The sequence below is a fragment of the Ranitomeya variabilis genome, chromosome 1 (assembly GCF_051348905.1).
Source record: "Ranitomeya variabilis isolate aRanVar5 chromosome 1, aRanVar5.hap1, whole genome shotgun sequence".
NCBI classification, from domain to species: domain Eukaryota; kingdom Metazoa; phylum Chordata; class Amphibia; order Anura; family Dendrobatidae; genus Ranitomeya; species Ranitomeya variabilis.
The window spans coordinates 375,160,156-375,736,871 of record NC_135232.1 but is presented as its reverse complement, the minus strand read 5'-3'; the positions used below and the strand labels follow the sequence as shown (position 1 = coordinate 375,736,871).

General features: G+C 43.9%; 1 protein-coding gene, 1 long non-coding RNA gene and 1 pseudogene across 3 annotated transcripts; 2 read left to right on the top strand and 1 right to left on the bottom strand.

Moving 5' to 3' along the window:
* Positions 1 to 292,456: 292,456 nt before the first annotated feature.
* Positions 292,457 to 570,352, top strand: VPS13A (vacuolar protein sorting 13 homolog A). Of its 2 annotated transcripts, none has more exons than XM_077249012.1 (72): positions 292,457 to 292,638; positions 323,769 to 323,812; positions 324,076 to 324,118; positions 326,729 to 326,824; positions 328,062 to 328,163; positions 330,422 to 330,531; positions 335,437 to 335,496; positions 338,051 to 338,110; positions 339,136 to 339,216; positions 343,338 to 343,395; positions 347,754 to 347,881; positions 349,365 to 349,471; positions 364,595 to 364,766; positions 370,829 to 370,891; positions 371,803 to 371,935; positions 380,046 to 380,140; positions 396,546 to 396,688; positions 397,299 to 397,500; positions 401,075 to 401,189; positions 402,441 to 402,577; positions 405,507 to 405,639; positions 405,742 to 405,859; positions 419,523 to 419,661; positions 420,087 to 420,171; positions 421,397 to 421,578; positions 421,696 to 421,852; positions 421,941 to 422,020; positions 422,443 to 422,502; positions 423,037 to 423,211; positions 427,625 to 427,741; positions 430,419 to 430,522; positions 430,659 to 430,826; positions 430,916 to 431,223; positions 431,360 to 431,507; positions 434,585 to 434,729; positions 451,375 to 451,505; positions 451,601 to 451,767; positions 456,461 to 456,684; positions 456,767 to 456,999; positions 459,927 to 460,019; positions 460,914 to 461,276; positions 462,101 to 462,202; positions 463,624 to 463,782; positions 465,259 to 465,520; positions 467,033 to 467,193; positions 468,244 to 468,347; positions 469,268 to 469,547; positions 471,283 to 471,678; positions 477,073 to 477,177; positions 477,262 to 477,408; positions 480,332 to 480,460; positions 480,564 to 480,697; positions 482,602 to 482,731; positions 483,088 to 483,320; positions 485,794 to 485,941; positions 487,791 to 487,937; positions 489,460 to 489,541; positions 494,840 to 494,909; positions 495,562 to 495,670; positions 495,978 to 496,091; positions 496,425 to 496,570; positions 512,168 to 512,249; positions 512,903 to 513,016; positions 513,456 to 513,531; positions 517,673 to 517,836; positions 524,347 to 524,392; positions 524,495 to 524,618; positions 526,239 to 526,353; positions 554,793 to 554,878; positions 557,622 to 557,745; positions 558,483 to 558,557; positions 568,787 to 570,352. In XM_077249012.1, the coding sequence occupies exons 1-72, from the start codon at positions 292,539 to 292,541 to the stop codon at positions 568,838 to 568,840; spliced, it is 9,597 nt and encodes a 3,198-aa protein (XP_077105127.1). In that variant the 5' UTR covers positions 292,457 to 292,538; the 3' UTR covers positions 568,841 to 570,352. The 2 variants fall into 2 exon arrangements, with proteins under 2 accessions (XP_077105127.1, XP_077105128.1); XM_077249013.1 differs by having other exon boundaries at positions 557,622 to 557,712; positions 568,787 to 568,988.
* On the top strand, positions 330,571 to 332,264 carry LOC143794032 (protein SEC13 homolog pseudogene; annotated as a pseudogene).
* On the bottom strand, positions 528,150 to 530,980 carry LOC143760224 (uncharacterized). The gene is made up of 2 exons (XR_013212249.1): positions 528,835 to 530,980; positions 528,150 to 528,535 (listed from the first exon to the last, which is right to left on the bottom strand). It is a non-coding gene; the product is annotated as an uncharacterized LOC143760224 (long non-coding RNA).
* Positions 570,353 to 576,716: the final 6,364 nt, after the last annotated feature.

Here is a 576,716-nt window from a genome sequence, read left to right as displayed (position 1 = left end):
TCCCAGAGCCATAACTTTTTCGTTTTTCGATCAATATGGCCATGTGAGGGCTTGATTTTTTGCGGGACGAGTTGTACTTTTGAAAAACACCATTGGTTTTAACATATCTTGTACTGGAAAATGGGAAAAAAATTCCAAGTACGGTGAAATTGCAATAAAAGTGCAATCCCACAGTGGTTTTTTGTTTGTCTTTTTTACTAGGTACACCAATTGCTAAAACTGACCTGCCGTTATGATTCTCCAGGTCATTACGAGTTCATAGACACCAAACATGTATAGGTTGTTTTTTCTCTAAGTGGTGAAAAAAATACCAAACCTTGTTTAACAAAAAAATGCGCCATTTTCCGATACTCGTAGTTTCTCCATTTTTCATAATCTCAAGTTGGGTGCGAGCTTATTTTTTGTGTGCCAAGCTGATGTTTTTAAAGATACTATTTTGGAGCAGATACGATCTTTTGATAGCCCCTTACCGCATTTAAAAAAAGTAATTCTTGCGTTTTGACTTTTTTCTCGCTACGCCATTTAGCAATCAGGTTAATCCTTTTTTAATTGATAGATCGGGTGATTCTAAATGCGTCGATACCAAATATGTGTAGGTTTGATTTTTTATTACTGTTTTATTTTGAATGGGGCGAAAGGGGGGTGGATTTGAACTTTTATATATATATATATATATATATATATATATATATATATATATATATATATATATGTATATATATATATATATATATATATATATTTTAAAAAAAAAACATTTTTAACTTTTGCCATGCTTTAATAGTCTCCATGGGAGACTAGAAGCTGCCATAACCCAATCGGCTCTGCTACATAGAGGCGATGATCAGATCGTCTGTATGTAGCAGAATTACTCACTTGCTATTAGCAACGACCACCCGGGGCGATCATAGAAATCAGGCAGTAACAACCATAGAGGGCTCCAAGAGACCTCTGATTGTCATGCCAACCCATCAGTGACCTGCGATCACGTGACGGGGGTCACTGATGGGTGGATTTCCGTCGCGATTGCCGGAAGTGCATGTTAAGTGCCACTGTCAGCGTTTGACAGTGGCATTTAACGGGATAATAGTGGATTGCGATTCCACCCGCCACTATTGCGGGCACATGTCAGCTGTTCAAAATTGTGTGTCAGCTGTGTGACTTAAATATGAGTATCGGAGCAAAGTGTCTGAATACTTCTGACCATGTGATATTTCAATTTTTCTTTTTTAATATATTTGCAAAAATTATTACATTTCTGTTTTTTTCAGTCACGATGGGGTGCAGAGGGTACATTAACCCCTTTCTGACCTCGGACGGGATAGTACGTCCGAGGACAGATCCCCCGCTTTGATGCAGGGCTCCGGCGGTGAGCCCGCATCAAAGCCAGGACATGTCAGCTGTTTTGAACAGCTGACATGTGCTCGCAATAGCGGCGGGTGGAATCATGATTCACCCACCGCTATTAACTAGTTAAATGCTGCTGTCAAACGCTGACAGCGGCATTTAACCGGCGCTTCCGGCCGGGCGGCCGGAAATGAGCGCATCGCTGACCCTCGTCACATGATCGGGGGTCTACTGGACTAGAAACAAGGCGCACAGCTATATATGTATAACATAAATAAGGAGGGTGCAAACGGCACCTCTACTAGAGCCTCGGAACAAGATACGTGATGGTAAGTCTAGGTTCATTACCAACTACAATGACAACTGGTCACAGATTCGAGGTATTCTTCAAAAACATTGGGATATTCTAGCCACCGATTTACATACGTCTCCAGTGGTGGGAGATCGACCCCTGCTTACAGCCAGGAGGGCCCCAAATTTTCGAGACTTGTTGACAAATAGTCACTATCAAAGACAGACGACTAAATTACATCGGGGTGTAGTACTGCATGGTTCTTTTGCCTGCGGTGATTGCAACGTCTGCCCTCATATGACTCCAACTAAGGATTTTTTCATTAGCCCCAAGGATGGTAGTAAGCATAAACTACGTTCTTATATTAACTGCAAAACATCTTATGTCATCTATGCTTTGATTTGCCCTTGTCAACATATTTATGTGGGCCAGACCTCTCAAGAGCTACGCCGTAGGACTCAAAAACATTTTTCCACTATAAATTTGGCGGCTATAGATTCCGCCAAAGGGAAAATGCTAACTCCAGTTGCTGCACACTATCTAGCTCATCATGATGGCCGGGTGTTGAATACCAAGGTTATAGGTCTGGAAAGGCTTAAATTATCAAATAGGGGGGGAGCCTATAAACGGTCCCTCTTACAAAAAGAGGCTCGTTGGATTTTTAACTTGGGCTCTATTGCTCCCGCAGGATTAAACGAAGAACTGCTCTTTACCGGATTTCTGGGCTAATATACCATCGGACGTGATTAGATATGGAGGATGTCTGCCATGTATTTTCTCAATATTCGGATTTGTCCCTTGGAGAATATGTATGGACTGTCCTATGTGGACTTTACGTCTGGATTTATACTCCTAAGCTCATAAGGATCTTGAAGTGCCCGACTAGAAGGTTCCTCCAGTGACCTGTGTATATTTGATATACGATCTTAGGAGATGGTTCCTCGAGCGACTCGTACTTCTTGCCATATGGTTTTAGTGGATTTTTGTTTTGTTGAACTGTTTTTGGTTTAGTTGAGATTCTCCATATGGCTATGTGCAAGCCTATTATGGCTTTTTATATAGGGTACTATAGATCTTTGGATTCTTAGGTCTTATTATCATATAGATCCTAGGACTGGCTCATTAGGTAGTTGGATAAAACAATTGGGTTCTGGAACATTGTTAGCCTTTAGTACTGGCTCATTAGGCAGGTGGATAGGTCTCTATTCCATGCTGGGCTATATATATATATATTTGTATAGGCCCTGAGCCTGTTCTTACTTCTTTTTTCCTATGAGCTATTATGTCTCATCGCACATACTTGTACTTATTTATGGATACTATAACAACATTCTTCTTTATACTAATATGTATGTTTTTTATACTATGAGATAATAAAGTTGGCTTCAATCACTCTGGACTTATGCTCAATGTATTCACTTCGTTTGCTGTACAGATGTGGCTGCTTGTGTTGAACTCTCCGGAGAGTGTTTGTTGTATGGTTGAATACATATGACACACTTATATATATAAAAAATAATAACACAATAAAATATCCCTATTTCCCCTCATTTTGGGGTTTCTTTGGGTTTTTGCGTGTTCCCTTTATATATGGGTCTTTGTTGTCCTCGAATTTCGATTGGGGACTATCTCATTCTTACACATCAGCCTCTTATACATTTATAACTGGCCCTTTCCTTACAGCTTTGCGGTTTCTATGGTGCCGGCATGAGCGTCTGTGTGGCTGGCTATTATTCTCCACGCAGGCGCCTGCCCACACTCTCCATACGGGAGGTATAGTTTTGGACGCCGCTGGTTGCCATGGTGCCGATTTTAGCATCTGTGCGACCGGTCTTTTTATTACTGCGCAGGCGCCTCTTTTCCTGTGCTCCGTATGGTAGGTGGAGCTTGCGGCACCACTGATTTCTATAGCACCAGTCTTACTGGCTGTGCGGCCGTTTATTAAATGTTTATGTAAGCGCCTCTGCTTCTTCTCTCCTGATGGGAGGCGGGGCTCCACGAGAGGTGCGGCCTCTTGTCTTATTGGTCCCTGCTACATCACATGTCTGTGCTACTCTCCTGCTCCTTCCGGTTGGCAGTGCTACACACACCGGTATGTCGTTTTACCTCCATGTTATGTGTATATAAGCTCTGTACTTGTGCCTCTTACACATTCCCTGAGGAAGCCCGGTTCGCCGGGCGATACGCGTGGGATATCTCTTCACACCAGGTTGTATGCACGTGGCAATCTCATTATGAGCTACCATTAGTGCTATTTATAGGGTTCACTGCCCCCCCCTTGTCCTGTGTATTCCAGGACCTTGGTCTCGTATCTGGCTCAAGTTACGTATTTGTGGGAATTTGTTTATTTACTTCCCTGCTTGATCCTATTAGCGGTCTTTACTTTGTCATGGCCGCATGGGATATTATCTTATGAGCCAGTTAGGTTAGAAAGTGGGGGTTACCTTATTCTTATACATGATTCAACCTGCTGTGGTTTGTGTTGTATTTTAAGTATGTTTTATTTATTGTTTGGTGTGTTTTAAGTGTACTAATAAAGTATTTATATATATATATATTATTTTTTTCTTGTATTATTATTATCTGGATGGTGTGCATATCATGCAGTGATGCTTTTTCTATATTTATTTACATGATCGGGGGTCAGCGATGCTTCTGTATAGTAACCATAGAGGTCCTTGAGACCTCTATGGTTACTGATCCCAGATAGCTGTGAGCGCCACCCTGTGGTCGGCGCTCATAGCACACCTGCAATTCTGCTGCATAGCAGCGATCTGAAGATCGCTGCTATGTAGCAGAGCCGATCGCGTTGGGCCTGCTTCTAGCCTCCCATGGAGGCTATTGAAGCATGGCAAAAGTAAAAAAAAAAAGTTAAAAAAAAATGTAAAAAAAAGTAAAAAAAATATAAAAGTTTAAATCACCCCCCTTTCGCCCCATTCAAAATAAATCAATAAAAAAAAAAAATCAAACCTACACATATTTGGTATGGAATCGCCCGATCTATCAATAAAAAAAGCATTAACCTGATCGCTAAACAGCGTAGCGATAAAAAAATTCAAAACGCCAGAATTACGTTTTTTGGTCGCCGCGACATTGCATTAAAATGCAATAACGGGCGATCAAAAGAACGTATCTGCACCAAAATGCTATCATTAAAAACGCCAGCTCAGCAAGCAAAAAATAAGCCCTTAACCGACCCCAGATCACGAAAAATGGAGACGCTACGGGTATTGAAAAATGGTGCAATTGTTTTTTTGTTTTTTTTAGCAAAGTTTGCAATTTTTTTTCACCACTTAGATAAAAAATAACCTAGTCATGTTAGGTGTCTATGAACTCGTAGTGACCTGGAGAATCATAATGGCATTAGCATTTAGTGAACCTAGCAAAAAAGCCAAACAAAAAAACAAGTGTGGGATTGCACTTTTTTTTGCAATTTCACCGCACTTGGAATTTTTTTCCCATTTTCTAGTACACGACATGGTAAAACCAACAATGTCGTTCAAAAGTACAACTTGTTTTGCAAAAAATAAGCCCTCACATGAATATATTGACGGAAAAATAAAAAAGTTGTGGCACTGGGAAGGAGGGGAGCGAAAGGGGTTAATGAAGAAAAAAACTTTTTTGAATTTACCAAATGGCTGCAATAAAATAAAGAGTGAAACATTTAAAGGGGTCTGAACACTTTCTGTACCCACTATAGGTGTTAGCACTCATCCGATATGGAGGAAGACGCCGAGACGCAGCTGTGCCTGGTGCGGGCTTGATTACTGCGCATGCGTGGTGAGTGCCCAAGCCATCCCTGACGCTGCATAGGGAGTTCGTAGCGGCGCAGCGGGTCTGGTGGAAATCCCCCCATGACATCAGTGACCGGCATGTGTCATCGCCGAGCACCATTGGCAGCATCAATGACCATTGCGCTCGCGGCACATGCGTCCATCCCAGACTCCATTTTATATGAAGGGCAAAGGCGTATAGGTAAATACAAATATATAGAAAGTAAAGCAGCCTCTATAAGATAGTATAGTGATTTGAGAACTTGGTGATATTTAGAAAATGAATGCCCACGTGGTTCATGGAAAATATATTAAAGAAATGCATATGTAAATCCATTAACGTGACAAGTGCATACTGAATCATGATGAAAGGACATTAAACTGCAATTAATGTGTGGGGACTAATCCAGGCAGGGTCTATTCATTAATTTTAAAACAGCACATACATGCATACAATAATTAAACCATATTCAAAGATAAGAACTTTTTTTTAAAGTGACAGTGACATAAACTAGGGTGATGGATGCCAAGAAAGTGTGAATGTCAGAACAATATATAATGCAGCATTGTATATAGAGCAGATAAAAAAGAGCTCTATATACCTAAAAATACATAAGGTCCACAGACCCGTGCCCAATATTGATATGGATAAACAAATCAATTATATATAAATAGAGGGGGAGGGGGAGGAGGGGAAAGAAAAAGAAGGGAAAAAGAAGATTGTTTGGATGTGGAATAGTGGAAAAAAACAAAAAAAACTATATCGTAAATAATGGTACCATAGACCCTGTATCATATGAGGGTATCATATCATATACATATACAGCCAGATATAGACCCAATAGTGTATCAGCTAGTGATACTTAGTGCCCAATGTTAAAAATGATGTCCACAGCATGAAAGGTAGGACATAGTCCAAATAAAATAATGTGTCCATCTCAGATTCTTAGGCTACGGTCATCAGTATTTGGTCAGTATTTCACATCAGTATTTGTAAGCCAAAACCAGGAGTGGGTCAAAATACAGACTTGGTGGCATGTTTCTATTATAGCTTTCCCCTCTGTTTGTTCCACTCCTGGTTTTGGCTTACAAACACTGATGTAAAATACTGACCAAATGCTGATAGCGTGACCGTAGCCTTAGGAAGAGAAATTTCCATAATATATAATGTCCTTATCCCATAGGGGTACAGGAGGGAGGAGGCTCCATAGTGAGAATCTTGAAGATCATCCAAAAGATAAGATGGGCTATACTAAACATGAAAATAATGAGTACAAGAAAGAAAACAACACACAGTTATAATCAAAGTCAAGAGTCAACACGAACCGCAACAAGTCCAACACCAGGCCACAAGCATCAGTTTGGATGTTGCTTGACTGGAGGAAACATTTTACAGCCTCCAGACCATCATGATGGTGAATACATGTATACAGAGATTCAACGTCTGAAGGACAAGAAACATGTCATGTTCGAGATGCAGGCATCAAGACGGCATCAAGGTTTGCACTTGTGGTTTTAAGTAATAGTTACTATATTAACATATTGGATCGCATAGCCCTCCAATGCCAGAGACATTCGGACGCCCCGGAGGATTAGTAGCATCGTTATGGACCTTGGGGAGGAGGTAAAAGGTGGGAACAACAGGAAATCTGACAACCAATCCATCAAAGATTTTCTTACTAATTACTCCAGTTTCTATGGGCTATTTAATTGCTAGAGGTCATTAGGGGGCAACTAGAGTCCTATAGGCTCCAGGGCCAAATTTGGACCTAACCTCCCAACCAGCATGATGTTCATATACGCGGGCCACAGTGGCACTGATAGAGTCTGCATTAGCCACACATAAAAAAAATACAAATACAATATATAAATCTTACAGAAGAAATTGTCAATAAAATAATTTTCTTTAGTATTACTTTTAACCCCTTAAAGGGCCACTGTCACCCCCCTCCAGCCTTTATAAACTAAAAGAACCACCTTGTGCAGCAGTAATGCTGCATTCTAACAAGGTGGCTCTTTTAGTTTTTGCTTCTGTTATTCCCTCAATAAAGCGTTTTATAATTCCCCAAATACCTATCTTTGTACCTGGAGGCAGGTCTGAAGCCTCCTCTGTGAAGCGCCCAACTGCCGTCACTCATCTCTTCTGGGGCGATGGTCGCCGCCCCCTGCGCGCTGTTCTTCTTAAATCCGGCGCCTGCGCTGTGCGTGCCTGCCTGGGGCAGGCGCAGTGTTCATTGGCCGTCCTAGCGCTGATGCCGGGTTCCGTTCTGCGCCTGTGCGGGCAGTGCGGCCACCCTGTTGCTGAATCCCCGCCCCGAACTGTGTTATGCATTATGCACAGTGCAGGGCGGGGATTCCTGGGCAGATTCCTGCATAGACCGACGCTGGAAGGCGGGGAACCTGGGGGAGCGTCTGACAAGCGCAGTGCGCATGCCCAGGAATCCCAGCCCCGCACTATGCATAATGCATAACACAGTGCGGGGCGGGGATTCAGCAACAGGGTGGCCGCACTGCCCGCACAGGCGCAGAACGGAACCCGGCATCAGCGCTAGGACGGCCAATGAACACTGCGCCTGCCCCAGGCAGGCACGCACAGCACAGGCGCCGGATTTAAGAAGAACAGCGCGCAGGGAGCGGCGACTATCGCCCCAGAAGAGATGAGTGACAGCAGTTGGGCGCTTCACAGAGGAGGCTTTAGACCTGCCTCCAGGTACAAAGATAGGTATTTGGGGAAAATTATAAAACGCTTTATTGAGGGAATAACAGAAGCAAAAACTAAAAGAGCCACCTTGTTAGACTGCAGCATTACTGCTGCACAAGGTGGCTCTTTTAGTTTATAACGGCTGGAGGGGGTGACAGTGTCCCTTTAATCCCATATGAAGTACTATCCCGTCAAGGTGACCTGGGACTTAACTCCCAGTGACGTGATAGTACGTCATATGCGATTGGCTGCGCTCACAGGGGGAGCGCGGCCGATCGCGGCCGGGTGTCAGCTGACTATCGCAGCTGACATCCGGCACTATGTGCCAGGAGCGGTCACGGACTGCCCCCGGCACATTAACCCCCGCACACTGCGATCAGTGATCATGATCGCAGTGTACCGGCGGTACAGGGAAGCATCGCGCAGGGAGGGGGCTCCCTGAGTGCTTCCCTGAGACGATCGGTACTCACCTTGTACCGAGCGTCTCCTCCCTGCAGTCCTGCAGGGAGTACTTCCGGGTCCACAGCAGGCGCTGGTAAGCCTGCACGGCTGTATGTCAGATCGCTGATCTGACAGAGTGCTGTGCAAACTGTCAGATCAGCAATCTGTGATGTCCCCCCCTGGGACAAAGTAAAAAAGTAAAAAAAAAAAATTTCCACATGTGTAAAAAAAAAATAAATTCCTAAATAAAGAAAAAAAATAAAAAATTATTCCCATAAATACATTTCTTTATCTAAAAAAAAACAATAAAAGTACACATATTTAGTATCGCCGCGTCCGTAATGACCCAACCTATAAAACTGTCCCACTAGTTAACCCCTTCAGTGAACACCGTAAGAAAAAAAACCAAAACGAGCCAAAAAACAACGCTTTATTAGCATACCACCGAACAAAAAGTGGAATAACACGCGATCAAAAAGACGGATATAAATAATCATGGTACCGCTGAAAACGTCATCTTGTCCCGCAAAAAAACGAGCTGCGATACAGCATCATAAGCAAAAAAATAAAAAAGTTATAGTCCTCAGAATAAAGCGATGCCAAAATAATTATTTTTTCTATAAAATAGCTTCTATCGTATAAAAGCGCCAAAACATAAAAAAATTATATAAATGAGATATCGCTGTAATCGTACTGACCCGAAGAATAAAACTGCTTTATCAATTTTACCAAACGTGGAATGGTATAAACGCCTCCCCCAAAAGAAATTCATGAATAGCTGGTTTTTGGTCTTTCTTCCTCACAAAAATCGGAATACAAAGTGATCAAAAACTGTCACGTGTCTGAAAATATTACCAATAAAAACGTCAACTCGTCCTGCAAAAAACAAGACCTCGCATGACTCTGTGGACCAAAATATGGAAAAATTATAAGTCTCAAAATGTGGAGACGCAAAAACTTTTTTGCTATAAAAAGCGTCTTTTAGTGTGTGACAGCTGCCAATCATAAAAATCCGATATAAAAAACGCTATAAAAGTAAATCAAACCCCCCTTCATCACCCCCTTAGTTAGGGAAAAATAATAAAATTAAAAAAATGTATTTATTTCCATTTTCCCATTAGGGCTAGGGTTAGGGTTAGGGTTAGGACTAGGGTTAGGGCTAGGGTTAGGGCTAGGGTTAGGGTTAGGGCTAGGGTTAGGGCTAGGGTTAGGGTTAGGGCTAGGGCTAGGGTTAGGGCTAGGGTTAGGGCTAGGGTTAGGGCTAGGGTTAGGGCTAGGGTTAGGGCTAGGGTTAGGGCTAGGGTTAGGGCTAGGTTTGGGGCTAGGGTTGGAGCTAAAGTTAGGGTTAGGGTTGGGGGCTAAAGTTAGGGTTAGGGTTGGGGCTAAAGTTAGGGTTAGGGTTTGGATTACATTTACGGTTGGGATTAGGGTTGGGATTAGAGTTAGGGGTGTGTCAGGGTTAGGGGTGTGGTTAGGGTTACTGTTGGGATTAGGGTTAGGGGTGTGTTTGGATTAGGGTTTCAGGTAGAATTGGGGAGTTTCCACTGTTCAGGCACATCAGGGACTCTCCAAACGCGACATGTCATCCGATCTCAATACCAGCCAATTCTGCGTTGAAAAAGTAAAACAGTGCTCCTTCCCTTCCGAGCTCTCCCGTGTGCCCAAACAGGGATTTACCCCAACATATGGGGTATCAGCGTACTCGGGAAAAATTGGACAACAACTTTTGGGGTCGAAGTTTTCTTGTTATCCTTGGGAAAATAAAAATTGGGGGGGCTAAAAATCATTTTTGTGGGAAAAAAAAAGGATTTTTTATTTTCACGGCTCTGCGTTGTAAACTGTAGTGAAACACTTGGGGGCTCAAAGTTCTCACAACACATCTAGATAAGTTCCTTGGGAGGTCTAGTTTCCAATATGGGGTCACTTGTGGGGGGTTTGTACTGTTTGGGTACATCAGGGGCTCTGCAAATGCAACGTGACGCCTGCAGACCAATCCATCTAAGTCTGCATTCCAAATGGCGCTCCTTCCCTTCCGAGCTCTGCCATGCACCCAAACAGTGGTTCCCCCCCACATATGGGGTATCAGCGTACTCAGGACAAATTGGACATCAACTTTTAGGGTCCAATTTATCCTGTTACCCTTGTGAAAATACAAAACTGGGGGCTAAAAAATCAATTTTGTGAAAAAAAAAAGAATTTTTATTTTCACGGCTCTGCGTTATAAACTGTAGTGAAACACTTGGGGGTTCAAAGCTCTCAAAACACTTCTAGATAAGTTTCTTAGGGGGTCTACTTTCCAAAATGGTGTCACTTGTGGGGGTTTTAATGTTTAGGAACATCAGGGGCTCTCCAAACGCGACATGGTGTCCCATCTCAATTCCAGTCAATTTTGCACTGAAAAGTCAAATGGCGCTCCTTCCCTTCCAAGCTCTGCCATGCGCCCAAACAAAGGTTTACACCCACATATGGGGTATCAGCGTACTCAGGACAAATTACACAACAATTTTTGGGGTCCAATTTCTTCTCTTACCCTTGGGAAAATAAAAAATTGGGGGCAAAAAGATCATTTTTGTGAAAAAATATGATTTTTCATTTTTACGGCTCTGCATTATAAACTTTTGTGAAGTACTTGTTGGGTCAAAGTGCTCACCACACATCTAGATAAGTTCCTTAAGGGGTCTACTTTCCAAAATTGTGTCACTTGTGGGGGGTTTCAATGTTTAGGCACATCAGGGGCTCTCCAAACGCAACATGGCGTCCTGTTATGATCTGGTGGCCTAAGAGCAGCATGAGACGTACTCTGGAGAAGGTGGTACCTGTACTGACCGCAGACCCTGAACTTAACACCGCAACTAGAAGTAGCCGTGGAATGTACCTTTCACTCCCTAGACATCTCGACACAGCCGGAGGACTAATTACCCCTAGAGATGGAAGTGGGAAAACTATCTTGCCTCAGAGAAAATCCCCAAAGGATAGACAGAACCCCACAAATATTGACTGGGAGGAGAGGGAAAAGACATACACAGACTGAAATCAGAATTTAGCAAAGGAGGCCACTACTAGCTAAATAGAAAGGATAGGACAGAGTACTATGCGGTCAGTATTAAAACACTAGAAAATATCCACCACAGAAAATATAAAATCTCCACATCTAACTAAAGATATGGAGGGTATATCTGCATCTCCAGAGATACCAGCTTGGCTAAACAAATCCTTCTACAGACCAAGCTGGACTAGACAAAAACATGGAAAAGAACTGAACAATAAGGCCCACAGCATGTGGACAGCAAAAAATCAAGGCCAGAACTTATCTTGGTTGAAATGAACAGCAAAGCAGAAGAGACCAGGCAGGGATGTGAATCCTCCAGGAACAATGGACAACTGGCACTGACTAAAGGGTGAAGCAAGGCTAAATAGCCCAGTCAGAATTACAAAAAGTGAACACACCTGATAAATGCTGCGATCCAGAGACAGCAGCACTACCACTTATAACCACCGGAGGGAGCCCAAGAGCAGAATTCACAACAGCGTCCCATCTCAATTCCAGTCAATTTTACATTGAAAAGTCAAATGGAGCTCCTTCCCTTCCGAGCTCTGCGATGCACCCAAACAATGGTTTGCACCCACATATGGGGTATCAGCGTACTCAGGACAAATTGCACAACAATTTTTGGGGTCCAATTTCTTCTCTTACCCTTGCAAAAATAAAAAATTGGGGGCAAAAAGATCATTTTTGTGAAAAAATATGATTTTTTATTTTTATGGCTCTGCATTATAAACTTCTGTGAAGCACTTGGTGGTTCAAAGTGCTCACCACACATCTAGATAATTTCCTTAGGGGGTCTACTTTCCAAAATGGTGTCACTTGTGGGGGGTTTCTGTTGTGAATTCCGTTCTGGAGCTCCCTCCTCTGGTTGCTAATGGTATTTTTGTGAGTTCTGCCCTTGGGCTCCCTCTGGTGGTTTCGAGTGGAACTGCTGCTCCTTTAGGTAGCTGTGGCAGCTGCCTTCACTAATCTCCTTGCCTGGGTTTGTTATTTAAACCTGCTCTGGGCTTTAGTTCATGCCAGCTGTCAATGTTCTTGGTTGGATTTGGTTCTCTCCTTGGATTTCTCATATGGCCTGTCCTTGTCAGCAAAAGATAAGTTTTTGCTAGTTTTTGTTTGTCCATTTGCTTGGACTCTATTGCTCTGCAAATATGTCTCTTTTTGTCCAGCTTGTCACTATGTCATATTCAGGCTAGCTGGAAGCTCTGGGAAAGCAGATTTGCCCCTCCACACCGTGAGTTGGTGTGGAGTTCATTTTTGTAAACTCTGCGTGGATTTTGTAGTTTTTAATACTGACCGCACAGTATCCTTTTCTCTCTGTCTATCAAGTTTAGTATTGGCCTCCTTTGCTGAAATCTGATTTCATTTCTATGTACGTCATTTCCCTCTTCATTCACAGTCAATATTTGTGGGGGGCTGTCTTTCCTTTTGGGGTTTTCTCTGAGGCAAGATAGCTTTCTATTTCCTTCTTTAGGGGTAGTTAGTTCTTAGGCTGTGAAGAGGTGTCTAGGGAGAGTCAGGAACATCCCACGGCTATTACTAGTGTTGTTGTTAGGATTAGGGACTGCGGTCAGTAGAGATACCACCTTCTCAGAGCTCGTCCCATGTTGCGTTTTAGCCACCAGGTCATATCAGTGTGGCCTCTTAACCACCAGGTCGCAACAGTACAGCTGGCCCACAATGTGTTAAATCATCTCAAAAGAGGGAAAAGAAAGTTCTGAGTCATTTTTTTTTCCTTTGTAGCTTGTTTTGTCTTTTTTTTTCCTCTTAATCTCTGGGTGGTTCAGGATTTTGGTGCTGATATGGAGGTTCAGGGTCTGTCCTTGCGCGTGGATAAACTCGCTGCAAGGGTACAGAGTATCCAAGATTATGTTGTCCAGACTCCGGTATTAGAGCCTAGAATTCCTATTCCTGATTTGTTTTCTGGGGATAGATCTAAATTTTTGAACTTTAAAAATAATTGCAGATTGTTTTTTGCTCTGAGACCCCGTTCCTCTGGTGACCTGATTCAGCAGGTGAAGATTGTTATTTCTTTGCTGCGTGGCGACCCGCAGGACTGGGCATTCTCCCTTGAGCCAGGAAATCCTGCATTGCTTAATATTGACGCATTTTTTCAAGCGCTCGGACTGCTGTATGACGAGCCTAATTCTGTGGATCAGGCAGAAAAACTTTGCTGGCTCTGTGTCAGGGTCAGGAAGCAGCAGAAGTATACTGCCAGAAGTTTAGAAAGTGGTCTGTGCTCACAAAATGGAATGAGTATGCCCTGGCAGCGATTTTCAGAAAGGGTCTTTCTGAAGCCCTTAAAGATGTTATGGTGGGGTTTCCTACGCCTGCTGGTCTGAATGAGTCAATGTCTTTGGCCATTCAGATTGATCGGCGCAAGGTGGTACACCATATGGCGGTGTCCTCTGAGCAGAGTCCTGAGCCTATGCAATGTGATAGGATTTTGACTAGAGCAGAAAGGCAGAAATTCAGACGTCAGAATGGCCTGTTTTTTTACTGTGGTGATTCTGCTCATGCTATTTCTGATTGCCCTAAGCGTACTAAGAGGGTCCCTAGGTCTGTTACCATTAGTACTGTACAGCCTAAATTTCTCTTGTCTGTTACCCTGATTTCCTCATTGTCGTCCTTTTCTGTTATGGCATTTGTGGATTCTGGCGCTGCCCTGAACTTAATGGACTTAGAATTTGCCAAGCGCTGTGGTTTTTCCTTGGAGCCTTTGCAGAGACCTATTCCCTTAAGGGGGATTGATGCTACGCCATTGGCCAAGAATAAACCTCAGTACTGGACACAGTTAACCATGTACATGGCTCCAGCACATCAGGAAAACATTAGCTTTTTGGTGTTGCATAATTTGCATGATGTTGTTGTGCTGGGTTTTCCATGGTTACAGGTACATAATCCAGTGCTGGATTGGAGATCTATGTCTGTACCTGGTTGGGGTTGTCAGGGGATACATAGTGATATTCCTTTGATGTCCATTTCCTCGTCCCCTTCTTCTGAAATTCCTGAGTTTTTGTCGGATTTCCAGGATATATTTGATGAGCCCAAGTCCAGTTCCCTGCCTCCTCATAGGGACTGCGATTGTGCCATTAATTTGATTCCTGGCTGTAAGTTCCCTAAGGGCCGACTTTTCAATCTGTCTGTGCCAGAGCATGCCGCTATGTGGAGTTATGTAAAGGAGTCCTTGGAGAAGGGGCATATTCGCCCGTCTTCGTCACCATTGGGAGCGGGATTTTTTTTTGTTGCCAAGAAGGATGGCTCCTTGAGACCCTGTATAGATTATCGCCTTCTCAATAAGATCACTGTCAAATTTCAGAACCCTTTACCTTTACTTTCTGATTTGTTTGCTCGGATTAAGGGTGCCAGTTGGTTTACTAAAATCGACCTTCGAGGGGCGTATAATCTCGTGCGTATTAAACAAGGTGATGAATGGAAAACAGCATTTAATACGCCGAAGGCCATTTTGAATATCTGGTGATGCCATTCGGGCTCTCTAATGCTCCATCGGTATTTCAGTCCTTTATGCATGATATCTTCCGGAATTTTCTGGATAAATTCATGATTGTGTATTTGGATGATATTTTGGTTTTCTCCGATGATTGGGAGTCTCATGTGAAGCAGGTTAGGATGGTATTTCAGGTCCTTCGTGCTAATGCGTTGTTTGTTAAGGGGTCTAAGTGCCTCTTTGGAGTTCAGAAGGTTTATTTTTTGGGTTTCATTTTTTCTCCCTCGGCTATTGAAATGGACCCTGTTAAAGTCCAGGCCATTCATGATTGGACTCAACCTACATCTGTAAAGAGCCTTCAGAAATTTTTGGGCTTTGCCAATTTTAATCGCCGCTTTATTGCTAATTTTTCTAGTGTGGTGAAGCCTCTGACCGATTTGACGAGGAAGGGCGCTGATCTGATGAATTGGTCCTCTGCGGCTGTTGAGGCCTTTCAGGAGCTTAAACGTCGTTTTACTTCTGCCTCTGTGTTGCGTCAGCCAGATGTTTCTCTCCCTTTTCAGGTTGAGGTTGATGCTTCTGAGATTGGGGCAGGGGCCATTTTGTCTCAGAGAAATTCAGATGGCTCTTTGATGAAACCATGTGCTTTCTTCTCCAGAAAGTTTTCGCCTGCTGAGCGTAATTATGATGTCGGCAATCGGGAGTTGTTGGCTATGAAGTGGGCATTTGAGGAGTGGCGACATTGGCTTGAGGGAGCCAAGCATCGCGTGGTGGTCTTGACTGATCATAAGAATCTGATTTACCTCGAGTCTGCTAAGCGGTTGAATCCTAGACAAGCTCGGTGGTCTCTGTTTTTCTCACGTTTTGATTTTGTGGTCTCGTATATTCCGGGATCTAAGAATGTGAAGGCTGATGCCCTTTCTAGGAGTTTTTTGCCTGATTCTCCGGGAGTTCTTGAGCCGGCTGGGATCCTTAAGGAGGGGATGATTCTTTCTGCCATCTCCCCTGATTTGCGGCGGGTACTTCAGGAGTTTCAGGCTGATAAACCTGACCGCTGTCCTATGGGGAAACTGTTTGTTCCTGATAGATGGACTAGCAGGGTAATTTCTGAGGTTCATTGTTCGGTGTTGGCTGGTCACCCTGGGATTTTCGGTACCAGAGATTTGGTGGCTAGGTCCTTTTGGTGGCCTTCCTTGTCGCGGGATGTGCGTTCGTTTGTGCAGTCCTGTGGGACCTGTGCTCGGGCTAAGCCTTGCTGTTCCCGTGCCAGTGGGTTGCTTTTGCCTTTGCCTATTCCTGAGAGGCCCTGGACGCATATTTCCATGGATTTTATTTCTGATCTTCCTGTTTCTCAGAAGATGTCTGTCATCTAGGTGGTTTGTGACCGGTTTTCCAAGATGGTCCATTTGGTACCGTTGCCTAAGTTGCCTTCCTCCTCTGATTTGGTTCCATTATTTTTTCAGCATGTGGTTTGTTTGCATGGTATTCCGGAGAATATTGTGTCTGACAGAGGTTCCCAGTTCGTTTCTAGGTTTTGGCGGTCCTTTTGTGCTAGAATGGGCATTGATTTGTCTTTTTCTTCAGCATTCCATCCTCAGACAAATGGCCAAACGGAGCGAACCAATCAGACCTTGGAAACCTATTTGAGATGCTTCGTGTCTGCTGATCAGGATGATTGGGTGACCTTTTTGCCGTTGGCCGAGTTTGCCCTTAATAATCGGGCTAGTTCGGCTACCTTGGTTTCGCCTTTCTTTTGTAATTATGGTTTTCATCCTCGTTTTTCTTCGGGGCAGCTTGAGCCTTCTGACTGTCCTGGTGTGGATTCTGTGGTGGACAGGTTGCAGCAAATTTGGACTCATGTGGTGGACAATTTGACGTTGTCTCAGGAAAAGGCTCAACGTTTTGCTAACCGTCGTCGGTGTGTTGGGGATTTGGTCTGGTTGTCTTCTCGTCATGTTCCTATGAAGGTTTCTTCCCCTAAGTTCAAGCCTCGCTTTATTGGGCCTTATAAGGTTTCTGAAATTATCAATCCGGTGTCTTTTCGTTTGGCCCTTCCAGCTTCCTTTTCCATTCATAATGTGTTCCATAGATCCTTGTTGCGGAGATATGTGGTACCTATGGTTCCCTCCGTTGATCCTCCTGCTCCGGTGTTGGTTGAGGGGGAATTGGAATATGTGGTGGAGAAGATTTTGGATTCTAGTTTTTCGAGGCGGAAGCTTCAGTATCTGGTCAAGTGGAAGGGTTATGGCCAGGAGGATAATTCTTGGGTTGTTGCCTCCGATGTTCATGCTGCCGATTTGGTTCGTGCTTTCCATTTGGCTCGTCCTGATCGGCCTGGGAGCTCTTGTGAGGGTTCGGTGACCCCTCCTCAAGGGGGGGGGTACTGTTGTGAATTCCGTTCTGGAGCTCCCTCCTGTGGTTGCTAATGGTATTTTTGTGAGTTCTGCCCTTGGGCTCCCTCTGGTGGTTTCGAGTGGAACTGCTGCTCCTTTAGGTAGCTGTGGCAGCTGCCTTCACTAATCGCCTTGCCTGGGTTTGTTATTTAAACCTGCTCTGGGCTTTAGTTCATGCCAGCTGTCAATGTTCTTGGTTGGATTTGGTTCTCTCCTTGGATTTCTCATATGGCCTGTCCTTGTCAGCAAAAGATAAGTTTTTGCTAGTTTTTGTTTGTCCATTTGCTTGGACTCTATTGCTCTGCAAATATGTCTCTTTTTGTCCAGCTTGTCACTATGTCATATTCAGGCTAGCTGGAAGCTCTGGGAAAGCAGATTTGCCCCTCCACACCGTGAGTCGGTGTGGAGTTCATTTTTGTAAACTCTGCGTGGATTTTGTAGTTTTTAATACTGACCGCACAGTATCCTTTTCTCTCTGTCTATCAAGTTTAGTATTGGCCTCCTTTGCTGAAATCTGATTTCATTTCTGTGTACGTCATTTCCCTCTTCATTCACAGTCAATATTTGTGGGGGGCTGTCTTTCCTTTTGGGGTTTTCTCTGAGGCAAGATAGCTTTCTATTTCCTTCTTTAGGGGTAGTTAGTTCTTAGGCTGTGAAGAGGTGTCTAGGGAGAGTCAGGAACATCCCACGGCTATTACTAGTGTTGTTAGGATTAGGGACTGCGGTCAGTAGAGATACCACCTTCTCAGAGCTCGTCCCATGTTGCGTTTTAGCCACCAGGTCATATCAGTGTGGCCTCTTAACCACCAGGTCATAACAGGTTTCAATGTTTAGGCACTTCAGGGGCTCTCCAAACGCAACATGGCGTGCCATCTCAATTCCAGTCAATTTTGCATTGAAAAGTAAAATGGCGCTCCTTTCCTTCCGAGCTCTGCCATGCGCCCATACAGTGGTTTACCCCCACATATGGGGTATCAGGGTACTCAGGACAAATTGTACAACAACTTTTGGGGTCCATTTTCTCCTGTTAACCTTGGTAAAATAAAACAAATTGGAGCTGAAATAAATTTTGTGTGAAAAAAAGTTAAATGTTCATTTTTATTTAAACATTCCAAAAATTCCTGTGAAACACCTGAAGGGTTAATAAACTTCTTGAATGTGGTTTTGAGCACCTTGAGGGGTGCAGTTTTTAGAATGGTGTCACACTTGGGTATTTTCTATCATATAGACCCCTCAAAATGACTTCAAATGAGATGTGATCCCTAAAAAAAATGGTGTTGTAAAAATGAGAAATTGGTGGTCAACTTTTAACCCTTATAACTCCCTATCAAAAAAAAATTTTGGTTCCAAAGTTGTGCTGATGTAAAGTAGACATGTGGGAAATGTTACTTATTAAGTATTTTGCATGACATATCTCTGTGATTTAAGGGCATAAAAATTCAAAGTTGGAAAATTGCGAAATTTTCAAAATTTTCGCCAAATTTCCATTTTTTTCACAAATAAACGCAAGTTATATCGAATAAATTTAACCACTATCATGAAGTACAATATGTCACGAGAAAACTTTGTCAGAATCGCCAAGATCCGTTGAAGCGTTCCAGAGTTATAACCTCATAAAGAGACAGTGGTCAGAATTGTAAAAATTGGCCCGGTCATTAACGTGCAAACCACCCTCGGGGCTTAAGGGGTTAAATGATAGTAATATAATTACCGATTAACAAATATTATCTCTATACTGTTACTGAACAAAATACACTGTACCAAGACCAAAATACAATTACCACATACAAGAGACAAATACTGCCACAACATGACCATATACAGGTGCTTCTCACAAAATAAGAATATCATCAAAAAGTAAATTTATTTCAGTTCTTCAATACAAAAAGTGATAGAGTAAATAGAGTCATTACAAGAGGTGTCTTACCTGGGCCAAGGAGAAAAAGAACTGGACTGTTGCTCAGTGGTCCAAGGTATTGTTTTCAAATGAAAGTAAATTTAGTAATTCATTTGGAAATCAATGTACCAGAGTCTGGAGGAAGAGTGGAGAGGCACACAATCCAAGCTGCTTGAGGTCTAGTGTGAAGTTTAAACAATCAGTGATGGTTTGGGGAGCCATGTCATTTGCTGCTGTACGCCAACTGTGTTTTATCAAGACCAAAGACAGCACAGCCATCTACCAGGAAATTTTAGAGCACTTCACGCTTCCCTCTTCTGTCCAGCTTTTTGGAGATGGAAATTTCATTCTCCAGCAGGACTTGGCACCTGTCCACTCTGCCAAAAGTACCAATACCTGGTTTAAAAACAACAGTGTCCCTATGCTCGAATGGCCAGCAAACTCACCTACCTTAACCCCATGTGGAGTATTGTCAAGATGAAGATGAGAGACACCAGACCCAACAATGCAGGCGAGCTGAAGGTTGCTATCAAAGCAACCTGGGCTTCCATAACACCTCAGCAGTGCCACAGGCTGATCGCCCCCATGCCACTCTGCATTGATGCAGTAATTGATGCAAAAAGAGCCAAGATCAAGTATTGAGTACATTTACTGAACATACATTTCAGTAGGCCAACATTTTGGATCTTAAAATCAATTTCAAGCTGATGTTATAAAGTATTCTAATTTACTTATGGGTTTTCATTTGCTGTAAGCCATAATCATCAACATTAACAGAAATAAACACTTGAAATAGATCACTCTGTTTGTAATAACTCTGTATAATATATGACTTTCACTTTTTGCATTGAAGAACTTACAGTTATATGAAAAAGTTTGGGCTCCCCTATTAATCTTAAGCTTAATGTTTTATAAAAATTGGGTTTTTTGCAACAGCTATTTCAGTTTCATATATCTAATAACTGTTGGACACAGTAATGTTTATGCCTTGAAATGAGGTTTATTGTACTAACAGAAAATGTGCAATCTGCATTCAAACAAAATTTGACAGGTGCATAAGTATGGGCACCCTTATAATTTTCTTGTTTTAAATACTCCTACATACTTTTTACTGAATTACTAAAGCACTTTTTTTGGTTTTGTAACCTCATTGAGCTTTGAACTTCATAGCCAGGTGTATGCAATCATGAGAAAAGCTACTTAAAGTGGCCACTTGCAAGTTGTTCTCCTGTTTGAATTTCCACTGAAGAGTGGCATCATGGGCTCCTCAAAACAACTGTCAAATGATCTGAAAACAAAGATTATTCAACATGGTTGTTCAGGGGAAGGATACAAAAATCTGTCTCAGAGATTTACCCTGTCAATTTCCACTGTGAGGAACATAGTAAGGAAATGGAAGAACACAGGTACAGTTCTTGTTAATGCCAGAAGTGGCAGGCCAAGAAAAACGTCAGAAAGGCAGAGAAGAAGAATGGTGAGATCAGTCAAGGACAATCCTCAGACCACCTCCAGAGAGCTGCAGCATCAACTTGCTGCAGATGGTGTCACTGTGCATCGGTCAACTATACAACGCACTTTGCACAAGGAGAAGCTGTATGGGAGAGTGATGCGAAAGAAGCCGTTTCTGCCAGCACGCCACAAACAGAGTAGGCTGAGGTATGCAAAAGCACATTTGGAGCAGCCAATTTCTTTTTGGAAGAAGGTCCTGTGGACTGATGAAACCAAGATTGAGTTGTTTGGTCATACAAAAACGCGTTATGCATGGCAGCCAAAAAACACATCATTCCAAGAAAAACACTTGCTACCCACAGTAAAATTTGGTGGAGGTTCCATCATGCTTTGGGGCTGTGTGGCCAATGCCGGCACCGGGAATCTTGTTAAAGTTGAGGGACGCATGGATTCCTCTCAGTATCAGCAGATTCTTGACAATAATGTTCATGAATCAGTGACAAAGTTGAAGTTACGCAAGGGATGGATCTTTCAGCAAGACAATGATCCAAAACACCGATCCAAATCTACTCAAGCATTCATGCAGAGGAACAATTACACTGTTCTGGAATGGCCATCACAGTCCCCAGACCTGAATATCATTGAACATCTGTGGGATCATTTGAAGAGGGCTGTCCATGCTCGGCGACTATCAAACTTAACTGAACTGGAATTGTTTTGTAAAGAGGAATGGTCAAAAATACCTTCATCCAGGATCCAGGAACTCATTAAAAGCTACAGGAAGCGACTAGAGGCTGTTATTTTTGCAAAAGGAGGATCTACTAAATATTAATGTCACTTTTCTGGTGAGGTGCCCATACTTATGCACCTGTCAAATTTTGTTTGAATGCAGATTGCACATTTTCTGTTAGTACAATAAACCTCTTTTCAAGGCAGAAACATTACTGTGTCCAACAGTTATTAAATATATGAAACTGAAATAGCTGTTGCAAAAAAAAACAATTTTTATAAAACATTAAGCTTAAGATTAATAGGGGTGCCCAAACTTTTTCATATAAGTGTAAATAAATTAACTTTTTGATGATATTGTAATTTTGTGAGAAGCACATTAATAATGTCCTCATATGCGGTCATAATGCAGTAACATTGCCCCCTATGTGGTGCCCATACATTGATAATGTACTCCTTTGTGGCCCCCATAATTTAATAATGCCCCCCTTTGTGGCTCCTCAAAAATTAATGTCTCCCTATGAGTCATACATATATTAAAAATGTTCCCTTGTGTGGACGCCATAAATAAATTATGTCTCCCTAAGTGGCCTCATATGACCCAGCCTATTTTGACCTTAATGACCTGGCCGTTTTTTGCAATTCTGACCAGTGTCCCTTTATGAGGTAATAACTCGGGAACGCTTCAACGGATCCTAACGGTTCTGAGATTATTTTTTCGTGACATATTGGGCTTCATGTTAGTGGTAAATTTAGGTCAATAATTTTTGCGTTTATTTGTGAAAAAATGGAAATTTGGTAAAAATTTTGAAAATTTCTCAAGTTTCAAATTTTGAATTTTTATTCTGTTAAACCAGAGAGTTATGTGACACAAAATAGTTAATAAATAACATTACCCACATGTCTACTTTACATCAGCACAATTTTGGAAACAAAATTTTTTTTGCTAGGAAGTTATAAGGGTTAAAATTTGACCAGCGATTTCTCATTTTTACAACAAAATTTACAAAACCATTTTTTTTAGGGACCACCTCACATTTGAAGTCAGTTTGAGGGGTCTGTATGGCTGAAAATACCCAAAAGTGACACCATTCTAAAAACTGCACCCCTCAAGGTACTCAAAACCACATTCAAGAAGTTTATTAACCCTTCAGGTGCTTCACAGCAGCAGAAGCAACATGGAAGTAAAAAATGAACATTTAACTTTTTAGTCACAAAAATGATGTTTTAGCAACAATTTTTTTATTTTACCAAAGGTAAAAAGAGAAACTGGACCACAAAAGTTATTCTACAATTTGTCCTGAGTACGCGGATACCTCATATGTGGGGGGAACCACTGTCTGTGTGCACGACAGGGGTCTGAAGGGAAGGAGCGCCATTTGACTTTTTCAATGAAAAATTGGCTCCAATCTTTAGTGGACACCATGTCGCATTTGGAGAGCCCCTGTGTGCCTAAACATTGGAGCTTCCCCACAAGTGACCCCATTTTGGAAACTAGACCCCCCAAGGAGCTTATCTAGATGCATAGTGAGCACTTTGAACCCCAAGGTGCTTCACAAATTGATCCGAAAAAATGAAAAAGTACTTTTTTTTCACAAAAAATTTAATTTAGCCTCAATTTGTTCATTTCCACATGGGCAACAGGATAAAATGGATCCTAAAATTTATTAGACAATTTCTCCTGAGTACACTGATACCTCACATGTGGGGGTAAACCACTGTTTGGGCACGCGGCAGGGCTCGGAAGGGAAGGAGCGCCATTTGACTTTTTGAATGAAAAATTAGCTCCAATCGTTAGCGGACACCATGTCGCATTTGGAGTGCCCCTGTGTGCCTAAACATTGGAGCTCCCCCACATGTCACCCCATTTTGGAAACTAGACCCCCCAAGGAACTTATCTAGATGTGTGGTGAGCACGGTCAACCCCCAAGTGCTTCACAGAAGTTTACAACGCAGAGCCATGAAAATAAAAAATCATTTTTCTTTCCTCAAAAAAGATGTTTTAGCAAGCAATTTTTTATTTTCTCAAGGGTAACAGGAGAAATTGGACCCCAATATTTGTTGCCCAGCATGTTGTGAGTACGCTGATACCCCATATGTGGGGGTAAACCACTGTTTGGGCACACGTCAGGGCTCGGAAGGGAAGTAGTGACATTTGAAATGCAGACTTTGATGGAATGGTCTGCGGGCGTCACGTTGCATTTGCAGAGCTCCTGATGTGCCTAAACAGTAGAAACCCCCCACAAGTGACCCCATTTTGGAAACTAGACCCCCCAAGGAACTTATCTAGATGTGTGGTGAGCACTTTCAACCCCCAAATGCTTCACAGAAGTTTACAACGCAGAGCCATGAAAATAAAAAATCATTTTTCTTTCCTCAAAAAAGATGTTTTAGCAAGCAATTTTTTATTTTCTCAAGGGTAACAGGAGAAATTGGACCCCAATATTTGTTGCCCAGTTTGTTGTGAGTACGCTGATACCCCATATGTGGGGGTAAACCACTGTTTAGGCACACGTCGGGGCTCGGAAGGGAAGTAGTGACATTTGAAATGCAGACTTTGATGGAATGGTCTGCGGGCGTCACGTTGCATTTGCAGAGCCCCTGATGTGCTTAAACAGTAGAAACCCCCCACAAGTGACCCCATTTTGGAAACTAGACCCCCCAAGGAACTTATCTAGATATGTGGTGAGCACTTTCAACCCCCAAGTGCTTCACAGAAGTTTATAACACAGAGCCGTGAAAATAAAAAATAATTGTTCTCTCCTTAAAAATTATGTTTTAGCAAGTAATTTTTTATTTTCACAAGGGTAACAGGAGAAATTGGACCCCAATATTTGTTGCCCAGTTTGTCCTGAGTACGCTCGTACCCCATATGTGGGGGTAAACCACTGTTTGGGCGCACGTCGGGGCTTGGAAGGGAGGGAGCACCATTTGACTTTTTGAACGCAAGATTGGCTGGAATCAATGGTGGCGCCATGTTGCGTTTGGAGACCCCTGATGTGCCTAAACAGTGGAAACCCCTCAATTCTAACTTCAACACTAACTCCAACACACCCCTAACCCTAATCCCAACTGTAGCCATAACCCTAATCACAACCCTAACCCCAACACACCCCTAACCACAACCCTAACCCCAACACACCCGAAACCCTAATCCCAACCCTAACCCTAATCCTAACCCTAATCCCAACCCTAACCCTAATCCCAACCCTAACCACAACTGTAACTCCAACACACCCCTAACCCTATCCGTAACCCTAACCTCAAGCCTAATCTTAACCCTATTTCCAACCCTAGCCCTAATTCCAACCCTAACTCTAATTCCAACCCTAACCCTAAGGCTATGTGCCCACGTTGCGGATTCGTGTGAGATTTTTCCGCACGATTTTTGAAAAATCCGCAGGTAAAAGGCACTGCGTTTTACCTGCGGATTTACAGTGTTTTTTTTGTGCGGATTTCACCTGCAGATTCCTATTGAGGAACAGGTGTAAAACGCTGCGGAATCCGCACAAAATTGACATGCTGCGGAAAGTACAACGCAGCGTTTCCGCACGGTATTTTCCACACCATGGGCACAGCGGATTTGGTTTTCCATAGGTGTACATGGTACTGTAATCCTGATGGAAAACTGCTACAAATTCGCAGCGGCCAATCCGCTGCAGATCCGCGGCCAAATCCGCACCGTGTGCTCATGCCCTAACCCTATCCCTACCCCTAACCCTAACCCTACCCCTAACCCTACCCCTAACCCTACCCCTACCCCTAACCCTAACCCTACCTCTAACCCTAGTTCTAACCCTAGTGGAAAAAAAATATATATATATTTTCTTTTTTTTATTATTGTCCCTACCTATGGGGGTGATAAAGGGGGGGGTCATTTACTATTTTTTTTATTTTGATCACTGTGGTAGGTTATATCACAGTGATCAAAATATACCTGGAACGAATCTGCCAGCCAGCAGATTCGGCGGGCGCACTGCGCATGCACCCGCCATTTTGGAAGATGGCGGCGCCTATGTAGAAGACGGACGGACACCGGGAGGCCCGGTAAGTATGAGGGAGGGAGATCTGAGCATGGGGGGTGGATCGGAGGACGTGGGGGTGGCATCGGAGCACGGGGGGAGCGGGCAGGAGGACGGGGGAGCAGACAGGATGACGGAGGGGAGCGGAGCACCGGACGGAGGACCGGGGAGGAGATCGGTGGTGGTGGGGGGGTACATAAGTGTTCCCAGCCATGGCCGATGATATTGCAGCATCGGCCATGGCTGGATTGTAATATTTCATCAGTTTTTTAGGTGAAATATTACAAATCGCTCTGATTGGCAGTTTCACTTTCAACAGCCAATCAGAGCGATCGTAGCCATGGGAAGGGTGAAGCCACCCCCCCTGGGCTGAAGTACCACTCCCCCTGTCCCTGCAGATCGGGTGAAATTGGAGTTAACCCTTTCACTCGATCTGCAGGGACGCGATCTTTCCATGACGCCACATAGGCGTCACAGGTCAGATTGGCACCGACTTTCATGACGCCTACGTGGCGTCAAAGGTCAGGAAGGGGTTAATAATGTCCCCCATGTAGTAATAATGTCCCCGAGGAGGCCCCATATAACAATAATGTTCCCCTATGTGACCCTTATGTGGCAACAATGTCCTATACGGCCTCTATACAGTAATAATTTCCTCTTAAGTTGACTCCATATATGAATTATGTTCTTAGGTGTTCCCAATATAGTAATAATATAATCTCCAACCTGTTCCGCTGCCATGCTGCGATTATCGGAATTGTGAATTTAGCAGCAAACAGGACTGAAGAAGGCAAGAATATCATGATAACTGTCATTTGCAAATTATCCAGTCACATAAATTGGCTGCAAAATGATAACATTTTACCAAGGGAAACGAGTGGACTTCTTGTTTTATTCCCTTTTCAGATGGTTTAGGCCATCTCACCCAGGGCCGGTTTTAGGTAAAGTGGGGCCCTAGGCAAAATTTTAAAATGGGGCCCCAAATGCTGACATACTGTACATCACACAGAAGCATTTCTGTTGTATTTACATGCGCTGAGTTCAGGCCGCTAAACGAGTGTTATCAACAATATTGAAGTCGTTCGCTTGTTTCCCAGGCCTCTTTACACCAACTGAGAAAGAATGGGAACAGAACAATCACTATTAGATCAATCTGTCCCCATACAGTATCATGTTATCAGCAGCATATCTACAGTTTACACCGGTGATGTGCTGCTGTGATCAATGATTTTCGTTCCTGCATAAGCAATCCAATAACTCTATGAATATGCAGCATTTTGCTTGTTTAGTATAATACACCCCATAGTCCTCCACATAGTATAATGTGCACCGCAGTCCTCCATGTTGTAAAATACACACCCCATAGTCCTCCATATAAAGACCGAAAAGACGGAGTATAAGCATCCAATGAATCATAGTAATAATTGGAAAAAGTATTTTATTATATTACAACCAAATTACACCATAAAATACTCATATGGCACTTACAGAGAGGAAATATGGAGGAGACATGTAGGTATGCTGGGTTATGCAGGGGAAACAAGATACATCCAGAGCAAAAAACACGTGGGAAGTAGAATAAATAACAAAAGACTATCATAACAATCCCATGCTACAAATAGAGCCAGTGGACATGCATAGGTATATAGGTACAATACCCCATAGATACTCCTACTCAGGTAGTAAATCCCAGGTGCTTACCCATGTCCAAACAGATGGTTCCCCCGGCTCACCCAGCAGCCCCCTGACGCGTGTTTCGTGGTCTAGCTTTCTCAAAAGGGGTTAATTACTAACCAATCTCATGTGCTTTAAATAGTGCTCATACCGGAAGTATAGTTGACTGTCGGCGCACATGTCCCCGGGACCAAGGCACCACCTCCCTCTCAGCCATCACAGCCGTGCGCGCATGAGGCGGAATTCCGCCGATTGACGTCAATGTGACATGCGCACACGGCTATTACTGATAACCGCCGGGGAGCCGGAAACCTAATAGTTCAAGGAGCGCGTGCGCGCTGTCAGCGGCCATCTTATCGAAAACCAAGGGCGCCGCCATTGGATCTAAGGTGGTAAATAATAGCGTTCATTCAGTGCCCCCAGAGGACTGTGCAAATAAGCAAGAAACATACTGAAACTTAGCAATAAGTGCAATATGACTGGGCCAGTACAAAGCAAGCCACTAAATAATATATAAATATGAATATATATCATATACATAAAAGTGCATAATATATAATGCAGATCAAAAAGTGCAAAGTGCATATAGTGACAATAAAGTGATGAAGTGCAAGATATATTCAAAATCTCAATACATAAGATAAATAGTACACATGTGCAATAATAGAAAATCTTTAAACGGGGACATCATAAAACATCATCAGGACGAGATATCCTCTATGTCTGTGGGAGTAACTGGATGAACACTAATAGTCCAAGACAACCAAAACGATTTCCATGAGACAGAGCCCAACAGTACAACTAACGGACTGTACATACTAAAAAGCAGAGACAAGCAGTAATTAATAACAATACTAAAAAAAAAATAGGGAAGACTCTATGGGGGAGGAGAGAAAGACCAAAAACAAGATTTTAATAATACCACACACATAGAAAATAAGTGTGTAGGTAAATATATCCAATTAGAAATTAAAAATTAGTATTATTATAATAGAGGACGAAGAAGTGGTGGAAAAATACATATTATATCCCAAAGCCATTCTGCCCACACGGGCAAGGAATAAAACATGCCATCTCACAGAAAGGGGACGAAACTCAATTTTTTGTTAAGTCCCATGGGAGCCACGGTATCAAGGGTGACAATCCACCTGCACTCACATTGTGCCAATAGTTGATTCACTCCCCATAGTCCACCATATAGTATAATACACTCCCTATAGTCCTCCATATAGTATAATACACTCCCCATAGTCCTCCATCTATATATATAATTGTCTAAGGGTTATTCTGTCTGTCTGTCTGTCCTGGAAATCCCGCGTCTCTGATTGGTCGAGGCCGCCAGGCGACGGGCGACGGGCACAGCATGGCGACGATGATGTCATAAAGGTTGCCTCGACCAATCAGCGACGGGCACAGTCTGCCACGAATTCGCCTCGACCAATCAGCGACGGGCACAGAATCGACGTAGATGTCATAATGGTTGCCATGGCGACGATGATGTCATAAAGGTTGCCTCGACCAATCAGCGACGGGCACAGTCTGCCGCGAATTCTGGAATCATCATTGTCCATATACTACGGGGACATGCATATTCTAGAATACCCGATGCGTTAGAATCGGGCCACAATCTAGTATAGTATAATGCACTCCCTATAGTCCTGCATATAGTATAATACACTCCATATAGTCCTTCATATATTAAAATACACTCCTCAGTCCTCCATATAGTATTATACACTACCCATAGACCTCCATATAGTATAATACACTCCTCATAGTTATCCATATATTAAAATACACTCCTTAGTCCTCCATATAGTATAATGCACTCCTCATAGTCCTCCCTATATTAAAATACACTGCTCAGTCCTTGAAATAGAATAATGCACTCCTCAGTCCTCCATATAGTATAAAACACTCCTCAGTCCTCCATATAGTATAATACACTCCTCAGTCCTCCATATAGTATAATACACTCCTCAGTTCTCCATATAGTATAATACACTCTTCAGTTCTCCATATAGTATGATACACTCCTCATAGACCTCCATACAGTCATATGAAAAAGTTTAGGCACCCCTATTAATCTTAAGCTTAATGTTTTATAAAAATTATTTTTTTTGCAACAGCTATTTCAGTTTCATATATCTAAAAACTGTTGGACACAGTAATGTTTCTGCCTTGAAATGAGGTTTATTGTACTAACAGAAAATGTGCAATCTGCATTCAAACAAAATTTGACAGGTGCATAAGAATGGGCACCCTTATCATTTTCTTGTTTTAAATACTCCTACCTACTTTTTACTGACTTACTAAAACACTTTTTTTGGTTTTGTAACCTCATTGAGCTTTGAACTTCATAGCCAGGTGTATGCAATCATGAGAAAAGCTACTTAAAGTGGCCACTTGCAAGGTGTTCTCCTGTTTGAATCTCCTCTGAAGAGTGGCATCATGGGCTCCTCAAAACAACTGTAAAATGATCTGAAAACAAAGTTCAACATAGTTGTTCAGGGGAAGGATACAAAAGCTGTCTCAGAGATTTATCCTGTCAATTTCCACTATGAGGAACTTATCAAACTTAACTAAACTGGAATTGTTCTGTAAAGAGGAATGGTCAAAAATACCTTCATCCAGGATCCAGGAACTCATTAAAAGCTACAGGAAGCGACTAGAGGCTGTTATTTTTGCAAAAGGAGGATCTACTAAATATTAATGTCACTTTTGTTGAAGTTGAAGTTACGCAAGGGATGGATCTTTCAGCAAGACAATGATCCAAAACACCGATCCAAATCTACTCAAGCATTCATGCAGAGGAACAATTACACTGTTCTGGAATGGCCATCACAGTCCCCAGACCTGAATATCATTGAACATCTGTGGGATCATTTGAAGAGGGCTGTCCATGCTCGGCGACTATCAAACTTAACTGAACTGGAATTGTTTTGTAAAGAGGAATGGTCAAAAATACCTTCATCCAGGATCCAGGAACTCATTAAAAGCTACAGGAAGCGACTAGAGGCTGTTATTTTTGCAAAAGGAGGATCTACTAAATATTAATGTCACTTTTCTGGTGAGGTGCCCATACTTATGCACCTGTCAAATTTTGTTTGAATGCAGATTGCACATTTTCTGTTAGTACAATAAACCTCATTTCAAGGCAGAAATATTACTGTATCCAACAGTTATTAGATATATGAAACTGAAATAGCTGTTGCAAAAAAAACAATTTTTATAAAACATTAAGCTTAAGATTAATAGGGGTGCCCAAACTTTTTCATATAACTGTATATTAAAATACACTGCTTAGTCCTCCATAAAGCATAATACACTCATCATAGTGCTCCATACAGTATAATACACTACTCATACTCCTCCATATATTAAAATACACTCCTCAGTCTTCCATACAGTATAATACACTCCTCATAGTGCTCCATATATTAAATACACTCAGTCCTCCATATAGTATAATGCACTCATCAGTCCTCCATATAGTATAATACACTCCTCAGTCTTCCATATAGCATAATACACTCCTCAGTCCTCCATATAGTATAATACACTCCCCAGTTCTCCATATAGTATAATACACTCCTCATAGTCCTCCATATAGTAAAATATACTGCTTAGTCCTCCATATAGTATAATGCACTCCTCATAGTGCGCCATATAGTATAATACACTCCTCATAGTCCTCCATATATTAAAATACACTCCTCCGTCCCCCATACAGTATAATACACTCATAGTGCTCCATATAGTATAATGCACCGCCGTAGTAATCCATGTAGAACTATTCACTTCCCATAAGATAATGCACCCTATAGTTCTTCATATAGTATAATGTATTCCCCATAGTCCTCGATACAGTATAATGCAGCCCACATATAGTATAATGCTGCCACCCCACAGAGTATAATGCAGCCACCCCACAGAATATAATGTAGCCCCCTGAGTATAATGCAGCCCTGCCATACAATATAATGTAACCCCCATAGAATATAATGCAGCCCCCTCATATAGTATAATGCAGCCCCTCCATAGAATATATGGTAGCCCCCTCATAGAGTATAATGCAGCCCCCCACAGAATACAATGTAGCCCCTCATAGAATATAATAAATTTAATACATAGAATACATTTAATACATAGAATATAATGCAGCCCCATAGAATATAATACAGCCCACCTCCCCATAGAATATAATGTAGCCCCATAAGAGTATGATGCAATCCTCCCTCATAGAATATAATACAGCCCCCCATAGAATGTAATGTAGCCCCCCAGCGAATATAATACAGACCACCTCCCCATAGAATATAATGTAGCTCCATCAAAGAGTATGATGCAGTCTTCCCTTATAAAATCTAATATAGCCCCCCATAGAATATAATGTAACCCCCCATAGAATATAATACAGCCCACCTTCCCATAAAATATAATGTAGCCCCAACAAATAGTAAGATGCAATCCTCCCTCATAGAATATAATACAACCCCCCATAGAATATAATGTAGCCTCCAGAAAATATGATACAGCCCCCCATAGAATATAATGTAGGCCCCCAGAGAATATAATTCAGCCAACCTCCCAATAGAAAATAGTGTAGCCCCATCAAAGAGTATGATGCAATCCTCCCCCATAGAATATAATACAGCCCCCCATAGAATATAATACAGCCCTCATAGAATTTAATGTAGGCCCCATAGAATATAATACAGCCCCTCATAGGATATAATAAAGCCCTCCCCCATAGAATATAATACAGCCCTCCCCATAGAATATAATACAGCCCCCCACAGACTATAATACAGCCCCCCATAGAATCTAATACAGCTCTCCCCCATAGAATCTAATACAGCCCTCCCCATAGAATATAATACAGACCCCCCCATAGAATCTAATACAGCCCCCCATAGAATATAATGTAACCCCCCATAGAATATAATACAGCCCCCCCCACAGAATATAATACAGCCCCCCATAGAATCTAATACAGCCCTCCCCCATAGAATCTAATACAGCCCTCCCCCATAGAATCTAATACAGCCATCCCCCTTTGAATATAATACTGCCCCCCATAGAATCTAATACAGCCCGCCCCCATAGAATCTAATACAGTCCCCCATAGAATCTAATACAGACCCCCATAGAATCTAATACAGCCCTCCCCCATAGAATATAATGTAGCCCCCACCCCTGAGAATGGCCCCACAGTCTGGTAATCAGTCATTGATATATTAAAAAAAACACACAATCCTCACCTCTCTGCATATCCTGCGCTGTTCCCGGTGCTCTCGGCTTGGCTCCAGTCTCAGCGGCTGCAGTCTGCCCGGCACACAGCAGGTATGCGATGAAGTGATGTCATTGCGCACCCGCAGTGTCAGAGGCAGAGGGGAATGACGCTCTCTCCTCCATCATTGCCGGTATAGTTCAATGCGGCGGCGGTGGCGGGGGCGAGTCGGCACTGATGGCAGGTGACTGGCTGGGGGCCCCTGGGGCAGCGGGGGCCATAGGCAGCTGCCTGGTCTGCCTGCCGCTAACGCCGGCCCTTATCTCACCCCATAAATGTAAGGAGGCTCTGACATTATAGGAGTCAGTTTCCCTAATATGTACCAGTATGCTCTGAGTATAAGACTCCCCATAGGCACTGGAGTTAGTTGGGTAGATGCTTGCTATTTTAGAACCACCATTTTTTTGGGAACTGGAGACCCTAGAGATTCATCATTAAATGCAAGTAACGTAAATAGAATTTTGCAAAACCTTTTTGGCAGCAAATTTTGCACTAAGAAGCACACGTGGAGTCTGCAGAGTCTGTAAGCACAAGGGTACGTATAGCAGTTGTTGTCATACTGGAGCTTACGCAGGCCCGTAGAGGTCTGTTTGAACCATATTAGAAGAAATATACTATTAAAGACCTAAACTAGTTGAGAGCACGAGCTTTAAGTTACGCAACATACAGTGAAAATTGTATTTTACAAAGGGAACATTTTCTTTTAGTTTATTTATCATCAGGTAAGATGAACTATAAAACATTGCCTTCAAACCCCATATCTTAATTTTCAGTTCATTATTTTAATTTGGCTGAATAAACATTCAGGCTGTACGTACGGGACTTACCTTATACCACTGTTTGTATGTGTTTACCCGCAGTATGATATATAATGAATATAACTTGTCATGTAAACTAATAAGAGTAAAATAGCACTAAACTGGGTTATTTGTATCATTTAAAGTTGTGTCATGCAAGATCTTAGTACTGATGACAAAGGAGATTTTAATTTTAGATGAAGAAAGTTCTAAGTAAATATGTGGTAAGCTGCAGGAATCACCAAAGAAGAGATCAGCTACCTACTCCCTTGGCAGACCTCTTGGCTGTCAGCCATGATAGATGACATAGTGTGAATGTGGCTGACTCAAGAAGAACCAATTAAAACTTACAAAAATCTTAGATTAACATATTTATAATTATCCAGTCATCACTGTTTTATGCATGTGTACTCTTAAGAAATTTGTAAGGGTCTCGTATTGTTCTTTCAGTATATCACATAGATTCAAAATCAAATAAAGAATGGAGTGGTTTGAAGGCCAAACTAAAATCTAGATTCCTCAAACTTCAAATTTTTGACCTTTTATTTGCATTATTCTGTTGAAAGAGGTTACTGCTGTTAGGAAATATTGTTGCTAGGGAAAGACATTGACAGCTTGGGGCCCATGTGCAAGAAATGTGGCTGGGCCCCCTTCCTTTTATGGCGACAAAGCTACAGATATACAGCTCTGGCGAAAATTAGGAGACCACTGCAAAATTTTCAGTTTGTTTGATTTTTCTCTTTATAGGTTTACTAGATGATGGCCCGATTCTAACGCATCGGATATTCTAGAATATTTATGTATGTATGTACTTCGCGCTGTGAGTGAGGGTTAAATTCCGCGCCAATATCGCTGATTGGTCGCGCCCGGCTGGCCGATCAGCGAAGCGTGGTTCAAATCTGGCGCCAATTCGCGGCCGGACTGCGCCTGTCGCTGTTTGATCGCGGCCGGCCAGGCACGACCAATGACCGAAGTGGTGTTTAAATACGGCACCAATATCGCTGATTGATCGCGGCCGGCCGTGAGCTACCAATTACTGAAGCGGTGTTTAAATCCCGTGCCAATATCGCTGATTGGTCTCGGCCGGCCACGTCCAATCAGGGAAGCGTGGTTTAAATCCTGCGTCAATTCGCGGCTGGACTGCGTCTGTCGCTGATTGGTTGCAGGATGTCGGGGGTTCGGGGTGCAGGATATAGTACAGCCACGTAGTATATAACACAGCCACGTAGTATATAGCACAGCTACGTAGTATGTAGTATATAGCACAGCCACGTAGTATATAGCACAGCCCGTAGTATATAGCACAGCCCGTAGTATATAGCACAGCCCATAGTATATAGCACAGCCACGTAGTATATAGCAGCCACATAGTATATAGCAGCCACGTAGTATATAGCAGCCACGTAGTATATAGCAGCCACATAGTATACAGCAGCCACATAGTATATAGCACAGCCACATAGTATATAGCACAGCCACGTAGTATATAATGCAGCCCACATACTATATAACACAGACAGCCATGTAGTATATAGCAGGGCCACATAGTATATAGCAGAGCCATGTAGTATATAGCACAACCACGTAGTATATAGCACAGCCACGTAGTATTTAGGACAGCCATGTAGTAAATAGCAGCCACATAGTATGTAGCAGCCACATAGTATATAGCACAGCCATGTGGTATATAGCACAGCCACGTAGTATATAGCACAGTCACATAGTATATAACACAGCCCACGTACTATATAACACAGGCAGCCACATAGTATATAGCAGAGCCACGTAGTATATAGCACAGCCATGTAGTATATAGCGCAGCCACATAGTAATATAGCACAGCCTCGTAGTATATAGCACAGTCACGTAGTAAATAGCAGCCATATAGTATGTAGCAGCCACATAGTATATAGCACAGCCACATGGTATATAGCACAGCCACGTAGTATATAACACAGCCCACGCAGTAAATAACACAGCCCACACAGTATATAACACTGCCCACGTAGTATATATCAGTCACACAGTATATAACATAGCCCACGTAGTATACAGCAGTGTGGGCACCATATCTCTGTTAAAAAAAAAGAATTAAAATAAAAAATAGTTATATACTCACCCTTCGGCGTCCACCGATGCATGTGAGCAGTGAGGCTGCCGCCAGCTTCCGTTCCCAGTGATGCATTGCGAAATTACGCAGATGACTTAGCGGTCTAGCGAGACCGCTAAGTCATCTGGGTAATTTTGCAATGCATCTCTGGGAACGGAAGCTGGCGGCAGCTTCGCCGCTCGCGCGCATCGGTGGACACCGGAGGGTGAGAATAGCACCATTTTTTATTTTTTTCATTATTTTTAACATTATATCTTTTTACTATTGATGCTGCATAGGCATGCTGCTAAAACGCTATGTGGGCAGCGGGCGCTGACTGGTGGGGAGTATGGAGGGGGCACTGACTGCAGGGGAGTAGGGAGCGGCCATTTCGCGGCCGGACTGTGCCCGTCGCTGATTGGTCGCGGCCCTTAGACGATTATATATATATATATATAGATTTTGGAGTAAAATGTAAATTGTTCTTTTATTCTATAAACTACTGACAACATGTCTCTGAAGTTCCAAGCAATACATTTTGTATTTATTTTCTGAAAATGAGAAATGGTCAAAATAACAAAAAAATGCATTGCTTGCAGACCTCAGATTATGCAAAAAAAACAAAACAAGTTCATAATGATTCAGAAAGAACAATACTATTGTTTTAACTCAGGAAAAGTTCAGAAATCAATATTTTGTGAAATAACTATGATTTTTAATCACAGCTTTCAAGTGTCTTGGTATGCTTTCCCCCAGTCTTTCACACTGCTTTTGGTTGACCTTATGCCACTCCTGGTACCAAAATTTAAGCAGTTCTTCTTTGTTTGATGGCTTGTGACTATCCATCTTCCTCTTGATTACGTTCAAGAGGTTTTCAATGGGGTTCAGGTCTGGAGATTGGGCTGGCCATGACAGGGATTTGATGTGGTGGTCCTTCATCCACACCTTGATTGAACTAGCTGTGTGGCATGGCGCATTGTCCTGCTGGAAAAAACAGTCCTCAGAGTTGGAGAACATTGACTGAGGCCAGTCTCACACGTCCAGATAATTCCGGTACCGGAAAAATCGGAGTTATCCGTGTCTGTGTGTCCGTGAGCTCACGTGGCACATCAGTGTGGCACACGTGCGGCAGCCGTGTGCCGCCCGTGTGCCGACTGGGTACCACACGGACCGTGCAGGAGACAGCGCTAGAGATAAGCGCTGTCCCCTGCTTCTGGTGCTGAAGCCGGAATTCATTCCTTCTTCCCAGAAGCGTTCGCTGGAGAGAAAGAATGAAAAATCATTGTTTTTTTATTTTTTGTGTGTTTAAAATAAAGATCCTTGTCACCACCCCCCTCCTACCCCCTGTGCGCCCGCCCGCTGGAAATAAAATACTCACACGGCTCCCTCGATGCTTCCTCTCAGCGCCGCAGCTTCTTCCTGAATGAGCGGTCACGTGGTACCGCTCATTACAGTGATGAATATGCGGCTCCACCCCTATGGGAGGTGGAGCCAGCATATTCATCACTGTAATAAGCGGCACCACGTGACCGCTCATACAGGACAAGCTGTGACGCTGAGAGGAAGCATCGAGTGAGCCGGGTGAGTATTTTATTTCCAGAGGGCGGGCGCACAGGGGGTGGGAGGGGGGTGGTAACAAGGATCTTTATTTTAAACACAAAAAAAATAAAAAAACAATTACTTTTCATTCCTTCTCTCCAGCGGACGCTGCTGGAGAGAAGAAATGAATGGCAGCTTCAGCACCACGCTAGGGGGACAGCGCTTACTGTAGCGCTGTCTCCTGCATGGCACACGGATGGCACACGGACAGCATCCATGTGTGGTACGTGTTTTTCACGGACCCATTGACTTTAATGGGTCCGTGTGATCCGTGCGCTCCCACGAACATTGACATGTCTCCATGTTTTGCACACGGACACACGGTCCACAAAAAATCAATGACATCTGCAGAGACACATTGATTTTAATGTGTCCACATGTGTCAGTGTCTCCGGTACGTGAGAAAAGTGACACCACACGTACCGGAGCCACTGACGTGTGAAACCGGCCTGAGGAGAAGGAATCAACTGTTTTTCCAGGATAACCTTGTATGCGGCTTGATTCATGAGTCCTTCGCAAAGATTAACCTGCCCAATTCCAGCCTTGCTAAAGCATCCCCAGATCATCACCGATCCTGGACCAAATTTCACAGTGGGTGCAAGACACTGTGGCGTTTACGCCTCTCCAGGTCTCCGTCTAACCATTAGATGACCAGGTGTTGGGCAAAGCTGAAAATTAGATTTATCAGAGAAGATTATCTTACTCCAGTCCTCTATGGTCCAATCCTTATGGTCTTGGGCAAACTGCAGCCTGGCTCTCCTTTGCTTTTCATTGATGAAAGGCTTTTTTCTAGCTTTACATGACTTGAGTCCTGCCTCTAGGAGCCTGTTTCAAAATGTTCTTGCTGTGCACTTCACCCCAGCTGCTATTTGCCATTCCTTTTGTAGGTCACTTGATGTCATCTTGCAGTTGCTGAATGACATTCAAATAAGATGGCGGTCATCCCAGTCAGTGGAGAGTCGTTTTCACGCTCTGCCGGTCTGTAGCTTTGCAGTCCCCAATGTCTGCATCTTGACCTTGTTGTAATGGACTGCCATCTGTAGTGCTCGCATCCAGACTGGCGAGTATTGTGGCCCCACTGTGCCACAAACCAGACTACCATGGAGGGGTGTGACTAAGCAGCTACCTTGGTCTTCTAGTGGTGAGGTCAGGCTTGTGCGGCAGGTAGCTGCCAGGTACCACTCCAGGGCTGTGTCTGGCAGTAGCAGCTGATCCCACAGGGGAACAGAAAACTAATGATAGGTGCGGGCAAGTACTGACAGGCACCACTAGTAGTCTGGCAGGCACGGCTGGCACTCTGGCACTCTGGCAGGCAGGCGGGCACGGCTGGCACTCTGGAAGGCGGGCATGGATAGCACTCTGGCAGGCAGGCAGGCACGGCTGGCCCGGCTCAGACTGGAGGAACCAGAACCGTTTCGAGTAGGACAGGAACAATGGAAGGTACGAGTGAGATAGGGGAACGGATAGGAACCACTTCAGACTGGTGGGAATGGATCAGGTAGGAACCAGTTCAGACTAGAGGGATAAAGGAACAGGTAGGAAACAGTTCAGACTGGAGGGATCAGGAACAGGTAGGAACCAGCTCAGACTAGAGGGACAAAGACCCGCAGAGTGCGGAACAGAAGTAGAGCAGCAGAGTGTGGAACGAGAGCAGAGCCGCAGAGTGTGGAACATGAGCAGAGCAGAGTCGCAGAGTGCAGAACGGGAGCAGAGCAGCATGGTGCGGAACAGGAGCAGAGCAGAGCTGCAGGGTGTGGAACAGAAGCAGAGCAGAGCCACAGGGTATGGAACAGGAGCAGAGCAGAGCCACAGGGTGCGGAACAGGAGCAGAGCAGAGCCGCAGGTTGCGAAACGGGAGCAGAGCAGAGCCACAGGATGCGGGATGAGAGCAGAGCAGAGCCGCAGGATGCGGGACGGGTGCTGAGCAGAACCGCAAGCTGCAAATCAGGAGTAGAACAGAAGGAGTGGACACAAGGATACACACAGCTGAGTAGAAAAGGCAACAGACAAGGATACAAACAGGGACAGGTATAGGGCGAAGTTCGGACAAGGACAGGAACAAGTTCAGGACAAAGGATTCAGGCCCGGGTATACAGCCCCCAGGGTGGTGGAAGTAAGGCACATAGAATACAGGTACAGGCCTGGGTATGCAGCCCCCAGGAAGGCGGAAACGAGACACAAAGAACACAGATACGGGCCTGGGTATACAGCCTCCAGGGTGGAAGAAACAGGACAGGACATGGCAACTCAGTAGCAGAAAACAGACTGAGAGAGTTTGTTTCTCAGGCTTCTACCTATTGGTGGAGATGCCTTAACCCCTTAACGACCGCCGATACGCCTTTTAACGGCGGCCACTAAGGGTACTTAATCCACAGCGCCGTTAATTAACAGCGCTGTGGAAAAAGTGAATAGCGCCCCCCAGAGTCGGATTTTCTCTGGGGTCTCGGTTGCCGAGGGTAGCCGAGACCCCAGAGAACATGATTCGGGGGGTTTTTACCGACCCCCGAGTTGCGATCGCCGGTAATTAACCGTTTACCGGCGGTCGCAACAAAAAAAAAAAACGCGATTTGCCGTTTAATTTCTCTGTCCTCCGATGTGATCGCACATCGGAGGACAGAGAAATGTGGTCCCCGATGGCCCCCAATAGCCCCCCGATACTTACCTACCTCCCCCGGTGCTCCTCGTGTCTCCCCATGGGCGCCGCCATCTTTTTTCCAGGAAAAAATGGCGGGCGCACGCGCAGTGCGCCCGCTGCCCGGCACCCGGAAGATCTTGGGGGTCTCGGCTGCCGGGGGTAGCCAAGACCCCAAAGAACATGATCGGGGTCGGTTTGCACCGACCCCTGCTTTGCGATCGCTGGTAATTAACAGTTTACCGGCGACCGCAAAAAAAAAAAAAAAAAAAAAAGCGATCAGTTATTTCTCTGTCCTCTGATGTGATCGCACATCAGAGGACAGAGAAATAGGGGGATTCGGGGACCCTAACATACTCACCTGGTGTCCCCGGGTCCTCTTCTGTCTTCTCCTGCCAGCCGGCTTTTTCATCATGGCGGGCGCATGCGCAGTGCGCCCGCCATCTGCTGCCATCTGCCGGCCGGCAGGAGAAGACAAGTTGGGGCTAAAATTAGGGTTAGGGTTAGGGTTAGAGTTAGAGTTAGGGTTAGGGTTAGGGTTAGGGTTAGAGTTAGGGTTAGGGTTAGGGTTAGGGTTAGAGTTAGGGTTAGGGTTAGAGTTAGGGTTAGGGTTGTGGCTAAATTTAGGGTTAGGGTTATGGCTAGGGTTAGGGTTAGGCTACTTTCACACTAGCGTTTTTTGGCTTCCGTCGCAATGCGTCGTTGGAGAAAAAACGCATCCTGCAAAAGTGCTTGCAGGATGCGTTTTTTCTCCATTGGCTTGCATTAGCGACGCATTGCGACGGATTGCCACATGTCGCTGCCCAGTCTATGTCCTGGGGAGGAGGGGGCAGAATTACGGCCACGCATGCGCGGAAATGGCGGACGCGACGTACAAAAAAAAGGTTACATTGAACTTTTTTTGTGACGACGGGGGCTAAAGTTATGGTTAGGGTTGGGGCTAAAGTTAGGGTTGGGGCTAAAGTTAGGGTTAGAGTTGGGATTAGGGTTAGGGTTTGGATTAGGGTTGGGATTAGGTTACGTTTGGGATTAGGGTTACATTTGGGATTAGGGTTGGGATTAGGGTTAGGGTTGGGATTAGGGTTAGGGGTGTGTTGGATTTAGGGTTTTGATTAGGGTTATGGTTAGGGTTGAGATTAGGGCTGTTTTGGGGTTAGGGTTGTGATTATCGTTAGGGTTGTGATTAGGATTATGGATCGGGTTGAGATTAGGGTTAGGGGTGTGTTGGGGTTAGGGTTGGAGTTAGAATTGGGGGGTTTCCACTGTTTAGGTACATCAGGGGGTCTCCAAACACGACAGCCAATTTTGCGCTAAAAAAGTCAAATGGTACTCCCTCCCTTCTGAGCTCTGCCGTGCGCCCAAACAGTGGTTTACCCCCACATATGGGGCATCAGCGTACTCGGGATAAATTGGACAACAACATTTGGGGTCCAATTTCTCCTGTTATCCTTGTGAAAATAAAAACTTGGGGGCTAAAAATCTTTTTTGTTGGAAAAAAAAATATTTTTTATTTTCACTACTCTGCATTATAAACGTCTGTGAAGCACTTGAGCTTTCAAAGTTCTCACCACATATCTAGATAAGTTCCTTAGGGGGTCTAGTTTCCAAAATTTGGTCACTTGTGGGGGTTTCTACTGTTTAGGTACATTAGGGGTCTGCAAACGCAACATAACGCCTGCAGACAATTCTATCAAAGTCTGCATTCCAAAATGGCGCTCCTTCCCTTCCGAGCTCTGCCGTGCGCCCAAACAGTGGTTTACCCCCACATATGGGGTACCAGCATACTCAGGACAAATTGGACAACAACGTTTGGGGTCCAATTTCTCTTGTTACCCTTGTGAAAATAAAAATTTGGGGGCTAAAAAAATCTTTTTTGTGGGAAAAAAAATATTTTTTATTTTCACTACTCTGCATTATAAACTTCTGTGAAGCACTTGGGCATTCAAAGTTCTCACCACATATCTAGATAAGTTCCTTGGGGGGTCTATTTTCCAAAATGGGGTCAGATGTTGGGGGTTTCTACTGTTTAGGTACATTAGGGGTCTGCAAACGCAACATAACGCCCGCAGACAATTCTATCAAAGTCTGCATTCCAAAATGGCGCTCCTTCCCTTCCAAGCTCTGCCGTGCGCCCAAACAGTGGTTTACCCCCACATATGGGGTACCAGCATACTCAGGACAAATTGGACAACAACTTTTGGGGTCCAATTTCTCTTGTTACCCTTGTGAAAATAAAAACTTGGGGGCTAAAAAATCTTTATTGTTAAAAAATATATATTTTTTATTTTCACGACTCTGCATTATAAACTTCTGTGATGCACTTGGGCATTCAAAGTTCTCACTACACATCTAGATAAGTTCCATGGGGGGTCTAGTTTCCAAAATGGGGTCACTTTTGGGGGGTTTCTACTGTTTAGGCACATCAGGGGCTCTCCAAACGCGACATGGCGTCCGATCTCAATTCCAGTCAATTTTGCATTGAAAAGTCAAATGGCGCTCCTTTGCTTCCGAGCTCAGCCATGCGCCCAAACAGTGGTTTACCCCCACATATGGGGTGTCGGCGTACTCAAGACAAATTGTACAACAGCTTCTGGGGTCCATTTTCTCCTGTTACCCTTGGTAAAATAAAAATTTGGAGGCAAAAAGATCATTTTTGTAGAAAAAATGTGATTTTTTTATTTTCACGGCTCTACGTTATAAACTTCTGTGAAGCACCTGGGGGTTTAAAGTGCTCACCACACATCTAGATAAGTTCCTTAAGGGGTCTAGTTTCCAAAATGGTGTCATATGTGGGGGGTCTCTACTGTTTAGGCACATCAGCGGCTCTCCAAACGTGACATGGCGTCCGATCTCAATTCCAGCCAATTCTACATTGAAAAAGTAAAACGACACTCCTTCTCTTCCAAGCTCTGCGGTGCGCCCAAACAGTGGTTTACCCCCATATATGGGGTATCGACATACTCAGGAGAAATTGCACAACAACATTTGTGGTCTAATTTCTCCTGTTACCCTTGTGAAAATAAAAATTTGGGGGCAAAAAGATCATTTTTGTAGAAAAAATGAGATTTTTTATTTTCACGGCTCTACGTTATAAACTTCTGTGAAGCACTTGGGGGTTCAAAGTGCTCACCACACATCTAGATAAGTTCCTTAAGGGGTCTAGTTTCCAAAATGGTGTCACTTGTGGGGGGTTTCCACTGTTTAGGCACATCAGGGACTCTCCAAACGCGACATGGCATCCGATCTCAATTCCAGCCAATTCTGCATTGAAAAAGTCAAACGGTGCTCCTTCACTTCCAAGCTCTGCGGTGCGCCCAAACAGTGGTTTACCTCCACATATGGGGTATCGACGTACTCAGGAGAAATTGCACAACAACTTTTGTGGTCTAATTTCTCCTGTTACCCTTGTGAAAATAAGAATTTGTGGGCGAAAAAATCATTTTTGTGAAAACAAATGCGATTTTTTATTTTCACGGCTCTACGTTATAAACTTCTGTGAAGCACTTGGGGGTTCAAAGTGCTCACCACACATCTAGATAAGTTCCTTGGGGGGTCTAGTTTCCAAAATGGTGTCATTTGTGGGGGGTTTCCACTGTTTAGGCACATTAGGGGCTCTCCAAACGCGACATGACGTCCGATCTCAATTCCAGCCAATTCTGCATTGAAACAGTCAAACGGTGCTCCTTCACTTCCAAGCTCTGCGGTGTGCCCAAACAGTGGTTTACCTCCACATATGGGGTATCGGCGTACTCAGGAAAAATTGCACAACAAAATTTGTGGTTAAATTTCTGTTTTTACACTTGTGAAAATTAAAAAAAATGGTTCTGAAGTAAAATGTTTGCAAAAAAAAGTTAAATGTTCATTTTTTTCTTCCACATTGTTTTAGTTCCTGTGAAGTACGTAAAGGGTTAATAAACTTCTTGAATGTGGTTTTGAGCAGCTTGAGGGGTGCAGTTTTTAGAATGGTGTCACACTTGGTTATTTTCTATCATATAGACCCCTCAAAATCACTTCAAAGGTGATGTGGTCCCTAAAAAAAACATGGTGTTGTAAAAATGAGAAATTGCTGGTCAACTTTTAACCCTTATAACTCCCTAACAAAAAAAAAAAATGTTTCCAAAATTGTGCTGATGTAAAGTAGACATGTGAGAAATGTTATTTATTAACTATTTTTTGTGACATATCTCTCTGATTTAAGGGCATAAAAATACAAAGTTTGAAAATTGCAAAATTTTAAAAATTTTCGCCATATTTCCATTTTTTTCATAAATAATCGCAAGTAATATCGAAGAAATGTTACCACTAACTTGAAGTACAACATGTCACGAAAAAACAATCTCAGAATCAGCGGGATCCGATAAAGCGTTCCAGAGTTATAACCTCATAAAGTGACACTGGTCAGAATTGTAAAAATTGGCTCGGTCATTAAGTACCAAATTGGCTCTGTCACTAAGGGGTTAAGTACCCGGTACCTCTTGGCAATAGGCTGGGGACACATTAGGAATGTGCACACTGTCTCTTTGACAGGTTGTAGAGGAAGTGACAAAAATGGAAGTTGTGATTGCGAACATTGTGAAGATCTATGTGGATTTTACTTTTGAGGCGAATTGTTTGGAAGTGATCATTCTTGAAAAGGAGCGAGAAAGACAGCGCATCATGCGTCTGCACAGGTGTCGTTTTTGGATCCACCCAATCACTGCACCGAGAATGACACGTGGGGTGTATTCTACGTTATATATAGAGTTGAGAGGAAACTCCGAGAAGTTTTCTAACTATGTTCAGATGAAAGCAGAAAACTTTGGGGGCTGGCTAATTGGATCCTAAATAAATAGGAGCATGCTTAGTTAAAAAAAATGGAATCTGTTGCCGGATTCTGTCATTTGACGCAACCGGCACCCATAGGCTTCCATTCGAGCAAATGACGGATGGCGACAGAAAAAATAAACTTTTTTTAATTTACCAAATGGCTGCAATGAAACAAAGAGTGAAAAATTTGAATACCTTCTGTACCCACTGTATATCTTGCCAACAAAGGATATATAACAAAATATTGAGATGAACTTTTGTAATGACCTGAGTAGGTTAGAAATCCCTCCTCTAACACCAAATACTTATTTTCCACCATAATTTGCTAAATAAATCTTGCCAAATAGACAAGGTAATTTTCTGGATTTGTTTTCTCATTTTGACTCTCATAGTTGTGGTCTACCTATGATGTCAATTACAGGCCTCTCTCGTCTTTTTAAGTGGGAGAACTTGCACAATTGGTGGCTGACTAAATACTTTTTTGCCCCACTGTATATGACTAGAGATGATGGTACATAATAAGGGATGGTGCTATATATAATAAAAGAGGAAACTATGTTACTAAGGACGGCGCTGTACATAATATGTGAGCACACTATATACTAAGGGACTGTGCTATACATAATAAGGCTGCATTCCTGTAACCGCATGCAGTGTCCGTGTGCTGCTTTTACAGATGCCTCCAGCATGTCCTATTCCGATCCTCAAAATTGGATTAGATCAGGACATTTTCTGACTCTCACGAATCTCATTCTCAGACCCGTGATTTTCACAAATGTGTGAATGGACCTATAACACTCTACAAGTCCATGTGCCGTCCGATAAAAAAAAAAATCTGGAAGCACATGGACATTTCACACAAATGTGAGAATGTAGAATAAAGGATTTTACAGATAACATTATCACTCCAAGTCATACAGTGCAGATACAGGATAATATTTACATCCAGTGACCACTGACATCTTATATTAGAGCTGTTTGCTGCTGTTTCTTCTCCATCTAGTCAGACGTTCATGTCGATATCTCCCAGCCATGACTCATCTTAGTAACATAGTTATTAAGGTTGAAGGAAAACTTTAAGTCCATCTAGTTCAACCCATAGCCTAACCTAACATGCCCTAACATGTTGATCCAGAGGAAGGCAAAAAACCCATGTGGCAAAGAGTAAGCTCCACATTGGGGAAAAAAATTCCTTCCCGACTCCGCATACGGCAATCAGACTAGTTCCCTGGATCAACACCCTATCAAGGAATCTAGTATCTTGACACGATGATCGTCGCAGCCCTAAAAATAACAAATATATACCATATATACACTCACCGGCCACTTTATTAGGTACACCATGCTAGTAACGGGTTGGACCCCCTTTTGCCTTCAGAACTGCCTCAATTCTTCGTGGCATAGATTCAACAAGGTGCTGGAAGCATTCCTCAGAGATTTTATTCCATATTGACATGATGGCATCACACAGTTGCCGCAGATTTGTCGGCTGCACATCCCAAAGATGCTCCATACAAGGCAGGATGGATCCATGCTTTCATGTTGTTTACGCCAAATTCTGACCCTACCATCCGAATGTCGCAGCAGAAATCGAGACTCATCAGACCAAGCAACGTTTTTCCAATCTTCTACTGTCCAATTTCGATGAGCTTGTACAAATTGTAGCCTCAGTTTCCTGTTCTTAGCTGAAAGGAGTGGTACCCGGTGTGGTCTTCTGCTGCTGTAGCCCATCTGCCTCAAAGTTCGACGCACTGTGCGTTCAGAGATGCTCTTAGGCCTACCTTGGTTGTAACGGGTGGCGATTTGAGTCACTGTTGCCTTTCTATCAGCTCGAACCAGTCTGCCCATTCTCCTCTGACCTCTGGCATCAACAAGGCATTTCCGCCCACAGAACTGCCGCTCACTGGATTTTTTTTCTTTTTCGGACCATTCTCTGTAAACCCTAGAGATCGTTGTGCGTGAAAATCCCAGTAGATCAGCAGTTTCTGAAATACTCAGACCAGCCCTTCTGGCACCAACAACCATGCCACGTTCAAAGGCACTCAAATCACCTTTCTTCCCCATACTGATGCTCGGTTTGAACTGCAGGAGATTGTCTTGACCATGTCTACATGCCTAAATGCACTGAGTTGCCGCCATGTGATTGGCTGATTAGAAATTAAGTGTTAACAAGAAGTTGGACAGGTGTACCTAATAAAGTGGCCGGTGAGTATATATATATATATATATATATATATATATATATATATACCATATATATACCATATATACTGGTGTATAAGCAGAGTTTTTCAGCACTTTTTTTTTGCTAAAAATGCCACCCTCTACTTATACACGAGTCATTGTCCCAGAAAGATGGCTGGGGAGGGGGAGCGGCAGAGCAGCGTGTCACAGAGGCTAAAGTCTGTGCCCGCTGCTAAAGAGAAATGAATATTCACTACACTGGCAGTGAATATTAATTTATCTTATAGAACACACAGTTGCAGCCGCAGCCGCCAGCTTCCAGCACACATCATACTTACCTTCCCTGCTCACTCTCGCTGCATCTCGTTCCGGTGCCAGCAGCTCTTCCATCCGAGCAATCACGTGGCCCCGCTCATTAAGGTAATGAGTATTCACCTCTCTCCACTCACATAGGTGTGGAGTGAATATTCATTACCTTAATGAGCAGGACCATGTGATTGCTCGGCCAGAAGAGCTGCTGGTGCCGGAACAAGATGCAGCGAGGGCAAGCAGGGAAGCTAAGCAGGATGTGTTTTGTTTTTTTTATAGGAACCATACATACAACGATTAGGTTGGGGAGCCATGCATACCAGAATAGGGGATAAGGAGCCATGCATGCAAGGACGGGGATGGGGTACCATGCATACAAGGACAGGATGGGGAGCCATGCATACAAGGATTTGGATGGGGAGCCGTGCATACAAGGACAGGGATGGGGAGCCATGCATATCAAACATTGCAGCATTGCAGCACTGGAGTCGTGGGTTCAAACCCCACCAAGGACAACATCTGCAAGGAGTTTGTAGGGTCTCCCCATGTTTGCGTGGGTTTCCCCTGGGTACTCTGGTTTCCTCCCACATTCCAAAGACATACTGATAGGGAATTTAGATTGTGAGCCCCATCGGAGATAGCGATGATAATGTGTGCAAAAACTGTAAAGCGCTGCAGAATATGTTGGCGCTACTTAAATAAAGAGATTATTATTATTGTCATTGCACAACCCAAAAAAACACTGAGACCTCACTCACGTCAGCACCTGTCTAGCACTCTTCATCAACGTCTGCATTCCAAAACTAGGAGTGGAACCCATAAAGAGAGCACCTGCTCTCTATCCTGGAGACACTCTTGGCCTGGCACTCAAACATAAATGAAAACCTGACCAAAAACATTGATCCAATCACTGAAACCCACATTGATTGGCAAAAGGAGAAGCTTTTGTACAGGTAGCAAGGCCTTTTGTGCCTCAGTCCTTAAAAGGTTTAAGCAGCACAGAATTTTGAACCTAAAAATTACTTTGTACTAAAAGTTAAACACTCACTTTCAAGATCACAATTCTACTGTTTAGCAGTTTGAGTACCTGGGACGGAGTTGAAATAATGACAAAGAGAGTGTGTCTATTAAAAAGTGGATACCTGTAATGTTACCATAAGGTTTGCAGATCACATAAATACTATGACATATCATTTCTCATATATCAAACCAATTAAATGTGGACCTGAGTCTTGAAGTTATTCAGCTGATAGAATTTACACACCTAAAACCACAATCAATGTAACTAGGGCCTGGTCACATATCAAACATATCATCAATAAAATTGACCAAAGTCCAAATGGAAAACAAAATATAATATTTATTAAAACATATATAACAATGTAAAAACATGCAAAAATGAGTCAGCAAGCAGTGAGGCCAAAGGTGGATCTGGACATCTTTTTTATTTACCCCACAGTTCCACAAAATATATCACATATCATATGTGAAGCATATAGTGACATCCAGCTGAATAATAAAATGAGCAAAGAGCTATAATAGTAATAAGTAATGTCACAGTGTTAATGATCAAGTATAAAACTAAACCACAAGGGAACCTATGCCTAAAAAAAGCAGAAAAGACAAGTATTTATACCTGTGGAGGAGACAGCCAGAGACCAACCACTCCCGAGGCACGTTTCGCAATGAATGCTTCGACCGGGGTTCATAGTAGAATTTATAGGAATTAGTGACGGGCGAGCACTAAAATGCTCGGGTGCTCATTGCTCGGGTCGAGCAAATTGGAATACTCTGGTACTCGACCCGGGCAAGGAGCCCAATGTAAGTCTATGGGAAACCCGAGCATTTTTGCCGTGATCCCCTCGGGGGTCCTTTTAGGGTCTAAAAACATCTGAAATCGATGGGAACAGTGCTCAAATGACACAGGAACATCATGGGGAAGACCTCTGGAAGCATTTCTGACTCCAAGGTCACAGCTTTGACCAATGTTGTCAGAGTGTGACGCCACTTTTACAGGCGCACACTAAAACATACAAAAACAAAAACAAAATGGATTTTCCTGGGAAATATGTTAAGGATCATCCTTTCCAGGGTAATAACTTGTATGTAAGGAAAAATAAAGAACACCAAAAAATGTACCTCCACCACTTGTTCACACGTAGCGTTTTTGATGTGTTTTTCAAATTTAGCATTGCTTTCAACCAATATAAAAGCATTCACTGGGAAATGTCATTGTAACATGTAACAACCCTAGCTGGCCATGTGGTGTGTGACACATCATCAGACACATCTTGCTTCACTTATGAATGAGGGACTCTTAAAGTCACAAATCTTATTTTTATAGGGGCATCAGGCGGCATTAATATTCTTAGAGGGCCATTATTAAACAGTGGGTCTCCTATACTGTTATTGCCTATGCAGTGAGTGGCTGGGCTGCCAAAAATTAGGATGCACCCCAATACCCCTTTCACGAGATGTACAGGAGGGCATCCTGAAAAAATATTCCCTTTATAAGAAAGTGGGTCTCCCATAGTGTTTGTCTATGCATTGAATGCAAGGCCTGTCTGCCCCAAAGTTACATGCACCCCCAATAACTCTTCGAACAGACGTCCTAGATGGCCACATCAAATCAAAGTTCCCATTATTTTTCATTTGGTTCTGCCATACTGTTTGCTTGTGCATTAAATGCAAGGCCTGCTCTGCCCAAAAGTTACACGCACCCCAATAACCCTTGGAACAAACCTCCTGGATGGCCACATGAAACCAAAGTTTTCATTATTTTTCATTTGGCACTGCCAAACTGTTAGCCTACGCATTAAATGCAAGGCCTGACTTGCCCCAAAGTTAAACGCACCCCAATAATCATTGGAACAGACGTCCTGGATGGCCATATAAAACCAAAGTTCCCATTATTATGAATTTGGTACTCCCATACTGTTTTCTTCTGCATTGAATGCAAGGCCTGCCCTTCACCAAAGTAACACCCCAAGAAGCCTTTGAACCCACGTACTGGATGGCCACATGAAACCAAAGTTCTCATTTTTTACATTTGGTACTGCCATACTGTTAGCCTATTTATTGAATGCAAAGCCTGCCCTGCACCAAAGTAATATGCGCTCCAATAAGCCTTTGAACCCACGTACTGGATCGCCATATGAAACCAAAGTTCCCATTTTTTTCATTTGGTACTGCCATACTGTTAGCCTATGCATTGCAAGCAAGGCCTGCCCTGCACCAAAGGTACACACACCCAAACAACCCATTGAACAGACATCCTGGATGGCCACATGAAACCAAAGTTCCCATTATTAGGAAGCTGGTACTTCCATACTGTTTGACTATGTAGTGAATTGCAGTGTTAAGCCTGAAGAACCTGGAGTGGAGAATTGCAGTGTTGAGGCTAAAGAACACCTGGAGTGGAGAATTGCAGTGTTGAGGCTAACGAACATCTAGCAGTGGAGAATTGTTGTGTTGAGGCTAAAGAACACCAGTCAGTGGAGAATTGCAGTGTTGAGGCTGAAGAAATTGAAGTGTGAAGTGGAGAATTGCATTGCTGAAGCAGCTGACCAATCCCTACAGTTCCCATTATTAGGAACTGGGTCACCCAAACTTTTTGGCTATGCAGTGAATGCAAGGACTGCCCTGCCCCAAAGTTACACGCACCCCAATAATCCTTGGAATAGTCGTCCTGGATGACCACATGAAACCAAGTTCACATTATTCATTTGGTACTGCCATACTGTTTGTTTATGCATTGAATGCAAGGCCTGCCCTGCACGAAATTCACACGCTCCCCAATAAGTCTTTGAACCCACATACTGGATGGCCACAGGAACACCAAGTTCACATTATTCATTTGGTACTACCATTCTGTTTGGTTATGCATTGATTGCAAGGCCTGCCCTGCACCAAATTCACACGCTCTCCAATAAGCCTTTGAACCCACGTACTGGATGGCCACATGAAAACCAAGTTCACATTATTCATTTGTTACTCCCATACGGTTTGCTTATGCATTGAATGCAAGGCCTGCCATGCCCCAAAGTTGCACGCACCCCAATAAGCCTTTGAACCTATGCACTGGATGGCCACAGGAAAACCAAGTTCACATTATTAATTTGGTACTGCCATACTGTTTGCTTCTGCATTTAATGCAAGGCCTGCCCTGCACCAAAGTAACACGCACGTCAATAAACCTTTGAACTGACATCCTGGATGGCTACGTGAAACCAAAGTTCCCATTATTATTAATTTTGTACTTCCATACAGTTTGCCCATGAAGTGAATGTAAGGCCTGCTCCGAATTTAGATGTGCAGCACCCCAGAGTCCTGGTTGTTGCAGTACTGTGGCTCCGCCACTATGGGGAGCTATGGTACGTCTGATTGCACTAAAGGAGTTTCTCTGACCAGGTAACACCTCACTACACTTCACACTCCGGCCACCAGGGGGGGTGGTCCTATCTAGTAGGCCACTCCTCACACTATGGTAAAACTGGGGGTTGGACAGGAAGACAGGGAGAAGTAGCTGGGAAGAGCTAGTGAGAGGACCTGTCAGGGATGGGATCCTGGCAGACTCCTCAGAACAGAACTAACCAGTGCACAACGGGAATACAGTAAAGAAGTATTGGGACCAGAAGGAGTCGTGCTGTTAGACCGAGGCAACATCCTTCTGAGGCGCAAACAGTCGGTGGCCGGAACGCCGAGCAAGTAAGAGACTTTAAGTACACTGCAAACCACGGCCGGACAGCTAATTACAGGTTGGCTGTCTCACTTAACACCTAAGCAGACAACGGAGGCAGTTGTGGGAGAGGGGCGACTCTAGGGTCCCGGAAGAACTCCATGCCTACCCCGTCATACGGGTGCGTCCTACCATATCATCTGGGGGACGGAGAGAACGAACATCAGAGACAGACAGAAACAGTTGTGAGGACTATCCCGGGAGCTCAGCAGGGAAGAACTACAACATCCAGCGCTAGAAGGTAGACACTGATTCCCACCTGTAAAGAGAACTCCTGATGTGCCTTTGGACCGGCCGGTCTCTGACAACCCAGTTAACAGCGCTCTGGACTGAGGTCTCCAAAACCTTCAGTAAAGAGGTAAAGAGACTGCAACCTGGTGTCTTCGTTATTTACCGCGACTTGCACCCCACAACTGCACCATCATCATCACTTATTGCACCGGACGTCCCCCACTGACAGACAGGGCCACGGACCGGGTCTAGCCACCGTGACAACCCCAGGACTGAGACCCAGAGGCCCGGCTCCGGGTACCCCTCGGCCCTGCGGCGGTGTGGGGGCGCTCCAACTTGGCGTCACGAACAGGATCTACTTAAGCCTGAAGAATCAGGTCATGTGTGCTTTGGAACTGTGATTTATTGCGCTTGAACTGTACTTTATTGAAAAGACTGTGTACTGCCATTTACCGCCAAAAATTCGCCATTGCCGCGCACGGAGGGAGGAGCCTTAGCTACGTGGGCGGAATCAGCCAAAAGAAGCGCGGAACGGAAAGCGCGGTAAGGCGCCAATCCCGGAAGAGGAACTCCGACCTCCAGCAGGTTAGTGGGAGGAAGGGACAGCCATGTCTGAGTCGGGAGGAGAGGAGGTGGCGGTCGCAGCCGCGGACGCAGGGGCAGCTCCGGTCCCCGCAGCGGACGGAGCCGCGGCCCTAATACCACCACCGGTAGCCGCAGAACCCGCTGTTCCTCCCAGCCAGCCGGACGCTGCCGCTAACACAAAAGCCATAATGCCCTTCTCTATGCCGTACCTGCCCGGAGCGGCCTGGCTTCCGCGATACTCTGGGGAGTCGCATACGTTCACTGACTTTAAAGAGGGGCTCTGCAGCCTGCTCGAGTTCTATCCCCTAACCGAGCCTCAGAAGGTCCATATGATAACCGGCCAACTCTTTGGGGCGGCTCTGAGAGAATTGAAATCCTGGCCCGCTGAGGATAAAGAAACTGCACAACAGATTTTTGCCAAGCTTAAAGCCACCTTTGATACTCGCACTGCTACAGAAATTAAACTGACTTTTTATGGATGCAAACAAAGGCCACAGGATAGCTTACGGGACTATGCCCTTAATCTCCAGGAAGCGATGCGGGCCATTAAGCAGAGTGACCCCGGCAGCATGCAGGATGAGGATAAAATCCTGAAGGAGCGGTTCATTGAGGGGCTCCTGTGCAGTCACCAGCGGGGCCAATTGCACTTCCTGGCCATGCAAAATCCAGACTTGACTTTTGCGCAGTTTAAAGATAAAGCTATCCAGGCATTGCAGGAGCGACAGCCCAGCCGCGCAATACCACCCAGGCGCCCCGCTCTCACATACCACCAGGAGGTGGCATCGGATACCCCAGTTGCCGCGGAGGCCGACGCCCAGAGCTTCGAGGACGACTCCCCTGCAGGACTCCGTCTTCAGATGCAGGAGCTGACCAAGAGCGTTGCTGCCCTAGCCCGGACGGTGCAGTCCCTACAGGAGGCCCCCAAAGAAAAGATCCAGCTAGCCTCCGGACCCGAGGATGTTTCCTGGACGCGACAGAAGAGGACCCCACCGACCAGAGGCCGGGACAGCGATCGCTTCCATCAGGACGGACGACCCATCTGCCACCGATGTCACCAGGTGGGCCATCTTGCAAGGTACTGTCCTTTAAACGAGCAACCCCTGGGGCAAAGGGCCAACCCCCAGGAGTAGGACGGTCAGGCCCGCAGCATTGGAGAACCAAGTATATTGGAGGACGACCAGTTCTCCCTGTAGTGATTGATGGAATCCCCTTGAATGCTTTGCTGGACACCGGTTCTCAGGTGACGACTATACCTTACGTGCTCTACAAACGGTATTGGGAGGACGCTGATATTACTCGTGGCCCTGACGATGATTTCACCATAATCGCCAGTAATGGTCAGCCGTTGCCACAAGTGGGGTATAAGGAGGTCACCATCAAAGTGGGGCGGGTGGAATTGAAAGCCCAAGGGATTGTGATTGTAGATATTGATCGTCGAGAATGTAATCCCATGATGACTCTTGGTACTAATGTTATAGAAAATTGTCTTGCAGAAGTGATTGTTTTGTTGCAACAGGTGGCAGAAACCGCTGGCCACAGTGAGCAACGTGCCCTGCAGAAGGAAATCAGAGCTCTGATGCAGAGACAGCAGGTAGAGCTGACTGGTGGTGAGATTGGTCGTGTCACTGTGAGTGATTCAAACCCCATCGCGATACCCCCCAAGAGTGAAATGTTAATATGGTGTCGAGCAGCCATAGGCCTCAGGGGTAAGGACTACCAGGCCTTGGTAGAACCCGTATATTCAGACAATAGGCCTACTGTTCTGACAGCCCGGGGGGTGGTCGACGTCCGTCAGGGGAGAGTGCCCGTACGTGTCCTCAATTGTGGGGAGGAAGAGGTCCACCTAACCAAGTATACCACGCTCGCCAAACTGTTCACTGTCAATAATAGTGTAATACAGACACCTGAACCCTTGGTCCCGTCAAACGTGGCGGAGAACAAAGCTTCTGCAGAGCACTCGAAAGACTGGTGTCGGGAATTGCATGTGGGCACTGACTCTACCCCATCTCATCAAATACAGGGGGCTTACAGGGTGGTACACGAGTACGAGCAAGTATTCAGCAAACACCCCTCGGATTTTGGGCAGGTGAAAGGGATCCAACATCACATCCCCACGGGAGATCACCGACCCATAAAAGAGAGATATCGCCCTGTACCCCCAGCTCATTACCAGTGTGCCAAGGACATGTTGCGGGAAATGAAGGAGGCTGGGGTGGTGAGAGACAGCTGCAGCCCCTGGGCAGCTCCGTTAGTCCTTGTTAAAAAGAAAGATGGTACAATGAGGATGTGTGTTGATTACAGGCAGTTGAATCGCATTACACATAAGGACGCATACCCACTGCCCAGGATAGAGGAGTCTCTGGCTGCCTTAAAATCTGCTAACTACTTCTCTACCTTAGATCTCACCAGTGGGTACTGGCAGGTTCCTGTAGCGGAGGCGGACAAAGAGAAGACGGCCTTCACGACGCCAATGGGTCTCTGTGAGTTCAACTACATGCCCTTCGGATTGTGCAATGCTCCCGGAACGTTCCAGAGGATGATGGAGTGCTGCCTGGGACACCTGAACTTTGAAACCGTGCTGCTATATCTGGATGACGTCATAGTCTTCTCTAAAACCTACGAAGACCATCTGAAGCACCTGGCCGAGGTGTTTGAAGCCTTGTCCAACTTCGGCCTAAAAGTGAAACCGTCCAAGTGTCATCTGCTGAAACCTAAAGTGCAGTACCTGGGCCATGTGGTGAGCGCTGAAGGAGTGGCCCCAGACCCCGACAAGGTCACAGTGATCAAGGACTGGCCAAAGCCCAGTGACCTCCACGAAGTCCGGCAGTTCCTCGGGCTGGTAGGCTATTACCGGAGGTTCATTAAAGACTTCACCAAGAAGGCCGCACCCTTGCAAAACCTGTTGGTGGGCCAACCAAAGAAGACCAAGGGGAAGAACACCCCCTTTGACTGGAACGGGGAGCTGGAGGAATCCTTCACCTGCTTGAAGTCGGCGCTGACGGGAGAAGAGGTACTGGCTTACCCCGAATACGACCAACCGTTTGTGCTGTACACAGATGCCAGTAATGTGGGACTAGGAGCCGTGCTGTCTCAAGTCCAGAAAGGCAAAGAAAGAGTGATCGCTTACGCCAGCAGGAAACTCCATCCCACGGAAAGGAACCCTGACAACTACAGTTCCTTCAAACTGGAATTCCTTGCCCTTGTCTGGGCAGTGACAGAGAGGTTTAAGCACTACCTGGCCTCAGCGAAATTCACCGTCTTCACGGACAACAATCCGCTAACGCATCTGGATACTGCCAAACTCGGGGCTTTGGAACAGCGGTGGATGGCCCGGCTGTCCAACTATGATTTCACCATCAAATATCGGGCAGGACACCAGAATGCCAATGCCGATGCTCTGTCCCGAATGCCCAATTTACCAGAAGTGGGAGAAGACCCGGAGGCACTTGAAGAGGTGGAGCTGCCTGCCTTCCATCGCCCCAAAGCCACTCAGAACTCTCACCATGTGAAGAACAGGCACAAGAACCAACCGGATGCCACGCTGAATCCCCTGCCCCACCACGGATGGGCAGAAACCCAGGATAGTGACCCCGCGGTCCGTCAGGTGAAGGAGCTCTTGACGCAGGCTGGGTTACACCCTGGCCCAGATGATCCACAAGAAACCCAACAGCTGTGGAAGGGGAGAAGCAAGCTGTTTATCCATGATGGCAAGCTGTGCAGGAGGAGCATCGACCCACGTACTCATGAATTGGTGTGGCAGATAGTGGTGCCAAGGCGAGATGCGCCCATGGTTCTGGGAGCCTACCATGATGGAGCCGGACACTTCGGATGGAGGAAGCTGGAGAAGCTACTCCGAGGGAGGTTCTATTGGATTGGCATGAAGAGAACCATTGAGAAGTGGTGTCGGGAGTGTGGTCCATGTAGTCTGCGCAGAAAGGACCGTGACAGTCAACGGGCTCCCCTGCGGCCTATCATCACCAAACGGCCGCTTGAACTGGTCGCGCTGGATCATGTGAAGCTGACACCTAGCCGGTCGGGCTATATCTACGCCCTTACCATCGTGGACCACTACTCCAGGTTTTTGGTGGTTGTGCCTGTTAAAGATCTAACGGCCAGGACTGCCGCCAGGGCCTTCCAGCAGCACTTTTGTAGGCCCCATGGCTACCCAGAGAAGGTACTGACCGACCAGGGACCTGCCTTTGAAGCAGAAGTGTTTCAGGAATTCTGCCAACTGTACGGGTGTAAGAAGATCAGAACCACACCATACCACCCTCAAACCAACGGGATGTGCGAGAAGATGAACCAGGTGGTGATCAATTTATTGAAGACCCTACCTGTGGAGGAACGGAGCCTGTGGCCGATAAAGTTACCTGACTTGGTGGATATGTACAACCACATCCCAGTGAGCTCAACCAACTGTACTCCAGCGTACCTGATGCGAGGAAGATCTAGTCGGTTACCCGTTGATCTAGACATGGGGGTCCTAGTACCCGAAGATACCTCGCCGGGGGCAGATTGGGATACAGAGAGGCAGCGAAGATACCGCGAAGTACAGGAGTGTGTAGAGAGAAGTCTCGCCCAGGCTAGGCAGAAACAAGAAAGGGACTACAACCAACACGCTCCTGCGATCCCCTTGTCACCTGGTGAGCAAGTACTTAAACGAAAGAGGAGATTACACAAACTCGATGACCAATGGGAAGCGGAACAGTATACCATCCTACCGTCTGACTTCGACAACACGAAGGTCTGTCTCATCAGCAAGGACCGAGGGGAGACCTCAACAGCGGTATCCAGGGATCACTGTCATGATTCCCCAATGGCATGGCAACATTAGAAGCACCAAATAACAGACTAGCTCTCGGGTGATGGAACCTCAAGCTGACCGTGACCTAAATCTACCACACAACTAACAGTAGCCAGGGAGCATTCTTACGGCTGCCTAAATGCCACGCGCCAGCCGGAGAACTAACTACGCCTGGAAGAGGAAGGAACAGACCTGGCTTACCTCTAGTGAAATTCCCCAAAGATGATAGTAGCCCCCACATATATTAACGGTGAGTTCAGAGGAAAAGACATACACAGTATGAAGGTAGATTTAGCAAAGCGAGGTCCACTTACTAGATAGAGGAAGGATACAAAAGAGGACTTCACGGTCAGCTGAAAAACCCTTTCAAAAACCCATCTTGAGATTACTTTAAGACTCCTGTGTCAACTCATGACACAGGAGTGGCAATTTCAGTCCACAAGAGCTTCCAGTAACAGGGAATGACAAAACTGTAAACTGGACAAAAAAATACAAAACAAAAAGCACAAGAGTCCACTTAGCTGATCAGCAGACTAGTAGCAGGAACATGCAACTGAATGACTCAGGTTACAATGATGACCGGCAAGGAAGTGACTGGAGAGCAAGGCTAAATAGGGAACTCCCAAAACTGATGGAAACAGGTGAGCTGAGGGAGAAAAGCACACACAAGCCTCCAGTACCACCAGCCACCACCAGGGGAGCCCAAAAAGCGGATCACAACAGTACCCCCCCTTAAGGAGGGGGCACCGAACCCTCACAAGAACCGCCAGGGCGACCTGGATGAGCCCTATGAAAGGCACGAACCAAATCCGAGGCATGAACATCAGAGGCAGTTACCCAAGAATTATCTTCCTGACCATAGCCCTTCCACTTAACCAGATACTGGAGTCTCCGCCTGGAAATACGGGAGTCCAAGATCTTCTCTATAACGTACTCCAATTCACCCTCAACCAGCACAGGAGCAGGAGGCTCAGCAGAAGGAACCACCGGCACCTCGTATCTCCGCAACAACGACCGATGGAACACATCATGGATAGCGAAAGATGCCGGAAGGTCCAAACGAAAGGAAACAGGGTTAATAATCTCCAAAATCCTATAGGGACCGATGAACCTAGGCTTAAATTTAGGAGAAGAAACCCTCATTGGGACAAAACGGGAAGACAACCACACCAAGTCCCCAACACGAAGGCGAGGACCAACCCGACGCTGGCGGTTAGCAAACCGCTGAGTCCTCTCCTGGGACAAATTCAAATTGTCCACCACTTGTCCCCAAATCCGATTCAACCGATCCACCACAGCATCTACTCCAGGACAATCCGAAGATTCCACCTGACCAGAAGAAAAACGGGGATGAAACCCCGAATTGCAAAAGAAAGGGGAAACCAAAGTGGCAGAACTAGCCCGATTATTAAGAGCAAACTCCGCCAACGGCAAAAAGGCAACCCAATCATCCTGATCCGCAGACACAAAACACCTCAAATACGTCTCCAAAGTTTGATTAGTTCGCTCCGTCTGGCTATTAGTCTGAGGATGGAAGGCAGACGAAAAAGACAAATCAATGCCCAACCTGGCACAGAATGCCCGCCAAAATCTAGAAACGAACTGGGTACCCCTATCAGAAACGATATTTTCAGGAATACCATACAAGCGAACCACATTTTGAAAAAACAAAGGAACCAACTCAGACGAGGAAGGCAACTTCGGTAATGGCACCAAATGAACCATCTTAGAAAAACGGTCACACACCACCCAGATAACAGACATCCTCTGAGAGACAGGAAGATCAGAAATAAAGTCCATAGAGATGTGCGTCCAAGGCCTCTTCGGAATAGGCAAGGGCAACAACAACCCACTAGCCCTAGAACAACAAGGCTTGGCCCGAGCACACACATCACAAGACTGCACAAAAACACGCACATCTTGAGACAGAGATGGCCACCAGAAGGATCTAGCCACCAAATCCCTGGTACCAAAAATTCCAGGATGACCCGCCAGCGTAGAAGAATGAACCTCCGAGATGACTCTACTGGTCCAATCATCAGGAACAAACAGTCTACCAGGTGGACAGCGATCAGGTCTATCCGCCTGAAACTCTTGCAAAGCACGTCGCAGATCTGGGGAAATAGCGGATAATATCACCCCATTCTTAAGGATACCTGTAGGTTCCGAATCACCAGGGGAATCAGGCTCAAAACTCCTAGAAAGGGCATCCGCCTTCACATTCTTAGAACCTGGTAGATATGAGACCACAAAATTAAACCGAGAGAAAAACAACGACCAGCGCGCCTGTCTAGGGTTCAGGCGCCTGGCAGACTCAAGGTAAATCAGATTCTTGTGATCAGTCAAAACCACCACCTGATGTCTAGCACCCTCAAGCCAATGACGCCACTCCTCAAATGCCCACTTCATGGCCAAAAGCTCCCGATTACCGACATCATAATTTCTTTCGGCGGCAGAAAATTTTCGAGAAAAGAACGCACAAGGTCTCATCACTGAGCAATCGGAACTTTTCTGCGACAAAACCGCCCCCGCTCCGATCTCGGAAGCATCGACCTCAACCTGAAAGGGGAGAGAGACATCGGGCTGGCGCAACACAGGGGCAGACGAAAAGCGGCACTTAAGTTCCCGAAAGGCCTCCACAGCGGCAGAGGACCAATTGGCAACATCAGCACCCTTCTTAGTCAAATCCGTAAGAGGCTTAGCAACACCAGAAAAACCAGTTATAAATCGACGATAAAAATTAGCAAAGCCCAAGAATTTCTGAAGACCCTTTAGAGAAGTAGGCTGCGTCCAGTCACAAATAGCCCGAACCTTGACAGGGTCCATCTCAACAGAAGAAGGGGAAAAAATGTACCCCAAAAAAGAAATCTTTTGAACCCCAAAAACACACTTAGAACCCTTTACACACAGAGAATTCTCCCGCAAGACCTGAAAAACCCTCCTGACCTGCTGAACATGAGACTCCCAGTCCTCAGAAAAAATCAAAATATCGTCCAAATACACAATCATAAATTTATCCAGATATTCACGGAAAATATCATGCATAAAGGACTGAAAAACTGAAGGTGCATTAGAAAGGCCGAAAGGCATCACCAAATACTCAAAGTGGCCCTCAGGCGTATTAAATGCGGTTTTCCACTCATCCCCTTGCTTAATTCGCACCAAATTATACGCCCCCCGGAGATCAATCTTGGAGAACCACTTAGCCCCCCTTATACGAGCAAACAAATCAGTAAGCAGCGGCAACGGATACTGATATTTGACTGTAATTTTATTCAGGAGTCGATAATCAATACAAGGCCTCAGCGAGCCATCCTTTTTAGAGACAAAGAAAAACCCAGCTCCTAAAGGTGACGAAGAAAGACGAATATGTCCCTTTTCCAGGGACTCCTTAACATACTCTCGCATGGCAGCATGCTCAGGTACAGATAGGTTAAACAAACGACCCTTTGGAAATTTGCTGCCTGGAATCAGATCTATGGCGCAATCACACTCTCTGTGGGGAGGGAGAGAACCAATTTTAGGCTCCTCAAAAATATCCCCAAAATCCGACAAAAAAGCCGGAATCTCAGAGGGAATAGATGACGAGATAGAAACCAAAGGTATGTCCCCATGAGCCCCCCGACATCCCCAGCTTAACACAGACATAGTTTTCCAGTCCAGTACTGGGTTATGAGATTGTAACCATGGTAATCCAAGCACTAAAACATCATGTAGATTATGCAACACGAGGAAGCGAATCACCTCCTGATGGTCTGGAGTCATACGCATAGTCACTTGCGTCCAGAACTGTGGTCTATTACAAGCCAGAGGTGTAGAATCTATACCCTTTAGAGGTATAGGAACTTCCAGAGGCTCCAAATCAAACCCACAGCGCCTGGCGAAGGACCAATCCATGAGACTCAGAGCGGCGCCAGAGTCCACATAGGCATCCACGGTAATAACTGATAATGAACAAATCAGTTACAGACAGAAGAAATTTAGACTGTAAAGTGTCAATAGAAACAGACTTGTCAACCTTCCTAGTACGTTTAGAGCATGCTGATATAACATGCGCGGAATCACCACAGTAGAAGCACAAGCCATTTTTGCGCCTATAATTCTGCCGCTCGCTTCTTGACAGAATTCTGTCACATTGCATTTTCTCTGGCATCCCTTCAGAAGATACCGCCAAATGGTGCACGGGTTTGCGCTCCCGCAAAAGCCGATCAATCTGAATCGCCATTGTCATGGACTCATTCAGACCTGTGGGCGTAGGAAACCCCACCATGACATCCTTAACGGCATCAGAAAGGCCCTCTCTGAAATTTGCCGCTAGGGCACACTCATTCCACTGAGTAAGCACAGACCATTTACGAAATTTTTGGCAGTATATCTCAGCTTCATCTTGCCCTTGAGACAGGGCTATTAAAGCTTTTTCAGCTTGAATCTCCAAATTAGGTTCCTCATACAGCAACCCTAAAGCCAGAAAAAACGCATCCACATTGAGCAACGCAGGATCCCCTGGTGTCAATGAAAATGCCCAATTTTGAGGGTCACCTCGCAGCAAAGAAATCACAATCTTAACCTGCTGAACAGGATCTCCAGAGGAGTGAGGTCTGAGAGAAAGGAATAATTTACAATTACATTTGAAATTCAGAAACCGAGATCTATCTCCGGAAAATACCTCTGGTGTAGGAATCTTAGGTTCAGAAATAGGAGTACGTATAACATAATCTTGTAAATCCTGAACCTTCGTAGCAAGATTATTAAAACCTGCAGCCAAACTCTGAGGGTCCATCCTTAAACCGGAGAGATCAGAGCCATTCAAGGGTTAGAAGGAGAGGGAGACAAAGACTGCAATTAGAGCTGAAATGCAACTGATTCAACTATAAAGCAAGCACCAAGGAAAAAGAAAATAAAAATTTGCAGACTTCTTTTTCTCTCCTTTCTTCTGCCAACAGTTTTAACAGCGGCCGGTCATACTGTCATGATTCCCCAATGGCATGGGAACATCAGAAGCACCAAATAACAGACTAGCTCTCGGGTGATGGAACCTCAAGCTGACCGTGACCTAAATCTACCACACAACTAACAGTAGCCAGGGAGCATTCCTACGGCTGCCTAAATGCCACGCGCCAGCCGGAGAACTAACTACGCCTGGAAGAGGAAGGAACAGACCTGGCTTACCTCTAGTGAAATTCCCCAAAGATGATAGTAGCCCCCACATATATTAACGGTGAGTTCAGAGGAAAAGACATACACAGTATGAAGGTAGATTTAGCAAAGCGAGGTCCACTTACTAGATAGAGGAAGGATACAAAAGAGGACTTCACGGTCAGCTGAAAAACCCTTTCAAAAACCCATCCTGAGATTACTTTAAGACTCCTGTGTCAACTCATGACACAGGAGTGGCAATTTCAGTCCACAAGAGCTTCCAGTAACAGGGAATGACAAAACTGTAAACTGGACAAAAAAATACAAAACAAAAAGGACAAGAGTCCACTTAGCTGATCAGCAGACTAGTAGCAGGAACATGCAACTGAATGACTCAGGTTACAATGATGACCGGCAAGGAAGTGACTGGAGAGCAAGGCTAAATAGGGAACTCCCAAAACTGATGGAAACAGGTGAGCTGAGGGAGAAAAGCACACACAAGCCTCCAGTACCACCAGCCACCACCAGGGGAGCCCAAAAAGCGGATCACAACAGATCACCTTAAGGTCTGCCCCGATAAGTTGAAAGAGAGAGAGACGGCCCCAGAGATCTCCCCGCCGGTAGAAAAGGAGAAGATGTTCCATACCGTCCTTGGTGACTTTCCCCAGCCCTGGACTCAGATAAATCAAGCCCTCGTGGTGCCTGTTCTAATGTTTCAACAGCCAGACCCACCAGAAGCAATTGTGGTACCAGATCATCCGGTCCCGCTACCTCAACAAGCCTTACCTGAAGATGCCATGCCAACCGTTGAACCGACAAATCCTCCCTCTGCTATCGGTGAATCTGCTGTACCCACTGTTGATAGCAGAAGCTCTGAGAGCCCTAACCTGCCAGTGCTACCCCGACTCACTAGAAGTGTAGCTAGAAGACAGTGCACTATACCAGCGGTAGCAAGCATAGCGGGCCCTGTTAGGCCAATAGCAACCCCTGCGCTGCGAAGGTCCACACGCAGCACTCAAAACCAAACTCCCCTCCGCTACAAACCTTGGAGGTATAAATAAGGGCTGCTCTTTAGTTAAGAATGTTTTTGTGTGTATTTTTGTTACAGGTTTTAAATGGACGGTGAATTGCTCAAAAACTTTCATAAGGGGGACCCCTTTGTTTACCCGGGGTCCCCGCTGTTTCAACCACTGAACTGAGAGTCATAAACTGTGCATGACCTAACTTTTGCAACGTTCAAGAATCCTCACCTCCCGTAAAGGAAAGCATTGTTATGTTCAATTGTTATGCTATTTCAAAAATTTGTGTGTTTTCTGTTAACATGTATTATTGTTCTTGTTTTCCCAGTCCCGGAGTACTGGATTTAACCGGGGGGGAGTGCAGCACCCCAGAGTCCTGGTTGTTGCAGTACTGTGGCTCCGCCACTATGGGGAGCTATGGTACGTCTGATTGCACTAAAGGAGTTTCTCTGACCAGGTAACACCTCACTACACTTCACACTCCGGCCACCAGGGGGGGTGGTCCTATCTAGTAGGCCACTCCTCACACTATGGTAAAACTGGGGGTTGGACAGGAAGACAGGGAGAAGTAGCTGGGAAGAGCTAGTGAGAGGACCTGTCAGGGATGGGATCCTGGCAGACTCCTCAGAACAGAACTAACCAGTGCACAACGGGAATACAGTAAAGAAGTATTGGGACCAGAAGGAGTCGTGCTGTTAGACCGAGGCAACATCCTTCTGAGGCGCAAACAGTCGGTGGCCGGAACGCCGAGCAAGTAAGAGACTTTAAGTACACTGCAAACCACGGCCGGACAGCTAATTACAGGTTGGCTGTCTCACTTAACACCTAAGCAGACAACGGAGGCAGTTGTGGGAGAGGGGCGACTCTAGGGTCCCGGAAGAACTCCATGCCTACCCCGTCATACGGGTGCGTCCTACCATATCATCTGGGGGACGGAGAGAACGAACATCAGAGACAGACAGAAACAGTTGTGAGGACTATCCCGGGAGCTCAGCAGGGAAGAACTACAACATCCAGCGCTAGAAGGTAGACACTGATTCCCACCTGTAAAGAGAACTCCTGATGTGCCTTTGGACCGGCCGGTCTCTGACAACCCAGTTAACAGCGCTCTGGACTGAGGTCTCCAAAACCTTCAGTAAAGAGGTAAAGAGACTGCAACCTGGTGTCTTCGTTATTTACCACGACTTGCACCCCACAACTGCACCATCATCATCACTTATTGCACCGGACGTCCCCCACTGACAGACAGGGCCACGGACCGGGTCTAGCCACCGTGACAACCCCAGGACTGAGACCCAGAGGCCCGGCTCCGGGTACCCCTCGGCCCTGCGGCGGTGTGGGGGCGCTCCAGATGCACCACAATAACCTAACACAGATGTCCTGAATGGCCACATGAAACCAAACCTCCATTTTTTACATTTGGTACTGCCATACTGTTAGCCTATGCATTGAATGCAAGGCCTGCCCTGCCACAAAGTTACATGCACCTCAATAACCCTTGGAAGAGACGTAGGAGTGGGCCTCCTGAAAACAATGTTCCCATTATTAGGAAGTGGGTCTTTCATAGTATGTGCCTATGCAGTGAATGCAAGGGCTGCAAAAAAATAGGAGGCACTCCAATGCCTCTTGAAAGAGATGTGGAGGATGGCCTCATAAAAAATGTTACCATTATAAAGGAGTGGGTCTCCTAAACTTGTAATGCCCATACACAAAGTATATGGGCTGACAAACCTTTCCCCCTGGGGGGCACTCATCAGTTTTTGTTTTAACGTTTTTTTTACGGGCATCATAAACACCCTTTCAAAAAACTAGAGTGGATGTAGCATCACGGAACACGTTCACCCTGGTGTTCTAGTGGTGGTGTCTGAAGAGATGTGGAGGATGTCATCCTATTAATCTTTTCCCAATTTAAAGGAGCAGATCTCCTATACTTGGAATGCCCATATACTAAGTGTATGGACTGACAAACATTTACCCCTGGGAGGTGCACATCAGCTTTTTTTAAAAAAAAAAAAATTTTATGGGCAACATAAACACCCTTGCCAAAAACTAGAGTGGCTGTTGCATCACTGAATACATTCACTCTGGTGTTCTAGTGGTGGTGTCTGAAGAGATGTGGAAGATGTCCTCCTATGAATCTTTTCCCAATTTAAAGGAGCGGGTCTCCTGTACTTTGAATGCCCATACACAAAGTGAATGGGCTGACAAACATTTCCCCCTAGGGGTACACATCAGCTTTGTTTTTAGATTTTTTTACAGGCATCATAAACACCCTTGCCAAAAACTAGAGTGTCTGTGGCATCACGGAATACATTCACCGTGGTGTTCTAGTGATGGTGTCTGAAGAGATGTGGAGGATGTCCTCCTATGAATCTTTTCCTAATTTAAAGGAGTGGGTCACCTATACTTGGAATGCCCATACACTAAGTGTATGGGCTGACAAACATTTTCCCTTGGGGGGTACATATTTTTTTAAAATTTCACCCTGGTGTTCTGGTGGTGGTGGATGATGAGGATGAGGAGAAGGAGGAGGATAACACCAAATAGTCAAAATCAGGAAGCGTATACCCATGTGTGGGTGTGAAGAGGTGCATAGGAATACACCTCCCAAAAAAGACACTGTATTGGAGGTTATGTTTTGCTGTTATCATTCGATGGTGTAGAGAAGTCATGCCCAATACAGCCCTTGTTCATTTTTATAAGAGTCAGCCTGTCAGAATTTGCAGTTGACAGTTATAATTCCCCCAGCGGCACTAAAAACCGGCTCTGACAAAACGCTAGCGACAGGGCAGGCCAAGACTTCCAAGGCGTAGAGAGCCAGTTCATGTCATGTGTCCAGCTTGGATACCCAATAATTAAAAGGCACAGAGGACTCACGGAGGACGTTGGTACGGTCAGCAAGGTACTCCCTCAGCATCTTCCCAAACATTGCACTCCATGTGACAGCACCCCGCACTTCTGGGACTGAGAGTCTGAGAAAACTCTTCCAGAACTTTGCCAGTGTTCCCCTGCCTCTGCTGGATTGGAGTTGTGTCTCTCTCACCTGCACTCCTTGGTTGTCCAAAGAACTGTAATGTCTGCCACCAGCGTTTTCAGATGGGATTTTTTTTAATAATTCTGCAACAAGGACCCTCTGGTACTGCACCATTTTAGTACACCTGTCTGCCTCTGGAAGAAGAGATTGAAAGTTCTCCATGTAGCGTGGGTCTAGAAGTGTCCAACCAATAATGAGTGTCACCAAAAATTTTGATAATGCAAGGGTCACCGGGGAAGGCAGTGCAACATAAAGTCAGCCATGCGTGCCAGACTCCTAACAGGCAAGACTTCCCTGTCCTCACCAACAGGACAACTGACCATGCTGTCCTCCTCCTCCCTGTCCTCAGGCCATCCAAGCTGAATAGACGGTATGAAAGTTGTGCTTGTAGTACCGTCTTTAGTGCATGAAAGTAGCTCCTGTTCTTCCTTCTCCTCCTCGTCCCCATTATCTACCAATCCACGTTGGGACAACATGAGGCGGCTGTAGGTTCAGCGGTGTCAGCAACAAATCTGACTGCTCTTTCAAAGCTGTCCACAACTCTTCAGCATTGTGCGGTTTGTCACCTAAGCATATTAGCTGCAGCATAGCCTGTTGCCGCTTGGCAGAGGCAGTGCTGCAGTGCTTCCAGCTTGTGACTGACGTGCTCATTTCGGAGATGGAGGCTGAAGAGGAGGAGGATGTGCAGGAGCTGTAGACTGTGGGGGCAACCCTAATTGACGTAGGGCCCACAATCCTCGGCATCAGGAGGATGTGTTCCATCCCAAGGTCCGACTGGGTCCCGGCTTCCACTATGTTAACCCAATGTGCCATCAGTGAGATGTACTGTCTGTGCCCACAAGCACTTGTCCACATGTCCATTGTTAGATGGACTTTCCCAGTAACATCATTGTTGAGGTCATGGGTAATGTTGTGGGACACATGCTAATGTAATGCCGGTACGGCACACCGGGAAAAATAGTGGCGACTGGGGACCGAGTACCTTGGGATGGCCACCAACATCAGGTTGTGGAAAGCTTCCGTCTCCATGAGCCTAAAAGGCAACATTTCGAACGCAAGCAGACGTGAAATGTTGGAATTTAGTACTGTGACCTGTGGGGCGTTGGCTGCGTATTTCTGCTTGCATTCCAATGACTGGGGTATGGACAAATGAAGGCGTGGATGTGCTTGATGATGGTGCTAGTTGACTGTAGGCAATGACAGGTGCAGGGCAGAAGGCACCTTGGCATGCTCCATGGACAGGGGATTGGTTGCATGCACAACAGTGAAAGAAGCAGTGGTGTCACCCAAGAACACTGTTCCTGGAGCCTGGGGTTCAGCCCACAAAGTCGGATGCTTTGCTGTCATGTGCCTGATCATGCTGGTGGTGGGCCAGGCTGGTAGTTTTGCTACCTCTGCTGATGCTGGCTTGGCAGGTGGTGCAAATGGCCTGTTTGAGGTTATCGGCAGAGTCTTTAAAAACAGCCAGACTTGGGAAAACCTAACATCTTTAAAAACAGCCAGACTTGGGAAAACCTAACAGTTGGACTGGCAACTTCCTTCATGTTGGTGTTATGGGGAACGGTTGCCCGCCTTCTGTCTGCAGCCACCATACTGCTTTTTCCTGCCTGTTGGGTTCGTACATCTCCTTTCCCATGTGTGCTGCTGTCCTCGCTCTGCATGTCCTGCTGCCAGATTGGGTCAGTTACTATATCATCCACCACCTCATCTTCCACATCCGCACCCTGGTCCTCCTTCTGACTTTCTGGCAATTGTGTCTCATCATTGTCCACCTGTTGTGACACTTTCCCACCGTCGCCTTCGTGTGACATTGGTTGCTCAAATATTTGGGCATCGCTACATACGACCTCATCTTTCCCCACTTCAAGTGGACCGGGAGAGAAGCCCGAATCTATGAATGGAAAAGTGAACAGTTCTTCGGAGTGTCCAAGTGTGGGATCAGTTGTCTACGGGCACTCGGCATGGTGGGAGGAAGGAGGATCAGGATGAGTAATATGCATTCCGACTCACGGCTACTCATACTTGACCGTGTGGAAGACGTGGTGGTGGTGGTGGCAAAGTGACTTGAAGAGTTATCCGCTATTCAACCAACAACCTTTTGACACTGCTCTGGGTTCAATAGTGGTGTGCTGCGGTCCCCTAGTAATTGGGACAGGAAGGTCGAGCAACAAGATGTGGGTGTTTGTTGTGGCCCAATTTCAGCTTGCCCATGGCCTCGGCCTTTGCATGCACCATCGGCATCACGTCCACTTCCCCGTCCCTTGCCATGCGCCTTGTCTATTTTAAATTTTAAACGACATTATTTTCTACGTTCACTACAAATGGCTGAATTTGGAGCAAACTTATATGTGATCAGTGAGAGTAAAAACCACAGTTTAAAATATCTGGACTGTAGGTAACAATTCTTTTTTTTCTTTACCAAACTGTTGTTAATAACTAGGGTAAGACACAGCAAAACAGTTCAATGGAGCCCTCAAATGCCACAATTTTTTAGACCACAGATAGAAGAGGCCTTTGACGGAGATACCACACTGTTCAATATGTGGCCTGTATTTTTTTAACAGAAAAATACTGTATAGAACTATGGTAACACACAGCCAGAAAAGGTGAATGTAGGCCTGAAATGCCCAAATTTGTAGACCACATATAGATCAGGCATCTGACAGAGATACCACACTGTTCAATATGTGGCCTGTATTTTTGTTTTTTTTACAGAAAATTACTGCATAGAACTAGGGTAACACACCGCAAAAAAGGTGAATGTAGGCCTGAAATGCCCAAATTTGTAGCCCTCAGATAGATCAGGCGTCTGACAGAGGTATCACACTGTTCAGTATGTGGCCTGTATTTTTTTTTTTTTGCCAACAAAATTGTGTCAATAAGTAGGCTATGACACAACAAAAATATTCTATGGAGGCCTGAAATGGTACAATTTTTAGCTCAATGATATGATGTGGTGGACAAAACACAGTATTAAATATCTGAACTGTAGGTAAATATTTTTTTGGCAGCAAAATGGTGTAAAAAAATTGTATAAGACACTCCAAAAAATACTACAGTACCACAAAAAATGCCAGAATTTTCTAAGATGTGATGGCTGGGACGGGCAAGCCCGTTTAAATAGCTGGATTTTCACACTGTAATATGAAAAGGATCTGGCTGTAGTCTGTAGTGTCAACAAGCAAATGTAGAAAAAAAGGGTCTCTGGATTGCTTTGGAATAAAATAATCAGGATAAAGATGCAAAAAAAATTATTCCTAGCCACTGATAACTGGGGTTAGGTATATACGGTCAATATATGTAATAGGCAGCAGCAGCAGACAGTAATGGAATGGACCTTCTTGATGTATGCAATGATATCTATACACCCACATACAGTGCCTGAATGCCTTGCACTGATATGTATAGAGCCACATACACTCCCATGCCTGCCTAGCACTGCAATCTATATACTCCGTAATTAGTTCTTAGAAGGACTATTGGTTTAACTGGATTTGTGTAAAATATGATGGTATACCCACACTAACTGAAAACCCCCCAAATATGACCCTATCTTGGCAGCACCTCTCCCTACACTGTCTGAATCAGGAGCTGAATGCGACGAGTAGGACAGCGCCAGGTTTCTTATAGACCTGATGATGCTGTGCAGCCAGCCAATCACTGTAATGCCACAACCAAGATGGCTACGTATTACAGTGTGTGGCAGATAATCCCTGCAGGTTGATTAGCTCTCTAAAGAGCGCCAAACATGCAAGGCAGTGCCCCGAGCTCCCACTGAGCAAACCCGGAAATGCTCGGTGCTCGCCGAGTACCACGAGTACAGTGATGCTTGGGCGAGTAACAAGTGTTACCGAGTATGCTCGCTCATCACTAATAGGAAGAAATAGAATTTCCAAAATAACAGGGATGAAATTTAAGTACCTTGCTATAACAAGCAAATGTTGGACTAAAGGAAGCTGCAGAGGAAACGAGAGTGAATTGACAGAAAGAAAACGATTGGTAGTTGTTTCTGGTAGATCTAAAAATAATATCTGGTAATATTTTCCACTTTAAATTTTCAAATTACATTTAAACAAGGTTGTAAAATACAATATGAAATTTAAGCAACTGTCAGGAGTCCACTTGGACTGAAATCTTTTTTAAGGAGGCAGTAGTTTCTTTTTGTTGATAGTAGCTCTTCTATCTGAATAGAGTACTGGAGTTGAAGGCTTCACAGTCACCAGAAACAATTTACCAGTCTTGCAATTAAATGTTAAATAAATCATCTGAACTTTATGTAATCTAATCTTCATGTAGATTAGTAAATATGTAGACTGCCAATTTGAAATTATACTAGAACTCTGGTCATATGAAGGTGGAGAAGTCGGTGTAACCCCTTTCTGAAGAGAAAGCAGTGTGAGACCCATCAGGGCAGAAAATCATCTCACCCATGCAGGGCCGGTTTTAGACAAAGTGGGTCCCTGGGCAAACGTTTAACATATTGCACCTTCACAGAAAAACATTTTGGTTGTATGTAATGTACATGCACTGAGTTCAGACCATTTAATGAGCTAGGAGGGATGGGGGAAAGCTGACCCTGAACTAAGACTAGGCTGAAACCCTACGATGGAATGGGTGACCCATTCCTTGCGAATAGACCCACTGACGATCCTAGTCTAAACTCAGCGAAGACCTATAGATAAGGGGAAGGAGGTCCCTAAAAGATCTAAGGACTGGGTACAAAAAACAGGTTACCTCCTAATAGGAAACACAGAGATGGCTGCAGAACCAAACTGAAAACAGAAACAAAAGATAGCAGAACCAGAGATCCCAGAACTGCAAAATATCAAACACAGAAAGCTGTCTAAGCACCTAGCCAGAACTCTAGCGGATTAACACTGTTGTCCAGCAAGGAATGGGAGGCAGATGCTTGGTAATAAAGGGTGATACAATCACCTGACCAAGAGAACCCAGCACCAGGGGAAAAAGACCAGCAGCCAGAAAACCACAAGATGGCGGATGGTCAAAACAAAACAGATTCTAACAGTACCTCCCCTTTAACGAGGATCCTCTGGATCCTCTTGCCCGAGCCTGATTCGGAAATCTCCTGTGAAAAGCCTTAATCAGCCTTGAGGTCGAGACGTCCTCAGATTTCACCCAGGAATTATTCTCGGGACCGAAACCCTTCCAGGACACGAGATACTGCAAACTTCCTCTATGCCACCTGGAATCTAAAATGCATGAAATCTCAAACTTACCGTCCTCATCAACTGGAGGAGCAGTCGGCATAGGCTTCTTATCTGGTGTGTCAACTTTCTTCAGTAAAGATACATGAAAAATTGAATTAATTCTCCAGGACGAGGGGATGTCTAATCTCACCGCTGTCGAGTTGACCACCTGAACCACTTAGAAGGGTCCTACAAACTTAGGCCCCAGTTTTTTCGAAGGGATCTTCAAACGCAGATTCCTAGAGGACAACCAGACCATGTCTCCAACTGCAAACAATGCCTCCCTTCTCTTCTTGTCAAAATATTTGTTTTACCTCCTATTTGCCTCTTTCAGATTATGGCGTACCTTGATCCAAATCCTGTCGAAATTTCCAGAAAAACTCTCCTCCTCAGGCACCGCTGCCCCAATCTTAGAAAATGGACCGAAAGATGGATGCCTCCCTGAACAGCAAAAAAAAGGAGAACACGCAGCCGAAGAAGACGTATGATTATTAAGGGCAAACTCAGCTAGTGGAAGATATTCTGACCTCATCTCCTGATTGTCTGCTACAAAACATCTCAAAAACTGTGCGACGTCCTGGTTCTTCCCTTCGGTCTGTCCATTGGACTCCAGATGATAACCTGACGAAAATGATAAATGAACCTTTAATCTGTCACAAAAAGCATGCCAAAAGCGAGCCACAAACTGTGGTCCTCTATCGGAAACAATATCCGTGGGAACCCCATGGAGCCTGACAATCTCTTTCACAAATGCCTTAGCTAGAGTCTTGGCACAGGGTAATTTATTGAACGGGACAGATGACACATCTTACTAAACCGGTCCACAACAACCCAGATGACAGAAAAACCCTCAGAGACCGGCAGATCGGTGATAAAATCTATAGCAAGATGTGACCATGGTGAACTAGGAACCTCCAAAGGGCACAGCAACCCTGCAGCCGGGGCATGTGAGGCCTTTGACCTAGCGCACACAGTACACTGGCGCACCCACTTGATGATTTCTCTTTGCCACCCTGGCCACCAGAAACTTCGACCGATCGACTTTCTAGTTTCGGAAATTCCTGGATGACCCGCCAACCGAGACTCATGACATTCAGCAAACAAAGCTCTCCGCAAGGCTCTAGGCACAAATAATTTACCATATGGAGTGTTAGATGGTGCAGCATTCTGGGCCTCTAGGATGCTACTCTCCAACTCAGAAGCCAATGCTGCCACCACCACCCCTCTCTGCAAAATACATTCCTCCTTCTCAGTATTAACTGCTGGAGAGAAACTACGAGACAAAGCATCAGCTTTAACATTCTTTGTCCCAGGGATATATGTGAGGGAAAAATTAAACCGGGCAAAAAACAGTGCCCACCTAGCTTGAGAGGCATTCAAACGTTTAGCAGCATCCAGATATATCAGATTCTTATGATCAGTAAAAACCTGTATCGGATGTCTAGCCTCCTCCAAAAAATGTTGCCAATGCTCAAATGCGAGTTTAATAGCCAGCAACTCTCTGTTCTCAACATCATACTTGAGCTCAGTCTCCGAAAAATGTTTAGAAAAGAAAGCACAGGGATGCACCCCATCCTCTCCCTCCTGGGATAGAACTGCCCCCACCCCTACTGAAGGGGCATCAACCTCTACCAGAAATGGCTTGGTCTCATCCATCTGGATCAAAACAGGAGCAGAGCTAAACCTCTCCTTGAGATGCTCAAAAGCCTTAACAGCCTCAGAGGATCATTGGACAGTATTAGAACCCTTCTTGGTGAGATCAGTTATAGGTTTAGCTATCACAGAAAAATTCTTTATGAATTTTCTGTAATAATTGGCAAACCCCAAAAATCTCTGAACCGACTTCAAACATTCAGGCCTAGGCCACTCCAGCACTGCCTGAACCTTCACCGGGTGCATCTCAAACCCATCACTGGAGACAACCGCAAACTCGCACGTCTCCAATTTAGCAAAGAGTGAGATTTCACTCAAAATCTGTAAAACTTTGCGGACTCTCTGCCAATGCGACTCCAGATCAGGTGAATATATCAAAACATCGTCCAAATAAACAATAACACTCTTACCGAACAACAACCTCAGAAAGTCATTAATGAAATTTTGAAAAAACGCAGGCATATTAGTAAGGCCAAAAGGCATCACAAGACACTCAAAATGACCTTTCGGGGTATTAAAGGCTGTCTTCCATTCATCAGGAATGGGACATTCGTGGGACACGACTGAACGCCGGAAAGGTATGGGATATTGTTGCTTTTTTCTTTTTTTTCTTTTACAGATCGAGGGTCTTCAGGTTGATTAAGAGTATAATAAAGATTTTACAACCTCATGTGTGTATTTAGTTCATTAAAATATTTTATTCATAATGTGTGTGTGTGTATTATTAATCCTTTACTACTATTGGATTAATAATGGATAGGTGTCTTATTGACATCTCTCCATTATTAACCAGGCTTAATGTCACCTTACATTAGCAAGGTGACATTATCCCTTTATTACCCCATATCCCACTGCTACTCAGGAGTGGGAAGAGAGTGGCTAAGTGCCAGAATAGGCGCATCTTACAGATGCGCCTTTTCTGGGGTGGCTGGGGGCAGATGTTTTTAGCCAGGGGGGGCCAATATCCATGGTCCCTCTCTAGGCTATTAATATCTGCCCTCAGTAACTGGCTTTCCCACTCTGGCAGAGAAAATTGCGCGGTATCCCATGCCAGTTTTTTCTGTGAATTAACCCTTTATGTTAATGGCCAGAGCTCCCAAATTTTCCACACACACTCTACTAACAATATTAGTGAGGAATATGTAAAAAAAATAACAGATATGAAATGGTTTACTGTATGTAAAAAACAAAAGCCGGCAATTGAATTACCGGTTTTTAAGCTATCTAGCGCTGTATGAAATATAAATACAGTATATATATTGTAGCGTGGCTAAAGGTTGGATAGTCGACGGGAGGTATGTATCACAGAGAAGGCTTGTCGCTGTGATGTAACTCGGAGTGTTTTCTGTAATGCACATAAAGCAATAAGGAAGTGTTTAAGTATATTTGGGTCCGGGTTATGGGTAGCTATGAGAGATGGGAGGGTCTGGCTACCCATATACCTCACCCCTGGGTAAGGGGCATAACCATGCCTATCTATGTTTGTTTCAGGACCTGTGGTGATGTCAGAACCACATGTCTAATCATGTGATGGGTTCCTGGGTGTAGTTTCAGGCTACATAATGGAGCTGTGTTTGGCTTATGGCAGTGAGTGTTTGGGAATCTGTGAGTGTGGACAGAGATCCCTGTGTCCAGGCGGGACACTACAGACAGGAGTCTGTGTGTGTGGAGGAGAAAGCCTCCACAGCGTGTTAAGGCTCCAGGACTGGGCCTGCGTGCTGGACATTGCACAGCTTGTGTGCCGTCAGGCCTGAGAAGAGCAGAGCTCTTCTATGGACTTTTATGCTATGTCGGCCTGATATACAGACTGTTTTCCTTTTTGTTGCTGCCTTGCTGGTTTATGGAGTGAATAAACCTACATGAACGCTGAAGAGAATGTGCTTCCTGTTTCCTCCTATGCACCTGAGCGAGTGAATCCCTACAATTGGTGGAGAATGCGGGCAAAGATCCGAAGAGCACATGTTGCAGCGCTGGCTGGTCTGAGCCAGAAGAGTGGATGGTCTTGAAAACCGTGAGTAAATACTGACCGGGGTCAGTGAGAATTGTTATTGGTGGGATACCTTCGAGGAGAAGAGGGTCCCAGGAACCTGTGCGGCAATGACGGGTAACGGTCTTGAAAACTGTGTGTAAATACTGACCGGGGTCAGTGAGAAAACTGTTGTGTCTGGGCACCTCTGAGGCCGAGGGGTGTCCAGGAACCCGTGAAGTTGCCAACGGATGACGGTCTGAAAACCGTGTACTGTACTGACCGGGGTCAGTGAAAAACTGTGTTTGGGCTGTGTGTAAAGCCGGGTGCGTAACAGACCGGAGTCTGTGGTGTTCTGACCGGGGTCAGTGAGAGGCTGAGTTTTTTTTTTTTTCCTGAGAGTCAGCTTGCTGTGGCTCGGTGAGGTCACGAAGTTTGCTGTGGCTCGGTGGGGTCACGAAGGTGACAAGCGGCTTGCTGTGGATCGGCGGGTCCACGAAGGTGACAAGCGGCTTGCTGTGGATCGGCGGGTCCACGAAGGTGGCAAGCGGCTTGCTGTGGATCGGCGAGTCCACGAAGTCTGCGGTTGAGCTGTGCAGCGCGGTTGCAGCAAAGAGAGAAAAGAGAAAAAAAAAACATTGCTGGTTTAGTGTGCAGACTCTTAAAGGGCCAGAGTCACATTGGTGTGCTGGGCGAACTGGGGCCTGAGAGTACTGTGGGAAGTCCACGGTGTGTACCCCAGAGTGGGGTGGTGTCCCTAAAAGAGGGTGGAGTCCCAAAAACGGAGCAGTGCCCAAATAATTATGGTTGGCCAAAAAGGGGCTGCGTCTCAAAAGGGGGTAGTTGCCCAAAAGGGGATGGAGTCCCTAAAAGGGGTGGTGGCCCTAAAGGAGAAAATGGTCCACAAGGGTGTGGTAACCCAAAAGGGGGTGGAGTCCAAAAAAGGGGCGGCGGCGAATGCGCTGATAAACTGTTGCCGGGTTCAGTGTTCGAACAGCGCATGTTCAGAATGTTGTACTGACTTTTCATCTGACAAGATGACACAGAGCTGTTCTGTAGAAGTCAATGGAGTGTGCGTAACTGGATCTCTGGACTCAGGGAGCCTGGTGACGCTGATGAGCGCCACACTCCCTGTCTATTTGATTCCCGGAAGGAAGATGGAAGTCCACTGCGTTCATGGGGTCACTAGGGATTATCCGGTGTCCAGGGTAATCATTGAGACGCCCACTATTATTGCCAGCCATGATGTACCTGTAGTCTCAGATTTGCCATTCCCTGTTGTAATAGGCCAGGACTTTGCAAGGTTTTGGGACTTGTGGGAGGAAAGGGGAGTGTCTGATTGCTCAGAACGGACTCAAAATGACCCTAAGGGAGCCCCACCACAACAGGCGGCTGTAGTGATTCCGAGTGGTGTGATGTGTGAAAAGGAGATAGCGACACCTAAGGTCAATAATCCAGAGTTCCGGGTGACTGGAAGAAAGTGTGGATTTGACACTTGTGTAAATGGGGAATTGCTGTTCCAGGATGACAGAGTGAGAGGGGGTGACTCCTATCCAGACTGTGACTTGAGCGCAAAGGGAAAAGTGTGCAGTAAGGAGGAGCCGAGTAAAAATCACAGATCTTCCTCTCGTCGCGGGGGACGGAAAAAGGCGGGACAGGTTACACCCTCAGAGAAGAAAGATGATGAGGAAGAGACAGGGTCAGGTGCAGATAATGTTATTGTCCTTGATGAGGAGGTCGCTTTATCTCTGACAAACCCTGGCACTGAGGTAGTTAGTGACGGGCTGGAGTTAGAACAGATCTGTAGTAGGCCCACGTCTGCAATACCCGGAAAGAGTGAAGTCGCTCAGTATGAAGGCTCCAGAGTACCTGATGCTGAAGAGATGGAGAACTCTGAAGTTACCAAGAGCCCAGGAGAGACCATGGAGGTGGATGCAGAAACAGGTGGAACTCTGAAGAGGCAGAGTGTGGCTGGGCAAGAGACCCTGTCTGAAAGTTTAATTAACGAACTGGTGGTGCGACATGTGCTAGCCAAAAGAGAGCAGGACCATGAGATAGAGCTGCTTAAAGTGACAGTCGAGCAAGAAAGGGTCCTGAGACTGGCGATTGAGCACAGAGTGGATGAGCTGGAGAAGGAAGTCTCTGAGCTCAGAGGTCACCTATCAGCGTGTCAAACCATGAATAGGGCCATATTGAAAGATGTAGGCGTGCTCAGAATGGCTCAAGAAAAGCATCAGCAGGAGCTTCTCCAGAGAGAGGAGGAACATCGCTGCCGGGCAGAGGAGTTGCCAATCCCCATCTTGGCGAAGGCTAAAGCAGAAGACAAGACTGAGGAAGAGTTTGTGCTAAAAGCGGAACAAGACAGTCACCCGGTCATGACAGACATCTTGGTGGAAAGGTCAGAGGCAAAAAGGGAGCCGTCTGTCTATGAAGAGAGTGAGACCCCGCTCTTCAAGACCATGATTGATGTACCCGAAGAGGTGCAAGAAGCCTGTACCGGTGAAAGTGTGCATGAGGCCTTCAGAAAAGCAGTGGAAGCATGTAGTGTGCACTGGGCACCAGAGACTAAACAGTTGGTGATACTGTTGACTATGGAAGTTACAGTGAAGCGAGTGGCTATCCTGAGGGATATGCACCTACACTGCCTCCGTACAAAACAGAGGATCATTTTGAAGAATGATGAAGCCGTTCGACGTTTGGAGCGTGAAAGGAAAGCTCTTAGTCGGCTGGGCTTAGTGGAAGACAGTCCAAGTACCCAAAGTTCTGGTGGCGAAAGTCATTGGGAAACTTGGGAGAGTGATGCAGGAGATGGTGGATAAATCCGGTCTTAAGAGACTGAGGATACCAGCTGATGAAGAGGTCCAGGCCATGGGTGAAGATGGGATGGTTCTGTTCCTGGTTGTCGGATCCAGAGAGAGTCTTAGGAATATCCGCATGCTCCTGGAATATCGCATGGCATACCTAAGGGAGGTAGAACAGCTGAGACTTGAGAGACTGCAAGTTAATAAACAGCTGCCAGAGAGGCGAAGAGGTGCTCTAAAGCCTGGAAGTCCTCAAGCTGAAGTTAACAGAGGATATAGACGTAAAGAGAAGAGCTGCTCTCCGAAGAAAGACAATAGGAGAGATCAACGACTGAGAGAGAACCGAAGGTGGTCAGATGGAAGAGCTAGAAATAGTGACTCCTCAGTTAGCTCAGGGCTCAGTGACTTAAGCGGGAGATCCTGTAGCGGACGAGATGACAAGGGGTCATCGTTATCAATGGATGTGACGGAAAGGGATGACGAATACCGACGAAAGGGTTCAATAACAGGCCCTGACTTAGACAGACGGTGTGGCTGTCAGGGACGACTGAGAGGGGTCTCTAGTCGGTTTAGGACAAGTGCCAAGCCCCACGGCTTTAGGCAGAGGGGGGAGGTATGTAGCGTGGCTCAAGGTTGGATAGTCGACGGGAGGTATGTATCACAGAGAAGGCTTGTCGCTGTGATGTAACCCGGAGTGTTTTCTGTAATGCACATAAAGCAATAAGGAAGTGTTTAAGTATATTTGGGTCTGGGTTATGGGTAGCTATGAGAGATGGGAGGGTCTGGCTACCCATATACCTCACCCCTGGGTAAGGGGCATAACCATGCCTATCTATGTTTGTTTCAGGACCTGTGGTGATGTCAGAACCACATGTCTAATCATGTGATGGGTTCCTGGGTGTGGTTTCAGGCTACATAATGGAGCTGTGTTTGGCTTATGGCAGTGAGTGTTTGGGAATCTGTGAGTGTGGACAGAGATCCCTGTGTCCAGGCGGGACACTACAGACAGGAGTCTGTGTGTGTGGAGGAGAAAGCCTCCACAGTGTGTTAAGGCTCCAGGACTGGGCCTGCGTGCTGGACATTGTACAGCTTGTGTGCCGTCAGGCCTGAGAAGAGCAGAGCTCTTCTATGGACTTTTATGCTATGTCGGCCTGATATACAGACTGTTTTCCTTTTTGTTGCTGCCTTGCTGGTTTATGGAGTGAATAAACCTACATGAACACTGAAGAGAATGTGCCTCCTGTTTCCTCCTATGCACCTCAGCGAGTGAATCCCTACAATATATATATATATATGTGTCTCACTGACATATATATATAGACTGTATACATATTTTCACGAATATTTGAGCCCATGGATCCATTATATGTCCATTTTGCAAGGTTGCGAGAAAAAAACGCATTAAGGATGTCATATGGATTACATTCAGAGGATGACATGCGTAAAATACGCAGCCACACCCTGCCTACGGATGACATACGGATCACTGTTTAGGGAACATTTCTGTGTATTACGCCTGTAAAAAACGGACCATATTTCCCTACGCTGAGTGTGACCCCGACCTAATAGGAAACACAGAGATGGCTGCAGAAACAAACTGAAAACAGAAACAAAAGATAGCAGAACCAGAGATCCCAGAACTGCAAAATATCAAACACAGAAAGCTATATAAGCACCTAGCCAGAACTTTAGCGGATTAACCCTGTTGTCCAGCAAGGAATGGGAGGCAGGTGCTGGGTAATAAAGGGTGATACAATCACCTGACCAAGACAACCCAGCACCAGGTGAAAAAGACCAGCAGCCAGAAAACCACAAGATGGCGGATGGTCAAAACAAAACAGATTCTAACATGATCACAATCGACAATATTGAAGTTGTTGACGCTTGTTTCCCGGAATTTTTACAATCTTTGCTGAGGAAGAATGATGGGGACAGGACAATCACTATTAGATCAATTTGTCCCCATACAGTATCAATTATCAGCAGCATATCTGTAGTTTTCATCGTGCGATGTGCTACTGAGAACAATGATTACTGTTCCAGCATGAACAATCCAACAATCACTCGATGAATAGGCAGCATTTTGTATAGTTAAATGTGCCCCATAGTCTTCATATAGTATAATACACTCACCATAGACCTCCATATAGTGTAATACACTCCCCGTAGACCTCCATATAGTATAATACATTCCCCATGGTCCTCTATATAGTATAATGCACACCCCATAGTCCTCCATATAGTATAATGCACTCCTCATAGTCCTCCATATAGTACATAGTGTATAATGCATTCCCCATAGTCCTTGATAGAGTCTAATACACCCCCATAGAGTATAATGCAGCCTCAAATAGCCCCATAGAGTTCAATACAGCCTCCATATGGTATAATGCAGTCCTCTATAGTATAATGCAGCCCCACATAGAATAATGCAGCCCCACAGAGTATAATACAGCCCCATAGAATTTAATGCAACCCCATATAGTATAATGCAATTCCATAGAGTATAATGCAGCCCCCATAGAGTATAATGCAGCCCCCATAGAGTATAATGCAGCCCCCATAGAGTACAATGCAGCCCCCATATGGTATAATGCAGCCCCATATATTATAATGAAGCCTCAAATATCATAATGCACACCCCATATTACTCCAGTATTATGGCCACCACGTACTCACTGAAATAAAAAAAATAAATACATACTCACCTCTCCTTGTTCCCCCCTTGTTCTCTGCAGCACATCTACTAAGCAAATCCACTGCTTGGCACAGCACGGCGTGCAATGAAGATACGTCATCACGCCCACTGCGTCAGAAGGAGAAGGAACATCACTTGATGCTCGCACATCCATCATTGATTTCAACTGTTTCGGCATCTATGATCGAATGCGCAATGTGGGGGACGGCGGAGCCTGTGCTGGCACTGGGCCTCCCTGACTCAAGAGCATAATAGTGGCTGCGTGGTGTGCCGCTATTAGCAGCACGCCACTGGCTGGGGGCCTCTGGGGCAGTGGGGTCTCTAGGCAAATGCCTAGCTTGCTTGCCTTTAATGTAGGCCCTGTACACATGGATAAATGGATCCCTGTTGCTCGGACAATCCTGTGGTATTGAATGGTTCCTCTGTGAAGAAACTAAAAAATCCAGAAAATATTCTTCTTTATTTATAACTGCAGACGTGTTTCTGACTAATGTCAATATTCATTGCATACATGTTACTAACTGGTTTCCTAAGCTATATATAGCATGCGTTCTGGGTCAATCACATATAACACTTCCATTGTGTAATTGGGAATGCTGTTGAACCCCTAAGTATACAAACTTATTTAAATGTATCTGCAACTTATAAATTATTTAAAATATATATATATATATATATATATATATATATATATATATATATATATATATGCTTTGCCAATAACAAGTCTTTCGACTTCCAAATAGATATAATCCTGTCTTTATACACTTGATAATTATTCATAATGCTGGATTATATCTTGCCTCATGTTCATACCTAGTGGTACTCACATTTTCAATACATATTACCACCAGGATTCTCTATTTATTAATTTGTGATGTCTTCCTCGGACTGATCTGAATACTCTCTTTATAATAATTATTTTATTATTGGTCGATAAAATGTTTGGAAGCTGTAGAGCTTTGAAATCTTAATTTATTATTTGCATCCAAGACATGCCTTGTCGTTCTAATTTTTAACGGTCCTATAGTGCAACCCACACATTGCAGGTTGCAAATCTTACATGAAATAAGATATATTACAAACACAGTAATTCAATTTATATACGTTTTAACACTGTATTCTTTGTTTGTAGCTACTGAATTAAATTTATTTGATTTTGTCACATAATTGCAACATGTGCATGTTTTATGACCTCATTTATAAAAACATGTGGTGCAAAACCATATTGAACTGCTAGTTTCTTGTATCAAAAACAATGTTGCGGAAAGTATATTTCTTGGTGTGGGAGACATTGTCAATGGGTAGATTTATATTTACAACCGTTGGCTAGAAATCTACTAAGTTTCATCAGAGATAAAGATGTAATTTCATCTCTGGATAGTCAAAAATGGCATTCTAATTAAACTTGGATTCCATGTGATGTTGTTTCCTTGTATCCATCTATTCCACCCTGATATGGGATGGTTCCATGGAGAAAGTGGTTAATTTTATGTAATTTATTAATTCTAATGATATTACCGTATTTTTCGGACTATAAGACGCACCGGACTATAAGGCGCACCCAGGTTTTAGAGGTGGAAAATAGGGAAAAAAATATTTGAAGCAAAAAAATGTGGTAAAATATTTAATAACATACTATTATATGTGGTGTTATTATATATAATAGTATGTTATTATGTTGGAAGCTGCGGGACCAGTGTGGTGTCTGTGAAGTACTATATGAAGATGCTGGAGGGTGAGTATAAGAATGGGGGCACAGGGCTTATATTGAAAGCACCACTCCAGCACTGCAAAATAACACTGGAGTGCTGCTTTAAAATCCCATGGGAGAACTATAACTCCCAGCATGTCCTGCAGATCCTATGACATGCTGGGAGTTATAGTTCACTAAAGGAGTGGCAGAGTGCTTTATTGTGTTTTGGAAAGACTAACCTCTTAATTGTGGCAGCCAGCCAGCCAGCCACTGGGGTGAGGTAAAAGCATCCCATGACTGCACACACAGAGCCCTCCCTCTTGTTGCCTTTCCACAGCACAGGTAATGGAAGCCAGCAGATTCTAGTGTTGGAGTCTGAAGGACCTGTGATGATGTCAAGAAGAGGGAGGGCTCTGTGCTGCCATGTGATGCTCCAACCCGCCCACTTCTGACATCATCACAGGTCCTCCTTGTGCACACTGCACAGCACTCAGCTCCAGCCCAGGAAGGTACGCAGCGATCTCCTCTCCCCCGGAGCCTGCTGCTGCTGCCTCCTCCTCCCCCGGACACACGGATCTCCCCAGCTGCTGCAGGAATCAGCACAGAGAAAACCATGTGTGTCCCTGCTTAAGTGCAGTAATCATTTGCTGCTCCCAGCTCACCGCTCAGCTGATAGGTGGGCGGGGAGTAGCTAATGAATATTCACTGCACTTAATCATCGGGACCACATGATTTCCCCAGGGCTGATTCCCGGCAGTGGGGACATTTTTCTGCCTCCTGAAGTGGGATAACAGTGCGATCCCACTCGCTGCTACCCCCTCCCCACATGCTACATCCCTACCATAAGACGCACCCACACTTTCCTCCCAAATTTGGAGGAAAAAAAGTGTGTCTTATGGTAAGAAAAATACGGTAACTTAAAATTTACATACAATGTACATAATAAAAAATAGATTTTATTGGATATTACATTGATTGGTCATACCATTAAAAGTATTCAAATTCTACCATATACCAAAAAAAAACAACACAAATGCAATATTATTAGCAATGTTCTGTCATCCAGCACATGTAGTACTAGAGATTTTACACGCAGCAAGCCGTGCGTCACCAGGGTTCATCAGCTATGAACTCCGGTGACCTTTCTCACAGGAGCTCAGCGCTACACACTGCAGGAGAGTGATTACACTCCTGTCTCAGTGTGAGCAGGCTGACGTGGATAGTGGTCGCATCACTGATTTGACCACTATCCAAATCATCCACATCTTCGTGAGACAGATATTGATTATCTTCTCGTCGGACAGGTGGGGAATATGGTTCTTTATTATTTTATAACTGTGCTTTTCAATTTTTATTTCAAATAAAGGCATCAGAGCATTTATTTCAATTAAATGACTTTATTCTGGCTGTGTTTTTTGTACAATCTAACTACAGGATTCGTTATGGGGATGTCTTATAGACGCCTCTCCATTACTAACCCCGGGGCTCAGCGGCCATAAGACAGCTGACATCAACTCCAAACCTATTACCCCACTTGCCAGCGCACCAGGGCAAGTGGGAAGAGCTGTGCTAAGAGTCAGAATTGGTACATATAATAGATGCGCCTTTCCTGGGGCAACTGCGGGCTGCTACTTTTAGGCTGGAGGGCCAATATCCATAGCCCCTTACCAGTCTGAGGATACTCGCCCCCTTCTGTCTCTTTAGCTTGGATAGTTGTCAAAAATGGTGGGGACCCCATGCCATTTTTAAAATTATTTATTTAAATTTTAAAAAATGACGTAGGTCTCCTCTATTCTTGATAACCATTCATGATAAAGCTGACAGTTGAGGGTTGAAGAAGGCAGCTGTCAGTTCTGCCTGCACTGGTTATCAAAAATAGAAGCGACCCCATGTCATTTAAATTTTTTTTATTTATTTATAGCACTGGCGCCGGCAGATGAATACTCCTATCAGTGGCGCCTTCTATCGCTGTTATCAGTGACAGCAGGCATATGCTTATGAGACTAGTGTGCTCTCATCAGCCGATGCCGGTAACCTTTTTACCACCAGTCATAGCTTCTGGCTGATGCTGTCATCTGACAGTGTGGGAAACGCAGTTCTCTGACCGGCGGTAACTAACTTACCGTGGATCAGAGCCGCTGATGATTCTCGATCCGTCACACAGATGACAATGTTCAGGGTGCCAAACTCGAACAGTAACATGGACTTCCTGGAGAAGTCCGTGTTCGGGGTCCATGCATGGACACTAGGTGTTCGGAACAGACCCCGAACTTCACTGTTAGGGTTCGCCCATCTCTAGTTACAAGATGAAACTGATCATGATTATTTGGAGGGTATTAGTTTTAGTATAGTGTAGTATAGTCTAGAATTTTCAGAAATTAAGAAAAATCAATAAAAGAAATATACCTATGTTACTGCAGGAGAAGTTAATACAATTCTAAAAGCACCAGTTAATTTTATATCTAAAAAAAGCTTCCTCCATACTAGGAAATACAGTATACTTCCCGCAAATAAATGTAGCTCAATAGCTACAAAGAATACAATATTAAAACATATATCAATTGCAATACTGCATTTGTAATATACCTTATTTCATGTACGCTTTGCAACCTGCAATATGCAAGTTGCACTACAGGACCGCTAAAAATTAGATCGAGAAGGCATGTCTTGGATGCAAATAATAAATTAAGATTTCAAAGCTCTACAGCTTCAAAACATTTTATAGACCATCATAATGGAAATACAGTAAATGCAAAAACCTCAGTGACATATTTTATCTCATAAGGTAGGGCTATACAAAGCCCATCCAAAAGAACAAGAACAAATACCCACTCCAAAAGATATATAAATAAAGGAGAAAAAGGAGCACTCAGGTATAAACCAAGAAATTGTATTAATAATGCAACATTTGTATGCATATATAAACAGTATACCCATCAAAAATGAAACAATAGCAGGATAGAGACAGAGACGCCAGGGGATCCATCATTGCAACTGCCCATGTAAACATTAGGAAATTTAAGTAAAGTGCCAGTGCAATACTATCATATAGATAATAAGAATGCCCCTCAAGTAACATATAAAGTGAAGTTAGTGAGCAAGAAAATCATAAGGAGGGCTAAACCTACCAAAGGCAGAGCAAGGAGGCACCCTGGCCCAGGTGTGGAAAGACCCCGTCGTGCATTTTGCGTATCAAATGCACCGCTTTATCAAGGGGAGTGTAAGTATGAAGCATATAGGACCTTTTATGGCCATGTGATAGGACATGTGATATCCGACTGGCCAATGATGGTGGTTATCGCGGTGCATGCGTACCACCCAACTCCGGCTCCGGAAAATACGCCGGAGCGTCAAGCATTACTGCACACGCGTGGGTAGAGCAAGGATCCCCAGGCGTGCGAGGAAGGCCCAGAGACGCGCCGATGCATGCCGTAGACCAGGAGCGCCGGGCGCATGCGCACTCCCACAACATCACCAACGAACTAATGAAGTGCAGTAAAAAGTATCCCACCTAACTAAATATATCTTAGGATGATCGCCTGATGACCCCAATATAGAAATTGACCAGAAAATAATGGCAATATCAGGAACACAGTACAATATAATATAAACATATTGAAAGTCCCAGTACTAATTTACATCAAACAATTGAGACATAAAACGGCAATCACATGGTATAGGTATCAAAGATATTTGTAAATGTGTCCAAGAGCCAGCGTAGTAGACAAGGCTGACAAGGTGGTCATTTAGAAGGCGAATCAATCAATCAGAAATAGGTTGAAGATGGGGGAGCCGAAGGTCCTGCAGTAATATTAGGACAAACAATAACAAAAAATTACACACAAATAAGAACAGATAAAAATGAGAATTAAAATACACACACCGAAAAGGGGAGTATAGAGGAAATAACAAACAACATGTGCCTTATAATTATTGGGTATCCAAGCTGGACACATGGCATGAACTGGCTTTCTACGCCTTGGAGGTCCTGGCCTGCCCTGGCACTAGAGTTTTTTCAGAGCATATTTTTAGTGCCGCCGGTGGAATTGTAACTGATAAGCGCATCCACCTGTCAACTAAAAATGCTGACAGGCTGACTCATAAAAATGAACAAGGGCTGAAGTGAACAAGGGACATACTTCTCAACACCACTGAATGATAGCAGCATAACATAAACTCAATTTGTTGGCAGCCATTGCTTTACTGCATAGGCAAACACTATGGGAGACCCATTTCCTAATAATGGGAACATTTTTTTCATGAGGCTCTCCTCTACATCTCTTCCAAGGGGCATTGGGGTAGGTCCAAATTTTTGTCAGCCCTTGCATTCACTGCATAGGCAAACAGTATGGGAGACCCGCTTCCTTATAATGGGAACATTGTTTTCAGGAGGCCTTATTGTATGTCTCTTCAAAGGGGTATTAGGGTGCGTTCAAATTTTGGGCAGCCTGCCACTCACTGCATACACAATAACAGTATAGGAGACCCACTGTTTAATAATGGGAACAGCAAAGCATAGCCTGCAAATGGCTCTCTAAGAATAGTGAGGGCGGAGTGCTGGCCCTTTAAGTAAAGGCCGCCCTATAAAAATAAGCTTTGGGACTTTCAAAGTCCCTCCTTCATAAATGAAACAGGATGTGTCTGATGATGTGTCACACACCATATTGCTAGATAAGGTTGACAAATGTTAAAATGACATTTCCCAGTGAAGGTATTTGTCTTGGTTGAAAGTAATGCTAAACTTCAAAAATGCATCAAAAACGCTACGTGTGAACATAGCCCAAGGTGTGGAGGAGCATTTTTGCTTTTGGTTATTTATTTTGCCTTATATATATTACCCTGGAAAGGATGTTCCTTAATATATTTCCCAGGAAAATCCATTTTGGTTTTGTTTTTGTACATTTTACTGTGAGTCTGTAATAGTGGTGTAAGACACTGACAACATTGTTCACAGCAGTGACCTGAGAGTCAGAAATGCTTCCAGAGGTCTTCCCCAAGCTGTTCCCTTGTCATTTGAGCACTGCTCCCATTGATTTCTGCAATTTCTAGTCCCTCTGCAGACCGCCAAGGGGGCCACCGGAAAAATGCTTGAGTTTCCCAAAGACTTACATTGGGCTCGTTTCTCGGGTTGAGCACCCGAGCATTCCAATTTGCTCGACCCGAGAAACGAGCACCAGAGCATTTTAGTGCTCGCCCATCACTATTCCTCACCAATCAGGTATTAACAGTTCCCATCAAACACCAGATCACATTCATAACCAGCAGCTTTTGTTCTGGCCAAAAAAAAATTTAAGCTGCCACCACGACACGGTAGACTCTTTTGGCTGGGTCCTACTCTACTCTAACCTATTAAATATAAATATATTTTTCTTTTTCTTTAAGGGAATTAGTCACATACATTTTTTTAAAATGACCATTAATACCACATACAAGGGACAGATACCGGCACACCATAACCAGACCACATTTTACCACCATAGAGTGACCTATAATACCACATACAAGGGACAAATACCATCACATCATGACCAGACCACATATTACCACCACATAGTGACCAAATAATACCACATACAAGGAACAAATACCACCACACCATGACTAGATCACAAATTACCACCACATAGTGACTGAATACTACAATACTGATCATTAATTAAAAAAAAAATACTAAGTGACATTATACACAGGAACTCTGTATTTACTGTCAGTGTAAAGATAATACAGTGATCACCAGTTCTTCATCTCTGCTTTTCTTTTTCATGCAGCGCAGACTGCCATCACTTATTCCAGTCAGGACTCGTCTCTGCATAAAATAACACATAGTTACCTAGAGCACAGCTTCCAGAGCACATTCCCCACTTTTTCCCTTTCTTCTACACTACATATCTGAATACAGATATGCACCCACCATTAATATATAATTAGTTATTATGCAACCCACCATTCCAGATATAAATTAAAATGCACCACTGTGCCACAACTAACTATACAAAGCCACTTTCCCCACCTAATAAATATATAAATTAATTAGCACTTGTACTCTTTCCCTCAATTCATTACCAGTCACCGCATACTCAACGCCCTAACTATATACCTCCCGCTCCCTCAATTCCCCTTCTGCCCCAATTCATTGTCATGTCTTCTCTCACTCCCACCCTCTATTCATTATGAACAGCTCTCCCCCACATTCAATATATCATTTACTCCCCACCCTCAAAATTCATTATTTGCTCTCCCCAGAACATCATTTGCTCTCCCCACCCTCAATTCAATTGCTGTACCCCGTCCCTCACTCTCAATTAATCAATTGCAGTCTCCCATCCCCCTCCCCCACTTCATCATTTGCAGTCCCCTTTAACCCCCACTTCAAAATGTGCAGTCCCCACCGCCACCCCCCACTTCATCATGAATGAATGAAGTCTCCTTTAACCCCCCACTTCATGTGCAGTCCCCTTTTACCACACCAATTCATCATGTGCAGTCCCCTTTATCTCCACCACTTCATCATGGACAGTCCCTTTTAACCCCCCAACTTCATCATGTGCAGTCCCCTTTAACCCCCCACTTCATCATGTGCAGTCCCCTTTAACCCCACTTCATCATGTTCAGTCCCTTTTAACCCCCCACTTCATGTGCAGTCCCCACTCTCACCCCCCAGTTCATCATGTGCAGTCCCCTGAAACACCCCACTTCATCATGTACAGTCCCTTTAACCACCCAACTTCATCATGTGCAGTCCCCATTAACCCCCCACTTCATCATGTGCAGTCCCCTTTAACCCCCCACTTCATCATGTTCAGTCCCTTTTAACCCCCCACTTCATGTGCAGTCCCCACCCTCACCCCCCACTTCATCATGTGCAGTCCCCTGAAACATCCCACTTCATTATGTACAGTCCCTTTAACCACCCAACTTCATCATGTGCAGTCCCCATTAACCCCCCACTTCATCATGTCCAGTCCCCTTTAACCCCCGCTTCATCATGTGCAGTCCCCTTTAACCCCCCACTTCATCATGTCCAGTCCCCTTTAACCCCACACTTCATCATGTACAGTCCCCTTTTACCTCTCACTTCATCATGTTCAGTCCCTTTTAACCCCCCACTTCATGTGCAGTCCCCACCCTCACCCCCCACTTTATCATGTGCAGTCCCCTGAAACACCACACTTCATCATGTACAGTCCCTTTAACCACCCAACTTCATCATGTGCAGTCCCCATTAACCCCCCACTTCATCATGTCCAGTCCCCTTTAACCCCCCACTTCATCATGTGCAGTCCTCACTCCCACGTTTAGCCCCTTTAACCCCACATTTCATAATTTGAAGTTCCTCCTCCTCCACTCACCCATTTAATTGATTTTATATAGAAAAAAATGTTTTGTATACTTACCTCACAGACATTCCTCAGCAGCGCAGCTCTGCTTCCAGCGTCCAGTACGTCGGCGTGTACGCGATGATGTCATCACATACGCACCACCGCTGTCACCTGACAGGAAGTACACAGAAGACAGAGGGAGGGAGCTGGAGCTGCACAGCTGTCAAGGTTAGACAACCGTGCACAGCTCCGAGAAAGCTCCCGTGAGCTGAAGCGCATAAGCAGGGCCCCGAACCTGTGGGCCCCTCTGTCTACTGCTGCTCACCAGGCCCCATACAGCAGTAAGAGCAGTAATACCCTGATGGCGACCCTGTCTGCCTCTTGCTCCGGCAGAAGTCTCTCCCGTTCAGCCATATGCTAAAAAACTGTCAAGAAGGCTTCCACATTATCCCCCGGGGTCATTTTCAGCATAACTCGCTTTACCGTTTTCCGGGAGTATGCATCACCTTCCGGAGATGAGGAGCAGACCACCGGTCTTATTCAAACCGCCTCCGAGAGGAGCTTCATTTGTTGGGCCTCCTGTTGCTGCTGCTCCTGTTGAAGCTGCTGTATCAACAGCTTATTCGTTTGTTGTTGTGCTAGCTGTGCCTGCTGACTAGCCAGCTGGTGTTGTTACTGCGCCTGCACGAGATGTTTCAACAGCTCCTCCATGTTGTCGGATGTCTCACGCTGGATGGCGGATTTCACCAAGGACATGTTATCATGTGAGGGGTTCACTCACTCCACTGCTTCACAAGGTAGTCACAGGAACAGTTCTGGTAGTAATTCACCTGCTGTTTTATTGTAGACAGCGTAAACCTTTGCAGGGTTCAGAAAAAAATAAGCAGAGCCTTTCTGGCATAATGGTAAAACAAAGATAAAGTCTATCAGAGTCCTTGTCCTGCAGGCTTCACTGCAGGTACCGCACACAGCGCCCTTAGCTCTTATGGGAGCCACGTGGGAGTTCTACTTCTCTCCCAATACACCACCCCCACTGAACCACAGGTCCAGGTATATATCACAAGTACTGGTCACGAGATCAAGACCTCACTGCAGGTCCTCAAACACCTGCAGGTCCTGCAAGTGTGAGCAGGTTGTGAGATGCAGTGACGGACAGGAGGCAGAGCAAGGGTTAACAACTTTATTTAAGATGGGAATACTCCACGCAGGGAGGTAATGGGTTAAACAGGGGAATAAACAGTACAGTTTGTAAAGGATTTTCAGGGATAAAGAGCAACAGATAGAGAAACGGCAGTTCTGTTGAATTCTGACTAGAAAGTCAGTGGCTCCTCTATGAAGTCAATAGAGCCGACAATGGCAGGCACGGTGTCTTTTCCAGTGGTATCCTGTAAACAACAATGCCTTGTCTTCTGGTGGCAGCGGTTGGTCTCTGGTACCTTCCGCTGAGCACCTAGTCCATATACTGCAGTGGCTGTCAAGGGTATGAGCCACCATCCTGTATGAGCCCAACGTGACTCTGCAAATATACACTGTGTGCAAGGGTCTGTCCCATTCCCGGTCACTCTTATGTGGAACGTGCGCTGTACTCACGGTCATGAAGCACACGACACCTTGATCTCTATCAGCTACTGGGCGCACTGTACTTTTCTTTCTATGCTGTGCGCTGCCTGTTCCCGCCAATACTGAAGTGCTGACAACCACTGAGGCGCTGCTTCTGGAATGCCCGCCAGGGCCGTGAGGTACTCGGTACTGGGTCCAGTCGTTACATATCATCTGCTCATTTGGGAAAAGCAAGCCAGCTAGCAATCAGAGCGACCCTCAAGTTTTCCTCTTACTTATTTTCCATATGCTCGTCTTAATATGACACAGGTCTTATCTTCAAGTATTGCCTGGTTAGAATCATCACTATCATCACTGTCATCCACCACTACTGCTTATCGTAGTCTGAATACACCTCCTCTTTATCAGTCACACCACCATATATCTATATCTGATTGTGTATTGATCAGACATACACTCCCAATCATCCACTTGTGTGCCAACTAAACTCTCACCAGGACAAGTTGCTGTTGTAGTCACTTCCGTACCATCTGGTAGAGTTGGCTCCCTTTCAAGAAATGATGATGTGCGTTCAGTCTTGCTGGAAGAAATCCAGATGACATTATTTTTCACAGAAAGCGGTGTCCACTCTGTCCTCCCATGTGCAGTAGAATGTGGTCCATTCTCTTGCCTTGTATCTGAGCTCCAAAGTAAAAAGGAGCAGCAACTGGAGCAGTGACACGTGGAGCAGTGACAATACATGAACTTCTCGGCCCACTGAGTGAATGTTTTGAGCGGCAGCAATGCACCAACACAACTAGTTTATTGCACTCTGAATACATCTACAGGTAAGGGTGTAGCCTCCCTTACTTTGAGCTGGACATTACATTTAAATATCTTCCCATTTGCTGTGTGTCCATGTTCTGGACAAGTTCCTGCTGAGCCCTTATTCACACAGAAGTCGCAATGACGCATGATAAGGTTTTAATATTAGAGGCTAGGACCATCACGACTTTGGGTAAACTTTGATGCTGGAGGAATGGCTTTTACACTTTTTTTAATCAAAAACAATGTTTACTTAGTACATAATGTTATTATAGTGCTTTGGAACAAAGCACTATACTGTTATTCCATCGTGGTAAACTTCTTCTTATTATAGTGCTTTGGAACAAAGCACTATACTGTTATTCCACCGTGGTAAACTTCTTATTATAGTGCTTTGGAACAAAGCACTATACTGTTATTCCACCGTGGTAAACTTCTTATTATAGTGCTTTGGAACAAAGCACTATACTGTTATTCCACCGTGGTAAACTTCTTATTCTTATTATTATTATTCAGTCCGCACGTAATGCGGCCCGAACCGCTAAACTCACAGACTCCAGTGAGGTGTAATTTCGAAGCCAGCGTTCCTGAGAGGTGTGCTAAGTATTTTTCGTGTCGATCGGATTTGTAGTTTTGGCGCAATTTGCGTTTGAAAAAAGTGTCTCAATGCGTTTCAATAGGGAAATTTTCCAATACGTTTATAATGGGCCTGATTTCTGAGGCAATTTCTAAAAATAACTGCCACCTGGCTGATTAGCTCATTGATATGCGCAGTGAGACCCAGTTACTATGCCAACGCCTATAAACTCTACATCAGCCCACCAGGTCACAAGTTTTGTCAGATAATGTCCGCTCTTAAAGTGACAGTAGAGCACAATTCCAAAACACTATCTGTAGTCTTATAATTATTGCCCCGCTCACCAAATCGGACCCAGCCCACCAAATCGGACCAGAGTGCCCCCTCTTGCCAAATCGGACCCAGAGTGGCGCCGCCCGCCAAATCGGACCCAGAGTGGCGCCGCCCGCCAAATCGGACCGAGTGGCGCCGCCCGCCAAATCGGACCCAGAGTGGCGCCGCCCGCCAAATCGGACCCAGAGTGGCGCCGCCCGCCAAGTCGGACCTAGAGTGGCGCCGCCTGCCAAATCGGACCCAGAGTGGCGCCGCCCGCCAAATCGGACCCAGAGTGGCGCCGCCCGCCAAATCGGACCCAGAGTGGCGCCGCCCGCCAAATCGGACCCAGAGTGGCGCCGCCCACCAAATCGGACCCAGAGTGGCGCCGGCCGCCAAATCGGACCCAGAGTGGCGCCGCCCGCCAAATCGGACCCAGAGTGACCTGGCCCACCAAATCGGACCCAGAGTGACCCGGCCCACCAAATCGGACCCAGAGTGACCCGGCCCACCAAATCGGACCCAGAGTGACCCGGCCCACCAAATCGGACCCAGAGTGACCCGGCCCACCAAATCGGACCCAGAGTGACCCGGCCCACCAAATCGGACCCAGAGTGACCCGGGCCACCAAATCGGACCCAGAGTGACCCGGGCCACCAAATCGGACCCAGAGTGACCCGGGCCACCAAAATCGGACCCAGAGTGACCCGGCCCACCAAATCGGACCCAGAGTGACCCGGCCCACCAAATCGGACCCAGAGTGACCCGGGCCACCAAATCGGACCCAGAGTGACCCGGGCCACCAAATCGGACCCAGAGTGACCCGGGCCACCAAATCGGACCCAGAGTGACCCGGGCCACCAAATCGGACCCAGAGTGACCCGGGCCACCAAATTGGACCCAGAGTGACCCGGGCCACCAAATCGGACCCAGAGTGACCCGGGCCACCAAATCGGACCCAGAGTGACCCGGGCCACCAAATCGGACCCAGAGTGACCCGGGCCACCAAATCGGACCCATAGTGACCCGGGCCACCAAATCGGACCCAGAGTGACCCGGGCCACCAAGTCGGACCCAGAGTGACCCGGCCCACCAACTCGGACCCAGAGTGACCCGGCCCACCAACTCGGACCCAGAGTGACCCGGCCCACCAAATCGGACCCAGAGTGACCCGGCCCACCAAATCGGACCCAGAGTGACCCGGCCCACCAAATCGGACCCAGAGTGACCCGGCCCACCAAATCGGACCCAGAGTGACCCGGCCCACCAAATCGGACCCAGAGTGACCCGGCCCACCAAATCGGACCCAGAGTGACCCGGCCCACCAAATCGGACCCAGAGTGGCCTCAACCCTGAGGGGCTACAACTACCAAACCAGCGCCTGAGGGGCACCCAAGTGTGAAAGTCTTGCAGGGGCAGCCCGGGCACCATTCCAAAGCACTATCTGTAGTTCCTTCAGGAAATACCCATCTAGTTCTTATTATTATTATTCAGTCCGCACGTAATGCGGCCCGAACCGCTCAACTCTCAGACTCCAGTGAGGTGTCATTTCGAAGCCAGCGTTCCTGAGAGGTGTGCTAAGTATTTTTCGTGTCGATCGGATTTGTAGTTTTGGCGCAATTTGCGTTTGAAAAAAGTGTCTCAATGCGTTTCAATAGGGAAATTTTCCAATACGTTTATAATGGGCCTGATTTCTGAGGCAATTTCTAAAAATAACTGCCACCTGGCTGATTAGCTCATTGATATGCGCAGTCAGATCCAGTTACTATGCCAACGCCTACGAGCCCACTAGAAAACAGGTTTTGTCAGTCAGATAATATCAGCTCCTCTCTGTTATCAGCCATTCCCCTGTCCTGCTGTCAGTCTATTTCTCTCTGTTATCAGCCATTCCCCGTACTGCTGTCAGTCTATTTCTCTCTATCAGCCATTCCCGTCCTGCTGTCAGTCTATTCTCTCTGTTATCAGCCATTCCCCGTCCTGCTGCCAGTCTATTTCTCTCTGTTATCAGCCATTCCCTTATCCTGCTGTCAGTCAGAGTGACCCGTCCCACCAAATTCGACCCAGAGTGACCCGGCCCACCAAATCGGACCCAGAGTGACCCGGGCCACCAAATTCGACCCAGAGTGACCCGGCCCACCAAATCGGACCCAGAGTGACCCGACCCACCAAATCGGACCCGGAGTGGCGCCGCCCGCCAAATCGGACCCAGAGTGGCGCCGCCCGCCAAATCGGACAAGGAGTGGCGCCGCCCGCCAAATCGGACAAGGAGTGGCGCCGCCCGCCAAATAGGACCCGGAGTGGCGCCGCCCGCCAAATCGGACCCAGAGTGGCGCCGCCCACCAAATCGGACCCAGAGTGGCGCCGCCCGCCAAATCGGACCCAGAGTGGCGCCGCCCACCAAATCGGACCCAGAGTGGCGCCGCCCGCCAAATCGGACCCAGAGTGGCGCCGCCCGCCAAATCGGACCCAGTGTGGCGGCGCCCGCCAAATCGGACCCAGAGTGGCGCCGCCCGCCAAATCGGACCCAGAGTGGCGCCGCCCCCCAAATCGGACCCAGAGTGGCGACGCCCGCCAAATCGGACCCAGAGTGGCGCCGCCCGCCAAATCGGACCCAGAGTGGCGCCGCCCGCCAAATCAGACCCAGAGTGGCGCCGCCCGTCAAATCGGACCCGGAGTGGCGCCACCCGCCAAATCGGACCCGGAGTGGCGCCGCCCGCCAAATCGGACCCGGAGTGGCGCCGCCCCCCAAATCGGACCCGGAGTGGCGCCGCCTGCCAAATCGGACCCAGAGTGACGCCGCTCGCCAAATCGGACCCAGAGTGGCTACAACTACCAAAACAGTGCCTGAGGGGCACCCAAGTGTGAAAGTCTTGCTGGGGCAACCCGGGCACCATTCCAAAGCACTATCTGTAGTTCCTTCAGGAAATACCCATCTAGTTCTTCTTATTATTCAGTCCGCACGTAATGCGGCCCGAACCGCTAAACTCACAGACTCCAGTGAGGTGTCATTTCGAAGCCAGCGTTCCTGAGAGGTGTGCTAAGTATTTTTCGTGTCGATCGGATTTGTAGTTTTGGCGCAATTTGCGTTTGAAAAAAGTGTCTCAATGCATTTAAATAGGGAAATTTTCCAATACGTTTATAATGGGCCTGATTTCTGAGGCAATTTCTAAAAATAACTGCCACCTGGCTGATTACCTCATTGATATGCGCAGTGAGACCCAGTTACTATGCCAACGCCTATAAACTCTACATCAGCCCACCAGGTCACAAGTTTTGTCATAATATCAGCTCTTAACCCCTTAAGCCCCGAGGGTGGTTTGCACGTTAATGACCGGGCCAATTTTTACAATTCTGACCACTGTCCCTTTATGAGGTTATAACTCTGGAACGCTTCAACGGATCTTGGCGATTCTGACATTGTTTTCTTGTGACATATTGTACTTCATGTTAGTGGTAAAATTTCTTCGATATAACTTGCGTTTATTTGTGAAAAAAACGAATATTTGGCGAAAATTTTGAAAATTTCGCAATTTTCCAACTTTGAATTTTTATGCCCTTAAATCACAGACATATGTCACACAAAATGCTTAATAAATAACATTTCCCACATGTCTACTTTACATCAGCACAATTTTGGAACCAAATTTTTTTTTTGTGACGGAGTTATGAGGGTTAAAAGTTGACCAGCAATTTCTCATTTTTACAACACCATTTTTTTTTAGGGACCACATCTCATTTGAAGTCATTTTGACGGGTCTATATGATAGAAAATACCCAAGTGTGACACCATTCTAAAAACTGCACCCCTCAAGGTACTCAAAACCACTTTCAAGAAGTTTATTAACCCTTCAGGTGTTTCACAGGAATTTTTGGAATGTTTAAATAAAAATGAACATTTAACTTTTTTTCACACAAAATTTATTTCAGCTCCAATTTGTTTTATTTTACCAAGGGTAACAGGAGAAAATAGACCCCAAAAGTTGTTGTACAATTTGTCCTGAGTACGCTGATACCCCATATGTGGGTGTAAACCATTGTTTGGGTGCAGGGCAGAGCTCGGAAGGGAAGGAGCGCCATTTGACTTTTCAATGCAAAATTGACTGGAATTGAGATGGGACGCCATGTTGCATTTAGAGAGCCCTTGATGTGCCTAAACATTGAAACCCCTAACAAGTGACACCATTTTGGAAAGTAGACCCCCTAAGGAACTTATCTAGATGTGTGGTGAGCACTTTGACCCAACAAGTGCTTTACAGAAGTTTATAATGCAGAGCCGTAAAAATAAAAAATCATATTTTTTCACAAAAATGATCTTTTCACCCCCAATTTTTTATTTTCCCAAGGGTAAGAGAAGAAATTGGACCCCAAAAATTGTTGTGCAGTTTGTCCTGAGTACACTGATACCCCATATGTGGGTGTAAACCATTGTTTGGGCGCAGGGCAGAGCTCAGAAGGGAAGGAGCGCCATTTGACTTTTCAATGCAAAATTGACTGGAATTGAGATGGGACGCCATGTTGCGTTTGGAGAGCCCCTAATGTGCCTAAACATTGAAACCCCCCACGAGTGACACCATTTTGGAAAGTAGACCCCTTAAGGAACTTATCTAGATGTGTGTTGAGCACTTTGACCCAACAAGTGCTTCACAGAAGTTTATAATGCAGAGCCGTAAAAATAAAAAATCATATTTTTTCACAAAAATGATCTTTTCACCCCCAATTTTTTATTTTCCCAAGGGTAAGAGAAGAAATTGGACCCCAAAAATTGTTGTGCAGTTTGTCCTGAGTACACTGATACCCCATATGTGGGTGTAAACCATTGTTTGGGCGCAGGGCAGAGCTCAGAAGGGAAGGAGCGCCATTTGACTTTTCAATGCAAAATTGACTGGAATTGAGATGGGACGCCATGTTGCGTTTGGAGAGCCCCTAATGTGCCTAAACATTGAAACCCCCCACGAGTGACACCATTTTGGAAAGTAGACCCCTTAAGGAACTTATCTAGATGTGTGTTGAGCACTTTGACCCAACAAGTGCTTCACAGAAGTTTATAATGCAGAGCCGTAAAAATAAAAAATCATATTTTTTCACAAAAATGATCTTTTCACCCCCATTTTTTTATTTCCCCAAGGGTAAGAGAAGAAATTAGACCACAAAAGTTGTTGTGCAATTTGTCCTGAGTACGACGATACCCCATATGTGGGGGTAAACCACTGTTTGGGTGCATAGCAGAGCTCGGAAGGGAAGGAGCGCTATTTGAATTTTCAATGCAAAATTGACTGGAATTAAGATGGGATGCCATGTTGCATTTGGAGAGCCCCTGATGTGCCTAAACATTAAAAAACCCCACAAGTGACACCATTTTGGAAAGTAGACCCCCTAAGGAACTTATCTAGATGTGTTTTGAGAGCTTTGAACCCCCAAGTGTTTCACTACAGTTTATAACGCAGAGCCGTGAAAATAAAAATTATTTTTTTTTTTCACAAAAATGATTTTTTAGCCCCCAGTTTTGTATTTTCACAAGGGTATCAGGATAAATTGGACCCCAAAAGTTTTTGTCCAATTTGTCTGGAGTACGCTGATACCCCATTTGTGGGGAGGGACTACTGTTTGGGCGCATGACAGAGCTCGGAAGGGAAGGAGCACCATTTGGAATGCAGACTTAAATGGATTGGTCTGCAGGCGTCACGTTGCATTTGCAGAGCCCCTGATGTACCCAAACAGTACAAACCCCCCACAAGTGACCCCATATTGGAAACTAGACCCCCCAAGGAACTTATCTAGATGTGTTGTGAGAACTTTGAACCCCCAAGTGTTTCACTACAGTTTATAACGCAGAGCCGTGAAAATAAAACATATTTTTTTTCCCACAAAAATGATTTTTAGCCCCCCAAATTTTTATTTTCCCAAGGATAACAAGAGAACTTGGACCCCAGAAGTTGTTGTTCAATTTGTCCCTAGTACGCTGATACCCCATATGTTGGGGTAAACCCCTTTTTGGACGCACGGGAGAGCTCGGAAGGGAAGGAGCACTGTTTTACTTTTTCAACGCAGAATTGGCTGGAATTGAGATTGGACGCCATGTCGCGTTTGGAGAGCCCCTGATGTGCCTGAACAGTGGAAACTCCCCAATTCTACCTGAAACCCTACCCCTAACCTCACCCCTAACCGTTTACTGAACATTTTCTGACAGTCATAAGTGCCACGTATATAAGTGCCACGTATATAAGTGCCACGTATATAAGTGCCACGTATATAAGTGCCACGTATATAAGTGCCACGTATTTAAGAGCCACGTATTTAAGAGCCACGTATTTAAGAGCCACGTATTTCAGTGCCACGTATTTCAGTGCCACGTATTTCAGTGCCACGATATTTCAGTGCCACGATATTTCAGTGCCACGTATTTCAGTGCCACGTATTTCAGTGCCACGTATTTCAGGCACTGAAAAATACGTGGCACGTAAATACTTCAGTGCCACGATATTTCAGTGCCACGTATTTCAGTGCCACGTATTTCAGGCACTGGTAAATACGTGGCACGTAAATACGTGGCACTTAAATACGTGGCACTTAAATACGTGGCACTTAAATACGTGGCACTTAAATACGTGGCACTTAAATACGTGGCACTTAAATACGTGGCACTTAAATACGTGGCACTTAAATACGTGGCACTTATATACGTGGCCACTGAAATATTGTGGCACTTATATACGTATATAAACGTATATTTCAGTGCCACGTATTTCAGTGCCACGTATTTCAGGTTGGGGTAGGGTTAGGGGTAGGGTTAGGGTTTTTTGTTTTTTTCTTGTTTTCTTGTGTTTTTCTATAAAAACGCATGCGTTTTACCGCGTTTACATGCATTTTTTCACACATGCGGTTTTTTTAAAAAACGCATGCAGATAAAAACGCAAGTGTGAAACCAGACTAAAAGACGCTTTTTATAGCAAAAAAGTTTTTGCGTCTCCACATTTTGAGACCTATAATTTTTCCACATTTTGGTCCACAGAGTCATGTGAGGTCTTGTTTTTTGCGGGACGAGTTGACGTTTTTATTGGTAACATTTTCGGACACGTGACCATTTTTTATCACTTTTTATTCCGATTTTTGTGAGGCAGAATAACCAAAAACCAGCTATTCATGAATTTCTTTTGGGGGAGGCGTTTATACCGTTCTGCGCTTGGTAAAATTGATAAAGCAGTTTTATTCGTCGGGTCAGTACGATTACAGCGATACCTCATTTATATCATTTTTTTATGTTTTGACGCTTTTATACGATAAAAACTATTTTATAGAAAAAATAATTATTTTGGCATCGCTTTATTCTGAGGACTATAACTTTTTTATTTTTTTGCTGATGATGCTGTATGGCGGCTCGTTTTTTGCGGGACAAGATGACGTTTTCAGCGGTAACATGGTTATTTATATCCGTCTTTTTGATCGCGTGTTATTCCACTTTTTGTCCGGCGGTATGGTAATAAAGCGTTGTTTTTTGCCTCGTTTTTTTTTTTTTTTCTCTTACGGTGTTTACTGAAGGGGTTAACTAGTGGGCCAGTTTTATAGGTTGGGTCGTTACGGACGCGGCGATACTAAATATGTGTACTTTTATTGTTTTTGTTTGTTTTTTTTAGATAAAGAAATGTATTTATGGGAATAATATTTTTTTTTTTATTATTATTTATTTAGGAATTTTTTTTTTTTTTTTTTTACACATGTGGAAATTTTTTTTTTTACTTTTTTACTTTGTCCCAGGGGGGGACATCACAGATCGCAGATCTGATAGTGTGCACAGCACTCTATCAGATCCGTGATCATACTTTCATCGGAGCTGGCTGCAGCTTTCATCTGCAGCCTGCTCCGACCCGGAAGTGCTCCCTGCAGGACCCGGATACAGCCCCTCGGCCATTTTGGATCCGGGGCCTGCAGGGAGAAGACGTTCGGTACGAGGTGAGTACATCACCTTGTACCGATCGTCTCAGGGAAGCACGCAGGGAGCCCCCTCCCTGCGCGATGCTTCCCTGTACCGCCGGTACACCGCGATCATGTTTGATCGCGGTGTGCCGGGGGTTAATGTGCCGGGGGCGGTCCGTGACCGCTCCTGGCACATAGTGCCGGATGTCAGCTGCGATATGCAGCCGACACCCGGCCGCGATCGGCCGCGCTCCCCCCGTGAGCGCGGCCGATCGCGTATGACGTACTATCCCGTCACCGGGAATTAAGTCCCAGGTCACCTTGACGGGATAGTACGTCATACGGGATTAAGGGGTTAAAGTGACAGTACAGCACAATTACAAAGCACTATCTGTAGTCTTATCATTATTGCCCCGCTCACCAAATCGGACCCAGCCCACCAAATCGGACCCAGAGTGGCGCCGCCCGCCAAATCGGACCCGGAGTGGCGCCGCCTGCCAAATCGGACCCGGAGTGGCGCCGCCCGCCAAATCGGACCCAGAGTGGCGCCGCCCGCCAAATCGGACCCGGAATGGCGCCGCCCGCCAAATCGGACCCAGAGTGGCGCCGCCCGCCAAATCGGACCCGGAGTGGCGCCGCCCGCCAAATCGGACCCAGAGTGGCGCCGCCCACCAAATCGGACCCGGAGTGGCGCCGCCCGCCAAACCGGACCCAGAGTGGCACCGCCCGCCAAATCGGACCCAGTGTGGCGCCGCCCGCCAAATCGGACCCAGAGTGGCGCCGCCCGCCAAATCGGACCCAGAGTGGCGCCGCCCGCCAAATCGGACTCGGAGTGGCGCCGCCCGCCAAATCGGACCCAGAGTGGCGCCACCCGCCAAATCGGACCCGGAGTGGCGCCGCCCACCAAATCGGACCCGGAGTGGCACCGCCCGCTAAATCGGACCCGGAGTGGCGCCGCCCGCCAAATCGGACCCGGAGTGGCACCGCCCACCAAATCGGACCCGGAGTGGCGCCGCCCGCCAGAGTGGCGCCGCCCGCCAAATCGGACCCGGAGTGGCGCCGCCCGCCAAATCGGACCCGGAGTGGCGCCGCCCGCCAAATCGGACCCAGAGTGACCCGGGCCACCAACTCGGACCCAGAGTGACCCGGGCCACCAAATCGGACCCAGAGTGACCCGGGCCACCAAATCGGACCCAGAGTGACCCGGGCCACCAAATCGGACCCAGAGTGACCCGGCCCACCAAATCAGACCCAGAGTGACCCGGCCCACCAAATCAGACCCAGAGTGACCCGGCCCACGAAATCGGACCCAGAGTGACCCGGGCCACCAAATCGGACCCAGTGTGACCCGGCCCACCAAATCGGACCCAGAGTGACCCGGGCCACCAAATCGGACCCAGAGTGGCGCCGCCCGCCAAATCGGACCCAGAGTGCCGCCGCCCGCCAAATCAGACCCAGAGTGGCGCCGCCCGCCAAATCGGACCCAGAGTGGCGCCGCCCGCAAAATCGGACCCAGAGTGGCGCCGCCCGCCAAATCGGACCCAGAGTGGCGCCGCCCGCCAAATCGGACCCAGAGTGGCGCCACCCGCCAAATCGGACCCAGAGTGGCGCCGCCCGCCAAATCGGACCCAGAGTGGAGCCGCCCACCAAATCGGACCCAGAGTGCCGCCGCCCGCCAAATCGGACCCAGAGTGGCGCCGCCCGCCAAATCGGACCCAGAGTGGCGCCGCCCGCCAAATCGGACCCAGAGTGGCGCCGCCCGCCAAATCGGACCCAGAGTGGCGCCGCCCGCCAAATCGGACCCAGAGTGGCCTCAACCCTGAGGGGCTACAACTACCAAACCAGCGCCTGAGGGGCACCCAAGTGTGAAAGTCTTGCAGTGGCAGCCCGGGCACCATTCCAAAGCACTATCTATAGTTCATTCAGGAAATACCCATCTATTTCTCTCTGTTATCAGCCATTCCCCCATCCTGCTGTCAGTCTTTTTCTCTGTTATCAGCCATTCCCCTGTCCTGCTGTCAGTCTATTTCTCTCTGTTATCAGCCATTCCCCTGTCGTGCTGTCAGTCTATTCTCTCTGTTATCAGCCATTCCCTTGTCCTGCTGTCAGTCTATTCTCTGTTATCAGCCATTCCCTTATCCTGCTGTCAGTCAGAGTGACCCGGGCCACCAAATCGGACCCAGAGTGACCCGGGCCACCAAATCGGACCCAGAGTGACCCGGGCCACCAAATCGGACCCAGAGAGACCCGGGCCACCAAATCGGACCCAGAGAGACCCGGGCCACCAAATCGGACCCAGAGTGACCCGGGCCACTAAATCGGACCCAGAGTGACCCGGGCCACTAAATCGGACCCACAGTGACCCGGCCCACCAAATCGGACCCAGAGTGACCCGGGCCACCAAATCGGACCCAGAGTGACCCGGGCCACCAAATCGGACCCAGAGTGACCCGGGCCACCAAATCGGACCCAGAGTGACCCGGGCCACCAAATCGGACCCAGAGTGACCCGGGCCACCAAATCGGACCCAGAGTGACCCGGGCCACCAAATCGGACCCAGAGTGACCCGGGCCACCAAATCGGACCCAGAGTGACCCGGGCCACCAAATCGGACCCAGAGTGACCCGGGCCACCAAATCGGACCCAGAGTGACCCGGCCCACCAAATCGGACCCAGAGTGACCCGGGTCATCAAATCGGACCCAGAGTGACCCGGGCCACCAAATCGGACCCAGAGTGACCCGGGCCACCAAATCGGACCCAGAGTGACCCGGGCCACCAAATCGGACCCAGAGTGACCCGGGCCACCAAATCGGACCCAGAGTGACCCGGGCCACCAAATCGGACCCAGAGTGACCCGGGCCACCAAATTGGACCCAGAGTGACCCGGCCCACCAAATCGGACCCAGAGTGACCCGGCCCACCAAATCGGACCCAGAGTGACCCGGGTCATCAAATCGGACCCAGAGTGACCCGGGCCACCAAATCGGACCCAGAGTGACCCGGGCCACCAAATCGGACCCAGAGTGACCCGGGCCACCAAATCGGACCCAGAGTGACCCGGGCCACCAAATCGGACCCAGAGTGACCCGGGCCACCAAATCGGACCCAGAGTGACCCGGGCCACCAAATCGGACCCAGAGTGACCCGGGCCACCAAATCGGACCCAGAGTGACCCGGGCCACCAAATCGGACCCAGAGTGACCCGGGCCACCAAATCGGACCCAGAGTGACCCGGGCCACCAAATCGGACCCAGAGTGACCCGGCCCACCAAATCGGACCCAGAGTGACCCGGCCCACCAAATCGGACCCAGAGTGACCCGGGCCACCAAATCGGACCCAGAGTGACCCGGGCCACCAAATCGGACCCAGAGTGACCCGGGCCACCAAATCGGACCCAGGGGGACCCGGGCCACCAAATCGGACTCAGGGGGACCCGGCCCACCAAATCGGACCCAGAGTGACCCGGGCCACCAAATCGGACCCAGAGTGACCCGGGCCACCAAATCGGACCCAGAGTGACCCGGGCCACCAAATCGGACCCAGAGTGACCCGGGCCACCAAATCGGACCCAGAGTGACCCGGGCCACCAAATCGGACCCAGAGTGACCCGGGCCACCAAATCGGACCCAGAGTGACCCGGGCCACCACATCGGACCCAGAGTGACCCGGGCCACCACATCGGACCCAGAGTGACCCGGGCCACCACATCGGACCCAGAGTGACCCAGGCCACCACATCGGACCCAGAGTGACCCGGGCCACCAAATCGGACTCAGTGACCCGGGCCACCAAATCGGACCCAGAGTGACCCGGGCCACCAAATCGGACCCAGAGTGACCCGGGCCACCAAATCGGACCCAGAGTGACCCGGGCCACCAAATCGGACCCAGAGTGACCCGGGCCACCAAATCGGACCCAGAGTGACCCGGGCCACCAAATCGGACCCAGAGTGACCCGGGCCACCAAATCGGACCCAGAGTGACCCGGGCCACCAAATCGGACCCAGAGTGACCCGGGCCACCAAATCGGACCCAGAGTGACCCGGGCCACCAAATCGGACCCAGAGTGACCCGGGCCACCAAATCGGACTCAGAGTGACCCGGGCCACCAAATCGGACCCAGAGTGACCCGGGCCACCAAATCGGACCCAGAGTGACCCGGGCCACCAAATCGGACCCAGAGTGACCCGGGCCACCAAATCGGACCCAGAGTGCCCCGGGCCACCAAATCGGACCCAGAGTGCCCCGGGCCACCAAATCGGACCCAGAGTGCCCCGGGCCACCAAATTGGACCCAGAGTGGCCCCGCCCACCAAATCCTCAACTACCAAACCAGCGTCTGAGGGGCACCCAAGTGTGAAAGTCTTGCAGGGGCAGCCCGGGCACCATTCCAAAGCACTATCTGTAGTTCCTTCAGGAAATACCCATCTAGTTCTTATTATTATTCAGTCCGCACGTAATGCGGCCCGAACCACTTCACTCACAGACTCCAGTGAGGTGTCATTTCGAAGCCAGCGTCCCCAAGAGGTGTGCTAAGTATTTTTCGTGTCGATCGGATTTGTAGTTTTGGCGCAATTTGCGTTTGAAAATGTTTTTTCCCCTCATTGTAATGCATTTCAATAGGGAAATTTTCCCATAGGTTATAATGGCCGGGTTTCTGAGGCAATTTGAAATGTACCTGCCACTTGCCACCTGGCTGATTAGCTCATTGATATGCGCAGTCAGGCCCAGTTACTATGCCAATGCCTGCGAACTGTATATGACCACGCCAGCACAGTTTTGCCAGATAATATCAGCTCTTAAAGTGATAGCACAGCACAATTTCAAAGCACTATCTGTAGTCTTATTATAATTACAGTACACAGCGCAGAGCCCCGCAGTATACAGCGCAGAGCCCCGCAGTATACAGCGCAGAGCCGCGCAGTATACAGCGCAGAGCCGCGCAGTATACAGCACGGAGCCGCGCAGCATACACTGCGGAGCCGCGCAGCATACAGCGCGGAGCCGCGCAGCATACAGCGCAGAGCCGCGCATTATACAGCGCAGAGCCATGCAGCATACAGCGCGGAGCCGCGCAGCATACAGCGCAGAGCCGCGCAGTATACAGCGCAGAGCCCCGCAGTATACAGCGCAGAGCCACGCAGTATACAGCGCAGAGCCGCGCATTATACAGCGCGGAGCCACGCAGCATACAGCGCGGAGCCGTGCAGCATACAGCGCAGAGCCCCGCAGCATACAGCGCAGAGCCCCACAGTATACAGCGCAGAGCCGCGCAGCATACAGCGCAGAGCCACGCAGTATACAGCGCAGAGCCGCGCATTATACAGCGCAGAGCCGAGCAGCATACAGCGCAGAGCCGCGCAGCATACAGCGCAGAGCCGCGCAGCATACAGCGCAGAGCCCCGCAGCATACAGCGCAGAGCCGCGCATTATACAGCGCAGAGCCCCGCAGTATACAGCGCAGAGCCCCGCAGTATACAGCGCAGAGCCCCGCAGTATACAGCGCAGAGCCCCGCAGTATACAGCGCAGAGCCCCGCAGTATACAGCGCCCACCAAATCGGCCCCTGAGGGGCCCCACCCACCAAATCGGACCCAGAGTGGCTACAACTACCAAACCAGCGCCTGAGGGGCACCCAAGTGTGAAAGTCTTGCTGGGGCAACCCGGGCACCATTCCAAAGCACTATCTGTAGTTCCTTCAGGAAATACCCATCTATTTCTCTCTGTTATCAGCCATTCCACGTACTGCTGTCAGTCTATTTCTCTCTGTTATCAGCCATTCCCCTGTCCTGCTGTCAGTCTATTCTCTCTGTTATCAGCCATTCCCCGTCCTGCTGTCAGTCTATTCTCTCTGTTATCAGCCATTCCCCTGTCCTGCTGTCAGTCTATTCTCTCTGTTATCAGCCATTCCCCGTCCTGCTGTCAGTCTATTTCTCTCTGTTATCAGCCATTCCCTGTACTGCTGTCAGCCTATTTCTCTCTGTTATCAGCCATTCCCCTGTCCTGCTGTCAGTCTATTTCTCTCTGTTATCAGCCATTCCACGTACTGCTGTCAGTCTATTTCTCTCTGTTATCAGCCATTCCCCTGTCCTGCTGTCAGTCTATTCTCTCTGTTATCAGCCATTCCCCGTCCTGCTGTCAGTCTATTCTCTCTGTTATCAGCCATTCCCCTGTCCTGCTGTCAGTCTATTCTCTCTGTTATCAGCCATTCCCCGTCCTGCTGTCAGTCTATTTCTCTCTGTTATCAGCCATTCCCTGTACTGCTGTCAGCCTATTTCTCTCTGTTATCAGCCATTCCCCTGTCCTGCTGTCAGTCTATTTCTCTCTGTTATCAGCCATTCCCTGTACTGCTGTCAGCCTATTTCTCTCTGTTATCAGCCATTCCCCGTCCTGCTGTCAGTCTATTCTCTCTGTTATCAGCCATTCCCCTGTCCTGCTGTCAGTCTATTCTCTCTGTTATCAGCCATTCCCCGTCCTGCTGTCAGTCTATTTCTCTCTGTTATCAGCCATTCCCCGTACTGCTGTCAGTCTATTTTTCTCTGTTATCAGCCATTCCCCTGTCCTGCTGTCAGTATATTCTTTCTGTTATCAGCCATTCCCCGTCCTGCTGTCAGTCTATTTCTCTCTGTTATCAGCAATTCCCCTGTCCTGCTGTCAGTCTATTCTCTCTGTTATCAGCCATTCCCTTGTCCTGCTGTCAGTCTATTCTCTGTTATCAGCCATTCCCTTATCCTGCTGTCAGTCAGAGTGACCCGGCCCACCAAATCGGACCCAGAGTGACCCGGCCCACCAAATCGGACCCAGAGTGACCCGGCCCACCAAATCGGACCCAGAGTGACTTGGCCCACCAAATCGGACCCAGAGTGACTTGGCCCACCAAATCGGACCCAGAGTGACCCGGGCCACCAAATCGGACCCAGAGTGACCCGGGCCACCAAATCGGACCCAGAGTGACCCGGGCCACCAAATCGGACCCAGAGTGACCCGGGCCACCAAATCGGACCCAGAGTGACCCGGCCCACCAAATCAAACCCAGAGTGACCCGGGCCACCAAATCGGACCCAGAGTGACCCGGTCCACCAAATCGGACCCAGAGTGACCAGGGCCACCAAATCGGACCCAGAGTGACCCGGGCCACCAAATCGGACCCAGAGTGACCCGGGCCACCAAATCGGACCCAGAGTGACCCGGGCCACCAAATCGGACCCAGAGTGACCCGGGCCACCAAATCGGACCCAGAGTGACCCGGGCCACCAAATCGGACCCAGAGTGACCCGGGCAACCAAATCGGACCCAGAGTGACCCGGGCAACCAAATCGGACCCAGAGTGACCCGGCCCACCAAATCGGACCAAGAGTGACCCGGCCCACCAAATCGGACCCAGAGTGACCCGGCCCACCAAATCGGACCCAGAGTGACCCGGGCCACCAAATCGGACCCAGAGTGACCCGGGCACCAAATCGGACCCAGAGTGACCCGGGCCACCAAATCGGACCCAGAGTGACCCGGCCCACCAAATCGGACCCAGAGTGACCCGGGCCACCAAATCGGACCCAGAGTGACCCGGGCCACCAAATCGGACCCAGAATGACCCGGGCCACCAAATCGGACCCAGAGTGACCCGGGCCACCAAATCAAACCCAGAGTGACCCGGGCCACCAAATCAAACCCAGAGTGACCCGGGCCACCAAATCGGACCCAGAGTGACCCGGGCCACCAAATCGGACCCAGAGTGACCCGGGCCACCAAATCGGACCCAGAGTGACCCGGGCCACCAAATCGGACCCAGAGTGACCCGGGCCACCAAATCGGACCCAGAGTGACCCGGGCCACCAAATCGGACCCAGAGTGACCCGGGCCACCAAATCGGACCCAGAGTGACCCGGGCCACCAAATCGGACCCAGAGTGACCCGGGCCACCAAATCGGGCCCAGAGTGACCCGGGCCACCAAATCGGACCCAGAGTGGCCCGGGCCACCAAATCGGACCCAGAGTGGCCCGGCCCACCAAATCGGACCCAGAGTGACCCGGCCCGCCAAATCGGACCCAGAGTGACCCAGCCCGCCAAATCGGACCCAGAGTGACCCGGCCCACCAAATCGGACCCAGAGTGACCCGGGCCGCCAAATCGGACCCAGAGTGACCCGGGCCGCCAAATCGGACCCAGAGTGACCCGGGCCGCCAAATCGGACCCAGAGTGGCGCCGCCAGCCAAATCGGACCCAGAGTGGCGCCACCCACCAAATCGGACCCAGAGTGGCGCCGCCCGCCAAATCGGACCCAGAGTGGCGCCGCCCACCAAATCGGACCCAGAGTGGCACCACCCGCCAAATCGGACCCAGAGTGGTGCCGCCCGCCAAATCGGACCCAGAGTGGCGCCGCCCGCCAAATCGGTCCCAGAGTGACCCCGCCCACCAAATTGGTTCCAGAGTGACCCCGCCCACCAAATCGGACCCAGAGTGGCCTCACCCCTTTAGGGGCTACAACTACCAAGCCAGCGCCTGAGGGGCACCCAAGTGTGAAAGTCTTGCAGGGGCAGCCCGGGCACCATTCCAAAGCACTATCTGTAGTTCCTTCAGGAAATACCCATCTAGTTTATATGTACTATTGCTTTTACTTATTTACCTTCTGTAGGGCATATGTTTATTTGGTTTCTGTTCTAGGTCTTGTCTGTTTAATGGCAAATATGAACATGCTCCTATTTTGCATGCTTACTAACTTATACTCCTGTTATTTTTTTTTTCTATTTAAAGTCAATTGTACTGAATGTGCTCAGTGCAGCCGTTGGCTTTGTCACACCCAAGCGGACCAGGTTAACCTCAGAAAACTTGGAATACCTTATATTAGTCAAAATGAATCAGACATGGATCAGTGCCAACTTTCATTTACCTACAACTAATGGCAATGATTAGATCAGTCATATCATCTGCTTGCCTGCCATTCGTCGTCTTCTACACTGATATGCTGTTGCCAGTGCTGATGGCCCACTCCATGCCAGGCATATATTCTCTGTCCATTATGTCATAATTTAGAGAAAAAAATAAGTGGTGCTCCTTGTGTAACAGGTAAGGGAGAGTTGGAGTATTGGTCGCTCACTTCATTAGGTTGTGTGCGGCACAACTACATAAGGCGTGATGCATATTCCAATTGTGTCTGCTGCTCTGGTTGCTGTACTCACACCAAATAGAGAGAGGACATAACAAGTGAAGGAAAAAGGAGTGCGGTGGATCCCGCACGTTACCGCTAACAGAGGTAATTTTCCAGGCGGTATAAAAAAACTTCCACTATATTGTAATGCTTCTCGGAGTAGAACCTACTCCTTCCTCAGGCATAACCTCAGGTCCACTCCTCTCTCTTTCATCAAGCAATAATGTACTGCTACTGTTGGGCTGCCATTGCTGACCCTACATTGCCAGAGAACTCCTTGCCTGCCCCATCAAATTCATACCGTGTGCCTTCTGCCACTGTTATTGCCACTGTACAGTAAAGTCAGTCCCTATTCTCCAGGCTGCCCTTTTTGTTTTATAGTAATTCACTGAAGTGCCATTTCTTGCCCTACACTGCTATACATCTCCTTTCCTGCTCCATCCTATTGTATACTGTGCAGGCTTTGCTGCTGTCATTGCTGCTGGATGCCCTCTCAAATCTCCTGTGCTTGTCCAGTATGTTATATAGCTGCTGCTGAGAAGTGTTTATTCTTCAGTGTACACAATCATGAAACTGCTCAAAAATAGGGATAATTGTTTTCTAGGGCTTGTTGACAAGCCATTACTTCATCACTTTGTAAACAACTAACCTGTTACTGTTCCCTTAATAAAGGGATATTTTTTGGACAGTTTCATAAAAATCTTTTGCAACTGTTTATAGTTTTTTTCTTTAAGAATCCTAGGCTAGTTCCGACTCCAGCTGCAGGGGCATCAGCAACCATTATTGAACTTTTACAGGAGTTGCGCCTTCACAACTCGCTCAGGTGAGCAAATTACTTGGATCTATTATATCTTTTTACAAAGGTATCAACCTATGGTCTGGTGCATTCTATTCCCCTACAGTTTTATCTACCTTTGCAATTGTTTAGTCAGAGAATAGCAATCATGTTGTGGATCCCAAACAAGAGATACTTTTTTTCAATCCTAATTTAGAATCCATTATTTATTCAATATCAAAACAGCATTTCCATTTCTGCTCCCTATTTAAAGGAATAATTTTTAAATGGCTTGTGAAAAAGCTATCACTTCTTCATTTAGAAAAGAACAAAGCTCTCGATACTTCCTAAACAGGGTTAATTTGTATACTGCCCCTTGTGATTAAGCCATGGTTTCGTCTATTTGCACTGCTTGTGTATAAACACCAGTAAGGCAGGCATTTCCCCCAAACATTGATAATTTGGGGGCCATTTTTACAATGTAAGAAGCCTAAAAGTTTGTTAGTCAATTGTGCTGTTAGTTACCACTCCTTTTTCCCTAGCCAGATATGATGAGCACACTTGAGCATTTCTAAAGTTGTGTTTGTATTAAAGAGTTTGAAAGGGGTTTAATACACTTTGTGAAAAACATACCCGCTAAAAAACACATCTCTATGAGACTTGAGAGTGTTATATATGTATTTTCCGGTCTATTGGTGGTTTTGCAGTGATGCCATTCACAGTGAATTAATTCGTTGCTAATCTAATTTAAAAAAAAAAATTGTCAAACTTGAAATGAAAAAGATTCTATCATCTCTAGCAAGCATACATCTAAAGTAAACCTAAATATTAAGATCTATATAGATTATTTTCTTTTTCTCTCTTAAACCAATACCGAAGCACTTTAAAGTTCACCATCATTGTGATGCTACACTTTTGAAAATGAGAGGCATTGATCGAATATTGATTCTCATGCTTGAGGGTAATATTACAAAACGCTTATCTCAACGTGAATGCATATGTATTTAAACTTTAGACATAGTATCCTATGGGGTTAAATGAAGTATGCAGTTTTTCTTTAATGCATCATTTCTCTAGTAACACAGGTCTACAAAAAATATTTTTTGTAATCATTGCGATTGCCTTTGCACTTTTCTGAAACATTTGTCCTGATTTCAAAAATATATATAGTTTTTCTGTAGCAAGTATAGTTTCCATGGAGCAGCATCATTATTATAAGGTATAAGAAATATACTGTACTGGCGACATTAAGAAAACAGTAATCTACATATCAGAAAAAAATGCTTCACCTTACAAAACAGTTTTTATTGAACCAAAATAATTTCACTTGCAAAATAGAAACCAAAATATGAGCAGAAATTAAAAGTGCTTGACATTAGACTGTCGTTGATACGATTTTTCAGGGTTGTCCTTATATAACATCCAACAGTAATCTGCTATCACGGAGTCATTCCAAAAACCCTGGTAGCGTTGTTCCATTACTTTAACATCCTGGTGAAACCACTCACCTTTTTCATCGCTTACATCCCCAAGATTTTGAGGGAAGAAATCTAAATGTGAATGCAAAAAGTGCATTTTCAGAGACATGAGACATCCAAAACACCGGTATGCAGTTAGCAGTTCCTCAACACCTTCAACATATTCTGGAGATTTTTTTTTTCCTAAGAAGTTTTCATAGATCCACTTGAAGCTTTTACAAGATCTCAATTCCTTATCATTTAGAGTTCGTTCAAACACATCATCTCTCATAAGTAGTGTTGAGCATTCCGATACCGCAAGTATCGGGTATCGGCCGATATTTGCTGTATCGGAATTCCGATACCGAGATCCGATACTTTTGTGGTATCGGGTATCGGTATCGAAACAACATTAATGTGTAAAATAAAGAATTAAAATAAAAAATATTGCTATACTCACCTCTCCGACGCAGCCTGCACCTTACCGAGGGAACCGGCAGCGTTGTTTGCTTAAAATTCGCGCTTTAACTTCCTTACGTGAAGTCCCGGCTTGTGATTGGTCGCGCGCCGCCCATGTGGCCGCGACGCAACCAATCACAGCAAGCCGTGACGTAATTTCAGGTCCTTCAGGATTTTAAAATTACGTTCCGGCGTTGTGATTGGTTGCGTCACGGTCACATAGGCGACGCAACCAATCACAAGCCGTGACGTAATTTTAAAATGCGCGCGTCTCCTGCCTCCCGTGACGTCACGGCTTGTGATTGGTCGCGTCGCCCATGTGACCGCGACGCAACCAATCACAACGCCGGAACGTAATTTTAAAATCCTGAAGGACCTAAAATTACGTCACGGCTTGCTGTGATTGGTCGCGTCGCGGTCACATGGGCGGCGCGCGACCAATCACAAGCCGGGACTTCAAGTAAGGAAGTTAAAGCGCGAATTTTAAGCAAACAACGCTGCCGGTTCCCTCGCTGAAGTCCAGGCTGCGTCGGAGAGGTGAGTATAGCAATATTTTTTATTTTAATTCTTTATTTTACACATTAATATGGTTCCCAGGGCCTGAAGGAGAGTTTCCTCTCCTTCAGACCCTGGGAACCATCAGGAATACCGTCCGATACATGAGTCCCATTGACTTGTATTGGTATCGGGTATCGGTATCGGATTAGATCCGATACTTTGCCGGTATCGGCCGATACTTTCCGATACCGATACTTTCAAGTATCGGACGGTATCGCTCAACACTACTCATAAGCTCTCTGATCTGAGGACCAATAAATACCCCTTCCTTCAGCTGGTGAAATCCTGGAGAATTTCTGTCAAATGTACTGGAACCCTTGTGAATTTGTCTTGCCATGGCTTTCACAAAGTTTTTAATCATTCTCAACTTTATATGTAGTGAGGGAAGAAAGATTTTTGTTGTAGCAACTAAAGGATTATGCTGAACATTGTCCCTACCTAGAGCATAGATGTTTCTCTGTCCCCAATCATGATGAACATATTGCTCTACTGTATTTCTACTGTCCCATAAACATAAGAAGCAACTATATTTTGTGAAACCTCCTTGCATTCCCATTAGCAGACCAATCACTTTCATATCTCCACAGATATTCTATAGATGATGCTTATATTGTATAGCATCCAAAACAACTGACATATTTTCATAACTTTCCTTTAGATGACATGAGTGAGCATTAGGGATTGATGGTTTCATATTTCCATTGTGAAGCAACACTGCTTTCAAACTTCTCTGTGATGAGTCAATAAACAATCACCAATCTGCAGCAAAATACTCTTGATTCAGTTCTTCAAAGAGGCCATTCACATTGTTACAGTACACCATTGGTCCATTAACTGTGAAAAATTGTGTTAAAGTGGTACTTCTGTTTTGGTAATAACATACTATGACATCATCATGAAGAAGATTCTTCTGTTTCAACCTAGCTGCAAGAAGTTCAGTTTTATCTTTTGATAATGAAAAGTCCCTGATGAGATCATTTAATTCCTGTTGAGTAAAGCATTCTGGCTGCTCCATCAGGTACAAACTCATCTTGACTTGAAGTCTCCATGTCTTCAACAGTAACTTCAGCTCCATAGTCTTCATATTCTACTTCATTTTCATCCAATCCAGACAACGGTGGTACAGGAATTGGCAAGGTACTATCGTGTGGAAATGGCCTAATCACAGATTCAAGTTGAGGATAATTAATCTTATGTTTGTTCTTTGTAGAAAAGTCCTTCAGTTTCACAAAACAAAAGTAGCAGTCATCACTATGATTTTTGGGCTCTCTCCAAATCATGTGAACAGCAAATGGCATAGCCACTTTCCTCATATTCAGTCACGAAGACGATTTCAACAGCTTGGACACTTAACCCCTTCACCCCCGAGGGTGGTTTGCACCAGTGGCGTAACTACAAAGTTATGGGCCCCGGTGCGAACTTCCAAATGGGGCCCCCCCCCGCCATAAAATTCAATGTAACCCCCATAGAATACAATGCAGCCCCCCTCATAGTATAATGCAGCCCCTCCATACAGGGGCAGTGAGAAAGACACGAGCAAATGGTGACTAGGGGGCAGGGGAGAGGGCACAAGTGGGCAAGGAAGACAGGCACAAGGGGACACATGGGGGCTAGGAGGCAGGGGAGAAGGTTACAAGGGGACTAGTGGGCAAGGGAGACTGACACAAGGGGACAATGGAGACTGACACAAGGGGCACATGGGGACAAGTGGGCAAGGGAGACTGACACAAAGGGCACATGGGGACTAGTGGACAAGGGAGACTGGCACACGGGGACAAGGGACAAGCACAAGGGGACAAGGGAGACAGGCACAAGGGGACACACAGGGACTAGTGGGCAAGAGACTGACACAAGGGATACAAGCACAAGGGGACACACAGGGACAAGTGGGAAAGGGAGACTGACACACAGGGACTAGTGGGCGAAGGAGACTGACACAAGCACAAGGGGACAAAGGAGACTGACACAAGCACAAGGGGACATAGGAGACAGGCACATGGGGACACACAGGGACTAATGGGCAAGGGAGACTGGCACATGGGGACACAAGCATAAGGGAGACAGGCTCAAGGGGACACACGGCCTCCTGACCTGCCAGAGCCGCTTGCAGCTGTGACCGTGGTAGTTACGCCGCTGCCTCACACACACACACACACTACAGATATCACACACACACACACACACACACACACACACACACACATCATACTACAGATATCACACACACACACACATCAGTTATCACACACACACTACAGATATCACACATACACACATACTACAGATATCACACACACACTACAGATATCACACACACACACACATCATATTACAGATATCACACACATACTACAGTTATCACACACACACTACAGATATCAAACACACACTACAGATATCACACACACACACACAGACATACTACAGATATCACACACATACTACAGTTATCACACACATACTACAGATATCACACACACACATACTACAGATATCACACACACACACACACACACACACCAGAGATACCAGCTCATATACACAACTCACAATCTCCTCTCTGGTACAGGGGTGGCTGATGTAAACCGGCTGCAGCTCCTCAGCTTCTCCTGACTAAAGCGGCTCTGTCCCGCACCTCCCCCCTGCTCTCGCCTTCTGTCCCGGGGTTATTTTGGCTTTCTCTTAAATACGATCTCATTCAGAGGTACATGAGATGTATGAGGGGGAAAAAACAGATTGAGAAGCTGTCTCATCGTGATGACTGGAGCTGCTTCCTGTCTCTCACGTGCCCCGGCTGCCCCCTTCCCCTAGATACGCCTCGGACTGTTGCTGTGCAGGAGGAATCCCCTGCACTGCAATATGGTGTTGGGTGCCAGCACAGCCCGCACAGTGGTCTATCCAGCACAGCCCGCACAGTGGTCTATCCAGCACAGCCCGCACAGTGGTCTATCCAGCACAGCCCGCACAGTGGTCTATCCAGCACAGCCCGCACAGTGGTCTATCCAGCACAGCCCGCACAGTGGTCTATCCAGCACAGCCCGCACAGTGGTCTATCCAGCACAGCCCGCACAGTGGTCTATCCAGCACAGCCCGCACAGTGGTCTATCCAGCACAGCCCGCATCTCTCGCCCCCCCCGAGAATGCCCCCACAGTCCAGTAAAAAAACAAAAAAACACTCTCCTTACCTTTCCTCTTGCCAGCGTTGCTTCCTGCTCCGATCTCAGGCTCGGCTGCAGTCTGCCCGGGACACAGCAGGTGCGCGATGATATGACGTCATCGCGCACCTGCAGTGTCAGAGGCAGAGCGGGGAATGATGGGAGAGGGAGCGTCTGTAGACGCTCTCTCCTCCGTCATTGCATTTAACTGTACCGGCGTCATAGACGCCGGTATAGTTGAATGCGACGGCGGGGGGGGTGAGTCGGTGGTGGGGGGAGGCGGATCGAGCAGCCCATGACTGGCACCGGCTCTTCTGGCATTTGCCAGAAGTGCCCGATGGCCAGTCCGGCCCTGCTCTGACCTGCCGGCCCCGGGCCCCTGACCTGCCGGGCCCGGTCGCAGTGGCGACCGCTGCAACCGCGGTAGTTACGCCCCTGTCCATACTGTACAATGGCCACACATAGTGCTCTATACTGTACAATGGCCACACATGATGCTCCATACTGTACAATTGGCCACACATGATGCTCCATACTGTACAATTGGCCACACATGATATTGCCTACAGTATAATGGCCACACATAGTTACTCCTACACACGCGGCTGAGCTCCGTACACATTGCACATGCGGCTCCCCTCCGTACACCTCGTACACACCCGGCTCCGCTCCGTACACCTTGCACACACGGCTCCGCTCCGTATACCTCGTACACACACGGCTCCGATCCGTACACCTCGTACACACACGGCTACGCTCCGTACACCTCGTACACACACGGCTCCGCTCCGTATACCTCATACACACGGCTCCGCTCCGTACACCTCGTACACACACGGCTCCGCTCCGTACACCTCGTACACACACGGCTCCGCTCCGTACACCTCGTACACACACGGCTCCGCTCCGTACACCTTGCACACACGGCTCCGCTCCGTATACCTCGTACACACATGGCTCCGCTCCGTACACCTAGTACACACACGGCTCCGCTCCGTATACCTCGTACACACATGGCTCCGCTCCGTACACCTCGTAAACACACGGCTCCGCTCCGTACACCTTGCGCACACGGCTCCGCTCCGTATACCTCGTACACACATGGCTCCGCTCCGTACACCTCGTACACACACGGCTCCGCTCCGTACACCTTGCACACACGGCTCCGCTCCGTACACCTTGCACACACGGCTCCGCTCCGTATACCTCGTACACACATGGCTCCGCTCCGCACACCTTGCACACACGGCTCCGCTCCGTATACCTCGTACACACATGGCTCCGCTCCGTACACCTTGCACCGTACTCCGTGTACGGAGCGGAGCCGTGTGTATGAGGTATACGGAGCGGAGCCGTGTGTGCAAGGTGTACGGAGCGGAGCCGTGTGTGTACGAGGTGTACGGAGCATAGCCGTGTGTGTACGAGGTGTACGGAGCGTAGCCGTGTGTGTACGAGGTGTACGGAGCGTAGCCGTGTGTGTACGAGGTGTACGGAGCGTAGCCGTGTGTGTACGAGGTGTACGGAGCGTAGCCGTGTGTGTACGAGGTGTACGGAGCGTAGCCGTGTGTGTACGAGGTGTACGGAGCGTAGCCGTGTGTGTACGAGGTGTACGGAGCGTAGCCGTGTGTGTACGAGGTGTACGGATCGGAGCCATGTGTGTACGAGGTATACGGAGCGGAGCCGTGTGTGCAAGGTGTACGGAGCGGAGCCGGGTGTGTACGAGGTGTACGGAGGGGAGCCGCATGTGCAATGTGTACGGAGCTCAGCCGCGTGTGTAGGAGTAACTATGTGTGGCCATTATACTGTAGGCAATATCATGTGTGGCCAATTGTACAGTATGGAGCATCATGTGTGGCCATTGTACAGTATAGAGCACTATGTGTGGCCATTGTACAGTATGGACAGGGGCGTAACTACCGCGGTTGCAGCGGTCGCCACTGCGACCAGGCCCGGCAGGTCAGGGGCCCGGGGCCGGCAGGTCAGAGCAGGGCCGGACTGGCCATCGGGCACTTCTGGCAAATGCCAGAAGAGCCGGTGCCAGTCATGGGCTGCTCGATCCGCCTCCCCCCGCCACCAACTCACCCCCCCCGCCGTCGCATTCAACTATACCGGCGTCTATGATCTCCGTACACCTCGTACACACACGGCTCCGCTCCGTACACCTTGCACACACGGCTCCGCTCCGTATACCTCGTACACACATGGCTCCACTCCGTACACCTCGTACACACACTGCTCCGCTCCGTACACCTCGTACACACACGGCTCCGCTCCGTACACCTCGTACACACACGGCTCCGCTCCGTACACCTTGCACACATGGCTCCGCTCCGTATACCTCGTACACACATGGCTCCGCTCCGTACACCTCGTACACACGGCTCCGCTCCGTACACCTTGCACACACGGCTCCGCTCCGTATACCTCGTACACACATGGCTCCGCTCCGTACACCTCGTACACACACGGCTCCGCTCCGTACACCTTGCACACACGGCTCCGCTCCGTATACCTCGTACACACAGGGCTCCGCTTCGTACACCTCGTACACACCCGGCTCCGCTTCGTACACCTCATACACACCCGGCTCTCCCTTGTACACCTCATACACACCCAGCTCCGCCTTGTACACCTCATACACACACGGCTCCGCTCCGTACACCTCATACACACCCAGCTCCGCCTTGTACACCTCATACACACACGGCTCCGCTCCGTACACCTCGTACACACCTGGCTCCGCCTTGTACACCTCATACACACACGGCTCCGCTCCGTACACCTCATACACACCCAGCTCCGCCTTGTACACCTCATACACACACGGCTCCGCTCCGTACACCTCATACACACCCAGCTCTGCCTTGTACACCTCATACACACCCAGCTCTGCCTTGTACACCTCATACACACCCGGCTCCACCTTGTACACCTCATACACACACGGCTCCGCTCCGTACACCTCATACACACCCGGCTCCGCCTTGTACACCTCATACACACACTGCTCCGCTCTGTACACCTCATACACCCACGGCTCCGCTCCGTACACCTCATACACACACTGCTCCGCTCTGTACACCTCATACACACACTGCTCCGCTCTGTACACCTCATACACCCACGGCTCCGCTCTGTACACCTCATACACACACGGCTCCGCTCCGTACACCTCATACACACACAGCTCCGCTCCGTACACCTCACACACCCGGCTCCGCCTTGTACACCTCATACACACACGGCTCCGCTCCGTACACCTCATACACACACAGCTCCGCTCCGTACACCTCATATACACACGGCTCCGCTCTGTACACCTCATACACACACTGCTCTGCTACATCCACACAAACCCCTCCTGACCTCACACAAAAGCTTACCCTCCTCCAGCATGATGACAACCAGCACTGCACTACTGTCCTGCACTACACGGAAGCCCTTGATCATGTGACTCCGACTCCTCCCCTCCTGTGACCTCATCCTAGGTCCTGTGCGCACAGAGCAGCTGCAGCCATAGTTGTGGTGTGCGGCTCTCTGCGGTGGAGGGGCTCTGCTGCCGTGACAAGTGCAGTCCCACCCGTGATCGCGCATGCACTGAGAGAGTGCACGCGCACCAGGGCCTGTAAAGAAGGTTTATAAAGGGCCGGCGGCCCATTTTGTAGCTCAGAGTTCTTAGGGGCCCCTAAGCACTGCGGGCCCCGTCGCAATTGCGACCCCTGCGACCGCGGTAGTTACGCCCCTGGTTTGCACGTTAATGACCGGGCCAATTTTTACAATTCTGACCACTGTCCCTTTATGAGGTTATAACTCTGGAACGCTTCAACGGATCTTGGCGATTCTGACATTGTTTTCTCGTGACATATTGTACTTCATGATAGTGGTAAAATTTCTTCGATATAACTTGCGTTTATTTGTGAAAAAAACGAATATTTGGCGAAAATTTTGAAAATTTCGCAATTTTCCAACTTTGAATTTTTATGCCCTTAAATCACAGACATATGTCACGCAAAATACTTAATAAGTAACATTTCCCACATGTCTACTTTACATCAGCACAATTTTGGAACCAAAATTTTTTTTTGGTGACGGAGTTATAAGGGTTAAAATTTGACCAGCAATTTCTCATTTTTACAACACCATTTTTTTTTAGGGACCACATCTCATTTGAAGTCATTTTGAGGGGTCTATATGATAGAAAATACCCAAGTGTGACACCATTCGAAAAACTGCACCCCTCAAGGTACTCAAAACCACTTTCAAGAAGTTTATTAACCCTTCAGGTGTTTCACAGGAATTTTTGGAATGTTTAAATAAAAATAAACATTTAACTTTTTTTCACACAAAATTTGTTTCAGCTCCAATTTGTTTTATTTTACCAAGGGTAACAGGAGAAAATAGACCCCAAAATTTGTTGAACAATTCGTCCTGAGTACGCTGATACCCCATATGTGGGTGTAAACCATTGTTTGGGCGCAGGGCAGAGCTCGGAAGGAAAGGAGCGCCATTTGACTTTTCAATGCAAAATTGACTGGAATTGAGATGGGACGCCATGTTGCATTTGGAGAGCCCCTGATGTGCCTAAACATTGAAACCCCCCACAAGTGACACCATTTTGGAAAGTAGACCCCCTAAGGATCTTATCTAGATGTGTGTTGAGCACTTTGACCCAACAAGTGCTTCACAGAAGTTTATAATGCAGAGCCGTAAAAATAAAAATCATATTTTTTCACAAAAATGATCTTTTCGCCCCCATTTTTTTATTTCCCCAAGGGTAAGAGAAGAAATTAGACCACAAAAGTTGTTGTGCAATTTGTCCTGAGTACGACGATACCCCATATGTGGGGGTAAACCACTGTTTGGGCGCATAGCAGAGCTCGGAAGGGAAGGAGCGCTATTTTACTTTTCAATGCAAAATTGACTGGAATTAAGATGGGATGCCATGTTGCGTTTGGAGAGCCCCTGATGTGCCTAAACATTAAAAAACCCCACAAGTGACACCATTTTGGAAAGTAGACCCCCTAAGGAACTTATCTAGATGTGTGGTGAGCACTTTGACCCAACAAGTGCTTCACAGAAGTTTATAATGCAGAGCCGTAAAAATAAAAAATCATATTTTTTCACAAAAATGATCTTTTCGCCCCCAATTTTTTATTTTCCCAAGGGTAAGAGAAGAAATTGGACCCCAAAAATTGTTGTGCAATTTGTCCTGAGTACGCTGATACCCCATATGTGGGTGTAAACCATTGTTTGGGCGCAGGGCAGAGCTCGGAAGGGAAGGAGCGCCATTTGACTTTTCAATGCAAAATTGACTGGAATTGAGATGGGACGCCATGTTGCGTTTGGAGAGCCCCTGATGTGCCTAAACATTGAAACCCCCCACAAGTGACACCATTTTGGAAAGTAGACCCCTTAAGGAACTTATCTAGATGTGTGTTGAGCACTTTGACCCAACAAGTGCTTCACAGAAGTTTATAATGCAGAGCCGTAAAAATAAAAATCATATTTTTTCACAAAAATGATCTTTTCGCCCCCATTTTTTAATTTCCCCAAGGGTAAGAGAAGAAATTAGACCACAAAAGTTGTTGTGCAATTTGTCCTGAGTACGACGATACCCCATATGTGGGGGTAAACCACTGTTTGGGCGCATAGCAGAGCTCGGAAGGGAAGGAGCGCTATTTTACTTTTCAATGCAAAATTGACTGGAATTAAGATGGGATGCCATGTTGCGTTTGGAGAGCCCCTGATGTGCCTAAACATTAAAAACCCCCACAAGTGACACCATTTTGGAAAGTAGACCCCCTAAGGAACTTATCTAGATGTGTTTTGATAGCTTTGAACCCCCAAGTATTTCACTACAGTTTATAACGCAGAGCCGTGAAAATAAAAATTCTTTTTTTTCACAAAAATGATTTTTAGCCCCCAGTTTTGTATTTTCACAAGGGTATCAGGATAAATTGGACCCCAATCTTTGTTGTCCAATTTGTCCTGAGTACGCTAATACCCCATATGTGGGGGGGAACCACTGTTTGGGCGCATGACAGAGCTCGGAAGGGAAGGAGCGCCATTTGGAATGCAGACTTAAATGGATTGGTCTGCAGGCGTCACGTTGCATTTGCAGAGCCCCTGATGTACCCAAACAGTACAAACCCCCCACAAGTGACCCCATATTGGAAACTAGACCCCCCAAGGAACTTATCTAGATGTGTTGTGAGAACTTTGAACCCCCAAGTGTTTCACTACAGTTTATAACGCAGAGCCGTGAAAATAAAAATTCCTTTTTTTTTCACAAAAATGATTTTTTAGCCCCCAGTTTTGTATTTTCACAAGGGTATCAGGATAAATTGGGCTCCAAAAGTTGTTGTCCAATTTGTCCTGAGTACGTTGATACCCCATATGTGGGGGGGAACCACTGTTTGGGTGCATGACAGAGCTCGGAAGGGAAGGAGCGTCATTTGGAATGCAGACTTAAATGGATTGGTCTGCAGGCGTCACGTTGCATTTGCAGAGCCCCTGATGTACCCAAACAGTACAAACCCCCCACAAGTGACCCCATATCGGAAACTAGACCCCCCAAGGAACTTATCTAGATGTGTTGTGAGAACTTTGAACCCCCAAGTGTTTCACTACAGTTTACAACGCAGAGCCGTGAAAATAAAAAATCTTTTTTTTCCCACAAAACTTATTTTTTGGCCCCCAGTTTTGTATTTTCCCAAGGGTAGCAGGAGAAATTGGACCCCAAAAGATGATGTCCAATTTGTCCTGAGTACGCTGATACCCCATATGTTGGGGTAAACCCCTGTTTGGGCACACGGGAGAGCTCTGAAGGGAAGGAGCACTGTTTTCCTTTTTCAACGCAGAATTGGCTGGAATTCAGATCGGATGCCATGTCCCGTTTGGAGAGCCCCTGATGTGCCTAAACAGTGGAAACCCCCCCAATTATAACTGAAACCCTAATCCAAACACATCCCTAACCCTAATCCCAACGGTAACCCTAACCACTCCTCTAACCCAGACACACCCAACCCTATTCCCAACCGTAAATGTAATCCAAACCCTAACCCTATCTTTAGCCCCAACCCTAACTGTAGCTCCAACCCTAGCCCCAACCCTAACCCTAACCCTAGCCCTAACCCTAGCAATAGCCCTAGCCTTATCACTAGCCCTAACACTAGCCGTAACACTAGCCCTAACCCTAACCCTAGCCCTAACCCTATCCCCAACCCTAGCCCTAACCCTAGCCCTAACCCTAGCCCCAACCCTAGCCCTAACCCTAGTCCTAACCCTTGCCCTAACCCTAACCCTAGCCCTAACTCTAGTCCTAACTCTAGCCCTAACCCTAGCCCCAACCCTAGCCCTAGCCCTAACCCTATCCCTAACCCTTGCCCTAACCCTAACCCTAGCCCTAACTCTAGTCCTAACTCTAGCCCTAACCCTAACCCTAACCCTAATGGGAAAATGGAAATAAATACATTTTTTAATTTTTTTATTTTTCCCTAACTAAGGGGGTGATGAAGGGGGGTTTGATTTACTTTTATAGCGGGTTATTTAGCGGATTTTTATGATTGGCAGCTGTCACACACTGAAAGACGCTTTTCATTGCAAAAAATATTTTTTGCGTTACCACATTTTGAGAGCTGTAATTTTTCCATATTTGAGTCCACAGAGTTATGTGAGATCTTGTTTTTTGCGGGACGCGTTGATGTTTTTATTGGTAACATTTTCGGACACGTGACATTTTTTGATCGCTTTTTATTCCGATTTTTGTGAGGCAGAGTGATCAAAAACCAGCTATTCATGAATTTCTTTTGGGGGAGGCGTTTATACCGTTCCGCGTTTGGTAAAATTGATAAAGCAGTTTTATTCGTCGGGTCAGTACGATTACAGCGATATCTCATTTATATCATTTTTTTATGTTTTGGCGCTTTTATACGATAAAAACTATTTTATAGAAAAAATAATTATTTTGGTATCGCTTTATTCTCAGGACTATAACTTTTTTATTTTTTTGCTGATGATGCTGTATGGCGGCTCGTTTTTTGCGGGACAAGATGACGTTTTCAGCGGTACCATGGTTATTTATATCAGTCTTTTTGATCGCGTGTTATTCCACTTTTTGTTCGGCGGTATGGTAATAAAGCGTTGTTTTTTGCCTCGTTTTTTTTTTTTTTTTCTTACGGTGTTTACTGAAGGGGTTAACTAGTGGGGCAGTTTTATAGGTTGGGTCGTTACGGACGCGGCGATACTAAATATGTGTACTTTTATTGTTTTTTTTATTTTATTTAGCTAAAGAAATGTATTTATGGGAATCATTTTTTTTTTTTTCTTTATTTAGGATATTTTTTTTATTTATTTTTTTACACACATGTGGGGAATTTTTTTTTACATTTTTACTTTGTCCCAGGGGGGGACATCACAGATCATTGATCTGGCAGTGTGCACAGCACTCTGCCAGATCTGCGATCTGCTGTGCAGGGCTGCAGGCTTACCAAGTGTCTGCTCTGAGCAGACACTCGGTAAGCCACCTCCCTCCCTGCAGGACCCGGATGCCGCGGCCATCTTGGATCCGGGACCTGCGGCGAGGAGGGAGGTAGGAGACCCTCAGAGCAACGCGATCACATCGCGTTGCTCCGGGGGTCTCAGGGAAGCCCGCAGGGAGCCCCCTCCCTGCGCGATGCTTCCCTATACCGCCGGTACACCGCGATCATGTTTGATCGCGGTGTGCCGGGGGTTAATGTGCCGGGGGCGGTCCGTGACCGCTCCTGGCACATAGTGCCGGATGTCAGCTGCGATATGCAGCTGACACCCGGCCGCGATCGGCCGCGCTCCCCCCGTGAGCGCGGCCGATCGGCTATGACGTACTATCCCGTCGAGGGTCAGATAGGCCCAGGTCACCTCGACGGGATAGTACGTCTAAGGTCACAGAGGGGTTAAGGTACATCTGGTACATTGGTACATCTTTTTAATATCATGAGTGATTGAAGGTACTTGGCCTTTTGGTGTAAAAGAACCACACAGATAATATAGTCTGTTCGGATGATTGATACACTGTCGGGGAATTTTTCTCCTTTAAATCAGATCAAACAGTAGAGTAAGTTCAGTTCAATCATGGTGACAAACTAAAAAGAAAATGTGATGAGCCGACCGACTATATGTAGATATTTCCCCAGAGATGACAGAGACAGCTTGTATTTAGACCTGATTTTACTGGAGGTAATCTGGTAGATATCTATAAACAGTTGTGAGGTAAACGGGTCAGCCTGTTCCTTACAGATGAACATCTGCAGACAGGCAGTTTCTCACTGTGATATTGGCTGCTTTCAGGTTCTCTCTCTGTGGAGACCGTCACTCAGTTACACCCCAGTGTCTGAGCTGTTTTCTTCCCTCTGAGGCAACTTGCCCTCCCAGAAATGCAGTTAAAATCCTCTCACAATGGCGGCTGTCTGCTACTTTCTCTTCTATCTCCCTGTAGCAGGGCTCAGATCCCTGTAGAGGCCTGTCTCCTGTGAGAGTCTCACATACCAGTCCTTGCTGCCATCACCATCCTTTTCTGACTGACTCAAATCTTACCGCCAAATAACAGTTAGCTCCTCCCCATAACATGTGACTTTCCAAAAAGCAGTCATTGGTTGACTGCACTGTCAATACTCCTTCCCATAAAACTCACTGATGTTGTCCCTGTAAGAAAATTCACAATTAAATAAGACAAGCAAAGAAATGAGAATAACACAGGAAAAACAACATACATTGAAAATGCAGAAATAATGTAATAACAAAAATACTTCTATCCCAGAAACTTTATGTGATAAGAGTTAAACTAAGCATATTTTTTTGAATCAGCACATCAAACTCCATAAAACAGACATATTACCTTTGCTGATGATTTTTTTGTGTTGACCAGTGCAATGTAATAAGAAAATTGCTCTCTTGACCTCCTGCTTTTAACTAATTTTTTAGTTTATAGGATCAATTTTATGAGTACTTGTTCTTGGACATGAGCTTTTGTACTTACTTGTTCTACATTCTAAAATATGTCTTATTGTTTTTCGGTTCTTTGAATAATTGAGTCTTTTGATTGAACCAAAGCATATATGAGTTGACTTATGCCTATTATTCTGCTATTGTATAAGATGAATTTCTTCTGTTATCAAAAACTTAAAAAACCTGCAGATTTAATACCATGCATGCATCTTATTGGCATGTAATGTATGCATTTATGTTATATACACATTATATTTATTAATTCAACACTTTCACTTACATAATAATAATAATTTTATTTATATAGCGCCAAAATATTCCGCAGCGCTTTACAAATTACATCACTTTTACAACACTTTCGTAACACTTACAATAAAAAAGTTAGAACAAATATCTAAAAGTTTAAGTCACCCTCTTTTTCTACATTCTAAATTTAAAACATGCATTTTTGGTATTGCCAAATCCATAAAGGTTCAAGCAGGGTGGCTCATTGATTAGCACTGTTGTTTTGCAGTACTGGGGTTCTGCGTTCAAATCCAACCAAGGGCAACATCTACATGGCGTTTGTATGTTTTCTACAAGTTTGCATGGGTTTCTTCCGGGTATTACAGTTTCATCTCACAGAATGGTGCTTACCCACCCCAACACGTTTTTCACTGTTTCTTCCTTGAGGATGTGTTTTAAGCTCACTTCCTGTCCCTTATGTACTCAGCCATACAATAAGTGTATAAAACACCTACATGATTATAAGGATGTACATATAATGCACTAATGTATAGAATTGTGCAAGGCTCAAAATCAATAACAAATTATTCATTGGATAATATAATTAAAAGAATAAGAATAGACAAGCAAAAGTCAGACATATAAAATCCTAAATGTCTGAATACTACAAATCAATAGTTATATTATGTGCAATCACAATATTGAGGACAGATACTCAAAAGGCACGAGCCAAAATAACATGTACTGTTTGAGTTAAGGCCCTTTAAGGTACATACAGAAAAACGGGGAAACAGTGATATCACATGAAAGTTCACATAATGATAATAATACACAGTGACATGAAGTATTCTTTACCTTTAAATGCATCCGATGTGCGTTTCTCATCAAGCTTTATCTGGGGGTAATTTTTTACCACACAATGAACGGCATAAAAGCAAAATGCCAAAAAACAGAATTGGCAGAATTGAATTTATTTCACTATTTTACCTCACTTGGAATTACTTTTTCCATTCTTTAGTATATTATATAGTAAAATGAATGATGTCCTTCAAAACTACAACTTGTCTTGTGCAAAACTAGTCCTCATATGGCCATTTCAAAGGAAATGAAAGTTATGACTCTTCAAAGAAAGGGAGGGAAAAAAATCTAGGTCTTGAAAGGGTTAATTGGTGTGCTCACTTGCAATACCCCTCTTTAGATGGTTTTTCTGTTAGAAAAATATATGAAAGAATTATGCTAGCTCTGAGAAGCAGCTCTCAGGACAAAAGTTAAAATGCTCAAAAAACATACTAAAGATATTCATGACCCTTAGTGTATATGTTTTATTATTGTTTGAGCAATTATGTCTCATATTTAACCCCTTAGTGACAGAGCCAATTTGCAGCTTAATGACCGGGCCAATTTTTACAATTGTGACCACTGTCATTTTATGTGGTTATAACTCTGGAACGCTTCAACGGATCCCACTTTTTTTGTGACATACTGTACTTCATTTTAGTGGTAAAATTTCTTCGATATGACTTGCGTTCATTTTTGAAAAAAATGAAAATATGGCAAAAGTTTAGAAAATTTCGCAATTTTCAAACTTTGAGTTTTTATGCCCTTAAATCAGAGAGTGGTGTCAAACAAAATATTTAATAAGTAACATTTCCCACATGTCTACTTTACATCATCACAATCTTGTGAACAATATTTTTTTTTTAGGATGTTATAAGTGTTAAAAGTTGACCAGCGATTTCTCATTTTTCCAACAAAATTTACAAAACCATTTTTTTTAAGGACCACCTCGTATTTGAAGTGACTTTGGGTATTCAATATAACAGAAAATACCCAAAAGTGACACGATTATAAAAACTGCACCCCTGAAGGTACACACTACTACCTGAATACGGAGTAGAAAGACGAAACAGCAAAATATTATATTAAAATAATTGTAATTTTATTGAGACAATAATTAAAAACACGTAAAAAGTTATATGAACCACACAAGACAGAGCACACAAATACGGACTCCTGAAAAGTCAATGTATATATACCAAACCAGGTATGTATAGGAAATTAGTACCTTGGAAAAACATACTTCTGGACTGCTAAATATAATTAGCTGTATTGCCGATAATATATATGATACTAAATTATATGTGCAAAAAACTGCTACATAAAGTGCCAGTACTAAATATCTAATACAAATATATACAAAATTGTGCAAAAATTGCTACATAAAGTGCCAATAAATAAATATAAAGATCTAAAGTGTACTAGTGCAATTTGTATATATATGTAATTTAATTAGTAAATAATTATGGAATGCTGGATATTCTATGCAAGTACCTAATGTACACAGTGTGCCATGATAAAATTATAAGTCTAGCATAAAGTGCTGAGTGTATAATGCATCTTGCATAAGGTGCTGAGTATCCAATATAAAGATCTGGTATACACGTGTGTCACTGCGAAATAGCCGCACTATGATCGTTAATCTAAAGTGCTAAGTGCTTAGTGCAAATATATGGCACACAAATGTGCTACTACAAAGTTATGTCAGCAAAAAATCCAGTTTGTTCCATAAAGTAATGTAGAAAAACCTGTAATCATACCTGGCAATGAATGCGGTCCTAAGTGAAGTGCGTGCTCTCACCCCGACAGCGCCGTTTCGCTAATGCTTCCTCTATGGGGGCGTGGCTAATACATGGAAAAGGATGGGTCTAAATACCGGAGGTGAATGGAACATATGAATCTCATTGGTGGGCAGAAGTGGGCGCTTCCATGGTAATGCAAGTCTAAGCCGGGCTGAAAGGAAATGACTTCCGGTCTCCGCGCTGGAACGCATGCTGGAATGCATAACAGCTCCTCTGCGCAGGATCGGAAGTCCAGGCTGACTTATACAGTGGAAGCGCACCTCCCTTCAATGAGGGCGACGGAACTAAACTCTGCTACGTCTGAGACAAAGAGGAGGGGGAGACGAAATGTACATACACTAAGTGAATACAAATGTGGAAAATATAATAGGTAGTGAAATAAGTTACTTGCAGTGTTAGGAGATAATAAATAATAAAATTACTCATACTAAACGGAACTGTGACTATTTTGTGAAATATAATAAATATATTTAAATGATGTGCACTACTTATTATACAAATACAATATACCCATAATGTAATACTAATGTAATAAATAATGACACAATGGTGAATAAATTAAATATAAATATGAATAATACATAAATAAATAATAAATAATTGATAAATAATTAAAAGTGCAAATGTGTAATATGAAAAATAAAATACATAAAAAATAATAAAAAATAAAAATAAATGATAATAGTGAATAATGACAACTAAAAAAATATAATAAAAATATGTATATATGTGATAAAATAGTAAATAATAATTACTTAATGATATGTTTTGGATATAAATAGCTACAGTAATAATAATGATAATAATTTGACTCTTAAATACATACATATATAACGTACATACGTCACAGAGCTGCATTTAAATACAAACAGTAAGACAATAACAATTCTTCAAAATGATGGGGTTCCGTTTCCTCTTTTAAGGGAGCTGCCTGATTGAAGTTAGGATACCTTCACATGGGCCCACATAAATATCTCCGAATAGACACTATCAAATACAAATAAACTGAATCAAAAAACAGAACAAAAAACAAAGGAAATTTTTTTTTTTATAAATATAAAACCATGTAAAAACACAATAAAAACAGGATACCTAATTGTTTCGGAATGTGTACTAAGATTATAAAAACCCTAACAAATACCTACATATCTCTATATGTCTACCTCTGTATATACCATACATATTTAATTATACAAATGTGAAAAAAGGACATGATACTACAGGAATGCACTAAAACCGAGGTTTTCATTCAGGCCTTGGGGAGTTAGTGTGCCTAGTCTATATATCCAACGACTCTCTAGTTGGGCTAGGGATTTTCCCAAATCTCCACCTCTTATCCCCAATACAATTTGGTCAATAGCCTTTATTTTTAGACCTCTAGGGTTACTATTATGGAAGATCTTGAAATGTCTTGGCAAAGTTTTCAAGGTTTTTAGGTCATCATTAGTACTTGACTTTTCAATATCTAACACGTGTTCACGTGTGCGGATTTTTAATTCTCTTGTGGTAAGGCCTATATAGACCTTACCGCAGGGACATTCCGCATGGTAAATTACGCCCTTAGATGAACAATTAAGAGTTTTGCGAATCTCGTATTTTCTAGTCCCATTAAAATTGGAAAAGGATTTGCTTTTTATTAAATTACCACAAGCTTTACAACTACCGCACGGAAAGAAACCTTTAATAGAGGATACTGGTTTGACTGGCTGTGAAAAATGGCTACGAACCAATAGATCCTTCAAATTATTTGACCGTCTCGCCACCATAGAAGGTTGGTCAGGTATAATTGTTTTTAAAATGGGATCCGTTTTTAACACATTCCAATGCCTTCTTAAAATGGAAGAAACCTCATTCCATTGTTTGTTATAATCCATTATCATTCTTATTGGTTGCTTCTTCCCCATATCTCTTGTGTTTGGGGCATATAACAATTCCTCACGTGATTTTGAGAGGGCCCTCGAATAGCCTCTCTTAATTTGCCTTTTGCTATATCCCCTCTCTTCAAAGCGTCGGGAAAGATCACATGCTTGATCAAAAAATGCTTTTTCCTCTGTACAAATTTTGCGAATCCTCAAAAATTGTCCAATGGGTATTCCATTTATAGTGGAATTATGGTGGGCTGAGGACGCATGTAAGAGGGAGTTTGTAGACGTTGGTTTACGAAATACGTCAGTTACAATGGTACCATTTGCAAGGGTTGAAATTTTTAAGTCAAGGAAATCTAAGTCACGACCCATTTTGTAAGTTAGTTTTATATTTAAGTTGTTACAATTCAGTTTTTGCATGAAGGAAGCAAGTTGCTCTGAAGTTCCTTCCCAAATAAACCAAATGTCATCAATGAAGCGGATCCAGCCTTGCACATATTCAATGCCATCTGGGGGGTTATTGATAAAAATTTCTCGTTCCCAGGATCCCAAAAAAAGATTAGCATATGAGGGGGCACACGTAGCCCCCATTGCTGTACCTTGTTTTTGTAAAAACATTTTTTGGTCAAAAGTAAAAACATTGTGTTCTAGGACGAAACGCAATAAATCCAGAATTGTCTGGGCTAAGGGTTTATCCAAACCACTTTCTTCCAAAAACAAAGAGACAGCCCTCAGACCATCATTATGTCTGATTGAAGAATATAAAGATTCCACATCAGCAGTGACCATAGTGGAACCATCTTCCAGTTGTATATGATTGATGCGTCTGAGAGCTGCCGATGTGTCTTGTATGAATGAAGGGAGTGTACCAACAATGGGTTTTAGATAGTAATCGATGATTTTACCGATGATTTCACACAGACCTCCATTACCTGATACAATCGGCCGCCCAGGTGGATTTTGGGGATTTTTATGCAACTTAGGCAATAAATAAAACGTGGGAAGACGAGGATGTAATTTTTTGATATAATCAACCACTCTTTTGGGTATAATGGAATCATCATGTGCCCTTTCCAGGATATGGATCAAATCATCCTGGAAACGAGACATAGGATTATGAGTAAGTTGACAATATTCATGAGAATTACCCAGAATCTTATAGGCTTGATCTCTATACATGTTATTAGGCCATAAGACAAGATTACCGCCTTTGTCGGCCGGTTTTATTACGATATCCGACAAGTTACGAAGTTCAGTAATAGCATGTCTTTCCTCATTATTCAAATTGGATATCCATTTGGGACTATCAGGCAGTGTTTCTATGTCCTTTATTACCAATTTCGTGAAGACTTCAACCGATGCACTCGTATTTAAGGAAGGAAAAGTTTTGGATTTTTGTATTAGGTGGTTAGGAAACCTACCTCCAATACTTGCTAAATTTTCTTCCTCCAGACTCTCCAAATCACGTAAAGTCTCTTTTTCTAACTCTGACAAAGACACATTCTCTCCCTCCGTTTTATGATGTAATTTCTGTAGAATTAATTTCCTCGCGAACAGATGTATATCTTTCACGGCTTTAAATTTATCTAGATAAGAGGAGGGAGAGAAAGTTAGACCTTTTTCTAAGACCTCAATTTGAGGACCCGTTAATGGATATTGGGAAAGATTAACTACCTTCATTCTGTCCGATTTTTTATTGTTGAATGTTTTCTTATTAAAGATATCAGGGTATCTTTTGCTATAATTCGTACCCATTCTCGTTTGTGATGAACCCTCCCTAGGTCCTTCAGTGTCGCTGCAAGATATGCTGCTTTCAGAACAGGAGGAGGTTTCATTTCTTGACCTTGTAGGGGGATGACGATACTGATTGGATTTTTGTTTCGGTAGTTGCCATTTAAATATCAAGTCTGAATCATAGTCTTTTGTGTCTCTCAAATATTTTTTGTGTTTAATCTGACTAATGTCCGACTCCCATTTATCAATGTCCTTTTCGATCATTTTTATACAATTGTCAAATAATTCGGTGGTTAAATTTTGTTTAAGAGTCTTCTGCAGATCTTCAATTTCTTTATCAATAGTAATTAGAGAGGCCGCATTTTTTTTCAATAATAATTTTAATAAACTCCAAAGAGCATGTTGTTGCGGCTAATTTCCATCTCTCTATCAACTCTGTATCACCTAAGTCAAAAGAAGGAAATGTCTGAGTTCAGACATTTCCTTCTTTTGACTTAGGTGATACAGAGTTGATAGAGAGATGGAAATTAGCCGCAACAACATGCTCTTTGGAGTTTATTAAAATTATTATTGAAAAAAAAGCGGCCTCTCTAATTACTATTGATAAAGAAATTGAAGATCTGCAGAAGACTCTTAAACAAAATTTAACCACCGAATTATTTGACAATTGTATAAAAATGATCGAAAAGGACATTGATAAATGGGAGTCGGACATTAGTCAGATTAAACACAAAAAATATTTGAGAGACACAAAAGACTATGATTCAGACTTGATATTTAAATGGCAACTACCGAAACAAAAATCCAATCAGTATCGTCATCCCCCTACAAGGTCAAGAAATGAAACCTCCTCCTGTTCTGAAAGCAGCATATCTTGCAGCGACACTGAAGGACCTAGGGAGGGTTCATCACAAACGAGAATGGGTACGAATTATAGCAAAAGATACCCTGATATCTTTAATAAGAAAACATTCAACAATAAAAAATCGGACAGAATGAAGGTAGTTAATCTTTCCCAATATCCATTAACGGGTCCTCAAATTGAGGTCTTAGAAAAAGGTCTAACTTTCTCTCCCTCCTCTTATCTAGATAAATTTAAAGCCGTGAAAGATATACATCTGTTCGCGAGGAAATTAATTCTACAGAAATTACATCATAAAACGGAGGGAGAGAATGTGTCTTTGTCAGAGTTAGAAAAAGAGACTTTACGTGATTTGGAGAGTCTGGAGGAAGAAAATTTAGCAAGTATTGGAGGTAGGTTTCCTAACCACCTAATACAAAAATCCAAAACTTTTCCTTCCTTAAATACGAGTGCATCGGTTGAAGTCTTCACGAAATTGGTAATAAAGGACATAGAAACACTGCCTGATAGTCCCAAATGGATATCCAATTTGAATAATGAGGAAAGACATGCTATTACTGAACTTCGTAACTTGTCGGATATCGTAATAAAACCGGCCGACAAAGGCGGTAATCTTGTCTTATGGCCTAATAACATGTATAGAGATCAAGCCTATAAGATTCTGGGTAATTCTCATGAATATTGTCAACTTACTCATAATCCTATGTCTCGTTTCCAGGATGATTTGATCCATATCCTGGAAAGGGCACATGATGATTCCATTATACCCAAAAGAGTGGTTGATTATATCAAAAAATTACATCCTCGTCTTCCCACGTTTTATTTATTGCCTAAGTTGCATAAAAATCCCCAAAATCCACCTGGGCGGCCGATTGTATCAGGTAATGGAGGTCTGTGTGAAATCATCGGTAAAATCATCGATTACTATCTAAAACCCATTGTTGGTACACTCCCTTCATTCATACAAGACACATCGGCAGCTCTCAGACGCATCAATCATATACAACTGGAAGATGGTTCCACTATGGTCACTGCTGATGTGGAATCTTTATATTCTTCAATCAGACATAATGATGGTCTGAGGGCTGTCTCTTTGTTTTTGGAAGAAAGTGGTTTGGATAAACCCTTAGCCCAGACAATTCTGGATTTATTGCGTTTCGTCCTAGAACACAATGTTTTTACTTTTGACCAAAAAATGTTTTTACAAAAACAAGGTACAGCAATGGGGGCTACGTGTGCCCCCTCATATGCTAATCTTTTTTTGGGATCCTGGGAACGAGAAATTTTTATCAATAACCCCCCAGATGGCATTGAATATGTGCAAGGCTGGATCCGCTTCATTGATGACATTTGGTTTATTTGGGAAGGAACTTCAGAGCAACTTGCTTCCTTCATGCAAAAACTGAATTGTAACAACTTAAATATAAAACTAACTTACAAAATGGGTCGTGACTTAGATTTCCTTGACTTAAAAATTTCAACCCTTGCAAATGGTACCATTGTAACTGACGTATTTCGTAAACCAAAGTCTACAAACTCCCTCTTACATGCGTCCTCAGCCCACCATAATTCCACTATAAATGGAATACCCATTGGACAATTTTTGAGGATTCGCAAAATTTGTACAGAGGAAAAAGCATTTTTTGATCAAGCATGTGATCTTTCCCGACGCTTTGAAGAGAGGGGATATAGCAAAAGGCAAATTAAGAGAGGCTATTCGAGGGCCCTCTCAAAATCACGTGAGGAATTGTTATATGCCCCAAACACAAGAGATATGGGGAAGAAGCAACCAATAAGAATGATAATGGATTATAACAAACAATGGAATGAGGTTTCTTCCATTTTAAGAAGGCATTGGAATGTGTTAAAAACGGATCCCATTTTAAAAACAATTATACCTGACCAACCTTCTATGGTGGCGAGACGGTCAAATAATTTGAAGGATCTATTGGTTCGTAGCCATTTTTCACAGCCAGTCAAACCAGTATCCTCTATTAAAGGTTTCTTTCCGTGCGGTAGTTGTAAAGCTTGTGGTAATTTAATAAAAAGCAAATCCTTTTCCAATTTTAATGGGACTAGAAAATACGAGATTCGCAAAACTCTTAATTGTTCATCTAAGGGCGTAATTTACCATGCGGAATGTCCCTGCGGTAAGGTCTATATAGGCCTTACCACAAGAGAATTAAAAATCCGCACACGTGAACACGTGTTAGATATTGAAAAGTCAAGTACTAATGATGACCTAAAAACCTTGAAAACTTTGCCAAGACATTTCAAGATCTTCCATAATAGTAACCCTAGAGGTCTAAAAATAAAGGCTATTGACCAAATTGTATTGGGGATAAGAGGTGGAGATTTGGGAAAATCCCTAGCCCAACTAGAGAGTCGTTGGATATATAGACTAGGCACACTAACTCCCCAAGGCCTGAATGAAAACCTCGGTTTTAGTGCATTCCTGTAGTATCATGTCCTTTTTTCACATTTGTATAATTAAATATGTATGGTATATACAGAGGTAGACATATAGAGATATGTAGGTATTTGTTAGGGTTTTTATAATCTTAGTACACATTCCGAAACAATTAGGTATCCTGTTTTTATTGTGTTTTTACATGGTTTTATATTTATAAAAAAAAAAATTTCCTTTGTTTTTTGTTCTGTTTTTTGATTCAGTTTATTTGTATTTGATAGTGTCTATTCGGAGATATTTATGTGGGCCCATGTGAAGGTATCCTAACTTCAATCAGGCAGCTCCCTTAAAAGAGGAAACGGAACCCCATCATTTTGAAGAATTGTTATTGTCTTACTGTTTGTATTTAAATGCAGCTCTGTGACGTATGTACGTTATATATGTATGTATTTAAGAGTCAAATTATTATCATTATTATTACTGTAGCTATTTATATCCAAAACATATCATTAAGTAATTATTATTTACTATTTTATCACATATATACATATTTTTATTATATTTTTTTAGTTGTCATTATTCACTATTATCATTTATTTTTATTTTTTATTATTTTTTATGTATTTTATTTTTCATATTACACATTTGCACTTTTAATTATTTATCAATTATTTATTATTTATTTATGTATTATTCATATTTATATTTAATTTATTCACCATTGTGTCATTATTTATTACATTAGTATTACATTATGGGTATATTGTATTTGTATAATAAGTAGTGCACATCATTTAAATATATTTATTATATTTCACAAAATAGTCACAGTTCCGTTTAGTATGAGTAATTTTATTATTTATTATCTCCTAACACTGCAAGTAACTTATTTCACTACCTATTATATTTTCCACATTTGTATTCACTTAGTGTATGTACATTTCGTCTCCCCCTCCTCTTTGTCTCAGACGTAGCAGAGTTTAGTTCCGTCGCCCTCATTGAAGGGAGGTGCGCTTCCACTGTATAAGTCAGCCTGGACTTCCGATCCTGCGCAGAGGAGCTGTTATGCATTCCAGCATGCGTTCCAGCGCGGAGACCGGAAGTCATTTCCTTTCAGCCCGGCTTAGACTTGCATTACCATGGAAGCGCCCACTTCTGCCCACCAATGAGATTCATATGTTCCATTCACCTCCGGTATTTAGACCCATCCTTTTCCATGTATTAGCCACGCCCCCATAGAGGAAGCATTAGCGAAACGGCGCTGTCGGGGTGAGAGCACGCACTTCACTTAGGACCGCATTCATTGCCAGGTATGATTACAGGTTTTTCTACATTACTTTATGGAACAAACTGGATTTTTTGCTGACATAACTTTGTAGTAGCACATTTGTGTGCCATATATTTGCACTAAGCACTTAGCACTTTAGATTAACGATCATAGTGCGGCTATTTCGCAGTGACACACGTGTATACCAGATCTTTATATTGGATACTCAGCACCTTATGCAAGATGCATTATACACTCAGCACTTTATGCTAGACTTATAATTTTATCATGGCACACTGTGTACATTAGGTACTTGCATAGAATATCCAGCATTCCATAATTATTTACTAATTAAATTACATATATATACAAATTGCACTAGTACCCTTTAGATCTTTATATTTATTTATTGGCACTTTATGTAGCAATTTTTGCACAATTTTGTATATATTTGTATTAGATATTTAGTACTGGCACTTTATGTAGCAGTTTTTTGCACATATAATTTAGTATCATATATATTATCGGCAATACAGCTAATTATATTTAGCAGTCCAGAAGTATGTTTTTCCAAGGTACTAATTTCCTATACATACCTGGTTTGGTATATATACATTGACTTTTCAGGAGTCCGTATTTGTGTGCTCTGTCTTGTGTGGTTCATATAACTTTTTACGTGATTTTAATTATTGTCTCAATAAAATTACAATTATTTTAATATAATATTTTGCTGTTTCGTCTTTCTACTCCGTATTCAGGTAGTAGTGTGTATTTATTACAGTTTTTGACGTGTTGCAAAGAAAATTTTTCTTCTAAGACTGTGTTTAATACCCCTGAAGGTACGCAAAACCACATTCAAGAAGTTTATTAACCCTTTAGGTGCTTCACGAGAACTAAAGCAATATGGAAGGAAAAAATCAACATTTTACTTTTTTCATCAAAAATTTACTTTGGAACTATTTTTTTTTATTTTCACAAGAGTATCAGGAGAAAATGGACCACAAAATTTGTTGTACAATTTCTTCTGAGTACACCAATACCGTATATGTGGGGGGAAGCCACTGTTTGGGTGCATGCAGGGCTCAGAAGGGAGGGCGCACCATTTGACTTTTTGAACGCAAAATTGGCTGGAATCAATGATGGCGCCATGCCACGTTAGGAGACCTCTGATGTACCTAAACAGTGAAAAACCCCCAATTCAAACTCCAACCCTAACCTCAACACACCCCTAACAATAAACCCAGCCATAACCCTAACCCCAACACACCCCTAACCCTAATCCCAACCCTAACCATAACCCTAACCACAAACCTAACCCTAACACACCCCCAACCCTAATCCCAATCCTAACCCTAGCCCTAACCCTAAACTTAGTGCTAACGCTAACCCTAACCGTAGCCCTAACCCTAGCCCTAACTTTAGCCCAACTCACTTTAGCCCAACTCTAACCCTAATGGAAAATGGAAATACATTTTTTTAATTTAATTATTTTTCCCTATCTAAGGGGGTAATAAAAGGGGTTTTTATTTACTTCTTTTAGACACTATCACAGTGATCAAAATGAACCAATAGGAACATTTTCCTATTGTTGCCGGGTGCGATCACATCAGAGGAGAGAGAAATTAAATGGAAAATCTGACTTTTTTTGCAGTCACAGTTATACCATTAATAACGGCGATCGCAACACGGGGATTGGTAAAAACAGACCAGAATCATGTTCTCTGTGGTCTCAGCTACCCCTGGTAGCCGAGACCCCAGAGAAATTCCAACTCTGGGGGGTGCTGTACACTTTTTCCACAGCGCTGTTAATTAACGGCGCTGTGGTTTAAGTACCCTTAATTGCCACCGTGAAAAGGCATATCAGTGGCCGCTAAGGGGTTAAAAGGTGTCAACTCTGACTATTAAAGCGAACCTCTCAGCAGTTTTGGCCAATATAACATACGGCCACTGCTTTTCAGGGCTTATCTATAGCATTCTATAATGCTGTAGATAAGCCCCAGTCTGACCTGAAAGATAAGAAAAATAAGTTTTATTATACTCACCTGCGGGGCGGTCCGGTCTGATGGGTGTCACAGGTCCACGATCGGCACTTCCCATCTTCTTGTGATGCCGCCCATCTGTTGCTTCATTGCTCCCCGGCATCGCGCTCCTGCGCAGGTGTACTTATCTGCTCTGTTGAGGGCAGAGTAAACTACTGCAGTTCACAGGCGCTGGGCCTCTCTAACCTTCTCCAGCACCCCCGGGTGAGTATAATACAACTTATTTTCCTTATCTTGCAGGATGGATTATAGTACTGCATTATAGAATGCTGTATATAAGCCCTGAAAGGCAGTGGCCGTACCTTATATCGGCCTAAACAGCTGACAGGTTCCCTTTAATGGGAAAAATTGGATATCAAACAATAGTGTTAATAGTAATCTTTATTTTATTATAGCGCTAACATATTCCGCAGCGCTTTACAGTTTTGCACACATTATCATCGCTGTCCCCATTGAGGCTCACAATCTAAATTCCCTATCAGTATGTCTTTGGAATGTGGGAGGAAACCGGAGAACCCAGAGGAAACCCACGCAAACACGGAGAGAACATACAAACTGCTTGCAGATCTTGTCCTTGGTGGGATTTGAACCCAGGACTGGCTATCCACTGAGCCACCGTGCTGCCCGTGTTGGTGACCTGATCTGTGAAATTGTTCAGTGGTATTGAAGGCTGAATTGTAAACACTCAAAAAATGCTAGGTGAGCAGAAGACAATTTCTGAAATGTTACACTTGTATTCTCACAATTCTAGGGAGTGAATTTAACCCCTTCAAGACCTTGGACTTTTTCGTTTTTGAGTTTCTGTTTTTCTCTCCCCTTCTTCCTAGAGCCGTAATTTTTCTATTTTTCAATCAATATGGCCATGTTAGGACTTGTTTTTTGCAGGACAAGTTGTACTTTTGAACGACATCATTGATTTTACCATATCGTGTACTTACAAATGAGAAAAAAAATTCCAAGTGCGGTGAAATTGCAAAAAAAGTGCAATTCCACAACCTTTTTTAGATTTTTTTTTACCACGTTCACCAAATGCTAAAACTGACCTGCCATTATGATTCTCCAGGTTATTACGACTTCACAGACACCAAACATGTCTAGGTTCTTTTTTATTTAAGTGGTGAAAAAAAATCCAAAATTTGTTAAAAAAAAAAAAAAAAAAAAAAAAAAAAAGGCGCCTTTTTCCGAGACCCGTAATGTCTCCATTTTTCATGATTTTGGGTTGAGTGAGGGCTTATTTTTTGTGTGCTGAGCTGAAGGTTTTATTGATACCATTTTGGTGCAAAATAGATATGATCTTTTGATCGCCTGTTATTGCATTTTAATACAATGTCGCGGCAACCAAAAAAAGTAATTCTGGTGTTTTTACTTTTTTCTCTCCACGCCATTTAGCGATCATGTTAATCCTTTTTTTATTGATAGATCGGGCAATTCTGAATGTGGCGATACCAAATATGTGTATGTTTGATTTTTTTTATTGTTTTATTTTGAAAGGGGGTGATTTAAACTTTTTTTATATATATTTTTAAAAACATTTTTTTTTTACTTTTGTTCAAAACAGCTGACATGTGCAGGAAAAGATGTGGGCTCACCGCCGGAGCCCACATCAAAGGGGGAGACAAGACATGTGCAGTACTAGTACGACGCAGGTCACGAAGGGGTTAAAACCCAAGGCGATAACTCATCTTCTAATCTCACTTATTGTTTGGCATCGATTGATCTGAACCAGTCGACCATTCTCATAAAAAACAAAGTCTGATGGTGGTGTTGTACGACAAATAAATTTGTTAATCCATTATTAAGAAGGTGTAAGAAAATTTGAGGAACCCGAGTTGAAATAATAGGGAACAAGTATACAAACTCAGACTATTTAGTCATCTTGATAGTATTTATAGACCAAAGCAACATAGATGTATTAGGTTATAGTCAAATGAATTATTAAAAGGGGTCATCCAGGACTATTTTATTTTTGTCTTATGAGCCTAAGAAATTACAGGTAGGTAGTTGATACCTACCTTCCTGTTCTACCAATGCTGATCTCTGCCGGCTCAGAGCGGTCACAGACCACTTCTGCTGGCGGTTCTATGGCGTCTAGCAATGTCACATTGACAGATGAGCTACTTCTCTGTTGTGAACTGTGTTTCTGGGCTCCCTCTGGTGGTCACTAATGGTATTGTGTTAGGTATGTCTTGTTGCAGGCCTGAGCTCCAGCTGTGTCGTTAAGCAGCGGGTGTTTCCTATTTGAGTCTCCTCTGGACTCAGTCTCTTGCCTGGCATCGTTGTATTCAGACCTATTTGGTCTCCTCCGGATTCCTTTCAGTCTGCCTCATGCAAGAAAAGCTAAGTCTGCTTTGTACAATTTGGATCGTTTGCATTATTCAGTGTTTTTGTCCAGCTTACTTTACATTTGATTTTTGACTCGCTGGAAGCTCTAGGGGGCTGATATTCTCCCTCCACACCGTCAGTCGGTGTGGGGGTTCTTGAATGTTCAGCGTGGATGTTTTGTAGGGTTTTCTGCTAACCGCATAGTCCACTATCTATTTTCTGCTATCTAGACTATTGGGCCTCACTTTGCTGAATCTAGTTCATCTCTACGTTTGTGTTTTCCTCTTGCCTCACCGTTATTATTTGTTGGGGGCTTTCTATATCTTTGGGGTTCAATTTCTCTGGAGGCAAGCGAGGTCTTATTTTTTCCCTTTAGGGGTAGTCAGTTCTCCGGCTGGCTCGAGACGTCTAGAACCAACGTAGGCACGTTCACCGGCTACTTTTAGTTGTTTGTGTCAGGATCAGGTATGCGGTTAGCCCAGTTTTCCACCTCCCTAGAGCAGTATTTATATGTTTTCTATCTTGCCGGAATATCAGAGATCCTCTGCCATTGGGATCATAACAGAATGCCAGGCCAAAAAGAAAATGTTTAATGCATCGCAGAAGCGGGATTAAAAAGAAGTTCTGAGTTTTGGTTTTTTTTGCTGCAGTTTTCCTAGCTTCTTCCATCCCCTTTTTCTCTGAGTGGCTGAAACTCTGCTGCAGATATGAATGTCCAGACTCTGACTTCTAGTGTGGATTAGCTTGCTGCTAGGGTGCAAAGCATTCAGGATTTTGTTATCCATAGCCCTATGTCTGAACCAAAAATACCTATTCCTGAGCCGTTTTTTGGAGATAGATCTAAATTCCTGAATTTTAGGAATAATTGTAAATTGTTTCTGTCTCTGAAGCCTCGTTCCTCTGGTGATTCCACTCAGCAAGTTAAGATTGTTATTTCCTTCTTGCGCGGCGACCCTCAGGATTGGGCCTTCTCTCTGGCGCCAGGAGATCCTGCATTGGTGAATGTTGATGCGTTTTTTCTGGCACTTGGTTTGCTTTATGAGGAGCCTAATCTTGAAAATCAGGCTGAAAAAATGTTGCTGGTTATCTCTCAGGGTCAGGACGAAGCTGAGGTATATTGCCAAAAATTTCGGAAATGGTCCGTGCTTACTCAATGGAATGAGTGTGCACTGGCCGCAAATTTCAGAAATGGTCTTTCTGAAGCCATTAAAGATGTGATGGTGGGGTTTCCTATCCCTACAGGTCTAAATGATTCAATGGCTCTAGCCATTCAAATTGATCGACGTTTGCGGGAGCGCAAATCTGATAATCCTTTGGCGGTGCTGTCTGAACGGTCACCTGATTCTATGCAATGTGACAGAATTCTGACCAGAGCCGAGCGACAAAATCATAGACGTCAAAATGGGTTGTGTTTCTACTGTGGTGATTCAACACATGTTATCTCAGCATGCTCTAAACGTTTAAAGAAAAGAGTTAATCCTGTCGCCATTGGTACTTTTCAGCCTAAGTTTATTTTGTCTGTGACTTTAATTTGTTCATTATCTTCTTACTCAGTTATGGCTTTTGTGGATTCTGGTGCTGCTTTAAGTCTGATGGATTTGTCGTTTGCCAAGCGCTGCGGTTTTATCCTGGAGCCTTTGGAAAATCCTATTCCTCTTAGAGGAATTGATTCTACGCCATTGGCAGAGAATAAACCTCAGTATTGGACGCAGGTGACCATGTGCATGACTCCTGTACATCAGGAGGTGATTCGTTTTTTGGTACTGCATAAAATGCATGATGTTGTCGTTTTGGGTCTGCCATGGTTACAGGCCCATAATCCAGTTTTAGATTGGAAAGCTATGACTGTGTCTAGTTGGGGGTGTCAGGGGATTCATGGCGATTCTCCATTGGTGTCTATTGCTTCTTCTACTCCTTCTGAGATCCCTGAGTTTTTGTCAGACTTTCAGGATGTATTTAATGAGGCCAGGTCCAGTGTCCTTCCTCCTCATAGGGACTGTGATTGTGCTATAGATTTGATTCCTGGTAGTAAGTTTCCTAAGGGACGACTCTTTAATTTATCTGTGCCAGAGCATGCCGCGATGCGGAGTTATATAAAGGAGTCTTTGGAGAAGGGACATATTCGCCCATCCTCGTCCCCTCTTGGTGCAGGATTCTTTTTTGTGGGCAAGAAAGACGGGTCTTTGAGACCTTGTATTGATTATCGTCTTCTGAATAAGATCACTGTTAAATTTCAGTATCCTTTGCCATTGTTGTCTGATTTGTTTGCTCGGATTAAGGGATCCAGTTGGTTCACCAAGATAGATCTTCGTGGTGCGTATAACCTTGTGCGCATAAAGCAGGGAGATGAATGGAAAACGGCATTTAATACGCCTGAGGGTCATTTTGAGTACCTGGTGATGCCTTTCGGATTATCTAATGCTCCTTCTGTGTTTCAGTCCTTCATGCATGACATCTTCCGGAAATATCTGGATAAATTTATGATTATTTATCTGGATGATATTTTGGTTTTTTCTGATGATTGGGAGTCCCATGTGAACCAGGTCAGGATGGTGTTTCAGGTTTTGCGGGAGAATGCTCTATTTGTGAAGGGCTCAAAATGTATCTTTGGGGTACAGAAGGTTTCTTTTTTGGGTTTTATTTTTTCCCCTTCTACTGTGGAGATGGACCCAGTTAAGGTCCGTGCCATTCATGACTGGACTCAACCCACGTCTGTTAAGAGCCTGCAGAAGTTCTTGGGCTTTGCTAATTTTTACCGTCGTTTTATCGCTAATTTCTCCAGCGTGGTTAAACCTTTGACGGATATGACCAAGAAGGGTTCTGATGTTGCGAATTGGTCTCCTGCGGCCGTGGAGGCCTTTCGGGAGCTGAAGCGTCGGTTTACTTCAGCGCCAGTCTTGTGCCAGCCGGATGTCTCTCTTCCCTTCCAGGTTGAAGTTGATGCTTCTGAAATTGGTGCAGGGGCTGTTTTGTCGCAAAAAAGTTCTGATGGCTCCGTGATGAAGCCATGCGCCTTCTTTTCAAGGAAATTTTCGCCTGCTGAGCGGAACTACGATGTTGGTAATCGGGAGTTGTTGGCCATGAAGTGGGCATTTGAGGAGTGGCGACATTGGCTCGAGGGAGCTAGACATCGTGTGGTGGTCTTGACTGATCATAAAAATCTGATTTACCTCGAGTCTGCCAAGCGCCTGAATCCTAGACAGGCCCGTTGGTCGTTGTTTTTCTCCCGTTTTGACTTTGTGGTCTCGTACCTGCCTGGTTCAAAGAACGTGAAGGCTGATGCACTTTCTAGGAGTTTTGTGCCTGATTCTCCGGGAGTCTCTGAGCCGGCTGGTATTCTCAGAGAGGGAGTAATTTTGTCTGCCATTTCCCCAGATTTGCGACGAGGGCTGCAAAAATTTCAGGCTGATAGGCCTGATCGTTGTCCACCAGAGAGATTGTTTGTCCCTGATGGATGGACCAACAGAGTTATTTCTGAGGTTCATTCTTCGGTGTTGGCGGGACATCCTGGGATTTTCGGTACCAGAGATTTGGTGGCCAGGTCCTTTTGGTGGCCTTCCTTGTCGTGGGATGTGCGTTCTTTTGTGCAGTCCTGTGGGATTTGTGCTCGGGCTAAGCCTTGCTGTTCTCGTGCCAGCGGGTTGCTTTTGCCCTTGCCTATCCCAAAGAGGCCTTGGACGCACATTTCCATGGATTTCATTTCGGATCTTCCGGTGTCTCGGAAGATGTCTGTCATCTGGGTGGTGTGCGATTGTTTTTTTAAAATGGTCCATTTGGTGCCCTTGCCTAAGTTGCCTTCCTCCTCTGATTTGGTTCCTTTGTTCTTTCAGAATGTGGTTCGTTTGCATGGCATCCCTGAGAATATTGTATCTGACAGAGGATCCCAGTTTGTGTCCAGATTCTGGCGATCCTTTTGTGCTAAGATGGGTATTGATTTGTCTTTTTCGTCGGCTTTTCATCCTCAGACTAATGGCCAGACCGAGCGAACTAATCAGACGTTAGAGACTTATTTGAGATGTTTTGTTTCTGCTGATCAGGACGACTGGGTTACCTTTTTGCCACTGGCCGAGTTTGCCCTTAATAATCGGGCTAGTTCTGCCACCTTGGTTTCACCCTTTTTCTGCAACTCTGGTTTTCATCCTCGTTTCTCCTCGGGTCAGGTTGAGCCTTCTGACTGTCCTGGGGTTGATTCTGTGGTGGGTAGGTTGCAGCGGATTTGGAACCATGTGGTGGACAATTTGAAATTGTCACAAGACAAGGCCCAGCGGTTTGCCAACCGCCGCCGCGGTGTGGGTCCCCGTCTTCGTGTTGGGGATTTGGTTTGGTTGTCTTCTCGGCATGTTCCTTTGAAAGTCTCCTCTCCTAAGTTCAAGCCTCGCTTTATCGGTCCTTATAAGATTTTGGAAATCCTTAACCCGGTGTCTTTTCGCTTGGATCTTCCAGCGTCTTTTGCTATTCATAATGTGTTCCATAGGTCCTTTGTTATGACCCCAATGGCGAGGGTCTCAGAGGAACGTGGAAGTCTGCAGAATACAAAAATCCAGCTCATAGGGCAGTGGTAACTGGGTTGACCATATATCTACTCCTAACGCCAACACTAGAAGTAGCCGGGGATCATTCCTACGTTGATTCTAGATGACACGCGCCAGCCGGAGAATCTAGCTACCCCTAGTAGAGGAAAACAAAGACCTTTCTTGCCTCCAGAGAAGGGGACCCCAAAGCTGGATAGAAGCCCCCCACAAATAATGACGGTGAGGTAAGAGGAAATGACAAACACAGAAATGAATCAGGTTTAGCACAGAGAGGCCCGCTTACTGATAGCAGAATAAAGAAAGGTAACTTATATGGTCAACAAAAACCCTATCAAAATCCACACTGGAAATTCAAGAACCCCCGAACCGTCTAACGGTCCGGGGGGAGAACACCAGCCCCCTAGAGCTTCCAGCAAAGGTCAGGATATAGATTTGGAACAAGCTGGACAAAAATACAAAACCAAAACAAATAGCAAAAAGCAAAAGGCAGACTTAGCTGATATAACTGGAACCAGGATCAGTAGACAAGAGCACAGCAGACTAGCTCTGATAACTACGTTGCCAGGCATTGAACTGAAGGTCCAGGGAGCTTATATAGCAACACCCCTAACTAACGACCCAGGTGCGGATAAAAGGAATGACAGAAAAACCAGAGTCAAAAAACTAGTAACCACTAGAGGGAGCAAAAAGCAAATTCACAACAGTACCCCCCCCTTAGTGAGGGGTCACCGAACCCTCACCACGACCACCAGGGCGATCAGGATGAGCGGCATGAAAGGCACGAACTAAATCGGCCGCATGAACATCAGAGGCGACCACCCAGGAATTATCCTCCTGACCATAGCCCTTCCACTTGACCAGGTACTGAAGCCTCCGCCTGGAGAGGCGAGAATCCAAGATCTTCTCCACCACGTACTCCAACTCGCCCTCAACCAACACCGGAGCAGGAGGCTCAGCAGAAGGAACTACAGGCACAATGTACCGCCGCAACAAGGACCTATGAAATACACTGTGAATGGCAAACGACACAGGAAGATCCAGACGAAAAGATACAGGATTAAGGATTTCCAATATCTTGTAAGGCCCAATAAAACGAGGTTTAAATTTGGGAGAGGAGACCTTCATAGGAACAAAGCGGGAAGAAAGCCATACCAAATCCCCAACACGTAGTCGGGGACCCACACCGCGGCGGCGGTTGGCAAAGCGCTGAGCCTTCTCCTGTGACAACTTCAAGTTGTCCACCACATGATTCCAGATCTGCTGCAACCTATCCACCACAGAATCCACCCCAGGACAGTCAGAAGGCTCCACATGACCCGAAGAAAAGCGAGGATGGAAACCAGAGTTGCAGAAAAAAGGCGAAACCAAGGTGGCGGAACTAGCCCGATTATTAAGGGCAAACTCAGCCAACGGCAAGAATGTCACCCAATCGTCCTGATCAGCAGAGACAAAACACCTCAAATAAGCCTCCAAAGTCTGATTGGTTCGCTCCGTCAGTCCATTAGTCTGAGGATGGAAAGCAGACGAAAACGACAAATCAATGCCCATCCTACTACAAAAGGATCGCCAGAACCTGGAAACGAACTGGGATCCTCTGTCTGACACAATATTCTCAGGGATGCCGTGCAAACGAACCACGTTCTGGAAAAACACAGGAACCAGATCGGAAGAGGAAGGCAGCTTAGGCAAAGGAACCAAATGGACCATCTTGGAGAAGCGATCACATATCACCCAGATAACGGACATGCCCTGAGATAGCGGAAGATCAGAAATGAAATCCATGGAGATATGTGTCCAAGGTCTCTTCGGGACAGGCAAGGGCAAGAGCAAACCGCTGGCACGAGAACAGCAAGGCTTAGCTCGAGCACAAGTCCCACAGGACTGCACAAATGACCGCACATCCCTTGACAAGGAAGGCCACCAAAAGGACCTGGCCACCAGATCTCTGGTGCCAAAAATTCCCGGGTGACCTGCCAACACCGAGGAATGAACCTCGGAAATGACTCTGCTGGTCCACTTATCCGGGACAAACAGTCTGTCAGGTGGACAAGACTCAGGCCTATCAGCCTGAAATCTCTGCAACACACGTCGCAGATCCGGAGAAATAGCTGACAAGATAACTCCATCTTTAAGAATACCAACAGGATCAGCGACTCCAGGAGCATCAGGCACAAAGCTCCTAGAAAGAGCATCGGCCTTCACATTCTTTGAACCTGGTAAATACGAGACAACAAAATCAAAACGGGAGAAAAACAATGACCAGCGGGCCTGTCTCGGATTAAGGCGTTTAGCAGACTCGAGATACATCAGATTTTTGTGATCAGTCAAGACCACCACACGATGCTTAGCACCCTCGAGCCAATGACGCCACTCCTCAAATGCCCATTTCATGGCCAACAACTCCCGATTGCCCACATCATAATTTCGCTCGGCAGGCGAAAACTTCCTAGAGAAAAAGGCACAAGGTTTCATAACAGAGCAACCAGGGCCTCTCTGCGACAACACGGCCCCTGCCCCAATCTCCGAAGCATCCACCTCAACCTGAAAGGGAAGTGAGATGTCAGGCTGGCACAAAACAGGCGCCGAAGTAAACCGGCGTTTCAACTCCTGGAAAGCCTCCACGGCAGCAGGAGCCCAGTTAGCTACATCGGAGCCCTTCTTGGTCATATCCGTCAAAGGTTTCACAATGCTAGAAAAATTAGCAATAAAACGACGGTAGAAGTTAGCGAAGCCCAAGAACTTCTGAAGACTCTTAACTGACGAGGGCTGAGTCCAATCAAGAATAGCTCGGACCTTGACTGGGTCCATCTCCACAGCAGAAGGGGAAAAAATGAACCCCAAAAAGGGAACCTTCTGTACACCAAAGAGACACTTTGAGCCCTTGACAAACAAAGAATTTTCACGCAAAATTTTAAAGACCAACCTGACCTGCTCCACATGCGAATCCCAATTATCAGAAAAAACCAAAATATCATCCAGATAAACAATCAAAAATTTATCCAGATACTTCCGGAAAATGTCATGCATAAAGGACTGAAAAACTGAAGGCGCATTGGAGAGCCCAAAAGGCATCACCAAGTACTCAAAATGACCTTCGGGCGTATTGAATGCGGTTTTCCATTCATCACCTTGCTTAATGCGCACAAGGTTGTACGCACCACGAAGGTCTATCTTGGTGAACCACTTGGCACCCTTAATCCGGGCAAACAAGTCAGACAACAGCGGTAAAGGATACTGAAATTTGACAGTGATCTTATTTAAAAGCCGATAATCAATACAAGGTCTCAAAGATCCGTCCTTTTTTGCCACAAAAAAGAATCCCGCACCAAGAGGGGAAGAAGACGGACGAATATGTCCTTTCTCCAGAGACTCCTTGATATATGAACGCATAGCGGTATGTTCAGGTACCGACAGATTAAACAGTCTTCCCTTAGGAAACTTACTGCCTGGGATCAAATCTATAGCACAGTCACAGTCCCTATGAGGAGGCAGTGCACTGGACTCAGACTCACTGAAGACATCCTGATAATCAGACAAATACTCCGGAACTTCCGAAGGCGTAGAAGAAGCAATAGACACAGGCAGGGAATCCCCATGAATACCACGACAGCCCCAACTTGAGACTGACATAGCCTTCCAGTCCAGGACTGGATTATGGGTCTGTAACCATGGCAGCCCTAAAACAACCAAATCATGCATTTTATGTAAAACCAGGAAACGTATCACCTCGCGGTGTTCAGGAGTCATGCACATGGTAACCTGTGTCCAATACTGCGGTTTATTTGCTGCCAATGGTGTAGCATCAATACCCCTAAGAGGAATAGGATTTTCTAATGGTTCAAGAGTAAAACCACAGCGCTTAGCAAATGAGAGATCCATGAGACTCAGGGCAGCACCTGAATCTACAAACGCCATGACAGGATAAGATGACAGTGAGCAAATCAAAGTTACAGACAGAATAAATTTAGGTTGCAAATTACCAACGGTGACAGGACTAACAACCTTAGCTATACGTTTAGAGCATGCTGAGATAACATGTGTAGAATCACCACAGTAGTAGCACAAGCCATTCCGGCGTCTATGAATTTTCCGCTCATTTCTAGTCAGGATTCTATCACATTGCATTAAATCAGGTGTCTGTTCAGACAACACCATGAGGGAATTTGCGGTTTTGCGCTCCCGCAACCGCCGGTCAATTTGAATCGCCAGTGCCATAGTATCATTCAGACCTGTGGGAATGGGAAAACCCACCATAACATTCTTAATGGCTTCAGAAAGGCCATTTCTAAAATTAGCGGCCAGTGCACACTCGTTCCAATGTGTCAGCACGGACCATTTCCGAAATTTTTGGCAATACACTTCAGCCTCGTCCTGCCCCTGAGACATAGCCAGCAAGGCCTTTTCTGCCTGAATCTCAAGATTGGGTTCCTCATAAAGTAAACCGAGCGCCAGAAAAAACGCATCAAGATCAGCCAATGCCGGATCTCCTGGCGCCAGCGAAAAAGCCCAATCCTGAGGGTCGCCCCGTAAGAACGAAATAACAATTTTTACTTGCTGAGCAGAATCTCCAGATGAACAGGGTCTCAGGGACAAAAATAATTTACAATTATTCACGAAATTCCTAAACTTAAACCTGTCTCCGGAAAACAGTTCAGGAATCGGTATTTTAGGTTCTGACCTAGGATTTCTGATAACATAGTCTTGTATGCCCTGCACACGAGTAGCCAGCTGGTCCACACTTGTAATCAAGGTCTGGACATTCATGTCTGCAGCAAGCATAGCCACTCTGAGGTAAAGGGGAAGAAGAAAAAAAAAAAAAAAAAAAACTCAGAATCTTCTTTCTTATAATCCCTCTTCTGCAATGCATTAAACATTTAATACTGGCCTGGCAAACTGTTATGACCCCAATGGCGAGGGTCTCAGAGGAACGTGGAAGTCTGCAGAATACAAAAATCCAGCTCATAGGGCAGTGGTAACTGGGTTGACCATATATCTACTCCTAACGCCAACACTAGAAGTAGCCGGGGATCATTCCTACGTTGATTCTAGATGACACGCGCCAGCCGGAGAATCTAGCTACCCCTAGTAGAGGAAAACAAAGACCTTTCTTGCCTCCAGAGAAGGGGACCCCAAAGCTGGATAGAAGCCCCCCACAAATAATGACGGTGAGGTAAGAGGAAATGACAAACACAGAAATGAATCAGGTTTAGCACAGAGAGGCCCGCTTACTGATAGCAGAATAAAGAAAGGTAACTTATATGGTCAACAAAAACCCTATCAAAATCCACACTGGAAATTCAAGAACCCCCGAACCGTCTAACGGTCCGGGGGGAGAACACCAGCCCCCTAGAGCTTCCAGCAAAGGTCAGGATATAGATTTGGAACAAGCTGGACAAAAATACAAAACCAAAACAAATAGCAAAAAGCAAAAGGCAGACTTAGCTGATATAACTGGAACCAGGATCAGTAGACAAGAGCACAGCAGACTAGCTCTGATAACTACGTTGCCAGGCATTGAACTGAAGGTCCAGGGAGCTTATATAGCAACACCCCTAACTAACGACCCAGGTGCGGATAAAAGGAATGACAGAAAAACCAGAGTCAAAAAACTAGTAACCACTAGAGGGAGCAAAAAGCAAATTCACAACAGTCCTTGTTGCGGCGGTACGTGGTGCCTATGGTTCCTGCTGTTGAGCCTCCTGCCCCGGTTTTGGTTGAGGGCGAGTTGGAGTACGTGGTGGAGAAGATTTTGGATTCTCGTATCTCTAGACGGAAACTCCAGTATTTAGTTAAGTGGAAAGGCTATGGTCAGGAGGATAATTCCTGGGTTGTCGCCTCTGATGTTCATGCGGCTGATTTGGTTCATGCCTTTCACGCTGCTCATCCTGATCGCCCTGGGGGTCTTGGTGAGGGTTCGGTGACCCCTCCTCAAGGGGGGGGTACTGTTGTGAACTGTGTTTCTGGGCTCCCTCTGGTGGTCACTAACGGTATTGTGTTAGGTATGTCTTGTTGCAGGCCTGAGCTCCAGCTGTGTCGTTAAGCAGCGGGTGTTTCCTATTTGAGTCTCCTCTGGACTCAGTCTCTTGCCTGGCATCGTTGTATCCAGACCTATTTGGTCTCCTCCGGATTCCTTTCAGTCTGCCTCATGCAAGAAAAGCTAAGTCTGCTTTGTACAATTTGGATCGTTTGCATTATTCAGTGTTTTTGTCCAGCTTACTTTACATTTGATTTTTGACTCGCTGGAAGTTCTAGGGGGCTGATATTCTCCCTCCACACCGTCAGTCGGTGTGGGGGTTCTTGAATGTTCAGCGTGGAGGTTTTGTAGGGTTTTCTGCTAACCGCATAGTCCACTATCTATTTTCTGCTATCTAGACTATTGGGCCTCACTTTGCTGAATCTAGTTCATCTCTACGTTTGTGTTTTCCTCTTGCCTCACCGTTATTATTTGTTGGGGGCTTTCTATATCTTTGGGGTTCAATTTCTCTGGAGGCAAGCGAGGTCTTATTTTTCCCTTTAGGGGTAGTCAGTTCTCCGGCTGGCTCGAGAAGTCTAGAACCAACGCAGGCACGTTCACCGGCTACTTTTAGTTGTTTGTGTCAGGATCAGGTATGCGGTTAGCCTAGTTTTCCACCTCCCTAGAGCAGTATTTATATGTTTTCTATCTTGCCGGAATATCAGAGATCCTCTGCCATTGGGATCATAACACTTCTCTTCCTCTCTGCACTGTTAATTGGGTGTGACTGCTGATGTCATGCTGATTGACCTTCAGGTCCTTGTCGCATAACAATGGAGAACCAGCGGTCAATCAGCATGACGTTGGCAGACATACTCTATCAATAAAGCAGCCCAGAAGAAGAAGAGCTGCTCTGTTGACATGAAGCAGCAGAATTGCCAGCAAGAGTGGTCTGTGATCACACTGCTCTAGACCTGGGCAGAACTTACAGGTAGTTAGTAACTACCTGCTTGTTAGCTGCCCAAAAACTAAAAGTGTCTGATAAAAACATTTTAAAGAATAACTGCAGTTTTATTTTTTATATCTCAAAATCAATAGTACACATGAAAATGAGAACCTTTGTAAAGTATCAGAGAAATATTTTTTTCTCTACCAGAACTGATAATTCATATTCAAAATTCTCAGTTCTGAGGTATAATCCATATTCAGAGAAGATAGTCTTTCCCATTACTGAGATACAAGATGGCAGCTGCTACTGATAAGATTCAATGTAGATGGGAGGGGAAGGACGAGCTAGAGGCAAAGCTCCTCCTTTCTTCTTTCCCACTTCACTCTTCCTTGAATTTAATTAGTAGTAACTTTCATCACCTATCTCAATAATGTAAAAATGTCTTCATTGAATACAGATCAGAATTTTGAGAATGAATAATCAGTCCTGTCAGAGAAAGAAAAGTAGATTTCTTTGATAAGATATTGTTTAAAGTTTCTTATTTTCATGTGTATTATTGAATTATGAAATAAATATTAAAATGGTGGTTACTCTTTAAGTGCTCATTGAATAGCAAGAGTTTTTCATATACTATATATTCTACAATATATCTTGTTTTTTCAACAAAAAGAAATACAATCAAGGTGAAAATTAAGGATGCTCACATCTTTTTTATAGTATATATAAAATTGGTATGGTAGGAGGTATACATTGTTATTACTTTCATTAAAATATGCTGATATATCATATTTTTTGCTAATAAAAGGTTAAGAAGATGAGGTACAATCCGTAAGAAATTTTTAAAACTTGGACTTCCCAACAATCCTATCTGTTTAAAGTGTTTCAGCACATAAAGCAACTTATAAGTGATGTGAAGCCTGGGAAATCAGAACAAATTTAGAATGATTTGATATTGTGAGAAAAACAGACTAATTGCATCAGACAATGAGTGATTTGTTGGAACTCCAGAGATTATTTCTCCTCATTAGCATATACTTGGCATGTGCTGGGCTGCCTACTATCAGTTCTCGATGCTCTTACTGTTGAAGTGTTCATCATCAAAACCATGAATTCATAAAGAGTCTATGACTCCTGGGACTTAAACATTCTCCCCAACCAAGAGAACTGCCCCCCGGGATATCACATTCTAAGTAAGAGAGGCTACAATATGATAAATGAACTGTTTAATGCCTGTCTCATTGTTGTTTCTTAAAATTATTAATTGGCTTTATTTTTGTAACATCCTCGGTGAAATTAGAGGGAGAGACAAGTAAATCAAAAGTCAAAAACCTCTTCATTTTTTCTAACAACGTCCCGCAATCCCTAAAAACAGATTGTTTATATATTTACATATTACGGTACTTTAACTATATATGTGAAATAATTTCTCATTCAAAAATGCAATGTTTTCGGATTTTTATACAATAGAAAAAAATGTTGGAAAGAAAACCAACTATAATTGTATATTATTTAGCTGTCAACAGCATTACAGATTGTACAGGTGCACATGTTCGGCCTCCAAATCATTCAATATCAATTGGACTGCTGGGAATAGCTGAGTAAAGCGCCCAGTTTTATATGGCAGTCTCATGCAATATAAAGGGAACAAATCTTTAATGTATTGTAAGTTAAAAGCTGGAATAAATTATAGTTCATAGCAGGAGTATATTTGGTTTTCTGGTGCATGGCTTATGCCTCTTAGTAAATGTGTTGAAGTTGATTCCAGCATACTCTGGGTAAAGACAATTGTGAAATGCTGGTCTTTTTTTTTTTTATTCCAATAAATTTTTATTAAGATTTCAAAATTCCATACAAACAGCCACCTGCCAACATGCCTGGCGGAACCACATAACTAACATAACAAACAGAGGATATCTGTGCAATATATCAAAACACTGTGATCTTAGCTTTTCCATCAAGTAATCATGTATTGTATATTAACTTTTGAATATTAAGCAGTAAACACAATGCATTGGACAAGGAGTCAATATGAACTGTTACTCCATAACTACATCCAAACTAAACATGTGCATGGTCACATAGGAGCTGGAGATTCCACCATTACTTTTCTAATTCATGTCCTGTCTCAATGAAGTGGGGTGGACATAGGACTGTCTTACCAGGGATCCCATATGTGGGATATTCTATTCTTAGCTGCTAAGGACTGAGCCAAAGATAATTCATGTTGACAATTTACGTTAATTCCGTCAACCACTTCTCTAATAGTAGGTACATTCTGATCTTTCCATTTAGCTGCGAGAGTTAATCTAGCCACAATTAAAATGTGAGTTAGGGAACCGCTAAGGTCAAAAGGAACCTTATCTGTTCCAATGTGAAGTAATATAAAGCTGTGGTCCAATAATATCTGCATCATGAGAACCTAAATTAAGGTCGGCTACACCCCTCAAAATTTAGTGACTATGAGACAAAACCACCACAGATGACCCAATGTACCTTTCTCCCCCCATCCTTTGCAACTTAGTGAGGACTGATTAGGAATAAAATGAGCTAGTTTCGCTGGCCACTGGTACCATCGTAGGTGTATCTTTTTCAAGTGTTCAAGATGGTTTATACACGAAGATACACGTTGTACCTCTCCCAAGCCCACCTTCCAATCATCTGGTTCCAGGGATATGCCTAATTCCAATTCCCAGTGCTTCACATAGGGTAGTTTATCAACTAAATCTATCTCATTCAGAGCTTTGTATAAAATTGAAACCCCTTTAGAATTAGATTTCGGTCGTAGAATATAACTATTAGCCCAGTGTTCTATGTGGAGAGTGAAAAATACAGATTGTGGGGAGGTCTGGATGAGGTGTCGAAGTTGTAGGTATTGGTAAAAATAACACCAAATCCCTGGAAATTTTGCTGTCAATCGATCAAAGGGGATGAGGAAGAAATTGTCCATTAAGTCTTGTACATTTTTTACTCCCGCCTCCATTTTTGAAGATTAAGAAAGGGAATGTGAGATTCACATGGGCTCTTAGTGAGATGTCCATTGGGGAATTTTTATCAATTTTGGGGCCAGTGTTCTCCAATATTTTAAGGTAACCTCCATTGTCAGGAGGCATGGAGTATAGGAGCTCTGTTTAATTGTCTCAGTTTTCAATATCAATCTGGTTGAGCCTCCTTTAGCAAAGAAAGATTGTATTTGAAACCATTTGTTGGGGTTGTCGACTAGCCACAAACTCCGGATCCCCCCTATAATGGCTGCTCTATGATATATGCTAATATATCCAGAACTCCCATTCCCCCAAATCATAAGGATAGTACATTGTTTTACTGGCCACTCTTGGCTTCTTAGTAGCCCATGTGAATTGGTTGGTCGTCCTCTGAAGGGAAGATATATATCTCAGGGGGATCTTAATCGGGATGCATCTAAAGCAATAAAAAAAATTTGGAAGCAACATCATCTTAAAAGTATTAATTCTGGCTATCTATGACACAAATACAAATTGAAGATTCTCTAGGTCCTTCTTTATGGACTTCAATAATTTGGAGATATTACTGTGTAGCAGACTTTTGGAGGGGATGAACATAATACCCAAGTATGGGATTCCATCTTCCACCCACTCAAAAGGGTATTGATGCTTCAGGTGGTCTTTCACATCAGGGGAAACTAAAATAGGGAGAACCAAAGATTTAGCGGTGTTAAGTTTGTAATAAGATACTTTGGCAAACTCCTCCAATGCGTATAGAATATTTTGAAAAGATGATCCTTCATTTGTACATAATATAATAATATCATCTGCATATAGGCCAATTGTATGTTCCACCAACCCCACCTTAATACCTGAGATGCCACAGGAAGTTCTTATCCTTTCAGCCAATGGCTCCATACACAGAGCAAGAATAATGGGAGATAGAGGACACCCCTGACGGGTACCACTAGATATTTGAAATGGATCTGATAGGAACCCTGAGGATAACACTCTTGCATTGGAGTTAGAGTACATGGCTACCATACCCGAAAAGATGGGACCTATCAGTCCAAATTTACGTAATACACTTCTTAGGTAACCCCAGTGCACCCTATCAAAAGCTTTTTCAGCATCAAGTGACAAGTGCTCAGCAACTTTAATCAGATTAATCATTCTACGTGTCCCATCCTTTGCCTCGTGTCCCGCCACAAACCCAGCTTGGTCAGGGGAGATAAGAGAAGGGATAATGTGGTACAGTCTCATTGCTAATATTTTTGAAAATATCTTCACGTCACAATTCAAAAGTGAAATAGACCTGAATTACCTGGGCATGTAGGCGATTTAGCTGGTTTCGGTAATGTAGTAATCGTAGCCTCCAGATTTGAAGTGGACACAGATTCTTTTACCTGCCAATGCTTATAAAGTCGCAAAAGAAATGGGGATAATATTTGTTGGAAATGGCGATAATATTCATTTGGCAACCCGTCTGGTCCAGGGGCTTTATTACTCTTCATGAATTTAATAGCAGTCCTAATCTCCTCCCCAGTGAAGGGAGCGTTAAGACAGTTTACCTGGTCTTGGGATACTTCGGGTAAATTAATATTTTGTAAATATTGATCAATCTCTGACTGAGATGGTTGAGGAATTTGAGGGTCTTCATGTAGATTATAAAGTTGGGTATAGTATTGGGCGAATAGGCCTGCTATCTCCGTGGGGTTCCGAACATAATTTCCATGAGGGTCTACAAGGTGATCAATTCTGGTTCGCATTTCACATTTTTGAACTCTGCGTGCCAGTAGGGCTCCACCTCTATCCCCAGTTCCATAAAATCTCATTTTAATTTTTTTAAGATTATATGCATAAATAGAAAGGAGATGTTCTCATAATTTAAATCTAAGCTTACACATAGCCTCTGAGTTATCAAAAGAAGGGTTGGATTTATTAATTAGTTCTAATTAATGGAGTTGCATCATTATCTTATTTCTGCTCCTCTCTCTTTTTTAAGACTCCTGTTGAATGCATATTCCTCTAATGACCGCCTTATGTGCTGACCATAAGGTCTCATCTGAAACCTCCCCCACATCATTAGTGTTAAAGTAATGTGAAAGTTCTGATGACACTTTCTCCATCCCATGCTTGTCAAGGAGAAGAGAGGTATTTAATCGCCACCTAGAGTATGGGTTTGTTTGGTGTTGCAGGGCGAGTATCAAGGTGACTGGGGCGTGATCCGACCAGAAAATTTATCCAATTTTTGCTGAGATGCATCTGCCTAAGGCCTTACTATCGACTAGAAAATAATCCAGTCTACTACAGTAGGTCTGATGTTGAAAGGAATAAAAAGTAAAGTCCCTTTCGGTGGCGTGAGAATATCTCCAGTAATCATGTAAATGGAACTCGCTACTCAAAGGTTTTAATTCTTTCCGGAAATAGTTCTTTTTATTAGAACAATCTAGGAGTCTAGCCACAAGAATAATGAAATCTCCACAAATAATTTGCTCTCCCTGAGATAATTCGGTTACCTTCAGAAATACTTTGCGCAGAAAAAGAATCTGTGCATTATTTGGAGCATACAGTATACTGCAACAATAGTATGTAAAACACTAAGGCGGAACAATAGAAGGTCACCAACATATTATTTAAACCCAAATAGGGTATGGTCAGTATAGAAAAACTGGGACCAAAAGTAGGAACATATAGGACCACTGCCTTAAATTAATCAAAGACCGTATGCGGGTCTTTTCCTGGGGCTGTGGGAGAGGGACCTCCCCCTGTCAGATGAACAGGGATCGATTAATCGTGTTCCTTTGTGGACACGATATATCGATGATATCTTCTTCATCTGGCAGGGCACATCCGTCGACCTTACGCATTTTATGTCTCTCCTGAACGGCAACGACCTGAATATCCATCTTACTTTTGTATCAGATCCGGATTTGATTGACTTCTTGGACGTCACGATAAAGAGAGACAGTGGGGGTATTCTTAATACGGATATATTCCGCAAAAAAACGGCTACTAATACCTTGTTGCACGCTACCTCTGGACACCCAAAACACATGGTTAAATCGATTCCTGTAGGGCAGTTCCTCCGTCTGAGACGCATTTGCTCAGATATGGGTGATTTTGAAAAACGAGCTGAGGAACTTCGCCTTAGATTTAGGGATCGTGGATATAGTGGGAGGTCCATCAAGAGAGCTTATTTACGTGCAAAACATACATCTAGGGATAGTCTTATGTATGGTCCCCCGAGACGTCCAATTATGGGCGCCTATGAAAAAACAAGATTCATTACCACCTTCAGTTCGCAATCTGATCGGATACGCTATGCGCTGGAAAAGGCATGGCCTATCCTAAAGGTGGATCCGATCATTGGGAAATTTCTCCCAACCAGACCCATATTAACATTTAGACGGGCTAAGAATCTCCGTGACTGTTTGGTCCGGAGTCACCATGTGAGTCAGCGTCCCCCAACTTTTTTGGAGAGATTTGCCCCTGGACCTGGATGTCGTCCGTGTGGCCGCTGTGTCACCTGTCCCAACGTGGACACCTGTGATACTTTCACGGACTCAAGGGGTGTCAGAACATACTCAATTAGATCACATATTTCGTGTAATACACGATATGTGATCTATTATGCCACCTGTCCGTGTGGACTTATTTATGTAGGCCTGACTACCCGTTTATTTAAAGTCCGTGTGAGGGAACATGTGTTGGGGATACAGGCGGCCAGTGGCCACGTGGACTCCTCCTTGTTAAAAACGTTACCTAGGCATTTCAAGGAGCTCCACGGGTGCGATTCATCCCTTTTGAGGGTTAGGGGAATTGATACCCTAAAAATTAATATCAGGGGTGGGCAACTATCTAAGAGACTTGCGAAATTGGAGACGCAATGGATATGGCGCCTCCAGACCATTCATCCGGAGGGCCTAAATGAAAATATTTCATTTGCCCCATTCTTGTAGTCCGCCGGCCTTTGTGCATTTTCCCGTGTACGTCTCCGCATGCATCTTTGATTTTAAGTGTTTTTAATGGGTTTTCTTTTTTACATTTTTCTAGCATTAATAGCTGCGGCACATGAGGGATGTTTGCTGATCCATTTGGGTGAAGGAGCTTCTATTTATTGGAAGATATGTGAAGACTGGAGTAACGTTGGCCAGATTGGCTGAAGATATATGTTGGGACTTTTATATATATCCACTTGGATTACATTATATATAATATCAGCATTATTACCTTTTTCTTGGTTCCTCTATATATTTATTGGCATAATAGATTGACAGCATATATATATACCATGTAGTTGTGCCATTTCTTCCATATATGTATTTTTAGCAATTTCCTTCTTGTGCTGATCTATATGGACACAATCTGGTGGAGTGTATTTTGTGCTACCTCTTATGGTGGTATTCTTTGTATGTTTTAATCTTTTTTGGTTATTTTGTTTCTTTGTGTTTTTGCATCGGTGTAGATAATTTCAATAGTGGGCTCTGCTGAGTGTGTACTCATTTCCCCTGATCTATGGGGCTGTTATACTAAAAAATTATATATATATATCCTGTTGCGACTTTATACATACGCTCGTTATTATAACTATAGTTCATAAGGTTACTTGTTAGTATTTTCCTTCACTATATTTATGTTTTCTATATGTTTACTATGGCCCCATATGGATATAGCTATTCTTCTTTATAAAACGTTCATAGGGACGTTTTGCGCATGTCTGATCCTGGTAATATGGCAGCGGCATTGAATGAGGGTATTTACTGCAGCTTCAGGACTACAGATAGGCGCAGGCGCAGATGTAGTGTGTCCACACAGCCATCCGTAGTTGATGTCTGTTCTGCGCATGTCAGGTTATGTGTATGTGGCCGCAGTGATAGATAGCTATCTATCCTTAACTGTCCGTTCGGCGCGATCAGCGCTATGCGGACGCAGTATGACCACATGGCTGCTCACTCGCCCTGTTCCCGATCACATGGCGCTGTCTCCTGTGTGACGCATGGGGCCCCATGTGTTCCATTAGGAGCGGCGTTCAGGTGTTCTGGGTGCAGGGTGATTGGACGCTGTGTGGTGATTGGCTAGCCCACTGCTCACACATCCACCAGTGTGTGCTGTCTTATACTATTTATTGAACCCAGCGCTATGCTTATGCACCCCTTGAGAAAGGCGATAGCCGAAACGCGCGTCGGGGGATACAGGGGTGTAGTGCCATCCACGCCGTGACTTGTTTCCACATTACCTGGTATGTATAATATCTATATTTAGTATGAAATGTGCTTGTTAGCTAATTTCATGGACCTGTGTGTCCAATGCAGGCTTGTTTGAATCTGATGCACTGTCACTTTAACCTTCTGCTATACCAGCTTTGGTCATAATGTGGACACATATATATTACAGGCACATATCCCCTGCTCTTGTAGGTGCGTGCTGAGTACAGAACGGGGACCATTTCCCTCTGTTCATTTTAAACTTGTAATAATTGTTAATAAAGTTTGTTTACATATTTATTTGGACTTTATGCTGCTTCTCTTTCCTTTGGTCTTTGAACAATAGTATGTGCCTGACCGTTAAGAGAGCACACTAAAATCAGGAATCGACCCGCTGGGTCTTTATAAGAATTTATACACTGAAACTCCAGCGTATTTTTAATTAATATACATACCCTTGCTTTCTTGCCAGGGTTATTTGCAAAGAATGTGTGTGGAAATTGGGGATGACTAATCCTATTATTATCGGACTCAAGCAAATTAATCTCCTGCAAACACACATCAGCCTGTGATTTCCACACCTCCCTCCATATCATGGACCTTTTTCCTGGGGAGTTCAGTCCTTTAACATTGATTGATAGTATTTGGATGCTCATGGTGGAACAAGTAATCGCCTAGGACTTCCCATGTGCCTCCAAGTACAATCCAACAGTGTAATCAATATGTCTGAACACTCTTCCATCATAGTATTACTTTGAGAGCACAGATGCATCAATAAATGTAAACAAGTCAGGGCTTCAAAATCGCACATTACCAGAACAAGCAAAAAGAAGAAAACAACTGAAAAAATGTAAAAGTAGTTAGAGCTAGAAAAAAAGAAAAAACAAAAAAGAAATAAAAAGGTTGCAAAAAAAACAGAATGCAAGCTGTTAAGTCAAGGATCAGCAGATAAAGTTACTACAAGGGCACTGTTTCCACTAGCCCCACAATGGGCCTCAGAGACATGGACCTGCTCCAAACCTCCAGATCATGGGTTAGACCACTCCTGGGTTAATTTTTTCCCCTGATTGATTTTCCTAGGAGATAAAGGAATCTTCCACTCAGGCAGTCTTTCTTCCGCTTGTTTGGGAGAGTGACATACCACCAGTCAACCTTCATAGGAGACCAACAACTTCACTGGCGAATAACCCCATCTGTATCGGATATTGTTGTCTCTGAGAGACTTACAAAAGAGGGCATATTCCCTCCTCTTAGCCAACGTTGCTGCAGAAAGGTCTGTAAAAACCTGGAGGTTTTGCAAAGACTCTGGCAGGCTTGGGTTCTTCCTTAACCTCTGCAGAAATGTTTCTTTAGTGGTGAAAAAATGCAGTCTGGCTAATGTGTCTCTAGTGAGATCAGGATTTATATGCCATGGTTTAGGGGTTCTATGAACTCTATCCACCATCAGATCTCTAGGGGTTAAATCAGGGAGAACTGCTTGCAGAAATGATTGCAGGAAAGCATTTAGGGTGTTATCAGCAATCCCCTCTGGGATGCCTCTTATGTGAACATTATTCCTTCTAGATCTGTCCTCTAGATCATATACTTTGTCACTAAGCTGGGCTAATTCTTCTTTCAGAGATTCTCTCATCAATCAGGGCATTATATGATGTGGAAATTCTGCCATGTTATTTTCTTATGGGAAGTGAATTCTCCCAGGCTGGAGATCGCTCCTTTCATCTCCCCCCAGCATGGATTTCAAGTCCTCTTTTAATGAGGCTCTTAAGGAAGAAAGGAGACTCTCCATATCTCCTTTTGTGAGAGGCATATTATGCTCCTGCGCCCCTGTGTCCACTGCACCTTCCCCCATGCCATGTGAGGAGTGAGAGGATCCAGAGGGAGAGGCAGGCACCAATTTACCTGAACTCACAGCAGGCTTCCCTCTGGAAAAAAAGTCCTCCAATCTTGGTGGGGATCCACATTTCTGGGTTCTACCCCTGGTCATCATATGCCCGGAGCCTTCAGATACCAACAGCCTGTGTTATGGAGGTAAGGATTCTGGCTGGAAGCTGCTGTGTGCCGGTGTTAGGGCCACAATCTCAGGAGCCCTGGAGTTATGGGACTGCTGCCATCTGCTTGCAGGTCACGCCCCCAGTAAAATGCTGGTCTTACGTTGGGTTCACAGAGCAATTAAATCGAACAGTGTAGAAGAAAGATCAGGATACACATAACTGTAAGTGAAATGGTCCGGAGTCCGGAATAAGACTCCCGTTAAATAGAGAAGTAGAGTGGCAGAGAGAGCCACCTTACTTGGTGTTGGGGCGGTGCCGATGGTCCGATCATATGATGTGAATTACGTGAAGATGACGTTGGAGTCCCAGTGATGTAGTGCGAACAGTGACGGAAAGAACCGAATGTGAAAGTAGAAGTCAGTAGTAAACGTTGAATATGAGGAGGGTAAGATAAGTAAAAAACAAAAGAGGGTAATGAAAGGCATAAGTCCTAAAAGAAAATAAAAAAAATACAGAAAAAATAAGGAAAAAACAAGAAAAAGGAAACAAAAAGGTGGAAAAACACATAAAAATAGAACAACCAAGGTAAAAAGTAAAGCATGAAAAAAGGAAGAAAGAAACCAAAAGCCAGCCATAGCTACTTGAGATTAGTTGCTGTCCACCTTCAGTAGGCATATACGGGCAAAAATGAGGCATGACAGAGAACACCGTGACTCCAACTGCATCATTATGGTCAATGGCCCATCAGCACATACTCCCAGATTCCATTTTGTTGGGGGTTCAAAACTAAGCCCGTTCGGGACCACAGAATGTGGGAAAAAATGCTATGTGTACCCAGACTTAGGCTACATTCACACATTCAGTTTTCGCCGTCAGGCTCAATCCGGCTAATTTAAAAAAAAACGGATCCGGCAAATGTTGCCGGCGGATCCATTTTTTTTCCCATAGACTAGTGCCGGATTGGGCAGTATGACCTTGCGTTTCGTCCGGTTTTCGCTGGATCCGGCAAACCTGCCGTTTCCGGTTTCTGGAAAAAACATCCATAGCAACGTTTTTTGTCTCCGGCAAAAAAGCCGGAAACGCTGGATCCGGCACTTCCGGCTGTTTGCTAGAATGGAAGCCTATGGAAGCCGGAAGGTGCCGGATCCAGAAAATGACGGATTAAGGTGCTGGATTCCGTTTTTTTAAACTGAGCATGCTCCCAAGTTTTTTTTATCCAATTATCTGGATATGCTAGTCAGATCCATCAAAAAAACGGATCCGTCGCATCAGTTTTTCACAATCTGCGCCGGATCCGTTTTTTCCAACATTCGCCGGATTGTGCCTGATGCAAAAAACCTGATGTGTGAAAGTAGCCTTAGTAAAGTCCCCCTTTTGTTTTCTCCATATTGGTGCCAAATCTGTGTAAACACGCACCTACTACCTCTGCCTTGTCACTAGGGGGCACAGAACTGATACTGACAATAACATATTTCAGTTTAACTTTTGAATAGCTGAAATTTGTTGCTCCTCTTCCAGTTCCACTATGTTTTGCTGCAGAGAGATGATTATCAATGCAATTAACTTACTGCTGGGAGACATGGGCAGGGCTCCTTCATATTTAAACTCCCAGTAGTCTCTAGCTACCAGTTATATGTTACATTTACGATTGGTTCACTCCTTCTTGTCTGCTCTGACTCGGCTAGTTCCCATCCTTAACCTTGGCTTGTGTTTTAGCTAAAACCTAAGATAAAAACAAAATTAATAAATACCCTGCACTAATTAAAGGGAATCTGTCACCTAATTTTTCACATATAAGATGTGACCACTGGAAAAAGAAGTTAGATTAAACTCACCTGGGGGGGCGGTCTGGTGCAGTCCGGTCCGATGGGCATCGCAGGTCCGGGTCGGGCACCTCCCATCTTCATGCAATGACGTCCTCTTCCTTGCTTCCTGTCGTGGCTCCTTGTCATGATCTGCATAGTTTGTGGGATTAGGTACAGTAGTTCAGAGGTTAATCTGGACGGCCTCACTATGGGATTCTGGGAGGCTTCTTATAGCCTCATTGTTTGCTCATTCCTAGTCGCTTATACTCTGACTGTTGGCCGAGTGTGTGTGACCCTGTTGTGCCTGTGCTTTGTGCCTGTGCTACTTTAAGCTTGTCTGGTTCTGATCTGGTTCTGTCCCCGTTTAGAGTTCTGCCTGTCCCTCTTGTACTGCGCTGCTATCTCTGTGTATGACTCCTTGCCTACGTTCTGACTATTCTCTGCTCGCCCCTTCTGTACCGCGATGCCCTCTCCGTGTATGACCTTCGTTTGTATGACTTGAGTTCCCCTCTCCTTTACTTCAGGGGGCCTGTAGAATCCAGCACTCATCTCCAGCAGGACGACGCTAAGCCCAGCCCCCTGTGGTCACATGATTGTAGGTCCTTCTGTTTTCTGCTATCTTCAGCATGCTGCTCAGGTCCCGTCTGCCTGAGCTTTCCCCGTGGTATCTGACCACAGGCTCTCCCGCAGTGTGGGTAAGTCACCCTGCTCAGCTGTGGCAGCGCACCGGTGCTGACAGGATCCTGATACTCCTGCACAGGCATACTGATCTGCTCTGTTGAGGGCAGAGCAAAGTACTGCAGTGTGCAGGCATTGGGAAAGGTCAGAGAGGCCCGGCGCCTGCGCACTGCAGTACTTTACGCTGCCCTCAACAGGGCAGATAAAGTACACCTGGGCAGGAGCCGCGACAGGAAGCAAGGAAGAGGATGTCATTTGTTGTGGATTCTGTTTGCGGGCTCCCTCTGGTGGTTACTGCTGGTACTGGGTGACTTTGGTGGGTTGCGGCCTTTGGTTTCCATCTGTCCATCAGAGGCTGGGTGTTTCCTATTTTACCTGGCCTTTCTGTCATTTCCCTTGCCGGCTATCAATGTGTTCAGATGTGCTCTGTTTGGTTCCTGCCTACCTGCTCCCAGATCTTTCAGGATAAGCTAAGTGCTGATTTTCAGTTGTTTGGGTTTTTTTTGTCCAGCTTGCTTAGAATGTCTCTTTGTTAGCTGGTTGCTCTAGTGGACTGAGGTTCTCCCCATGTGCCATGAGTTGGCACATGGGTTCTTGTAATCTCAGGATGGTTTTTTTGATTAGGGTTTTTTGCTGACCGCTCAGTCCCCTTTTGTGTCATTCTGCTTTCTAGTTTTCAGCGGGCCTCTATTTGCTAAAGCTATATACATCATCTCTATGTGTGTGCCTTCCTCTCATTTCACCGTCAATACATGTGGGGGGCATCTATACCTTTGGGGTTAATTCCTCTGGAGGCAAGTGAGGTCTTTGTTTTCTCTGCAGTACTAGTTAGCTCTTAGGCTGGTGCGTGGCGTCTAGAACCAACGTAGGCACGCTCCCTGGCTATCTCTAGTTGCGTTTGTCAGGCGTAGGGCAGCGGTCAGCCCAGGTTCCATCACCCTAGAGCTCGTCCGATATTTATTATTTCTTTGCTTATCCTGTGCTATCCCTAGCCATTGGGGATTCATGACAATATAGCCGGCCCACAAAGTGTTAATTGTTTGGGCTGAAGCAGGAGAAAAAGAAGTGTTCAAGGAAAATTTTTTTTTTTTTTTTTTTCTTCAGAGTTTTGCTGCCTAGCCCTTAATTGCTGTCTAGCTGCTTCTTACCTCCTCTTAACCCTTGAATGGCTCTGATCTTAGCTGTTTATCATGGATGTCCAGAGTTTGGCTTCCAGCCTGAGTAATCTCGCGGCAAAGGTTCAAAACATACAGGATTTCGTTGTTCACACTCCCATGTCTGAACCTAGAATTCCTATTCCAGAGTTTTTTTCTGGAGATAGATCTACCTTCCTGAATTTCAGGAACAATTGTAAATTGTTTCTCTCTTTGAAATCTCGCTCCTCTGGAGACCCTGCTCAACAGGTCAAGATTGTTATATCGTTCCTACGGGGCGACCCTCAGAATTGGGCATTTGCATTGGCACCAGGGGATCCTGCATTGCTCAGTGTGGATGCGTTTTTTCTGGCATTGGGATTGCTCTATGAGGAACCTAACCTAGAGATTCAGGCTGAAAAGGCTTTATTAGCCCTCTCTCAGGGGCATGATGAAGCGGAAATATATTGTCAGAAATTTCGGAAATGGTCGGTGCTTACTCAGTGGAATGAGTGCGCCCTGGCTGCAAACTTCAGAAATGGTCTTTCTGAGGCCATTAAGGATATTATGGTGGGGTTCCCTGCGCCTACAGGTCTGAATGAGTCTATGGCTATGGCCATTCAGATTGATCGGCGTTTACGGGAGCGCAAACCCGTGCACCAGTTGGCGGTGTCTTCTGAACAGGCACCTGAGACTATGCAATGTGATAGAATTCAGTCCAGAAGTGAACGGCAAAATTATAGGCGGAATAATGGTTTGTGTTTTTATTGTGGTGATTCAGCTCATGTTATATCAGCATGCTCTAAACGCACAAAAAAGCTTGATAAATCTTTTGCCATTGATACTCTGCAGTCTAAGTTCATTTTGTCTGTGACTCTGATTTTTTCACTGTCTTCCATTTCCGTCGATGCCTATGTGGATTCAGGCGCTGCCCTGAGTCTTATGGATTGGTCATTTGCTAAACGCTGCGGTTTTAGTCTAGAGCCTCTGGAAGTTCCTATTCCTCTGAAGGGAATTGATTCTACACCATTGGCTATGAATAAACCGCAGTATTGGACACAAGTGACCATGCGCATGACTCCTGTTCATCAGGAGGTGATTCGCTTCCTTCTACTGTATAATTTACATGATGTACTAGTGCTTGGTCTGCCATGGTTACAAACTCATAATCCTGTCCTGGACTGGAAAACAATGTCTGTGCTAAGCTGGGGATGTCAGGGGGTTCATGATGATGCACCTCCGATTTCTATCGCTTCATCTACTCCTTCGGAGATCCCTGCGTTTTTGTCAGATTATAGGGATGTTTTTGAGGAGCCTAAGCTCAATTCGCTCCCTCCTCATAGAGAGTGTGACTGTGCTATAGAATTGATTCCTGGCAGTAAGTTCCCAAAGGGTCGTTTATTTAATCTGTCACTGCCAGAGCATACTGCTATGCGGAATTATATTAAGGAGTCCTTGGAAAAGGGACATATTCGTCCATCTTCGTCCCCTCTGGGAGCAGGTTTTTTTTTCGTGGCAAAAAAAGATGGTTCCCTGAGACCTTGTATAGATTATCGCCTTCTGAATAAGATTACAGTCAAATACCAGTATCCATTGCCATTATTTACTGATTTGTTTGCTCGCATTAAGGGGGCTAGGTGGTTCACTAAAATAGATCTTCGTGGTGCGTATAATCTGGTGCGGATAAAACAGGGTGATGAGTGGAAAACCGCATTTAATACGCCTGAGGGCCATTTTGAGTATTTGGTAATGCCTTTTGGACTCTCCAATGCTCCGTCAGTCTTTCAGTCCTTTATGCACAATATTTTCCGTGAATATCTGGATAAGTTTATGATTGTGTATTTGGATGATATTTTGGTGTTTTCTGATGACTGGGAGTCTCATGTTCTACAGGTCAGGAAGGTGTTTCAGGTTTTGCGGGCCAATTCTCTGTTTGTGAAGGGCTCAAAGTGTCTCTTCGGAGTCCAGAAGATTTCTTTTTTGGGGTACATTTTTTCTCCTTCTACTATTGAGATGGATCCCGTTAAGGTTCAGGCTATTTGTGACTGGACACAACCTACATCTGTTAAGAGCCTTCAGAAGTTCTTGGGGTTTGCTAATTTTTATCGTCGGTTCATTGCTAATTTTTCCAGTATTGTTAAACCTTTGACTGATTTGACTAAAAAGGGTGCTGATGTTGCTGATTGGTCTCCTGCGGCCGTGGAGGCCTTTCGGGAACTTAAGCGCCGGTTTTCTTCTGCTCCTGTGTTGTGTCAACCAGATGTTTCACTTCCTTTTCAGGTGGAGGTTGATGCTTCCGAGATTGGAGCGGGGGCGGTTTTGTCACAGAGAAGTTCTAATGGCTCGGTGATGAAGCCATGTGCTTTCTTCTCTAGAAAATTCTCGCCCGCCGAGCGCAATTATGATGTGGGTGATCGGGAGCTTTTGGCCATGAAGTGGGCATTTGAGGAGTGGCGTCATTGGCTTGAGGGTGCTAAACATCGCGTGGTGGTCTTGACTGATCACAAGAATCTCATTTACCTTGAGTCTGCCAGGCGTTTGAATCCTAGACAGGCTCGTTGGTCGTTATTTTTTTCTCGTTTCAATTTCGTGGTTTCATACCTGCCAGGTTCAAAGAATGTGAAGGCAGATGCTCTTTCCAGGAGTTTTGTGCCTGACTCTCCTGGAGACACTGGGCCTGCTGGTATCCTTAGGGATGGGGTAATATTGTACGCCGTATCCCCAGACTTGCGACGCGCATTGCAGGAGTTTCAGGTGGATAAACCGGATCGATGTCCACCAGAAAGACTATTTGTTCCGGATGATTGGACCAGTAGAGTCATCTCCGAGGTCCATTCTTCTGTGTTGGCTGGTCATCCTGGAATATTTGGTACAAGAGACTTGGTGGCCAGGTCTTTTTGGTGGCCTTCCTTGTCTAGGGATGTGCGTACCTTTGTGCAGTCTTGTGAAGTGTGTGCTCGAGCTAAGCCTTGCTGTTCACGGGCTAGTGGGTTGTTGTTATCCTTGCCCATCCCGAAGAGGCCTTGGACGCACATTTCCATGGATTTTATTTCTGATCTCCCGGTTTCACAGAAAATGTCCGTTATCTGGGTTGTGTGTGACCGCTTTTCTAAGATGGTTCATTTGGTGCCCTTGCCTAAGTTGCCCTCCTCCTCTGAGTTGGTTCCTTTGTTTTTTCAGAACGTGGTTCGTTTGCATGGGATTCCGGAGAATATCGTTTCTGACAGGGGATCCCAGTTTGTGTCTAGATTTTGGCGGACATTTTGTGCCAAGATGGGCATTGATTTGTCTTTCTCGTCTGCATTCCATCCTCAGACGAATGGCCAGACGGAGCGAACTAATCAGACCTTGGAAACTTATTTGAGGTGTTTTGTTTCTGCTGATCAGGATGACTGGGTTGCTTTTTTTGCCACTGGCCGAATTTGCTCTTAATAATCGGGCTAGTTCGGCCACGTTGGTCTCTCCTTTTTTTTTGTAATTCGGGGTTTCATCCTCGTTTTTCCTCTGGTCAGGTGGAGTCTTCGGATTGTCCTGGAGTGGACGTGGTGGTGGACAGGCTACATCACATTTGGAATCAGGTGGTGGACAATTTGAAGTTATCTCAGGAGAAGACTCAGCAGTTTGCTAATCGCCGTCGCCGCGTGGGTCCCCGACTTGTTGGGGACTTGGTGTGGTTGTCTTCTCGTTTTGTCCCTATGAAGGTCTCTTCTCCTAAGTTCAAGCCTCGGTTCATCGGTCCTTATAGGATCTCGGAGATTCTTAACCCTGTATCTTTCCGTTTGGATCTCCCAGCATCGTTCGCTATTCATAATGTGTTCCATCGGTCGTTGTTGCGGAGGTATGAGGTGCCTGTTGTTCCTTCGGTCGAGCCTCCTGCTCCGGTGCTGGTGGAGGAAGAATTGGAGTATGTTGTTGAAAAGATCTTGGATTCTCGTCTTTCCAGACGCAAACTCCAGTATTTGGTTAAGTGGAAGGGTTATGGTCAGGAGGACAATTCCTGGGTGGTCGCCTCCGATGTTCATGCGACTGATTTGGTCCGCGCCTTCCATAGAGCTCACCCTGATCGCCCTGGGGGTTCTCGTGAGGGTTCGGTGACCCCTCCTCAAGGGGGGGGTACTGTTGTGGATTCTGTTTGCGGGCTCCCTCTGGTGGTTACTGCTGGTACTGGGTGACTTTGGTGGGTTGCGGCCTTTGGTTTCCATCTGTCCATCAGAGGCTGGGTGTTTCCTATTTTACCTGGCCTTTCTGTCATTTCCCTTGCCGGCTATCAATGTGTTCAGATGTGCTCTGTTTGGTTCCTGCCTACCTGCTCCCAGATCTTTCAGGATAAGCTAAGTGCTGATTTTCAGTTGTTTGGGTTTTTTTTGTCCAGCTTGCTTAGAATGTCTCTTTGTTAGCTGGTTGCTCTAGTGGACTGAGGTTCTCCCCATGTGCCATGAGTTGGCACATGGGTTCTTGTAATCTCAGGATGTTTTTTTTGATTAGGGTTTTTTGCTGACCGCTCAGTCCCCTTTTGTGTCATTCTGCTTTCTAGTTTTCAGCGGGCCTCTATTTGCTAAAGCTATATACATCATCTCTATGTGTGTGCCTTCCTCTCATTTCACCGTCAATACATGTGGGGGGCATCTATACCTTTGGGGTTAATTCCTCTGGAGGCAAGTGAGGTCTTTGTTTTCTCTGCAGTACTAGTTAGCTCTTAGGCTGGTGCGTGGCGTCTAGAACCAACGTAGGCACGCTCCCTGGCTATCTCTAGTTGCGTTTGTCAGGCGTAGGGCAGCGGTCAGCCCAGGTTCCATCACCCTAGAGCTCGTCCGATATTTATTATTTCTTTGCTTATCCTGTGCTATCCCTAGCCATTGGGGATTCATGACAGTCATTGCATGAAGATGGGAGGCGCGGGACCCGGACCTGCGACCCCCATCGGACCCGGACCGCACCGGTCCGCCCCTGGGTGAGTATAATCTTACTTGTTTTTCTTATCTTTCAGGTTACATCAGGGGCTTATCTACAGCATTACAGAATGCTGTAGATAAGCCCCTAATGGCGGTGGCCGCATCTTATATGTGATAAATTAGGTGACAGATTCCCTTTAAATAAATAGCAATGGTACATGAAAATATTATAGGGTAGTTAACATAATGTTGACCAAAAAACAGTAAAAGCCATCCCACCATAGTCAAGGTGACTCTATTCGAGACGGTCCTAACCTCTAGGATTAAAACCTTACCATATGTCACATGATGCAAATGTGAATAAAGAGACCCCAACTAATGGACACCCAGCCATGGGGAGCTATATAAACTTAATGTCCAGCTCAAAGAAAAGGAAGGCCACGTCCTTATTTGCACAGAGTGCAAAATCCTGATACAAAAACCTAAACAGATAAACTGGAATGTAAGTTGGTGTGCATGCAGTGTGTAGGCGAATGTTCACAGGTCACTAAACAGACAAAACCTAGGATAAAAACAAAATGAGCAAATACCCTGCAGCAAATAAATAAATAGCAATAGTGCATGAAAATAACATAAGGTACTTAGTTAACATATTTTGATCAAAAAATCGTAAAAGCCATCCCACAGCGCCAAGGAAACCCTATTTGGGATGGCCCTAACTTTTAGTATTAAAACAGTACCATATGACAAATGACGTAAATGTGACTAAATAGCATTATTGCTATTTACTTAGTTACTGCAGGGTATTTTCTCATATTGCTTATGCGCTGCTGTGCATCCATATCAACTTATATTTCAGTTCATATCTTTATGTTTTTGTGTTTTAGATATCCAAATGCTCCTCAATTTTATTCCTGACCTTGACCTCTTGGTTCTGACACGGCATTCAGACTATTCTTTACCAGTCTGCTCCACAGACCAGCAGTAACTCTGTGGACACAACCTTGGGGGATCAGATTCCAATATAGGGTTTAAAGAGTGAGGGCTAGAGTTCCTTGGAGATTTGCTAGGAAGAGTAGCTTGCACAAAGCTTAAGAGCTCCCAGTCTTTCACTGACAGTGCTCCATTATAAATATAACTTTACAGGGTTTCATGATTTCTGGTGAATCTGGTAATGTAGCTTACAACTTGAAACAAAGTTAGATATTAATTTTTAAAAGAAAATATTATATACAAATTTATAGGTTTTATAGGTATTTTTGTCACTTAATGTTTTCACTTTTCTTTATATCACAGATATTTTTCAGATTTTCAGGAATTTCTGCCATAGAGTGCAGACAGATCCTATTAATGTCAACCTATGACATGTTTATATGATATTTTTTGTTGATGGACCTTCTCTTTAACAACTTTTAATAAAGGAGAAATAGAGTTATGGTTTTAGTTGTGATTGCAATATAAACACAGCTCTAGCACGACTCTCTTCTAGAACACGGTCTGGATACAAATCCAAAGACAATAACTGATTATGTATTTTGCTGACCACATATTTCTGTGAATTTCCTCCAGGTACTTCATTTTTCTACTACTTTCCAAAACAGACTGGCTAATTGGATTAATATGAAATAGGCCATTACTCACATGTCCGAGCTCCACTTGTCTCTTATGCTATAGCCACCTTCCTTTACAGTAGTCAAACTTCATTGACATCTTCACCAAAGGCCATTTAAGGACAGCTGAGGCAGAGACCAGGTACTTGGGTATTAAGTAGCATTGTCCACAGTTGCCTCAAGTTTTCTTCTACTTCACTTGGCCCAGTTCCAGTATGTTATTTATCATTTCCTCTGCTACTACAAATTTTCATGCTGCAATCAGTTTTATTTCAGTTCAGCTCAGTTCGGCTTACTAGGGGTTGTTCACGTCTAAGGCCTCTTTCACACTTCCGTCGGTACCGGGCCGTCGCAAACCGTCTGCCCGACGTACCGACGGACGTTGTACTAAATTCTGCACAACGTGGGCAGCGGATGCAGTTTTAAGACGGATGGCAAATGATGGATTGTGACGGATGGCAAAAAACGGAAGTGTGAAAGAGGCCTGTGACAAAACACTCCGGGATCGCTTTTGCTGGGGTCAAAGGTCACATGGTTTGTGCATTGAACTCTGAGGCGACAGCAGGTTTCCAAGTTAACTGACCTTAAGTCAGGTTTATTAAAGTGAAAGCAAATATAAAACAAAACATAAACATAAATCCTTGCCTGTCCGGCACTAACTAAACAAGCACGTTCCTAACTAACAACTGGGGGGCTTCTCCCACCCAGCTAACATTACACAGTGCATGAGCACAGCTCCCACTCACGTTTGTCTCACACAGACAGGCATTCTGTGTGCCCCAGGCTGACACCTGAAACCTCCAGCTGGTCAGCCTTTATTCCTGCACTTATTAACCCCTCGGTATCCTGATGATACTGAGCGGCCTAATTCACATAGGACAAATACCTGGGCGAGATATACCTGCCCCCGACTACCAGACCGACATGACTCTTACATATCCTCCCCCCCTGCTCAGACCACTCAGGTCGAGCAAGAATACTCTCCAAACAGTGTACTCGGGACAGGGCATCAGCGTTCCCCATCTGCACCCCGGGGCGGTGCTCCACCGTGAAAGAGTAAGCCTGCAGGGCAAGGAACCACCGGGTTACCCGACTATTACGGTCCTTGTGGAGATGCATCCACTTGAGAGGGGCATGGTCCGTGACCAGCCTAAACTTCCTACCTGCCAGGTAATATTTGAGGGAGTCGAGAGCCCATTTGATGGCTAGGCACTCTTTTTCAATCACGGCATACCTCTGCTCATGTACATTCAGTTTCCGACTGAGGTAGAGGACCGGGTGTTCGACTCCGTCCCTTACCTGGGAAAGTACAGCTCCGACACCAGTATCAGAAGCATCAGTTTGCACCACAAACTCGCTGCTGAAATCAGGAGTCACTAGTACGGGCTGAGAGCACAAAGCCCGTTTCAGACTGTGGAAGGCCTCTTCAGCCGCTGAGGACCATTTTACCATGACGGAATCCCTTCCTTTGGTAAGATCCGTCAAGGGGGTAGCCATGGCTGCAAAGTTGGGTATGAACCGGCGATAATAGCCGGCAATGCCCAGGAAAGCTTGAACTTGTTTCTTGTTCACTGGTTGCGGCCAGCCCTGAATTGCCTGTATTTTGTCGATCTGGGGTTTAACCACTCCTCTGCCAATCATGTAGCCCAAGTATCGGGCTTCTTCAAGGCCGATGTGACGTCCTTGGGATTCGCCGTTAAGCCTGCGTCTCTCAGGTCATCAATCACCGCCTGTACCTTCCGGAGGTGAGCTTCCCAGTCCACGCTGTAAATTATGATGTCGTCTAGGTAGGCAGAAGCGTACTGCCTGTGGGGCCTCAAGACTCGATCCATCAATCTCTGGAACGTTGCTGGGGCTCCGTGAAGTCCAAACGGCATGTAGATATACTGGAACAGCCCTTCCGGTGTAGCAAATGCCGTCTTCTCTCTGGCCGCCTCGGCCAGAGGGATCTGCCAGTACCCCTTTGTTAGGTCCAGGGTCGTAATGTATCAGGCTTTACCCAGCCGATCAATCAACTCATCGACCCGGGGCATAGGGTAGGCATCAAATTTAGAGACCGCATTCAGTTTCCTAAAGTCATTGCAAAACCGTATAGAGCCATCCGGCTTAGGTATCAACACAATTGGACTGGACCAGGCGCTGTGCGACTCTTCAATGACTCCTAAGTCCAACATTGCCTTCACCTCCCGGGAGACGGCTTCACAGCGTGCTTCCGGAATCCGGTATGGCTTCACATGAACTGTGACACCAGGCTCTGTGACAATCTCATGTTTCACTAGCCTAGTCTGGCCAGGTTTTTCCGAGAAAAACTGTTGGTTCTGTAACAAAAACTGCTTAGCCTCAGATTTTTGTCGTTCAGAGAGAGTCTCGGCATCTGCACCTCCGGCACGGTAGGTGAGCAAACCGGACGGGGCAGATCCGCTGTTAGAGCAGCGCAGTCTTTCCAGGGTTTTATCAGATTCACATGATAAATCTGTTCTGGTTTTCTCTTACCGGGCTGGTGCACTTTATAGTTCACTTCTCCAACTCGTTCCATGACCTCAAAGGGGCCCTGCCATTTCGCCAGAAATTTACTATCCACCGTAGGGATTAGGATCAACACCCTATCCCCGGGTGCAAACGTACGGACCTTGGCGCCTCTATCATAACTTAGCCTCTGGGCTCCCTGGGCCTGTAACATATGTTCCCTAACAACGGGCATGACAGCAGCAATACGGTCCTGCATTTGCATTACATGGTCTATCACCGTTTTAAAGGGAGTGACTTGACCTTCCCAGGTTTCTTTTGCGACGTCCAACAGTCCACGGGGACGACGGGCGTATAATAGCTCGAAAGGCGAGAACCCTGTGGAAGACTGGGGAACTTCCCTAATGGCAAACAGCAAATAGGGTAACAAGTAATCCCAGTTCTTCCCATCTTTGTCTATCGCCTTCCGGAGCATCTGTTTTAAGGTTTTATTGAACCGCTCAACCAACCCATCTGTTTGAGGGTGATAGACAGACGTACGCAACTGGTCTATTTGTAAAAGCCTGCAGAGCTCCTTCATCACCCTTGACATAAAGGGAGTCCCCTGGTCGGTGAGTATCTGTTTTGGAATTCCCACCCGACTAAACACTTGTACCAACTCTTTGGCGATCGTTTTGGTAGCAGTGTTACGCAAAGGGATGGCTTCTGGGTAACGAGTGGCATAGTCCATGATGACGAGGATATGTTGGTGCCCACGTGCGGACCGGGGAAGGGGCCCAACCAGATCCATCCCAATTCTCTCAAAAGGGACCCCAATGATAGGGAGGGGTACCAAAGGGCTACAGAACCGAGTTTTAGGCGCAGAGACTTGGCACTCTGGACAGGACTCACAATAATTACGCACATCATTATGTATTCCGGGCCACACAAAACAATGCGATATCCTTTCTGTGGTTTTCTGTACCCCCAGATGTCCCCCCATTATATGTCCGTGGGCCAGGTCTAGTACCTTCCGCCGATAAGGTTTGGGTACCACTAACTGTTGCACAATATCTTCCCCTTTTTTCTCTACCTGGTAGAGTAAATCATTTTCAAGAACCATGTACGGGTACGCTAGCCTAGTGTCAGGTTCTACGGGTACCCCATCTATCATTTTTACATTTTTCCTAGCCTGAGTCAGGGTAGGATCTCTCATTTGCTCGCTGTGGAAGTCATCCAACTGGACTCCCAAATCGGGTAGGCAGGGTGCTGTATGGCTGTCTGCCTCCGCCTCTCGCTGAGTTTCCTCAGTTTCCTCAGTTTCCCCCGCCATAACCTAGAAGGGGAACTGAAGGTTAGATTCAATAACCTCCCCAGCAACATCTTCCTGTGGGGTCCCGTCTAGGAACTCAGGACCTCCAGATGGCATGGGGGAAGGTTCACAGCTACCGTGAAGGAGCAACTGATTCTCCCATAACTGCCAGAAATGGGGAAAATCCCTACCCAGGATTATATCATGTAACAATGCGGGAACGAGTCCCACTTTGTGTTGCACAGACCCATAGGGAGTGGAAATCGGTATGACCGCTGTTAGGTACGAGCAGGTGTCACCATGCACACACGTTACAGAGAATTTGTCAGACGAACCAGACGGAAGTGCCACCAGACTAGCTTTCACCAGAGTCACCACACTTCCAGAGTCTAGTAACGCCACAACACTTTTCCCATCAACAGATAATTCACACAGGTGTTTTGCTATATCATTTTGGCCCGCATTCACATTCACTAGCCGTGTAACCAAAGACATGCGTTTCTTAGAGTCTATAACATCGCACTGCATAGGTTCAGTGGTAACAGGACAGTTCGCAGAAACATGGCCCTTCTCACGGCAACGGAAACACCTAACAGGCCCCCTACTGAGACCACCGTCCCATACTCTCGGTCTCGGGGTGCGAGCAGTCCCGGGTTCCTCCCCCACAGTTTTTTGCGATTTTCCTTCACCCGTAGTCGCTGGAACAGTCTTACCGGTTCCACGAGGAGAAGGCACAGACCGGGTGCTAGCGGTTTCGTCGGGAAGTCCTTCTGCCACGGAATAACGCTCGACCAACTCCACAAGTTGATCCGCTGTCGTGGGATTTCCTTGGCTTACCCACCTTTTCAGCGCTGGAGGTAGCACTCTCAGGTACTTGTCCAGGACAACCCGCTGGATTATTTCTGGGGTTGTCAGTACCTCGGGTTGCAGCCATTTCTTTGTCAAGTAGATCAGGTCGAAAATCTGACACCGCGGCGGTTTATCAGGCTGGTATGTCCACTGGTGTACCCTCTGCGCACGGACAGCCGTCGTTACACCCAGCCGGGCCAGGATCTCAACTTTCAGCTTCTCAAAGTCCTGAGCGACTTCCGGGTCAACCTCAGGCATGCTCACCAAGCGTTGTGCCACCTGTTGGAGAAGCTGGCGGTCTGCAACCGTCATGTCCAATAACTCCTTCAGCTGTGCGGCCATCAAGCGATTAGCTTCATGCTGTGCGGCAGTGGCCTGCTGCTGTACGGCAGTGGACTGTACTAGGGCTTTCACCACGTCTTCCATACTGTCGCCTGTGCCACGCGATGCCCGCGTTCTCCACCACAATGTGACAAAACACTCCGGGATCGCCTTTGCTGGGGTCAAAGGTCACGTGGTTTGTGCATTGAACTCTGAGGCGACAGCAGGTTTCCAAGTTAACTGACCTTAAGTCAGGTTTATTAAAGTGAAAGCAAATATAAAACAAAACATAAACATAAATCCTTGCCTGTCCGGCACTAACTAAACAAGCTCGTTCCTAACTAACAACTGGGGGGCTTCTCCCACCCAGCTAACATTACACAGTGCATGAGCACAGCTCCCACTCACGTTTGTCTCACACAGACAGGCATTCTGTGTGCCCCAGGCTGACACCTGAAACCTCCAGCTGGTCAGCCTTTATTCCTGCACTTATTAACCCCTCAATATCCTGATGATACTGAGCGGCCTAATTCACATAGGACAAATACCTGGGCGAGATATACCTGCCCCCGACTACCAGACCGACATGACTCTTACAGGCCTAACACTCTGCAAGCAAGTTACCAACTTATCTATCCTATCCTATCTTATCTATCCTGTTTAAGTATAACCACTGCAATTAAATGAGTCTCCAGTTTACTTATATTTCATTTATATCCTGTGCCTAACAATTTCTTTGCTACAAGTCCCAGTTTGCATTGATTACTGCTATTAACCATTGCTTTTCTGCAAGATACTACACTGCATATATCTTTCTGTTTTCCTGTTCACGTGTGTAGCCACACACCTGGCTCACATTAATTTGGTGGTCTCTGCTCTGCATGTTTGTCTGACTTCCTGCATACCCTGCTGTCCTGGACCTATCTGACCTATATGTCATTCATCAAAGCAGCTGCACTATCACCTCCGGTCTGTGCTGCTCATCCAGACCTATGACTTAGAGAATCCACCTGACTAGAACCTTTAACAGAGGCCAGTCAATATTTATAGCAACATTCTGTAAAATATAGTTATCCTGACTTTTAGTCCCATCATGCAGCAGGAAGCAAAATAACCACTTTTCTAAGAATACATTGGAAACCATAGAACTTTTCTTAAATCATTCAACTGACATGACGATAGCTGAAGTTTCACTCTCTATTGGTTATTTAGAGTCATTCAGACTCAGTAATGAGTAATGTATGCAGGCAGTGGTTCTTCATATTCTTATGAAAACAACTATACCAGCAGTAGCTTCAATATTTGCAATTTTTGTATTGGATGGTGTTCATAATTTCCCCGACAATGAGTTATGTATATTTGTATCATATAAAAACTGAATCTCACTGTTGTGATGTTAAAGCTGTTAGATAGCAGATTACCGTATTTTCCGCTTTGTAAGACGCACTTTATTTCCCCCAAATTTGGGGGGGAAATGGGGGTGCGTCTTACAAAGCAGATATACCGCTTACCGTTACAGGCGGGGATGAGGGGGTGTCCGCTGCCGCCCGCTGCTGCTGCCACCCACCACCACTGCTGCTGCCGCCCGCCACCGCTGCCGCCCGCCACCGCTGCTGCTGCCGCCCGCCACTGCTGTCGCCCGCCACCGCGGTTGTCCGCTGCTACTCCGGTGCTGCGGGGGCTCTGGCGACATTTTGTGAAAGACCAGAGCCCCCCGGCAGTTCGTCCATGCGTTCCTTCCTGTATGACTGACTCCGGGAAAATGGCCGCCGAAATCTCGGGAGATGAGATTTCAGCGCTGAGATCTCATCTCTCGAGATTCCGGCGGCCATTTTCCCGGAGTCAGTCATACAGGAATACATGGACGAACTGCCAGGGGGCTCTGGCCTTTCACAATATGTCGGCAGAGCCCCCGCAGCACCAGAAACAGCCCTGCAGCCCCGAAGCCCCCCTGCAGCACAGGAGCCCCCCCGCAGACCGCCTCATCCCAGCCTGCAGCACAGGAGCCCCCCCGCAGACCGCCTCATCCCAGCCTGCAGCACAGGAGCCCCCCCGCAGACCGCCTCATCCCAGCCTGCAGCACAGGAGCCCCCCTGCAGACCCCCTCATCCCAGCCTGCTGCATAGGAGCCCCCCTGCAGACCTCCTCATCCCAGCCTGCAGCAATGATCCACTCCTGCCTCCAGCAACGACCCTGGGACCCTGATCCACCGCAGCCACAACCCCTGGTAAGTAATAAGACGCATGGATTATAAGACGCCCCACCAATTTATTAAAAAAAGTTTTTTCCTATTTTTCTCCTCAAAATTTGGGGTGCGTCTTATAATCCGGAGCGTCTTACAAAGCGAAAAATACGGTATATCTTTGGAATCACTGGTATTTTGCATGTCAGTCTTAATGAACGTAACTATAAAGGTATGCCACTTAATGAATTATGTCCATCTTACAACTGGCATGTGCCTCCACCAGAAATGTTACAACCACCAGGGGCTGGTTTAATTTTGATTAACTAGATGGGTGGGTCTTGCCCCTGCTTCACCCATTTTCAAGAATCTGTCCAGGACTGATCTAAAACACCAAAAGTTGCCATATTTTTGTTAAACAACAAGTTGCTCAAAATCATTTTGACGTGGCACTTGAAGGTATTTTCTGCCAGAATTAATTTTTTAACAATGTGAGAATGTTTACTGTCATTTCTGAATGCTAATATTGCTATTCAAAGTAAAATGATTATTGATCCCTATACACATCAGATTAAAGTCAGAAAACTTGCCAGCAATCTGATGTGTATGGCGGTCTCCAAACTCTCCCCTGACAGATGTTCAAGGAGTAAAGGATCTGGCATTTTAACTCTCTACAAGCAACTACAGTCCCTTGAGGAAGCCAACGTGAAAAGCGTGTTGGGGCTGCTAGCGGTATACCACATGCAGGGGAACACTGGGTAAGAGTGCATTTATGTGTATCTGTAGCAATGCAGTTTTATATTTGGGCTATCTGATCTTGAAGTCATTGGGAGCATAGATGGATCATCCATATGGCCTTTTATGTGTTACTGAATTCTGTTATGCATTGATGTGTAGAACTCTATAGGTACTTGCACTCTCTAAATTTACATATTTGAATCATATACTCTCCATGCCTTAATACTATATGTGATACATATGCTTTTTTTATCTGAGTCCCTGCTTTATTCGACTTTGCCTTGGTACATGTACATTACCGTATATATAATTATATGACTTGCTGGATTCAATAAAGTTTAGGAATTTTATTCTTGGACTATGCGCTCTGTGTTTTTCAGTAGCTATTCCAGTTTAACTCCCTAGTAAATTTATTTTCAGGAGAGAAAAACAGTGTCCAGAAATTGCAATGATTTTTCCCATCTGTTCATCAAGAACAATGGACCAAGCCAAATGCCCATGTGTATGGGTGAGCCTGGATAGATAGGGTTTGACAAACAACTGTCTCTTAAGTATGGCACTGTTAGGCTATGTGCACACGGTGCGGAATTGCTGCGGATCCACAGCGGATTTTTCCTGCAGATCCGCACTGTGATGTACAGTACAATGTTAATCAATGGGGTAAAAAAAATAGCTGTACAGATGGTGCGGAAAAATCAGTGCGGAATTGCCGCGGATTTCAAAGAAGTTCATGTCACTTCTTTTGTGCAGATCTGCAGCGTTTCTGCACCCCTCCATGATAAAAATCCGCAGTGGCAAAAACCGCAAAAAATCCGCACAAAATCCGCATCAATTCCGCATAAAAACCGCACAAAATCCGCATAAAAACCACGGCAAATCCGCGGCTGCAGATTCTGCCAGGAGATGCGGATTTTGTGCAGAAAATTCTGCACGTCTTTTCTTACGTGTGCACATAGCCTAAAGCTCTGAGTTGTAAGCCCTCATTAGAGGAAAACCAGGATTTCCAGTGTTAATGACAACAATAATAGCACAGTATACAGTATGTGGTACCGAGCCTACAGAACGCCTGTCAGAACTCTGATGTCAATAGGGTACATTGGTAATCATTGGGATCCTTAGATCAATAGCTTAGAAAGGAAAATAGTGTAACCAAACACTAAGTAAACTAATGATAAAATAGCAATTTAATAGGAAAATATCTATTAGCTTTGATATGGACCATTCATTTTGGGAATACTGTATAATGTTTAAGTTGTTTATATTTATGTTGTACTTAAACTGTCATAAAAAGCATGCTAAGAGTCTAATAGTAACTACCCTAATGCTTAAAAATTACTAGATTTATCCTTGACACTGAAACTGAATGCATTTTTTTCTATTAATTATCATCATTGTATTGTTGCATTATTCATAAGTAATAAAGGGACCGAAGAAAGTATTAACTTTCATGTGCACAAGCATTTCACCAATATTTCAAGCACAAATCACAAAGAAACAAGAAAATGATAGTTTAGTCTTGGCTCCATCTATTTTCATGTCTTTTGAGAATCTGCTCTGTTCTTGAGATGATATGCACAGGAGAGAGAGCTATAAGATATTTCCTTAATTAAATATGATGAATTTCTATGACATAATTGTAATGCTCTTTGGCAATTAGGCTTACTAACAATGACATGCCATGGGAGAAGAGTAGCAATTAGTTAATCATAGAAATCTCTAAATATCCACACTTGAGCTTAATCACTATTCACAATAGTTCAATAATATGCAGTTTGTCAATTACAGTCTTGAGTTTTATTAAGTGTAAATTATACATGCAACCACTTGAATTATAAAAAAATAAAATGTACTTCATGAACGCAAACAAAAAACAAAGCAGATTTGGAATATAAATATTATGCTGTAAGAAGACAAAAAAAGATTTGTCTATCTAATGGATTAATTAAAATAATATCCAAAAGAACAAGACAAAGGAGCAACCAAATACAAGATATATAGTTTATTTGATAATTACAAAAAATTACATCTAAGTATGGGAAGGTCTGCTAAAACAGCTAATATCAGGAATGATCCACATCAGGATTAAAATAGGTTCCTGATAAAAGAGGCAACGTAACCCCCAAAACTGGGTACTGTGCTCTCCCAAAAGGAATGGAAGTATACGTATAATTTGGGGATACATATAACAGTGAATGGAAAGACTAGCAATAGCAAGTCTAAAACCTGAGATGGCATGGAATATATAAATTAATAATAGCTCGCTACATGTGTGTGCAAGGAGACACAACACAGCACTGGTAGTGCAAAAAACAATAAAGGACTAACAATTACAATTTAGAGCTACAAGTGTGTACTACAGGTGAGCACAATACAGTAGAAAAGAACTGGATTAAGTCCCAAATGGTTACAAGTACAGCAATTAAAGCTCATTATGGCACATAAGAATAAGATCATGAATAACTGATACTTTAAGACATAATTTGCCAATAAAGATAGTATGTAGGGAGAGACACGGGAAGGGGGCACACAGACTACTCCTACAACCTATTACGCTGCCTCTGCTGATGTCATGTCGACAGAATGGAGGCTTCAATTCCACCCTGCTCTGTCAATGAGGCGTGACTACCGACGTTATGCTGATTGACAGTCAGCTCCCCACTAAGGCTTCTTTCACACTTCCGTTTTTACAACCTGCACAGGATCCGTCAAAATGTTGAAATGACGGATCCTGTGCAGATTGCAAAAAACGGGTGCACTAGGCTCGTTTTTCTGATGGACTTGTCGAGACTGTGTGCACCTGTTGTGTATGCATACATAACACAACACAGGTTAAAAATAATAATAAAAAAAAAAAATCGCAATATTCTTACCTTCCGGCATCCCGCGCAGTGTTACTGATGCTCGCGATGATCTCGGCAGCTGGCATTCCCAGAAATGCCTTACGTGCAATGAGCTCTGATGACATCGCAGTCTCGCGAGACGGCGACATCATCGGGTCATTTTGCAATGCATTGCTGGGAACGCTAGCTGCCGGGAGCATGGTGAGCATCGGTAACGCTGCACGGGATGCCGGAAGGTAAGAATATTGCGATTTTTTTATTTTTTTAAATTATTTTTAACAATTTATCTTGTTACTATTGATGCTGCATACAGTAGGCAGCATCAATAGTAAAAAGAGAGAGAGAATTTCCCTGATGGGAAATTCTTCCACGCATGCTCAGTTTGAAAAGACGGCATCCATTGCTGGATTCCTGATTTTCAGTCAGCGACGGATCCTGCGCCTATAGGCTTCCATTATAGACAACGATCGGCAGTGCAGGACCCATCGCTGAGCGATTTTCCGACGTGCAGAAAAAACGTTCCTCTGAACGTTTTCTCCGCCCGACGGACAGCAATTTTCCGACGGATCCAGTGCACTATTGATGAAACGGAAGGCCATCCGTCACAATCCGTCGCTAATACAAGTCTATGGGAAAAAACAGGATCCATCAGAAAAATTTGCTGCATCCTGTTTTTTCAAAAATCAACGGATTTCGACGGGAGCTCAAAGACAGAAGTGTGAAAGAAGCCTTACATTGTAGAAGGATCATCTTTATTTTCATTTGCACAAGAAAAGACTAGAAGCAATGGGATGAAACTGAATGGGAGGAGACACAGAGTAGATATTAGAAAAAACTTTTTGACAGTTAGGGTGATCAATGAGCAGAACAGGCTGCCACGAGAGGTGGTGAGTTCTCCTTCCATGGAAGTCTTCAAACAGAGGCTGGACAGACATCTGTCTGGGATGGTTTAGTGAATCCTACTTTGAGCAGGGGGTTGGACCAGATGACCCAGGAGGTCCCTTCCAACTCTACCATTCTATGATTCTATAATTCTATGCTCCTCAGAACAATGACATTCTATTCGCATAGTATGATCATAGACGTAAAGCTTTCCAAACAAGCTATTGATGTGAATACTTTTCTGCCCAATGATGACAGAAGTATTCTAGGAGTGATACCTTTATTGGCTAACCAGAAAATAAAATGTTTGCAAGCTTTCAGAGCACAGAGGCTCCTTCTTCAGGCAAGATTGTAATCGGCCTGAAGAAGGAGCCACTGTGCTCTGAAAGCTTTCAAACATTTTATTTTCTGGTTAGCCAATAAAGGTATCACTCCTAGAATACTTCTGTCATCATTGGGCAGAAAAGTATTCACATCGATTTTTCTGGCTAACACGGTACCACAATACAATTTGTTATTGTACATCAAACAAGCTATGACAACCGATCAGCTTGCACCATATTTTTGCTTACTTTCAATAATAATAATAATAATAACTTATAATTACACCTTTAATAAATTTGATGTGATGTACAAATATTCATAGCCACTCTACTGGGGAACAAAATTATTTAAAACCCACAATAAATATGGCACATGCCATCTGTGCCAGAATATTGGCAAATTTTTGATAGTTAATCTGTCCCATTGACATTTTTTTTCTATTAGATATAACCAACCTAGTAGGTATAATATATAAAAATGCATCCATATATTTACTAATAAATACTAATATTGCTTGACAATGAAATAAATAGGGCACATTTCGTCTATGTTTTCCTTCCTTTTATGCATTAGTAGGCATCTGTGGTTATAATGCAAATAGAGTCAGGAACTTTAACCACGATTAGCAAAATATTGAGACTTTTTTCCTAGTGACACAATTTGGAGCATCGGAAAATTTAAGCATGAACACACAATGTCATACAAGCAATACATTCTCAATATTAAAGCCAAACATCAGATTACCTTTGCTTCCTGACAAATATGAGCGTGATAATGAATAAACTATAAGGTCAAGAGCGGATCAGTCTCTGTTTTTGAACTTTGAGCACATAATAGTCATTGCATTTGTACTTGACAAGTGAATGGAGATGGAATTGAATATAACATATTAATCATAATTAGAACGGTTGTGACAGGTCTATGGTGAAGAACCTAATGACCAGGAAGAATGTGTGTTCATAATTAACTATTTAATTCATTAATTCTTTTATTAAAAGGGTCTCCACCCGATAAGCATACAATAAAGATAGCATAAAATTATATTTGTATTCACTGTATTTTATCAATTTTCTCCTGATTCAGATATAATTTAGGAAATCATTAAAACCTATAATTACTTGGATATATTCATATAGTAATTCCCTTAGCAATTCAGTGGCTGTTGTAAGGTGTTCGTATGCATATAAATTTATCATACCCACTAACCCAACTAATTTTTACTCATTTGCCATCGCCCTCAGAAAAAAAAAGAACTGATTAAATATCACATGCTGTAAAGTTTTATTGAAGTCAAACTAGGGCAAATTGTGGATGGTGACTACAAGCATGCTGCTTATCAGAATGTACCAATTTGCTAATTAATTAATGTTCTAAGAGGACTAATCTTGCAATGCATGAGCACTACAATTTGTGTCACAAAAAAATTACATTTTAAATGTCTGAATATGACGGAAATGAAATGTCATGGTTTATTTAGTAGTTATTAAAAAGCAAAATAAATTCTACATAAAAAACAGGCATTACTGAATTGTTAGCTCTTGTCCAACTAGAGGTGTACTATCCATGACTATCCATGATTATCTTGTCATATTCTGATTGCATGGGTGACCAATTGATCGCAATCGTTGCACTTAAAGGGAACCTGTCACAATGTAAAACGCTATTGACCTACAGATATGGGGTTAATGTGCAGGTTAGTAGCATTCTGAACCTGCCTTGCTCCCACACTTAGAGCTCCTCTGCCAGGAGGAAATGAACTTTATTCCTCCCAACAGTGTTTGGGTTTCGGATAAGGAGTGGCGCCACCGTGAGTTCAGTCACTGCTCTGTGTATAGGGAGCAGCAGCTGTAACCATGTCTCCTCATTTTTTCACGTGTCAGGTTCCCTTTAAGGTACAAACAGAAATTATTGTTCTTCCAGCATATCTTCTGTGAAAGTGATCTGAAAATAAATTACTATGAGTGGCACCTGATTATCATCTAAGAAGTTACTTTCTGCCTCCATTTTTAATGGATGGCACAGATGTGCAGTAATATTACTTTGGTTGCCAATGGTAGTGTTAATATATGGATGTCACTGTCCTAGGGGCACTTTGATGGACTTAACGAGGCTTTGGAACTCGTATAAATAAGTGAATACATTTTACCTCTGTTTACAGTTGCTGGTACAATCGGTGATGCAACTTCCGTTGTCGATCGTTGTCTGCTGGTAATCTTTCTGGGGGAATCATTTGGATAACATTTGCAGCCCTCAGGTGGGTCTTTAAGTTGAATTCACCTGGCCCTATTGTATGCGGTAAATAATATCAAGCTAGTTGGTTGCAATGGGAGACCAAGATGGGGAGTGAATTGGCAATGCAACTGTTGAGTCACTTGGTGTCGTCAATCTGTGTGGAATTATCCCTTGTGTGATCCATCGAACATCCATCACAGCAGACAAAGATCAAAAGAGTGCATGATTCCCATGAATACATATTGGTAGGAAGTTTCTATGTACACCCAGTGAGATACGGCGGATTCTCACACCTGGAGGATGTTTATTACTTCCAACTTGCGAATACTGTACCGCATTTTTTATATATCAAAATCTATTGTGACCGAATTTAGAAATACTGTTGGTCGGTAATGAAACAATACAACATCTTAGATCTCACAAATATAACGTTCAAAAAATATTTTAGAAGACCCTGAAATAAAATAATAACTAAAAAATGTGTATATTGTTTATATTTAAATTTGTGATGTAGGGTCTATGGTAGCGACTGGATTCCCAGTAAAAGAAACCGCCCCCACAATTAATGGTTTCGGGTAGAAATAGTCCAATAGAGACACACTGTGTTCGCTACCTGATGAAGGCCCATAAGGCTGAAACACATTGTGTTTTTAATGATTTTATTATATTTTAAAAGATTTTTTTACTTTTGCTGACATTGCAGGAATAAATAAAATATTTCAATTTATCCATTGGAGATGTTATACTCTTGGCCACATAGCCCCCTGAACACTTCATTGAGATCAATATCTTTATATGGAAGTACCTCTGAAACCCACATCCATATCCTATTTTCACATGGAGGATTTTCTGGTAGAGGAAAGCTACCTCTAGTGTTGTGCCTCATTGCACAACCTATTCAGGTAAGCAATTGATTCACTCACCTCCATACTATATATCTCATTCACTACGCTTAGAGAGCGCCCCCACCCCACCCCCGCCTAATTTTGTCTTTCCCAGGTTTTTTTATTTCTTTGCAAATTAGTAGTTTAGCTTATATTTAAACTGCTTTGCCGGATTATTAGCATGATGGACACCAGTTGCACCTGAAAGAACCCATTGACCTACTGTGTAGCGAGATCTGTGGGTGGTATGAGGAGTCCGTCGTTTTAACAGGAAAAATAGTGCTGCATGCAAAAAGCATAGGATTGCCATTCTTATAACAATGCATGTACAATGGTTAAGACGTGTAATAGGAACTAAGGAATTAGTAAAAATTGTACACATACACATCTTTTGACAGGGTATATAAAAATCTTTCCTTCAAGAAATTATTGGAATTTAACTAGTCAGAAACAAAAAGCACATTTTAAGCAATTCTTAAGCAAATTACTCAAAAATAAAAATAATGTGGAAAATTATTCATGATGACCAGTGAAAGAGGTAGAATAGTGGAACCACGCCAAGCACTGTTAACCAGCATTGCAATAGGCACCAGGAAAGTGTTAGCCTCTCTTTTCCGTCTTGATGGAATTTCAACACTAAACACATTGGCTCTCATTTACAAAACTAGTGCAGACTGAAATCTATGCCAGTCTTGACGAATCGGCCCCAATATGACTACATTTATATTTTATATACCTCCAAATCAATTTGAGATGACCATTTAAAATTGCTTGAAAAAGTGGTCTTTTAGGGGGATTGACTTCTCATAGAAGATGGCTATTATGCATCTAGTTGTGGTAAGAGTGTGGTCTTCTTAACCCCTTTGTGACCATATAACAAATATTCACAAGGGATGTATGGAATAGGCTCAGGTACTATGGTTGCATCATACCCAGCAGGTGCTGGCTGTGTTATACAGTTGGCATTTACTTATAATAGAAGTGACTGGAGCTAGCTCAGATAGCTGCCTTTTAACCATTTAGATGCTATTGTGAATCAGTGATAGCGGTATTTAAATGCTGGTTAGGAGTACAATGGCTCCCTTTGCCCTAACTCCCGGCAATGTGATCAAGGAGTGCTGATGAGATGGCTTGGAAGCTGGGGACCAAATGAAGGCACCATTCAGTGCCAGGTCTGTCCTCCTTTGAAGCCCAGCCTGCCAAGTACACTGTAGTATTTCAGTATATAGTATAAGCGATCAAATGATCATAGCTTAGGGTCCACTGGGGGACTAAGGAATAAAGCATAAATAAAAAAATGTTTTTTAAAAAAATAATAAAAAGCAATACAAACAAACACCATTCAATGCAAAAAAAAACAGGCACTCGCGCAGGCCTATAAAAAATTTAAAAAAAAGCTGCAGGTCTCATAAGATGGTAGCACAAACCAAATTTTTTTGGGGGGACAATGTTTTACATATGACTATGCCGACAGAAAAAAAAATAAAGTGATATTTGGAAGACGGTGAGGAAAAAGCAAAGAGTAGAAGCAGAAAATCTCAGACAAGATGGTTTAAGAAAGAGGTGGTCTTTTGGAGAAATTTCATTCTATAGCAATTAACTGAAAACTCTACTTTTATCGGCAAAACTATTTCTCATATATTTATTAGAATACATTTTATTTTTTACCAGGAGAAAATCAGCAAAGGATAAATATTCAAGAAAATAAAAGATTATACTATTTTTTACTCATTGCTGAATTTCTGTCTCCAATATTAGTTCTGCCTAATTAAATGAACAGTAAATTGCCTACATAGTAATAGCTTACATTATTTACAAGCATTTAACCCTTTAACGACCACCGAAACACCTTTTAACGGCGGCAGTTAAGGGTATTTATTCCTCAGCACCAAGAGGGGTAGCCGAGACCCTGGAAAACATGATTTGGGTTGGTTTTTACCGTTCCCAGTCTCGTGATCACCGTTAATCACGGAATAATGGCGATCGCAATTTGATTTGCAAAATGATTTCCCATTAATTTCTCTCTCCTCTGATATGATCTAGCATAACAGAGGAGAGAGAAATGGGGTCCCCCGAGCACCTCCCGGGGTACCTCAGGTGTCAATGGACCCTCCGGCTCTTTCCCCGGCCCTCGGCATCTTCTCCTTAGAAGAAAATGGGCGCATGCTCAGTTCGCCCTCCGAACATGTATTTCTATGCAGCCACACACCCTGGTCCTGAGTGCCGGCGGCAGTGCTGGGTATTGATGTGAGAGACTCGCGCGAGTTTCTCAGAATCAGTGGAATCCATTGAAGCGTTCAGGAGCTTTAACCTTATAAAGTGACAGTGGTCAAAATTGTTAAATTGGTTTGGTCATTAAGGACAAAAATGGCTCTGTCACTAAGGGCTTAAAATGTCATTTTTATTTTTCTCTCCTTCTTTCCCTTTACTTTTCAGTATGAGATTAGTTGGTGAATAAAAACTGTGGCATAAATAGGTTACCAAACTATCCTGGTGCAGAAAGTACTTTGCTGGTTTTACTTCTTTTATGGTATAGATCTCCACTCTCACAGTACCTATAAGAACTCTCCATGTTGAACAAAGCTTTGGCTATGCCAGCAGTTCAGGAGGAAAACATAGTCACTGCATACCTGACTTATGTTCACCAAATTAGCGGGATGGTGTCTGCTCAATGAGACTTATAATTTTAGCTTTTTTCTCACTTTAAAGCCTTTAGCTCAAATGTAGCTAAGAATATCGAATTTATTGAAGTCTCAGGTATTTATTCTAATTGGAGGTCACAAAAAGCGATGTTAAGATAATAAATCTAGCTCATAAGCATATTCTTCTTGTAACCCAGCAGGAGCCCTCTTGGGATCATTTGTCTCTAGTTCATTATCTTGTCTGCATTATTCAGCAGCCCAGTTCATGCTCAATAGGCTTCAAATAGCTGGTAACAGCTGCTGTATATTCCCATTTTAGAGAAGCAGCATTTTATTCTTTCTTTGGAAAAAAAATAACTTTTAAAATGGTCCAATGATTGTTAGATGCTTAATATCCAGGTTCTGACAAAGCAATCTAGGGCTACACAACATGAACTGATCAAAGAACAATGTTGCTTAAATGTTTTAACTTTTACTTTGCAAAGTGACATGACAAGATCTAGCCTCATGTACCAGAATTCTCTTCAAGTGCACAGTGTTATATCACCATATAGGCCAGTGGTGCACAACATTTTTTAGTCCAAGGGCCAAATTGCCACACTGAACCAGTTCCAAGGACCGCAATTTTTTTTAAAAGGGGCAGTTATATGAATAGTACATCACCAGACCCATAAGCAGTACATTAATACATCAGCAGAACCAAATTTTGAATATTTGAGAAGGATTTGGAGAGTTTTTGCTCAGTTTCTGCTGCAAAAAAATCATTGTTAATACACACTATCTTAAACTGAGTTTTTTGAAACAGTAACTCATCATATCCTTCTATTAATCTCAATTTTCAAGGTTTCACACTTTTTAAGTTGTAACATAGCCAGGAAACATGTTATGGATTGCTACATGTGAACAAGAACAGAACCACTGTTAGCTCATGAGTACAGCACCAAAACCACCATCAGTACATGAATGCAGTGCCAGAACCACTGTCAATACATGAATGCAGCATCAGAAGCACCATCAGTACATAAATGGAGCACCAGAAACAGTCAGTACATGATTGCAGCACCAGAACCACAATAAGCACATGAATGCAGCGCCAGAAAAACAATAGTTAATACATGATTACAGGGAAATAAACACCATCAGTTCATGAATGTAGCACCAGAAACACCAGCAGTCCATGAATGCAGCGCAAAGCTTAGTAGAGTGATCAATTGTAATGTCAGGTCAGGCCCATGTACATTTGTATTGCATGAACCTACAATACCCAGTATGTCCTTAACAATGTTAAGGAGATTCTGGAAGTTGTTGTTACCAGCCATCAGGCTGTGGACCATGCAGGAAACACAGCACTGATGAGACTTAGTCAGTATCACAAAATTTTTTTACATCCGGTACTTTATAAGTGACATCCTCTCTGATTGAATTCATTACTTTCCCATCCCTTTTGTCTCCATGTAGCACAGACGCATGATGAGGTTTCATGCCCAGAGCTTCTATCTCCAGACTTGTCTGTTATGATCTGGTGGCCTAAGAGCAGCATGAGACGTACTCTGGAGAAGGTGGTACCTGTACTGACCGCAGACCCTGAACTTAACACCGCAACTAGAAGTAGCCGTGGAATGTACCTAGCGCTCCCTAGACATCTCGACACAGCCGGAGGACTAATTACCCCTAGAGATAGAAAAGGGAAAACTATCTTGCCTCAGAGAAAATCCCCAAAGGATAGACAGCCCCCCACAAATATTGACTGTGAGAGGAGAGGGAAAAAAACATACACAGACTGAAATGAGAATTTAGCAAAGGAGGCCACTTCTAGCTAAATAGAAAGGATAGGACAGAGTACTATGCGGTCAGTATTAAAACACTAGAAAATATCCACCACAGAAAATACAAAATCTCCACAGCTAACTAAAGATATGGAGGGTATATCTGCATCTCCAGAGATACCAGCTTGGCTAAACAAATCCTTATACAGACCAAGCTGGACAAGACAAAAACATGGAAAAGAACTGAACAATAAGGCCACAGCATGTGGACAGCAAAAATCAAGGCCAGAGCTTATCTTTGTTGAAATGAACTGCAAAGCAGAAGAGACCAGGCAGGGATTTGAATCCTCCCGGAACAATGGACAACTGGCACTGACTAAAGGGTGAAGCAAGACTAAATAGCCCAGTCAAAATTGCAAAAAGTGAACACACCTGATAAATGTTGTGATTCAGAGACAGCAGCGCTACCACTTACAACCACCGGAGGGAGCCCAAGAGCAGAATTCACAACACTTGTCATTTTGTCTTCAGCAGCACATCCTATCATGGTACCCTTAAAAATGAAAGCATCATTATACTGTTCCATAAATAAAAATATCTCCCATGCTCTGTGCCTGAATAATTTCACCTCACTGTACTTCCTGCACAAAACACTCCCCCACAAACACTGCTGTGGAGACATGGGGGTTCACCGGGTGCCGTGGTCCGCTAGTCAAAACCACATGGACCATGGATTGTCCCATCGAACGCCTGCTCCCCTTTTACCATGGGCATAACACTACTCAGACAACACAAAGTGAGGGTAAAACAGTGTGGCAATACGTTATTGAACCACAAAATAGGCAAATAATACAGAGAACAGTCCCAGCTAAACACCCAAGATGGTGCAAAATTACAGAGTCTCACCCTTCTGCTGACTCGCCTGGATAAGAGCAGCTGTGACTTCAGAGCTTCCAGGGTTGGCTACCCCACGTGTGGCACGCACAGAGAGGAGGTAAAAACAAGCTTTGGAAGCTAACAGTCTATTGAGGCACAAGGCCAGGTGAATGTCACATCTTGGCTTCTCTGAACATCTCCATGGAGCTAGGTGACTGGTAGGACCTATTCCTGGCTTTCGCAAACATATCCATGGGGTTCAGGTGACCGGTGGGTCCAAATCCTGACTACCTCAAACATTTCCATGGTTCAGTGATGGTCAAGCGAGCAGATCTGTATTCTTCCATCTGGGGCCATGGTGTCCTAAGCAGACATCCTGTAGAATGTTAAATGTCCCTAGAGATGGAGCCATGATGTCTTGGCTGCTGTCTTGTAAAGATTCTCTGGTTCTTTGGATCTCTGGGCTGTCTGGATGTCTGGAGTTATATATTGTTACAGAGGCACATATCCTCTTTTTATAGTTCACAACTGTTGTCCTTCAAGCCAGCATCCACAGATCAAGAGGAAGATGTGATGGGGTTCACTCACATTGGCTTACAAGAACAAAAGTCTGTGTTTTCTTGACCAACCAGAAAGAAGCACAAATTCAAAAGTCAACATATAGATAACAGTCTATTCCTCCTGGATTGTTGAAAATAGACTTCTGGTTAATTATCCCTTTTGCGACCTTTGCCGTAATAGTACTGCTCTGTGGGAGGTGCATTTATGACCAGAGCAGTACTAGTATTGCGCCGTTACCAACGCAGCATCACACTGAGCACCATGGTGATTTCTTGTGGGTGTCAGCTGCATGTGACAGCTGACTTCCCGCAGCAACGCCCATTATCGGTGCTAGCACCTATCGTGGGCATTTAACCCATTTGATGCCACTGTCAGTAGTTACAGCGCCATAGAGAAGCATCGTGCAGGGAGCCCCCTCTGATGGTTGTTCTCCATGGAGACCCCCAACACCAAGATGGCTACGGTGTCCTTCTGGGTCCTGCAGGGAGGTGGCTTGTGAGCACCTGCTGAGAGCAGGCGCTGGCATGCCTCCTTCCCTGCCTGTCAGATCGCAGATGTGATACTCTGCAGTGTAGTGATGTCCCATACTGGGACAATATAAAAAAAAGTTTAAAAAAAATATTATAAAGTGTAAAAATATTTTAAAAAAAATCCCTGAATAAAAAAAAAATAATAATTTTTTTAATCAATAAATACATTTACTTATGTAAATAAAAAAAAACAATCAAAGTACTTATATTTGGTATCGCCGTGTGTCATGTCGGACGCTCTTCAGACCAGGTCGTTCGACAGACAGTGGTAATTCCGCATTTTGGGCTCATTGGCGTCGGCTAGATTTTATCTAGCTGTTCCGGGGTTAATTTACCTGATCCTCGGATTGGAAGCTGGGCCATGCCCATTGCCTTTAAATAGTTCTCCTGATCATTGGGCATCGCCGATTATAGCTTCTGTCTTGTGCGTTGTTATCTCGGTCTGGAGTGGAGAGCTGGTTGTTGGAGATTCGTTGCTGGTGGTGTATTTTCCTTTGTCTTATTTACTCCTTCCTATATTTGTATTTATTTTGCCCTGCACATTTATAGTGTATTCCTGAGTGACTGCGGCGTGGTGTATATTTTCCTTTATCCTTGTCTGTGCTAACTGTGGGTATTGGAGTATTACCTCTTCACTGGGTGGTGGGCGGAGGTTTCAGCCTAGGGTTGAAACAGGAGACAGGGCGAGGGTCGAGGCCTGGACATGCACACCATCAGTGTAAACTCCAGGTAGAGGGTCAGTCAGGATTTCCCTAGTCTGAGGGAAATTGCAGGGGCCCGGGTTATTAGCTCTCGCTCACCTAGTCTCCCCGTGACACCGTGTCCGTTACTATCCGCTCTATAAAACTGTCCCACTAGTTAACCCTTTCAGGGAATACCGTAAACAAAATAAATAAAAAACAAGGCAAAAAACAATGCTTTGTCACCATACCACCGAACAAAAAGTGCAATAAAATGCGATCAAAAAGACAGATGTAAATAAAAATGGTACCTCTGAAAACATCATCTTGATCCACAAAAAAACAAGCTGCCATACAGCTCCATCAGCAGAAATATAAAAAAGTTATAGCTCTCAGACTAAAGCGATGTAAAAATAATTATTTTTCTCTATAAAATAGCTTTTCTTGTATAAGAGCGCCAAAACATAAAAAAGATATAAAAGATGTATGGCTGTATTCGTACTGACCTAAAGAATAAAGGGGCCTTACCAATTTTACCACACGCGGAACGGTTTAAAAAACAAAAAGAACAACAACTCCTGAATTCTTGGTTTTTGTTCATTCTGTCTTCAAAAAATCGGAATAGAAAGTGATCAAAAAATGTCATGTGCCCGAAAATGATACCAAGAGAAACGTCAGCTTATCACGCAAAAAACAAGCCCTGATATGACTCTGCTGGCTGAAATATGAAAAAATTATAGCTCTCAAAATATGGTGATGCAAAAATTAGTTTTCGCAATAAAAAGTGTGTGACAGCAGCCAATCATAGAAACCCGATAGAAATCTGGTATCGCACTGACATGAAGAATAAAGTCGCCTAATCACTTATACTGCACGAGGAACGGCATAAAAATAAATAAAACCAATTCTTCACATGCTGGTGATTTTTTCCTCCCAAAGATCGCAGTAAGGCTCGGCGCACATTTATCCTATGTCCTGCACAAAGCACTTGCATCGGAGTGCCCGTGTAAATCTCTGAAATACGTGATTCAGACAGAACCTCTGGCTGAAGATTCCTTATAATGAGGCAGATGGAGTCACTGTGGACACCATCTGACCTGTGATCCGGTGTTGTCCATCTTTTTAGGTTTGCATAAAAGTGCCGCTCTAAGGGCCCCTTTCCACTTGCGAGAGACAAAACGGTCCAATTAATGGACCGAAAAAACGGAGGACAATCATGCGAGTGTCATGCGAGTGTCATGCGATTTTTTATCGCAACATCCGTATGACATCCGTATGACATCCGTATTGCTGTCCGATTTTTACGCACCAGTGTCCTTTGAAAAGCCGGCAAATCAGTGCTGTGTACAGTAAAATCACACTGACAGGTTAGAATAGAATAGATATATACACATAGAATGTGTATATATACATATATATATATACTAGCTATTGAACCCGTTCTACGCCCGGGTGGCGAGCATTTATATTGGAATATGGTCTCCATCCTGGTATGTGCTGCTCCTATCCTGTCATATGCTGCTCCATCCTGCGCCCCCATCCTGTCATGTGCTGCTCCACCGTGTCATGTGCTGCTCCATCCTGCGCCCCCATCCTGTCATGTGCTGCTCCACCGTGTCATGTGCTGCTCCATCCTGCATCCCCATCCTGTCATGTGCTGCTCCACCGTGTCATGTGCTGCTCCATCCTGCGCCCCCATCCTGTCATGTGCTGCTCCACCGTGTCATGTGCTGCTCCATCCTCATCCCCATCCTGTCATGTGCTCCCATCCTGCGCCCCCATCCTATCACGTGCTGCTCCATCCTGCGCCCCCATCAGTGCGGGCGGCTGTGCTGAGTGCGGGCGGCTGTGCTGAGTGCGGGCGGCTGTATGTGGCTGTGCTGAGTGCGGGCGGCTGTATGTGACGTGGCTGTGCTGGGTGCGGGCGGCTGTGCTGGGTGCGGCAGCTGTGGACGGCTGTGCTGGGTGCGGTGGCTGTGCTGGGTGCAGCGGCTGTGCGTGGCTGTAGGCGGCTGTGCGTGGCTGTGGGAGGCTGTGCTGGGTGCGGCGGCTGTGCGTGGCTGTGGGCGGCTGTGCTGGGTGCGGCGGCTGTGCTGGGTGCGGTGGCTGTGCTGGGTGCGGCGGCTGTCCGTGGCTGTAGGCGGCTGTGCGTGGCTGTGCTGGGTGCGGAGGCTGTGCATGGCTGTGGCGGCTGTGCGTGGCTGTGCTGGGTGCGGCGGCTGTGCTGGGTGCGGCGGATGTGCTGGGTGCGGCGGCTGTGCTGGGTGCGGCGGCTGTGGGTGGCTGTGCTGGGTGCAGCGGTTGTGCGTGGCTGTGGGCGGCTGTGCTGGGTGCGGCGGCTGTGGGCGGCTGTGCGTGGCTGTGCTGGGTGCGGCGGCTGTGCGTGGCTGTGGGCGGCTGTGCGTGGCTGTGGGCGGCTGTGCTGGGTGCGGCGGCTGTGCTGGGTGCGGCGGCTGTCCGTGGCTGTGGGCGGCTGTGCGTGGCTGTGGGAGGCTGTGCGTGGCTGTAGGCGGCTGTGAGTGGCTGTGGCGGCTGTGCATGGCTGTGCTGGGTGCGGCGGATGTGCTGGGTGCGGCGGCTGTGCTGGGTGCGGCGGCTGTGGGTGGCTGTGCTGGGTGCGGCGGCTGTGCGTGGCTGTGGGCTGTGCGTGGCTGTGGGCAGCTGTGCTGGGTGCGGCGGCTGTGGTCGGCTGTGCTGGGTGCGGCGGCTGTGCGTGGCTATGGGTGGCTGTACGTGGCTGTGGGCGGCTGTGCTGGGTGCGGCGGCTGTGCGTGGCTGTGGTCGGCTGTGCTGGGTGCGGCTGTGCGTGGCTGTGGGCAGCTGTGTGTGGCTGTGGGCGGCTGTGCTGGGTGCGGCGGCTGTGGTCGGCTGTGCTGGGTGCGGCGGCTGTGCGTGGCTGTGGGCGGCTGTGCTGGGTGCGGCGGCTGTGCGTGGCTGTGGTCGGCTGTGCTGGGTGCGGCGGCTGTGCGTGGCTATGGGTGGCTGTGCGTGGCTGTGGGCAGCTGTGCTGGGTGCGGCGGCTGTGCGTGGCTGTGGGCGCCTGTGCATGGCTGTTGGCGTTGCTGTGGGCGGCTGTGCGTGGCTGTGCTGGGCGCGGCGGCTGTGCTGGGTGCGGCCATTTTCTTGGTCCTGCTCCCGAAGTCGGCGCCTGCGCAGTCCGCGCTTTCCGGCGCCATTTTCTTGAAGACACTGCAATGTGTCTTCAAGAAAATGGCGCCGGAAAGCGCGGACTGCGCAGGCGCCGATTCCGGGAGCAGGGGGACAGTCACGGCCCGGAAGCGCGTCGGTGGAACGGGTCAGGTAAGTATACTCACCCTCCGCCTCCTGGCTCGTCCCTGCTTGTCCGGTGGAGATCGCGGTGTGCGTTCAGCGCTTACGCATACCGCGATCTCCTGGGAGCGTCGCTCTGTGCGGTCCAGACTGCGCCGGCGCTTGCGCTTGCGCAGTCTATAGAGGCTTCGGACAGAGTGACGCTCCCAGCGTTATATTATAGATGTCAGTGAGGCACCTATATATGTATATTTATATTTAACTAGATGGTGGCCCGATGCAAATGCATCGGGTATTGTAGAGTATGCATGTCCACGTAGTATATTGCCCATTTACGTAGTATATTGCCCTGCCACGTAGTGTATTGCCCAGCTACATAGTATACAGCACAGCGACGTAGGATATTGCGCAGCTACGTAGTGTATTGCACAGAGCCACATAGTATATTGCACAGCTTTGTAGTATATTGCCCAGCCTTGTAGTATACAGCAGAGCCACGTAGGATATTGCCCAGTGACGTAGTATATTACCGAGGCACGTATGTCACAAGTCCAAAAAATAAAAAATAAACATACTCACCTAACGATCCGAGGGCCCCTTGTAGTGTATCATACTCACCATTCTTGTCGCTGCTCCTCTGCGTCCCGCCTCTCCTCTTCCTGGGATCCTGTGCAGATGGTAGTGCTCGGCTTCAGGAAAATGGCCGCGGGATGCCGCGCGTGCGCAGATCGAGATCGCGGCGGCCATTTTCCTGAAGCCGAGTTCCATTGCAAGTGCCAGGGCTGGTGGGAGCAGGACCTATGAAGACGTCGCGGTCACATGACCGTGACGTCACGGCAGGTCCTTGCCGCACACCAGCCCTGGGACGGGACCTCACCGCAAGCTGACGCTTGTAATGGAGCGGTCCGGGGAGCGTGGCGAGGAGCGAGAAAGGCAGCGGCGGGTAAGCATAGCAGGTTTTTTTTTTATTATTATTTTTAATATGCATATTTTTACTATTGATGCTGAATAGGCAGCATCAATAGTAAATAGTTGGGGGACACACAGGGTTAATAGCAGCGGTAACGGAGCCCATTACACCGCGGGCCGTTACCGCTGCCATTAACCCTGTGTGAGGGAGATTACGGAGCGGGCGCCGGGCAGTGAGTGCAGGGAAGTAGGGGAGGGACTAATTGGACTGTGGCCGTCGCTGATTCGTCGCGGCAGCCATGACAGGCAGCTGCCGAGACCAATCAGCGAACGAATAACGGTGACAGAAGGACAGAAAGACGGAAGTACCCCTTAGACAATTATATATATAGATGCAGCGCTAGATAGCATAAAAGCCGCTAATTCAATTGCCGGCTTTTGCTCTCTCCTTCACAAACCCGACAGGATATGAGACATGGTTTACATACAGTAAACCATCTCATATCCCTTTTATTACATATTCCTCTTCACTAATGTAAGAAATGTCTGTGTGTCAAATTTGGGGGCTCTAGCTATTAAATGAAAGGGTTAAATCGCGGAAAAAATTGGCGTGGGCTCCCGCGCAATTTTCTCCGCCAGAGTGGTAAAGCCAGTGACTGAGAGCAGATATTAAAAGCCTAGAGAGGGTCCATGGTTATTGGCCCCCCCTGGCTACAAACATCTGCCCCCAGCCACCCCAGAAAAGGCACATCTGGAAGATGCGCCTATTCTGGCACTTGGCCACTCTCTTCCCACTCCCGTGTAGTGGTGGGATATGGGGTAATGAAGGATTAATGTCACCTTGTTATTGTAAGGTGACATTAAGCCAGATTAATAATGGAGAGGCGTCAATTATGACACCTATCCATTATTAATCCAATAGTACGAAATGGTTAATAAAACACACATTATTACAAAGTATTTTAATGAAATAAAGACACAGGGTGTTGTAATATTTTATTATACTGGTAATCCACCTGAAGATCCTCATTCTGTAACAAAGGAAAAATAAAAAATCCACAATATCTCATACCTTCCGATGATCAGTCACGTCCCACGAAGTAAATCCATCTGAAGGGGTTAAATCATTTTACAGCCAGGCGCTGTGCTAATGCAGTGCTCGTGGCTGTAAAACTCCGGGGAATGAATGGAGTGCAGGGGAATGTCCTGTAGTTACCTTGAGCCGCGGTGATGCGCCCCCTGCTGGATTTTTTTTTCAGCCGAGCGATTTTTTTCTCAGTCCAATTTCGGCTGAGAAAAAAATCGCAAATGAAAAGACACCTATTGAATAACATTGGTCCGAGTTCAATATGATTTTTTATCGGATTGCACTCGTCCGTTTTCCTCGCAAGTGGAAAGGGGCCCTGAAAAGAGGGACACCACGGAAAGAAGGCCAGACAGAGTCTAGAGTAACTCTGCTGCCTCACTATAGTGAATGGATTCATTGAGGGTTTCTTCTGAATAATGTCACTCAGAAATTGGAAACTGCAAAGTAAGTGACCAGCGTAGAGTGGCGGATAAATGTGATCCCTAATGTTATGTAAAATGTTCCCAATAAATGCTTACACTCAATACACAAAAAATGCAAGTCCCCACTCAGATCTGTCATCTGTTAACGGAAATATAGGGAACTTCCACATTACTGGTAGCACAAAGGCTCTGGAAAAGCGAAATGGCTTCTCACCCGCCAAAGGAAATTCAGCAAATTCTCAGCTCCCAAATCCAAATGATCCCCTCCCTTCTGAGGCCCAGTGTGCCTAAACCACATATAGCGCCCACATGATTGGCATTTCTGTGGTGAATAGAGCCCATCTACTTTACAGGTGCATGTCTCCAGAAGCATGAGCTGGGCATAATGTACTGGTGATTGCAACGGCAGTTTGCAATTTTCACTCAGCAACATCAACTGCTGCCTGTTTCTGGAAAACACAAATGGAGTTAAAATGGTCACTACACCTGTAGATAAATTCCCAAAGGGTTATAATGTCCAAAATGGGGTCACTTATGGGGGGTTCTGCTGTTCTGGCACCTCAGGTGCTCTGTCAATGTAACATGGCACCCTCAAACCAGTGCTGCAAAATCTGCACTGTAATATGGTGCTACTTCCCTTCTGAGCTTTGCACTGTGCCTCAAAAGTAGTTTTTGGCCACATATGGGGTATCGGTGAACTCAGGAGAAATTCAACAACAAACTTTGGGGCCCATTTTCTCCTTTTGCCCTTGTGAAAATGCAAAATATGGAGCTACAAAATATTCATTTGGGAAAAATGTGATTTTTTTTTTATTTTCATGGCTCTATGCTATAAACTTCTGTGAAGCACTTGTGGTTTCAAGGTTCTCAATACACATCTAGATAAGTTCCATAAGGGGCCTAGTTTCCAAAATGGTGTCAGTTGTGGGGGTTTCCACTGTTTAGGCACTTCAGGGGCTCTTCAAACGCGACATGGTGTCCGCTAATTATTCCATCAAATTTTGCATTCCAAAGGTTAAATGGCGCTCCTTCCCTTCCAAGCCCTGTTGTGCGCCCAAACAGTAGTATTTCCCCACATATGGGGTATTCCCGTACTCAGAAGAAATTGCACAACAAATTGTATGGTGCAATTTCTCCTTTTACCCTTATGTAAATGCCAAATTTGGAGCTAGAAATGTTTATTTGGGAAAAAATTGATTTTTTTTATTTCCACGGCTCTACATTATAAACTTCTGTGAAGAACCTGTGGGTTCAAGGTGTTCAATACACATCTAGAGAAGTTCCCTAAGGGGTCTAGTTTCCAAAATGGTGTCACCTGTTGAGGGTTTCCACTGTTTAGACACGTCAGGGGCTCTCAAAATGAGACATGGCAACCGTTAATTATTCCAGCATATTTTACATTCAAGAAGTCGAATGGTGCTCCTTCCCTTCCGAGCCGTGCCGCGTGCCCAAACAGTAGATTTTCCCCACATATGGGGTATCGACATGCTCAGGAGAACTTACACAACAAAATGCATGGTCCATTTTCTCCTGTTACCCTTGCGAAAGTAGAAATATTAGGTCTAAAGAAAATTTCTGTTAAAGAAAAGTAAATGTTTAATTGTTCCTTCCACATTCCAAAAATTCCAGTGAAGGACCTGAAGGGTTAATAAACTTCTTTAATGTGGTTTTGTAGTTTAATGTATAAATATATGAGGGGACAATACAGAGACCTTTCTAATGACCTTTTTACTCGCAGACCTGAGACAGGGACAAGGGGGCATCCTCTACGTCTGGAGGAAAGGTTTAACCCCTTTACCCCCAAGGGTGGTTTGCACGTTAATGACCAGGCCACTTTTGGAACCAAAATTTTTTTTTGTTAGGGAGTTATAAGGGTTAAAAGTTGACCAGCAATTTCTCATTTTTATAACACCATTTTTTTTTTAGGGACCAAATCTCATTTGAAGTCATTTTGAGGGGTCTATATGATAGAAAATAACCAAGTGTGACACCATTCTAAAAACTGCACCCCTCAAGGTGCTCAAAACCACATTCAAGAAGTTTATCAACCCTTCAGGTGTTTCACAGGAATTTTTGGAATGTTTAAATAAAAATGAACATTTAACTTTTTTCACAAAAAATTTACTTCAGCTCCAATTTGTTTTATTTTACCAAGGGTAACAGCAAAACATGGACCCCAAAAGTAGTTGTACAATTTGTCCTGAGTACGCTGATACCCCATATGTGGGGGTATACCACTGTTTGGGCGCATGGCAGAGCTCGGAAGAGAAGGAGCGCCATTTGACTTTTCAATGCAAAATTGACTGGAATTGAGATGGGACGCCATGTTGCATTTGGAGAGCCCCTGATGTGCCTAAACATTGAAACCCCCCCACAAGTGACACCATTTTGGAAAGTAGACCCCCTAAGGAACTTATCTAGATGTGTGATGAGCACTTTGACCCATTAAGTGATTTACAGAAGTTTATAATGCAGAGCCGTAAAAATAAAAAATCATATTTTTTCACAAAAATGATCTTTTCGCCCCCAATTTTTTATTTTCACAAGGGTAAGAGAAGAAATTGGACCCCAAAAGTTGTTGTCCAATTTGTCCTGAGTACGCTGATACCCCATATGTGGGGGTAAACCACTGTTTGGGCGCATGGGAGAGCTCGGAAGGGAAGGAGCACCGTTTGACTTTTCAATGCAAAATTGACAGGAATTGAGATGGGACGCCATGTTGCGTTTGGAGAGCCACTGATGTGCCTAAACATTGAAACCCCCACAAGTGACACCAGTTTGGAAAGTAGACCCCCTAAGGAACTTATCTAGATGTGTGGTGAGCACTTTGACCCATTAAGTGATTTACAGAAGTTTATAATGCAGAGCCGTAAAAATAAAAAATCATATTTTTTCACAAAAATGATCTTTTCGCCCCCAATTTTTTATTTTCCCAAGGGTAAGAGAAGAAATTGGACCCCAAAAGTTGTTTTACAATTTGTCCTGAATACGCTGATACCCCATATGTTGGGGTAAACCCCTGTTTGGGCGCACGGGAGAGCTAGGAAGGGAAGGAGCACTGTTTTACTTTTTCAGTGCAGAATTGGCTGGAATTGAGATCGGGCGCCATGTCGCGTTTGGAGAGCCCCTGATGTGCCTAAACAGTGGAAACCAATTATAACTGAAACCCTAATCCAAACACATCCCTAACCCTAATCCCAATGGTAACCCTAACCACACCCCTAACCCTGACACACCCCTAACCCTAATCCCAACCCTATTCCCAACCATAAATGTAATCCAAACCCTAACCCTAACTTTAGCCCCAACCCTAACCTTAACTTTAGCCCTAACCCTTACTGTATCCTTAACCCTAGCCTTAACCCTAGCCCCAACCCTAACCCTAGCCCTAACCCTAGCCGTAACCCTAGCCCTAACCCTAACCCTAGCCCTAACCCTAACCCTAGTCCTAACCCTAGCCCTAACCCTAACCCTACCCCTAATGGGAAAATGGAAATAAATACATTTTTAAAATTTTACATTTTTCCCTAACTAAGGGGGTGATGAAGGGGGGTTTGATTTACTTTTATAGCGGGTTTTTTAGCGGATTTTTATGATTGGCAGCCGTCACACACTGAAAATATTTTTTGCGTTACCACATTTTGAGAGCTATAATTTTTCAATATTTTGGTCCACAGAGTCATGTGAGGTCTTGTTTTTTGCGGTACGAGTTGACGTTTTTATTGGCAACATTTTCGGGCATGTGACATTTTTGATCGCTTTTTATTCCGATTTTTGTGAGGCAGAATGACCAAAAACCAGCTATTCGTGAATTTCTTTTGGGGGAGGCGTTTATACCGTTCCACGTTTTGTAAAATGGATAGAGCAGTTTTATTCTTCGGGTCAGTACGATTACAGCAATACCTCATTTATATCACTTTTTTATGTTTTGGCGCTTTTATACGATAAAAACTATTTTCTATAAAAAAATAATTATTTTTTCATCGCTTTATTCTGAGGACTATAACTTTTTTATTTTTTCTTTCATGTATGGCGGCTCGTTTTTTGCGAGACAAGATGACGTTTTCAGCGGTACCATGGTTATTTATATCCGTCTTTTTGATCGCGTGTTATTCCACTTTTTGTTTGGCAGTATGATAATAAAGAGTTGTTTTTTGCCTCGGGTTTTTTTTATTTTTACGGTGTTCACTGAAGGGGTTAACTAGTGGGACAGTTTTATAGTTCGGGTCCTTACGGACGCGGCGATACTAAATATGTGTACTTTTATTGTTTTTTTTTTAATTTAGATAAAGAAATGTATTTATAGGAACAGTATATATATATATATATATATATATATATATATATATATATATATATATATATATATATATAGATTTTTTTTTACACATGTGAATATTTTTTTTTTACACTATAACATTGCCCCGGGGGGGCATCATGTTATAGCGTAAGATCGCTGATCTGACACTTTGCTGTGCACTGTGTCAGATCAGCGATCTGATGTGCACAGTGTTGTGAAATTGGATTCTGGGCTCCCCCGGTGGCCACTTGTGGAATTGTACTTGTGTGCATCATCCCCTCTGTTCACCTGCTCCTATCAGGATGTGGGAGTCGCTATATAACCTTGCTCCTCTGTCAGTTTCATGCCGGTCAACAATGTAATCAGAAGCCTTCTGTGCATGTTCCTGCTACTAGACAACTCCTAGCTAAGTTGGACTTTTGTCCTTGTGTGTTTTTGCATTTTGTTCCTGTTCACAGCTGCTGTTTCGTTACTGTGTCTGGAAAGCTCTTGTGAGCGGAAATTGCCACTCTGGTGTTATGAGTTAATGCTAGAGTCTTAAAGTAATTTCTGGATGGTGTTTTGATAGGGTTTTCTGCTGACCATGAAAGTGCCCTTTCTGTCTTCATGCTATCTAGTAAGCGGACCTCGATTTTGCTAAACCTATTTTCATACTACGTTTGTCATTTCATCTAAAATCACCGCCAATATATGTGGGGGCCTCTGTCTGCCTTTTGGGAAAATTTCTCTAGAGGTGAGCCAGGACTGTCTTTTCCTCTGCTAGGATTAGGTAGTTCTCCGGCTGGCGCTGGGCATCTAGGGATAAAAAACGTAGGCATGCTACCCGGCCACTTCTAGTTGTGCGGCAGGTTTAGTTCATGGTCAGTATAGTTTCCATCTTCCAAGAGCTAGTTCTCATATATGCTGGGCTATGTTCTCTCGCCATTGAGAATCATGACAGTTTGACCGGCCCAAAAAAGGGTTAAATTACTGGCTGAGAAAGGAGAGATAAAAGAAGTCTGCTACAATTTTATTTTTTTTTTCCCTCTAGTTCTGAGTGTGCTCTTAATTGAATCACTTGCTAGTTTGCCTATGCTGCAGCCTTCCTCTCTTTCTCTCCTTCTAATCCTTGAATGGCTCTGTGTTCACCTGTTTCAAATGGATCTTCAGAGTGTAGCTACAGGTTTGAATAATCTCGCCACAAAGGTACAAAATTTGCAAGATTTTGTTGTTCATGCACCTATGTCTGAGCCTAGAATTCCTTTGCCTGAATTCTTCTCGGGGAATAGATCTCACTTTCAAAATTTTAAAAATAATTGCAAATTGTTTTTGTCCCTGAAGTCTCGCTCTGCCGGAGACCCTGCACAGCAGGTCAGGATTGTAATTTCCTTGCTCCGGGGCGACCCTCAGGACTGGGCTTTTGCATTGGCACCAGGGGATCCTGCGTTGCTCAATGTGGATGCGTTTTTTCTGGCCTTGGGGTTGCTTTATGAGGAACCTCATTTAGAGCTTCAGGCGGAAAAGGCCTTGATGTCCTTGTCTCAGGGGCAAGATGAAGCTGAAATATACTGCTAAAAATTCCGCAAATGGTCTGTGCTTACTCAGTGGAATGAGTGCGCCCTGGCGGCGATTTTCAGAGAAGGTCTCTCTGATGCCATTAAGGATGTTATGGTGGGGTTTCCTGTGCCTGCGAGTCTGAATGAGTCCATGACGATGGCTATTCAGATCGATAGGCGTCTGCGGGAGCGCAAACCTGTGCACCATTTGGCGGTGTCTACTGAGAAAACGCCAGAAAATATGCAATGTGATAGAATTCTGTCCAGAAGCGAGCGGCAGAATTTTAGACGAAAAAATGGGTTGTGCTTCTACTGTGGTGATTCAACTCATGTTATATCAGCATGCTTTAAGCGTACTAAGAAGCCTGACAAGTCTGTTTCAATTAGCACTTTACAGTCTAAGTTTATTCTATCTGTGACCCTGATTTGTTCTTTGTCATCTATTACCGCGGACGCCTATGTCGACTCTGGCGCTGCTTTGAGTCTTATGGATTGGTCCTTTGCCAAACGCTGTGGGTATGATTTGGAGCCATTGGAGGCTCCGATACCTCTGAAAGGGATTGACTCCACCCCATTGGCTAGTAATAAACCACAATACTGGACACAAGTGACTATGCGTGTTAATCCGGATCACCAGGAGGTTATTCGCTTTCTGGTGCTGTATAATCTACATGATGTTTTGGTGCTGGGATTGCCATGGCTGCAATCTCATAACCCAGTCCTCGACTGGAGAGCTATGTCTGTGTTAAGCTGGGGATGTAAAGGAACTCATGGGGACGTACCTTTGGTTTCCATTTCATCATCTATTCCCTCTGAGATTCCTGAATTCTTGTCTGACTTTCGTGACGTTTTTGAAGAACCCAAGGTTGGTTCACTACCTCCGCACCGGGAGTGCGATTGTGCCATAGACTTGATCCCGGGTAGTAAATACCCTAAGGGTCGTTTATTTAATCTGTCTGTGCCTGAACACGCGGCTATGCGAGAATATATAAAGGAGTCCTTGGAAAAGGGACATATTCGTCCTTCGTCATCTCCCTTAGGAGCCGGTTTTTTCTTTGTGTCTAAGAAAGACGGCTCTTTGAGGCCGTGTATTGATTATCGACTTTTGAATAAAATCACGGTTAAATATCAATATCCGTTACCACTGCTTACTGATTTGTTTGCTCGTATAAAGGGGGCCAAGTGGTTCTCTAAGATTGATCTCCGTGGGGCGTATAATTTGGTGCGAATCAAGCAGGGGGATGAGTGGAAAACCGCATTTAATACGCCCGAGGGCCATTTTGAGTATTTGGTGATGCCTTTTGGTCTTTCAAATGCCCCTTCAGTCTTCCAGTCCTTTATGCATGACATTTTCCGCGATTATTTGGATAAATTTATGATTGTGTATCTGGATGATATTCTGATTTTTTCGGATGACTGGGACTCTCATGTCCAGCAGGTCAGGAGGGTTTTTCAGGTTTTGCGGTCTAATTCCTTGTGTGTGAAGGGTTCTAAGTGTGTTTTTGGGGTTCAAAAGATTTCCTTCTTGGGATACATTTTTTCCCCCTCTTCCATCGAGATGGATCCTGTCAAGGTTCAGGCTATTGGTGATTGGACGCAACCCTCTTCTCTTAAGAGTCTTCAGAAATTTTTGGGCTTTGCTAACTTTTATCGTCGATTTATTGCTGGTTTTTCTGATGTTGTAAAACCATTGACTGATTTGACTAAGAAGGGTGCTGATGTTGCTGATTGGTCCCCTGATGCTGTGGAGGCCTTTCGGGAGCTCAAGCGCCGCTTTTCTTCCGCCCCAGTGTTGCGTCAGCCTGATGTTGCTCTTCCTTTTCAGGTTGAGGTCGACGCTTCTGAAATCGGAGCTGGGGCGGTGTTGTCGCAGAGAAGTTCCGACTGCTCCGTGATGAGACCTTGTGCCTTTTTTTCCCGTAAATTTTCGCCCGCCGAGCGGAATTATGATATTGGGAATCGGGAGCTTTTGGCCATGAAGTGGGCTTTTGAGGAGTGGCGTCACTGGCTTGAGGGGGCCAGACATCAGGTGGTGGTATTGACTGACCACAAAAATTTAATTTACCTTGAGTCTGCCAGGCGCCTGAATCCTAGACAGGCGCGCTGGTCGTTGTTTTTCTCTCGGTTTAATTTTGTGGTGTCTTACCTACCGGGTTCTAAGAATGTTAAGGCGGATGCCCTTTCTAGGAGTTTTGAGCCTGACTCCCCTGGTAATTCTGAGCCCACAGGTATCCTTAAAGATGGAGTGATATTGTCTGCCGTTTCTCCAGACCTGCGGCGGGCCTTGCAGGAGTTTCAGGCGGATAGACCTGATCGTTGCCCACCTGGTAGACTGTTTGTTCCTGATGATTGGACCAGTAGAGTCATCTCTGAGGTTCATTCTTCTGCGTTGGCAGGTCATCCTGGAATCTTTGGTACCAGGGATTTGGTGGCAAGGTCCTTCTGGTGGCCTTCCCTGTCACGAGATGTGCGAGGCTTTGTGCAGTCTTGTGACGTTTGTGCTCGGGCCAAGCCTTGTTGTTCTCGGGCTAGTGGATTGTTGTTACCCTTGCCTATCCCGAAGAGGCCTTGGACGCACATCTCGATGGATTTTATTTCGGATCTGCCTGTTTCTCAGAAGATGTCTGTCATCTGGGTGGTGTGTGACCGTTTCTCTAAGATGGTCCATCTGGTTCCCTTGCCTAAGTTGCCTTCTTCTTCCGAGTTGGTTCCTCTGTTTTTTCAAAATGTTGTTCGTTTGCATGGTATTCCGGAGAATATCGTTTCTGACAGAGGGACCCAATTCGTGTCTAGATTTTGGCGGGCATTCTGTGCTAGGATGGGCATAGATTTGTCTTTTTCGTCTGCTTTCCATCCTCAGGCTAATGGCCAGACCGAGCGGACTAATCAGACCTTGGAGACATATTTGAGGTGTTTTGTGTCTGCGGATCAGGATGATTGGGTTGCTTTTTTGCCTTTGGCGGAGTTCGCCCTCAATAATCAGGCCAGCTCTGCCACCTTGGTGTCCCCGTTTTTCTGTAATTCGGGGTTTCATCCTCGATTTTCCTCCGGTCAAGTGGAATCTTCGGATTGTCCTGGAGTGGATGCTGTGGTGGAGAGGTTGCATCAGATTTGGGGGCAGGTGGTGGACAATTTGAAGTTGTCCCAGGAGAAGACTCAGCTTTTTGCCAACCGCCGTCGTCGTGTTGGTCCTCGGCTTTGTGTTGGGGACTTGGTGTGGTTGTCTTCTCGTTTTGTCCCTATGAGGGTTTCTTCTCCTAAGTTTAAGCCTCGGTTCATCGGCCCGTACAAGATATTGGAGATTCTTAACCCTGTGTCCTTCCGTTTGGACCTCCCTGCATCCTTTTCGATTCATAATGTTTTTCATCGGTCATTGTTGCGCAGGTATGAGGTACCGGCTGTGCCTTCCGTTGAGCCTCCTGCTCCGGTGTTGGTTGAGGGTGAGTTGGAGTACGTTGTGGAAAAGATTTTAGACTCTCGTGTTTCCAGACGGAAACTCCAGTATCTGGTCAAATGGAAGGGATACGGTCAGGAGGATAATTCTTGGGTCACTGCCTCTGATGTTCATGCCTCCGATCTTGTCCGTGCCTTTCATAGGGCTCATCCTGATCGCCCTGGTGGTTCTGGTGAGGGTTCGGTGCCCCCTCCTTGAGGGGGGGGTACTGTTGTGAAATTGGATTCTGGGCTCCCCCGGTGGCCACTTGTGGAATTGTACTTGTGTGCATCATCCCCTCTGTTCACCTGCTCCTATCAGGATGTGGGAGTCGCTATATAACCTTGCTCCTCTGTCAGTTTCATGCCGGTCAACAATGTAATCAGAAGCCTTCTGTGCATGTTCCTGCTACTAGACAACTCCTAGCTAAGTTGGACTTTTGTCCTTGTGTGTTTTTGCATTTTGTTCCTGTTCACAGCTGCTGTTTCGTTACTGTGTCTGGAAAGCTCTTGTGAGCGGAAATTGCCACTCTGGTGTTATGAGTTAATGCTAGAGTCTTAAAGTAATTTCTGGATGGTGTTTTGATAGGGTTTTCTGCTGACCATGAAAGTGCCCTTTCTGTCTTCATGCTATCTAGTAAGCGGACCTCGATTTTGCTAAACCTATTTTCATACTACGTTTGTCATTTCATCTAAAATCACCGCCAATATATGTGGGGGCCTCTGTCTGCCTTTTGGGAAAATTTCTCTAGAGGTGAGCCAGGACTGTCTTTTCCTCTGCTAGGATTAGGTAGTTCTCCGGCTGGCGCTGGGCATCTAGGGATAAAAAACGTAGGCATGCTACCCGGCCACTTCTAGTTGTGCGGCAGGTTTAGTTCATGGTCAGTATAGTTTCCATCTTCCAAGAGCTAGTTCTCATATATGCTGGGCTATGTTCTCTCGCCATTGAGAATCATGACAGCACAGCTCCAGGCTTCCTGGCGCCTGCTCTGAGCAGGCGCTGTGAAGCCACCTCCCTGCAGGACCCGGATGCAGCGGCCATTTTGGATCCGGGCCTGCTGCAGGGAGGAGGAGGTAAGAGACCCTCGGAGCAACGCGATCACATCGCGTTGCTCCGGGGGTCTCAGGGAAGCATGCAGGGAGCCCCCTCCCTGCGCGATGCTTCCCTATACCGCTGGAGCACTGCGATCATAGTGCCGGATGTCAGCTGCGATAGTCAGCTGACACCCGGCCGCGATCGGCCACGCTCCCCCCGTGAGCGCGGCCGATCGCATATGACGTACTATCCCGTCGGTGGTCATACGGGCCCACCCCACCTCGACGGGATAGTACGTGTAATGTCAGAAAGGGGTTAAGCATAATAACAGACGCGGATTCTTTACTGTAAGAGCAGTGAGACTATGGAACTCTCTGCCGTATGATGTTGTAATGAGTGATTCATTACTAAAATTTAAGAGGGGACTGGATGCCTTTCTTGAAAAACATAATGTTACAGGTTACATACACTAGTTTCCTTGATAGGGCGTTGATCCAGGGAACTAGTCTGATTGTCGTATGTGGAGTCGGAAAGGAATTTTTGTTCCCCTATGTGGAGCTTACTGTTTGCCACATGGTTTTTTTTGCCTTCCTCTGGATCAACATGTTAGGGCATGTTAGGTTAGGCTATGGGTTGAACAAGATGGACTTAAAGTCTTCCTTCAACCTTATTAACTATGTTACTATGTTACCTTGAGGGATGCAGTTTTTAGAATGGATTACTCTGCAGCATTTTTGCTGCCAAGAGATGCAGAAATTTCTGCAAGCAAATACTCAACGTGTGCTCATACCTTGAGGGGTGCAGTTTTTAGAATGTTGTCACATTTGGGTATATTCTGTCATATAGACCCCTCAAAATGACTTCAAATTTGATGTGGGCCCTAAAAAATGGTTTTGTAATATTTGTTGTAAAAATGAGAAATCTCTGGTCAAATTTTATCCCTTATAACTTCCTAACAAAAAAAAATGTTGGTTCCAAAATTGTGCTGATGTAAAGTAGACATGTGGGAAATGTTATTTATTAAGTATTTTGTGCCATATGACTCTCTGATTTAAGGGCATAAATGTTAAAAGTTTGAAAATTGCGAAATTTTTGACAAATTTCTGTTTTTTCCACAAATAAACACAAGTCATATCAAAGAAATTTTACTGCTATCATAAAGTACAATATGTCACTAGAAAACAGTCTCAGAATCACCGGGATCCGTTGAAGAGTTGCAGAATTACCTCATAAAGTGACAGTGGTCAGAATTGTAAAAATTGGCCTGGTCATTAAGGTTCAGGCTTCGTCTCAAAGGGGTTACATTTTCAAAATTTAGGTCCTAAAAAAACTGTGGTGGGTATTGCCCAGTTTCTGTACATTTTAAGAGACTGGGTTAATACGCTCCACAGACCTATTCAGGCCGCAGCCTTAGCCCGGTTTCACACGTCAGTGGCTCCGGTACGTGAGGTGACAGTTTTCTCACGTACCGGAGACACTGACACACGTAGACACATTAAAATCAATGTGTCTCTGCACATGTCAGCGTGTGTTCATGGACCGTGTGTCCGTGTGCAAAACACGGAGACATGTCAGTTTTCGTGGGAGCGCACGGATTACACGGACCCATTAAAGTCAATGGGTCCGTGTAAAACACGTACCGCACACGGATGCTGTCCGTGTGCAGTCCGTGTGCCGTGCAGTAACAGTAAGCGCTGTCCCCCCAATGTGGTGCTGAAGCCGCCATTCATATCTTCTCTCCAGCAGTGTTCGCTGGAGAGAAGATATGAAAAATCCTTTTTTGTTTTGTTTTTCGTGTTTAAAATAAAGATCCCTGTCCCCTCCCAGTCAAGGACAATCCTCAGGCCACGTCCAGAGATCTGCAGCATCAACTTGCTGCAGATTGTGTCACTGTGCATCGGTCAACTATACAACGCACTTTGCACAAGGAGAAGCTGTATGGGAGAGTGATGCGAAAGAAGCCGTTTCTGCAAGCACGCCACAAACAGAGTCGGCTGAGGTATGCAAAAGCACATTTGGAGAAGCCAATTTCTTTTTGGAAGAAGGTCCTGTGGACTCATGAAACCAAGATTGAGTTGTTTGGTAATACAAAAAGGCGTTATGCATGGCGGCAAAAAAACACAGTGCGTTGTATAGTTGACCAATGCACAGTGACACCATCTGCAGCAAGTTGATGCTGCAGCTCTCTGGAGATGGTCTGAGGATTGTCCTTGACTGATCTCACCATTCTTCTTCTCTGCCTTTCTGATGTTTTTCTTGGCCTGCCACTTCTGGCCTTAACAAGAACTGTACCTGTGTTCTTCCATTTCCTTACTATGTTCCTCACAGTGGAAATTGACAGGTTAAATCTCTGAGACAGCTTTTTGTATCCTTCCCCTGAACAACTATGTTGAATAATCTTTGTTTTCAGATCATTTGACAGTTGTTTTGAGGAGCCCATGATGCCACTCTTCAGAGGAGATTCAAACTGGAGAACAACTTGCAAGTGGCCACTTTAAGTAGCTTTTCTCATGATTGCATACACCTGGCTATGAAGTTCAAAGCTCAATGAGGTTACAAAACCAAAAAAAGTGCTTTAGCAAGTCAGAAAAAAGTAGGTAGGAGTATTTAAAACAAGAAAATGATAAGGGTGCCCATACTTATGCACCTGTCAAATTTTGTTTGAATGCAGATTGCTCATTTTCTGTTAGAACAATAAACCTCATTTCAAGGCAGAAACATTACTGTGTCCAACAGTTATTAGACATATGAAACTGAAATAGCTGTTGCAAAAAAAACAATTTTTATAAAACATTAAGCTTAAGATTAATAGGGGTGCCCAAACTTTTTCATATGACTGTATATCAGTTTCACTTTTTGCATTGAAGAACTGTAATAAATTAACTTTTTGATGATATTCTAATTTTGTGAGATGCACCTGTACATGTAATTATGAAGTAAAAAATGTTTCTTAGCATTTTTACCTTTAAAAAAAAATTTAGGTTTGGTTTGGTAAGTTTTTTTATAAATCCGTAAAACTGGCGCAATAGTCTGACAACATTATTCCCAGATACCATATGTGAGACAGAAAGGCATGCAGGCATCTTCTCCGTGCTGTTCCCATTTAGTTTTAGCTCTTTCCCATCAATTTCAGCCTTTTTTCCATGCCCCCAGACCTGTTTGGGTACAGTAGAAAATTATTTGGCTTTCCCAGTGACTTGCATTGGATTTGTTATTCAGTACAAATGCACGGATATTAGAAATTATTTGTGCCGATTTTCCCGAATCTGAATATTTCACTATTCGCTCATTACTATAATAAAAGTTAGGTTTTAAACACCCTACCAATATCTATCCTTGCTGCTGCTAATTTCAAGGGTGCCAAGACTTTGGCCATGACTGTATATACCGTATTTTTCGGACTATAAAACACACTGGACCATAGGACGCACCTAGGTTTAGAGAAGGAAATTAGAAAAAAAAATTGAAGCAAAAAATGTGGTAAATTCTATACTTAACCCCTTCATGACCTTGGGATTTTTCGTTTTTCCGTGTTCGTTTTTCACTCCCCTCCTTCCCAGAGCCATAACTTTTTTATTTTTCAGTAAATTTGGCCATGTGAGGGCTTATTTTTTGCGGGACGAGTTGTACTTTTGAACGACATCATTGGTTTTAGCATGTCGTGTACTAGAAAACAGGAAAAAAATTCCAAGTGCAGTGAAATTGCAAAAAAAGTGCAGTCCCACACTGGTTTTTTGTTTGGCTTTTTTGCTAGGTTCACTAAATGCTAAAACTGACCTGCCATTATGATTCTCCAGGTCACTACGAGTTCATAGACACCTAACATGACTAGGTTATTTTTTATCTAAGTGGTGAAAAAAAATTCCAAACTTTGCTAAAAAAAAAAAAAAAATTGCGCCATTTTCCGATACTCGTAGCGTCTCCATTTTTCATGATCTGGGGTCGGTTGAGGGCTTATTTTTTGCATGCCGAGCTGGCATTTGTAATGATAGCATTTTGGTGCAGATACGTTCTTTTGATCGCCCGTTATTGCATTTTAATACAATGTCGCGGCGACCAAAAAAAGTAATTCTGGCGTTTCTAATTTTTTTCTCGCTACGCTGTTTAGCGATCAGGTTAATGCTTTTTTTTATTGATAGACCGGGCGATTCTGAACGCGGCGATACCAAATATGTGTAGGTTTGATTTTTTTTTTATTGATTTATTTTGATTGGGGCGAAAGGGGGGTGATTTAAACTTTTAATTTTTTTTATTTTTTTCACATTTTTGTTTACTTTTTTTTTTTACTTTTGCCATGCTTCAATAGCCTCCATGGGAGGCTAGAAGCAGGCACAGCACGATCGGCTCTGCTACATAGCAGCGATCTGCTGTTCGCTGCTATGTAGCAGAAAATCAGGTGTGCTGTGAGAGCCGACCACAGGGTGGTGCTCACAGCTGTCGGGGATCAGTAACCATAGAGGTCTCAAGGACCTCTATGGTTACAATACTGAAGCATCGCCAACCTCTGATCATGTGACGGGGGTAGGCGATGCCGTCATTTCCGGCCGCCCGGCCGGATGCGGTAGGTAAATGCTGCTGTCTGTGTTTGACAGCGGCATTTAACTAGTTAATAGGTGCGGGCAGATCGCGATTCTGCCCATGCCTATTACGGGCACATGTCAGCTGTTCAAAACAGCTGACATGTCCCAGCTTTGATGCGGGCTCACCGCCGGAGCCCGCATCAAAGAGGGGCTTCTGACCTCGGACGTACTATCCCGTCCGAGGTCAGAAAGGGGTTAATATCCCCCATCCTTTTATACATGGCCCTTTTATCTCTATCCTGGTATGCAGGGCCCTCATCCCCATCCTGGTATGCAGGGCCTCCATCTCCATCCTGGTATGCATGACCCTAATCCCTATGCTCGTATGCAGGGACCCCATCTCTGTCCTGGTATACATGGCCCCATCCTTATCCTCGTATGATTGGCCCCAATCCCTGTCCTCGTATGCAGGGACCCCATCTCCATCCTGGTATGCATGGCCCCATCCTTATCCTGGTATGATTGGCCCCAAACTTATCCTGGCATGCAAGGCCCTATCTGTCATGGTTCTCAATGGCAAGAGACCGTAGTAAAGCAGACAAAAGGACTAGCTCTTGGAAGATGGGAACTCGAGCTGACTGTGAGCTAAACCTACCGCACAACTAACAGTGGCCGGGTAGCGTGCCTACGTTTTATCCCTAGACGCCCAGCGCCAGCCGGAGAACTGACTGACCCTAGCAGAGGAAAATACAGACCTGGCTTACCTCTAGAGAAATTTTCCCCAAAAGGCAGACAGTAGCCCCCACATATAATGTCGGTGATTTTAGAGGAAATTGACATACGAAGTATGAAGATAGGTTTAGCAAATTGAGGTCCGCTTACTAGATAGTAGGAAGACAGAAAAGGGAACTACACAGTCAGCTGAAAACCCTTTCAAAACACCATCCTGAAATTACTTTAAGACTCTAATATCAACTCATGACACCAGAGTGGCAATTTCAGCTCACAAGAGCTTCCAGCCTCAGAAATATTCAAACACAGAGAACTGGAACAAAAATGCAAACCAAACTTAGGACTACAAGTCCAACTTAGCTGATAGTAGTCTAGGAGCAGGAACATGCAACAGAAAGGCTTCTGGTAACATTGTTGGCCGGCATAGAAATGACTGAGGAGCAAGGCTAAATAGACAACTCCCACATCCTGATGGAAACAGGTGAACAGAGGCGATGAAGCACACAAGTTCAGTACCACAAGTGACCACCGGGGGAGCCCAGAAACCAAATTCACAACAGTACCCCCCCCCTCAAGGAGGGGGCACCGAACCCTCACCAGAACCACCAGGGCGATCAGGATGAGCCCTATGAAAGGCACGGACCAAGTCGGAGGCATGAACATCAGAGGCTGTCACCCAAGAATTATCCTCCTGACCGTAGCCCTTCCACTTGACCAGATACTGAAGTCTCCGTCTGGAAACACGGGAGTCCAAGATCTTCTCGACAACGTACTCCAACTCACCCTCAACCAACACCGGAGCAGGAGGCTCAACGGAAGGCACAACCGGTACCTCATACCTGCGCAACAATGACCGATGGAAGACATTATGAATAGAAAAAGATGCAGGGAGGTCCAAACGAAAGGATACAGGGTTAAGAATCTCCAATATCTTGTACGGGCCGATGAACCGAGGCTTAAACTTAGGAGAAGAAACCTTCATAGGGACAAAACGAGAAGACAACCACACCAAGTCCCCAACACAAAGACGAGGACCAACACGACGACGGCGGTTGGCAAAATGCTGAGTCTTCTCCTGGGACAACTTCAAATTGTCCACCACATGCCCCCAAATCTGATGCAACCTCTCCACCACAGCATCCACTCCAGGACAATCCGAAGACTACCTGAACGGAAGAGAAACGAGGATGAAACCCCGAATTACAGAAGAAAGGAGAAACCAAGGTGGCAGAACTAGCCCGATTATTGAGGGCAAACTCCGCCAAGGGCAAAAAGGCAACCCAATCATCCTGATCCGCAGACACAAAACACCTCAAATAAGTCTCCAAGGTCTGATTAGTTCGCTCGGTCTGGCCATTAGTCTGAGGATGGAAAGCAGACGAAAAAGACAAATCAATGCCCATCCTAGCACAGAACGCTCGCCAAAATCTAGACACGAATTGGGTTCCCCTGTCAGACACGATATTCTCCGGAATACCATGCAAGCGAACCACATTTTGAAAAAACAGAGGAACCAGCTCGGATGAGGAAGGCAATTTAGGCAAGGGGACCAAATGGACCATCTTAGAGAAACGGTCACACACCACCCAGATGACAGACATCTTCTGAGAAACAGGGAGATCAGAAATAAAATCCATGGAGATGTGAGTCCAAGGCCTCTTCGGAATAGGCAAAGATAACAACAATCCACTAGCCCGAGAACAACAAGGCTTGGCCCGAGCACAAACATCACAAGACTGCACAAAACCTCGCACATCTCGCGACAGGGAAGGCCACCAGAAGGACCTAGCCACCAAATCCCTGGTACCAAAGATTCCAGGATGACCAGCTAACGCAGAAGAATGGACCTCCGAGATGACTCTACTGGTCCAATCATCAGGAACAAACATTCTACCAGGCGGGCAACGATCAGGTCTATCCGCCTGAAACTCCTGCAAGACCCGTCGCAAGTCTGGGGAAACAGCAGATAATATCACTCCATCCTTAAGGATACCTGTAGGTTCAGAATTACCAGGGGAATCAGGCTCAAAACTCCTAGAAAGGGCATCCGCCTTCACATTTTTAGAACCCGGTAGGTAAGAAACCACAAAATTAAACCGAGAGAAAAATAACGACCAGCGCGCCTGTCTAGGATTCAGGCGCCTGGCAGACTCAAGATAAATCAAATTCTTGTGGTCGGTCAATACCACCACCTGATGTCTAGCCCCCTCAAGCCAATGACGCCACTCCTCAAAAGCCCACTTCATAGCCAAGAGCTCCCGATTACCAATATCATAATTTCGCTCAGCGGGCGAAAATTTACGAGAAAAGAACGCGCAAGGTCTCATCACGGAGCAGTCGGAACTTTTCTGCGACAAAACCGCCCCAGCTCCGATTTCTGAAGCGTCGACCTCAACCTGAAAAGGAAGAGTAACATCAGGCTGACGCAATACAGGGGCGGAAGAAAAGCGGCGCTTAAGCTCCCGAAAGGCCTCCACAGCAGCAGGGGACCAATCAGCAACATCAGCACCCTTCTTAGTCAAATCAGTCAACGGTTTAGCAACATCAGAAAAACCAGTTATAAATCGACGATAAAAATTAGCAAAGCCCAAAAACTTCTGAAGGCTCTTAAGAGAAGAGGGTTGCGTCCAATCACAAATAGCCTGAACCTTGACAGGGTCCATCTCAATGGAAGAGGGGGAAAAAATGTACCCCAAAAACGAAATCTTTTGAACCCCAAAAACGCACTTAGAACCCTTTACACACAAGGAATTAGAGCGCAAAACCTGAAAAACCTTCCTGACCTGTTGGACATGAGAGTCCCAGTCGTCCGAAAAAATCAAAATATCATCCAGATACACAATCATAAATTTATCCAAATATTCACGGAAAATGTCATGCATAAAAGACTGAAAGACTGAAGGGGCATTTGAAAGACCAAAAGGCATTACTAAATACTCAAAATGGCCCTCAGGCGTATTAAATGCGGTTTTCCACTCATCCCCCTGCTTAATTTGCACTAAATTATACGCCCCACGAAGATCAATCTTAGAGAACCACTTGGCCCCCTTTATTCGAGCAAACAAATCAGTAAGCAGTGGCAAAGGATACTGATATTTAACCGTGATTTTATTCAAAAGCCGATAATCAATACACGGCCTCAAAGAGCCATCTTTTTTAGATACAAAGAAAAAAACGGCTCCCAAGGGAGATGACGAAGGACGAATATGTCCCTTTTCCAAGGACTCCTTAATATATTCCCGCATAGCAGCATGTTCAGGCACAGATAGATTAAATAAACGACCCTTTGGAAACTTACTGCCCGGAATCAGATCTATTGTACAATCGCAATCTCTGTGCGGAGGTAGTGAACCAAGTTTAGGCTCCTCAAAAACGTCACGATAATCAGATAAAAATTCCGGAATCTCAGAGGGAATAGATGACGAAATGGAAACCAAAGGTACGTCCCCATGAGTCCCCTGACATCCCCAGCTTAACACAGACATTGCTTTCCAGTCGAGGACTGGGTTATGAGATTGCAGCCATGGCAATCCAAGCACCAACACATCATGTAGATTATACAACACAAGGAAGCGAATAATCTCCTGGTGATCCGGATTAATACGCATAGTTACTTGTGTCCAGTATTGTGGTTTATTACTAGCCAATGGCGTGGAGTCAATACCCTTCAGAGGTATAGGAACTTCCAGAGGCTCTAAATTAAACCCACAGCGTTTGGCAAAGGACCAATCCAAAAGACTCAAAGCGGCGCCAGAGTCGACATAGGCGTCCGCGGTAATAGACGATAAAGAGCAAATCAGGGTCACAGATAGAATAAACTTGGACTGTAAAGTACCAATTAAAACAGACTTATCAACCTTCTTAGTACGTTTAGAGCATGCTGATATAACATGAGTTGAATCGCCACAATAGAAGCATAACCCATTTTTTCGCCTAAAATTCTGTCGTTCGCTTCTGGACAGAATTCTATCACATTGCATAATCTCTGGCGCCTTCTCAGTAGACACCGCCAAATGGTGCACAGGTTTGCGCTCCCGCAAACGCCGATCAATCTGAATAGCCATTGTCATGGACTCATTCAGATCTGCAGGCACAGGGAACCCCACCATAACATCTTTAATGGCATCAGAGAGACCCTCTCTGAAATTCGACGCCAGGGCGCACTCATTCCACTGAGTAAGCACAGACCACTTACGAAATTTTTGGCAGTATATTTCAGCCTCATCTTGCCCTTGAGACAGGGCCATCAAGGCTTTTTCAGCCTGAATCTCTAAATGAGGTTCCTCATAAAGCAACCCCAAAGCCAGGAAAAACGCATCCACATTGAGCAACGCAGGATCCCCTGGTGCCAAAGCAAATGCCCAATCCTGAGGGTCGCCCCGGAGCAAGGAAATTACAATCCTGACCTGCTGTGCAGGATCTCCAGCGGAGCGAGATCTCAGGGACAAAAATAATTTACAATTATGTTTGAAATTCTGGAAGCGAGATCTATCCCCGGAGAAATATTCAGGCAAAGGTACTCTAGGTTCAGATATAGGAGCATGAATTACAAAATCCTGTAAACTTTGAACCTTCATAGCGAGATTATTCAAACCTGTAGCTAGACTCTGAGGATCCATTTTCATCAGGTGAAATCAGAACCATTCAAGGATTAGAAGGAGAGAGAGACGAAGGCTGCAGTAAGCAGAGATGCTAGTGAATCAACTAATGAGCAAACTCAGGGAAAAAAAAAAAAAAAAATTCTCTGCAGACTTCTTTTCTCTCCTTTCTTCTGCCAATTATTTTAACCCTTGGCCGGCCAAACTGTCATGGTTCTCAATGGCAAGAGACCGTAGTAAAGCATACAAAAGGACTAGCTCTTGGAAGATGGGAACTCGAGCTGACTGTGAGCTAAACCTACCGCACAACTAACAGTGGCCGGGTAGCGTGCCTACGTTTTATCCCTAGACGCCCAGCGCCAGCCGGAGAACTGACTGACCCTAGCAGAGGAAAATACAGACCTGGCTTACCTCTAGAGAAATTTTCCCCAAAAGGCAGACAGTAGCCCCCACATATAATGTCGGTGATTTTAGAGGAAATTGACATACGAAGTATGAAGATAGGTTTAGCAAATTGAGGTCCGCTTACTAGATAGTAGGAAGACAGAAAAGGGAACTACACAGTCAGCTGAAAACCCTTTCAAAACACCATCCTGAAATTACTTTAAGACTCTAATATCAACTCATGACACCAGAGTGGCAATTTCAGCTCACAAGAGCTTCCAGCCTCAGAAATATTCAAACACAGAGAACTGGAACAAAAATGCAAAACAAACTTAGGACTACAAGTCCAACTTAGCTGATAGTAGTCTAGGAGCAGGAACATGCAACAGAAAGGCTTCTGGTAACATTGTTGGCCGGCATAGAAATGACTGAGGAGCAAGGCTAAATAGACAACTCCCACATCCTGATGGAAACAGGTGAACAGAGGCGATGAAGCACACAAGTTCAGTACCACAAGTGACCACCGGGGGAGCCCAGAAACCAAATTCACAACACCTATCCTTATCCTGGTATGATTGGCCCCAATCCCTGTCCTGGTATGCAGGGACCCCATCTCCGTCCTTGTATGCATGACCCCATCCTTTATCCTGGTATGATTGGCCCCAGCAGAAAAAAAAACATTTTACCTTCTCTGCGCGCCCTCACAGTGTCCTGCTCCCATGCCAGCAGCTGCTTTATGCTTGTAAGCAGTGCGTGGCAGGGACATCACACGCTGCTTACAAGCCGTCGAGGACAGCTGCGGGAATACTCACTGTTCTCCACGCCGGGATTCTGTGTGTGGAGCGAGTGAGTATTCATTGCTCTTTAGCAAGCACAGTGTCAGCCGCAGCCGCCGGGTTCCTGGAGCTGCCGGGCTTTCACGTGTGCCGCTACTAGAGGGAAGGAATATTCATTGCATTCCATGCCTATGGGAGTGGAATGCAGTGAATATTCATTGCCTTAAGTAGCCGGCACCCTCGAATGCCGGGCAGCTGCAAGAAGCAGGCTGCTGCGGATAATACTGTGCTCACTATAAAAGAAAAATTAATATTCACTCCTTTCCACTCCCATGGGCGTGAAATGGAGTGAATATTCATTTCTCTTTAGCAGCGGGCACAGGAGTTAGCCGCAGCAGCTGGCTCCTGCCTCCTGTCACCTGCTGCTCCGCCGCTGCCGCACCACCACAGCCAGATTAGGGACATCTGGACTATAAGATGCACTCCCCATTTTCCTCTACATTTTTGGAGGAGAAAAGTGCGTCTTATAGTCCGAAAAAGATGCCCTGGTCTAAAGGCATTGGTGTCGGTCTCACATACTATCATCTACACTTCCAGCTTATATTCAACAAAAGATACATGACCAGTGCCTCATTCTCTATCATAGTTGATGCACAAAAAGAGAATGGGACTTGCTGCTGTTGCAATGAGACAGACAGCCTGTTACAGACACAGCACTAGTCAATTGCCAACATGTGAAACTCTCTCTGTGTCAAACATAAGCCTGAAGCAGAGCTGCCGTAATCTGGGAATGCCACTGATATTACCAGCATATTAATTGTATATATTTATATTTTAAATGCACTTTGGAAATATCTTTAACAGGACTGAAAGGCAAAATCAAGCACAGATGTCAATATGGTAATGCCTGGTATATAAATTTCAGGAAACCCCTTCAAGGCTTGTGTTCATTACTATGGGGGTAATGGAGGAAACATTTTTTAACAACATTATAGATAAAATGGGAAAACTTTCTCCAAAATCTATGCATAATGCAATTCCTCCTTAATGCTCCTGATCAAAAAGAGAAGATTGAAAAAATTGTTGTTTCGATATAGTCTTTACATAGGTAATAGCTCTTCTAATCGACGGCCATTATCACAAATATAAGCAGTGATCTGTTTTTTCATAACAATTTTGTTTTGAAAAAAAAATTACAAAGTATAGAACTACTCTCACTTATAATATAGCCCTTTAACATACATTATTACATTTCTGAAGACTCTCAAATGAAATTCATTAAAATTTAGCATAATCCAGTACAAATCTAAACATCTTGAGGATTAAGATGACAATTGGTTGAATGTGTCCTATAAAAATCTAATCACAAGCAAGTCTAACACTGTTTGGAAGTCATCCTCAGACACCGATTATCTTCACATAAAGTTTTATCACAACTCAATACACAAACATCATTTCAAGGTGGTTCTCAGTAGACCTTGACTTGGGCTCTCTATACAACACTCATTATAATATAGTTTGAAGAAAGATTTTAATGTGGATTTCCTATTTAATCCTCATAATCGAGATACTCATCCTTGAAGACAATAACCACTTCTCAAGTGTTCCTATAATTTATATATCAGTGATAGAGAAGAAACGAATAGTCCTGAACTTTCGTGACATAACAAATAAAGGAGACACTAATTACTTTTTCTATGCATATTCAACCAATCCAGGTACATTCTCCAAGAAGTATGTTACATACAGGTCAAGTAATAAATCAAAAATTTAAATGATATGGTTTTATTCACGTGAGACATGTGTATTTAGCTGTGGGGAATGTGGTTAAAAAATATCACTTAGCCCAAATCGCTTCCCTTGTTGACAGAATGAGGATGCTCTGTGTAAATATTATGTACTGGGGTAATGAACATTATCCAGTTCATTGGAAAATGGATTAAAACAGTACAAGATGTATGCTAATCATTCATTAGCAAAAGTTTGTATTAGAATATCCATAGTACAACATGTATAAAATATAGTGACACCACATCACATGGTAAAATGGTAAAATGTATTAAATAGCACCCCAGATGCCCCGGAAAAAAACATTAGTGTAGGAAAACGCAATATGAATAATGAAAATTATATGAAATATAAAAAATACCACTATTCCATTTACTTTTTAACAACTATCGCTTGCAATTGCTCAATTTACTGGTAATCACTGAAATTGTGTAATGAAAATGCACAAAACCGTTAAAGAAAATCTGTCATCAGATTTTTGGTATTTAATCTGAGAACAGCAGCATTTAGGGAAGAGAGCAGGATTCAAGCAATGTGCCTCTTACTAAACCTGCTAATGGATTTCCTTTAAAGGGAACCTGTCACTAGTGTTGAGCATTCCGATACTGCAAATATCGGGTATCGGCCGATATTTGCTGTATCGGAATTCCGATACCGAGTTCCGATATTTTTGCGATATCGGAAATCGGAATCGGAAGTGTGCGGTGCGTATGGTTCCCAGGGTCTGGAGGAGAGGAAACTCTCCTTCAGGCCCTGGGATCCATATTCATGTAAAAAATAAATAATAAAAATAAAAAATATTGATATACTCACCCCTCCGGCAGACCCTGGCTCTTAGCGGTGCCTCCGTTCCTAAGAATGCAGGGAGTGAAGGACCTTCGATGACGTCGCGGCTTGTGATTGGTCGCGTGAGCGGTCACATGAGCGGTCACGCGACCAATCACAAGCCGCGACGTCATCGAAGGTCCTTCACTCTGCATTCTTAGGAACGGAGGCAGACGCTTGGACCGGTGAGAACCGGGGCCGTCAGAGGGGTGAGTATATCAATATTTTTTATTTTTATTCTTTATTTTATACATGAATATGGATCCCAGGGCCTGAAGGAGAGTTTCCTCTCCTTCAGACCCTGGGAACCATTCCGATATTTTGTGTCCCATTGATATGCATTGGTGTCGGGTATCGGTATCGGCAGTATCCGATATTTTTTGGATATCGGCCGATCCAATCCAATACCGATACCTTTGCATATCGGAAGGTATCGCTCAACACTACCTGTCACCAGAAAAAATGCTATTAACCTGCAGATAAAGGGTTAGTCTGGAGATTAATAGCGTTATTAACCTGCCCAGAACCTGCACTTACCCAGACACTGCAGGGAGAAAATGATCTTTTTTCCCCCCAGCAGAGTTTCGGTTTCGGTTATGGGGGTGGCGCAGGCACAGGTTCAGTCACAGCTCTGAGTATACAGAGCGGCAGCTGTAACCGCATCCCCAGCACTGATTGACAGCCGGCCTTAATGTAGAGCCAGTGTCAGTCAGTGCCGGGGGACCGAGTGTCAGTATACTCAGAGCGGGTGACTGAACCTGGGCCTGTGCCACCCCATGACTGAAACCGGAACACTGCCGGGGGGAATAAAGATCATTTTCTCCCTGCAGTATTCAGGTAAGTGTTAACCTCTTTCTGACCTCGGACGGGATAGTACGTCCGAGGTCAGAAGCCCCGCTTTGATGCAGGGCTCCGGCGGTGAGCCCGCATCAAAGCCGGGACATGCCAGCTGTTTTGAACAGCTGACATGTGCCCACAATAGCAGCGGGTGAATTCGCAATTCACCCGCTGCTATTAACTAGCTAAATGTCGCTGTCAAACGCTGACAGCGCCATTTAACCGGCGCCTCCGGCCAGAAATGAGCGCATCGCTGACCCCGGTCACATGATCGGGGGTCAGCGATGCATCAGAATGGTAACCATAGAGGTCCTTGAGACCTCTATGGTTACTGATCCCGGCTAGCTGTGAGCGCCACCCTGTGGTCGGCGCTCATAGCAAGCCTGCATTTCAGCTACATAGCAGCGATCTGGTGATCGCTGCTATGTAGCAGAGCCGATCGAGTTGTGCCAGCTTCTAGCCTCCCATGGAGGCTATTGAAGCATGGCAAAAGTAAAAAAAAAGTTAAAAATGTGAAAAATGAAAAAAAAATGTAAAAGTTTAAATCACCCCCCTTTCGCCCCATTCAAAATAAATCAATAAAAAAAAATCAAACCTACACATATTTTGTATCGCTGCGTTCAGAATCGCCCGATCTATCAATAAAAAAAAGGATTAACCTGATCACTAAACGGTGTAGCGAGAAAAAAATTCGAACTGCCAGAATTAAGGTTTTTTTGGTCGCCGCGACATTGCATTAAGATGCAATAACGGGCGATCAAAAAAAATATCTGCACCAAAATGGTATCATTAAAACACCAACTTGGCACGCAAAAAAATAAGCCCTCATCTGACCCCAGATCATGAAAAATGGAGACGCTACGGGTATCGTAAAATGGCGCAATTTTTTTTTTTTTTTTAGCAAAGTTTGGAATTTTTTTTCACCACTTAGACCAAAGAGAACATAGACATGTTTGGTGTCTATGAACTCGTAATGACCTGGAGAATCATAATGGCAGGTCAGTTTTAGCATCTAGTGAACCTAGTAAAAAAGCCAATCAAAAAACAAGTATGGGATTGCACTTTTTTTGCAATTTCACCGCACTTGGAATTTTGTTCCCGTTTTCTAGTACACGACATGGTAAAACCAATGATGTTGTTCAAAAGTACAACTTGTTTCGCAAAAAATAAGCCCTCACATGGCCAAATTGATGGAAAAATACAAAAGTTATGGCCCTGTGTGTTCACTTTAAGGATCATATGAGTGCAATAGGCCGCTGCTCGGATCACTTCAGTATACTTTGGTAGATCCCCTTTAATACTGTAGGCTCTGTAAGTCTCTAGTGGTTCAGCAAGTCTGATGGGCACTGATGCATTCATGTACCTGTATCTGCCTGTCTGAGTTTGGCGCCAAACTAACTGTGTGCGTGCACTCTCCCACCATAATTCTTGTGGTGGGCCTGAGCTCAGAACTTTTACCTCCTGGGCGACGGCTGTTTGGCAATAACCAGTGCGTGGTACCAAAGCTAACTTGCTGGAGGGCCCTCCAGGTGTGTCATGGATGTAGGTTCCTAGGGATTTTGTGTCTTCGGATGGCGCTCGATAGAGACACATCCTCCTCCTTCCAGATTGCACCAAGCTTTGTCAAGATGGCCACTGAACCAACCCCTTCCTGTCAGGCACTTCTCCCCAATTGCTTGTACTGCCCCTAGCCTCTGTCTGGTTCTGTCCAAACTGCAGTTTAAACCAGCAGAACAGAGTCCACTTAACGTAGCACCAGTCTCTGCCAACAGAATCACTGTTTTGATTTCTCCTCACAGAACTGGGGTCACCACCTCAGAATCGAAATCCTGCACAAACCAGTTTAAGTCAGAGTCGTCCAGCAGTTGTTGTGGAAACAGTGGCCCCCTGTGGCAGGTCATTTGTACTGCAGGCAATAATATTGTAAATTCTACATTACTGTCAAAATAGAACAGCAGCTGCAGATTACATGCAAATAGATAATGTTAGGTGACAGTCAGCGGCACATTCCCCATCACCTCACAATCTTGTTGTGTGGGTGGATGGATGCAAGCCCGTGCATGTGCTAGTAAAATGCCAATGTTATTTATTGGTTAAACAGCAGCAATCAGAGCAAGCTCTTGTCACTACAGTTAATGGCAGATGCCAGCTGTATAACACAGCCAACATCTGCTGAGTATGCTATGAGCTTAGCACCTAAGCCCACTCCATATATGTGGACTAGACATAGGACATAATATTACTTTCTATGTTGGGAATGGGTAATAGATCTTTGGATTCTTACTATTTTACAAACGTTTGGTAAACTGGAATCAGCCATAATGTGCTTATTTTCTACACATCATTGTGTATTTGTTGTGGTACTCACTTTATATTTTTTTCATTGGAAATAATAAAAATGAAAAAAATAAGTTTGCCATGGTTTAAAAGCATTTCCTAGGAAATATAGTAAAAATAAGAAAATAACCATTTAAACAAATCAGTGATCTAACCAGTGATGCCTGAATGTACAGCTCATGCCCAAAAGTTGCTGACTTCAGTGGTTCAGTTCTATGGTGCGCTTGACATCGTGTCTGGATCGGATTTTCATGCATTTTTGGTCCATGTCTCTGCATTTATAGCCATACCCTTTACCTTCCTTTGGACAATATCACAAAAATGCAATTCAACTCTGCAGAGCAAGCATATTTTTTCAATATCTGGCCAGTTCTTACACTGTGTACAGCATGGGACAAGCATCTTCAGCTTACCGGCTTCTAAAGACTTCTCTTCTCAAAAGAAGCTAGGGTGTTATATCTGAATATATCTACCAGAGATGTCTCTCTGAAAGAGCAGAGTTGTCTAAATTCAAAATATTGTACATAATCACCGAAATTATATGAAAGAATATACTGTTGCTTAATGAATATAATATATAGATGTTCCAACAAATATTCAATTTCTCTTATTGGGCAGACCACTAACTGAGGTCAAGTTCCTGAAAAATAAACATTACAGTAAAAATTAAGTCAGGACAATAGCCACAAAAAGTTCTGCATTTGACATTGTTCTCGTTATGTTAACCCCTTAATGACCAATGACATACATAGCACATGATCACCAGATGTCAGTTTCCACATCATGATGACGTGTTATGTACTGTACAGTACGTCATGGATTAAAACATCTCCATGCCGACAGCGGTCACTGACAGCAGACCGGCACGGACAGAGATCCATGAACCCATTTCAGTAGTCCCCGCTCTCTGATTGCTGTGATTGGTCATTCAATCAGACTGACCAATTACAGTATGTGATCAGAGAGAGATGCTGAAATAGCACTTCCCTGCACGATGACTGCCAGGAGCTCAGCGCAGTTGACAGCCAGGCTCCTGCAGTAACAGCTACGGATGTGCCCACACCACCCCTGGCTGATTAACCCTCCAGATGCCGCGATCATGGCATTTAGAAGACTATGGGAGGGAGTGGGCTCCCTCTCTCACCCCCATCGGCACTCCCGAGACAAAATCACGGGAAGCTGATGGTTGTCATGGCACCCGTGTTGTGAATTCGGTTTGTGGGCTCCCCCGGTGGTCTGTTATGGTAGTGTCTCTTATGTGCCTTCCTCCATCTCTGATTACCTGTCGCCACCCTCTAGGGGAGTTTCCTATTTAAGGCTGCTTGGCTGTTAGTCACATGCCGGCCAACAATGTGCTAGTAGCATTCTGTTGCATTCACCTGCCTCAAGTTCCAGTTCAGCTAAGTTGAATTTTGTTTCTTGTTTTGCTATTTTTGTCCAGCTATCTGCAATGTGACCTTTCAGTGCTGGAAGCTCTTGTGGACAGAAAATTACTACTCCAGTGGCATGAGTTGTCACTGGAGTTTAAAGTATTTTCTGGATGGTGTTTTTGAATAGTGATTTTTAGGTCGACCGTGAAGTAACACTTTCCTGTCCTTCTGCTATCTAGTAAGCGGACCTCACTGTGCTAAATCTGCTGTTCATCCTACGTATGTCATTTCCTCTGAACTCACCGTCAATATCTGTGGGGGTCTACTATCATCTTTTGGGGTTCCTCACTGGAGGTAAGGCAGGCCTGTATATTCCTCTTATAGGGGTAGTTAGATCTCCGGCTGGCGCGTGGTGTCTAGGGCATCGTAGGTACATCCCCCGGCTACTGTAAGTGTTGGGTCAGGTTCAGGTCACGGTCGACCTTAGTTTCCATCACCCGAGAGCTAGTCCGTTTTGTATTCTTTTTCCCATGGTCATTGGGGTAACCATAACAGTTTGGCCGGCCTATAAAAAATCTATGTGTTAAAATATGCACTAAAGTAGGAAGGAGAAGAAAAGGTTTTTTTTTTTTTTTTTTTCTGTGTTTGAAAGTGCACCTTTGTTTGATCATTTGTATTCCTTGCTTAAACTGCAGTCTTCAGACTTTTTTTTCTCTCCTCTCCTCTTAACCTCTGAATGCTTGGGTTACACCCATTTGAAACATGGATCCACAGAGTTTAGTTGCAGGTTTGAATAACCTTGCGACAAAAGTACAGAACCTACAAGAGTTTGTTATACGTGCTCCAATGTCTGAACCTAAGATTCCTCTGCCTGAATACTTTACCGGAGACAGATCCCGGTTTTTGAGTTTCAGAGAAAATTGCAAATTGTTTTTGTCTCTGAGATCTCACTCTGCTGGTGATCAGACTCAACAAGTTAAAATTGTTATCTCTCTACTGCGCGGCGACCCACAAAGTTGGGCATTTGCATTATCGCCAGGGGATCCTGCGTTGTTAAATGTAGATGCGTTTTTTCAGGCTTTGGGGTTGCTTTATGAAGAACCTAATTTGGAGATTTTGGCTGAGAAAGCCTTGATAGCTCTTTCCCAAGGGCAAGATGAAGCTGAGATATACTGCCAGAAATTCCGTAAATGGTCGGTGCTTACTAAATGGAATGAGTGCGCTTTAGCAGCTAATTTCAGAGAAGGTCTCTCTGATGCCGTGAAGGATGTCATGGTGGGGTTCCCTGTGCCTACAGGTCTGAATGATGCCATGAAATTGGCTATCCAGATTGATCGGCGTTTGCGGGAGCGCAAATCTGTGCACCATATGGCGGGGTCTTCTGAGGAAAAATCTGTGCACCATATGGCGGTATCTTCTGAGCAAAAACCTGTGCACCATATGGCGGTGTCTTCTGAGCAAAGACCTGTGCACCATTTGGCGGTGACCTCTGAAAAGGCATTAGAGCATATGCAATGCGATCGTGTTTTGTCTAGAGGCGAACGTCAAAATTACAGGCGCAAAAATGGATTGTGCTTCTACTGTGGAGATCCAGCTCATGTTATATCAGCATGCTCTAAACGTATAAATAAGGTTGATAAAAAGGTTGATAAATCTTTTTCTACAGGTACCTTGCAGTCAAAATTTCTTTTGTCCGTGACATTGATTTGTACCTTATCATCTGTGACTGTGAATGCTTATGTGGATTCTGGCGCCGCTCTGAGTCTCATGGATTGGTCCTTTGCCAAGCGTTGTGGGTTTGATTTGGAGCCGTTGGAAGTTTCTATTCCCCTGAAGGGTATTGATTCTACACCTTTGGCTAGCAATAAACCACAATATTGGACACAAGTGACTATGCGTCTTACCCCAGACCATCAGGAGATTATTCGTTTCCTTGTATTATATAACCTACATGATGTCTTAGTGCTTGGATTACCATGGTTACAGATTCATAATCCCGTCTTGGACTGGAAATCTATGTCTGTGTTGAGCTGGGGATGTCGGGGTATTCATGGGGATGCACCTTTGGTTCCTATTTCTTCATCTACTCCCTCTGAGATCCCAGCATTTCTGTCAGATTTTTATGATGTCTTTCAAGAGCCTAAAGTTGATTCTCTCCCTCCCCACAGAGAGTGTGACTGCGCTATTGAATTGATCCCCGGTAGTAAGTTTCCTAAGGGTCGCTTGTTTAATTTGTCTGTACCTGAACATACTGCTATGCGGGAGTATATCAGAGAATCCTTGGAAAAGGGTCATATTCGCCCCTCGTTGTCTCCACTAGGGGCAGGATTTTTCTTTGTAGGTAAAAAGGATGGTTCATTGAGACCTTGTATCGACTATCGACTTTTGAATAAGATTACAGTTAAATACCAGTACCCGTTACCTTTACTTACTGATCTGTTTGCTCGTATAAAGGGGGCTAAGTGGTTCACTAAGATCGATCTACGTGGTGCGTATAATTTGGTGCGGATTAAGCAGGGGGATGAGTGGAAGACCGCATTTAATACGCCTGAAGGCCATTTTGAGTATTTGGTAATGCCTTTCGGTCTCGCAAATGCCCCTTCCGTTTTTCAGTCCTTTATGCACGATATTTTCCGTGAATATCTGGATAAGTTTATGATTGTGTATTTGGATGATATTCTTGTTTTTTCGGAGGACTGGGAATCTCACGTTCAACAGGTCAGGAGAGTTTTTCAGGTTTTGCGAGCTAATTCTCTTTTTGTAAAGGGCTCAAAGTGTAGTTTTGGAGTTCAGAGAATTTCCTTTTTGGGATATATTTTTTCCCCTTCATCTATGGAGATGGACCCTGTCAAGGTTCAGGCTATTTGTGATTGGATGCAACCTACTTCTTTGAAGAGTCTGCAAAAGTTCTTGGGTTTTGCTAATTTCTATCGCCGATTTATAGCGGGTTTTTCTGCCATTGCTAAACCTTTGACTGATTTGACCAAAAAGGGTGCTGATGTTGCTAATTGGTCCTCTGCGGCTGTGGAGGCCTTTCAAGAGCTTAAGCGCCGCTTTTCTTCCGCCCCTGTGTTGCGCCAACCTGATGTGTTACTTCCGTTCCAGGTTGAGGTGGATGCTTCGGAGATCGGAGCAGGTGCAGTTTTGTCGCAGAAAGATCCTGACTGCTCAGTAATGAGACCATGTGCGTTTTTCTCCCGAAAGTTTTCGCCCGCTGAGCGAAATTATGATGTGGGAAATCGGGAACTTCTGGCCATGAAGTGGGCGTTTGAGGAGTGGCGTCATTGGCTTGAGGGTGCTAGACACCAGGTGGTGGTCCTCACTGACCACAAGAATCTAATTTATCTTGAGTCGGCCAGGCGTCTGAATCCTAGACAGGCGCGCTGGTCGTTGTTTTTCTCCCGATTTAACTTTGTGGTGTCATATCTGCCTGGGTCCAAGAATGTGAAGGCGGATGCCCTCTCTAGGAGTTTTGAGCCTGACTCGCCTGGTGATTCCGAACCTACCGGCATCCTGAAGGATGGGGTGATATTGTCAGCTGTCTCCCCAGACCTGCGGCGTTCTTTGCAGGAGTTTCAGGTGGATAGGCCTGATCGCTGTCCGCCTGGTAGACTGTTTGTCCCTGATGATTGGACCAGTAGAGTTATCTCGGAGGTTCATTCTTCCGCGTTGACAGGTCATCCTGGAATTTTTGGCACCAGGGATTTGGTGTCTAGGTCCTTCTGGTGGCCTTCTTTGTCTCGAGATGTGCGCATGTTTGTGCAGTCTTGTGATGTTTGTGCTCGGGCCAAGCCCTGCTGTTCTAGGGCCAGTGGGTTGTTGTTGCCCTTGCCTATTCCTAAGAGGCCTTGGACGCACATTTCTATGGACTTTATTTCTGACCTTCCGGTTTCTCGTAGGATGTCTGTCATCTGGGTGATTTGTGACCGTTTTTCCAAGATGGTTCATTTGGTACCTTTGCCCAAATTGCCCTCCTCCTCTGAGTTGGTTCCTCTATTTTTTCAGAATGTGGTGCGTTTGCATGGTATTCCTGAGAATATAGTGTCTGACAGGGGTACTCAGTTTGTGTCTAGATTTTGGCGGACGTTCTGTGCCAGGATGGGTATCGATTTGTCTTTTTCGTCTGCATTCCATCCTCAGACTAATGGCCAGACTGAGCGTACTAATCAGACCTTGGAGACTTACTTGAGGTGTTTTGTGTCCGCTGATCAGGATGATTGGCTTGACTTTTTGCCATTGGCAGAGTTTGCCCTTAACAATCGGGCTAGTTCTGCCACTTTGGTTTCTCCATTTTTTTGTAATTCAGGGTTTCACCCTCGGTTTTCGTCCGGTCAATTGGAGTCTTCGGATTGTCCTGGAGTGGATGCTGTGGTTGATAGGATGCATCAGATTTGGGGACAGGTTGTGGACAATCTGAAGTTGTCCCAGGAGAAGACTCAACAGTTCACTAATCGTCATCGGCGTATTGGTCCTCGTCTTGGTGTTGGGGACCTGGTGTGGCTGTCTTCTCGATTTGTTCCTATGAAGGTCTCGTCTCCTAAGTTTAAGCCTCGGTTTATCGGCCCTTATAGGATTCTGGAGGTTCTTAATCCTGTGTCCTTTCGTTTGGACCTCCCAGCATCTTTTAATATCCATAATGTTTTCCATCGGTCATTATTGCGGAGGTATGAGGTACCGGTTGTTCCTTCTGCTGATCCACCTGCTTCTGTGTTGGTTGAGGGTGAATTGGAGTATGTGGTGGAAAAGATCTTGGACTCCCGTGTTTCCAGACGGAGACTTCAGTATCTGGTTAAGTGGAAAGGTTATGGCCAGGAGGATAATTCTTGGGTGACAGCATCCGATGTTCATGCTCCCGATTTGGTTCGTGCATTTCATAGTGCTCATCCAGGTCGCCCTGGTGGTTCTGGTGAGGGTTCGGTGCCCCCTCCTTAAGGGGGGGGTACTGTTGTGAATTCGGTTTGTGGGCTCCCCCGGTGGTCTGTTATGGTAGTGTCTCTTATGTGCCTTCCTCCATCTCTGATTACCTGTCGCCACCCTCTTGGGGAGTTTCCTATTTAAGGCTGCTTGGCTGTTAGTCACATGCCGGCCAGCAATGTGCTAGTAGCATTCTGTTGCATTCACCTGCCTCAAGTTCCAGTTCAGCTAAGTTGAATTTTGTTTCTTGTTTTGCTATTTTTGTCCAGCTATCTGCAATGTGACTCTTCAGTGCTGGAAGCTCTTGTGGACAGAAAATTACTACTCCAGTGGCATGAGTTGTCACTGGAGTTTAAAGTATTTTCTGGATGGTGTTTTTGAATAGTGATTTTTAGGTCGACCGTGAAGTAACACTTTCCTGTCCTTCTGCTATCTAGTAAGCGGACCTCACTGTGCTAAATCTGCTGTTCATCCTACGTATGTCATTTCCTCTGAACTCACCGTCAATATCTGTGGGGGTCTACTATCATCTTTTGGGGTTCCTCACTGGAGGTAAGGCAGGCCTGTATATTCCTCTTATAGGGGTAGTTAGATCTCCGGCTGGCGCGTGGTGTCTAGGGCATCGTAGGTACATCCCCCGGCTACTGTAAGTGTTGGGTCAGGTTCAGGTCACGGTCGACCTTAGTTTCCATCACCCGAGAGCTAGTCCGTTTTGTATTCTTTTTCCCATGGTCATTGGGGTAACCATAACACACCCGGATGCGATCTGCCTATGTAATCTGATAGGTCTCATGCATTACAGTGCTGGTGCATTACAATGCATGAGACCAGTGATCAGAGTACTTAAAGTTAAAGTTCCATAGAGGGACTAAGTTAAAAAGTTAATAAAAAGATTGAAAAAATTATTCAAAAAACAAAAACACAAAATAAAGAACAAAAAATATTACACCGTATAAAACTAAAAGTAAAAAATGTGGCAAAAACAATGCTTATTCATCATACCACTGTAAAAAAAATGGAATAAAACATGATCAAAAAGACGATTGTAAATAAAAATGATATTACTGAAAACGTTATCTTGTCCCACGAAAAAACAAGCCAACATACAGCTCCATCAGTGGAAATGCAGGCATCACTAGGACCAGCTCTGATTGGTGCGATCAATGATGACATCGATTGCACCAATCAGAGCGCACAGACGCACTATTACCTGCATGTGACTGCCCTGTACTTCCTCCTTTTAGCTTCGGATTTGTACAGGGCGGTCACTATGTCCGTCTGTGGGCAGTGCTGGGCTCTGTGGTGCCACAGAACCATCTGTGACATCACAGATCCTGCTGCTACTGCCTGATCATCACCATTCCTGCTGAAGAAAGTAGTAAGAAGAGTTCCTGATCTCTTTTCTTTCCTCATCCACAACAATCACCCTCTCCCCCTCTCTACCTCCATTTACCTTCCTTTTCCTCTCTTCCCTCTCCCCATCCCCCTCTGCCTGCCACCAAGTGTTAATCAGTACTTGATCACTGATCAGTACTTGATTGCTTGATTTTTGGCAGTTTTTTTTCTTTTTCGTGAGTCCTGCAGTGGCCGAGCACTGATCAGTAATGCAGTTCACTGATCAACGTCCATGCTCGCTGGTTTCTAGGACTTTTTTCTTCCCTGTCCATTTTCTCTCCCCTTCCCTTTGCAATATCTCCGTGCACCAGCACTCGTTTTTGGCAATGACTTTTTTTGTCCCTTTCCATTTTTTTCACCCCCTCCCCTTTGCACCACCTCCGTGCGTGCATACAGCAGCCGCCGACTGTTGATCAGTGACTCAAATTGCTGATCCGCACTTGTGTACTTTTTTTTTCCACTGACTATTTTTTCTTCCCTTCCCTTTGCACCACATCACTGACTGGCCTCTGGTTGCTGCTTTTTTTCTTTAGAAAAAAGATAAAAGTTTACACCAAGTACTCACACACGAATAAAGTTTGGTACTCACACAAACATCACATACATAAATACGTAAAAAATGTCCCGCTCATCCCAAACCCAATATTCAGCAGAGGAGGTATGCGCTTTCCTTGCCTCCAACACTGACAGTGAGGGAGAGGATCCCACTTTTTTTTATTCCTCCTCCTCATCTTCCTCCAGTGATACCGAACCACCACGCAGATGCCCCAGGACTGAAACTGAACCACTGTTCACCGTTTCTGACCCTGTATTGACCTCACCCCCCTGAAGATTGATACCACCAGCCTCACAGAAACAGACTTTTTCAAAGTCGTTTTCTCTGAGAATTTTGTAAACCTCGTAAACCTCATGGTTAGCCAAACAAATTTGTATACCCAATAATTTGACACAAAACAGCCCGTCATCATTTTCTAACAATGGAAACCCCCCACAAGTGACGCAAATTTAGAAACTAGACCCCTCAAGGAATTTATCTAGATGTTTGGTGAGCGCCTTGAACCTACATGTCCTTCCCAGAATTTTGAAAAATATATTTTTCCCACAAAATTGTTGTTTAGCCCCACATTTTCTCATTTTCACAAGGAAAGCAGGAAAATGTTTGTTGTGCAATTTCTTATTACTCCTGAGTACACCGATACCCCATACGTGGTCAAAAACTACTTTTGAGGCACACTGCGAAGGGAAGAAGCGCCATATTGGAGTTCAGACTTTGCTAGACTGGTTTGCCATTGAAGCGATGGCCGGGGGACCACCACGATGCAGGAAGACTACTGTACACAAGATGAGGTGCAAACAACACAGGGTAGATTTATTGGAAGGCAAGGAACGAAGTAAATGAGGAAGATGCAAACAGGGGTAAACAATGGCAAAAGACAATTTACAAGAGTTATAAACTTTATCTTTTCCATAAAATAGCACGGTGCTCCAACTATTACAGACTCAAAATATGTCTAACAAGCAAATGTAAACAATAAACAAGTGATGATGCTACTCTACGTATAACCTCCCTGGCCTTTACTAAGTAGGCCACACGGCTACCGTGTACTGACTATTGAAGCCTACACTAGGCCCTAACAGGTGCAACAAACAGGAACAAACTCACGGTGATGTTGGAGAATCAGATCCAGTCCCAGGGGGCCCCAAGCAGTCTGATACGGTGGTGTGCACGGCTTTCTGTCAGCTCTGTGTAACGGGGTCTTCTCCTTGCTTCTGTATCCTAGGGATGCTCCTGGAAACTATAAATCCCTTTCTCTGTATCTTCGTGGCTCTCTTGCAGCTATATCAGGGCACAGTTCTTCTCTCTTTCAGCTATCAGCACAAAAAAGTCCTTTCTGAAGCAGCCTCAGCTCACACACGCTGCTCCAAGTCCACACCTGCACTCTGCACAGACTAGTTCATTACGCCGACTATTGCAGGGGGGAAGCAGAACATTCCATCACGCCAGACAAGGGGGTGCAGCCTCTTAAAGTGACAGAGTGTTCCTTACTGTCCATAACAGCACCACCCTCTTACACCATGTCACATAGGCAGAGCCCCTGAGGTGACAGAACAGCAGAAATCCCCCATACGTGAGCTCATTATAAAAACTACACCCCCCAATTAATTTATCTAGGAGTGCAATGATCATATTGACACCACATGTGCCTCACATAATTGTATACCATTGAGTTGTGAAGGAAGAATAATTACATTTTTACCACTAAAATGTTGTTTTAGCCCCAAAATTTACATTTTTCTAAGGGCTAGTAGGAAAAAAATGGACCTCAGTTTGTTCTAAAAATGTCTCCTAAGTGTGTGAATTACATGTAACTGGGAATACTTTTCAGGCACAGTGCAAAGCTGAGAAGGGAAGGAGCCCCATATTATAGTGCAGATTTAACTGTTATGTTTGCTGGTGTTATGAACTACTGGGAGAGCCCCTGATGTGCGTTATTTGCCTCCTGGAACAAGATTTTCCTAGAATAGTTTCCAGACTCCATATACCCAATCACTAAGTGCTACAAGAGCAGAATCCCCCTTTGGGAATTTTTTTACAGGTGCAGTGATGATTTTGACTCAGTGGGTTTTTTCCAGAAACAAGCAACAGTGGATGTTGCTGAGTGAAAATTCTGTACTGTAGTGCCCAGTACACTGTAGTGCCCAGCTTGTGCTTCTGGAGACACGCACCCGTAAATTAGGTGGGCTGTCATCGCTACTAAAACGCCAATCATGTGGAGGCTAAATTTTGTTTAAGCACATTGGGGCTTAGAAGGGAGGGGTCATTTGGATTTGGGAGTGCAGAACTTGCTGGATTTCTTTTGATGGGCGAAGAGCCATTTTGCTTTTCCAGAAGCTTTGTACTACAAGTAATGATGAAGCCTCATATATTTTCAATGACAGACCTGAGTGAGGATTTGCTTTTTTTGTGGATTGAGTTGAAGTTTTTGTTGGGAACATTTTACATAACATTTGGGATCATATTTATCCTGCGTTCTACACTGAGCACTTACTGTGGGGTTTCCATCTAAATCTCTGAGTGATGTGATTTGGATGAAACCCCCAAAGAATCCATTGACTATAACAAGGCAGCAGAGTTACTGTCAACTCTGTCTGGCCTCTGTTCAGCTATGTTCTTATTTCAGAAGTGCACAAAACTATGGCTTACCGTGCTTTTATGCACGCTGAAAAAGACGGACACCACCGGATCACAGGCCAGACAGCATCAACAGGCATTCCATCTCCCTCATTATAGGAAATCTTCTGCCGGGGGTTCCATCTGAATTATATATTATAGAGATTTACACGGAAAACCTGAAGTAAGCACTTAGTGCAGGATAAATGTGAGTTGAACCATACTGCGATCTTTGGGAGGCAGAATGAACAAATCAACAGCAGGTTAAGAATTGGTTTTATTTATTTTTTACGCCATTCCTGGTGCAGTATAAGTGATTAGACTACTTTATTCTTTGGGTCGGTGCGATTACAGCGATACAAGATTTATATGGTTTTTGTATGTTTTGCTGCTGTCACACACTAAAAGACGCTTTTTATTGTAAAAGCATTGCCATATTTTGATAGCTATCATTTTTCCAAAATTCATCTGACAGAATAATTTGAGGGCTTGTTTTTGCAGGATGAGTTGACGTTTTTATTGCTACCATTTTTGGTACATTACATTTTTTGATTGCTTCCTATTCTGATTTTTGGAGGGCAGAATGAATATAAACCAGTAATTCAGGTATTGTTTTTTTTTTATGGCTTTCTGCGAGTGGTAAAATTGATAAGGCAGCCTTATTCTTCGGGACAGTTTGATTACAGCGATACCACATTTACAGTTGAAACCAGAAGTTTACATACACTATATAAAAAGACACATATGCGTGTTTTTCACAATATCTGACATAAAATCAGACTAAACCTTTCCCGTTTTAGATCAATTAGGATTACCAGAATTATTAATATTTGTCAAATGACAGAATAATGAGAGAAAGAGAATGTTTTCAGGTATTTTTATTACTTACTGCAAAGTCAAAAGTTTACATACATTTCATTAGTATTTGGTACCATTGCCCTTAAACTGAATGACTTGGGTCAAACGTTTGGGATATCCTTCCACAAGCTTTTCACAATAGTTGGTCGGAATTTGGGCCCATTCCTCCAGACAAAATTGGTGTAACTGATCCAGGTTTGTAGGTTGCCTTGCTCGCACCTGAATTTTCAGCTTTGCCAATAAATTTTCAATAGGATTGGGATCAGGGCTATGTGACGACCACTCCAAAACATTGACTTTGTTATCCTTAAGACACTTTGTTACCATTTTGGCAGTATGCTTCAGGTCATCGTGCATTTGGAAGACCCATTTCCACCCAAGCTTTAACTTCCTGGCTGTTGTCTTGAGATGTTGCTGCAATATTGCCACATAATCTTCTTTCCTCATGATGCCATCTATTTTGTGAAGTGCACCAGTCCCTCCAGGAGCAAAACAACCCCACACATGATGCTGCCTCACAGATGGGATGGTGTTCTTAGGTTTCCAAGCTTCTCCCCTTTTCCTTCAAACCAAATGATGGTCATTATGCCCAAAAGTTCAATTTTAGTTTCATCAGACCACAGGACATGTCTCCAAAAAAATAAGGTCTTTGTTCCTTTGCAAACATTTGTCTGGCTTTTTTATGTTTCTTTTGGAGTAATAAATTCTTCCTGGCAGACTGGCCTTTCAGCCCATGTTGATACAGTACTTGTTTCACTGTGGATATTGACACAATCTTACCAGCTTCCGCCATCATCTTCACAAGGTCATTTGCTTTCGTCCATGGGTTGATATGCACATGTCAGACCAAAGCATGTTCATCTCTGGGACACAGAACCCGTCTCTTTCCAGAGCGGTATGATGGCTGGACCTTCCCATCTTGTTTGTATTTGCATATAATTGTGTTGTGAATTTGGTTTCTGGGCTCCCCCGGTGGTTTCTGGTGGTACTGCACTTATGTGCTTCATCTCCTCTGTTCACCTGTTTCCATCAGGATGTGGGAGTTGTCTATTTAGCCTTGCTCCTCAGTCATTTCTATGCCGGCCAACAATGTTACCAGAAGCCTTTCTGTTGCATGTTCCTGCTCCTAGACTACCATCAGCTAAGTTGGACTTGTAGTCCTAAGTTTGTTTTGCATTTTTGTTCCAGTTCTCTGTGTTTGAATATTTCTGAGGCTGGAAGCTCTTGTGAGCTGAAATTGCCACTCTGGTGTCATGAGTTGATATTAGAGTCTTAAAGTAATTTCAGGATGGTGTTTTGAAAGGGTTTTCAGCTGACTGTGTAGTTCCCTTTTCTGTCTTCCTACTATCTAGTAAGCGGACCTCAATTTGCTAAACCTATCTTCATACTTCGTATGTCAATTTCCTCTAAAATCACCGACATTATATGTGGGGGCTACTGTCTGCCTTTTGGGGAAAATTTCTCTAGAGGTAAGCCAGGTCTGTATTTTCCTCTGCTAGGGTCAGTCAGTTCTCCGGCTGGCGCTGGGCGTCTAGGGATAAAACGTAGGCACGCTACCCGGCCACTGTTAGTTGTGTGGTAGGTTTAGCTCACAGTCAGCTCTAGTTCCCATCTTCCAAGAGCTAGTCCTTTTGTATGTTTTACTACGGTCTCTTGCCATTGAGAACCATGACAGTTTGGCCGGACAAGGGTTAAAATAATTGGCAGAAGAAAGGAGAGAAAAGAAGTCTGCAGAGAATTTTTTTTTTTTTCCTGAGTTTGCTCATTAGTTGATTCACTAGCATCTCTGCTTACTGCAGCCTTCGTCTCTCTCTCCTTCTAATCCTTGAATGGTTCTGATTTCACCTGATTAATATGGATCCTCAGAGTTTAGCTACAGGTTTGGATAATCTCGCTGGGAAGGTGCAAAGTTTACAGGATTTTGTTATTCATGCTCCTATATCTGAACCTAGAATTCCTTTACCTGAATTTTTCTCCGGGGATAGATCTCGCTTCCAGAATTTCAAACATAATTGTAAATTGTTTTTGTCTCTGAGATCTCGCTCCGCTGGAGATCCTGCACAGCAGGTCAGGATTGTAATTTCCTTGCTCCGGGGCGACCCTCAGGACTGGGCATTTGCTTTGACACCAGGGGATCCTGCGTTGCTCAATGTGGATGCGTTTTTCCTGGCTTTGGGGTTGCTTTATGAGGAACCTCATTTAGAGATTCACGCTGAAAGAGCCTTAATGGCCCTGTCTCAAGGGCAAGATGAGGCTGAAATATACTGCCAAAAATTTCGTAAGTGGTCTGTGCTTACTCAGTGGAATGAGTGCGCCCTGGCGGCGAATTTCAGAGAGGGTCTCTCTGATGCCATTAAGGATGTTATGGTGGGGTTCCCTGTGCCTACAGGTCTGAATGAGTCCATGACAATGGCTATTCAGATTGATCGGCGTTTGCGGGAGCGCAAACCTGTGCACCATTTGGCGGTGTCTACTGAGAAGGCGCCAGAGATTATGCAATGTGATAGAATTCTGTCCAGAAGCGAACGACAGAATTTTAGGCGAAAAAATGGGTTATGCTTCTATTGTGGTGATTCAACTCATGTTATATCAGCATGCTCTAAACGTACTAAGAAGGTTGATAAGTCTGTTTCAATTGGCACTTTACAGTCTAAGTTTATTCTATCTGTGACCCTGATTTGCTCTTTATCGTCTATTACCGCGGACGCCTATGTCGACTCTGGCGCCGCTTTGAGTCTTATGGATTGGTCCTTTGCCAAACGCTGTGGGTTTAATTTAGAGCCTCTGGAAGTTTCTATACCTCTGAAGGGTATTGACTCCACGCCATTGGCTAGTAATAAACCACAATACTGGACACAAGTAACTATGCATATTAATCCGGATCACCAGGAGATTATTCGCTTCCTTGTGTTGTATAATCTGCATGATGTGTTGGTGCTTGGATTGCCATGGCTGCAATCTCATAACCCAGTCCTCGAAAGCAATGTCTGTGTTAAGCTGGGGATGTCAGGGGACTCATGGGGACGTACCTTTGGTTTCCATTTCGTCATCTATTCCCTCTGAGATTCCGGAATTTTTATCTGATTATCGTGACGTTTTTGAGGAGCCTAAACTTGGTTCACTACCTCCGCACAGAGATTGCGATTGTACAATAGATCTGATTCCGGGCAGTAAGTTTCCAAAGGGTCGTTTATTTAATCTATCTGTGCCTGAACATGCTGCTATGCGGGAATATATTAAGGAGTCCTTGGAAAAGGGACATATTCGTCCTTCGTCATCTCCCTTAGGAGCCGGTTTTTTCTTTGTATCTAAAAAAGATGGCTCTTTGAGGCCGTGTATTGATTATCGGCTTTTGAATAAAATCACGATTAAATATCAGTATCCTTTGCCACTGCTTACTGATTTGTTTGCTCGAATAAAGGGGGCCAAGTGGTTCTCTAAGATTGATCTTCGTGGGGCGTATAATTTAGTGCGAATTAAGCAGGGGGATGAGTGGAAAACCGCATTTAATACGCCTGAGGGCCATTTTGAGTATTTAGTAATGCCTTTTGGTCTTTCAAATGCCCCTTCAGTCTTTCAGTCCTTTATGCATGACATTTTCCGTGAATATTTGGATAAATTTTTGATTGTGTATCTGGATGATATTTTGATTTTTTCGGATGACTGGGACTCTCATGTCCAACAGGTCAGGAGGGTTTTTCAGGTTTTGCGCTCTAATTCCTTGTGTGTAAAGGGTTCTAAGTGCGTTTTTGGGGTTCAAAAGATTTCGTTTTTGGGGTACATTTTTTCCCCCTCTTCCATTGAGATGGACCCTGTCAAGGTTCAGGCTATTTGTGATTGGACGCAACCCTCTTCTCTTAAGAGCCTTCAGAAGTTTTTGGGCTTTGCTAATTTTTATCGTCGATTTATAACTGGTTTTTCTGATGTCGCTAAACCGTTGACTGATTTGACTAAGAAGGGTGCTGATGTTGCTGAGTGGTCCCCTGCGGCTGTGGAGGCCTTTCGGGAGCTTAAGCGCCGCTTTTCTTCCGCCCCTGTATTGCGTCAGCCTGATGTTACTCTTCCTTTTCAGGTTGAGGTCGACGCTTCAGAAATCGGAGCTGGGGCGGTTTTGTCGCAGAAAAGTTCCGACTGCTCCGTGATGAGACCTTGTGCGTTCTTTTCTCGTAAGTTTTCGCCCGCTGAGCGAAATTATGATATTGGTAATCGGGAGCTCTTGGCTATGAAGTGGGCTTTTGAGGAGTGGCGTCATTGGCTTGAGGGGGCTAGACATCAGGTGGTGGTATTGACCGACCACAAGAATTTGATTTATCTTGAGTCCGCCAGGCGCCTGAATCCTAGACAGGCGCGCTGGTCGTTATTTTTCTCTCGGTTTAATTTTGTGGTTTCTTACCTACCGGGTTCTAAAAATGTGAAGGCGGATGCCCTTTCTAGGAGTTTTGAGCCTGATTCCCCTGGTAATTCTGAACCTACAGGTATCCTTAAGGATGGAGTGATATTATCTGCTGTTTCCCCAGATTTGCGACGGGTCTTGCAGGAGTTTCAGGCGGATAGACCTGATCGTTGCCCGCCTGGTAGATTGTTTGTTCCTGATGATTGGGCCAGTAGAGTCATCTCGGAGGTCCATTCTTCTGCGTTAGCAGGTCATCCTGGAATCTTTGGTACCAGGGATTTGGTGGCTAGGTCCTTCTGGTGGCCTTCCCTGTCGCGAGATGTGCGAGGTTTTGTGCAGTCTTGTGATGTTTGTGCTCAGGCCAAGCCTTGTTGTTCTCGGGCTAGTGGATTGTTGTTATCCTTGCCTATTCCGAAGAGGCCTTGGACTCACATCTCCATGGATTTTATTTCTGATCTCCCTGTTTCTCAGAAGATGTCTGTCATCTGGGTGGTGTGTGACCGTTTCTCTAAGATGGTCCATTTGGTTCCCTTGCCTAAATTGCCTTCCTCATCCGAGCTGGTTCCTCTGTTTTTTCAAAATGTGGTGCGCTTGTATGGTATTCCTGAGAATATCGTTTCTGACAGGGGAACCCAATTCGTGTCTAGATTTTGGCGAGCGTTCTGTGCTAGGATGGGCATTGATTTGTCTTTTTCGTCTGCTTTCCACCCTCAGACTAATGGCCAGACCGAGCGAACTAATCAGACCTTGGAGACTTATTTGAGGTGTTTTGTGTCTGCGGATCAGGATGATTGGGTTGCCTTTTTGCCCTTGGCGGAGTTTGCCCTCAATAATCGGGCTAGTTCTGCCACCTTGGTTTCTCCTTTCTTCTGTAATTCGGGGTTTCATCCTCGTTTCTCTTCCGGTCAGGTGGAGTCTTCGGATTGTCCTGGAGTGGATGCTGTGGTGGAGAGGTTGCATCTGATTTGGGGGCATGTGGTGGACAATTTGAAGTTGTCCCAGGAGAAGACTCAGCATTTTGCCAACCGCCGTCGTCGTGTTGGTCCTCGTCTTTGTGTTGGGGACTTGGTGTGGTTATCTTCTCGTTTTGTCCCTATGAAGGTTTCTTCTCCTAAGTTTAAGCCTCGGTTCATCGGCCCGTACAAGATATTGGAGATTCTTAACCCTGTGTCCTTTCGTTTGGACCTCCCTGCATCTTTTTCTATTCATAATGTCTTCCATCGGTCATTGTTGCGCAGGTATGAGGTACCGGTTGTGCCTTCCGTTGAGCCTCCTGCTCCGGTGTTGGTTGAGGGTGAGTTGGAGTACGTTGTCGAGAAGATCTTGGACTCCCGTGTTTCCAGACGGAGACTTCAGTATCTGGTCAAGTGGAAGGGCTACGGTCAGGAGGATAACTCTTGGGTGACAGCCTCTGATGTTCATGCCTCCGATTTGGTCTGTGCCTTTCATAGGGCTCATCCTGATCGCCCTGGTGGTTCTGGTGAGGGTTTGGTGCCCCCTCCTTGAGGGGGGGGTACTGTTGTGAATTTGGTTTCTGGGCTCCCCCGGTGGTTTCTGGTGGTACTGCACTTATGTGCTTCATCTCCTCTGTTCACCTGTTTCCATCAGGATGTGGGAGTTGTCTATTTAGCCTTGCTCCTCAGTCATTTCTATGCCGGCCAACAATGTTACCAGAAGCCTTTCTGTTGCATGTTCCTGCTCCTAGACTACTATCAGCTAAGTTGGACTTGTAGTCCTAAGTTTGTTTTGCATTTTTGTTCCAGTTCTCTGTGTTTGAATATTTCTGAGGCTGGAAGCTCTTGTGAGCTGAAATTGCCACTCTGGTGTCATGAGTTGATATTAGAGTCTTAAAGTAATTTCAGGATGGTGTTTTGAAAGGGTTTTCAGCTGACTGTGTAGTTCCCTTTTCTGTCTTCCTACTATCTAGTAAGCGGACCTCAATTTGCTAAACCTATCTTCATACTTCGTATGTCAATTTCCTCTAAAATCACCGACATAATATGTGGGGGCTACTGTCTGCCTTTTGGGGAAAATTTCTCTAGAGGTAAGCCAGGTCTGTATTTTCCTCTGCTAGGGTCAGTCAGTTCTCCGGCTGGCGCTGGGCGTCTAGGGATAAAACGTAGGCACGCTACCCGGCCACTGTTAGTTGTGCGGTAGGTTTAGCTCACAGTCAGCTCTAGTTCCCATCTTCCAAGAGCTAGTCCTTTTGTATGTTTTACTACGGTCTCTTGCCATTGAGAACCATGACATAATTGTTTGTACAGATGAACGAGGCACCTTGTCCCCAAGTTTGAGCCAGACTTGTGCAAGTCAACAATTATCTTCCTGATGTCTTGGTTGATTTCTTTCGACATTCCCATGATGCTACACAAAGAAGCAGTGTGTTTCAGGTGTGCATTAAAATACATCCGCAGCTGTGTCTCTAATTAACTCAGACGTTGCCAAAGAATCAGAAGCTTCCAAAAACATGACATCATTATAGGGGCAGTCCAGAATTATTTAAAGGCATAGTAATCTTATTGTATGTAAACTTTTAAATGCCTTAAAACATTCTCTCTATTTCATTATTCTGGCATTTAGCAAATATTAATAATTATGGTAATCCTAATTGACCAAAAACGTGAAAGGTTTATTCTGATTTCATGTCAGATATTGAGAAAAACATGCATGTGTCTTTTTATATAGAGTATGTAAATTTCTGGTTTCAACTGTATATATATTTTTTTATGTTTTGGCGCTTTTACACAAAAAAACTATTTTATAGAAAAATAATTATTTTTGCATCGCTTTATTCTGAGCACTATAACTTTTATTTTTCTGCTGATTTTGAAGACGTTTTCAGAGATACCATTTTTATTTACATTTGTCTTTTTGATCACGTTTTATTTTACTTTATATTCAGCGGTATAATGATAAAGCATCATTTAAAAAAAAAAAATTTACAATCAACATTGAAGTGGTTAACTAGTGAGACAGTTTTATAGGTCGTGTCGTTCCGGGCGAGGTGACACACACAAGGTTGATACACCATGCTCTGAGCATGGTGTAACAAGTACGCTAGCTCTGGTGACCCGGATGTTGTCACGACCACAGCAGGTCAACAGTGCAATGATCGGGACCCCGCAATGACATTGTGGGGCGCTGATCGTAAAGCAGAGGGCACTTGCCCCCTCTTTCTGCTTTCTAAATGCTGCAATCGATATCGCAGCATTTAGAGGGTCAAACTATAGAGAGCGGAATGAGCACTGCTCCTGGCAGTGGGTGAATGGTGTCAGCTGTCATATCAACTGAATACCTGGCAGCAATTACAAGGTCGTGAAGGGGTTAAAGAAACGTGCCCAGTGCCCATAATGTGCTCTGCTTCCTTGCAACAATCATAAAAATGAAATTAAATGAAAAGGTCCATATTTCTAGAAACATATGGTGAATTTAAAACACAAACAGCAAGCTCAGAGGAGCGACAAAAAGAAAGTGCAAAAAATTGCCATTTTGACCCTGTGACAGGTTTTCTTAAAATTAATAGTAAAACAACAGTAACTTACATAATGTTTACTTTTTGTACTTGCTTACTTTATTGTAATTCACAGATAAATATTGGCTAATGCTTGATCACTGCGAATAGCTTCCATGAACAAATCTATGCAACTGCACATGTAAGATACAAGCAAAATAAGATTTACCTTGTATATAGATTTAATACCAATATCAAGCGATAGTGAATCAACATCAGCGTGTCATTCTCCACAATTCTCACAAGGTGGCGTCAAATCAATACCAAAAGAACTAAATAAAGCCTGAACCTAATTTTTTATTTTCTAAATCTGTTCCTTGGATTCTGTTAGAACTGAAAGACTTATAAAAAAAACAGGGGTGTTCCAAAAGATTTGAACCTTTGGTGAACAAATTCTATGTTTTTTTCCTCAATGTGTCATATTATGCAACTGAAGATACGTACACTGCTCAAAAAAATAAAGGGAACACTTAAACAACAGAATATAACTCCCAAGTAAATCAAACTTCTGTGAAATCAAACTGTCCACTTAGTAAGCAACAGTGATTGACAATCAATTTCACATGCTGTTTTGCAAATGGAATAGACACCAGATGGAAATTATTGGCAATTATAAAGACACACTCAATAAAGGAGTGGTTCTGCAGGTGGGGACCACAGACCACATCTCAGCACCAATGCTTTCTAGCTGATGTTTTGGTCACTTTTGAATGTTGGTTGTGCTTTCACACTCGTGGTAGCATGAGACGGACTCTACAACCCACACAAGTGGCTCAGGTAGTGCAGCTCATCCAGGATGGCACATCAATGCGAGCTATGGCAAGAAGGTTTGCTGTGTCTGTCAGCGCAGTGTCCAGAGGCTGGAGGCGCTACCAGAAGACAGGCCAGTACACCAGGAGATGTGGAGGGGGCCATAGGAGGGCAACAACCCAGCAGCAGGACTGCTACCTCAGCCTTTGTGCAAGGAGGAACAGGAGGAGCACTGCCAGAGCCCTGCAAAATGACCTCCAGCAGGGCACAAATGTGCATGTGTCTGAACAAACGGTTAGAAACCGACTCCGTAAGGATGGTCTGAGTGCCCGACGTCCACAGATGAGGGTTGTGCACACAGCCCAACACCATGCAGGCCAATTGGCATTTGCCACAGAACACCAGGATTGGCAAATTCACCACTGGCGCCCTGTGCTCTTCACAGATGAAAGCAGGTTCACACTGAGCACATGTGATAGACGTGAGAGAGTCTGGAGACGCCATGGACAGCAATCTGCTGCCTGCAACATCCTTCAGCATGACCGCTTTGGCAGTGGGTCAGTAATGGTGTGGGGTGGTATTTCTTTGGAGGGCCGCACAGCCCTCCATGTGCTCGCCAGAGGTAGCCTGACTGCCATTAGGTACCGAGATTAGATCCTCAGACCCCTTGTGAGACCATATGCTGGTGCGCTTGGACCTGGGTTCCTCCTAATGCAGGACAATGCCAGACCTCGTGTGGCTGGAATGTGTCAGCAGTTCCTGCAAGATGAAGGCATTGAAGCTATGGACTGGCCCGCCCATTCCCCAGACCTGAATCTGATTGAACACATCTGGGACATCATGTCTCGCTCCATCCAACAACGTCACGTTGCACCACAGACCGTCCAGGAGTTGGTGGGTGCTTTAGTCCAGGTCTGGGAGGAGATCCCTCAGGAGACCATCCGCCGCCTCATCATGAGCATGCCCAGGCGTTGTATGGAGGTCATACAGGCATGTGGAGGCCACACACACTACTGAGCATCATTTCCTTGTCTTGAGGCATTTCCACTGAAGTTGGGTCAGCCTGTAATTTGATTTTCCTCTTTGATTTTGAGTATCATTCCAAATCCAGACCTCCATGGGATATCCATTTTGATTTACATTGATCGCTTTTATGTTTTATTGTTCGCAACATATTCCACTATATATTAAATAAAGATTTGCAACTGAAATACTTAATTCAGTGATATCTAGGATGTGGTATTTTAGTGTTCCCTTTATTTTTTTGAGAAGTGTATATGGATCCTATTTCATATTTATTAAAATTTATATATAAAAAAAGGTGCAAGATAAATTGCAAGAATTCAGTGAGTTGGAAAATATGAAGGAAATAGACCACAGGAATTAAACTATGATATGAACAAACTGGAAACCAACATAATAACTTATAACAAATAAATAAAGTTTAAACACGATACCAATGATTACGAACAGGGCTGCGTCTATGAACATTGTAGATGGGACTGAGAATAGTTCTCCCCTGTGAGGCAGTGACCGGTGTTACATGTGAGGGTCACTGTATGTTACGGATCTGCAACACAGGACTAAGGTAGAAAGGAGAAAACTGACCCTGCACTATGACTACGCTGAAACCCTACAATGGAGTGGGCGACCCATTCCTTGCGAATAGACCCACCGACGATCCTAGGTTAATCTCAAGCGAAGACCTATAGATAAGGGGAAGGGGTACCCTAAAAGAACTAAGGACTGGGTACAAAAACGGGTCACCTCCTAGTAGAAAACACAGAGAAGGCTGCAGAAACCAATAGAAAACAGAAACTATGACTAGCAGAACCAGAGGTATCAGTACTGCACAAATAACACGCATAGAACACAAAGCAAAGCACCAAGCTAGAGCTCAAGCAGATTAACACAGTTGTCCAGCAAGGAATGGGAGGCAGGTGCTGGTTAATAAAGAGTGAAACAAACATCTGAACCCAGACAAACCCAGAACCAGAGGAAAAAGACCAGCAGCCAGAACTCCACAGGAAAATAGCGGATAGTAACAAACTAAACAGATTCTAACAATATGTTCCCCCCAGGATGCGCATGGAGGCATTTTGAGGCCATGAGAGTGCAATGCAGTAACAGGTGTAGCTGTGGTTGCAATGCAGACTAAAGTGAGTATAGGTCTTGGATATGCATGTTGTCCAAGGCAGATTTAGGGAAAACCTGCTCTGGACTTTTGTGTTTTGAAATGAACTACAGGACGGTAGTAGTGCAGTCCGTTTCATTCCTGGACATTAACATGGCGGTGCAGTCGCCCACGGCAATCGGTCAGAGGACGCTGTAATCCGGAGGTTATGTGCCCGGCTGCGAACCAGAGGTGGACTGTGCTGTTTCCCGGGTGCGATCCGGAGGATGTGCTGTTTTTTTTTAGTTGAACATTAAAGAGACGTTTTGCTTTGAACTTTGCTGGGTCACTGCCTCATCACTGCATAGGGTGCTACCGCTGCACTACACCCCCTAATCAACCTCAAAAAGATATACCAGACATAACAACTCTTTCTTCCATGTCAGCTTTAGCTCAACGGCTATCAGGGGCGGACTGGGCCGGGTGGCAAAGATGCAAATGCCCCCCGGGCCGCTCCCCCAGCAGCTGATCAGGGCCGGCCGCCTGGTGGTGGCTGTAGAGCCGCACATCAAATTGTGCGCGGCCGTGTGCGCTGCACTGTGACGCGGCCGTTGCACTGTGACGCGGCCGCTGCACTGTGACGCGGCCGCTGCAGTCACAGTCGGCGCACACGTCCACGCCGGGTCCGGGAGCTTGACGGCTGCACAGCTCCTGCTCCCTCTATGACATCTCTCTATGCTTCCGGGTCAGGTGTCGGGCGTGCGCGATGACGTCATCGCGCACGCGCCGACATGTCCCGGCCAGGACGCTAGCAGAGAGGCGCTGCAAGGGAGCGAGTGGCGATGTAAGTATAAAAAAAACTTTTTTTTTTTTTTTAAATGGTGGGTAACTGCAAATGTAGAAGTGGGGAGGGGTGAAAAGAGGCTGCACATGATGGAATTTGGAGGGTTAAAGGAGGCTGCACATGATGGAATTTTGGGGGTTAAAGGAGGCTGCACATGACGGAATTTGGGGGGGTTAAAGGAGGCTGCATATGATGGAATTTGGGGGGATAAAGGAGGCTGCACATGATGGAATTTGGGGGGGTTAAAGGAGGCTGCACATGATGGAATTTGGGATGTTAAAGGAGGCTGCACATGATGGAATTTGGGGGTTAAAGGAGGCTGCACATGATGGAATTTGGGGGTTAAAGGAGGCTGCACATGATGGAATTTTGGGGGGTTAAAGGAGGCTGCACATGATGGAATTTTGGGGGGTTAAAGGAGGCTGCACATGATGGAATTTGGGATGTTAAAGGAGGCTGCACATGATGGAATTTGGGGGGATAAAGGAGGCTGCACATGATGGCATTTGGGGGGATAAAGGAGGCTGCACATGATGGAATTTGGGGGGTTAAAGGAGGCTGCACATGATGGCATTTGGGGGGGTTAAAGGAGGCTGCACATGATGGAATTTGGGGGGTTAAAGGAGGCTGCACATGACGGAATTTGGGGGGTTAAAGGAGGCTGCACATGATGGCATTTGGGGGGATAAAGGAGGCTGCACATGATGGAATTTGGGGGGGTTAAAGGAGGCTGCACATGATGGAATTTGGGGGTTAAAGGAGGCTGCACATGATGGAATTTGGGGGTTAAAGGAGGCTGCACATGATGGAATTTGGGGGTAAAGGAGGCTGCACATGATGGAATTAGGGGGTTAAAGGAGGCTGCACATGATGGAATTTGGGGGTTAAGGAGGACTGCACATGATGAAGGAGGAGTTGGGCTGCACATGATGAAGTGGGGGTAAGGGGGACTGCACATGAAGTGGGAGGTAAGGGGGACTGCACATGATGGGGGACTCATAAGCTTGCAATCTATGAGGTTGCATAATAACCAATTATATATTGATTGTGGGTGGACCTCTGTATTCAGATGTGTAGTGTACAAGAAAGGGAAAAAGTGGGGAATGTGCTCTGAAAGCGGTGCTCTAGATAACTGTGTTATTTTATGCAGAGGCGAGTCCTGGCTGGAAGAAGCGACGGCGGTCTGTGCTGCATGAATGAGAAAAGCAAAGATGAAGGACTTCAGCTAGAGACGTCACTGGTGAGTCAGTGTATTACCTGTGCACTGACACTATACACTGTATACTATATACAGAGCTCCTGTGTATAATGTCACTGGCAGTGGTGATCACTGTATTACCTGTACACTGGCACTTTTTACAGAGCTCCTGTGTATAATGTCAGTGGTGATCCCTGTATTACCTGTACACTGACACTGTATACAGAGCTCCTGTGTATAATGTCACTAGTGATCACTGTATTACCTGTACACTGACAGTAAATACAGAGTTCGTGTAAATAGCACTTAGTATTGTGGTTTTTTTTAAATTAATGATCAGTATTGTAGTATTCAGTCACTATGTGGTGGTAATATGTGGTCTGGTCATGGTGTGGTGGTATTTGTTCATTGTATGTGGTATTATTGGTCATCATGTGGTGGTAATATATGGTCTGGACATGGTACGTTCGTATTTGTTTAGTGATGAGTGAATATACTCGTTACTCAAGATTTCCCGAGCACGCTCGGGTGTCCTCCGAGTATTTTTCAGTGCTCGGAGATTTAGTTTTCAGCGCCACAGCTGAATGATTTACATCTGTTAGCCAGCAAAAGTACATGTGGGGATTCCCTAGCAACCAGGCAACCCCCACATGTACTTATGCTGGCTAACAGATGTTAATCATTCAGCTGCGGCACTGAAAACTAAATCTTCGAGCACTAAAAAATACTCGGAGGACACCCGAGCGTGCTCGGGAAATCTTGAGTAACGAGTAGTGTTGAGCGATACCGTCCGATACTTGAAAGTATCGGTATCGGAAAGTATCGGCCGATACCGGCAAAATATCGGATCCAATCCGATACCGATACCCGATACCAATACAAGTCAATGGGACTCAAGTATCGGACGGTATCCCTGATGGTTCCCAGGGTCTGAAGGAGAGGAAACTCTCCTTCAGGCCCTGGGAACCATATAAATGTGTAAAAGAAAGAATTAAAATAAAAAATATCGCTATACTCACCTGTCCGACGCAGCCGGGACTTCAGCGAGGGAACCGGCAGCGTTGTTTGTTTAAAAATCGCGCTATTACTTGGTTACGTGAATTCCCGGCTTGTGATTGGTCAGGTCGGCCATGTTGCCGGGACGCGGACCAATCACAGCAAGCCGTGACAAAATTACGTCACGGCTTGCTGTGATTGGTCCGCGTCCCGGCAATATGGCCGCCCTGACCAATCACAAGCCGGGACGTCACGGGAGGCTGGACACGCGCTCATTTTAAAATGGGCGCGTGTCCAGCCTCCCGTGACGTCACGGCTTGTGATTGGTTGCGCCGCGATCAACCAATCACAAGCCGGGAGGCTGGACGCGCTCATTTTGAAATGGGCGCGTGTCCAGCCTCCCGTGACGTCACGGCTTGTGATTGGTTGCGCCGCGATCAACCAATCACAAGCCGGGAGGCTGGACGCGCTCATTTTGAAATGGGCGCGTGTCCAGCCTCCCGGCTTGTGATTGGTTGACCGCGACGCAACCAATCACAAGCCGTGACGTCACGGGAGGCTGGACACGCGCCCTTTTTAAAATGAGCGCGTTTCCAGCCTCCCGTGACGTCACGGCTTGTGATTGGTTAATGGCGGCCATGTTGCCGGGACGCGGACCAATCACAGCAAGCCGTGACGTATTTTCGTCACGGCTTGCTGTGATTGGTCCGCGGCCCGGCAACATGGCCGCCCTGACCAATCACAAGCCGGGACTTCGCGTAACCATGTAAAAGCGGGAATTTTAAACAAACAACGCTGCCGGTTCCTGCGCTGAGGTCCCGGCTGCGTCGGACAGGTGAGTATAGCGATATTTTTTATTTTAATTCTCTATTTTACACATTTTAACATTAATGTTGTTCCGATACCCGATACCCGATACCACAAGAGTATCGGAATCCCGGTATCGGAATTCCGATACAGCAAGTATCGGCCGATACCCGATACTTGCAGCATCGGAATGCTCAACACTAGTAACGAGTATATTCGCTCATCGCTATATTTGTTCCTTGTAAGTGGTATTATTCAGTCACTATGTGGTGGTAATGTGTGGTCTGGTCATGGTGTGACGATATTTGTCCCTTGTACTGTATGTGGTATTTATGGTTGTTTAAAACAAAATGTAAATGTATGTCACTCATTCCCTTAAAGAAAAATCCATAAAAATATATTTATTTTTAATAGTTTAGAGTAGAGTAGGGCCCTGCCGAAAGAGTCTACCATGTCATGGTGTCAACTTAAAAATTATTTTCGCCAGAACAAAAGCTGCTGGTTATTAATGTGATCTGGTGTTTGATGGGAACTGTTAATATCTGATCGGTGAGGATGTGGTGGAGAAGTTGAGTTTTTCCAAGAATGAGCAGTGGGACAGTGGAGGTGGAGACTTCAGTGTGCTCACTCAGGTGGCGCGATGACATTATTGCCTCATGCCGCTCTGCGGACCGGAAGAGAAAAATATGGGGGAGAACTGGGGTCATCATTCTAGATATTTGGGGAGAACTGGGGCCATCATTTTATATATATATATATATATATATATATATATATATATATATATATATATATATATATATATATATATATATATATATATATATATATATACATATATATACAGGTCCTTCTCAAACAATTAGCATATAGTGTTAAATTTCATTATTTACCATAATGTAATGATTACAATTAAACTTTCATATATTATAGATTCATTATCCACCAACTGAAATTTGTCAGGTCTTTTATTGTTTTAATACTGATGATTTTGGCCTACAACTCCTGATAACCCAAAAAACCTGTCTCAATAAATTAGCATATCAAGAAAAGGTTCTCTAAACGACCTATTACCCTAATCTTCTGAATCAACTAATTAACTCTAAACACATGCAAAAGATACCTGAGGCTTTTAAAAACTCCCTGCCTGGTTCATTACTCAAAACCCCCATCATGGGTAAGACTAGCGACCTGACAGATGTCAAGAAGGCCATCATTGACACCCTCAAGCAAGAGGGTAAGACCCAGAAAGAAATTTCTCAACAAATAGGCTGTTCCCAGAGTGCTGTATCAAGGCACCTCAATGGTAAGTCTGTTGGAAGGAAACAATGTGGCAGAAAACGCTGTACAACGAGAAGAGGTGACCGGACCCTGAGGAAGATTGTGGAGAAGGACCGATTCCAGACCTTGGGGAACCTGAGGAAGCAGTGGACTGAGTCTGGTGTGGAAACATCCAGAGCCACCGTGCACAGGCGTGTGCAGGAAATGGGCTACAGGTGCCGCATTCCCCAGGTCAAGCCACTTTTGAACCATAAACAGCGGCAGAAGCGCCTGACCTGGGCTACAGAGAAGCAGCACTGGACTGTTGCTAAGTGGTCCCAAGTACTTTTTTCTGATGAAAGCAAATTTTGCATGTCATTCGGAAATCAAGGTGCCAGAGTCTGGAGGAAGACTGGGGAGAAGGAAATGCCAAAATGCCTGAAGTCCAGTGTCAAGTACCCACAGTCAGTGATGGTGTGGGGTGCCATGTCAGCTGCTGGTGTTGGTCCACTGTGTTTCATCAAGGGCAGGGTCAATGCAGCTAGCTATCAGGAGATTTTGGAGCACTTCATGCTTCCATCGGCTGAAATGCTTTATGGAGATGAAGATTTCATTTTTCAGCACGACCTGGCACCTGCTCACAGTGCCAAAACCACTGGTAAATGGTTTACTGACCATGGTATTACTGTGCTCAATTGGCCTGCCAACTCTCCTGACCTGAACCCCATAGAGAATCTGTGGGATATTGTGAAGAGAAAGTTGAGAGACGCAAGACCCAACACTCTGGATGAGCTTAAGGCCGCTATTGAAGCATCCTGGGCCTCCATAACATCTCAGCAGTGTCACAGGCTGATTGCCTCCATGCCACGCCGCATTGAAGCAGTCATTTCTGCCAAAGGATTCCCGACCAAGTATTGAGTGCATAACTGAACATTATTATTTGATGTTTTTTTTGTTTGTTATTAAAAAACTCTTTTATTTGATTGGCCGGGTGAAATATGCTAATTTATTGAGACAGGTTTTTTGGGTTATCAGGAGTTGTAGGCCAAAATCATCAGTATTAAAACAATAAAAGACCTGACAAATTTCAGTTGGTGGATAATGAATCTATAATATATGAAAGTTTAATTGTAATCATTACATTATGGTAAATAATGAAATTTAACACTATATGCTAATTTTTTGAGAAGGACCTGTATATATGTGGGGCTGTGGGGACCATCATACTATATATGTGGGGCAGTGGGATACCTTCATACTATATACAGTGGGGCAAAAAAGTATTTAGTCATTCAGCAATAGTGCAAGTTCCACCACTTAAAAAGATGAGAGGCGTCTGTAATTTACATCATAGGTAGACCTCAACTATGGGAGACAAACTGAGAAATAAAAATCCAGAAAATCACACTGTCTGTTTTTTTATCATTTTATTTGCATATTATGGTGGAAAATAAGTATTTGGTCAGAAACAAAATTTAATCTCAATACTTTGTAATATATCCTTTGTTGGCAATGACAGAGGTCAAACGTTTTCTGTAAGGTTGCCACACACTGTTGTTGGTATGTTGGCCCATTCCTCCATGGAGATCTCCTCTAGAGCAGTGATGTTTTTGGCTTTTCGCTTGGCAACACGGACTTTCAACTCCCTCCAAAGGTTTTCTATAGGGTTGAGATCTGGAGACTGGCTAGGCCACTCCAGGACCTTGAAATGCTTCTTACGAAGCCACTCCTTCGTTGCCCTGGCGGTGTGCTTTGGATCATTGTCATGTTGAAAGACCCAGCCACGATAAAAATGATAAAAAAACAGACAATGTGATTTTCTGGATTTTTTTTTCTCAGTTTGTCTCCCATAGTTGAGGTCTACCTATGATGTAAATTACAGACGCCTCTCATCTTTTTAAGTGGTGGAACTTGCACTATTGCTGAATGACTAAATACTTTTTTGCCCCACTGTATATCATCATACATCATATGGGGCTGTGGGGCCACCATATTCCATATAGGGGGCTATAGGGACATGATACTATATATAGAGGGGAAGCAGGATCATCATACTATCTATAGGAAGCTGTGAGGTACATAACATCGCAATTAGAGAGCTGTAGGGGACCATCATACTATATATAAGGGGTTTTGCCGACATACAATTTGTGGGGAGCTATAGTATATATAGGAAACTTTAAAGCCTCATACTATATATAGGAGGCAGTTATGATGATACATCATATTGTATATAGGGGGCTATGTAGCCATTTTACTATATATAGGGAGTTTTGGGGTCCTCAATGTATAATAAAGGGGTATTGGGGGCTGTAGGACCATCATTCTGTATATACAGAGCTGTGTGGGTGCTCAGAGGACATTATTTGTTATGAATGGGCACATTATTAGTTTTTGATAGGGGCACTCGGGATCCTTTTTTTGGGGGGGGACAGTGTTACTTTAAGTGAGCACTCAAGGGTATTTATTGCTGGAAGGAGGCACTTGGGATATTATATCCTTCAAAGGCCCATACATGTCGTTGCACAGTAGGGGCATTACTACTTTCTGTGGGATACTTTAATTTTGGGGGGTGGGAGTAATCCTAGTAATGACACAATTGATCAAATATTGGGGCCAGTGGTCCACACTGCAGGTGCACACAGAGTGGGGAGTTTTTGTAGGTTGGGAATAGATGGGGACGGCGCTAGAAATGTGAGAAGTCAAATGTGTCTTTATAGTAATCTGTGCAGATGAGTCCTGGCTGGAGAAGTTGTCATGTCGGTCTGGGCCAGATAGAAAATCCGAATCAGAAAGAACGTCATGTGTAAGTTACTATATATAACTGTACTGTAATCAGTTGTTCTGTGGAACTGGTATCTACCAATATACGGTTACTGTTAGGTTGTAATATTGCTCTTTTTAGGTAACATTTTTTTTTAAATTTAGTAGCAGCTAAATGTGATTCAGTCATAGTAAAGGGTGTATGGTGGTATTATTGGTCTTTGTATAGAATGTAGTTTCATATAGAGGTAATGGTGATATTATAATATTATGTATTCGCTGTGTAGTGGTGACAGTAGTAGGCACTGTGTAGCTGTATTGTTGTGTGTATGTTTGTAAGTAAGCTCCGTTATGGCACCATATCTAAGCAGTAAACTTGGTTCTAGTACTGTATCAATGTAGTAATCTAGATTATGGTACCGTATGTATGCCGTAATCTCGGTTCTGCTCCAGTTTCTATGTAGCAGGCTTGGTTCCATGTAGTAGACTTATTAAACTCGGTTTTTCTCCCTTATTTCTGTAGTAAGCTCGGTTCTGCAGTAAGCTCGGTTCTGCTCCCATATCTCTGTAGTAAGCTCTGTTCTGCTCCCATATGTCTGTAGTAAGCTCTGTTTTGCTCCCATATCTCTGCAGTAAGCTCCGTTCTGCTCCCATATCTCTGCAGTAAGCTCCGTTCTGCTCCCATATCTCTGCAGTAAGCTCGGTTCTGCTCCCATATCTCTGTAGTAAGCTGGGTTCTGCTCCCATATCTCTGCAGTAAGCTCCACTCTGCTCCCATATCTCTGTAGTAAGCTCTGTTCTGCTCCCATATCTCTGTAGTAAGCTCTGTTTTGCTCCCATATCTCTGTAGTAAGCTCGGTTCTGCTCCCCTACTGCTGTAGTAAGCTCCGTTCTGCTCCCATATTTCTGTAGTAAGCTCTGTTTTGCACCCATATCTCTGTAGTAAGCTCGGTTCTGCTCCCATATCTCCGGAATAAGCTCGGTTCTGCTCCCATATCTCTGGAGTAAGCTCGTTTCTGCTCCCATATCTCAGAAGTAAGCTCGGTTCTGCTCCCATATCTCAGTAGTAAGCTCGGTTCTGCTCACATATCTCTGTAGTAAGCTCAGTTCTGCTCCCGTATCTCTGGAGTAAGCTCGGTTCTGCTCCCATATCTCAGTAGTAAGCTCGGTTCTGCTCCCATATCTCCGGAGTAAGCTCGGTTATGCTCCCATATCTCTGGAGTAAGCTTGGTTCTGCTACCATATCTCCGGAGTAAGCTTGGTTCTGCTACCATATCTATGCAGCAAGCTCCGTTCTGTTCCCATATCTATGAACCAGCCTGTTTTTAAAGCCTGTTATCTCTGCTACTTTTATGCAGTGGCCAGAGATTATTAGGGAAAAGGAGGGCCACCGCAACTGAAGGGCCACTGCCTTGTGATTGCCCCCCAGGCTGAAAAATGCCAGCCAGCCCCTGACGGCTATGGATAGTTAAAATTGACAGAGGAAAGAGACAATGCCCTTGTGGACTTACAGTCTACAGGGTAATTGGTAAGGAGACAGTAGGTTGGGGGATCCGGTGGTGGTGGGGTGGCAGGGTGTTATTGCAGGTTGTAGTGAGGTGACAGGGGTTCAGTGCAGACCGTAAGCTTGCTTGAAGAGATGCATTTTCAAGTTCCGTCTGAAAGCTTCAAAACTGGCAGATAATCGGACGTGTTGGAGCACAGAATTCCAGAGTATGGGGGATGCTTGGGAGAAATCTTGGAGGCGATTGGGTGAGGAACATATAAGTGTGGAGGAGAAAAATAGGTCTTGAGAGGACTGGAGATTATGTGTTGGAAGGTAAAAGGAGATTAGTTCAGAGATATATGGAGGAGACAGACAGGGTTGGACTGGGGTGTCTGGGGCCCATCAGGGGAATGCACTCTAGGGGCCCACCCTACAGCTATATGCAGATATCTGTCAGTCATTATCCCCATTATAGTGGAGCATTGACTGTAAAACACATCTGCTGTGCGCCCCCATAACTGTGATGTACAATTATGGTAGTTTACATTAAAGGTTCTATGGTTAAAACAAGTTATCACCGATCCATGAGCTCCACAGGATAGGTTATGGCTTAGGTCCTAACATTAGAAACTGCACCGATCGGAAAAATGGGGAAGTTTTAACCCTGACTGGACATTTATCTCCATTTTAAAATGCAATAGCAGTTCAGATGTCTGTTGTGAATTCTGCTCTTGGGTTCCCTCCGGTGGTTGTTGGTAGTAATGCAGTTGTCCCTGGGTTGCAATCCTGGGCAGGTGTCCCTGCTGATTGCAGCTCTGACTGGGATATTTAGGTGTGCAGGATTCATTAGCCCTTGCCAGTTGTCCATTGTTCTTGGAGGTTTTGCATCTCTGTCTGGTTCCTCCTGCCCTGCTGCCAAATCAGCAAAGATAAGTGTCTGGTTTTGTTTCTACAGCACACATGCTGTGTGCTTTACAATTCAGTACTATTCAATGTTTTTTCTTGTCCAGCTTATACTGTGTTTGGATATTTCAGTCAAGTTGGATTCTCAGGAGATGCAGATATACATTCCATGTCTTTAGTTAGATGGTGGAATTTTTGTATTATCTGCTGTGGATATTTTTAGGGTTTTAATACTGACCGCTTAGTATTCTGTCCTATCCTTTCCTACTTAGCTAGTGTGGCCTCTTTTGCTAAATCCTGATTTCTGCCTGCGTGTGTCTTTCCTCTAATACTCACAGTCAATATTTGTGGGGGGCTGCCTGTTGTGAATTAGACTTTTTGGCTCCCTCTTGTGGTTACTAGTGATATGACTCTGGGATTGTCTTTCCTCAGTTTGGCACTCACCTGGGTCGTTAGTCCAGGGGTGTTGCTATATAAACTTCCTGGATCCTTAGTCCAGTGCCTGGCATCGTTGTAATCAGATCCTTTCTGTTTGCTCCTGTCTGCTGGTCCCGGTTCGTGCTAAATTAAGCTAAGTCCTGCTTCTTTGTTTTTTTGTTATTTGCTTTGCTCTTATTTTTTGTCCAGCTTGTACTAAATGTGATTCCTGACTTTGCTGGAAGCTCTAGGGGGCTGGTGTTCTCCCCCCGGGCCGTTACACGGTTCGGGGGTTCTTGAATATCCAGCGTGGATATTTTGATAGGGTTTTTGCTGACCATATAAGTCATCTTACTATATTCTGCTATTAGCTAGAGGGCCTCTCTTTGCTAAATACCTAGCTCATTCTTACGTTTGTCTTTTCCTCTTACCTCACCGTTATTATTTGTTGTGGGCTTGTATCCAACTTTTGGGGTCATTTCTCTGGAGGCAAGAAAGGTCTTTCTTTTCCCTTCTAGGGTTAGTTAGTTCTCCGGCTGGCGCGAGACGTCTAGAACCAACGTAGGCACGTTCCCCGGCTGCTGCTTTTGTGGTGCTAGGATTAGATATATGGTCAGCTCAGTTACCACTGCCCTATGAGCTGGTTTATTGTGTTTGCAGACTTAGTAATTATTTCTGAGACCCTCTGCCATTGGGGTCATAACAGTATGCCAGGCCAACATTGAATGTTTAATGCATTGCAGAAGTGGGATAATAAGAAAGGAAATTCTGAGTTTTTTTTTTTTTTCCCTCTCTTCCTCCCCTTTACCTCTGAGTGGCTTGTGCTTGCTGCAGACATGAATGTCCAGACCTTGATTACAAGTGTAGACCAGCTTGCTGCTCGTGTGCAGGGCATACAAGATTTTGTTACCAGTAGTCCAATGTCTGAACCTAAAATACCTATTCCTGAACTGTTTTCTGGAGACCGATTTAAGTTTAGGAATTTCAGGAATAATTGTAAATTGTTTCTATCTCTGAGACCCCGTTCATCTGGAGATTCAGCTCAGCAAGTTAAAATTGTTATCTCTTTTTTACGGGGCGACCCTCAGGTTTGGGCTTTCTCGCTAGCGCCAGGAGATCCGGCATTGCAAATATTGATGCGTTTTTTCTGGCGCTCGGATTGCTTTACGAGGAACCCAATCTTGAAGTTCAGGCAGAAAAAGCCTTGCTGGCTATTTCTCAGGGCCAGGATGAAGCTGAAGTGTATTGCCAAAAATTTCGGAAATGGTCCGTGCTTACTCAGTGGAATGAGTGTGCTCTGGCCGCAAATTTCAGAAATGGCCTTTCTGAAGCCATTAAGAATGTGATGGTGGGTTTCCCCATTCCTACAAGTCTGAATGATTCCATGGCGCTGGCTATTCAAATTGACCGGTGTTTGCGGGAGCGCAAAACCGCTAATCCTCTGGTGGTGTTGTCTAAACAAACACCTGATTTAATGCAATGTGATAGAATTCAGACTAGAAATGAGCGGAAAAATCAGACGTCAGAATGGGTTGTGTTTTTACTGTGGTGATTCTACACATGTTATATCAGCATGCTCTAAACGCCTAACAAGGGTTGGTAGTCCTGTCGCCATTGGTAATTTGCAACCTAAATTTATTTTGTCTGTGACTTTAATTTGCTCATTGTCTTCTTACTCTGTTATGGCGTTTGTGGATTCAGGTGCTGCCCTGAGTCTTATGGATCTGTCATTTGCCAAGCGCTGTTGTTTTGTTTTTGAACCGTTGGTAAATCCTATTCCTCTTAGAGGTATTGATGCTACGCCATTGGCGGAAAATAAACCGCAGTTTTGGACGCAGGTAACCATGTGCATGACTCCTGAACATCGGGAGGTGATTCGTTTTCTTGTTCTGCATAAAATGCATGATTTGGTCGTTTTGGGTCTGCCATGGTTACAGACCCACAATCCAGTCTTGGATTGGAAGGCAATGTCTGTGTCAAGTTGGGGCTGTCAGGGAATTCATGCTGATTCCCCGCCGGTGTCTATTGCTTCCTCTACTCCTTCGGAAGTTCCTGAGTATTTGTCTATCAGGATGTATTCAGCGAGTCCAGGTCCAGTGCTCTGCCTTCTCATAGGGACTGTGACTGCGCCATAGATTTGATTCCAGGTAGTAAATTTCCTAAGGGAAGACTGTTTAATCTGTCTGTGCCTGAGCATGCCGCAATGCGTTCGTATATCAAGGAGTCTCTGGAGAAGGGGCATATCCGTCCATCCTCTTCCCCTCTTGGTGCGGGATTCTTTTTTGTGGCCAAGAAGGACGGATCTTTGAGACCTTGTATTGACTATCGGCTTCTGAATAAAATCACTGTTAAATTTCAGTATCCTTTGCCTCTGTTGTCGGACTTGTTTGCCCGGATTAAAGGTGCCAAGTGGTTCACCAAGATAGATCTTCGTGGTGCGTACAACCTTGTGCGCATTAAGCAAGGAGATGAATGGAAGACAGCATTTAATACGCCCGAAGGTCATTTTGAGTACTTGGTGATGCTTTTTGGGCTCTCTAATGCTCCCTCAGTGTTTCAGTCCTTTATGCATGATATTTTCCGGAAGTATCTGGATAAATTTATGATTGTTTATCTGGATGATATTCTGGTTTTCTCTGAAGATTGGGACTCACATGTGGAGCAGGTCAGGATGGTGTTTCAGGTTTTGCGTGAGAATGCTTTGTTTGTTAAGGGCTCAAAGTGTCTCTTTGGAGTACAGAAGGTTCCCTTTTTGGGGTTTATTTTTTCCCCTTCTGCTGTGGAGATGGACCCAGTCAAGGTCCGAGCTATTCATGATTGGACTCAACCCACGTCAGTTAAGAGTCTTCAGAAGTTCTTGGGTTTTGCTAACTTCTACCGTCGTTTTATCGCTAATTTTTCTAGCGTTGTTAAACCTTTGACGGATATGACCAAGAAAGGTTCTGATGTTGCTAACTGGGCTCCTGCAGCCGTGGAGGCGTTCCAAGAGTTGAAGCGCCGGTTTACTTCGGCGCCTGTTTTGTGCCAGCCTGATGTCTCACTTCCCTTTCAGGTCGAAGTGGATGCTTCTGAGATTGGGGCAGGGGCCGTTTTGTCGCAGAGAGGCCCTGGTTGCTCGGTAATGAGACCATGTGCTTTCTTCTCTAGGAAGTTTTCGCCTGCTGAGCGGAATTATGATGTTGGCAATGAAGTGGGCATTTGAGGAGTGGCGTCATTGGCTCGAGGGTGCTAAGCATCGTGTGGTGGTCTTGACTGATCACAAAAATTTGATGTATCTCGAGTCTGCTAAACGCCTGAATCCTAGACAGGCCCGCTGGTCATTGTTTTTCTCCCGTTTTGACTTTGTGGTCTCGTATTTACCAGGTTCAAAGAATGTGAAGGCTGATGCTCTTTCAAGGAGCTTTGTGCCTGACTCTCCTGGAGTCGCAGAACCAGTTGGTATTCTTAAAGAGGGAGTTATCTTGTCGGCCATTTCTCCTGATTTGCGACGTGTGTTGCAGAGATTTCAGGCTGGTAGACCTGACTCTTGTCCACCTGACAGACTGTTTGTTCCTGATAAGTGGACCAGCAGAGTCATTTCCGAGGTTCATTCCTCGGTGTTGGCAGGGCATCCGGGAATTTTTGGCACTAGAGATCTGGTGGCTAGGTCCTTTTGGTGGCCTTCCTTGTCACGGGATGTGCGGTCATTTGTGCAGTCCTGTGGGACTTGTGCTCGAGCTAAGCCTTGCTGTTCTCGTGCCAGCGGGTTGCTCTTGCCCTTGCCTGTCCCGAAGAGGCCTTGGACACACATTTCCATGGATTTCATTTCAGATCTCCCGGTGTCTCAGGGCATGTCTGTCATCTGGGTGGTGTGTGATCGCTTTTCTAAAATGGTACATTTGGTGCCTTTGCCTAAGATGCCTTCCTCTTCCGATCTGGTTCCTGTGTTCTTTCAGAATGTGGTTCGTTTACACGGCATTCCTGAGAATATTGTGTCTGACAGAGGATCCCAGTTTGTTTCCAGGTTCTGGCGATCCTTTTGTGCTAGGATGGGCATTGATTTGTCGTTTTCGTCTGATTTCATCCTCAGACTAATGGACAAACGGAGCAAACTAATCAGACTCTGGAGGCTTATTTGAGGTGTTTTGTTTCGGCAGATCAGGATGATTGGGTGACCTTCTTGCCGTTGGCTGAGTTTGCCCTTAATAATCGGGCTAGTTCCGTTACTTTGGTTTCGCCATTTTTCTGCAACTCTGGTTTCCATCCTCGTTTTTCCTCGGGACATGTGGAGCCTTCTGACTGTCCTGGGGTAGATTCTGTGGTGGATAGGTTGCAGCAGATCTGGAATCATGTGGTGGACAACTTAAAGTTGTCACAGGAGAAGGCTCAGCGTTTTGCCAACCGCCGCCGCGGTGTGGGTCCCCGACTTCGTGTTGGGGATTTGGTATGGCTGTCTTCTCGATTTGTTCCTATGAAGGTCTCCTCTCCTAAATTTAAGCCTCGCTTCATCGGTCCTTACAAGATATTGGAAATCCTTAATCCTGTGTCCTTTCGCTTGGATCTTCCGGTGTCGTTTGCCATTCACAACGTGTTCCATAGGTCTTTGTTGCGGCGGTACATTGTACCTGTGGTTCCTTCTGTTGAGCCTCCTGCTCCGGTGTTGGTTGAGGGCGAGTTGGAGTACGTGGTGGAGAAGATCTTGGATTCTCGTCTCTCCAGACGGAGGCTTCAGTATCTGGTCAAGTGGAAGGGCTATGGTCAGGAGGATAATTCCTGGGTGGTTGCTTCTGATGTGCATGCGGCCGATTTAGTTCGTGCCTTTCACGCTGCTCATCCTGATCGCCCTGGTGGTCTTGGTGAGGGTTCGGTGACCCCTCCTTAAGGGGGGGGTACTGTTGTGAATTAGACTTTTTGGCTCCCTCTTGTGGTTACTAGTGATATGACTCTGGGATTGTCTTTCCTCAGTTTGGCACTCACCTGGGTCGTTAGTCCAGGGGTGTTGCTATATAAACTTCCTGGATCCTTAGTCCAGTGCCTGGCATCGTTGTAATCAGATCCTTTCTGTTTGCTCCTGTCTGCTGGTCCCGGTTCGTGCTAAATTAAGCTAAGTCCTGCTTCTTTGTTTTTTTTGTTATTTGCTTTGCTCTTATTTTTTGTCCAGCTTGTACTAAATGTGATTCCTGACTTTGCTGGAAGCTCTAGGGGGCTGGTGTTCTCCCCCCGGGCCGTTACACGGTTCGGGGGTTCTTGAATATCCAGCGTGAATATTTTGATAGGGTTTTTGCTGACCATATAAGTCATCTTACTATATTCTGCTATTAGCTAGTAGGCCTCTCTTTGCTAAATACCTAGCTCATTCTTACGTTTGTCTTTTCCTCTTACCTCACCGTTATTATTTGTTGGGGGCTTGTATCCAACTTTTGGCATCATTTCTCTGGAGGCAAGAAAGGTCTTTCTTTTCCCTTCTAGGGTTAGTTAGTTCTCCGGCTGGCGCGAGACGTCTAGAACCAACGTAGGCACGTTCCCCGGCTGCTGCTATTTGTGGTGCTAGGATTAGATATATGGTCAGCTCAGTTACCACTGCCCTATGAGCTGGTTTATTGTGTTTGCAGACTTAGTAATTATTTCTGACACCCTATGCCATTGGGGTCATAACAGCTGCCTATCCTTTGGGGTTCTGCTCTGAGGCAAGATAGAATTCCCATTTCCATCTATAGGGGTATTTAGTCCTCCGGCTGTGTCGAGGTGTCTAGGATGTGTTAGGTACACCCCACGGCTACTTCTAGTTGCGGTGACAGTTTAGGGTTTGCGGTCAGTACAGGTTCCACCTACTCCTGAGAAAGTCTCATGCGGCTCCAAGGTCACCGGATCATAACAGTACAACTGGCCATCAATGAGTTAAATGCATCTCAGAAGAAGGGAAGAAAGAGCCATTTTTTTTTCTGTAGCCTGCTTTGTCTTTTCTTCCCTCTTTTTCTCTGGGTGGCTGAGGAGTCTTGTGCTAGCATGGATGTTCAGAGATTAGCTTCTCGTGTAGACCAGCTTGCTGCTAGGGTACAGGGTATTTCTGATTATATTGTTCAGACTCCAGTTTTAGAACCTAAGATTCCTACTCCTGATTTGTTTTTTGGGGACAGGTCCAAATTTTGAGTTTTAAAAACAACTGTAAACTTTTTTTTGCTCTGAGACCTCGATCCTCTGGTGATTCCATTCAGCAGGTTAAAATTGTCATCTCCCTGCTGCGTGGTGATCCTCAGGATTGGGCATTTTCCCTGGAATCTGGGAATCCGGCCTTGCTTAATGTAGACGCCTTTTTTCAGGCTTTAGGATTATTATATGATGAACCAAATTCTGTGGATCAAGCGGAGAAGACCTTGTTGGTCCTGTCTCAGGGTCAAGAAGTGGCAGAATTGTATTGTCAGAAATTTAGAAAATGGTCTGTGTTGACTAAATGGAATGATGATGCTTTGGCGGCAATTTTCAGAAAGGGTCTTTCTGAATCCGTTAAAGATGTTATGATGGGGTTTCCCACGCCTTTCGGTCTGAGTGATTCTATGTCTCTGGCCATTCAGATTGATCGGCGTTTGCGGGAGCGCAGAACTGTGCGCGCTGTGGCGTTGTCCTCAGAGCAGATGCCTGACTCAATGCAGTGTGATAGGATTCTGTCTAGAACAGAACAACAGGGATTCAGACGTCAGAATAGGTTGTGTTTTTATTGTGGCGATGCTTCTCATGTCATTTCAGTATGTCCTAGGCGTACAAAGAGGATCGCTAGTTCAATTACCATCAGTACTGTACAACCTAAATTTTTATTATCTGTGTCCTTGATCTGCTCATTATCATCATTTTCTGTCATGACGTTTGTGGATTCAGGCTCCGCCTTGAACTTAATGGACTTTGAGTTTGCCAGGCGTTGTGGTTTTCCCTTGCAGTCTTTGCAGAACCCTATTCCTTTAAGGGGCATTGATGCTACACCTTTGGCTAAAAATAAGCCCCAGTTCTGGACACAGGTGACCATGTGCATGGCGCCAGCCCATCAGGAAGATTGTCGATTTCTGGTGTTGCATAATTTACATGATGCTATCGTGCTGGATTTTCCATGGTTGCAGGCACATAATCCTGTGTTGGATTGGAAATCTATGTCTGTGACTAGTTGGGGATGTCAGGGGGTTCATAATGATGTTCCTTTGATGTCAATCTCCTCTTCTTCCACTTCTGAAATTCCAGAGTTTTTGTTTGATTTTCAGGATGTATTCGATGAGCCCAAGTCCAGTTCCCTTCCACCGCATAGGGACTGTGATTGTGCGATTGACTTGATTCCAGGCTGCAAGTTTCCTAAGGGCCGACTTTTTAACCTGTCTGTGCCTGAACATACCGCCATGCGGAGTTATGTTAAGGAGTCTTTGGAGAAAGGACATATTCGGCCATCTTCTTCACCGTTGGGAGCAGGTTTTTTTTTGTTGCTAAGAAGGATGGCTCCTTGAGACCATGTATTGATTATCGCCTCTTGAATAAGATCACGGTCAAGTTTCAATACCCTTTACCTCGGCTTTCCGATTTGTTTGCTAGGATTAAGGGGGCTAGTTGGTTTACAAAGATTGACCTTCGGGGGGCATATAATCTTGTTCGTGTTAAGCAGGGTGATGAATGGAAAACTGTGTTTAATACGCCCGAAGGCCATTTTGAATACCTTGTGATGCCATTCGGGCTCTCTAATGCTCCATCTGTTTTTTAGTCCTTCATGCACGATATCTTCCGGACTTATCTTGATAAATTCATGATTGCATATTTGGATGACATTTTAATTTTTTCCGATGATTGGGAGTCTCATGTGAAACAGGTCAGGATGGTATTTCAGATCCTTCGTGATAATGCTTTGTTTGTGAAGGGGTCTAAGTGTCTCTTTGGAGTGCAGAAGGTTTCTTTTTTTGGTCTTTATTTTTTCTCCCTCATCTATAGAGATGGATCCGGTTAAGGTTCAGGCCATTCATGATTGGATTCAACCCACATCTGTGAAGAGCCTTCAGAAATTTTTGGGCTTTGCTAATTTTTATCGCCGTTTCATTGCTAACTTCTCCAGTGTGGTTAAACCCTTGACCGATTTGACGAAGAAAGGCGCTGATGTGACGAATTGGTCCTCTGCGGCTGTCTCTGCCTTTCAGGAGCTTAAACGCCGATTTACTTCTGCCCTGGTGTTGCGTCAACCAGATGTTTCTCTTCCGTTTCAGGTTGAGGTTGACGCTTCTGAGATTGGGGCAGGGGCCGTTTTGTCTCAGAGGGATCCTGTTGGTTCCTTGATGAAACCGTGTGCCTTCTTTTCCCGTAAGTTTTCGCCCGCTGAACGCAATTATGATGTCAGCAATCGGGAGTTGTTGGCTATGAAGTGGGCGTTTGAGGAGTGGCGACATTGGCTCGAGGGAGTTAAGCACCGTATTGTGGTCTTGACCGATCATAAAAATCTGATTTACCTCGAGTCTGCCAGGCGGCTGAATCCTAGACAGGCTCGATGATCCTTGTTTTTTTCCCGTTTTGATTTCGTGGTCTCGTATCTTCCGGGTTCTAAGAATATTAAGGCTGATGCCCTCTCTAGGAGTTTTTTGCCTGATTCTCCTGAGGTCCTTGAACCGGTCGGCATTCTGAAAGAAGGGGTGGTCCTTTCTGCCATTTCCCCTGATTTACGACGGGTTCTTCAGGAATTTCAGGCTGACAAACCTGACCGCTGTCCTGTGGGGAAACTGTTTGTTCCTGATAGATGGACTAGTAGAGTGATTTCTGAGGTTCATTGTTCTGTGTTGGCTGGCCATCCTGCTATTTTTGGTACCAGAGATTTGGTTGGTAGGTCCTTTTGGTGGCCTTCTTTGTCTCGTGATGTGCATTCTTTTGTGCAGTCCTGTGGGACTTGTGCGTGGGCCAAGCCTTGTTGTTCCCGTGCTAGTGGGTTGCTTTTGCCTTTGCCGGTCCCTGAGAGGCCTTGGACGCATATTTCTATGGATTTTATTTCTGATCTTCCGGTTTCCCAGAAGATGTTTGTCATCTGGGTTGTTTGTGACCGGTTCTCTAAGATGGTCCATTTGGTGCCTTTGCCTAAATTGCCTTCCTCTTCTGATTTGGTTCCATTGTTTTTTCAGCATGTGGTTCGTTTGCATGGTATTCCGGAGAATATTGTGTCCGACAGAGGTTCCCAGTTTGTTTCTAGGTTTTGGCGGGCCTTTTGTGCTAGGCTGGGCATTGATTTGTCTTTTTCTTCTGCATTTCATCCTCAGACAAATGGCCACACCGAGCGAACTAATCAGACTTTGGAGACTTATTTGAGATGCTTTGTGTCTGCCGATCAGGATGATTGGGTGGCCTTTTTGCCATTGGCCGAGTTTGCCCTTAATAATCGGGCTAGTTCGGCTACTTTGGTTTCGCCTTTTTTTTGTAATTTTGGTTTTCATCCTCGTTTTTCTTCTGGGCAGGTTGAGCCTTCTGACTGTCCTGGTGTGGATTCTGTGGTTGACAGGTTGCAGCAGATTTGGGCTCATGTGGTGGACAATTTGTGTTGCCTCAGGAGGAGGCTCAACGTTTTGCTAACCGTCGTCGGTGTGTTGGTTCCCGGCTTCGGGTTGGGGATTTGGTTTGGTTGTCTTCCCGTCATGTTCCTATGAAGGTCTCTTCCCCTAAGTTTAAGCCTCGGTTTATTGGTCCTTATAAGATTTCTGAGATTATTAATCCGGTGTCTTTTCGATTGGCGCTTCCGGCCTCTTTTGCTATCCATAATGTCTTCCATAGATCTTTATTGCGGAAATATGTGGTGCCCGTTGTTCCCTCTGTTGATCCTCCGGCCCCTGTTTTGGTTGATGGGGAGTTGGAGTATGTGGTTGAGAAGATTTTGGATTCTCGTTTTTCGAGGCGGAGGCTTCAGTACCTTGTCAAATGGAAGGGTTATGGCCAGGAGGATAATTCTTGGGTTTTTGCTTCTGATGTCCATGCTGCTGATCTGGTCCGTGCCTTTCATCTGGCTCGTCCTGATCGGCCTGGGGGCGCTGGTGAGGGTTCGGTGACCCCTCCTCAAGGGGAGGGTACTGTTGTGAATTCTGCTTTTGGGTTCCCTCCGGTGGTAGTAGGTGGTAATGCAGTTGTCCCTGGGTTGCAGTCCTGGTCAGGTGTGTCTGCTGATTGCAGTTCTGACTGGGGTATTTAGGTGTGCAGGATTCATTAGTCCTTGCCAGTTGTCAATTGTTGTTGGGAGGTGTTGGACCTCTGCCTGGTTCCTCCTGCCCTTCTGCCAAATCAGCAAAGATAAGTGTCTTTTTTTTTTCCTGTGGCACACATGCTGTGTGCTTCACAATTCAGTGCTCTTCTTTGTGTTTTCTTGTCCAGCTTAGACTGTGTCAGTATTTTCTCAGTCTTGTTGGATTCTCTGGAGTGGCAGATATACATTCCATGTCTTTAGTTAGATTGTGGAACTTTTTGTATTATCTGCTGTATATATTTTTGGAAGGGTTTTAATACTGACCGCCTAGTAATCTGTCCTATCCTTTCCTATTTAGCTAGAGTGGCCTCTTTTGCTAAATCCTGTTTTCTACCTGCGTGTGTCTATTCTTCTCCTACTCACAGTCATTATTCGTGGGGGGCTGCCTATCCTTTGGGGGTCTGCTCTGAGGCAAGATAGCATTCCGATTTCCATCTATAGGGGTATTTAGTCCTCTGGCTGTGTCGAGGTGTCTAGGGTTTGTTAGGCACACCCCACGGCTACTTCTAGTTGCGGTGTTAGTTCAGGATTTGCGGTCAGTACAGGTTCCACCGACTCCAGAGAAAGTTTTCATGCGGCTCCAAGGTCACCAGATCATAGCACTTGGCTCTGCCAGCACTGGTGGCCATTAATAATGAGGATTACTGCTCTGGCTCAGCCAGCACTTGTCGCCATTAAGGCAGGCGTCACACTAGCGTGTTTTACGGACGTATGAGAGGCACAGAAAATAAGGATTGCACACGGTACAATGATTCTCTATGGCCCAGCTCCTATCTGCCGTATTTTAGGGGTCCGTATTATACGGTCTTGTACAGCCACAGAAAAAAATACGCCAATGAAAGTCTATGGGGGCGAGAAAATTACGGATTACACACGGACCAACAGTGTGACTTGCGAGAAATACGCCAGACATCTCCAGGTGCCAGAAAATGTGCCAAGCCCTCTATCAGGAAGCTCAGACATGCTAATTAGCTCAAAAAGCCAGACAAACATCCCGGAAGTCTGGCGCTCGCCTCCACGGAGTTGCAAGCAGCATGGCAAGCATCATCAACGTGGATATGCTCCTCATCCTGGTCCAAGAAATGCCTGAATTCTGGGACCAGCGGGATCCAAATTATTCCAACCGGGCCAGGAAAGAGGCAGCTTGGAGGACCATCTGTGGGGTCCTATTTCCAGATTATGCCCAACGGCCACGTGCGGAGCAGACACAACTTTGTAAGTACACTCATGTTTCGACATTAGTTAACCTTGAAAAATGCTTTACCTACATGATTTCTTGCAGATTTTTTTTTATAATTTTTTTTTTTGGTTAAACATTTTTGTACAAAAACAAAGATCATGAACATGAGAAAGTGTTTACGTACATAGATAATATAGATGTTGTGTTGGGTACTATTTTTGTTAACCCCAGACTGGTACAGAGGGGAGTGAACCCTGTCCTTGTGTTGTTTCATTTTCTTATGTATAATGTACTTGCTGTTGTAAGCAATTTAAACTTTAGGGAAATCATTTAAGAAGGCATTTTCTTAGTATCCACACAATATGATCAATCAATGGCAACTGTTGTAAACAATGTGCAGAATGAGCTTATATAATATTTGTTAACATGTCATTGCAGTGGATGATGTTATGACACGATGGCGCAGCATCAGGGACCAATATTGGCGGGAGAGGCAGCAGCGGGCAAGAAGCGGCTCAGCAGCAACAACCAAAAAAAGAAAGTACATATACTACGATCGACTTTCATTTTTTGGATCCCAGTATGGATCTAAGACAGTAAGTAAAAACCTCTCAACACAATTCTTATTATTAGAATTATTTGTTATTGTTATAGCGTCATTTATTCCATGCCGCTTTACATGTAAGGAGGGGTATACAGAATCAAAACAAGGTAAATAATCTTAACCAATACAAGTCAGAACTGGTACAGGATGAGAGAGGACCCGGCCTCACAATCTACAAGGGATGGGTGGGAATACAGTAGGCAAGGGTAGAGCTGGTCATGCAGTGGTGTGGTCGATTGTTGGTGAATGCAGGTTATATGCTTGTGTGAAGAGTTGGGTGTTCTGGCTCTTTTTTAAGCTTTCAATGGTAGGCGAGAGTGTGATGTTTTGTGGTAGAGAGTTCCAGAGTAGGGGTGATACCTAAGATAAATCTTATATATATTGTGTGCTGAGGAGATAACAGGGTATTAGAGAAGGTGATCTTGTGAGGATCGTAGGTTGCGTGTAGCTAATTACCGTGAGACAATGTCACACATGTCTAAGAAACTTATGTAAGAAAATTACTGTACTATTTTTTTAATGTTTTGATTTTATTTTTTTCATACCAGAACACAGTCCAACCTCACTGAGAGGGAGACCGGGTCGGACTCGGAGGTTGTAATAGATCCAGTTGCTGTTGATGATGAGGTGGCAGGCCCATCTTTGGCGTCTTCAATATCCATCCTCCCTGGACCATCGGCTTCTGCATCACAACAGACAGCAACAAGTGTGGAAGATGCAGCTCCAACTACATCAGCAGCACCTGATCCTGTAAGCCAGGAAGAAGAGCATGGACAGAGCAGCAGCCCTACTGTCCCATTGGTGTCCTCCCCACAGGCATCTGGGCCTTTACGCAGAGGCCGCAGAAGGAGAGAGCTGCAAGCCACTAGGAGGGAAGTGGACGCTGGGGTCAATTATTTGGCCAGGGCAGCCACGGATGATGGTGAGGAGGCCTTTGCTCGCAGCCTGGCCCTGTACCTTCGTCCCCTTCCCCGTGAGGTGAGGCTCCGTGTGAGAGGGTGTATTCAAATCCTGATTGATTTAAGCACCGCCCCAAATGACCCCTATGAGGTTTTTGAATAAATTGAAAGAAGGCAGCTTTCACAACATAACCTCTTGCGCCTTCCATGAAATCAACAGGTGCATGGTCAATCAGGATTTGAAGCACCTCCTCCACGTGTGCCTACACCTCAACCCCTCCCTACCCAAAATCAACTAAGGCCAACACTGTACCACCATATGGCAGCCTACAACCTACCTTCCCAATATGGCCACTTTTCCAGACCCAGTGCTGTAGGCTGGTCCCAACCTGGGTTTGGACATGGATGGCCATTTTGGGGGTGGGTATGAGTCCAGCCAATATGTTCCTCAGCATGAGGGCCAGAGACAAATCACTTATGGCCAATATGAACAAGGCCTGTATTTTGATCCGCCACACACAGCATCCACACAGGCTGAAGGACAATTGGCCCAACAAAGGCCGCCATCACCTCCACCAACTTACAGAAATCTGTAACCCAAATTTATATTTTTTTGTTATTTGTTACGTGTAACCATGTTTTGGTTACCTTTGTGTTGTAATTGCAGTTTGTTCTTTATTGTTTTTTAAAAACAAAAAAAAGGCAAAAAAACCAACCATATGAAACAAATATGGTTGAAAGTTTACAACAAAAGGCTTTTTGCTTTAAAAGCCAATTGACGTTTGTGGGACAATCATTCTTACATCACACACATATGCTCTGTTCATAAGCATCTGGTAATTAAGTAAATACAACACACACAGTACAGTTTCTGTATGAAACAACATTTATATGTTGCAAATATGTTTGTAAAATAAGAAAATCACAACTGCGAAACAGCATAATCTTGCCAGGAAGTAGCACCCTGAGGAGAAACAAAATAATTTGTGAAAATATCTCTCACTTTGATTCCAGAAAGTGGACGGCGTGGAGTAGGGACATGTGGTGTAGGGCTACTCACATTGGGCAACATTTCTTCACCAACAACAGATGACGGACAATCATGAAGTCTTGTAAAATTGTGCAAATCAACACACGCTTTTCTAACTTCATTAATAGTAGCCTCACTCAGCTGAATGGCAGACTGGAGGAGACGCCATTTTGCACACAGAATCCCAAAGGCACACTCCACCAGTCTATGCACCCTGGAAAGCCTCAAATTAAAAACACGCCGCCGGTGATCCAGGTTTCGCCTGGGATAAGGCCTCAAGACATTCCTTGTCAATTGGAAGGCCTCATCTCCCACAAGAACATATGGCACCGGTTGAGCATTGGAGCCTGGGAGTTGTTGTGGTGGTGGGAGGTCTAACTGGTTTTCACGTAGCCGCCGACCCATAATGGAAGAATTGAAGACCCTTGAGTCTCCTGTTCGCCCATAGGCCCCAATGTCTACAATTATAAACCTGTAGTTACTGTCAATTACAGCTAACAGAACTACAGAGAAAAACTGCTTATAATTGTAGAATTGGGAGCCAGAGTTCGGCGGCTTACGCACCCTGATATGCTTCCCATCCAGGGCTCCAATGCAGTGTGGAAAGTCACAAGTGTCCTTGAAACCACGGGCTATTTTTATCCAATCACCCATTTTTGGCTCAGGCATGACCAGTTCATGTAGTTTCTCCCATATTTCAATGCATGTTGAGCGCACAATGCCAGAAATCGTGGAGCGACCAATGAGAAACTCCAGGTGTAGTCCCAAATAAGACAAGCCAGTTAACAGGAAGCTGAAAGGACCAAAAAAATACATATTCATTATGTAACAATAGTGTTGATAAAACATTATAAAGCGCAAATATGTTGTTTAACCCCTTTCTGACATTAGACGTACTATCCTGTCGAGGTGGGGTGGGCCTGTATGACCACCGACAGGATAGTACGTCATATGCAATCGGCCGCGCTCACGGGGGGAGCGCGGCCGATTTCGGCCGGGTGTCAGCTGACTATCGCAGCTGACATCCGGCACTATGTGCCAGGAGCGGTCAAGGACCACCTCCGGCACACTGCGATCAAACATGATCGCAGTGTTCCGGCAGTATAGGGAAGCATCGCGCAGGGAGGGGGCTCCCTGCGTGTTTCCCTTAGATCCCCGGAGCAATGCGATGTGATCGCATTGCTCCGAGAGTCTCTTACCTCCTCCTCGCTGCAGCAGGCCTGGATCCAAAATGGCCACGGCATCCGGGTCCTGCAGGGAGGTGGCTTCACAGCGCCTGCTCAGAGCAGGCGCCAGGAAGCCTGGATCTGTGCACGTCAGATCGCCGATCTGACACAGTGCACAGCAAAGTGTCAGATCAGCGATCTTACACTATAACATGATGCCCCCCCCCCGGGGCAATGTTACAGTGTAAAAAAAAATATTCACATGTGTAAAAACAATTTTAAAAAATCCCCCCCCCCCCAAAAAAAAAATATTGTTCCTATAAATACATTTCTTTAGCTAAATAAAAAAAATACAATAAAAGAACACATATTTAGTATCGCCGTGTCCGTAACGACCCGACCTATAAATGTCCCACTAGTTAACCCCTTCAGTGAACACCGCAAAAAAAAAAAAAAAGAGGCAAAAAACAACGCTTTATTATCATACCGCCAAACAAAAAGTGGAATAACACACGATGAAAAAGACGTATATAAATAACCATGGTACCGCTGAAAACGTCATCTTGTCCCGCAAAAAACAAGCTGCCATACAGCATCATCAAAGAAAAAATAAAAAAGTTATAGTCCTCAGAATAAAGCGATGCAAAAATAATTATTTTTTCTATAAAATAGTTTTTATCGTATAAAAGCGCCAAAACATAAAAAAAATATAAATGAGGTATCGCTGTAATCGTACTGACCCGAAGAATAAAACTGCTTTATCCATTTTACCAAACGCGGAACAGCATAAACGCCTCCCCCAAAAGAAATTCATGAATAGCTGGTTTTTGGTCATTCTGCCTCACAAAAATCGGAATAATTAGCGGTCAAAAAATGTCACATGCCCGAAAATATTACCAATAAAAAACGGCAACTCGTCCCGCAAAAAATAAGACCTCACATGACTCTGTGGACCAAAATATGGAAAAGTTATAGCTCTCAAAATGTGGTAACGCAAAAAATATTTTTTGCAATAAAAGTGTGTGAAGGCTGCCAATCATAAAAATCCGCTAAAAAACCCGCTATATAAGTAAATCAAGCCCCCGTTCATCACCCCCTTAGTTAGCGAAAAATTTTAAAATTAAAAAAATGTATTTATTTCTATTTTCCCATTAGGGTTAGGGCTAGGGTTAGGGTTAGGGCTAGGGTTAAGGCTACAGTTAGGGTTGGGGCTAAAGTTAGGGTTGGGGCTAAAGTTAGGGTTAGGGTTTGGATTACATTTACGGTTGGGAATAGGGTTGGGATTAGAGTTAGGGGTGTGTCAGGGTTAGGGGTGTGGTTAAGGTTACCGTTGGGATTAGGGTTAGGGATGTGTTTGGATTAGGGTTTCAGTTATAATTGGGGGGTTTCCACTGTTTAGGCACATCAGGGGCTCTCCAAACGCGACATGGCGCCCGATCTCAATTCCAGCCAATTCTGCACTGAAAAAGTAAAACAGTGCTCCTTCCCTTCCTAGCTCTCCCGTGCGCCCAAACAGGGGTTTACCCCAACATATGGGGTATCAGCATACTCAGGACAAATTGGACAACAATCAATCCATCTGTCTGCATTCCAAATGACGCTCCTTCCCTTCCGAGCTCTGCCATGCGCTCAAACGGCGGTTCCCCCCCACATATGGGGTATCAGCGTACTCCGGACAAATTGGACAACAACTTTTGGGGTCTAATTTCAACTGTTACCATTTAAAAAATACAAAACGGGGGGTTAAAAAATAATTTTTGTGGAAAAAAAAGAATTTTTGTTTTCACGACTCGGCGTTATAAACTGTAGTGAAACACTTGGGGGTTCAAAGTTCTCACAACACATCTAGTTAAGTTCCTAGGGGGGTCTAGTTTCCAATATGGGGTCACTTGTGGGGGGTTTCTACTGTTTAGGTACATTAGGGGCTCTGCAAACGCAATGTGACACTTGCAGACCAATCCATCTAAGTCTGCATTCCAAATGACGCTCCTTCCCTTCCGAGCTCTGCCATGCGCTCAGACGGTGGTTCCCCCCCACATATGGGGTATCATCGTACTCAGGACAAATTGGACAACAACTTTTGGGGTCTAATTTCAACTGTCACCCTTGAGAAATACAAAACTGGGGGCTAAAATATAATTTTTGTGGAAAAAAAAGAATTTTTATTTTAAAGGCTCTGCGTTATAAACTGTAGTGAAACACTTGGGGGTTCAAAGCCCTCACAACACATCTAGATGAGTTCCTTAGGGGGTCTACTTTCCAAAATGGTGTCACTTGTGGGGGGTTTCAATGTTTAGGCACATCAGGGGCTCTCCAAACGCAACACGGCGTCCCATCTCAATTCCTGTCAATTTTGCATTGAAAAGTCAAACGGCGCTCCTTCCCTTCCGAGCTCTCCCATGCGCCCAAACAGTGGTTTACCCCCACATATGGGGTATCAGCGTACTCAGGACAAATTGTACAACAACTTTTGGGGTCCAATTTCTTCTCTTGCCCTTGGGAAAATAAAAAATTGGGGGCAAAAAGATCATTTTTGTGAAAAAATATGATTTTTTATTTTTATGGCTTTGCCTTATAAACTTCTGTGAATCACTTAATGGGTCAAAGTGCTCACCACACATCTAGATAAGTTCCTTAGGGGGACTACTTTCCAAAATGGTGTCACTTGTGGGGGGGTTTCAATGTTTAGGCACATCAGGGGCTCTCCAAACGCAACATGGCGTCTGTTAGGGGTTGACTTCCCGCCTCTGCACAGGGGGAATCTCGGGCCATCTCCGCTGCGGTCTCCCATTCTTCTTCTGCTGTAGTGGAGCCTGCTCAGTGGAGATGTCGGTCCCAGCGTCTCGCTCAGTCTGACTCTGTACAAAGAGTTACTGCTGCTTTTCCTGCTTCTGCCATGGAAGTCAGTGCTGGGCAGCGGCGAGCAGACACTTCTGGGACTAAGTCCTGCTTTTCTCGTTCTGAGCATGCCCAGAGTAAGATCTCTCAGTGGAGATCGAGGGTCACATGATCAGATACTGCAGCTAAGGCCATTGGTCCTTCAGGAAGGTCCTGTAGGTGCTCACGCTCTGTAGCAGCCTCTCATTGGTCCTTCTAGGAAGGTTCTGTATGTGCTGCAACTATTTAAGGCTCGCATGGCCGCACGGCCATGCGCTAGTATTGTTCTATGTTATGTGCTTTGCGCCAGTGTGGTCATGTGAGTTTGTGTTCAGGGACCCGGTGAAATAAGCCCCTAGAATGCTGGCACCTCCAGCGAGGAGATTTGGTGTGAATATATTCAGAGACCTGGCTGAAATAAGCCCCTAGAATGCTGGCACCTTTGGCGAGGAGTTTGTGTGCATGCATGACCACTGACTGCTCTCAGTTGCGTAGTTAGCCTGTGCCACTGTGAAGTCTAACAGGGCGCAGTGCTTTGAGTTTCGGCTACTCTGTGAAGTAACAGGGTTAGCTCATACCGCCATTTAGTTCCGCCGTTTGCTAGCAGCAGGTTCTCCTGCACGGTGGACCCCGGGCTGCGAATGCATCTATTATAATAAAACCTCTATATTTACTCGGTGTGTTCCGCTAGCCCTAACATAATACTAGTGCCAGGGTCTGGCTAGTAAATGGCGGACATTCAGCAATCCTTGCGGTATATCAAGCAGCTGGAGGGTAGGTTGGCGGCTCTCGAGAGCTCAACCTCAGCTGTGGATGTTACCGCAGTAGTTGTACAGGCTGCTAGCGTGGCTGCAGCAACCTTGTCCATTGCCACCCCTGTTCTGACATTATCTCGCCTCCCGCTGCCAGAAAAATTTGCTGGAGATAGCAAATCTTGTAGGGGATTCGTGAGTCAGTGCTCTATTTACCTCGAGCTCCTAGCTGCACGTTTTCCCACAGAGCGGGCTAAGGTGGGATTTATTGTGTCTCTCTTGTCAGACAGGGCGTTGGAATGGGCTACGCCGCTGTGGGAGCGTGGCGATCATGTGGTGCAGAGTGCTCCGCTGTTCCTGAGCACTCCGAAACAGGTCTTTTTAGGACCTCGAGTCACCCATGACACGGCGCTCCAACTGCTGGCATTAAGTCAGGGTGTGTCCTTGGTCAGCCATTTTGCCGTCCACTTCCGTACTTTAGCTTCTGAGCTGGAGTGGTCGGATAAAGCCCTTATCCCCATATTTTGGAGGGGGCTGGCTGATCACGTGAAGGACGCTCTGGCCACCAGGGAGATTCCTGTCACACTGGAGGAGTTAATAACTGTCTCTACTGGTATTGACCTCCGTTTTAACGAGCGGAGGTTAGAGCAAGCCCAGTGTAGGCAGAGGTTTCGGCTGGCTCCCACCTTCGCCAAACCTCTGGAATCTCCAGTCCTGGTTCCTGAGTCACATGAGGCCATGGAAGTGTCACGAGCGAGATCTAAGTCCCGGACCGCTTGTGTACTCAAGGTCTGTCATGTTTGCCAGCAGTCAGGACATCTTGCCACCAGATGTTCCCAGCGTTCGAAGAAACATCAGCGTCTAGTGGTAGTAGGTGGAGGTACACTAGACACGGCGACATTTGCCTCCAAATTGTCCTTTAAGGGGACAATTATTATAGGCTCATCCTCCCACTGGGTAGAGCTCTGCGTGGATTCAGGGGCGGATGGCAATTTTATGTCTTCTGCCTTCGCCCAACGTCACGCAATACCCCTGGTTATGCTTGCTCAACCAGTAACGGTACGAGTGGTGAATGGGTCGACACTGCCCTCACAGATAACACACCAGACCATCCCTTTTACTCTGTCCATGTCGCCATTCCATCAGGAGATTATATCTCTGCTCGTCATTTACTGAGGGAATTGATAAGGTCCTGTTGGGGATACCTTGGCTACGGTACCACTCTCTTCATATCGAGTGGTCCTCAGGCAGAATTTTGGGATGGGGTGAATCTTGTGGGGGTAGGTGTCAGAGGGAGTGCGTTCAGGTTGCTACTACAGAGGTACCCGCAGATCTATCCTCTCTCCCCAAGCAATATTGGTCTTATGCGGACGTGTTCTCCAAAAAGGCGGCGGAGACCCTTCCGTCCCATCGCCCCTATGACTGTCCTATTGACCTCTTGCCTGGTGCTGAGCCTCCCCGGGGTCGAGTCTATCCGTTATCTCTCCCGGAGACGGAGGCAATGTCTCAGTACATTCAAGAGAATCTGGCAAAAGGGTTCATCAAGAAGTCAGTGTCACCTGCTGGGGCTGGGTTCTTCTTCGTGCAGAAGAAGAATGGGGAACTGCGTCCATGCATAGATTACAGGGGTCTTAACGCCATCACCGTTAAGAATAAGTATCCTTTGCCCTTGATATGAGAGCTCTTCGATAGACTTCGGGGAGCAAGGATATTTACTAAATTAGATCTGCAGGGTGCTTACAACTTGCATCCGTGAGGGGGACGAATGGAAGATGGCTTTTAACACCAGGGATGGGCACTATGAATATCTGGTGATGCCCTTCGGGCTCTGTAATGCCCCAGCCGTTTTCCAAGACTTTGTGAATGACATCTTCCGGGATATGCTCTCCACCTCGGTCGTAGTCTATCTGCATGATATTCTCATCTACTCTCCAGATATTGACTCCCACCGGAGAGATGTTTGCAAAGTCTTCGACTTCCTACGGGCAAACTCCCTCTATGCCAAGTTGGAGAAGTGTATGTTCGAGCAGGAGTCCTTACCTTTCCTAGGCTATATCATCTCCGCCCATGGATTGGCTATGGATCCTGCCAAACTACAGGCTGTGATGGACTGGCAGGAACCCCATTCTCTTAAAGCGGTGCAGCGCTTTATGGGGTTCATTAATTATTATCGCCAGTTCATTCCGCACTTCTCAACTTTGGTAGCTCCCTTGGTTGCCCTCACCAAGAAGGGAGCAAATCCCAAATTGTGGTCTGAGGAGGTCTCCAAGGCCTTTCACTCCATAAAGTCTCACTTCGCTAGCGCTCCCATCCTACATCGCCTCGATGTAGATAAGCCTTTTATCATGGAGGTGGATGCCTCATCTGTTGGTGCTGGAGCAGTCCTCTTCCAAAAGAATGCTCAAAGTCGGAAGCATCCTTGCTTCTTCTTTTCTAAGACCTTCTCACCAGCAGAGAGGAATTATTCCATCGGGACAGGGAGTTGCTAGCCATGAAGTTGGCTTTCTCGGAGTGGAGACATCTCTTGGAGGGAGCTCGTTTTCCCTTCCAAGTCTTCACAGATCATAAAAATTTGGTGTACCTGCAGACAGCCCAGGGGTTAAATTCTCACCAGGCCAGATGGTCCTTGTTCTTCTCCCGGTTTCATTTTACCCTCCATTTTCTTTCTGGGGAGAAGAACATTCGTGCCGACGCTCTTTCTCGCTCCGTTGTGTCATCTGTGGAGGAGGAAGAGGAGCCTCGGCTTATTGTAGCCACTGAGAGCCTGAGGACTGTGGCCCCGGTTTCGCTAGAGTCTGTGCCTCCGGGCAAGACTTTTGTACCATCCAGTTTGCGACCGGAGGTTCTCTCTTGGGCACACTCGTCCAGGGTGGGTGGACATTTTGGTTCCAAAAGGACATCAGAGTTACCGGCGAGGACATACTGGTGGCCGCATATGGCTCGTGATGTCGCAGAATATGTTTGGGTGTGTGTCTCTTGCGCCAAGAACAAGTCCCCTCGGCAACGGCCAGCTGGGTTGCTTTACCTTCTGCCAGTGGCGGACAGGCCCTGGGAGATGGTCGGGATGGACTTTGTGGTGGGCTTACCCAAGTCTCGTAACTGCACCATTATCTGGATGATCACCGACCATTTTTCCAAAATGGTTCATTTGGCGCCTCTTCCATGGCTACCTTCTGCACTGGCTCTGGCAGCCTTGTTCATCAAGCATATCTTTCGCTTACATGGTATGCCGGACAAGATTGTCAGTGACCGGGGTCCCTGTCATGATCTGGTGGCCTAAGAGTAGCATGAGACGTACTCCGGAGAAGGTGGTACCTGTACTGACCGCAAACCCTGAACTTAATACCGCAACTAGAAGTAGCCGTGGAATGTACCTATCACTCCCTAGACATCTCGACACAGCCGGAGGACTAATTACCCCTAGAGATGGAAACGGGAAAACTATCTTGCCTCAGAGAAAATCCCCAAAGGATAGACAGCCCCCCACAAATATTGACTGTGAGAGGAGAGGGAAAAAGCATACACATACTGAAATCAGAATTTAGCAAAGGAGGCCACTTCTAGCTAAATAGAAAGGATAGGACAGAGTACTATGCGGTCAGTATTAAAACACTAGAAAATATCCACCACAGAAAATACAAAATCTCCAAGTCTAACTAAAGATATGGAGGGTATATCTGCATCTCCAGAGATACCAGCTTGGCTAAACAAATCCTTATACAGACCAAGCTGGACAAGACAAAAACATGGAAAAGAACTGAACAATAAGGCCACAGCATGTGGACAGCAAAAATCAAGGCCAGAACTTATCTTTGTTGAAATGAACAGCAAAGCAGGAGAGACCAGGCAGGGATGTGAATCTTCCAGGAACAATGGACAACTGGCACTGACTAAAGCGTCAAGCAAGACTAAATAGCCCAGTCAGAATTGCAAAAAGTGAACACACCTGATAAATGCTGCGATCCAGAGACAGCAGTGCTACCACTTATAACCACCGGAGGGAGCCCAAGAGCAGAATTCACAACAGGTCCCCAGTTTGCGTCTCGATTCTGGAGGGAGCTTTGTCGTCTACTCAGTATTGAGTTAAATCTCTCCTTGGCTTATCATCCCGAGACGAATGGGTTGGTTGAGAGGGCCAATCAGACTCTGGTCACTTATTTACGACATTTTGTTTCTGCCAGGCAGGATGACTGGGCATCCTTGTTACCGTGGGCTGAGTTTGCCCTTAACAATGCTGTAGCCGACTCCACCGGTCAGACTCCTTTCCTCCTTAATTACGGCTAACATCCGTGGGTTCCTGTGCCTATGCCCGTGTCCTCTGCTGACTCTAGGGTGGCAGACTGGGCAGTGGAGGCACGAGACATTTGGGACCGCACTCAGTATGCCATCCGGGCCTCCAAGGAGAGAATGAGGTCCTCCGCCGATGCACATCGGCGCCCTGCCCCAACCTTTGCTCCTGGCGACTTAGTGTGGCTCTCCGCTTGTAACATCAGGCTGCGTGTTGAGTCCACTAAGTTTGCACCTCGCTACTTGGGTCCCTTCAAGGTCCTCGAACAGGTTAATCCTGAGGTCTACCGTCTAGCCCTTCCTCCACACCTAGGTATCACCGACACCTTTCATGTGTCCCTCCTTAAGCCCGTATACATGTCCCGGTTTTCTGAGTCGTCTGCTGGGACATCGGGTTCGTCTACGGATGATTACGAGGTGAAAGCTATTTTGGGGTGCAAGGTGGTTCATGGCAAAAAATTTTATTTGGTGGACTGGAAGGGTTACGGTCCTGAGAGCCTGCTGAGCACATTCGGGCTCCGCAGCTCATTGCTGTCCTCGAACATAGCGAGGCCCAATGAGGGGGGGGGTAATGTTAGGGGTCGAGTTCCCACCTCTGCACAGGGGGAATCTCAGGCCATCTCCACTGCGGTCTCCCATTCTTCTTCTGCCGCAGTGGAGACTGCTCAGCAGAGATGTCGGTCCCAGCGTCTCGCTCAGTCTGACTCTGTACAAAGAGTTACTGCTGCTTTTCCTGCTTCTGCCATGGAAGTCAGTGCTGGGCAGCGGCGAGCAGACGCTTCTGGGACTAAGTCCTGCTTTTCTCGTTCTGAGCATGCCCAGAGTAAGATCTCTCAGTGGAGATCGAGGGTCACATGATCAGATACTGCAGCTAAGGCCATTGGTCCCTCAGGAAGGTCCTGTAGGTGCTCACGCTCTGTAGCAGCCTCTCATTGGTCCTTCTAGGAAGGTCCTGTACGTGCTGCAACTATTTAAGGCTCGCATGGCCGCACGGCCATGTGCTAGTATTGTTCTATGTTATGTGCTTTGTGCCAGTGTGGTCATGTGAGTTTGTGTTCAGGGACCCGGCTGAAATAAGCCCCTAGAATGCTGGCACCTCCGGCGAGGAGATTTGGTGTGAATGTATTCAGGGACCTGGCTAAAATAAGCCCCTAGAATGCTGGCACCTTTGGCGAGGCGTTTGTGTGCATGCATGACCACTGACTGCTCTCAGTTGAGTAGTTAGCCTGTGCCACTGTGAAGTCTAACAGGGCGCAGTGCTTTGAGTTTCGGCTACTCTGTGAAGTAACAGGGTTAGCTCATACCGCCATATAGTTCCGCTGTTTGCTAGCAGCAGGTTCTCCTGCACGGTGGACCCCGGGCTGCAAACGCATCTATTAAAATAAAACCTCTATATTTACTCGGTGCGTTCCGCTAGCCCTAACAGCGTCCCATCTCAATTCCAGTCAATTTTGCATTGAAAAGTCAAATGGCGCTCCTTCGCTTCCGAGCTCTGCCATGCGCCCAAACAGTGGTTTACCCCCACATATGGGGTATCGGCGTACTCAGGACAAATTGTACAACAACTTTTGGTGTCCATTTTCTCCTGTTACCCTTGGTAAAATAAAACAAATTGGAGCTGAATTAAATTTTTTGTGAAAAAAAGTTAAATGTTCATTTTTATTTAAACATTCCAAAAATTCCTGTGAAACACCTGAAGGGTTACTAAACTTCTTGAATGTGGTTTTGAGCACCCTGATGGGTGCAGTTTTTAGAATGGTGTCACACTTGGTTATTTTCTATCATACAGACCCCTCAAAATGACTTCAAATGAGATGTGGTCCCTAAAAAAAAAATGGTGTTGTAAAAATGAGAAATTGCTGGTCAACTTCCCTTATAACTCCCTAACATAAAAAATTTTTGGTTCCAAAATTGTGCTGATGTAAAGTAGACATGTGGGAAATGTTACTTATTAAGTATTTTGTGTGACATATCTCTGTGATTTAATTGCATAAAAATTCAAAGTTGGAAAATTGCTAAATTTTCGCCAAATTTTCATTTTTTTCACAAATAAACACAGGTAATATCAAAGAAATTTTACTACTATCATGAAGTACAATATGTCACGAGAAAATAGTGTCAGAATCACCGGGATCCGTTGAAGCGTTCCAGATTTATAACCTCATAAAGGGACAGTGGTCGGAATTGTAAAAATTGGCCCGGTCATTAACGTGCAAACCACCCTTGGGGGTTAGGGCATGTTCACACTTTGCGGATCCGCGGTGATTTTGATGCTGCGGGTCCGAAGCAGTTTCCATTGCATTTACATTAACATGTAAACCCTATGGAAACCGCAAACCGCAGTGCACATGCTGCGGGAAAAACCGCGCAGAAACGCAGCGGTTTACAACCCGCAGCATGTCACTTCTTTGTGCAGAATCGCAGCGATTCTGCACCCATAGAAATGCATTGTTCCGCTTACTTCCCGCATGTGGCTGTGCCCACGATGCGGGAAGTAAGCGGATAATGTGCGGTTGCTACCCGGGGTGGAGGAGAGGAGACTCTCCTCCAGGCCCTAGAAAGCATAAATAGTGTAAAAAAAAAAGAATTAAAATAAAAAATAATGATATACTCACCTCTCAGCGCTGCACGCGGCTGTCCGGTCTCAGTTGCTGTGCGAGCAGGACCTGCGGTGACGTCGCGGTCACATGACCGTGATGACGCCGCGGTCACATGACCGTGATGTCACGAAGGTCCTTGTCGGCACAGCATCTTTGGAACCGGAGCGCTGCGTGCAGCGCCGAGGAGATCCAAACATCAGAGGGTGAGTATAACCAATTTTTATTATTTTTAACATTACTATTGATGCTGCATATTGCTGCATATGCAGCATCAATAGTATAGGAGTAATCCCGCAGCGGAAATCGCAAAACAAACCGCAATAAATCTGCAGGGATAACCTCAGCGGTTTTGCCCTGCAGATTTATCAATTCCGCTGCGGGAGAACCCGCAGAGCACGCCGCAGAGTGTGCACATAGCCTACAGGGGTTAAGAGAAAACACTGGAATATCAATGAAATTTAGCAATATTTAACTACTGTACATACATACAACATTAAAAATATATCTTTATCTTGTGGTTTGTTCCTAAGTAGCACATATTTGGTCAAATAACTGATAGCAAACAACCCTGAAAAAAAAAACATCATCAACATACAGCATGTGAGGATGTTGAATACATACCGTAACGTAAGGAGAAGACGCTCCTCTGCGGATATGCTTTTTCACATCCTGGTGTCCTGATACGTAAGCCAGGACGTACTGTCTCCAACAAGATATCAATTGTTGGTATTGTCATTCGACAGTATACGTAAAACTTATCAGGATGTGGACGCAGAGCTGTATAGCGCCTCTTAAAATGGCCTTTAGTGAGGCGTTGGGTCAAAAGAAGATGCACCCACATTCTTCTCCTCCTCCTTTGTGGATCTACAATCACAGGGTATGGCTGGCCAAACCGACGCGACAAGACCCAGTTAAACAAAACCCGCTGAGTCGGGGTGAACTGCAGTAGGTCAGACATGGTGCAAATGTTAAAACAACACACCAACAGATGCCCAACCACAAAATGGCCATATGGGAGGGTGCCACCTGTTGTAGAGGCCTTAAATAGGGTTGCTGATGGTGATTTAAATTAATTTCAGCCTCAAAAACCGTTAAATGTCCATTTTGTCAGCTTGCGTGAAAAAAACGCATTACAGATGTCATACGGATTACATACGCAACATTACATGCGCAAAATACGCGACCACACCTTGCCAACGGATTACATACGGATCATCATTTCTGGATTTTTGATGCGTATTACGGCCGTATAATACGGACCGTATTTACCTACGCTGAGTGTGACGCCGGCCTAATAATGAGGATTACTGCTCTTGGCTCAGCCAGCACTGGTCGCCATTAATAATGAGGATTACTGCTCTGGCTCAGCCAGCACTGGTCGCCATTAATAATGAGGATTACTGCTCTAGGCTCAGCCAGCACTGGTCGCCATTAATAATGAGGATTACTGCTCTAGGCTCAGCCAGCACTGGTCGCCATTAATAATGAGGATTACTGCTCTAGGCTCAGCCAGCACTGGTCGCCATTAAGGCCGGAGTCACACTAGACTGTAATACGGATGAGTGCTATGCGATAAAAAATCGCATAGAAGTCTGACCAATGTTAATCTATGGGGCAGCTCCTATCATGCGTTTTTTTTTTTTCGTCCGTATTACGCTTGCCAGTGAAATCGCAGCATGCTGCGATTGTCTGCGTATCTCAGCTGAGAAACGCCAATGCAAGTCTATGGGTACGAGAAAAAAATGCACAGCACACGGACCATGCGTGTGACTTGCGAGAAATTCTCAGGCATTGGGCAGGTGACAGGAAAGGCTCAGCCATTATTTGCTCATTTTGCAAGTGTGTGAGAAAATCTCAACACATGGATGAGAAAAAAAAGCATCCTGGCATTACACACTGATGACATACAGATCACCATACGGAGAACATTTGTGCGATTCGCAGCAGACAAAATCGGACAGATTTTTTATACATTGTGTGTGACTCCGGCCTAATAATGAGGATTACTGCTTGTGGCTCAGCCAGCACTGGTCGCCATTAATAATGAGGATTACTGCTTGTGGCTCAGCCAGCACTGGTCACCATTAATAATGAGGATTACTGCTTGTGGCTCAGCCAGCACTGGTCACCATTAATAATGAGGATTACTGCTTGTGGCTCAGCCAGCACTGGTCACCATTAATAATGAGGATTACTGCTTGTGGCTCAGCCAGCACTGGTCGCCATTAATAATGAGGATTACTGCTCTAGGCTCAGCCAGCACTGGTCGCCATTAATAATGAGGATTACTGCTCTAGGCTCAGCCAGCACTGGTCACCATTAATAATGAGGATTACTGCTTGTGGCTCAGCCAGCACTGGTCACCATTAATAATGAGGATTACTGCTTGTGGCTCAGCCAGCACTGGTCGCCATTAATAATGAGGATTACTGCTCTAGGCTCAGCCAGCACTGGTCGCCATTAATAATGAGGATTACTGCTCTAGGCTCAGCCAGCACTGGTCGCCATTAATAATGAGGATTACTGCTCTAGGCTCAGCCAGCACTGGTCGCCATTAATAATGAGGAATACTGCTCTAGGCTCAGCCAGCACTGGTCGCCATTAATAATGAGGATTACTGCTTGTGGCTCAGCCAGCACTGGTCGCCATTAATAATGAGGATTACTGCTTGTGGCTCAGCCAGCACTGGTCGCCATTAATAATGAGGATTACTGCTTGTGGCTCAGCCAGCACTGGTCGCCATTAATAATGAGGAATACTGCTCTAGGCTCAGCCAGCACTGGTCGCCATTAATAATGAGGATTACTGCTTGTGGCTCAGCCAGCACTGGTCGCCATTAATAATGAGGATTACTGCTTGTGGCTCAGCCAGCACTGGTCGCCATTAATAATGAGGATTACTGCTCTTGGCTCAGCCAGCACTGGTCGCCATTAATAATGAGGATTACTGCTTGTGGCTCAGCCAGCACTGGTCACCATTAATAATGAGGATTACTGCTTGTGGCTCAACCAGCACTGGTCGCCATTAATAATGAGGATTACTGCTTGTGGCTCAGCCAGCACTGGTCACCATTAATAATGAGGATTACTGCTTGTGGCTCAGCCAGCACTGGTCACCATTAATAATGAGGATTACTGCTTGTGGCTCAACCAGCACTGGTCGCCATTAATAATGAGGATTACTGCTCTTGGCTCAGCCAGCACTGGTCGCCATTAATAATGAGGATTACTGCTTGTGGCTCAGCCAGCACTGGTCGCCATTAATAATGAGGATTACTGCTCTTGGCTCAGCCAGCACTGGTCGCCATTAATAATGATTATTACTGCTCTTGGCTCAGCCAGCACTGGTCGCCATTAATAATGAGGATTACTGCTCTAGGCTCAGCCAGCACTGGTCGCCATTAATAATGAGGATTACTGCTTGTGGCTCAGCCAGCACTGGTCGCCATTAATAATGAGGATTACTGCTCTTGGCTCAGCCAGCACTGGTCACCATTAATAATGAGGATTACTGCTCTAGGCTCAGCCAGCACTGGTCGCCATTAATAATGAGGATTACTGCTTGTGGCTCAGCCAGCACTGGCCGCCATTAATAATGAGGATTACTGCTCTGGCTCAGCCAGCACTGGTCGCCATTAATAATGAGGATTACTGCTCTTGGCTCAGCCAGCACTGGTCGCCATTAATAATGAGGATTACTGCTTGTGGCTCAGCCAGCACTGGTCGCCATTAATAATGAGGATTACTGCTCTTGGCTCAGCCAGCACTGGTCGCCATTAATAATGAGGATTACTGCTCTAGGCTCAGCCAGCACTGGTCGCCATTAATAATGAGGATTACTGCTTGTGGCTCAGCCAGCACTGGTCGCCATTAATAATGAGGATTACTGCTCTTGGCTCAGCCAGCACTGGTCACCATTAATAATGAGGATTACTGCTCTAGGCTCAGCCAGCACTGGCCGCCATTAATAATGAGGATTACTGCTCTTGGCTCAGCCAGCACTGGTCGCCATTAATAATGAGGATTACTGCTCTGGCTCAGCCAGCACTGGTCGCCATTAATAATGAGGATTACTGCTCTAGGCTCAGCCAGCACTGGTCGCCATTAATAATGAGGATTACTGCTCTAGGCTCAGCCAGCACTGGTCGCCATTAATAATGAGGATTACTGCTCTAGGCTCAGCCAGCACTGGTCACCATTAATAATGAGGATTACTGCTCTGGCTCAGCCAGCACTGGTCGCCATTAATAATGAGGATTACTGCTCTAGGCTCAGCCAGCACTGGCCGCCATTAATAAAGCGTTAAAGCGTCATATGAAATGCGACTTTGGCGCGAAGATCGCCGACCGCATGGCCGATCCCAAACTGGGATCGGCTCGGGTTTCACGAAACCCGACTTTGCCGAAAGTCGGCGACTTATGAAATTGACTGATCCATTTCGCTCAACCCTACTGGCCACCATTAATAATGAGGATTACATATAAGGCTACTTTCACACTAGTCGGTCGGTACGGGCCATCACAAAACGTCGGCCCGACGGACAGTGTGTTAATGTAGCACAACGGGGGCAGCGGATGCAGTTTTTCAGCGCATTCGCTGCCCCATTGTAAGGTCTGGGGAGGAGGGGGCGGAGTTCCGGCTGCGCATGCGCGGTCGAAAATGGCGGACACGTCGCACCAAAAAACCTTACATGGAACGTTTTTTGGGCCGACGGTACGCCAAAACACGACGCATCCGTCGCACGAAGGATGCGACGTGTGGCAATCCGTCGCACATGCAAGCCTATGGAGAAAAAACGCATCCTGCGGGCAACTTTGCAGGATGCGTTTTTTCTTCAATACTACGCATTGCGACGGACAGCAAACAACGCTAGTGTGAAAGTAGCCTTAGTGATGAGAATTACTGCTCTTGGCTCAGCCAGCACTGGTCGCCATTTTGTTCTGAATGGGAATTGCTTTTCATGCAATGACCTAATGTCCCAAATGAAACTAATAACGGAAGGAGTATGTGACAGTGCCATGGGGCAGATAGGCCCTGTGACCTGTTGTTTTCTCCGCTCAAAGCGTTGGCACAGCTTCCCATGCCAGCCAGGCAGCCACAGTGGAGGGCAGAGCACACCCTCGATGAGCATGAGCGGCCGGGTGGCACCTGGCGCTACAGTCATAGCCGCCCCCCGTCCTGCCTGTGACAGCACTGAGCACAAGTTGTGTGACTTTCCCACATACACATGGCCGAGGTGGGCGGCGCAGTGAGGAGGGAGGACCGGACGTACTGCGCATGAGGAGTGAGGGGCGGGCCCGGCAGTAGTGCGAGCGGTGGGGACTCCGGGGTGACACCCGGGAGCAGGGAGCCACCATGGTGTTTGAGTCTGTGGTGGTGGATGTGCTGAACCGCTTCCTGGGTGACTATGTGGTGAACCTGGACAGCTCGCAGCTGAAGCTGGGCATATGGGGCGGTGAGTGACACACCCGTGTCCGTACATAACAGCGCACTGCTAGGTGACATGTGCCCCCTGGCTGCAGACCCCCGGCCAGCGCATGGACTGACAGGAGGAGTGCCAGCTGTGCCAGGCATGGCTGCCAGGACTGTGTGCCTGATTTATTCCTCACGACCATCTGGCAGCACTGCTGGGCTATGTCCTATTAAGTGGCACATAAGACCTCAGCGGTGGCATGTGCCCGGGCGGTTAGTGTAATAGGACCTCAGCTGTGGCATGTGCCCGGGCGGTTAGTGTATTAGGACCTCAGCTGTGGCATATGCCCGGGCGGTTAGTGTAATAGGACCTCAGCTGTGGCATGTGCCCGGGCGGTTAGTGTATTAGGACCTCAGCGGTGGCATATGCCCGGGCGGTTAGTGTAATAGGACCTCAGCTGTGGCATGTGCCTGGGCGGTTAGTGTAATAGGACCTCAGCGGTGGCATGTGCCCGGGCGGTTAGTGTAATAGGACCTCAGCTGTGGCATGTGCCCGGGCGGTTAGTGTAATAGGACCTCAGCTGTGGCATGTGCCCGGGCGGTTAGTGTAATAGGACCTCAGCGGTGGCATGTGCCCGGGCGGTTAGTGTAATAGGACCTCAGCGGTGGCATGTGCCCGGGCGGTTAGTGTAATAGGACCTCAGCTGTGGCATGTGCCCGGGCGGTTAGTGTAATAGGACCTCAGCTGTGGCATGTGCCCGGGCGGTTAGTGTAATAGGACCTCAGCGGTGGCATGTGCCCGGGCGGTTAGTGTAATAGGACCTCAGCGGTGGCATGTGCCCGGGCGGTTAGTGTAATAGGACCTCAGCTGTGGCATGTGCCCGGGCGGTTAGTGTAATAGGACCTCAGCTGTGGCATGTGCCCGGGCGGTTAGTGTAATGGGACCTCAGCGGTGGCATGTGCCCGGGCGGTTAGTGTAATAGGACCTCAGCTGTGGCATGTGCCCGGGCGGTTAGTGTACCTGATGTGTCTCAGACACACTAACATGTAAAGCATCAGCCAATAAAGGGAATCTGTCACCCCCTTTTTTTTTCGATTTGAGATAAAAAATATGGTTCAATTGTGCCTGAGCTCTGCATTACAGCAGTACCTTTCATATCCCCGATTCCCCATCTTTGCTGAGAAAATACCTTTGTAATCTCTCCGTTTTCGTATGTAAATTGCCCCGGTCCGATGGGCGGGACCTATTCGCCGTTTCTCCCCCCGCTCCTCGGCGTTCTCGAACGTAACAAGATCTGTGAATAGCACAGATCCCGTGCGCATTGAATTGGCCTCTGGCGCCTGCGCAGTATGTTTTGCGCAACTGTGGTCAAAGCATAAAATCACTATTGCACATGCGCCTACATTTTTCATTACGTTCTATGCCCCCTTGCATGGCAAGACTTCCGGGGCACAGAACGTAATGTAAAATGGCGCATGCGCAATAATGAGTTGTATGCTTTGCCCACTGTTAGGCAAAACATACTGCACACGCGCGAGAGGCCACTTCAATGCGCAGAAACATAACGCCAACGCAGGAAAGAAGAGCGTAGAGCAAGGCAGGAGGTGGGGAGAAACGGCGAATAGGCCCCGCCTATCAGGTCGGGGTAATTTACATACGAAAACGGAGAGATTACAAAGGTATTTTCTCAGCAAAGGTGAGGAATCGGGGGGATATGAAATGTACTGCTGTAATGCAGAGCTCAGGCACAATTGAACCATATTTTTACCTCAAATCGAAAAAAAGAGGTGACAGATTCCCTTTAATAACCTCCACAGGGTGCTCTGACCTGTCATACGTGTACATCTTCCTGCAGGGTAGGTCTTAGGACCACATTGCCAAACTGAACAAACTTCTTAGCGCCCGTGGGCATCAGTAAATTGTCAGAAACATCACAGCATACTTCACTAATAGGTGCTGATTCCATTTTTAGGACTCCCGCCTGTCAGGATAGAGGTCCTCTTCTCTTCTTCTCTCCCCGAGACAATCCAGAAAGGAAAAGGATATTGCTTCCTCCATTGTAGTTAATGCGAGACTCTGACACACATGAGGGTTTGGCTTCTCCCATCCGCTACAATATGGCAGCCAAGGGCATGGCCGTTACTTTACTTCATCTACTCCCTAACTTGATGATGATGTGGTCACAGACATGGTCACACACCATTAATAGTCACTCATGCTTAGGGTGCGGCCTGATACTCCTCTACTCCCTGTGTGCGACCAGATAGTGGAGGGCCGCACAGAAAGTCACCCAGATCACAGGTTGTGCACCCGTCTGTGGAGTAAGGGGATGCCATAGTAAGGATCTGTGGATATCTGTATCGGAGACTCAATTTGGGGTCGTTGGGCATTATGGCTGTACAATGGGCAATGGATCTGGCAGATTATGGTGACTTCCGTTGACAATAGAAGCCACTATACAGCTTCAACAAAGGTTTCTGAGACCTATATTCAGCTGACAGAAGTGATGATGGCGATGTGACAAGTGCTGTGGGCCAGTCATTGTTTGCCTTGTACTGCTATTAGTGATGAGCGAGTATACTCATTACTCGGGTTTTCCCTAGCACTCTCAGGTGGTCTCCGAGTATTTGTTAGTGTTCGGAGATTTAGTTTTCATCACTGCAGCTGAATGATTTACAGCTACCACCCAGCTGGAGTACATGTGGGGGTTGCCTGGTTGCTAGGGAATCCCCACATGTAATCAAGCTGTCTGAGGCGATGAAAACTTAATCTCCGAGCAGTTACAAATACTCGGAGACCACCCGAGCGTCCTTGGAAAAACCCGAGCAACGAGTACACTCGCTCATCACTAACTGCCTTGCAAAGTGTATAGTATATAGTGTACAGGTAATACAGTAATCACCAGTGCCATTATACACAGGAGCTCTGTATATAGTGTCAGTGTAAAGGTAATACAGTGATCACCAGTGACATAATACACAGAAGCGGTGATAAGTGTATAGTGTACAGGCAATACAGTGATCACCAGTGGCAACATACACAGAAACGCTGATGATAATGTATAGTGTGCAGGTAATACAGTAATCACCAGTGCCATTATACACAGGAGCTCTGTATATAGTGTCAGTGTAAAGGTAATACAGTGATCACCAGTGACATTATACACAGAAGCGGTGATAAGTGTATAGTGTACAGGCAATACAGTGATCACCAGTGGCCACATACACAGAAGCGCTGATGATAATGTATAGTGTGCAGGTAATACAGTAATCACCAGTGACATTATACACAGAGCGCTGATGATAGTGTATAGTGTACAGGTAATACAGGGATCACCAGTGACATTGTACACAGTAGAGCTGTATATAGTGTACAGGTAGTACAGTGGTCACCAGTAACATTATACACAGGAGCTCTGTATATAGTGTCAGTGTACAGGTAATAGTGATCACTAGTGACACTATACACAAAAGCTCTGTATATAGTGTAATACAGTGATCACCAGTGACATTATACACCGCGTGCAGAATTATTAGGCAAGTTGTATTTTAGAGGATTATTTTTATTATTGATCAACAACTATGTTCTCAATCAACCCAAAAGACTCAAATATCAAAGCTTAATATTTTTGGAAGTTGGAGTGGTTTTTTTTTTAGATTTGGCTATCTTGGGAGGATATCTGTTTGTGCAGGTAACTATTACTATGCAGAATTATTAGGCAACGTAATAAAAACGAAATATATTCCCATCTCACTTGTTTATTTTCACCATGTAAACCAATATAAATGCACAAAATGTAGAAATAAACATTTCTGACATGCAAAGCCCAAACTCAAAAAAATTAGTGACCAATATAGCCACCTTTCTTTATGATGACACTCAACAGCCTTCCATCCATAGATTGTCAGTTGCTTGATCTGTTTACGATCAACATTGCGTGCAGCAGCCACCACAGCCTCCCAGACACTGTTCGAGGGTGGACTGTTTTCCCTCCCTGTAGATCTCACATGTTATGAGGGACCACAGGTTCTCTATGGGGTTCAGATCAGGTGAACAAGGGGGCCATGTCATTATTTTTTCTTCTTTGAGACCTTTACTGGCCAGCCACGCTGTGGAGTAGTTGGAGGCATGTGATGGAGCATTGTCCTGCATGAAAATCATGTTTTTCTTGAAACTATACCAACTTCTTCCTGTACCACTGTTTGAAGAAGTTGTCTTCCAGAAGCTGGCAGGAGGTCTGGGAGTTGAGCTTCACTCCATCCTCAACCCGAAAAGGTCCCACAAGTTCATCTTTGATGATATCAGCCCATACCAGTACCCCACATCCACCTTGCTGGAGTGGAGCTCTCTGCCCTTTACTGATCCAGCCTCTGGCCCATCAAGAGACACTCTCATAATCCTTTAATCAGTCCATAAAACCTTTGAAAAGTCAGTCTTAAAGGTACCTTCACACATAATTTCGTTAACGATATCGTTGCAACGTCACGCTTTTGGTGACGTAGCAACGATCCCGCTTAACGATCTCGTTATGTGTGACAGCGACCAACGATCAGGCCCCTGCTGGGAGATCGTTGGTCGTAGGGAATGATCAGGACCTTTTTTTGGTCGCTGATCACCCGCTGTCATCACTGGATCGGCGTGTGTGACGCCGATCCAGCGATGTGTTCACTTGTAACCAGGATAAATATCGGGTTACTAAGTGCAGGGCCGCCCTTAGTAACCCGATATTTACCCTGGTTACCATTGTAAAAGTAAAAAAAAAAAAACACTACATACTCACATTCCGATGATTGTCACGTCCCCCGCCGTCAGCTTCCCTGCACTGACTGTCAGCGCCGGCTGTAAAGCAGAGCACAGCGGTGACGTCACCGCTGTGCTCTGCTTTACGTCCGGCGCTGACACAGTCAGTGCGGGAAGCTGACGGCGGGGGACGTGACAGACATCAGAATGTGAGTATGTAGTGTTTTGTTTTTTTTTAACTTTTACAATGGTAACCAGGGTAAATATCGGGTTACTAAGGGCGGCCCTGCACTTAGTAACCCGATGTTTACCCTGGTTACCCGGGGACTTCGGCATCGTTGAAGACAGTTTCAACGATGCCGAAGTCGTTCCCCTGATCGTTGGTCGCTGGAGAGAGCTGTCTGTGTGACAGCTCCCTAGCGCCCACACAACGACTTGCCAACGATCACGGCCAGGTCGTATCGCTGGTCGTGATCGTTGGTAAGTCGTTTAGTGTAACGGTACCTTAAGATATTTCTTGGCCCAGTCTTGACATTTTATCTTATGTTTCTTGTTCAAAGGTGGTCGTTTTTTCTTACCTTGGCCATGTCCCTGAGTATTGTACACCTTGTGCTTTTTGATACTCCAGTAACGTTGCAGCTTTGAAATATGGCAAATCTGGTGGCAAATGGCATCTTGGCAGCATCACGCTTGATTTTCCTCAATTCTAGGGCAGTTATTTTGCGCCTTTTTTGCCCACCACGCTTCTTGCGACCCTGTTGGCTATTTGCCATGAAACGCTTGATTGTTCGGTGATCACGCTTCAAAGGTTTGACAATTTCAAGACTGCTGCATCCCTCTGCAAAACATCTCACAATTTTGGACTTTTCAGAGCCCGTCAAATCTCTCTTCTGACCCATTTTGCCAAAGGAAGGGAAGTTGCCTAATAATTAAGCACACCTTATATAGGGTGTTGATGTCATTAGACAACACCCCTCCTCATTACACAGATGCACATCACCTGATTTACTTAATTGGTAGTTGGCTCTCAAGCCTGAACAGCTTGGAGTAGGACAACATGAATAAAAGGTATCATGTGATCAAAATATAACTTGCCTAATAATTCTGCACACAGTGTACAGAGGAGTTCTGTATATAATGTCAGTGCACAGGTAATACAGGGATCACCGGTGACATTATACACAGGATCTCTGTATATAGTGTCTGTACAGATAATGAGGGATCATTGGTGACATTATACACAATACTCTGTATATAGTGTAATACAGTGATCACCAGTGACATTATACATAGGAGTTCTGTATATAATGTCAGTGCACAGGTAATACGGGGATCACCGGTGACATTATACACATGAGCTCTGTATATAGTGTACAGGTAACCCTACGTTCACATTTGCGGTGTGCGCCGCAGCGTCGGGCGCCCCTATATTTAACATGGGGGCGCATGGACATGCGTCGCACTTGCGTTTTGCGCCGCATGCGTCCCTGCGGAGCCCGCGTCTGGGCGCAGAGGACGCAGCAAGTTGCATTTTTGCTGCGTCAAAAAACAATGAAAAAAAGGACGCATGCGGCGCAAAACGCAGCGTTGTGCATGCGTTTTGCTGCGTTTCGGTTTGCGTTGTGCGTTGCGGCGCCGACGCTGCGGCGCACAACGCAAATGTGAATGTACCGTTCGGGCTCATACTCGCGTGAAATACGGCCGAGTCTAGCATGGTAACACCCGGTTCTGCTGCCGGCACTCCAGAGCAGAGCGTGTGGCCGCATAGCAATACATGGAGCCGCACGCTCCGCTCTCAAGTGCCGGCGGCAGAGCCGGGTGTTACCATGCGAGACTCAGCCATATTTCACGCAAGTATGAGCCCTAAGACAGGTTGTTGTTCATGGTACTGCAGCCTCGTCATATTTAATGGCCACTACCTAATGTACAGTGCTGCTCCCTGTGTCAGTGTGTCTGTCTGTGTTGGATCCTAGCCAGTTTTTGCTCTTACTTTTTTCCCATTCCTGTACTGGGTACTCTGCATCCAGATCCAGACATAAGTAGCTTTTATATTTAGTGCTATTTTTCATGGTCTTTACCAAGTGGGTAATTGGATAATGACAGTAATGCAGAGAAGCCTAAACACAGTCCCCGAGAGAATCCTGTGAGCAACACCTACTTGGTAAAGACCCCAACATTTAGCAGTAAATATAAGGGTTAGTTCACACTAGGCGTTTTTTCAGCTTTTTTTTCTGTAGCAAAATCTGATCTCTTGGCAGGAAGAAGCTGCAGAAAAAAGCAGGTTTTCCTTGTTTTATTCTTGTGTTTTTTTGCTGTGGTTTTGGCATGGAAAAGCTGCAAAAAAAAAGTTCTATTCTATGGAATCAGGTTTTGGCACAAAAAATGCAGAAAAACCTGATACCTGTATTTTTGGTGCTTTTTTTTCACCACACATATTCATTTCAGTGGGTGAAAAACACTGAAAGAAGTGACATGCTCCATTGTGCAAAAACCACGCAAAGCTCAAAATCCTGATGACAAAAAAAAACAATGTGTGTGCCTGAGATGTCTGAAATCTCATAGTCTTTGATAGTACTGTATAACGAAGCTGAAAATTTGCATAAAAAATGCTGAAAAGTTGCATAAAATAATGCCTAGTCTGAACTTAGCCTAAAGGTGCCTTTCTCTGTAACCATATGGTAAAATTTCAAGAAGAAAAAACTAAAAATTCGGAGAGTAGCTGGAATAAATTAAAAGCACAACCTGGCCACTTTTGACCTGATGTTAGGTCCTCTGTAAAGTGTACTTAGAGTTTAAGATGCCTTTTGAGGGTAAGTGCACATGACTAGATGCTAATACAGCAGTAAAAACAATGCACATAATTTCCAAATGATTTGCTGAGCATCTCACAAAATTAGAATATCATCAAAAAGTTAATTTATTTCAGTTCTTCAATACAAAAAGTGAAACTCGTATATTAGATAGATCACTCTGTTTCTAATGACTCTATTTCAAGTGTTTATTTCTGTTACTGTTGATTATGGCTTACAGCCAATGAAGACTCAAAAGTCATTATTTCAGTAAATTAGAATACTTTATAACGCCAGCTTGAAAAATGATTTTAAAATCCACAGTGATACTTTTGTTTTTAAACCAGGTATTGGTACTTTTGGCAGTGTGGACAGTTGTCAAGTCCTGCTGGAGAATTAAATTTCCATCTCCAAAAAGTTTTTTCCTGGTAGACTGTTGCACTGACGTTGGTCTTGATAAAACACAGTGTTCCTACACCAGCAGGTGACATGGCTCTCAAAACCATCACTGATTGTGGAAACTTCACACTAGACCTCAAGCAGCATGGATTGTGGGCCTCTCCACTCTTCCTCCAGCGTGGAGGTCCTCTGGACCTTGATTTCCAGGTCTAGTGTGAAACTTCCACAATCCGTGATGTCATCTGCTGGTGTAGGTCCACTGTGTTTCATCAAGACTAGTGTTGAGCGATGCCTTCCGATACTTGAAAGTATCGGTATCGGATAGTATCTGCCGATACCCGAAAAATATCGGATATCGCCGATACCGATACCCGATACCAATACAAGTCAATGGGACACAAGTATCGGAAGCTATCCTGGATGGTTCCCAGGGTCTGAAGGAGAGGAAACTCTCCTTCAGGCCCTGGGATCCATATTCATGTAAAAAATAAAGAATTAAAATAAAAAATATAGATATACTCACCCGTCCGGCGGCCCCTGGACCTTACCGATGTAACCGGCAGCCTCCGTTCCTAAGAATGAGGAGTTTAGGACCTTTCGATGACGTCTCGGCTTGTGATTGGTCACGTGACCGCTCACGCAACCAATCACAAGCCGCGACGTCATCGCAGGTCCTAAACTCCTATACATACATTGGGAACTTCCGATTTCCGATATCACAAAAATATCGGAACTCGGTATCGGAATTCCGATACCGCAAGTATCGGCCGATACTTGCGGTATCGGAATGCTCAACACTAATCAAGACCAAAGTAAGCCATCTACCAGGAAATTTTATAGCACTTCATGCTTCCCTCTTCCGACCAGCTTTTTGAAGATGGAAATTTCATTCTCCAGCAGGACTTGACAACTGTCCACACTGCCAAAAGTACCAATACCTACCGTAGTTTAAAAACAACAGTATCACTGTGCTTGATTGGCTAGCAAACTCGTCTGACCTTAACCCCATAGAGAATCTATGGGGTATTATAAAGAGGAAGATGAGCAACACCAGACCCCACAATGCAGACCAGCTGAAGGCTGCTATCAAAGCAACCTGGGCTTCCATAACACCTCAGCAATGCCACAGGCTGATAGCCCCCATGCCACGTCGCACTGATGCAGTAATTGGTGCCAAAGGAGCCCCGACCAAGTACTGAGTGCATTTACTGAACATACATTTCAGTAGGCCAACATTTTGGATTTTAAAATAATTTTTTCAAGCTGGTGTTATAAAGTATTCTAATTTACTGAGATAATGACTTTTGGGTTTTCACTGGCTGTAAGTCATAATCATCAACATTAACAGAAATAAACACTTGAAATCGATCACTCTGTTTGTAATGACTTATATAATGTACGAGTATCACTTTTTGTATTGAAGAACTGAAATGAATTAACTTTTTGATGATAATCTAATTTTGGGAGATGCATCTGAACGTTCCATCTTTTTTAACTTCTTTTAACAGCTTCAGTCTTCAAAAGTCATGAAGTACGGTAGCTAAAAGAAGTGACCAGTTAATTCATCTGGCGGCTATCGTTTGGAAGCCGTCACTGTTATATATAGCATAAAAAAAAAAAAAGCGCTACCGCAAAAGGCATACAAAGAGATGTTAGAAAAGTCGCTTCTGGGAAAACACATCTCACGTTTTCCTGAAGCAACTTTTGTTTAAAAGACTATGTGAGTACGCCCGCAACTAAAAGACACCATATGCACATACCCTGACATACGGTAGATGCTGAAAAGTTCCCAGAGCCTGGACCCCTACTGATCTGCAGACATTTCAGCATCGACTATATATTAAAACACATTTCTTAAAGTGTAGTAACACTTCAGACATAAAAGTTCTACCAGCGCGCTACAGTCTAAGGCTATGTTCATTTTGCTTTTAAAGGGAATCTGTCACCCCATTTTTGGCCTATAAGCTGCTGCCACCGCCATCAGGGGCTTATCTACAGCATTCTATAATGCTGTAGATAAGCCCCCCGATTTATCCTGAAAGATGAGAAAAACAAGTTAGATTATACTCACCCAGGGGCGTTCCCGTTGCGGTCCGATGGGTGTCGCGGTCCGGCACCTCCCATCTTCATACGATGACGTCCTCTTCTTTGCTTCCTGTCGCGGCTCCGGCGCAGGCGTACTTTGCCTTGTTGAGGGCAGAGCAAAGTACTGCAGTGCGCAGGTGCCGGGGAAGGTCAGAGGCCCATACATTAGTAAGGACTGTAATGCCCTGATGGCGGCGGCCCTGAGGACATCAACCTCAGATAGGTGGATACTGCTGAAAATCATGTCTGACTGCATCATTAGTCAATGACCAGTCAGCGCAAATATCCGAATCCCATTTTCCAGGTTTTCAAACGTAAGCCCCTGGCAGAGTCACTGACTGTAGAATAAATCGCAATATGAACATAGTCTACCAATAGTATTTCTTCTCAAATTCCTCAGTCTTTTTCTTTTCTGAAGGCATGCGTCCGGATGAAGGAAAGCTTTCACCCTGCCGCCACAGTACGGTTCCTCAGCATGTGCTATCAGTGTACAGAGTGGGATTCTTGGACTTGCTTCTGTTCCCCTAACTAGAACACAATAACCTCATACAGTAATAGCTTATGAGGTTGATTCAGACCGGGGATCTATGGCCAGTCTAGAAATCGCAGTCCGTGAAACTTGTGAAGCCAGCTGCAAAATATAGGCTGCACACACAGCCATTCAGCCACAGGTTGTGTGCGGTGCCCAGTAGAGAAGGCAGAAATGTTTTTTTTATACTGTTTCTGCCTATTTGATATCTGCATACGCTGTGCTCCTTGAGTACAGTGTATACATAAGAAGCAGCAGACATCCCACTCTACTTGTGACTGTGATCATCTGATCGCTGGGACAACTGTCAAATGACTGCTATAAAGTATATAAAAAAAATAAAATAAGTTTAAATCACTCCCCTTTTCCCAGCTTAAATATATAAAAAAAATGAAAAATAAACATATTTGGTATTGTCCTGTTTGGCAAATCATATATCAAATGCCATAATGAAAACAACAATTGATAGAGCAGAATTGCTGATTTTAAGTCACCAAATTTCCCAAAAAATGCAATACTAAAAATGGTAGCTAACAAATACAGCTCTCCTTGTAAAATTACAAGCCCCATGCGGCTACATCGCCAAATCTCAGAGAATGGCAGCACGAGCCAAATATCTTAACAGTGTATGTTCACATGTGACATTTTCACTGAGACTTTTCCCGCAGCATATTTGGTGCTTACAGTACACAGTGTTTTGCAGTAGCAGGATAGTCAGTGAGATTTCTGAAATCTTATTAACGTGCTGGGTTTTTTCCTGCTGCGTTTTTTGCCAAGATGCAGAATTTCAGGTCCTTCAGCCTCTTTTGCAGCTCTTTTTCATTTTCTCCAAACAATCATCATACTGCTTTGTAGACAAAAAATATCAAAAAAATGTTATGGATCAGAAAAGAGCAAAAAAAACGGAAGCTGGCCTGTTCAGGAAAGGGTTAAATCATTACCAGTGTAGTTTGCATGAAACGTGATATGTAGTGATGAGTAAATAAGCGGTTATCAGCGCATGTTTGGGTGCTGACTGATTGTCTTTGGTGTGCTTGAAAAATATGTTTGAGTCCCCGCGGCTGCTTGTCTCATGGCTGTTTGACAGCCGCCACACATGTAGGGATTGCCTGTTTGTTACACAATCCTGCATGCGTTCCGTCTGTCTAATAAAAAGCTGCGAGACATGAAGCTGCGGGGATTGGAACATATTCGAGCACGCCGAAGACACTGTCGGTACACCAGCATGCCCAGATAACACCTTATCCGAGCACGTCGCTCATCACTAGTGATATGTATTTTGGGGCACATTTTAGAGACACTTCTGGCATTTCAATTGTAAACTGTCGGTTTGCCTGCGAGCAATGCACGTCCTTTGTCTGCTTGGATAGATACACTGATGATAGTGACAGGTGCTCTCCTGATGTGTCCCCCCACGCCTGACTCATAGGGGTGTAGGGTTCACAAAAGAAATGACGTTTGACTGGTCTAGTAATTCCAGCACAGAGCAGTGCAGAACAACCATGCATTAGCCCAAACGTCTGCTAGGTCTATTATCCATGCTGAGATCGCCCGGCAGTGCAGGGTCAGCCTGTACAGACACACCCTGGGACAAGCAGGACAGGTGTACATTTTTCCATACATTCGGAAAAACAAAGAAAAAATGAGTTCTAGGAAACAAAATCTACTCCAGCAGCTGAGGAACACAGATATTCACTAAGACGTATGTCCTTGGTGCAGAGCTTCCAGGTACTCTTCAGGCACCCATGTTTCTTCATGTTCTCCAAAAAATCGTACAAGTGTCATCAGTGTGTTAGATCCAGATATAAAACCGGCCGTCTGAGTGAGACCTAATGTGTAGTAATGGAAACAGTGCAATTTGCAGGATCTTATAGCACTAACATTACCATTATTGGTGCATAGGTGACATACTTTTTAGGTGTTCAGTAATTGGCAGAATAGTATTTGTGCTAATATTCCAGTGTTACTCTGCACCAGTCTCCTCACACTACAGCCAGGTTCACGATTGTGAAATGGTTGTGTGACTGTATAAATGAGTGTCCTAGCATTGTCTTTTGGATTGGTAGTATTCTGTAGGGCTAATGTGCTTCATGGCATTGCCACGTGGGGGCAGTCGTCTATCACAGTGGTAATGAAACTGGTTAGGAAAGGTGCTCCAGTGTTCCCCTAGTTTGAGGCAGAGCTAGGCACATAGAAGCAGTCTGTAAAATCAGCGTCCCATGTAAGAGCGGTCACCTTGTCACTGCTGGTTAGATTTACACAATTGTGATTAAAACTTTAAGCTGTGTACCTCACGCTTTTTACATGTGTACCAATAGTGGAGTTCAGATATTCATTAAAGGGAACCTCTCACCTCAAATTGGCGGGATATTTAAATGACTTTTTACCTGTCCGATGGGCGGCGTTTCATCTTCATTTCTCCACCCGTCCGTCCCTGTTGTCTGCAATATGTTAGTGAATTAGAGTACGTGCGCTCCATAGTTGGCGTGTGTGCAATGCAATCTTTGCTCGCGCACGCGCAGTATGCTCTGCCCAACTGCGGACAAAGCCGAAAAGCATTACTGCGCATGCGCCGCACACTATGTCCTGGAAGCATTTCGCTGTGTTGTAATTTCAGAGCGCTGGATCGTGTCGGTATATATTAGTATGATATAAGGAAGATCGCTGTGTAGGCATGTTTCCCCTTCGAGTAAATTGCAAAAATGGTATATTGCTACACAAGCACCATGGTTTTGTATAATATTCGAACCCTATGCGAAGCATTGAGTTGCAGATGCTAGTTTAAAGAGAATCTGACGCCAGGTATTTGCTGCACCATCTGTGCTACGCAAAAAATGTTTAAATTTTTTTTGAAATAATAAACAGATATTGCATTTCAAACAGATTTCTGACAGTTGTTTTTTTGTTACAGCATATGTAGGTTAGATATGTTAATGCTCCTACACAGGCTGGTGTGTGTGTCTTTATTTAATAACAATGAGGGTATTTGGATGAAGAGGTTGAACAAGGAAATTACATCACAATTTTTTTTAAATAATATACCGTATCTTTATTTAGCTCTATGGGTTTACAAAAACACATAAAAAAGCGTGGATTTTCTACTGCGTTTTTCTGCCAAGAGATGCATAAACCTTGCAGAAATTTCTGCAAGCAAATCCGCAATGTGCACACATAGCCTTACTTCTTCAATATTCAACTACAATACCTTTAATGGGAGCATAGAGAAGTGGCGACTGCACAGCATAATGTTTGCAGGTATGCATTGGAAGAAAGATATTATGTTGTATAGGTGGGATCTCATTTAAAGGGTAATAAATCTATGATCACTTGAGGTCTGATCAAAGGAACGGGGGCAAGGTCCGCTGTGTAACAGATGAGGAGAGCTGTGAATATAGCCTACAATGCGGATTTGGGTTACTTCACAAGGACCTGTTGTCCAGAATTCATTGATTAAAAAAATATCTTGGGTTTCTTTTTTGGAGTAAAAGTTGAATTAAAGTAGTCCCATCTCGGACATTCACAACATATTCCACACTAAACAGTCTTCTATCTGAAAAATCAGGGCCAAATAATGCTGCCTGAAACGGAGTTGGCCACTCTTCTCATTTATTTGTATGGGAGTGCTCAAGATTTGGAACTCCCATACAAACTAATGCATGCACAACGACCTTTCCACTGATGGTGGACCCCTAGTCTTAGAATAGATGCTTGTTCATGTGGCGTCCCCCTATCGGGCTTTTAGCACAAGTCTGTGGATATAACCTTCTAACTCAGCTTTGACATCTTGGTTGGGATATTCCTGCTCAGTTCTTCCAGTATTTGTCCATGTCTTGCTTTTGGTTTGGAAAGAAATATAGCTTCCCAAAGACATCATGTTACTATGTGCAGGAATCACAAGCAAGAACCGTGCTCATACTATCCTTTTCTCTGCAGATTTCAGATAGCTGCTGTAATTTATGGAATTTCACTTTTCATACTGCTCAGTCAAGAAGTTATTTGCTGACACCCAGTGATTTCTGGACATCACACTGCTGAAGGCAACTGCGCCACAAGCGTTGGAACTGTTTTTTATTATGTGTACAAGGGTGACAAGAATTTCTCCATCCTTCCTAATACACAAGTATACTCTTAGACTTCTTGTCTCCCATGAAATTGATTGGAGCCATACATTCCTGCTCTCCTAACTTCCCCTAAATGGATTTGGTTGTAGTGTACATTGATTGGAATGGCCATCAATACAATTTTAACAGTTTGGAAGACTAGTATAGAATACCACTGCTATCCACTAGATTTATATTTCTTAAATGTGTCATCGCACCTATGGCACATGCCTGCGACCTAAGACGGAGATAGGGTTTTAGTCTCATCACTTCCATGTGTTGGTGTTTCAGCATCTGAGAAGCTCGCGTTAGCCGCAGTGAACTTACTACATAGCACTCAGCTCTAGGAAAGAGTAGTGTGCAGCTGCCACATAGGACATTAAAAAGATAGGAGTAGCTCTCTTCTCCAGTGCTAACTAAACAGAGCCAAAATGATATGAATGGTTGCAATGTACATATTGATGTCTGGAGAATAAAATCTCTCAATCTGTAGGGACAATTCATACAGTGCTTGTAAAATAAAATCTTTCTACACTGCTCAAAAAAAATAAAGGGAACACTAAAATCCCACATCCTAGATATCCCTGAATGAAATATTCCAGTTGTAAATCTTTATTCATTACATAGTGGAATGTGCTGAGAACAACAAAACCTAAAAATGATCAACGTAAATCACAACTAATATCCCACGGAGGTCTGGAGTTGGAATGATGCTCAAAAAAGTGGAAAATGAAGTTACAGGCTGATCCAACTTCAGTGGAAATGCCTCAAGACAAGGAAATGATGCTCAGTAGTGTGTGTGGCCTCCACATGCCTGTATAATCTCCCTACAATGCCTGGGCATGCTCCTGATGAGTCGACGGATGGTCTCCTGAGGGATCTCCTCCCAGACCTGGACTAAAGCATCCGCCATCTCCTGGACAGTTTGGTGCAACGTGATGTTGGTAGATGGTGCGAGACATGATGTCCCAGATGTGTTCAATCGGATTCAGGTCTGGGGAACGGGCGGGCCAGTCCATAGCTTCAGTGCCTTCACCCTGCAGGAATTGCTGACACACTCCAGCCACATGAGGTCTGGCAATTTCCTGCATTAGGAGGAACCCATGGCCAACCGCACCAGCATATGGTCTCACAAGGGGTCTGAGAATCTCATCTCGGTACCTAATGGCAGTCAGGCTACCTCTGGCGAGCACATGGAGGGCTGTGCGGCCCTCCAAAGAAATTCCACCCCACACCATTACTGACCCACTGCCAAACCGGTCATGCTGAAGGATGTTGCAGGCAGCAGATCGCTCTCCACGGCATCTCCAGACTCTCTCACGTGTATCACATGGGCCCAGTGTGAAACTACTTTCATCTTTGAAGAGCACAGGGTGCCAATGGCGAATTTGCCAATCCTGGTGTTCTGTGGCAAATGCCAAGCATCCTGCATGGTGTTGGGCTGTGAGCACAACCCCCATCTGTGGACATCGGGCAATCAGACCATTCTCATGGAGTTGGTTTCTAATTGTTTGTGCAGACACATGCACATTTATGGCCTGCTGGAGATCATTTTGCAAGGCTCTGGCAGTGCTTCTGTTCCTTCTTGCACAAAGGCTGAGGTAACGGTCCTGCTGCTGGGTTGTTGCCCTCCTATGGCCCCCTCCACATCTCCTGGTGTACTGGCCTGTCTCCTGGTAGCGCCTCCAGCCTCTGGACACTACGCTGACAGACACAGCAAACCTTGCCACAGCTCGCATTGTTGTGCCATCCTGGATGAGCTGCACTACCTGAGCCACTTGTGTGGGTTGTGCTACCACGAGTGTGAAAGCACAACCAACATTCAAAAGTGACCAAAACATCAGCCAGAAAGCATTGGTACTGAGATGTGGTCTGTGGTCCCCGGGATGTTCCGTGTATGTGAATGAGACTAGTTTTTAGAATTAGTGCTTTAAATAAAGCCTTTCACCACCACCCCAAATGCCAGATAAACGAAGTCACAGTCATATAGGAGTTTAGAACTTATAAAAAGCATATCTTTAGTGCAGGGGTGGGGAACCTCAGGCCCCAGGGCCATTGCCCTCGATGACCTTTTATCAGGCCCCCAAGCAGATTCTCAGGGAACGCATCCTTGGGCAGGGAGGTGTATTATGATTGCCACAAGCTCATTAATTTCTTCTTGCTCTGTTAGGCTGCTTTCACACATCAGTTTTTTGCCGTCTGGCACAATCCGGCAAATTTTGAAAAAAACGGATCCGGCAAAAGTGGCCGCCGGATCCGTTTTTTTCTCATAGACTTGTATTAGCGCCGGAAAACATACAGCGACGGATCTGACGAAAAATGGATGAAACGTGAGGTCAAATGATGGAATCCGGCGACGGATTCCGGTTTTTTAAACAAATCATGCATTTTCCATTCCATGCATTGTGTTTGGCAGGGTAAGAGATTCCACATAAGGATATGGATTAGAGGACCTTTTTTTTCTACTTGCATAGCAAACTGCAGAATACTTAAAGGGAACCTGTCACCCCCAAAATCGAAGGTGAGCTAAGCCCACCGGCATCAGGGGCTTATCTACAGCATTCTGTAATGCTGTAGATAAGCTCCCGATGTATCCTGAAAGATGAGAAAAAGAGGTTAGATTATACTCACCTGGGCAGGTGATCCGATCCGATGGGCGTCGCGGTCCGGTTCGGGGCCTCCCATCTTCTTACGATGACGTCCTCTTCTGGTCTTCATGCTGCGGCTCCGGCGCAGGCGTACTTTGACCTGTTGAGGGCAACGTACGCAGGCGCCGGGAAAGGTCAGAGAGGCCCGGCGCCTGCGCACTGCAGTACTTTGCTCTGCCCTCAACAGGGCAGACAAAGTACGCCTGCGCCGGAGCAGCAGCGTGAAGACCAGAAGAGGACGTCATCATAAGAAGATGGGAGGTGCTGGACCGGACCGCGACACCCATCGGACCGCCTGCCCAGGTGAGTATAATCTAACCTCTCTTTCTCATCTTTCGGGTTACATCGGGGGCTTATCTACAGCATTCCAGAATGCTGTAGATAAGCCCCTGGTGCTGGTGGGCTTAGCTCACCTTCGATATTGGGGGTGACCTGTTCCCTTTAAAGGGGTTATACAGGACTTTTATTATTTTTTTGCTATGGGGGCCAACAACTAACGGGTAGGACACTGACCACTCCTGCCAGCAATTTTCCTTACGATATTGCAGTAGTTAAGGCAGGCGATGATGAAGACATGCACTAACATTTTAGTAGATTCAGGGTTGAGGAAGGGATGAATTTTGGCAATAATTTTGATTTGTAGGTGGTGTGCACTTATGGTTTGAAGAACAGGGCAGAGTGGAGGTTTTACCCCAAGGCAGCAGACCTGTATTGTGGGGGAAAGCGTGATGTTAGTTAAAGTGATAGATTGGTCGGGTAGTTATGGTTTGAATGAGGTTGACATGCTGGAGAGGTGGTTTGTATGAGTAGTGAAATTTTCAACCGTTTCTTTAACTCACAGAACAGCAATTCATAGAGTTGCGTTCCTTTCTGGACTCCTAATGTAGGAAATGAGAACTCTTAGGCCGGGTGCCCACAATCTGGCGCTAACAGCGCTTTGGACATAGTGCTTGTTCGCTGTGTCCAAAGCTCTGCCCTCTATTGTATGAAGGTTAATCCGCATGTGTTCACCGAACCATGTGGATTTACCGCATCCCATCCATGTCTATTGATATAATTTATTTTGCGGAAACAAACATCTCCGAAAGAGAAATTGACATGCTGCAGTCTGGAGACACGCGCCGCATGTCAGTCTCTACAGTGATCCACAGGTGACTGTGGACGCATAGTGGATATGGGATTTCTAGAAATCCCATCTACTATGCTGCCACAGTTGGCTGCTGCTGCTGGTTTGATGCTGCATAAACACGCTGTGGCATACCCACAGTAATTCCGGATCATCGGCATGTACTTTTATTCTCCCCTTAGATGACGGTTGTACGTCCAGATTACCAACTAGAAAATGTTTATGGCATGTGCTTTCAATATGCCTGTGACAGATTTACTGGCACAGTATATGAGGGGAGATATGTGACAGCGCATAATGGCGTCGGTGATGTGAAACCAAGATATTTTCCTCCAGCACACATGGGCTGGTTTTAGGTGGACACCTATAGAGTTGGTGGGAAGGTGTCCACCATATCTCCACCTGCAGAGTCGACAGCGGCATGTGCTGACCTGGGATGATGTCATGTGTTCATCACAAGGTCTGGCTTAAATACCTTGACTTGTGGGTATGTTTGGAGAGGAGAGACTCCAGGTGGAGCTGAAGACACCTGGTGGTCTGAGCTGGCGAATCCATCAGATAATTGGAGTTTGTCATATGTTATCTTTTGTTTTACCGTTACGCCAGAAAGGCTCTGTTTATTTTGCTGAACACTGCTATGGTTTATGCTGTCTATAATAAACCAGCAGGTGATTTACTGCAAGAAAGGTTTCTGTGTCTACCTTGGGAAGCAGCTGAGTGAGTCAACCCCTCACAATGCCATAAATGTCTGAGATGGTAATACCCTTTTAATTTATGGCCCTTGGGATTAGATCCATGTGAAGATGTGACTCTTGAATCAGAAAAAAATGTTCATCAGTGGTCCAGGCTGATGTATAACCAAATCAAAGTTGCCCACTTGACATATTTTAAGTCAGTGTTGTATATCCCAAAACCGGAAGTGGATCCAAAGTACGGAGGAGATCCAAATCCTGCTACTATACTTTTTTTGCAGGTTGAACTCCTTAGCCAAGCAATAATACAAAATACTCCTATGTGACTGTCATAGCAAGAAAAAACCACGACCAAAGACTCCCAAATATAATTTAAATAATCCATAATACATTTATTGAAAAATCAGGTATAGATGACAACAAGGAAAGAGAGGGGTTACAACCACTAGCACATGCCAGAAAAATAGGACTCTCACAGGACGTGAAGTATATCAATAGTATAGGCTTACAGGGACATATATCATAATTTTAAAGTATGGTCACATATATATATTGCACATTTCCCATCCAGCCTAATCTATATAAAGCCTAGCACATAAGGTGTATACCAAAAATAAGAGGGAAGAGGGAAACAGCTACACAAGCTGATATCATTACCCGTAATGTGCCAGGAATGTATCCGCGAGCGTCCTCCCCGACGCGCGTTTCGGCGGTGTAGCCTTTCTCAAGGTGTGAGGAGGGAAGGGGAAGTGCACCAGTTAAAAAGCCCCAGAATCCAATCAAATCACGATTTACTAATAAACAGGTGACCAGGGACGTAAAGCGGCTTGTTGCTGTGAAGACCGCGCTACATAAAACCGGCCGGTATGTATGTTCCTAGAATATCACCGCCACTTCCTGTGACGCATGCGCTGTCATGGCAACAGGACGCTCGGCAGCGGCGGAGTCATGTGTTGAGTGATATCATGGCACATGATCACCACTGGAACACAGTGAGACGCCGCAAGCCGACGAGAGAGCCGGGACCATGGTGCGCATGCGTGCTGTGACTGGTGAGTATGGTGATCCTAACAAAGAATCACAGCTGACAATAGCTAGATACATCAGTAAAAGGTATAGTGTGGCAATATAATAATGGCACTCATGCGGTACTGATGTGGATGGCAGATAATAAATATAACTAGTAACAAATAGATCGCCCGGTAATAAAGGGTAACAAGACATAATTCTCACCCACAGATCTAGGTACAATTAAAATATTACCATATAAGACAATACTATAGCATGATGCGAACTATAAAGAAACAACAAATTGTGATAAGTATGTATTCCACAGCATATATAAGTGCCGTACATGGTAAGATGTATCATAGCAATCAGCCAAAAGTTGTATGACATTCAGTCTCCTACATCCGTAGATGTAGAGGTTTCACAGCATGCACAGATGAGCAGAAGTCCATATATACAGCAACGTCCATGCACGTCCATAGTAGATTGGATAGTTCATCGCAAAAGGAAAACATTTGATGGGACTAAGAGTAAAAGACAATACAAATAAATATAAAAACAGGGCACATGTGCATATACTAACCAACTGTACTTTATAAAAATGGTACAAAACTAATGTTCTCATTTAGTCCTTTAGGATGGACAGTATCTAAAGTCCAGATCCATCTAGTCTCTTGCTGTGCCAGTCTGGAACTGATTCTCCCACCACGAATTCCCGGATCGACCGTATCTATCCCCCTAACCCTAAGTGCAGAGCTGTTACAGTCATGATATAGCTTAAAGTGGCGAGGTAACGTACGAAGTGTGGATGCGTCATCATGGCCGACGGCCGCCTCGATTCCCAGAACATGTTCGCGTACACGCACTTTAAGTTGGCTTGTAGTTAGTCCTATATATATAAGACCGCACGGACACGTAGCAAAATAAATCACATTTCTGGTGGTACATGTGATATGCTTCCTAATTGCATATGTCCTCGATCTAGAGGAGTTGGTAAATGTGTCCGTGCGATCTACATTCGGACAGGCGACACTCTGGCCACAAGGAGCGCATCCACACCTCGGACCCACGCCATAGATAAATCTCTGTCCTGAGCCACCCTGATAGTGGCTCCTGACAAGGTAATCCCTCAGATTTTTAGAACGTCGAATGGTCACACTTGGTTTTTCAGGGAGGATCTGTTTGAGGATAGAATCTGTTTGTAAGATGGGCCATGCTTTTTGGAGGCATTCCAAACATATGATCAACTCTGTTCCCATCGGACAATTCCTCCGTTTACGAAGGATTTGTTCCAATGATGCAGACTTCGAGATGAAATCTAGAGATCTATGTGAGAGGTTTCATGAGCGGGGGTATGGGAGACGTAGTATCAAGCGGGCTTATCATAGAGCTAAATATTCTACTAGACATTCTTTGCTCTATGCCCGTGATGGTCGTAATAACACCTCCAATAAAATACGCTTTATAACCAACTACCATGACCAATTCTCGCGCATGAAAGAATGATTTGATCGGGATCTGTGGAAGCGCTGCGTGCGCGAAACAGCTGTCATCCTGTGATCAACATTATCTCCTTGTCCATTTCGCATATGTCCTAATAAAGTCTTATCTGTTTTATCGGGCTTGGTGAGTGCAAACCATTTTTTTATTTTTCTCTGTGTCTCTTTATATAGATTAGGCTGGATGGGAAATGTGCAATATATATATGTGACCATACTTTAAGTTATGATATATGTCCCTGTAAGCCTATACTATTGATATACTTCACGTCCTGTGAGCGTCGTATTTTTCTGGCATGTGCTAGTGGTTGTTGTAACCCCTCTCTTTCCTTGTTGTCATCTATACCTGATTTTTCAATAAATGTATTATGGATTATTTAAATTATATTTGGGAGTCTTTGGTCGTGGTTTTTTCTTGCTATGTATGACTTTTGCGACTTTTTCCTTGATTATGTCCATAGAAATATATTATCACAGTATTTTTACATTGTAACCCAGTTGATATAGTTACTGTGATCCTTTCTTGTCTTCATGAAGTGTTTTGACTTCCTATGTGACTGTGCCTATGTTGCTGCCATAAAGCACATAGACCTTGCCACATTGCCCATATTGAAGTACCAGTGGCAAATATGGATGACCCAAAGTGATAACTAATAGTTATAAAGTACAGTAATCATTGTAGTAGTGCTAAATACAGTAAATACAGTAGCTGCATTTCTTTAATACATAGGAATACATAAATCACTTGTACCATAAGCTGATTATTTCAGACTTTTAAGCAAAAGTGCTCATAGCTTTGTCATATTCAGCTTTTTGCAAAATATTAATTACAGAGTAAAACTGTGGAGTCATCGTTTTTTATAGTTTGACCCCTTTATTTTAATGCTCATGGGAGCCCCAGCCAAGAAAATGGCAGTGATTTCTAAAAACTGCAGTGTATATATTTCTGTGGTTCATTCTCAGACACAATCTCCTCTAGGGTAAAGGAAACAGATGCAAATATTGAAATTGGAAATACCTAACAATGCTTTAGGTTTAATTAGCTAAATATAAAGGTTGGAAACGCTGAAAAGTGGTTAAAGAGGCATTTGTTTTAGAGTTTTAGGTGTTGGCATGATGTGAGGCTGAGGGCATTTGGCAGTGTTCTGCAGAATATTACCTCTGAAAACACATTTGTGTTCTTCATTTTTTATGTATAATACTACATTCAGGTTTAACTTTGACAACTTTTCTATTTTTTTTATGGAACTTATTAGAACACTAGATTGAGGTCCGATGCCATCGCATCGGGAGGGCGGTAATGTCACGATGGGGGCAGTCTTTGCAGTGTTAAAAATTTCTCCCCCATGTGCTCACCCACCTAACCACTCTCTCTTTTTCCCATGTGCTGACTTTTCCCGTCTGTGCTCTCTTCTTTGACCTGTCTACCCCATGTGCTATCCCCCTTGTCTGCTGTCTTTCTCCTTCCTGTGCTGTGTTCTCCCCTCTTGTGCCATCCCGTTTGAGATGTCTCCCCCCGTGCTCTGTCTCTCACCCCTGTGCGCTTTCTCTCTCCCCCATCTGCTGTCTTCAAAAAGGGGTTTTCCCACGAACGAAAGTTAATTTTTAATTGTTTGTGTCTGACTGTGTACAGAACATACCACAGCTCTTGGGCAGGGGAGGAAGCAAAAGACAATACTGTCATTACAGCAGGAAGTCGCAGAGGATACAGTTTGTGAGGTAAAATATTATTTAAAAACAGTCAGTGAAATATTTTACCTGACAAAATGAATCCACTGTGATCACCTACTGTAATGTCAGTATTGTCCTTTGCTTCCTCCCCTGCCCAGGAGATGTGGTATGCTCTGTACATGGACAGACAGACAATTTTTAAAATGAACTTTCGTTCGTGGGAAAACCCCTGTAATGTGACCGGCTTCCTCTGCCTGTAGACACGTCGCGCATCTGCCGCTGGGATCACCCGGGAGCAAGAGGCTGCGTACGGAGAATACATTGTGTGTGTGGTGCTTACGGCGTATACAGTGTGTGTGTGGTGCGACGGTGTTCCGCGACGGTTTCCATATTGAGACACCCATCACTTGGACATCCACCCATTGTAGAAAAAGTTGGTGGTGAGATGCTTTAATTGCCCAAAGATGTCATCATTTGTGACCAGCTAAAAAAAACAACAACCTGTAAATATCCGATCTATGTGAATCCAGCCCTATAATTATAAGTAGTGAGTAGAATGTACTTCTGGAGTTCAGGATTAGGTACATTTCTTTACAGCTTGCTTTATGTGTACATATAATAGTTCAAATTTCAAAATCTGCGAGCAAGCCCGTAACTGTGGCAGTATATTATTACGGTATTTATTCCATGACGCTTAACATCTGAGGAGGGGTATACATAATAAAAACAAGTACAATAATCTTAAACAATACAAGTCACGACTGGTACAGGAGGAGAGAGGACCCTGCCCGCGAGGGCTCACAATCTACAAGGGTTGGGTGAGGATACAATAGGCGAGGGTAGAGCTAGTCGTGCAGTGGCTTGGTCGAACGGTGGTTACTGCAGGTTGTAGGCTTGTCGAAAGAGGTATGTCTTCAGGTTCTTTTTGAAGGTTTCGATGGTAGGCGAGAGTCTATGTTGTGGTAGAGAGTTCCAGAGTAGGGGTGATGCGCGAGAGAAATCTTGTATTCGATTGTGGGAAGAGGAGATAAGAGGGGAGTAAAGAAGGAGATCTTGTGAGGATCGGAGGTTGCGTGCAGTTAAGTACCGGGAGGTGAGGTCACAGATGTATGGAGGAGACAGGTTGTGGATGGCTTTGTATGTCATGGTTAGGGTTTTGAACTGGAGTAATTGGGTAATGGGGAGCCAGTGCAGGGATTGACAGAGGGGAGAGGCCGGGGAATAGCCGGGGGACAGGTGGATTAGTCGGGCAGCAGAGTTTAGAATAGATTAGAGGGGTGCGAGAGTGTTCGAGGGGAGGCCACAGAGCAGGAGGTTGCAGTAGTCAAGGCGGGAGATGATGAGGGCATGGACTAGGGTTTTTGCAGATTCTTGGTTGAGGAATGTACGGATCCGTGAAATATTTTTGAGTTGAAGTCTGCAGGAAGTGGAAAGAGCTTGTATATGTGGTTTGAAAGAGAGATCAGTGTCAAGGATTACCCCAAGGCAGCGAGCTTTTGGGACTGGGGAGAGTGGGCAGCCATTTACTTTAATGGATAGGTCCGTTGGGGAGGTTGTGTGAGATGGGGGAAAGATGATGAATTCTGTTTTGTCCATATTAAGTTTTAGAAATCTAGCAGAGAAGAAGGATGAAATAGCGGACAGTCATTGAAGGGATTCTGGTTAGTAGGGTGGTGATGCCTGGTCCAGAGATGTAGATCTGTGTGTTGTCGGCATAGAAATGATACTGAAAGCCGTGAGATTCTTTGAGCTGTCCCAGGCCGAAGGTGTAAATGGAGAAGAGCAGGGGCCCTAGGACTGAACCTTGCAGGACTCCGACAGATAGGGGGCGAGGTGAGGAGGTGGTGTGCGAGTGGGAGACACTGAATGTCCGGTCTGTTAGGTATGACGAGATCCAGGATAGGGCCAAGTCTGTGATGCCAAGGGATGAGAGGGTCTGTAATAATAGGGAATGGTCCACTGTGTCAAAGGCAGAGGACAGGTCCAGGAGGAGGAGGACAGAGTAGTGTTGCTTGGCGTTGGCGGTTAATAGGTCATTGGTGACCTTAGTTAGGGCAGTTTTACTGGAGTGGTGTGACGGATGCCAGATTGTAAGCGGTTGAAGAGGGAGCAAGAAGAGACATGGGAGGGCAGTTCAAGATGGACGTGTTCCAGTAGTTTTGAGGCATAGGGGAGACGTGATATAGGGCGATAGCTAGATACAGAGGATGGGTCAAGAGAGGGCTTTTTGCAGATAGGTGTGATTGAGGCATGTTTAAAGCTTGAAGGGAAAACACCAGTTGTTAATGATAGGTTGAAGAGATGGGTTAGGGTTGGGATGAAGATTGTGGTGAGGTGTTGGGATGGGATCTGGGTCAAGTGCACAGGTGGTGAGATGCGATCGAGTAGGGAGGAGAGTCGATCTTCTGTAATGGTGGAGAAGTTGGTTTTGGAGGAGGAGGGCTGGGCAGTTAGGAGGAAGGGCTCCGGGGGTTGTTGACCAAAACTGTCTCTGATGTTATCAATCTTCTGCTTGAAAAATGAGACAAAGTCTTCAGCTGAGATGAGTGGGGATGGAGTAGGTGCTGGGGGACGGAGGAGAGAATTGAAGGTGTTGAATATCTGTTTAGGGTTGTGAAACAGGGAGGATATCAGAGATGAGAAGTAAGTTTGTTTAGCTGTGTTGAGTGTGGCCTTGAAAGTAGTGAGGGACTGTTTGAATGCGATGAAGTGCTCGTTGGAGTGGGGTCTTTTCCATCTCCGCTCAGCAGCCCTGGAAGCTCGCCTCATTTCTTTGGTCAGGATGGTGTGCCAGGGCTGTCTGTTGATTTTGCGAGCCTTGGTATGTGTGAGAGGGGCAACCAATTCCAAAGCTACAACTATTGTGGTGTTATAAAGAGCGGCATCCACATTGTGTAAGGAACTTATGTCTGAAAGTGGGAGGAGGGATTCAGAGAGTGAGTGTAGATTGAGGTGCTTAAGATTTCTGCGAGGGCTTGCAAGTTTGTGGGGTGGGGGTTGTAGACAAGGAGTGGAGAGGGAAGAGAATGTGAGTAGGTTGTGGTCCGAAAGAGGAAGAGGTGAGTTAGAGAGTTTAGATAGGGAGCAAAGGCGGGTGAAGATGAGCTCCAATGTGTGGCCATCTTTGTGAGTGGCTGCAGACGACCATTGAGTGAGGCCGAAGGAGGAAGTGAGGGATAGAAGTTTAGTGGCAGCTGAGAGGGAAGTGTCAATGGGGATGTTGAAGTCTCCCAAGATTATAGTGGGGATGTCAGCGGAGAGGAAATGAAGTAGCCAGGTGGTGAAGTGGTCAAAGAAGGTGGTGGCTGGCCCTGGGGGGCGGTAAATGACAGCCAGTTGGAGCAGGAGTAGATGCGCACAGAGTGCACCTCAAAGGAAGGGAGGGTAACAGAGGGTGGCAGTGGGATTGGGGTGAAGGAGCAGGTGTCTGACAGGAGAAAACCAACTCCTCTGCCATGCTAGCTGCTGGGGCGGGGTGTGTGGGAAAGGTGGAATCCACCATACGAAAGTGCAGCAGGAGAGGCTGTGTCAGAAGTGGTGAGCCAGGTTTTGGTGATGGCAAGGAAGGAAAGTTTGTTAGTAATAAAAAGATCATGAACGTAGGAAAGTTTGTTGCAGACAGAGCGAGTGTTCCACAGAGCTCCTGTTAGTGGGACTGGGGAAGCAGGGGCTGGGCGAATGGGTATAAGGTTAGAGAGGTCACGGTAAGTTGTGATAGAGCGTTGATGGGAGGTAGAAATGATTGGGGGGATGTGGGGAGGAGGACCAGGATTTGGAGAGATAGCTAATGTTCCTCCATAAATTACGGAACGACAACCAGATAAAATAATAAGTGGGAAAAGGGATAAGTTTCACTTTTTGGCTATGTGCACACGTTCAGGATTTCTTGCAGAAATTTCCTGAGCAAAACAGGGCATTTTCCGCAAGAAATCCGCGTTTTTCTTGCGTTTTTACCGCGTTTTTGGTGCGGTTTTTTTTTGCGGATTTTTCCAGAGGTTCCCAATGCAATAATATAGTGCGAAATCCGCAAAAAATCCTCAAAAATTAATGAACATGCTGCGTTATTTACCGCAATGCGTTTTTTTTCGCGGAAAAAAGCGCATCATGTGCGCAAAAATTGCGGAATGCTTTCTAAATGATGGGATGCATGATTAATGTATGCGTTTTTTTCGCGTTTTTATAGCGAAAAAATGTGAAAAATCTGCAACGTGTGCACACAGCTTTTCAGGACTCTATTTTACCCTGTTGCTGACTAGGAACAAATTCTGGTTTTATCATGCAATAGTTTTTAACAGCTCTTAAAATATATTATTGTTTGGATATTGAAATATTTTTACCTCTTTTTCATGACACATGAGGCTTAATTTTTAACCTTTTTAAAAAAAAAAATAAAAAAATTATCAAGGAAATTTTTTTTTAAAAAAGTGTCTACTTTTTTAAAATATTTTTTTATGTTTTTATACATCCAAAAAGAACAGCTTAAAAAAATGATTGTTTCCCATTCCATAGAAATATTTTTTAGATATTGAACAGATTTATTCTTTTCAACAGAGGCAGGGCAATAAACCTATTTGAACTGGCGGTGTTTATTTTTTCTTGCTTTTACTTGTTTCATTTATTTTACACAGTGTGCCCCCTGTAGGATCTTAAAAGACCTTTTGATGCATTTTGAACATATTCATTATTTTTGTTGCTGATTTCCCCTGTAATTAAAGCTGGTATATTGGCCCGATTAATGGGAGAAATTCAGTTTCCAGGCTGCATATCAGGACTGACTAGGTTTCAAAGGACTCAGCAGCTCTTGCATCATCCCTACTCCCAGCGATCACATGATCACTGGGTGCAGAGGAGGAAGCACTATCAGTATGTGATATATGCAAATGCTTGTTTAGTGTTGTGTATAAACCAACAGAAAGGCAAACATAATGATGAATTATGTTTCTCTTCTCTGCAAGGAGTCTGGCTGTGTCTGACAGCCAGCTCCTCACCTCCACAGCTGCATCATCTCCTGTAATCTTACTATGCAGTGATGTTTTACTCTATGTGCAATACAGTAGTGTTAGGCTGGTTTCACATTTGCGTTTTAAAACGCAGCGTTTAAAAAAAAACGCAGGTGGTGAAAAAACGCATGTAAACGCGTGCAAACGCTGCGTTTTTTAGACGCATGCGTTTTTTAGACGCATGCGTTTTTGCATGCGGTTAAAAAAACACGGCGTTTTGACGCGTTTACATGCGTTTTTTCATGCGCTTGCGTTTTTGAAACGCATGCTGAGAAGTGTGTGACAGCTGCCAATCATCAAAATCAACTAGAAAACCCACTATAAATAGAAATAGGTAGGGTTAGGGATAGGGTTAGGGATAGGTTTAGGGTTAGGTTCCCTAGGGTTAGGGTTAGAATGTCCTGGTCACCAGGTCACTGATAAGCCACCCCCCCACCATCAAGGTGATAAAGGGATCCAAACCCTAACCCTACCCCTAACCCTAACCCTAGGGATCCTAGGGATCCATAGGGATGTTGACCTGGTGACCAGGACAATTCTTCTAATAAAAAGCTTTGTTCAATGTGGACACCCCAAGATATACGGTATTGCTATAGAGTACTAAAAATATTAACTCGTAGAGTATTCACTTTCATATTGTTAGGGGTAGGGTTAGGGTTAGGGTTAGGATCCCTTTATCACCTTGATGGTTGGGGGGTGGCTTATCAGGGTGTATTCTTGTTTTTTTCTAAAAACGCATGCGTTTTTAACGCAAGCAAACGCATGTGCTTAAAAACGCATGCGTTTACATAGACAACAATACGTTTTTTTGCCGCAAAAAAAGCCTCTAGAAATTACTACATGTTGCATTTCTGCGACAGAACGCATGCAGCAAAAAAACGCATGCGTCGTTAAACGCGGCCAAACGCGTACAAAAAAACGCATGCGGTTTTAATGTTAAACATAGGGAAAAAAACGCATGCGTTTTTTTCTGTACAAACGCTGCAGATCAAAACGCAAGTGTGAAACCGGCCTTAGAGTAGTAAAAATAAGACCACATAGATTTCCCCTGTATTTATATTCTAGGTTCTCAGTCTTCTCCCTCAAAATGTAATCTCCTGTCTCAGAGGTAGGAAGCCACACAGAGCTGTCAAAATAGACTTTTTTTGGTGTATTCATGTGTATCAATTTACTGACAGCGAGCAGACATGATGAGGAATTGGAACACAAAGAGGACATTTACTTAAATGGGAACTGTACTTTCAACAAACTTTGCATAAATCCATAGTACAGGCAAATATAAGAAACGTTGTAATACATCTTCTAGAGAAATTAGCTTCTTTCCCGTTTGTCAGACACTTGTTCCTCCCAGCTCTCACTCCCACCTCCTGAACTAGTCTTAGGATACGTGCCCACGATCAGGAATAGTAGCGTTTTGGACGCTGCGTCCAAAACCCAGCTTTCTAGATAAAATGCACTTGTCTTTTGGAACTGTGCAGATTTACTGCATCTAATGACAATGTATTGGGGAAGATACGCACAGGAGACTAGCATCTCCGCTACAGAAATTTACGTGCTGTCACTCATAAACTCGCACCGCAGCATAATGGGAATGGGAATTCTATAAATCCCATCCACTGTGCTTGTAATATAGAATGCAGCATTTTGCTGCTTTCAAAACGCTACTATTCCTGATTGTGGGCACGTACCCATACACTCCTAAGAAACCGTTCCAATCCATCTTCCTCCGACACAAAGGGCATGCTTGCTCACTGTGGTGTCATTCATACCATTCATTATAGTCTTAGTCATACCATTCATTATACTCTTTGGAGAGGGGAAGAAGAGAGGCGCACAGTGACAAAACAGACAGACAGGAACGTAGAAAGAGCGTGATGAAATGTCTAACACAATTTACCTAATCCTAGAGCTCGATTCACATCTACATTGCTCAGTACCGCTATGTAATTTCCTCCTTGCTGCTGATGTTTGTCTGTGTGCTAAACAAGAAATAAAAAGCAGTAATCCATACTTGTGTGCTGTGTTGTGTATAGCAGAGGTCACAGCATCAAGTCTCCTCAGCTCAGAGTGGATTGCAAGTTAGAGATAGAGAATTCAGAGGGGAAACTGGTGATATTGCAGGATACAAGTTCTATAATGGCCAGAAAGCGTTAATCCTCATTTACACACACACAGGTCAACTAATTCTGAAAAGGGACTTGAAAGTAGTTACCCTTTAAGGCTTGTGTTTGTACTCTAGACCTAATTTTCTGTCCTCAGGAATAATGTGCCACAATGTTATTTTTGCATATTGGGTGCCACAGATCCAAATCTACCCCTGTAAGCTGGATAAGCTGGCTTAGACTTGCAGTATAGTTTACGCCAGCTGGTCCGTGCGAAGTCTCTTGCTGCGGCTAATTGCAGATAGTGAGTTTGGTGAGCTGATCTCCCCGTTCTACTGTATATTACTGTGAATGGTGCTACCGCTTTCCACATTTTAGAAAATTGGTAAATCAAAAAGGTGCAGAATTTTATGCAAGTTACAGTAGTAATTGTGGTCCAGGGTCCTTTATAATTGTCCACAGAATCGTGTTAGAAGGTTACTTTTGGTGCATTCCCGTGCAGTCGACGGGCGCATCAAAGCGACACATCCGCATGTCCTGCATACCCAATGTTAAGGATAGGTACGCAGGACACATGCAGAAGTAGGCGGACCTAAACGGAAGAAGTGCGGAAGTGGGCGGAGCTTCAGCGAGGAAGTCCACAAAGCCCTGGTACGCAAGTGTGAACCCGGCCTTACCTTTCCGTTCTACATTATTTATGTTTTCTTTGCGGAAAACTTTTCACATTTGTTTTACTGGTTTCCATAAATGTCTAAAGAAAATCTATCTTTGGTTTCTATCTCAGGTGCTGTAGCATTGAAGAATCTGGAAATTAAAGAAAATGCACTGGTGAGTAACTGCTTAATTCATAAAGTTTGCATAGGGTTGTAGACTTTATTATTAATAACACCACTGGCTAGTAGGTTACACAGAAAACCTCTAATTTCATATTGTCCCATTTCCAGTTTAACAATTAAAAATCTGGAACAAAAACCCTTAGCCAAGTGTAAAAAAAAAAAATAAAAATAAAAAAGAATTTTTGCATTAATTCTTCTTAAGTCTGTAGAAAAGTCTTGTCTTATAGCACCGAATATTTTTTTTTCTTTTTATAGAGTCAACTGGATGTGCCTTTTAAAGTTAAAGCCGGCCATATCGGTGAGTTTTATTTTACTGGATCAGTAAGTTACATCCCATAAGTGAAAAACTTCAAAATGAGGTATTAAGAAAGTTTCTCCATATGTAGTGAATTTCGTGTCTTTGACATTTCGATGAGCTGTAATTTGCTTTTGGTCACTGTGTTCCTCTGATTACCTAGAAATAAGGTGGCTCAGTAGTTACATTGCAAAGTAGATCCATAGGTTGCATCAAAAGCTCCCATTCAAATAAAACGGCAATTAATTTATATATTTGATACTGCAATACCTAATTGTACTGATACTTGGGAGGTGCATGAAGGTAAAAGATTAGGCCAAATTTGGGTCACCTTGACCAGCACCATGCGGTGTCAGTGTCGCTCCTTGCTTTTGCTGTAGGTTAGTTTGGATAGAGCATGCACTTCTTCTGTAAACTGTAGTCTAGACAAGAGGTCCACAGGTTAGTTGTCCTTTTGTTGGTAAGAAACAAACATAATTCGTGGTTCTTTTAGTACAAGAAAAAATGTAAGATATAACCTTTTGCTACGTACACTTGAAAATTAAGAACGAGTATCAATGCCTCTATTTTTGGTGAAATGTTGGCTAGTTTAATATGTATGTGGCTTATACAAAAGGTGGATTTCACTCATTTCAAAGAAAAGTTTGTTTTCTTTGGTCAAAAAAGGGGCAGTTTTTTAGTTGATATCGTGTAGTGCTCTCACAATGAAAGTTAGGTTCCTCTTATAATGTTCAGTAACATATGAAATTAGAAAGCATTTTTTATCAGAATCTGTCAGCGGTGACCTCACCATGAGGTAGAGACAAAGATCACGATTCCAGCGATTTATCACTTAGTATCCTGAGGGCAGTAGTTATCGTAGAGTCAGTTTGTCTTGCTGCAGATTGAACAGAGCTCAGTTGTTGATCTGTGTATAGCCCACCCTCACCACAGCTTTCCATGTACATGGTACAGTGACAGAGAGATGCTAATCAGTGCTGGAGGCGTGGTTGGACTTGAAGGCACAAGGCCACTTGTCCTGTAATGATGATATCCCGATTAAACACTCATTATACTGAAACAGCAAAACACAGCCTGGTAAGTGACACATCCCTGTAGTCAGGCTCCCTGCTCCTACATTACTGTGGTCTCATATTATATTGTAAAAACATGCTGACAGATTCCCTTTAAAGAGATATTCCCATCTCCAAGATCCTATCCAAATATGTAGTATGTGTAATAATATTAGCAAATACCTCCAATTAGAAATATAGTGTAGTTTTTCTGATTCTCTATGCCTCTTTCCTCATGTGCAGGCATTGCAGGATCTTAGGTATCCATGGTTACGACCACAAGCAACTATCTAAGGTCTTGCAATGCTTGCACATGAGGAAAGAGGCATAGCGAATTAAAAAAATTATACTACATTTCTAATTAGAGGTAATGTTCTATTATTATTATTATTACTACACATGTACTACATATTAGGATAGTATCTTGGAGATGGGAATATCCCTTTAAGTCATTGTTGATGCTTTAAAAAATAGCTTTTTAGTATCCTAGCCATCTTTATAGTCAGTCTGAAGTATACTATGCTTCAAAACCTCTGAGAAGTGTAACTATTACTTAGTGTGACCTGTGTTTTAGGCAGTGCTACTGTTACAAATGTTAATGTTGCTACGGTTGACAAAAGTGTCTTATTTTTGTGCGCTTCCACTACGCCAGGGATGGGGAATCTTTTTTTTTTTTTATGCCAAGGGCAATTTGGATATTTAGGCTGTGTGCACACGTTGCGGATTTTTCCGCTCCGTTTTTGAAAAATCCACAGGTAAACCGCACTTAATTTTACCTGCGGATTACCTGTGGATTTCCAGCGTTTTTTGTGTGGATTTCACCTGCGGATTCCTATTGAGGAGCAGGTGTAAAACGCTGCAGAATCCGCACAAAGAATTGACCTGCTGCGGAAAATAAGCAGTGGCATTTCCATGCGGAATTTTCCACAGCATGTGCACTGAGGATTTTGTTTTCCGTAGGTTTACATGGTACTGTAAACCAGAGGGAAAACATCTGCAACGTTTGTACATGCCCTTATACCCTCCTTCGGGGGCCTTACAAACTCCGCCCACAAAGTACATCCTGACTCTGGCACTGGTGTCAGGACGTAATCTTTCATTGCATGCCCTTCAGTGTTCAGTAGTGAACACTGCATGTGTGTGCTAACAGAGCAAGAAGAAATTAATGAGCTGGTTGTAATCAAAATACACCTCCCTGCCCAAGAATGAGGTCCCTGAGAATCTGCTCGGGGGCCTGATAAAAGGTCATCGAGGGCCGTAAATGGCCCTGGGGCCTAAGGTTCCCCACCCATGCACTAGGCAGTTATCAATGCAGACGTCTAGGAGTGAACTTTCTGTATGATCACTTATAACAGTCAGGCCGAAGAACAAACTCCTCTGGGCCCTGTTAGCAAACTTACTGCTTTTATAGTGTATTGTTGTAGAGTTTTTTGTTTTTTTTGCGTTATTTAAAAAAAAAAAAAAAAAAAAAATCCCGTAGGTTATTTAGGTATTTGATAGTAAGAGTAGCCAAATGTTGCTTTAAAAAGTTTAAATAATCTGTTATAATATTTTTATACAGGAAAGCTTGATCTTAAAATTCCTTGGAAAAACCTTTATACTCAACCAGTGGAGGCCGTTTTGGATGGTGTTTACTTACTTATTGTGCCTATTGCTAGTAAGTTCCTGTTCCTTTTGGTGTTGTACTTTTTTTTTTTTTTAAATCCCAGAATTAAATGAAAGGGTTTGTCCTCTACAAGTGAACTCTTTCTCAATCTGATTGGTTGGCCCCGATAAAAAATAAAAGCACCTATATTCCCCTCCCGTGTAGGCGCTGTTCCAGCGGTGTCAGCACTCGTGTTCCCAGGGCCCTCGTGCAGTTGTTATGACATGTGAGCCCGGTGCCCAGTCGGCGCTGGTGTCACGGTCTCCACCTTCGGACAAATTGAACATCAAGAGGAAGTCATAGCTCAGCTGCAGCCCTGACTTCCTGTTTGTGTTTAGCACGTCTGACGGCGGGGATAGGGAAGCCGGGACTGATCGGGCACCGGGATCACATGTCATAACAACTGCACGAGAGCCCCGGGGTTGTGAGTGTCGACACCACTGGAGGGCGCTGGCCTAGGAGGGTGAGTACTAAGTGTGTTAATTTTATCGGCACCAAACATGCAGATCAAGAAGGAGTTTTCCTGTTTTCCTAGTAGTGGACAACCCCTTTACAATGGATGCTGTTTGTAACACATAGCAAGCAACTTCAGTACAGGGGATTACTTTTTGGACATGTTACCGAGTATCTTATAGACCACAAATTGCTTCCAAATAACAAAATATATTTTTAGTTGTTCTGTTGAGGTTTATGCTTTTTATGTCTATTCATAATTCTAGTTTGGGCGGTTTAACATTTTGATATGAGGTGGATATGGGATCTAAGAAATATCTTTCTCCTTGCGGAGAGTGACATGTTAAACATGCCAAGATGAGGAGACTTAAAGCCACAATGCTCCTCTGGGAAATATGCAAATTGTCTCTTCAGAGAGGATGAGAACTAGATCTCTACTGCCACCTATTGGAAGTAGCAATCCTAACAGTCAATGTCGACCCTTTAACGAGTCTTGTCACATGACTTAGGATAAAAGCCAAACCAGAATCTCAATAGGTGGATATGAGTTGTTTCATTCCTGTTTTCTGTCCCTTTTCTCCTTTTATAAACCTAAGTTTCCTTCTTTGATCATTAGTCTTAGAGCTATAAATGCCTATTAAAAATAAATATTATTATTAGCCCAAATTGCTGACCTCCTTATCTGGATATTCCTGTTTTTCTACATTGTTTTCATAGTGATGGGGCAATACAAACTGTGGTTAATGTGAAACAATGTGGCTTTTTGTAACATTTGTTAATTTTACACACATTTAAGGTATAAAATATGATGCAGAAAAAGAAGGAAAACAATTCTTGGAAGCCAGACAGCGGGAACTACAGCGCATTGAGGAGGCCAAGCAGAAAGTGGCTGATCAGGGTAAGGGGAAGTTCACATTTAGACAATCTAATATATAAAGCTGAATGTGTGTATGTATGTATGTGTGTGTGTATGTCCGGGATTGGCATCTGAACCGTCGCAGCTACAGCCACAAAATTTTGCACAGTCACACGTCTGGACCCCGAGAGCGTCAAAGCTATGTTGTGAGGTGAAATTTTAACCCCGCGCTTTCCAATTCACCAAACAATTTTGCCCCTATCTACATAATGGGGAAAAAGTGAAAGGAAAAGTGTTGGAGGCAAATTAACAGCTGCCAGATGTGAACAAGGGGGACTTAAAGAATGACAGCGATGGCGCCAAAGAGTATATACCGTACAGTTGCTAAGGTGGGGCCCCGACATGGGATAATCACCACACCACCACGGGGATATGAACACACACACAAAATGCGCCACACACTACCACGTGCTCGAACACATATACCACCCTCAGCGCACATTTCACCACACATACACCAACCTCGCCACATAAAAGTCGAAACACAAAAGTCGCCGCTCAAAACTCACCACGCGCAAAACTCTCCACATGCAAAACTCGCCACACGTGCAAAACTCACCTCATGGAAAACTCGCCACACGCAAAACTTGCACACGCGGAAAAATTGCCACATGAACAAAAGTTGCAACACATGCAAAAGTTGCCTCACGCAAAACTTGCACATACTCAAAAGGCACCACACATAAAACTCGCCACGCGCAAAACTCGCCATGCTCAAAACTTGCTGCACACAACTTGCTGCACTTACCTGTCACATGCAACTCGACACACAAAAAGTTGCTACACGCATGTCGCCACACAAAACTCAACTCACAAAAGTCGCTACATGCATGTCGCCACACGCAACTCAACACACACAACTTGACACACGAAACTCGCCCTAAAACACACACAAGTCTGGTATTATCCTTCAAAAATAAAAATCTGATTAATAAGCAGATAAACTACAAGAGCAACAAATGTACCATATAGGAATCTGGCAGCTGTCAGTCACATGACCAGTCTATTATGTGTATGTGTGAGCTAATATATACTGCCAGGGGGTGGGCTTACTGTTGGCTGGGGATTTATCAGGCTGCCAATTTAGCTTACAAATACTGAGGTAAAAATACTGACCAAATAACGTGTGAACGAGGTCTAATACAGGAGGAGATGACATACAGATATATACTATATACAGGAGGAGATGACACACAGGTATATACTATTTACAGGGGAGATGACACACAGGTATATACTATATACAGGAGGAGATGACACACAGATATATACTATATACAGGAGAGATGACACACAGGTATATACTATATAGAGGAGGAGATGACATACAGGTACATACTACATACAGCAGGAGATGACATACAGGTATATACTATATACAGGAGGAGATGACACACAGGTATATACTATATACAGGAGCAGATTACCTACAGGTATATAGTATATACAGGAGGAGATGACATACAGGTATATGCTATGTATAGGAGGAGATGACATACAGGTATATACTATATACAGGAGGAGATGACACACAGATATATACTATATATAGGTGAGATGACACACAGGTATATACTATATACAGGAGGAGATTACATACAGGTATATACTATATATAGGAGGAGATGACATACAGGTATATACTATATACAGGGGACATGACACACAGCAGGTATATACTATATACAGGGGAGATGACATACAGGTATATACTATATACAGGAGATGACATACAGGTGTATACTATATATAAGGGAGATGACAAACATGTATATACTGAGGTGAAAATGAGAGGTGTGAGGTGAAAATGAAAAGGTGTGAGTGCAAAATGAGAGGAGTGAGGGAAAATAGTGGAGTGATCGGAAAATGACAGATGTGAGGTCGAAATGACAAGTGTTAGGGGGGAATGAGAGGAGTGAGGGGGAAAATGAGAGGTGTGAGGGAGAAAATGAGAGATGTGAGGGGGAAAATGAAAGATGTGATGGGGAAAATGAGAGGCGTGATGGGAAAATAAGAGAAGTGAGGTGCTATAACTAACCACAGATATTTACTATGCCCAGGCAACGCCGGGCTCTTCAGCTAGTTCCTTATAAAATAAGGACAATGACAAGAAACTGAAATCAGATATAATGTTCATTTAAACTAAATATTATATCTATGGATAGAAAGCTCTTCCTTGTGCTCATTTTAATTCAACTATTTTGTATATAAATTGTATTATTTTACTTTTATTGCTGTAGAAAAGCCAAAAGAAGAAAAGCAGGATACCTTCGTAGAGAAATTAGTAACTCAGGTTATTAAGAATCTTCAGGTGAAGATCTCCAACATTCACATACGATACGAAGATGATGTAAGTACGAGATAGTGGGACAGATTTACCTGACAAAATTCACTGTGAATTGGCTTACATATGGTATGACAAATTCATCACATGTTTTAGATACTTTTTACAGATCAATTGACAGTTTTGAAATGTGCCTACAAAAAGGTTAAAAAAATAAATTAAAAAAAAGTTGCACAAAATATTGTAAAATACCTATGTCTAACATCGCAAGCTGGTTTAGCTACATTAATCACGCTGCAGGCACCATATAGATAAGTTTGCTAAATTTCGCAATCACAATTATACCTCTTGTGCAAATATTAATTAACTTCCCACTATTCTTTTAGGTTGTTATGCAGATGATTTTTTTTAGAAGTTTATTTGAGTCAAGCTTTTAAGTTCCAACTAGCAGTCAATTTCTCTGGAAGACACTCAATATATATGTAGATTGTCTCGAACTGTATCTGTTTTAACAAGTGTCAAAAATAACTTGGCATTGGTGCTGCTGAAGGCGCCGGGAGTTGCCACGTCTGACAGACACCGAAGAGGCGGAGAGCACAGCGGCCAGGAGCGGCACCATGGTTTCTATAATCAACACTATGGACACCTCCCACGAGGATATGATTCACGACACTCAGATGGATTATTACGGCACTCGTCTGGCCACCTGCTCCTCCGACCGATCCGTGAAGATGAGGACCTGGGACAAGACGTACGAGTACACCGGCCACGACTCTTCAGTGAATTCTGTGTGCTGGGCCCCTCATGACTTTGGGCTGATGTTGGCCTGCGGCAATTCAGATGGCGCCATTTCCCTCCTCACCTACACGGGTGACGGCCCCTGGGACGTAAAAAAAATCAGCAACGCTCACACGATCTGGTGTAACGCGGTCAGCTGGGCTCCCTCTGTCATCCCAGGCAGTTTAGTGGATCAGCCGTCTGGACAGAGGCCAAACTACATCAAGAGGTTTGTCTCCGGGGGATGCGACAACCTGGTAAAGATCTGGAGGGAAGAGGACGGGCAGTGGAAGGAAGATCAGAAGCTGGAGGCGCACAGTGACTGGGTGCAGGACGTGGCCTGGGCCCCCTCCATTGGTCTCCCTACCAGCACCATCGCCAGCTGTTCTCAGGACGGCAGAGTTTACATCTGCACTTGTGACGACCCGTCCAGTAACAGCTGGACCCCCAAACTGCTGCACAAATTTAACGATGTCTGGCACGTGAGCTGGTCCATCACCGCCAACATCCTGGCCGTGTCTGGGGGCGATAACAAGGTGACCTTGTGGAAGGAGTCGGTGGACGGTCAGTGGGCGCTGATCAGCGATGTAAACAAGGGACAAGGGACCGTGTCTGCGGCGACAGACGGACACCAAAACGAGCAGTGAGACCCCTCTGTGCCTCCGGACCCTGAATTCAGACTCTCTGCTCTATAGAAATCTCAGAAGGAGTATCCCCCAAAGCTTTTATTAACGCTATCATGGCCAAAATGGAACTGCAGATCCTCTCTCTAAGATCTGACTTTAGGACATTTTTTTGTCTTATTTTCCAATAGATTTTTTTTAAAAAAAACCTGAACCAAAAAGTTATTTAAAGATGAATATTTGACACATTCATTTTCAGCGTCTGGTGGCTGCCATATTGTATCGGAGACCAGGACCTGTTATTCGATCATTCTATTAATTTATGGCCCCTAGGTCCCGTAAACAACGGCATGCTGCTCCTCAAGGGAGTTATTGGTTATTAGTGCAGCTTATGTATGGGAAGGGCATGCATATAATGGAAAGGGGGCACCACGGATCATGGGATACCACCAGGACCTGAGACATATGAGCATACACAAAAGATGAAACAGACAAGGTCCTAAAAAAGGGGATCACCACAACAAGGATATGGCAAAAAAATATATACACAGCTTTATTGAAATATATATATACAAACAAGGGTAACAAACACATTGACATATAAAAACACTTAAAAAGCATACAAATGCTATACACAACAGCCCCTAATACGGCCGTACCCCACATAGGACTCGAGTCATGTACATATGATGTAATTACCTAGAACCAAATTGCTAATAGAATGAAAGAAATAGGCCAAGCTACATAGGCACTCCCCTGGGTACTGCAAATGGAAACAGACCACTAATAGTGTGAATGCAAAATAGCAAAAGTATAAAGCCCACATAGACATACAAATCCCTGCACTGCAAGTGCTAGATAAGGGAGACACATGCACAAACCTGCCTAGCATGTAGAGACGACAGGTGTGTACATTACGCTACATAAATGTCAAGCAGCAAAAAATATAACAGCATAGTGCCTCAATAGCATGTGACCAACAATCTAACATGCCACTATACAGAAAAATAGCACCAAGATAGTGTGAGCTGTAGAGATAGCATATTACCCAGGGCACATGATGCCCAAGCCTATAGCGCCTGGAAAAAGAGTCCTAATGTGGGCTACAAGGAGACCCAACGCGTATCGCCACCACACCGGGCAGCTTCGTCAGGGGCGAAGCTGACGAAGCTGCCCGGTGTGGTGGCGATACGCGTTGGGTCTCCTTGTAGCCCACATTAGGACTCTTTTTCCAGGCGCTATAGGCTTGGGCATCATGTGCCCTGGGTAATATGCTATCTCTACAGCTCACACTATCTTGGTGCTATTTTTCTGTATAGTGGCATGTTAGATTGTTGGTCACATGCTATTGAGGCACTATGCTGTTATATTTTTTGCTGCTTGACATTTATGTAGCGTAATGTACACACCTGTCGTCTCTACATGCTAGGCAGGTTTGTGCATGTGTCTCCCTTATCTAGCACTTGCAGTGCAGGGATTTGTATGTCTATGTGGGCTTTATACTTTTGCTATTTTGCATTCACACTATTAGTGGTCTGTTTCCATTTGCAGTACCCAGGGGAGTGCCTATGTAGCTTGGCCTATTTCTTTCATTCTATTAGCAATTTGGTTCTAGGTAATTACATCATATGTACATGACTCGAGTCCTATGTGGGGTACGGCCGTATTAGGGGCTGTTGTGTATAGCATTTGTATGCTTTTTAAGTGTTTTTATATGTCAATGTGTTTGTTACCCTTGTTTGTATATATATATTTCAATAAAGCTGTGTATATATTTTTTTGCCATATCCTTGTTGTGGTGATCCCCTTTTTTAGGACCTTGTCTGTTTCATCTTTTGTGTATGTATGGGAAGGGGTAATTAAAGGGATTGTCCACTTGTCGTCTTTATTATACCGTGAGCGTAAGTGCTCTAAAAACAATAAAAAGCACCTACCGCTCCTGTGCTGCTCATCACGTTCCCCACCGCTCACCTTTCCTCATTTTCTGGAGTGTTTGGGGACTGAGGAACGCTTCCTCCCCTGCTGCAGCTGCTGATTGGCACGGGATTATGAATGTTGTGGCTGGTTGGCAAGTTTGTGCTTAATTTTAAGAGCCGATTTGGGCCCTTGGTAAAAATAAAAAAACTTAAAAATACATTTGAAAACCCCTTTAAGTGATCCCAGAAGTCACGTCCTTCATAGTAGCCTCAGACTGGAGACCACCCAATGTTCCCACAATCGTTTCCTTTTATAAAACTGAAATTTCGCTCTTTATTTGTAAACGTTTTGTTTAATTCTTGGAATAAAATATTGAATTATAAAAAAATAAAAAAAATGACTTGGCACTCAAAAGGCTTTATGAAAAAGTTGTGTTAATTTATGATGTTATTTTTGACATTTGATATAACGGGCCGGACACCCTACTTGAGCACCAACGTCTGTACAACACAGAGTGCCATGTATTTCTATGTGGTGTATCTGTTTTAATGTTTGTCATGTGTCTGCTTGAGATCTTAAAGATAAACAATGTAAGTTACGCAGAAGCATCTACTTTATCTTTTGCTACATCTTTATAGTCACGTATGCTCAAATATCATGTGGAAAACTAGATGATTTTTTTTCTTTTGCAGCGTTAAAAGCTATAGTTGCCCCAACTTGCTCCTACTCTGTAATTACTAGATGACTTTCACCCCTTCTCGCCATACGAAGTACATGTACGTCATATGTCGTGCACACCAAGTCTGCATATTTCTCTGCAGATGATGGCTGTTTTATACAGCCATCATGTGCCTTTAGCAGGTTAATAGCAGATCTCTGCCTGTGGCTGTTTAACTGTTAAGTCTCATGTCAATCTCTGACAATTGTTTACAAATATATTTTATCTTTTTTTTATTTTGAGAAAATAAATGAATTTTTATTAACATTTTTCACTGGAAGTGGATGCATTCAAAAAATCCGTAGGTGCTTAGCGCCACATTTGCTTGGAGTTTATTTTCCCTTTGAATCTCTGACAATGGCATTCAATATGCGCCGGAAGAAGAAGGAGGATATGGCTGATAGACACTCCGGGATTCTGGACAGCAGAGCGGTGACGTCTGAGCCAGAAAGGTAGATCTGAGTGCCATCAGCATAAAGGTGGAACTTGAAACCATGAGACTTTGAGTTGTCCCAGGCCAAGTGTATAGATTGAGAAGAGTAGGGGTCCTAGAACAGAGCCTTGGGGAACTCCAACAGAGAGAGGGTGAGATGAGGAGGTAGTGTGGGAATTTCCAAATTTTTTCTCACCACTTAATTAAAATAAATGAATAACTGTACACATTTGGTTTCTGCGTACTTGTACTGACCTGGAAAATCATATTGCAGGTCAGTTTTACCCTGCTATATTTAGATGGAAAAATAAAAAAAAGTTATGGCTCTTGGAAGAAGGGAAGGAAAAAACTAAAATGGAAAACCGCCATGTCATGAAGCGGGTAAAGCACCAGTGTAATAGTTACTTGCGCAGAGTGATCATATTAAGTGATGTGTAGTATGAATTGCGTTTTGTTTGCTGATCCTAGTTATTTATCAATTTGTTTTTCTTTATATTGCAAAGGTAACCAATCCTGAGTGCCCGCTTTCCTTTGGCGTCTCACTTCAGAACCTCAGTTTGCAGGTATTTATTATAAACTAAAATAAGTGGTACGTTGGGATTCAGACTCACAGCCAGCTATCCTTAGGTAGTTGGAGGAGTCTGGATATTTTGCTATTTAAATATTTAATATGCAGAATTACAGTCTCCATCCATTCACTGCACATGAACTCCTTTTGTTCTCTAGAGAGCATCTCTCAGTAAGGATTAATAAGGTTCTTTATTACTCCTATGTGTACCAACTTAGTAACCAAAACAATACAAAGTGCAGCCATGCCTTAGAAGAATATACAGCATAGAGAGCACAGAATTACTAATATTACAACATATATCAAGAGGATTCCTAGCGGATCTATAAATGTCCCAGATGTCTGCTGTACTTTACACTCCGCCTCGGAGGAGATGTTGGATAATATAAAATGAAGCTAAACCTGATAAGTCTGTGAAGAGCACCAAGAGTTCAAATCTTTATGGAATGACTAGACACTCTCATTTTTTATATACCAAGCCCTACATAGATTATTCAACTTGTGACTCTTCCTGGCATTCTCCAAAAATGAAAAATGCTGAAAAAAGTGGCAATGGCTGTGATATTAAATGGGATGGCGACTATTGTACAAAACATCATTGTTGGAAGCAGGGTGGTGGAATATAAAAAACCCATACCTCTGTGTGCAGCGTGGCTCCTCTATTCTTAGCACAATGTCCACTGCTGGCCCATGTTTCTACCTCTGAAATGTGAAGGCTGCAGCTGATCATTGGCTGCAGCATTCCTGTGATGTCCTCCATTGGAAGAGGAAGCCAAAAACTGACAGGGACCACACTGCGGAGTATGGAGAAGCGACCCTGGTGTGGGAAGCGAGTATGATTGTTTTTTATCTTTCCACCAGCTTGGGGCCAATAATGAGATGATGTGATGTAGTAGACAACCTGGTGGAAATGATGGCGCTAATCTATGACTGCTCATGAATTGTACCTCATCTATTAAGGAATATGAGCCTTTCAAGAAATTTGGTGCAAATCACTCCAAATATATTTTTTCTTAGATGTAAGCAAAGCTAGTATTAGTAAATTTGGGCTAAAATGTTCATAAATCGGAGTAATGTTAACCATATACCTTCAGTGTGGAAGAATAGAATGGCTAGTAGCCATCTATCTCATTGCTATAGCATTCTGGTTGAGAAAGAGTGTTTCACAAGGGTCAAGCATGGTGTCACCATTTCTCATCCTGGAGAAGTATTTAAAGAGGCATGTCTCTGGAGTGAATTGGGAGTGTTGCAGAGACAACCTCTTTAGAAGATTGGTCATCTGTGTTCCTAAAGCTGCAGCTTAGGGCTTGGCTAGATCTTATACCAAAGGGAACTGCTCTCTGTCATCTGTGGCACCTTGGGGAGGTCACAATGCCCATTTACAAATGTGTACAAGTGTAAGGTAGCGTTGTTGTATTTTAATTGGCTTTTGCTGCAGGGAAGACCAGGAGGAGCAATTCCAGACTGTCCATTCTTTTGCTCTAATGGAGGGCGTTAGTGACTTCCATTTAGGCTGCATTTGTAATGTGAGAAAAGCCATTTTATTGGTAATATGATGAGTTTAGAGATTAGATGTCATACCCCTAGAGTCCTGCATCTTTACTATCACTTTGACTTAATAGCAGGAAATCAATGGACAAAAATCAGGTTGTAGACTTTTAGAGGACGTAACTGGAGAATTATTTTCATGGTAATAGTGTACTGGTCATAAAAAATATACAGTAATTGTAAAAAAAAAAAAAAAAGATATCAGATGATATAGTGATTCAGCTGGTAAATACGGATTTTTTTTATTTAGAGTAAATGCATTTTATTTGCATTTTTATGTTGACACATAATGCTAGAAATGGCCTCTAAAAACACTAGTTATCATAGTAAGCCAAATTCTTTGTGTTTTGTTTTGATAAGGAGCCATCAAATGGGCTGTCCATTAAAGATAAGTCTACTGGATATGTGATAACTTATAGATTGGTGGAGGTCCATTCAGTGTGACTGGCACCAATCGTCAGTGCCCTTTATCCCCATTTAGAAGGGAGCCCCAGCGTGAATGCCTGACCGCCATGCCATTCATTCCCCTACATAAAGCCCAGCTTTTTCCAGCAACCCCATAGAGAATGTATGGCGAGGTGGTCAGACATGCGCACAGCTACTGCATTCATGAAAGGAATAATGGGGATAAAAGTGCAACGTTTTGTCGACTTCTAGCTGTCAGATCCCCGCTGATCTATAATCCTGTGGATTGGTGATAACTTTTTCTCACTGAACAACCCCTTTAAATAAACTATTGATTGTAAACCATTTTTGGCATAAAACCCACCAAAACTTCTAGAACAGTTTTCATCACTGTCAATGTAAGAGCATAATAACATGTTATGGGGTCTACATTCCCATGTCGCTGTAATTAATCTTTAATATCTGCCTGTGATAGCCTTGCAGTTCTTGATTTTCTTTATGTTCTCTTTAATACTGTTATGAATTTAGATTTTTTTTTTCTCGGTATCTATTGTACATCATTACAAAATAATGGTATGTTGGTTATGTTTTTACAGACATCTGATAAGAATTGGAACCCATGTCTACATGATGAATCTTCCAAGTTGTTTTACAAGGTAATCCAGCATCATATGCCACCAACAATTTATATATTTTTGTTTGGCCGGGAATCCTCTTTCCAGGGTGCATGATTATTTCAGGAGGTGGAAAGGAATAAGTGGTGTATGCCAGTAGCTTGTCTCCTGTGAGAACAAAGGACCAGGCATGGCCAAAAAGTCTACAGAGCATACCCAACTGAAAAATTCATTGTGTTCTCTATGCTTTCAGATTTGAGTCCAATTTTAATCAATTTAATCCTAAATGGCATGTTCTGTTAATTGAAACGTATCATCTATGGTTAAAAAAAAAAGTGATATGAAACATTGAATTAGTGCATAAACATTTGTAAGACGACTTGGTCACTGGGGATCAAAAGGTTAAGTTGACTAATGTCAAGACCTGTAAGATTTATCCAATCTGGCCACAAACATTTTATTAGGGCCGAATTCATTTTCTTCTTCATTGGTTTTGGTCTTTTTCAAGGATTGCGAAAAGCACCAATCGAACGACGAGAAGATAGGCCGCCATATCAGTGGGTGAATGCCATTTTAATTTACTGTACAACCCCTGGATTTTAAGACATGAACAGTGATTTTTTTTATTTTATTTCCCTTTTGAACAGAAAAGAGAATGAACAAAAAAATATTGTATTTCTTTTCCAAAGAGAAAACAACCCACTATCCATAAAATTGTTTTGAAATCGATCCTAGAACAAGAACAAAATCAGCAAAAATTAGAATGTCCTAATAAGCGATGTGTGGCTAAATCAGATGAAGCTTCCAGGTTTTCAAATTAGTTGTCTTAAAGGGGACCGATCATTTTGTAACTGGTATCTGATCTTCAGATAGGATGTTACAGAGCAGGAGGAGCTGATCAAATCGAAAGACATTTTTGTGATTAAAGTTTCAGTAAAACTTGCATTTTATTAACTTAAAATCCTGGTGTTTGCATATGCGTCCAGAGACCATAACTTATTTTTTTAGTATTATGTTGTTTAGATCATAAACTGAAATTTGCCACTTGGCTCTATGTCTCTTTCTAGATTGTACGTCTTGACAACCTGTTTGCCTACTGGAATGTGAAATCTGAGATGTATTACCACCGATCATACAATGAAGCTTTGGTATGGGCTCGTATGCTCCCCTTATTTATCTGTATTTTAACTGTGTTACAAGGGTTTTCTTGTAATGTGTCAAGAACTGTATATACCGTAACTATAATTTATCTACCTTTTAAAAAAGAGAAACAAGAAACATACCGTATAAGCCTACCCGAGTATAAGCCGCGACCCCTAATTTTGCCACAAAAAACTGGGAAAACTTAATGACTCGAGTATAAGCCTACGGTGGAAAATGCAGCTGCTACTGGTAAATTTCAAAAATAAAAATATACCAGTAAAAGTCAAATTAATTGAGACATCAGTAGGTTAAGCGTTTTTGAATATCCATATTGAATCAGGAGCCCCATATAATGCTCCATAAAATTCATGATGGGCCCCATAAGATGCTCCATACAAAATACGCCCCATATAATGCTGCATAAAAGGTTAATGATGGCCCAATAAGATGCTCCATAGAATAGAATATTATGCCCCCTATAATGCTGCACAAAGGTTGATGGCCCCATAAGATGCTCCATAGAATATTATGCCCCGTATAATGCTGCACAAAGGTTGATGGCCCCATAAGATGCTCCATAGAATATTATGGCCTATATAATGTTGCTCAAAGGTTCATGGCCCCATAAGATGCTCCATAGAATATTATGCCCCATATAATGCTGCACAAAGGTTGATGGCCCCATAAGATGCTCCATAGAATATTATGGCCTATATAATGTTGCTCAAAGGTTCATGGCCCCATAAGATGCTCCATAGAATATTATGCCCCATATAATGCTGCACAAAGGTTGATGGCCCCATAAGATGCTCCAGAAAATATTATGGCCCATATAATGCTGCACAAAGGTTGATAGCCCCACAAGATGCTCCAGAGAATATTATGCCCCATAGGCTCCTCCATAAAGGTTGATGGCCCCATAAGATGCTCTATAGAATAATATGCCCCGTATGCTGCTGCGATTTAAAAAAAAAAAAAAATGACATACTCACCTCGTTGCTGGGCGCTGAGTTCTAGTGTCCTAAGCAGGCGGGGTCACCGGTGCACTATTGGGGCCAGGTGCGGGAGTCGCTGCTTGCTCAGGACACCGTCACTTGCTATATTCACCTGTCCCCGTTCCACCGCCGCGCACCGCTGTGTCTTCCGGGTCTCTGCAGTGACTGTTCAGGCAGAGGGCAGGCACTAACCACGTCATCGCACCCCCTGACCTGAACGTCACATCCAGAGGATGCGGAAGGCAGAGCCCGGCGGTGGAATGGGGACAGGTGAATATTGCATGGCTCACCCTCCCTAGTCATACTCACCCTGCTTCTCCGATGGTCTCTGGCGCCGGCAGCTTGTTCCTGTGTTCAGCGGTCACATGGTACCGCTCATTAAAGTAATGAATATGCGTGCCGCGCCTATGGGAGTGGAATCACGTCCATATTCATTAGTTTAATGAGCTGTACCACATGACCGCTGAGCACAGGAAGAGCTGCGGGCGCCGGAGACCATCGGAGAAGCTGAGAAGTGCAGAGACCGTACCGGGAGCAGGTGAGTATGATGTGACAGCTGCCACTCATGTCGCTCCCCCTCTCCCGCCCACCCCCTGTGACAATGACTCGAGTATAAGCCGAGAGGGGCACTTTTAGGCTAAAAAAATTAGCTGAAAATCTCGGCTTATACGCGAGTATATACGGTAATCTTCTTGTACCATTGCTGCAATTTTCTATTGATACAATTTCCTTACTAATATGCATTATTACAATTTCATACTGAAACTACTGTTAAACCCATGCATATTTGCAGTCAACGAACACTTAAAATGGCTGAGCTTGCATAGTTTTTTTTAAATGGGGAGAGAGGAATAATCCACTGTCAGAGACCACTGGCATCATCTAACTTGAGAGCAAAGTACTGGGCATGTTAAAATTTATCATGACCTATACTTTTCTTCACTGACATACGGTGAACGAATAATGGCTGCATAATTTGTACACATTAAAGGCGTTGTCCGGTTAAAACCGATAAGTCTGCATTCCTTGCAGACTTATGAATCCCCCCAGTGCATGCACTGTGTGCTGCAGGGATTTACCAGTTCTAGACCCGGGACTGGAGCGTATGTATGCGTTATACATACATACATGTGTATACAAGTGTATGGAGCGAGTCTACACCCAATAGCTGGAGGTACGTATAACTCATACATACCCTCTGGTCCCGGGTGTGAAACCTGTGAATCTCTGCAGTGCACAGTGCATGTGCAGGGTGGATTCAGAAGTCTGCAGTCACACACACTGACTGCAGACTTATCGTTTTTAACCCGACAACCCCTTTAAGTTAACCGCTGGGCCAGCCAAATTCAGCTAGTTTGGCCAATTTAAGTCTAAAGTGTATGGCCAGCTTTAGTTTTTATGTGGTTTCTTAACCCTGGAAGGGAATCCATTGGCAGGTTTTATTATGTAATCTGAGAGCACCATAATGTAGAGAGCCTGATTCCAGGGATGTGTCATTTTACTAGGCTATGTGTGGTCATTTCAATACAATCTGTGTTTTATCAGCAGGAGGTTTACTAGAGAACTAAATGTCACGTGCAGCCCAGTCCAGCTAATTGCCTCTGATTGGCAGCTTGCTGACAGTGTACACTAGAAGCTGCCAGTCAGGGTGTGGGGTGGGCTTATCTACAGCTCGGAATTATGGCCATTGCCAAATGTACAGCAGAGAAAACAGAGATTCTATGACCAAGCAGCCCTGTAAATGACACATCACTGGATGGAATCAGGGTCTCTGCCCCTACATCATGCAGCTCTCAGTTTACATAGCAAAAACCTGTTGACAGATTACATTTAAAAGTTTCAATACTGAATGGATACAAAAGAGATACTTAATACTAATGACAACAAAGCACATTAATATAATCTGTCAATGTCCTAAATATACAATATTGCCAAAGTTTATATTTATATTCCATTCCTGGTACTTTACCCCTACTGCTACAGTACAAATGATGACTGTTAAGATGGTATAGGAAACATTTCCCTGCCTTCCCATCTACACTTACTCTATAGAGTTAATGACATCCGTAGGATGGAATATATGACGGCGATTCTAAATGCGACAGTGGAGAACTTTGACTCGGTTTGGGCTCCCTGGGATTACTATTTGGCTCAGAGGACAGAATAGGCCACTCCTAGTACTTTTGGTCTCCTCTCCTTTCAGAGTTCACCCTTTCCCCTTCTCTTCCCTTCCTTGTGTGTGTACTGTCTTTTTGTTCGTCTATTTGAGGTTACATTTATTATATCTGGTTTTTGCCCATGTTGTATTTTGGTCAGAGAGTCGATCTGGCTCTTTTTGTTTCTTATTCTCTGTATTGTAAAAGTTTGTCTTGATTCATTCTCATTCGTCAAAATTTGTCAAAACTTTAATAAAAATTTACAGTTAAAAAAAAAAAAGATGGTATAGGAAAATTGCCCCTTCCCCCACCTTTGTTGTCATACTCTTTAGATTAGAGATTATTAATATTGTAACTCTTAGTAATAGTAATTAACCTTTTTGTTTAAATCCCTGCAATCGATACAATTGGCGTGATATTTCCCCGATTCATCAAGAATGGTATTGTTCACACCAGTCTTGAGGGGAAAGGTTCAAGTAGGAGGCTCCTGATTCATTAAGTCGCGAATGCCTCTTAATGAATCAGGAACATCTCAAAAGTGGCGAGCGCCTCCGTGCACCTCTCCACAAATCTTACTCCTGCTTTTTGCATTTTTATTTTTTCCTTCCACTTTTTTATTTTTCCATTGTCATAGCCATACGAGGGCTTGTTTTTCGTGTGACGAGTTATACATTTTATTATGGGATGTATTGGAAAGTGAGAAAAAAATGTCAAGTGGGGCAAAAATGCGGAAGAAAAGCGCAATTCCTCAGTAGTTTTATTTTTATGGCATTTATTATGCAGTACAAATTACTGGGTAATATGATGTCTTTCCAGCTATTTGGAATGAAACTGACTATTCATATGAATGGAAGTTCTGAAAATTGCAGCATGCCCTTGCTGTGGATATGCCATAAGTGTTTAGGATGGCGATTCTTTCTTCTATAACTTTCAGTAGGGTGAGAGTGCTCAATAATACTTTACATTGCTTTTTAGGGTGTTTTGAAGTATGGCGTGGCCGCTCACAATGTCATCCCTGAAGGTTATGATTTTGGTATGTATAGCATAAACTTAAATCATGTGGAATTGTTACTTGGGCATAAAAAAACATCTAAAATGTTGAATGTTGCCCATAGTAACAAGTAGTGTTGAGCGATACCGTCCGATACTTGAAAGTATCGGTATCGGAAAGTATCGGCCGATACCGGCAAAGTATCGGATCCAATCCGATACCGATACCCGATACCAATACAAGTCAATGGGACTCAAGTATCGGACGGTATCCCTGATGGTTCCCAGGGTCTGAAGGAGAGGAAACTCTCCTTCAGGCCCTGGGATCCATATAAATGTGTAAAAGAAAGAATTAAAATAAAAAATATCGCTATACTCACCTGTCCGACGCAGCCTGGACCTCAGCGAGGGAACCGGCAGCGTTGTTTGTTTAAAATTCGCGCTTTTACTTGGTTACGTGAAGTCCCGGCTTGTGATTGGTCAGGGCGGCCATGTTGCCGGGACGCGGACCAATCACAGCAAGCCGTGACGAAATTACGTCACGGCTTGCTGTGATTGGTCCGCGTCCCGGCAACATGGCCGCCATTAACCAATCACAAGCCGTGACGTCACGGGAGGCTGGACACGCGCGCTTTTTAAAAAGCGCGCGTGTCCAGCCTCCAGTGACGTCCCGGCTTATGATTGGTCACGGCGCCATGTTGCCGGGACGCGGACCAATCACAGCAAGCCGTGACGAAATTACGTCACGGCTTGCTGTGATTGGTCCGCGTCCCGGCAACATGGCCGCCATTAACCAATCACAAGCCGTGACGTCACGGGAGGCTGGACACGCGCGCTTTTTAAAATGGGCGCGTGTCCAGCCTCCCGTGACGTCCCGGCTTGTGATTGGTTGCGCCGCGGTCAACCAATCACAAGCCGGGAGGCTTGTATAATACATCAGCTGAGAGGTGATACATGGGAATGTGAGACACATCCTGCAAATTCGACCAAACTTATTATGCAACAATTGATGTTTTGACAACATTGGCAGTTTCCCCTTGTTTGGTTTAGTTCATCCTCACTCATTTTGTGCGCCGCGGTCAACCAATCACAAGCCGGGAGGCTGGACACGCGCGCATTTTAAAATTTTAAAATGGGCGCGTGTCCAGCCTCCCGTGACGTCCCGGCTTGTGATTGGTTGCGCCGCGGTCAACCAATCACAAGCCGGGAGGCTGGACACGCGCGCATTTTAAAATTTTAAAATGCGCGCGTGTCCAGCCTCCCGGCTTGTGATTGGTTGATCGCGGCGCAACCAATCACAAGCCGTGACGTCACGGGAGGCTGGACACGTGCCCATTTTAAAATGCGCGCGTGTCCAGCCTCCCGTGACGTCACGGCTTGTGATTGGTTGCGTCTCCCATGTGACTGCGACGCAACCAATCACAAAGCCGGGACGTAATTTTAAAATCCTTAAGGACCTGAAATTACGTCACGGCTTGCTGTGATTGGTTGCGTCGCCCATGTGACTGCGACGCAACCAATCACAACGCCGGAACGTAATTTTAAAATCCTGAAGGACCTGAAATTACGTCACGGCTTGCTGTGATTGGTTGCGTCCCGGTCACATGGGCGGCACGCAACCAATCACAAGCCGGGACTCACGTAAAGGAAAGAAAAGCGCGAATTTTAAACAAAGAACGCTGCCGCTTCCCTCGGTAAGGTGCAGGCTGCGTCGGAGAGGTGAGTATAGCAATATTTTTTATTTTAATTCTCTCTTTTACACATTTTTACATTAATGTTGTTTCGATACCGATACCCGATATCACAAAAATATCGGATCTCGGTATCGGAATTCCGATACAGCAAGTATCGGCTGATACCCGATACTTGCAGTATCGGAATGCTCAACACTAGTAACAAGATAACTTTTATATGTTTTTTTTTAGAAATCTGCTTTGGAAAAATGAAAGCTGGTCCTAGATTGGCTGCTAGGTTGAAGGGAGAGCTGTTTGTTGCAATTGTGTAAAATTCAAGTTCTATATTATATTTATTGTTTTAATATTAAGGAACTGGAACTTAATCGCTTATTGCCTGCTATTCCAATATGTTGTTTATTTATATATATATATATATATATATATATATATATATATATATATATATATATATAGATATATATAGATATATATAGATATATATATATAGATATATATATATAGATATATATAGATATATATATATATATATATATATATATATATATATATATATATATATAGATATGTATATATATATGGAATATTTTTGCATGGTGAAACAGGGTTTTCTATCTAAGCACTCATTCTGCATGCTGGGATGCGAACATCTCACTCGAGCACTCGCACTACTCAGTGCATACCCAAGCATCCTTGGCAAACTCGAGTAAGGAGCACTTCAGCTCACCACTAATTATAATTTCGAAAAAAGACGTGTTGTGCCGTTCCTCCGAGAAATGAATGAATACATTTACGGCTGGTTGGGTATTACCATTCTCCTTGACAAAGGCCCATGTATAGTTCGTACTGACAGGACAGCGTGAAAGCATAGGAACCCCCTTCCCCAGCCAATAACTCCCAAATGCCAATTTCTGTATCATTTTTATTAAGAACTAGTTCAAGAGCCTGGCGTTGCCCAGGCATAGTAACTAACTGTGGTTAGTTATAGCACCTCACTTCTCTCATTTTCCCCTCACTCCTCTCATTTTCCTCCTCACACCTCTCATTTTCCCCTCACTTCTCTCACTTTTCCCCTCACACCTCTCATTTCCCCCTCACTTCTCTCAATTTTCCCCTCACACCTCTCATTTTCCCATTTTCCCTCTCTCTCGTCTCATTTTCCTCCTCACCTCTCATTTTCCCCCTCACAGCCCCCTCACATCTCTCATTTTTCCCCCTCACACCTGTCATTTTCCGATCACTCCACTATTTTCCCCTCATTCCTCTCATTTTGCGCTCACACCTCTTCATTTTCAAATCACACCACTCATTTTCACCTCACACCTCTGTTTCCCCTCAGTTTATACCTGTGTGTCATCTCCCCTGCATATAGTATATACCTGATCACAAGCAGCATTTTTAAAAATCTGAAAATCCACAAAAACACTTTTCCAGGTAAATGTTTTCTAAAATCTCAAATGAATTTCATTGTTCCGCACCTTGTTCCCCAGCCCGCTGTCTCAATTCCAACTGTATCTTCATCTTCAGGAAGTGGATACAATTGAATACAATGGAAGCCTTCTGTGTGTCTTGGCGTAGTGTGCGATGACATCACTAGATTGCGCCTGCTGCCCTGAGCCACAAACAGCACAAAATAACGCAGCTCACTGGTGAGCAAGGTTAGGTGAATAGTTGTAGATTTTATTTTGTTTTTTTGGTTTTTCTTTTCCTTATTTTTGTCAGTCAGTACTGAGTACTGTGAGGCCTCATAATGTGTGTGGGAGAGGGGCATGACACTATGTTGAGGGCAGTATGGGGACATGATACTAAGTTGGGGGGCACTATAAGGGCATCATACTGTGTTATGAACACTGTAGGTCATCACACTATATTGAATGCAGTGTGATAGTGTGATACTGAACTGAGGAGCACTACAAGGACATCATACTGTTTAAGGGTCACAGTTGGGGTAAGTGTGGGGCACTACATGGGCCTCATAGTTAGGGGGAACTGTGGATGCATCATACTGTGTTGGGTCATTATACTTTGAGGGAATTGTGGGGCATCATACTGTGTTGTGGGAAACTTGGGGGCACCATAAAGCGTTGGAGGACACTGGGGGCATCATAATATGTATGGGTGCGGGAGCACTGTCAAGGCATCATATTATATAAGGGACACTGGCAAGGCATCATTCGGTGTTGGAGGGAGTACTATGGGAGGAAATTGTGTGTGGGGTCATTCACTATGGTGATATCATACTGTTTTTGGGTGGGGGGGCATTTGGGGGATATCATGCTTGAAAGAGGGGCATCGTACTGTATGGGGGCTTTGAAAGTGGTATCGTAGTGAGTGGGAAAAGTCATTAGGGGCATTTTGTGTGTGTGTGTCACAATTCAAGTCCCACTCCCTGTCTGTAGAAGTTGATAGGTATGCCCTCTGTGACTGCGTAGGCACCGTTTTAATGTCAGACTAGTTTTTGGTATTTCTTTTTGCGGAATGCTATTTTGTGGGGCCCCAAGATTTCTATGAGCACCCCAGTCATTATGTCTGTTCTAAAAATAGTATTGACCTTAAAGGATGCTAGTAACACACAGAATCACAGATTTTCACACATGAGCATTAAATTACTTGGCATCATAGAAACACAAGCAGAAAATTCAACTTTTTTTTGCCCTCAAGCCTACAAAATGGTACAATTTAATTTTCTCTTTCCATTTTCTTTCAGTGTTCCGTCCAATTTCAGGAAGAGCAAAGCTCCGTATGAATCCACGTGCAGATTTTGACTTTTCTTCCCCCAAAATAGACCTGGCTGTTAACCTTCAGGATATAGCCATGGAATTTAATAAACCGCAGGTAATAAATCAGTGATGGTAGCACATGACAGGCACTACCCCATTCTCAGGCCACGTCTGCTTACTTTGCATGAATGAAGGACGTGGTATTGGCACCACGGCCCTGTTATCTGCCATACACACCCTGTGGTCGGCTGCAGTGTTATTGTTCTGGGCTTGCTTGATTGTCTCATAAAGCCAGTTTACTCACTTTGAATACACATTGAGAGCATATATTCAGGTAGTTGTGAGTTATGGATGACAGAAGCCTTAATAATGTAGTTTTCATCATCTGGAGAGGTTTCAGAAAGAAACTACATTCACTAACCCAAACTAATTTGTGTGTCTAAGCAAAGGCAGCCATGCTGAACGTCTTCAATCCATCATCTAAAGAGGAAGCTCATGCCTTGTAGATTATCTGTATTTAGTGCAGAGGTTAATGCATTCTACAGGGAAAGTCTAGGATATTTGTGAATGCACGACTTCTAGCATCGCCAAGGACCTCTAAGTTAAGATATTAGATAGGTGTTCAGTTTTATATCAATGGGGGTGACACCTGGCATACCCACCGCTGTATCGCCTCCTAATGACTTAAGGAACTGCTTATGTGCAATACTTGGCGTACTTGGCTGTGATGTTCTGGCACCATACACTGGGTATGGTCGGCAGCAGTAGGACCTAGTAATAATCCAACCTGTGGGTGCCAAGTATCAGACCCTCAGCTATCTGGTACTGATTACTTCTCCTAATCGATAGGTCATCAATACTTTAGCCCAAGACAACCACTTTGGTATCCATATTGACCTAAATAGACTCATACTGTTCTTGTACATAAAGTATGTATATTTTTATATGTTTCATCCTTTATAATATCGTTACATTAAGCCATCAATACCTGATCCTTGGGGTTCACCTGTTACGACTCTATCATTTTTATAGTTTCGGTGGCCGATCTTCAGATATAGGGGTATAGGGGTGTCTGTGCAGTACCCGGCCCGGGCCACTATAGTTTTGACAGAGCAGCTGTGTTCTGGGAGGACCCAAGAACTTCCAGCCAAGGCTCGTAACAGCTGATCATCAGGGGTGCATGGTTTCGCCACCCCCACAAATCAGATGTTGATGGCTCACTCAAAGGATAGGCCAGCAATAAAAAAAAAACAAAAAACAGAGACCAGCATCTTTAGTTTATCATTCAGCAGCTATGGCTTAATACTTAACATGTGTCAGTGTCAGCATACATGAAGGAAGGTTTTCCACCACGTGTACCATTTTTACTTACTAGCAAGATCGTCTCCCAAATATTTCCCTTTGTGACATTAGCATTGTATTATACATTTTCTCTGGATGAAAATATTGATCTTGATATTGACGGAGTTTTACCTAGTTATTTCTAGAATAAATACTATCTCCACTATCTATATCAGACATGCTGTACATTAACCCTTTCAATGATCTGTGATGATTGACCAACTTTTTTTTTTTTTTTTAATCTTTCTTGTTTTCAGTACCATAGTGTTATGGAGCTTCTTGAGTCTTTAGACTTGATGTCCAGAAACCTCCCATATAGAAAATTCCGTCCTGACGTTGGTGTTCACAATAATGCTAGGGAATGGTAAGTTAAAGCAGCACCTATTGCAATGTAATCATCTTTTTACCTGATCACCCATATTTGGGAAGTGAGAGAATATGATTTGTGATGAGCGATCGTGCTCGGATAAGGTGTTATCAGAGCATGCTCGGGTAGTATTCGAGTGTCTTCAGTGTGAAAATAAAAATGGGGAATTGATCAATTCTTTGAGCTACCCCGCCACGTCACGGCATTCTCATAATGGGGCAGTCCTACTCTTCGTTTTTTATATTCGCTGTGCCATTACGGCCTCCTAAATGTATTAAAAGCAAGACCACATTAAATGCAAGCTGTACCTGAAGCGTTTCTGAATCACTCCCATGGCGCCAGAAAGGGCAAGTGAAGAAAAAGGTTGACCAGGTCCGGACATAGATGTTTCAGGTTCAACCTCCACACTGCCACACATCAAAAAATTGATCGATTGTTTGCTAAATGTCTCATTTTGATATACAGTTAGAAATTAATATGTGCATATGTACTTTATGTATTGCTTTCTGACCATAAGCAGCGCTGGCTTCTCCCCTTTTTTGTCTTTGGTGTGCTTGAAAAATGTGTTGGGCTGCATGTCTCGCGGCATGTCTCACATGCAAGGATTGCCTAACAAACCCTGCATGTATGGCGGTGGTCGAACAGCCGTGATACATGCAGCCACGGGGACTCAAACATTTTTTCAAGAACACCCAAAGTCACTCGGTCAGCACATGAGCATGATGGGATAACACCTTATCCGAGCATGTTTGCTCATCACTAAATATGATGATGGTTGTGAAATAGGAAATTTTGATATGTAATTCTGTGATATATGGTTCATGCTTAACCCCTTCCCGACCCATGACGCCACGTAGGCGTCATGAAAACCCGTGCCAATCCGACCCATGACGCCTATGTGGCGTCATGGAATGATCGCGTCCCTGCAGATTGGGTGAAAGGGTTAACTCCTATTTTACCCGATCTGCAGGGAGAGGGGGAGTGGTGCTTCAGCCCAGGGGGGGTGGCTTCACCCCCCCGTGGCTACGATCGCTCTGATTGGCTGTTGAAAGTGAAACTGCCAATCAGAGCGATTTGTAATATTTCACCTAAAAAACTGGTGAAATATTACAATCCAGCCATGGCCGATGCTGCAATATCATCGGCCATGGCTGGAAAACCTGAAGTCACCCCCCCCCCACACCCACCGATCGCCCCCCCAGTCCTCCGTTAGTCCTCCGGTCCCCTCCGTCCGCCTGCCGGCTCCCCCGTCCTGCTGTCCGCTCCCCCCTGTGCTCCGATCACCCCCCCTGTGCTCCAATCACCGCCCCTGTGCTCCAATCCACCCCCCCACCACCCCTTCATACTTACCGATCCTCCCGGTGTCCGTACGCCTCCTCGCTGGGCGCCGCCATCTTCCAAAATGGCGGGCGCATGCGCAGTGCGCCCGCCGCATCTGCCGGCCGGCAAAGTACATTTTGATCGCTGTGGTAGGTTCTATCACAGCGATCAAAATAAAAAAATAATAAATAAACCCCCCCCCTTTATCACCCCCATAGGTAGGGACAATAATAAAATAAAGAAAATATTTTTTTTTCTTTTTCCACTAGGGTTAGGGTTAGAACTAGGGGTAGGGTTAGGGGTAGGGTTAGGGTTACGGGTAGGGTTAGGGTTACGGGTAGGGTTATGGCATGTGCACACAGAGCGGATCGGCCGCGGATCGGCAGCGGATCGGCCGCGGATCCGCAGCGGATCGGCAGCGGATCGGCAGCTGATCGGCTGCGGATCCGCAGCGGATCGGCCGCGGATCCGCAGCGGATCGGCCGCGGATCCGCAGCGGATCGGCAGCGGATCGGCCGCGGATCCGCAGCGGATCCGCAGCGGATCGGCAGGGGATCGGCCGCGGATCCGCAGCGGATTGGCCGCGGATCCGCAGCGGATTGGCAGCGGATTGGCCGCGGATCCGCAGCGGATTGGCCGCTGCGAATTCGAAGCAGTTTTCCATCAGGTTTACAGTACACCTAAGGAAAACCAAATCCGCTGTGCCCATGGTGCGGAAAATTCAGTGCAGAAACGCTGCGTTATATTTTCCGCAGCATGTCAATTCTTTGTGCGGATTCCGCAGCGTTTTACACCTGTTCCTCAATAGGAATCCGCAGGTGAAATCCGCACAAAAAAACACTGGAAATCTGCTGTAAATCCGCAGGTAAAACGCAGTGCCTTTTACACCTGCAGATTTTTCAAAAATCGTGCGGAAAAATCTCACACGAATCCGCAACGTGGGCACATAGCCTTAGGGTTAGGGTTGGAATTAGAGTTAGGGTTGGAATTAGGGCTAGGGTTTGAAATAGGGTTAAGATTAGGCTTGTGGTTAGGGTTACGGATAGGGTTAGGGGTGTGTTGGGGTTACAGTTGTGGTTAGGGTTGGGATTAGGGTTACGGTTGGGATTAGGGTTAGGATTAGGGTTGGAATTAGGGTTACGGGTGTGTTGCGGTTAGGGTTGTGGTTAGGGGTTTGTTGGGGTTAGGGTTGTGATTAGGGTTATGGCTACAGTTGGGATTAGGATTAGGGGTGTGTTGGGGTTAGTGTTGAAGTTAGAATTGAGGGGTTTCCACTGTTTAGGCACATCAGGGGTCTCCAAACGCAACATGGCGCCACCATTGATTCCAGCCAATCTTGCGTTCAAAAAGTCAAATGGTGCTCCCGCCCTTCCAAGCCCCGACGTGCGCCCAAACAGTGGTTTACCCCCACATTTGGGGTACCAGCGTACTCAGGACAAACTGGGCAACAACTGTTGGGGTCCAATTTCTCCTGTTACCCTTGCAAAAATAAAAAATTACTTGCTAAAACATAATTTTTGAGGAAAGAACAATTATTTTTTATTTTCACGGCTCTGCGTTATAAACTTCTGTGAAGTACTTGGGGGTTGAAAGTGCTCACCACACATCTAGATAAGTTCCTTCGGGGGTCTAGTTTCCAAAATGGGGTCACTTGTGGGGTGTTTCTACTGTTTAGGCACATCAGGGGCTCTGCAAATGCAATGTGACGCCCGCAGACCATTCCATCAAAGTCTGCATTTCAAATGTCACTACTTCCCTTCCGAGCCCTGACGTGTGCCCAAACAGTGGTTTACCCCCACATATGGGGTATCAGCGTACTAACAACAAACTGGGCAACAAATATTGGGGTCCAAATTCTCCTGTTACCCTTGTGAAAATAAAAAATTGCTTGCTAAAACATCTTTTTTGAGGAAAGAAAAATGATTTTTTATTTTCACGGCTCTGCGTTGTAAACTTCTGTGAAGCACTTGGGGGTTCAACGTGCTCACCACACATCTAGATAAGTTCCTTGGGGGGTCTAGTTTCCAAAATGGGGTCACTTGTGGGGGGTTTCTACTGTTTAGGCATATCAGGGGCTCTGCAAACGTAACATGATGCCCGCAGACCATTCCATCAAAGTCTGCATTCCAAAACGTCACTACTTCCCTTCCGAGCCCCGGCATGTGCCCAAACAGTGGTTTACCCCCACATATGGGGTATCAGCGTACTCAGGAGAAACTGGACAACAACTTTTGGGGTCCAATTTCTCCTGTTACTCTTGCAAAAATAAAAAATTCTGGGCTAAAAAAATATTTTTGAGGAAAGGAAACACATTTATTATTTTCACGGCTCTGCGTTATAAACTTCTGTGAAGCACTTGGGGGTTCAAAGTGCTCACCACACATCTAGATAAGTTCCCTTGGGGGTCTAGTTTCCAAAATGGAGTCACTTGTGGGGAGTTCCTACTGTTTAGGCACATCAGGGGCTCTGCAAACGCAACCTGATGCCCGCAGTGCATTCCATCAAAGTCTGCATTTCAAAACGTCACTACTTCCCTTCCGAACCCCGACGTGTGCCAAAACAGTGGTTTACCCCCACATATGGGGTATCAGCGTACTCAGGAGAAACTGGACAACAACTTTTGGGGTCCAATTTCTCCTGTTACCCTTGGGAAAATAAAAAATTGTGGGCTAAAAAATCATTTTTGAGAAAAGAAAAATTATTTTTTATTTTCATGGCTCTGCGTTATAAACTTCTGTGAAGCACTTGGGGGTTCAAAGTGCTCACCACACATCTAGATTAGTTCCTTGGGAGGTCTAGTTTCCAAAATGGGGTCACTTGTGCGGGAGCTCCAATGTTTAGGCACACAGGGGCTCTCCAAACGCGACATGGTGTCCGCTAATGATTGGAGCTAATTTTCCATTCAAAAAGCCAAATGGCGTGCCTTCCCTTCCGAGCCCTGCTGTGCGCCCAAACAGTGGTTTACCCCCACATATGGGGTATCATCGTACTCAGGACAAACTGGACAACAACATTTGGGGTCCAATTTCTCCTATTACCCTTGGGAAAATAAAAAATTCTGGGCTAAAAATCATTTTTGAGGAAAGAAAATTTTTTTTTTTTATTTTCACGGCTCTGCGTTATAAACTTCTGTGAAGCACCTGGGGGTTATAAGTGCTCACTATGCATCTAGATAAGTTTCTTGGGGGGTCTAGTTTCCAAAATGGGGTCACTTGTAGGGGAGCTCCAATGTTTAGGCACACAGGGGCTCTCCAAATGCGACATGGTGTCCGCTAACGATTGGAGCTAATTTTCCATTCAAAAAGTCAAATGGCACGCCTCCCCTTCCGAGCCTTGCCGTGCACCCAAACAGTGGTTTACCCCCACATATGAGGTATCGGCATACTCAGGAGAAATTGCCCAACAAATTTTAGGATCCATTTTATCCTGTTGCCCATGTGAAAATGAAAAAATTGAGGCTAAAAGAAATTTTGTGTGAAAAAAAAGTACTTTTTCATTTTTGCGGATCAATTTGTGAAGCACCTGGGGGTTTAAAGTGCTCACTATGCCTCTAGATGAGTTCCTTGGGGGGTCTAGTTTCCAAAATGGGGTCACTTGTGGAGGAGCTCCAATGTTTAGGCACACAGGGGCTTTCCAAACGCGACATGGTGTCCGCTAACGATGGAGATAATTTTTCATTCAAAAAGTCAAATGGCGCTCCTTCCCTTCCGAGCCTTACCATGTGCCCAAACAGTGGTTTACCCCCACATGTGAGGTATTGGTGTACTCAGGAGAAATTGCCCAACAAAATTTAGGATCCATTTTATCCTGTTGCCCATGTGAAAATGAAAAAATTGAGGCTAAAATAATTTTTTTGTGAAAAAAAAGTACTTTTTCATTTTTACGGATCAATTTGTGAAGCACCTGGGGGTTTAAAGTGCTCACTATGCTTCTAGATAAGTTCCTTGGGGGGTCTAGTTTCCAAAATGGGGTCACTTGTGGGGGAGCTCCAATGTTTAGGCACACGGGGGCTCTCCAAACGCGACATGGTGTCCGCTAAAGATTGGAGCCAATTTTTCATTGAAAAAGTCATATGGCGCTCCTTCCCTTCCGAGCCCTGCCGTGCGCCCAAACAGTGGTTTACCCCCACATATGAGGTATCAGCGTACTCAGGACAAATTGGACAACAACGTCCGTGGTCCAGTTTCTCCTTTTACCCTTGGGAAAATAAAAAAATTGTTGCTAAAAGATCATTTTTGTGACTAAAAAGTTAAATGTTCATTTTTTACTTCCATGTTGCTTCTGCTGCTGTGAAACACCTGAAGGGTTAATAAACTTCTAGAATGTGGTTTTGAGCACCTTGAGGGGTGCAGTTTTTAGAATGGTGTCACTTTTGGGTATTTTCAGCCATATAGAACCCTCAAAATGACTTCAAATGTGAGGTGGTCCCTAAAAAAAATGGTTTTGTAAATTTTGTTGTAAAAATGAGAAATCACTGGTCAAATTTTAACCCTTATAACTTCCTAGCAAAAAAAAAATTTGTTTCCAAAATTGTGCTGATGTAAAGTAGACATGTGGGAAACGTTATTTATTAACTATCTTGTGTCACATAACTCTCTGGTTTAACAGAATAAAAATTCAAAATGTGAAAATTGCGAAATGTTCAAAATTTTCGCCAAATTTCTGTTTTTTTCACAAATAAATTTACCACTAACATGAAGCCCAATATGTCACGAAAAAACAATCTCAGAATCGCTAGGATCCGTTGAAGCGTTCCTGAGTTATTACCTCATAAAGGGACACTGGTCAGAATTGCAAAAAACAGCAAGGTCATTAAGGCCAAAATAGGCTGGGTCATGAAGGGGTTAAAGCAGATATTGTATAAAAGACTTAAAAAAAAAAAATTGATATAAATCAATATATAATGGCCATTAGAAATGTACTGCTGACAGCTTTGAGTACTTTATATTTGTCTAGTATTCTATGCCAACTTAGGCTAGTTTCACATTTGCATTTAAAAACGCAGCGTTTAAAACGCAAACGCAGGTGGTGAAAAAACGCATGTAAACCCGTGCAAACGCTGCGTTTTTTAGACGCATGCGTTTTCTCATGCGGTAAAAAAAAGCGACGTTTTGACGCGTTTACATGCTTTTTTTCCTGCGTTTGCGTTTTTGAAACGCATGCTGAGAAGTGTGTGACAGCTGCCAATCATCAAAATTAGGGTTGAGCGAAACAGATATGCCAATTTCAAAAGTCGCCGACTTTTGCCAAAGTCGGGTTTCGTTTTATATATATATATATATATATATATATATATATATATATTTTTTTTTTTTTATATATATATATCATTGAGACACATATATTTATATTTACTTCAGGGCGATATAGCAGAAAAGCCGATTGCCGGCTTTTCATTTCTCCTGCCTAAACCCAACATGATATGAGACATGCTTTACATACAGTAAACCATCTCATATCCCCCTTTTTTTTGCATATTCCACACTACTAATGTTAGTAGCGTGTATGTGCAAAATTTCGGCGCTGTAGCTATTAAATTTAAGGGTTAAATCGCGGAAAAAATTGGCGTGGGCTCCCGCGCAATTTTCTCCGCCAGAGTGGTAAAGCCAGTGACTGAGGGCAGATATTAATAGCCTGGAGAGGGTCCACGGTTATTGCCCCCCCCCCCCCCGGCTAAAAACATCTGCCCCCAGCCACCCCAGAAAAGGCACATCTGGAAGATGCGCCTATTCTGGCACTTGGCCACTCTCTTCCCACTCCCGTGTAGCGGTGGGATATGGGGTAATGAAGGGTTAATGTCACCTTGCTATTGTAAGGTAACATTAAGCCAGATTAATAATGGAGAGGCGTCAATTATGACACCTATCCATTCACCCCCAAGGGTGGTTTGCACGTTAATGACCAGGCCAATTTTTACAATTCTGACCACTGTCCCTTTATGAGGTTATAACTCTGGAACGCTTCAACGGATCTTGGCGATTCTGACATGGTTTTCTCGTGACATATTGTACTTCATGATAGTGGTAAAATTATATATAACTTGCGTTTATTTGTGAAAAAAACGGATATTTGTCGAAAATTTTGAAAATTTTGCAATTTTCCAACTTTGAATTTTTATGCCCTTAAATCACAGACATTTGTCACGCAAAATACTTAATAAGTAACATTTCCCACATGTCTACTTTACATCAGCACAATTTTGGAACCAAATTTTTTTTTTGTTAGGGAGTTATAAGGGTTAAAATTTGACCAGAAATTTCTCATTTTTACAACACCATTTTTTTTTAGGGACCACATCTCATTTGAAGTCATTTTGAGGGGTATATATGACAGAAAATACCCAAGTGTGACACCATTCTAAAAACTGCACCCCTCAAGGTGCTCAAAACCACATTCAAGAAGTTTATTAACCCTTCAAGTGTTTCACAGGAATTTTTGGAATGTTTAAATAAAAATGAACATTTAACTTTTTTTCACACAAAATTTATTTCAGCTCCAATTTGTTTTATTTTACCAAGGGTAACAGGAGAAAATGGACCCCAAAAGTTGTTGTACAATTTGTCCTGAGTACGCTGAAACCCCATATGTGGGGGTAAACCACTGTTTGGGCGCATGGCAGAGCTCGGAAGGAAAGGAGCGCCATTTGACTTTTCAATGCAAAATTGACTGGAATTGACATGGGACGCCATGTTGCGTTTGGAGAGCCCCTGATGTGCCTAAACATTGAAACCACCCACAAGTGACACCATTTTGGAAAGTAGACCCCCTAAGGAACTTATCTAGATGTGTGTTGAGCACTTTGACCCAACAAGTGCTTCACAGAAGTTTATAATGCAGAGCCGTAAAAATAAAAAATCATATTTTTTCACAAAAATGATCTTTTCGCCCCCATTTTTTTATTTTCCCAAGGGTAAGAGAAGAAATTAGACCACAAAAGTTGTTATGCAATTTGTCCTGAGTACGACGATACCCCATATGTGGGTGTAAACCATTGTTTGGGCGCAGGGCAGAGCTTGGAAGGGAAGGAGCGCCATTTGACTTTTCAATGCAAAATTGACTGGAATTGAGATGGGACGCCATGTTGCATTTGGAGAGCCCCTGATGTGCCTAAACATTGAAACCCCCCACAAGTGACACCATTTTGGAAAGTAGACTCCTTATGGAACTTATCTAGATGTGTGTTGAGCACTTTGACCCAACAAGTGCTTCACAGAAGTTTATAATGCAGAGCCGTAAAAATAAAAAATCATATTTTTTCACAAAAATGATCTTTCGCCCCCATTTTTTTATTTTCCCAAGGGTAAGAAAAGAAATTAGACCACAAAAGTTGTTGTGCAATTTGTCCTGAGTACGACGATACCCCATATGTGGGGGGGAACCACTGTTTGGGCGCATGACAGAGCTCGGAAGGGAAGGAGCGCCATTTGGAATGCAGACTTAAATGTATTGGTCTGCAGGCGTCGCGTTGCATTTGCAGAGCCCCTGATGTACCCAAACAGTAGAAACCCCCCACAAGTAACCCCAAATTGGAAACTAGACCTCCCAAGGAACTTATCTAGATGTGTTGTGAGAAATTTGAACCCCCAAGTATTTCACTACAGTTTATAATGCAGAGCCGTGAAAATAAAAATTATTATTTTTTTCACAAAAATGATTTTTTAGCCCCCAGTTTTGTATTTTCACAAGGGTAACAGGATAAATTGGACCCCAAAAGATGTTGTCCAATTTGTCCTGAGTACGCCGATACCCCATATGTTGGGGTAAACCCCTGTTTGGGTACACAGGAGAGCTCTGAAGGGAAGGAGCACTGTTTTACTTTTTCAACGCAGAATTGTCTGGAATTGAGATCGGATGCCATGTCCCGTTTGGAGAGCGCGTGATGTGCCTAAACAGTGGAAACCCCCCAATTATAACTGAAACCCTAATCCAAACACACCCCTTACCCTAATCCCAATGGTAACCCTAACCACACCCCTAACCCTGACACACCCCTAACCCTAATCCCAACCCTATTCCCAACCGTAAATGTAATGCAAACCCTAACCCTAACTTTAGCCCCAACCCTAACTGTAGCCTTAACCCTAGCCCTAACCCTAGCCCTAGCAATAACCCTAGCCCTAGCAATAACCCTAACCCTAGCCCTAGCAATAACCCTAGCCCTAACCCTTTCCCTAGCAATAACCCTAGCAATAACCCTAGCCCTAACCCTAGCCCTAACCCTAACCCTAGCAATAACCCTAACCCTAGCCCTAACCCTAACCCTAATGGGAAAATGGAAATAAATACATTTGTTTTATTTTTTTATTTTTCCCTAACTAAGGGGGTGATGAAAGGGGGTTTGATTTACTTTTATAGCGGGTTATTTAGCGCAGAGGTCCCCAACCGCCGGTCCGCGGACCAGGACCGGGCCGTTGGGGTTTTTCAGCCGGTCCGCGGCGCCCCTGTTCAGCGGTCACGTGGGACCGCTCATTAGAGAAATGAATAGGCGGCTCCACCTCCCATAGGGGCGGAGCCGCATAATTCATTTCTCTAATCAGCGGTGCCGGTGACCGCTGACAGAGGAAGAGGCTGCGGCACCGAAGACCAGCTGTCCGGGGGAAGGAGCGGGACGCCGGGAGCAGGTAAGTATTACATATTCACCTGTCCTCGTTCCACACGCCGGGCGCTGTCTCCATCTTCCCGGCGTCTCTCCGCACTGACTGCAGGTCAGGGTCAGAGGGCGCGATGACGCATATAGTGTGCGCGCCGCCCTCTGCCTGATCAGTCAGTGCGGAGAGACGCCGGGAAGATGGCGCCGAGGAGCTGCAAGCAAGACAGGTGAGTATGTGTTTTATTATTTTTATTGCAGCAGCAGCAGCACAGCTATGGGGCAATAATGGACGGTGCAGAGCACTATATGGCACAGCTATGGGACAATAATGGACGGTGCAGAGCACTATATGGCACAGCTATGGGGCAATAATGGTGCAGAGCACTATATGGCACAGCTATGGGGCAATAATGGTGCAGAGCACTATATGGCACAGCTATGGGGCAATAATGGTGCAGAGCACTATATGGCACAGCTATGGGGCAATAATGGTGCAGAGCACTGTATGGCACAGCTATGGGGCAATGGTGCAGAGCACTATATGGCACAGCTATGGGGCAACGGTGCAGAGCACTATATGGCACAGCTATGGGGCAACGGTGCAGAGCACTATATGGCACAGCTATGGGGCAATAATGGTGCAGAGCACTGTATGGCACAACTATGGGGCAATGGTGCAGAGCACTATATGGCACAGCTATGGGGCAATAATGGTGCAGAGCACTGTATGGCACAGCTATGGGGCAATAATGGTGCAGAGCACTATATGGCACAGCTATGGGGCAATAATGGTGCAGAGCACTGTATGGCACAGCTATGGGGCAATGGTGCAGAGCACTATATGGCACAGCTATGGGGCAATAATGGTGCAGAGCACTGTATGGCACAGCTATGGGGCAATGGTGCAGAGCACTATATGGCACAGCTATGGGGCAATAATGGTGCAGAGCACTATATGGCACAGCTATGGGGCAATAATGGTGCAGAGCACTGTATGGCACAGCTATGGGGCAATTATGAACGGTGCAGAGCACTATATGGCACAGCTATGGGGCAATTATGAACGGTGCAGAGCACTATATGGCACAGCTATGGGGCAATTATGAACGGTGCAGAGCACTGTATGGCACAGCTATGGGGCAATAATAAACGGTGCAGAGCACTGTATGGCACAGCTATGGGGCAATAATGGTGCAGAGCACTATATGGCACAGCTATGGGGCAATAATGGTGCAAAGCACCAGGGAAACAAGCATGGTGCTCCCACTCATTCTGAACCTATGGTAAGTTGAATCACATTCTCATTATAAATGTCATAATTATATGATAAGTATGCACTAAGCTCCATCCCTCCATAACCCCACCCCCATATGACCAAAGCCCCGCCCCTGCCCCACCCCCACCGGGCCATGGAAAACTGGTCTTGCTTAAAGCCGGTCCCTGGTGCAAAAAAGGTTGGGGACCTCTGATTTAGCGGATTTTTATGATTGGCAGACGTCACACAACTGAAAGACGCTTTTTATTGCAAAAAATATTTTTTGCGTTACCACATTTTGAGAGCTATAATTTTTCCATATTTGAGTCCACAGAGTCATGTGAGGTCTTGTTTTTTGCGGGACGAGTTGACGTTTTTATTGGTAACATTTTCGGGCACATGACATTTTTTGATCGCTTTTTATTCCGATTTTTGTGAGGCAGAATGACCAAAAACCAGCTATTCATGAATTTCTTTTGGGGGAGGCGTTTATACCGTTCCGCGTTTGGTAAAATTGATAAAGCAGTTTCATTCGTCGGGTCAGTACGATTACAGCGATACCTCATTTATATCATTTTTTTTTATGTTTTAACGCTTTTATACGATAAAAGCTATTTTATAGAAAAAATTATTATTTTGGTATCGCTTTATTCTCAGGACTATAACTTTTTTATTTTTTTGCTGATGATGCTGTATGGCGGCTCGTTTTTTGCGGGACAAGATGACGTTTTCAGCGGTACCATGGTTATTTATATCTGTCTTTGATCGCGTGTTATTCCACTTTTTGTTCGGCGGTATGATAATAAAGCGTCGTTTTTTGCCTCGGTTTTTTTTTTTTTCTCACGGTGTTTACTGAAGGGGTTAACTAGTGGGGCAGTTTTATAGGTTGGGTCGTTACGGACGCGGCGATACTAAATATGTGTACTTTTATTGTTTTGTTTTTTTTTATTTAGATAAAGAAATGTATTTATGGGAATATTTTATTTTTTTTTTCTTTATTTAGGAATTTATTTTTTATTTATTTTTTTACACATGTGGAATTTTTTTTTTTTTTTTTTACTTTGTCCCAGGGGGGGACATTACAGATCGGAGATCTGACAGTGTGCACAGCACTCTGTCAGATTGGCGATCTGCTGTGCAGGGCTGCAGGCTTACCAAGCGCCTGCTCTGAGCAGGCACTCGGTAAGCCACCTCCCTCCCTGCAGGACCCGGATGCTGTGGCCATCTTGGATCCGGGACCTGCGGCGAGGAGGGAGGTAGGAGACCCTCGGAGCAACGCGATCACATCGCGTTGCTCCGGGGGTCTCAGGGAAGCCCGCAGGGAGCCCCGTCCCTGCGCGATGCTTCCCTATACCGCCGGTACAAACATGATCGCGGTGTGCCGGGGGTTAATGTGCCGGGGGCGGTCCGTGACCGCTCCTGGCACATAGTGCCGGATTTCAGCTGCGATATGCAGCTGACACCCGGCCGCGATCGGCCGCGCTCCCCCCGTGAGCGCGGCCGATCGCGTATGACGTACTATCCCGTCGGTGGTCATACGGGCCCACCCCACCTCGACTGGATAGTACGTCAGATGTCAGAAAGGGGTTAATCCAATTGTATGAAATGGTTAAAAAAAAACACACACACAATATTGCAAAGTATTTTAATGAAATATACACACAGGTTGTTGTAATATTTTATTGCTCTCTCAATCCACCTGAAGACCCTCGCTCTGTAACAAATTAAAAATAATAAACCAACAATATACATACCTTTCGTAGATCTGTAACGTCCCACGATGTAAATCCATCTGAAGGGGTTAAAATATTTTACAGGCAGGAGCTCTGCTATAATGCAGCTGTGCTCCTGCCTGTAAATCCCGGGGAATGAAGGTAATGTAGGTCAATGACCTATAGTTACCTTCAGTCTCGGTGATGCGCCCCCTGCTGGATGTCCTCATATGACGTCGAGCGTGGGAAAAAGTTCCCAGGATCCTGTTTTTACAAAAATCAACGGATTATGACGGGAGGTAAAAGACAGAAGTGTGAAAGAGGTCTTATTCTCCATCTCAATTGAGTATGCCACATGCGGCTATGGAGATTTTGAATTGTTAAACATACCTTTTTTGCATAGCACTGGCGTATTAGTGTCCTTCCTGCAGTTACTGCTTTATACTTGCACAAGCATTAACCCTTATGTAACTTACCACACTATGTGTTAATAATATACAGCACAGGTATTTATCTTTATTCTATGTGCGATTATTTGGCATTTTCTTGTGGCTATACCTTCATTTTACTGCTTGATATTTTGTCCTGCATTTTTTGGTAGTGCTACTTTGTTCAAACAATTTTTAATTCTATTAATAAAAGAATGTTTTATATGGTTTAATATACTCTTTTGTCCATCTCATTAATTTAATATATTGGGTTGGGGCCCGAGGTGTTGAATATATTGATAGAGTTTTGACCTTGTATTCATTAGTGCAACATCCTTTTTGGAAACCCTTGTGTTTAATGATATTACATGTACATATGGTAATATTTGTAATTATATTTATTGGTTTTGTAGCCAATTCACGTCCGTGCAGTTGTATTTTTTTTTACATTTATAATGTTTCTGATCATAAATAGTACACATTTTATTATAATAAAAATTAACGGATCATTGCTGTATCAATCATAATATAGGGTATGTGTGACAGTCTGGGAGAAGTGATGCATGCAGTGTTTCTGCAATGGAAATGACTTTCTATGGCCACAAAATACTGCGCTGCCCGCATATCAGGCAGTGGTTAGCCGCGCTTACATTTTAATTTGTTACGTGTGCTTTGTAATGGATTGCAGTCTCATGCCAATGGTTTGGAAAGCTGACAAACGTTGGGAGACCAAGTTTCTAGTCCAATTATTGAAAGTGATTGTGGCTTATAGACATACACATACTCCATAATGGCAGCAGTGTATATATGTGACTTATGATTCAGACTGGTCACTCGTCAGCATCAGGCACTTGTGGTTGGGTTTTCATTGATTGGTGGTAGGGGTCGCTGTGTGTTCTCCCCTAGTTGTGCATGGAGATGGATGAAGTCCATAGGTGTGCATGGCAGTCACAGATTTCAGGTCCGGGTTTTCCATGTGGCTGAAGGCCACAGGTTTGTTTGTTAAAAACCCTGCAGTAAGGGGTATGGGTGTGTCAGGTGCAACATGAGTGTCAGTCTGGTGTGTGCTGTTGTACAGAGCAGAGGCCTGCAGAGCACTGGCTGTGTGTGTGAAGCGGCACAGGCCGGCGGACCCAGCAGCTATGGCAGCTGAATAGCCTGGCACCCGCAGCGTATACAGCGTTGCAAGTCATCCATGGTAACTGGTCTCGTATGTGGACAGTCCTGTGCCCGGAAGTGAAGCGGAGGTGGATGTCCTGTGCCCCAAAGAGGACTGGCATGTGTAACGATTGCAAACAGGTGGATATGGTGCCCGGCTACTATCCGGAGGATATCCTGGGCTGTGTACGGCTATGAGAGTAAAGAGTCTGTGATACAGCGGTGCAGAACACCCACGGGAACTAGTCAGAGGAGGACTGGCTGGTGTAGTGTCTTGAACATGTGGAGCTGTTTTTGGAGACTGTAATATGGCGTGCGGTCGCCCCACAGATACTGGACAAGGAGAGGTCTGGCGTGTTTAGGGACTGTAATCTAAAAGCCATATGATGTGTAGTGCTATGTACTGGCACTGAGAAGAGATGCAACTGTGTATTGAACTTTGATGATGTGTACTACAAAATACTATGCACCTTTACGTGAAGTAACACATTAAAGAGAATTTTGTGTTTGAACTTTGTGGGTCACTGCCTCTTCACTCTGTATGTATGGTGCTATCGCAGCATTACACTCCGCATCTCAAGATTCGCTTTTTATATTCCTTTGATTTTAATACATTTTCTACAAGACATTAATGACTTTCTCTTGACAATGGAATAGGTGGAATTATGCTATAACTGGCATCCTTGAAGTCAATGTAAAGCCCCGTGTTCATATGTGGTCATGGAAACATATTCGGAAGCACCGTCAACAGACTAAGAGGTACAAAGACTTGTACAGAATCAAAATAACCTCAAAGAAACCAACTGAGGACATTATTCGTATGACAGAGGTAATTCTTGTGACATCATACTGTGCAAAACTTATAAATACAGCCGATTTTACAATGTATTTCACTACAGGTTTATGACTAGACCTGTACTTGAACCAGAGCCCAAACCCTATTGAAAACAATGGAGACCCGAACTTTTGATCTGGAAAATTCTCTCTCTCTTTCTCTTTCGCTCTTTCTCTCTTGTTTTCTCTTTCTTTGTCTTTCTCTCTCTCTCTCTTTCTCTCTATCTCTTTTTCTGTCTCTTTCTCTCTATCTCTCTCTTTCTCTCTTTCACTCTCTCTCTCTTCCCCCCCGAACTCTGAACATTGCAATGGACTTCCAAGAGAAGTCCGTGTTCGGCGATTAGCACTGGACACTAACTGTCCAGTAAAAACCCCAAACTTTTAATTTGGGTTCGCTAATCTCAATTTATGACTTGTTTTATAGATATTTAGTGAAAAAGTGCCATGTGACTCTGAATGCTACAGAGTGTCTGTTAAATATCCGTCTGTTATGCACAGATTAATTATCTGTGCTACTCACAGAAACCTTCAGAAATAATAAGGCGCAGAGCAAACCGTAATGCATACTGGACCATTGATGTTTTACTTGTAATAATCTAGATTCACTTTAAATATTCTCTTAAATTCAGTTTCTCTAAAGTATATGGGATTGGCTTTATGTATTTTTTAAAGTATTTATTTAACTGTATTGGAGGCATTTAACTTATCAGTCTAGCAGGATGTGAATGCTTGACACTTGCTTTAATAGATGGTGCTAGGCCTGTGTTCACGCTGGAAAAACGGATATTTCAATGGATACTTAAATGGATATTCCCATTTCCAAAATCCTATCCCAATATGTAGTAGGTGAAATAATAATAATATTAGAAAATACCTCCAATTAGAAATGTAGCATAGTTATTTTGATTAGCTATGTCGCATACCTCATTTGCAGGGCATTGCAATAGCTTGGTATCCAGCATCGGCAAGGTTGACCCAGTTTGGGATGGTCCTACACTGTCGAATATTAAAAACATTTCCATGTGTCAGAATTTAACCTTAATGTGTATAAGGCCAGACAAAGGATCTGGTCCCGAACTGTGGACACCAGCCATGGGAAGCTATTTAAATGTAATATCCAGCTCAAAGAAGGGAGGCCACGCCCTTGCTTGCACAAAATGCAAAAATACAAAGAAAAAACAAAAAAATTAAGCTCGGGTTTAAGTTGGTATACATGTAGCATACAGTTGTGTGAAAAAGTGTTTGCCCCCTTACTGATTTCCTATTCTTTTGCATGTTTTTCACACTTAAAGCGAACCTGTCAGCACAATTGTCGTCAGTAAACTACAAACAGTGTCATGTTGGCGCTGTTACACAGAGAGCGCCAAATAAAGAACGGGCCGCCACGAAGCACGAGCATCTCATTAGCTGAAAACAAAGATTAATCAACAACCAAAAGACGGGAGTTCTTCAACCCAGGCATCATTTTAATCAGTATAACAGTGCCAACCTGACAGTGTTTGTAGTTTACTTGGCACAATCCTGATGACCGATTCACTTTATATGTTTCAGATCACCAAACAAATTTAAACATTAGACAAAGATAATACAAGTAAAGACAAAATGCAGATTTTTAAATTAAGGCCTTTATTATTAAGGGTAAAAACATGAAAACTTATAGGGCCCTGTGAGAAAAACTGCCCCCCCCCCCCCCCATAAACCTAATAACTGGTTGGGCCACCCTTAGGAACAAAACCTGCAATCAAGCGTTTGTAATAACTAGCAATGAGACTTTTACAACACTCTGGAGGAATTTTTGCCCACTCATTTTTGCAGAATTGCTGTAAATCAGCCACAGTGAAGGGTTTATGAGCATGGACCACCTTTTTAAAGGGAACCTGTCACCCCTCCAGTCGTTTCAAACTAAAAGAGCCACCTTGTGCAGCAGTAATGCTGCATTCTGACAAGGTGGCTCTTTTAGTTCTGGGTGCTGTAACTTGAGAAATAATCAGTTTTATAATTTGTCCGAAATACCTGGTGTTCGGTCAAGTAGGCCGGCGTTTCCCCCCTGCTTCAGACAGCACACAGCTGTCACTCACATCTTCTTGGCGCCGGGCGCCGCCTCCTCCTCGCCACTGTTTTCAAAAGTAGCCGGTGCTCTTTTCCCCTGCCTGGTGCAGGCGCAGTGAGCGCTGCCCGTCTTTCCTCATATGCAGCCCAGCTGACTGCGCCTGCGCGGCCGCCCTGCTTGTGATTCCCAGCCCCGCAGTGACTTATGATTTATTCACATTGCGGGGCTGGGAATCACAGGCAGGGCGGCCGCGCAGGCGCAGTCAGCTGGGCTGCATATGAGGAAAGACGGGCAGCGCTCACTGTGCCTGCACCAGACAGGGGATAAGAGCGCAAGCGCCGGCAACTTTTGAAAACAGCGGCGAGGAGGAGGCGGCGCCCGGCGCCAAGAAGACGTGAGTGACAGCTGTGTGCTGTCTGAAGCAGGGGGGAAACGCCGGCCTACTTTAAGGTCATGCCACAGCATCCTAATCAGATTAAGGACTTTGACTAGGACACTGCAAAATTTTAATTTTGTTTTTCTTAAGCCATTCAGAGGTGGACTGGCTGGTGTGTTTTGGATCATTGTCCTGTTGCATAACTCAAATGTGCTTCATCTTGAGGTCATGAACAGATGACCAGATATTCTCCTTTAGAAATTTTTGGTAGACAGGAGAATTCATGGTTCCATTTACCACAGCAAGTCTTCCAGGTCATGAAGAAGCACAACAGCCCAAGACCATCACACTACCGCCACCATATTTTACTGTTGGTATGATGTTCCTTTTCTGAAATGCTGTGTTACTTCAGTGCCAGATGTAATGTCCATATACCTTTCAGAAAGTTCAACTTTTGTTTCGTCAGTCCACAGAGTATTCTTTTAAAAGTCTTGAGGATTGCCAAAATGTTTTCTGGCAAAACTGAGATGAGCCTTTATGTTCTTATTGCTTAGCAGTGGTTTTCATCTTGGAACTCTACCCTGCAGGCAATTTTTGCCCAATCTTTCAGTCATGAACACTGACCTTAGCTGAAGCAATTGAGGCCTTCAGCTCTTTGGATGTTGTTGTGGGTTCTTTTGCAACCTATTGGATGAGTTGTCGCTGCGCTCTCAGGGTAACTTTGATCGGCCGGCCACTCCTGGGAAGGTTCACTACTGTTCCATGTTTTCGCCATTTGTGGATAATGGCTCTCACTGTGGTTCGCTGGAGTCCCAAAGCTTTAGAAATGGCTTAATAACCTTCTCCAGGCAGATAGATCTCAATTATTTTGTTTCTTATTTTTCCCCGAATTTCTTTGGATCGCTGCATGTTGTCTAGTTTTTGAAGAGCTTTTGTTCTACTTCACATTATCAGGCAGGTTCTTTTTAAGGGATTTCTTGATTGAGAACAGGTGTGGCAATAGTCAGACCTGCATGTGGCTAGGGAATTTGAACTCCGCTTCCCAAAGATGTTGTCATGGTTCATTTTGTGTTCGTGGCATCCCTGGCTCTACTATAATTTAAATGTGTCTTTTTTCCTTTCAGGCCAGCAAGGGTTAAATATCAGTTTCCTTGCTGGCAGCTGCTTTGATTGCTAGTCAGCTGATGTGGGTGATGACCACTTCCACCATCCTTTAAAAAGTCACATGACCCATCAGCTAACTGTTGATGATATAGTAATTTATGTTGACCAAGCCTGGAGTAAAGAGCTCTCTAGTTGCAGTGGTGCTTCTGCTGTGTTCGTGGAGTTCTTGGTCCTGGTGCCGTATCCTCAGCTGTGTGGTGCTTTAAGCGGGGACAGTGTTAAGTTCTATTTTCTCTTTTTTTTGTCTGTCTTGTTATTGTCCCTCTCCCTGTGTTCTGTGTTATTAACCATGTGCAGTGGTGAGGCTAGCGTCCTTTTGCGGCCAGTGTACTAGCCAGGGAATAGTGAGGAGACAAACAGGGATTAGGCATGAGACGGTAGCGGGGGGAAGGACCCGCTTAGGGCATTAAAGGAGTTTAGGGACAGGCACAGGTTGGAGCTCAGGAGGTGCCCCGTCCCTTGTTCCCTACTGTGAGGGCCTTCCACTCCCCATTCCATCCCATTGTTGGTGTGAGTTGTGTTGTCCGGTGGATTCTAACCATATTGGTTCGTGACAGATGTGATAAACCACAGTTAATTTATGTTTTAAAGGGGAGGGGGGTGGCAATCACCTTTTCACACCTGGCCCTGTAGGTTTGGATTCCCTTTTCCCTGAATAATAAATACCTTCATTTAAAGACTGCATTTTGTGTTTACTTATGTTAACTTTGTCTAATATGTAAATTTGCAATGTTCAAAGAAAAAAAAACAGTCAATATGTAAAAATTCCCTGGAAGGATGAATAGACATTGCTTATAAAGAGCTACAGCAGCTAATCGAACGGTGTTTGGTGCTCTGCATAAAGTACTTGAATGTGCAATATTGAAGAAAAAAATCTGTGACACTCACCAGTTTGAATTAATGTGAAAAAGTCCTTTATTCCATTCCTTGGCGTTAGGACTTAAACATGATGTACAGGTTACAGAGGCATGCAGGGAGAGGCAGAGTGGATGATGACCACTTCGCATAGCAACCCTAGACCCGTTGAAGCGTTGTTACGTGAAACAGTCATCGTCCACTCTGCCTCTCCCTGCATGCCTCTGTAACCTGCACATCATATTTTAGTTCTAACCCCAAGGAATGGAATAAAGGACTTTTTCACATTAATTCAAACTGGTGAGTGCTGCATCTTTTTTTCTTTAATATATAAGTTTGTTTGGTGATCTGGAACATTTAAATGTGACAAATATGCAAAAGAATAGGAAATCAGGAAGGGAGCAAACTATGCAAAGGAATAGGAAATCAGGAAGGGAGCAAACTATGCAAAGGAATAGGAAATCAGGAAGGGAGCAAACCTTTTTTTTTTTACACAACTGTATGTGTTTTTTTTGTGAGGTATTTTTTTGTTTTTTAGTATAAAAATTATAGCTTGTAGCTCACAAAATTCAAGTCCTATGTCACAAAGACACACGAAAACAAATCATTATTTTAAAATACTGTATTTTTCGGATTATAAGACGCACTTTTTCCCCCCCAAATTTGGGTGGAAATTGGGGTGCGTCTTATAATGCGGATATACCTTACCGGCTGCGGGGGAGCAGGGTCCCAGAGTCGCTGCTGGAGGAGGCAAGAGTGCAGCATTGCTGCAGGCCGAGATGAGGGGGTGTTCCATATGCGCCGCTGTTGTTGAAAATGGCTGCAATGCTCTGTGGTACTGGGGGCTCCTGGCATTTTGTGAAAGCCCGGAGCCCCCTCGCACAGCTATTACTAAAATGCAGTGGCCTTCGGGAAAATGGCTGCCGGGGGCCAATGTTGCTGTGATCTCAATCTGAACATGCGCTGCCCCGGCGACCATTTTCCCGGAGGCCACCGCATCACAGTAATGGGGGGGGGCTCCAGGCTTACACAAAATGATGGCGGAGGCCGCCGCACCACAGAGCACCACAGCCATTTTCACCCGCAGCTGCGCACATCGGAACACCCCCTCATCCCAGCCTGCAGCAATGCTCCACTCTTGCCTCCTCCAGCAGCGACCCTGGGACCCCGCTTCACTGCAGCCACCACCCCTGGTAAGCAATAAGACACATTGATTATACGAGGCACCACCATTTTATAAAAAAGACTGCGTTCTCAGTTGTTTTTGTAGTTCTCATTGACTACAAGAGAAAAAGGCTCTTAATGTTAGAATCTGACTATTGTGGCTATATACACGTATTATTTCCTGAATCAAAAGGAAATAGAAGTTTTAAGAAGCCCCATTGGCTAGTGTGAAAATTTCTGTTTTTTTATTTTTAATACAGATTGTGAAATGTAAAAAAACAAAACAAAAAACATTGCATAAATAACACAAAAATCTGATGTAAGGTAGGAGGCCAGAACTGAAGAAAAGTGAGCAAAGCCTTAGTATTGCTTGAAATTTTCGGTTAGCTATGGGATATTTGTCTTCAAAATACTTGAGTGTTTCATTTGTGAAATCTCCATGTTTCAGGAGCATGAAGTAACTCTGGATATCTTTTGCATTACACTAGCAAGACAACAGGCGGAAGTAGAGGTAAGACTACTATGTACCGTATATACTCGAGTATAAGCTGACCCGAGTATAAGACGAGGCACCTAATTTTGCCACGGAAAACTGGGTAAGCTTATTGACTCGAGTATAAACCGGGTATGTATTGTCCTCTCATCCCCGTCCTGCTATGTGTGGCCCCCCCCATCCTGTCCTGCTCTGTGTGGTCCCCCCTGTTGTATGCATGGCTCCCCCGGTCCCATCTTGTATGCATGGCTCGGCTCCCCCCCTCTCCTATCCTTGTAAGCATGGCTCGGCTCCCCCCTCCCATCCTTGTATGCATGGGTCCCCTCATCCCATCTTATATACATGGCTTGGCTCCCCCCGTCCCAGCTTGTATGCATGGCTGGGCTTCCCAGTCCTCCTCCGTCATACTTACCCTCCTTGCACCGTCGCTGAACATCCCTGCACCTCTGTCCCAGCCCGGCAGCTTCTTCCTGTGCTGAGCGGTCACGTGGTACCGCTCATTAAGGTCATGAATATTTGCTCCACGCCTATGGGAGTGGAGTCGTGTCCATATTCACTACCTTGATGAGTGATACCATGTGACTGCTCAGCACATCAAGAAGCTGCCCTGCCGCGACAGAGAGACGGAGATTCAGCGATGGAGGGTGAGTATTGATGTCTTCTGGAAGCCGGCGGCTGCAGCTGTCACTGTGCTACAGCCACCAGCTCCCCCTCCCCCGCTGGTTTTCTAGACCATGACTCGTGTATAAACTGAGAGGGGCACTTTCAGCACAAAAAAAGGGCTGAAAATCTCCGCTTATAAACGAGTATATACGGTATCTTTTTCTTGTATTTTTCTTATATTTAATGTTGTTGTATGGATCAATCAATTTTCCTGTAAAAGGAGCATGAATATAAAAGCATTGGTTAGCCCTATTTTAACCCTTTAGGCAACCAAAGCTGGACTTAAGATATTCAGACCAGGAGTTAAAGATGAGGACGGTAGCTCAAAAGGATGGTTTGGTTGGATGTGGGGCTGGTCCGGCAGTAACCAAGAGAAACAGGAAGAAGCGAAATCTGGAAGTAAGTGCACTTCATACTTGTGTGTAATCCTCACGATTGGCCACCATGGTAACAGGTGGTCGCTCCATTTAAAAGCTGCTATCAGAAATTGACTTTGGCATGTAAATGGTTAATAGTTGCTTAGCTGTAGCCACTGCTGTTGTCTCAGCTCTCCTAAGCCCCTTCTACACAAGAAGGCCCCATAGTTAACACCCTTAACCCCTTTACCCCCAAGGGTGGTTTGCATGTTAATGACCAGGCCAATTTTTATAATTCTGACCACTGTCCCTTTATGAGGTTATAATTCTGGAACGCTTCAACGGATCCCGGTGATTCTGACACTGTTTTCTCATGACATATTGTATTTCATGTTAGTGGTAAAATTTCTTTGATATTACCTGCGTTTATTTGTGAAAAAACATAAATTTGGCGAAAATTTCGCAATTTTCCAACTTTGAATTTTCATGCCCTTAAATCACACAGATATGTTACACAAAATACTTAATAAGTAACATTTCCCACATGTCTACTTTACATCAGCACAATTTTGGAACCAAAATTATGTTTTGTTAGGAAGTTATAAGGGTTAAAAGTTGACCAGCGATTTCTCATTTTTACAACACCATTTTTATTTTGGGACCACATCACATTTGAAGTCACTTTGAGGGGGGAAATACCCAAAAAAGACACCATTCTAAAAACTGCACCCCTCAAGGTGCTCAAAAAAAACACATTTAAGAAGTTTATTAACCCTTCAGGTGCTTCACAGGAATCTTTGGAATGTTTAAAAAAAAAATAAATGAACATTTAATTTTTTTTCGCAAAAAATATACTTCAGATCCAATTTATTTTATTTTACCAAGGGTAAGAGGAGAAATTGGACCCCAAAAAGTTGTTGTACAATTTGTCCTGAGTATGCAGATACCCCATATGTGGGGGGAACCACTGTTTGGGCGCATGGCAGAGCTCGGGAAGGAAGGAGCTCCGTTTTGGAATGCAGACTTTGAAGGAGTGGTCTGCTAGCGTCACGTTGCGTTTGCAGAGCCCCTGATATATCTAAACAGTAGAAACCCCCCACAAGTGACCCCATTTTGGAACTAGACCCCCCCAAGGAACTTATTTAGATGTGTTGTGAGAAACTGTGAACCCCCAAGTGTTTCACTAAAGATTATAACGCAGAGCTGTGTAAATAAAAAAAAAATTTCCCCACAAAAATGATTTTTTAGCCCCCAAATTTTTTTATTTCACAAGGGTAACAGGGAGAAATTGGACCCCAAAGGTTGTTGTGCAATTTATCCTGAGTATGCCTATACCCCATATGTGGGGGTAAACCACTGTTTGGGCGCACGGCAGAGCTCGGAAGGGAAGGAGCATTGTTTTACTCTTTCAATGCAGAATTGGCTGGAATTGAGATCAGACGCCATGTCGCGTTTGGAGACCGCTGATGTGCCTAAACAGTGGAAACCCCCAATTCTAACTCCAACCCTAACTCAACACACTCCTAACCCTAATCCCAACCCTAACCCGAGCACACCCCTAACTCTAATCCCAACCCTAACCACACCCCTAAACCCAACACACCCCTAACCGTGACACACCCCTAACCCTAATCCCAGCCGTAAATGTAATCTAAACCCTAACTTTAGCCCTAACCCTAACGGGAAAATGGAAATAAATGCATTTTTTTTAACTTTATTATTTTTCCCTAACTAAGGGGGTGATGAAGGGGGGTTTGATTTACTTTTCTAGCTGTTTTTCTAGCGGATTTTTATGTTTGGCAGCTGTCACACACTAAAAGACGCTTTTTATTGCAAAAAATAGTTTTTAAATCGCCACATTTTGAGAGCTATAATGTTTCCATATTTTGGTTCACAGAGTCATGTGAGGTCTTGTTTTTTGCGGGACGGGTTGACGTTTTTATTGGTACCATTTTCGGGCACATGACATTTTTTGATCACTTTTTGTTACGATTTTTATGAGGCAGAATGAACAAAAAACAGCAATTCATGAATTTATTTTGTGGGAGGGGGAGTTTATACCGTTCCACGTGTGGTAAAATTGATAAAGCAGTTTTATTCTTCAGGTCAGAACGATGAGAGCGATACCTCATTTATATCATTTTTTTATGTTTTGGCGCTTTTATCCAATAAAAACTATCTTATATAAAAAAAAAATTATTTTTGCATCGCTTTATTCTGAGAGCTATAACTTTTTTTATTTTTCCGGTGGTGGAGCTATATGGCGGCTTGTTTTTTGTGGGACAAGATTACCTTTTCAGCGGTACCACGTTTATTTATATATTCTTCTTTTTGATCGTGCGTCATTCCATTTTTTGTTCGGCGGTATTATAAAGCATTGTTTTTTTGCCTTGTTTTTTTTTTTTTTTTTTTTTTTTAATGGTGTTGACTAAAGGGGTTAACCAGTGGGACAGTTTTATAGGTCGGGTCACTACGGATGCGGCGATACTAAATATGTGTACGTTTATTGTTTAGATTTGTTTTTAATTCAAATATTTATTTATTGATGGAATAATTATTGATTTTTTTTTTTTAGTATTTTTTTTTTTTTTTAAATATTTTTACAATTAAAAAAATAAATAAATTTCATTCTAACTTTTACACTGTGTCCCACTATGGGACACTCATTTTGTGCAGGCTGATCATTTCCATAGCATGCAGATCTGCATTCTATAGAAGCTGTCAGCGCTGCACATTTTGCACACTGACCTTAGAGACTTCCTGACATGCACTGCGCATGACAGGAAGTCTCTCAGCTCTGGTAACCCGGATATCATCATGACGACATCGGGTTACCATGGGAGCGATCAGGAACCCACGTCATTACGCTGGATCTCCGATCCAAAGGCAGAGGGGCTGACAGCCCCTCTGCCGGCTACGGAACAGTGCGATCATGTTTGATTGCAGTGTCCCGGGGGTTAAAGTGTCGGGAGCGGTACGTGACCGCTCCTGGCATTTAGTGCTTGGGTGTCAGCTGTGAGAATCGGGAGCGCGGCTGATCGGATTGGACGTACTATTCCGTCCATGAGAATTAAGTCCCAGGTCACATGGACGGAATAGTACGTCCAATGCCAGAAAGGGGTTAAACAATGCAATATATAATATTGTAGCTATTATATTGTATTTAATACAGATACAAAGTGGTTTACATTGTGAACCTCTTTTAGGGATTCTGTCAAGCTTTCTGTTATTTTTTATGGTAAGGCAGTGTAAGCTATAGGCAGCCAGAATTTCATCTTTTTAATTCTATGTATATGCAGTGGACTTAATCCAATCATAAAAAAATCAGTAAAACAACGACCTCTATAAAATGAGATTAAAAATTCTTCATGCAGTGACATTATATTAAAGCTAGATATAGAAAATGCACAGGCCTATTCATGACCTGTGCCTAGTATTTCTCTACCCCCTACGTTTTATGCATTTTAAGCAATAGACTAGATGGATATGCTAGGTAAGTACATCAACTTTATGATGTGAAAACTAGTAATAATGGTGTTAACCTCTTAACAACCAAGGGTATTTTAGCTTTTGAATTTCCGTTTTTTGCTCCCCTTCTTCCCAGAGCCATAACTGTTTTATTTTTCAATCAATATGGCCAGGGCTTGTTTTTTTCTCGAGTTGTATTTCTGAAAGATGCCATTGGGTTTAACATAACGTGTACTGGAAAATGGGAGAAAAATTCCAGCTGCAGTGAAATTGCAAAAAAAGTGCAATTCCATAGTTGTGTGTTTTTTGTTTGTTTGTTTTTTTTACCATGTTCACTAAGGCTATGTGTCCGTATTTGCAGCGTTTTATTTTCTGCAGCATGTCAATTCTTTTTGCGTTTCTGCAGCGTTTTTGACTCTGACTTCAATTCAGTCAGTCAAATCTGCAGCAAAAATACAGGTGTCACACTAACGACGCATGCGGAAGCATCCGCATACAGCGGCACGACCTGCGTACCTAATGTTAAAGATAGGTACGCAGGCCGCATGCAGAAGTAGGCGGAGCTAGCGGCTGAGGGTGGGGCTTCAAGGAGGAAGTCCGCAGCCCTCCGCAGCTCCTCAAAACACTAGTGTGAAACTAGCCTAAAAAGGTTTGCGTATTTGCTGCATATTTGCTGCCAAAAACGCTGCAATTTGTCAAAGGAAATAATGTCAGAAGGAGGAAGAATGTGTGGGCGGAGAATATGTGCGTGTGTCTGTCTGTGTGTGTCTGTCTATTTGTGTGTGCGACGTGTGTACCCAGGAGTAGTCTGATGGGACAACTACTACTCCCATCTGGCTATGTCTTTTGTCAAATATAACAAAGACAGCATGAGATGATGATGGGAGTATAGTCTCATCATCCGGCGCCTGTGTTCAATTATAAAAAAAGCAAAACAATCAGCTGATGAACTCCTGTGAACTCTCAAGGCAGCTCAGGGACAGGAGGTAATTGCTCCCACAGTGTACTGCCGGAGGTCCGGTAGAGTGGTCAGATCTCCCGATGTGACTGTACTACACTTGAGATCGTCGTGGGACACTAGGTATTAAGTGGACTATGTCTGACAGGATAACTAGCCAGTAAAGGCAAAGCAAATAGCTGTGAGCTGATATTAATAGTCTGGGAACCTTTGGCTTTTGGCTCCTTCCCACAATATTAACATCTGCCCTCAGCTGTCGGCTTTCTCTCTGCTGGTTATGAAAATTTATGCGGGAGCCCAAGCAATTTTTTTTACATTTTTTGAAAAATAAACAGATACTGTATTTCTCTCCAGGAGTTTCTGGACAACTTTGGTGTAATTATTTGCTCTTGGGTTTCCGAGAAAGTCCTTGACAAGGTCTGTGAATGATAGTCAAGCATTCTTTTGGATTTGAGAGTTCTGACATTGTCCCGATGAAATGTTCATCTTTGAGCTGCCGAATCTGTGGACTATCAAACACACCTGTCTTGATTTTTTTTCAAATGACAGACTAGGAAATGCCAAAATAAGGTACTTGAAACAGTCTCCTTCAGTTGGCAAAGCTTCAACGAATTGCTTCATGAGACTGAGTTTCATGTGTAGAGGTGGGGAATATAATGCTCTTTCTGTCAACAAGTGGCTCATGTAGAATGTTTGGATCACCAGAGTTAGGTTTGAGGTTAGATCTTGGAGGCCAATTCGTCTCCACCCAATGCTTCTCGCGAGCTCTGCTGTCCCACTTGCACAGAAAGCAAGGCTACTTGAGCACGTGCGTTGCTGACCAAGAAGTAACATACCATTTATAGGGTTTGTCTGGTCCAAATGGATAAATCTGTAGTCACACTGTGTGACTGCAGACTTTTGAATTCCCCCAGCACATGCAATGTGTTCTGCGAGGATTTGCCAATCTCTGAGCCAGGACCGGAGGGTATGTATGCGTTATACATACTCCCGGCCGTAGCAGGTCCAGTTGGGCAGCCTCGCTTTATACACTTGTATGGAGCGAGGCCACGCCCTTTAGTCGGTTACGCCCACTGGACGGCCGCGTGACTAGTCAATGAGGTTTGGCCGGGAATATGTATAACAAATACATACCCTCTGGTCCCGGCTCCGAAACGGTCGAATTATCGCAGTACACAGTGCGTGTGCTGTGGGGATTCATAAGTCGACTTGGACTGGACAACACCTTTAATGTCCTCACAGATGATCCAATTGTGTTTGTGATATTGCAACAGCTCAATGACTCTCTTTATGTATCTGTATTCTTCACAAAAAGAAACTGAATAGCCAATTTGAAAAAAATTGTCATTGTGGAGGAGGACACACGTTCATTTGAGTTATAGATGGACATTCCTAATTCCTCAGTTAAACGATGTATGTTATGGCAATACACAAAGCCACTGTTATTGGGATTTCAGCTGAATGAGGGACTGAACGTATAGCTGATGGTAGACTAGCATACTGTACGTTATATTTATTTTTCTTGTTATATCTTGATGTTTTCACATTACAAAAGTAACAGTATCTGGAATGATCTCCTGGCTCTCGCCAAACCATAGATATATGGCGTGTTATCACGTGTTTCTTCGTCCACATCCGTGAACTCTAGACACACTACTTGCACATGTTGTGAGGAGCCCGAGACTTTTCTTGATCACCAAGCTTTACTTTGAATTATGCAAAATAGACTTACTTGACAACTGTGCTGCAAAAATTATGTTCAAAATAGTTTCTCAGTGAATGTACACTCTGCAACACACATATACAAGACACTACTGCACGCGCAGTATATGCACACTTAGCTCTGCTGTATACACAGCCCTGCTACATATGCACACACAGCTCTGATGCATACACACACAGCTCTGCTACATCAACACACCCACATGCGCACACATACACATCTGCTGCAGTTACAGGGATGATTTTAAACATAGTGTGGCCCTGGGCAAAATTAAGTGTGGCCCCCAAATGCACAGAAACAATTAGTGTTAATTTTATATGGGCTGATTTCATGCCAGAAAGACAATAATAAACTATTTCAGCGTTATTTTATTAGTCTGTTTACACACACCAGAAAGCAATGATGGGCACAGAACACTTGCTAATACGATAGTTTTGCCTCATTTTACAATACATGTTTCTGGCAGAACCTTCTGTGTTTACACAGGATGATTTGCTGTCAATGATGTTAATGTCAACAAAAACAATGTAATCATTCAACAAGTTAGGCTACGTTCACACTTTGCGGGTTTTGCCGCGGATCCGCAGCGGATTTGACACTGCGGATCCGCAGCAGTTTTCCATGCAGGGTACAGTACAATGTTACCCTATGGAAAACAAAACCCGCTGTGCCCACGCTGCGGATTTCCGCGGAAAAAGCCGCGCGGCTTTTTTGCGGAAAAAAAGGAGGAGCATGTCACTTCTTGGTGCAGAATCGCAGCGATTCTGCACCCATAGAAATGCATTGATCCGCTCACTTTCCGCATGGGGCTGTGCCCACGTTGCGGGAAGTTAAGCGGATAATGTGCAGATGGTACCCGGGGTGGAGGAGAGGAGACTCTCCTCCAGGCCCTGTGAACCATATTTTGGTGTAAAAAAAAGAATTAAAATAAAAAACGATGCTATGCTCACCTCTCAGCGCTGCCCGCGGCGTCCAGTCTCAGTTGCTGTGCGAACAGGACCTGTGGTGACGTCGCGGTCACATGACCGTGATGACGCCGCGGTCACATGACCGTGACGTCACGAAGGTCCTTGTCGGCACAGCCGCCTGCAGCACCGAGGAGATCCGGACATCAGAGGGTGAGTATAACCATTTTATATTATTTTTTACATTACTATTGATGCTGCATATTGCTGCATATGCAGCATCAATAGTATAGGCGGAAACCCGCAGCGGAAACCGCGGAACAAACCGCGATAAATCTGCAGGGATAACCGCAGCGGTTTCGCCCTGCAGATTTATCAATTCCGCTGCGGGATTAACCCGCAGAGCAGGCTGCAAAGTGTGAACGTGGCCTTAGGCTACTTTCACACATCAGTTTTTTGCCGCGAGGCAGGATCCGGCAAATTTTTGAAAAAAATGGATCCGCTGCAAATTGTGAAAAACATGTGAAATTTTCAAATTGTGAAAATTGTGAAAGCATTTTGCTTGTACACTGGATGATTGCCAGCCAGGCGTGTTCATAGAAATTATTGGGGCCACTTGAAAAAAAAAGTCATAATTGCTGACTTTTTACTTAGAATAAGCTGATTAGTATTGCCGGCTGCCGTTGGTGCTCCCAACCAGACAGACCTGTAGCAGCTGTGTAGGGTCTGACAGTGGGTGCCCCATAACGCCAACCCTGGCATTCTACACACTATGTATACGCCTACATCTTTTTAACGTTTTGGCAGGCATGTAAGTGATCACTTCAACAAGTCAGAACCTGCAGCTTTTGTACAGGTGTACGTCGGGCAGTAGACCCGTTGGGCTTATCATAGATTATAACCTAAACTTTACAAGCTAATATCTCAGCAACAAAAAGGAGAAACGAAAAAAAAAAAAAGTTCACCTCTGTCAGCACTGTTCCATGATGTGTCCAGTTTAACATGCAAAAACTGGTGAAAGGTCCTCTTCTGATAACAAATTATTTTTTATGCAGGAATTGTTATTGTAGACACCGTGATTTTTATGATTTTTTTTAAGGTCTTGAAGAACTGATGACTTCTGAAGAGAAATCTAGGTTGTATGCTGCAATCGGATACAGTGAAACAGCAGTGGACCCTACTCTGCCCAAAACAGTAAGAATAATGGAGTATAATTCTAATGGCTACATAAATTATAATTAATATCTGACATTGGATCATTAGTATGATGGCAAAGTACATGCAAGATAACATACAGTAGAGATAATATTAGAACCACACAGGAATCATAAGAACCAATAGCAAAACTCAAGACTGAATCTAACTCTTAAAAGGGGTGAAAAAAAAAAAGTGGTGAAGGAGAAATGTGTAGATATCAAGCAGTTTGTTTGGAGTATCTAATTGCATATGTATATTGTCTTGGCTTTTTACCTGCGAATTGAAAAAATGTACCGTAGTTTAAAGGGAATCTGTTAGAAGCTTATATACGAAAACGTAGGTGACAGATTCCCTTTAAATAAAGATTAATAGGAATAAATATGATCTTTTAGCAGGTTTAATATCTAGAAAATACTATAGTAGACATGTACAGTGGGAAAAAAAAGTATTTAGTCAACCATCAATTGTGCAAGTTCTCCCACTTAAAAAGATGAGAGAGACCTGTAATTGACATCATAGGTAGACCACAACTATGAAAGTCAAAATGAGAAAACAAATCCAGAAAATCACCTTGATTTGGCAAGATTTATTTAGCAAATTATGGTGGAATTGGTTAATTGGTCATTAACACAAGTTCATCTCAATATTTTGTTATATATCCTTTGTTGGCAATGACCGTGGTCAAACATTTTCTGTAAGTCTTCTCAAGGTTGGCACACACTGTTCGTGGTATGTTGACCCATTCCTCCATGCAGACCTCCTCTAGAGCAATGATGTTTTGGGCCTGTCGCTGGGCTACACGGACTTTCAACTCCCTCCAAAGGTTTTCCATGACCTTCATATGCTTCTTATGAAGGCACTCCTTTGTTGCCCTGGCGGTGTGCTTGGGATCATAATCATGCTGAAAGACCATCCACGTTTCATCTTCAATGCCCTTGGTGATGGAAGGAGGTTTGCACTCAGAATCTCACGATAGATGGCCCCATTCATTCTTTCATGTACACGGATCAGTCGTCCTGGTCCCTTTGCAGAGAAACCGCCCCAAAGCATGATGTTGCCACCCCCATGCTTTACAGTAGGTATGGTGTTCTTTGGATGCAACTCGGCGTTCTGTCTCCTCCAAACACGGCGAATTTTGTTTCTACCAAACGGTTCTACTTTGGTTTCATCAGACCATGTGATATTTTCCCAATACTCTTCTGGATAATCCAAATGCTCTCTAGCAAACTTCAGACGGGCCCAGACATGTACTGGCTTAAGCAGGGGGACACGTCTAGCACTGCAGGATCTGAGTCCCTGGCGGCGTAGTGTTACTGATGGTAGCCTTTGTTACAGTGGTCCCAGCTCTATGCAGGTCATTCACTAGGTCCCCCCGTGCGGTTCTGGGATTTTTGCTCCCCGTACTTGTGATCATTTTGACCCCACGGGGTGAAATCTTGGGTGGAGCCCCAGATCGAGGGAGATTATCAGTGGTCTTGTATGTCTTCCATCTTCTTATTATTGCTCCCACAGTTGATTTCATCACACCAAGCTGCTTGCCTATTACAGATTCAGTCTTCCAAGCCAGGTGCAGGGCTACAATTTTGTTTCTGGTGTCCTTCGACAGCTCTTTGGTGTTCACCATAGTGGAGTTTGGAGTGTGACTGTTTGAGATTGTGGACAGGTGTCTTTTATACTGATAACAAGTTCAAACAGGTGCCATTACTACAGGTAATGAGTGGAGGACAGAGGAGCCTCTTAAAGAAGAAGTTACAGGTCTGTGAGAGCCAGAAATCTTGCCTGTTAGGTGACTGTCATGTCGGACGCTGTTCAGACCAGGTCGTTCGACAGACAGCGGTAATTCCGCTTTTGTCCACTATGCGCTCATTGGCTTCGGCTAGATTTTATCTAGCTGGTCCGGGGTTAATTTACCTGGTGCTCGGATTGGAAGCTGGGCCATGCCCACTGCCTTTAAATAGTTCTCGTGAACATTGGGCGTCGCCGATTATAGCTTCTGTCTTGTGCGTGGTTACCTCGGTCTGGAGTGGTGAGCTAGTAGTTGGAGTATCGTTGCTGGTGGTGTATTTCCCTTTGTCTTATTTTCTCCTTCCCATATTTGTATTTGTTTTGCCCTTTGCACTTATAGTGTATTCCTGAGTGTCTGCGGCGTGGTGCTTATTTTTCCGTTATCCTTGTCTGTGCTAACTGTGGGTATTGGAGTGTGGTCTCTTCACTGGGTGGTGGGTGGTGGTTTCAGCCTAGGGTAGAAACAGGAGATAGGGCGAGGGTGGAGGCCCAGACATGCACACCATCAGTGTAAACTCTGGGAGAGGGTCAGTCAGGGTTTCCCTAGTCTGAGGGAAATGGCAGGGGCCCGGGTTATTAGCTCTTTCCTACCTAGGTCTCCCGTGACAGTGACCAAATACTTATTTTCCACGATAATTTGCAAAATAAATCTTGCCAAATCAGACAAGGTGATTCTCTGGATTTGTTTTCTCATTTTGACTCTCATAGTTGTGGTGTACCTATGATGTCAATTACAGGCCTCGCTCATCTTTTTTTTTAAGTGGGAGAACTTGCATAATTGGTGGCCGACTAAATACTTTTTTCCCCACTGTACCTATTACATATCAGAGAATCATTTTGCTTAACTTTCCCCTTAAGTGTTATGGTTCAATAAATTTTATAAACATGGTAGTAATATTATGACCGTTATACAGTGCAAATATTTTATACCTCAGAATCCAGTGTCCCTATGGCATCAAGATGTCAGCAATTCTAAAAGCTTAAACAGGCGCTCATTAATAAAGTACATCCTTCAGATAAGTAGACACAGATTTAGAAATCTTGATGGCAATCAGCTAGAGAAGCTAGAGAAAATCTCAGGCTTATGAGAACCTTTAGGCCATGTGCACACGTTCAGGATTTTTAGCGTTTTTTTCGCGTTTTTTCGCTATAAAAACGTGATAAAAACGCGAAAAAAACGCTAACATATGCCTCCTATTATTTACAAGGTATTCCGCATTTTTTGTGCAAATGTTGCGATTTTTTCCGCGAAAAAATCGCATAGCGGAAAAAAAAGCAACATGTTCATTAAAAATGCGGAATTGCAGGGATTCCGCACACCTAGGAGTCCATTGATCTGCTTACTTCCCGCACGGGGCTGTGCACACCATGCGGGAAGTAAGCAGATCATGTGCGGTTGGTACCCAGGGTGGAGGAGAGGAGACTCTCCTCCACGCACTGGGCACCATATAAGTGGTCAAAAATAAGAAATAAAATAAAAAATAGTCCTATACTCACCCTCGATGTCCCGCGCAGTGTTCCCGCCTCACCGCTGCACGCTGCCGTTCGGTTCCTGTAGCTGATGTGCGGCGAAGGACCTTGCCGATGACGTCACTGTCCTGTGATTGGTCGTGAGCGGTCATGTGACCGCTCACGTGACCGTGACGTCACGGAAGGCCCTGTGCGCACAGACCAGCTATAGGAAGACGAACGGACGCCGCTGATGAGATGTCTGGGTGAGTATAAGCATTTTTTTATTTTTTTTATTATTTTTAAACATTCTATCTTTTACTATAGATGCTGCATAAGCTGCATCTATAGTAAAAAGTTGGTCACACTTGTCAAACAGTATGTTTGACAAGTGTGACCAACTTGTCAGTCAGTTTTCCAAGCGATGCTACAGATCGCTTGGAAAACTTTAGCATTCTGCAAGCTAATTACGCTTGCAGAATGCTAAAAAAACCGCGAAAAAAACGGAAAAAAACCGCAAAAAAAAAATATGCGGATTTCTTGCAGAAAATTTCCGGTTTTCTTCAGGAAATTTCTGCAAGAAATCCGCAACGTGTGCACATGGCCTTATGTCAATTGGGCAGCATGAATCAGACACTGGCTGTATAATCTCAGCCAAGTATCTTTGACTATGAAACGCTGTGGAATTTCAGAAAAATTACTTTAAAAATCGCTGGGGACAGAGTCACATGGGAGACTTAATGGGCAGTCAGGTCCCTAACAGCTTGTTGCCGCACACTGCCCTGGATTCATAGGTCTCTCCTTGTGTGCATGTATTGGGGGAGATCTTTCAGTCCAGATAAGTGGGTGAGTAGAAGCTTTTATACTATGTTTCAGACTTATACCTACAGTTGTGTGAAAAAGTGTTTGACCCCTTCCTGATTTCCTATTTTGCATGTTTGTCACACCTAAATGTTTCAGATCAAACAAATTTAAATATTAGATAAAGATAAAACGGGTAATCACAAAATGCAATTTAAATGAAGGTCTTTATTATTAAGGGAAAAAGAAATCCAAACCTGTGTGAAAAAGTGATTGCCCCCTAAACCTAATAAATTGTTGGGCCACCCTTAGCAGTAACAATTGCAATTACAGTATTTGTGATAACTGGCAATGAGTCTTTTACTATGCTATGGAGGAATGTTGGCCCACTCATCTTTGCAGAATTTTTGTAATTCAGCCACATTGGAGTGTTTCTGAGCATCGGATTAAGGTCAGGACTAGATGGACTTGTTAGTGTGTTTTCGATCATTGTCATTCAGCTTGAGGTCACGACTGTCATGGCCTGTTTGGTAGTTGTTGGTCTGTGCTCCAGGGGTTAATGCTGGTAGCCTCTCTTTGGCTATGGGAGGGCTTTTTATAGCCTCTGTTAGGCCTCACTCCTTGTCAGTTATGCTTCTGCCCTTGGCTGAGTTAGTTGACCCCTGTGTGCCTGTGCCTTGTGCCTGTTTTTGTGTTTCATCTCTTGGTTCTAACCCGGTCTGTCCCGCCGTTGTGTATTTGACTACTGATTTGGTACTGTCTGCTTGCTAGCCTGGTTCTTGACTCCTGCGTGCTTTTTGACTATCCGTTCTGTCTGTCCCTTTGGTACCGTTATTGCCCCTCTTGGTTTTCTGACTCTTTTGGCTTGGCCCTGACTATTCTTCTGCTTCTGGTGCTCGTACCCAGCTGCCCCCTACTTGCTTTACCTCCCTGCGGTCCGGCTACTCCCCGCCACGTCCCGCTATCCAGGCGTCCTGTAGTTGGCTCCGCCCTGGTCCCCCCCCCCCCCCCCGCGGTCACGTGACCGCAGGTCCTGCTCACCGGTGGTTGTGTACCGTCTCTCCCCCCCGGACGCTGCGAGCACCGCTTGCCCGCACTTCACAAGATACGTACTGACCAGTGGGTATCCGTTGCACGGTTCCTAACAACGAACAGATGACTGGACATTCTCATTCAGGACTTTTTGGTAGATAGCAGAATTCATGGTTCCATTTACCACAGCAAGTCTTCCAGTCCTGAAGCAGCAAAACAGCCCAAGGCCATCACACTGTCACCACCATATTTTAATGTTGGTAATTATGATGTTCCTTTTCTGAAATGCTGTTACCTCTACACCATATGTAATGGGACTTACACCTTCCAAAAAGTTCAACTTTTGTCTTGTCAGTCCACAGAGTATTCTCCCAAAAGTCTTGGGGATCATCATATTTCTGGCAAAACTGAGACGAGCCTTTATGTTCTTATTGCTCAGCGATGGTTTACGTCTTGGAACGCTGCCATGCCGGTCATTTTTGCCTAGTCTTTCTTATGGTGGAGTCATGATCACTGATATTAGCTGAGGCAAGTGAGGCCTAGAAATCTTTGGATGTTGTTGTGGGATCTTTTGTGATCTCTTGGATGAGACATCGGTGCTCTCTTTTGTGTGCTGGCCTCTCCTTGGAAGGTTCATCACTTTTCCATATTTTTGCCGTTTTTTGGATAATGGTTCTCACTGTGGTCTGCTGGAGTCCCTAAGCTTTAGAAATGGCTTTATAATCATTTCCAGACTGATAGATCTTAATTACTTTGCTTCTCATTTTTTCCAGAATTTCTTTGAATTACAGCATGATGCTTAGCTTTTGAAAATCTTTTGGTCTACTTCACTTTCAGACAGGTCCTAATAAGTGATTTCTTGATAGAGAACAGTTGTGGCAGTAATCAGGCCTGCTTGTGGCTAGAGAATTTGAGCTCTGCTTCCCAAACGTGATAAACCCACAGTTAATTTAGGCTTTAAGGGGGATGAGGGCAATCACCTTTTCACAAAAGGCCCTGTAGGTTTGGATTTCTTTTTCTCTTAATAATAATAAGACCTTCATTTGAAAACTGCATTTTGTGTTTACTTGTGTTATCTTTGTCTAATATTTAAATTTGTTATTTGATCTGAAACATTTAAGTGTGACCAATATGCAAAAGAATAGGAAATCAGGAAGGGCCAAACACTTTTTCACTCAACTGTATACGACTGAGATTATGCAGTTGGTGTCTGATGTATACTGCCCGTGGTTCGGTCAACATGCATCAGCTGGCCGGTTCCCTTCTAGGAAGAGAAAAAAAAGAGATGGAGAAAATGAGAGAGGGAAGTGGAGGAGAGGACAAAAAAGTGAAGTGGTCAAACTTTTTATAAGGATTTAGTAAAGGGCTATTCCATTTATCAACCATGATGAAAAGGCAAAAGATCTGACCTTTGACTATGGAAACCAAGTGGCATCATCCAATTTGTCACTCTACATGCATTATTATATTTAGCACCTCTACCCAGAACAATCCGATAGGGAATGATGAATATATCAACCTTCATAGTCCTTTTTTCTTTTTCCAATATTTTTATTAGTTTTGACATGTATAACAGACAAATCACACATAAGAGTGCGGATTGGCAACAGTAAAGCCTAGATAAAGCAAGGGATGCAGCCCTTGGAACGAGTCGCCTTATAACTGGCAACAATAATCTACATATCACAAGCAGGTAGCCTGAATAAAGTAAGGAATATAGCCCTTGGAATGACTGCTTTATAATTGGCGACTGTGATACAGAAGTCAATATGCAGAGAGCACCTAGGCGAGGTAGGCAGGTAATCGGGATGGCATTTGGTGCACAAATAGGAGAGCCGATTGACTACGTTGTTGCATAGGATGTAGTCATTGGAGAGAACCACCCCAAATCTCAATATAGAAGTCAATATAGAAGTCAGAGGGCAGAGAGTACCTTGATGGGGTATGATCAACCTATGGAAGGAAGCGAGCTGTGTATTAGATGAAAGTGTGGTGAGATAATAGGTGGTCAGGGGGGGAAGCATTGATCCCATTTATACCATTTCTGATAGAACTTGCTAAATTCGTTGTTAGACAAAGCGAACTTGAGCTCGAGTTCTCTATGTTGTGACATTAGTTTGATAATGAGGTCAGCGTTGGGTAGAGTAATTTTTTCCAATGATAGGCAATGGAGTTCTTGGCTACCATGCAAAAGTGTAAGATTATATGTAGAAGAGATCTGTCAAGAAGGTTAGTGTCCAAAGAGAGAAGAGCCAGTTGAGGTGAGAGAGTAAAAGTGGGGCCTGATAGTTTGAAGATTATTGAGGAGATGTCCGACCAAAAGGTGGCGACGGTAGGGCAGTTCCAGAAAATGTGTAGTAAGTCACCTCTTTGACCGCACTCTCTCCAGCAGAGTGAGGAATTGGAGGAATTAATGTGAGACAACCTAGATGGTGTGTAGTACCATCTAGAACAAATTTTGAAGTGAGATTCTAGGAGGGACATAGAGATTGTGGAATGATATGATGTTGTGAATGCCTCTTCCCAGTCGTCTATAGCAGCATAAAAATTGAGGGATTTCTCCCAGGCTATTATATAAGCTTTCTTAACGAAGGACGTGTCCTTATTAAAACTGTCGTAAATAAACTTATGGCTCCAAAATATACGGTGGCTTGGATTGGTCAGGATTTTTACAGATGACTCCGTAAATCTTAGCTTGAGACCTAGAAAAAGTTTAGTATTTTCCCTCAGTACTATGTACTCGAGGAAGGAGGATGATGGGACTTTGAATATATTCTTAAGGGAGCTGAAATTCAGATGATTGGGTCCATCCGAGATGTCACCCAGAGTTTGAATTTTTAAATCCGCCCAAAGGGGGGGCAAAGTTAGGTTCAATAGTGAGTAAATAAAAGGTAGTGACAGTTTATGTAGCGTAGATCCGTTTTGGCTACGGCCTTCTGATCTAGAAAGTCTGGACCAGGCAAGGGAAATTGCATGGAAAATCAGATGTTTGGGAGTGTTTAGGGTAGAGCTAGCTATGGCCTTGAAAACCAGGGATTTGAGGGGTTTGCCCCCATTAATTTCTATCTCCATGTCGTGCCATGCCGGTGTATTTTGGTCAGAAAACCAAGGTGAGCTCTGTTTAAGTAAGAGTGTATGATAATGGACATGAATATTAGGAAGATTCTTTCCACCATGGGTTCTCTTTTTATAAAGAGATCTAGTATTTGTTCTGGGTTTTTTATTATTCCAGATGATGTTGTTTAGTTGAGATTGAATCGCCGTCAGGCAGGATGGGGAGATGGGGAGTGGGATGCATCTGAAAATATACAAAATTTTGGGGCGTGTGAATAGTCTAATTGCCAAGTTTCTTCCCCACCAGGACAGGTCTCTATCTTTAAAGGTAATGCTATCTTTTAAAATTGAGTCTGTTAATTTTTTCATGTTTGATATGACGGTCTTTTCTAAGTTTTTGTTAATAATAATACCTAAGTAAGGTATTTCCTCACTACACCAGTTACCGTATATACTCGAGTATAAGCCGACCCGAGTATAAGCCGAACCCCCTAATTTTGCCACAAAAAACTGGGAAAACTTATTGACTCGAGTATAAGCCTAGGGTGGAAAATGCAGCAGCTACCGGTGAATTTCAAAAATAAAAATAGATGCTCCATACCGTTCATTATGGCCCCATAGCTGTGCCATATAGTGCTCTGCACCGTTCATTATTGCCCCATAGCTGTACCATAGAAAGCTGTGCCATATAGTGCTCTGCACCGTTCATTATTGCCCCATAGCTGTGCCATATAGTGCTCTGCACCGTTCATTATTGCCCCATAGCTGTGCCATATAGTGCTCTGCACTGTTCATTATTGCCCCATAGCTGTGCCATATAGTGCTCTGCACCATTCATTATTGCCCCATAGCTGTACCATAGAAAGCTGTGCCATATAGTGCTCTGCACCGTTCATTATTGCCCCATAGCTGTGCCATATAGTGCTCTACACCGTTCATTATTGCCCCATAGCTGTGCCATATAGTGCTCTGCACCATTCATTATTGCCCCATAGCTGTACCATAGAAAGCTGTGCCATGTAGTGCTCTGCAGCGTTCATTATTGCCCCATAGCTGTGCCATATAGTGCTCTGCAGCGTTCATTATTGCCCCATAGCTGTGCCATATAGTGCTCTGCACCATTCATTATTGCCCCATAGCTGTACCATAGAATGCTGTGCCATATAGTGCTCTGCACCGTTCATTATTGCCCCATAGCTGTACCATAGAAAGCTGTGCCATATAGTGCTCTGCACCGTTCATTATTGCCCCATAGCTGTACCATAGAAAGCTGTGCCATATAGTGCTCTGCACCGTTCATTATTGCCCCATAGATGTACCATAGAAAGCTGTGCCATTGCTGCTGCTGCAATAAAAAAAAAAATGACATACTCACCTCTCTTGCTTGCAGCTCCTCAGCGTCCCGTCCCGGCGTCTCTCTGCACTGACTGATCAGGCAGAGGGCGGCGCGCACACTATATGCGTCATCGCGCCCTCTGACCTGCACAGTCAGTGCGGAGAGACGCCGGGAAGATGGAGCGGCGCCCGGCGTGTGGAACGCGGACAGGTGAATATGTAATACTTACCTGCTCCCGGCGTCCCGCTCCTTCCCCCGGACAGGTGGTCTTTGGTGCCGCAGCCTCTTCCTCTATCAGTGGTCACCGTTACCGCTCATTAGAGAAATGAATATGCGGCTCCGCCCCTATGGGAGTGGAGTCCATATTAATTTCTCTAATGAGCGGTCCCATGTGACCGCTGAACAGGGGAAGAGCTGCGGCACCCGGAGACCGTGGGACTGCAGGGACAGCGCCAGGAGCCCCGGAAGCAGGTAAGTATGCCTCAGCGCCCTCTCCCCCTCACCCGCCGACCCTGCCGCCGACCGTGACTCGAGTATAAGCCGAGAGGGGCACTTTCAGCCCAAAAATTTGGGCTGAAAATCTCGGCTTATACTCGAGTATATACGGTAAATAATATAGAAATTTTTAAACGGTGTATTTCTTTTTGGTTGACGTGAATGGGTAAAATGTTGGATTTTGAGTTGTTAATCTTGAACTTAGAGAGGGCCGCAAAGGTTTCCAATTCGCTAAGGGTTTCCAAGGTGGAGGTTACCGGGTTAGTGAGAGTCAGAATTATTTCATCCGCGGATAGGCTAAGTTTATGCTGGCGTTTGTTTGTGTGTATACCGGTAATATTGGGGTTTTGTCTTATATGTTCCACCAGGGGTTCTAGTGCGAAGTTGAAGAGTAGTGGGGAGAGGGGGCATCCCTGTCTCGTACCGTTGTTGATGGCGAAAGCGTCCGAGATATGTTATTGCAGATAATTCTTGCTGTAGGGCCGTTGTAGAGTGACATAAAAGTGGAGATGAGGTTGCTGTTAAAGCCAAACTTGATTAGGGCCTGTTTGAGAAAACACCAGTCAATGCGGTCGAAAGCTTTTTCTGTATCTAGTGATATAAAAACTGTTGGGGACCTGGATAAGTTGGTGAGTTTGATGGAGTTCAGTATTCTTCTTGTGGCGTCAGCTGGTTGTCTATTCTTGACAAAACCCATTTGGTCGTTTGCTACTAGATTGGGTGGGAAGTAGCTGTCTGTGTTCAAGAGGGAAATCGGTCTGTAATTGCTAGGAGATGTGGGATCGCCTGATTGTTTTGGGATTAGTATAATAGATGCCTCAAACATCTCTGGTGGGAAGGATCCCGATGTGGCGGCATAGTTAAAAAGCTTTACCAGATGGGGGGATAAGTTTTTACAGAAGGCTTTATAGTAAGCATTGTTGAAGCCGTCTGGCCCAGGTGACTTGTGGGGTTTGAGGTGGTTAATGGAATCTTCGACCTCCAGGGTGGAGAAGGGTGCTGATAGGGACTCAACCTCTTCTTTCATTAAAGATGGCAGTTTACTGTTGGCGAGGTATGTTCTGATGTCGAGTTCTTTTGGGGGAGGGGAGGAAGGGTCTGAGTTTAGGTTAATATAGTTTAGCATAGTATTTGGAGAACTCGTTGGCTATGTCCTGGGGGTGGGTTAGTATAGTACTATCTACCAGGGAGGAGATTCTGTTTATTTTGTTTTGGGTCCTAAGTTTTTTAATTCTGTTAGCCATATACCTGCTGGGTTTGTTCAACCATGAATAGACCTTGTATTTAGAAGAATTTAGAGCTGCTTCATATGGTGAGTAAAGCAGGGATCTTAGTTCTTGTCTTAAAGAAAATAGGTCGGATTGAACCTTAGGCGAGGGAGAGGGGAGGCCAATTAGGATTTTTTCTAGTTCGCGTATGGATTTTTGTAATTTTTGTCTTTTTTCCTTCTTTTCTTTTTTAATGTTGGCGGAAATGCTTATCAATGTGCCTCTGATGATGGCCTTATGGGCGCACCTATTAACGGAAGGATTGGTAGTTTCCGGGGAGTTTTCGTTGAAATAATTAGTTATGGTTTTCTGAATTGTGGTCATGTGAACGGAGTCATGGATGATGGAGGCGTTGCATTTCCACATCCTCGCATTTTTTAAAAATGGGCCGATGAGAATCTCACCAATAACAGGGGAGTGGTCCGATATCGTCCTATCACCAATGCATACCTTTTTAAATTTCTCAAGAGAGAAGATATCTGACAGGATCAGGTCTATCCTGGATGCCGATTGGTGGACTGAAGAGAAATGAGTAAATTCCTTGGATGAGGAATTCAGGCATCTAAAGGTGTCGTAGAGTTCATTTCTGTCCAGCCACCAATTTAGGTTATTTGAAGTTGGTCTGGAGCCAGAAGAAGAGTCTAGGATTCTGTCTGGGGTGACATTGAAATCTCCCAAGAAAATGAGGTTTCCTTTCTTAACCTCATTTACCTTCTTCAGAGTTTTAGATAGGACTCTAACCTGATTCCTATTTGGTGCGTACACGTTCGCCAAAGTGCATGTTTGACCATTAATGATGCAAATCAAGATATGGTATCTGCCACTAGTATTAACATGTTCCTCAAGGACCTCAAAGGGGACGGTATTTTTGACCTAGGTAATCACCCCAGCTTTTTTACTAGAGTTGCAGGCTTCGAAAATATGAGGGAAGCTGTGGTGTTTGAAGTAGGGGTGATTCCCTGCCAAAAACTTTGTCTCCTGAATACAAGCAATGTCTGCTTGAGATTTAAGTAGTTCTCTCCATAAAGTATGTCTCTTTTGGGGGCTGTTTAGCCCTCTGATGTTGTAAGATAAGATTTTGAACGACATTTTAACCAAGTTGCTAATAGAGAAAAAATAACATTTAAAACCTTAAGGTAACAGTAGCCTGAAAAGGAAAGGTTAAATTGAGGAACAAAGTATGGTGGCAGCCTATGTAACAGTAGCCTGAAAAGGAAAGGTTAAATTGAGGAACAAAGTATGGTGGCAGCCTATGTAACAGTAGCCTGAAAAGGAAAGGCTAAATTGAGGAACAAAGTATGGTGGCAGCTTATGTACTGTATTATAGCTTTCTTCTTGCGAGCCTTAAGCCCCCGTCTCACTAAGCGAGATCGCTAGCGAGATCGCTGCTGAGTCACAAGTTTTGTGATGCAACAGCGACCTCAGTAGCGATCTCGCTATGTGTGACACGTAGCAGCGACCAGGCCCCTGCTGCGAGATCGCTGGTCGTGTCGGAATGGCCTGGACCTTTTTTTGATCGTTGAGGTCCCGCTGGGTAGCACACATCGCTGTGTTTGACACCTTACCAACGACCTCGTTGACGACTCAGACACTGAATCGTCATAATAGCTCCCATGTGACATCGTTGTACAGGTCGCTGGTGAGATGTCAAACAGTGAGATCGCAGCAGCGATCGTTGGAAGATATCACTGTTTGACATCTCACCAGCGACCACATAGCGACGCAGCAACGATCCCTGACAGGTCGTATCTTTGTCGGGATCGCTTTAGCGTCGCTAAGTGAGACGGGGCCTTTAGAGTCGGCGGTTCTTGATTGAGACCTTAAAGATAAGATATCACAGTAATTACACAAGTAGGTCTACTGAACTACCTGAGAAGAAAACGGGGGTTATTAATAGTGGACGGGAATAGGGGTGACATCCCAAGTAGGAATTGAGGGGGAGACCCCCACCTTCAGGTGATGGCAAACATGGGAGCAACCTTATGTTTGAATGGTTTCTGTTCAGCGGTCAAGAGATCTAATGAAGTTTAAACAATCTTCAATGGATAGAATCGGTATGGTTCTTCCCCGGTGTGAAATAAGCAGTTTCAGCGGGAAGCCCCATTTATAGCTGATGCCCTTGTCGCGAAGGGCTGAAGTCACTGGCCTGAATTCCCTTCGGCCTTCCAAAGTTTCTTTTGAAAAGTCAGGGAAGACCTTTAGATCCTTGTAAGGCTCTGGGAAGGTTCTTTTTTCCTTTAGGTAGGTGAGTATAGCCTCTTTGGTTTTAAAAAAGTGGAGTTTGAGGATGGTGTCTCTCGGTAGTTCTGCCGAGACTTTGGGAGGCTTGGGCAACCGGTGAGCCCTGTCGATTGTTAGGTCTAGGTCTGAGAGATCGGGCAGAGCTGATTTAAAGATGTTTTTGAGGTGGGTTGACAATTGGTCTTGGGACACATCTTCTGGGATGCCCCTTATTTTTAAGTTGTTACGTCTACCTCTGTCTTCGAGGTCAGCCATTTTGGAGCGTAGATATTTCATTTCTAGGTTGATTCGGTCCAGTTCGTTAAAAGAGATTGACGACCTATGTTCAAGTCTATTCAGCCTCTCCTCATGTTTTGACAGTTGTTTATCGATCTTGTCAAGCTTGTCACAGTATCTTTGGAAGTTAGAGTCCATTTCAATTTTCATTGTTTTTACAAGGGAGTTTAGTTTTTCGTCCATTTTGTTCATTAATTTATTTATTAGATCATCTTGATTTAACTGACTTGGGCCTACAGAGCGTGAGTGAGTATAGGTTTGCTGATTTTGTGTCCCTGTTTGATTCGGATTCATCATATTTTGTTTTACTTTTTAGTGGTGATTGGTTAGGAGATGTGTCACTAGATACGACATCCTCCTCTGCTTCTGAGTTGTTACCGGCGGAGATATATTTCTCGCTTATAGCTCCTGGGTTCATTCTCTTCAAACTAGTAGAGGAATCCATTTTAGACGGGGAGGATTTGCGGTCAGAAGATTTGGTGTTGGGCCCATAGTCTAGTAAATGAGATATGTCCCTCCTGGGAGATCTGGATCTACGCCTAGGAGAGGAGAGAAAGCTAGGTCTGGTTTTTTCTTGGTCCCTGCGGCCCATATGTTTGTCTTGTTTTTGGCTGTAATGTGTTTTTATTGGAGTAGTAGGGTTAACTTTCCCTTTAAATTTTGTGTTGCTCATGGTAGCAGCCTAAAGACACTAGCAGGGCAGTTACTAGTGTGTTGAACAGATAAAACTGTTTGTCTCAGCTATGTCAAATACGGTTGAGGTTGAGGAAAGTACTATCACTTTTTTCCAGGTGTAGATTTTCTGTGAGGACAATGAGCGGAGAGCACTCCTGGGTTTGCTAGCCCTTTGGGAGCTTATTTGTGGTTTACCTCATATATTGAGTGCAATGGCCCGTTTTTGCGAACTCAGCTCTCTGTTATCAGTTTTTTAGAGCAGTTAAGATGGCGCTGGCGGATTAATTCCTAATTGTAACGGCCGGAACTACTTCCCATAGTCGCTTATTGAGGGCGCCTGAAATTTTTATAAAAAGACTATTTGTGTTCCCTTCCCACAAATGGTTGTTGTAGGGGTGGTATGAGGAGAGTATTACTGAATTTTTCCCCCTTAATCCTGCGGTTTTTTGCGGAGTTATGAGTGATTTTGGGGGACTATTTTCTGAGATCAGGCCTCCAGGTTTTGCCGATTTGAGGCCGGGGGCTCGATTTTACAGTCCACTTAACCTTGCGGTTGAACTCCGTGGGGCTTCTTGGGAAGGTCCGGAGCTGCTTCGGAAGGCAGGGTGAGGATAAAGTGTGTCACCGGCGGCGCTTCAGCTGAGCCGCTGTCCGCTGAGCCGCTGTCCGCTGGGCTCCTAGTACGGGGGGCCTGAAACCAGCCGATCCGGTGGCGTCTGTGCCTGGGGAGCTGTGAATGGTTCTGCTTCTTAAGCGATTCCGCTGCTGAACCACGCTCGCCGCTAGCAGCTGCCCGCCGCCTGGAGTAGATTTACAGCGGCGCTGCACGTTGAGTGGTGTCTGGAGTTGCCGTCCGCGGACAGATCAGAGCCATCTGGGACCGCCTGTTGTGCCTGCTAACCGGAGACTGTCCGCTGGGGAATACTCCGGCTTGATGGTTGCAGGTCTTCCTGGAGGGGTTTTGTGAGGCGCTTTATCCCCGGGAATGGGAAGCGGGGAAGAGGAGATCGCCCCTTCACTGCAGAGTTAGGCCTTCCAGGTCCACCTGGCTTGGTAGGCCTCAGAGGCCAAGTCCAGTTGATGCTGTGGTGTAGTCTTTGAGGCGGTATAGCCAGTTAGATATTTGGTTGGGAGGGCTCCCTATAGTATTGGGAGATGATATAGGGGGATTATGTGGCCAGGGGCCTCCTTAAAATGCGGTGAAAGTCGCTTTGTGGGATTTTTTCCCCTGGAGCTCCCTCTTTACACGTGTCTCTTCATTGACACCGAAGCCACGCCCCCTTCATAGTCCTTTTTAATCTTGGAAATGGTCCTGGGGAGCATGGAAATTAGGGCTATTTCAACCATTTTGTGGAGATCACCGTGGTATAGTATGCTATACAGTGCAAGAGATTAGAAGCAACTCCACCAAATATGCAAGTTTGAGCCAGGGACAGAGACACACCTTCAGCACCAGTGTGAAATCGAAGGAAACTTTTTTTTCAGTTTTACAGGAGTCCTGTAGCACTGTAAAATGATTTTGCAGTTTATTTCTGTAGCCTACAGGAAACTGATATTTTATGGGGTTTTTTTAGAGGATCTAAAGAGTTGGAGTTAAGCTGAGATCAATTTTGATCAAATTTGCAGCGCTGATATTTCGCTGACAGCTCTGCATCCAATTACTGAGCTCAGCGACTCTGAGCGTCTTGTGCTGTCAACTCTGAGCTCCATTATTGGCTGCAGCACTGTCAACATGATTCTGCATTCATTAAACGACACCACAAGCAGCAGTAACATCTCAATGTTGGACCCAGGAAGGGTGAGTAAAGCTAATTTTGTTTTTACAAACAAACTACAGCCAGGAGAGGGTTTTCTGGAACTGCGAAACCTCTTTACAATTTAGGTGTGAATATACTGTACATATGTTTTTATTTGCTTTATTGCCGCAATGTTTGTAATTATATGCGCACCCACCCGTACAGCATCATTATTGTGTTGTTTACTTTTGTAGTATGAATCTATGATTGTATGCGTCAAACTGCTCAGCATGTCCATTCAGTTACAAGAGGAAAGAGGAAAATCTGAGCTGATAAATTTTGCCATAACTGATTTGAGCACAGTCTTAAAACAGCGACCTGGTGCACAGGCAATTAGGTGAGTAGTGCAACTCATTTCTTTATGTATTATCAGATGTCAGTTTCCATTTCTTTTCATGGTAACCCTCCAGGAGAAAGACACTGTCTTATTGTTCCCCTTTTCACCATTTTATGACTTATTATTATTAAGTGTTAATAGGCAGTCTGCTACTTTTAATAACTGTGCAATCTACACAGGAATGTCCCAACCTCACAGTGCTTTTGATAAGCAATCTCATGAACTTATTTGGACACTCCCTGAAGGCCTCCATGCACACTAGCTGTGGTCTGAACCATCGTTCAGCTGACGGCTATCTCCTCTGACTTCCCCGTGCACTGAAGTGCATTTCCTGGCTGAGAGCTCCTGTGTTCTTTGTGAGCCTCTGCTATACTTTCTGCTGCTGGCTTATCTCCAAGGAGAATAAAGGTATTGGTCATTGAAATTCAACAGCTGTTGGGGAAGAGTCAGGAGGCCATCATACACATTTGACTATCATTCGATCCCCCAATATTGGCCCTTTTAATCTAATGTGTATGGGGGTCTTAACAGCACTTGATGAAATTTTTCATTAGGGAATTAGCAGTGAATGTAGTTTAGAAATAAACACATTCTCTATTTTTCTGTACAGATTTGAAGCACAGGTTGGCACATTTGAAATAACAGGCATACCACATGGAAACGACATACCATGTCTACTGTCTTCACGAAATGTTGTGGTGGACAATACCATTTCACTGTTGAGTCTCATGTTTGAAACCAATCCAATTGATGAAAGTGCTGACCAAAGACTAATAGTGGATTCTCAGCCTCTGGAAATGATATATGATGCTGTAAGTATTGTGTTATTGCTAAATTTGTGTGAAATTACCTGCTATCTCCTATAATTCTGGCTCACATTCAAGTGTATATTGCTTCAAAATTCTTTTTCTGTGGGTTGGGAAATTACTTTTCTTTTTGCATCTTAAGTTCAGGGATGGGGAAACCCCGGCTCACTGGCTGTTTACAGCCCGGGATGTCATTTCTCCCGGTCCCTGGGCAGAATCCCAGGGACTTCAGTGCTTGAGCCGCCTTCCTTGAGTATGCTTATGAAGCATCCACTGCGGCTCACGCAACAATTTATTACTCCCTAATGCTGGCCAGTGTTGCTGTATCCTATGTGATTTATATACCACAATCTCAGTGTTTCTTTTGTGATGTATATACAGCAGTCTCTGTGTCTCCTAGGTGATGTATATACAGCAGTCTCAGTATATTCTATGTGACTTATATGCACTAGTCCCAGTGTCTCCTATGTGATTTATATACATTTGCCTCCCAGTGTCTCCTATGTGATGAATATACAGCAGTCTCGGTGGTTCCAAGGTGATGCATATATAGCAGCCCCTGTGTCTCCTATGTGATGTATATACACCAGTCCCAGTGTCTCCTTTGTGATGTACAGTACAGACCAAAAGTTTGGACATACTTTCTCATTTAAAGATTTTTCTGTATTTTCATTGACCTGGTCTCTAATCTGAGCTGCTGTTAACCTGCGATTTCTGAGGCTGGTGACTCGGATAAACTTATCCTCAGAAGCAGAGGTGACTCTTGGTCTTCCTTTCCTGGGGCGGTCCTCATGTGAGCCAGTTTCTTTGTAGCACTTGATGGTTTTTGCCACTGCACTTGGGGACACTTTCAAAGTTTGCCCAATTTTCTAAACTTATCCTCAGAAGCAGAGGTGACTCTTGGTCTTCCTTTCCTGGGGCGGTCCTCATGTGAGCCAGTTTCTTTGTAGCACTTGATGGTTTTTGCCACTGCACTTGGGGACACTTTCAAAGTTTGCCCAATTTTCTGACCTTCATTTCTTAAAGTAATGATGGCCACTCATTTTTCTTTACTTAGCTGCTTTTTTCTTGCCATAATACAAATTTTATCAGTCTGTTCAGTAGGACTATCAGCTGTGTATCCACCAGACTTCTGCACAACAAAACTGATGGTCCCAACACCATTTAGGCCATGTGCCCACGTTGCGGTTTTTGTTGCGGATTCACAGCAGTTTTCCATGCGGTGTACAGTACCATGTTAACCTATGGAAAACAAAAAACGCTGTGCACATGCTGCGGAAAATACAGCGCGGAAACGCTGCGGTTTATTTTCCGCAGCATGTCAATTCTTTGTGCGGAATCCGCAGCGATTTTACACCTGCTCCATATTAAAAAAACCACAGGTGTAAAACCGCAGAAGAATCTGCACAAAAACCGCAGAAAATCCGCAGTAAAACCGCGATAAATCCGCAGGAAAAACGCATTGTTTTTGCCCTGCGGATTTATCAAGATCAGTGCGGAAAAATCCGCACACCAGTCCGCAGCGTGTGCACATACCCTTATAAGGCAAGAGATCCCACTTGTTAAACCTGACAGGGCACACATGTGAAGTGAAAACCATTCCCGGTGACTACCTCTTGAAGCTCATCAAGAGAATGCCAAGAGTGTGCAAAGCAGTCATCAAAGCAAAAGGTGGCTACTTTGAAGAACCTAGAATATGAGATATAATTTCAGTTTCACACTTTTTTGTTAAGTCTATAATTCCACATGTGTTAATTCATAGTTTTGATGCCTTCAGTGTGAATGTACAATTTTCATAGTCATGAAAATACAGAAAAATCTTTAAATGAGGTGTGTCCAAACTTTTGGTCTGTACTGTATATACATCAGCCTCAGGGTCTCCTTATATGATGCACTGTTTATACAGCAATCTCAATATCTACCATGTGATATTTATACAGCAGTCTCAGTGTATGTGTTGTATATACAGCAGTATTTGTCTCCTACATGATATATATACAACAGTCTTGGTGTCTCCTACATTGTGTGTATACAACAGTCTTGGTGTCTTCTATAAGATGAATATACAGCAGTCTTGGTGTCTCCTATATGGTCCTCCCACTGCTGGAGTTCTATAAACATCACATGAGCAGTGATGAATTTTCCACCTTGAAGACACGTACAGTAATATGCATCTGTGTTTGAATATGCATCTGTGTTCAGGTCTTCACAAAACTTATCATTGCCATGAGGCAGTTTACACTCCAGAACCACCAACGTAAACCTGGGAAAGTAGTTTCAAGTAGCAACATCATCAATACCACCTAACAACACACGTCTCACAGATCCAGCAATCACATTAGGAGTGAGTTAATGAAATGTTTGACCAAATATCGAAGGATCATTTTTAATTTGATAATTTTGTGCAACCTACAAATGATTGTATAAATATTCAAATAACCCTTGTCAGAAGAAGGGTTCTTCACCCCTGATGTCATGACTCTGTTGTCAGATATCCTGGGGCTCCTTCCCTCTCCCTAGCGCTAGGGTTGCCCTAGCTATCCCTTCTCCCTGGATTACTTTTAATGGTGAAGACGTCGGGGCCATGTACCTTTCTGAGCTCCTGAATCTGCCCTTAATTTGTTTTTTTTTTCCCCACCCAGGGTAGTGGGGAATAGTAGTGTATGAAAATATACAAGTCAGACTAACAAGGGAATACGTACAATACCAATCACACTAATATGCACTCACAAACCGCAGAGTGCTACACCGGAGAGTGAAGGAATGAAAAAAACAAATAGAGAATGAGGAAATACACACAACAGAATAACAAAGCAGCAGTCTTTGGATAAAAACTCCAAACGCCGCCTCAAACAACCAACTACTCCAGCTCCAGGCAGTATGAAACTAACGCTGGCATCCCTGGTAGCTAGAGACGAGTATATATAGGAGAGGGGAGTGGCCAACATTGAACAGCTGAGACCATCAATGCTGGAAAGCACTAGAAGCTGTCAACTGAACAGTTAAACCCATGCACTGCTAGCACAAACCTGAACCGTTTGATATGATGGTGCTGTGCTTCTAATCTGTGCAGGAGTATGTGGAATCAGACACCACGGTCTTCTGCCTCCTCTCACAGTAAACCTATGACACCTGGTTTAGAAGATACACAAATAAGTTGTGACATCCATGTTACCAGGAAATTCTTATCCTTTATATTAAATGAATCAGGTTTATTCTAAAAGATAGAAAAAAGAATATTCACAGCCATAGGTCATGATGTGATTACACCTAAAGCTGTGTGATTCTGAAGCTGTGTGAATAGTCACTTGGTTCACAGCATAACTAGCAATTCTCTAAACTACTGTAATCTTCTTATTCACTTTGCAAATAATCTGATATTAGGATGAAAAAAATATAAATTCATGACTTGAAGAACCTGTCATCAGAGAAAGACTACGCTTATATCCTGTATCTTTTATGTAGACATTGGGGGGAATTTATTCCACCCTTCTAGCTGTAAAAAGTTGGAAACTTTGTGAAAACAAAGATTTTAATTTTTTTTATTTATGACTTTTTTGTACTGTGTTTTTTATGTTAGAAAACTATCAACAGTTTAGTGGATTTTTTCCGACCACCTAAAGAGGTCCACCTTGAGCAGCTTACTTCGGCCACTTTGAATAAGCTGGAAGAGTTTCGAGATAAAACCTCAACAGGTAATCCAGGCTCTTTATCCTTGTTTTACACATTGATTGGTAATTATAGATGTTGTGTTTTTTATAGATGATTCTTTTTTTCTTTGACCACTCTTTTGTGTTGTTAGTACTGTCTCTTTCAACAAGTTTAACCATATTAATCATCTATTTCAAGTTAAGTGTTTCAAAAATGCGATCGTATAATTGACAGTTTATTGAACTTTCTGATAAAAAAAAGACAGTTTCTTTGGTTACTGAGCAACCAATTCATTCTAAGGCTATTTGCACACGATATCTTTAAGAAGCAAGTGCAGCAGGCAAGGTTTTTGTAGGCTAAGCCACTCCAGTGGCTTCACTAGTGGTTTGGCCGTCTTGTTTGCAGTGGCTCTGACAACAGGTTTTTTTCTGATATTTAAGCAATAACTACCCCAAAAACTAGAAGTTTCTGCTTAGAAAAGTCTGCAAAGAGACTTCGTGTGTGAATAGAATTTGAGTGAAAGTTCTAAAAGCTGCAACCAAGTCTTATCTTGTTCTTGTCTCCTGCTCTGCACCTGTTGGACCCTTTTATTTTGCTACTGTAGCTTTATGAGCATGTGTTATGTTTGTGGCATAAGTAGTAGTTTTAGTTTAGTGGTTTTAAGGTAAATATAACTTCCTACCTAAAATATATGAATTATTTGGCTAATGGCGGGGTACTTTGCTGAAAGCCGGTTAATTTATGTGCTGACTCGTGACACTGCGTTCCCTTTCACAGTTACATCTGCAGGGTCAAGCTTTCAACCTGTATTGGGAGCAATTGAGCGCTGTTTCCGACTGCAGTAGTAGTTGTAGGCAGTGTGAGACTGGGTTGGCAAAGACCCACCAATACATTGATTCTTGGGGCATAATGCTCAGTTACATGCAAAAATAACCTGACACTAGTATGCAAATAATTTACTTTTGCTTCTATGTAATATTAACTTAGCTAGATTGTTCAATGAATAACAAGATTATACCTCTGCAAATTGTGAATCAAGTGTAATAGCATTACTCATTGGCACTCCCTTCGCAGGGGCCTACCGGTGGATTCTCCTGTTCTCCTGTGGGCCAGTCCGAGCCTGGCATTAGGAGACGTAGAGCTGCCATATTCTAAGTGTGGTTGGAAGCATGCAGAGAGAGCATGCATATCTATGTGTATCTTGGTCTTATGGGCTTTTACCATTAGTAATATTATTGCAAAGTCATTTTTACGCTCAGTTTTTTTCTTATATCTATATCTGTCTTAATTTGTAGGTCTACTATATGTTATAGAGACTCAAAAGTTTCTCGATTTAAAAATACACCTAATGGCTTCATACATCATTGTTCCCCAAAATGGCTTTTATGATTTAGCCTCAAACCTGCTTATTTTAGACCTTGGTAGTCTGAAGGTAAGTCTTTACAGCTTGATGTGCCTCTATTTTAGTGCTTTTTGAACTCTGTGTGTGATGAAGCATGAATTGACCTTCAAGAAATGCTATTCACTAAACAACCTGCGGCAGATTTAATAAAACTGTCTAATTTTTAGACATTGTGAACTTTCATAGTCCTAAAATGTGCCAGATTTATCACAGCTCCTCTTGCTGGATGATACATGTGGTGCTGCTTTAGACTGTCAGGTCTAAGTTTGAGCCTCCTATTAGTTGACCTACTTTGTGCCATAAATATTTGCCAATTCAAGCCACGTCCCTTCACTGCTAAGCCCAACTATTTTTTTTAACAAGGAAGAAAAAGTGTCTAAATCACATAAATGGTGCAAGGCACATAAGATAGTTTTATGTTGTGAATTGTGCCAAAATTCTGGTGCATCTAGCTTAATAAATCTCCTTTTTCATGTGCAATGATAGCTAGACTAATAGTAAAATATGGAACTTTGGTTCTTATTCAGGGTTATTAATGAATCAGAAAAGTCGAATGTGACATTTTGTAGAGAACATAGTAACATAGTTATTAAGGTTGAAGGAAGACTTTAAGTCCATCTAGTTTAACCCATAGCCTAACCTAACATGCCCTAACATGTTGATCCAGAGGAAGGCAAAAAAAAACCATGTGGCAAAGAATAAGCTCCACATTGGGGAAAAAAATTCCTTCCCGACTCCACATACGGCAATCAGACTAGTTCCCTGGATCAACACCCTATTAAGGAATCTAGTATATATAACCTGTAACATTATAGTTTTCAAGAAAGGCATCCAGTCCCTTCATAAATTTAAGTAATGAATCAATCATTACAACATTATACGGCAGAGAGTTCCATAGTCTCACTGCTCTTACAGTAAAGAATCCGCGTCTGTTATTATGCTTAAACCTTCTTTCCTCCAGACGTAGAGGATGCCCCCTTGTCCCTGTCTCAGGTCTATGATTAAAAAGGTCATTAGAAAGGTCTCTGCACTGTCCCCGCATATATTTATACATTAACATAAGATCACCCCTTAGCCTTTGTTTTTCCAAACTAAGCCCCAAGTGTAATAACCTATCTTGGTATTGTAGACCCCCCAGTCCTCTAATAACCTTGGAATGCGAGAAGTTTTCGAAGGCAGCATTCGAAGAATGCTTGACAGTGCTAACTTTTGCCATTCCTTGGCTAACCAAGTGCTGTAAAGAAACTAGTAGAGAGACTAGTTGAAGTGAAAATGCATGCCTGCAGAGAAGACTGTGAAGAAATTCCCATTTGTACTACAAGCAGAGATTTCACATAGTGACCCCTAAAAACAACAAATATTAACATTTATTCAATGGAGTGACAAAACGGGAAAAACAAATTAGGATAGCACAGGGATTTTTGCAAGGTGTTTACGGTAACTAAATTTTTTGAGCAAAATACAGATCCACTTGAAAGGGGTTGTTCGACTAACAAAATAAATTTTAATTAATTGAATAATAATCCATAATATTGCAATAATATAATATCCTGTACAATATCCTGTGCTGAGATAATCTTATAAATGCGCTCCTGGGGAGGAAGCATTAATCATGTATGATAATTGAGCATACAGCTGTTTTTTGGTGAGGAAACACATTTCCCTGCCTGTCTGTTTTATCACAGCAGTGAGTGTTTCTGTAGCATCACCAGTCCTGTGATCTGATCATACATCAAGTCAGTGACATATCAGCTCAGTGGCCACTGATGCGCCTACTTCACTGACTTGATTTATAATGAGATCAGAGGACTCCTGTTGCAAAACAGGCAGGGATATGTGATAACTGAGAAAGTAGCAGCTGCAAGTCCCCTGATGTTTTGTCTGTATACTCACTTATCATGAGTGAATTATGCTTCCCCCTCCTGCTAGAAGGTGTGGTATGTGCCAACCAAAATCTGGAGCTACTCTGCTTGGCGGATACAGCAAACAACAGTATTTAGTATGGGCACATTTTTGATAAGATTATCTTACTGGAACATTTTTTTAACACATACTGTCACGGGGAAACCGGGTGAGAGCTAATAACCCGGGCCCCTGCAATTTCCCTCAGACTAGGGATACCCTGTCTGACCCTCTACCTGAAGTTTACACTGAAGGTGTGCATGTTCAGGCCTCCACCCTCACCCTGACTCCTGATTCAGCCCTAGACTGAATACCACCGCCCACCACCCAGTGAATGCAATAGACCAATACCCACAGTTATAACAAACAAGGATAAAGGAAAATATACACCACGCCGCATTCAATCAGGAATACACTATATAAAGGTGCAGGGCAAAATAAATACAAATATAGGAAGGAGTAAATAAGACAAAGGAAAATACACCACCAGCAACGATTCTCCAACAACCAGCTCTCCACTCCGGACCGAGATAACTACGGATAAGACAGAAGCTATAATCGGCGACGCCCAAAGATCAGGAGAACCATTTAAAGGAAATGGGCATGGCCCAGCTTCCAATCCGAGGATCAGATAAATTAACCCCGGAGCAGCCAGACGAAAACTAGCCGACGCCAATGAGCAAACAGTGGTCAAACGCGGAATTACCGCTGTCTGTCAGACGACCTGGTCTGGACAGTGTCCGACATGACACATACATACAATTGTAGAACTTATCATTCCAAGATCTATTGATCAAAATGTACTTTGTTCATGAGATAACAATTTTAAGCACTTCTGATGTTCTTCTAAGTGCTTTTATAACGAATAAAGATTATTGGAATGTAAACATTTTTTTTTTCATATGTGCCAATTTTTTGCTGTTGTATATTTGATCCCCTGTTGATACAGATTAGATATGTTATTTGTAATCTTAAAAAAAGTGGTGTTTTTACTTCATATCTTTGCAAATGTTGAAGATGTAACGAAAAGTGCTTTAAGTATACTTTTATCTTTAAGATGACCAGTAAGAGCCGCTCCAACCTTCCTCAGCTGAAAGTAGGGCAAGACAGCATTGAAGACATTATGTCAAGAGCTTATGAGAGTTTTGATATACAGCTTAGCAGCATGCAGCTGCTGTACAGCAGACATCGTGAGTCATATGATTTTGGTGCTTTTATTTTACCCATTGTTAGTTATATTAACGAGCCACTTTATTTACTTAATTATATTTTATATTCAATGCTTCTTCTAGATGAGAAATGGAAAGAGGCTCGCACACAAAAGCATTCTGCTCAGCATATCCTTGAGCCAATGGATCTCAGAGTGGACTTCAGCCGTGCCATGGTGGTTACAGAGGCCAGGATGCCCAAGTAAGCATACTAATTCTAAAACACATCTACCGTATTTTTATTTATTACAACCTGTCCACTAGCTTAAATGCCTATGGAACACTCAATATAAGCTATCGTAAATATTAACTTTGCTTCATCTTTACCTATTTCTCTTATAGTATTTTGGTATAGCTTTGATGTAGTACAACAGACTCAAATGTAGTTGTTACTTGATAGATCTATTGTGGCTCACTTCACCTGATGCTATCAAATGCTAATTTTATGATTATTCTGAGGGCAGCACGGTGGCTCATTGGTTAGTAGTGAGGACGACATCTGCAAACTCCAAAGAACTATTGATAGGGAATTTAGATTGTGAGCCACAATGGGGACAGTGATGATAATGTCTGTAAAGCGCGATGTTATATGATGAACAAGAAATAAAAAAAAATATTGAACCCACATCATTTCCTCCTCCACATGACGGCTGATTTAATCAGCCATCATGTGCCTCTAACAGCCGTGGATGGAGTGACGCTCCACCCCCAGCTTTTAACCCCTTAACGACCGCTGATATGCCTTTTAACAGCGGCAGTTAAGGGGCCTTATTTATCAGCGCTGCTTTTTAACAGCTCTGAGAAATAAGTGTATAGCGCCCCCCAGCGCTGGAAAATCTCAGGTCTCGGCAAACGGGGGTAGCTGAGACCCTGGAGAACATGATTCGGGTCAGTTTTTACCATCCCCAGTCACGTGAACGCCGTTATTCACCGAATAACAGCGATTAAAAAAAGGTCCTTTTTTTCTATTAATTTCTCTCTCCTCTGATATGATCTAGCATATCAGAGGAGAGATAAATGTGGTCCCCCGAACCTACCCGGTACCTCCGCTGTTAGGGTTGGTGTTTGGGTTGGAGTTAGCTGTGGTTAGGGATGTGTTGGGGTTACGGTTGGGGTTAGGGTTGGGGTTAGGTTTGTGGTTAAGGTTGTGGTTAGAGTTGGGATTAGGGCTAGGGGTGTGTTGGGGTTAAGGCTTTGTTAGGGTTGGAGTTAGAATTGGGGGGTTTCTACTGTTTAGGCACATCAGGGGGTCTACAAACTCAACATGTACAGAACAACGCCGTGAGCACTACTAAAGGAGAGGCTAAGGTAGGTCCCCAAACCGTTCAATAGTAAGAATGAAACCTTGCACTCAACTTAATAACGTGATCATTTATTGTAGTACGCTTAACAAACGTTTCGGTCACTATTGAAGGTCAAACATGCCCGAAACGTTTGTTAACCCCTTCACCCCCAAGGGTGGTTTGCACGTTAATGACCGGGCCAATTTTTACAATTCTGACCACTGTCCCTTTATGAGGTTATAACTCTGGAACGCTTCAACGGATCTTGGCGATTCTGACACTGTTTTCTCGTGACATATTGTACTTCATGATAGTGGTAAAATTTCTTTGATATTACCTGCGTTTATTTGCAAAAAAAATGGAAATTTGGCGAAAATTTTGAAAATTTTGCAATTTTCCAACTTTGAATTTTTATGCCCTTAAATGACAGAGATATGTCACACAAAATAATTAATAAGTAACATTTCCCACATGTCTACTTTACATAAGCACAATTTTGGAACCAAAATTTTTTTTTGTTAGGGAGTTATAAGGGTTAAAAGTTGACCAGCAATTTCTCATTTTTACAACACCATTTTTTTTTAGGGACCACATCTCATTTGAAGTCATTTTGAGGGGTCTATATGATAGAAAATACCCAAGTGTGACACCATTCTAAAAACTGCACCCCTCAAGGTGATCAAAACCATATTCAAGAAGTTTATTAACCCTTCTGGTGCTTCACAGGAATTTTTGGAATGTTTAAATAAAAATGAACATTTAACTTTTTTTCACAAAAAATTTACTTCAGCTCCAATTTGTTTTATTTTACCAAGGGTAACAGGAGAAAATGGACCCCAAAAGTTGTTGTACAATTTGTCCTGAGTACGCCGATACCCCATATGTGGGGGTAAACCACTGTTTGTGCGCATGACCGAGCTCGGAAGCGAAGGAGCGCCATTTGACTTTTCAATGCAAAATTGACTGGAATTGAGATGGGACGCCATGTTGCGTTTGGGGAGCCCCTGATGTGCCTAAACATTGAAACCCCCCACAAGTGACACCATTTTGGAAAGTAGACCCCCTAAGGAACTTATCTAGAGGTGTGGTGAGCACTTTGGCCCACCAAGTGCTTCACAGAAGTTTATAATGCAGAACCGTAAAAATAAAAAATCACATTTTTTCACAAAAATGATCTTTTCGCCCCCAATTTTTTATTTTCCCAAGGGTAAGAGAAGAAATTGGACCCCAAAAGTTGTTGTACAATTCGTCCTGAGTACGCTGATACCCAATATGTGGAGATAAACCACTGTTTGGGCGCATGGGAGACCTCGGAAGGGAAGGAGCGCCGTTTGACTTTTCAATGCAAACTTGACAGGAATTGAGATGGGACGCCATGTTGCGTTTGGAGAGCCACTGATGTGCCTAAACATTGAAACCCCCACAAGTGACACCATGTTGGAAAGTAGACCCCCTAAGGAACTTATCTAGATGTGTGGTGAGCGCTTTGACCCACCAAGGGCTTCACAGAAGTTTATAATGCAGAGCCGTAAAAATAAAACTAAAATTTTTTCCCACAAAAATTATTTTTCAGCCCCCAGTTTTATATTTTCCCGAGGGTAACAGGAGAAATTGGACCCCAAAAGTTGTTGTCCAATTTGTCCTGAGTGCGCTGATGCCCCATATGTGGGGGGAACCACCGTTTGGATGCATGGGAGGGCTCGGAAGGGAAGGAGCGCCATTTGGAATGCAGACTTAGATGGAATGGTCTGCAGGCGTCACATTGCGTTTGCAGAGCCCCTAATGTACCTAAACAGTAGAAGCCCCGCACAAGTGACCCCATTTTGGAAACTAGACCCCCCAAGGAACTTATCTAGATTTGTTGTAAGAACTTTGAACCCCCAAGTGTTTCACAACAGTTTATAACGCAGAGCCGTGAAAATAAAAAATATTTTTTTTTCCCACAAAAATTATTTTTTAGCCCCCAGTTTTGTATTTTCCCAGGGGTAACAGGAGAAATTGGACCCCAAAGGTTGTTGTCCTATTTGTCCCGAGTACGCTGCTACCCCATATGTTGGGGTAAACCCCTGTTTGGGCACACGGGAAAGCTCGGAAGGGAAGGAGCACTGTTTTACTTTTTCAACGCAGAATTGGCTGGAATTGAGATCGGACGCCATGTCGCGTTTGGAGAGCCCCTGATGTGCCGAAACAGTGGAAACCCCCCAATTATAACTGAAACCCTAATCCAAACACACCCCTTACCCTAATCCCAACAGTAACCCTAACCACACCTCTAACCCTGACACACCCCTAACCCTAATCCCAACCCTATTCCCAACCGTAAATGTAATCTAAACCCTAACCGTAACTTTAGCCCCAACCCTAACCATAACTTTAGCCCCAACCCTAACTGTAGCCTTAACCCTAGCTCCAACCCTAGCCCTAATGGGAAAATGGAAATAAATACATTTTTTTTTTTCCCTAACTAAGGGGGTGATGAAGGGGGGTTTGATTTACTTTTATAGTGAGTTTTTTAGCGGATTTTTATGATTGGCAGCCGTCACACACTGAAAGACGCTTTTCATTGCAAAAAATATTTTTTGCGTTACCACATTTTGAGAGCTATAAATTTTCTATATTTTGGTCCACAGAGTCATGTGAGGTCTTGTTTTTTGCGGGACGAGTTGACGTTTTTATTGGTAACATTTTCGGACATGTGACAGTTTTTGATCGCTTTTTATTCCGATTTTTGTGAGGCAGAATGACCAAAAACCAGCTATTCATGAATTTCTTTTGGGGGAGGCGTTTATACCGTTCCGCGTTTGGTAAAATTGATAAAGCAGTTTTATTCTTCGGGTCAGTACGATTACAGTGATACCTCATTTATATTATTTTTTTATGTTTTGGCGCTTTTATATGATAAAAACTATTTTATGGAAAAAATAATTATTTTTGCATCGCTTTATTCTCAGGACTACAACTTTTTTATTTTTTTGCTTATCATGCTGTATGGCGGCTCGTTATTTGCGGGACAAGATGACGCTTTCAGCGGTACCATGGTTATTTATATCTGTCTTTTTGATCGCGTGTTATTCCACTTTTTGTTCGGCGGTATGATAATAAAGCGTTGTTTTTTGCCTCGTTTTTTTTTTTTTTTCTTACGGTGTTTACTGAAGGGGTTAACTAGTGGGCCAGTTTTATAGGTCGGGTCGTTACGGACGCGGCGATACTAAATACGTGTACTTTTATTGTTTTTTTTATTTTATTTAGATAAAGAAATGTATTTATGGGAATAATATATATATTTTTTTTTCATTATTTTGGAATATTTTTTTTTTTTTTTTTTTTTTTTTACATATTTGGAAAATTTTTTTTTTACCTTTTTACTTTGCCCCAGGGGGGGACAATACAGATCGGTGATCTGCCAGTTTGCATAGCACTCTGACAGATCACCGATCTGAGAGAAGTGCAGGCTGCTTCACAGTGCCTGCTCTGAGCAGGCTTCTGTGAAGCCACCTCCCTCCCTGCAGGACCCGGATCCGCGGCCATCTTGGATCCGGGTCTGGAGCAGGCAGGGAGGGAGGTAAGACCCTCGCAGCAACGCGATCACATCGCGTTTCTGCGGGGGGCTCAGGGAAGCCCGCAGGGAGCCCCCTCCCTGCGCGATGCTTCCCTGCACCGCCGGCACATCGCGATCATGTTTGATCGCGGTGTGCCGGGGGTTAATGTGCCGGGAGCGGTCCGTGACCGCTCCTGGCACATAGTGCCGGATGTCAGCTGCGATAGGCAGCTGACACCCGGCCGCGATCGGCCGCTTTCCTCCCGTGAGCGCCGCCGATCGCGCTGGACGTACTATCCCGTCCGTGGTCATGGGGGCCCACCCCACCTCGACGGGATAGTACGTCCGATGTCAGGAAGGGGTTAAGCGTACTACAATAAATGATAACGTCATTAAGTTGAGTGCAAGGTTTCAATCTTACTGCAAACTTGACATGACGCCCGCCATCGGTTCCAGACAATTTTGTATTTTGTATTCAAACAGTGCTCCCTCCCTTCTGAGCCCTGCCATGTGCCCAAACAGTGGCTTTTCCCCACATACGGAGTATCGGCGTACTGAGGAGAAATTGCACAACAAATTTTGTGGTCCATTTTCTCCTGATTCCCTTGTGAGAATAAAAAAAGAGTTTGGGACTGAAGTAAATTTTTTGTGAAAAAAGTTAAATGTTAATTTTTTCCTTCCACATTCCTTTAGCTCTCGTGACACACCTGAAGGGTTAATAAACTTATTGAATGTGGTTTTGTGCACCTTAAGGGGTGCAGTTTTTAGCAGGGCTGTGGAGTCGGAGTCATGGAAATGTACCGACTCCGACTCCAGCTTTAAAAAAAAATGTATTAATATTTCATAATTGAACTTTCATATGAATTTTATAAATGTTACTCAAATATATATGTTCTATCAAACTATGAACAACAGTGATAAGCAGTTCTACTTCTTGTGTGTCACTGTTCTCCACTGCCCTTATCTAATCTTATACTTGGTTAACCTCATGCTGCCCCAACCCCCCTACTTAGGCTGGTTTCACACTTGCGTTTAAAAACGCAGCGTTTTTACCACAAACGCATTTGGTGCAAAAACGCATGTAAACGCGTTTAAACGCTGCGTTTTTTATAAGCATTGATTTTTGCATGTGGTAAAAAAAAACGCGGCGTTTTGACGCGTTTACAAGCGTTTTTTCCTGCGTTTGCGTTTTTGAAACGCATGATGAGAAGTGTGTGACAGCTGCCAATCATCAAAATCAACTAGAAAATCCACTATAAACAGAAATAGCTAGGGTTAGGGTTAGGATCCCTAGTAACCCTAGGGATCCTAACCCTAACCCTAGGGATCCTAACCCTAACCCTAGGGATCCAAACCCTAACCCTAGGGATCCTAACCCTAACCCTTACCCTAGGCATCCTAACCCTAACCCTAGGGATCCTAACCCTAACCCTAAGGGTTAGGATCCTAACCCTAAGGGTTAGGGTTAGGATCCCTAGGGTTAGAGTTAGGATCCCTAGGGTTACTAGGGATCCTAACCTTAGGGTTAGGGTTAGGATCCCTAGTAACCCTAGGGTTAGGGTTTTCTTGTTTTTTCTTGTGTTTTCTTGTGTTTTTCTATAGAAACGCATGCGTTTAAAAACGCATGCAAACGCATGTGCTTAAAAACGCATGCGTTTACATAGACAGCAATACATTTTTTTGCCGCGAATAAACGCATGCGTTTTTTTGCGGCAAAAAAAACGCTGCTAGAAATTACTACAGGTTGCATTTCTGCAACAAAACGCACGCATAAAAAAAATGCATGGGTTGCCAAAAACGCGTCAAAACGCATGCAAAAAAAGCATGCGTTTTTAATGTTAAGTATAGAAAAAAACGCATGCGTTTTTTAGCGCTAAAACGCAGCGGCAAAAAACGCAAGTGTGAAACCAGCCTTACAATGTATGAAACTGAAAGTGAAAATGTGTTGCAAATTCTTAGTAGTAAAGCTCCTCCTCTAGACTAGATGTTTACTAGGTGTGCGTCTTCCAAGCATCTCACAGCTGCTACTCAGAAGAGGAAGACTGTAAGAAGTGTTATCCTTTCAACAAACTTTGCATCAGTTAACTGTGAGTACATGAGGAATAACAGTATTACTGACCACTATATCAGTTGTACGCCCTGGTAATAATTTTGTACAATTGTTTTTAGGAAAAACAATTGTCATTTGGATTGTGAATGCAGAATTAAAAACCTGAGCATGTCAAAGAAGCGTCACATTAAATCAGCTGTATTTGAACATTTCACCATCACTCAAGATAGAAAACATTATGTCTGTCAGTGTATGCCAAATGATCCAGACGAAAACAAATGCTGTGAAGCCAAGGTCAGTGCATATTCAGGCAAAGATAAAAATGCTCCTACCAGAGCTTCTAATCTAAAGAGACATTTACAGCGCTTTCATCCAGAAGTACTGAAAGCAGTGGATGAGAAAGACTGCATCCAAACCAATGAACCAGTGCCCAGCTCTTCCAGCCAAACAAAGGAGCAGAGAACTTTGCAGTCATCAGTTGCAAGATATTTTGTCAGTGACAAAGTTACTGTGACAATGACAGTAGATACATTTAAAAAACAGATCATAGAGCTTGTTGTAAAGGATAGTGTGCCTATTTCATTATTTTCACAACCAGCTTTTATGTGTCTGAATGGGGAAATGGCCCGCAAGCTTGGTGTTTCTCTGGAGAGAGTATTAGCAAATTAGTAATCGAAGAAGCTTTTAAACAAAAGGAAGAACTTAAAAAAACTCTCAAGGGACGCTGTCTGTTTCTTAAAATGGATGCCTGCACACGTCACAGAGTGAACTATTTTGCCATCAATGTCCGATTTGTTTGTGACAAAAATGAATTAATTACCAAGTCATTGGCAGTAAAAGACACCAAAGCTCATCACACCAGTGAGTTTCTCCAGGTCTTGGTGGAAAAGGTTCTGCAAGACTATGAACTTAAAAAAGAGCAAGTTCTTTCTGGCGTAACTGACAATGCTTCAAATATGATAAGTACTATTAAGCTAATGAATGAGAGTAATGATGGTGACCAGCAGCTAGAAGAACATTCTGGGTCCACAGACACAGAAATGTTTGAAATAGAGGAACACAGTATTGTAACTGAGGAGCAAACTGAAGTTGCTTCAGATGAACAGCAACATGATAGTTTAGATGATCTTATTGAAACTGTGTCAATACGTTCTTTCATTCATCACATGCGCTGTGTTGTGCATACGCTACAGCTGGCTATAAGAGACAGTCTGCAAGAAGGACATGCTGCTGCACTGATTGGCAAGGTGAGAAAATTGGCTACTGTTGCCAGAACCCCTAAAGTTGACTCAATTTTGAAGAGACGTGCTGGAAAAGGGGCAATTATTGATCAGGCCACACGATGGGGTAGTGCTTACTTAATGATTCAGCGCTTGGTTGAACTGAAACCCTTTCTTGTAGACATGGCTAACCGTCAACTGACGCTAAATGAAAGTCAGTGGAATCAGGTGACTGAGCTGGAAAAATTGCTAGAGCACCCATTTACAGTGACTAAAAAATTACAAGCAGAGGACTTAACTCCAGGTATTTTCTTAAAGGAGTGGAAGAACCTGATGTTTCGCCTGTCCCAAAGAGGAGGGTTAATTGCAAGTCGTATTGCTACTTCAATGAAACGGAGAGAGGAGCTACTATTACAAAATAACATTCTTTTGGCAGCTGTTTATGTAGACCCAATGCATCGGATTTTTATAGATGATCAACAGCTAACTAAAGGAAAAGAAGCTCTGTTTGAAATAGCAGTAAGGATGAAAGGGTTGCAGAACAGTCAGGAGGAACAAGAAGAATTTGGTCGTCCTGCCACATCTTCACCCTCATCAACTGATGAAGAATTTAATTTCGAAAAATATTTGGATCACAAGGACCGTGCAAAGCGTTCCTGCATAGAAGAAGAGTCATCCCCATCAAAGAACACAGCCAGTACATTTCAGCAGAATTTTTCATGTGCACTAAAAGAAATTGAGAAATTTGACCGTTCATCAAAAATAACAGTGCAACAAGCGATTCCTCTGTATCCTGACATTGTCAGAGATGTTGCCCGAGTGGTTACTGCTTTGCCACCAACCCAAGTTAGTGTAGAGAGGTTGTTCTCTGCTCTCAAAATAATTACCGTATATACTCGAGTATAAGCTGACCCGAGTATAAGCCGACCCCCCTAATTTTGCAACAAAAAACTGGGAAAACTTATTGACTCGAGTATAAGCCTAGGGTGGAAAATGCAGCAGCTACCGGTATAGATAGATACCAATAAAAGTAAAATTAATTGAGACATCAGCAGGTTAAGTGTTTTTGAATATCCATATTGAATCAGGAGCCCCATATAATGCTCCATGCAGTTCTTTATGGCCCCATAGATGCCCCATATAATGCTCCATGCAGTTATGGCCCCATAGATGCCCCATATAATGCTCCATGCAGTTATGGCCCCATAGATGCCCCATATAATGCTCCATGTAGTTATGGCCCCATAGATGCCCCATATAATGCTCCATGCAGTTATGGCCCCATAGATGCCCCATATAATGCTCCATACAGTTATGGCCCCATATAATGCCCCATATAATGCTCCTTGCAGTTATGACCCCATATAATGCTCCATACAGTTATGGCCCCATATAAGGCCCCATATAATGCTCCATGCCGTTATGGCCCCATATAATGCTCCATACAGTTATTGCCCCATAGATGCCCCATATAATGCCCCATGCAGTTATGGCCCCATAGATGCTCCATATAATGCTCCATGCAGTTCATTATGGCCCCATAGATGCCCCATATAATGCTCCATGCAGTTATGGCCCCATAGATGCCCCATATAATGCTCCATGCAGTTCTTTATGGCCCCATAGACGCTCCATACAGCATTGTGCCACATGTAATGCTGCTGCTGCAATAAAAAAAAAATCACATACTCACCTCTTGTCGCTGCCTGCTGCTCCTCAGCGTCCCGTCTCTCCGCACTGACTGTTCAGGCAGAGGGGCGGCGTGCACACTAATACATCATCCGCCCTCTGACCTGCACAGTCACTGCAAGAAGACGGAGCGGCGCCCGGTGAATGGAACGCGGACAGGTGAATATGAAATACTCACCTGGTCCCGGCGCTCCTGACGCTGTCCCTGCCTGTCCCATGGTACCGCAGCTTCTTCCTGTAATGAGCGGTCACCGGTACCGCTCATTACAGTAATGAATATGCGGCTCCGCCCCTATGTCCATATTCAATACTTTAATGAGTGGTACCACGTGACCGCTGAATAGAGGAAGAGCTGCAGCGAGGGAGACCATGGGACAGGCTGGGACAGCGTTAGGAGCGCCGGGACCAGGTGAGTATGCGACACTGCTCTCTCCCCCTCACCCGCCGACCCCACTGCCGACCATGACATGAGTATAAGCCGAGAGGGGCACTTTCAGCCCAAAAATTTGGGCTGAAAATCTCGGCTTATACTCGAGTATATACGGTAGATCAGATTTGAGGGCATCCATGAAAGAGGATCTGACAGAGGCAATACTTTTTCTGAGGACAAATTTATAGATTTCTTCTTATTAAATGCATAACAGTATTTATTGCATATTTACTTACAAGAGTTTATAAAAGTTTATAAAAGTTATTTGCTATATTCTAATTGTATTCTAATAAATATAGTTTTTGCTCTAAGTGGTCTGATTACTTATATGATGGTGAGAAACTGAATAAACACGATGTTAATATTTTACAACAGTAAATTTATTGTTACGAATTGGCCATTTATGAAGGAGCCGGAGTCGGAGTCGGAACCTGATAAAATCCAGGAGTCAGAGTCGCAACTGTGGCTTACCGACTCCACAGCCCTGGTTTTTAGAATGGTGTCTAGAAGGGTATTTTCTGTCATATTGACCCCCGAAGTCACTTCAAATGTGAGGTTGGCCCTAAAAAAAATTTTTTTGTAAATTTTGTTGGAACAATGAGAAGTCGCTGGTCAACTTTTAACCCTTATAACATCCTAACAAAAAAAATATTATGATTACAAAATTGTGCTCATGTAAAGTTGACATGTGGGAAAAGTTATTTATTAACCATTTTGGGTGACACGACTCTCTGATTTAAGGGCACAAAAATTAAGTTTGAAAATTGCAAGATTTTCAAAATTTTTGACAAATTTTCATTTTTTCTATTAATAAATGCAAGTCATATCGAAGAAATTTTACCACTAACATGAAGTACAATATGTCCCGAAAAAACAATCTCAGAATCAGTGGGATCCATTGAAGCAATCAAGAAATATAACCTCATAAAGTGACAGTGGTCAGAATTGTAAAAATTGTCCAGGTTATTAAGGTCAAAATTGGCTCAGTCACTAAGGGTTTAACCTGTAAGTCCCGCTGTTACTGTCTGACGGCGGCATTTATTTATACAATAACAGGGGCACATGTCATTCCATACTCCCATCGGCACGCCCATGATGTGATTATGGGGCACGTATGGGTCTGCTGAAGTCCCCCGTGACTGTTATTACAATTTTCCTCTGAATGCAGGCTCATTGTCACGGGTGTGTCAGAGGCTGCAGACAGTCGTACTGCATCTAGCTGCAGAAGGTCTCTGCGTTTGGCCTTGTAGACACCTTCTTAACTCTTCTGACTCTTTGACCCAGTGGCAGCCCTTCTTCTCCAGCTCTAATTGACAAACCACTGGACCTAGGTGTTTATAGACTCCTTGCCTGCTACTGGGAATTGCCGGTGATGTTTCCATTTTCCCATGTTGAAGCTTAGAGCTATAGCAGTCGGCTAATTTCCTGTTTGGTGTTTTAGGAGGGGGTCTGTGTTACATCTCTAAGTCTACTCAAGATAAGTGTTCCCCTTATTCGTCTATCCCAGCTGTCTTTAGTGGTAGTGAGGATCGACTAGTGTCAGTGTAAGTAGGTTCCTGCTGGTGATAGGTGCAGAACCTATATAGGGACATTTAGGACAGAAAGGGTGACTTTAGATCTGCCTAGGGGTCTCCACTTCCCCCCCTTCTCAAGTGATGTAGTGATGGGCTCCCTTCCCCTCATCCCTTCGTGTTGCACTCAGTCTTTCCTGTACTGTGCGTGACACCCATGGCCAGAGTTCATCTGAGATCCTACGAACGCAGCTTTAAGTCCCCTAAGGGGAGTATTAAAAATAGTAAAGAGTTAAATAAAAAAAATAAAAAATTAAAATAAAATAAAAAAAACACAAGTTCAAATCACTCCCTTTTTGCCTCATGAAAATAAAACAATGCAAAAAAATTCACATATTTGGTATCGCTGCATTCAGAAAAGTCCGATCTATCAAAAGATAAATATAATTAATCTGATTGTTAAAAGCGTAATGAAAAAATAATTATGCAAATTCTCTCTTCAGAGAGGAAGAGGACTAGAACTTTAGTGCCACCTATAGGAAGTAGCAATCCTAGAAGTCAATATCGATTCTCTAACAATTCTTGCCACATGACGTAGCATAAAAGTCAAAACCTCAATTTGCAAACATTGTGTCGGGGTGCTACCCCTCGTTAGTGAATAATGTGAGATCTGGTTGGCTGGGTGAGAGGCACCTGGCCGAGATCTAAGAGGTAACTTTTCTTTTTGTGGAGAGTGACATGTCAAGACTGACATGCCAAGATGAGAAGACTTTTAAGCCGCAGTGCTCCTCTGGTAATTATGCAAATTGTCTCTTCAGGGAGGAAGAGAACTAGAACTCTATTGCCACCTATAGGAAGTAGCAATCCTAACAGTCATTATCAACTTTCTAATGAGCCACACGCAAACAGTGTCTGCAAATTGAGATTTTGATTTTGGCTTTTATCCTAAATCATGAGACAAGGCTCGATAGAGGGTCGATATTGTCTTTTAGAATTACTGCTTCCTATACTTCGTTCCTCACCGCTGAAAAGTCTCCTCAACTTGGCATGTCAGGCTTGACATGTCACTCTCCACAACGAGAAAGTTTACTCCTTGGATCCCTCCCCCAAAAAATATTTAAACGTCAGAATTAGGTTTGTTTGGTGGACACAACATTGCAATAAAATGCAAGAGACAATCAAAGCATTGTATTTCCCCCAAAAGGCATCTGTAAAAATGTCAAGGCAAGGCGCAAAAAATAAGCCCTCTCTCAGCCGCATGGCCAAAAAAATGAAAACACTATGGATCTCTTAAAATGGTGACAAAAGCATTAAAAAAAAATCACACACTGTTAAAGTATTTTTCACGACTTCAAATAAAAAAAAAATATGTATACATGTAAAATATACTATACATGTTTAGTATCTGCATACCCGAACTGCCTTGGAAAATCATATTGCCGGGTCAATTTTAAAATATTAAAAAAAAAAAAAAAGTGTTATGGAATTGCACTTTTTTTGCAATTTCATTGCACTTGAAATTTTTCCTGTTTTCCAGTACACCATATAATAAAATGAATGATGTTATTCAAAAGCACTACTCATTCCGCAAAAATCAAACCCTCACACGGCTATTATAACTGAAAAAGGAAAAAATTATGGCTCTTGGACAAAGGGGGGAAAAAACGAAAATGCAAAAACAGGAAAATGGCCCGAGTAGTGGTTAAGATCCAGTTTCATGTAGTGAAGCGATGCAGACATGTGGCCAACGGATACACAATTTTGCTGGTCATGCCACAATTTAATCTGTCAAATCGTGTAGTCCGTTGTAATCTGCATTATTTGAGACTGCAGAGCCCCAGCACCGGCACAAATTATTTTAACATCTAAACGGGTACGGCAATTTAATACTATAAGGCTCAATCTTCTGAATCTAAAACCTCTTCATCCACTCTGACTCATAGGGCAAGTACACACATTTTTTTCATTATAGATGAAGGAGAATGGACTAAATACAAATCTTTAATTATCACTAGTAAAATTGATATTAACACAATAATTCTGAAGCTTTTGTGTAATTAAGAAGGAAACACTGTGAACTACTTGTATAAAATATTTAGCACATATTGAAGATAATACATTTGTATTTTTGTGGTTTTTTTTAGATTTAAATTGTTTGGAGAGCTGCCTGTACTTTCTGTAAAGATTTCCGACCAGAAGTTGAGAGGTGTATTGGAACTGATTGATAGTATTCCTAAACCAGAGTCTTCTCCTGCACCATCTTCTTCTCCAAAGAAAGTTCCTGTTAGTATTTTTGTATTCATGTTGTCATTTATACTTATTCCATATGAAAAGCTAGTGTTTGGCTCCTGCATGAAAAATTATTGAAAAATGCAGCTAAGAACCCAAAGGGACAAAAAACATTCTAGGCAAATTTGTATTTTATGATGTTTTTAGGCAGTAGTGGGTGGAGGCATAAGTTATCTGCGGCTTTTCTATGTTGAATCTGCAAACTACATTCCTTAAATGTTTTTTTTTCTTTTACATTATAAAAATTTGCATGCATTTTTTTCTGAATCAAGGTATAAAAAAACCCATTCATCTGCATTGGATATGGATTGTTAGAAGCGTTGATGCTGATTTATTGTAAAATGGCTATTTAAGATTAAGTCTTTAAAGTCTTGAAGTATTCATTTCACTATATACTTTACATCTTCCCAACTTTACAGAGCCAAAAGTCCCCTCGAATGACAACACCTCAGCTTGTTGCAAAGCATCCTGATTTAGTTGCACTTCAATCAATCATTGAATCTGGTAAGTACCTAAATGTCTATTTTTTCATTATGTAGTTGAAAGGCATGGTATTAGTCTTTATAAAGCCCCATGAAAGAGCACCATTGTGTGTGATAAGTGTCATAAAATGCTTTTATATCGGTTGTCCGCTACCCTAACTCAGTTACTGGTTTTGCCATAAGTGCTTAAGAAAAAATGCTCCTAAAGATCCCGATTTAACTTTTCTGTCAAGTTTCATGTTGTTTTCTGCCTTTTTGCTGAATTCCTGTCCTTTGCATCAGCTTTGTTGTCATAGCGATCACATTCTCTTCAAAATAGTCTGCTCCCTTCTGACTACATTTCCCATCATTCCGACTACATTTCCCATCATTCCTTGTGCTAGGCTGCAAGCCAGCAGTGAGCACAGACCTGTAACTCTGCTTAAACCCCTCCCACTCCACCCCCAGTGGCACACATCATCTCGGCACAATTTCCTGTACTGGAAACTGCTACAGGGAATAGAAGTAATGCACAAAGTACCAGAAAATCAGCCCTGGCATTAAAGATTATACCCTACTCCCTCTCAATGACGGATGGATGGATGGGGAGAGAAATATGAATGAATGTATGCACAATAGAGGTAATACAGCAGGGTGTATATACATTGTAAAGGGTACAAAGTGCTGTGTGTACATGTATATGCACCCTGCTATAATACATACAGATATAACGGAGAGCTATGTCTGCAGCAGCATGCACAGCAGCAGTGTATGGTCTGTTGAATGGAGACCCATCCACATGGAACGACCTGCCCACCCACACGGCAAGCCACACCCACCCACCAATTTCCAGAGCCCAGAACTGAAAGAGATTTTGACGTGACCTCACAGAAAGCAGGAGATTCTCAGCTAGAGATGATGCGATCAGAAGAGCAGCTCAGGTTACAGCAAAGTATTTAGTGAAGTGCTTATGTATTGCAGTTGGCTGACATGAAAAGCACATGTAAAGTAGTGTGCCAACCCCTTTAATTAAATTTAGTTTAACTTCAGAATTGTACATTTTTTTCTTATATGTGTGCACATTAGTATGTTACCGGACTGAATTTTGCTCAAATGTTGGAATTTACCAGTGAGCAATATATACCTCAGTGATCAGATTTTGTGCAGTTACATTTCTCCAACCAAAGTGATTTTAGTAACATAACAAAAGATTTCTGATCTTAAGTAAATGTATTTTTTCTAATTTTCCCGATAATGAACACTTTCAGATTTGGAATCCGAAGGCGATGAATTCTATGACGCACCCACCAGTCCTGTCGAAGACCTGCCGTTCTTTGAAAGCACTAATGGCTCATTGAGCAGGAGTAGCAGCACCAGAAGGAAGAGACTGGCAAAGCAAGAGACCCTGAAAAACATGACCGAGTTTCAGATGAGATTTGAAATACCAGTTGTAAGTCTTTAAATTAACTAAAAATAATCTAAATTCATGTTTTAGAATGTATTGTGATTATTGTTAGATGATGTAACATTACTGTAGGGTATAAATCTTTGTAAATGTGCCTAACAGGTAGCACTGCAGCTGTGTAGCCTGTCTGAAGATGCCGAAACAACTGTCTTGCAAATGGAGATTTTGGGGCTTGGCACAGAGCTGAATGTACGAACATTTGATATGTCAGCCAACGCATTTCTAAGAGAGATTGCATTAAAGTGCCCCCAGTATACAGGTGAAGTCTTACTGATTATTGACTTCCCAAATTTCTCCATTTCCTAATTTTATATTGATATTCATTCTGATTTTTTTCCCCATTTAAGACGATGAAGATAAACCTGTTTATCTTATCACAACGCTGGATAATACTACTGATGATCTTTTAATCATGGAATATATCAAGGTATTGGGTGGGATCGAGGAACAATACTCTAACATCTTACTATTAGTGATGAGCAAGTATACTCGTTACTCGAAATTTCCTGAGCATTCTTGGGTCGTCTCCCGAGTATTTGTATGTGCTCGGAGATTTAGTTTTTGTCGCTGTAGCTGCATGATTTGCAGCTGCTAGACAGCTTGAATACATGTGGGGATGCCCTAACAAGCAGGCAACCCCCACATGTATTCAGGCTGGCTAGCAGCTGCAAATTATGCAGCTACGGCGACAAAAACTAAATCTCCGAGCACATCCAAATACTCCCCGAGCGTGCTTGGGAAATCTGCAGTAACAAGCATACTCTCTCATCACTACTAACTATATCTTTTACATTTTTCCAGTTTTACATTTGGTTAGTTTTACTGATGTTTATCATTTTGTATGCTTAGGCAGATGTAAATGGTCCAGAATTCAAGACTATCTACAAAAATATTGAACAATCAATAAAGGTATGTTTGACAATATATATTTTTATATGTTAAGGAATAAGTGGCCAATAGAACGTACATAAAACATGTTATATATTTACTTTGAAATTTGGGCAGAGAGCAGGTAGGAGGAGATTTTTTGATGTGTAAAATGAAATGAAAATGTGTACAGGTTTCCATTAGTAATGAGCAAGTGTGCTTGTTACTCGAGATTTCCAATGCTCGGGTGTTCTCCGAGTATCTTGGGCATGCTCGTAGATTATGTTTATGTCCCCGCAGCTGCATGACTTGCGGCTATAAGACAACCTGAACACATGCAAGGATTGCCTGCCTGTTAGGGAATCCCCACATGCATTCAGGCAGCTGCGGAAACACAAACATAATCTTCGAGCATGCCCAAGATTCTTGGAGAACATCTGCGCATGCTCGGAAAACCCGCGTAACGAGCACGCTCACTCATCACTAGTTTCCATATTACTGACCCTGTATTAGGGTCTGCATATATAATATTTATGGCAAATGTTAGCGGACTGTTTTTTGTTCTTTTTTTAATAGGTGAATTTCTCATCTTTGGATGTCTATCTCCACACTGAGGCTCTTCTGAACACTATGAGCTTTGTGACCAGTCTCATACCTCAGTCTGAAAACAAGGAACCTGAGCAGCAGATCTCAGAAGTAGATGAGGATGAGGAAGAAGAGGAAAAAAGGGAGGGTCCAAGAAAGAAACTAAGTAAGACTTATGACCTGAATATGCAAATCTGTAACCCAAAATGAAGTTCTGCAGAACTGATATATTTTTGTTGTTTTGAGAAAAAGTATGAACATGTACATTTAAAGGGAATTGTCACAAGAAAAAACGCTATTAACCTGCAGATATGTTTTTAATATGCAGGCTACTAGCCACTCTTGAGTATACAGAGTGCCCCTCCACCCACTGTATCACATCAAGTAGGGTGAGAGGAGAGAAAAGCTGCCTACTAAAAATACATAAGTGCCAGACTAGGGGTTTTATTTATCTCCAGTACCTTGAGTGCATTTACATGTTTGTATATATGTGTAAAGTGCCTATATAAGTGTATAGTGTATATAAGAACTGTATGTAAATATGTATGCATTGAGTGTATATACTGTATATGTATGCAGGCTTGGAATGGCCCACAGGAGAACAAGAGAATCCTCTGGTGGATCCCTGTGCTGGAGTGGGGCACCACCCACATATATGAGCAGTACTCTGCGCAATATACACAAATCACTATGCACAGACATAGGCAGCATCTTATTCATTTAACAATCTACCCATTTCATTGTTATATAAATGTGTGATTGAGGATAATGTTACATTTGCATATAGCTGAAAAGTGAGGCCCTGGAGTTAGTTACTGGTGGGCCCTTGGCACCCCAATCCAGCACTGTTTGTGACTCTTGTACTCGGCGGCTCTGTGTCCCTGTCTTCAGTTTTCTATTAGGTAGTTTGTTGTGTAGGATATATACCCATATATGCTTGAGTATAAGACGACCCGAGTATAAGCCAAGGCACCTAATTTTACCACAAAAAACTGGGAAAACTTATTGACTCGAATATAAGCCTAGGGTGGGAAATGCAGCAGCTACTGGTAAATTTCAAAAATAAAAATATAGATACCAATAAAATTACATTAATTGAGAACATGGGCCCCATAAGATGCTCCATACAGAAATACTCCCCATATAATGCTCCATAAATTTGATGATGGGCCCCATAAGATGCTCCAAACAGAAATACTCCCATATAATGCTCCATAAAGTTAATGATGGGTCCCATAAGATGCTCCATAAAAAATATGCCCCATATAATGCTCCATAAAGTTGACGATGGCCCCATAAGATGCTCCATACAAAAATATGCCCCATATAATGCTCCATAAAGTTGATGATGGCCCCATAAGATGATCCATACAAAAATATGCCCCATATAATGCTGCATAAAAATGAGCCAGATAAGATGCTCCATACAAAATATGCCCCGTATAATGCTCCATAAAGTTGATGATGGGCCCCATAAGATGCTCATATAATGCTCAATAATGCAGTTTATGCTGATCATATACCCCTTATTGGTGCTGCTGCAATAAAAAAAAAAAAATTACATACTCACCTCTCATCGCTGGCCGATGCTCCTCAGCGTCGCCGACTCTCTACAGTTGACTGTTGAGGCTGAGGGTGCACACTAATCACGTCATTGCGCCCTCTGACCTGAACGTCACAGTCAGAGGACGCGGAAGACACAGCGCAGTGGTGAAATGTGGACAGGTGAATATCGCAAGTGCCGTGGGCCTGAGCAAGCGGCGGCACAGGCACCTGGCCCCCATAGCGCGCCTGTGTCCCTGCCTGCTCAGGACCTCGGCACTTGTCCCGGTGCCACGCCGACTGCCGGCCCTGTTAGCAGCCACCGGAGTACTTACCGAGGCTGCAGGGGAGCGCGCAAACGATCCGGAGACACCAGGCACCTCCGCACTGCATCGGAGAACAGATAAGTGGGACGGTGACTCGTGTATAAGCCGGGGGGGGGGTTCTTTTTCAGCAAAAAAAAAAAAAGGTGCTGAAAAACTCGGCTTATACATGAGTATATACGGTACTGTATTTTTCAGACGTGGGGTGTCTTATAGTCCGAATGCTTATTAGGGGTATTGCAGTGGAGGTGGAGCAGGGTCCCTCCCTCAGGGAGCCGGCGGCGGCAGAAGTGTGGCAATGCTGCAGCCCGGTGTCGGCGGTGAGCAGAGCGAAGTGCATCATTGGTTTCCCGGCGGCCATTTCCGTGACACAGTGGGCTGCCTCCAAGGGGCATTTTCATGAGGCAGTGGACTGCAGGAAAAATGATCACCGGAGGCCAGGCGTGCGCATATTGAGAGCTCGGCTGGGCCCAAGATCCCGATATGCACACGCGCCGCCTTCGGCAGCCCACGGCTTCTGGGACATGGCCGACGGGAAACTAATGATGCTCTGCTCACTGCCGCAGCATCGCCACACTTCTGCCACCACCGGCTCCCTGAGGAAGGGACTCTGCTCCACGCAATGCACTCTGCCTCACCGCTGACACCGGGCCCTCAGCATTGCACCATTGGGCTACCCCATCCTCCCACTGAGGGTCCACAGCATTGCCCCACTTCTGCCGCCTTCGGCTTCCTGAGGAAGGGACCATGCCTCCTGTGACTCTGCTCCACCACCGCCGGCCCCCCGGTAAGATACCTTAAATTCAGACTACAAGATGGACCCCCATCTTATAAAGATCTTTTTTTTCCCAATTTTCCACCCCAAAATTTGGAGTACTTCTTATAGTCCGAAAAACACGGTACTATTTTAGTGCCCTGCCCCATAACAAAAATTGGCACCCATAGCACTTGTAATGTAACTTAGGACAGGAGTCGACATTGATACCACAAATGGTGGAGATATATGTGGTCTGCCTTCTGTAAATGGCGCCCCCATAATTCCTGGTTCAACTTGTGGAGTTGTGGGAATTGAGGACCGTCTGAGAGCCACTGGGCCGAAAGATTCAGAGCAAGGTGAAGAACCCCCCCCCGGAGAGTTTTGCCTCAAGGAGGGATAAAATTCCTTTCTGACCCCAGTTGTGGCAATCGGATAGTTCCCTGAATCATGTCTGTGCTGCTGCATATTGCTGTGTATCTGCATCTATTATAAGCTCAGGAAAGCCAACTTGGAAAGGAAAGAATAAACTACACCCTGCTCCTAGGAGCTTACAATCTAATATACAATATACATGCCCCCTCTGAGAGCTTTTAGACTAATCTAAACACTGCTTCTAGGAGCTTACAATCTAATATACAATATACATGCTGCTGAGAGCATAAAGAATAACCTACACCCTGCTACTAGGAGCTTACAATCTAACATACAATATGCATGCTGCAGAGAGCATACAGAATAATGTACTCCCTGCTCCTAGGAGATAACAATCTAATATACACTATACAGGCTGCTCCAGAGAGATTATAAATATACACCCTGCTCCTAGGAACTTACAACCTAATAAACACTATATAGGCCCCCTCTGAGAGCTTCTAGACTAATCTAAACACTGCTCCTAGGCGCTTACAATCTAATATACAATATACATGCTGCTGAGAGCATAATGAATAATCTACACCCTGCTCCTAGGAGATAACAATCTAATATACACTATACAGGCTGCTCCAGAGAGATTACAAATATACACCCTGCTCCTAGGAACATACAATCTAATAAACACTATACAGGCCCCCTCAGAGCTTCTAGACTAATCTAAACACTGCTCCTAGGAGCTTACAATCTAATATACAATATACATGCTGCTGAGACTATAAAGAATAATCTACACCCTGCTGCTAGGAGCTTACAATCTAACATACAATATACATGCTGTTGAGAGCATAAAGAATAAGCTACAAACTAATATACACTATACAGGCTGCCCCTGGGGGCTTATAGACTAATATAATATACACCTTGCTCCTAGGAGCTCATAATCTAACACACAATATACAGACTGCTCTAGAGACATTACAAATATACACCTTGTTCCTAGGAACATACAATCTAATAAACACTATACAGGCCCCCTCAGAGCTTCTAGACTAATCTAAACACTGCTCCTAGGAGCTTACAATCTAATATACAATATACATGCTGCTGAAAGCATAAAGAATAAGCTACAATCTAATATACACTATACAGGCTGCCCCTGGGGGCTTATAGACTAATATAATATACACCTTGCTCCTAGGAGCTTATAATCTAACACACAATATACAGACTGCTCCAGAGACATTACAAATATACACCTTGTTCCTAGGAACTTACAATCTAATATGCACTATACAGGCTGCCCCTGAGAATTTATACACATGGTATAGCTGCAGAGGCCTGCAAATATCCTGCAGGGGCCTTATTCTAGTTACAGGGACCTGTGCACGATACTTGTTGGGCAGCTTTGCAGCTAGCACGCACTAGTCTTTTTCACTAGTATACACCTTGACGAATCATTAAACATTAAAAGTTTATTTTAAGTTTCTATTTATATTTTAATCCGTGCTTATTTTATTATAAGGCATATTTTTATCTAATGTGCTTTCCTATAATATTGTATATATATTTTTATCTATTCCAGCACTGAAGAAATCAAAATATGAAGATGTTGTAGGTCTTTATGTATGTGCCGAGTTGTCATGCCTTCGTGTTTTCATTCGAGAGCAGAAATGTAAAATTTCTGAAATAAGTATTGAAGGTAAAGTGACATATTTTTTTTGCCCAGCTGCTTACTGGTGCTGTAAAGAATGTTTGAATTTGCAATGCTATTATACATGCATAATAGGGATAAGCGAACGTGCTGGGATAAGGCGTTAGCTGAGCATGCCCGAGTGCTAGCCGAGTGTGTTTGGCATGCTCGAATAATATGTTGAAGCCTCAGCGCCTGCATGTCTCACAGCTGTTAGACAGCCGCAACACATGCAGAGATTCCCTGTTTGTTAGGCAATCCATGCTATTGTTGCAGCTGTCTAACAGCTGTGAGACATGCAGGCGCTGAGGCTTCAACATATTATTCAAGTACGCCGAAGACACTCGGATAGCATCCGGGCATGCTCAGATAACTCCTTATCCGAGCATGGTCGCTCATTGCTGTTGCATAACACTTAGTTTGCCCCCCTAAAGGATTATATCAGGCACATAGATTATTAAAACATTGTAAAGCCTATGAGAAATGAAGAAACTGCATAATTTACATTACATGTTATTAAAATTCTGCTGTGTTTCTGAGCTCTCACATGTGCTCAACATACCTCCAACTCCTCGCTTCCTGCTACAGTCTGCACTAAGTACAGAGCACAGAGATTGCCTGTCTGCTTTGAATGGAGTGTAGCCTGTCAGTCAAGTATAGCCCTGCCTAAAATGGGTGGTGCTCAGCCAGCAGCTCTCAGAACACTGTGCTGTGAATGGGAGGATGTCATGGGAGTTGTGGTCTGTGATCCTCTGCCCCTGTTGCTGTGCACAGAAGAACCATAGTGGCAGTGTGCAGGCTCCACTACTATATGATTAATTGCCCTCTTAACCCCTTCACCACCTTGGCATCTTCCGTTTTTGCGTTTTCGTTTTTTGCTCCCCTTATTCCCAGAGCCATAATTTTTTACAAAAATTTGCTGTCAATATGGCCATATGAGGACTTGTTTTTTTTGCAGGATAAGTTGTATTTTTGAACGACATCATTGATTTTACCATATAATGTACTAAAAAGTGGGATACAAATTCCAATTGCGGTGAAATTGCAAAAAAGTGCAATTCCACAATTTTGCCATGTTTACTAAATGCTGAAACTGACCTGCCATTATGATTCTCCAGGTCATTACAAGTTCACAGATGCTAAACATTTATTGTTTTTGTTTTTTGTTTAAGTGATACCTTTATGTCAGGATCTGGGGCCGGGTGAGGGCTTATTTTTTGTGCACCGAGCAGGTGTTTTTATTGTTGCCATTTTGGGGTAGACTCGATGTTTTGATCGTCTAGTTGCATTTGATTGCAATGTGGCAGCGACCAAAAAACATAATTCTGGCAATTTGATATTTTTTTTCTCGTTACGCCATTTACCACTCTGATTAATTTAGTTTATATTTTGAAAGATCGGGCATTTCTGAAAGCAGCGATACCCAAACATTTTTTTTTATTTTTTTCCTTTGGGGCAAAAAAGGGGGTGATTTGAATGTAATTTTTAAAAATATTTTTTAAAAACATTTTTTTCTTAATTTTTATTTGCTTCAATAGTCTCCTTTGGAGACTTTCAGCTTGGATCTTCTGATCGCTTGTGCTACACATAGCAGGGCTTCATCCCTGCTATGTGTAGCAAAAATCATAATAGTTTATGAATAGCAGATCAGCAATGACCAGCACAGAACCGTGGTTGTCATGCCAACCCATTGGCGCCCCGCGATCATGTGATAGGGGCACCGATGGGCGAGGTTTGTGACACGCTTTCGGCGCAATCATGTTAAATGCTGCTGTCAGAGATTGAAAACGGCATTTAACATGTCAACAGCCAGGGGTGGACCGCGATTCCAATTAATCTTATTGTAAGACCTTTGCTAGATTAAATGATGTTGAATAAGCTTTTTTTTTTATTATTACTATTATTATACTTAGCTAAGGTATATATACAAGTGCACTAGGTGAAATGGGAGGAATGTTAGGAGATAAAAACTGCGTGGTATGTGCTTTATCCATCTTGAGACTGGATAGGAGTCTCAAGATAATGCTATGTAGGTGGAGTGGGCGATCACTGATAGTGAGATACGCGTGTGAGATCAGTGAGATGGATACGGTTCTATAGTGAAGCTAGAGTATACTGCCTTTTGGGAATTGTAATCTGAAGACATAGAATGATAGCCAGCAGGGAAATCAGGAAGGTAAGGGACTTTTTACAGGAGTGGCCGGATCATTTATTTTTGTCCAAAAAAACTATTTTAGGGGTAAAGTGATGATGATGTGTGTAAAGTGTAGTGTAATACGTTGGTGGTATACAATCAAGCATAATAAAAAAAAAATAATACTTTCCTTCTACAAAAGGCACTAATGGCCTGTTCTTAGAACAAAAGGGGCTATGTTGCACTTTTTATTAGCAATTTATTTGAGTTGACTCATGTCGATTCACAGGACCCTGTCCTTCAGCTGAACAGAAGCCCTAAGGACCGCATCCTACCTCCCAGCATACGCGACTCTTCTCTTGATTAGCTGGACGTACTTGTGGTGTCTCACCAGGATGCCTAATCAGTAGAAGAGCTGCGGATTCCTGGAGAAAGGAGTCGGTTCTTAGAACTCCATTCCAGCGACCACAGAATACCGATGCGGCCAGTGGACTGGGTCCTACAAATTGATTCACATCAACTCTACTTCTTACACAATCTTTTGTATTGTAGGACTGGACTCTCAAGTGGTAATGAAGAAAGCATCAACAGAAGTGCTGGCAAAGTTAAAAAATATTGTTATTCTAGATTCTGATTGTGGTGCTCAATATAAAAAGGTATGTGAGGTGGAAGGGTGTGTGGTTGTGACATTTATTAATGTCTCCAAAAATGAACAACAACAAAAATATCAATTTATATATATTTACATTTTCATAATGATGTTATAATTTTTTATTATGTTAATTCTTTCAGGCTGTTTACATTACTGGAAAAGAAGTCTTTAGTTTCAAGATGGTGTCCTACGTTGGAGCCACTGAAGGTCCAGCTTATAGCGATATGAACATAGTGGATAGTACAATCACCCTGACAGTGGGCTGCATACAAGTCATCTTTGTTAATAAATTTGTTTCAGCCCTCTTGGTAAATCACCTTTATTCTTCTCTTTGTATCTTATTACTTAATTGATTGTACTTTGATTTCAATACCAATTTCTTGACGTCTTTGTCTAGGCTTTCATAAATAACTTCCAGGCTGCTAAGGAAGCGTTAGCTGAAGCCACAGTACATGCTGCAGAAAAAGCTGCTAGCGGCGTGAAGGAGATGACCCAGCACAGTTTCCGACTAGCCTTGGACATTAACATTAAAGCTCCCGTTGTGATTGTGCCACAGTCCTCTACATCTACAAATGTTCTGGTTGCGGATTTGGGTCTCATCAACATAAAGAACCATTTTTCTATTATAACACCAAAACTTCGCAGTAATCTTCCACCCGTAATTGACTGCATGATGGTGAAGCTAAGTGACCTCAAGCTTTACAGGTCTGTAGTGAAAGAAATCATGTTCCATTTAATTAGTAATATATTTGTTATATAATTTGCAAAGATATAACGCTAAAATGAAATTATTTTTTAAATTAATAAGAAACTTTTTTTTTTTACATTTATTCTTTCTCAGAACTGTGTTTGAAAATGGATCCCTAATTTCAGAAGTAGAACTGCTCCAGCCATTAAATTTGGACATCACAATTGAGCGTAATTTAGCAGCTGCCTGGTTCACGGATATTCCAGATATTAAAATTATTGGACAACTCAAGCCTATGAATGTAAGTTTCAAATGCAATCCTAATGTAAATATTAGTATAAGGCTGGAGTCACACACAACGTATAAAAAAAAGGTCCGTTTTACACGGACGAGAATCGCAGAAATGTTCCCTGAACAGTGATCCTTATGTCATCCGTGTGCAGTGCGATTTTCTCGCATGTAAGCATCCGTGTGACATCTGTATGGCGAGATTTTCTCGCCGGCTTGCAAAATGGACATATAATGGATCCATGGGCTCAAATATTCATGAAAACATATATATATATAGTCTATATAGAGAGAGAGAGTCAGTGAGACACATACTGTACAGACCAAAAGTTTGGACACACCTTCTCATTTAAAGATTTTTCTTTATTTTCATGACTATGAAAATTGTACATTTACACTGAAGGCATCAAAACTATGAATTAACACATGTGGAATTATATACTTAACAAAAAAGTGTGAAACAACAGAAATAATGTCTTATATTCTAGGTTCTTCAAAGTAGCCACCTTTTGCTTTGATGACGGCTTTGCACACTCTTCCTTACTGTATGTGTGTGTGTGTGTGTGTGTGTGTGTATGTATATATATATATATATATATATATATATATATCTTTATATTTCATACAGAGCTACATAGCATTACAGAACCCGACAGGATATGAGACATGGTTTACATATTTACATACAGTAAACTATTGCATATCAGTTACATTTATATATGTCCCTCACTAATAATGTTAGTAGTGTGTGTGTGTGTGTGTGTGTGTGTGTGTGTGTGTGTGAAAACTGGTGTGGGCTTCCGTGCAATTTTCTCCGCCAGAGAGGGAAAGCTAGTGACTGAGGGCAGATATTAATAGCCTAGAGAGGGACCATGGTTATTGCTCGGCTCAAAACATCTGCCCACAGCCACCCCAGAAAAGGGGCATCTGTAAGATGCGCCTATTCCGGCACTTAGCCTCTTCCCATTGCCCTGTTGTGGTGGCATATGGGGTAATAAGGGGTTAATGTTACCTTGCTATTGTAAGGTGACATTAAGCCTGGTTAATAATGGAGATGTGTCAATAACACATCTATCCATTATTAATCCAATAGTATGAAAGGGTTAAAAATACACACACATTAAGAATAAGGTCTTTTAATGAAATAATTAAACACATAGGTTTAACATCTTTATTACACTCTCAATCCAAGAGAAGCCCTCGTTTTTCAGTAAAAACTAAAAAATAAAAAAAATACATTCAAAATAAAAAAGCAACAATATCCCATACCTGTCTGCTGTACAGTCATGTCCCACGCTGCAATATATCTCAAGGTGTTAAATAGTTTACAACTTGGAGCGCTGCTATTGCTACCGGCCGGGCTGTAAACCACGGAGGAATGAATGAAAAGCTGCCTGCGCAGCCTCCCCGCCTGACCAGACATGAACTCATTAGTGTGGGAGAGTTTCTGAACATTTTTCCACGCTGTCAAGTTCACCACAGGTCAGGCGGAGAGTCTGCGCATGCTCAGTGACGTCAGCGGTAGTCAGCACAATCCGTCAAAATGTTGAAAAGACGGATCCTGTGCAGATTGTAAAAAACTGATGCACTGGATCTGTTTTTTTGACGGATCTGTCGAGGCAGTTGTTACCAGGATTTAAGGCTATGTGCACACGTTGTGTATGCGTCTTCACTGCTTTTTTTCGCTGCGAAAACGCATACACAACACAACCCATGTTAAAAATAATATAAAAAATAAAAAATCATGATATTCTTACCTTCTGGCGTCCCCCGTGGCCTTCCCGATGCTCGCGATGCTCCCGGCAGCTCCCGTTCCCAGTGATGCCTTGCGAGGCAATGACCTGTGATGACGCAGCAGTCTAGCGAGACCGCTACGTCACCGGGTTATTGTCACAAGGCATCACTGGGAACAGGAGCATCGCGAGCATGGGGGGGGGGGTTACGCCAGAAGATAAGAATAAGACCTGGCTATTCATTGCTTGCGTTGAGAAACACGTGATGGTGTCTCCGCAGCTTTTCTACATACATTTGCATATTTCCCATAAGGGATGGGGGCAGTGTTCTGGATCACTGCGATGAGAAACACGTGATGGGTTCTCCGCGGTGTTGGATGTTTTGATCTCCACGAGGTCATTCATCCTTATGTTCATAGAAGATAAGAATATCACGATTTTTTTTTTTCATTATTATTTTTAACATTATATCTTTTTACTATTGATGCTGCATAGGCAGCATCAATAGTAAAAAGAGAGAGAGAGAGGGAATTTCCCTGACTGGAAATTCTTCCAGGCATGCTCAGTTTCAAAAGACTGCATCCTTCGCTGGATTCCTGCTTTTGACGGTCAGCGACGGATTCTGCGTCTATAGGCTTCCATTATAGCTAACGACAGCCAGCGCAGGATCCGTCGCTGGGCGATTTTCTGACATACACAAAAAACGTTTCTTTGTGTTTTTTCTCTGCCTGACTGACAACAATTTTATGACTTATCCAGCGCACGACGGATGAAACGGAAGGCCATCCGTCACAATCCGTCGCTAATACAAGTCTATGAGAGTAAACGGATCCAGCAGAAACATTTGCGGGATCCGTTTTTTTCCCCAAAACGACGGATTTTGACGGAAACAAAAAGACGGAAGTGTGAAAGAGGCCTTAATAGTGTTTTTCTGGTGACAGGTTCCCTTTAATGGAGTAGAGATGGGCATGCTTGACCACCGCTTCTTTCATTGTCTGAGACTGAAGTCAATAATGCATTTTCTCTTCCAAGCACTGTTCTCAAGATCACTGGGGGGCTCTTACGGGTGAACCCAGAACAATCAGTAAGTTATCCCCTATCCAGGCAATAGGGGATAACACACTCTGCTGTGCATCTAGCAGTGTAAACTGAACAATAAATGTATATTCCTTCCATATTCTTAATAGTAGTGTTAATATGAATTGTGCAGTTGATATTGGTATACATATTTTATATTGGTACACATGTTTATAGTGTATTTTAAATGAAAAGAAGGAAAAAGGTAAACCATTTGCTTACTAAACGATGTACAAACACTACCTTCCCTACACATCTGACTGTTCTTTTTTATGTTTAGCTTATTCTGGGGCAGGAAGACTTGACTACTATTCTCAGAACATTGAATGAAAATCTAGGAGAAACCTCAGACAAGTCTGATCCTGAGAAGAATAAAAGTGAAAGTTCAACCAGTGGCGGGAACAGCCCATCTCAAGTTGCCTCAGGTACCTTCACTTTAAAACCTACAAGACTAATATTAATGTTGTTTCAGTGTATAATAGACACCAAAAACAACTTTCTAACCTCTTTGTAAATACATAAAAAAATGTATGATACAGGAAAGATATATATCTTGGTACCGTGTTAGCCAGTAGATAGAAAAATGTTTAGAATTGAGAGTCCTCAGTGGTTGATACCTTTTAATGGCTAACTGAAAAAATGGTAACAAATTGCAAGCTTTCGAGACTACTCAGGTCTCTTCATCAGGCATAGACTAATACAAATTCTGAAGAATCACATATTTATGCACAACATAGCACAGAAAAAAAACAAAAACATGGATAAGACAGGTGGCAAGAAGCAGAATTACCATGAGTGATAAACAGTTATGTCCATAAATGTTGGGCCAGTTCTTAGATAAGGAATGTTTTATTGTCCTCTGATTGGGGTCTGTGTTGTGATGACCCCTCATAGTCTGAGGGGCAAGTTGATGTAAAAAGACATAAATCCATGCGACACATTCATTCCTGCAGTGAGAGTGTCAAAGGTCGTCATCAGTTTATATTCCCAGACTCTTCTGTCTCTCTGAGTTTTGAAGTTACCCTTTAACACAAGTAATTTCTCTGGAAAGCAATACATCCTTACTGTGGTAGACTACGCTACCCGGTACCCAGAGTCAGTAGCTCTGTCGTCAACCAGGGCAGATAAGGTGGCGGATGCCCTGTTGGCTATCTTTTCACATGTAGGATTTCCCAGGGAGATGCTTACTGATCAAGGGACCCAATTCATGTCTCGCCTAATGGAGGCTCTCTGTAAGAGAATGCAGGTGAAGCACCTGGTATCGAGTGCGTATCACCCACAGACCAATGGCTTGTGTGAACGCTTCAATGGTACCCTCAAACAGATGCTACGCATGCTGGTTGAGACACAAGGGGCGTGACTGGGAGCGGTACCTCCCACACCTGCTGTTCGCTTACCGAGAGGTTCCGCAGGCCTCGATGGGGTTCTCCTCCTTCGAGCTCCTGTACGGCAGGCGAGTCCGGGGACCCCTTGGGTTGGTAAGAGCATCCTGGGAAGAGGAGCCGAACCCTTCTGAAGTGTCCATAGTGGAGTATATCATGCGCTTCCGTGACAAGATGCAGACCTTGACGCAGTTGGTGCATGACAACATGACACAGGCTCAGGCTGACCAGAAGCACTGGTACGACCAGAACACCCGGGAGCGGACCTACCACGTGGGTCAAAAGGTGTGGGTGCTGGTCCCCGTACCAAAGGATAAGCTTCAGGCAGCGTGGGAGGGCCCGTACGTCGTCCACCAACAGCTCTGTTCGCAGTTTGGCTGCTTTCATATTTCTTTTTTTGCTATTGTTCATTACTTAATGTGCATTAGTTTAAGGGACCTAGGTCCTAAGTTTAGGATATCTGTCTACCGATATTTTCGGGGTTTCTATCCCCTTTTTATACTCTTGTTCTACATAGTTATTAATATTATATTTTTTTATGTTACTCTGCTGCTATGAATGGATGTGTACGTTCATATTTTTTAGTGAGATTCAAGGTATGGGTTGTTTTTTTTGTTTTTTTCTTTATTAGCACTGCATACCACCCTTAGACAACTTATCTGTGGTTATTTTTATATTTAGAGTTATTTCAGTCAATGACTGTTCTTAATATTCACCCGGAATAGTCACTATTATTATTTATAATATTTTTATTTGCCACATTGCTGCCGTGAGCGGTATTTTTTCATTTGTTAGTGAGGCTGAAGCTATGGGTTTGCTTCTTCTTCCATTAGTATTCTATATTGCACTCAGACACTTTATTCACATTAACCCGACTATGTAGCGTCATTCCATTTCATGATTGCATTTAGTACTCACCAGCAGTAGTCTTCCCTTTTCCAAAATGGTGTTTGTGGCGTGTGCGCATGCGCAGTGCGGCAGGAGTCCGGTGTGCATCTCCTCCTGCCTCCAGGATGTGACGCGGCGGGTTAATGACGTCACGAGGGATTTCCCTCTCCCCGCCCTGTCACAGGAAGAGCAGGAGCCGATGCAAACTAACGGACCCGCATGACGATGCGCATGCGCCAATAATAGCGCTGATTATCAAACACAGGTGCACCCACGATATAAATGAACGCCCAAAGCACACACACTTACAGCCCCCCGAGGAAGCCCAACGCGAAACGCGCGTCGGGGCTGCTGGAGACACACTACTGGCATACACTTATGGGTAAGATGAGCGGCATACTCCTCCTTCCTACCTCCCCTTCTTTTTAGTAATAGTCTTGTGGGTTGCTACATAGCGATCCCAGTAAGTAGAGGGATTTAGCCTTACATTCATTGGCACCTTATCTTGCACTTAGCACCTTTTAGGAGGATTGTGTGATTTAGCTGCTATCTACCATATTGCCACTGCAGTAGTCTGTGTCTGTCTGTATTTGCACCATTTCTGGACCTTGTTTTGTCAGTCTGTATATATTCTATGATGTTGTAATTTATGATTGTTAATAAAACTGTGTTGCAAATTCTTCATATTTGTGTATGGGACTATGTACTCCACATTTTGCTGTAGGTTAGATTAATTTGGAGTGTCCTCCTTACAGGGATTTTTGTCCAATGTATAGGGTGTATTTTCCCAGTACTTGTTTCTAAGCTATGTATCAGTGGTACCTGTTCTTAGCACTGGTACGACCAGAACACCCGGGAGCAGACCTACCACGTGGGTCAAAAGGTGTGGGTGCTTGTACCCGTACCAAAGGATAAGCTTCAGGCAGCGTGGGAGGGCCCGTACGTCGTCCACCAACAGCTCAACCCGGTCACCTACGTGGTCACGCTTGACCACGCTCGGGGTAGGCGAAAGGCCTTTCACGTCAACATGATGAAGGCTCATCACGAACGTGAACCTTTCATCCTACCGGTCTGCAGCTTACCCGAAGACGGGGAGGAAGACACCCTCCTGGAGATGCTGGCCCAAGCCAAGGCCGGTGTGTCCATTGAGGACGTGGAGGTAAGCGCCTTGCTAACTGAACCACAGCGGTTGCAGTTGCAAACCACACTGGAACCCTTCCGGGTCGTGTTTTCCAACCGACCTGGAAGGACTGAGTTAGCAGTCCACGAGGTGGACACCGGGAATCATGCCCCTCTACGGCGAACACCCTATCAAATCTCCGACCAGGTGCAGCAGGTTATGCGCCAGGAGATCGATGAGATGTTACAGCTGGGGGTGATTCGACGGTCAAAGAGCGCGTGGGCCTCACCCGTAGTTCTCGTGCCAAAGAAGGACCGGACCACCCGGTTCTGCGTGGACTACAGGGGGCTCAATGCCATTACAGCCTCTGATGCGCACCCAATGCCGCGCATCGAGGAGCTGCTTGAGAAGTTAGCTGGCGCAAAATACCTGACAATAATGGATCTGAGTCGAGGATACTGGCAGATTCCCCTGAGCTCCGAGGCGCAGGAGAAGTCGGCCTTTATCACACCCTTTGGACTGTTCGAGTCCACGGTCATGCCCTTCGGCATGAAGAATGCCCCTGCCACTTTCCAGCGGATGGTCAACCTCCTGCTTCAGGGACTGGAGGAGTACGCCGTGGCGTACTTGGATGACATTGCCATCTTCAGTCCGTCCTGGAAGGAACACCTGCAGCATCTCGAGGAGATGCTCAGGCGAATTCACCAAGCAGGATTGACTATCAAGCCGGGAAAGTGCCAGATGGGCATGAGGGAGGTCCACTACCTGGGCCACCGGGTAGGCGGAGGCACCCTAAAGCCAGAGCCTGAGAAAGTGGGAGCGATTGTGGACTGGCCTACTCCCAGGACCAAGAAACGGGATGTCCTTCCTGGGCACTGCAGGGTACTATAGGCGCTTCGTACAGCACTATAGTAGCCTGGCAAAACCTTTGACGGACCTCACCAGGAAGAAGCTACCCCACATCGTCAACTGGACCGACGGCTGTGAGGGGGCCTTCCAGGCGTTGAAAACAGCACTGTGCAACGCCCCTGTGTTGAAAGCAGTCGACAGCAGTCGACCGTTCATGGTACAGACTGACGCCAGCGAGTTTGGCCTTGGTGCTGTGCTCAGCCAGGTTGACTCAGAGGATCAAGAGCACCCCGTGTTGTACCTGAGCCGGAAACTTTTGCCGAGGGAAGTGGCCTACTCCACCATTGAGAAGGAGTGCCTGGCCATAGTCTGGGCACTGCAGCGCTTGCAGCCCTACTTGTACGGCCGTGCCTTCACGGTGGTGACTGACCACAACCCTCTGCTCTGGCTAAACGCCATGTGTGGAACCAACGGCAGGTTGCTACGCTGGAGCCTTGCCCTTCAGCAGTTTGACTTCACCATTGAACACAAAACGGGCAGGGAGCATGGAAGTGCAGATGGACTGTCCCGCCGGGGTGAACCTGCTGAGGTGCGCATGGAGGAGCACCGAAAGGTCCTACCTCCGTAGCGCAGACCAAAAGGGGGAGGTGTCACGATATTGTATGAAATATAATATAAGTGTTAGTCTCTCATTGCCAGCACCTATAGTGTGGGCGCTGACCCCCCTTCCCTTCAGGGTTTAGCTTTCCTTTTCAATGTGTGTGGGGGAGATTTTATTGCCTCTAGCTCTGGGAGCAAAGGAATTTATGACCGGCATAGCTGCAGTGGAAAGTTGTGCTAGCAGAAACTGGTCTGATCTCGCTTGTAAAACATGAGGCTCTTTGTCCTAATATTGTAAGATATTAGGCCAATGGTTTAGGGTAAGAAAATAATAAATACATATTGTTATAGTCCATCGGCGGATCTATCAACCCCTGTAAGGAGCAACGTCTAATTCCAACAGTTAAAAAAGTACAGATTTCTCTGGAACTGTGTGTCCTACTAGCCCGAATTTAGTATCTATAGAGAGCAAATCTTAATACAAGTTGAGTGAGGGGTGTGTTATGACTCTGCCAGATTCTCCAGCGAAGATATGACAATCATAAAAATGGTTGGAGAAAACTGTACAGCTGAGGAAAGAGGAGGGCGATCTTAACTCAGCCCTGTTGGTGATGTCACGGGCTGCGGGTTATAAGTTTCTGCCAGGTTTCCAGCAGTTAGTTTTTACCTGCGGAGCCCTGACTGCCAGTCCTGATGCATTGGGACATATGGGAACTCCACCCACTAGCATGGTTGTCTGCAATGTCCTGAGAACATGTGAGTGTTACCTTTTCTCATTTAAACCCTTTATTTTATAATTACCTTGTATATTTCAATTGTCTCTTTTGTAACATCCTTGTAATATTTTTATGTAAACACTCCCTTTTTCGGAGTCAAATATATAAATTACTAGCTTTCGTTCTCCTGTTCTAAAACGTACCTTAAGCCTTCTGAAGGGAATTACGCTACTGTTTTGGGTTAGCTTCGGACCCGTTTAATCGAAGCTGGTGGCAGCATCCCGTGTGCGGGCCTTTGGGAGTCGTTGTAGCGACTGTGGCGTTGATAATCATTGTTCCTGCCTAAGCGGGAGTATTTATATCGCCTCGATGCAGCGTGCCCAATAGCCAGTACATAGCAGGCAGCCTTTCTGGCGACTAGTTACTCTAGGTGCAGTACCTAATCTGACCTGAGAGTAAGGGGGCGCCAGAGAGCTGCAAGTTTCAAGTGGAACTGTAAGCAGGATATACATAAATCCCTGCAGTTCGTGGGATATTGAAGAGCAGTGGGATACCTAAAATAAGCCCCTGCTGTAAACTAAGAGGTCAATAGCCTTGTGTGTGTTTTTTTTCATCACATTGTAGCAGTGGAGGGATAACTAAGATAAGCCCCCTGCACATGTGATAGCCGTCTGTTGGCCTAAAGTCACCCCGATCCGTGACGTAGGGGTGACAGTCGCGGTGTGAATCGTGACATATTGGTGGCAGCGGTGAGGATTCGTGACATACAACCTTTACTACAAAAAGATGCCCGCTTACAATCCATTTTCCCAGACCCCCTACTACTGTGTTTTAGGCAGCCCCCAAATCTAAGAAGCATCATTGTCAAGAGCTCCCTGTCCTCTCCAACAGCTGCAGGTACCTTTCCTTGCAATCAGAAAAAATGTAAAACCTGTCCATTTATAATGACCACGGACAAGATAAAGATCCCCAACTCACATCAGGACTACAAGATCCCAGGTACTTTCAGCTGCGTCACTTCTAATGTGGTGTACCTAATCATTTGTACTAAATGTCCAACTGGGGGTCTGTATGTGGGGGAGACAGGGCAGAAACTGAGAACAAGAATGAATTCTCACCGCCACACAATAAGAGAAAAAAGAATGGATCTACCTGTGGCAATACATTTTTGTCTCCCAAATCATAGCATTATGGACATGAAATTACTTGTGTTAAAGGGTAACTTCAAAACTCAGAGAGACAGAAGAGTCTGGGAATATAAACTGATGACGACCTTTGACTGTCTTAGTGGATGGAATGAATGTGTCTCATGGATTTATGTCTTTTTACATCAACTAAGGAACTTGCCCCTCAGACTATAAGGCTAGGTTCACATTGCGTTAGTGGGTGATTGCTAACGGACAGCGTTGCACGGCGAAAATGTCGCAATTAACGCCGTGCAATGGGTCCGTTAGCGCACCCATTGACAGCAATGTAAATTTCGCCTGTAGCGCATCGCTAGCACGTGCCTTTTTCGGCTCGAGCTAGCGATGTGCCGTTCTTTTGTAGCGCGCCTCGGACGCTGCTTGCCCGAGGTCCGTTCCCCGCTCTCGCAGATCGGGGATCTGCGAGAGCGGGGACGTTAGCGCGACCCCTAAACGCGGCCCCTACAAATACATTGCGTTAGCGCAGTCCTCTAGCGCTAAACGGATTGCCCTAACGCAATGTGAACCTAGCCTAAGGTTTCATCACAACACAGACCCCAATCAGAGGACAATAAAACATTCCTTATCTAAGAACTGGCCCAACATTTATGGACATAACTGTTTATCACTCATGGTAATTCTGCTTCATGCCACCTGTCTTATCCATGTTTTTGTTTTTTTTCTGTGCTATGTTGTGCATAAATATGTGATTCTTCAGAATTTGTATTAGTCTATGCCTGATGAAGAGACCTGTGTAGTCTCGAAAGCTTGCATTTTGTTACCATCTTTTCAGTTAGCAATTAAAAAGTATCAACCACTGAGGACTCTCAATTCTAAACATTTTTCTAAAAAAAATGTAATAATTAAAAATCAAAACCTCATTGCACTGCTTTAAAAACACCAGAATATTTTTTTTTTCACTTTGCAGAATTCTAAGCAATGCAATTTTTAAGATACCTATCAATACTGATAAATTAACCTTTTGTTTTTGAGTCTTAGCTTACCTAGTCGTTGAATCTAGCTTGCCAAAATGAATGTCTACTTAATGTGGACCTGTCAGCTGATGTATGTTGCCCAATCCGTGGGCAGTATATATCAGGCACTGGCTTTATTATCTCAGTCCAGAGTGTTTGACTCTGAAATGCTGTGGCGTTTCAGAGAATAACATACTTTAACCCCTTCACCTTCCTGACCAGGCCAATTTTATCAATTCTGATCAGTGTCACTTTATGTGGCAATAAATCTGCAACGCCTCAACAGATGCCACTAATTCTGATATTGTTTGCTTGTGACACATTGTGCTACATGATAGTGGTAAAATGTGTTCGATACGACTTGCATTTATTTGTGAAAATATTGGAAATGTGGCAAAAAATTAGCAAATTTTGCAATTTTCTAAATATAATATTTATGCCCTTAAATCAGAGTTATGTCATGCAAGTTAGTTCATACATAACATTTCCCACATGAACACTTTACATCAGCACAATTTTTGAAACATTATTTTTTTTTTATTAGGAAGTAGCAAGGTTTCAAACAAAATTTACAAAACCATGTTTTTAATTTTCACAAGGATAGCAGGAGAAAATGGACCTGAACATTTGTTGTGCAATTTCTCCTGAATACACCGATACCCCATATGCGTTTGAAAACTACTTTGGAGGCATAGTGCAAATCTCAGAAGGGAAGTGGCGCCATATTGGAGCTCAGGCTTTGCTGGACTGATTTGAGGGTTCCATGTCACATTGGTAGAGCCCTGAGGTGCCATACCGGCAGAACCCCCCATAAGTGACCCCATTTTATAAACTACACTTCTCAATTTATTCATCTAGGGGCAGTGATCATATTGACACCATAAGTGTGTCACAGAATTTCATACCATTGGGCAGCAGAGAAAAAACAATTACATTTTTACCACCAGAATTTTGTTTTAGCCCCAGATTTTACTTTTCCACACTGGGAAATGGGTAAAAATGGCACGTAAAGTTGTCCCACAATTTCTTCTGAATGTAGAAATGCCCCATATGTGGCTGTACAGTACTGCTCAGACACACAGCGAAACTCGGGAAGGACGGAGCACTATTTGCCTCCTGGAGCGCAGATTTTCCTAGAATAGTTTGCGGACTCCTTATGCAGAGCTACTAAGTGCTAGAAGAGCAGAACTCCACCCTCAAGTGACCCTATTTTGGAAATTATACCCCTTTGTGAATTTATCTACAGATGTTGTGATGATTTTGACTCCTTGAGTGTTTTCTTGAAACAAGCAGCAGTGAAAATTGCAAACTGTCATTGTAGTGCCCAGTACATTGTAGTCACCAGTATGTTTTGATTCCTAGCTCATGCTTCTGCAGACATGCTAGGGCAAATTAGGCTTGCTGGCATTGCTACAGAAATTACTCAGAAGGGAGGGGGGATTTGGATTTGGGATTGTAGAATTAGCTGAAATTCTTTTGTTGGTGAGGAGCTATAGAGCCTTTGTACTAAGGAAGCCCCCTATTTTTCCATTAATAGATGATGAACCTGAGTGGGAACTTGCTATTTTTGTGGATTGAGCTTTTATTGGGAACATTTTGCATAACATTCGGGATCACATTTATCCTGCGCTCTACGCGAATATTGGTGTTTCCATCTAAATCTCCGACTGATATATGATTCAGGTGAAACCTCAGAGGGATCCATTCACTATAATAAGGCAGCAAAGTTACTCTGGATTCCATCTGGCCTCTGTTCACCGGTTTCCTTCGTTTCAGAAGTGCACAAAACTGTGGCCTACAGCACTTGTATGCACGACTATAAAGACAGACCCCACAGTATCACAGGCCAGACAGCGTCCATAGTGTGTCTACCCCCTCATCATAGGGAATTTTTTGCCCGGGGTTCTGTCTCAATCACGTATTTTAGAGATTTACATGGAAACCTCGGTGTAAGCGGACAGCGCAGTGCGCAGGATAAATGTGAACAAAGCCTTACTTCAATCTTTGAGGGCCAGAATGAACACATCAACAGCAGGTGAAGAATTGGTTTTATTTATTTTTTACGCCTTTCCTCTTGCGGTATAAGTGATTAGACGACTTTATTCTTCGAGTCAGTGCGATTACAGTGATATCAGATTGTTTTTTGCGGGACCATTTGACTTTTTTATTGGTACATTTCCAGTCAATGACATGCTTTCATTGCTTTCTATTCCTATTTTTGGAAGGAAGAATGAACAAAAAACAGCAATTCAGGAATAGTTTTTTGTGTTTTTTTTTTTAATGCCGTTACACGATGTGGTAAAATTGATAAGACCGCTGTATTTTTTTGGGTCAGTACGATTACAGCGATACCTCATTTATATATTTTTTTTACTTTGTTTTGGCGCTTTTACACAATAAAAACAATGCTTTATTATCATACTGCTAAACCAAAAGTGGAAAAAAAACATGATAAAAAAAACGAATGTAAATAAAAATGTTACTCTGAAAACGTCATCTTGTATCGCAAAAAACAAGCCACTATACACAGCTCAGTCAGAGGAAAAATAGAAAAACTTATAGCTCTCAGACTAAAGTGATCCAAATTTTTTTTTTCTATAAAATAGTTTTTTGCCTTATTTTTTATTTATCTTTTCATTTTTTTTGTTCTGTATTTTGTGATTTAAAAAAAAAACAAAAAAAACACATTTTTACAATTTTTAATAATTTTTTTTACTTTTATACATTGTCCCAGGATGGGTCATCAACTTTACAGTGGCTGGTCACTGATCTAATACTCTGCACTGATTTTGCATTGCAGGGCATTAGATCAGTTTCTTGCACACAGGGAGGAGGCATGTCAACTCCTGCTCTGAGCAGAAGCCTACAGGCCACCATCCCTTGACCCCACGGCCATCATTCGGCCTGGGTCACCATGGAGACTTTCGAAACAACACGATCACAGTCACGTTTTGCCGATGGCATCAGATAGGGAGCTCTCTCCCTCTGCGATGCCTCTCGATGTTGCTGTCACTATTGACAGCGGCATCAGAGGAGTTAAATGCCCGCGTTCGGTGCTAGCACCAATTGTGGGCGTTGCTACAGGGTGTCGGCTCTCATATAAAGCTGACACCTGCATTTGATTGTGGTGATGCTCAGCTTGAACCTGCACTGTTATCACACCGTATATATGGCAGTTTTCTGGAACGCAGCATGTCGGGAGGTGTTGTGGATTCTGTTTGTAGGCTCCCTCTGGTGGTTACTGCTGGTACTGGGTGACTTTGGTGGGTTGCGGCCTTTGGTTTCCACCTGTCCATCAGTGGCTGGGTGTTTCCTATTTTACCTGGCCTTTCTGTCATTTCCCTTGCCGGCTATCAATGTATTCAGATGTGCTCTGTTTGGTTCCTGCCTACCTGCTCCCAGATCTTTCAGGATAAGCTAAGTGCTGATTTTCAGTTGTTTGGTTTTTTTTGTCCAGCTTGCTTATTATGTCTCTATGCTAGCTGGTAGCTCTAGTGGACTGAGGTTCTCCCCATGTGCCATGAGTTGGCACATGGGTTCTTGTAATCTCAGGATGGTTTTTTTTGATTAGGGTTTTTTGCTGACCGCTCAGTCCCCTTTTGTATCGTTCTGCTTTCTAGTTTACAGCGGGCCTCAATTTGCTAAAACTATATATATCATCTCTATGTGTGCGCCTTCCTCTCATTTCACCGTCAATACATGTGGGGGGCAACTATATCTTTTGGGGTTCATTCCGCTGGAGGCAAGTGAGGTCTTTATTTTCTCTGCAGTGCTAGTTAGCTCTTAGGCTGGTGCGTGGCGTCTAGAACCAACGTAGGCACGCTCCCTGGCTATCTCTAGTTGCGTTTGTCAGGCGTAGGGCAGCGGTCAGCCCAGGTTCCATCACCCTAGAGCTCGTCCGTAATATATTTGTACTTTGCTTGTCCTGTGCTATCCCTAGCCATTGGGATTCATGACAGTATAGCCGGCCCACAAAGTGTTAATTGTTTGGGCTGAAGCAGGAGAAAGAGAAGTGTTTAAGGGAAATTTTTTTTTTTTTTTTTCCCTTCAGAGTTTTGCTGCCTAGCCCTTAATTGCTGTCTAGCTGCTTCTTACCTCCTCTTAACCCTTGAATGGCTCTGATCTTAGCTGTTTAACATGGATGTCCAGAGTTTGGCTTCCAGCCTGAGTAATCTCGCGGCAAAAGTTCAAAACATACAGGATTTTGTTGTTCACACTCCCATGTCTGAACCTAGAATTCCTATTCCAGAGTTCTTTTCTGGAGATAGATCTACCTTCCTGAACTTCAGGAACAATTGTAAATTGTTTCTTTCTTTAAAATCTCGCTCCTCTGGAGACCCTGCTCAACAGGTCAAGATTGTAATATCTTTCCTGCGGGGCGACCCTCAGAATTGGGCATTTGCATTGGCACCAGGGGATCCTGCATTGCTCAGTGTGGATGCGTTTTTTCTGGCATTGGGATTGCTCTATGAGGAACCTAACCTGGAGATTCAGGCTGAAAAGGCTTTATTAGCCCTCTCTCAGGGGCATGATGAAGCGGAGATATATTGTCAGAAGTTTCGGAAATGGTCGGTGCTTACTCAGTGGAATGAGTGCGCCCTGGCTGCAAACTTCAGAAATGGTCTTTCTGAGGCCATTAAGGATATTATGGTGGGGTTCCCTACGCCTACAGGTCTGAATGAGTCTATGGCTATGGCCATTCAGATTGATCGGCGTTTACGGGAGCGCAAACCCGTGCACCAGTTGGCGGTGTCTTCTGAACAGGCACCTGAGATTATGCAATGTGATAGAATTCAGTCCAGAAGTGAACGGCAAAATTATAGGCGGAAAAATGGATTGTGTTTCTATTGTGGTGATTCAGCTCATGTTATATCAGCATGCTCTAAACGCACAAAAAGGGTTGATAAATCTTTTGCCATTGGTACTCTGCAGCCTAAGTTCATTTTGTCTGTGACTCTGATTTTTTCACTGTCTTCCATTTCCGTCGATGCCTATGTGGATTCGGGCGCTGCCCTGAGTCTTATGGATTGGTCATTTGCTAAACGCTGCGGTTTTAGTCTGGAACCTCTGGAAGTTCCTATTCCTCTGAAGGGAATTGACTCTACACCATTGGCTATGAATAAACCGCAGTATTGGACACAAGTGACCATGCGCATGACTCCCGTTCATCAGGAGGTGATTCGCTTCCTTGTACTTTATAATTTACATGATGTACTAGTGCTTGGTCTGCCATGGTTACAAACTCATAATCCTGTCCTGGACTGGAAAACAATGTCTGTGTTAAGCTGGGGATGTCAGGGGGTTCATGATGATGCACGTCCGATTTCAATCGCTTCATCTTCTCCTTCTGAGATCCCTGCGTTTTTGTCTGACTATAGGGATGTTTTTGAGGAGCCTAAGCTCAATTCGCTCCCTCCGCATAGAGATTGTGACTGTGCTATAGAATTGATTCCTGGCAGTAAGTTCCCTAAGGGTCGTTTATTTAATCTGTCACTGCCAGAGCATACTGCTATGCGGAATTATATTAAGGAGTCCTTGGAAAAGGGACATATTCGTCCATCTTCGTCCCCTCTGGGAGCAGGTTTTTTTTTCGTGGCAAAAAAAGATGTTTCCCTGAGGCCTTGTATAGATTATCGCCTTCTGAATAAGATTACAGTCAAGTATCAGTATCCATTGCCATTATTGACTGATTTGTTTGCTCGCATTAAGGGGGCTAGGTGGTTCACTAAGATAGATCTTCGCGGTGCGTATAATCTGGTGCGGATAAAACAGGGTGATGAGTGGAAAACCGCATTTAATACGCCTGAGGGCCATTTTGAGTATTTGGTAATGCCTTTTGGACTCTCCAATGCTCCGTCAGTCTTTCAGTCCTTTATGCACAATATTTTCCGTGAATATCTGGATAAGTTTATGATTGTGTATTTGGATGATATTTTGGTGTTTTCTGATGACTGGGAGTCTCATGTTCTACAGGTCAGGAAGGTGTTTCAGGTTCTGCGGGCCAATTCTCTGTTTGTGAAGGGCTCAAAGTGTCTCTTCGGAGTCCAGAAGATTTCTTTTTTTGGGGTACATTTTTTCTCCTTCTACTATTGAGATGGATCCCGTCAAGGTTCAGGCGATTTGTGACTGGACACAACCTACATCTGTTAAGAGCCTTCAGAAGTTCTTGGGGTTTGCTAATTTCTATCGTCGGTTCATTGCTAATTTTTCCAGTATTGTTAAACCTTTGACTGATTTGACTAAAAAGGGTGCTGATGTTGCTGATTGGTCTCCTGCGGCCGTGGAGGCCTTTCAGGAACTTAAGCGCCGGTTTTCTTCTGCTCCTGTGTTGTGTCAACCAGATGTTTCACTTCCTTTTCAGGTTGAGGTTGATGCTTCCGAGATTGGAGCGGGGGCGGTTTTGTCACAGAGAAGTTCTAATGGCTCGGTGATGAAGCCATGTGCATTCTTCTCTAGAAAATTCTCGCCCGCCGAGCGCAATTATGATGTGGGTAATCGGGAGCTTTTGGCCATGAAGTGGGCATTTGAGGAGTGGCGTCATTGGCTTGAGGGTGCTAAACATCGTGTGGTGGTCTTGACTGATCACAAGAATCTCATTTACCTTGAGTCTGCCAGGCGTTTGAATCCTAGACAGGCTCGTTGGTCGTTGTTTTTTTCTCGTTTCAATTTCATGGTTTCATACCTGCCAGGTTCAAAGAATGTGAAGGCAGATGCTCTTTCCAGGAGTTTTGTGCCTGACTCTCCTGGAGACTCTGGGCCTACTGGTATCCTTAGGGATGGGGTAATATTGTCCGCCGTATCCCCAGACTTGCGACGTGCATTGCAGGAGTTTCAGGTGGATAAACCGGATCGTTGTCCACCAGAAAGACTGTTTGTTCCGGGTGATTGGACCAGTAGAGTCATCTCCGAGGTCCATTCTTCTGTGTTGGCTGGTCATCCTGGAATATTTGGTACTAGAGACTTGGTGGCCAGGTCTTTTTGGTGGCCTTCCTTGTCTAGGGATGTGCGTACCTTTGTGCAGTCTTGTGAAGTGTGTGCTCGAGCTAAGCCTTGCTGTTCTCGGGCCAGTGGGTTGTTGTTATCCTTGCCCATCCCGAAGAGGCCTTGGACGCACATTTCCATGGATTTTATTTCTGATCTCCCGGTTTCACAGAAAATGTCCGTTATCTGGGTTGTGTGTGACCGCTTTTCTAAGATGGTTCATTTGGTGCCCTTGCCTAAGTTGCCTTCCTCCTCTGAGTTGGTCCCTTTATTTTTTCAGAACGTGGTTCGTTTGCATGGGATTCCGGAGAATATCGTTTCTGACAGGGGATCCCAGTTTGTGTCTAGATTTTGGCGGACGTTTTGTGCCAAGATGGGCATTGATTTGTCTTTCTCGTCTGCATTCCATCCTCAGACGAATGGCCAGACGGAGCGAACTAATCAGACCTTGGAAACTTATTTGAGGTGTTTTGTTTCTGCTGATCAAGATGACTGGGTTGCTTTTTTGCCACTGGCCGAATTTGCTCTTAATAATCGGGCTAGTTCGGCCACGTTGGTCTCTCCTTTTTTTTGTAATTCGGGGTTTCATCCTCGTTTTTCCTCTGGTCAGGTGGAGCCTTCGGATTGTCCTGGAGTGGACGTGGTGGTGGACAGGCTACATCAGATTTGGAATCAGGTGGTGGACAATTTGAAGTTATCTCAGGAGAAGACTCAGCAGTTTGCTAATCGCCGTCGCCGCGTGGGTCCCCGACTTCTTGTTGGGGATTTGGTGTGGTTGTCTTCTCGTTTTGTCCCTATGAAGGTCTCTTCTCCTAAGTTCAAGCCTCGGTTCATCGGTCCTTATAGGATCTCGGAGATTCTTAACCCTGTATCTTTTCGTTTGGATCTCCCAGCATCGTTTGCTATTCATAATGTGTTCCATCGGTCGTTGTTGCGGAGGTATGAGGTGCCCGTTGTTCCTTCGGTTGAGCCTCCTGCTCCGGTGCTGGTGGAGGGAGAATTGGAGTATGTTGTTGAGAAGATCTTGGATTCTCGTGTTTCCAGACGCAAACTCCAGTATTTGGTTAAGTGGAAGGGTTATGGTCAGGAGGATAATTCCTGGGTGGTCGCCTCCGATGTTCATGCGACTGATTTGGTCCGCGCCTTCCATAGAGCTCACCCTGATCGCCCTGGGGGTTCTCGTGAGGGTTCGGTGACCCCTCCTCAAGGGGGGGGTACTGTTGTGGATTCTGTTTGTGGGCTCCCTCTGGTGGTTACTGCTGGTACTGGGTGACTTTGGTGGGTTGCGGCCTTTGGTTTCCACCTGTCCATCAGTGGCTGGGTGTTTCCTATTTTACCTGGCCTTTCTGTCATTTCCCTTGCCGGCTATCAATGTATTCAGATGTGCTCTGTTTGGTTCCTGCCTACCTGCTCCAAGATCTTTCAGGATAAGCTAAGTGCTGATTTTCAGTTGTTTGGTTTTTTTTGTCCAGCTTGCTTATTATGTCTCTATGCTAGCTGGTAGCTCTAGTGGACTGAGGTTCTCCCCATGTGCCATGAGTTGGCACATGGGTTCTTGTAATCTCAGGATGGTTTTTTTTGATTAGGGTTTTTTGCTGACCGCTCAGTCCCCTTTTGTATCGTTCTGCTTTCTAGTTTACAGCGGGCCTCAATTTGCTAAAACTATATATATCATCTCTATGTGTGTGCCTTCCTCTCATTTCACCGTCAATACATGTGGGGGGCAACTATATCTTTTGGGGTTCATTCCGCTGGAGGCAAGTGAGGTCTTTATTTTCTCTGCAGTGCTAGTTAGCTCTTAGGCTGGTGCGTGGCGTCTAGAACCAACGTAGGCACGCTCCCTGGCTATCTCTAGTTGCGTTTGTCAGGCGTAGGGCAGCGGTCAGCCCAGGTTCCATCACCCTAGAGCTTGTCCGTAATATATTTGTACTTTGCTTGTCCTGTGCTATCCCTAGTCATTGGGATTCATGACAGGGAGGGTGTTTAAAGCCGCCAGGGACCGAGCCTCATGGAAGACTAGTCAGATGGGTGGGTCTTCGGTGGCATCTCATACACCACTGCCCCTAGATTGACAGATCTCTCCCTGCATGCTTGTATATAGAGAAATCTGTCAGTCATTGGTAGTGGTAAGGGAGAAGCTGCTGGGGACCCGCCTGTTCAACTAGTCTGTGTGGCCCAGCAGCTTTTAAAGTACGTTTTTCTCTGAAACGCTGCAACATTCCAGACCTGGTGAGATGCTACGGCTAGAGTCTAATGCATGCTGCCCGTAAATCGGGCATCAAGCAGAATTACTATTTCCTGTTTCATAGCAGCTACTAGATTACTTCCCCATTAAAAGACTTTGTTTTTATTATTTTTCTTCTTTTTTTTCATTAGGGTCTACGGTGGTGACAGCAGCTGTAGTTGAAACATACACACCTATGAAAGTGAAGACAACTTTGAAGTTGGATTTCCAGTTTGACTCGCTTACTCTAAACTTGTATAGCTCCAGCCCAAGCTCCCCATTGGTAATAATGATCGGAATAGGAAACCTGAGAGTAACCTTTGCATTTTTGGGCTGCAGTTCATACAGTTGTGTAACTATTTATTCATGTTTCAACAGAAAAACCTCACTGAAAGGGATATTAATTTAAAACTTGCAGAATTCAAGTTGGGTCTGATATCAACTGCTGTCAAAATGTCCTCTGATGGCTCCATGAGTGCTGCCGTTAAACTTACAAATTGTATGTTGGATGACACGAGACAAGCTATTCAGAAGGCAACTCCACGGTACTGCTTAATGTTTATTCTTATTAAATATAACATTAATGGGGTTGTCCACCACTACAATATTAATTTTATTTGGTTCTGTCAATTATCTCCTAGCAGCTCTAAAAATGGATTCATGGACAGACTTAGTTCATGCCACTTCTTTTACCATGTTCCAGGTGGGTGGCCATGGCCTTCACACACACTTCTCCCTTGTGTAGGGATCTGGACTTATACAGGGGCCTCTGGGTTGGAACCACAGTGTCAGCTGCTGGCTGAATGTACAGGCTGGCAGGAGTGGTCATGAAGCCATGTCAGAACCAGGAGGGCATTAAAGGTACAAAATCAAAATTCAAAAGAACGATCAGGAAACAGGTTGTGGTCAAGCAACAGGAATGCAACCAAGCTAAGCAGGGGATGAAAGAACATGACTGGACCAAACAAGATGAATTAACTGGCAGTGGGAGTCAGAAGTTAAGGAGTTTAAATAGTATCTAGCCAACACTAAAGCTTCTTTCACATTTCCGTCGGTACGGGGCCGTCACGAAGCGTCGGCGCGACGTACTAACGGAAGTGTGTGCTTTCACATTTCTGTCAGACTGCAGGGTGAGGAAAGATCGTGAGAGCGATATTTCCTGCTGGGCATGCGCAGTCTGAAACACTGGATGCGATGTACAGAAAAATGTTCCCTTGAAAGTTTTTCTGTGACCCCGACGCAACGAGTGCACGACGGACTCAACGTGTGGCCGTACGTCACCATCCGTTGGCAATACAAGTCTATGGGAAAAAACGTATCCTGCGGGCAAATTTGCAGGATGCGGTTTTTCCCCAAAACGACTCATTGTGACGGATCTAAAAAGACGAAAGTGTGAGAGTAGCCTTAGGTGCAACCTAAGCAGCTAGAATTATCGTAATAGCTCTTTTACTAAACCGCACCAAAAGCCACAGAAATTAAACTAGACTGCTGCGTTGCTCCCCTTTCGCCGTATACAGCTAAGTGCAGCCCCGTGTAGTGAATGACGTGGAAACAGTGGATAGGTAGTGGCTTGGATAGTGAATAGGAGCTACAGTATTTGCGAGATGAGCAGGTCTAGCTCCGTACACTGATTGATTATATCTGGACACTAACAGAGCTTGTAACAGTTGAACGGTGAAGGTGCTAGGTTTCAGACCCCATCGATTTGATATTAATATCCTATCATAGGTATAGGTCATCAGTATCATAGTAGACTACCCGTTTAACTCCAACCTCATGACAGGATCATGTCAATACAATAGCATTTACAAAGTGAAAGAAAAATCTAAGAACTGTAGCGTACTAAGATCATTAAATAATGAAACATTTTATAGGCAAATAGGCCAATTTGCTACAGGGGATGACATCGTAAAATTGAGCTCTGAAGATAGTTCCCTATTGTAATGCTTTCAGTTGTTACATAATTAATACATTTGAAAAAATAAACATCTTATCAAGTTCAGACAAGGGATGGGAAAGGATTACGGTAAGTGAACAAGCACATGTATAGCCACAAATCATGAACCAGTCTGCCCTCAAAATTGCTAATGTTTCATACCTGATTTCAATTGTTGAGCTATTTGACTAAAGAAGACCTAATATGGGAGAGCACAGAAAAAAAAAATGTTAAACTTCAACCTCTTACCGTCCGCCATATATGCACTGTGCAAGTCAGTAGCGGTTGTATGGAGCGAGCTCATGAGGTGAGCTCGCTTCATACCTGGCTGTTAATGGCTGTGTGTTATAGCCAGGATCTGGCTCTAAGGGCTCGCACTCATCTGCTTAAATAAAATCGTTCTGATGCCTGAAGAGTACGACAAGTGTTATGCCAGTACAATGCGAGTTTTCTCAAGTATCATTTGTATGACATCCATATGCAATCCGTACGCATTGCTTGTTTATCATCAGCTTTTACATACTGTAATTCTGCCATTTGAAGCTTATTTACAAACTAATAAAGCAATCTTATATACAGATCTAGATAGATATTTAGATAGGTAGATAGATATATATAGAGAGAGCTTTCCAAATAGATAAACATTTAAATTTACTTAAACAAGTCATTTTTTGGGTACCCCTTTTTAATAACCAGTAAAGGCTACACAGACAGCTGTGAGCTGATGCTAATAGGCTAGGAAGCTCCATGGATATTGGCCCCTTCCTAGAATAATAACACCAGATCCCAGCTGTTTGCTTTCCCTCAGCTGGTTATTAAAAGTAAGAGTGACCCCACAACATTTTTTTCATTCAGTGATTTAATTATTAGCTAAATACAAGTATAGAAAACTACACATGCAAAGCACTGATTATATATCTCACTGACATATTTCTACCTATTCTATCTTTGCTATTCTGACAGTTTGGGCTGTGAAATTACTGTACTTGGCTCATGAAATTTCAGATTTCCCTTGAGATGGTTGCGTAAAAATGGGATGGCACATGCAATTTTTTTTCTCGTACCATTGACTTGCATTAGCCAGTCTTGTCTGATATACACTGCCACTCTCATTATTATGCCATTTTTTTTTTTCATTTCGATCCTAGCTGAGAAAAATATCGCAGATGAGCACTGAGTCAGTGAATAATATTAATCGGAGTGCAATCTGATTTTTTATTGGATTGCACTTGTTCGATTTATGCACAGAAGAGTACAAGACGTCTTAGCGGAGCTTCACCCGCAACTGTTGATTTGTTAAATGCCACTTTCAAACTCTGACTGCAGCATAAACAGCGCGACAGCATGGTGACTCGTCATTCTATGTGCCCCTCAGCACATGATGCGATCTCTGGGCACCAGTGGGTTCCAATGACAGTTGGGGTGGGGGACTGTTGAATACCTGTGTGCCTGTCATTCCGGAGCTCTTGAAACCTTGCTTGTGGCCGGACTTCAAAGGAGATTGTGATTTTTACTATACTATATCTAGCAATGCTGTGGTATTGCAGAGTTTAGTACAATCAATCAGATGATTGCAAGCAAATTCAAGCCCCCTAAAATGACTAATAAATACAGTGAAAAATAAGTTTTTAAAAATATTTTAAAAAAAAGTTCAAATCATACCCCTTTTCCCCCATTAGAAATAAAGATAATAAAGAAATACACATACGTGGTATCGCCACGTCCAGAAAAGTCTGATCGATCCAAATATAAAAATAATGAACCCGATCTGTAAACACCGTAAACAGTGAAAAAAAAAGCCAAAATTGCATTTGTTTGTCCCCACAATACCTTTAAAAATGCTGTAAAAAGCGATCAAAATGATCAGCTGTCATGTGCCCCTAACAGCTGCGGGTGGAATTGTGATCTGTCCGCAGCTGTTAACATATTAAATGCCACTGTCAAACTCTGACAGCGGCATTTAATACGCGCTTCCGGCAAGCGCGCTGGAAATCCGGCCATCGGTGATCCCCGTCGTGTGATCGCGGGTCACCAATGGGTTGGCATGACAACCAGAGGTCTCCTGCAGATTGCTATGAGCCCCGCCCTGTGGAAGTGCCGGTGGTCAGCGCTCGTAGCAAGTAAGTAATTCTGCTACATACAGGCGATCAGATCATCGCCTGTATGTAGCAGAGCCGATCAGGTTATGGCAACTTCTAGTCTCCTATGGAGACTATTAAGGCATGCCAAAAGTAAAAAAAATAAAATAAAAAAAAAAATATATATATATATATATATATATATATATATATATATATATACACAAAAAAAAGCAACAGCACAGTATAAATACTTATCTTCGTGTGCAAGGCCCCTAGACAATCTGTCCAATGATTATCCAAACTTCATAGAATTCCAAGAAAGAGGTAGCACTCCATTGCTTCAGTGGAAAAATGTGCAGGATTTTAATAAACCCACATGTCTGGGCGATGTTTCGGCTACAAAGGAGCCTTTCTCAAGTGCTGCCTCTTTCTTGGAATTATATATATATATATATATATATATATATATAAATATATATATATATATATATATATATATATATATATATATATATATATATATTCTGGTATTGCTGCTTTCAGAATCGCCTGATCTATCAATATATTAAAATAATTAATCCAATCAGTCAACAGCGTAGCGTTAAAACAAAATCGAAACGTCAGAATTAGGGTTTTTTTTCATGCTGCAACATTGCAATAACAGGCGATCAAAAAATCGTATACACACAAAATGGTATCAATAAAAACGTCAGATCGGTGCGCATAAAATCCCAGATTCTGAAAGATGGACATGCTACGGGTCTCAGAAAACTTTAGATTTTTTTTTTCACCACTCCCATAAAAAAGAACCTAGACATGTTTGGTGTCTGTGAACTCGTAATGACCTGGAGAATCATATTGGCTGGTCAGTTTTAGCATTTAGTGAACATGGTAAAAAAAAATCCAAAAATCAATTGGGCAATTGCACTTTTTTTTCATTCATATACTAATGAGGAGGCTTTGGTTCTCCCTTGGCGTGACCAAGAGTTTTGTGCACTGTTGTGCCTCCTCCTCCTATAACACTGTATAACCCATTTAAAATACATTTTGTTGGTGACGGACTACCTATAACCCTGGCAGATGTGCAGAATTTTCCGTTAACAGACATCGCCCCCGCAGTAGCTTTGTAAGTAAAATATGATGAGGCTTAATACAAATACACAACCACATGGTGATGTCCAATATTTACCAGGCCTGAGATATGCATTGATCTGTTTGTAGAATGCTGGAAATGAAGCATGGATCTGAGAAGAATGTCATGGTAGACGTCTGTTACAAGCAAGGCAGGGAAGGCACGCTGCTGGATGTAACTGTTCGTGACATCTACATGTGTACTAGTGTGGAGTTTCTGTGTACCGTGGCAGACATTTTTATAAAAGCCAACGAACAAAGTTCTGCTGCGCTGCGGAGCAGCAAGCAAACCTCAGCTACCAATAAAGAAGCAGGTACAGTTATCGAATAGCTAAAATATTTACCAGATGTACAGCGTTAATTACATGAACCAAGCAAAGTCTGTTGTTTCCGCAGCGTCCACACAACCGGTGTCTAGGATGGAAATGAATGTAGTCGTTAGGAACCCAGAGTTTGTATTCGTGGCTGATTTGTCGAGGGCAGATGCCCCAGCACTTGTGCTGACAACACAGTGCGAAGTATCAATCAAGAACAGTCCGGAGCTGCAGCACATGACCGCGTTGGTCAGAGATCTGCACATAAAGGCCTGTCCCTTTTTGCCAGACAAAAGAAATGGCAAGATCACCACAGTAAGATGGTTTTATATTTCCTTATCCTAATTAGATTTAGATTGTTGATATTAAAAGTTTTTTATTTCTATGAACTGAAAAAAGGGTAATTATGTAATAGAATATCCAAGTGGGAGGTGAAAGACTTGGACATCAGTTATGTAAAATCTGTAACTGGACAATCCACCTACCATGTACCATTATTGTCGGAGGGACTTTTAGATCCGGGTCTAAATCCGACTGCTACTGCTGTCCACTCTGATCTAGAATTTTAAAGGAATCTGTCGGTAGGCTCAACCTTCCTAATCCGTCTATATGGGCATGTAGTTCATAGGAAGCTGAATAAAATGATGCCTTGATATCTGCGTTTTTCTTACTTTGTAAATGAGCTGTTAAGATCTATGGGCTGGATGTAGCGTTTCCCGAGAATCTGCCTCCAGAGCTTCTTTTAATTTAAAGGGGGTGCTACTAGTGTGAGACATGTAATGACTGACAGAATGCTCTCCTCATCTACATGTCTTACATTGGTAACTCCATCTTTCATTTCAAATAAACTCTGGAGGAAGATTCTCAAGAAGATCTATGTTCCCACCAATAGATCTTAGCATCTCTTTACTTATAAGAAACTGTGGACTTCTCTGAAGGAATATATTGGATTGCAGAGATCAGGGCATTATTTTATTCAGCTTCCTATAACCTACATGTCCATGTAGACAGCTTATAAGGGTTGATTCTACTGACTGATTCCCTTTAACAATCTGTATGTCTGGATCACCATATGTAATGCTATCCTATAGATGTGAACAAAAAGATTCCAACTAGCCTTGTCCGGTGTTCAATTTGGTCTTCTGTGACAGATGGATCAGGGCAGTGTTTACTTCTATGCCAATAATCCACTGTCAAGCATCTGTGGCGCCTCTGCCACTCACTCGGACTCTTTTGAGGTCATGATTGCCTAAACAGTGGTAGATGCACCCATGATGTTGGACGTGTTCTGTGGTTTCTCCTGATGAAGAAGTCATAGATACTTCGAAACGCGTTGAGAATAAAATTATATCCTGGATTCTCTGGATATGTTTTATTCCATACTGACCAGCGGTGCAGCAGACCTGCGTGTCCTACAACTGTTAACTAAAAAGGAAGTGATCACCTCCCAAACGTATACTACAAAAAAAAACTGAGCAGCACCTCTGAAAAGACTGATGCAAGTGTGAACAGGTGCAAGCTGCTGTGACTATATTCTATACAAATCAGAGTGAAACAGGACAAGACATATGCTAAGATATATACAAACATTGAATATGTTAATTGTTAAATGGCGTTACTGCTAAATAAACTCTGTCTATCTATCTATATCTCTATCTTTGTGGTGTTGCTGTGAAATTCTGAGTCCTGACCTCATGGATTTCTAAAACAAAACAGAAGTGTTCAGTTTAGCATTGCTGTCTTTGAAAAGCAAAATGTTTAGAATTGAGAGTCCATTCTTTTTTCTCTTATTGTGTGGCGGTGAGAATTTATCCTTGTTCTCAGTTTCTGCCCTGTCTCCCCCACATACAGACCCCCAGTTGAACATTTAGTACAAATAATTAGGTACACCACATTAGAAGTGTCGCAGCTGAAAGTACCTGGGATCTTGTAGTCCTGATGTGAATTGAAGATCTTTATCTTGTCCATGGTCATTATAAATGGACAGCTTTTACATTTTTTCTGGTTGCACGGAAAGGTACCTGCAGCTGTAGGAGAGGACAGGGAACTTCTGACAATGATACTTCTTAGATTTGGGGGCTGCCTAAAACACAGTAGTGGGGGGTCTGGAAAAATGGATTGTAATCGGGCATCTTTTTGTAGTAAAGGTTGTAATTTCTGTGAAGCTCCCCTTAGCACCTCCAGATTTGGATTGTAGGTGACTACTAGAGGCACCCGGTTATTTTCTTCTTTAGCTTTGTAATGTAGCAGGTGATTCCTTGATATTCTGGTGGCTCTTGTAATCTGGTTTTCAATTGTTCTTGGATGGTAACCCTGATTCAAAAAGGTCTTTCTGAGGGGACCAAGGTGTTCATCCCTATCCATTGGGTTGGAACATATACGATTGTATCTGATGGCTTGGCTGTAGACAATGGAGTTTTTTATGTGTTTTGGATGGAAACTGCTTCATTTAAGGTATGTTGGGCGGTCGATTGGCTTCTGATACAGGGATGTCTCTATTTAATTGTCCTGCAGCTTAATGATGGTGTCCAAAAAGTTAATTTCAGTACAGGAGTAGTTGAGTGTCAAGTTGATGGTGGGATGAAATTAATTAAACTGTTCATGGAACGTCTTTAGCTGTTGCTCAGACTCCGTCCAGATTATATATCATCAGTGTAGCGGTAGTAGGCCAGGGGGCCTGATAGGACATGAGGACAAAAAGTCACTTTCAAGCTTGGCCATGAAAAAATGTTGAAAACTGCACATTTTTCCATTTTTTTTTTTTAAGTTTAGTATTTCTTCAGCAGTAAGTGTACATATCGCAAAAGAAAAAAAAAACCTCATGTAGTATTGCACATGCTTGTCCTTATGGGACTGCCTAGTGTTTGGGTTTTTCCAGCACCCCAAAGAGAATGAATGGAGTGTGTAAGGCATGTGCGCTGCCACTCCGAGGATAAAAGTCCCCTACCGGGGATAAAAATTCTCCATTCTGCCAATCTATGTGGATACCAGCTGTTAGAACCAACAATATCTCTTAACATTATAACCTATCCTGTGGACTTATCTTCATGGGATAAACCCTTTTGGGGAAATGAGGGCCAAAAGAATGTGAAAAATATAGAAATATAAAGAAATTGTAAAAAAATCTTTTCCCAATCCAAAAATATACAAGTTTGCGTATTTGGTATCGCCATGTCCATAAAAGTCAGATTTTTAAAACTATACAGTTATTTAACCTATACATCTCCTTATTTTCCTTCTAGATTTTACAGCCTTGTGATGTGTTTTTCCAAAGTGTTCAGTCTAATGGTGGTCCGCAGAATATAGAACTCTCAATAAAATCGCTCATGTTGAAGGTAGGCATTTTTCTTTTGTATATACCTAGTTAAAAGATTTACATTTTATTTATAGGTGGCTAATAAGCAACAATGTGATTCAATTTAAAAAAATATATTAACTTAAGGGCTTGTTCTGTCGCAAACCAGTGCTTTAAATGGATTGACCAGCCGTAGTGTAAAAAAATACTCCTGATGCTCCCGTCCACTGCCAATTTTTATATTCCCTGCTCCAGCGATGACTTACTGACACAAACGTGTATTTGGCGGCAGGAGTCATGTGTCCACGTTGCATATAATTGATTGCTTACTAGTGATGAGCGAATATACTTGTTACTCGAGATTTCTCGAGCACGCTCGGGGGTCCTCCGAGTATTTTTTAGTGCTCGGAGATTTAGTTTTTCTTGCCGCAGCTGAATGATTTACATCTGTTAGCCAGCATAAGTACATGTGGGCATTCCCTAGCAACCAGGCAACCTCCACCCTTATGCTGGCTAACAGATGTAAATCATTCAGCTGCGGCAAGAAAAACTAAATCTCTGAGCACTAAAAAGTACTCTGAGGACACCCGAGCATGCTCAAGACATCTCGAGTAACGAGTATATTCGCTCATCACTATTGCTTACCTGCAATCAGCAATTGTGCCACAACCCCTACGCGCGTTTTGGCGGCGTGCCTCCATAATATATAAGCAATTATACTCTCTGCAGCATATTATACGTACATAGTTGTTAGAACCTTAGATTTGTTCCTTGTGTATGAGTCCTATGCACTATTCACTTTAAAATTGACGACTTATAAAAAGGCTAACACTTGGTCCATTATATTTTGGTGTTATTACTTACCATAATCTACATCGTGTTCCTTGTTAATTTCCAAGATTGCAGAATTTATATGCATTTTTTTTTTTTACAGGTCTCTCCAGTTATAATAAACACAGTGATCACAATCACATCTGCACTGTCAACATCAAGAAAAGAATCAATCAGTGAAACCACCAGTTCAGTCCCACCAGATCTCTGGAAAAAGAAAGATTTAAAGAATTTAAAATTGTGGTTTCTTGAAGAAGAAAATGAGAAGGAAAATAAAAACAGTGAAAAAGACCAAATAGTCTTAACAGGGGAAAAATTAGACTTGAGCATCGACTCAATTGTCATAACTCTTGAAGCTGGTGTTGGCCACAGAACACTGCCCATTCTTTTAGCAAAGTCCTCATTTAAAGGAAATGTTAAGAACTGGACCACACTTATAAACCTGTACTGCCAACTTGAGCTAGAGGTACATATCCTATATATTCAACAATATTAATAATGGTCTTGTCCTCAGGAAGAGCTGAAACATCTCCCCACTGACCATGCTGGGTCATACAGGGCTGCTTTTACTTCATTTGTGAGGAACAGCCCTAATACAGGCTACACACAAGAAGCAACAGCCCAGCTTGGTATTGTGTCTGTATTGAAGAATGGGTTGTCAGAGCTTTTTTAAGGGTTTTTCATTCAGATTTCAAATCTGCGTACAATAGTATTGAAACAGCTACAAAAACTATACTGTCCTGTTTAATCCTGCCATTCCAGAGACCTCCCTGCTGGTCTTGTGTTTTGCCCACTGTTGCAGTGACATCCTATAAACCTTAAGTAATACTGCTGACTATCATTGGTCTCAGCGCATATGCACTGTAAACCGGTGAGGCTAGTGATTGGCTGCAGTGGTCACATTCCCGCTGTAGCCAAATGAACATACGATGGGCTGGGGTGACGATGGGCTGGGGTGACAAAGAACGTTGTGCTGGACCTGGAGGTGAGTATAGCTTTATTAGCTATTTTAATACTTTAGATTGCTCTGAGCAGATTGTGACATATAATGTAAAACCCATTTATTTGCTACAAAAAGGCATTTTGTAGCCCAGCGATATTGAAGTATAATGGGACGCCACACACAACCTATGGACTGGAATATCATTCTTAGAAAGCAGTCATGTTCTTCTAATCCTCAAAGCCCTTCCCAAACAAATAAATTGCTAGTTTGGGAATGTAATGTTGATATGTGTATTTCTCTGTTTGACTTTTTAGCTCAATAATTGAACCTGTGTCTTTTTCTTTCAGGTACATTACTACAATGAAATGTTTGGTGTATGGGAGCCTTTGCTAGAACCTTTGGAAATAGAGAAAAGTGATAGCTTTCGACCTTGGAGTCTTGAGGTTAAGGTAGGTTTTTTACTTATTAAAGTTCAATTAAAATTTTTAATGAAACACATTGTTATCTGAACTTGATCTGCAAAACACAAAACTTTGTTATGACGTAAAAATGTTAAAAAGCCACTATGCAGTGGACTGTGCTGTGTTGTTCCACTCTGCAACTGATCACATCTGGTCACTGCCAGCACAAATAGCTGATCGGCGGTGTGTCCCCAATAGAAATTGATGTGGTGCGATCCATATAGAAAGTTTTTCGTTGGCCATGTATGATGACTGAGTAATAGATTGTAAATTGCTTCGGAATATGTTGGCGCCAGATACCGTATATACTCGAGTATAAGCCGAGAATTTCAGCCCATTTTTTTAGGCTGAAATTGCCCCTCTTGGCTTATACTCGAGTCATACCCAGGGGTTGGCAGGAGAGGGGGAGCAGCAGCTGTGTAATAATACTCACCTGCTCCTGGCGCAATGTCCCTGGTTCTCCGGCGCCGGCAGCTTCTTCCTGTAGTGAGCGGTCACATGGTACCGCTCATTACAGTAATGAATATGGACCCGACTCCACTCCCATAGGGGTGGAGCCGCATATTCATTACTGTAATGAGCAGTACCATGTGACCGCTCACTTCAGGAAGAAGCTGCCGGCGCCGGAGAACCAGGGACACCGCGCCAGGAGCAGGTGAGTATAACGCAGTGTGCGATATTCGCCTGCTCCCCGTTCCACTGCCGGACGCAAATATCTGTTTGCGGCTATGTGCAGCATTATATGGGGGCAAATATCTGTATGGAGCATCTTATGTGGCCATGTGCATCATTATATGGGGCAAATATCTGTATGGGGCGATGTGCAGCATTATATGGGGCAAATATCTGTATGGAGCCTCTTATGGGGCCATGTGCAGCATTATATGGGGCAAATATCTGTATGGAGCATCTTATGGGGCAATAATCAGCATTTGTGGAGCATTATACAGGGCAAATGTGTCTATGGAGCATCTTATGGGGTCATAATCAACATTTGTGCAGCATTATATGGGGCATATTTTAATATGGAGCATCTTATGGGGCCCATCATGAACTGTATGGAGCATTATATGGGGCTCCTGATTCAATATGGATATTCAAAAACACTTAACCTACTGATGTCTCAATTAATTTGACTTTTACCAGTAGCTGCTGCATTTCCCACCCTAGGCTTATACTCGAGCCATTAAGTTTTCCCAGTTTTTTGTGGCAAAATTAGGGGTCTCGGCTTATACTCGGGTCGGCTTATACTCGAGTATATACGGTAAATAAAATTATTATTATTAATAGACAGAATCCTGTAGCAAGTACAGCAGTATAAGATGTTTCATTTATATCAGCTGGTACTGTACATACGTTGTAACGTACACCACTTTGTGAACCTTTGATAACAATAATGTTTATTTTAGATGAAAAAGAAGTTGAGAAAGCAATCCTGTGAAATAGATGGTGAAGAGGAGAACTACAAGATTCCTGATTATGTTACAGCCATAAACATTTTCTCCAAAGACCAGCTCAACATTACACTGTCTAAATGTGGGATTGTAACCCTAACTAACCTAGGACAGGTAAGAAGTTCAATAAATCACTATAAGCATTTTCAGCTGTTGACATATGATAGATAGTTGATATACAATTATTTTGCTGAGCGCTAACCTCTAAAGGTGCATGTACACCTGCCAAAGACATGTTTGCCGGTTGGCAGTCATTTAATAGCCTGTTTACATAGGCAGGAGGCGCTTCAGATATGCACAGAGTGATCAGTAATAGATTTAGTGTGCATATTCTGCTATTGTTCATGGTAAGACAGGCCCTGTTCACACAGGACAATGTAGTGCTGAGAATGATGATCTCCTAAGCAAAGCAAAAGACCATGTCACCCAATGAATGAGCATTTGTCAGTTGGTAGGCAGGCTGTTTAGACTGCCCAATTATCAGCAAATGATTCCTAGGAACGCTCACTTCTGAAAATCATGCAGTGGAAATGGACCTTTAGACTCCTTAGTTATCATGCTGGTTAATGGTTTTCTTCACTAGGGAAGAGTAGCTAAGTGGCTGCTTGGCCCTGTGTATCTCGGACAAGATCCACACGGTTTATCTGTGCTTTTCAACACTGGAAATAATTGGGGTTCAGTGAACTCGGCTCAACAATGTCAACCGACAAGTAACTGTATAAGTGGTCTCTGTCAGTGTATTAAATCCCCCTCGATCTACCTTCAGGGATAATTATCATCAGACACCAGATGTGATCTGGGAGAATACAGCTATGCTAAGTTGAACGAAGTGTCTTTTCATTCTGGAGTACTGCAGTGTTTAATGCTGTGTCGAAAACAGGCAGTTGTTATGTAGAAGAGCTGCTGATGTTATTCAGTCTCCCAGTCAGTTTGGTAAAAGTTAATAATATAGGAAAGACAATGGCACTCCATAGATGCAGTGAAAAATGTAATTTATTGATCTGTCAGCAGATCATGTTGAAAGTTACCATACAACTGAGGAGTGCCATGGACTGTATTGTCAGAATATCTATCCTACCACTGAGCATCACCATCCACCTATAATGCCAACCTCTAGTTTGGTAAAAGCTGACCCAAGGATCATAGCAGTATTGTTCTCCACCAAGTTAGGAAGATGCATGCAATGGCATACACTGAAGCCAATAAGTCCTCCATCGCTATTACATGACAATTGTATACAAAACTGCAGTACACACTGTGTCTTTCATGAAGACTGTACAGATAACCCCTACAGGGTCTTTGATGGTCTTTGACTTGTCCTCAGAAAGTTGTAGTCACCTCAGAAAGGTAGTAGTGGTCTTCTTCCACCTGAGCATGTCTTGCCTTAATCACCACAAACCCCTTATGGCTGTAAGGATCAGAGTGGTTTATGAGCTCCCTGTCCATTAGTGTAGCAAATGGATGGAAAGAGGGTGTCGTAACAGTTATGGAGACCCTCTGTATACATGTTTTCACAATGAATATATTGTTTGTATTAAATTACAGTTTTGCATTAGTTATTGATGTTGTACTGCACATTTTGTATCACAGGCTTTTGCAGAAGCAGCCAGCAAAACATCTGATGTCTTCAAAAAGGATCAAGCTCCATTTGTGATCCAGAATTTTCTGGGCCTCCCTGTTTCTGTCTCTCCAAGTGATTCATTTACTGCTTTAAATGTTGATCCACGTTCGAAGAGCATAGAACTGGGAGATGGGGAGAGTCTTAGCATGGATTTTGTCCGTACCAAAACCCAGGCTGATCAGTTTTCTGCAATGACCAGCCTTAGCAGCAAACACTTCTATATCCAGCTCAGTAAGTAACCAACGCATGCTTTGAAAAATAAATTATTTCTCTTTTGTTGAGAAACCTATTGCTCTAGAAAAAAATCCTAATGAAATCATGTTGTTAAAATGTTTTTTTAACTCCTAAAAATGTACATTATCCAAATGAGAATAACAAAAGTCAAATATTGTTGCCATTTAAGTTGGGTTATTGGTTTATTTATTGTCCCAACTCAGTACGGGCCCTGCTTCCTCATGTATCACTGCATGCCAATGATATGCTACCTGATCATGGCAGCCAGCAGTGAGCAATTTAGTTAGGTTGCTTTCACATTGCGTTCAGGCACCCGCTCGGTGGCACTGTCAGTGATTACATCTGAACCGCCAGCAAAATTGGATTTGGACGTATGCACCGACAGGGACATAAACTATAATGGAGTGGATGATGCATGGCACGTTCGTATGATGAGCGCGAGTCCACTCTGCCGGCATCATTCTAGTCTATGACCCCATCGGCACAGACGTGTGAATCCCGTTTTGTGGGCGATTCAGTTGTAAGCCCCAATGGTGCCACCGACTGGGTGTCTGAATGCAATGTGTAAGCACCCTAACTGTATTGCTCACTGTGCTGACTGCCATGATCATGATTGGCATGCAATGATACATGAGATAGCGGAGCTCTTTCCGAGTTGGGACAATAAATAACCCAATTTAGATTCAGACGTAAGCCCTGACGGTGCCACCAAACGGGTGTTGTGGCGCAATGTGAAAGCACCCTAACTGTATTGCTCACTGTGCTGACTGCCATGATCAGGTAGCATATCATTGGCATGCAATGATACATGAGATAGCGGAGCCCTTTCCGAGTTGGGACAATAAATAACCCAATTTAGATTCAGACGTAAGCCCTGACGGTGCCACCAAACGGGTGTCGTGGCGCAATGTGAAAGCACCCTTACCGCATGTCATCGCTTCCTGCTTCTACCTTACACAAGTCATGACTTTGTAGAGATGTTGGAGTTCCAGCTTTATTTGGAGCAAGATATGTTTTTCTTTAGTTGTTTGGAAACCCATTTAATAAAAATAAGGGCAACCAGCTCACCCCTGCCATATGACTGGGATCTTCAGCACGGGGACACCACTCCTGCAAGGTGCGGTTTGGATCCAATAGGAAAAACTCATCAAGCCGAAAATCCGGTCAGAAACACGTAGGAAATTTATATTGCATTGCTGGAAGGAATTGAAGATGTCATTAATTTTTTAATCGCACTGGAATAAAATTCTATTTTTTACCACCTATTTAATATCTATTAAGTAATGAATCCGGCATTTTATGCATATACCTGCAGGTTTTGTCAGTCTTGCTGCATAATATAACTTGTTAATGGTCTGTTGAAGATAACATTGAGAGCAAAAAAAACGAATTTCTGTCAAATTAATATAATTCTAATTTCAAAGTTTTCATTCCTCTACCGACTGCATGAGAATTATAAAGCTGTTTTTAGGACTTGTAAACCAAGCTGATTATTTTCCTCCATACCAGCTCCATTGAATCACTCCTCCAGTGATAAGATCCCTTTAACCAAAGTGGGTCGAAGCCTTTACTGCGTAAGACATTCCGAATCTTGTGTTGAGCGATACATTGTTTGTCAAATCGACTCTGTGGAAGGATCAAAATCGGTAACAATTCGGTCACCATTGCAGGTATAAGCAGATCATGTTAGCTATTATTATGCCTTTCAATTTGTATTATTTAAAGGGCTTATCTGGTAAAAACAAGTTAGGTCTTTTCTGCAGGATAGGTAATAGCTTGCTGATTGGTGGGGTCCGACCGCTGGGACCCGCAATGAAGGTGCAGCTTTTATGGAACAGCATTGCAGATGCTTGACTACTGCTCTATTCTCTTCCTGCACTCGGCTTTTTCCGGCCACCCCATGGGGAATGAATGGATTGGCAGTTAGGATTCTGACCTGACCATTTTGACACGGAGACAATTTCACTGATCTGCTAATTGGTGCAGGTCCCAGCAGAGGGGACACCCACCGATATGGATAGGCGATAACTCGTTGTCACTGGACAACACTTTAAACATATGAAGGCAAAACAATCCTGTCCCTCTAAGAAGTATTAACAATGGGATATCACATAGCTCATGCACATAAAACCTTCATATAATAGACTTTTCACATGCTGCCATTCTTACCTAGAAATGCAGATTGGCAGTTCACAGCAAAAAAGTGGTACCATGCTAGCTAGAATAATCTATGTGAACATGTAAATAAAGTTAGAAACATTTTTGACATGTCATAGTCCCTGATACACTTTTTCTGAGGACCTGGACCCCACTGAATTCTTAAATAAAGGCAGAAGTGCCGAGCATTTCCTCGAGCATGCACATCATGATGTATGGACCCACAGGCCTTCTGTTGAGCTCATACACTGCTCTGTGTGGGATTGCGCATGAGCTGGACCCCGGAATTAGCAATCAGTGGTGGTCTCAGGATCTGAATTAGATTAGCTGTATCTAACAGGGGTCACAACATGTCAAAAATAAATTTTAAGTTTACCATAATTAGTTTCTATACACACTTGTGCCAAAACAGGCAACAGAATTAAAAGAGTGCTACCCTTTTTAGAAGAATGGATTTCTTAGTGATAGCATCATTTATTTATTTATTTTTTAAATCTCTGAACAAATCAAACATATCGCAGATTATTATCATCTCTATTTTATCATCTCATGATACTTTGCAGATAAGAAATCACTTTTCCGTACCATTTGAAATTTATTACGATGACACATGTATGGGGACTGCTGAACCAGAAAGTGATTTTAACATCCCACTGTCATCCTACAGGTACAGTTTTGTTTTCTAGTGGCAACGTAAACATGTTTTTCTTTGTCAGTAGAGCTGACATGACAGTCAAGCTATGTCAGGATTGGGAGGAACACTTTCATCTACTAGAAGTTTAAGAATAATTTTTTTACGCGTCTGACCAGTAATTTAAAGGGGTACCGTAGATTAGCAGCAACCAAAAGCTTGTCACAACTAGTGTGTGTGTGTATATGTGTGTGTGTATGTATGTGTATATATATATATATATATATTATAGTACATTATACTCAGTGGTAGCGAGCCATTAATATTGGTACTCTATTCGTATGTTGTGTTGCTATGTCTTCGTCAGTGCATTGGGCATCAATTTCATCAATGGGGCTGATACCCATGCATTAGGAAAAGTTAGGTAGGGGCTTTATAAACATGGCTTTCGACCCAAACATCATATTATTCAATGCATTTGCATCATGAAACTTGTGCAAAAATATTGCCAAATCTGTCACCTTATGTCTGTGAGAATTATAATGTTCGACACTCTAACACAAACTGATAGAACATAAGCCAACATTGATCGTACGTAGCACCGACTTGTACTCGGGTATTGCCCCCATTGATTCCTACAACCTTGATTCCAGATCTTAGATAAAATCTCACAAACACACTAGGGCAGGTTACCCTAGCTGTATTCCTGGGTATTGTGCAGGGGATCTTGTATAAATATGGAAAAGACATGCACTCTTCTTCCAGACCCTGAACCCAAGGGCTGCAAGGCAAAAGTGATAAAATATGGAAGCCAGATACCTGGAGGCCATGTGAGGAGCCCTGGAGTTATGGTTCGTTAACTCGTATTTGGCTAACACTAGATTACTATAAAGGTAGGGGTGATAATGTGCCCTCTATTGGACTGTCTTTTCATAATATACTCTTTTTTTCTCCAGATCAACACTGTGCTTAAAACCAGCCCAAGAAGAGTATGAGAAATGTGAAGGAATTGACTTTGAAGAGTTCTTAAACAATCAAGGTTCACTGTTGGGGAGAAAGTGTCAGTCTCGTAAAAGAAACACCGATTCTTTCATTGTAAATGTTGTACCCGTAATAGACACTCTCATTTCCTCTGCTTGTACCGATAAGAGATGGGATCTGCCATACGTTGTTCATTTATGGCCAAATGTCGTGCTTCAGAATTTGCTTCCTTACCAAATAGCATACTCTCGTGAGGTATGTGTATGGGCTTCTGCTCAAAAGTCTGCTACATAAAGGCTATTAAACTCGATATTAAAGCTATTTATTAGTATTAGTTGCAGTCCTTTGGTTTCTTGAATCCTGTTGATTTAGTATTTGTTTTTAAGTGATCGTATAGCAGTATAGTATAATGATCATTCCTATTAAAGGAAACCTGTCCAGTTCCCCTGCCTACCTGCTACTACAGTGGCATGGGTGCAACGTTCTTAATTCTAATAAGATGTTTCATATATAGTGACTTACTAATCCTGCAATCTTTATATATTGTACTTTTATCCTTCAGCACTGCTTATCCTGTAGAGGCAGGACTAGTCCGGCTGGTGTCTCATCTCCTCAGCTAGTATGCCAGCTTATCCTATGGAGGCAGGACTAGTCCGTTTGGTGTCTCATCTCCTCAGCTAGTATGCCAGCTTATCCTATAGCAGGACTAGTCCAGCTGGTGTCTCATCTCCATGGCTAGTATGTCAGCTTATTCTATGGAGGCAGGACTAGTCAGGCTGGTGTCTCATCTCCTCGGCTAGTATGGCAGCTTATCCTATGGAGGCAAGACTAGTCCGGCCGGTGTCTCATCTCCTGGGCTAGTATGCCAGCTTATCCTATAGCAGGACTAGTCCAGCTGGTGTCTCATCTCCTGGGCTAGTATGTCAGCTTATCCTATGGAGGCAAGACTAGTCCGGCCGGTGTCTCATCTCCTGGGCTAGTATGCCAGCTTATCCTATGGAGGAAGGACTAGTCCAGCTGGTGTCTCATCTCGTGGGCTAGTATGTCAGCTTATTCTATGGAGGCAAGACTAGTCCGGCCGGTGTCTCATCTCCTGGGCTAGTATGCCAGCTTATCCTATGGAGGAAGGACTAGTCCAGCTGGTGTCTCATCTCGTGGGCTAGTATGTCAGCTTATCCTATGGATGCAAGACTAGTCTGGCTGGTGTCTCATCTCCTCTGCTAGTATGCCAGCTTATCCTATGGAGGAAGGACTACTCCGGCTGGTGTCTCATCTCCTGGGCTAGTATCGTTGCCAGCCTGCCTTAGGATCCGGCCATGGGGGAGTGTGTTCCCATGCTGTTTATCATGCCTAGAGAGGGATGATTACAAGATATGTGGCCGGACTAGTCCACGGAAAAGCACTCCTCACCGGACTATTCCTGCCTCACTTGCATATACAATTCTTCAGGATAAAACTATATTCTTTAAAGATTGCAACAATAATATGTTACTAGCAGGTTTCGTCTAAAAGCAGATCTGTCATCAGATTTTACAATACTATCTGAATTCATAATTGGATCTTTTCCACCTGATGAGGCTAGTGTATTTACTTTTAAAATCCATATCTGGATGGCTGTATAAACCTCAAATTAAAATGAGTAGGCAGGGAAACAATCACAATGGATTAGGCCCTGGAAGCTCCATCAAGCCTATGAGATCAGATGACTAATATAATTGGTATGCATGGTGATATCTGATGACAAATCTGCTTCCATTCCATCAAATAAATGGGGGTTTTCTATAGAGGAAAAGTCAGCGATAATTTAATGTAGAAGAATGCAAGCAAGTAGGCAACAACGTTCCCAGAAGTTACAGTGGCCGCCATGTCTGCTGCCTAGTATTCACATCAAGCCCCCCTCTTCAATTTAGAGACCATATTTCTTGTAACAAGGCCGATTTAAATGGATTGTTCTGACTTTGTATAGTTAAATATATTTGTTTTTTCACAGGGTGCAGAGAATGAGCGTGTTCTGATAGAAGATGGCTGTTCAGTCCAGATACATAATGCAGTCATAGACGAAACTAAGCTGAGATTGCGCTTATTAAATTATCTTGACTTCAACTGGGAAGTCAAGTATCACATCCAAAGCAAGCAGGCAGATATTCACTTCATCACATTCAGCAGTATCTCCGAGCTGGAGAAGGTAGAGCTGGATATCGCTGTCCATGTCACTTATACTACGGGGCAAACTATTCTAGCAATTCATAGTCCCTACTGGATGGTCAACAAGACCGGGAGAATGCTGCAGTACAAGGCTGATGATGTGCACCGGAAACATCCTGCTGATCACAAGAAACCTCTTCTTTTCTCTTTCAAGCCAAAGAACTTTTTCCAGAATAATAAGGTATATCATTGGTTACTCAATAACAATTAATAAAAATGTTATCCTTTTAAAGAAAAGCAAATGAAATCAATAAGCAAACCAAAGAAACAGGCCCGACGAGGTGTGAAAATTAGCTTTTTTTTATTTATTTACATTTTTGTTTTGTTTTTTTAAATGAATGTAGACAATCTTTTAACATACAATTGACATTCTTCACTTGCATACAGTTTTTGCATAAAATATACAAGTGCTTCAGTCTAAATTAGAATATCATCAAAAAGTAAATTTATTTCAGTTCTTCAATACAAAAAAGTGAATTTCATATATTTTATAGTCATTATAAACAGAGTGATCTATTTCAAGTGTTTATTTCTGTTAATGTTGATGATTATGGCTTACAGCCAATGAAAAATCAAAAGTCATTATCTCAGTAAATTAGAATACTTTATAACACCAGCTTGAAAAATGATTTTAAAATCTGAAATGTTGGCCTACTGAAATATATGTTCAGTATATGCACTCAATACTTGGTTGGGGCTCCTTTTGCATCAATTACTGCATCAATGCGGCGTGGCATGGAGGCAATCAGCCTGTGGCACTGCTGAGGTGTTATGGAAGCCCAGGTTGCTTTGATAGCAGCCTTCATCTAGTCTACATTGTTGGGTCTTGTGTTTATCATCCTCCTTTTGACAATGGGAGTTAAGGTCAGGCGAGTTTGCTGGCCAATCAAGCACAGTGATGCTGTTGTTTTTAAACCACGTATTGGTACTTTTGACAGTGTGGATAGGTGCCAAGTCCTGCTGGAGAATGAAATTTCCATCTCCAAAAAGCTTGTTGGCAGAGGGAAGCATGAAGTGCTCTGAAATTTCCTGGTAGATGGCTGCGCTGATTTTTTGGTCTTGATAAACACAGTGGACCTACACCAGCAGATTACATGGCTCCCCAAACCATCACTGATAGTGGAAACTTCACACTAAACCTCAAGCAGCTTGGATTGTGGCCTCTCCACTCTTCCTACAGACTCTGGGACCTTGATTTCCAAAGGAAATGCAAAATATACTTTCATCTGAAAACAACACTTTGGACCAATGAGCAAACAGTCCAGTTATTTTACTCCTTGGCCCAGGTAAGATGCTTCTGGTGTTGTCTATTGGTCATGAGTGGCTTGACACAAGGAATGCGATACTTGTAGCCCATGTTCTGGATACATCTGTGTGTGATGGCTTTTGAAGCAATGACTCCAGCAGCAGTCCACTCCTTGTGAATCTCCCCCCAAATTTTTGAATGACCTTTTCTTAACAATCTATCTGTGCCTGGACTAAGACAAGGATTTATTCGTGTCAAGTATCCACAAGAATAACTGTGCTTCATAGACTTTCTGCTTCATTGCATTTTCCTCTGAAGTTTCCTATAGACTGCTATGCTGCGTTTATTATTTGCACCAAGTGTTGTGGACTTGAGTTTCTTTCTGCACCTGTTTGAATCACCGTATGATAATATAGACTTTACCACTTATAAAACTGTGTCCTGTAGTTGTCTTGTTCCACGCAAAGAGTCTCCTGAGTTATCCCCTATAATTATCACACAGTCTTCCCCATGATTGTGGAGCCTACTGAAACAGACTAAGGGACCTTTTTAAACGCTTTGGAAACCTTTGCAGGTATTTTTTGTTAATTACCGTATATACTCGAGTATAAGCCGAGCCGAGTATAAGCCAACCCCCCTAATTTTGCCACAAAAAACTGGGAAAACTTATTGACTTGAGTATAAGCCTAGGGTAGGAAATGCAGCTTTATGTAATGCTGCATTACAAATTCATTATGGCCCCATAAGATGCTCCATATAAAACTGTGCCACATATAATGCTCCATACAATTCATTATTGCCCCATAGATGCTCCATATAAAACTGTGCCACATATAATGCTCCATACAGTTCATTATTACCCCATAGATGCTCCATATAAAACTGTGCCATATATAATGCTCCATACAGTTCATTATTGCCCCATAAATGCTCCATATAAAACTGTGCCACATATAATGCTCCATACAGTTCATTATTGCCCCATAGATGCTCCATATAATGCTCCATACAATTCATTAGTGGCCCATAGATGCCCCATATAATGCTCCATGCAGTTCATTATTGCCCCATAGATGCCTCATATAATGCTCCATGCAGTTCATTATTGCCCCATAGATGCCCCATATAATGCTCCATGCAGTTCATTATTGCCCCATAGATGCTCCATAAAATGCTCCATACAATTCACTATTGCCCCATAACTGCCCCATATAATGCACCATATAATTCATTATTGCCCCATAGATGCTCCATACAATTCATTATTGCCCCTTAGATGCTCCATATAATGCGCTATACAATTCATTATTGCCCCATAGATGCTCCATATAAACCTGCCACATTTAATGCTGCTGCTGTAATAAAAAAAAAAAATCACATACTCACTTCTCGTTGCTGCCCGCTGCTCCTCGGCGTCCCGTCTCTCCGCACTGACTGTTCAGGCAGAGGGCGTCGCGCACACTAATACGTCATTGCGCCTCTGACCGGAACAGTCACAGCAAGAGGATGGGAAGACGGAGCGGTGCCCGGCGGATGGAACGAGGAAAGAAGAATTTGAAATACTCACCTGCTCCGGCGCGGTCCCTGGCTCCTTCTCCCGGACAGATGGTCTCCGGGCACGGCAGCTTCTAACTCTGTCAACGGTCACTGGTACCGCTCATTACAGGAATGAATATGCGGCTCCGCCTGTTGTGAATTAGACTTTTTGGCTCCCTCTTGTGGTCACTAGTGGTATGACTCTGGGATTGTCTTTTTTCTGTTTGGCACTCACCTGGGTCGTTAGTCCAGGGGTGTCGCTATATTAACTTCCTGGATCCTTAGTCCAGTGCCTGGCATCGTTGTAATCAGATCCTTCTGTTGCTCCTGTCTGCTGGTCCTGGCTCTTGCAAAATTAAGCTAAGTCTTGCTTCTTTGTTTTTTGAGTCACTTGCTTTGCTACTATTTTTGTCCAGCTTGTACTAAATGTGATTTCTGACCTTGCTGGAAGCTCTAGGGGGCTGGTGTTCTCCCCCCGGCCGTTAGACGGTTCGGGGGTTCTTGAATATCCAGCGTGGATATTTTAATAGGGTTTTTGCTGACCATATAAGTCATCTTACTATATTCTGCTATTAGCTAGTGGGCCTCTCTTTGCTAAATACCTAGCTCATTCTTACGTTTGTCTTTTCCTCTTACCTCACCGTTATTATTTGTTGGGGGCTTGTATCCAACTTTTGGGGTCTTTTCTCTGGAGGCAAGAAAGGTCTTTCTTTTCCCTTCTAGGGTTAGTTAGTTCTCTGGCTGGCGCGAGACGTCTAGAACCAACGTAGGCACGTTCCCCGGCTACTTCTATTTGTGGTGCTAGGATTAGATATATGGTCAGCCCAGTTACCACGGCCCTATGAGCTGGTTTTTTGTGTTTGCAGACTTGGTATTTATTCCTGAGACCCTCTGCCATTGGGGTCATAACATCCGCCCCTATGGGAGTGGAGTCCATATTCATTACTTTAATGAGCGGTACCATGTGACCGCTGAACAGAGAAAGAGCTGCGGCACCCGAAGACCGTGGGACAGGCAGGGGGAGCGCCAGGAGCCCCGGAAGCAGGTGAGTATGCGACAGACCTCTCTCCCCCTCACCCGCCGACCCCGCCGCCGACTATGACTCGAGTATAAGCCGAGAGGGGCACTTTCAGCCCAAAAATTTGGGCTGAAAATCTCGGCTTATACTGGAGTATATACGGTATTATAATTTACTGAGATAATGACTTTTGGGTTTTCATTGGGTGTAAGCCATAATCATCAACATAAACAGAAATAAACACTTGAAATAGATCACTCTGTAATGACTCTATATCATATGAGTTTCACTTTTTGTACTGAAGAACTGAAGTAAATTAATGTTTTGATGATATTCTAATTTAGTGAGAAGCACTTGTATTTAGTAATATTTCTGAAACCAAATCCTGCCCATCGATGACCCTGTCACATGATCGCGGGTCACAGATGGGTCAACATGACAACCAGAGGTCTCCAGCAGACCTCTGTGGTTGTCATTGCCAGATTGCTATGAGCCCCACCTCATGGTCGGCGCTCATAGCAAGTGAGCATTTCTGCTACATACAGGCGATCTGATCATAGCCTGTGTGCAGCAGAGGCAATCAAAGTTTGGAGACTATTGAAGCATGCAAAAGGTAAAAAAAAATGTTATTAAAAATATAAAAATTCAAATCACCCCCCTTACCACTCATTCAAAATAAAGCAATAAAAAAAAATCAAATATACACATATTTGGTATTACCGCATTCATAATCGCCCGGTCTATCAATATAAAAAAAAATTAACCTGATCGCTAAACGGCGTAACGAAATAAAAAAAAAATCAAAACGACAGTTACGTTTTTTTGGTCGCCGCTACATTGCAATAAAATGCAATAACTGTCACTCAAACGATCGTATCTACACCAAAATGGTGTCAATGAAAACGTCAGCTCGGCGCGCAAAAAATAAGCGCTTACCTAGCTCAAGATCATGAAAGATGGAGACGCTGCAGGTCTCAGAAAATGGCGCCATTTTTTGTTTTACCAAATGTATTTTTTTCACCACTAAAATAAAAAAGAACCTAGACATGTTTGGTGTCTATGAACTCGTAATAACCTGGAGAATCATAATGACAGGCCAGTTTCAGCATTTAGTGAATATGGTATAAAAAATAAAAATAACAACTCTGGAATTGCACTTTTTTTTTGCAATTTCACCGCACTTTTCCAGTACATGATATGTTAAAACCAAAGGTGTCATTCAAAAGTACAACTTGTCCCACAAAAAACAAGTCATACATGGCCATTCTGAACGAAAAATTAAAAAAAGTTATGGCTCTGGGAAGAAGGGGAGCAAAAAACGAAAACGCAAAAACTGAAATACCTCTGGCCGATAAGGGGTTAAGCATTTATGGCAAAAACAGAAACTGAGTAACCTCTCTAACTGTGGATCTTATTTGGGGAAAATGATCATAAACAGGAAAAATACAATTTTCTGGAGTTAATAGTTTTGGATCCATATGCATTTTTATTATTAAAAATCAACACGTTTTTGGCTCCCTTCGTAATTCTTATTGTTTACCGGCTACGTGACTTATTTCACTCTCTGTTTTTATATATGTTTCATGAACAGTCATATAAAAATCTGCTGAAAATTTAAGTCACAGCCTTCACCCTTTAGAATTTCTTTGTGCTGCAACAGGTGATAGATTGGGAATTATACATAAGTCAAAGAACTAATGGCATGTAAATATTATCATGTACGTTCATGTCATCGTCTTGGTGCCATCATTTAGTGTCGTGTGCGGCTTTCACAGGTACAACTCATGATCACTGACAGCGAATTGTCTGATCCCTTTTCATTGGATACCGTCGGTTCTCATGGCTCTGTAAAGTGCAAGAGTAAGCACCTGGAGTACCAGGTAAGGGCACTTCTAGGCTTACTAATATATCCCCACACACAGGAATTTGTACGTATTAATTATTTGCTTTATTGTCCATTTTAGGTGGGTGTCTCCATTTATGCCAGCAGTTTTAATCTCACCAGAATTGTTACGTTTACCCCATTTTTTATGATCGCCAATAGAAGTATTTATAAGGTGGATATCATTGAAGAGGGCACAGAGAGAGTGGTTGTCGTTGGCTCTGGGCAGGTGAGTTTTTGTGGTGTCCACAGTGGTTGTGTCCTTTCCTCTGCCATACAGAATAGCTGGGATATGGAAATCTCATTGTTTTGGCTGACCAACCAGGCAGGCCAGGAAAGTGTAAATTCAGCTTCATACAGGACTGCAAAATAGTTTTTGTGATTTGCTATCTTTTTGTGCTGAATGTTATGGGATATAATTGTAGTAAATGAAAAATACGTTGCAAATTTTCATGTGTCAGTACATTTTTTTGTAGGATGGTCGTAGACATAAGGTATCTACAGACTATTGGGAGATTCAGTGTGATCTGCCAACAATCATCATACACATAAGAGTGACAGCAGACGCAAGTAAATTTATATAGATCTGCCAATAATCTGCAGAACATATCTCCTGTCTATGGCCAAATTTGGGTATATGGTAAGTTTGCGACAGTTATTCCATCCCATACTCTCAATACACGTCTTCATAATGGGCAGAGGAGAGTAAGCCTCAGTCAGACGTCCCTTGTAGAGGCTTATACGCAGAAGAAAATAATCAAGCATGTTGAATTCCAACATGATAACCTTTATTTCCTCAGATCTCAGCCATTTGTGAAGGGTTGGGACACCCCCAAACCAATTATACATTGTGCTAGTCACACCGCATTTGCTGGATTCAGCTCTTGCTTTATTAATATTCAGCACAAGGAAGTTAGGGGTTGCCTAGTGTAATGTAAATGAATAAAACTGAGTATGAATAAATGTTAATATATTTATTTTATTCTATAAATGAATAAAAGTATATATATATATAGATAGATAGATAGATAGATAGATAGATAGATAGATATAGAATGTGAAACTTTCTAATAAAGATGGTGATTATTTGAGAATAATCCATAGGGTAGGAGGCACGCACTAAATGGATGGTATTTGTATATGGTGCTTATTCCTTTTGGCACTGAGCTCCTTTAGGTCCATAGTGAATGGCTGGAAGTAACTGCACACCAAAAGACTTAATTAAAATCCTAATGAAGCATCTCCATGTGCCTTTTGGTGTGCAGGTACTTCCTTTCATTCAGTTGGTTATTTATTCCATTCCCATTTTAACATATCTGTCGTAATTGCAAATGAGATTAAAATTGAAATACTGAAAATATTTTCTGACTTGTGTACTAGGTTAAAGCAGCACTCTTATTACCTTTTTTCACAAAACCTATGTAAATGGTAGTGTAGTGTAGGTGAATTAATATACTCCCTTATCTCGGTCTTCTCCGGTATCCAGCGCCGGTCGTGTCCTCTTTTGAGTCACATGATGGTGATTTACACTCTCCGGCTCACACTGCGGTCAAGGCTCAATCAGACACTACATAGGCTTACATTGTAAAAAACACTTCTGGGCCACACAGAGCCCACTGTGATCTGGAAGAGACTGAATGGTCATCTCATGATTCAGAAGTGGAATGGAGCCGGATACTGTCAAGGACAGTGACTGATGGTTATATTAATACACGTACATTAAACTACAAAAAACTGACCAGCACCTCTAAACAGAATAAAGAAAGTGTGAACAGTGGAATTTGCTAAGATTGTATAATATACAAATAAAAAAATACAGCAGCACTTAGTAAGCATTAAGATATATGCAAACATTGTGTAAAATGGCCAATTCATGTGGGCCCATCAGCCACAACAAAGCATACCTTTTCTTTGATGGAATCCAAAATGTAATATTTATCAAATATGCCTTTCTCAGACTAAAAGTTTAGAAATTGTGAAACCATTAACAATAAGTGAAGCATTTGTGATTAATTTTTAACCAAGTGCTCCATAAAACCTAAACCTAAAGATGGGCCGTTCCACTCATGGGCTAGTGCTTTGCACTTGCCCCACAGGCCAAAAATTGGCATCTTGCCCCTAGCAGTGCTAACTATAAACAGCCTTTGGGCTGATGGGATGAGTGCTCAGCCAAACATGGAGACAGACACCACCTGTAATAGCTTACTACAAAAACTGACCAGCACTTTGTTTCATATATTCAATGTTTCCATGCATCTTAGCGGGAGTGCTGCTCTATTCTTTTGTTTGTATATTATGCATAGCAGCTTGCACCTGTTCTCACTTGTTTTACTTTGTTTGGAGGTGCTGCACAGTCTTTTTTCGTTTGTTTTTTTTTGTAGTGTACTATTGAAGATGGTGACTGCCTCGATATTTGACTGAGCACTCCTTCTACCTAAGACTGTTTTTAAAGTAGTGTTGGATCCTAGCTACCCCTTAAATTTATAGGCTTTTAGCTCAGTAGAGGCATGTTTCATAAATGTTAGGTTTAGGGTGTCAAGAAAGGAAGTTCACCTTGTCCTGGCTGGTGGGCTCACGTAAATTTGCCAATATCTGCACTAAGTCCCTTCATTTTATAAGTATATTCTAAAAAGCAGAAATGCAGTCCAGATTTCATATCTTCAATGTTTGTATTTTAATCCTTACAGAGTGCTGCTATATTCTTTTATTTACACTAACGTTTACGTAGGTTTTGGGGGAAAAAGGTTAATGAGTGTTCCTATAAGTTAAAGAGGATTTCCAATGTGAAAGTGCATGTCAGTGTATAACCCCATTAATTTACTTGATAGTACACACTATGTAGTATAAGCTGAATGTATTTACCATAAATATCGTGACCAATGCTTTTAATTATATTGAATTAATAGATTGTAATGTATAAGGTTAATGGTAGGAAGGCCTGTATTCATTTATTTAACTTTATATTGAAAATAGTATTAATGTTACCATTAAGATTGCACATAAAGATATAGGACTCTATCGTATATAGTATTCCTCTCGTTATTCTGTACATGTGTATTTTCATGTCCTATGCACCTCTTATGTGCAACAACCTGCACATTTATAGCACTGTATAAATACTTCCAGTAACTCACATTTTCTGTTTTCCGTAGTGTGTACCATTTTGGCCTGAGAACAGCAGTAATAAATTGAGTGTTCAAGTCGAAGGCAGTCAGATCCCCCCAAAGAAGATTAGATGTAATAAACAAGACAACTGCACGTTACTTCACCTTGGGGATAAGGTACCTCTTACATTATGAAGATCAGGTTCATTGTTGCTTTATAATGTACTACTTATGAATCACCATGCGACATGTATATCTATATTGTGTTTTTACCCCACAGCTTGGAGGCATATTGGTGGCTGTCACCCCAAAGGACTACTCCACTGTGGTCACTTTCTCAGACTACCTTGTAGGGTCAGCTCCCTTTCTTCTAATCAATGACACAAAGTCAGAAATCATTGAATTCTGCCAGAGGTGAGTGATGTAGGCATTGAAGTGTACCAGAATATGGAGCGTATGATGTAATGCAGGGGTGGGCAATTAATTTTCCCACGGGGCCACATGAGAGACCGTGACTGTTGTGGAAGGCCAAACCAATAGGCTGAAATGAATTAAGCTCAATATTAATATCAACATATTATTAATATAATAATTATAATTCACATTATCTGCTCAATATTGAGTATAATTTAGTATGCCGACATTACCCTATATACCGTTTGAACCTGAATACAGCTTCTTCTATATATCGTATGAGTCCCACACAGCCTCCCCATGTCCAGCACATGAGGCCCACACAGCCTCCCCATGTCCAGCACATGAGGCCCACACAGCCTCCCCATGTCCAGCACATGAGGCCCACACAGCCTCCCCATGTCCAGCACATGAGGCCCACACAGCCTCCCCATGTCCAGCACATGAGGCCCACACAGCCTCCCCATGTCCAGCACATGAGGCCCACACAGCCTCCCCATGTCCAGCACATGAGGCCCACACAGCCTCCCCATGTCCAGCACATGAGGCCCACACAGCCTCCCCATGTCCAGCACATGAGGCCCACACAGCCTCCCCATGTCCAGCACATGAGGCCCACACAGCCTCCCCATGTCCAGCACATGAGGCCCACACAGCCTCCCCATGTCCAGCATATGAGGCCCACACAGCCTCCCCATGTCCAGCATATGAGGCCCACACAGCCTCCCCATGTCCAGCACATGAGGCCCACACAGCCTCCCCATGTCCAGCATATGAGGCCCACACAGCCTCCCCATGTCCAGCATATGAGGCCCACACAGCCTCCCCATGTCCACAGCAAGACCCCCATAACCTCCCCATGTCTACAGCAAGACCTCCATAGCCTCCCCATGTCCACAGTAAGACGCCCATAGCTTCCCTATGTCCACAGTAAGACCCCCATAGCTTTCCCATGCCCACACTAAGACCCCCATAGCTTCCCCATGTCCACAGTAAGACCCCCATAGCCTCCCCGTGTCCACACTAAGACCCCCATAGCCTCCCCGTGTCCACAGTAAGACCTCCATAGCCTTCCCATGTCCACACTAAGACCCCCATAGCCTTCCCATGTCCACACTAAGACCCCCATAGCTTCCCCATGTCCACAGTAAGACCTCCATAGTCTCCCCATGTCCACAGTAAGACCTCCATAGTCTCCCCATGTCCACAGTAAGACCTCCATAGTCTCCCCGTGTCCACACTAAGACCCCCATAGCCTCTCCATGTCCACAGTAAGACCCACATAGCTTCTCCATGTCCACAGTAAGACCCCCATAGCTTCTCCACGTCCACAGTAAGACCCCCATAGCTTCCCCATGTCCACAGTAAGACCCCCATAGCGTCCCCTTGTGCAGCCAAACATCCCCTATACATAACTAAAAAAACAAAAACCAAACCCATGCTCACCTCGTTCCCGTTCCCCGGCACTCTGCTGCTGCTCCTGTCTCAGTATCTCCGGTGCGCTGACTCTCCATAGTACACAGCTGATGCAATGAAGTGACATCATCGCATCAGCTGTTTCACTTACTGATTGGTCGAGGAAGTGGCCCGAGGCCCCTCCTTCACCAATGTAGTCAGCGTGGATGTGGCCTGCGGGCTGCACTTTGCCCAGGTCTGATGTAATGGTTACTTATGTGTGATCTCTGCCCAGCTATAAATTAGACAGATCATACTCCTTCTGTACTGAATGTTTTACTTCGATGTCCCCATAAATAGAATTAAAGTATCTTGACCAAATGAGTTTAGGTATTTTACATGTTTTAATCATTTTTATTAAGTGTTTTTTGTGTCTGGTAGATGCTGTAAATTCTATTCATTGTTTTACTCAAATGTTTTTATGGATTTTTTCTTTTTGCATCCTTCAGCTCTGTTAATGGGGAGAACGACACTTTGCCTCCAGCCAAAGCAACATTATTCGCATGGGAGGACCCGACTAGTGAAAGAGCGTTGTGCTGGAAATGTGGAACAAGTTCTGGCACGGTCACTCAAATTGAGGTTCGCATAATCTTCCATATACTATACACATAAAATACAAAGCACTATACATTAATACATTCTTTAATGACCATAACTTAAACAATTTTTCCCCGTCGCTTGCGGTCAAGCCATTACTTTATCAAGTAACAGCTACATTATAGATATAAGGAATGTGTTTCCAATATCTAGAGAAAATTATTTAATCTTTTGAGTCTTTTGTTGTGTAATTTCCAATTATAATTATTAATTGCATTTTATTTTACTTCCATGAGATTCTTTTAATTACAAGTGTACTTCATGTCCAATTATGACTACTGTTTGTAATTTATTTTTTATTGCATTCTTTACTCAAATTCAGTATTGGTGTCTTTTAGGACAGAGTTGAATATCTTAGAATGGAGAGTAGCATTGTCTATTTGGTGTCCTTCTTGGAGGGCTTACAGAGGATTGTTCTCTTCACTGAAGATGAAAAAGTTTTCCAAGTAACCTACGACAGTGAAAAAGCCGAGCTTGCGGAGCAGGAGATCACAGTGTCACTGTCTAATCTAGGCATTTCTTTAGTTAATAATTATTCCAAGCAAGAAGTCTCCTACATTGGTATCACCAGGTAACTTCTCATATCCTGCCTCTAGGTGGGCTTGGGCTATGAGTGGGAGCTGGCAACATTGAGTCATGTAGCCAGTAAAGCTTGTGTGCCAGAGTAAATTTAGTATTCTTATTTAAGGCTTAGTGGGTGCAATCGACTTTCTGGTACAGTGGAGGCAAACAATAGTGCTGCCTACGAAATTCTGAACAGTGGAACCTCATTAAGGCTGTGTGCCCATGTTGCGTTTTTTATGTGTTTCCGCCGCGTTTTTGCCGCAGCGGAAATGCTTAAAAAACGCATTCCCATACAATCCTATGGGATTCCGCAGTTGCTGTGCCCATGCTGCGGATTTTCCCGCTGCAGAATCGCATAGCGGTAAAATCTGCAGCATGTTCATTATTTCTGCTTAATTACGGCGATTCCGACGCCATAGGATTGCATTGAAACGCTCACTTTACGCATGGGGCTATGCCCACCGTGTGTAAAGTGAGCACTTCATGTGCTGATGGTACCCAGGGTTTGGAGAAGAGGAGACTCTCCCTCAGGCCCTGGGTACAATATTCCTGTTAAAAATAGAATTAAAGTAAAAAATATGGATATACTTACCTTCCGATGGCCCCCGGAGTCCTCCCGCCTCTCAGCGGTGCACGCGGCGGCTTCCATTCCCAGGGATGCATTGCGCAAATCATCTGGGATGACATCGCGGTCACGCGACCGTGACGTCACAAAGGTCCTTTGCGCAAAGCATCCCTGGGAACGGAAAGTACCGGGAGCGCCGCTGAGATCAGGGGCCGTCAAAAGGGTAGAATAACCATATTTTTTTTTTTTTTTAAATTATTTTTAACATTCTATCTTTTACTATTGATGCTGCATAGTAAAAGGTTGGTCACACTTGTCAAGCACTATGCTTGACAAGTGTGACCAACCTGTCGATCACTTTTCCAAGCGATGCTTCAAATCGCTTGTAAAAGTGCAAGCATTCTGCAAGCTAAAAACGCTTGTGTTTTGCAGGAAAACGCATGCGAATTCCGGATGCGTCTTACCCGCGGCAGGGAGTTGAGGAAATGCTGCGGACATTTCCGCAGCATTTCTGCAACGTGGGCACATAGCCTAACAGTAACACCATTAAAGGTCTGTTAGTAATTGACAAATATCTTCAAAAATGGATTCGGCATAGCTTCCATGGCTCCATTATTAGTATAAGCCATGACGCTAGTGTGAACAAAGCCTAAAATGTATAAAATCTGCATTTCTTATAAATCTTGATCTCTCCGAGAATATTAAATGTTACAAACCATATTCTTCTGAAGTATGTTGTTAGAAAATCACACATTATGTAGATCAGCTCTGTAAACGTAGCTAAGGCACTGTATGCCTGCCCGATGTTGTTTTTTGGCCTCTGAGACTGGGGACCAGGCTTCATTGGATCCTGGAGACTGAATTAATCTCTTAAGAGTCCTCTGTGAATTGACTCATATTTATGTTAGATACCATAAAGCACATACATCCTATGTATTCCCTATACTAAACAAGACAGCAGATTGAAAAATTTTATTTTTCTTACAATTCTATACCTAACACTGAATGATGTATTTGTGAATCTTAACTTAATTACATGAAACATTCCCTTCCAATCGATGGCAACGTTATGGCACTCAATGGTACACCAACTAGTTTCAATAGTTCAAAGGTCTGCTTTCCTTGGTGTGCGGCCAAGTGACCGTCCATGCTGAATTCCAACAGTAAAGATGTTGTCTCTCATAACTTATTACATCAGTAGGAAAGCTAGACTCTAACTGGCCCTGAAACGAGACCTCCAACATTAAGTCAGATCCTAATTAGACACCTAAAGTTTATTTTTTGGTGATGGTCTGGGATTTGATTAAGTCAGACCATAATGAACTAAATTAATTCTGATCCCATGAAACCTTGAAATAATATATTGATTCTTACTAGTGATGAGCGAGTATACTCGTTACTCGAGATTTCCCGAATGTGCTTGGGTGATCTCCGAGTATTTGGATGTGCTTGGAGATTTAGTTTCTGTTTCCATAGCTGCATGATTTGCGGCTGCTAACCAGCCTGAATACATGTGGGGTTTTCCTAACAAACAGGCACGTTCGAGAACTCTCGAGTAACGAGTATACTCGCTCATCACTTCTCAAGCACTTCTGGACGAACACCGTATACTGATGATGGTTAGCTTACGAACATTATGTGCTGGACCCAACTGTAGTTCCTTTTGTTAGCAGACCTGCTATCATAGATGTATTGATGGAGGTCACTGTCTCCTCCAGTGTATCTATGTAAGTGTCTGCAGGATTTAGACAGTCTGTGTCCCTGGTAGAGATTTGGATCCTGGTCCTCCAGTTGAGGATGTCTGCTTTTTTGGTTTGCTAGGTTATTAAGCAGAATGCAGTGAATCAAGTTAGGGATGTCATTCTGTATTAGTATGCCTTTATTTCTCATGGGTGTGCATGCTTTTTCTTTTTAGTTCAGATGTAGTTTGGGAGACAAAAAAGAAGAGAAGATGGAGACCACTAAGTGTAAAGCAGACAGAAACATTAGAAGCAGCCTACAGAGAGTACAGCGATTCTTCACCTACAGATAATAAGATTGTTGAGTTGGATGCTAATTCACAGGTATGTGAGCCATGTAGAGACCAATTATACTGAACAAGGCCAAAGAATACAACACTCACCTGCCAGACACATACCCAAATATTCAGGATATACACTGTGTGCAGAACTATTAGGCAAGTTGTATGTTAGAGGATTATTTTTATTATTGATCAACAACTGTGTTCTCAATCAACCCAAAAGACTCATAAATATAAAAGCGTAATATTTTTGGAAGTTGGAGTGTTTTTTTTTTAGATTTGGCTATCTTAGGAAGATATCTGTTTGTGCAGGTAACTATTACTGTGCAGAATTATTAGGCAACTTGATAAAAACCAAATATATTCCCATCTCACTTGTTTATTTTCACCAGGTAAATCACTATAACTGCACAAAAATTTAGAAATAAAAATTTCTGACATGCAAGAACAAAACCCCCAAAAAGTAGTGACCAATATAGACACCTTTCTTTATGATGACACTCAACAGCCTTCCATACATAGATTCTGTCAGTTGCTTGATCTGTTTACGATCAACATTGCGTGCAGCAGCCACCACAGCCTCCCAGACACTGTTCCGAGAGGTGTACTGTTCTCCTTCCCTGTAGATCTCACATTGTATGAGGGACCACAGGTTCTCTATGGGGTTCAGATCAGGTGAACAAGGGGGCCATGTCATTATTTTTTCTTCTTTGAGACCTTTACTGGCCAGCCACGCTGTGAAGTAGTTGGAGGCATGTGATGGAGCATTGTCCTGCATGAAAATCATGTTTTTCTTGAACGATACTGACTTCTTCCTGTACCACTGCTTGAAGAAGTTGTCTTCCATAAACTGGCAGGTAGGTCTGGGAGTTTTGCTTCACTCCATCATCAACCCGAAAAGGTCCCACAAGTTCATCTTTGATGATACCAGCCCATACCAGTACCCCACCTCCACCTTGCTGGCGTCTGAGTCGGAGTGGAGCTCTCTGCCCTTTACTGATCCAGCCTCTGGCCCATCAAGAGTCAATCATTTCAGCCGTCCATAAAACCTTTGAAAAGTCAGTCTTAAGATATTTATTGGCCCAGTCTTGATGTTTTATCTTATGGTTCTTGTTCAAAGGTGGTCGTTTTTCAGCCTTCCTTACCTTGGCCATGTCCCTGAGTATCGCACACCTTGTTCTTTTTTTTACTCCAGTAACGTTGCAGCTCTGAAATATGGCAAAACTGGTGGCAAATGGCATCTTGGCAGCTTCACGCTTGATTTTCCTCAATTCTTGGGAAGTTATTTTGCGCCTTTTTTGCCCAACATGCTTCTTGCGACCCTGTTGGCTATTTGCCATGAAACGCTTGATTGTTCGGTGATCACGCTTCAAAGGTTTGACAATTTCAACATTGCTGCATCCCTCTGCAAGACATCTCACAATTTTGGACTTTTCAGAGCCCGTCAAATCTCTCTTCTGACCCATTTTGCCAAAGGAAAGGAAGTTGCCTAATAATTATGCACACTTTATATAGGGTTTTGATGTAATTAGACAACACCCCTCCTCATTACAGAGATGCACATGACTTGATTTACTTAATTGGTAGTTGGCTCTCAAGCCTGAACAGCTTGGAGTAGGACAACATGTATAAAAAGTATCATGTGATCAAAATACAACTTGCCTAATAATTCTGCACACAGTGTAATGTCAGACAAGTGGCACATATAAAATGCCTGACAGCCAATCCTTGAAGATTACTAAGGAAATACATTCTTCAGAAGTCGATATTTAGCATTCTATGTGACCACACATCATTGATGCTTATTATTTAGCCAAATTTCGTGCCTGAGTATTATATAGTGCCTGTGTTGGCATTTGTACACCAATATATTGCTTTAATGACCATTACAGGTGTGCCTCACGCCCACATTGACTGACATGAAGTTCCTACAGCCGGCACTAGGACCAGTGAGAAGAAGCTTTCTGCCAGCATTGAAAGTAGAATACTCTGCCTCTGCTCATCAAACATCCATCAGACTACAGGTCTACAGGATCCAGGTAAAAGAAATGCTCATTATTGCCCAATTACTAGCAGAAAATGTTCTAGACAATAAGACCTTAAAATGTCTCTCCTGATGCTTAGAGCAGCACGTCCCGTTATCACGCTCGACATTATATGTACAGTAGAAGAGATCTTTTCTCTTTTTGTGTGACCCCTCTTGACTTATTTTATTTAGTAGATGGAGCTCCCATTTTGTTAAAGGGAACCTGTCACCCCGTTTTTTCAGTATGAGATAAAAATATAATTAAATAGGGCCTGAGCTGTGCTGAACAATAGTGTATTTAGTGTACCCTGATTCCCCACCTATGCTGCCGAAATACCTTACCAAAGTCGCCGTTTTCGCCTGTTAATCAAGGTGGTCTGGTCAAATGGGCGTGGTGAAATCGCTTCTTCTCCCCCAGATCTTGCTTATCTTTCCGTTGGTGGCGTAGTGGTTTGCGCATGCCCAACAGCGGAATGCACTGCGCAGCTGAAGAAAAAGAGCGCAATCTGTGCTATTCTCCGCTTTTTCGCTGGCGGCGGCCATCTTCCTGAGGCCGCGCATGCGCAGATGGAGCGCTCTGCTGCCCGGGGCTTCAGGAAAATGGCCGCGGGATGCCACGCGTGCGCAGATGGAGATCGCGGCGGCCATTTTCCTGAAGCCGATATGCGAACTCGGCTTCAGGAAAATGGCCACCGCGATCTCCATCTGCGGCCATTTTCCTGAAGCCCCGGGCAGCAGAGCGCTCCATCTGAGCACACGCGGCCTCAGGAAGATGGTCGCCGCCAGCGATAAAGCGGTGAATAGTGCAGATCGCACTCTTTTTCTTCAGCTGCGCAGTGCATTCCGCTGTTGGGCATGCGCAAACCACTACGCCACCAACGCAGAAGAAGCGATTTCACCACGCCCATTTGACCAGACCACCTTGATTGACAGGCGAAAACAGCGACTTTGGTAAGGTATTTCGGCAGCATAGGTGGGGAATCAGGGTACACAAAATACACTATTGTCCAGCACAGCTCAGGCCCTATTTAATGGTATTTTGATCTCATACTGAAAAAATGGGGTGACAGGTTCCCTTTAAAGAGCTCTAAATCTCCTTCTGTAGTTAAATTATACATTTCATACTGTCTGTCGACACCGCTAGGGAGGGCTAAGGAGCTTATCAGATAACGGATATCACCAAGGTATGCCTTAAAGGGGTTGTCCAGTTAAAACAAATTATCACTTATCCATAGAGTAGGTGAAAACTTGATGTTTGTTGACCGCTGTTCCATTCCATATGTTTCATCTGAAAAATAAAAAATAAAAAACGACCGGAAAACTAAAAAAAACAGAAAAAAAAAGCTTCACACAATCCATGGGAAAACTGTAGGAAAAACAGCTGAAAAAAATGACACAAAATATGATTTAGGAAAAAACAGCAGAGTTTTCTGAAGCGTCTAATGCTTGAAGAAAGTTGGTGGGTTTGCCTGAAAAATGCTGTGTGCAACAACCTCTATGGTGTTTTAATTACTTGGTTTGGTTTTTTTTGGCAGATACAAAATCAGATACCTGGAGCCATATTTCCCTTTGTGTTTTACCCTGTTAAACCACCAAAGTCTGTAGCCATGGACTCAGGTTTGCATATTCTATTATATATTATATATTTTATTGAGGGCTCATACCCAGCATCGTAAAAAAAAATAGTACGGTATTGTTCCTGAAAAGTGGGACGAGTGTCATGTGATTTTCATGCGAGTACAATCCGAATTTTATAACCTTACATCTGATTGACATCCTAATGACATGCAAATGCGATCCGTATGCAATGCGATTTTAACATGAGCTTTTACATACCTTTATTTTATTACTTAATAAATTATTTTTTCCATCATACATGACGGCACCACGAGAGAGGGGATCTGCCCATCAAGGACAGGAAACCTTCAAGATAAAAGGGGCGGCTCCTCTCTCCACATCAGTTGGTTTCCTGTCCTTGACGGGGAACCCTCAAGATGGAAGACGTCTGATGAAGACAGAAGAGGATGCCGGGGCTGTGGGTCGGGTGGATTTGGGCAGGCGCTGGTCTGCTGCACCCGTCACCAGGTACCCGTAGGCGCCTCGGGGGTCAATGTATACCATGCCCCCCCTGAGCGAAGCATGGCCACAGCCCGTGAGGCGAACGCCCGGGTGAAAATTATCCACGGGGGCCGCAGGTGGCGCTCCCCCCTGTCGATTTTAAAATCCTGCTGTCCACGGGGGTCACTTTATGGTGCCCCCCTGTTGAATACTGGTGGCCATGCAGCCCGTGAGGCACATCGGTGCCCGGGCTAGGTAAGCTCCTCGGAGGTATTGGGGCCCTCCCTGTCGAGCGTGAAGTGCAGGTCTCCCCCTCCCTACTTCCCCTCCCCTCCTTCCTGGTCGGTACCTGAGAAGGGAGAAGCATGGAGCAGTGTCTGGCGAGGGACGCTGAGGGTAAGTGCGGCTGTCTTCCTGAAGGGCAGGGCATCCGTGGCGTGGACACCGTCAGCGCTGCGAACCTCCCTCCAGCCGGCGCCGGGTACCCGGAAATGGAGGTACGCACGTGCGCACATTACCCGGCGGCAGCACTCGGAACACTTGTAAGGAGCTAAGGGGCAGGGGGATCAAAAAAGGCGGCGCACACCGGAAGTGATACTCGCCTGGAGCACAGTTCAGCAGCGCGCACCGGAAGTAAGTCTAGGTGCGCGCGCAGGCCGTTGGTGGTATTCAGATGGCAGGATCAACCAGGTAAATGGGAGCGCGCATCGGAAGTGGTTGCTGGGTGCGCGCTCAAGTATCACTTTGTTGCGCAAGCGTCGCGCTGGGCGGCCGGCAGGATCAGCCAGGTAAATGGTAATAGCGCGCACCGGAAGTGGTTGCCGGGTGCGCGCTATGACATGATTATACAGCGCAGGCGTTGCGCTTGCGGCGGCAGGATCAACCAGGTGTTTGATTGCTTATAGGAGCACCGGAAGTGGTGCAGGCACGATTAACCAGGTAATCATTCATGACAGGTGCGATCATACACCTGATTTTTGAGGCGACCAGTAAAAGGCAGGATCAACCAGGTGACACAGGAGTGTCGCCTCCCAGAAGAAAGAGAGGAAAAAATCAAACAGATGATTATGACCACTTTAAAAAAGCCAGAGATGACTTTAAGAAGAGCCATGTCAGTATTGGGGTCCCTAACCTCCTGCATACCGGCAGTATAATGGTCCCAGTTCCATGCAAGAGAACTGCAGTGGTGTGCTGCAGAACGACCTGGAACTTCAGGGGCAGCTAGAGCAGAAGCTCATTCTTCCACTCTCTGTACTCCAGTCGCTCAGGTGGTGGTTACAGATAGTCATCTCCGAGAGGAGTTCCCTGGGCATATACAGCCTCCAAAGTGATCACAACGGACGCCAGTCCATGGGGGTGGGGAGCTCACTCAGACATGCTATGGGTCCAAGATCCCTGGGCTCAAGAGGAGAAAAATCTATCCTCAAACGAGTGGGAACTCCTAGCAATAGAAAAGGCGCTAGAGAAGTTACTTCCACACTTGGCAGGGCATCATGTGAGAGTCCTATCGGACAACCGAACAGCGGTTGCATACGTGAACCACCAGGGGGGCACCCGTTCTCGGTCACTGATGCACATAACCAAGAGACTCATGGCTCTAGCGGAAAGGCATCTCCTTTCATTATCGGCCCTGCATATTCGAGGTGTGGACAACATAAAGGCAGACTTTTTAAGCAGGAACCACTTGAGGCAAGGGGAATGGTCCCTAAAAAAGTCAGTTTTTCAACGGATAGTACACATGTGGGGAAGACCCAGGGTAGACCTCTTTGCCTCAAAAGCCAACAAGAAAGTTCAATAGTTCTGCTCCCTGAACCCAGCAGACAGGCCATTGGCAGTAGACGCCTTCAGCATAGAATGGACGTCAGGACTCCTGTATGCCTTCCCACCGATATGTCTAATCCCAGGAGTTCTGAGGAAGATCAGGGAAGACCAGGCCAGAGTGATTGTGATAGATCCCTTATGGCCGAAAAGACCATGGTTTTACTGGCTGAGAGTGATGTCAGTGACGGACCCGTGGGTTCTCCCGGAAGACCAGGACCTTCTAACACAGGGTCCCTTCTACCACCCGCAGAATTCCGGGCTACATTTGACAGCCTGGCATTTGAACGGTCTTTACTAGAGAAAGAAGGGTTCTCAGCTGGTTTAATATCCACCTTGCTCAGTAGCAGAAAACCAGTAACGACCAAGATCTATGGGAGAATATGGAAGAAATTCCTGTCCAGCTCAGGGCCAATACGGGAAGGGGAGGTCCCGATAGTGGCAATACTGGAGTTTCTGCAAAAGGGCTTAGATCTGGGGTTAGCTGTTAGTACCCTCAAAGTACACATTACAGCCTTAGCAGCCCTATTCAACTGTGACCTGGCAAGCAATAGGTGGGTGGTGAGGTTTATCCGAGCCTGTAGTAGAGCTGACTCTGTTCCATCCCCTACTCCTCCACCATGGGATCTAAATCTAGTGTTAACAGCTTTGACAGAAAGCCCCTTTGAGCCGTTAAATACAACTTCAGATAAAATACTAACATTAAAAACAGCTTTGTTAGTGGCACTGACATTGGCCCGTAGGTTGGGGGATTTACACGCATTGTCAGCTGAGCCCCCTTACACACAAATTATGGACGATAGGGTTGTATTAAAATTAGATCCGGCATATCTCCCCAAAGTGGTATCGAGATTCCATAGGGCTCAGGATATAACCCTACCCTCTTTCTGTCCCAATCCTAGTAACAAGAAAGAGGAGAGACTCCATTGCCTAGATGTCAGGAGATGTATCCTGCAGTATTTAGAGAGTACAAAATCCTGGAGGAAACAGAGGGCTTTATTTTTTTTGTTCCAGGGGTCAAGGAAGGGCCTTAAAGCCTCAAAACAGACTATAGCTAGATGGGTGAGAGAGGCCATTATTCTAGCGTATAGTAGTGCAGGTAGGGTTGTTCCACAGGGTCTGAAAGCCCATTCCACGAGGGCCATGGCGACATCGTGGGCGGAGAGAGCAGATGCTACCATCGACCAATCTGTAAGGTGGCCACTTGGTCCTCTCCGTCTACATTTTTCAAACATTATAGGCTAGACCTATCTGCTACCTCTGATCTCACATTTGGGAGAAGAGTGTTACAAGCAGTGATCCCTCCTTAAAAGAGAATACAAATCTCTGTAACTCTCTCGTGGTGCCGTCATGTATGATGGAAAAACAGGGGTATTACTTACCTGGTAATGTGTTTTTTCATGACACATGACGGCACCCTTATATTCCCACCCTTTTGATCACGTCATTAGTTGGGTGCATTATTAGCATTATTTGTATTATACACTCCCTGGGGTATCGGTGAATGGAACCGTATAGGATGTATTATTTATGTGTACACTAACCAGCGGAGTTCCTCTCGTACTCTGTAAAACAACTGATGTGGAGAGAGGAGCCGCCCCTTTTATCTTGAAGGTTTCCTGTCCTTGATGGGCGGATCCCCTCTCTCGTGGTGCCGTCATGTCTCATGAAAAAACACATTACCAGGTAAGTAATACCCGTGTTTCCGAAACAAATTAACCATCAGAGAGAAAACAGTCACCTGGGGGCTGATGCTTATAGCCTGTGAAGTGGGCAATACCCATGGAGCTTCCCAGGCTAATAATATCAGCTCACAGCTTTCTACTAAGCCTTTACTGGTTATTAAAATGGGGGATCCCCTCAAAAAAAGACGTAGGGTCCTCCTATAATTAATAATTGCAAAGGCTAGGCAGACACCTACAGGCTGATATTAATAGCTTAGGAAGGGGCCATGGATATTGGACCCATCCCAGACTAAAAACATTAGCTCTCAGCTGCCCCAGAAAAGGCGCATCTCTAAGATGCGCTAATTCTGCCTCTTAAGAGTCGCTCTTCTCAATTTTTCTGGTACGTTGAGAAGTGGGGTGATCGTTGGAGAGCTTATGTCAGCATTGTATTGACAGCTGACCTCCACTCCAGGGGTTAGTAATGGAGAGGCGTCTATAAGAGGCCCCCATTGCTAACCCCATAGTCATATTGTAAATAACACCCTGAATGATGTCCTTTATTTGAAATAAAGACGAAAGGCAAACTTAAACTTGCCTTTACACCCATTCTACTGAAGCCAATGTCCCCTGTTAAATGAATTAAATTAATAAACAACCATATCCCTCACCTGCCTCGACGTGAAGATAATCCTACGTCCCATGTCACCTGTAAAAGTGAAAAAAATAAACAACCATATTCCTCACCTCTCCGACGAGAAGATAATAATCCATTTTGTCCATAGACGATTCTAACTCTGCTACATCTACTTGGCATGCTGAACACTGGCATGATGCGAGCATTCAGCATGTCAGGCAGCCGAGACAGTGAGCTGAATGTGCTTGCTCAGTGCCTTGCGATGCCGTGAGAAAGGTGAGCGGGGTTCTTATCCAATGAACTCCATTCACCTCAATGACGTCAGCATGTGCGCTGTGAGAATGTTCTCGCGCTGATGTCAGTGAGGTGAACGGAGTCCATTGGATATGAACCTTGCTCACTTCTACCCCATTATCACAAGCTCTCGTCCATTTTTCTCGCAAATGAGTATGAGCCCTAATTGTTTTAATGGCGTTAAATGGTCAACATTTCAATCGGACTATTACTTGTCAATGTACTAAAAGGATTAAGTGATGTCAGATACAGTTCATCATATAGTGCAGTAAATTGATCTGTTGCAAAAGTACATTAACTACTTCATTGTATAAACCAATCTGTATATCTGTTTAATAATTTATACAATCTTAATGTATCGGAAACATTACTATAGCCATGCAGCTGGTGATATATTTTAGAAATTTTTGTAAATCCACTACTAAAATGTGGATGTTTTTCCAGAACCCAAACCTTTCACTGACATGAGTATTGTAATGAGGACGGCTGGACATTCTGAAATATCACGCATAAAGTAAGTTAAAATGCCAATATCATAAAGCCATATACATAGTCATTTATTGGGAACTAATTAGGGCATCAAACTCTGGCAATGTTGAAAAATTTTAATTTACAGTGTGGTAAATTCTTAAAGGAAATATATAATTAAACCCCACATCAAACTGCAAATATGGGCATGCAGGTCTTTGATATGTAAATCCATTGACACCTTAATATCATCTATCTGTTGCTTTCTTTCCGAGTAATCCATCTTATGCAAATTAGGTGTTACTTTTTTTTGGTCTTGACAGAGCACCTAAGAAGCTCCTGTCTCCCCTGGTTTCCTCTTTAGCTGGACTGATTGCTCACTTACTGATTTCCTTGCCTGGTGCCAGACATCACACTCAATAAGCTATAAGTCAAGCTAAATAGGTCATCTGTTACACCCATACCACTTATTGCATCATTTGCACATGAATGAAATCTCTATTTAGTCAGGAATGCAGCGACAGATAGAAGATATCAAGATTTTGATGGATTTCAAAGATATACATACCTGTATATGAGGATTGGTAGGGGGTAATTTACTGACAGTCCCTTTTTTCAGGATACACTATTTTATTATGTAGAAGTTGGTCTTTATTTTTTATATATGAGGATTACCAAATTCACTATTTTGTGAACAGATACTTCAAGGTTTTGATACAAGAAATGGATCTCCGGATAGATCTTGGATTTTTGTTCGCCCTTGCTGATCTCTTTGCACAGAGTGGGGACGTGCCTAAAGATCAAGCTGTAAGTCAATAATTCTGCTGTCTAAGTTGAGTAATATAGCTTGGGAAGTAAGAAGCACTTTCTCTTTATGGGAAGATATATCACACTGTCATCAGTAGAGTCGTTGGATTTGATTGTATGCTTCTTGCTTCCTGCTTAGTATTTTACTTCCAGAAGGAAAATCCTTTGCTAGCAGTAGTTGTGAAGAACTTTGTATGTTGCTTATAATTCAGATAAAAGGTACTGGAACCTATGTGTACCAGGATTTCGTGATACTCAAGAGCCTTCTGTTCTAGTAATTGTACTAACAACCTGCATGTTGTTATAGGTGGAACTTTTTAAAAAGGACATAGAATCTCTTCAAGCCGAACTAAGTACTGTGTCTTCAATAAGTGTTTCTCAACTTAGCCTTTATGAAGATTTCCACATATCTCCTATTAAGGTAACGGAAACTGTATTGCAACTTCTATACCTTTAAGTTCTTAACGACTTATGGCATACATTTTCACCATAGGTTATTAAGCAGAGTCTGAAGACGGCTCAGTGGTTAAGCTAACTTATACATAGCACATGCCAGCTGTTACATAGTCAGCAACAGTCTGTAACGGCAGAGACCAGAGTGCGCTCCGATCACTGTAGTTTAGCTACGTAAATGTCACTATCAATCTGAGGTCTCAGCTGCACCCACGTCTAGGCGGGTGGGGAATTACACTCTGTGCTGGGGCATGCATTTCATGTTACTCCTGCTGTGATCTCATTGTCTTCTTTCTTGTAGCTTCATTTAAGTTTTTCTCTGAGCACTGGTGGAGATGATGGCAATAAGGAACTTCGAGATAAAGAGTTGATTCCTGTTCAGTCGTTAAACCTTCTGTTAAAGAGTATTGGTGCCACCCTGACGGACGTGCAGGATGTTGTGTTCAAGTAGGTGCTGCCTTCAGTGTGGTTATTTTTGTAGATTAGAAGCGATACATCTTTTTAACCCCTTTCTGGCATTGGACGCACTATTCCGTCCATATGACCTGGAACTTACCGTAATTCCCATGGACGGAATAGTACGTCCAATGCTATCAGCCACGCTCCCCAGTGAAGTGCGGCTGATCGCTGCCGGGTGTCAGCTGATTCTCACAGCTAACCTCCAGCACTAAGTGAAAGGAGAGGTGACAGACTGCTCCCGACACTTTAACCCCCAGAACACTGCGATCAAACATGATCGCAGTGTTGTGGAGCTGGCAGAGAAGCTGACAGCCCCTTTGCCTTTGGATCGGAGATCCCGCGTAATGACGTGGGTTCCCGATTGCTCTTATGGTAACCAGATGTCATCATAACAACATCCGGGTTACCAGAGCTGAGAGACTTCCTGTCATGCGCAGTGCATGTCAGGAAGTCTCTAAGGTCAGTGTACAGAAGTTGCAGCGCTGGCAGCTTCTATAGAATGCAGATCTGCATGCTATGGAAACGATCAGCCTGCACAAAATGAGTGTCCCATAGTAGGACACAGTGTAAAAGTTAGAATGAATTTAAAAAAAAAATAATAATTGTAAAAATATTTTAAAAAAATACATAATAATAAAAAATCAATATTTATTCTATCAATAAATAAATCTTTTAATTAAAAAAATCTATACAATAAAAGTACACATATTTGGTATCGCCTTTTCCATAACGACCCGACCCATAAAACTGTCCCAGTAGTTAACCCCTTTAGTGAACACCATTAAAAAAGGCAAAAAAACAATGCTTTATCATCATACCGCAGAACAAAAGTGGAATAACACGCAATCAAAAGACAGATATAAATAAACATGGTAATACTGAAAACGTCATCTTGTCCCACAAAAAACAAGCCGCTATATAGCTCCATCACCGGAAAACTAAAAAAGTTATAGCTCTCAGAATAAAGCAATGCAAAAATAATTATTTTTTATATAAAATAGTTTTTATTGTATAAAAGCGCCAAGACCTAAAAAAATGATATAAATGAAATGTCGCTGTCATCGTACTGACCAGAAGAATAAAACTGCTTTATCAATTTTACCACACGTGGAACGGTATAAACGCCCCCCCCACCCCCAAAGAAATTCATGAATTGCTGTTTTTTGTTTATTCTGCCTCACAAAAATTGAAATAAAAAGCAATCAAAAAATGTCGTGCCCAAAAATGGTACCAATAAAAACATCAACTCGTCCCGCAAAAAAAAAAGACCTCACATGACGCTGTGGGCCAGAATATGGAAAAATTATAGCTCTCAAAATGTGGTGATGCAAAAACTTTTTTACAATAAAAAGCGTCTTTTAGTGTGTGACAGCTGCCAAACATAAAAACCCGCTATAAATAGTAAATCAAACCCCCCTTCATCACCCTCTTAATTAGGGAAAAATAATAAAATAAAAAAAAATGTTTTTATTTCCATTTTCCCATTAAGGTTAGGGTTGGAGCTAAAGTTAGGGTTAGGCTTGGGGCTAAAGTTGGGGTTAGGGTTTGGATTACCTTTACAGTTGGGATTAGGGTTAGGGGTGTGTTGGGGTTAGGGGTGTGGTTAGGGTTGGGATTAGAATTAGGGGTCTGTTCAGGTTAGGGGTGTGGTTAGGGTTATGGTGTTATGGTTAGGGTTGGGATTAGGGTTAGGGGTGTGTTGGGGTTAGGGTTAAAGTTAGAATTTGGGGGTTTCCACTGTTTAGGCACATCAGGGGCTCTCCAAACCCGTCATGGCGTGCGGTCTCAATTCCATCCAATTCTGCATTGAAAAAGTAAAACTGTGCTACTTCCCAGCTCTGCCGTGCACCCAAACAGTGGTTTACCCCCACATATGGGGTATCGGCGTACTCAGAACAAATTGGACAACAACTTTTGTGGTTCAATTTCTCCTGTTACCCTTGTGAAAATGAAAACTTGGGGGCTCAGAAATCATTTTTGTGGGGAAAAAAAAAGATTTTTTATTTTCACGCTGTGCGTTATAAACTTTAGTGAAACACTTGGGGGGGGTCAAAGTTCTCACAACACAACTAGATAAGTTCCTTGGGGAGATCTAGTTTCCAAAATGGGGGTCACTTGTGGGGGTTTCTACTGTTTAGGCACATCAGGGGTTCTGCAAACGAACATGACGCCCGCAGACCATTCCATCAAAGTCTGCATTCCAAAACACCACTACTTCCCTTCCGAGCCCCGACGTGTGCCCAAACAGTAGTTTCTCCTACGCCTCATTGGGGGACACAGGAGCATGGGTGTTATGCTGCTGCCACTAGGAGGACACTAAGTAATACAGAAAGAATAGCTCCTCCCCTGCAGTATACACCCTCCTGCTGGCTCCAAGTGAACCAGTTCTTGCTTAGTGTCTGTAGGAGGCACTTGTGTCTGCTTTCAGACCCCACCATTTTTATTTGTATTCTATTTTTCCCTTAACGGAGCAAATGGGGCGACAGATCCTCCTCCGAACCATCAACAGGCGAGAACGCGGTGCGTCCCTCCCTGTACCTTTTCCTGCACCGTTGGATGCCAGCCCTGAGTTCACCTTACGGGCGACGGTTCCTTCACGTTCCGATCTCCCCCCTCTATAGCAGGTGACCACATGGAGTAGCCCTCTATTTACCTGTCCTGGAGCCAGGTGCATAGCCGGAAATGATGTTTATGGCGTCCGTGCAAGCCCCCCACTTCATCACCACTGTTATAGCGGATGATGGAAGGTGGCAGAAGCTCTCCACCACCCCCCTGACTTTGGCGACGGTGGATTGAGCACCGGCCCACCGCATCTACCGTGAGTAAACCTGCGGGGCCGAGGCGCTGGGGGGTCCTGGTCCCTGGGATAAGGGAGGTCCGCATATACCTTAAAGCCCGGGTGCTTGGGTCATGTCGGTCCGCACAAATATCGGCCGCGGCGCTGCAGGCCGCAACCGCAAGCTTAAAATTTAGCCCCCGGCTTTTCTCTTATCCAGGCTGGAACGTTGGCTCCGCCGACTGGCGGTTACCGCCGCCCACTCTCTCTGGCGCTTCTCGTTCTGCGAGAAGCGCCTTCTGTTCCTGATCTCGGCGGCCATCTTTGGACACCCACAGGGCTGATGCTGCAGCGCTGCTCCAGCGTTTTCAATCACAGCTTCAGGGATTAGTGATTTCTGTGGACACATTGCGGACCTCCCCCGGGGACTAAAGACACAGGACCTGGGTAAGCTGCAGAAACATAGCTTAACAATTCCCCTGCTAGTAAGCGCTCTCCTCAAGGCTACACTATGTCTCAATCAAAGCCTAACAAAAAGTCTGGGAAAACCCACAGTGTTTTTTGCTGCTTGTACCGCTTGTAAGGTATCTCTTCCCTGGGGTCACAATACCGCGTTATGCTCAGCGTGTGAACCGGTGACTGCTCAGGGGCCACCTGAAAACACATAGAAAAAAGATCATGCCCATATATTGGGAACACCTCAGATTATATAAAAGTCAAAAATTGGTAGGAATACACAGCACAAACAACAGTTAAAAACACTAAAATACAAACAGATACCTATACAAGATACCATACCATAGTATGGGGCAATGATGACTAGCACCCAGAGTCCCCTTCCCCCCCTTATTTTTCACACAGAAAACAGTATGCAGATAATGTGCAAAAAAATGCAAACGTGCAAAATATGTGGAAAATACAAAGACTGGCTCCTAAGTAATGAACCATACAGGTCTCAATATGCATATATCCAGACACAATGTGCAGATGGAAAATATATATGCCTAAACCGATGTCACAGTACCGTATGGGTGCAAAAAGATGTTAAATAACATCCTTAAAAAAACGCAATGCACAATGAACGATAGGAAAGCAGATGGAGACGGCAGAAAGAAAGCATGCCAGAATCTAAGGATAAATATACCCAGATACCAAGAGTCCAGATATTGGAGACGGAGCCAGCATGAGCAGAGGGGGAGAAGAACAGGTGCGGGATAGGATCCCACGCGTATCGCCGCTAACCAGGCGGCTTCCTCAGGGAGAAATAGCATCAGGGACCACCTGTTACTGATACCAAACCCAGTGAGCCTTGTCCCCCTGAGTGGGCTACCTCCCTTACCCAGTCTATGGCATCCCTGGCCAAAACGTTAGACTCGTTCCGAGACCCTTCCTTTAACCAGGGCACCTTTACGGATAATGCTTCCGATGATCAGAACCCCTTGTACACTAGGGGTCGTACCTTACTAAGGAGCTCTCGCTCTTCCAGGAAAAGGACTCATGCCTTGTCCCCAGTCCATCACCGGGAATCGGATTCTGAGAGTTCCATTTCTCGCTCCCCCTCCCATGGGGCTAGTAGAGAACCTGGCTCAGAGGACGATTCTGACACGTCCCTAGATCAGGAATTTCAACATGATCAGGAGACTCTCGACTCTCTCATTGAGTCAGTAAACAAGGCCCTGAAGCTAGATGAGGAACCTTTATCTAAAACGGATCATGCTGTGTCCTTTAAGAGGACCAAGCGGGCTCACAGAGTGTTCACCAATCATTCCGAATTTAAGGAAATCGTTGAATCTCATAGGATTCGTCCAGATAATCGCTTCACAGGGCAAAAAGCCCATGGAGTCAACATATCCCTTTGCTCCTGATCTAAGAAAAGATTGGTCACAGTCTCCTCTGGTAGATCCTCCAGTATCGCGCCTAGCTACTAAATCTATTTTATCCTCTTCGGAGGGCGCCTCGATTAAAGATCCCATCGATCGTCAGATCGACAATATGGCTCGATCAGCTTTTGGCGCCTCAGCAGCCGCACTCTTTCCATCTTTTGCCGCTACGTGGGTGGCTAAGGCTATGACCCATTGGGCTGAGGTCTTGTCTTCAGCTGTTCTGGATACCAATCTTCCCCCCGAGGTAGCAGACCTTCCTACTCAGATAGCCAGAGCTGGGGATTTTCTGGATGCCGCTGACTGCGCTTCTCAAGCAGCAGCAAACGCCATCACCATTTGGAGGTCCTTATGGCTCAGGGACTGGCGTGCGGATTCTGCTTCCAAAAAGTCATTGACTTCCTTACCATATCAGAACGGTCGCCTTTTTGGCGAAAAACTCGATCAATTAATTTCCGACGCCACTGGAGGGAAGAGTAAATCCCACAACAGAAACTCTTTCGGCCCTTTCGGAACCAGCAACAGCAGGCTCGGTCCCGATTTTTTCGTTCCAACTCAAATTGGTCCTCTACTTCCACATCTTCCGGACCCGGCCGAGCACAACGTAGGGATCGAGGTCCCCTGATCTCTTACAAACCTTCCCCTTCATGGAGAGGCAGGGATAGGCAGTCAGGATCCAGGGGGTCCAGACCGGGCAGATCTCCCACACAATGACTCCCGGTGGTATCCAGAGGATACCCTCAAAGTAGGCGGCCGCCTTCTTTCCTTCACCGACGCGTGGCTCTCGGTCGTTCACGACAAATGGGTCCACGACCTAGTGTCCTCCGGATACAAAATAGAATTCTTCTCTCTTCCACCAATTTGTTTTTTCTTTTCTTCTCCTCCCAGGGCAAAGGCATCAGAGATTCTTCAAGCCATAAGCTCTCTAAAAGAAGACGGGGTTATTATCCCGGTCCCTCAAAGTGAAAGGTTTCAAGGTTTTTATTCAAGCCTGTTCATTGTTCCAAAGAAGGACGGTACAGTACGGCCCATACTGGACCTAAAACTGCTGAACAAGTTCGTCAGGGTACGACGGTTCCGAATGGAATCGCTTAGTTCTGTCATCGCCTCCATGGAAAAAGGCGGGTTCCTGGCGTCGATAGACATCCAGGACGGGCACCTCCACATTCCAATTTTCCCTTCTCACCAGAGGTTCCTTCATTTCGCAGTTCAGGAACAACACTTCCAATTCGTTGCTTTGCCTTTCAGCCTCGCCATCGCTCCCAGGGTTTTTACCAAGGTCATGGCGGCCGCCGTGGCCATCCTTCACACCCGAGGCGTGGTGGTGCTACTGTATCTAGATGATATCCTCATCAAAGGCCCCTCTTTCCGCGCCTGCAAGGAGGCCGTGAACATCACAATAGATTCTCTTTCTTGCCTGGGTTGGAAGATAAACTTCAAAAAATCTTCCCTAGTACCGGCTCAGCGAATTTCCTTTCTAGGAATGATACTGGACTCGTCCCAGGGGTTGGTGCTTCTTCCCCCGGAAAAGATCTTAGCCTTACAATGGGAGGCTCAGAAGCTCTCTCAACCTCGCACTCACCTCTGCGCTTCGGTATGAGAGTCCTCGGCAGGATGGTAGCAGCCTTGGAGGCGGTTCCATTTTCCCAATTACACCTCCGTCCCTTACAGCATGCCCTCCTGGCTGTTTGGGACAGGAACCGGTTCTCCCTTGACCGTCCGTTCTTCCTTCCCCAGCGAGTCAAACAGTCTCTCAGGTGGTGGACATTAAAGTCCTCCCTGAATCAAGGGAAGTCTATTCTTCCAGTACATTGGCTAGTTGTGACAACAGATGCCAGTCTTCTAAGCTGGGGAGTGGTGTTCTTACATCACACTGCTCAGGGCCGCTGGTCACTTCAGGAATCACGCCTTCCGATCAACATCTTAGAAATTCGGGCAATCAGGTTAGCTCCTCTCCAATTCCATCCCTTCCTGGTGGGTCGTTCCATCAGGATTCAGTCCGACAATGCCACTGCAGTGGCATACATCATCCGACAAGGGGGAACCCACAGCATGACAGCCATGAACGAGGTAGGCTACATTCTACGTTGGGCCGAGGATAACAGCTCAATGATTTCTGCGGTTCACATCCCGGGAGTGGACAATTTGAAGGCAGATTTCCTCTGTCGTCAAGGCCTCAACTCCGGGGAGTGGTCTCTCCATCCGGAGATCTTCCACCAGATCTGCTGTCGTTGGGGAACTCCAGACGTGGATCTGATGGCCTCACGGCTAAATTCCAATGTTCCCGACTTCATAGCTCGGTCCCACAATCCAGCAGCCATCGGGGTAGATGCACTCGTACTCCCGTGGCATCATTTTCGGCTTCCGTACATATTTCCCCTGCTCCCCTTACTGCCGCGAGTCATCAAGAAGATCAGAGCAGAGGGAGTACCGGTAATCCTGAATGCGCCAGATTGGCTGGGCGTGGTACGCGGAACTAGTTCAACTAGTCGCCGATGTTCCCTGGCGATTACCGAATCGGGCAGACCGGCTATCACAGGGCCCCATTTAGCACCAGAACTCCGAGGCCGAGGCATGGCCGTTGAGTCCTGGGTTCTACCCCAGGCAAGTTTCTCTCCGGAAGTCATCTCTACCATGATCAGCCCTAGAAAGCCTACCTCTAGGTGCATATATCATTGCACTTGGAAAACCTTCTTTACCTGGTGCAACGACCGGGGACATTCTCTTGAATTTTCCATGCCTTCCATCCTCGAATTTTTACAAACGGGTTTGGACTTAGGTCTCGCCCTTAGTTCTCTCAAGGGGCAGATTTCAGCCCTGTCCGTTCTGTTCCAACGCAGGATTGCCAACAGATTACAAGTGAAGACGTTCATTCAGGGAGTCTCCCATAGAGTGCCGCCCTATAAGATGCCGTTGGAACCATGGGACCTTAATCTGGTCCTCGGAGTATTGCAAGAAGCTCCTTTTGAACCTCTACAGGAGGTTTCCCTGTCCTTTCTTTCATGGAAGGTTGCCTTCCTGGTTGCGGTCACGTCCATTAGACGAGTCTCAGAGCTGGCGGCTTTGTCTTCTCAAGTTCCGTTCCTGCATTTTCATCAGGATAAGGTGGTTTTGAGAACATCCCCGTCCTTTTTGCCAAAAGTTGTCTCATCCTTTCATCTCAATCAGGAGATTGTCTTACCGTCTCTCTGTCCGGCACCAGTACATCGCAGGCCCTCCACACACTTGATTTAGTGAGAGCTCTCAAGAGATACGTCTCGCGGACGGCGTCCTACCGCAGGTCAGATGCCCTGTTTGTTCTCCCGGAAGGGCCAAGGAAGGGGTTTCCCGCTTCCAAGGCGACAATAGCCAAATGGATTCGTTTAGCTATTCAGGAGTCCTACTGAGTCAGAGGTCATCCTGTCCCAGCAGGGATTAAGGCTCATTCCACTCGGTCAGTGGGTGCGTCTTGGGCCATCCGGCACCAAGCTTCGGCAGCACAAGGTTGCAGAGCTGCGACCTGGTCCAGTCTGCATACATTTACAAAACATTACCATATTCATTCCATGAGACAAGAGTCAGACGGCACTAGAAGCGTGCAAAGTTTCTCAGTCTTGAGTAGATTAACCACTGTTGTGCAGGGAACACGAGCTGATTGGGTATATGGTGCTCAGCATGGAATAATAGGCTAGATATTCATATGAAGTAAAAGAACAATGCGGCACTCACCCTTTAGTTGCTATGCTTGCGTGTTCTTTATTGGATAAGAAAAAGTTAATCACAAACGTCCATTAGGACTACAGATGAGCGAGAGGGTGCGGGAGTGTGGACGACGGCCGTTTCGCACCAAATGTGCTTCGACGGGTCCAGCACATTTGGTGCGAAACGGCCGTCGTCCACACTCCCGCACCCTCTCGCTCATCTGTAGTCCTAATGGACGTTTGTGATTAACTTTTTCTTATCCAATAAAGAACACGCAAGCATAGCAACTAAAGGGTGAGTGCCGCATTGTTCTTTTACTTCATATGATTACCATATTCATTCTCAGGCCTCGGCAGATGCGACCGTCGGCAGACGAATTTTGCAGGCGGCTGTGCCGCATCTGTAACCTGTGGGTACAAGGAGCAATTACAGTTGATTGTTCCCCCCCAGGGACTGCTTTAGGACATCTGTTGTGAATTTGGATTCTGGGCTCCCCCGGTGGCCGCTTGTGGAATTGGACTTGTCATCCTCTTTCCTGTTTCACCTGGTTCCATCAGTAGTGGGTGTCGCTATTTAAGCTCATTTCTCTGGTGGTTTCTTGCCGGTCAACAATGTTATCTGATGCCTCTCAGTGCTTGTTCCTGCTTCTAGACTACTACTAGATAAGTTGGACTTTTGTCCATGTTTTGTTTTGCCTATTTGTTCCAGTTCACAGCTGAAGTTTTGTTACTGTGTCTGGAAAGCTCTCGTTGATCAGGGATTGCTACTCTGGCGTTATGAGTTAATGCCAGAGTTTAAGGTAATCTCTGGATGGTGTTTTGTTAGTGTTTTTCTGCTGACCATGAAAGTATACTATCTGTCTTCTGCTATCTAGTAAGCGGACCTCAAATTTGCTAAGACTATTTTCCTGCTGCGTTTGTTGTTTCATCTGAACTCACCGTCATTATATGTGGGGGGCTACTGTCTTCTTTGGAATATTTCTCTAGAGGTGAGCCAGGTCTTATATTTCCCTCTGCTAGCTATTTAGGTCTTAGGCCAGAGCTGGGCATCTAGCGATAAATAGGAAATGCTACCTGGCTATTTCTAGTTGCGCGGCAGGCTTAGTTCATGGTCAGTATAGTTCCATCTTCCGAGAGCTTGTCCCTCTATAGGCTTGCTATGATCTCTGCCTGCAGAGATCATGACAGTTTGACCGGCCAATAAAGTGTTAAAGACCCAGGTTGAGAAAGGAGAGTTATAAGAAGTCTGCTGGAATTTTTTTTTTTTTTTTTTTTCCTCCAGTCTGCCTTGCTGCAGTCTTTTTTCTCTTTCTCCTCCTAATCTCTGTATGGCTCTGTGTGCACCTGACAATAATGGATCTCCAGAGTGTAACTGCGGGTTTGAATAATCTCATCACGAAAGTACAAAATTTACAAGATTTTGTGGTACATGCTCCGGTATCTGAGCCGAGAATTCCTTTGCCGGAGTTCTTCACAGGGAATAGAGCTAGCTTCCAGAATTTCCGAAATAATTGTAAGCTTTATTTGTCCCTGAAGTCTCGTTCAGCTGGAGACCCTGCTCAGCAGGTTAGGATTGTGATTTCCTTGCTCAGGGGTGACCCTCAAGATTGGGCCTTCTCATTGCCAGCAGGGGATCCTGCGTTACGCGATGTGGATGCGTTTTTTCTGGCCTTGGGCTTGCTTTATGAGGAACCTCATTTGGAACTTCAGGCAGAAAAAACTTTGATGGCACTATCTCAGGGGCAAGACGAAGCTGAAGTTTTCTGCCAAAAATTCCGTAAATGGTCTGTGCTTACTCAGTGGAATGAGTGCGCCTTGGCGGCAACTTTCAGAGAAGGTCTCTCTGATGCCGTTAAGGATGTTATGGTGGGGTTCCCTGTGCCTGCAGGTCTGAATGAGTCCATGACAATGGCTATTCAGATTGATAGGCGTCTGCGGGAGCGCAAACCGGTGCACCATCTGGCGGTGTCTATGGAAAAGACGCCAGAAAGTATGCAGTGTGATAGAATTCTGTCCAGGAGCGAGCGACAGAATTTTAGACGGAAGAATGGATTGTGTTTCTATTGTGGGGATTCTACTCATGTTATATCAGCATGCTCTAGGCGTACAAAGAAGCTTGATAAGTCTGTTTCCATTGGCACCATTCAGTCTAAGTTTATTTTGTCTGTAACCCTGATTTGCTCTTTGTCATCCATTGCCACGGACGCCTATGTTGACTCTGGCGCCGCTCTGAGTCTTATGGATTGGTCCTTTGCCAATCGTTGTGGTTTTGATTTAGAGCCTTTGGAGACTCTTATTCCTCTGAAGGGGATTGACTCCACCCCATTGGCTAATAATAAACCACAATACTGGACACAAGTAACCATGCGTATCAATCCGGATCACCAGGAGATTATTCGTTTCCTGGTGCTGTATAATTTACATGACGATTTGGTACTGGGATTGCCATGGTTGCAGTCTCACAACCCAGTCTTGGACTGGAGAGCAATGTCTGTGTTGAGCTGGGGATGTAAGGGTATTCATGGGGACTTACCTTTGGTTTCTATTTCGTCGTCCATTCCCTCTGAAGTCCCTGAGTTCCTCTCTGATTATCAAGATGTCTTTGACGAACCCAAGCTTGGGTCGTTACCTCCGCACCGTGAGTGCGATTGTGCCATAGATTTGATACCGGGTTGTAAATATCCCAAGGGTCGTTTGTTTAATCTGTCTGTGCCGGAACATGCTGCTATGCGGGAATATATAAAGGAGTCTTTGGAAAAGGGACATATTCGTCCATCTTCTTCTCCCTTGGGAGCTGGGTTTTTCTTTGTCTCAAAAAAAGACGGCTCTTTGAGACCATGTATTGATTATCGGCTTCTGAATAAGATCACTGTTAAGTATCAATACCCATTGCCATTGCTTACTGATTTGTTTGCTCGTATAGAGGGTGCTAAGTGGTTCTCTAAAATTGATCTTCGTGGGGCGTATAATTTGGTGCGGATCAGGCAGGGGGATGAGTGGAAGACCGCATTTAATACGCCCGAGGGCCACTTTGAGTATTTGGTCATGCCTTTCGGTCTTTCTAATGCCCCTTCAGTTTTCCAGTCTTTTATGCATGATATTTTCCGCGATTTTCTGGATAAATTTATGATAATATATCTGGATGATATTCTGATTTTTTCTGATGACTGGGACTCTCATGTCCAGCAGGTCAGGAGAGTTTTTCAGGTTCTGCGGTCTAATTCTTTATGTGTGAAGGGGTCTAAGTGCGTTTTTGGGGTCCAGAAAATTTCCTTTTTGGGGTATATTTTTTCTCCCTCTTCCATTGAGATGGATCCCGTCAAGGTGCAAGCTATTTGTGACTGGACTCAGCCCTCCTCTCTTAAGGGTCTTCAGAGATTTTTGGGCTTTGCCAACTTTTACCGCCGATTTATTGCTGGTTTTTCGGATGTCGTTAAACCACTGACTGATTTGACCAGACAAGGCGCTGATGTTGCTAATTGGTCCCCTCATGCTGTAGAGGCCTTTCAGGAGCTTAAGCGCCGTTTTGCCTCTGCCCCTGTGTTGCGTCAGCCTGATGTGAATCTGCCTTTTCAGGTTGAGGTTGACGCTTCGGAGATCGGAGCTGGGGCAGTGTTGTCGCAGAAAGGTTCCGACTGCTCCGTCATTAGGCCTTGTGCCTTCTTTTCTCGCAAATTTTCGCCCGCAGAGCGGAATTATGATGTTGGGAATCGGGAGCTTTTGGCCATGAAGTGGGCGTTTGAGGAGTGGCGCCATTGGCTCGAGGGGGCTAGGCATCAGGTGGTGGTATTGACTGACCACAAAAATTTGATTTATCTTGAGACTGCCAGACGCCTGAATCCTAGACAGGCGCGCTGGTCTTTATTTTTTTCTCGCTTTAATTTTGTGGTGTCATACCTACCGGGTTCTAAGAATGTTAAGGCAGATGCCCTTTCTAGGAGTTTTGACCCGGACTCTCCTGGTAATTCTGAACCCACAGGTATCCTTAGGGAGGGAGTAATTTTGTCGGCCGTTTCTCCTGATCTGCGGCGGTCCTTGCAAGAGTTTCAGGCGGATAGACCGGATCGTTGTCCGCCTGATAGACTGTTTGTTCCGGATGATTGGACCAGCAGAGTCATCTCTGAGGTACATTCTTCTGCATTGGCAGGTCATCCCGGAATTTTTGGTACCAGGGATCTGGTGGCAAGATCCTTCTGGTGGCCTTCCCTGTCACGAGATGTGCGAGTCTTTGTGCAGTCATGTGACGTTTGTGCTCGGGCCAAGTCTTGTAGTTCTCGGGCTAGCGGACTGCTGTTGCCCTTGCCTATTCCTAAGAGGCCTTGGACACACATCTCGATGGATTTTATTTCAGATCTGCCTGTTTCCCAGAAGATGTCTGTCATCTGGGTGGTCTGTGACCGTTTCTCTAAAATGGTCCATTTGGTTCCTCTGCCCAAGTTGCCTTCTTCTTCTGAGTTGGTTCCTCTGTTTTTTCAGAATGTTGTCCGATTGCACGGTATTCCTGAGAATATTGTTTCTGACAGAGGTACCCAATTTGTGTCTAGATTTTGGCGGGCATTCTGTGCTAGGATGGGCATAGATTTGTCTTTTTCATCTGCTTTTCACCCTCAGACTAATGGCCAGACCGAGCGGACTAATCAGACCCTGGAGACATATCTGAGGTGTTTTGTCTCTGCTGACCAGGATGATTGGGTTGCTTTTTTGCCATTGGCAGAGTTCGCCCTCAATAATCGGGCCAGCTCTTCCACCTTGGTGTCCCCGTTTTTCTGTAATTCGGGGTTTCACCCTCGATTTTCCTCCGGTCAGGTGGAATCCTCGGATTGTCCTGGAGTGGATGCGGTGGTGGAGAGATTGCATCACATCTGGGGGCAGGTTATGGACAATTTGAAGTTGTCCCAGGAGAAGACTCAGCGTTTTGCCAACCGTCATCGTCGTGTTGGTTCTCGGCTTTGTGTTGGAGATTTGGTGTGGTTGTCTTCTCGTTTTGTCCCTATGAGGGTCTCTTCTCCTAAGTTTAAACCTCGGTTCATCGGCCCTTATAGAATATTGGAGATTCTTAATCCTGTTTCTTTCCGTTTGGACCTCCCTGCGTCCTTTTCCATTCATAACGTTTTTCATCGGTCGTTATTGCGCAGGTATGAGGTACCTGTGGTACCTTCAGTTGAGCCTCCTGCTCCGGTGTTGGTTGAGGGTGAGTTGGAGTACGTTGTGGAGAAAATTTTGGACTCTCGTGTTTCCAGACGGAGACTCCAGTATCTGGTCAACTGGAAGGGTTACGGCCAGGAGGATAATTCTTGGGTCAATGCATCTGATGTTCATGCTTCTGATCTTGTTCGTGCCTTCCATAGGGCTCATCCTGGTCGCCCTGGTGGATCTGGTGAGGGTTCGGTGCCCCCTCCTTGAGGGGGGGGTACTGTTGTGAATTTGGATTCTGGGCTCCCCCGGTGGCCGCTTGTGGAATTGGACTTGTCATCCTCTTTCCTGTTTCACCTGGTTCCATCAGTAGTGGGTGTCGCTATTTAAGCTCATTTCTCTGGTGGTTTCTTGCCGGTCAACAATGTTATCTGATGCCTCTCAGTGCTTGTTCCTGCTTCTAGACTACTACTAGATAAGTTGGACTTTTGTCCATGTTTTGTTTTGCCTATTTGTTCCAGTTCACAGCTGAAGTTTTGTTACTGTGTCTGGAAAGCTCTCGTTGATCAGGGATTGCTACTCTGGCGTTATGAGTTAATGCCAGAGTTTAAGGTAATCTCTGGATGGTGTTTTGTTAGTGTTTTTCTGCTGACCATGAAAGTATACTATCTGTCTTCTGCTATCTAGTAAGCGGACCTCAAATTTGCTAAGACTATTTTCCTGCTGCGTTTGTTGTTTCATCTGAACTCACCGTCATTATATGTGGGGGGCTACTGTCTTCTTTGGAATATTTCTCTAGAGGTGAGCCAGGTCTTATATTTCCCTCTGCTAGCTATTTAGGTCTTAGGCCAGAGCTGGGCATCTAGCGATAAATAGGAAATGCTACCTGGCTATTTCTAGTTGCGCGGCAGGCTTAGTTCATGGTCAGTATAGTTCCATCTTCCGAGAGCTTGTCCCTCTATAGGCTTGCTATGATCTCTGCCTGCAGAGATCATGACAGACATCCCATGGTCCTGTGTCCCCCAATGAGGCGTAGGAAAAACAGGGATTTTTGTGTACTCACCGTAAAATCTTTTTCTCCGAGCCAATCATTGGGGGTCACAGAACCCACCCTGTTAGCCTAACGGCTTTGGTTTTCTGTGTTGGCTTGGTTTTGACATAGTTCATCCTGGTTATATTTTAAGCTCCTACTGCTTTGTTACGTAACTGGTTCACTTGGAGCCAGCAGGAGGGTGTATACTGCAGGGGAGGCGCTATTCTTTCTGTATTACTTACTGTCCTCCTAGTGGCAGCAGCATAACACCCATGGTTCTGTGTCCCCCAATGATTGGCTCGGAGAAAAGAATTTTACGGTGAGTACACAAAAATCCCTGTTTTCTCCCACATATGGGGTATCGGCATACTCAGGACAAATTGGACAACAACTTTTGGGGTCCAATTTCTCCTGTTACCCTTGGGAAAATAAAACAAATTGGATCTGAATGTTCATTTTTAAACATTCCAAAAATTCCTGTGAAGCACCTGAAGAGTTAATAAATTTCTTGAATGTGATTTTGAGCACCTTGAGGGGTGCAGTTTTTAGAATGGTGTCACTTTTGGGTATTTTTTATCATACAGACCCCTCAAAGTGACTTCAAATGTGATGTAGTCCCTAAAAAAAAAAAATGGTGTTGCAAAAATGAGAAATCGCTGATCAACTTTTAACCCTAATAACTTCGTAACAAAAAAAAAATGTTGGTTCCAAAATTGTGCTGATGTAAAGTAGACATGTGGAAAATGTTACTTATTAAGTATTTTATGTGAAATACCTCCGTGATTTAAGGGTATGAAAATTTAAAGTTGGAAAATTGAGAAATGTTCAAACATTTTGCCAAATTTCTGATTTTTTTCACAAATAAACGCAAGTCATATCAAAGAAATTTTACCACGCTCATGAAGTACAGTATGTCATGAGAAAACAATGTCAGAATCATCAGGATCCGTTGAAGCGTTCCAGAGTTATAACCTCATAAAGGGACAGTGGTCAGAATTGTAAAAATTGGCCTGGTCATAACGTGCAAACCACCCTTTTTGGGTAAAGGGGTTAATACAGGTTCTTTTTCGTCTTCATTTGCAGGTTGGCATTTTTTGAGATTAAAAATCAAGTTTACTCAAGACAGGAGCTGCAGTGGGAAGTCATCAGACATTACTCAAGACAAGTAAGCGTATAACTATTATATAAAATGATGCATTTTACTCCTAACTTTGTGATTCCAGTCCTCTTCATTTATTCTCTTAGCTTTATGGTGGTGTCAGTACCTGCTTCACTTATTCCACTTATTCCACTTTTAACATTGAAGTCAAAGGAGTAACTGATCCTAACTAGTGATGAGCTAGGCAATCCCTGGATGTGTTGCGGCTGTCGAACAGCCATGAGACATGCAGCTGCGGGGACTCAAACATTTTATTCGAGCACGCTGGAGTCACTCGGTTAGCACCACAGCATGCTCTGACAACACCTTATCTGAGCACCAATCCTGACCTAATACTTCTGCTGCCTTCTGCCAAGATCCATTTCATAAAAAATACTATATATTGTAAATATGGTTATATATATATATATATATATATATATATATATATATATATATATATATATATATATATAGTGTTCACATACCTCCAGCTGTGCTATTTTATACAAAAACATAGTTGTTTGGAAAACGGCTCAATGGTGGCCTTTTGGTACAATTGACATATGCGCTTGCGGCTTTTGCCCGAACATATGCCAAGCTTCGTTCATAAACATGATGTGAGCACTGCTTGATATACTGAAAGCAGTTTTATAATTGCATATTCCCTTAATTTGTAGGCAATTAAACAAATGTATGTTCTTGTCCTTGGACTCGATGTGTTGGGGAATCCTTTCGGCTTATTTCGTGATTTTTCTGAAGGGGTTGAAGCTTTCTTCTATGAACCTTACCAGGTAATGCACTGCCCAGTTTTAGTTTTTAGATGATGTGAAAGTCTTTATAAATTTACGTAAGATGATGTAAGAAATTGATAAGGTTAATAATGTAGTAAAATCTGAGTTTAGTTGAGGTTTTCTAGATTTCAACGGTATGGATAAAGCATGTTTGTATACCAGTCACGCCTCAAGAATTTATTGTAATGCGACTATTATAAAAATGGATTTAGCAATCTATTTTTATTCAGGAAAAAACTGGGAAAAAGTCGACTTCTTTCTTTGGTAAAACATTCTGTTCTTTATTTCTGTATTTGTTCATACAACATTAAAAGCACCACAAAGACATCTAAACCACTGACTCATTTTGGAGGAGCCGATAACTGGCACATGTGGTGATCAGCCTTACAGACTTTGCTTTTATACATACCTGACAATCTGTTCTGTATTATTTTCCCAGGGTGCCATTCAAGGACCCGAGGAGTTTGTTGAAGGAATGGCATTAGGAGTAAAAGCTCTTGTTGGAGGAGCAGTTGGTAAGTAAAGGCAATACTTCTGATTTCAGTGAGCGTGAGTAATAAGTTAGTAATACATTATTTCTAGTTTATTATTATGTATACTTCAAAAAAATTTCTGGATAATTTTTCAAATGTAAAGGATGATATTTTTATTTGAGATAATGTTTACCTTGAGTATAAGCTATTAACATAGGATTGCTCTGTGAAGGGTAAGAACATGATCTAAATGTGTTATACATTTAGTTACCTGTAAGTTTGTGATATTCCCCTAGAAAATCTGTTTGCATTGTCACCTAACTAGGTATGGTCTTTGTATATGGGAAGTGGTGGCCTACCATAGATAAGCTGAGTTCCTTACATCTGTTGTGACTAGCCAGTTATTTTACGCAGGAGCTGGGCACAACTGATGACTAGTTGTGCGCTGGTCCTGTGGCCAGAGCTGGATGAAGACTTACGCGCACAACATTTTTGGATTCAGCACTAGGATCAATCTGGAGTAACTGCTGATGCTCTGGGAATGACCTAGACAACTATGTGGTCAGTTTTGGAAACACTAGAAGGCCAGATAAGTGGAAACAAGACTTAGATTAAGATTTGTTGGTGGAACATTCACACTCTGCAGCCTTAGTGCAGTTATTTTTTTTACCATGGTTATAATAATAATAGTTAATAATGGCTTTATGAGATATCAAATTTACGACAGTTCTTTTTCACACGATCACAGCAAGTAAAAACGTATACAATGCAATGGATGCAATTAAACTGCAACATATGAACACATATAAACATACTGACGCTAGAGTTATTAGACTCCCATAGTCAAGAAGCGCTGAATTTTTAACAAATACCTTTATTAACATATAAAATACAAATACACATGGTTAAAAAATGCCTCTCAATCAAAGATTTAAATACCAGTACAGAGACCAGCGAGTTTTAACTTGTGCAAATCCAGGTAAATACGCACAGTTAATATAATTAGTATTGCACAGACTACAATGTAGCAAAGAGGGAAATTAGAAAGTGACAGTGCAGAGTAAATAGCCATAAAGGCCCCTAAAGGTGCCAATAAATATTGTGCATTCCCATTTCCTCAAACAGAGGCCTATGATGGATCATAACGCAATAATAAATTATCCAGCAGTAGTAACGGACATGCCGAGAGTTTCGCCGGAGGCTTAATGGAATTATATGTTTTCTGTCGACATGGATTGACCCCTTATGAGTGCATCAGATAAATGATTTGGGCTGATGGACCTATGAGTCATTCATCTATTAACTACTGTGTTTTGAATTTATTGCTTTACTTATTTTGTCTTCATTATGGTCACATTTTGTTCTGGTAGGACAGTGGGGGTTGAGTTATAGGTATAACAGTAGTTTTATGATGCCTCTAATTGGCGGGTACGTCATATCTTCATCGGTGTCAATAGAAGTATACCATCTTGGTTAGGATCAGCATATTTCTCGTGTGGTTTATTTACCAAACAGTAGGAGTTTTCCAGGGTTTCGCAATGCACGGTGATTTGCCGCACGGAAAAATGCCCCTGTGCGTTGGTATTCAGCGAGTGATTCCGCATTTTGCTTTATAGATACGGACATCTTTATTCTGCTTATAGCTGCATCAATTCATTGTACATTCAGATTATGTATGGCCCAGGGGGTGTGGGTTCATGCGGGGGCGATGGTGAGTGTCGATGCCCCATCCTGCAGGGGAGGCTTCGGCATTGCCTCGCTGTCCTTTGCGTGACTCTACCTCGCTGTGCTATAGATCTAGTATTAGAAGTTTCTTTATATTTATTTTCATTGTTATTTATCAGTTAACACTTATGCGGCTCATGTTCCATTTAGTATTGACAGTATAGATTGGTTATGCCTGTAATAATGTGGCCGTAAGGTCCTTTCCAAGTCCGGGAATATATTCTCGGCTTTACTAGCAGTGTGGGTGTGTAAATTATGGAGTATCTGATTGGCCTAGGTCTCCTAAGGAGACACCGCAGTGATTGGGCTGTGATTTCTGGAGAAACATGACTCACCGAGGGTAAGCCTCATTCTGGCAACCTGATTGGTTGCCCTTGTCTTTTAAGAAGTAGTGACGCCTTACCAGAGACATGCCCCCAGGAAGAAGCAGATGCGAAACGCGCGTCGGGGTAACGGAGTCTCAGCGTGCCACGAGGTTACGAACGTTTACTTGTGTATCCAGGTAATATGTACTGCACCGGACTTTGTTTCCATAGTGAGATGTGTTTTCCGGATTCCGGGCTGAAATTGTGTTAGGTGCGGGGGATTATAATGAGATTTGGCCATTGTTAGGCTACAAGGTTTAGTAGTATATTAGGTGCAAACACATGCAATTATGTATGCCGGACAATTGTCCGTTACTACTGCTGGATAATTTATTATTGCGTTATGATCCATCATAGGCCTCTGTTTGAGGAAATGGGAATGCACAATATTTATTGGCACCTTTAGGGGCCTTTATGGCTATTTACTCTGCACTGTCACTTTCTAATTTCCCTCTTTGCTACATTGTAGTCTGTGCAATACTAATTATATTAACTGTGCGTATTTACCTGGATTTGCACAAGTTAAAACTCGCTGGTCTCTGTACTGGTATTTAAATCTTTGATTGAGAGGCATTTTTTAACCATGTGTATTTGTATTTTATATGTTAATAAAGGTATTTTTTAAAAATTCAGCGCTTCTTGACTATGGGAGTCTAATAACTCTAGCGTCAGTATGTTTATATTAATTTTGAAGTGTTTCCCATTCTAGGGGTTGAAGAAATGGGTTGGTGCTTTATGTTTATTATAACATATGAACACAGCCTAACAATAGTAGTGGGACCGTGGAATTTGCAAAACTCACTGACCTGTTCCTAGAGCCATATGGTCAAGCAAGAACCCATCACCACCAGTGCCAAGAAAACATTTTACATCCTATGCACAACTTCTGCTGTCTTCTAAAGACTGACCACAAACCAAACCTATCATATTTACTGTTTTCTGCCAATCCCATTTTACAGTTACCTCATCTTTTGAGCTGTTGCAAATTGTAGCAATTGTTTTGTATCTCCTTATTTCAACTGGTTTGGAATACCGGTTTACAAAAAGTGCAAATATTAATATCACAGGATGCCATTAGGCAACAACAGCGCCGCCCCTGCTCCCATTGTGACGTTACTGCCCTCCCGATGCGATAGCATCGGGCCTCCATCTAGTAATAATAATAACCATCAATCATGCTTTGGGGTTGGGTTGCTGCCAGTGACACAGGGAACATTTCACCGATAGAGGGAAGAATAGATTCAATGAAATCTCAACATATTCTTGATGCAACCATAACACCATCTGTAAAAAAGCTGAAGTTCAAAATAGGATGGCTTCTACAAATGGATAATTATCATACACACACGTCAAAATCCACAATAGACTACCTCAAAAGGCGAAAGCTGAAGGTTTTACAATGGCCCTCAGTCCCCTTATCTGAACGTCATTGAAAATCTGTGTCTAGACCTCAAAACAGCAGTGCATGCAAGACGACCCAGGGATCTCACAGAACTGGAAGAATTGTCCAAGAAAGAATGGATGAATATCCCTCAAACAAGAATTGAAAGACTCTTGGCTGGCTACAAAAAGTGTTTACAAGCTGTGATACTTTCAAAAGGAGGTGCTACTAGGTTTTTATAATATAAAAATAATATAAAATATGAATATATAGAGAGAGAGTTTTTGGTTTTGTTTTGCTTTTTTCACCTAAAATAGAAAGGAAAAGTGTGATCTTTAACCTGAAGCAATAAAGAGATCATTTAATCTTCAACTTGGTTAACTGTTAACAATAAGTCAATTTGAACAGGGGTGCCCAAACTTTTATTTGCCCCTGTATTTATTGATCACCTTTTGGTATTTATATTTATGAAATTGTGTGTTTACTAGACCATAACTGTCAGGATTATTACCTTAAATATCACTTTGCCTTACACCAATATTCGGTTCCCTGTAATTTTTATTTTCACATTCTGTATAAAATGAATGTTATATATTTTTAAGCAAAATAATTCGTTTAAAATGTACTATTTTAAATTTCCATTGAAGTGTGTCGCTTCTTCTTGTAGGTTATATACTTGACTGAATTGCCAAATGTGTTTCATTTTTTTTAGGTGGCTTAGCTGGTGCAGCTTCCCGGATCACAAGTGCTATGGCTAAAGGTGTAGCAGCCATCACCATGGATGAAGAATATCAACAGAAGCGGAGAGAAGCCATGAACAAGCAGCCAAGTGGCATCAGGGAAGGTCTTACACGTGGAGGAAAAGGCCTTGTATCTGTAAGAGATATTTGGAAATCTATAGCATAACCTGGGATTGCTTTTTGGTATCGTTTGGTCTTGTTCACGCCTAGCATGTGTTTTGATATTTTTACAGTTGGTCACCAAGTGTTTGTGGGTATGTGCACTTTTGCCCATTTAACTCAATGAAATAACTTGAGTAAGTGAAATAATGCTCACCTGCCAACATCTTCCTGAAAGAAGATAAATTGCAGATGTTTGCAAAACCATAATTCTAATTACATGTAATACTTGTTATGTTACTGGTTTCAAAACACTTCCCCAGGGACGTAGAGCTGTAGAAAATAACAAACTAATCAATGCTTGCCTACCAGAACCCACTTGGATCTTGAACAGGCTGTTCCAGCATCAGGGAAACATTTAATGACGCATTGCTCATGTCAACTGACCGCTGCAGCCAGGGACGGACTAGGACTGAAATTCAGCCCTGGCATTTGAAATCACACAGGCCCATGATGTTGCCACCCCCCGAGCACCAGATGGGGATGTATTACTAATATTAATCTGCCTGGATGAAATAAAAATTTATTACAAGACCAATATTTCAAATAATACCAATAATATTGCTATGTAACATTAAATAATATCAAAATAATAATATTGCAACATTACAGACAAATATCAACAAACACTAACCAAATATTATCAGCATATACGATATTGATAATGCTACCATTACTGATCGTTAAAGGGGTTGAGTTAAAGTCTGTGTAACTTCAGGCTTCTGAATCCTCATTGCGCACACTGTGAGGAGTCTGCAATGCCGGCTTTGGCAGCAGCCATTACATTACCACGTTTAAATTTTCACACCTCCAGCCAGATTCTGACTAATTGTACTCGGCTCTGCTAATTTCACTTGTATTGAGCGAGGCCAACCGCGTCTAGTTAGCATGTGACTGCATGTATGCAAATCACATACTTGCGGTAACCTGATCAGGGGCGTAACTATGTTAGGTGCGAGGGTTGTAATCACATCCAGGCCATGGAGCCTAAAAAGTCCCTTTGGCCTATATAAAAAGATCAATGCTATTAAAGGGGCCCATGCTGTTCAAGTTACACTACTTCACATGGTCACCAACTCCCAGTGTCAATACTGGAGAATCCTCACAGCGTGTAAGACTTTTAACTTCAAGCTTAGACAACTACTTTAACCAAAAACACTGTACTAAGACTGATATTACCTCCATACAGTGACCATATGATGGTAATATCTGTTTTACACCAGTGCTCTGCAGACCATATACAGTTGTGTGAAAAAGTGTTTGCCCTCTTCCTGATTTCCTATTCTTTTGCATGCTTGTCACACTTAAATGTTCCAGATCATCAAACAAATATACAGGGCCCTGTGTGAAGAAGTGATTGCCCTCTAAATCTAATAACTGGTTGGCCACCCTTAGCAGCAACAACTGCAATAACTGGCAGTGAGTCTTTTACAACGCTCTGGAGGAATTTTGGGCAACTCATCATTGCAGAATTGTTGTAATTCAGCCAAATTGTAGGGTTTTCGAGCATGAACCACCTTTTTAAGGTCATGCTAGAGCATCTCAATTGGATTAAGGTCAGGACTTTGACTAGGCCATTCCAAAGTCTTAATTTTGTTTATCTTAACAATTCAGAGGTGTACTTGCTGGTGTGTTTTGGATCATTGTCCTGCTGCATAACCCAAGTGCACTAAAGCTTGAGGTCACATACAGATGGCCGGACATTCTCTTGAGGATTTTTTTGCAGACAGTAGAATTCATAGTTCCATTTACTACAGCAAGTCTTCCAGGTCCTGAAGCAGCAAACAACCCCAGACCATCAGACTACCACCACAAGATTTTACTGTTGGTATGATGTTCCTTTTCTGACATGCTGGGTTACTTCTACGCCAGATGTAATGGGACACATACCTTCCAAAAAGTTCATCAAGATGTTTTCTAGCAAAACTGAGACGAGCCTTTGTGTTCTTATTGCTCATCAGTGGTTTTCGTCTTGGAACTCTGCTGTGCAGGCCATTTTTGCCCTGTCTTGCCAGTCTTTCTTATGGTGGATTCATGAACACTGACCTTAATTGAGGCAAGTGAGGTCTGCAGTTCTTTGGATGTTGTTGCAGGGTCTTTTGTGACTTTTTTTGATGAGCTGTCGCTGCATTCTTGGGGTAATTTTGGTCAGCCAGCCACTCCTGGATAGGTTCACCACATTTTCACCATTTGTGGATAATGGCTTTTGCTGTGGTTCACTAGAATCCCAAAGCTTGAGAAATGGCTTTATAACCTTTTCCAGACTGATAGATCTCTGTTACTTTGTTTCTTATTTGTTTCTAAATTTCTTTGGATCGCAGAATGATGTCTATCTTTTGAGGAACTTTTGGTGTACTTCACTTTGTCAGGCAGGTCCTATTTAAGTAATTTCTTGATTGAGAACAGGTGTGGCAGTAATCAGGCATGGGTGTGGCTAGGGAATTTGAACCACATGATAAACCACAGTTAATTTATGTTTTAGCGAGGGGGGGTTGAAGGGGCAATCACTTTTTCACATAAGACCCTGTAGGTTTGGATTTCTTTCTCCCTAATAATAAAGATCTTCATTTAAAAACTGCATCTCGTGATTACTTGTGTTATCTTAGTCTAATATTTAAATTTGTTTGGTGATTTGAAACATTTAAGTGTGACAAACATGCAAAAGAATAGGAAATCAGGAAGGGGCAAACACTTTTTCACACAATTATATGTGTATATTGTGCAGGTTCTCACCAGTCACGATCTCGCTGATTGTTGTTATTCATTTTCCATTTTCCTTTGCATTCGGTCCAGACCACTATGACCTCTTAATCCATCATTAAATCATCCCTGAAAAATGTAATACACAGACATCTTCACTTTACTGATTTTCCAAGACCCTCCTCACAATCTACCACCCTCTACACAAACCGCAACTTATAATACCTTATAATAATTCCCCTGTGCCTACTTTAATAGTGCCCCCTGTTGACCTCTTATAATAACGATCCTGTACCTCCTTATAATAATATAAATATCCCTTGTGCTTTCTTATATTAATAATAACAATAATTTCTTGCTTCCCTTAAAGTGATAATGATCCCCCATTGTCCCTTTTTAGAATAGTGACCCTCAGTGCCTTTATTGTAATAATGGTCTTGAGCAGAGGCGTACATAGAAATAACAGACGCCCCATAAAAAAACTCCTATCACGTCACAGTGAAAGAAGAGTATATCTCCCAACATTTAAGAAAAGGAGAAGGAAATGTATTGCAGCACTTAGACAATTATTTTGCCCCTACTGAAGCCCTTAAGTGGTCTCACTCATTATGATACCCCTTTAATAACCCCTGTAGAGTATTAGGCCCCCACACAATATGATTGCCTCACAAACCTTAACAAAGTATGATGCCCCAGAACACCCCACATAGTAAGATTGTCACCACAGCCTCCCATACAGTATGGCACTCATCACAGCCCTCAATATACAGTGGGGGAAATAATTATTTGATCCCTTGCTGATTTTATAAGTTTGCCCACTGACAAAGACATGAACAGCCTATAATTTTAAGGATAGGTTAATTTTAACATTGAGAGAATATCAGAAATAAAATGCAGAAAATCACATTGTATACATTATATAAATGTATTTACATTTTGCAGTGAGAAATAAGTATTTGATCCCCTACCAACCATTAAGAGTTCTGGCTCCTACAGACCAGTTAGACGTTCCTAATCAACTCGTTACCTGCATTAAAGACAGCTGTCTTACATAATCACCTTTATAAAATACTCCTGTCCACAGACTCAATTAATCAGTCAGACTCTAACCTACAACTTGTTAATGATCTCAAGGCAGATGGGACCACAGTCACCAAGAAAACCATTGGTAACACATTACGCCGTAAAGGTTTAAAATCCTGCAGTTCTGGCAAGGTCCCCCAGCTCATGTGCAGACCCGTCTGAAGTTTGACAATGAACACCTGGATGATTCTGTGAGTGATTGGGGGAAAGTGCTGTGGTCAGATGAGACAAAAATTGAGGTCTTTGGCATGAACTCAACTCGCTGTGTTTGAAGGAAGAGAAATGCTGCCTATGACCCAAAGAACACTGTCCCCACTGTCAAACATGGAGGTGGAAACATGCTTTGGGGGTGTTTCTCTGCAAAGGACACAGGACTACTTCACGGAGTGACAACCTCCTTCCCTCCGCTAGGACATTAAAAATGGGTCGTGGCTGGGTCTTCCAGCATGACAATGACCAAAACATACAGCCAAGTCAACAAAGTTGTGGCTCAAAAAGAAGAATATTAAGGTCACGGAGTGGCCTAGCCAGTCTCCAGACCTTAATCCCATAGAAAACTTAGGGCTCCTTCTCACTTGCGAGAAATACGTCTGAGTCTCGCAGGTTAAAACCCTGCTTTGGCACCGGCACTCCACAACGGAGCGTGCAGCCGCACAGCAATACATAGAGCTGCAGGCTCCGCTCTGGAGTGCCGGCGCCAGAGCAGGGTTTTAACCTGCGAGACTCGGATGTATTTCTCACAAGTGAGAAGGAGCCCTTATGGAGGGAGTTGAAGCTCTGAGTTGCCAAGTAACAGCCTCAAATTCTTAATGATTTAGAGTTGATCTGCAAGAGGAGTGGGCCAAAATTCCTCCTGACATGTGCACAAACCTCATCATCAACTACAAAAAACGTCTGACTGCTGTGCTTGCCAACGAGGGTTTTGCCACCAAGTATTAAGTCTTGTTTGCCAGAGATATCAAATACTTATTTCTCACTGCAAAAATGCAAATAAATTTATATAATTTATACAATGTGATTTTCTGTATTTTATTTTTGATATTCTATCTCTCAATGATAAAATTAACCTACCCATAAAATTATAGACTATTAATGTCTTTGTCAGTGGGCAAACTTACAAAATCAGTAAGGGATCAAATACTTATTTCCCCCACTGTACAGTATGAGAGGCACCACAGACCCCCACACAGTATGACGTCCACCACATGCTCCTATATCATGTGTGATGTTCACCAAAGCCCACTGTACAGTATGACAATCCCACAACCCCTATACAGTATGATGGTCACCACAGCCTCCAACGTAGAATAATCTACCCCATAGACCTCCAGACAGTTTATTGTCTACCAAAGCAACCCTACACAATATGATGTTTACCACTACCACCGTATGCAGTAAGTTGGTCCCCACACAGAATGAAAAATCCCCATACACTATGAAAAACCTCCATATCCTAAATATAGTATGATATTCCCTCCAACAACCCCTATATAGTATGATAGTACACCTCACAGCTCCTTATATATTATGATGGTACACCTCACAACCCCTATATAGTATTATAGTACCCCAACAACCCCGCATGTAGTATGATGTTTCACCTCATACCCTCCTATATAGTATGATGGTCCACATCACAGCCTCCCATATAGTATGATGGTCCCTCCAACATCACCCCATATAGTATGATGATACATATGGTACAGCTCCTTATATATTATGATGGTACACCTCACAGCTCCTATGTAGTTTGATGGTACCCACAACAGCCCCCCATATAGTATGATGGCTCACCTCATAGCCCCCTATATAGTATGATGTTCCACCTCACAGTCCCTCATATAGTATGATGGTCCCCCCAACAGCCCCCTATGTAGTATGATGGTCCCCCCAACAGTACACTATATAGTATGGTGGTCCACCCCACAGCCCCTTATATACTATAATGGCCCAACTCACACTGCCCTATGTAGTGTGATGATTCCCCACAACCCCCCAAAAATAAAAAATAATTCCTATATTCGCCTAATCCAGACATCTCATCCTCCACAGCATCTAACTCCTCTTCTATTCATTCTCCCAGTGGATGCCTGTGGCTTGATGCAGTGCCATCATAGCACTGCCGACGTCCCCTGTTGGTGCTGGCCTCTGGTAGGTTCCCAGACAGAGGGGACACCCACGGCCTTTGGGGTAAATGACTTAATCAGCAACTTTGTGCCTTCCTTACAACTGTTAACAGTATGGCAGTCTTGAAGATGCAGAATCTGATAATGTAGCAGACAATGCGGCCCACGACCAGACAGGCACTTCTGGCATTTGCAAGATGGCTAGTCCGGCCCTGGCTGCAGCCAGTCACAGGCCGCAGCAGTTCTGTTTCTGTTAAAGCAGTTTTGCCTTCTCTTCCTGTGTCAGAGCCGCCACTGCTGGATCCAGGTGGGTGCCAGTAGGTGAGCATCAATTAGTTTATTTTGCACTTCCAAGTCCCTACAAACTTATTTCTTTGCCCAGATGACCCCTCTAAGTGTTAATCTTGGTATATCTACCCTTCACCCTGGGCAGCAAGTGTTGCATTGGTATGAGAAGCCTATGAATGTCACCTGTCCTTTCTCTGGCATCACTTTTTAGAAGAGTCTCGGGTGTCACTTATGACCGGTATGTGTCAGCATTTTATGAACGTGAGTCACTCTTTATTCTTTATCCTCAGGGCTTTGTCAGTGGAATTACAGGGATTGTTACAAAACCAATTAAAGGTACACTGGCTCAAGTCTGTTTCGATAACAATGTCATGCATTTCTGTTTGCCAAGGTTTCTCTCATTTCACACAACTTCATTTCACACAACTTGTTTGTTAGGTGCTCAGAAAGAAGGAGCAGCTGGATTTTTTAAAGGAATTGGGAAAGGATTAGTGGGTGCTGTAACCAGGCCAACAGGAGGCATCATAGACATGGCCAGCAGCACGTTCCAGGGCATCAAGAGGTAATCCATTATGTGCAGTCTTCATTTCAGAGCTGCTAATCACATTTTTAAGAAGTGATGTTGTCATCACTGTATTTTTCTATAGTATATATATAAATCTGTTACCAACATATTTCCATGTTATTTAAAGGGGACAAGTATATTGTTTGGCTATTGTAATGTCCGTATGGATATAATCCCAGGCTTTTTAATAATTTCTACAGATAGTATTGTTCGAGCATACTGATAAAGGCTTATTAATATACTCAAACTCACCGAGCGAATATGGGTCCCATATGATAAGTAATGTCCCAGTGATTTTATATATTTATATATTTACCCATAGAGTGTCTAGATATTAGGTGTATACTTCCAATACACATTTACAAAAACAAACAGATCGGCGTTCCATACACAAAAATTAGGTAAAAAGATATATAGATTTTATTATGAATACCATTACATAATATATCACAAATTAACGTAATCAAAGAAAACAAAAAAACAAAAAAGAGACCCTAGTAGAAAACAAATGACACCCGGGCATAAGAAAGTTATGTGTATCACCATGGTGCTAGTAGTATATCACTATTGATCATACAAACCATAGATGCATCCAGCATCAAATGTAAACATAGTTTGCGTAACCAGAGTATTACTCCTGAAGCTAGATGTCCGAAATATAGAGAAAACCCCTCAGGCTATTACATAGGCCAGTGCTATCACTGAGGAGAGAAAAAATAACAAGGCATCTAATAGCAGCGGAGCTTACTCATGGTGAGTGTAACACAATGCCCAGGGACCGGATCCACCCCTGACGCGCGTTTCGCGTAAGCTTTATCAAAAGGGAGGGTCTCTTTTTTTTTTTATTACGTTAATGTGTGATATATTATGTAATGGTATTCATAATAAAATCTATATATCTTTTTACCTAATTTTTGTGTATGGAACTCCGATCTGTTTGTTTTTGTAAATGATAAAGGCTTATACATGTCACCCTACCTGGTTTCCTCCGTTTTCCTCCTGTACCAACTCTGCTCAGATTAACATTCCTTCTTTCAAGGTGCCCTCGGCAGTGGCATGGGTGGGTACAGAATTGGTAAATCTAATTCATGCCTTCCCTGACTTTTCTGTGCTGTGGGATAGGAAAGGCAAGGGGTTCTGTCGTTCATACTCACCACTGCACTCCCTATGTAACTGCAGAGGGCATTTTGGAAGTAGGAGAGCCAGAACGCCGATCTGAGCAATGGAGGCAAACGGAAGGCATCAATTAGGGTGATTAAACATGAGAAAGGTATAGTCACTTCTCAGTTCCAATTTGGAGGGTTGTTTTAGGGTCTGGTGCATTGATTTAGCACAGTGCTTCTCAAACTCTGAAATTGGCCCTCACCAGTGTGGGACTCCTTGTTTGGTGAAGCTATTTTCACAGAAGTGATCATATTCTGTACAGTTGTATTCTCTTGCTGTAGCAATCATTGGTTTAATATTATTGACACACCATAAGACCTTGTAGGCCCAAGACTACCGTATCTTGCTTATCATATACAGACACATTTATTGTCAGCAGTCAGTGCATAGAGAAAGTGTAGCTACTAATTGTGAAAGAGAAGTGCTTATGCTGTGAATGCATCTTCTTTCCAGAGCTACTGACACTTCCGATGAGGTGGAGAGCCTCCGCCCTCCGCGATTTCTTCATGAAGACGGTGTCATACGACCATACAGGCTGAGGGAAGGCGCTGGAAGCCAAATGCTACAGGTGATGGCAACTGAGTGGTAGAGAGATTCCATAATTCTTCAGAGAAGACGCAGAGATACATTATATGCACTGGGTCACTCTGGTTTCTGTATAGTAAGTTACATATAAACCTTTTAGTGCTCTTCCCGCAAAGGACTCTCCAACACTTTCATGCAGTATTTACTATGAAAGCGCTCAGGGAATGTATGAAAGTCACAAGCCTTTATCAGGCCAACACTTGGGAGGCACTAGGCTAGGATAAACTAAGGATCTGTTCTGCCTCTATGCTGTTTATGTCCTGACAGTATTTGTATTCACTTCTCTAACACATTTGTAAGCTTTCTACTCTCAAAGAATTTGTATGATTTTGGTTAGAAAAAGTGTATTTTATGTGGACGAAGCAAAACCGAAAGCTTTTATAAAACATTTGTAGGAAAAGGTAGCCAAAGCAACCTGTTTTTTTATCAGTAAAACTCTGCAATCTTTAACAATTACATTCATTGTACAATACATGGTTTATTGAAGATAAATGTCAACAGCAAGTGGAAAAAGAAATATAGGGGAAAAAAAGCTTTTATTTTATTACTGGCCTCATCATTATTATTGTGCAATGGCAAATTAAAGACAAAGGTTATCTGTGCAAAACTCACTTTTTAATTATTGACAATATGTACTGCTGTTTAATAATGATCAGTAGTAATCGGAATACCAACCTATTACTGCGCCCCATTGGTATTTTCTCAGGGTTGCAGATAATTCTGTCCCTAAAATGAAAGACTTCAATTACCTGTAGTCTTCATTTTTTTTCCTACATCAATTAATCTCAGATACTTACATTAGATAATCTTCTGAAAAGTTGATTTGCAATGTTTGATTGCTTATTACCCGTTACTGATTTGTAATCTTAAGTGTTTTGTATGAACAGCTCATAATGACTGTTTTCACCTTGTAACACATTGTTTTTTCTTCAGGGGTATCTTCTTTCTTAAGTGTATTCATCTTGGTTGTTACCTCCAGCTTCACGAAACGTTTTATAATCTTTACATCCAATATCCCATATCATTTAATTTTTTACTGTATCTCAACAGCAGTTGGAACTTCATTTTTAATCATAAACGTAGCTTAAAAAAACTGGTCTACTGACCCCCACCATATCGAGAATGAAGGGGATGCCTGCTGTTGTTCATGGAACTGCTGGCCCCCATTCACTTATAAGGAGTCACACTGTAGTTTGGGGCACAGTAGGTTGCCAGGGGCTAGTTACCAGTAAAGATCGCTACACCCATGCTGTGTCGCCTTCCTTCTCAGGATTGCTAGGAGTCCTTGAGGTAAGACCCACACAAATAATACCATAGCAATATAATCTCACCTTTTGAAATCCGTTAGTAGACTGCCACATCATTTTTTAGTTCAACCTGTGACTATGTATTGTGGGTTCTTTCTAGTAAATACGCATAGCCAGCATATTGTATTTTCTACTATAGGTCTATGCCACAGAACTGGAGCCCAGAACTCAATAAAAACAAAATTATTCAGTGCAAAATTTTTTATCTATTTTAATTAGTTAAACAATTGAATGGGTTTTCACTGGCTGCCAATTCTGCAAAAATAAAAAGAAGATACATGTGTATTTTATAGTTTGTACTGTGCACATTGTCCCTTCCATTATGGTTGTCGCTGTCCCTGCATTACTTCTCATTGCAGTCCTTGTGTAGCATGCAGATCATATGGTCACATATTCATAACCTTTCCGGCCTCATCTGTTTTTTTATGCAAAGATGGATACAATTGTGACCAAAGGGGTAAATAGAACAATCTTCTGAGCTGATAAAATGCATGTTTGGGATTGACTATCACTCTTTCTTTTGGTTACACATTGGTATTCATCAAAGCGCTGCAACATTTTTATATAGAAAGGACATACACATATGACGAGGAGTTCGTATAAGGGCTGTCCATGTTAATCGGATGACACACTGACCAGTGCTATCTAATGGGACTGTTCAGAAGAGAGTTTTCCTCACAAAGACCGAGTGTCCGTGTGAAAATAATCGCAACATGCTCCAGTCTCTTCCGTATTTCAGATGAGACGATGAGACTCACCTATTCAAGTCAATGGGTGTGTGAACCAAAATCTGATCCCTTATAGATCATCCGCATAGTATCGGATTTTTACTGATGCATTACAATTTTTCCCATACTGCTGACGTATAAAAATGATAAACGTGAGAATAATGGTGTGCACTCAAGTCAGGGACACGGAGGTGCTGGTGAAACGGACCGTGTGGTCTTAATCAATCATGTAGAGAAATTCACCGCACACTCAATTCTGGTATGATGCAAAAAAGGTATGTGCCAAATTTATTTAAACACGATATACAGAAGATTGCCACATTGATACTTGTATCAATGTGGCAATCTTCTGTATATCGTGTTTAAATAAATTTGGCACATACCTTTTTTGCATCATACCAGAATTGAGTGTGTGGTGAATTTCTCTACATGACGTATAAAAATGGACAACACAAAGATGTAATAAACGGACATACAAATGGACTACAGATGACAATTCAGATGATTTTTTTTTTCCTTCCTGAAAATCGGACTATTTTTCATGTGCTGGTCTGCACCGGTCTAAGTCACCCACTATTCAGTGTGGTCAACATATAGATAATCCTTTTAATGATTAGTACAACATATCATCCTCTCAATATTGGATGTGTAAACCTATTGAAACATAAAGCACAAACCTACAGGTATATAGAATTATCGTACACTTTATGTCTATTTTACAGAATGTCATACATTTGTCCTGTAACTTGCATGGTCATTGCTTTTATTTTCTCCTTATTTTCTACATTTCACTGTGTATTCCTTGGTTACATTTCATATAAGTTTTGTGTTCTTTATTGCTTGTTTTTGGCTTTGCTTTATAAAGGCTTGTATTGTAAAATAAATACTATATTTTAAACTATGTGAATTTGTTATTGTCTTCTGGCATAGACGCTTTGTACAACCCTTTTTTCATTCCATAAAAGGAAAGAAATAGCACTAAGCTCCGCCAGACATCTTTTTCTTGTTATTTGCTTTCTTCCATCATTTATATTCAAATCCTCGTTGTCCGGAATTAGATTTCTGTCCAGATTTTGTTATAGTGTTGCGTTTATTTTCCCTTAAATTAAGTCAATCCCAGAGAAAATTAGCTTTAGTAAAATAACGTGTTTACTCAATTTTAAAGACCTTTTCTTGGTTATCCGTGGCTATCTACTGCTTACATTAATTACTAAACAGAGATCTCTGGGCAAGCAGAACATACCGTACCTAAGTACATCCCTACACAGCCTTCCACAGAGTAACAAATGCATAGCTTGTCAGTGGAGCTTCACGTGGGTCCGCAAATAGGTGAAATAAACATTATATAAGAATCATAATCGGAAATTGAATTATCACTTTGCCAGTAAATACTGCAAAAGCGTATCTCACTGAAATATAATTAACCCCTTAGTAACAGAGCCAATTTTGCACGTAATGACCAAGCCAATTTTTACAATTCTGAGCACTGTCATTTTATGAGGTTATAGCTCTAGAACGCTTCAACGGATCTCACTGATTCTGATTGTTTTTTTCATGACATATTGTACATCATGGTAGTGGTAAAATTTCTTCGATATAACTTGCATTTATTTAAGAAAAAAACGGAAATTTGGCAAACATTTTTGAACATTTTGCAATTTTCATACTTTTAATTTTTGTGCCCTTAAATCAGACAGTCATATCACACAAAATACTGTATATACTCGAGTATAAGCCGACCCGAGTATAAGCCGACCCCCCTAATTTTGCCACAAAAAACTTAATGACTCGACTATAATCCTAGGGTGGGAAATGCAGCAGCTACTGGTAAATGTCAAAAGTAAAAATAGATACCAATAAAAGTAAAATTAATTGAGACATCAGTAGGTTAAGTGTTTTTGAATATCCATATTGAATCAGGAGCCCCATATAATGCTCCATAAAGTTTGATGGCCCCATAAGATGTTCCATATTAAAATATGCCCCATATAATCCTGCATAAAGGTTAATAATGGCCCCATAAGATGCTCCATAGACACATTTGCCCAATATAATGCTGCGCAAATGTTGATTATGGCCCCATAAGATGCTCCATAAAGATCTTTGCCCCATATAGTGCTGCACAAACCTTGATTATGGCTCCATAAGATGCTCCATACAGACACTTGCCCCATATAATGCTCCACAAACATTAATTATGGCCCCATAAGATGCTCCATAAAGATATTTGCCCCATATAGTGCTGCACAAACGTTATGGCCCCATAATATACTCCATACAGACATTTGCCCCATATAATGCTGCACAAATGTTAATTATGGCCCCATAAGATGCTCCATAAAGATATTTGCCCCATATAGTGCTGCACAAACGTTGATTATGGCCCCATAAGATGCTCCATAAAGATATTTGCCCCATATAGTGCTGCACAAACGTTATGGCCCCATAAGATGCTCCATACAGACACTGGCCCCATATAGTGCTGCACAAACGTTGATTATGGCCCCATAAGATGCTCCATACAGACACTGGCCCCATATAGTGCTGCACAAATGTTATGGCCCCCATACAGACACTTTCCCCATATAGTTCTGTACAAACGTTATGGCCCCATACAGACACTTGCCCCATATAGTGCTGCACAAACGTTATGGCCCCATAAGATGCTCCATACAGACACTTGCCCCATATAGTGCTGCACAAACGTTATGGCCCCATACAGACACTTGCCCCATATAGTGCTGCACAAACTTTATGGTCCCACAAGATGCTTCATACAGACACTTGCCCCATATGCTGTTGCTGCGATAAAAAAAATAAATCGCATACTCACCTCTCGTCACTCAGGCCCCCGGCACTTTCAATATTTACCTGCTCCTCGATCCGGCCGCTGCTCCATATTCAACGTCTTCTGTACTGACGTTCAGGCAGAGGGCGCGCACTAACCACGTCACCGCGCCCTCTGACCTGAGCGTCACTGCAGAAGACGCTGAAGACGGAACGGTGCCGGAACAAGGAGCAGGTGAATATCATGCAGCGCTGCGCTCCCCCTCCCCATTATACTCACCTGCTCCTGGCGCTGTGCAGTGCCTGCTTCCCCGGCGCTGGCAGCTTTTTGCTGTACTGAGCGGTTACCGCTCATTACAGTAATGAATATGCGGCTGCACCCCTATGGGAGGTGGAGCCGCATATTCATTACTGTAATGAGCGGTAACAGTGACCGCTCAGTACAGGAAGAAGCTGCCGGGAGCCAGGAATCTGCAGGGTCCGCGCCAGGAGCAGGTGAGTATAATTAGACAGCTCCCCCTCCCCTGGGTATGACTCGAGTATAAACCGAGAGGGGGACTTTCAGCCCAAAAAAATGGGCTGAAAATCTCGGCTTATACTCGAGTATATACGGTAGCTAATAAATAACATTTCCCACATGTCTACTTTACATCAGCACAATTTTAAAAACATAATTGTTTTTTTTGTTAGGACGTTATAAGGGTTAAAAGTTGACCAGCGATTTCTCATTTTTCCAACAAAATTTACAAAACCATTTTTTTTAGGGACCACCTCATATTTGAAGTGAGTTTAAGGGGATCAATATAACAGGAAATACCTAAAAGTGACACCATTCTAAAAACTGCGCCCCTCAAGGTGTGCAAAACCACATTCAAGAAGTTTATTAACCCTTCAGGTTCTTCACTAGAACTAAAGCAACGTGGAAGGAAAAAATTACCGTAACATTTAACTTTAAACATTTTTACTGTAGAACATTTTTATTTTCACAAGGGTAAAGAAAATGGACCACAAAATTTGTTGTGCAATTTCTCCTAAGTACACCGATAACCCGTATGTGAGGGAAAGCAACTGTTTGGGCGCATGATATGGCTCAGAAGGGAGGGATCACCTTTTCATTTTTTTTAACGCAAAATTGGCTGGAATCAATGGCAGTCACCATGTCACGTTTGGAGACACCTTGATGTGTACCTAAACAGTGGAAAACCCCAATTCTAACTCCAACCCTAAGCCCAACACCGCAACCCTAAGCCCAACACCGCAACCCTAAGCCCAACACCGCAACCCTAAGCCCAACACCGCAACCCTAAGCCCAACACCGCAACCCTAAGCCCAACACCGCAACCCTAAGCCCAACACCGCAACCCTAAGCCCAACACCGCAACCCTAACCGCCTACACCGCCACCCTAACCGCCTACACCACAACCCTAACCGCCTACACCACAACCCTAACCGCTTACACCACAACCCTAGCTCCAACCCTAGCCCTAACTAATGGAAAAATAGAATGAAAAACATTTTTTTATTTTATTATTTTCATCTAACCAAGGGGGTGATAAGGGGGGTTTGATTTACTATTTTTTATTTTGATCATTGTGATAGGGTATATCACAGTGATCAGAATGATCCAATAGGAAAAATCTATTGTTGCCAGTTGCCCGCTGGCAGATCTCGGCGGGCGCACTGCGCATGCGCCCACCATTTTCTTCCCGGAAGAAGATGCTGAGGGCCGGGGAACAGAGCCAGAGGTATCTGAGGGCTCGGGGGACCCCATTTATCACTCCTCTGATATGCTAGATCATACAATTCTGAATTTTTTTTCCTTATTTTGCTGTCACCGTTATTTGGTGATTAACGGAGATTGCAACAGTGGGGACGGTAAAATCCGACCCAAATCATGTCTCGGGTACTGAGGGTAGCAGAGACCTCGGAGATTTTCCAATGCTGGGGGCGCTATAATCTTATTTCTCAGCGCCGTTAAAAAGTGGCACTGAGGAATAAGCACCCTTAACTGCCACCGTTAAAAGGAAGGTACCGCGTTTGTCTGGGGGCTGACATCTTGCTTTCACAGTGGCAGCACAACACTGTGTCATAATACGGCACCCAATGGTCATAGGAGAAAACAGACGGACTCCGACCCTATCTATTGTAGTAGAACTGTCACTGCTGTGAACTGGGCACACCTCTGTGGGCTGCACAATTCATAGTAGTGGGAGTGTTCTGCTGCCATATTCATGGAGCTCTCGGATCTGCTAACATAAGCAGTACTGATTCCAGCAGAACAGATCCTGATTGACGGCTGACGGAAGTAAAATGCAGGAGAAAAGTACGGGCAGAATAGCAGAGATATCAAGGAGGAACAGTGTACCATTAGCATTATAGGAGCAGGAGCTGTGATGCTACTCTTCATTCTTCCCCAGTGATACTAGACTACCCAAAAGGGGAGGGAAATGGTGATGTCAGCAGTTACTTCCCCAATTTTGCTGCTAACAGTAAAGCTGGTAAGTCTTACTATAGCTGCTTGAGGTCTAAAATGCTCCCTCTATTGGTAAATATATATATTTGTAAGAAAATATATATTATTTTTCATATAAAAAATGTCTGCAAACATTGCATTAATACATTTTAATTACTATTTTAAGCTTAATTTCACAAAAAAAACAAACTACAAGAAAACTGGTGGCACCTTCCCTTTAAAAGGCATATCAGCGATGGTTAAGGACTTTGTCTTGATTCCTGTATGATCTTGATGCATCGTCCAGGTGGTTTAGTCCAAGACTTTACTGGACCAAGTAATTCCAAAATAATGGTGAAGAATGTCAAAAGAAATGCCATATTTATAGCTGCATATTTATTTTTCATGACAAAGACAACATTCCAACCAAGGAAGCAAACACACACCTTTACACCTTTTCTTTAACCTATATATATATATATATATATTTATTTAGGCTTACTCACATACATTTTGGCAAACTGCAGTCTAGCTTTTTTATGTCTTTATGGTCTCCTGCCTTAGTATTTCATTTAATTCCAATGTTGCTGGATAGTTCGCGCTCACACGGATGCACCCTGAGCCTGCAAGACAGCTTCAATTTCGTTGGAACTTGATTGGGGCTGCTTAATCACTATCCGGACTATCCTGCGTTGCAACCTTTCATCAATTTTTCGCTGCCGTCCACGTCCAGGGAGATTAGCTACAGTGCCATGGCTTGTAAACTTCTTGATTATGTTCCTCACCGTGGACAAAGGAACATCAAGATCTCTGGACATGGACTTGTAATCCAGAGATTGTTGATATTGTTCAACAATTTTGGTTCTCAAGTTCTCTTCTCTGCTTTCTGTTCTCCATGCTTGGTGTGGCACACACAGACATACAATGCAAAGATTGAGTCAACTTCTCCCCTTTATATCTGGTTTCAGGTGTGATTTTCATATTGAAAATCGGTACAGGAAAAATCAGCTCACCCTTGGTGGAAACTCCCTGTGAGTTTCAGTATGAGGAAGTGCAGGATCACGTCTCTGACAGATGTCAGGTTAAACTTGCAAGAAGGAAGAGATCTAGCTTCAATCCATAAAATCCAGAGTATTTAGTAATTAAAACAAACATATATATATATATATAAGGCATCACTGCAATACACCTAGGCATATGTGTAAGTTGGGGATAAGGTGTGTAAGGAGTCAAAACCAGACGCGTTTCAAACGAATGCAATACAAGTGTATTGAACCAAGGCTGTGACACAAACGGCCAATTGGCATGTCCGACTACAGGGCGCAGCCTCGCTCTATACAAATGTATGGAGAGCTAGGCCATGCCCACTGGCCCCAGGGGTATGTATAACTCATACATACATTCCATTCTCGAGAAACACAGGGTGACTGCAGTATTATCAGTTTTGACCAGACAGCCCCTTTAATTTTCTGTTAGTGGAACCGACATATTTAAGATTACAAGCACAGCATTCAATAATATAGATTATGTAATTTGAATTACAATTGAGAAAGTTTTTTATTTTATAAAGTTTTTAAACCAACTGAACTAGAGAATGTTTGAGTCTTGACTGAGTGCGAACATGTTTTACATGGAGACTGTCCACTTTAAAATATCCATTAATGGAAAGCCAATGATGGCTATCAAAATTTATGTTTGAGCAATGTAGACTAGGAGATAAAAAATTTCCTATAGTCGGTGCTCGTCTGGATACAATTCTAATGCTATTTTTTTCATATGGAATCCTTTGTATTGTCATTTCTAAGAATATGCAAGTTGCGGTTAACAATGTCGGAAACTGCCTTAAATTGAGTATTGTATGTGAGAACCAAAGTAGGTTTTTGTGACACAGTTTCAGTGGATTTCATGAGTTTGTAGTTCATCAACTCTTGTCTAATTTTTGATTGTACGATATTTGTAGCACGATATAGGATAATTTCTTTGTGCTAAACATTGTTGGATAGCGCATGACTCACTGTGGAAAGACAATGCATCACTGCAGTTTCTTTTCTCTAGTGAGCTCACCAACAGGAATAGATCTAGTTGTGTGTGAAGGATGGAAACTATGAGCATGTAATATGGTGTTTCCTGCTGTCGTTTTCCTGTGGGTGCTACTAGTGATCAGAAAACCATGTTTACCTGTCAACGTAAATCCAAAAACATGATAGACCCATGGTGAAAAAAGTTAGTAAATCGGAGGTTAAATTCATTAATGTTAAGATAATCAAGAAAAAATGGTATATTGGTCACTTTAACTTTGCAGACTAGAAGTATGTCGTCTATATATCTAGAATACCATTTTATTGATTTATAAAAAGGATAGTTTGTGTTGTAAATGTGACTTTCTTCCCGCCTTGCCATGACTAAATTTGCTACCGATGGAGAGAAGTTGGCACCCATGGAAACACCCGTTTTGAAGGAAATTTTTTTTATTAAACATAAAATAGTTGTGAGAATGTTGATATTTTTCAACAATTTTGGTTCTCAAGCCCTCAGTTTTTTCCTTTTCTTTCTGTTCTCCATGCTTAGTGTGGGATACACAGACACACAATGCAAAGATTTAGTCAACTTCTCCCCTGGTCTCAGGTGTGATTTTCATATTACCCATACCTGTTACTTGCCACAGGTGAGCTTGTGCGAGAATCACATGCTTGAAATAAAGTTGTTTACCCACAATTTTGGAAAAGTGCCAACAATTTTGTTCGACCCATTTTGGGGGGTTTATATGAAATTATGTCCAATTTGCCTTTTTTCTATGTTTTTTGTGTTGTTCCAGTACACACAAAGGAATTACAAAACAAATAATTGCAATAATTTTCTGGGAGAACTACTTCTTTTACTGGAACAATTTCAAGGATGCCAACACTTTCGGCCATGACTGTATGTAAATACAGTGCTGTGCAAATTAATTGGGACAAAGCATTTTTAAGTAAAATCGTAAGTTGGTTACCAGTCAGTGATTCAAACCAGTTTTAATATATAATAAATAAATCTCATATCTGCTAAAGGAGGACATATCTCTTACTAAAATTAGTATGTAACAGTGCATTATAACATTTTATTATTAAATATTCAAAAATGTGTTTTTTGCTTTGTCCCAATTAATTTGCACAGCACTATAGGTATATTATTTTACGTAATGATTCATTGACAACTACATTTAAACATCCTATACAGTATACATTGGGCTTTTCTGTTAATGATTATGATTTTAAGTATGTTAGTTGTTACCTTTTCTTATTAAAATTGCACTTTGTTTCAGTGTGCAATTTCCATGCCTTCATAAATTTTTGGCCCCGAAGATAAGCAGCAGTGTCAGATTTTTATCTTGTTAGAGAGTGTCCCTCACTATAATACTGTACATGTGGAGGGGAGGACTGTGTACACTTGTCACTTGTCTCCATGTATCAGCATAGCTCCAGAACTGCATTTTCATCTCCATGTGCTTTTCACCGTTTCTATTACCCGCTAAGATCATCTTTCCCCTCTCCAAAGCAGATCAGTGTTCAACCCCCTCCCTCCTGCTCTCAATAACACTGAGAGATGGGAGAGGAAGTAAAACTTTTAGGGTATGTGTCCACGTTCAGGATTGCATCAGGATTTGGTCAGGATTTTCCATCAGTATTTGTAAGTCAAAACCAGGAGTGGGTGATAAATGCAGAAGTGGTGCATATGTTTTTATTATACTTTTCCTCTAATTGTTCCACTCCTGGTTTTGGCTTACAAATACTGATGGAAAATCCTGACCAAATCCTGATGCAATCCTGAACGTGGACACATACCCTTAGGCTATGTGCACACGATGCGGATTTGCTGCGGACTCGCAGCGGATTTTTCCGTGCAGAAATGCTGCAGATCCGCACTGTGATGTACAGTACAATGTTATTTAATGGGTAAAAAAAAAGCTGTGCGGATTAATCAGTGCAGAATTGCTTCGGGTTTCAAAGAAGTGCATGTCACTTCTTTTGTTCTTTTGTGCAAATCTGCAGCATTTCTGCACCCCTCCATGTTAAAAATCTGCAGTGGCAAAAACCACAGAAAATCAGCACAAAGTCCGCATCAATTCCGCATAAAGACCGCACAAAATTCGCATAAAAACCGCTGCAAATCCGCGGCTGCGTATTCTGCCAGGAGATGCGGATTTTGTGCAGAAAATTCTGCACCTCTCTTCCTACGTGTGCACATAGCCTCAGGAGCAGCTGTAAGGGATTTCTGCAAAGCACTCAGTAATGTAATGCTATGTCCACACGTAGCTTTTTTTCTGCAGCCAAAACCTGATCTCTTGGCAGTAAAAAAAAAGTTGCAGCCTATAAACAGATTTTGCTGCTTTTCTAGCTGTAATTTTCAGGATCCCATCTTTGAAGCTCATCTTTGCTTCCACCATGCAGGCATAGGCTTCTTTCACACTAGCGTCGTACTCGGCCCGTCGCACCAACGCTAGCGTTGTTTGCGCCGCACAACGGGTGCAGCGGATGCTGATTTTCCACGCATCCGCTGCCCCACTGTGAGGTGTGGGGAGGTGGGGGCGGAGTTCCGGCCACGCATGCGCGGTCGGAAATGGCGGTCCGTCGGCAGCAAAAAACGTTACATGTAGCGTTTTTTGCAGCCGACGGTCCGCCAAAACACGGCGCAACCGTCGCACGACGTTTGCGACGTGCGGCAATGCGTCGCAAATGCGTCGGTAATGTTAGTCAATGGGGAAAAAATGCATCCTGCAAGCACTTTTGCAGGATGCGGTTTTTCGCCAAAACGACGCATTGCGACGTATTGCAAAAAACGCTAGTGTGAAAGTAGCCATAAACAATACAAGGTGCTACGCCACCAACTGCAATATATATGTGAAACCATAAAGCATTTTTGCTAAAAAGGGCAATTTGATTAAATTATTTTGGGTAAAAAGTTTTTTTCATGTTTATTGCATAAGGCATTGGTTAGTTGTTGACTATTCTGAACAAACAAGCAGAAAGGCAACCGTGAACTAATGTCATGAGTGTACAAACAAAATACACAATTGCACATGTAAGGCCATGTGCACACGTTTAGTATTTTTCACGTTTTTTTCGCGTTTTTTCGCTATAAAAACGTGATAAAAACGCGAAAAAAACGCTTACATATGCCTCCCATTATTTTCAGTGTATTCCACATTTTTTGTGCAAATGTAGCCTTTTTTTCCGTGAAAAAATCGCATCGCTGGAAAAAAAGCAGCATGTTCATTAAAATGCGGAATTGCAGGGGATTACGCACACCTAGGAGTGCATTGATCTGCTTATTTCCCGCACGGGGCTGTGCACACCATGCGGGAAGTAAGCAGATTATGTGCGGTTGGTACCCAGGGTGGAGGAGAGGAGACTCTCCTCCATGGACTGGGCACCATATAATTGGTAAAAAAAAAAGAATTAAAATAAAAAATAGTCCTATACTCACCTTCGATGTCTTCCCGCCTTCGGTTTCTAAAGCTGGTGTGCGGTGAAGGACCTGCGATGACGTCACCGTCTTGTGATTGGTCGAGACCGGTCATGTGACCGCTCACGTGACCGCGACGTCATGGAAGGTCCTGAACCACAACGGCATCTATAGGAACGGACGCCTGCAGGTGAGTATAACCATTTTTTTTATTTTTTTTATTATTTTTAAACATTCTATCTTTTACTATAGATGCTGCATAGGCTGCATCTATAGTAAAAAGATGGTCACACTTGTCAAACGCTATGTTTGACCAGGGTGGATTGATTTAAATCACGCCGATTTAAATCATGATTTAAATCACGATTTAAATCAAAAGATTTTTTTCTATTTAAATCGGATCGATTTAAATCATGATTTTAATCATGATTTAAATCACTGATTTAAATCAAAAGGTTTTTTTTAATATAAATCACGATTAAAATGAGAAGTGAGAGCAGTGCGCATGTGCGCCCATAGTTACACGGACGAAACTAGGGGCAACGATCTAACGCCAGGGTGAGGGGGGGACCCCAAAGTAAGTAAAAATCTTTTTTGTTTTACTATATGGCAATAGGTAGGTGTTTAAAAGCAGCATGTCTTAATTGTATAAACTATTAATAGCCTCCACATTTTGTTCATACTGCCCCTTTAATTCCACACTTCTAGCTTGGTTTCACTTTTGGTTTAGTTTCTTTTTCCATTCAGTTGACATGCCCAAACTTGTTGGATAGTCAGCATCCTACAGAAACCTCTGGAAGAGCATGGCATTGTGAATGTTACACATATACAGCCTTTATTCTACTGAGTTAAACAACTCAGCTTTATCTCATGATGGAAGAACCTTTGGATGGTAAAATATTTTCCTCAAAAAGCAGTTTATTGAAAAAAATCCGATTTAAATCAAAAAAATCCGATTTAAATCAAAAAAATCCGATTTTTTTGATTTTTTTCAAAAAACATTGATTTTTATCCACCCTGTGTTTGACAAGTGTGACCAACCTGTCAGTCAGTTTTCCAAGCGATGCTACAGATTGCTTGGAAAACTTTAGCATTCTGCAAGCTAATTACGCTTGCAGAATGCTAAAAAAACGCAAAAAAACCCCGAAAAAAACCGCAAAAAAAAAAATGCGGATTTCTTGCAGAAAATTTCCGGTTTTCTTCAGGAAATTTCTGCAAGAAATCAGGACGTGTGCACATACCCTAAAAAGAGCAGGGCAAGTGTAATTGTTAGGGCATTGTTTACATTAACACATATCACTAATTGAATTAAACTACAGCAGTGTTCAAAATAATATCAGTCTAATGTGACTAAAGGTACCGTCACACTAAATGATATCGCTAGCGATCCGTGACGTTGCAGCGTCCTGGCTAGCGATATCGTTGTGTTTGACACGCAGCAGCGATCAGGATCCTGCTGTGATATCGCTGGTCGTTGATTAAAGTTCAGAACTTTATTTGGTCGTCAGATCGCCGTGTATCGTTGTGTTTGACAGCAAAAGCAACGATACCAGCGATGTTTTACAATGGTAACCAGGGTAAATATCGGGTTACTAAGCGCAGGGCCGCGCTTAGTAACCCGATGTTTACCCTGGTTACCAGTGTAAAATGTAAAAAAACAAACAGTACATACTCACCTTCTGATGTCTGTCACACGTCCCTCGCTGTCCGCTTCCTGCACTGACTGAGCGCCGGCCGTAAAGTGAAAGCACAGCACAGCGGTGACGTCACCGCTCTGCTGTTAGGGCCGGCACTCAGTCAGTGCAGGAAGCGGACGCCGGGGGACGCGAAGGTGAGTATGTAGTGTTTGTTTTTTTACATTTTACACTGGTAACCAGGGTAAACATCGGGTTACTAAGCGCGGCCCTGCGCTTAGCAACCCGATGTTTACCCTGGTTACCCAGGGACCTCGGCATCGTTGGTCGCTGGAGAGCGGTCTGTGTGACAGCTCTCCAGCGACCAAACAGTGACGCTGCAGCGATCGGCATCGTTGTCTGTATCGCTGCAGCGTCGCTTAGTGTGACGGTACCTTAACCAGATTAATCACTGTTTTTGGTGTAAATTATATCACCACATGTCAAACAATTTACCAGTTGGTGCAGTAGATTCTAAGAAAACCTACAGACTCAGCATTTATGATTTGCATGTTTTTGAATCTGTGTATTAGAATAACCCCTTTTCGACATCGGGCGTAATAATACGCCGATGACGGACACCCTTTTGATGTGGGCTCCGGAGGTGAGGTTTCCAGCACATGTCAGCTGTTTTGAACAGCTGACATGTGCCACTAACAGCTGCGGGAGGAATAGCAATCCACCCGCGGATGTTAACCTGTTAAATGCCGCTTTCTAGCTCTGACAACGGCATTTAACATGCCCTTCCGGTAAGTGTGCTGGAAATCCTGCCCATCAGCGCCCATGTCTCATGACCGTGGGTCGCCGGTGGGTTGGCATGACAACCAGAGGTATCCAGCAATTCTGCTACATCCAGGCGTTCTGATCATCGACTGTATGTAGCAGAGGCGATCGGGTTATGGCAGCTTTTAGTCTCCCATGGAGACTATTGAAGCATGCCAAAAGTAAAAAAAAAAAAAAAGTTTAAAAAAAAAAAATAAAAGTTCAAATCGCCCCACTTTTGCCCCATTCAAAATAAAATACTAAAAAAAATTAAACATACACATATTTGGTATTGCCGCTTTCAGAATTGCCTAATCTATCAATATAAAAAAGAATTAACACAATCGCTAAACAACGTAACAACAAAAAAGTAAAAACGCCAGAATTACGTTTTTTTGGTCGCCGCAACATTGCATTAATCAGCAATGAAAAGATCATATTTGCTCCAAATTGGTATCTTTAAAAACGTCAGCTCGGCGCGCAAAAAATAAGCCCTCACCCAACCCGAGATCACGAAAAAGGGAGACGCTATGGGTATCGGAAAATGGCGCAATTTTGGAATTTTTTTCACCACTTAGATAAAAAAGAACCTAGACATGTTTGGTATCTATGAACTCATAATGACTGGAGAATCATAATGGCAGGTCAGTTTTAGCATGTAGTGACCATAGTAAAAAAGCAAAACAAAAACAACTGTGGGATTGCACTTTTTTTTTTTTTTGCAATTTCACTGCACTTGGAATTTTCTTCCCGTTTTCCAGTACACAATATGTTAAAACCAATGGTGTCATTCAAAAGTACAACTCATCCCACAAAAAACGAATATGGCCATATTAATGGAAAAATAAAAAAGTTATGGCTCTTGGAAGAAGGGGAGCAAAAAACAAAAATGCAAAAGTGAAAGTACCTCTGGTCATGAAGGAGATAATTAATTGAAAAGGGTGTGTTTAAAATAATAGCAGTGTGGAGATTAATTAGTGAGGTCAATCATCATGTGAAGAAACAGGTGTGAATCAGGTGGCCCTTATTTAAGGGTGAAGCCAGGACATGTTGTACATGCATTTCTCCTTAAAAGCCTCAGAAATATGGGTTGTTCAAGACACTGTTCAGAAGAACAGCTTACTTTGATTAAAAAGTTGATTGGAGAAGGTAAAACTTACAAAGAAGTGCAGGTAATAATAGGCTGTTCAGCTAAAATGATCTCCAATGCTTTAAAACGGAAAGTCAAACCAGAGATACGTGGAAGAAAACGGAAGACTACCATTCAAATGGATGGAAGAATAGTCAGAATGGTAAAGGCTCAGTCAATGATCAGCTCCAGGATGATCAAAGACAGTCTCATTACCTGTGAGTACTGCGACAGTTAGAAGACGCCTGTCATGGTCAGGACATGGTTAATGTCCTGTCAGGGTTAATTTTGCTAGCCTCTTTCCCAAAATGGGAGGGGTATTTATACTCGCTCCTAACCTGGTTTCTCTGTCAGCTATAGATTCTGTTTGTATGCATGACTCTTGGAGTGTGTGTCCGGCTTGCATAGCGTTGTCTTGCTTTCCGTGCTTTACTCTGTTTGTGTTCCTGGCTACTGAACTCTGGCTTTGCTTCTGATGATCCCCTGTCTCTCCGTTTTTGTACCTCGTAATCTCCTGGCTACGACCTCTGCTTGTTTGATTATTCTTTAGTGCTTGTCCCTTCTCTGTTTCCCCGGCGTCTGGCTCCACCCCCTTTCCTCCTCCCACTCTGTCACATGGTCTAAGGTCCTGTTCATTACCTGTACACTCTGTTTCATGTCAAAGGTCCCGTGGGTTCAGGTTAGTAACTTGGCGTCTTGCTCAGCTGCTGTGTGCAGCTTCTCCTGCAGCATTGATACCCGGGCATCGTGACAACGCCAGTATGAAGCTAATCTCTTAGCAAGAAGTTCCCGAAAAGTCCCAGTGTTAAAAAAAAAACAAAAAAAAAAAACACACGTACTGAAGCCGATACAGTTTGCCAAGGAACAAATCCGAGTTCGCATCTCGGCTTCAGGAAAATGGCCGCCGCGATCTCCATCTGCGCACGCGCGGCATCCCGCGGCCATTTTCCTGAAGCCCCGTGCAGCAGAGCACTCCATCTGCACATGCGCGGCCTCAGGAAGATGGCCGCCACCACCGATAACCAGGGGAATAGCACAGATCGCGCTCTTTTTCGGCTGTTGCGCATGCGAGAACCACTACGCCAACGCCGGGAAGATAAGCAAGAGGTGGGGGAAAAACAGCCATTTCACCACGCCCTTTTGACCAGACCAGCGTGATTGACAGGCGAAAACGGCGACTTTTGTAAGGTATTTCGGCAGCATAGGTGGGGAATCGGGACAAAAAATACACTATTGTAAAGCACAGCTCAGGCCCTATTTAACGGTATTTTTCTCATACTGAAAAAACGGGGTGACAGGTTCCCTTTAAGCAAAAATAAGAAGAATGGAAGAGAGTAGATACAAGGATAGGAACATCCATCAAGAAAAACGCACAGCCAATGAGCGTTTTGCTACAAAGCTTCATCCGGGGTGGTTGGTATAGGAAGAATCCCGGTTATTTAACAAACATATTTAATTGCAAGATGGCATGAAACACATTCACAGCTGCTAATTTAACCCCTTCACGGCCTTGCAATTTTCTGTTTTTGCGCTTTCGTTTTCTTCCTCCCCTTCTTCCCAGAGCCTTAACTTTTTTTCTTTTCTTCCAATATACAGTTAAGTCCATATATATTTAGACAGAGACAACATTTTCCTAATTTTGGTTATAGACATTACCACAATGAATTTTAAACAAAACAATTCAGATGCAGTTGAAGTTCAGACTTTCAGCTTTCATTTGAGGGTATCCACATTAAAATTGGATGAAGGGTTTAGGAGTTTCAGCTCCTTAACATGTGCCACCCTGTTTTTAAAGGGACCAAAAGTAATTGGACAGATTAAATAATTTTAAATAAAATGTTCATTTCTAGTACTTGGTTGAAAACCCTTTGCTGGCAATGACTGCCTGAAGTCTTGAACTCATGGACATCACCAGACGCTGTGTTTCCTCCTTTTTGATGCTCTGCCAGGCCTTCACTGCGGTGGTTTTCAGTTGCTGTTTGTTTATGGGCCTTTCTGTCTGAAGTTTAGTCTTTAACAAGTGAAATGCATGCTCAGTTGGGTTGAGATCAGGTGACTGACTTGGCCATTCAAGAATATTCCACTTCTTTGCTTTAATAAACTCCTGGGTTGCTTTGGCTTTATGTTTTGGGTCATTGTCTGTAGTATGAAACGACAGCCAATCAATTTGGCTGCATTTGGCTGGATCTGAGCACACATTATGTCTCTGAATACCTCAGAATTTATTTGGCTGCTTCTGTCCTGTGTCACATCATCATTATACACTAGTGACCCAGAGCCACTGGCAGCCATGCATGCCCAAGCCATCACACTGCCTCCGCCATGTTTTACAGATGATGTGGTATGCTTTGGATCATGAGCTCTACCATGCCTTTGCCATACTTTTCTCTTTCCATCATTCTGGTAGAGGTTGATCTTGGTTTCATCTGTCCAAAGAATGTTCTTCCAGAACTGTGCTGGCTTTTTTAGATGTTTTTTTTAGCAAAGTCCAGTCTAGCCTTTTTATTCTTGATGCTTATGAGTGGCTTGCACCGTGCAGTGAACCCTCTGTATTTACTTTCATGCAGTCTTCTCTTTATGGTAGATTTGGATATTGATACGCCGACCTCCTGGAGAGTGTTGTTCACTTGGTTGGCTGTTGTGAAGGGGTTTCTCTTCACCATGGAGATTATTCTGCAATCATCCACCACTGTTGTCTTCCGTGGGCGCCCAGGTCTTTTTGCATTGATGAGTTCACCAGTGCTTTCTTTCTTTCTCAGGATGTAGCAAACTGTAGATTTTGCCATTCCTAATATTGTAGCAATTTCTCGGATGGGTTTTTTCTGTTTTCGCATCTTAAGAATGGCTTGTTTCACCTTCATGGAGAGCTCCTTTGACCGCATGTTTACTTCACAGCAAAACCTTCCAAATGCAAGCACCACACTTGAAATCAACTACAGACCTTTTATCTGCTTAATTGAGGGTGACATAACGAAGGGATTGCCCACACCTGTCCATGAAATTACTTTTGGTCCCCTTAAAAACAGGGTGGCACATGTTAAGGAGCTGAAACTCCTAAACCCTTCATCCAGTTTTAATGTGGATAGCCTCAAATGAAAGCTGAAAGTCTGAACTTCACCTGCATCTGAATTGTTTTGTTTAAAATTCATTGTTGTAATGTCTATAACCAAAATTAGAAAAATGTTTTTTGCCATGTTCATTATATGGTAAAACTGACCTGGCAATATAATTCTCCAGTTCCGTACAAGTAAGCAGATACCAAACATCTATAGGTTTTTCCCCTTGAGGAAGCGAGAGTCTTTTCTCGCGAAACGCGCGTCGGGATAGTGAACGCTCCCAGGTCTGACATCTTTATAACATGGGTAAATAACCTTTATAATTTGTTACATGCTTATGTGCGGTCTTTCTTCAAATATGATGTGACACCTATAGGTTTGTTGAACTTACGCAATTGCGCGATCAATATTAATTTATATTAGGTGTTGGCATCTTTATTTAAACTGTGCCCATTTTGGATCACTTTGTATACGCTCACTGAAAGCATAATGTGACACCCATAATTTTATTGAATTAGCGCAATTGCGCGATTAGTATCAATATATACTAGGTGTTGCCATTTGTATTTAAATTGTATCCATTCCAGATCACCGTGTATATGTATATTGGGCAGTTAGTAATGATAATTAGAAATTCAGCACATAGTCAATCCTGTGTATTAGCGTTTACATTGCGTTTTCACTTGGTTGGATCATCTTTTTGTCCATATTGACAGATTGTCTTTATACTTGTTATAGTGGAAAAAAATTTATTAAATTATATGAAATAAAAAATATATACTTTTTATACGTAAAAACTCTTGATTCTCCTCATTATTTATCTATAGGTTTTTGTTTTTTAAGCAGTGAAAAAAAAATCCAAAATTTGTCAGAAATTAGAATTTGTAAAAAATAAAATTGCTTTTCCGAGACCCATAGCATCTCCATGCTTCGGGATCTGGGGCTGGGTAAGGGCTTATTTTTTTCGCTCTGAGCTGAAGCTTTTATTGATACCATTTTGGTATAGATACAATGTTTTGATCACCTGTAATTGCATTTTATGGCAATGTTGCAGCAACCAAATAAAAGTAATTTTGCTATTTTTTTTTTTCTCGTTACGCTATTTACCGATCGGATTAATTTTTTTTAGATTTTTATAAAACAGACTTTTGTGAGCACAGCAATGCCAAATAAGTGTATTTTTTATGTTCAATTGCTTTATTTTCAATGGGGCAAAATAGGGATGATTTTAACTTGTGGGTTTTTTGGAATATTTTTTAAAACTTTTACTGACTTCAATAGTCCCTTGTGCTACATATAGCAGTGCTTCAACACAGCTCTGTGTAGCAAAAATCACGATTTCCTATGAATGCCGACTATGAGCCGGCATTCACAGGAGATTGCCAATGACAGGCACGAGGTTCTTCTGCAAATCTCAGTTGTCATGATAATCCATCAGCTCCCCGCAATCATGCCCACAGCTGTAAACATGTTAAATGCAGCTGTCAATCTCTGACATTGTTAATTAACACGCGTCGGCAGGGGGCAAGTTATTCTACTTGCCCATCGGCGCGCCCATGACCACCGGTCACCAATGGCATGCCATAACAGCCAGGGGTTTGCTGAAGACCTCCATGCTTGTCATGACGATACTTTTGAGAAAGCCAGCGTTTAGCTTGCGTTTATAGGAGACCATGATTTGTACAAGTGATCAGGTGATCGCAGGTTCAAGTCCCCTAAAGTAACTATTTAGTACAGTAAAAAGTAGCAAAAAAAATTTTGAAAATATGAAAAAATGTGAAAATAAAATCGGAAATTTGGCGAAAATTTAGCAATTTTCAAACTTTTATTTTTTATGCCCTTAAACTAGTCATGTCACACAAAATAGTTAATAAATAACATTTCCCAGCATAGCCCCTCATCCGTATCCTGGTATGCATGGCCCCTCATCTCTATCCTGGTATGCATGTCACTCTCATCCCTATCCTGGTACGCAGGGGCCCTCATCCTTATCCTGGTATGATTGGGCCCTATCCCAGTCCTGGTGTGCATGGCCCCATCCTTATCCTGGTATGATTGGACCCTATCCCAGTCCTAGTGTGCATGGCCCCGTCCTTATCCTGATATGATTGGCCCCATCCTAGTCCTGGTATGCATGGCCCCATCAGGAAAGATTAAAAAAAAAATTACACTTACCTTCCTCCGCTCCCTTGCAGTCACAGCGTCTGGCTCTGGTGCCAGCAGCTGCTTAATGCTTGTAAGCAGCACATGGCAGGGACGTCATGCGCTGCTCACAAACAGAGCACAGCTGCCAGAATATTCACCGGGACTGTTAATTGCAGAGAGCGGTGAGTATCCATTCCTCTTCAGTAGTGCGCAGTGTTAGCCAGCAGCTTCCTGCTGCTGCGGGGGTCACGTGTGCCGATACTTAAAAGAAATTAATATTCTGAAAATTTTAGGCACACTGTGGGGCTCAGAAAAGAAGGGGGCGTTTGGATTTGAGAGTGCAAAATTATCTGAATTTGTTTTGGGGGGCGAGGCGTTATATTGCTTTTACAGAAGAGCCTTTGTGCTATCAGTAATATGGAAACCCCCTTTATTTCCGATAACGGACCTCAGTGGGGACTTGCTTTTTTTGTGGATCGATTTGAAGCTTTTGTGGGAAACATTTTACATAACATTTGGAATCACATTTATCCTGCGCCCTACGCTGAGCACTTACTTTGGTGTTTCCATCTAAATCTCCGAGTGACGTGATTCAGATGAAACACCCGAGGGAGCCATCCTTGTTTTGTTGCGGGACAAGATATTGTTTTCAGAGATACGGTTTTTATTTACATTCGTCTTTTTTTATCACATTTTATACTACGTTTTGTTCAGCGGTATAATGTTTAAGCATATTTTGCCTCGTTTTTTCTTTATCATGTTCACTGAAGGGGTTAACTAGAGGGACAGTTTTACAGGTCGAGTAGTTCCGAATGCAGCGATACCAAACGTGTTCTTTTTTAATTTATTTTTTCAGAAAAATATTTATGGGTACAATATATTTTTATTGTTTTGTATTTTGTGATTTTTGTTTTTGTTTTCTTTTTTTTACACACTATGGAACTTTCACTTTTTTCTCTTTGATCGCGTATAAAGCATTGCAATGCACAAGAATTGCTATGCTGTATAGGCTGTCTGTGTTGCACTGACATACAAGCTTGATACAACATCTCTGAGAATGGTGTAACAAGCTTGCTAGCTCTGGTTACCCGGATTTTGTCATGACGACATCAGATCACCATAGTAACGATCAGCCTTTCTTGATGACGTCACAGGGGTGCAAGTCGGAGAGCAGAGGGGGCCCCTGTCCCTCTGCCTGCCTTCTAAATGCTTCTATCGCTATTGATCAGAGCACTTACCGGGTTAAACTGCCTGGAGTGATGCGGGCACCGCTCCTGGCAGTGACTGTCATGTGTCCGCTGTCATATGGGCTGAACACCTGGCAGCGATCACGCACGTGCACCTACTGTGTGCGCAAAATTGCCTGGATGCATCCATACGTCGAAGGTTGGTAAGTACCTACCGATCTGGACATATGGATATGTCCAAGGTCATGAAGGGGATAAGTTAAAGATAAAGTTAAATAATTCATTTAGAGCTGACTGAGGAGAATTTAGGAGCTTACTGCATACTGCTTTATAAGGCAAAGTTCAGACACTCTGGATACACAGAAATTTAGAGTAAAATATAGCTTAATAGAGCTTTCAAAACCCTTTCCACATTTAGTGAAAAACCTGCAACATACTCACTCTTGAAGAACATATAGAAAAAATTGTAACAAAGAACCAGGGGGATAGAAAGACAAAAAAAAATTAAAATCGTACAAAGTGTTAAAGAGTAGGTGGATGACAATGAATGACACCGCTATAGAGCAATGCAAACTGATAAATATACAATTCAGAGTGCAAGACAACGTATGTAATAAATTACAAATCAGGGCATGAGTAAGTGGTTACAAACCCATATTTGTAACATAGTAGTTGCATATAAAGATAGTGAGCCTGGGAGCAGCCACAAGCTGATATCCTATCACTACGGGTACGGAAAATATTCAGACCCCTTTAAATTTTTCACTCTGTTTCATTGCTGCCATTTGGTAAATTCAAAATAATTCATCTTTTTCTCAGTAATGTACACTCTGCACCCCATCTTGACTGATATAAAAACAAATGTAGAAATGTTTGCATATTTATTAAAAAAGAAAAACTGAAATATCACATGGTCCTAAGTATTCAAACCCTTTGCTCAGACGCTCATATTTAAGTCAAATGCTGTCCATTTCCTTGTGATCCTCTTTAAGATTGTTCTACTCCTTCATTGGAGTCCAGCTATGTTTAATTGAACTGATAGGACTTGATTTGGAAAGGCACTCACCTGTCTATATAAGACCTCACAGTACATGTCTGACCTCATGATTCTAATTTGGTCTAAGGAACTGGCCAAGGAGCTCAGAGACAGAATTGCGGCAAGGCACAGATCTGGCCAAGGTTAGAGCACAGTGGCCTCCATAATCCTTAAATGGAAGAAGTCTGGGACCAACAGAAGTCTTCCTAGACCTGGCCGTCCAGCCAAACTGAGCAATCGTGGGAGAAGAGCCTTGGTGAGAGAGGTGAAGATCTCCAAATCACTGTGGCTGAGCTCCAGAGATGCAGTAGGGAGATGGAAGAAAGTTCCACAAAGTCAACTGTCTCTGCAGCCCTCCACCAGTCGGGCCTTGATGGTAGAGTGGCCCGACGGAAGCCTCTCCTCAGTGCAAGACATATGAAAGCCTGCAAAGAGTTTGCTAAAAAGCACATGACGGACTCCCAGACTATGAGAAATAAGATTCTCTGGTGTGATCAGACAAAGATAGATCTTTTTGGTGATAATTCTAAGCGGTATGTGTGGAGAAAACCAGGCACTGTTCATCACCTGCCCAATACAATCCCAACAGTGAAACATGGTAGTGGCAGCATCATGCTATGGGGGTGTTTTTCAGCTGCAGGGACAGGACGACTGGTTGCCATTGAAGGAAACATGAATGCGGCCAAGTATGGAGATATTCTGTATGAGAACCTCTTCCAGAGTGCTTTGGACCTCAGACTTGGCCGAAGGTTCACCTTCCAGCAAGACTATGACCCTAAGGCCACAGCTAAAATAACAAAGGAGTGGTTTCAGAACAACTCTGTGACCATTCTTAACTGGCCCAGCTAGAGCCCTGACCTAAACCCAATTGAGCATCTCTGGAGAGACCTGAAAATGGCTGTCCACCAACGTTCACCATCCAACCTGACAAAACTGGAGATAATCTACAAGGAAGAATGGTAGAGGATCCCCAAATCCAGGTGTGAAAAACTTGTTGCATCATTCCCAAGAAGACTCATGGCTGTACTAGCTCAAAAGGGTGCTTCTACTCAATACTGATCAAAGGGTCTGAATACTTATGACCATGTGATATTTCAGTTTTTCTTTTTTAATAAATTTGCAAAAATTTCTACATTTCTGCTTTTTTTTCAGTCAAGATGGGGTGCAGAGTGTACATTAACGAGAAAAAAATGAACTTTTAAGAATTTAACAAATGGCTGCAATGAAACAGAGTAAAATATTTTAAAGGGGTCTGAATACTTTCCGTACCCACTGTACATGTCAAAATCAAAGTAGAAATAGAAGTCTTAGGCTGGTTTCACATTTGCGGTTGTGTCCGCAGCATTTCTGACGCATACATCCGCATGCGTCTTGATTTCATACCTTTAACATTGAAGACGCAGGTGCATATTTTCGCGGTGTGCGGCTGGGGGGCGGCTAACGCACCATGTTAGAATTTTTGTGGTGGTAAATTTCTGCGTAAAAAAAAAAGCATTACAGTCTATGGGAACGCATAGGAACGCAAGGACATGCTTTCGCTTGCATTTGCACAAGGGTCTAAATACAGAAATCCCACAAGACACGCTCCTGGAAAAAAATTTTCCTATCAAACACATGCGCATAAAAAACGCAAAAGCATGCAAACGTTGTGTTTTTTATCCGTCATGCTTAAGTTGATGCGGATAAAAAAACGCAGCGTTATGTGTTTGCATGCGTTTTGCGATTGCGGACGAGGCACTGCAGACTCAACTGTAAATGTGAACCTAGCCTTACAAAAGTCATATATGTGGATACAATAGTAAGTTACCTTGGTCTGATACTGCGGTGCCACGACCCCAACACACGTTTTGGCTGGTGTGCCTTCTTCTGGGGGAGTCACTCTTGTACAGAAGAACTGCAGATTTGACTCTGTGCAATGCAAACCAAATGTGACACAACTTGCAATTCAAGGTAATTGTGGCCGCATCCGTGGGGGAACATTTTTTTGCTATGTGTGAAGCTTAATGCTGAATTAGATGAACATTCTTTTATTAGGATGATCATTCCAAAAGTTCATATCAGGATATTGGCATTGAATTGGCCAATCAATAGGGAGAATAAGAAGCAATAGTTCAGTGATAGTCCTACACAGATTTGTCTTGCACATACCACTCTTTTCTTCAGAATATTGGAAACCGGTTGAACCTGATGCCATAATTCCACGCTCATAGGCCTTAGTTTAAGGACTCTGTAAAGTCCATGAAAAACATGAAAAAATGTAAGTTTTCTATGTTGGTCTAGAAAAGGACTATTCAACTGGTGGTGGTCTTGGGAATAATGCCTGCTCTAATGTAGTAATCCAATAAATAAACTGTCAGTTGCTTGAAGTTACTACCAATATTGTCAGATTTTACATAGTTAAATGTGAACTAACTTTTATTTCTCATTAAAGTTGTAGAGTCACTGTAATATCATCTACTAACATGGTGATTAAAGAAAGTTTTCACCCAAAATGTAACTAATTGGACGTTACAAAAGCTGCCTGAGTCCATCTGTTGTGTATGTAATTTACTTATAAATATATTGGATTTTTTTTTTTTCCTTTTGGTGGCCATGAAAAATTGAAAAGTACATCCAGATGGTTTTCAAATGTCAAGCCACCAACGACCAATATGGCTGAACTTGTATAGAAAAATGCCAGACTACCTGTTAAAAACAAAACTTCATAATCAATTAACTTTGGCTCTTGCTTTAACTGGTTGTATTTATGTTTTGAGTGAAAATTTTGTTTACAAGATCATTACAGTTAGTATTACAAAAAAAAATCAAAATTATGGGGACATTTGGTGAAGATTTCATTCTATCTAGTTTTTCAAATCCATTAAAAATATACATAGAACACACTTAAAGGGAACCTGTCACCCCCAGGCGTTTTTAACTAAAAGAGCCACCTTGTGCAGCAGTAATGCTGCTTCTGACAAGGTGGCTCTTTTAGTTCTGGGTGCTGTAACTGCAGAAATAATCAGTTTTGTAATTTGTCCTAAATACCTTTTGTTCAGTCCTGGAGGCCGGCCTTTCCCCCCTGCTGCAGACGCCACAAAGCCGTCACTCAAGTCTTCTTGGCGCCGGGCGCCGCCTCCTCCTCAGCGCTGTTTTGAAATCAGCCGGCGCCTGCGCTCTTTTCTCCTGCCTTGGGCAGGCGCAGCGAGCGCTGCCCGTCCTCTGTGCTCATATGCAGTCTAGCTGACTGCGCCTGTGCGGCCGCCCTGCTTGTGAATCCCAGCCCCGCAGTATCTTCTGATTTATTCACACTGCGGGGCTGGGATTCACAGGCAGGGCAGCCGCGCAGGCGCAGTCAGCTAGACTGCATATGAGGACAGACGGGCAGCGCTCGCTGCGCCTGCCCAAGGCAGGAGAAAAGAGCGCAGGTGCCGGCTGATTTCAAAACAGCGCTGAGGAGGCGGCGCCAAGAAGACTTGAGTGACGGCTGTGTGGCGTCTGTAGCAGGGGGGAAAGGCCGGCCTCCTTGACTGAAGAAAGGTATTTAGGACAAATTACAAAACGGATTATTTCTGCAGTTACAGCACCCAGAACTAAAAGAGCCACCTGTCAGAATGCAGCATTACTGCTGCACAAGGTGGCTCTTCTAGTTAAAACGCCTGGGGGGGGGGGGTGACAGGTTCCCTTTAAGAAACATCCATGTAAAGAAGGCTTTAAAGAGGACTTTTCACTAGTTTGGCCATGTAAAACAATTTTTATTTTTTTAATTTCTCCTCTCCGTTGCAGAGATATTGGCTTGTAAAGTTTAGTTTATAATTATTTTTAATGAGGTGTTCAAGTTTGAAAGTTATCTCCTGTTAAAAGAATAAGTGATACATTTTTAATTGCTTTTGGTCTAACCGGCGTGGCTCCCACTGATCCCGAGAACGAGAGAGCCATGGAGGCCGGACTACCAAAGACCTGAAAGTTATCCCCTACCTTAAACTTTTGACCACCCATTTAAGTCCAAACAGGCATTAACAGAGATTTTTCTCTTTTGGAATGTACTTCTTCCCCTTCATGAGGTTGACCAATCATAAGCAGGAGGCATCATTCAGAGGAAAAAAAGAACAGGGCCCCACAGTAGCTTTAGAGCAGGCTTTCTCTTGTGTGAGGCATTTAATGACATTGTGCTGTCCTCACTAGTCTCACTGTAGTGCTGTGTGTGATTACAAAGTCCCTGGAGTGTCTGTGATTATATGTCTCACACTGAAAAACCTGCTCTCAGCTTTTGTGGGGACATGTGCTTTTTTTCCCCTGTATTTTGCTGCCTGCTGATGATTGGTCAACCTCATAATGCAGAAGTTCATGCCCCCAGAGACAAACCTCTGGTAATGCCCCCTTGGACTTAAGCATACCATATCCTTTACAAGCTAAAGCTACAATCTCTGAAATGGAGAAGAGATATTAAAAAATAAAAGCTATGTTTTTTTCAGCTGTGCAGTCACTATTCCATAATGTGGCCAATTTAACATGCTAAAACTGGTGAAGGGTAATTTTTAAGTGATTTTAGCTATTTTTTATTTTCTATTGAGGCTTGTAAACATATTTTATTTATCTTTAAAGTCTCCCTTTTGATTTTATTATTTTGGCCACAGATTCGTAGTTTTAATGCGCCCCTTTCAGGGTAGTGCGCAAAACAGCAAGAGGTGACCTTTTTCAGTTTGGCTAATTGTATACTGTTATTTTTTTCTTGTAGAGAATTGAAAATGGAAGATTTGCCAAAAGTAAATATTTTGCACATGCAATGGTTAATAACACAGATTTATTAATGGTGATGAAAAGGTATGTAACCACTTACCTTACTGATGGTTGTCTACTCTTCCATTATCCCGTCAAATCTGACATTAAGCCTGATGAACTAAACAGAAGAATTAGGTTCCTCCAAATCCAAAAACTTAGCACTTTGTCAAAGATGGCCACAGATAGACATAATGCAGTTCAAATAACTGAGTTTATACATTTGAAAGTACTTTTGTTAAAAATCCATGCATGCATGTTACAAGAATCATACGGTACAAAGCACGGCTATGGTTAAAGTACAAGATCGTTGTAAGGCTATGTTCACACATCGCGTTTTGGTCAACAAAAGGACATAATTTACTGTCACAGAAAAGCGAATGAGATTCCTGAAGTATCATGCATGCAATGCTTATTTTTTCATCGCAGATTTGAAGCCGTTTCAAATCTCCATCATGTCAATTCTTTCAGCATTTTTGCTGTGTTTTTCTCCCATTTTAATGAATCAGAAAATGGCACGCAAGTACACTGATATTTTACACAGCGTTTTTCCTGCCGACACATCAGTATTCCTAAAAAGGCTTGTTTAAAACTCTCCTAAAATGTCTTTTTGTAAATAGTCCATTCCCCATGAAATTATTCTGCATCATCTTTTGTAATAACTCTGCACACCACCATTCCTTTTGTTATTCCTCCCAGAAATGTGTGAATAATTGAGAATTACCATTCTCCTTGTTTGTAGGGAATATGAACAGAGTTTTACACTGAGCATTTAGTACTACTATGATTAACCTCTATAGAGACTATCTCTCTTTACTTGTCTATTTATTCATTTTCAGGAGGTATAAGAGAGGAACAATAGAAAGAAAAAATACTCCAGAATTATTTCATAAGAAATCCAAGTATTTACTAAAGAGACTTCAGTAGACAGTGACTTGCCCGAAGTTGTTTATGGATCTTTAATTGTTCAATTTAGTGTTGCATGCCTCAAAACAGTTGTGCTCAAAAGTTTACATACCCCTGCAGAATTTTTGCTTTCTTGGCCTTTTTTTCAGAGAATATGGATGATAGCGCCAATACTTTTTCTCCACTCATGGTTAGTGGTTGGGCGAAGCCATTTATTGTCAAGCTACTATGTTTTCTCTTTTTAAATCATAATGACAAGCCAAAACATCCAAATGACCCTTGACAAAAGTTCACATACCCCATTTTTTTATACTGTTTATTGCCCCCTCTAACATCAATGACAGCTTGAAGTCTTTTGTGGTAGTTGTGAATGAGATTCTTTATTTTCTCAGATGGCAAAGCTGTCCACTCTTCTTTGCAAAAGGCCTCCAGTTCCTGTAAATTCCTGGGCTGTCTAGCATGAACTGTGTGCTTGAGATCTCCCCAGAGTGGCTCAATGATATTGAGGACAGGAGACTAAAATGGCCACTCCAGAACCTTCACTTTGTTCTGCTGTAGCCAATGACAGGTCGACTTGGCTTTTGTGTTTTGGATTGTTGTCATGTTGCAACATCCAAGTACATCCCATGCGCAACTTCCAGGCTGATGAGTGCAAATTTGCCTCTAGTATTTGCTGATAAAGTGCTGCATTCATCTTTCCTTCAACTTTGACCAAGTTTCCTGTGCCTTTGGAGCTCACACATCCCCAAAACATCAGCATTCCACCTCCGTGCTTTACAGTAGGAATGGTGTTCTTTTCATCATAGGCTTTGCTGACCTCTCTCCAAATGTAACATTTATGGTTGTGGCCAAAAAGTTCAACTTTGGTCTCCTCACTCCAAATTACCTTGTTCCAGAAGTTTCGAGGCTTGTCTCTGTTCTGTTTTGTGTATTGTAGGGGAGATTCTTTGTTGCATTTGCTCAGTAATGGCTTTCTTCTGGCAGCTCGACCATGCAGCCCATTTTTCTTTAAGTGCCTCCTTATTGTGCATCTTGAAATAGCCACACCGCTAGTTTTCAGAGAGTCCTGTATTTTAGCAGACATTATTTGTGGGTTTTTCTTTGCATCCCGATCAATTTTCCTGGCAGCTGTGGACAACATTTTTGTTGGTCTACCTGACCGTGGTTTTGTTTTTACAGAGCCCCTGATTTTCCATTTGTTAATCACAGTTTGAACACTGCTGAATCCATTTCCTGTTTCATACAGTTCAACTACTTCTCCCGTAGATCCGTTGAAAATTCTTTTGCTTCTTTCATGATTCACAATCCAGAAACATCAGTGGCTGGATGAAAGATGCAAGAATCTGTCTGGATCCCAGATACTCACTCAGCTTTTATGCACACACACTGATTGCAAGCAAACAGGTCACAGGTGAGGATGTTACCTTTAGTAGCCATTGAAACCCATTTGTGTCCACTTCTGTGCATGTTATCAGGCCAAAGTCACCAGTGTATGTGAACTTTTGTTCAGGGTCATTTGGCTGTTTTGGGTTGTCATTATGATTTGAAAAGTGAAAACGCAGTAGTTTGACAATAAATGGCTTCACCCAACCTCCAACCACAAGTTCAGATGAGAAAAAGTTTTGGTGTTATCATTCATATTCTCTGAAAAAGGCCAAGAAAGCAAAAATTCTGTTGGGGTATGTAAACTTATAAGTAAGATGTAATACAGCCATCCATGTTGCATGTGATTTTATTTTACCATGTGGATTTTTTGCTTGTCATTATAACATGCAGGAATCTTTAGGACATGGGGGGGAAAAGGGATTATTGTTCACCATGATTTGATATATCTTTTAAGTTTAAATATAACCAGTAATCCACTTCTCTTTTTTCCTTGCAGTGGAATCCTGTTTGTAACGAGGGGTACATTTGGACAGCTTACCTGCGAATGGCAGTATAGCTTTGACGAATTTACCAAAGAACCAATCATTGTGAGTGGCAGAAGGTTACGCATTGAAGCAAAGGTACTATAGGATTAGTTAATTAACGTTTTATTTTCAAAGCGGATCATCACGTATTTGCTATCAAGTCTGTAGATCCTGTCTCTTAAATCACTGTAAAGGGGTTGTGAATAACCTGGATGTCAGGTAAGATGTAACACCCTTTCCACGTGTGGCTTTACCCCACTACTGGTTTGTACCTTCTGTTATCAAATGTAAGTCAGGAGGCCATTATTAATTTCTATTTGGAAAACAATCAAGGTGATATGCAGATATCATGTGCCAAGTATCTTGGGTGATCTTCCTGGCAAGAAGTAGCACAGTCTGTGCCATTAAGGTACCATGAAGTAAGGCATCGTGAGTGCCCCCCACTTGGTGTACTCTGATGATCGCTGGCTGTTTGATAAAAATTGATCAAGTTCCTTGCATAGATTGTTTATTTATGTAGCACTTGGTTAAAACATTGTCTGGAAACGCTTAGTGATTTTCTGGCAAAACTTTGTGCAGGATGATGTATTGTAAAGCGAAATTTCCAAATGAGAAGTGGCGCCTGTTTACTGTACAACCTGTTCTTTGAACATCACAAGCTTAAAGTGGATGAAAATTCCAGAAATGAATGCAAACACTGAGACTTTGCTTCCTCTAAGTAGTGGCCAGAACTAGAGTATGTATTACAAGGAGATGCATGGCAGACTATTTAGGCGCAACGTGGATTAAAATGATGAGTCTGTTTCTTACATCTGAAATTGTTTATCCTGCAGGAACGAGTGAAATCTGTTTTTCATGCCAAAGAGTTTGGAAAAATAATAAATTTCAAAACTTCAGACGATGCCAAGGTAAATAAGACATTTTAGTTACTGTATCACTGGAGGGAGGTTCTAATAGAATTAGTATTAATTCAGATGGTGCCAAGGCATTTTTTTTGTATAAATAGCAAAGATATGCACCAAATATTTATGCTGCAAGTGAAAGATAGCACAAGTAGATGGCATCATGTGCGACTGGTAGTGCATGTAAGAGCAGTGGGGTTGTCATTGATGACAATATTTCATAGTTAATGCGATTGAAAAAAGACAAATATTCATCAAGTTCAACCTAAGGATGGGAAATGACAAAGGGAAAGGGGCACATGCACGACCGCAAAGCATGATACAGTCCATCTCCAAAGAGTTAATGCTCAATCACACATCCGTTTTTTGACCTACGAGAAAAAGAACTGTTTCATCAGTGATTTTCATCAGAGTTTCACCAGATTGTCATCAGAGTTTCATCTATTTTATTTCACTTATGAGAAAAGAAATGTTTCTCTACCTCCTCCTATCAGTGAATAACGGACCGCACACAGATGTCATCCGAATGCTGTCATATTTTTTTACTGACCCATAGACTTGCATTGCCGATATTGATCCAACACTCAGATCAATATCGGACATGCCTCTGTGATTTTGCATGGACCGCTTGGTCCAAGGAAAAAATTGGACAAATGAACAACCCATTAGACTAGCAGAGACGAGTGCTATCCTTGAAAAAATGGATAGTACTAGTACATGAAAAACTGACATATGAATGAGCCCTTAAAGGGATATTCATGGGAGATTTAAAAAAATTGTACTTTCCCGGTCTTCCTAAATTATAAAGATGAGATTCACATTGCACTTTTAGACTGTGGAGACCTGGGTGTCGTAACCAGTGCTTTCCCCCCTCCCGTCACTCCCGTAATGAAACACACACAGTCCTAGGTGGGTTGAACAGGTCGGTCACAGTTTATTCATTAAATAAGCAGAGAAAGGCAATTACATATCGTAACGAGCGGCTCCCGCCGAGCTCCTGTCAGTGATCGACAGGGAAATTGGCCCAACGAGCGGTTACGACCTTTGCCCTCCTCCGCTTCTTCCGCCACGGAGGATCCCGTGTATTACCTACACGGGACTCCGACCCCACCCATCAATGTTAAGGCCTGTTCAACCCCATCCTGTAAACCAGACAGAAAAATATCGAAGCCAATGTCCGTTAGGTGAACTCCGTCCGGTCTTAATTGTGGCGTGTTATCCCCTTGTAGCGGGTGGTGACGAATCACGATACCGCCTCTTCCTCTCACATATTTGCCGATCCGAGCATTGAATTTACTCCTTGTCCGCTCTATGGCTTTTTTATCTCTGGCTCCTCGCCAAACGACCCGCGGTGTTATATCCGACCACACCAGTATTATGTTCCTGAATAGACAGCTGAACCGTTCCATATCCGTTGTCATCCATTTGTACAATTCGGCCACTTTTTGTTTGCCTAGGTCATTGCCACCCACGTGTAACACCATTATCACCGGGTGTTCCGCCATCCTTGCTATGCCAACCATCTCCTTGAACACCTGTTTCCACTGGAGGCCTCTGATACCCCTCCAGTAAACTTTTATGCCCGGGAGGTAAAGATTTGTTCCTCCTGGCCGCAGTTTGGCCCTCTTTTCGGCCATTCTCTGCACTTCGGCCTCTGACACTCCTGCCCTAAGTGCTTCTGTGGCCGCCCCGATCCGGAACGAATGTGTTCCGTACTCCTTTGGATTTGCACCGTTTTTTTCCAAGCATAGCTTGAATATTACCTGGAACCGGTACTTGGTCAGAGGGGACCCATCTGTATGAGTAAAGAAAAATTTACCTGCGTGTCTTATTACGGCGTATCTCTTAACAATTTTTAGGGGGCAAACTGGGCCATCTGTAGAATTAACCAGGACCCAAGTGCCCCTACCGGTGGGATCGCATTTGGATTTTCTAACCCTGATGCGCAGAGCGTCGCTGCATATTACTATGTCCTCATTAATTAGGCCTCCTTCCGACACGTTTTTTGACTGCGGTAGCAATTCACTAATGCGCAGTGCTCCGAAAAAGGTGGTCGCAAAAGCTGCCGATATGAGGGCCGCCTCGTATTGCGATGCGCAGACTGACGGGGATATCGAAATCAGGTCATGCAATAGCCTCAGAGAAATTGGGCAGCGACATTCTTGGCTTGGCTGAAGCCTTTTCCAACCTTTAATGGCTTGTTTTATGCAGAAGGACTTAGTTACGTCTACCCATCCCGATAATTGAAAGAAAAATGCTAGCCCCGATAATTTACGTTGTGCCGAGGTGCCCGACACCGCACCTTCCCTCATCCGTAATATAAAATCAGTCGTCACCGCGCTTCGTGCTCGGTCGCATTTATCAACTGGTCTACCCTGAATTAATGAGCACCACTCCTCCCAAGCCTTACCATACACCTGCCAGGTAGCTGTCGAAACGGAGGCCCGGATTAAGGGCATCAGTGATTGGCCACTGTGTCCCACAGGGACAGTGGACGGAATACTCCGGGGTTGCGCGTTGGGCTGCTGGATTCTGAAGGCCTGCCAATTGGAAAATAACAGTGGGTTAATGATATTATCATCTACTTCCACCACCACGGTGGCTCTACACCAAATATTGTTTTCTAGGCATATCAGCGCTAGCCGGCGCAAGAGAGCGAGTATGGGCAAGGATGAGGAAGACATGTGATTTAGACTCCTTGCTGTTTTCAAATTTTTTGTTTGGAAACGAATGTTCGTATTTCTCAACTGATCGGCCCATATCTCCAGCGCTGCTACTACCGCAAACAATTCCCATAAGGCCGGGTCTTGCCCCCACTTTGCTGTCGTCCATTTCTCAGGCCAATCAGATTTGCACCATTGGTTTTTATAAATTGCTGCAAAACCCTCTTTTTTGCTCCAACCTATTTGTCAGCCCTAATTCCTTGCTTGCGATCTCTCTAGCCATGACGCACGTGTGACCGTTGTACAATTGTAGGAACGTCTGCCATACTAGTAGATCTGCTTTTAGCGAATGAGTGAGCCTAATTTTATGGCCGGGCTGAGAAGCGCCTTTTGTTGCCAAAGATAGTCTGCGCGAGAATGCTCTGCCGACCGGCATTACACGGCAGGCGAATGTCAGTAGGCCCAATAATGCCTGCATTTGCTGTAGGGTTACCTTGTTAACTTCACCGAAGCCTTTCAACATTTGCTGGGTTTTTAATATTTTTTCCTTTGGTAATTGGAAAACCATCGAATTGGTATCTATTTCGATGCCCAAGAAAGGCAATACATTACATGGTCCCTCCGTTTTCTCCGATGACAATGGTACACCGAATTTGTGTGAGATAGATTTGAATTTTTCTAGTAGATCGGAGCAGAGTTTAGAATTTCTGGGGCCGACGAACAGGAAATCGTCGAGGTAGTGAATTAGGGATTTGCTGCCCGTCTCAAACCAAACTACCCAATCTAGGAAGGTGCTGAATAGCTCAAAATAGTGACATGAGATGGAACATCCCATCGGAAGGCACATATCGAAGTAGTAATGTTGGTCCATTTTGCAGCCCAGAAGGTGGAAACATTCGGGGTGCACGGGTAGTAAACGGAATACCGATTCTATGTCGGATTTGGCTAGCAGGGCGCCGGGTCCGGCTGCCCGGACTAACTCTACCGCCTTATCGAAAGACGCGTATGAGACAGAAGCCTCTTCTGGGGAAATTGCGTCGTTAATCGAATCGCCCTTTGGGTGAGATAAATGATGGATGAGGCGGTATTTACTGGGTTCCTTTTTGGAATAATGCCTAACGGTGATATTTTGATGTTTTTGAAGGGAAGCGAATGAAAGGGGCTTGCTATCCTACCCAATTCCACCTCCTCTTCTATTTTTTGTCTAAGTATTTCAGGGAATTCACGAGCAGATTTTAGGTTATCGGATAGGGTTGGCGTCCTTGTAAACCTGAAGGGGATGAAAAACCCGTCGGGGAATCCCGCTTGCAGCTGCTGTGCTGCTTTCTTATTGGGGTAGAGATTTAGCCAGGGGGCCATCGCGGTTACGCTCACTGGTGTTCTGCCTTGCATGCGCTTTGTATGGCTGACGAGTGCACCTTGATGCTGGGTGTCCCCCCCGCAAGCGGAGCAGTCATGTCTGAATTTGCATAACGCGTGGAAACGGCAGTTTCCCTCGTTGAATAGCCAGCAGGCCCCGGGTTTTCGTACGACCACTGAGTTCTGACCTGCGGCTGCGGAGTAATTAGTGGTCGTGGCTGAAAAGGGGGGCTGCTTTTGGGACAGCATCAGTCGCAACCACACGTCTGTCGCTTTAACTCCCCAGCATAGATCGGGTTGTAGGGCCAGACACCTGCGGAACTCCTCGTCATACCTCCGCCAGGCTGAGCCGCCATGCGACTTGTACGAACTATATATCATGACTTGATATATAAACAATTCGGAGCAGCGTTCCGGAGGTTTCTGGCCCATAATACAGCCCAATACTGCGAAGGCCTGTAGCCAATTATTCATGGTTAAAGCGATTTTTGATCTACTCCTATCGTAACCCCTTTCATTCGCTTTATCCACCGTTTGTTGGTCCGCTGATAGTAGCGACCATATGTCAATATAATCGTTGCTCCAGATCTTCTGTCTAGTTTCCTGATCTATATGGGCGCCTAGCGGGCTGATCCCGCAGAAGAAGGCATCTTTGTGTAGATTAGCTGACTGTGGTGTTGTGTTGTTCACCACTTTTCCGCTCGGATGTGATGGTTGTAGGATTAACTCCTTTATCGCTGAGGTTAGCTCCATTTCCTTTAAGTTAACCCCGTAGCTTAACATTTCCTCGCTACCCTTGGAACACTCACCGCTGTGTGACTCTGGACGAGTGTACTCCGATCCTGGAGGAACCCCGGCTCCCACTGATGTTGACGGGGTGATGTCACAGGACGGGGAAACTCTGGCTCCAGCGAGGGACTGGGCAATGTGCTGACTATCGCGCGTTGGAGCCTGATTACAACCACGTAGTGGCGGATTAATGGCTCTGTCTTCAGCGACTGCATGGCAGTTGTTGTGGCTGGAAACCGTGGGGGATTGTTCTCCCCGGCTGATAGCCCTAGCATGTGCGCGTGATTTAGAGGATTTTTCACGTGCACGATAACGCCTATCCGGGCTCAGTGATACTTTGGACCCCTCGGATGTTGCTGATGACAGCCATCCTGAGTCCCGTGATCTGCGTTGGCTCCTATGGGAGCTGCGTCTGCGTCGGTGACGGGAGGGGCGTTTAGAGGGGTAGCGCGAATGGCGATGGGAGTTATCAGAGGAAGATTGGGAGGACGTTTGGCGTCTACGCCTTCGTCCGCCGTTGCTAGGCGATGTCATGGGGGGGATTCTAACATTATTCCGAGGGGGGTTAATGGCAGTAGTCGGTACCGACGTGCTACTTAGAAGGGGGGCATAAGGAGATAACTGTATTCCATACCGTTGCTGGGATTTGACGGGGCAGTGGGTAACGGATAATTTTTATTAGGAATTTGGGCTGTGGGGGGAGGTGTAAATGGGGCCGTGTTTGGTGCCATTACTGATATTTCGCAGTGATTCGTGCTGTGCAGCTGTTGAGCGCCTTGATCGGTCCTTGTGGGCCGAACAATGCGCTCTTCAGCTGCCCTGTGCCTTGTACGGCCTGACCCCTGATACCCCCGTGCAGGCATTAGTGCTACGTCTGCCGGGGGTAGGCTGGAGGTCAGGCCTGGTGGGAAATCAGTGCGCTGCTCGGTCGGGTTTGACCAATCAGCGCGCTCTGTGGACTGTGTGGCGTTAATGCCAGCCTCCTGGTTACCCCCTGCAGGCGGCATATATGTGCCCGCAGGGAATGTAATGGAGGACTGGTCTGCACTGGTCTCCGCATTAAAATGCGGTGACCGGAAGTGAGTGGGCGGAGCCTTCGCAGAGCGCCGGGCTGAGTCCGAGGGAGACGGAAGCCGCCTGCAGCTGAGCGGCGGCGAGGCCGCCCCCTCTCCGGCCTGGAGCCGCTCCGGGGCGCGGGGTAAGCGGGCAGACCGCCTTCCCCCTGGCACGGGTGCTATACTCTCTGGAGCGGCCGGGGAAAGGGACGATGCCACGCGCCACCCGGCGCAGCCTGCCGGTGCCAGGGACAGAGGACCTGGCGCATGCTGCCCAGTGCCGTCCTTGGCCCCCTCAGGAGTTCGCGAAGGGGCACCGAAAGATGCGACGCCGTGCGTGGTCCGGCGCGGCCTGTCGCAGTCGCCCGGCCCTCCCCCGCCGCCTTCTGGTGGCCACCTGACCGCCCGCAGCAGAGAGCCCTCGCACCCGCCGCGTCGCAGAGAGGGGCCTCCGCACGCGGCTCTGGACCGCTCCGACCTCCGAACCATCGGGAGCCGGCGTGCTGGAAAGCAGCGGAGGTGAGCTACGCCTAAGGGGACCCGGGGATGCAGGGGAGAGGGAGGACAGATTATCCGGACCGGATAAGGGAACAGTGAGCAGGGGGTCGGGAGAGGGCCCAGGGAGGTGAGCCCTGATGCCTGTAAAAAGCGCCCGAAGCCAGTGCTCACCTCCCTGCGTCGCTCTCTTCAGCAGGGCCTCAACAGGGGTGTCCGACATCACAGCAGGGACAAACAAAAGCTTCCAGGTGTCCACCGGGAGGAAAAGAGGAAGTTCCCGGCCGGATACCTGGATTTAACCCCCGTGGCCGTAGGACCCCTCCCCTCTAGTGACCACTGGCCGGCTGGGGGTCTCCTAATTAGTGCATCACTAAGGGGGGAGTGATGCTAGGGGGGAACTGGCACTGACATCATTTTAATGCTGCTCCATCTGTGTGCTCCCCAGTCAGAGGCGCGCACCTTATTCAGTACCGCGCCTGACATTATCTTTAGAACACTTGTAATTCAGTGTGGCAGGATCTGCTCCTCACTGGTCCCCTTCAATCTGGGACATTACATCACACACCAGTGTGCAGCTCCCCCATGTGAGTATGGGCCAGTCTGAGAAGAGGGGGCATGGTCACACCCCCTGTTCTCTACAGAGCAACCGCTATTATCAGAAAATTGGCGGGGAGCAGCACACTGCTGTGTGACGTTATGTCCCAGATGGAAGGGGGGGGGGCAGTGAGGAGCAGATCCTGCCACACTGAATTACAAGTGTTGTAGAGATAATAAAAGCACACTGGGCATCTTATCTTTATAGTTTGAGGGCAGGGACAGTGCACAATTTTGTATCTCCCCGGAGTACCCCTTTAATCTTTCCCTCATGGTCTCTATTGTCGATCCTCTTGACCAAACATTTAGAAAAATCCAAGCCTTTTTGTAAACTATCAACGAGCTCTTGAAGTAGGAAAAGCACTGAAATAAGGAATTGAACATATACCATGCTGTAAGGCAGTAAAAGCAATTGTGCATATGAATAAGTTAGAGTACATAATAAACATTGTTTGTTTTTAAAAAAAAAAAAAGCGTAAAAGCCATCCCACCAGTGCCAAGGTGTACCCAGTGGGGACGGTCTAACCTCTAATATTAAAACCTTACCATGTGTCGAAAAAGACCTCAATGTGAATAATGGCCGAGCAGGACTTTACTGTGAGTACCCAGCAATGGGAAGCTATATAAACGTAATGCACTATTGCTTTTAACTTACTTACTGTCTTAGGTTTTGTCTGTTTAGTGGCCAGTGTGAACATGCTTCTACACGTTGCATGTATACCAAGAATACCAGTTCATTGCTTTCAGTTGTTCTTTTATAGTAGACGTGTTGTAATTTTATACACTGGACAGCTATTGCATCTCCCTCACTTCCCTAATTTAGCAGAACGTGTGCTGGAAGAGAGCTCATGATGCAATCTACTAGTTTATTCAAATCAATTAAAGGAACAAGAAGCACCAAAAGATTTAATTTCCCCAGCTATTCCTCCCAAAGGAGCGCTTCACTTATTTTTTGGCATTGTTTCATCAGTATTTCTAAGTGAAAGCAGATCAGTGGCTCCAAAACACAGGAGGTGTCATTCTTTCAATAAAGCTAGGGCTACACGGCAACATGTGTCGCACAACAAGGAACTAGCAGGGTCAAATTATGACAGTGCAGCTAATGATTTGCTATGGTGTCCCATTGTGATCTGAGACATCCTGCGACTTCGAGACAAAGTTGCAAATATTTCCAAATGTGTTTTTTGTTTTTGCAAGTTCCAAGCCACTCACTTGACACACTTAAATGCAAGTCGCAAGCAGCATGAGACAAATTGCAAATGACGTGACTTGTCACAACTGGGCTTCGTTATTTTACAGCACAATAGGAACTCTAAAATAGTGTTCTGAGAATTACTATAGCTTGACATATGTCGCCGTGTTGTGCAACACTGAGATCACAGTGGTACATCGCAACGTAACACCATGGGAAACCATTACATTCAATGTTGCTACCTGCAACATGCTGAGATTGAATTATTGACTCCCATAGGTTTTCAAACATGTTGGATGTCGCACGTGACACTTTTGCATTGGACTTCATTACAAGTCGCACGCGTCATGCTACTTATATGCTGCCTGCCTGCATCTTGGCTGATTTCATTATTGTCAGAATCAGAGGTGTAATAGAATTGCTGTTGTGGTACACTGTGTAGCACCAGCCTTCTACTTTTAATCTATGTTGGTTGTACGTCTGAGTTTGGCTTACAGATATTGATGACACACTGACTAAAAAAACGGATGTATGCATAGCCACTGAATCTCTTTTTTTTCCGTTATTCCTATTATGTGTCATATTACAATTAAAACTTATAAAAGCTTCTCTGTACCATTCCCTCATTTATTCACTGTCCTGTCTCTAGCTGCTTTGGGGTAGGACAACAGATTACTATGCCCTACTCCCTTTAGCCAGGTACCATCTGAAGATGGAACAGATTAGATGGCGATGTCCCATGTGTTCTCTGAACAATTTCTACAAGACTGACTGTCTTAGGATCATCCATAAAGAATGACTAGTTACTAGTGAAGGCCTTATTTAGAGCTTTGAAGACAGTAGATGAATTGGCCCTTGAACTGTTTACTGATGTCACAGTAGCAATGTCAGGAGGTGGATCTAGATGGAGGAGAGTAAGACTTAACAAGTTAACATTTATGTATGGTAAAATGCTGCCACACTTAAATAGGTTGTTCAATCCCTCAATTACCATACTCCCAATCGGAAATAATAGCCTGTACTCACCTCCTTTGTCAGCGCCATTCCAGCAATGTCGGCACCAAATCTTTTGAGTATCACATGACGAGATCTCTGACCATGTTGTTACACCATGGTACAGGTTGTTAGTATTTCCCATGTGGGAGTTTGTTAATTAAGAAGGGGTTGTTCGAAAGTGAACAATTTAGTTAATGATTGACCAGTACCAGTTGTCCGGTCCAAATCCATAAGTCTGCAGTCACTCTGTGTGACCGCCGACTTATGAATCCCCCCAGCATACACACTGCACTGCGAGGATTTGCCAGTTTCGGAGCTGGGACCCGAGGGTATGTATGAGCTATACATACTCCCGGCCAGAGCCATCCAGTGACCGTGGCATCGCTCCATACACCTGTATAGAGCGATGCTGCGCCCTGGCTACTAGGACGGCAGTCCAGTGGGTGTGTTTGACTAGAGGGTGCAGCCAGGCTCACTGGACGGGTTCTGACCTGGAGTATGTATAGCGCATACATACCTTCCAGTTTCAGCTAAGAAGCTGGCGAATCCTCGCAGCATACAGTGCATGCACTGGGGGGATTCATAAGTCTGCAGTCACAAAGAGTGACTGCAGGATTATACATTTGGACCAGACAACCCCTTTAAATCTGTAGAACATGCCACTGAGATGATCCTTAACTTGTATTGTCCCATTTTAAAAGTTATCAGTTTCTTCTCTTATTTTATTCCCGCTGCTCCTCCTATGTGTTCCATTTTTTTTCTAAATCTGTCATCCAGTTCCAAAGATATGGGTCTTTTTTTAGTGTTAATTTTTGGGGTCTTTTTCAAAAGTCTGTCACTCATAGGATTCTCTGGTGGTGTGTCCTTAGCCTGCTCAGCATAATTACTGTGTGAGCCACACTCCCTTGGTAAAGGTCAAACAATTAACACTAAATAAATTAGCCCATACCTCTGGAACCATACGTATGGTGAATTTAAAAAAGAGAAAAAAAATCAGGGCAGCAAAACTGTCCACTTTTGACCTGGTGACAAGTCCTCTTTAATGCAATGTGAATTGTAACATTTATACTTCTCGTTTCATTCATACAGTGGATTCTTTCTAAACTAGAAGAAGTTCGAGATCTCCATCTAAGCGGTTCATAATGATGACTGTCTTCTAAGAACCAATGCTGAATTCTGTTGCAATTCTGCCGTTTCAGACGCCGCAGTTCATACCATCTTTCAACACTTTTTGAGATTAAACAGCCCTTTATACGAGATTACTCATGTAAAGTTGATGAATTTTTCTTTTTCTATACTTATTGCACAGATATTATTATAGGTTGTTTTTTTACCATGCAATTACTTCAACTATAAGATATTCTTCCAATACTGCATTATAGAATTATTGCACTTGTTATTTATTGCCACTAATAAAGATGTAAAATATATCCCATAATTTAACAAAAACAGGATTAACTAATGTTAATCGTAGTATTGGGTAGCGTTGACCAGTATGGTAGAAGACACAGCTGTGTTGACAATGTTTTGAGGCTGGTTTAATACATTTATGCATGGGATGTTCACATAAGAGTAGTGACGATGTAGATCTCCTTGGATCAGGCAGACAGTAGATCAAACATAGCGCCATATTGAATTCCATTCAAAATGCACTGATAATTTATGAGTACATGAAAGATCATGATCATGTTTAGAAGCCACTTATGGGTAATGCTTCTAAGATTGGCTACTGTGGATATGATGCACTCTGGTTTCTTGAACACACCGTACCAGCATCTGTAGACAGCATGTTAATGGTGGGATGTTGCTGGTAACCTAATCAATGGTTGGGTACATAGTAGAGCAGTGCAAAATATGGCAAATGTTAATGATTTTTCTGTGCATTTACATTTTCAACATATAATTTAGTCCACATTCAAGATTTGCTGACATTTGTAACACCATGTGGTAGACTTCAGTGAATGCAGGAAATATTTGGATAGCTTTATATTGTATCCTTTTTACCTATTTTTGAATGTATGTTTGTATTAATTTATGTACGGTGCTTCAGTTTGTTTGCACTCGGTAAATATGAAAAATGTTTTATATTTACTTTTTTGGTTTAAACGGGTTGTAAAGAAAACCTCTGTCTATATGTTCCTTTAGAGATTATGGACATTGCGGAGTGGTAATCCCTCCTCTATAAAGCCAGAATAGAAAAGCTACACTAAGGCCTGCTTCACACATCCTGTACATGTGTGACATCTGTGTGTACGTGTGCATCATCCGTGTGACAAGTACCAGAATAGAATGCAGAATAGGTATTACAGATGTCTAGGTATTAAAGATGTGCAGAAATAGATAGTTAGATATGAGGTAGATAGATAAATAGATAGGTACACATGGGATAGAGAGATAGATAGAAAGATATCCTTTAGATATATAATTAGTGCCGTGCGTGTGTAATTTACTGTACATGTATTAAGCTAATAAATGTAAAAAAAAATTATAACTAGCAGTGGTAAAGCAGACAGCTGTGAGCTGATAGGCTGGGAAGGTCCATGGTTATTGGGCCCATCCCAGCCTAAAAATACTAGCCCGCAGCTGCTGACATCAAGTCCTGGTGTTAGTAATGGAGAGGTGTCTATCAGACACCCCCACCACTAACCCAGTATTAAAAAATAAAATACACACAAAAAAGAAACAAACATGCAGGTCCCACATAGTCCTGCCAATCCAATGTAGTCCAGGTAGTCCTACGTAGTCCACAAATGTAAACCTCAAAAACATAAATAGAGAGAAATTAAAACAAGACACTGTCCCTCGTCCACCAATTTATTAGAAAAAATGTTCCAACGCGGGTCCGACGTAGTTCAGCGTTCCCTGAATTCGGCCCCAATGACTGTGAATAGTAGCTTAACCGTAACGTTACTGCTATTCACAGTTGCCAGGCACTGACGTCTCATCAGAGTCGCCGGCTCACACTGCGATCAGGCCCCTTGACTGACATCAAGCCCCATTACCCCAATTACCAAGGCACAAGGGCAAACTGGAAAAGTGAAGGCGAAGCGCCATAATTGGCTCATGTAATGTGATGGCCACTTAATGGGCGGCTTCGGGCTGGGAAGGGCCCAATAACCATAGACCTTTCCAGCCTGATAATATCAGCTCACCGCTGTCTGCTTTACCATTGCTGGTTATCAAGAATGGGAGGGACCCCACGTCTTTTTTTTCACTTATTTGCTTAATGCATGTACTGTAAGCTACACACGCAAAGCACTAATTATCTATCTCCCATACATCTATCTAGTAACCCCTAATTAGCTCATTTCGATCTCTATGTTTGCACATCTAGCACCTAAACATCTGTCATTTCTCTTCTGTATACTATTCCGGTACGTGTCACATGGATGGTGATATCACACTTTGTCATCCATCTGCACGTGTGCAGTATGTATTGTCATCCGTGCCAACTGAAAGAAAACGGACACTAACGTGGAAGGGGGCCTAAAGGAGTATCTGCCATTCTTGCAGACTCCATGTATGAACAACTGAATATGAAAGTAAAACGCTGGCACTGCTTACATGTCCTTATCACTTATAATTGGCAAGTATCACTTTAAATGTGAAAATAAACGACAATCTGTATAATGTCTAGAAAAAAACTGTTAAGGAGGTGCTCGGCTATAAAAGTTTGCTTATGTGGACAAGACAAAGGCTGAAAAAATATCGGCACTCACCACTGGTAACATAACATGGCATCTTTATTGAAGGAACATGCACACGATGTAACTGCTAATCCCATATTGTTGTTTCATCATACAAGTCCAGTTTGGCCCCCTGATAAAGTATAGCAGTGTTTAGAACACTCAGATCTGTGATTATAGCTGTCGTTTGTCTCTCATTGGCTAAAAAATGTACAAAGTCACTAGGATGTAATGACGACACACTGTTTACATTTGGTTTAGCTTTCAAAGTGGCGGAGTGGAGTACGGGGAACCACCGCGCACTTCAAGCCGCGTGCATGCACCACCCTGACCTGTCAAATCTGTTTAATTCTTATTCTAGAAAATGTGGCCAAAGAGATTTTTCTCCTTGCCTCCATTCATTCACTCATGCCTTCATATATGTTCCAATCTACTGAGCCCATCCTGGAGGCAAACAGCAGGAAGGTCTGTACAGTATGCACATTGTGCTCCTCATAAAGGAAGTCCAGTATATTGCAATTCGCTTGGAAAGAAGGGTTCAGCTCCACTTATCAGCTGTGGCATTAGAATTTACTTACACAGAGCTTTCTTTGTGCTTTTGAAAGGTTTAATTTAACAACCTACTGTGCACACTGAGTTTTATATGTCCTCTAGTACGATGATACAAAACACTATGCATAACGTCTGCTACTTGTAAAAAAAAGGAAAACATGAAATTAAAATGTTTCATTTTGAATTATGGTCCGTCTCATTTCTTTTTTTGTTGCAGCATAATATGAAATAATATAATAATATAAAAGACGGATAGACTGTTTCCAAGACTTTCCATAGATAAAAAAAAAAGTTCCATCAGTTCTTTGAACCAAATTTTTAAAAGTATCAGATAAATGTGAATTAGTTGCTACTAGTTTTAGAAGCATGTTCCCTAAAGTCTGTATTTCACATCCGCAACTTTTTGCATTAGTATGTGGGATGACTAGCAATGAAGGAGTAACTTAATTTATCAACTGGTATGTACACACAAAATAAGTACATTAATGGTTTGTGGAGGAAAAAAAGATCATCAAAATGTTGTTTGTGATCATCAAAGTTTATTGGGTAAATTTCATACATGATTTATACAGTGTTATAAGCGCATTCACCAGACCAATCAAATGGACTTTATACAAACCCAAGGGACTTGAAAATTGTGGAGCACCGTTTCTTAAAAATATACATTGTGCTGTTCCTGTTATTCCTCCTGGACATAGTTAAATCACTGGACAACTAGGTGGTACCATTCCCTTTATCAATAGTAGAAAGAAATCCAGTTGCCAGTTTATTCATACACTTCTAATAAATGTAATAACAGATGAATTGTGCAACCCAGATTTCCAAGAAAAGATGCATCACCATCGCTATTCCCTAAAGTCGGGGTCCCATTACTCATGGCTCATGAGTCACATGTTGCTTTGTGTGTACTTGACACATCGCTGTACTCCAGACAGAAGGTCATAGAATGTTAGAGTTGGAAAGGACATCAAGGGTCATCGTTAGAAATGGGCAGTCACCTGGATGTTCAGGTTTGGCCGAACAGTTACAAAACGTTTGGGTACCATAACAGAACCCGGACCCCACTCACTTGAATGGGGGATCCAAACATCCAGTATTTGCCACCCTGTCATGTGCATGACAGCACAGCAAACATAGCTTCTGATCAGATAAATCATCAACACTGGTCATCTGCGGTTCCCAAGATGTCAAAAGAAAGTGTGAGCGCACAGCTGTGTATGTTCTCCCCGTGTTTGCATGGGTTTCCTCCGGGCACTAGGTGAGTATAAATGTGTTTTGTTAATTTTAAATAAAAAAAAGTGTGTTTTGTTTTATTTTGAATAAAGGACTTTATTCTGGCTGAGTCTTTATTTACGATACAATTTTATGATTAATAATGGATAGGTGTCTTATAGACGCCTCTCCATTACTAATCCGTGGGCTTGATGTCACCTTTGTATTGTCCGGTGACATCAACCCCACAAATATGTACCCCATTTGCCACCGCTACGGAGCAAGTGGGAAAAGCCAAGCAACTCACCAGAATTGGCACATCTAATAGATGTGCCTTTTCTGGGTGGCTGCAGGCTGTTATTATTAGGGGAGGGCAATATCCATGGCCCCTTACCAGCCTGAGAATGCCAGCTGTCTTCTTTAAGGTACCGTCACACATAACGATTTTGTTAACGATATCGTTGCTTTTTGTGACGTAGCAACGATATCCTTAACAAAATCGTTATGCGTGACAGCGACCAACGATCAGGCCCCTGCTGGGAGATCGTTGGTCGCTGCGAATGATCGGGACCTTTTTTTGGTCGCTGATCACCCGCTGTCATCGCTGCATCGGCATGTGTGACGCCGATCCAGCGATGTGTTCACTTGTAACCAGGGTAAATATCGGGTGTTTACACTGGTTACCATTGTAAATGTAAAAAAAAAAAAACACTACATACTTACATTCCGGTGTCTGTCACGTCCCTCGCCGTCAGCTTCCCGCACTGACTGTGAGCGCCGGCCGTAAAGCACAGCGGTGACGGCCCTGCTCTTAGTAACCCGATGTTTACCCTGGTTACCCGGGGACTTCAGCATCGTTGGTCGCTGGAGAGCTGTCTGTGTGACAGCTCTCCAGCGACCACACAACGACTTACCAACGATGGTATGATGGATGTGGTCCGGTTCAGATGGTGGGATCTGTCGGGTGGGCGTGCAGGTCTTTTGGTCTCTGTGTTACCCCGTACGATCCACAAGCTCCGTGACGTCACACGCTGAGCCCTGTGCCAGCGAGCTCCTCCCTCTGGCCTTTCCCGCTCGTATCCAGGGACGCTACCGGCCGGAGCTGTCCCTGGCTCTACGCAGCTTCCGTTCTGCACGCTGCTCTGCGGTTGTTCTCCTCTGCTTGCCCGTTTGTCTGCCTGCACGCCCACCCGAAAAATCCCACCATCTGAACCGGACCACATCCATCACTCCACACCGAGCTACATTGGCATCACGGTGAGTCCGCAATCTACATACTGTCACTGGCTTTCTAGGCACATTTACATCCCTGGTTATAGGTCCAGGTCTGGATCAGCGGAGGTCGGTTTGCTGTGGTTCTGTGCTGTGCTGGGGAGTACAACATTTATCCGTATTACACTGTTACATTGCGCATGATTTGAGCAGAGTACTTTGAAGTTAGTTTGTTATATACTCAGTGTATATCCCTACATGTTTCACTATCACTGTAGCGCGGATCCAGTTGCTTTTATATTCATTGTTTCTTCTATTTGACAGTAGCAGCTCCTACCTGTCCTGTTTCCTGCGTCTCAGTGATTCTGGTGAGGTAGCGCTGGTGTATTCTTTTATATCATACTTTGCAATCTGCTTACCACCCTGATAGGTCTTCTCTTGAACTTGCTCCAGTTTTTCAATGTCTTTTTTAAAATGTGGTGCCCAGAACTGGACATAGTATTCCAGATGAGGCCTGACCAAGGAGTAGTAGAGGGGGATAATTACATGTGCTTCTCAGAAAATTAGAATATCATCATAAATTTAATTTATTTCAGTTCTTTAATACAAAAGAAGCTGGCTGTTCAGAGTGCTGTACCCAAGCATATTAATGGAAAGTTGAGTTAACCGCAGCCTTAAAGGATTGTTAAGAAAAGGCCATTTAAAAATTTGGGGGAGATTCACATGGAGTGGACTGGTGCTGGAGTCATTGCTTCAAGAGCCACCACACAGATGTATCCAGTACATCCGCTACAAGTGTCGCATTCCTTGTGTAAAGACGCTCGTGACCAATAGACAATGCCAGAAGCATCTTACCTGGGCCAAGGAGAAAAAGAAATGGACTGTTGCTCAGTGGTGTTTTCAGATGAAAGTAAATTTCACATTTCATTTGGATATCAAGGTCCCAGAGTCTGGAGGAAGAGTAGAGAGGCACTCAATCCAAGTTGCTTGAGGTCTAGTATGAAGTTTACACAATCAGTGATGGTTTGGGCAGCCATGTTATCTGCTGCTGTAGGTCCACTGTGGTTTATCAAGACCAAAGTCAGCACAGCCGTCTACTAGGAAATTTTAGAGCATTTCATTCTTCCCTCTGCCAACAAGATTATTGGAGATAGAAATTTCATTCTCCAGCAGGACTTGGTACCTGTCCACACTCCCCAAAGTACCAGTACCTGGTTTAACAACCACAGTATCACTGTGCTTGATTGGCCAGATCTTAACCCCATAGAGAATCCATGGGGTATTGTCAAGAGGAAGAAGAGAGACTCCGGACCCAACAATGCAGACAAGCTGAAGGCTGCTATCAAAGCAACCTGGGCTTCCATAACACCTCAGCAGTGCCACAGGCTGATCTTCCTCCATGCCACGCCGCATTGATGCAGAAATTGATGCAAAAGAAGCTCGACCAAGTATCGAGTGCATTTGCAGCACCCCAGAGTCTGGTCGTTGCAGTAACGTCGCTCTTCCACCAGGGGGAGTGATAGTACGTCTGATTGTACTAAAAGAGTTCACCTTGCCAGGTATCACAGTCACACATTACACTTCACACTCCGGCCACCAGGGGGAGCAAAATGTCCTATCTACTAGGCCACTCCTCACACTTGGGTAAAACTGGGGGTTGGATAGGAAGTTAGAGAGAAAGCAGCCTGGGAGAGTTCCAGGGAGGACCTGTCAGGTGTGGGATCCTGACAGAGGCCTAGCGAGAGACAGATCGTTACGGAGCCGCGCCTGCACTTCATTGCGGCGGTATCTTAAGAAAGGACAAGAAGCGAAGTATATTGTGGAGAAGTGAGAAACGAGATCACAGCAACAAAGGAGATAATACCGAGAGGAGTTGTGCCCTAAGATCGTGGCAACATCCTTCTGAGGCGCGTAGCCGGTGGCCGGAACACTGAGGGAGTACTGGCTCTATGCTTTACTTCAATCACGGCAGGGCAGTTGACTTTAGGTTGGCTGTCTCACCTTTTCACCTAAGCAGACAACGGAGGCAAATTGTGGGAGAGGGGCGTCTCTAGGGTCCCTATAAAATAGCTCCACGCCTACCCCGTCATACGGGTGCGTCCTATCCAAACTGGGGGACGGAGAGAGAGAACATCAGAAACAGATACAAGAGTTGTGAGGACTATCCCGTGGTGCTCAGCAGGGAGGTACTACAACACACAGGCGCAAGTAGGAAGGCTACTGATTTCCACCTGCAAAGGGAACTCTGGATGTGCCTTCGGACCGGCCGGTCTCAGCAAGCCCTGTTAGCAGTGCTCTGGATTGTGGATGCCGAAGTCTACAGTAAAAGGTAACGAGACTGCAACCTTGTGTCCTCG

What these genes read in the sequence shown, in the direction of transcription:
- VPS13A (XM_077249012.1), top strand. Translation starts at nt 292,539, where the DNA reads ATGGTGTTTGAGTCTGTGGTGGTGGATGTGCTGAACCGCTTCCTGGGT. An exon ending in ACAGAGGCCAGGATGCCCAA is followed by an intron (nt 405,860 to 419,522) that starts GTAAGCATACTA and finishes GGTTTTTTTTAG; the next exon opens with ATTTAAATTGTTTGGAGAGC. An exon ending in CCCATCTCAAGTTGCCTCAG is followed by an intron (nt 434,730 to 451,374) that starts GTACCTTCACTT and finishes TTTTTTCATTAG; the next exon opens with GGTCTACGGTGGTGACAGCA.